Genomic DNA, 442,883 nt, shown 5'->3' with positions numbered 1-442,883 from the left:
ATAAGATCATAAAATCTTAAAGGGTAAAAAATTCAGAGTATATTACGTTTTCCAGAAAATACTAAAACATCAGAACAGATATTAGCATTAGGAGAAACATATAGAAGGATGAGGGATGAAAATATTGGTAATATGCGCTCCTAAAATGATATAGAAAAAAGATGTTGATTAGACACAAAGTGTTTCTCTTCACGCGGAAAATGTAAAGGCACATGTATCCCAATGTTCACTGCAGCACTATTTACAATAGCCAGGACATGGAAGCAATCTAGATATCCATTGACAGATGAGTGGATAAAGAGGTAGTGGTAAATATACACAATGGAATATTACTCAGCCAGGAAAAAGAACTGGGCTTCCTAGGTGGTGTTAGTGGTAAAGAACCCACCTGCCAAAACAGAAGACACAGGAGATGCACGTTTGATCCCTGGGTCGGGAAGATCCCCTGGGGAAGGAAATGGCAACCCACTACCGTACTCTTGCCTGGAGAATCTCACAGAGAAGCCTGACGGGGTACAGTCCATGGGGTCGCAAAGAGTCGGACACGACTGAAGTGACTTAGCATACAAAAGAAGGAACACGTATGAGTCAGTTCTAACGAGGGGGGTGAACCTAGACCCTATTATACGGAGTGAGGTAAGTCAGAAAGAGAAAGACAAATATCATACATTGATGCATATTTACAGATGCAATTTAGAGAGATGGTACTGATGAACCTCTCTGCCAGGCCGCAGTGGAGATGCAGACGTAGAGGCCGGATTTACGGACACAGAAGGGGAACAAGAGGGCAGGAGGAACCAAGAGGGTACCACTTAAACATACGCACCATCAGGTGTAAAATTACTAGGTTGTTGCAAAAATGTCAGCTCTGCATTGTTGAACTTTGCCACCTGATATCGGAACACATTCTTAAATAAATGAAGCTATGTTATTTTAAAAGAAAGAAAATAGAGAAACATTAAAAGAATATTTGAATTGTCTAAGACCATAACATCTTGACATATAAAAATTCAGACTATATGACATCTTTCAGAGAATACCAAACATGAAAACAGATGCTAATATTAAGAAGAAGCATAAAGAAGAACAAGAGATGAAACACCCCGTAATATGCTCTCTTAAGAAGATATGAAAAAGAAGATGCTGATTAAACACAAAGCATTTTCCTTTGCGTCTAAGACGACAATAAAAACGCCTCACTTTTCTTTCGGTTCTCAACAATCAAGACGTCACGTAGGAGAGGATAACCTTCAAAGTTAATGGAGCTTACTCCCCTAAAATTAAAGGCATGAGGAATCTAATCCTCTTCTACTGTGAAGTCAATTTCACAAACATTGTCAGCCCTGTCCTCAGAACATAAACGTCTCTTTCTCCTGGAACTTTCTTATAGATAAGCCTATTTTCTACCTAAAAGGTCGCTGCGTGTTACAAAAAGGACGCCTTTCTCTTTACATCTGACATCGTCAGTGAAAACAAAGCTAGGATCTTGTGATAATGGGATTTCTTCTTTTATCCAATTGTGTCTCCTTACAGGGTGATCCCAGGATGTGCCTAGGTTTATACAGTCAGCTTCTCACAAGTCTCCTGAGTTAACAGATATTCATATCCTGCAGTGGTGGAGATGGGCCTTCCTGGTGGCCCAGTAGTCAAGAACCTGTTTGACAATACAGCAGACGTGGGTTCCGTTCCTGAGTTGGGAAGATCCCCTGGAGAAAGGGAAGGGCAATGCACCCCAGTATTCTTGCCCGTGAAATCCCATGGACAGAGGAGCCTTGGAGGGAGAGGGGGTTCCACTTCATGGTGTGGCAAAGAGTGGACGTGACTGGGTCACTAAACACAAAGACAGCAGATGCTGGGTATGTGATGCTATGCCTCCTCCAAAACCCACAGAACTGTACAATCCCAAACAAAAAAGGACAGAAATGTAAACTGTGAGGTTTAGCTAATCAAAATGTATCCATACTAGTTCACCAACTGGGGTAAATGTGCCCCATGAACTGAGGATGTTAATAACAACACAAACTACCACAACCAGGGAAGGAAAACCTCTGTGTGGTCGGCTCAATTTTTCTGCAAAATTAAAACAGTTCTAAAAGATAAAATCTATTAGCTAAAGACACGTGTTTTAACAACATTCTAACTTATTGAAACCCTCTTGAAAACCAAGCTCTTAGAATGATAACGGACACTAGGACCTCCTTGGAGGTCCACTGGTTAAGGCTCCGAGTGCCAATGCAGGGAACACGGGTCCGATCCCCGAGCTCCACGAAGATTCCACACGCCGTGGAGGAACACAGCCCGTGTGCCACAACTATTGGGCGCTGCTCCACAGTGAGGGAAGCCACGACAAGCAGATGTCAGAGACGCGGGTTCCATTCCTGGGTCGGGAAGATCCCCTGGGGGAGGAAAGGGCAGTCCACTCCAGTGTTCTTGCCTGGAGAATCCCATGGACAGAGGATCCTGGTGGGGTTGCAAAGAGTCACCAGTTCAGACACCACTGAAGGGACTTACCACGCACGCACGCATAGATGGAAGGGATGTCATGAATCCTCAGGCGCTGACGACTGCTGTCGGAGATGCTGAGCATCTTCTGATACATCTCTGGGAGTTAGCTGAGCCTCAGAGCGTCATCAGGTGAGTGAGATGAGTTGTACAGGGCAGGGTGACTGGGATTCAGACTGATTTCCCTGGTCTTTCCCAACTCTCAGCTCGTGGTCACCAGGGCAGGCAAACCTCCTGTGGGTACCCTGCCCCCAAAGCGTTGCCATCAGGAATGGGATGTCTCGTCTTTCAAAGACTTGGGTCCTTTATTTTCCTTATTCTGACATGAGTCAGAGGTTGTTGGAATCAAAATATTTCTCTTGTATAAGCAGACTACAGAGCCCGATATGAGCGAATCCTTCTGCAGAGAATAGCAGCCATTTCTTATACAGTCAAATATGCAACCAGCCGTCTTAACCAGAATATTTATCCAAGAGAAATCAAAGTGTACGTCCACACCAGACTTCTACCTGAATGTTCAGAGCAGCTATTTTAGCAAGAGCTGAACATAGACAACAGCCCAAAAGTCCATCAGCGGGTGAATGACTATACACAGGACAGGATTTTTTGTGCCTAAAATAAAGATACACAAAGGGAGTGAAGGAAATCTGTGGAGGAAAAGAAACTTTGTTGCAAATTCCAAATGAACAAAACCTAGCGCAGTTTGTATTTTCGGGGCAAAACACATTTTAAGAATGACTCATTGCTAGATAAACAGATGGTGAGAAAAACACAGCCAAGGCTTAAAATACAGAAAGAACTGAAAGAACTAAATGGAGTTATAGACAAATCTGTGACTATCGCGAAGTAATATACCTTCTCCAGTAAAGGATAAGACGCAGCAGATAAAAACTTGAGTAAGAATAGAGGATAACAGAATGATTCAATGAGTGCATTTGATTTAGCAGACATATATTATTTCGTGCATGCTAACTTGCTCCAATTGTGTCTGACTCTTTGTGACCTCATGGACTGTAGCTCACGAGGCTCCTGTGTCCATGGGATTCTCCAGGCAAGAAAAATGCAGTGGCTTGGCATGCCCTCCTCCAGGGGGATCTTCCCCACTCCGGGATTGAACCTGTGTCTCTTACGTCTCCTGCCCGGGCAGGCGGGTTCTTTACCACGAGCGCCCCACTGCACTGGGACTTAAAAGTACACCCGCTCTTCGGGACTTCCCTGGTGGCTGAGTAGTTAAGGATCTGCCTTGCAATGCAGGGTTCGATCCCTGCCCAGGGAACTGAGATCCCATGTGCCGAGGATCAACTGTGCTCACCCGTCACAACTACTGAACCCACGGAATACAGAAGGGAATCCGTGCACCCCAACAAAAGATCCTGAGTGATGCATCGAAGAACCCACATATCACGCCTGAGACCTGACCCAGCCAGATAAATAAATAAATAAATATTTTAGAGAAAATATATGGACGTACACACTCTCTGCAGGTACATCAGAGAACCCACATATCACACCTAGGACCTGACCCAGCCAGATAAATAAACAAATAAATATTAAAATATATATATATATAAGTGCATACTGTCTGCAGGTACATCAAGGAACCCACATATCACACCTAAGACCTGACGCAGTCAAAGAAATAAATATTTAAAAAATATTTATCTATTAAATATTTATATAAATATATATCTATTAAATATTATCTATATTAAATATTTATATATTTATATAAGAAATAATATATATTAAATATATAATATATTATATATTAAATTTATATATATAAATTTATAAATACATAAATATATTAAATATTTATATAAATATATTATATATTAAATATTTATATATTTATATATAAATAATTATATATTAAATAAATATATATTAAATAAAATATATTTAAATAAAATTTAAATATATGTAAATAGATATTAATATATCTATTAAATATTAAATATTTATTAAATATTTAATAAATAAATATTTAAAAATATATAGAAGCACATACTCTCTGCAGGTATACAGAAAACTGTCAAACGGTGGCACTAAAAACCAGATCTTAATATATTTCAAAAGACTGAAAATAATATACTACAGATCTCTGACCACTATGCAATGAACTTTGAAAGCTCCATATGCTTGGAAATGTTTTGAAAGCCTGCATTATCCACTGGTAAATGGAGAAGATACCACTGAAATTTGAAAATGTTTTTGAATGAATGGTCTGAAGAATACACACCAAATATCTTAGATACGATGAGAATAGTCTTGAGCGGACAAGTGTGTGTCAGCAAAGAAGGACTGAAAACTCATAAACTCATCAACATCTTAAAAAGTTAACAATTAGTCAGTAGTTGAGAAGGAGGCAGAAGGATGGAAATAGAGAGATATGAGCATGGTTTACTTAAGTAGAAAATAAATATATGTGTGTGTGTGTGTGTGTGTGTGTGTGTGTGTGTGTGTTAGTCATTTGGTTGTGTGCAGCTCTTTGCGACCCCATAGACTGTAACCCTCCAGGCTCCTCTGTCTACGGAATTCTCCAGGCAAGAATACTAGAGTGGGTTGCCATTTCCTTCCACAAATAAATATACAGTGGATCCAATTGATGAAAACAGAAGCTGGTTCTTTCTAAGGTCCAACGAATAAACAGATCAGCGAGTCTGATCAATAGGGAGAGATGGAAGGTAGAAATAACCAAAATTAGAAATGAAAAAGAGAATTTCATAAGATCTTACAGCATTAGAGAGATATCAGGAAAACCATTAGGATAATAATCCGCTGGAAAGATGCAACTTGAAAACTCAGTGAATAAACAGAAGACTCAGAGTCACAGATGCAGAAGAAAGCTGAAGTAAAAAGTGAAAAAGTCAAAGTGTTAGTCACTCAGTCTTGTTTGATTCTTTGCAACCCCATGGACTCTAGCCCACCCGGCTCCACTGTCCATGGGATTCTCCAGGCAACAATTCAGGAGTGGGTTGCCATGCCTTCCTCCAGGGGATCTTCCCCACCCAGGGATCGAACCCATGTCTCCTGCATTGACAGGCAGGTTCTTTACTGTCTGAGTCAGTCGAATTCCCAGTCAAATGTTTCCAGAAAGAAATCAATGGTCCGCACGGGTTCAGCAATGAGTGTTATAAGGCATTCAAGGAACAAGTAATTAATTTTATTCAAACTTTTACGGAGAACAGAGAAGGGAACACTCAATAAATCATTTTATAATGCTGAGATAACCGTCGTTCTAATATCTGACAAGGCAGTGTGAGAAAGAATATTTCCAGGCCAGTCTCCCTCAGCAGATCCAAAACAGAACAGAACAAAGCCTAAACAACATTTTAGCAAAGACCTCCAGCGGTGTATTAAAATGATGATAATTTTTAAAAAAATGATGATAATTATCATAACCAAGTGGGCTGCATCCCAGAATGCAAAACGCTGCTTTAACTTACTAGCGTCATTCTGAAAACCCTTCCTTACGGACGCACCTTTCATTATATCTGTTTGCATTTTAACATGAAATGAATAACTTCATCGGACTCCCTGAATCAAAAAAGAAGGGAAGTAAAAACTACAGTTTGTCAGGAAGGACCTGATTACTTGGAAAATAAGGTTGAAAGAGGGTCACGGGAGAATGAATTCTTGTGACTGCAGCATTGTGTATTCTTAGAGGATTTGTAGGTGGCTCCGTGGTAAAGAACACGCCTGCCAACGCAGGAGACCCTGGTTTGATCCCTAGGTAGAGAAGATCCCCTGGAGGAGGGCTTGGCAACCCACTCCAGTATTCTTCTCTGGAGACTCCCATGGACAGAGGAGCCTGGCAGGCTACATATAGTCCGTGGGGTCGCAACTTGTCAGACATAACTGAGCACTCACATACACACGCTGCTAACTGATTTAAGACATGCCTTACAGCCATCATTTTGTACAGTTTCCCTTCCAGGGAAATACAGCAGCAATGAAAACTAGGGATCATTCCTGAAACAGGTGCGCTTCAATATTGCCTTTTCCACCACTGCGTTCAGAGAGAAAAAGCACCAATAACCAGTGGACACAAAGCTTAACCGGCCAGCTTTCCACCAAACGTAGCTAAATCCTCCTGGGTATGAAATTCTTTCCTAAGAAAACAGAAACCTTCAATTGACGCTCAGGCAGGATTGTGGATATGGCCACCTCAAAGCTTAGTCTCCGTGGCTCCTGGGGACTTGTCATTTTCCCCAAACCAATCGTGTTTAAGGCAGCGGGATTATCTTACTCTAAATCAAAGCAAGCAGGGCACGTTCTCACAACACAGGCCAGTGTAAACTATTTGACTTGAGAGCAATCATAAAAGGGTTTTCCAGCTTTAGGAGAAGGAAAAAAGAGAAACGCTAAAAAGCTAAAAGCGCTGTCATTTGAGACCACGGGGAAACCACGCAGCTGAACAGGTTTGCAAGACCTGAGGTTCAGATTGCAAGGTGATTGCTCCAGGCCGTGACGGGGCGTTTGTGAAATGGACACAGAAGCCCATTTTTAAAGGAAAGTCTCATCTGCTTGGGCCGCCGCGGTGCTTCTCAAGGTCCCGAAGGCGGGTGGGGTCCACCACCCACAGCAAACGAGATGGAATCTTGAAAGGGAAGGTGGGCGGCCTGGATTTCTTCTACGTGGTGTGACCTTGGTGCTGGAAACCAAACAGACTCACATCCAGGGCCGAATCTCTGCTCAGCAGTTAGCATGATTGCCTTGGCCGGACCCATAGAGAGCAAAAGGCAGGCACATCTCAGACAGGTCGCTAGGGAGAAAGGCCCCAGGCCACGCAGTCTTGCTTACCTGCCGTGAGACCTGGCCAGTTCTCCCATCTTGCTGGTCTTTGTTATTTTCACCTGGGGATTTTGTGAGTGAGAGTAGCTATCGGTGGAGGGCAGGCTTCTTAGGTGCCCCCCACCACCCACAGAATGATCCTCTGCCTTGCTACACAAGTCTCTGTGGGACCCCCTTTCTTGGGATCTGGGCTAGGACCTAAACACGTCCATCACACAGAAAACTGCAGAGGTAATGAGTCTTGCTTCCCTGACTAGGTTTTTTAGAAAGACCCTGATTTCCATCTTACTGGGCTTCCCTGGTGACTTGGATGGTGAAGAATGCGCCTTGGCAATGCAGGAGACCTGGGTTCTATCCCGGGGTTGGGAAGATCTCCTGCAAAAGGGAATGGCTACCCACTCCAGTGTTCTTGCCTGGAGAATCCCATGGACAGAGGAGTCTGGAGGGCTACAGTCTACGGGGTCGGAAAGAGTCAGACACAACTGAGCGACTAATACTTTCACTTTCTGTCTTACTAGCAGACTCCCTTTCTGGCTTTGATGGTGCAAGGCACAGTGTTGGAAACACTCCACTCCATGCCAACTGCTTCTTGGTGGTGGTGGTTGCTGGTTTAGTGGCCAAGTCGTGTCTGACTCTTGCGACCTCATGGACTGTAGCCTGCCAGGCTCCTCTGTCCATGAAATTCTCCAGGCAAGAATACTGGAGCGGGTTGCCATTTCTTCCTCCAGGGGATCTTCCCGACCCAGGGATGGAACCCAGGTTTCCTGCATTGCAGGCAGATTCTTTAAAGACTGAGCTACGAGGGAAGCCCATGGTGGCCTCCGGCTAACGCTGAGTGATGAAGAACTCTGGCCCACAGCTCTCGGGAAGCATGGCAGAGGTTGAAAGCAGATCCTTCCCCAGTCAAACCTTGAGTTTAGGGCTCAACTCCAACCAGCACCTTGCCTGCAGCCTTGCGAGAGATGGGGAGTTTCCGGGCCCAGGGAACCTATGGCAGGACTCCTGACCCACAGAAACTCTGAGATGATACGTGGGTGCTGTTTTGGGCCACCCCTTGGTGGTTCTAGTGGCTGAGGCTCTGAGCTCCCAATGCAAAGGACCCAGGTTTGATCCCTGGTCAGGAAACTCGGTCTCACACATGACCACCAAGAATTCGCATACCACAACTGCAAATACAGACCCTGCATGGCACAACTAACATCTGGCATGGACAAAAAAGAATTTTTTTTTTCTATAAAAAAAGATGTGTTCTGCTTCAAGTCCCTAAGTTTTTTCACCGCTGAAAATGTACACGGCCAAACCCAGTGTATTTATAGCAACCTACTAGGTCGTCTTCCCCCACAGTCCCCAAGAGATGTTTAAAAGTCCTGGAAATGAGAGTGGAAATTACATCATGATCTCCGAAAAGGACCTATCCATCAAAGTCAAGATCACATCACACAGTGCAGCAGCATCCCGGATAACGTACCACATTTCTCAGGATTTATTATGGGTAACACACAGATTGGAACTGCAACGTAATTTTGATGAAGTCTTTCTACTTCACAACGTACAGATGTGCCTTAAGGATGGGGCAAAGAATGAGCTTTCCTTTTCCTTTGTAGCAAATAATGATGTCCCCTCCAGGTTGCAAGGGCTGTGAGTGAATGAGCCCTTCACATATCATCCAGTGGTGATCATTCAGAAGGCTAATTGCATGACACGCCAGTTCAGTTCAGTCCAGTCACTCAGTCGTGTCTGACTCTTTGAGACCCCATGAACCGCAACACGCCAGGCCTCCCTGTCCATCACCGACTCCCGGAGCATACTCAAACTCACGTCCGTGGAGTCAGCGATGCCATCCAGCCATCTCATCCTCTGTCGTCCCCTTCTTCTCTCGCCTTCAATCTTTCCCAGCATCAGGGTCTTTTCATATGGGTCGGCTCTTCGCATCAGGTGGCCAAAGGATTGGAGTTTCAGCTTCAGCATCTCCAAGTCATCCCGTGAGAATCTAACAAAGTAATTTTCAATCATGTTTCCTTTTAGATGATACAAGAGCAGTGTAAAAAATGAAGTTTGCTGGATGGTTACCTTGTAAGTGTTTACTGCCGGTGTTTGCTCCCTAGCATCGCTTTTACTACTCAAAGACATGTGTTTTTCTTTTTCTTTTTTTTTTTTTTTCATTTGCTACTCTACCAACAACTTTCTGGTAGCTGGTGGATGTTATCAGTAAGGTATAAACACTGGGACTTCCCTGGGGGCTCAGTGTTAAGGAATCCTCCTGCCGATGAAGGAGACGGGGGTTCCATCACTGATCTGGGAAGATCCCACCTGCCTCGGACCAACGAAATCCGTGCATCACAACTATTGAGTCTGTGCTCTAAAACATGGGGGTGGGGGGAGCCACAACTACTGAGTTCACACGTCACAACTACTGAAGTCACTGATTCCTAGAGCCTGAACTCCAGACAAGAGAAGCCGCCCCAACGAGAAGCCCCTGCAGCCCAACTAGAGAGCGGCCCCTGCTCGCCGCAGCCAGAGAAAAAGCCCTCACCAAGTCCCAGCACAGTCAACAATAAATAAATAAACAGAACTTAATGTAGGAACAATGATGACCATTATGATGAGAACTTCCCCAAGTCACATCAGTGGGGGGAGAGGGAGTGGTCAGAAATGGAGGATTCTATCCAAATATTCGTATCTCAAATCCAGAAATACGGCTTACCACGCTTCTACACGTCACGTGTTCGTGACAGATTCCAATGGTTTATATTATTCTTTTTTTCCCCAAATAAGATCTGTCTTCCCCAATGCGAGTGCCAACAGCTAAGTTGTATTTTCTGATCATCCAAGAAGACCTCGCCATGAACTCCAGCTGAATTCTTTTCTGCATTATTATAGACTACGGGAAAGTATTATTGTTTTCCTTTGTGCTTCCTTGAAAGCTCAGTTGGTAAAGAATCCGCCTGCAATGCAGGAGACCCTGGTTTGATTCCTGGGTCGGGAAGATTTGTTGGAGAAGGGATAGGCTACCCACCCCAGTATCCTTGGGCTTCCCTGGTGTCTCAGCTGGTAAAGAATCCACCTGCAATGCGGGAGACCTGGGTTCGATCTCTGGGTTGGGAACATCCCCTGGAGAAGGGAAAGGCTACCCACTCCAGTATTCTGGCCTGAAGAATTCCGTGGACTGTATAGTCCATGGGGTCTCAAAGAGTCGGACACAACTGAGAGACTTTCTTTCTTTTGCTAAACCAACTGTTTATCAGTTATGAGACAGGAGAGATATGGCAATTCCCCTTTTCTTATTCTTGCCTTGATGTATAAATTCTGAAATCATCAGAAAAGAAAAGTAACATTCAATTAAGGTAGTGCTATTAGCTGCTAAGTGGGAACTTCCAAACGTTTCTTTTTTTTCAAAATGTCAGCATGTTAAACACTGTTACCAACATCTTTGTGTGGTTCCTTCTGTAAAACTTGTTCCTCTATTATACTAATGAGCAGAAAAGTATCGGAAGTCACATTCCTACCTTTCAAAATGTTGTACCATTTAAATTTTAAATGTGTGGTGCTTAAAAACGCAATTACACAGTAGGTACAAGGGGACTGTGGGATGAGACATATCACATGGTTGGAGAGTCCATGAATGAAGACACCCTGAAAGGTATAAGTCAGACCTGTCTAAATATATAACACGAGGGACCCTCCTTGGTGGTCCAGCGGCCAAGACTCCAAGGTCCCAATCAGGGGGCCTGGGTCACATCCCTGGCTGGGGAACTGGATCCTGAATGTAACAACAAAGACCGTGTGTTCCAACTAAGAAAAATCCCACGTGCTGCAGCTAAACATCCGACATGCTACAGCGAAGATCAAAGATCCCACATACCTCAACCAAGACCCAGTGCAGCCAAATAAATAAATAAAATAAAATTTTTAAAAAGTGTTGTTAAAAAAATTATATATATATATATATATATATATAAAACAAAACAATCACAGACGAGACGTTTGCAGAAATTACCTACTATAGAGTATGTGTTAGTTGCTCAGTTATGTCTGACTCTTTGCGACCCCACGGACTTGTAGCCTGCCAGGTTCCTCCTCTGTCCACGGGATTTTTCAGGCAAGGATACTGGAGTGGGTTGCCACTCCCTTCTCCAGGGGAATCTTCCCGACCTAGGAACTGAACCCGGGCCTCCTGTATGGCAGGCATATTCTTTAGCATCTGAGAAACTTAGAAGCAGAGGCATCACCATGGACTGAACTGTCCGCGTCCTACATTCATATGGGAGAGCCATAGCTCACCCATGTGCTGGTTTTGAAGATGGACGACTTTGGGAGGTGGTCAGGGTTACAGCAGGTCATGAGGATGGGCCCCCCACCCCATGGGATTAGTGTCCTTATAATAAGAGATAACAGAGACCTTACTCTCTCTCTCCATCTCTCTCTTCACCACGTGAGGACACAGCAAGAAGGCAGCCAATGCAAGCCAGCCAGAGGGTTCCCACCCTCTTTTTTAGTTATGGCAAAGCTGCCACACATCAGTTAAGAACGGTTCGCTTCCTCTGTGTTTCACCTCCTCTGACGCACTTGCCAACAGTATACAAGCTCAGCTAAATGGGGAAGGTGGTCATTATTTCATCAAGAGTGCTTTTCGTCAAACTTCTGAAGACACGATTCATTTCTTTTTCTCTATCGCTGATTTAATGTGCTACACCCCAACTCTGTAATTTTGCCAATACAGTTTTCTTCTCCCAGAAGCTGTGTGGTTTTATACTATGAAGAGGAAGGCACTCAGAGTCAGTAGAAAAGGGTTTAGCTTCAGTTTTCAACCTAACGATCTGAAATCAGTGTTTTAACTGGTATGAAAAACAAGTGGATGACCCATCAGTGAAATATCTGCCCATGTGTGAATCCATGCTGAAACTCCAATCCTTTGGCCACCTGATGCGAAGAACCGACTCATTGGAAAAGACCCTGATGCTGGGAAAGATTGAAGGCGGGAGGAGAAGGGGACGACAGAGGATGAGATGGTTGGATGGCATCACCAATGTGACGGACATGACTTTGAGCAAGCTCCGGGAGTTGGTGATGGACAGGGAAGCCTGGTGTGCCTCAGTCCACGGGGTCGCAGAGTTGGACATGACTGAGCGACTGAACTGAACTGATGTGACTTCATGGAAGAAATCTCTCGGCAATGGTAAAACTCAACACAAGTATAAAGTTCTCTTGTTACAGGTATTAATGCGATTGGCATTATTATTAGAAGCCATATCTAGAATCCATTCTAATGACTTGCAACTTTCTCAATCAATAAAAGCATGCTCCTCCAAAGAGACTCTGTTTATTATGCACATGGAATATAATTGCATTTTTGATGTTCAGATGATTTTGAAAATCATTAAAAGACCATTGCCGACTAAAGGACTCTGTCTGCAGTGCACTTCATCAAATGCTTGATACGATGTATATGAACCAATCATTTATGTCCCTTTTGAGGTGGGGGGTTAGCCCCTCATCAAGCTGATGGTGCAGTCCACCAAATGCATTTGCAATGACTAGTTATTAATCTTATAACCTTTTCTAATTAACAGAATAAACTGCAAAATGAAGACAAATTGAACGTATCCAAGGGTGAAATACATTCAAGCACTAAATGCATACTTATGCAGAAAAAATAAGGGAAGCTGGCTTGTGTCATTTTATAGACAGAAACTTAAACACGCAAACAAATGCCTTTATCACTGGCTTCTCTGTGTCTTCTTTCACGATGCTCCTGACATTGCCGGGGAGAAGTCCTGTAAACATCATCACAGTTGTCCTTTATTTTATACAGCACCCCGTGGAAGGATCCCAGAGTTGCTGGGTAAATAGCAAATAGCAAAACATTGAGAAGTCGCAAACAGCAACACACACATTTGTAGCAGGAAAACATGCACAGAAAAAAAAAAAAGCATAAAGAGTTGAAAAGAAGTAAGACAGTAGAATAATAAAAATGAAGACGATTAAGTGCTGGCAGGGGTGAATATTGATGTCTTTGGAACAATTGCAAAATGTTAAAGGGGTGTGGGGTTTTGTTTTTTTTTTCCCTAAAATCAGTATCTCAGAAACAGAGTTAATTAAGTCAAAATGTAGTGTTTTGACTTAAAAATCAGGTTAGTTTTTTTGTATTTAAATCAGGGGTTTTTTGACTTAAAAAAGTCAAAATCAGGGTTTCTCTGATACTTGGGGTGAGATAAATCTGTGCTGTGACAATGGTTCTGTTCTTCTGGGTGGGGGACATGGCTCAGAAGTTTAGCCTGAGTTCAGGAAGGTGAATCAGAGACATTTAACATTTTGAGGGGAAAACAAATGGCATTAAGGTCTAAGGGCTTCCCAGGTGGCACCTGTGGTAAAGAACCCACCTGCCGGTGGAGGAGGTCTAAGAGACACGGGTTCGATTCCTGAGTTTGGAAGATCCCCTGGAGAAGGAGATGACAACCCACTCCAGTGTTTTTGCCTGGAGAATCCCAGGGATAGAGGAGCGTGGCGGGCTACAGTCCCTGCGGTTGCAAGAGCTGGACATGACTGAAGTAATGGGAGAGGCATTTTGTCTGACCTGGCACCAACACGCACTGAAATGCTAACATTAAACATTGCTGGTGCCAAGAGTCAATGACACGCCAACATTAAACATTGCAGACTGTCATACAGAGTAAGTCTGAAAGAGAAAAAACAAGCATCGTGTATTAAACACCCACATGTGCAACCTAGAACAATGGTATGGATGAGCCTATTTGCAAAGCAGAAACAGAGACAAAGGCCCAGAGAACAGACATATGGACACCAAGGAGGGAAGACGGGGTGGCATGAATGGGGAGGTTGGGATTGAGACATACACACTCTTGATGTGCGTGCATGCTCAATTGTTTCAGACCCCATGGACTGCAGCCCGCCAGGCTCCTCTGTCCATGGGATTCTGCAGGCAAGAATAGTGGCATGGATGCTATGTATAAAACAGATAACGAATGAGAACCTACTGCATAGCACAGGAAAATCTACTCAATGCTCTGTGGTTCCCTAAATGGGAAGGAAATCCAAAACAGAGGGGATATATGCGTACACATAGCTAATTCACTTTCTAGCACAGCAGAAACTGACAGAATATTGTAAGGCAACTATGCATTGTTGTTCAGTGGCTCAGTCGTGTCTGACTCTTTGCGACCCCATGAATCACAGCACACCAGGCTTCCCTGTCCTTCACTATCTCCCGGAGGTTGCTCAGATTCATGTCCATTGACTTGGTGATGCTATCTAACCAAATATACTCCAATTAAAAAAAAAAGCAAAACTCAGCAGAGGTTCTGATCAGCCGTATGACTTAGAGGCGTCAGTAAAGTGAGAATACGGAAGGGATTAATTCTGATGCTCACTGTGACCTTGGGATAACACCCCTGCCCATGAAGCCTGGTCCAGGAGCAGAAGAATCCCAGTGCACGCTTGCTGTCTTTGGGACACTTGAGCAAACCTGCTGATTCGGGATCCCATCTCAGAAGATGCAGACGGGAAAAGCAAGCATCCATCTGATCACTCTAGACTACGGGCTGAAGCCAGTGGAGGCAGCAATGACTTTTGAGTGGCCTCCGATAGAAACTCACTAAATCACTAGAAGGGAAACCACACCTTCTTCCTGTCTGTCTGTCTACTAGTATTTCACATCTGCGGTCTGCTAGTCACTATGTCGGGAAGTCGTAAGAAATGCAAAAGGGCTCTCGTCTGGGCTTAGCATGGGCAGTGAATGTGGCCAAGGCTAAAACACTGTTGAAAGACACCAGAATTGTGTAGAATGTAATGTTTTATGTTGTTGACCTTGGGCGGGAAGCACGGTGGTGAGACGGTCATTGCAAGAACCAGCATTGAGGACTTCCCTGGTGGTCCAGAGGTTAAGACTCTAGCAACCAAAGCAGGGAGTGTGGGTTTGGTCCCTGGTGAGTTGACTAGATCCCACATGCTGCATAGCGTGGCCAAAAGATTAAAAAAAAAAAACAACAACAGAAACAGTATCTAGACAGCATGCTTTCTTAATCAGGACAGACTTCACACAACATCACTTCCCAGGTGGTTTGAGCGATAAAGAACCCGTCTGCCAATGCAGGAGACATCAGAGATGCGGGTTTGATCCCTGAGTCAGAAAGATCCCCTGGAGGAGGGCATGGCTACCCACTCCCCAGTATTCTCACCTGGAGAATCCCACGGACAGAGGAGCCTGGTGGGCTACAGTCCATGGGGTCGCAAAGAGTCAGACATGAATGACAAACAGCCCATTAGCCACTAACGCAATATTAATGGAAGATGCTACCAACCTGTCCCCCACCTTCTTCCCAGACAGAAGAGGTGTTTGGAGAATTCCTCCTCCTCCCCAGGGTGCATCTGGAGAGAGGTCTTAGGACAGTGTTCATGGGAAAAGCAAATATAAACCATGGGCTTAACCCTCACCAGGAAAACCCATAAGTAGTCATCTGTGTGGACTGCTGCACACTCTCCGGAGGCGCCTGGATTTCGTGAAGCCAATAAAATATACACCTCATTTAAAAGACCACGAAGCTCTGTACTCTATGATCTAGCAATCCCACTCCTGGGCACGTATCTGGAGAAAACCATACTTTGAGAACATGCACGCGCCCCAGTACTATTTACAGTAGCTAGGACATGGACAACAACCTACACATGGATGAAGATGGGGTGCATGTGTACAATGGAATATTACTCGGCCATTAAAAAGGAACAAAAATAATGACATCTGTAGCCACATGGATGCAACTAGAGACTGTCCCACTGTGTGAAGTCAGACAGGGAAAGACAAACACCATATGATACGGCTCATGATACCCGAATCTTAAAAAAAAAGAAAGAAAGGAACTCTGCAAATGAACCTATCTACAAATCAGAAATGGAGTCAAAGAAGTAGAAAAGAAACTGAGGAATCAAGACTCCCCAGAGTCCACCCCAGCTGAATTAGTCTTAGTAAAAGGCACCCACGTATAGCCACGCCCAAGAGGCCAAGATTTGCACTGGGATGAAAAGTGGCTTCATGAAGTGTGCACATTTCTACACTGTGTGAATGATGTGTGCCTCCCACTGCTTCTAAATATTTCAGAAAACATTTTCTGTGTGGCCCTCAATCAGGAAACAACAAGAGGCTGCCGTTCCGAGGACCTCGATAATCAAGACATTGCTCGTTTTTTTTTTTTTTTTTTTCTGTTGGGAAAACAGGAAAAGAACCCCCAGGAACATGAACTGAGGTGACCTTATTCACACACCATATGAAGAGGTACCCAAGAGGCTCGTGATGCATACAGACTCCATCCCTCCAATGCCTTCTGCATTTCACGTCTTCTGATGAAATCTCTAATAGACGTTTGAGGTTCAAAAAAGTTAAAGGTGAATTTGTCGCATGGATTCTCTCCTTTATCCTAATATATGTGTTATGTTTAAATACGATGGAAGAATATCAGAACTGCTTTCTCAAAAGCATTTCTCTCCCCCTCGCGTGTAACCTTGAGAAATCATGAACAACTCAAAAAATGACAAGTCCTGCTCTCAGATGCATCAAGCTAGAGGAGCAGGGGAACCACTGATTCCTGTTTGCATCTGTCAATTCATTCCCTACAGTCAATTACCTCTCCCCCAGTGTCCTCATTGGATTCTGAACGTGCGTGACGTCAAGGAAACATTCACTGCCAGAAATCGGTAAAGTGTTTGTTTTGTTGCTGTTACTGGCTCAGTCGTGTCTGACTCTTTGCGACCCCATGGACTGCAGCCCACCAGGCTCCCCCGTCCGTGGGATTCTCCAGGCAAGAGTACTGGAGCGGTTGCTGTTTCCTCCTCCAGGGGATCTTCCCGACGCCGGGATCGAACCCTCGCCTCCTTGGTCTCCTGCCTTGGCAGGTGGATTCCTTACTCTCTGAGCCACCAGGCCAGCCCGAGGTAGGGGTAAATTCAGAAGAAAACTCTTGTCCTCTACAAACACCTCGAGAAACACACCGCCTCCCTCACATGTAGCCCCCTATCAGAGAGTGAGAGCTAATTATCTGAGTTCCCTTAAAAGTCAGGTTGCATCAGGTTCTTTCTGGGCCAGGCGAGCAATCCTGAGGCATTTCAGAGGAGGTCCCTGGATTGAGTTTCAATTCAAACACAAAAACCAGTCCTTCTATGGTCCTCTCCCCTACACGACCATAGCTGGCCAATCGTTCCAGCACCCAACCCGAAATGTAGCATCGTGGGCTCTTAGGAAATAAGAAGAAACATGCTTACGATATTTATTTATGAATCATTTGGCTTCAGCAGGTCTCAGCTGCGCCCCATGGTATGTTTGGTTGCAGTGTGTGCGCTGTGGACGACGCGGGCAGAGTTGCCCCCATGGCGTTCAGCATCTTAGTTCCCTGAACCAGGGATCGAACCCGTGTCTCCTGAGTTAGAACGTGGACTCTTCACCACTGGACCACCAGAGAATTCCTGAGAACGTTCATATTAATCAGAAGGGCCAGAAGCAGTGATAAATCTACATGATGAACACAAGTGTATAAAACTCTCTCTCTCCAATCATTTCAACATTCAGCCTCAAATCGAGCATCGTGGGCTAAGAGAAAGTAAGAAGACAATCTTAGAACTTTTTTTTCGTAAGCAGAGGGCTTCCTGGGTGGCTCAGTGGTAAAGAATCCGCCTCCCAATGCAGGAGATGCGGTTCCATCCCTGGGTCGGGAAGATCCCCTGGAGGAAGGCATGGCAACCCACACCCAGTATTCTTGCCTGGGGAATCCCGAGGAGGCTGGTGGGCTACGGTCCATGGGGTTGCAAAGAGTCAGACATGACCGATTCATGACAGAGTACACATGCACACACTTAGCCTCTGTAATCAACAGAAATTGATTAGAGGACAGATGAAAAAATCCAGACAAGGGTTTACTGGGGCCCCAGCAGCAGCAACGTGGAGGGGAGGGAGAACAAACAACAACGTCCCTTGGTTGCTAACGGAGGTCCCTAATGGAGATGACCGAGTTCCTCTTATGGAAGGCAGGGAGGGATATGTCCAGGGGTCAGGCTGGAGGCGTGGCTTAGGTCTTTTGCCCATCCTCTAGGTGGTATTGTGTACAGGGGGCACACACAGAATCCTGCTTTCGCTCCAGACTCCTTAGAAGTGGCAGTTGAGTTTCTTGGTCTTTTTTTTATCGTTTGTCCAGAATTCACTCTAAGTGCACATGAATGCAGGCTTCCCAGGTGGCGCTCGAGGTAAAGAACCTGCTCGTCCATGCAGGAGACGTAAAAGACATGAGTTCAATCCCTGGGTCGGGAAGAGCCCTTGGAGGAGGAGAGGACAACCCGCTCCAGTATTCTGGCCGGGAGAACCCCATGGACCGCAGAGCCTGGCGGGCTACAATCCATGGGGTCGCAGAGTCAGACACGACGAAAGTGACTCAACATGCATGGATGCACGTGAATGCAGTTATTTTCAGTCCCATAGAGTTTCTTTGCATTGCAGCAAAGGATGCCAAGTCTCAGACTGTCTCAGTGCCCGTCCATCAGGAGAACCACACACAGGCTGCCGTGTGAAGAAGAGAAAGTGAAAGTCGCTCAGTCATGACCGACTCTTTGTGAACCCGTGGACTACGCAGGCCAGAATGCTGGAGTCGGGTAGCTGTTCCCTTCTCCAGGAGATCTTCCCAACCCAGGGATGGAACCCAGGTCTCCCACATTGCAGGCAGTTTCTTTACCCGCTGAACCACCAGGGAAGCCCAAGAATACTGGGGTGGGTAGCCTATCCCTTCTCCAGGGGATCTTCCCGACTCAGGAATCGAACCGGGGTCTCCTGCATTGCAGGCAGATACAGTTTCATTGTTTTCTAGTTCACGATCACAGCCGCCGCTGGACCGCTGAGGGTAAGAGGCCAGAGGACACGGCTGTGAGCTGGGCCTCCCTGCTCTTCGACGAGAGAGGTGGAGAAAGCGCGGGGTGTGATGGGGGAGGCTCAGGTTTTCTCTCTGGCAGTAGACACATAACTGCAGGCAGGATGCAGCCTGGGGTAATGGGCAGGGCGCCCTCTACAATGGCGCAGAGATGTTGCCTGAGGGGACACACGACGTTCCCCCCAGGTCTGCATTCACTTCATCTCCATCTTCAGGTAGCCCGGTTCTCCGTGGCCAACCCAGAGCCCTCCGGGACATTAGCACACAGACCCTGAAGCTTCTTGTGCCCCGTGGACACAGTCGCTGCTTAAATTCCCAAACTACATCTTTTACAAAAAGGCTGGATGTTGAGGACGAAAATCAGGATGAATCAAATCATAGGTGGAATGGTGGAAGACAACACGAAAAACTGTATTTCACTGTTTTCCCTCTCTCATCCCCCTCCAACCAAAAAAAATGTCTTCACGGGGACTTACTTGGTGGTCCAGGGGTTAAGAATCTGCCTGCCAATGCAGGGATGAAGGGGCTGGTCCAGCCCCTGGTCACGGGAGATGCCACCTGCCTCGGGGGAAGGAAGTTGTCTCACAACCCACTGAGCCTGCACGATGCAATGACTGAATGCACTCGTCCAGGGGACAACACAACCGGAGAAATTCCGAGAGCAGTTAATGAAGACCCCGCGCAGCCAAAAATGAATCAGTAACTAAATAAAACTTAAAAGAATACGGGCTGCAATGCCGGGGATTGGGGTTTGATTCCCTGGTGAGGGAGGATCCCACTAAGTCTGCCTGCCACAGATGCTGAGTCCATGTGTCACAGCCAGAGATTCCAGGAGCCAAAACAAAGGGTCTCGCGAGATGCAACTAAGATCCAATGCAACACATCATTTAAAATGTGTTTTTAAAATGTCATGATCAGTAGAAGTATACCAAATGCTGCCCTCTTTGCGGCTTCGCCCTAAATAGCTTTAGTCCCTCTTCGCTTGTTTCATAGTGATAGAGGAGTTCAATTTTCACACTGTTACTGTACAATATGTCACACGCTCCCCCGCCCCAGACTTAATTTTCCCTTGGGTTTTCCCAGAAATGAAGATTTCATCATGTGGACCTTATGGGAATGCTTTTATCACGTACGGATGTGAGAGCTGGACCATAAAGAAGGCTGAGCGCTGAGGAATGGATGCTTTTGAACGGTGGTGTTGGAGAAGACTCCCAAGAGTCACTTGGACTGCAAGGAGATGCAACCAGTCCATCCTAAAGGAAATCAGTCCTGAGTGTTCATTGGAAGGACTGATGCTGAAGCTGAAACTCCAGTCCTTTGGCCACCTGATGCGAAGAGCTGACTCATTGGGAAAGACCCTGATGCTGGGAAAGATTGAAGGCGGGAGGAGAAGGGGACGACAGAGGATGAGATGGTTGGATGGCATCATCAACTCGATGGACAAACATTTGAGTAACCTTCGGGAGATGGTGATGGACAGGGAGGCCTGGCGTGCTGCAGTCCATGGGGTTGCAAAGAGTCGGACACGACGGAGCGACTGAACAACAACTCGTCCAAAAGTTCTTGGCACCCACACTAAGATGCTATCGGAGACAAACACTCTCACCACCACCCTGACCTCATCACTGGAACGTGTATGACACCTGTCAACCACACAGGAAGGCAATGAACACACATTCCGGGAACAGACTTTCCTAAGGTTTGCTTCTGACGTGCACATCGTATTCTCCTCTCCTGTCCTACTTTGTCTTCCTCTCATCATTATTTGCCGTGTGCTAAGAGTCTGTGTCCCTCAGAGCGAGACCCACAGGTTGAAGTCCTCGCCTGCAACAGTATCTGGAGGTGGTACGCTGGGGAGGTCACGAGGTCATGAGGGTGGAGCCCCATGAACAGAATTAGTGTCCTTATAAGAGAGACCCCAGAGAGCTCCCTGGCAATTTCCACCATGTGAGGACACCCTGCGAAAGCGACCGTCTATGAACCAGGAGGGGAAGCATCACCAGGACCCGTATCAGTGGGTCTTGGTCTTGGACTTTGTGCTTCCAAACGTATGAGAAAGAGATGCCTGTTTATAGGTCCCCAGTCTACGGTATGTTCTCTTATAGCACCCTGAAACAAGCTAAAACGTCATATAATCAAACAATACAGAGGGCTTCCCCGGTGGCCCAGTGGCTAAGACTTTGTATTCCCAGTACCGGGGACCTGGGTTCCATCCCTGATCAGGGAAGTAGATCCCACGTCCTGTAGCTCAACACCTTCACGCCAGAACTAAGATGCAGTACAGTTACATACCTAAATCAATTAAAAAAAAAATTACCGGACAGTTTCGGGACCAGTGTTTTGGAAAGTTTTTATAGCAGTTCAGCTTCGGGGGCTTTAAATCTTTTAATTGACATCTCAGAACGTTCAAGGCAAGGTAACCCAGGAGGACGCGCTTCACCATGTGGAGACCCCATGATGTCTGCTGCCCAGGTACTCGTTTGGGACCTCGGCTGTCTCTGTGGACACTGACAAAAAGTGGAATCACAGACATGATCCCCTCAAATCATAAGTCACACAAGCACCCGCACAAAATTTCTCTGTGGTCCTGGAAAAAAAAAAACAGGGATTCTGTTAGATCAAAGCACACCCATCTCTGTTGCGCTTTCAGGCGAGTTTAAGATAAGACTGCTGGGGTGGGGTGGGGTGGGGTGGTTTATGCCCCAGGATCAAGAAGATGGCATCACAGTGATTATGTGTCTACAATTTCTTTTCTATGACAAGTCCCAGTTTCAAAACAAGAACCAAAATCACCCCCCCAAAAAAATACAAGAACCACCTACAAAAGGTCTTTGTGTCTGTCCGGCTTCACACAGGATGGACATTAAGGGGAAACAAAAATCTCGAGTGCTTTGCATTAAACTGGGGGCTCGGTGGGATTTCTCTACTTTCACAGAAATCTAAAGAATCTGTGATGCTTTCCACAGTCAACCAAAGAACCTAACCGTGTCTATGTCATTAAAAAAAAAAAAAAAAACCACCACCAACAAAAGTGCAGCACAAAATCTCTGCCTTCCGGTGAATCCTTGAAGGTTATGTGTTTGATGGTGTCTTTTTGTCCCACTCAGAAAATGTCATTGTTATTGATGATGATCTAAAGGAAATCATTTTTCATCCGGGACACGGGAGAAAGATAAGAAAAATAGAGGCTCTTCAGGTTGCTAATGTCTTTTATATTTTTGGCGAAACAATTGATGAGTTTCTCTGGGAGAATAGGAAAGTAAAGGTTAGCAAGCCAAAGGTTAACAGGATCAGTGTAAAGAGTCGCGCGATTTTCGACTGCATTTCTTTCCAAATATTTTGAAGGCTTCCTGAAATGATTTTCTGACACACACGCTTCAGGGGGGAGAAAAAAAAAGTGCACATCTGTATTCTCTGAATAAAGATGACAAGTGGCACATCCTTCTTGGAATATGTGAGCTGATGGTTTTGCCCTCGGGAATAAAGACACACGTGCGGACCATCTTATCTGGGCGCCATAGCAACGGTAGGCCAATGATCAAGACAGGATGAGGTTCAGAGGGTCGGGCAGCCGTGTCATTTCCCAAAAACAGCTCAGGCTTCAACACGGCTCTGCGTGGACGTCCACAGGAACACAGGACACCGAGTTCAACACCCTGGAGCTGCCAAGGCCGCTTTGTCGTGCTGAGCGGGGACCCTGGGCAGGAACAAACGGACCCAAGAAGCAAAAAGGCACGCCTGCGTAGGAGCTTAGCTCATTGCATTCGATTCCCGTGGCTACAAACTGGCCACAGGTTCAGGGGCTGAAATCAACACACAATGTAACATCAGGCTGAAATCAACACACAATGTAACATCTTACCTTCCTGGAGGTTGTTTGTCGGAAAGGAGTGTTAAAGGGATGAAATCAAGGTGATGGCAGACCCGCTTTTCCTTCCGGAGGCTCGGGATTGGGGCTGGAGGGACCCATTTCCCAGCCTCTTGCTGCTTCTGGATGCTACCCACGTTCTTTGACTCCAGCTCACGTTATTAGTCTTTTTTATTTAATATTTATTTATGTGGCCGTGCCAGGTCTTAACGGCAGCAGGCAGGATCTCCGATCTCGCAACAAAACAAGCGGGACCTTTAGTTGTGTCTTGAGGGATCTTTCGTTTTGGCATTCAAACTGTTGGTGGTGGCATGTGAGACAGATCTAGTTCCCTGACCAGGGATAGAACTCACTTTGGGAGCGTGGAGTCTTAGCCACTGGACCACCAGGAAGTCCCCGGGTCACGCTTTTTCCTGATCTCTGCTTCCAGCCTCACAACTCCTCCCCTGACCCTGAACCTCCTGCCTCCCTCTTACAAGGACCCTTGTGGACTTAAGCGGGGGTAACCTCTACACAACGCAAGTGCCTTAACTTTCTCACCTCCTCCAGGTTCCTGTTCACAAGTGACTTCTTCCAGAGGCTCGGGATTGGGGGTGGAGGGGTCCACGCAAGGTAACTTCTTGACAAGTTTTGAGGATTCAAACATGGACATCCTTGAGGTGAGGGGAGGGGTCGTTTTCCTGCTTATCATCTCATTCTAATGGGAACGCTCCAAGAGTCCCTCAGTTTCCCCCAGAGGATACTGGTGGGATGCTTCCTAAGTTGGATCATCGAGTGAATTCTCACCACGCCTTGATCATATGCCTCTAGGTCTTCCCTTGGTGAATTTCCAGCCTTTTTTTTTTTTTTTTTTAAACCTCATGAAAATGCATTCTCTTTCCCTTTTCTGAATCTTGGCTTCCAGACCGCCAGGCTGCTCAGATGAAAATATGCTCTCATCCAGGAGTCCTTTCTGGCCACCCACTCGCAAGCTGAATTTTTCTCAAAGAACTCCCTTTAGGATGCCATTTCTATGTTCCATTGCTGCCATTTAGCTGCAAGTACATTTCCAATATCAGACTTGAGGACATCTTCCCATCATTCCTACTTGGGTCAACTTCCCCTGACCCCCATCCCCCGAGCCCTGTGACTAACCCACTCATTCACCAGTTCATTCATTCATTCAACAAATACTTATTGAGAACATACTACATACAACGCACACTTTTAGGTGCTCCAACAAGTTGATGAATCTACAAGGGAACGAATGCATTAACTGCCCCAATACTTTGGCCATCTGATGCGAACAGCTGACTCACTGGAAGAAAACCCTGATGCTGGGTAAGATTGGAGGCAGAAGGAGAAGAGGGCGACAGAGGGTGAGATGGTTGGTTGGCATCACTGACTCAATGGACATGTTCTTAGGCAAACTCCGGGAGATGGTAAGGGACAGGGAGGCCTGAAGTCTATGAGGTCGAGAAGATTCAGACACGACTTGGCAGCTGAACAACAACAAAATGTTAATCAAAGACTGTCAGCATAAATGTTCTTGGCTTAACTTGGAACCTTCTCTCTAGAAGCACTTACTATTTGAAAGAAATAAGTTCTATGGATATCATAACCTGAAACATATGGATAACACTATTTTCTACCCTTCAGGAAAGTTTATATAGTCTATTAAATTGCTTATTACATCATTCACAATGAATATTCAAGGGACATTGTGCACGTGTTATGTGGTCAGTTCTGTCCGACTCTTTGCGACCCCACGGACCATAGCCCGCCAGGTTCGTCTGCTCATGGGATTCTCCAGGCAAGAATACTGGAGTGGGTGCCATTTCCTTGTCCAGAGATACTCCCCAATAAAAGAGCTTTAAAAAATGCTTTCAGAGTACCAGTCATTGGCCTCTGAGTTGGTTCAGACTCCTCCGTATTTTCACTGTGAGGGGACTCTGCCTAAAGAATGAAGTACCAGCTGGTGAATGTCATACAGCCCAATTCAGGGCATCCACGGGATTCCATGTGGATTCCAAAGACTGCAGTCGAACTTTCTGCTAGCGCTCCAGCCTGGCTCCGCTCTTGAGGACCTCAAAGATTAGGGGTACATGAAGCAACCAAAAATGTCCTAGGCACGTGTAGACCGGTAAGTGTCCAAGAGGAAGAAGCATGTAACATTCTCAGCTAGAGTATCTGTGCTTCGGTATAAACCTTGGAATATAAATGGAGGATGTTAGCAGATGCCCTCACAGTCCATATCTGACCTACACCACATGGGCTGCTGTAGCAGATGGGTTTAGGAAGTCTCTCAAGTGGCGGCTCAGATGGTAAAGAATCCGCCTACAATGCAAGAAACCTGGTTTTGATCCCTGGGTCAGGACGATCCCCTGGAGGAGGGCATGGCAACTCACTCCAGTGTTCTTGCCTGGAGAATCCCGCAGACAGAGGATCCCGGTGGGTTACAGTCCATGGGGTTGAAAAGAGTTGGACATGACTTAGTGGCTATCAATTTTGGGGGCTTCCCTGACGGCTCAGATGGTAAAGAACGTGCCCGCAATGCAGGAGACTTGGGTTGGGTCCCTGGGTGGCGAAGATCCCCTGGAGAAGGGAATGGCTACCCACTCCAGTGTTCTGGCCTGGACAATCCCATGGACAGAGGAGCCCGGTGGTCTACCATCCAAGGGGTTGCAAAGAGTCAGACAAGACTGAGTGACTAATGCTTTCACCCTCACCATGTGCAAGACTGGAACACAGCAGTGACAATCAGAAGGATACAAATACAGTGAATGTAGCAGAGGAAGGACTCTGCAACAGTCTAGCCCTGACTACAGCCTTTCTATGGCTTTTGGCAGAAATTTGGGAACTCCTAGGTGTGCCAAACAAAGAAGAATCAAAATGAGAGAATGATTTTCAAGGTAAACCAGTGGTTTTACATCAGAGTGCTGGGCTTAGAGGAAAGCTTGCGGGGTGGGCATACATTAGTTGAATCTGTTTGCTTTCTTTTGACAAAAATACCTCTTGCTACTGTATTTCTCTCTCCCTCCCACTCCCCCTCGTCTCTCAGCATGCTCTCTGACTTCTTCTCTTTAGCCACCCACTGGATGATGCCTTCTCAACTCTTGATTCCTGGGTTCTACTGTAAGACACACAGACATTTTTCTATCTGAGTCCTAAAGTAGTTCTGCCAGCAGATACTGCATTCTGTTCACGGTTATCAGCAGACAGGCCACGACACTTAAAGATGGATGGTGGACAGATTTTTCCACCCATAGACAACCTCCCAGTAATGCAACTCTCATCACAATTCCTTTGGCATGTTTGTACCAATTCCCCTACATGAATTCTCCCGCCACTAAGCAGATGTCAGCCATGAAGTGAAAAAGCCTTCCTTCTATTCCACCAGCCTCAAATGAATCCACACGATTTCCCACTGATCGAAAGCCACAGTTATGAAGCAGTGTCCAATTCTTTGTGACCCCATGGACTGTAGCCTTCCAGGCTCCTCTGTCCACAGGATTCTCCAGGCAAGAATACTGGAGTGGGCTGCCATTTCCTTCTCCAGGGGAATCTTCATGACCCAGGGATCGAACCCATGTCTCCTGCACTGGGAGGCAGATTCCTTACCTCTGAGCCATCAGGGAAGCCCACAATGAAGGATACTCACATTGAAAGGCCAAATGTTCCAAAATGAAAAGATTTTGTATGTTGCCCTCCAGATCGAAGGATCCATTTTACACAAAGATGTACACCCATGGCTGATTCATGCGAATGTATGGCAAAAACCACCACCATATTGTAAAGTAATTAGCCTTCAATTAAAATTTTTTTTAAAAAAGTTAAAAAAAAAAAAAGATACTGAGAACGTACATGTGGAGCTGAAATTGGGGATAAGCATGACTCAGAGGGAGTAGACTGCTGAGAAGAGATTATTGTATGTCTCCAGAAGAAAAGGATAATCACGACGGACTGAGGATGTTGCCTGCCCCAGACCCTGTGTCCTGCAGGTGGAAGTTCTGACGTCGGGCAGGTGGCAATTACTCTGACCTTGCCGGGGAGGTCAAGGTCATTTGAAGATGCTTCAGATCTTGCAAGAAAGATTTGAAGAGATGAAGCCACGTGTCCAGGGTCACACAGGTAGCGTAGGAACAACCAGGACTTTGAACCAAAAGACTGTGAGCAGAACTCGGGTCTCAGTTATGCCACGTTTGGGGGCCATGTGTAACTGAGTTGATGCCCACGTGTCTTAGAACACATGATGCTGCTGGGGGGTGGGGGCGGAAATGAGAGACGGAAGACGATGTGGTGTGACGCTGTCTACCTCCCCCCCCCGGAAAAATCCACGTAGCCTGCTTCCTGGTTCCTATCTTCTCAGGAAGGCAGAGAGGCAACATGGGGCTGTTCTAGCCAAGCAGAAAGTGAGGGATGAGGAGGAAAAGTGAGGATCTCGGCAATGCCAGGGTCAGGGCAGAAGGGATGGCTAGTACCCCGTGAGGGACAGCGTGAGGTCCCTAGGAATCGGGGTGCCTTTTACCTCTCCAAGGCTGACAAACCTGGATGGACTGAATGAGCTAACCTAAAGAGCAAAGCTTCCCTCATAGCTCAGGCGGTAAAGAATCCGCCTGCAATGCAGGAGACCCTGGGTTCAATCCCTGGGTCAGGAAGATCCCCTGGAGAAGGAAATGGTAACCCACTCCAGAAATCTTGCCTGGAGAATCCCATGGACAGAGGAGCCTGGCGGGCCACAGTCCATGGGGTTGCAGAAAGTCGGACATGACTGAGCAGCTAAGCCACCACCACCAAAAAGCAAAGAGGTGGAAGGGCGTGGAGGAAGCTCTGAAGCTGGGGTGAGGACTTGAGCCCATCACAAGCTACAAAGACACTCTACCAGGATACTTAATATTATAATTTTTTTAGAGGACAAAATTCTCCTTATTGACCACTGTTGCTGTTGATGTTCGGTTGCTCAGATGAGTCTGACGTTGCAGTGATTTCAGATCCCAAGGTGAATCTGACCCCCTGGATGGTAGCACACTAGGCTTCGCTGTCCTTCACCATCTCCTGGAGCTTGCTTAAACTCATGCCCACCACGTTGGTGACGCCATCCAACCATCTCATCCTCTGTCGTCCCCTTCTCCTCCTGCCTTCAATCTTTCCCAGCATCAGGGTCTTTTCTAATGAGTCAGCTCTTTGCATCAAGTGGCCGAAGTATTGCAGCTTCAGCTTCAGCATCAGTCCTTCCAATATCACGGGTGATTTCCTTTAGGATTGACTGGTTGGATCTCCTTGCTGTCCAAGGGAATCTTAAGAATCTTCTTCAGCAGCACAATTCAAAAACATCAATTCTTCAGTGTTCAGCCATGTTTATGGTCCAATTCTGACATCCATACATGACCACCGGAAAAACCATAGGTTTGACTAGACAGATATTTGTCGGCCAAGTGATGTCTCCGCTTTTTAATACACTGTCTAGGTTTGTCATAACTTTCCTTCCAAGGAGTAACTGTCTTTTAATTTCATGGCTGCAGTCACTGTCTGCAGTGATTCTGGAGTCCAAGAAAATAAATTCTGTCACTGTTTCCACTTTTTCCCCATGTACTTGCAATGAAGTGATGGGACTGGATGCCATGATCTTAGTTTTTTGAATGTTGAATTTTAAGCCAGATTTTTCACGGTCTTAAAATTCCCTCCCCATGTTATCTCATGAATTCATTGCCCTGGATATTTACTTCCATAACTTCCTTGGATAGGACTTTGACATATCATGAATTACATAAGTCAATTACATTCAATTACAAAAGTGAATTACATTACATATGCTGGAAAAAATAGACACTCTACCCACTGTCTCCGAAGAAAAGATCGACAACTTCGGACCTTCATGTCTTACGCACCTTTTTCAAATCATTTTCTCCTCTGGAAGATTAGAGTTGAAAACTGCCACTTATGCTAACTATAAATATGTAAAATGGACTTATTTTAATAACTAGCTATAGAGTAGGATTCAGGGATTGGATTGGAAATACACATATCTTCAAATACAAACCAAACAGTCTACTGGAAGTATTAAAGCAAACTATTTTTCTATCCCCCTTAGCTCACGAGGGTGGACTATTCAATAAAAACAGTGGATTCGATGACTTTGGAAGAAGGCATACACCCCCGGGACAAAGATCTCAGCACTTGATTTGGGTTGCAAAGTGGACGTGTTTCAATCTTCAGAGACACTCTCTTTTTGCACGCTAGGCATTGAGAGCAAAGAAAAAGGCTTTCTAAGTTCAAAACATTTTTCAAAGAGGATGGAATAGAGTTACAGGTGTCAGGAGGAGGAACTACAGAACAAAGGTCGGTGTGGCGGGGGCGTGGGTGTAGAAGTCAGAGAGTTGAGATGTGGGCGTGTTGACTCCTCTAAGACCTTTTTTTTAAAAGATTTTTTTTTGATGTGGACCATTTTTTAAAATCATTGTTGAATTTCTTACAAGGCTGCTTCTATCATACAGTTTGGGTTTTTATGGCCTCGCAGCTTGTGGGATCTTAGTTCCCCGACCAGGGATGGAACCTTCGTCCCCCGCATGGGAAGGCGGAGTCTTAACCACTGGAACACCAGGGAAGAATCTCCAAGGCCTTGAGGAGCACGGGAGAGACTGCTGAAGCTGGGATAGACCTCCTAGGCAGAGGCAGTCACAGTGGAGGGCGAGGGTGGGCTGGCTAGGGCTCACAAACAAAACACCTCCTGAGAAATTGGTCCAGAGAAATCTCCCAGACCTCCCGGGGACCTGATGCCTCCATATATATCACACTTTGCTCTGGTGAGAGCCAGCGATTCCTTCCTGGAAGGAAGCTCAGTGGTGGCTTCTTGCCCTGATCAGATTCCTCTCCCCTTGGCGGGGAGCAGGGGGAGTTACACCACAGTGGAGGGCGGCAGAACAGAACACCCCAGACAAGGAAGAAAACTGAAACAGGCAGAGACAAGGGAACCAGAGAGTTGGCCAAGGTGGGGGCTCCGTGAGCAGCTCCACGGGCTGGGCGGGTCCCAGGAGCCTTTTCTTTTTTCTCCCAGCACCCCTGGACGTGGGAGTCTTGACCATAAGACAAGGCCACTCAGAAAAGAATGAAAGGGACTCCCCCTCACTCACTCAGACACCCCAAATGTAGTGTGTATTTTTTTTGGCCACATGTCATGGCATGCAGGACTTAGTTCCCTGATTAGGGTTGAAACCTGCACCTCTTGCATCGCAAGCAGGCAGTCTTAACTGCTAGACCCCCAGGGAAGTCCCTAGAGTGAAGTATGTTGACACAGTTCTGCTGTTAGCCCAAAAGTCTGCGCTTCTTGCAAGATGCTCTCCTTCAACTTTCAGGGGCTGTTTTGTGATTCACCCAACAGGTTGAATCCCGAACCAAAGAGACTCCGAGAACCACAGCACCGACCCAGATGACTGACAAGGTGGCCTGGACTCTCTCCTCTGTTTGGACTGTTTCTGTGAAAACTTCCCACAAGGCAATCTTGATGCCAATTCATCTGCCAACCTTACACAAATGCTTAGCCCTGCTTTCCTTAAGTCGAATCCCTATGTGGACTACAAGGAGATCCAACCAGTCCATCCTAAAGGAAATCAACCCTGAATATTCATTGGAAGGACTAACGTTGAAGCTGAAGCCCCAATACTTTGGCCACCTGATGCAAAGAGCCCACTCTTTGGAAAAGACCCTGATGCTGGGAAAGACTGAGGGCAGCAGAAAAAGTGGACGACAGAGGACGAGATGGTTGGATGGCATCACCGACTCCACCAACTCTCCGGGAGTTGGTGATGGACAGGGAGGCCTGGCGTGCTGCAGTCCATGGGGTCGCAAAGAGTCAGACATGACTTACTGACTGAACACACAGTCATATATATGTTTGATGATTTTATAAGCGAGAAAAAGGTGGACATGTCGCTGGCAACTGAGCACAAAGAAATTTGAAGTATCCAGTCAGATTCCAGCTTTCTGAGGATATCAGGCTATGTTTTCAGAGCTGGCAGTTGGTGACATTGAATGTGTACGTGTTCACAGTCACCAGGAGTTCCTGCAAAAGTTATAGTCGCTCTATGTATCAACCACGCATCCATCCACAGGATACAAGAAACATGTTAATAAGCGCATGGATATACATATGATACACTCAATAGTGAAGTGAAAGTCGCTCAGTCGTGTCTGACTCTTTGCGACCCATGCACTAGACAGTCCATGGAATTCTCCACGCCAGAACACTAGAGCGGGTAGCCCTTCCCTTCTCTAGGGGATCTTCCCGACACAGGGATGGAACCCAGGTCTCCTGCATTGCAGGTAGATTCTTTACCAGCTGAGCCACAAGGGAAGCCCAAGAATACTGGAGTGGGTAACCTGTCCCTTCTCCAGGGGATCTTCCCGACCCAGGAATCGAACTGGGGTCTCCTGCCTTGCAGGCAGATTCTTTACCAACTGAGCCATCAGGGACAGACTTAATAAGAGAACAATAATAACAATGAATGGTATTCACATATGATTATCCACATGCTGATGAACCTTCTGGAATCAGTCGACATGAGTGCTTTTTCTGGGCTCCCCTAAGGCTTGTGGGATCTTAGTTCACTGACCAGGGATTGAACCCGTGTCCCCTGCAGTGGAAGCATGGAGTCTTAACCCCTGGACCACTGGGGAAGTGCCTTAGCATGGGTCCTTAATGCACCAAGAATGTTAGCTTCACGATGAATTTCCCAGTGCATATCTTTGCCCTCAATCTCCTTGCCCATCAATGATTTGAACCTCAGGCAAAACAGACTGATTTGGTTTATAGGAGAGTTCAAGATCACCGAGGAGGACTCTGATGGTGTGACACATACTATATCGCAGATTCTGCAAGGACAATATCTGGATGACCATGGAGGGTATCCTACCGGACAGTGATGACGTGTAGTATTTAGAAAACGCATACAGGAATATGGGCTTCCCAGATGGCTCCGTGGTAAAGAACCTGACTGCCACTGCAGGAGGCCTGGGTTCAATCCCTGGGTCGGGAAGATCCCCTGGAGGAGGAAATGGCAACCCACTCCAGTATTCGTGCCTGGGGAATCATACGGACAGAGGAGCCTGGCGGGCTATAGTTCATGGGGTCGTGAAGAGTTGGATATGACTGAGCGACTGAACAATACATAGGAATATAGGAATCATATGCACTCTTTCCAAGGTCACTGCCAAACCTGGATTTTGTACTAACACAGTAATACATGCCTATGCATAAGTCTTTCATGAGCAATAAGTTCTCAGAATATACCGAGCCTGCCTGACAGTTGTCTGCGGCTATGTTCATACGAATGCAGAATGCCAAGGTCAAAAGAGTCTCATTACCACTTTTATTCACTTCAGACATATTTATTCAGCATCTATGGAATAATGCCTTCACATAACAGCTGCCTGTTAGTATGAAGGATCGATTCCTCTTTGCCTTCACTATTTTTTTGACGTGATCTAACGGACACAGTTCTTCCCAGGTGGCTCAGATGGTGAAGAATCTGTTTGCAATGCAGGAGACCTATGTTTGGTTCTTGGGTCGGGGAGATCCCTGGGAGGAGGAAATGGCAAGCCACTCCAGTATTCCTGCCTGGAAAATTCCATGCACAGAGGAGCCTGGAAGGCTCCAGTCTGTGGGGTCCGAAAGAGTCAGACATGACTGAGCACCACTACCCTCACTACCACCAATTGACACAGTCTTCTCCCATTCGCAAAGAAATCCCGGACCTCACCTTTCTTCTGAGAAATCCGAGCACCCCAGCGTAGGAAACACACGCTGTCATGAAAAGACACGGTCAAAAGACCCACTTATAAAGAAGGAAAAAACCGCCAGGCCGCTTGTACATAAGCTGCAGCTCCATCATTCCATTAAAATTAGGTTACCGAGTCTAACTGTTTGACACATATTTATTCCAATTAATTTCAATTAGGCAAAACAAGTGTCAATGGGTGTGCAGACATTCGCTTCCCAGGAGGCTCATCTGAGATCATTAGACACGATATTCATGTGTGACTGTTAGTACAACGGGTAGACTGTGAATCAGTCCTTCCAGCGGTCAGGGCCACTGGGTAGAAGTTATGTGGCAACAACCCTTAAATTAAATCTCCATTAAGGATTCCAATCAATCTTGACGAGCACATGAGTTCTCCCCCCACCCCCCGCCGCCTTTTTTTTTTTGTTAAGTAAATTAATAATGCATAAGAATTACGGAAACCAACTAAAGTGGCCTCTTTTTCATCTCTTTCATTTCTTTTTTTTTGGGGGGGGGGATGCTGTACAGAGGCCGGGCAAGGAGGAGCCGGGACGTTTGCAGGAGACTTTAAGTCACGAATATTCAAGGCAGAGTCCCCGAAGAATCACCCAAATGTGGCACATCTATCTTGCAACCTGAGATCTACACGGCTGCCCATGAAGGAATGACGACTCCCCTTCTGAGGTCTTCAGACCCCGCAAGCCATGGAGATTTATCAAAGAGGAGATCAGACCTCGTAGGGTCTTTCTCCAGGAAGCGTCTCTTAAGAAGAAAAGGTCGTCAAGACCTTCCATAAGCCTAGGCCAGGATGGAAGCCCATGACAGGGTGAGCAGATGGGGTCAGATCAGACTTGTGCCAGGTACCGAGGAGAAGTCACTGATGGCATCCTTGATCAATGCAGTTCCTCTGGGAATGTTTTCCTGCAGGAAGGGGGTAAATTATGGGGACAACTGCATTTCTAAGAAATGTCATTTCTCAGCAGTGACAGAGGAAACCGCCTGTGTGAGAATATAGCGTGTATCTTATGCCACACAACAGGCAAACTAACAGAGAACTTTGTATGCACAAAACATCATATATAGATTTTTTTTTCTCTAACTTTGCAACACTCCTGAGCAGTATATTCTTTTTCACACTCATAGGGATCCTCTGGGGGTTCTGACAGTCAAGAATGCCTACAGTGTGGGAAACCCTGGTTCGATCCCTGGGTGGGGAAGATCCCCTGGAGAAAGGAATGGTAACCCACTCCAGCCTTCTTGCCTGGAGAATCCCACGGACAGAGGAGCCTGGTGGGCTACAGTCCACGGGGTCACAAAGAGTCAGACACGACTGAGCAACTTACACACACACACACACACACAAACCCATTGTTTTTCAGATTCTTTTTCCGTATAGGTTATCGCAGAATACATGAGTACAATTCCTTGTGCTCTATGGTAGGTCCTCACTAGTTACCTATTTTATACACAGCGGTGTGTGCATGTTCATCAAACAACCTAATAAAAAAAAATGAGCATTCTGAATAGACATTTCTCCAGAGAAGACGTACAGATGGCCAATAGGCACACGAAAGGATGCTCAACATCGCTAAGTACCAGAGAAAGGCAAATCAAAACTACAACGTGGTATCACCTCACGTTGGTCAGAATGGCCATCATCAAAAAGTCTACAAATGACATGTGCCACAGAAGGTGTGGAGGAAACAGAACCTTCCCACACTGTTAAAGAAAAAAAGAGAGAAAAAAAAAAAAAGAAAAAAAGAGAGAGAAAGTAAAGTTGCTCAGTCGTGTCCTACTCCTTGAGACCCCATGGACTGTAGCCCACCAGACTCCTCTGTCCATGGGATTCTCCAGGCAAGCATTCTGGAGTGGGTTGCCATGTCCTATCCCAGGGGATCTTCCCGACCCAGGGATGGAACCTGCATCTCTTGGGTCTCCTGCATTGGCAAGCGGATTCTTTACCCCTGGTGCCACCTGGGAATCCCTCCAGATAACCCAGCAGTACATGTTTTATTCCCATCTCCCAGAGGAAGGAACTGAGGCTTGGAGAGGTTGTCAGGGGGGTGTCTCCCGTCCTCACCATCACAGCTTGGTTACTAGAACCCCGAAACTCTTCCATCTCTGCTAGCATGTCAAGTCAAGTCTTCATCATAGAAAAGCAGCTCAGGGAGCAATGGACAAATTAGGTCTTAGGCAGACGGGGAGTTAATAGCACCCGGGAGAGAAAACGGTCCCTAATAAGGAATTCATACAAACCTCCAACCCACTTTATGCAAAACAAGCTTTCAGACACGAATGCGGCAGGGCCATGAACATTTAGGAAGACAACTACATTTTAAGAGCGTGTCCCGATGCAAACTGGATTGATGAAAGGGCAATTATAAAACACTTGCTTTTAGAGGTACGCTGTTATTCAATCAATCCTCATTTTAACATCTACTTATCTCTCTCTAGTACTGCTTTTATTTACAATTGCTAGTGTTGCCTGTGACATTTATCTCTATGAGCTTTTCAAGGTGCATTTCAGGAGGAGGGAACTGAGAGATTGTTTCCATTTGTTTCTCTTTCCAATTGACTCTTTTCTTATTACAAACACAAGGACAGCTGCATCCTCCAAGGGGTTTATACGCTTAACTGCATCTTTATTTTCTTTACAGCTTCTTTAGATGGTACATATTTCTTGATCTTTATTTAACAAAGATCTTTGCAGTATTCACTCTTGCAAAGTCTCCCATGGACGGAGGAGCCTGGCGGGCTACAGTCCGTGGGGTCGCAAAAAAGAGTTGGACACGACTGAGCGACTAACACTTTCACTTTCAAATGAGTAAAAGCTACAAGCAAAGGAATAAACTACAACAAAATTAAAAACGATAACACCACCACCACCTAAAACTCAGAAGGCTCTGGAGACCTAAGTTTGACTGATGCAGAAATAGCCAGGGACAAGCTTCGAAGCAGAGAAGTTTTGCTTTGTTTTGATGTTCAGAGAAGCGACTGGAGAACAAGGCAGTGATGCATTTAGTTTTAGCTGCAGAGCTGATGGGAGAGAATGCAGGTTCTGAGCCAAATGCATGCTGACTTTTGTGATCTTGTCAAGCGTCACTCAGGGATGCTGTCTGCTGTATTCCCATGCAGGGGTTTGCCGTGTGGACCTCACGCCCCTTTGGAGCCTGAGAAATATCTCACAAGGCCCCTGGGAACACATCCACCTTTGTCATAATATAGAACTGTCATGTACCATTTCCACCTTGTTCACAATTGTACTGACGGTGGAAAAATTGGGAAAACTGTTGGCACCTTACCAGGGGTCAAGACACTGAATGCAAACTGTGTATTCATCACCACCATGCTCTGGAATACAAGAATGCCAGCTTCATTTCAGAATATTGTGTATTTTTGTGATGCTTCTTTATTTGACTGCACTGGGTCTTAGAGGCAGCAAGCAGAATCTTCTATCTTCATTGCGGCGTTCCGGACCTTTAGTTGCAGCATGTGGGAGCTAGTTCCCTGACCAGGGATCGAACCGGAGGCCCCCTGCACTGGAAGCTCAGAATCTTACCCACTGGACTGGCAGGGAATCAATTCCCTAGAATGCTTCAGATGAAGCGGTAAGCATAGCTGATTTTCTTAAATATTTAGAGTAGGTGTCTTTGGGCTATCCCGCATGAAGAAATGGGATGTATACATAAAGGTCTTCTCTTTCCCAATGAAGTTCAACGTTAGTCTCCATGAAAAAAAAAAAAAAAAGGTGGGCCACTGCTTGAGAAGCAAGGAAAAAGACTAGCTTCCATTTTTACTTGATATGATGACTGACAGACCGTCTATGGCCATTCAGACCCAGGTACGTGGCAGACATTTTTTCAACACTGAACAAAGTGAACCTGTCACTTCATGGAAAACAATCGAGAGTATTTGTTGCCGGTGACAAATTCAAGATTGCGGGGAAAAAAATTAGAATTTCAGAAGTCTGACATCTGCCACTACGAACCTGATGGGCTCCCAACACTTAAATAATTCATTCCTGAGTTAGTGATGGACATGGAGGCCTGGTGTGCTGCGGTCCATGGGGTCACAAAGAGTCAGACACGACTGAGCGACTGAACTGAACTGAGCAACGTCAGTGGAGGTGTTAATAAGTGTGAGGTTTCTGTCAGTGTTGCTGTTGTCTTTGTTTATATTTTTCCTTCCCCGTTCATACATTGGGAAGAAGAAAACCTCCAGGCTGCAGCTGTGTCCTTGGGAAGGAACAAACAAAAAGTTGGGGAGGAACTCAATTTTCCAAGACGTGTAGCAGGTGACAGCTTTGCCAGTGAAACGTCCAGATGACCTCTCAGCCCTGGTTGACACGTGCAGTGAAGCCTCGTGAGAAATCCTGCTTGGATCGTGCAAAGGACCCGATGCTTGGGTTCCTGACCCACGGTGACTGCGAGATGATGAACGTGCCTCATTCCAAGCCCTTCAGGTTGAGGACCGCTGCCATTCAACGCTACACAACGGATACAAGGAGTGCGCGGGCATTTCCGCTTCTATGTGAGTCAGAGTCGGTATCGATGTGAGTAGCTCTTAGGAAGAGTTTCCTGTCAAGCTGTAGCTTATTTACTTCACTCGTGTCCAACCCCATGGACTGCAGCCCGCCAGGCTCCTCTGTCCATGGGATTCTCCAGGCAAGAACACTGGAGTGGGTTGCCATTTCCTCCTCCAGGGGATCCTCCCCACCCAGGGATCAAACCTAGGTCTCTCGCACTGGCAAACGGATTATTTACCACTGAACCAGCTGGGAAGCCTGACCTGTCATGGTTTGCATTAATTGATAGCTTTATTATTTTAATTTTTTAAAAGCTGCTCTTTATTTTTTAAACATTTATTTTATCTCTCTGGGCCAGGTCTTAGTTTTTCCACATAGGAACTTTGTTTGCAGTATGTGAATTCTTAGTTGTGTCATACGGGGTCTACTTCCCCAACCAGGGATTGAACCCAGGGCCCCTGCGCTGGCAGTTCTGAATCTGAGCCGCCAAACCACCTGGAGGTTCCCTAACTGATATAATTGCTCAAGATCTAGACATCAAAGTGTCTCAGATATAGCAAGTACTTAATGAAACTTGCAGCAAATTATTGGGAGAACATACTCATTTTATTTTGCAAACACATGTAAGGCTTTGCGTTAGATTCTGCATATGAATATCAAGGTGATTGGGGTTTTGTTTCTGAGCTCCTGTAATTCATCATTGGTGGTGGGAGGCAGACTCGCAAATGAGCTTCTATAATTAAATATTCCACAAAGTACATTGGTGCACGAAAAGGACATTTGTAAACACTACATCACAATTAAACCTTGAAGGAAGCCACAAAGCTAATGCCACTTTGCAGAGACAGACTCTGCTTTCTGAAAAATCACTAGCGCTTTTTGACATAAGTTGAATGCCCCCCACCCAGAGATGTCCACACCCTGATCCTTTGTACTGATGAATATGTCAAGTTTGGGCTTCCCTTGTGGCTCAGCTGGTAAAGAATCTGCCTGCAATGCAAGAGACCTCGGTTCAATCCCTGGGTTGGGAAGATGCCCTGGAGAAGGGAAAGGCTACCCACTCCAGTATTCTGGCCTGAAAATTCCATGGGCTGTATAGTCCATGGGGTTGCAAGAGTCAGACACAAATGAGTGAATCTCACTCACACGACGGTTACATAACTAACACTACAGACCTTAAGATGTGGAGATACTCCTGCATTACACAGGCTGACCCAATCCCACCTTTTTCTAGCTCAAAAGTGGGAGAGACATGGCAGAAGCCAGAGAGATCAGAAGCATGAGAAGGACTCAGGGTCCTTCTGGCTGTTGGTTTGAAAACAGAGGGGGCAACACGGCAAGCCACACGCAGAGGGCCATGAGAAGCTCAGAAGGGTGTGGCTGCTGGCTGACAGTCAGCAAGGAAAGGGGAACTCCAGTCCTACAGCCAGAAGGAGCCGAATTCTGCCAATCACCAGGAAGGAGTTTTTTCCTCTGAGTCTCCAGATAAGATCTCTGGCCATCCAGAACCATGAGTTTAGCCTTAGGGAACAGAGAGCAAAAAAATCAAAGACACATTGTAAACTTCTGACCTACATTCCTGGGAGAAAATAAACAGTTCAAAGCAGCTACATTTGTATTCACTTTTATGACAGGATTAGAAAACTGATCAAACTGGTTAACCCTAAAGGAAATCAACCCTGAATATCCATTGGAAGGACTGATGCTGAAGCTGAAACGCCAATAATTTAGCCACCTGACGCGAAGAACGAACTCATTTGAAAAGACCCTGATGCTGGGAAAGATTGAGGGCAGGAGGAGAAGGAGATGACAGAGGATGAGATGGCTGGATGGCATCATCGACTCGATGGACATGAGTTTGAGTAAGCTCCGGGAATTGGTGATGGACAGGGAGGCCTGGCGTGCTGCAGTCCTTGGGGGGTCACAAAGAGTCAGAGACATGACTTACTGATTGACCAGCAACAATGAAAAACTGATAGATTTCAGTGGTGGGTGTGGGGGGCGGGGAGGAGAAAATACACTCCAAACAGTGGTATCTGTTAGCATGAGCCAAGATGTGTGCCCGTGACCGAGGAGAGGAAATGGCAAGTTATCTGATGTGGCTAGATCATAAATACTGAGCAAAGAGCAAACACAGACAGGAAGATAAGGGTCAGGATTGAGTATCAACAAAGCAAGTCCCAGTGTTTGTCTGCAGGATAGATGAGAGAGGAAGAAAATCTGTAGGAAGGATGATCCATCAGAAATAATCTAGGTAAGACACAACAAGACCCGAAATGAAGACAGTGGCATCTGGAATCAATAAAAGTGTACCCACGCAAGGTCACTTCAGTTCAGTTCAGTCACTCAGTCCTGTCTGACCCCCTGCGACCCCAAGGACCGCAGCACGCCAGGCTTCCCTGTCCATCACCAACTCCCGGAGCTTGCTCAAACTCATGTCCATCACGTTGGTGATGCCATCCAAGCATCTCATCTCAACAGTATGAAATAGTATGAAACAGTATGAAAAGGTAACAGTGTGAAAAGACAAAAGTGGATGACCCACGCAACAACACTTCTACAGTGGAGTCAACACAAGTTGATACAAACCAAATGTAGAGTTTGTGAGACAAAGAGAAGACAACTTGCATATTTTGAGACGAAAGGAATCAGAAGATGGGCATGCAATTACCCATGAGTAAGAGGTGGTTTGGGAGAAGGCAGTGGCACCCCACTCCAGTACTCTTGCCTGGAAAACCCCATGGGATCGCGAAGAGTCAGACACGACTGAGCCACTGGACTGAACTGAAGTGTCTTCTAATTTCATAGCTGCAGTCACTGTCTGCAGTGATTTTGGAGCCCAAGAAAGTAAAGTCTGCCGCTGTTTCCATTTTTTCCCCATCTCTTCACCATGAAGTAATGGAACCAGATGCCATGATCCTAGTTTTCTGAATGCTGAGTTTTACGCCAGCTGGTTCCTATGAAACCCATCGTGCACAATGCTGTCAGGCATGGGATTGAAAATCATTTCCACTCCCCACCATCTCATCCTTTATTTGATCATGGAGCGTTTGATACAGTGCCTCGGAGGCAATAAGAAGCAGCAGAGAACAGTTGTCTTTCTTCCAAGATACATGGGTTGGCACAGATGTCGTATCTCAAGAAAGAAACCTGTTTGCTGCATCTGCTATGGCCTGAATTCATTTACAGTCCTAACGTGATTGAAGTCTGCCTGGTTACATGAGACTCAAGCCTCTCATAAAACTACTCAGCGCAGAGGGGAGTCGGGGAAGGGCAGGGAACACACCAGAGCCTCCAGCTTGGCAGAAGAGTAATTTCCTCACCCTGCATCCTGGGAGAAAAAAATGAGCCCTTTGTTAAAAAAAAAAAAAAAATGATGCTTGCAATCCTGGAAGGGAGATTCTAAGTCCGTTCTTTACTTTTCTTCTCTGAAGTGCAGAAGTATAACTCCCCAGAATATGAGAAGCACTTGAGCATTTTACAGCACGCTGTGCAGAAGGGGGGTGTTTTATCCCTTCCAAGACAACAGGTTTGAGCATCACTTGTCTATAAAGTGACAAACCGACCGACTTGCTTTAAGGACAAAACCTTGTATGTTTCTGCTTATCGTCCTTTCACTCGACTGGACCACTGAACTCACCAAGGGGGTGAAACACACAGGCAGCTGCTATGTGAGAGAGAGAGAGAGAGAGAGTGTGTGTGTGTGTGTGTGTGTGTGTTCTTAGTCATGTCCAACTCTTTGCAGTTCCATGGACTGTAGCCCGCCAGGCTCCTCCGTCCATGGGATTCTCCAGGCAAGGATACTGGAGTGGGTTGCCATTTCCTCCTCCAGGGGATCTTCCTGACTCACGGATCGAACCTGCGTCTCTTACATCTCCTGCATTGGCAGGCAGATTCTTTACCACCGCACCCCCTGGGAAGCCCACTGAGGCAGCTGCTTATAGCCGTGACGCTATAATTCTCAGAAGCATGGTAGCTTTCTTCAAACCTTCCAAGGCTCCTGTCACCTTGAAAAAAAATGTACAACGTGAGAGGTGCGAGTTAAGTTTTCTTTGGGGCAAAATGAGGACTGCAGCCCGCGAGACAGCACCTCAGATATCTCTGAGAGACTGCTCCATAGAGGCAGGGGGAAGGTCAGTATAGATGTGATTTTGGTGGAGGGGGTATACATGCAATCAAACACAATGTTTTGTAGAAAAAATTTTGCTAGTCATGAGGATCATTCATCACCATGAAGGACTTGAGTGCTTTTTGAGATATAAGGAGATGCATGAATCCGGACGCACACACACAGGTATACACACGCATGAGCTCACAGTCATGAAAACATTAAAGGCCTTCCAATGGCTAGAAATAAAATAATACTTCACCCTCCCTTCCCTGACGCCCTTTCAACTTTTTGCCTACATTTTTTCTCTGCGTCGTTCTCCCGCTGAAAACGACCGCTGTTAAATGAAGTACTCTTTCCCCTCATCTGTAAATAGACACGATAATTACTCCTTCATGGGTATCATAGGAGCCTGAAATGACAATGGAAACGAGATTGATGACAAGCTGGAAGGCAGGTTACTAGGGAGGGCAGCAGAGGCTACTGATGGCATCAATATCTATTCCGCACTCCATTCATAGTTACAGACTTATTACCTGAGCACAGAGCTACTGTGCTAAAGACTACATGTCCCAGAATCCTTCCTAAAGACTACATTTCCCAGAATCCTTGCTAAAGACTACATTTCCCAGAATCCTTGCTAAAGACTACATTTCCCAGAATCTTTCCTAAAGACTACATTTCCCAGAATCCTCAGTGGCCCCGTTTGCTCATGTGACTGTGTCCTAGCCAATAAGAAATGAAAGGGAAACAAGCTGCAAGACAGGCTCTTGAGTCCTCTTGGAAAACTGCATTGAAGGATGATTTAAAAAAAAAAAAAAAAAGGGGGAAGTTCCCTGGTGATCAAATGGCTAAGACTCCTTGCTCTGAATTCAGGAGGCCTGGGTTTGATCCCTGCTCAGGGGACTAGATCCCACATGCTGAAATTAAATATAAATTATAAAACCAACCAACCAAACCAAAAAACGGGATGGAAGGAGTTTGAACCCCTGAAAAACTCTTAACAGAAAGCCACCCCCCAAACCTGCCACATTCAATAATGAGTAAGTCACAATTAATTAGAGTCTCTGTTACTAAAGGAAATCAGTCCTGAAGAGTCACTGGAAGGACGGATGCTGAAGCTGAAACTCCAATCCTTTGGCCACCTGATGCAAAGAGCCGACTCACTGGAAAAGACCCTGATGCTGGGACAGATTGAAGGCGGGAGGAGAAGGGGGTGACAGAGGATGAGATGGCTGGATGGCATCACCGACTCGATGGACATGAGTTTGGGTAAATTCCGCGAGTTGGTGATGGACGGGGAGGCCTGGCGTGCTGCCATCCATGGGGTCGCAGAGAGGCGGACACGGCTGAGCGACTGAACTGAACTACTAGTGCAAAAACCTTTATTCCAACGGATAACTGCAGCAGTCAGAGCTCAGACAAATGGTGAAGCAGCTGGTTCACTGTGAGTCCTTGCCTCCCTTCTCAGGACTCATCTCCTTTCTCCTGGTTCTTCTCTCCTCCCAGCCCCTAACCCCACGCCCCAGCGTCTCAGGCTGCCCTCCGTCTGTCCTGGAGTCCATGGCTTCCAGTCTCCCATCCCTGGCTCGTCTAGGGCAGGTGAGGAAAGACATGGCGGCCCTTGAGCCAAAAGATCAGCCGGTTTAAGAGAGAGGTTTGTTCCTTGCCCTGGGGTGTTTCTGGATGTCTCATCTTCATGTTCGTCTCCTCCCGTGAAGCCTCCAAGTGTCGCCTTCACTGGAGTTCCATCTGCTATCGCTCGCCTAAGTATGGAACACCTGCTCTGGGCTAATCTCTGAGAAAAGAGACCCCGTCAAGGGATGGTTCCGACTCCTGGGTGAGATGAGGGAGCAGGGTTGGCATCGGTCAGTTTGACTTCAGAGCCACTCAGATGCAATCCTTCCAGGCCGCTCTGTCTCAGAAAAATCCATCCTTTAGACCCTGGAGAGGGCTGTGCTGGTCCCAGTCACCCACTCCACACATTCCTAATCCACGTCTCCCTCTGCAGTTTCATTACTTCTTGGGATGATTTTATTTTAGCACATTATTTACCAGACGCATATTCATACAAGTTGTGTTAGCAGAATGTTATCGACACGGGATACATCAATACATTTTCAGAGAGTGATACAATTAACATCACCGCGTGAAGTTGTTGAAGGCTAAAATTGAGCAAGGTTTCATTATACAACGTACAATTGTCATTATCATTCACGTTTTGCTCCATTAGGTTTTTGTTCCAACCTTCTGTATATTATAAATGCAAAATTTTCAAAAGCAACGCATTGTGAAATGTCGAACGAAGAAGAATTTTTCTGGTGAGTTTTAATGCAGATGAACTTTCTGATTGAGTGACATATATACTAGTGTCTCAGAAGATGACAGGTCTTCAGAATACAGCTCTGAATCAGACGATGCAAATATTAGGCCAACAAAAAGAAGAAAGACCTTAGTGATTGATTGTGATAAAGAAAGTGAACACGAAGCTCACACCGCTGGAGAATGCTTCTTAGTTTCTAGAGAAGCGTGGATCGAAGACAACGTTTCACAAGAATTAGAACACTTTACAGATGCATCAGGTGTAACTACTGAAGGTAATAACCCACAAAACGTTAGTGAAAACAGAATTCACTTTGGGCTGGTCAAAACAAAGATCGCCGGCCATGGGCAATAGTTTCTGCAAAAGTCGTCTGCTCAATAATGAGTGGAGTCAGGGCAGGTGACACTGGAATAGAAATCTGAAGATACTGCACCAGTGACCTGGTTCCACCAACCACAGACACTCGTCGGGTTCAGAGAACACTCAGGCAGACCTAATTTACAAGTAGCATGTGGATACGCTGGGCATAGCAAATGGGCCTGGTTTCAGGACCCAGCCCCTTCTCTCGTATTGACAGATATCAAGCAGTAGGTAACGACACTTTCTTTGCAGGACTTGAGTATATCCACTGGCCTAGACGGTAAAGAATCTGCCTGCAACGTGGGAGACCTGGGCTTTGATCCCTGGGTTGGGAAGATCCCCTAGAGAAGGGAATGGCAACCCACTCCAGTATTCTTGCCTGGAAAATCCCAAGGACAGAGGAGCCTGGAGAGCCACAGTCATGGGGTCACAAAGAGTTGGAAAACAACTGAGCAACTAACGCCACATGGATCCTTCTTGGCTACCCTGCCCCATGCTGTGTAGCCTCCAAGCCATATTCTGTGGCCATCTGAGATGTTTCCGGAAATTATATCTTTTAATATAGACACTGTATGTATTATTGTGAGCTAAGAATCCTCCTTGCTACTGACAACGATTTCTGAAGTACAGATGTTCTGAATTTGCGATCACCGTGGAGCAGGTGGCAACTCCTTTCTCTCCAAACTTTTCCGGCTAAAATACGTACTACCAAACTTTTGTTCAGACAGCTTATTGGAATGTGACATGGCCCCCAGAGGCCACTAAGGCAATTGTTGATGCAAATTGAAATGGAGTCTCTGAAATAAGATGACAGAAATTCAGTCATGTGGTAATTGGCCAGATCACCCAGAATGTTCAGGCTGTTTCTTAAAAAATTAAAAATTTCCCTTGTACTCTCAATAAAATAAGAATTTGGGAATTCCCTGGTGGCCCTGGGCTTTCCAGGTGGTGCTAGTGGTAAAGAATTCACCTGCCAATGCAGGAGACCTAAGAGACATGAGTTCAATCCCTGGGTGGGGAAGATCCCCTGGAGGAGGGCATGGCAACCCACTCCAGTATTCTTGCCTGGAGAATCCCATGGACAGAGGAGCCTGGCAGGCTACAGTCCGTGGGGTCACACAGAGTCGGACATGAGTGGGCATCTGAGCACACAGGAGTAGTTAGAACTCTGTGATTTCACTGCTGAGGGTATAGGTTCAATCCCTGGTTGGGGAACTCAGATCCCACAAGCCACACAGCACCACCAAAAAATAAATAAAAACACACAGCTGATAGTAACATTATTTTGAAAATGAGAACACAATGGAAAAAGTTCTGTAGTGAACTCACAGACACCCTGACAACTTGTTGATTACAATCCAGAAGTAGTTCTGCAGTCTATATGCAAAATGTTTACAACTGTCCTGAATGCCACAGTAGGAAGCATCTCTTCTTCTCCCTAGTCTTCTACATCTTGTCAACCACTAAGTCCTATCCACTTCATCTCCTAAAGAACTCTTGAATCTGTCTAGTTCTCACATTCTCCAGGACTACACTGAAGAGTCTGATCTCTGCATTGCACTAAGAACGATCTTTTAAGTGGGATCAGCCCTGTCTTCTGATTTAATGAAATTAAGACGCTTCCTCCTTAGAAGAAAAGCTATGACCAACCTAGACAGCATATTAAAAAGCAGAGACATTACTTTGCCAACAAAGGTCCGTCTAGTCAAGGCTATGGTTTTTCTAGTAGTCATGTATGGATGTGAGAGTTGGACGATAAAGAAAGCTGAGCGCCAAAGAATTGATGCTTTTGAACTGTGGTGTTGGAGAAGACTCTTGAGAGTCCCTTGGACTGCAAGGAGATCCAACCAGTCCGTCCTAAAGGAAATCAGTCCTGGGTATTCTTTGGAAGGACTGATGCTGAAGCTGAAACTCCAACATTTTGGCCACCTGATGCAAAGAACTGACTCATTGGAAAAGACCATGATGCTGGGAAAGATTGAAGACAAGAGGAGAAGGGGACGACAGGGGATGAGATGGTTGGATGGCATCACCGACTCGATGGACATGAGTTTGCCTAAGCTCTGGGAGCTGGTGATGGACAGGGAGGCCTGGCGTGCTGCAGTCCATGGGGTCGCAAAGGGTCAGACATGACCGAGTGACTGAGCTGAACTGAATAGATGGCTTCCGAGTGACTTCAGACTGCAGGACACCCTTTCAGTGAGACTGCCCACACAGTGGTCCCTGCCTGTCATCTGTCTCCAGCCCCATTTCCCCCTTCTTTTTTCAACTATTCTCATGAACTTGGCATGCTCTGTGATGGTGAGTTTTATGTATCAGTTTGCCTGGGCGTTGAGGTGCCCAGATACTTAGCTAAACACTGTTTTCAGGGTGTGTCAGGGAGGTGTTTTCTGGATGAGGTCCATATTTGATTCCCCTCTGAGTAAAGCAGATTGCTGTCCCACTCTGGGTGGGCCTCATCCGATCAGCTGAAGGACGGAACGGTACCAAAAGCAGAGTAGAACTTGACCTGCAATGGTTGGTTTAAAGACAGAGGAGCCCAGGCGGACAGTAAGAGCGTTAACTCTGCCCAGGTGAGAATGGTCAGTCCCAGATGGTACGGTGGTTCCATGCTGTGAGATGTACACCATAGCAACCAGCTGGGCTGTGCTGGACCTTGGCTTGCAGAACTGTGACTCAACACACAGGTTTTGGCGTCAGCTGCTAAGCTGGTGGTGATTCATTGCCCAGCCACGGAAAACTATCTAGGGAACAAGCAGACTTTCTCGCCACCTGCTGCAGCCAACGAAATGTGAACAGAAATGGCCATTAGGGGCAAATATGTGAAGAATAGCCTGTGTTTCCTCTTGTCCCTCTGGGTTCTCCTGTCCTCTGCCCTGCTAGCCTGGGTCCCATTGCATGGCATGAGGCAGAACCATGTGGGATGATCCACAGACCAATGAACAGAACACATGTGTATTTTTATGCCATTGCATACGACTGGCTTGTTACACAGCATCATTGTAGACATAGCTGACTAACACATGGTCACTGCCGAGACAAAGTCCGTGGGACTTGGGGCAGAGTTGACATATTTCTCTGAAGTTCTCCTCCTGTGGATCTCTGACACAGGGGATTAAGGAGAACTCGCATCAAAGAGCTGACGACCAAAACTTCCAACAAGCAGCTTCAAAACTGTCTGAAGAAACGGCTCAAACAAGAAACTGATGAGAGCGTGAAAATAAACCCATTCAAGTAAAGGTCTGTCCTGAATCAGAGCCACTGAATGACTCAGACTCAAGGTATGTAGGTTATTGACGCAAATAAACCACATCATACATGCCTAAGAAATGTTACTTTTCTAAGTCGCCAGAGTTATGAAGTTTTGTTCATTAACCATCTATATTAAGTCGAGTCCTGTGATATTTCAGGCAGTTCAATAAGTGAGGAAAACCAGGCATTCAATTCTAGATGCTAGAATCAGCACGTTGGCTCAGGCGGATTCTACTTAGAGAAAATCTACATCTTCTTCAAAACAACAAGCCTTAGGAAAACTGGTGCATGTCTCTTCTCCCTCAAATGCAGAAACTGCTCAGACAAAAAAGGAATAAATAATCGGTTTGATTCAAGGGTTTAACAAACACATACAAATTGTTCTGCTGGTTTTTAAGGCTTTAATTCTATGAGTAAAGTTTAATTATCATTCACAAATCCCCAAGTCTCTGATATTTTAGATAACTGAAAGTTGAATGCATGTTATATATCTTTTGGAATGACTTTAATTAGGCCAAGGCCTTATTCCTGTTATTATCTTCGGATATGACTTTAGCTGTTTTAAGCCTATTTTAAACAAAAACAAACAAAAAAAAACACCGCTTTTTGCTCTGTGACTCCAGCATTTTTATTTCCAGAGCTAGCTAGGTTTGCATTTTGACTTTTTACTGCTAAAAATATAAATTCCCAAATACACCAATGTATCATTTGGAGTCTAGAACCCAGGGTCAGTTTAGAAACTGCTATTATAGGATATTCCATGAGATATTTATTTCAAAGTAGCACAAAGAAAAATTTATTTTAAAAAATTGTCCACTAAAGAAAGAAGTGGATACAAGTGTATATGACACAATCATTTCATTGAGATTTCTAGGTTAATGAAAATTGCATATGCTGATACATAAATTCAGGTCACTATGATTCTTATGGGAAAATTCATTATTTTCAACAAACCATTTATTTTTTAAAGATTATTTTTTTATGTGGGCCATTCTTAAAGTCATTATCAATTTGTTACAGTATTTCTTCTGCTTTATGTTTTGGCTAAGAGGCGTGTGGGATCTGAGTTCCCTGACCAGGGATCAAACCTGTACCCCCTGGATTGGAAGTCAAAGTTCCAAACACTGGAACATCAGGGGGATCTTAAGACAGTCATTTTTACAGAGGTAGTTTGAAACCACTCTAAATGGTAACTGAGCTGAAGGGGACTCTCTCAATAGATCATCACTCTCTGGATGCCTCTGATGCGGAGAGGGTATGAAAAGGTGTCCTTCTTGGAAGAATAATGTCCTCACCTTGACTCTTTGAAGAATTTTTCTGGATTGCTCTGCAAAACCCATTGCATCGCATGAAGGAGGCATAAAGAGTTTCTGACAAAGACTCATATAGGGGTGGGAAGGGACAAAGAGTCACAGAAGCTAGTGAACATGACTGAAGGGGGCACATTTTCATTCGGAGGGAACAGACGTAACCATGAGCAGTGGGCTGGGCTTTCCCAGCGGCTCAGCCGTAAAGAATTCATCTGCGATGCAGGAGATGAAGGTTTCGCCCCCTGGGTCGGGAAGATGCCCTGGAGGAGAGCATGGCATACTCCAGTATTCTTGCCCGGGAAACCCCATGGACAGAGAAGCCTGGCGGGCTACAGTCCGTGGAGTCGCAAAGAGTCCTGAACGATTCAGTGACTGAACAACACACATTTAAGGTTCCTGCCTGTCTTTCCTTGACTTGACAGCTCATTTCTTTTTAACAGTGAATGACATCCCAGTGTCCGGATGGACCACAGTTTATTTATCCACTGACCTACCAAAGGACACCTTGGTTGCTTCCAAGTTTGTGCAGTTATGAATACTGCAGCTGGAAACATCAGTGTGCAGGCTTTGGTGTGCACCTAAGTTTCCAACTCCTCTGGGACCACTGCATTTTTAATCGCCTGGACAACGTCAGCAGAGGAGGAAGAACGGACAGGGCAGATTGGCCTGGGATTAAATGGTCCAGAGACCTTGGAAGGCATAACCTTCCCAGGCTCCAGAGACGATGAAACATTCCTGGGAAGGTTTTAGGCATCATTCTGTTCACGTGACATGTGAATTCTAGATGTCCATCCTTAAGGACATCAACCCTGACTATTCATTGGAAGGACTGATGCTGAAACTGAAGCTCTAAAATGTCGACCACGTGATGGAAGGAGCCGACTCATCAGAAAAGACCCTGATGCTGGGAAAGATTGAGGGCCAGAGGAGAAGGGGACGACAGAGGATGAGACGGTTGGATGGCATCACTGACTCAATGGACATGAATTTGAGCAAGCTCCACGAGATGCTGAAGGACAGGGAAGCCTGGTGTACTGCAGTCCATGGGGTCAAGGACTGGACTGAGCAACTGAACAACAGAGAGAAGTAAAGGTGAATAAAAAGTGGTCCCTCCCCCAAGGAGCTGATGGTCTAAAACCTATCTCGGGTCCACATACCACAGAAGACACGAGAGAAGTGGTTATGAGTTAACGTGGGGAAACACCACGTTTCCCAAAAAGGAGATGATTCTAAGATCAATAGTGGCTCATGGATTTGCGGATAAGAGTCAGTGGATGGAGAAGGGGGAATTCAAGGCATGAAGAGTAGCTGGAACATAGCTGGTTTGTTCGTTAAGGTGAAATAAAAAACAAAGTGACATCAAAAGCCCGTGATGGCGGTGGTGGTTTAGTTGCTCAATTGTGTCTGATTCTTGCGACCCCATGGACTGTAGCCCACCAGGGTGCTCTGTCCACGGGATTCTCCAGGCAAGAACCCTGGAGTGTCTCTGACATAAATCACTAAGATCCTCTATGACCCACCTCCCAGAGTAATGGAAACAAAAGCAAAAATAAACAAATGGGACCTAATGAAACTTAAAAGCTTTGCACAACAAAGGAAACTATAAGCAAGGTGAAAAGACAGCCCTCAGGATGGAGGAAAATAATAGCAAACGAAGCAACTGACAGAGAATTCATCTCCAAAATATACAAGCAACTCCTGCAGCTCAATTCCAGAAAAATAAATGACCCAATCAAAAAATGGGCCAAAGAACTGAACAGACAGTTCTCCAAAGAAGACATACAGATGGTTAACAAACACACAAAAAGATGCTAAACATCTCTCATTATCAGAGAAATGCAAATCAAAACCACAGTGAGGTACCATCTCAGGCCAGTCAGGATGGCTGCTATCCAAAAGTCTACAAGCAATAAATGCTGGAGAGGGGTGTGGAGAAAAGGGAACCCTCTTACACTGTTGGTGGGAATGCAAACTAGTACAGCCACTATGGAAAACAGTGTGGAGATTCCTTAAAAAACTGGAAATAGAACTGCCATATGACCCAGCAATCCCACTTCTGGGCATACACACCGAGGAAACCAGATCTGAAAGAGACACGTGCACCCCAATGTTCATCGCAGCACTGTTTATAATAGCCAGGACATGGAAGCAACCTAGATGCCCATCAGCAGATGAATGGGTAAGGAAGCTGTGGTACATATACACAATGGAATATTACTCAGCCATTAAAAAGAATTCATTTGAACCAGTCCTAATGAGTTGGATGAAACTGGAGCCTATTACACAGAGAGAAGTAAGCCAGAAAGAAAAACACCAATACAGTATACTATTGCATGTATATGGAATTTAGAAAGACAGTAACAATGATCCTATATGTGAGACAGCAAAAGAAACACAGATATAAAGAACAGACTTTTGGACTCAGTGGGAGAAGGCGAACGTGGGATGGTTTGAGAGAATCACATGGAAACATGTATATTACCATCTGTGAAATGGATCACCAGTCCAGGTTCAATGAATGAGACAGGATGCTCAGGGCTGGTGCACTGGGATGACCGTGAGGGATGGGATGGGGAGGGAGGTGGGAGGGGGGATCGGGATGGGGAACACATGTACACCCATTGCTGATTCATGTCAATGTATGGAAAAAACCACTACAATATTGTAAAGTCATTAGCCTCCAATTATAATAAATAAATTAATTTTAAAAAATAAAATAAAATTGGATCTCACACACACACAAATACTGGAGTGGGTTGCCACTTCCTCCTCCAGGAGATCTTCCCAACCCACGGATCAAACCTGCGGTGCCTCTTCTATATCCTGCATTGGGAAATGGATTCTTCCCCACCAGCGCCACCTGGGAAGCCCCATCTTTGTAACAATGGTTGGTTCTATGTCATATCCTTTAATAGATATGGAAACACTTTGACCTTTGCTTTTTCTTTTATGACTGTAACTTTTTTCTCACACCACAAGGTTTCCAACGCTCACCCACGATGTCGCATGTTTCAGCACTTTATTCCCTCCTGGAGAAGGCTTTCTGCACTGGGCAGGCTCCAAGTCAGGTCAAAAACAGACAAATTAACCGCCCCTTAGGAATGAGGATTTGCTCAAGGCCGGGCTGACCTTTCCTTCTGCTCCCTGCTAGGGAAGCTGGGGGCTGTTGTTTTTCCAGACTGCAGAATGTTGGATTGGCTTCAGCAAGTTACAATGCTCCCGAGACCACCGTTTTTACCGAGATCCAACCACTTTGCAGGAATAAAAGCTGCCTGGATTGCGGCAAGCCTTTGGTTAATTTCCAGATTCACGCCGAAGTTATTTCTGACGACTTTTTCCAGCTGTCTCACTGATTTTACGGCGAAGGGAAATTATGCTGGTCCTTACTTAGCCATTTTCACCTCTGTCAACTTGATTGCTTTCACTGATAAAACTTTATGAAATAGATGGTGACACTGGCCACAGGTTTTCCCTCCCTCGTATGCATGTCCTGATGTCAATCTGTAATTAGTCCCTGTGACCGCTGAAATCTCCGGATGAACCTTCTGCCTCTGGATATGGCCATGGAACTTGTTTGCAATGGAAAGTAGTATCCACACAGCCCCAGAGACTTGCAACGTATCTGCACCCAGGGTTGCCCTCGCCCACGGATGTTGAAACCACTGGGTCGGACCAGGCTTGAGGACAAGCCTGGAGCAGCCTCCTTTCTGGAGAATGAGGGGGCCACATGGAGAGGGGACCCCCCCCCCGAAGGTTCCCACCATCACAGGTGAAGTTATAATAAGTCAGTCACCTCAGCTATTCATCCACCAATTACAGATGCCGGAGCCAAGATCCGGGTAGACCGTTCTAGACAGGAAATAGCCACCCAGCGCAGCCTGAATATATGTCAACATCGGGGGCTAAATAAATGAGTATTGCATGAAGCTGGTAAGTTCTGCGATGGCATGACAGACACAGAGGACCTTGATACACTTTGTCTATTCATCATCTTCACTCTTTACCCCTATGAAAATAAACACCTACACCCCCGAGGGAAAAAAATGTTACCATTCAGGCAGCCTATCTTGCAACTTCTGATCCAGGCATGACTATGGGAACTTCTAAAGCATCCTGACTACAACTGTATCTGAAGGTGGTAAGGATGCCTGAAGCTTGGGGTTGAGGTCACGGAGGGGTCAGTATTACAGTCTTTCTACTTCCGTGTTTTGTTTGCAATCTTCCACCCTACAATGCTTTTTTTTTTTTCTTTTAAATAAGGTTAGCAATTGCCTTGCACTCTCTGTATCCTGTGTTTCCATTTGGAATAACGTCAATGAGACTGAATTTTAAAATGTCAGTGTTCACCCAGTGCCTCTCTCAAGAAACATATTACACTATTTCATTCTAAGCTTTCCTTTCACATTTCTGAGGTTTCAAAGGGCAGATTGAAAGCATTTTCCTGTCAACATGAGCCCCCTGCAATCCCATGCAAGTTATAAATAAATGATCCTTAGTAATATCACATGTAATGTAAAAAAAAATTCAGTAGGGACAGTCTGCTCTGAGTTCATGTCATATTTTGTGTTTGATGGAAATGTCTTGCTTTGCTAACACCTAAGATAATGGCTGGAAAGACTGAAGGCAGGAGGAGAAGGGGATGACAGAGAATAAGATGGTTTGATGGCATCACCGACTCAACAGACATGAGTTTGAGCAAGCTCCAGGAGTTGGTGATGGACAGGGAAGCCTGGTGTGCTGCAGTCCATGGGGTCGCAAAGAGTCAGACACACCTGAGTGACTGAACAACAAGATATTGGCATCTAAAGTGGACCACATGATAATCAGAGGGTTGAGTTCTGTGTTGGAAAGAACCCTCTATTTCTCTGCCAAGATAAGAGAAAATGTAGGGCAATGTGATTAACTCCCCACATTGGCAAATCCATATTTTATGGTTCAGGAAAATATTCTTCCACCAACTAGGGAATGGCTTAAAGTACTATTTCAGTTTGCATTTGTCCTTATAAACTACAATTAAAACAGCAGGAAAGATACATCAGAATGGGTTTTAATGTGGTCCTGCTGAAAACACTTCCTAATTAGGTAATCTTCTCTTATTACAAGAATTAAAATGTATTCTTCGAAATTGTGTTTGATCATAACGGTGCCTTAAAATTCAGTACCCACTGACACCATTTTCCATTCTCAGGCACTGGAGTGACTTACATCATGGAAATTGAATTATTTTATGTTGGAATTCAGTCTTCAAAATTTGTGATTTAGAGTCCCATTCATTCACTTGGTCAAAACCCTTTTCTTCCATGAAAGTGAAAAGTTAGAGTGAAAGTCACTCAGTCCTGTCTGACTCTTTGTGACCCCATGGACTGTATAGTCCATGGAATTCTCCAGGCCAGAATACTGGAGTGGGTAGCCTTTCCCTTCTCCAGGGGATCTTCCCAGCCCCGGGATCAAACCCAGGTCTCCTGAATTGCAGGCAGATTCTTTACCAGCTGAGCTACAAATGTCTGTGGTTACGCTCCAAAACGGAGAAATGAGAAACCCAGCCAGGGAGATCAGTCTAGATGGACACAGGAGGACAGGGCTTGCTCCATGCTACTGTGGAATGTTTCAAATTGGACGGGCAATGCCAAGTATATATGGCGCTCCCAGAGTGGGCGTTAAAAGAGCTGCCAAAGTGAAAAAGTGTTAGTTGCTCAGTCATGTCCAAGTCTTTGGGACCCCACAGATAGCCCAATAGGCTCTGCTGTCCACGGAATTCTCCAGGCAAGAATACTGGAGTGGGTTGCCATTTCTTCCTCCAGGGGATCTTCCTGACCCAGGGCCTGAGCCCAGGCCTCCCGCATTGCAGGTGGAGTCTTTACCAGCCGAGCCAGAAGGGAAGCCCAAGAATACTGGAGTGGGTTGCCATTCCCTTCTCCAGGGGATCTTCCCAACTCAGGGATCGAACCCGCGTCTCCCACATTGCAGGCAGATTCTTTACCATCTGAGCCATCAGGGAAGGCCACCACAGCCTCCAGGGCTGCTAGCAAGCCCGGTTTTGTCACGGCCATCAATTTCTAGAAAGGGCAGCTTGCCTTCCAGCTGTTAGGACTCCTGCTTGTGGTGGCTGGATCTCATAAAAAAGATAATCCAAAGGCCCTGTCACTTCCTAGGAAAAATCACCACATCTTCAGAAGGGATGTCTTGCATTTCTAGGAAATAACCGGGCCGCGGAGACACACAGAGGCCATCTTCTGCAGAGACGTATGTATTTTTAGAGCAAGGTAAGTGATGATGTGACGCTGGACCCCCTGCACGTTCCAGATGTAGGAGACACTGAGGGGTGATGGGCAGAGATTCTGGCTGCTCTGTCTGCCCCGGCGTGAAACACTTGTGTGGGTAGGCGCATTCATCAAGCGCTTTCTCCTGCATTCTCTAGGGTCACCGAAGACGGACAATTACGGGGTAATTGCCACGCTGCGACCCATGGCGACTTTGGTCCTCCAACCTCGAGTTTATCATCTTTTAAGGGGAACGCGCCATAAACAGAAGTGGGGATGATGAAGCTTTGCTTCAACATCCAGCAATAATCTTCCTGTCGCTTTCCACTCCCTCTCCCGCTGGAAGACGTTAAGTCACTGTCTCATTTCCGCTTGGCCGTTCTCTTCGAACTGTCATCCTTGTTGAATTTAAGCTACTATACACAGGCAGAACCATTTATAGTCCCGGAAAACCTCTACCATTGCTGTGATGGAAATTGAACACTATGGCTTTAAATAATTTTTTTTTTTCCTAACACGAGTTGCCCTTTAAAACATCGCCATGGGAAAACAATACCATTATATAATTTTTATTTATTTTTTGCACCAGAATTCACTGAACAGTCTTGGGCTGAAAATAAAAAGGGCAGACAATACAAAGGAGAAAAGGTCAGAAGGGGGTTTACTGGCATTTAAACTAATAATAGTAGGATGCAAATAAATATCACTGTTTTGACTACGTGTTCTTTTTACTTTAAACACAGTGTCAAAAAATTTTAACATACAATTAAAGAAGGTTAAACATTTTGAACACATTGAAAAGGGCACCCAGTGTAGGGTTTGTTATTATCATTAAAGCAGAGACACTGAACTTGTACAATCCTTGCCAAGTTTCCATGTGATGTAACACGTTACCCAGTGATTTTTTTTTTTTTACCTCCATGATGCCCATGCAGGAAAGATTAGGAAATGTGTACATTTCTGAAGATACAGCCAACCTAAATGTTAATTTTTGTGCTTTTTAAAAATTTGTTTGTTTTGTCCTCCTGGCCCAAAGCCATTCTCGTTTTTCCTCTCCTCTAATGACCTAAAATATCTTTCTAAGCCTGCGTAAGCCTCAACTATTCCAGTGTCCAAAATGTCCCAAGATTCCCTAGGACATAATCTCTAAGGGGGGAAAAAAGAAATGAGAGATGAAGTATTTAGGAAAATGTAATCATTATTCCTTTGCAGAAACAGAGGGGTGACATGAGTTAGTCAAAAAGAACATATTTAAAGAGGCAGTGGTGACTTTTAAACCCTCGGGCACTCAAGGAACAAAAGGATTATTCCTGGCTCACCCTAGACGGGCTTCCCTGGGGGCTCAGATGGTAGCAAACACACCTGCCAATGCAGGAGACCTAGGTTCGAGCCCTGGGTTGGGAAGATCCCCTGGAGAAGGAAATGGCAACCCACGGCAGTCTTCTTGCCTGCAGAATCCCGTGTGGACAGAGGAGCCTGGCGGGCTACAGTCCACGGGGTCGCAAAGAGTCGGACACGAGTGAGTGACTAACACCTTCACCCTAGATGGTCACCATGGGTCCTCTGAGGCTCCATTTGGTGTCATCTTCACCCAGTGGCCCAACCTCTATCTGAGGTGCTGGAAATTTCTATGCTAGCAACAGACCCTGCAGGTCTCAACTAACAAGGGCCATTTCTTCCAACACACAAGGTCACTACGTCTGACGACCATGGATCAAGCCACAGGTCTTTAGAAATCATCACAGTTCTGGTTGTATCGCAATAAATGCACACACACAAAACCACATGCCTATTTCCTTGAATGCAATAAACCAGCTCCACCGGTCTGATCTCTGTGTTAATGAGCAGGACCCTCACACCATTTCCTTCACTCCGGAAGTGACTCGGGTCTCTATGCTAGCTCATGGATTCGACGCCTGGCTTGAATTCACGCAATGCTCTCCAGTCCTCATTGTCAGGCCAATCAAAATAACAAGTTCTAGCGATGACTTACGTATCCAGCTCCTTCTACACCACAGGCTAACCAAGGCTGCCATGTATGGTGGCTCGGGTTGCGCACTGAACAAACAGGAAACAATGCTTCCTATGGCGGCGTGTGCATGTCACCCCTGGAGTTATGCAGTAGGCAGCACACACAGTCATACATGGAGACGGTGAAAATCTGTTCATTTACTTTTTACAACGAAAACATCATGGCATAAATCTGAGTATACAGCCTATCTACATCCTGCTTTTTGTACGTTTCCTCTTCTGTAACAAGACAATCATAACATCTGATAGAGATGTGCGTGTGTGCGTGCTGAGTCAGTCATGTCCGACTCTTTGCAACCCCATGAACTGTAGCCCACCAGGCTCCTCTGTCCATGGGATTCTCCAGGCAAGAATACTGGAGTGGGTTGCCATTCCCTTCTCCAGGGGATCTTCTGGAACCTGGGATCGAACTCGTGTCTCCTGAATTGCAGGTGGCTTCTTTACCACCAGCACCAGCTGGGAAGCCCCTGATGGAGACGTCGTGAAGATTCCAAGTCCATGAGCCCACAGAAGCACTCGGAATCAGGCCTGGGATGAAGGAGTCGAACCAAACATTGTTCCACAGGCCAGCTTAACAGAGCAACGCGTGGGCTCCTGGGACTTTTCCCACTTCACCTTCAGGGCGACGAAATATGCTGTGGAAACTCACTTATCTCTGCTTCTGATGGTACAGCTGGGAACACGTCTCCCTGATACAAGCTCTAATGGATGAGCTGTCTGATGACTCTCTCTCTCAGCAGCCGCCGACCCGAGGCTTTTGATGAAATGCCACGAGTGCCCTTTTCGGAATTATCTGAGACTCTTAACTTCTCCCAACCTTTCCATATGGCACTTGTCACCTTTGCTGAGAGGCACTACACGACGCCGCTTTCCAGTCTGGCTGCAGAAATGCTCCTCAGATTTTAACACGGAACTGATGCTTTGCGTAAACTGAATGTTTTCGAGGCTGACTTTTAAAGGAAAGCACAGGAAACAGGCATCTCGTGGCTTAATTGGATATATTAAACACAAGCTACATGGCACTATTTCAAAGGTTGCTGAAAGAAGTTGTCGCAAAAACATTACATCATCTTTTGATCTTTTTTCAAAGGACAAAAATCTGATCAACAAAAACTAAAATATGACATTCACTGGACTCTTTCACATAGGCATGGGAAATATTTTTGAAGGCGTTTCGAAAGTGATAAGGTTTGCAGGGAATTAAAAAAACAATATTCCCTGCAGGACACCTGGTCCTGTCTAAAACTTTCATCGGACCTTTGGTCCAGAAGACATTTGGTCCAGAAGACGTCTGGTCCACACCAAAAAGTTCTTGAAATTCGGTCCTATTGAAAATGTCCACAAGCAGGTGTGGTCCACGCTAAACGATTTTGGATGGGACGAAACATCAAGGACCTTTTGGTGTAGACTGAGAAGCCTCCACGGGCATTTTGAAAAGGACTAAATATATAACCAATCATCAAGGACCTTTTGAGGGCTGCCCTGGTGGTCCAGCGGTTAAGAATTCACCTGCCAGTTTGCAGGGGACACGGGTTCAATCCCTGGTCCAGGAAGATCCCATATCCTGCGCAGCAGCCAAGCCCGTGGGGCCACAATTCCTGAGGTCCGTGTGCGGCTCCAGCTGGCGCCCCACCATGAGAGAAGGCGGTGCAATAAGAAGCTTCCACGCCACAACGAGAGAGTCGCCCCCAACCTCGGCAACCAGGGCCAGGCTGCAGGCAGCCGCGAAGACCCTGCACGGCCAAAAATAAAAGCAGAAAATTTAAAGAGAAACTGTTGGCACGAATCAAATGTCCTATGAACACTGTGGACAGGACCAAATCTGAACATTCTGCTAACTAGAGTCTTTTATAAACAATGGCCGAGTCCCTTTGGTTCACCCCAAACTATCACAACATTGTCAACTGGCTACACCTCCATAGAAAGTTTTAAAAAAAAAAGCCTTTTAAAAACGTATTCATTATGGAGTAGGAAATGGCAAACCCACTCCAGTATTCTGCCTGGAAAATTCCACGGGCATAGGAGCTTGACAGGCTACAGTCCACGGGGTCACAAAGAATTGGACACATCTGAGCGACTGAGACACACATCCAGGGAGAAGCAAAGGATATTTGACAAGAGATGGGACACCATTCTGAAGTAAAGTGAATCTCTTTAAATAAAATATACCCATTAGAAGATTTTGCTATTAGAAACAGCATCTCTCCTAGGCATAGATAATATCTTTTGAAATCTGCTATCTTCCTGTAATCAATGAAGCTAAATGTCATATTCCACCACGAGAAAGAATCTCGATGTTTAATTCATCATCCAATTGTCAGCTGTGTAAAGAAGCCAACTGTGTTTCTCACTCACTGAGACAGTAGTTGCAGAATCAGTCCTCCGTTCTGGGCCGTAGGCAGGTGGTGGTAACGCGCAGTGAATTTTTAAGTTTCTCTTTCCCACCTTCTTTGGGGTCGCAAAGAGTTGGACACAACTGAGCGACTGAACTGAACTCCCACCTTCTAAGGGTTGAAAGCCTTTAAAGAATTAAGGCATATTCCATACATCCTTGTCCATTCATCTGTCAGTGACATTGAAGATTCTGTCTACATCAGCTTATACTATCAATAACGTTGCAATGAATACGGTTGTGCAGGTATCTCTTTGAGATCCTGATTTCAATTTTGGGGCAAAATCCCCCAGGAGGGAGACGGCTGGATCATATGGTACTTCTATTTTTAATGTCTTGAGGAGCCTCCATAATGTTTTGGGGGGCTTCCCTGGTGGCTCAGCCGTAAAGAATCCACCTGCAATTCAGGAGATGCAGGAGACTTGAGTTCCATCCCCGGGTCAGGATCAGGAGATCCAGGAGACTCAGATTCCATCCCTGGGTTGGAAAGATCCCCTGGAGGAGATCCCACTCCAGTATGCTCGCCTGGAGAATCCCACGGATAGAGGAGCCTGGCGGGCTACAGTCCATGGAACCACAAAGAGTCAGACACAACGAAAAGCGACTGATCACACACCCACACTGTTTTTCATAGCAGTTACATCACTTTGCATTCCCACCAACAGTGTAGAGGGTTGCAATATCTTGATAACATTGCCAAGACTAGTTGCCTTTAAAAAAAAATAATAGACACACTTGAACTTTAAAAATGAGGGAACTCTTGAGGTCAACAACAACATAGATGGATCTTAGTGGGGGCAGATGCTAAGTGAACTAAGTCACAGCAGGACAGACACTGCGTGGTCCCACGTGTATGAGGAAGCGCGCAGAGGCAGAGAGCAGAATTACGGTTTGCCAAGGGTTCACGAGTTTGAGCAAGCTCCAGGAGTTGGTGATGGACAGGGAGGTCTGGAGTGCTGCAGTCCATGGGGTCGCAAAGAGTCGGTCAGGACTGAGCAACTGGACTGAACTGAACTGAACTGTTGGAGGGGTGAGGAGAAGGGGGAGTTTCCAACAACAGATACAAAGTTTCAGTTGTGCAAAACGAATAAATTCTAGCCATCCCCTGTACAACTCTCTGCCTGTGGTTAACAAGATTGTATCCTCTCCTGCAAAATCTAGGAGAGCAGATCTCATGTAGAGCATCATTCCCATCATGAAGTCAAAATCAAAAAGAAAAATTCATGCACAGGCTTCTATTCAAAGCAATACGAGTAAATTGGAAAATAAAAGTCTTTCTGCAATCCACGTTTTCAAAAAAGTGTCAGGTTGATATAATGTGGCCATGCAGGCATGCTCAGTCGCTCAGTTGTGACCGAGTCTCTGAGATCCCATGAACTGTGCCTGCCGGGCTCCTCTGTCTATGGGATTCTCCAGGCCAGAACACTGGAGCGGGTTGCCATGCCCTCCTCCAGGGTGTCTTCCCGACCCAGGGATCGAACCCAGGTCTCCCGCATTGCAGGCAGATTCTATACCAGCTGTGCCACCAGGGAAGCCAAGCTAGTTTATTAGTTGAGACGAGGAACTACAGCTGCTGTTACACTGACGACCTCCAAATCTCAGTGTCTTCAAAATAAAAAAGGCAGATCTTTAAAAAAAAAAAAAAACGTTGGTTATTTGGCTGCACTGGGTCCTAGTGGCAGTGTGTGGGATCGTCCGTCTTCATTGTGGCGATGCTGGATTGTTTAGCTGAAGCATGTCGGATTCTAGTTTCCGGAGCAGGGATCAAACCCAGGCCCCCTGCATTGGGAACTCGGAGACTTGGCCACTGGCCCACCCAGGGAGGTCCCCAGAGAAGATTAGATCTTGTTCACGTCTGTCTTCTGTTGATGGGGGAAACCAAGGTTTCTCCAGAGCTGCCCCAGGTGGTGACTCAGGCGATCCAGGCTGTTTCATCACCATCATCGAATCACCTCCCCCTCAGGACCATCTCAGAATCCTTACCTGGATGTTCTGCATTCAGTAGCTACAAATAGAGCACGCTGTGGGAAACGTGCTGGCCGGGCCTGAGTGCCTCAGTGGCCCCGAAGATAAAAGAAAGTGGAGAAAATCTTCTTGCCCGATAACCAGTCTCGCGATGACGCCGTACCTGAGACAGTTTCTGCTTCAAGCACAGTTACAGAGGGGTCCCACCCACCCAAGCAAACGCCATGGCTTTGTGTGTGACTGAATCTTGCACCCTGTGTTACATTTAGACAACATCAATTTCAACAGGCAACTCAAAGTTCGTATTTATAAAAACATATTCATTGAAAATTTTTTTTATTATGAAATCAATCAAAACCATGGACTGAATATATTCTTGGTATCATGGAGATGGTTACAATGCAGTTACATGAAAAAAATTATAATACAACAGGCTATAATTCATTTTTGTAACATACATCTGTGTGCATGTGTAATGTGTGTATGAAAGTGAAAGAAAGTGAAAGTGAAGTTGCTCAGTCGTGTCCGACTCTCTGCGACCCCATGGACTGTAGCCTACCAGGCTTCTCTGTCTGTCCATGGGATTTTCCAGGCAAGAGTACTGGAGTGGGTTGCCATTTTCCCCCTCCAGGGGGATCTTCCGGACCCAGGGATTGAACCCAGGTCTCCCTCATTGTAGGCAGACGCTTTTACCGTCTAAGCCCCAGGGAAGTCCAGTGATTGTGGGTATAAAGTCTTAAAGATACACTCAAAAAATACCTGTGGTATTTTCTGCTTGACGGTCAGGTTAAAAGTGATTCTTTCTCTTTGCTTGTGTGTATGCTGTATTTTTCTACAACCAAATATTTTCTTGTAATAAAAAACACTTGCAGATAAATATAAGCAAGGGCCTAAAGATAGCTAACTCTTTCTTAGGACTTATAACATGCCAGGCATAGTGGCTGTGATCCCATTGAATTTACTACAAGCCTTTCATTGGAAATTGACCAGCAGCTGTAGCAATACGCAAGCGTGACGTGGCCTTGGAACCCAAGAGATGGCCAGGGCGTCCACACTACCCTCTCATCATGGAAGTCAGGGGCTACCTTATTTCTCATCCACCCCTCCCCGGAGCCTCTGACATTCCATAAAGATTTACCAAACTGAAACCCCATTCCCCATTACTTAACGTCAAACATAGTAAACACCCCGCCAGGCTCCTCTGTCCATGGGATTCTCCAGGCAAGAACACTGGAGTGGGTTGCTATTTCCTTCTCCAGGGGAATCTTCCCGACCCTGGAATGGAACCCGGGTCTCCCTCATTTAGGCAGACTCTTGACCAGCCGAACACTCCGCACGCTTGCTGAACTGAGCCCCATGGAAAACCAAGCAGGAGAGAATTTTTAATTGCCAAGGAAAAGTTTATTTTCATTCCAAGTTAACATGACAATGAGGTTCTGGGAAACCTTCATAGATGCGATCACATCACAGATCGCATTGTTCAGACACGTGACAAATACTTTGCCTGTTTCTTCCGTGGATGTCCTTTAGGGCCTCCTGACATGTGTTCCCCTTCCTGAAGCCTTCATCACCTCTGATACATCGGTCATGATTGTGCTTTTCATGCAGCGTTTATGATGCTGTCAAATCATGCCTGTCAACAGGTCACTGTTAGCTTAAGCTTTTAACGTCTGTGAAATGCTAGAAATATATATTTTTTTTTCGGAAAGAATTTGTTGAAAGCTTCCAAACCCACAAAGAACAGGACATACAAGAGATCACACCAGTGGGAATACAAATTTCCTGTTGTGCATTCCAAGCCAAACTTTCAGGTGCTAAGTGGTAATTATGATTATTACAAAGAAACCGGATTTTTCAAATACACTGAAACATAATGGAGATGTAAGTTATTTTGAGGCAAATACTTAAAAGCTCATTGTGAACCTGGAGGTAGATGTATCCTTTGTTGGCTGTTACCGGTGTACAGATTAAACAATCAATGCTATACAAAGCTGTGTGTTAACAACATCTGTAAAAGTCCTTCCACTGATTTCAGCCTCAAACACAATGTTCTGACATCATAAAATGTCTTGTATCCATGTGCATTGACCGTGTCCAAGTCTAAGCAAATATGATCGTCTTAACACGTAAGTTGGTGCCAGTGGCTTTAGATATGTTTTGCGTGATAACCGCAATAATTCTAACACACTAGTAACATGCTCATGCATTCTGTCATGAGAGTATTGCCTAAAACAACATGACATGCTTTTGGCAAATTACTGGAATGAGAAATCTGAATTAAGAACCCTGCTTGCTTTCCAACTCTGAACCATTCCCAGGGAGGCGGAAGGAATCATTTGTCTTTCTTTAAGATGAAGAAAGATTTGCAATCTGAAATAACAGGCTCCTGGTTCATCCACCTCATTAGAACTCACGGAAATGCATTCCTTTTTTATAGGTGAGTAATATTCCGCTGTGTATATGTACCAAGTGAAGTAAGTCAGAAAGAGAAAGACAAAGACTGTACATGAACGCATTTATATGGGACTTAGAAAGATGGTATCGATGAGCCTACATGCAGGGCAGCAAAGGAGACACAGATGTAAAGAACAGACTTTTGGACTCTGGGAGAAGGGGAGGGTGGGATGGTTTGCGAGGGCAGCGCTGAAACATGTATATTACCATATGTGAAACAGAGGACCAGGGCAAGTTCGATGCATGAAGCAGGGCACTCAAAGCCGGTACTCTGGGACAACCCAGAGGGATGGGGTGAGGAGGGAAGTGGGAGGGGGGTTCGGGATGGGGGATACATGGTCACCCGTGGCTGATTCATCGGGATGTATTGCAAAAACCACCACAATATGGTGAAGTCATTATCCTCCAACTGAAATAAATTAACTAATTTAAAAAAAAATTCTGAAATAGCAGACCGTAAGGAGGAGCTCGGGAGATGCTGTCGGAGCTTAGACGCTGTTCAGCGGGGACAAAGGCCCGAAGGCAGACAAAGACTGTCAGAGAGCCTGAGATGCGCTTACACACATTTTTCTCCAAAGTGCCCGGACAGCAGGGTCCATGCGTCCGGGGGTGGGGGGTGCAGAGTATTCCACTGACCCGCACTCCCGTGGGATCGAGAAAACCCCTGAGCCAAGAGCAGAGAGACGCTGAGACATGTTCGCTACAGAGATGAAAGAGGCCGTTGGACCACAGCTCCCGTGTACAGATGAGTGAACGAATCCACATCACGTCGCTGGAGCGCCTATACTGTCTGAAGGTCACCTAGGTATTCTCCACTCAGGGGAACTCTTTGCCCAGAAGGACCTGGTGCTCCAGACTTGGGAGCTCTCTCCAGCTGTGCCCCCTGTCTCCCAGTCTCCTCCGTGACCCCGTGAGGCCTCCTCCCTGCATTCTTGAGGTCGCAGGAAATGGAATTCAAACGGAAGCGTGCATGTCGCGACCGACTTGAGGCACAGATACTGCTTACCCGCAGGGTCAGGCCAACAAAACCCAAGGATGGGCATGGACCACCATTCTCTCGTCATGAAATTCGGCATCGAGATGTCACGGGTAGGTGTGCAAGAGCTCAAGATGTCATGGGTTGTGGGCCGTGGACTGCTCATGTCTGATTGCTTGTGTCTTGTGGGTATGGGTGGTGGACTGCTCATGTCTGATTGCTAGTCTCTTCATGGGTATGGGTCGTGGAGTGCTTATGTCTGATAGCACTTATGTCTTCGTGGGTATCTTCGTGGGTAGTGTCTTTGTGGGTATGAGTCATGGATTTATTATGTCTGATTGCTAGTCTCTTCATGGGTGTGGGCCATGGACTGCTTATGTCTGATTGCTTGTGTCTTCAATGGGTATGGGTCATGGACTGCTTATATCTGATGGCTTGTGTCTTCATGGGTATGGGTGGTGGACTGCTCATGTCTGATTGCTAGTCTCTTCATGGTATGGGTCATGGAGTGCTTATATCTGATGGCTTGTGTCTTGTGGGTATGGGTGGTGGACTGCTCATGTCTGATTATTCGTGTCTTCACGGGCATGGGTCATGGACTCCTTATGTCTGACTGCTCGTGGCTTCATGGGTATGGGTCGTGGACTGCTCATGTCTGATTGCTAGTGTCTCCATGGGTATGGGTCATGGATTGCTTATGTCTGTTTGCTAGTCTCTTCATGGGTATGGGTCGTGGACTGCTTATGTCTGATAGCACTTATGTCTTCGTGGGTATGTCTTCATGGGTAGTGTCTTCATGGGTATGGGTCGTGGACTGCTTATGTCTGATAGCACTTATGTCTTCGTGGGTATGTCTTCATGGGTAGTGTCTTCGTGGGTATGGGTCGTGGACTGCTCATGTCTGATAGCTTGTGTCTCCACGGGTGTGGGTCATGGATTGCTTATGTCTGTTTGCTAGTGTCTTTGTGGGTATGGGTCGTGGACTGCTTATGTCTGATTATTCGTGTCTTCACGGGCATGGGTCATGGACTCCTTATGTCTGACTGCTCGTGGCTTCATGGGTATGGGTCGTGGACTGCTCATGTCTGATTGCTAGTGTCTCCATGGGTATGGGTCATGGATTGCTTATGTCTGTTTGCTAGTGTCTTCATGGGTATGGGTCATGGATTGCTTATGTCTGTTTGCTAGTGTCTCCATGGGTATGGGTCATGGACTGCTTATGTCTGATTGCTAGTGCCTTCGTGGGTATGGGTCATGGACTGCTCATGTCTGATAGCTTGTGTCTCCATGGGTATGGGTCGTGGACTGCTTATGTCTGATTGCTAGTGCCTTCGTGGGTATGGGTCATGGACTGCTCATGTCTGATAGCTTGTGTCTCCATGGGTATGGGTCGTGGACTGCTTATGTCTGATTGCTAGTGCCTTCGTGGGTATGGGTCATGGACTGCTCATGTCTGATAGCTTGTGTCTCCATGGGTATGGGTCGTGGACTGCTTATGTCTGATTGCTAGTGCCTTCGTGGGTATGGGTCATGGACTGCTCATGTCTGATAGCTTGTGTCTCCATGGGTATGGGTCGTGGACTGCTTATGTCTGATTGCTAGTGCCTTCGTGGGTATGGGTCATGGACTGCTCATGTCTGATAGCTTGTGTCTCCATGGGTATGGGTCGTGGACTGCTTATGTCTGATTGCTTCTGTCTCCACGGGTGTGGGTCATGGATTGCTTATGTCTGATGGCTTGTGTCTTAATGGGCACGGGTCGTGGACCGCTTATATCTGATGGCTCGTGTCTTTGTGGGCATGGGTCATGGACTGCTTATGTCTCATAGCTTGTGTCTCCGCCACCCCAAACCCCCCACCCGTGTGAAATAGCATAATCTCACACAGCAATAATTCTGAATTCTGTTAGAGGGGATTTCTTGGACTGCAGAATCACTGAAGTAGGACTTTTAGTTCAGAAACGCCGTTCACCCAAGGGACAGCAGAAGCCAAACAGCGTGCTACAAATGACGGGCTGGAGACATACGGACCGGAGAGGTGTGTCTCAGCCTCGACCTTCCCTGACAGAGCTCACCAAAATGCACTCACACTAACCACATCTGTGAGCCTCTGTTGCCTCTCCTTCAACACTGATAAGCTTCTAAATATTGCAGACTTCTCGAAGAAAGACACATATCCATGCACAAACATGGATCGCATGAAGAGTACTTCATACGTATTTGCAAGTAACACTGACGGTAATCGCCTTTCAGTCACCAGAAGACGGCAACTTAACCATCATCCGTGATTGGGCAAGATGCCCTTTTACTCAGGGTAAAAAAGTGGCCCATGTTAGAGTTCAGTAAACACTTAACATTTGGTTGGCTCTCATGCGAGGCTCTCTAGGGGAAACCCTGGTGGCCAGGGCATCAAGTCATCTGTGGAGTAAGCGCCGCCTCCAGCCGTAGGTCACGCTGTCTGAGAGGCCAGCAGCTCATCTGTGCCCCTTCCTGCCCTCCAGCCGCACAGACGTTGGACACTCACTGCCCATTCGTCCGTCCACGTGAACAGTTGGCCTCGGAAGACGTAACTAACATGCATGTCTCTGTTTATTGCAAACGTTGATTTCCTCCCCCCCCACCCCGGGGGGACAGGTGTGTGTGTGTGTGTGTGTGTGGAGGGGGGTCTTGAGGGAGCATCCAGGTGTGTGGGAAGGAGGGAGGCAGCCAGGGCTTCATTCCCCCAGTGTCGATCCTGGGCGCTCATCCCTGATGCTGCTGGCGGGGCGCCCCCTCCCCACCCCACGCACCCCCAGACGCTGCGATAACGGCTATGGTCTCCGTCTCCCGTCCTGCTTCTCCCGGTCGCACTTGCAGGACAGCCCTGATGACGAGCAGCAGAGCTGCAGCCACGGCTTCCAGATCACGTTCCCCAGGGACAGCTGGTTGGGGACGTCCTGCAGGGTCTGGACGTGGCGGGCCACTGCCTCCTGCATGGCCGCCAGGATCTCCTGGAACCGCGGCTCCGACGCCGGGGTTAACGGGTGTCTCTCCCGGGGGTCTCTGGAAATCTCAAACAGCAGGGGTGGGTCGTGGTAGGTGACATACTCCCCGCTGCATAAACACACCTGGGTGTGAAAGCATCCGTTGGAGCCCTCGGGGAAGAACTTGGGGGTGAAGAAAAAGGCTTTCCAGATGGACGTGCCTGTGAAGGGACAAGCACAGAAGCGGCTATGGTGGGGACAGGGTCATCAGAGTCACCCCAAAGACAGCGTGCACCGGAAAACCACCCTTCCGCTTCAAGAAGGCAGAGACTCAGTTACGGATGGACTGGATTTATCACACTTAAGACTCAAAAAAGAGTAAGCATCATAGCTAAAAGGAACAAAGAAAAAGCAAGAAAACATGCATTGTTATCTAACTGCCAAGGAGGAGAAGACAAAGCTTGATTAGGCAATAGCTGTTAAAATGCAAAAACTGATTTTTTTTGGACCTCGCCTCTAGGGGGAGCCCCAAAGCTGCAACCACTGAAGCCGTGGGCCCAAGAGCCCACAATGAGAGAGGCCCCCGCAATGAGAAACCCACACAGCCCACTAGAGAAAGCCCCCGCACAGCAACAAAGACCCAGGGCAGCCAGAAATAAATAAAATTAAAAAGTTTAAAAAACGTAAGTTCTGTGTTCCATTTGTTGCTGTTCTTCAGTCGCTTGGGCGTGTCTGACTCTTTGCGACCCCACGGACTGCAGCACACCAGGCCTCTCTGTCCATCACCAACTCCCCGAGCTTGCTCAAACTCCTGTCCATTGAGTCGGTGATGCCATCCAAGCATCTCATCCTCTGTCACCCCCTTCTCCTGCCCTCAATCTTTCCCAGCATCAGGGTCTCTTCCAATGACTAAATAGCCAATATTAAAATTTCAGGAAAAAAAAATTGATTCACAAACAAATAATTGTGAAATGATTGATTTACTGTTTATCCTACGATGCTATGAGCTTCTGAGAGCTGGCTCTGATAGAGATCTAGAAACTCCTTTCTACCCCTTCTGGGTAGAAAAAGGTGGCAGAGTTAATGTGTATAAACCAAGTGGAATTAGGTTCAGACTGAAAATGTCCTTTTCCGCCTTATTCTTCCAGCTTTTTTAATAGAAAACCATAGAGACTGTCCCCCTAGAAAGCACCACACACCTACTTAATTCACTCTGATCATCTGTTTGTGTCATGGAAACGGTGGTTTTGTAATTGCATGTATTGAGTGCTCACCCACGGATTCAAATGCAAAATAATTTAATGGACAACGGAAGACAATTAACACGGGTGTCCACATTCTCCTCAAACACCCCCTGGCCCCAGACAGGCATATCCGAGGGTAAGTAAGGATAAATATTCCCTGAAGGAGGGCATGGCAGCCCACTCCAGTATTCTCAGCTGGAGAATCTCATGGACAGATGATCCTGGTGGGCTACAGTCCATGGGGTCACACAGGATCTGACATGACTGGGCACACACACACACACACACACAGGTTTAAGGACCAGTCAGTAAATAAATCTCAGGCATCCTCACAGGGAGCAGAGAGGTAGCTAGGACAAGCGTAGAACTAAGAACTAACTTTTCTAAAAATTTTTTTGGTATGCCATCGAGGCGTCTGCCTTTATATCACCCAATCTGGATTTTTAAAACCTTCTTATAAAAAGATACATTGTGCATTCTCTGTATAATTTCTTGAGACCACTGTGGATCTGCTCAAATGCATTTTATTACACGTGCCAGGCTCCACTGTCCTCAGAGTTTTCTAGGCAAGAATATACTGGAGTGGGTTGAAATGCCCTCCTCCAGGGGATCTTCCTGACCCAGGGACTGAACCTGCATCTCTTGCCATCTCCTTCACTGGCAGGCAGATTCTTTACCACTGTGCCACCTGGGAAACCCTAGGTTTATAAGATATGAAGCCTTAGTTCAGGGTCTGTTGTGTTGTTCACCAGGAAACCAAGAACTGATAGTCAAAGGTGTCATTTCAACAGAAAGCAGGCACCTACTGTCACCTTGCATTTCTAATATGTCTATTTAATCCTGTTTTTCAAATTTATTTTGATGGTGCATTTCATCTGGGATTTCTCCATATACTACTAAAAAATTGTTGAGTTAAAAAAAAATTCTTTTGTTTATGGTTAAAATTCCAGTGTACTCTGAAAAGGGTTGTTTTCTGTCTCTGTCACAGATAAATATTTTGACCACCACGGAATCTTAAACTCGGCTACAATTGAGATCCAATGACTAGAGAGAGGAATTAAACTTTACAGTGAGAACACAGGGAAACTACAGGCAGCATTTTTTCAAAAACAAAAGTATTCTACGTAGTGATGGGAACAATAATTTGAATTCGGTTTAAATGATGTGTTAAAATTTAAGAGAAACTGAAAGTCGCTCAGTCGTGTCTGACTCTTTGCGACCCAATGGACTACACACAGGCCATAAAATTCTCCAGGCCAGAATACTGGAGTGGGTAACCTTTCCTTTCTCCAGGGGGTCTTCCCAACCCAGGGATCGAAGCCAGGTCTCCCGCATTGCAGGCAGATTCTTTACCAGCTGAGCCACAAGGGAAGCCCAAAATTTAAGAGAGTTATAGTTAAGCCACAAAGATGTTAGTGACTTATTACAGTTGCAGACGGTAAAGAATCTGCCTGCCGTGAGGGAGACCTGGGTTCAACCTCTAGGTTGGGAAGATCCCCTGGAGGAGGAAATGGCAACCCACTCCCGTATTCTTGCTGGGAGAATCCCATGGACAAAGGAGCCTGGCAGGCTACAGTCCACGGGGTCACACAGAGTTGGACACGACTGAGCACCTAACACTTTCACAGGTTAAAAAAGAAAAAAGTGACTCACTTTCTTTCTTTTCATTCACAAGAAAAGAAAGCTTCTGGTCCTTTGACAAAGTGGCAAATAGAATTTAACTGAGAACAGCCTGACTCCTGAGCTGGATCCCGAATTCAGCACTTTCCAAGCTTCCAATAAGCTGTGGTGCTCTGAGATTCCCTGGGGCTCTGAGGGGCGTGTAAAGCCCAGAACAGGCACCGCTGTCGTGATCACAGTCACTTTCAGGGACTCGGCCACAAGAAAGAGTTCCGAGGTCCCCTGGCAGACAAGCCTCGAGAATGAGCACTCGGGGTCCCCAGGAACAAAGAGGGGGACGATGCAAAGCCCACTGGGCTGTCCACGGAGGCATCAGAAGAACATTCTGCAGATTAAAGATGCTTAATCCCTCCTAACAGATGCCAGTCTGCTTTGCAAATCACATCCCCTTTCATGCAAGGATTCTTGTGGGTCTAGACCATGTCCTGGGGACACATCCTTTGTTCTGAGCTTGGAACAGGGGTATTGTCTTGCTGGCTCATTGAATACAATCCGCACTGCCAGGAGACTCTTTACCTTCTGGGCCACCAAGGGAACCCCTCTTTGAATGTAAAGCTGCCAGCAATCTAAGGAGACCACTGCTTTCCCGCTGGTCTTCAACCTGTGACCACTGCAATACAAGTCTTAAGACACTTTTTTCCACCCCCACCACCTTCAGCATTCTTAAAGAACACGAACAACAACATTGAAAGGGCTTCCACACACTGGCTCTTAATTTATCACTCAGATGTAGATGGCCCTTGATGAATGCGGTTTAACTGCTTGTCTTGGCAAGATTAATTTTGTCTGCGTGGGGGACTCTGGGTCTGTATCATAGCAGCCAAATATAGTCATTTGGGGGTTGAGGTCTTAGCAGCGTTTCCCACTACAAGCTGCCACCTTGGAGTGCTTCAAGAGGCATTACAGGACTTCCCTGGCGGCTCAGTGGTAAAGACTCCACCTGCCAAGGCCGGGGACACGGGTTGGATCCCTGATCTGGGAAGATTCCCACGTGCCTCGGGGCAACCAAGCCCGGTAGCCGCAACTTCTGAGGCCACGTGCTGCAGCTACTGAGGCCCACACACCCAAAAGCCTGTGCTCCCCAAGAGAAAAGCGGGCACCTAAACAAGAGAGCAGCCCTTGCAGCAAAGAAGACCCAGCACAGACAAAAAATAAAGAAAATAAAATTATCTTTAAAAGAAGCATTTCAAAGACGTCTCTGTTTCCCCCAACTGTGAGCCACCCATACCGTCCCCTGGGACCCTGAGCTGACCCCCTCAGTAATCTTGATGTCATCTACTGAACGTGTTACAGGGAAGGGCGGACTTCGATTCCTCCTTGCATCTGTTTCTTTGCCTTTAACCTTTGCTCTCCATTGCTCTGATTATTCTACTCATTCATTGGAAGGACTGTTGCTGAAGCTGAAGCTCCAACACTTTGGCTACCTAAAGCAAAGAGCCAACTCATTGGAAAAGACCCTGATGCTGGGAAAGACTGAAGGCAGGAGGAGAAGGGGACGACAGAGGATGAGATGGTTGGATGGCATCACCGACTCGATGGACATGAGTTTGAACAAGCTTCGGGAGATGGTGAAGGACAGGGAAGCCTGGCGTGCCGCAGTCCATGGGGTCACAAAGAGTCGGACACGACTGAGCGACTGAACTGAACTGAACTGATGTTAGTTCAGCCTCAGTCTGCAATACGCTGTAGCTGACCTTTCAGATTTAACTTCTGATCTTCAGATAAAGAAGGGTATCCAACCAAGACCCACTGGAATGATTAGTGAAGACAAAAACCAGCTCAGCCTGGCTTATGCCGTTTAATTCCTAAGACAAAAGTGGCTCTAATTAGAACGTTCTCTCTTCTACCCACTCCCGTATCCTTGCCTGGAGAATCCCCTGGACAGAGGAGCCTGGCGGGTTACAATCCATGGGGTCACAAAGAGTTGGAGACGACTTAACTGCAGCAGCTACTTTACAGACTTATATTCATCTTCTCAGAACTCTGCACCAGAATACCAGAGCCAAAAACATTTACCAGTCTCTTAAGACACATTTGACCATAAAATCCAGTTGTCATTACATTGACTTTATACTAACATGGATGGCTAAGTCAAAACTTAAAGCCACACTTTTTGGATACACGCTGAACAGGATATTTAAGCTCAAAATTCCCATCATCACGTAATCAAAGTCATCCGCATTCTAATAATGCTTTTTGTGAGTGCTTCTAAAACGTAATGGGAATAATGATCTCAGATGATGATCAAGTTAAGCCATTCAATGCGCTGAGACAACTAAATTACAGAATCATTAGAATTATAGAATTATTCAATTATAGAGAAGACATTGTACATAAAAGCTGAAAGGGATTCACGTTTTAAAAGAGGAGACAGTGTTCTGGCTCTAATGTTTTGGAAAAATGAGCTTTTAACAAGTCTGGAATTGTAATAAGTAGTGAAAGTGTCACTAGCTCAGTCATGTCCGACTCTTTGCGACCCCGTGGGCTGTAGCCCGCCAGGTTCCTCTGTCCATGGGGATTCTCCAGGCAAGAATACTGAAGTGGGTTGCTATTTCCCTCTCCATGGGGATCTTCCTGACTCTGGGATCCAACCCAGGTCTCCTGCATTGCAGGCAGAGTCTTTACCGTCTGATCTGCCAGGGAAGCCCATATACATCATCCTTTTTAAAACCAGTGCTCACTCTTAGGGGAAAAAAAAAAATGAAGAATTCTCATCACATCAATGTGCTAAGACAACCAAGTTACAGAATCATTAGAATTATAGAATTGTTCAATTATTATAGAGAAGACATTGTATATAAAAGCCGATAGGGATTCATATTTTAAGAGTAGAAACAGCATTCTGGCCCTAATATTCAATTATAGAGAAGACATTGTATATAAAAGCTGAAAGGGATTCATGTTTTAGAAGAGTAGAAACAGCATTCTGGCTGTAATGCTTTGGAAAAAATAAGTATTTAACAAGGCAATGAAAGTGTCAGTCGCTCAGTTGTGTCCAATTCTTTGCAACCCCATGGACTGCAGCCCACCAGGCTCCTCTGTCCATGGGATTCTCCAGGCCGGAATACTGGACTGGGGTGCCATTCCCTTCTCCAGGGGGATCTTCCCGACCCAGGGATCGAACACAGGTCTCCTGCATTATAGGTGAACCCTTCACTGTCTGAGCCACCAGGGCAATGTAAGGCATCCAACCTCATCAAGACAAACACGAGTTGGATCTCCCCAGCGCTGCCGCTCCATTCTAGTAGACAGGTTCCAGTGTCCTGCTGGAAAGCTGCGGCTTCTCTGAGCGAGGAACACGGTCGACATCTGCTGTGTTGGCCAGTTGCCATGGTGTAGACACTCCCAAGGCTGACTTCCAGGTAGGAACGTGTCCCCCGCAAGCTGGTGAGATTCCTCAGCCATCCGGGGCTGGCTCCAGTTCACTGCGGCCCTGGCCCTATATTTAGAAACCCTGATCCTAAATGTCTCTCTCCTTTTCTAACCAAGTATCTGGAGCTCAAGATGCTTTGGAGCTCAAGGTAGCAATACTCTTGCCTCTAGGAATTACGGAAAGCGTCCTCCAGGTGGTGATGACCACAGTCTGCTACAAGCATAGATCTCCGAAGATGCAAGCCCATCTCTTCTAAACAGTACCAGTTCAACGTCTGTGAATTGCCCACACTCTCCTACCGACATGGATCTGAGATGATCCAAGTGACGTCCCCCAACTAGGACTGGTTTAAGTTCTATGCTAACCCACAGTCTCCTGCTGATACAGATCTGAAAGTGAAAATACAGCGGGACCTTAAGGTCCTCAGCCTGCCTTTTGTCTGTGGAAAGCCTTGTGCCAAAGAATAACTTTAGTCAGTAGAAGTGAGAACAGGCAGAGACCAAGGAAGACAGTCCCAGGAGACCAAATAATGACAGTGTAGTCATGCAGTAAATTCAAGCAAATTCAAGGAAAGCTTAAAGGGTTTATGGAGAAGGGAATGGTAACCCACTCCAGTATTCCTGCCGGGAGAATCTCATGGACAGAGGAGCGTGGTGGGTTAGAGTCCATGGGGTGGCAAAGAGTCGGACACGAATGAAGTGACTGAGTGCCAAAGGCTATATAGATAATATTCTGAGCCAGGTTTCATGAGCTGTTTTATAGATACTGAAGTCCCCACCAGGGGGAAGACGTTAACTCCATGACGACCAGACTATAGCCATGCCCTAACCTGCCCTAATTCCCAGAACTGGCCTCTAAGAAATGGAAACCAATCAACCCTGGGACTGAAGACTGTGCTCTGATCTGCTAAGTCATCTCAGCCCTGTCTGACCCTTGGCGACCCCCTGGACTGTAGCCCTCCAAACTTCTCTGTCCATGGCATTCTCCAGGCAAGAATCCTGGAGGGGGCTGCCATGCCCTCCTCCAGGGGATCTTCCCCACCTAGGGCTCGAACCCACGTCTCTTATGCGTCCTGCATTGGCAGGTGGGTTATTTACTGCTAGCACCACTGGCGCTAGTGGGACTGAAAGATGAGCTGTACTGAAAAGAATCAAGATGGTACTGATCAGACCACCCACGATCAGTTTCAAGATGACCGGCAGGGCTGACTGTGCTGTTTCTGCAAGGAACCGCCCCTCCCTCTGTCTATAAAAGCTTTTACATTCTGACTGTCGGGGGGAGGGGGGAGCAAGGAGTCAGCCTTTGGACATATGTCCACTCCCCCTCTGGCTAAGAGCATCCCAAATAAAGCAAACTCTTCCTTCCCACCACCCTGCCCTCTTCAGGGGCTTTTGGGCGTCCAGCAGCCAGACCCCACTTTCGGTTACGAGATGATCTAAGCCTTCTCTTCCAACGAGGACTCACGCAGTACTAGTAATCCTCACGGGCAAGGGACACTTCCTGAAACAAGTCTGCATTCCCGGCTGTTTGCCCAGCCGGCAGCACCCGCTGTCACCTAAGAGGCCAGCAGCTCCCGGGCAGAGAACTCAGTATATTTTGCCCACCTACAGGTGTCCAGTCCAGCCTAGCAGGGGGCCACGTGGTAGATGCTCAGTAAATACGTGTAGAACAAATAAGCAGACACGGATACTGAGCAAACAGCTCCAGGGAGACAAGAGGGACAGCCACAGCGGCCACGAACCCCAAAGGAGATGAGAGACGGATTAAAAAAAAAGAAACCCATGATTTCCTCAGACCGGTTGACTAGATGGATGATTCCCGCATCGAAAGACTTGTCATTTTCCCTCCTCCGTCGCTGCCTCGAGGCAGAAAGACAGTGATGAGCTGCATAACAGGAAATGTCCCTTGTGTCTGTCTTAGCAGCAAATCTGATCCCCGGGCCTGCTGCCTCTCAGCATCTGGGTCTGTTTTTCTCTCACTGACCCCTATTTTCTGCCCCTTCCTGTTTATTCCTCCACATAACTGTGTTTCCCCAGCCCCTGAGCCGATATGTTCTTTCCGGCCCCTGTAAGTGGAGGCGGCTGGCTTTACTTATATGCAATTCGGCAAGGTTCAGGACGCAACGCCATCCGTCTTTAAACAGCCAAGAGCCCCGGAAACTTGGTTCTCTACGGTTCTTTCGGGCTCGGCATAAAAGGAAGCGGGAACGTGGACACACTGCTACGTTTAAGACGCATAACTGACAAGGACCTACTGAATAGCATGGACAATTCCACTCAGTATTATGCAGCAAGCTACATGGGGAAAGCATGTGAAAAAGAACAGATACGTGTATATGCGTCACTGAATCATTTGGCTGAATACCGGAAGCTAAGGTAACACTGTTCATCAAGTATACCTCAACATGAAAAAAAAAAAAAAAAAAAACGGAGATGGGGAGGACCATATCTCTCATTTATGAGATGGCTCAGATTTAAAATAAATGGTTGGATGGCATCACCAATTCAATGGACATGAGTCTGAGTAGACTCCAGGAGTTGGTGATGGACAGGGAGGCCTGGCGTGCTGCAGTCCATGGGGTCGCAAAGAAATCGGACACGACTGAGTGACTGAACTGAACTGAACTGACTCAGATTTAAATGCTGCCAGCTGTCTAGTCTCACCAAGTCATGTCCGACTCTTTGCGACCCCATGGACTGCAGCCCGCCAGGCTCCTCTGTCCCTGGGATTTCCCAGGCAAGTGTACTGGAGTGGGTTGCCATTTTTCCTCCTCCAAAAACGCTGCCAATTAACCTAAAAAAGAGACAGCGTGCCTATGGACGTTAGGAGGGATGGACACATGGATGAGTTAGGTAAATAGGGTCCTTCCAAGCCTAGAATTGTGGGCATGTGGTTTTGCTACATTCGTCTTCCAGAAGTTGACACAAGGAAGTCATACAGATTTAAAGTAGGAAATCTTCCAGAAGTTATCTCAGGGAACTCTTCCAGATTTAAAGTATAAACTTTCCAGGGTAAACCTGGTCTGATTTCTATGGACAAAGGAAGGGTCACAATCTCCCACTTGAAAAACAATGGAACAGCTGCTCTGTAAATGCTGTAAACATCAGCTGGGTGACGAGGATGGGGTCAGGACTGCACTGAAATCTGGTATGAGAATCCCCTGAATTTAAGAATGAGCCATCAGCTGGCAGTGTGGTGACAAGATGCTCTGGGAGAATCTCGCATCTGGGAGCAGAACCCAAAACATGCTAGAGAAAAAGGGAGCTTCATTCCCTCTCTCAAGAGGCACTTGAGAGTCTAAATCAGCATCGACCTCTAAGATATACAACAGGGGTATAATAGGTGCTGGGTTCCCACAGATGCCTAGGCATCTCAGTGATGGTTTTGCTTCAGTCACTGTCGCGTCCGACTCTCTGTGACCCCACGGACTGCAGCACGCCAGGCCTCCCTGTCCATCACCTACTCCCAGAGTCTGCTCAAACTCATGTCCATCAAGTCAGTGATGCCATCCAACCGTCTCATCCTCTGCCGTCCCCTTCTCCTCCCGCCTTCAATCTTTCCCAGCATCAGGGCCTTTTCTAAAGAGTCAGTTCTTTGCATCCAAGGTATTGGAGCTTCACCTTCAGCATCAGTCCTTCCAATGAATATTCAGGACCGACTTCCTTCAGGATGGACTGGTTGGATCTCCTTGGGCTGTAATTTTATGTTTGCGTGTATGAAAACCAGATGCGGGACTATCACTACACGTATGATCCTCGCTTGGCTCCGCTTGGTCCTTCAGGCTTGTTAGAAACGCACCCGTTGGGACTTCCCTGGTGGTTTAGTGGTTAAAAATCTGCCTGGCCATGCAGGAGACGCAGGTTTGATCACTGGTCTGGGAAGATCCCACTTGCCGTGGAACAACTGAACCTGTGTGCCTCAGCTATTGAAACTGTGCTCGACAGCCAAGGAGCCACAATTATTGAGCCCACGGGCCGCAACCAGTGAAGCCTGAGCGCCCTACAGCCGGTGCTCTGCAAGAAGAGAACCCACTGCAATCAGAAGCCTGCAAACTGTGAGCGGAGCGTGGCCCCTGCTCGCCGAAACTAGGGAACGCCCCCGCAAAGCAACAGCGAACCAGCGCCACCAAAAACACATACCTGAACAAAGAAGAATTTTTTTTTTTTAAAGAAGTATTTTTAATAAAAGGAAATGTACTTTTCTATCTGCTGTCGGCAGACCCCAAAGTATCGAGTACATCTTGTCACTGACACAGACATAAAACACACCTGGTCTGGAAACCACGATGCCGTGAACGCATCTGAGCGTTGTCTTAAACATCTACGGCTAGCAGACACACACAGAGAATTTGTGACCGAGCAGATCGACAGATCGGCAGGTTGTGACCCACCTGCTGCCTATGAGGCTCAGCAGACAAGGTCAGCTTGTTAAAGCCACCCAGCACCGGTGCAAAGCTAGAAGACCGCAGGCAGGGGAGATGGCATTTCAGGGGCATCGCGGGAAGTGGGTAAGCATTAACCAGGAAGGAATAGAAAGTCGCTCTCAGCAGAGGGAACCGCCATCAGGGACAGGCCATGCCAGAGCAGAGGGGCTGTTGGGCAGAAACTCAGACGGAAGGTCGGACCAGGAGACGCAGCTGGCGGAGCGGGAAGAAAGGAGCTTCAGAACCCTGCCGATCACCTGGCGCGTCCTCTGTCCCCACAGGAGGAAGGAGCCAGCAAGCACTGGCATAGAGCTGGGCGACCGCCCTGGTCTGCCGAGACAAGCGGGGTAACCAGCAGGCTCGAGAGAAGAAAGTAGGGAGAGGAGGAAGGGAAAACCAAACCAAGCGTCTCTGGAGGGGATCTTGCGAGAGCAATGCCCTCTTGCGGTTTTCTTCTCTTCCCCTGCCCCTCTCTGATGCCACGCAGCCCTCGAGGCAAGGCGGGGAAGGATACCGGGGAGGAGAGCCGCGTCTACTCACCGTTGGGTGGGTTCCAGCGGACGGCATTCAGGTAGGAGTTGCAGTAGTGGAAGAGAAACTCATGCTCCGATCGCTGGGTCTGCCCCTGCAGCAAGGGCATCAGGTCCCGGCCGTCGATGATCCTGGGGGGTGGAGCAGGCGGGGCGTCAGGTGGCCACGTCCGCCGGGAGGGCTCAGACACCCTGGCGACCGGGCTGCCCCTCAGTGCACGAAGGCGAGGTGGGGCTACAACGTGGCCGTTCTGCAAGGAACGCTGAGAACACCGACTGGCCATCCCCGGGCGTCGTAGGCCATGTTAGGGAGGCAGGTCAGCTCTGCTCAGGCGTGAACTAATTACACCCTCAAAGCAACACTGTGAGTGGGGACCAGCGTCATCCTGGGATCATGATACAGAGACACACGGTGATTCGCCCAATGTCAAGAGTGTCACACGTCCATGGGGCGGACCCACTCACGGGCATATACTCCGAAAAAAATCCCTAATTCAAAAAGACACAGGCACCCTAGTCTTCACCACAATACTACTCACAATAGCCAGGATGTGCAAGCAACCCAGATGTCCATTGACAGAAGAACTGATAAAGAAGATGCGCTACATATATACAATGGAATATTGCTCAGCCATGAAAAAGAACAAAAGTGCATCATTTACAGAGATGTGGACAGACCCAGTGTCTGTCATACAGAGTGAAGTAAGTCAGAAAGAGAAAAACAAACACTGTATATGAAGGCACATATACGGAAGCGAGAAGGATTGTACTGGTGAGCCTATGTGCAAAGCGGAAACAGAGGTGCAGATGTAGAGACCAGACGTGTGGACGTGGTAGGGGAAGAAGGGGGTGGGAAGACCTTCTACTAGTTCTGCACCCACTTTTCTGCTTATTGCCTTGGCCGTTTATTCACAAACTCCAGATCTGCTGAAAATAAGAATTTCTGACAATCTGTGTGTAAGAAAAAGATAATATATATAGCATGGGGCAACTTCCACTCAATAGACTTCAATGAAAACAAAGTTCTAAGTCCCAATGAAGTGATCTGCAAATAATGATGATGATGATATTAAATATCCCAAGGATGGAAATATACCTACACGCATTTACATACTATATATACACAACAGGTATGTTTATGCTCTCAAAGGTAAATATATCTCTTCTATGATTATGCCAAAAGGTGGAACTTACCAGATGGCAAGTGATAACTGTATAGAGTGGGTGAGGAGCAAAATAAGACTATTTGGAGGTTTGCTGTTTATTCGCTAGGTCATGTCCGACTCTCTGCGACCCCATGGACTGTAGCCCGCCAGGCTCCTCTGTCCATGGGATTCTCCAGGCAACAATACCAGAGTGGGTTGCCACTTCCTACTCTAGGGGACCTTCCCGACCCGGGGATCAGACCTATGTCTCCTGCATTGGCAGGCAGATTCTTCACCACTGAGCCATGTGGGAAGTCCCTTTTGGAGGTTAGGTAAAGGAAAAAAAAGTCTAAACTTCTGTTTTGAGTGAAACATACATTAACACCCACTAGAGAAATGGAAGGCATTGATCCTATGCCTTGATACTAGGCACTGATTCACTGACACCAAAACCTGGGGCAGAAAGATACCCGCAAAGGGTGAGATAGTTGCACTTGAGGATTTTCTTTCTCTGATTAAAAACACTCCCAAGACAAACATCATAATGATAATGCTTATATGTGGAATCTTTAAAAAAAAAAAGAAAAAAGGCACAAATGAACTTATCTACAAAGCAGAAATAGAGTCACAGATGTAGAAAACGAACCTATAGCCAGCAAAGAGGGGAAGCGGGGGAGGGATACATTGGAAGACTAGTATTGACAGACAGACACTACCATAAACAAGAGGGAAAGAAAGTGAAAGTCGCTCAGTCGTCTCTCTGGCTCTTTGCGACTGTACAGTCCATGGAATTCCCCAGGCCAGAATACTGGAGTGGGCAGCCTTTCCCTTCTCCAGGGGCTCTTCCTGACCCAGGGGTCGAACCCAGGTCTCCCACATTGCAGGTGGCTTCTTTACCAGCTGAGCCACCAAGGAAGCCCAAGAATACAGGAGTGGGTAGCCTATCCCTTCTCCAGAAGATCTTCCCGAGCCAGGAATCAAACCACGGTCTCCTGCATTGCAGGCAGATTCTTAACCAACTGAGCTATCAGGGAAGCCATATATAAAACGGATACTAATAAGGACCTATGGTATAGGACAGGGCAGTCAACTCAATACCCTGTAATAATCTGTATGGGAAAGGAATCTGAAAAAGAATAGATAACACCGCTGGCTCCCTGGTAAAGAATCCACCTGAAATGCATGAGACGTGGGAGACTCGGGTTCCATCCCTGAGTCTGAAGATCCCCCAGAGGAGGAAATGGCAGCCCACTCCAGTATTCCTGCCTGGAGAACCCCATGGACAGAGGGGCCTGGCGGGCTGCAGTCCACGGGATTGCAGAGAGTCGGACATGACTCAAGCGACTGACCACACACCACACATGCATAAACGAATCACTTTGCTATGCAGCATAAACTAACGCAACACTGTAAATGAACGACACTCCAACAACGTTTTTAAAAAAAAAAACCCAACACTCTATGTCTCTCCTCTCCTACTATGAGAAATTGGAACTTTGAAAAAAAATACTTATTTTAATCGGAGGCTAATGACTTTACGATACTGTAGTGGTTTTTGCCATACGTTGACATGAGTCAGCCATGGGTGTAGATGTGTTCCCCATCCTGAACCCCCCTTCCACCTCCCTCCCCATCCCACCTCTCTGGGTCATCCCAGTGCACCAGCCCTGAGTACCCTGTATCATGCATCGAACCTGGACTGGGGATCTCTTTCACCTATGATAATATACATATTTCAAAGCTGTTCTCTCAAATCATCCCACCCTCACCTGCTCCCATAGAGTCCACAAGTGTGTTCTATACATCTGTGTCTCTTGCTGCCTTGCATATAGGGTCGTCCTTACTTGCTCATATAATTTGGGTGAGCACTCTTGATAGGCCCGATGTCCCTCAGGCTTTTTGTTTCTTTCTTTCTTTTTTGGTGGTGCCTTTTGGTGTCACTAAAAGCCTCATAAAGTAATTATAGCCTTGCTGCTGGGTGCCCGTCCGGCACCCACCCTGAATGATCCATCACGCGCTGTGCCAAAGTCCACAGGACTGAAAATACTCCATTATCGTTAAGTTAAAAATAAGAACAAAAGACAGAATTGGCTCGCTTTCAGAGCCTGCTTGCTACTTGCCATGAGAGGAACAGGGTAGACAGACAATTCTATCCGAAAGCTGCGTGTGTTCTGAATACCGTTTCTATGCTGAAATGGCAGGTATTGCGACATTTCCACAAAGACTCAGTCCTTAAGACTGCAAGTGAAAGCCGCTGAGTCGTGCCTGACTCTCTGCGACCCCATGGACTGTATCCATGAGATTCTCCAGGCCAGAACACTGGAGTGGGGAGCCGTTCCCTTCTCCAGGGGATCTTCACAACCCAGGGATCGAACCTGGGTCTCCCGCGTTGCAGGCGGATTCTTTACCAGCTGAGCCACAGGGGAAGCCCGTCCTTAAGACTATGAGATCCTAAAGACGTGGAACAGAAGCAAGGGATGAGGAGAAAGGAGGAGAGCAGAGGACTGGAGCATGAAAAACTCTGGGCTAAAAATTCTGAGGCTGAGATGGACCCCAGCTCTGTCCATCACCTTTATGTCCACATGGAGATAAGGCCTTTCCATGAAGGTTCAAGACTGGCAACGGATCTCCTTTTCTCCCAACCAATCTCTACCTTGCTTTTTTTATTTTATTCTTTTACAAAAAATCTTTTATTTTTATACTGCAGAACAGTCAGTGAACAATGCTGTGATAGTTTGCAGGTGAACACCGCAGGACCTCAGCCACACAGCCGTGTGTCCACGTCCATCCCAGACTCCCTAACCATCCCTTCCCTCATCCTTCCCCCTGGGAACCATAAGGTTATTACAGAGAACTGAGCAGAGTTCCCTGTGCTGTCCAGCAGGTCCTTGCTGGTTCTCCATGTTAAATACAGCAGTGTGTCCATGTCCATCCCAAACTCCCTGACTATCCCTTCCCCCATCCTTCCCCCTGGTGACCATAAGGTTATTACAGAGTATTGAGCAGACTTCCCTGTGCTGTCCAGCAGGTCCTTGCTGGTTCTCCATGGTAAACACAGCAGTGTGTCCACGTCCATCCCAGACTCCCTGACTATCCCTTCCCCCTGGGAACCATAAGCTAAGGCTGTGGATCTGTTTCTGTTTTGTAAGGAAATTCATTAGTTTCATTTCTTTCTATAACACATTCCACATACAAGGCATGCCATACGATATTTCTCCTTCTCTATCTGACTTACCTCACTCAGTATGAGAATCCCCAGGTCCACCCATGTTGCTGCAAATGGTGTTATTCTACCAATGTTTCTGGAAGCTGTGTGTCAACATATGCCCACAAAACTCAGTGCTTAAGAACCATTTTCTTAAGATCAGTAACTCATGACTAAACTGGGCCTTGATCCTACAAAGGGGGACTTAAGGATAAAAAGAAGTCTCCAAGTCTCAGAAACTTCCTTTCTTACTTCCAAGCAATAGATTTAAGTTTTTTATTTTTTTTTTAAAGGAGAGAACCAAGGTCTGTTTTGCAACCTTCTTTTTCCTTGCAATGCAGAGAGAGGTCTCATTTTTAATTTTTTTTTTATATCCTGCATCTAACGTGCTCTTTCCTGGAAGCAGGTAATAAATCACACGGTGATGGAAACCACCGTTGAACACTGCTGCAGAAATATGGCTTGTCAAAAGAAGGCTCATTTCTGCCATGAAAAATGGAAAGTGATTCGACTGAGCTAAACTTTTAAACAGTGTCTGAGCTATCAAAATAGTTGGGATGGCTGGAATGGAAATGTTCCTACAACATCACGTTTCGTGGCAGAGTGGCCCGTACACTCTCAAAGTCACACACAGCATCGCCATTCCATTCAGTTCAGTTCAGTTGCTCAGTCGTATCTGACTCTTTGTGACCCCATGGACTGCAGCACACCAGGCCTCCCTGTCCATCACCAACTCCCGGAGTTTACTAGGGAAGCCTAGCTGTAGGTACATCCCCTTTTTATGGATTTCCTTCCCACTCAGGAAACCAAACAGCGTCGAGTAGAGTTCCCTGCATTACAGTAGGCTCCCGTGAGTTATCTATTTTACACACAGCATCAGTAGTGGAGGGGCTTCCCAGGTGGCTCAGTGGTAAAATGTAGGAGACAACAGGTTGATCCCTGAGTCGGGAAGATCCCCTGGAGGAGGAAATGGCAACCAGCTCCAGTCTCCTTGCCTGGAGACTCCCAGGGACAGAGGAGCCTGGCGGGCTACAGTCCGTAGGGCTGAGAAAGTTGGACACGACATGAACAACAACAGTAAACAGTGTGTATGTCTCAATCCTAATCTCCCAATTCATTCCACCCTCCCGTCCCCCCTTGACAAACCACACATTAGTTCTCTACATCTTTCTCCCGATCCCTGCCTTGCCAACGGGTCCATCTGTACCATGCACCTAGCTCTCGGGGCCTATGTCTTATATCAACAAAGAGAGACGGTCCTCCCTTTATTTCGAGAATCAGCTTATCGGAAGACCAGGGGGAAAGGATTTTTCTGCACGTGCCGGGGTGACGGCCACAGGTAAGCTATGGCACCAAAAGCAAACACACCCCTCAAGTAGGCCTGGGGGGCGGGGAGATTCACTGTGGATGGGAGTCCCATACAAGGCACATCTCGGGCTGAATTAGAGAAACCTCACGGCAGAGACTCAGCCACACAACAGTCTCTCTGTGTAACCCCGGGATCACTGCTCTTTGTAGCTAAGTAGAAAGCCTGCCTGGAAGGGCTTTCCATTTCTCACCGAGCTAGGGTTGATCAGGAGAGGTATCTACCAGACATGAGATGCTTCTTCACAACGACAAGGCTGTCCTTGCCCTTCCAGAGGGTCTTGTGAACAAAATACCCTCTCGTGCGACAAAACGTATGGAAAAATGCCAGGGCGCTTCATTAAGTGATTGTCCCGTGGCCTGGGTCCAACCCTCTGAATGTGCTTTTTCTCCTAAGAAAGGTCCCTTTAACATTTCTCAAGTGGGCACTCAGGAACGCTGATTCCCATCCATCAGTAGCGGGAAAGAGTTCTAAAGAGGAAACAGGTTGTTTTCTAAAGAGGAAACATCCCGGTGTCTGCTTTATAGATGGAGATGGATAAATAGGGGGCTTCCCTGGGGGCCCAGACTGTAAAGAATCTGCCCGCAGTGCAGGGGACCTGGGTTCAGTCCCCGGGTCGGGAAAATCTCCTGGAGAAGGGCATGGCAGCCCACTCCAGTATTCCTGCCTGGAGACTCCCATGGACAGAGGAGCCGATCGGGCCACAGATCACAGGCATGCAAAGAGTCGGACACGACTGAAGAGACTGGATAAATAGAAGAATGGATAAATAGAAGAATATTATCCAGTTGTCATTATTGAAAAGTTGTAATGAGGTTTTCCTGATAACAGTGACATCTAAGAGGGACCTCCACCCAGACACAACGTCATTGGGTTGAGTAAGACCATCAGTGGATGAAAGCCGTAGGAAGAACCTTCAATATTCAGAAAGGGCCCTACTGACGAAACTGGCTCACGCAGAAAAGACTTGGGTCTGATTAACAGGGGTGTGGGCTGGCTTCCTCCATCAACGGGCACGTGTGAGGAAGCCAGGATGACTTCCATCACCCTCAGGTTGGGGTGGGGAGGAGGTGCCAGCAGGGAGATTTCCCTTTAAGAATCTCCCTCTTTGCCTCTGGACTTCTGCCTTCCCTGGCCTCTTCCCAGTGAGATGGAAAACCATTTAAAGATGCTGTGAGAGCCCGTGGTATGTCCCTGGTGGTCCAATGATTAAAAATCCACCTTGCAATGACCTTGCAAAATGGGTTTGAACCCCAGGGACACGGGTTCGATCCCTGGTTGGAAAACTAATATCACATACGCCTTCAAGCAACTAACCCACATGCCACAAGTAGAATCCACAAGTCACAATTAGAGAGTCTGCACACTGCACCGGAAGATCCCACAACACGCAGTGGAGATCCTGAGGGCCCCAACTATGACCCGATGAGGCTAAAAAAACACTATGAGAGAAAAGAGCAGGGATGATATGATATCATGAGCCAAAGAATTGATGCTTCTGAACTGTGGTGCTGGAGAAGACTCTTGAGAGTCCCTGGGACTGCAAGGAGATCCACCCAGTCCATCCTAAAGGAAATCAGTCCTGAATGTTCGTTGGAGGGACTGATGCTGAAGCTGAAACTCCAGTCCTTTGGCCACCTGATGGGAAGAACTGACTCATTTGGAAAGACCCTGATTCTGGGAAAGATTGGAGGCGGGAGGAGAAGGGGGCGACAGAGGATGAGACGGTTGGATGGCATCACCGACTCAATGGACATGAGTTTGAGCAAGCTCTGGGAGATGGTGATGGACAGGGAGGCCTGGCGTGCTGCAGTCCATGGGGTCGCAAAGAGTCAGACAGGACTCAGCGGCTGAACGAGAACAGCAATCGGAACAGTCTGTGTGCACTGTTTCCAATACTATTCACATTTATACGGAGGGCAAGAACCAGGGCTAAAGAGCAGATAAAAGAAGCGGGGAGACTTCTGACTGTCTATGAGAAAAAACATTTGGGACTTCCCTGGCGGTCCAGTGGTTAAGACTCCATGCTTCCACTGCAGGGGGCCATGGGTTCGATCCCTGGTCAGGGAACTAAAAATTCCTTACGCTGCAGAGAGTGGAGAAATAGATAAAATCTCTTTAAAAAAAAAAAAAAGAGAGAGAGTTTTGATGAGTTCCCACTGCTGAGTTTTCCATCATTAGAGGAAAGGCAGAATAGTGTGACGGGAGGGTAAGATCATCGAAGCCCTCCTTCAGCCTTCAAAGTGATGACCGTCTAACCCCCAGTGGAGATTAAATGTGGAAGCTGCAATAACTCTTTTTCCCTATGGTGGGCGAAGCATAAAGGACAAGTATTCATGCCTCTCCACTCTGCACTTGCCGACTCTCTGACGCTTTCCATTTTCACATCAACCCATTTGGCAGCATTCAAGGCTGAACCCGTTTGCAGGAGAAGAAACCAAGGCCCAGGAAGTTCGGGGCTTTGAAGCTGTTAAAACAGCCAAGATGCGAAGCCCTGCATGCAGTACGGCTCCAGGATCTCTGTTCTTCTCCGGAGCACCAGCTGCTCTCCAGGTGTGGTCCAGACACCCACGGGCATTCCCTGAGATCTATCAGGAGGTCTACCAGCTGAAACGATCTCCATGGCGATTCAAAACATTCTTTGATCTCTTGCATCACTGGTCTTTCACGAGTTCATGGAGGGTCTCTCCCCGGAGGCTCCGTCATCACTCTGCCAGCTGACTCAATGTCTGCTTGGGCGCTCTTGCGTTTAAAGACTCTGATTTGAAGATTTGAGTACTAATATGGCAAACATAGATGGATGCCACCCACACAGGCAGAAGCACCTTTGGGTTCCTCGATCAGTGAAGTGTTTGTGAGGGTCTTGAGACCAGAACTCCATGAAAACAGTTAATCAGCGTGCCTCACTTGGAACTCTGCAGATGGGTCATAACACATAAGAAGGGCTACACTCTATAATTTAGCCTTTCTCATTTGTGTGTGTATATTTGTGTCTGTGTGTGATGCGTGGGCACACTTCTGGCAGAAGGTATACCCAATGTAGAAATTTGGAAAAAGGAAAAAAAGGGTAAGAGTGAACCAAGCTTGTACACAAAGGAGCTGAGCAAACCTCCGCCTGGACTCAGCTCTGGCCGAGCTGTTCTTTTTGTCCCTAGTTTTCCAGTCTCCGCTGGGTTTCCCCTGGCAGCTGAATTTAAACCTGATTTGTGGCCTGTGCACCCCCATCGCCTGCCACCTGACTAATGAAAACAATTAATCAGCACGCCTCACTCAGAGCTCTTTGGATGGGTCATAACACTTAAGGAGAAACCGTCGGCGATGTCACCGGAAGCTGTATCTAAATGGAAGAGAAAGACGTTTCATTTAGAACCTGCGAGATGAAGACGTGCTGGGGAAACAGGCCTGATGGAGGAGCCAGATCCCTTTCTCGGTGCTCCTGCAGCAAAGAGCCGCTGGGTGGGGCTGGGAGGAGGCGTGTGTGATGAGAGGAGGGGGCTTACTCTGTCCAGCTGCCCTGCTGCAAGCCGATGAGACAGAGAGAGACAGAGGGAGAGAAAATCCATCGTATGCCAAAAAGAGGGAAGCTCAGCTGAAGAATGCAATTCCATTCCTCGGCATGTACCATACACTCCATGGAATTCTCCAGGCCAGAATACCAGAGTGGGTAGCCGTTCCCTTCTCCAGGGGAATCTTCCCAACTCAGGGATGGAACCCCGGTCTCCCACATAGCAGGCGGATTCCTTACCAGCTGAGTCGCCAGGGAAGCCCATCGCAATGGTAAAAGACACATGTGCCCCGATGTTCACTGCAGCATTATTAACAGCTGGGACATGGAAGGAACCCAGCTGTCCATCAACAGGTGAATGGATAAAGAAGAAGTGGGACGTGCATATGATGGAATATTACTCAGTCATGGGAAAGAAACAAAACTGATCTTTCCTAGAGACGTGGATGGACCCAGGGACTAGAAGAAATTAAGTCAGCTGATACGAATACCAGATATGAATGCATATATGGAATCCAGAAAAATGGTAGAGAGGAACCCATTTGTAGGGAAGAGATAGAGACACACACAAGCGGGAGGAGATGATAGGATGAATTGAGAGGGCAGGGGGCTCAGCTCAGGGCTCTGTGATAACTTCAAGGGGAGGGATGGGAGGCGAGAGGGAAGCTCAAGAGGGAGGGGATATGTGTATCCTTATAGCCGATTCACGCTGTGGGAAAGCAGAAACCAACACACTGTCATAGAGCAATTATTCGCCAATTTAAATAATGCAGATCCAACATGACAGGGGAAATAAATTTTAAATGAAAGAACGCAAAACAAAACAAAGACGCGGAGCATCCAGCCCCATCAGGCCTCGGACTTTGTTTCCCCTGGGATAACAGGATGGACAGAGCCATGCTTAAGTTGCTGGACCCACCACAGTCACCAGGGAAGCCCAAGAAGACAGGAGTGGGTAGCCTATCCCTTCTGCAGGGGATCGTCCCAGCCCAGGAACCAAACCAGGGCCTCCTGCATTGCAGGCGGATTCGAGAAGACTGGAGTGGGTAGCCTATCCCCTTCTCCAGAGGATCTTCCCAGCCCAGGAATCGAACCAGGGTCTCCCGCATTGCAGGTAGATTCTTTACCAGCTGAGGCAGCAGGGAAGCCCCTTAACCCACCAGTTATCTTCCATAAGTGGCCATAAGTGGCAGGCAGCCTGCCACGGAGCAGGTGATAAAGAGCTCCCTGGCCTGCAAAACCTAAGTGAGAGCATCGCAGGGAGCCGGGAGTCAGGGTACCTGTCTTGAGGCAGAGGAGACCCCGCAAGTTTGGCCACCGTGGGAAAGATGTCCATGTTGCTGGTGGGCTGGTCAATCTCCAGGCCAGCCGGGATCACGCCCGGCCACCGCACGATGCCAGGGACCCGGATGCCTCCTTCCCAGTTGTTGGCTTTTCCCCCTGGAACGCAGAAGGAGACGCGTCAAGGAGATCTGTCTTTCCAACACTCGCCCTGGGGCGGCCAGTCTGGAAGAACCGAGTGCTCTGATGACAGGGATGGGACGAGAATCTCCTAGTTATCTGCGGCTTCCCTGGGGGCTTGAGTGGGAAAGAACCCGCCTCCCAAAGCAGGAGACACAGGTTCCGTCCCTGGTCAGCGAAGATCCCACTTGCCTTAGAGCAACTAAGCCCGTGAGCCACAAGTATCAAGCCCGTGCTTAATGCCTGCGGGGCCGGAATGACAGAGCCCCTGAGCTGCAGCTACTGACGTCCGAGTGTCCTGGAGCCCGCGCTCCGAAACAGGAGAAGCCACTGCAGTGAAGTCTGAGTGGCAAGGAGAGAACAGCCCGCAGTCTCCAAGCTAGAGAAAAGCCCGGGTACCCATGAAGACCCAGACGGCCAAAAATAAGGAAAATTACTAAAAACTACATTGTGCCTGTTGTGATGAAAAATATATATGTTAAGTTATATATGATTATAAAATATGCAATATATATAACGTATAATTGTATACTGGACATATATAAAGTTATCTGTAATTATATATAAAGTATTTTTTAATATATTCATATATATAAATTATAAAATATATAGCTATATATAATTATAATAGTTATACATAAAGTCATATTAATGATAATATATAACATGATATATATTTATATATAAATTATAAAGTATACAAAGTTATCTATAATTATAAAATAAATTATGTTTAATATATATTCATATATAAATTATAAAATAGTTATCTATAATTATAATATAGTTATATATAATATATAAAGTCATACATAATGATAATATATAAAATTATATATAATTTACATACAAATTATAAAGTATATAAAGTTATCTATAATTATAATATATATGAATTATATATTTAATATATTCATATATAAAATTATAACATAGTTATACATTAATTTTATATAAGTTCAGTTCAGTCGCTCAGTCGTGTCCGACTCTTTGCGATCCCATGAATCGCAACACGCCAGGCCTCCCTGTCCATCACCAGCTCCCATAAAGTCATATATAATTCTAACATTCGGTTCAGTTCAGTGGCTCAGTCGTGTCAGACTCTTTGCGACCCCAAGAATCGCAGCCCGCCAGGCCTCCCCGTCCATCACCAACTCCCGGAGTTTACTCAAACTCATGTCCATTGCGTTGGTGATGCCATCCAACCATCTCATCCTCTGTTGTCCCCTTCTCCTCCCGCCTTCAATCTTTCCCAGCATCAGGGTCTTTTCCAATGAATCAGTTATTCACATCAGGTGGCCAAATGACTGGAGTTTCAGCTTCAACATCAGTCCTTCCAATGAATATTTAGGACTGACCTCCTTTAGGATGGACTGGTTGGATCTCCTTGCAGTCCAAGGGACTCTCAAGAGTCTTCTCAACACCACAGTTCAAAAGCATCCATTCTTTGGCTAGTATACATAATATATATATAAAATATAATATACTATATATACTATGTATAATAATATATAATACATTATAACATATGTTTTGTGTATACACACACACACACACATATATATACACCCACATATATATATACACATACATACATATATATATATAGGGTTGGCCGAAAAGTTTGTTCAAGTTCTCCATATGATGTCACGGAAAACTCAAACTTATCCAGTGAAGTTGCTCAGTCGTGTCTGATTCTTTGTGATCCCATGGACTGTAGCCTACCAGGCTCCTCCATCTATGGAATTTCCCAGGCAAGAGTACTGGAGTGGGTTGCCATTTCCTTCTCCAGGGGATCTTCCCGACCCAGGGATCGAACCCAGGTTCCCCGCAAATGTTTCAGCCAACCCAATATATATGGCATGGTCACTACATGCATGACACATGGCCAGCACTGCATGGTGGATATGAGTGATGACTCTGTAACCAGGGACGGTGAAATCTTGCAGCAACCAAGACTGACAAAAGAAGACTGAGAACAATGACTCTGAGGTCACGGGGCTCCAATTCCATTTCTAGTTTTTACCACCGGCAGAAGGCAGGATAATGTTGCCCCTGTATGCTGCATGTTTAGTCACTCAGCCGTGTCCAACTCTTTGCAACCCTACGGACTGTAGCCTGCCAGGCTCCTCTGCCCATGGAATTTTGCAGGCAAGAATACTGGAGGGGGCTGCCATTTCCTCCTCCCGAGGATCTTCCCCACCCAGGGATCAAACACGTGTCTCCTGCGTCTCCTGCATTGGCAGACGGGTTCTTTAACACAGCGCCACTTGGGAAGCTCAACAGAACTCCCGTATGTCTCCAAATGGAACCTGGGGATATGGCACCTTATATGATAAAATAAGAGTCTATTCCAGGCTCTGTGAGTGGGTCGAATACAATCTCATTTTGAGAGTCTTTCTAAGGGAAAGAGAGAGGCGGGGGTGTTGGTGTCAGAGCTGTCGTGAGAGAGGTTTCAGGATGCTACGTGATAAGCTGTGAGGATGCAGAGAGCTGCCCCAAGCCAAGGGATGCAGCTGGTCTCTGGCCACTGGAAGAGGCAAGGAAGTAGGCGTTCCTGAGAGCGTTCACAAAAGAACGCGGCTCTGCCAACGCCCTGATTTCAGCCCTTGTGGACCCATTCTGGACATCGGACCTGCAGAACCACAAGGTCATCCACTTGGGTTGCTCGGAACCACCAAAGCAGTGGTGACTTGTTAAGGCAGACCCAGGAAATGAAAATACGGGTTCTGTGCCCGTGGGCACTCGGATCAACCGTGCCGGGCTGCATGTTGCAAACACAGAAGATGTGAGTATTCCACGGGACGAGGACCCCCCAGCCTGGAAGGCAGGCGAGCACCAACAGCGGCGTTTTCATCAGAGTTAGAGTCAGTCGCTCAGTCCACTCTCTGTGACCCCGTGGGCTGCAGCCCACCAGGCTCCTCTGTCCATGGGATTCTCCAGGCCAGAATACTGGAGTGGGCTGCCATTTCCTTCTCCAGTGGGGGATCTTCCCAATCCAGGGATCGAACCTGGGTCGTCCTGCACTGCAGGCAGATTCTTTACCACTAGTGCTACCTGGGAAGCGACTCAAAAGTAACTAAGCAGAGCATGAAAGAGCTAACAGGGGGGGCTGCAGGGAGGAGCCGGGAGTGGGTCAGAATGTCCCCAGAAGACGCTCACCAAGGCCTCCCGCTCACAGATCCCGGGGAAGGCAGACAGAAATACAGCAGCCTTGGGCTCAGAGAGGCCAGGGCTACTGGGTCCCTCTGGCAGAGAACACGGGGATGGATGGAAAAACAGACACACTACTTCACCCCACCCCACCCCCCAGAGTAGTGCCTGTTTAAAACATGCTGTGCATAACTGGGGGTCAAGAACAAGCCCAGAAAATGCCTCTTGCCTGGGGGAACACGGGCTCTAAATCAACAACCTTTGCGTTGGCTAGAGAAGGAGAAAGAGGGTTAGCAGAGCAAGGCGGGGCGGGGTGGGGTGTTGTAAGGAAGATACAAGAAAAAAAAAAAGAGGTGATGGAGGCTGGATTCATTCTTCCTGAAAACGCCCAAACAGAGGAAAGAGCACAGTCTAAATTTAAAACCCTGGTCGAGTCACTGTCAAATGCGCACGTTTAACATCCTGCTGGTCCTCGGTCCTGATGGGGAATCACAAACGGATGGTGACTGAGACAGTCTTTCTGCAAAATTCCCCCACCATTCACTCTGAGACTCTTGTTAGGAAGAGCTGTCTCCAAACCCGCCTTCCATTCCCGTCTTCGTCGAATGCTGCCACCCCGCAGGTCCAGTGCCTCTGAGTGGCAGGAGCGTATGCCTGTTACTCTTTTGCCTCATCTGGGCACAGAGTTGTACGAAGTATTCCATTTGTCATTTTGTTCCCTCCTCTTAGGCATCCCCCTGCCTAGATAACACTGCTTCCCTGGGTTGAGGTGAACCAGAAGGAAGCAGAGGCTTCCCTTGTGGCCCAGCGCTAAAGAACGCACCCGTCAATGCCTCTCAAGAGTGCCCGCCCGAATTAAATGACCGAGCTAAAGCTCCAGTGTCTCAATTTCTCACAGCAGGAGGGGACAGGCATAGAGCATTGGGTATTTAAAAAAAAAAAAACTGTTATTGGAGGGTAGTTCATTTAGAATATCGTGTTAGTTTCTGATTCACACCAAAGTGATTTGTCTATACGCACATATATCTATTCTTTTTCAGATTCTTTTCCCACTTAGGGTATTACAGAGGATTGAGTCAAGTTCCTGTCCTATACAGGAGGTCCTTATTGGTATCTCTTTTATATTTAATAGTGTAATAGTGTGTATGTGGGTTTTCTAGGTGGTGCTAGTGGTAAGGAACACAGCTGCCAGTGAAGGAGACTTAAGAGATGTGGTTTTGATCCATGGGTCAGGAAGATCCCCTGGAGGAGGGCGTGGCAACCCAGTCTAGTATTCTTGCCTGGAGAATGCCGTGGACAGAGGAGGCTGGCGGGCTACAGTCCACGGGGGTCACAAAGAGTGGGACACAATTTAGCAACTAAACAACAACAAGGAAACATATGACAAGTGTAATTAACCCAAGCAGCATCTCACCCAAGATGCTCTAGCTTCCATTCTCCTCGATGCATTCATCCAAGAGACTGAAAGGCCACCAGATAGAGATGGGACAGGGCACAGAACTGCCCAGCTTCTATCAAAGTATTATCCACCGCCCAACAGGCCAAAAATAAAGAACAGTTGTCTGCTCACGTCACTGACGAAGAGGAAAGGTGAAGACCTGCGGAACACCCTTAAAATAACTGACCTGGTTTGAAAAGTTGAAGGTGACGATTGGAGCCAGACATCAAACAGCAAAATCATCTGAGCCAAGGGTTGGCACGTGTTCTCTCTCAAGAGCCGGGCCAGGGCCGGGGACAGTGGCGGGGGGCGGGGGGGGTGCTATTTCATGGAGTGTCATTGGTTTGCCCAAGTTCTCAGAAGCTAGCTTAGAAACAGCAAGGCCAGACTCCAGCAAATGAGGATGGCTTTATTTCAGGAAATCCTGGTCTACCAAATCAGCCATCAGACTGGATCTGGCTCAATTACCATAGTTCGTTGAGCATCGTTCCTTTCTTTTTTTTTTTTTAATAATTAGAATATAGTTAATTTACAATGTTGTATTAGTTTCAGGCATATGGCAAAGTGATTCAGTTATATATAATCCAGTATAAGCATTATACTTTGCAATCTCTACAAAGATCAGTCTTCCATCTACATGTTAGATCTCATTTCCCACGATCTTCTTGGAAACCTGACATCCTCATTGATTCCAACTATCCTCACTGTGCCTGTGTGCTAAAGTCGCTTCAGTTGTGTCTGACTCCATGTGACCCCATGCACTGTAGCCCACCAGGCTCTTCTGCCCATGGGATTCTCCAGGCAAGAACACTGGAGTGGGTTGCCATTTCCTTCTCCAATGCATGAAAGTGAAAAGTGAAAGTGAAGTCGTTCAGTCGTGTCTGACTCTTAGAGACCCAATGGACTGCAGCCTACCAGGCTCCTCCGTCCATGGGATTTTTCCAGGCAAGAATACTGGAGTGGGGTGCCATTGCCTTCTCCTTCAGTCGCTAAGTTGTGTCCAACTCTCTGCAACCCCATGGACTGCAGCACGCCAGGCCCCCCTGTCCTTTATTATCTCCTGGAGTTTGCTCAAACTCATGTCCATTGAGTCAGTGATGGCATCCAACCATCTTATCCTGTCATGCCCTTTCTCCTCTTGCCCTCAATCTTTCCCAGCATCAGGGTATTTCCCAATGAGTCAGCTCTTTGCATCAGGTGGCCAAAGTCTTGGAGCTTCAGCTTCAGCATCGGTCCTTCCAGTGAGCACTCAGGATTGATTTCCTTTAGGACTGACTGGTTTGATCTCCTTGCAGTCCAAGTGGGCCTCAGGAAAGTATTGCTATGAACAAAGCTAGTGGAGCTGATGGAATTCCGGCTGAAGTGGACTATTTGTCAGCATCCATTTCTGCAGACCACATTCTTCCCTGGACCACTTTCTCTCCTGGTTATCTCTCATTTTTTTCCCTGTCACTCTCTCTGTTGTCTCCTTTGTTGGATTATCTACCATCTCACCTTCTATATTCAACACATCTTCTTATTCCAAATGATCTCATATACCTCTCCATACAACCTAATATGGGTCTCTGCCCAGGAGTCCCAAGTCCTCAAGGGAACCTCTACCTATCCAATCCCACCAGCCAAAAACCATAATGATGGTTTGATGGTTGATGTCTTCTTCTCCCTCAAACCCCATATCCAATCCATTGCCACTATCAGTGGATTTTCCAACACAATCATTCTTCCGTTCCCTTCTTCAATGAGTTAAACCATTGATCCTTTGGTTTCCCTGGAATCTCCGTTGGTAAAGAATCCACCTGCAATGCAGGAGAACTGGGTTCGATCTCTGGGTCAGGAAGATTTCCCTGGAGAAGGAAAGGCTACCCACTCCGGTATTCTGGCCTGGAGAATTCCATGGACTGTATAGTCCACGGGGTCACAAAGAGTGGGACATGACTGAGCGACTTTCACTTTCACTGAAACCCAAGCTCAAGTGTTTTTTCATTTACGTATTCACTCAAAAATCATTCCTTTTTAAACATTTATTTGTATTTATTTACTTATTTATTTGACCACACCAGATCTTAGTTGCAGCATGCAACCTCTTTGGTTTCGACATGTGGGGTCTAGTTCCCTGACCAGGGATCAAACCCGAACCCCCTGCATTGGGAGCTCAGAGTCTTAGCCACTGGACCAGCAGGGAAGTCCCTCAAAAACCATTTCCTGCATGTCAGGCACTGCTCTGGGTTCTGGGGATCCAGGCGATGTGGGTAGCATGCATCTGCCAACAGCGGTTGTGCACTCTGGCAGTTACATAACCGCCAACCCTGCCCTCACCAAGGGCACTCAGGAGACAGTCTGCACACACAGCCTTTGAAATCACTGTGACGCCCTCCACAACGCTCCTACAAGGACGATCCTATCACTCCAGATCTAAAGGCAGGGAACCGAGGCTCTGCCCAGGAGTCCTAAGCCCTCAAGGAACTGAGTCTCTATCCACCCGGTCACACCAGCCAAAAGCATGAGATGTTTTGTATTACTCCTCAATTCATCCTTATCCTCACTCCTTCAGCGTTTCCTTATACCAGATTTGGGTGATATTCTTGGGCTCCCATTTTAACTACTACCCAAATGGAAATAACTGCATACATACATACATACATATATACATATATACATATGTGTGTGTATACACACACACAATTTGTTTCTTTCCATCCATTCATCCAACTATATCTATCCATCCATCTATATTTATCTATCCATTCATTGATCTATATCTGCCTATCCATCCACATCCATCTATTATCCATCTATATCTATCCATCCATCTATATCTATCTATCCATTCATTGATCTATATCTGCCTATCCATCCACCTCTATTATCTATCTATATCTATCCATCCACCTATATCTATCCATCCATCTATATCTATATATCCATTCATCGATATATATATACCTATCCATCCATATCTATTATCTATCTATATCAACCCATCTATCTATATCTATCCATCCATCTATATCTATCTCTCCATTCATTGATCTATATCTACCTATCCATCTGTATCTATCTATAATCTATCTACATCAACCCATCTGTCTATATCTATCTATCCATCCATCCACCTATATCTATTCATCCATCTATATCTATCTATCCATTCATTGATCTATATCTACCTATCTGTCCATATCTATTTATCTATCTATATCTACCCATCCATCTATATCTATCTATCCATTCATCTGTATCTACCTATCCAACCATATCTATTTACCTATTATCTATCTATATCTATCCATCCATCCATCTATATCTATCCATCCATCTATATGTATCTATTCATGCATTGATCTACATGTACTTGTCAGTCCATATCTATTTACCTATTATCTATCTATATCTACTCATTCATCTAATCCATCCATCCATCTATACGTATTCATGTATCTATAAATGTCTATCCATTCATTGATCTATATCTACCTATCCATCTATTATCCTTCCATCTATATCTACCCATTCATCTATATCTACCCATCCATCTATATCTATCCATTCATTGATCTATACCTACCTATCCATCCATATCTATCAATTATCTATCTGTATCAACCCATCTATCTATATCTATCTGTCCATACATCCACCTATATCTATCCACCCATCTATATCTATCTCTCCATTCATTGATCTATACTTACCTATCCACCCATATCTATTTATCTATTATCCATCTATCTATCTTTATCTACCCATCTATATCTATCTATCCATCCATCTATATCTATCCATCCATCTCTATCTATCCATTCATTGATCTATATCTACCTATCCATCCATATCCATTTATCTACTATCTATCTATATCGACCCATCCATCTATATCTATCCATCCAGCTATATCTATCCATTCATCAATCTATACCTACCTATCCATCCACATCTATCTATCTATTATCTATCTACCTCTATCCATCCATCCATCAATCTATCTGTATCTATCCATCCGACTATATGTGTCTATCCATGCATTGATCTATATCTACCTATCAGTCCATATCTATGTATCTATTATCTATCTATCTATATCTACCCATTCATCTAATCCATCCATCCATCTATATATACCCATCTATCTATAAATGTCTATCCACTCATCAATCTGTATCTACCTATCCATATCTATCTATTACCTTTCTATCTATATCTACCCATTGATCTATATCTATCCATCCATCCATCTATATGTATGCATCCATCCATCTATATCCATCTATGCACCCATATGTATCTATTTATCTATCTACCCACCCATCCATCCCCATCTATCCATTCTATTGGACGCATTAACGGGGATGCAGGACACCTCTCCTCGGCTATATCACACAATAGCCCTTGTTCACAATTTCATCTGCAGCAACACTGAGCTGCCTTTTCGCTCCCCAGAAGCATCTCGTTTCTGCCTGGAATGAACTTTCCACCTCTCCTCCCTGCCAGCCAACACTCCCACACATCAGCCTGCAAAAGGCCAACGTCTCCCGGGAGGTTCTCTCAATTCCCAGGTTAGGTGAACAGCCTCCGCTGGTCCCTTCTCAGCGCTTCCTGTCTAGTTTCTTATCTGACACCATGTCGTTAGAGCTCCATCTCAACAGAAGAATGTGATGCCATGATGTCTTAGAAGCTGCCCCGTGCCTAGCGTGCTGTGTGGACTCAATAAATGCACTCTTGTCAGCGGAATTTAACTGAAGGAGTGACCTGCTAAGCGGGGATAACATATGAGCTTCTTTCAAGGAGGAAAATCCCAGGGAACTCTTAGCACTCAAGTCCTGCCAGTAGCGAGACCGGCCAGCACTGCCCACTCTCAGGAAGCTGATGAAACTATTTGCCAAAATCTGAATGGGGCTTCCCTGGTGGCTCAGACAGTAAAGACTCTGCCTACAATGCAGGAAACCCAGGTTCAATCCCTGGGTGGGGAAGATCCCCTGGAGGAGGAAATAGCAACCCACTCCAGTATTCTTGCCTGGAGAATCCCCACGGACAGAGGAGCCTGGAGGGCTACAGTCCACGGACTGAATGATGAACCTGAATGTAACCACCTCCCAATAAACTACCAGAGCTTCTTGCTCTTATTTTTTTTTTCCCCAATGAAAGTATCCATTGCTCTGAAAGCTATGTGACTGTATGAGGCAAAGAGATGCCAAACTCGGTGACTTCTACCTAAGAAGCTACTCAGAAGCAGTCTGGACCAAGAAATCAGAGGCAAGGAGTCCATCAGCTCCTTGCGGAATGTGCCCTTCAACGTTCAGCAACGGCAGGAGCTTCCATCCAGGACTCAGGAAGTTTGGAAAGCCTCCTCTCTGGCACACACAGGAAAACGTGATTCTCAGCCCCCACCCCTGCCAACCCATGTTTCTGCAGATGCTATCGACAGAGTTAATCCATCCACCCCACTGGCATTTATTACCTGCCTTTAGGCAGGGTAGAAGGGAGGTGGGGGTTGACGGGGGAGCCTCCTGCTGGGTGACCTTGACTTTGGAGAGGAACAAAACCAAAGTGAGAGCCAGGAATATGATGCTCTCAATCCAAGACTTCGGGGAATTTTCAACTAGGAGGAAGGGACTGGAAACTCTAAACTCTAAGACGATCTTAGGTTATTCTGGTCCCAGCTAAGGGAGAAGACTTTAGGGGAAAGGTGAAAATGAGTTTACAAATATTATCTGTTGGGCAGGGTGGGAAGTAAAGCGAACGCTTCTGCACTGTTGGTGGGAATATAAAAGCTGGTGTAGCCACTGTGGAAAACAGCATTCAGTTCAGTTGCTCAGTTGTGTCTGACTCTTTGCGACCCCATGGACTGTAGCACGCCAGGCTCCCCTGTCCATCACCAGCTCCCGGAGCTTGCTCAAACTCATGTCCATCAAGTGGGTGATGCCATCCAACCATCTCACCCTCTGTCGACCCCTTCTCCTCCCACCTTGGAGGTTCCTTAAAAAACTAAAAATAGAGCCATCCTAGGATCCAGCAAGTCAACTCCTGGGCATACATCCAGAGAAAACTAAAGATATATGTACCCCTATGTTCATAGCAGCACTCTTCACAATAGCTAAGACATGTAAACAACCTAAATATGCACCAACAGGTCAGTGGATAAACAAAATGTGGTACATGTATACGATGGAATATTACTCAGCCATAAAAAAGAATGAGATGACGCCATTTGCACCAACTTGGATCGACCTAGAGATGACCATATTAACTGAAGTAAGCCAGACAGAGACAAACAAAATACGATATTACTTACATATGGAATTAAAAATATGGCACAAATGAACTCATTTATGAAACAGAAATGGACTCACAGACATATTAAAACAAAAACAAAAAACGAAACTTATGTTTACCAAAGAGGGAAGGTGGGGAGGAATAAATTAGGACTTTGGGGTTAACAGGCACATACTCCTACATATAAAATAGATAATCAACAAGGACCTACTATATAGGCCAGGGAACTCTACTCTAAATATTCAGTAATAATCTATAGGGAAAACCATCTGAAACAAAATAGATATACACATGTGTATAACTGAATCACGTTGCTATACATTTGAAACTAACAGAAGATTGTAAACCGACTATGTGTGTGCTCAGTTGCTTTGGCGTGGCTGACGCTTTGTGACCCCGTGGACGCTAGCCTGCCAGGCTCCTGTGTCCATGGGATTTCCCAGGCAAGAGTACTGGAGTGGGTTGCCATGCCCTCCTCCACTAATCCAATGATATTTCAGTTTTAAAAAAGAATGACTAGTAGTGACACTATCCCCTCAAACCCATAATATTAATTTTTTAAAATGCAGACTACAGCAGGATCTAGTGTTCCTCTGATCTTAAAAGGGATTGGCTGTTGAAATCTGGTAAAGTGATTCGATCACAGCCATTCTATCAAGGTAGACCAGTGAGACAGATCTGACTGGGGAATACCAGGGGATCACTGAGCTTAAACAGTATAGATCTTTCTGAGCAGTTCTGATTAAGATGTGAAATCAGTATTGTTCAGAAAAAGATGCTCTTTTGATCAATGAGTTTAAATGGCGTGATTCCCCTGTGTTTGCACAGATCACAGGAATGCATGTGACTTCACAGCTTTAGGAAACAAGCTGTCTTGACCTTGAGAAGTCATCAAAGACAAGTTCTTGACCTTTTTTTTGCCATTTCCCATAGATAAAAGAAAGTAAAATCTTTTACTTCTTTATTTTCTTTTTTTGAGAGCATGATATAGTAACCATGTTTCAGGTGAACTTGATTTCAACTAAACTTGACAAAGGGATAATGCTTTGCAATAGAGGAGCGACTACCGTATTAATATCGTGTCACACATCGACGGTATTTCTAGGAGTCAAGAAAAGCATTTCTAACACATCCAATACGTTTAACGCTGGAGAGGATGTGGACGAAACAGAACCCTCTTGCACTGTCGGTGGAACTGTAAATTGATGACAGCCACTACGCAGAAGAGTACGGAGATTCCTTAAAAAACTAGGAATTGAACCACCATACAACCCAACAGGGCCCCTACTGGACATATGCCCTGAAAAAACCATAATTGAAAGAGACGCATGTACCCCTAATGTCCTGAGAGTCCCTTGGACGGCAAGGAGATCAAACCAGTCCATCCCAAAGGAAATCACGCCTGAATATTCATCGGAAGAACTGATGCCGAAGCGTCAAGACTTTGGCCACCTGAGGCAAAGAGCTGACTCATTGGAAAAGAAGACCCTGATGCTGGGAAGAACTGAGGGCAGGAGGAGAAGAGGGCGACAGGGGATGAGACGGTTGGACGGCATCACCAGCTCAGTGGACATGAGTTTGAGCAAACCCTGGGAGACAGTGAAGGACAGGGAAGCCCGGCGTGCTGTGGCCCACAGGGTCGCAAAGAGTCGGACACGACTCAGAGGCTGAACAACAGAGTTCGCGGCAGCCCGTTTGACAACAGCTAGGACGTGGGAGCAGCCCAGATGTCCACCGACAGATGAGTGGACACAGAAACCGTGGTACTGTGGAATGTGTACTCAACTATAAGAAAAGAACGTATCTGAGTCGGTCCTAACGAGGTGGGTGAAGCTAGAGCCTACGGGGTACAGTGAAGTAAGTCAGAAAGGAAAAGATAAATATATTAACGCACGTATATGGGATCTAGAAAGATGGTACTGATGAACCTATCTGGAGAGCAGTAACAGAGAACAGGCTTGTGGACACTGTGGGGGAAGGAGAGGGTGGGATGATTTGTGAGAACAGCATAGAAACACATACAGTACGGTGTTTAAAATAGATAGGAACCTGCTCTGTGACTCGGGGACTTCAAGCCAGTGCTCTGCGTCCACCTCGACGGGTGGGATGGGGTGGGAGGGAGGTTCCAGGGGGAGGGGACGTCTGTACGCCTGTGGCTGGCTCGTGTTGATGCGTGGCAGACACCGACACAGCGTCGTAAAGCAATAATCGTCCAGGTGAAAAAGAAGACAGGGAGCGGCAGTGAGCACGCCTTGCAGACTATATGAAAACCGCAAGCCCACAGGCATCTCTCAGACCTTGGACCCTCTCTTTCTGACCCAGCCTCCCCATCCACTTGTGTTTCTGAACACTCAGCTAGCATCACGAAATCCCAGTACACCCTCCCCCTTCTCTGCTCCATCCGGCTTTCTCAGAGTCATCAGCTGGGGGTCCTCTGTCCCCAAACGGGGGCTCCGTCCCACCATGTCTATGAGTTTCTTAAATAATGTATCACCTGCTCGCCAGTTCTATTACTGTGATTTATGTACACAGCTCAGCAACAGCCGCTAAGCTGCTTTGGAACCTAAAGGACCCTCTTCGGGATGCTGGAGGTTGGGGGGGGCTAGCACATGAAATTCGGTCTGTGACTGCATCTCAAGAGAGGCTACCATCTATTGAAATAACAAAAACAACTTTCTGCACACAGCCCATAACCTCGTGGAAACAAGGAAAAAGCAACTCATCATCTAACATAACTCATCATCTAACATAGGAATATAAGCTTCCAACTTCTCCTCACTTTAAATTAAGAGCGAATACAGGAGGGCTGGCTGGATCATTTTACTAAAGAGTTCCTGGAGGGCTTTGCTGGTGGTTCAGCGGGGGCTAAGAAAACGTGCTCCCAAAGCAGGGGGCCCAGGTTTGATTCCTGGTCAGAGATGTAGATCCCCCATGCCACAACTAAGAAAGAGATCATATGAAAAAGTTAAAGTGTTGGTCGCTCAGTCGTGTCCGACTCTTTGCGACCCCATGGACTGTAGCCCACTGGGCTCCTCTGTCCGTGGGATTTCTCCAGGCAAGAATACTGGAGTGGCTTGCCATTTCCACCTCCAGGGGATCTTCCCCACCCAAGAATTGAATCCGCATCTCCAAGTCTCTGGTTTGGCAGACAGATTCTTTACCACTGAGCTACCTGGGGAAGCCCAAATACATAAATAAATATGCATATTAAAAAAAAGAACAGGACTAAGGTCCTCCAAGGTCCAGAAGAAGGTGAGTGAGGGCTGAGCCGGGGTGCCCAGAGATGATAACATGGGCACTGCCCACCCAAACACATTTCTTACCTTTGTAGATTCCGTTACTGCCTCTGTGAACTTCATCTTTGATGGTCACCTCTTCTATATGAGCTCCTTGGTCCGAGGAGAAGTAGACCAGGGTGTTATCAGTCAATTTCAACTCATCAAGGACATCCAAGATCTGCCCTGGAGGGGAGGAAAACACTCCACGTTAAAACAGCGCGAGCTTTACAAAAGAAACAGAGACCATTTGCCCTTGTGCACTCGTCTGGGAATTGGTGATGCTGAGGAGGAGAGAGTCTGAAACGCCGAGTGCTCCCGCCCATGCGGATTCTAACACGGGATGCACCATAACCAGAAGGACCAACAGTGGCTGGGCACTCGCCAGAGACAAGGAGACAGGTGAGTCACGGAATTAAGTATCATCTGTAAGCATCGTTTGAACCTCTAGGCATGGTGGGGCGATCCTCCAGGGAGACTCGACAAAGGATTCTAGAAGAACCAGGCTCACGGATCATAAGCCCTTTGGAGGAAGATGCTAGCAGACAGAGGGAAGACTATTGCAATCATCGGCTGGCCTTGGTCTTGAGGTCATGAAAAAGTATACTAGATGCCATCAATATGTGCTAAAATACGATCTTTGTTTTTCTCCTTTGAAATTACTTTACTCTGTATAAGAGACTCGAGGTTCATCCCCATTACTACAAATGACCCAATCTTGTTCCTTTTTCATGGCTGAGTAATATTCCACTGTATATATATATGCAGCATGACTTCTTAATCCATTTGCCTGGAGGAGTCAGATGAGGGGGTGGGGAGGAGGTTCAAGAGGAAGGGGATGTATGTATACAGACAGCTGACACGTTGTACAGTATAAACTAACTCATCGTTGTAAAGCAATCATTCTCCAATTAAAGAAAAAGAAGTCTACTAGCTTTCCTCATCGACTGGAAAAAAACTAAACCATCAGTGGTCCTCTTATATGAGGAAACATCTCTATACATACTTTTAGATGAAGGACCTTTCTAAGAGTTACCATAGATACCCAGGTCTAAAACTGCCCATCATGAGAAATCCATTTTCCTCACGCTTTCCTTCTTCTTGTCCTCATCTTGTTTCCCCAAACTTTATGTTCTAGACTAACCCTAACATATTGTTGTTGCTATTTAGTCGCTAAGCGGTGTCCAATTCTTTGCGACCTCATGGACTGTAACCCGCCAGGCTCCTCCGTCCATGGGATTCTCCAGGCAAGAGTACTGGAGTGGGTTGCCCTTCCCTTCTCCAGGGGATCTGCCCCACCTGGGGATCAAACCCGAGTCTCCTGCATTACAGGCAGATCCTCTCCTGTCTGAGCCAGCAGGGATGCCTAGGAGGTCGCAGACACAGAAGAAAGAGTGAAGTCTGATTCCAAAACCCAGACTCGCAAAGCCAGCACAGCTTAGCAGATGAACAGACCCGTGGATGGCATGGTATGACAGCTTCTCTGGTCATCACATTCATCCAGGAAGATGGGAAGTAAGTACAGAGCAGGGATGAAACTACATCAGACATGACTTCACTAACCGGTAGAGGTGGACCCAGGACACGTGGCACTGGACTGCACTTTTCTCTCTTTATACCTCAAATTTTTCATAAGAAAAAAAACAAAACAGAAGCGAGCTGAAGATGGAAGAATGGGCTGAAATACACCCTCTCTGATTAGGAAGCTCTTGTCTGGGCTTCCCTCATAAGTCACTTGGTAAAGAATCTGCCTGCAATGCGGGAGACCTGGGTTCGATCCCTGGGTTGGGATGAGCCCCTGGAGAAGGGAAAGGCTACCCACTCTGGCATTCTGGCCTGGAGTATCCCATGGACTGTATAGCCCATGGGGTCGCAGAGAGTCGGACACAACTGAGTGACTTTCACTCAACTCACTCATCTGCTCTCAAATCAGAAGAAAAGATGGTCAGACTAGAGGTATCTAACTTATAATTTCCACCGAGATCCCGTATAGTCCCATGAGGCTAGCTTCATTTGGTCAATGCATCCAGGTATCTATACTGTGAGGTATTAAAGGGTCTGAGTTGGTTTTCTGAGGTCTGCTAAGAGCTTTAAATGCTTCTCAGGTGGCTAAGCCATAAAGAATCTGCCTGCCAATGTATGAGACGTGGGTTCGATCCTTGGGCCGGGAAGATCCCCTGGAGAAGGAAATGGCAACCCACTCCAGTGTTCTGGCCTGGGAGAATCCCACAGACAGAGGAGCCTGGCGGACTGCAGTCCATGGGGTCGCAAACAGGCGGACACGACTTAGGAACTAAACAGCAAGCACAAAGAGTATTTAGACCTCATCTCTGCCTCTTCCATTTGCACCCAACAAGCTTACAAGAAAGCCTACAGGTTCCTTCCCTCAGTGCCCACGGTGGGGTTCAAACTGTACCAGCTCCTACCCACATGCAGGAACCCACATCCAGGAGCCAGCTTCTATCCCCCATGACGACTTATTCATCTCCTTTTTCCCATCTTCCGCAAGCCATCTTCACACTGGCCTAGCAGCTACCCTGCTCTGCCCAGAAAGTCTCATCAAGTGGGAGTTACAACCCTGTCCATATCGTCTTGGTGTGGCTCAAGGATCACTCATGTCGAAAGGGGACCCACATTTTGGGGTGAGGTCCAGTTCGTCAGTGTAGGATAATCATAACGGGAACTCTACAAGGACACGGGGCATCCTTGGCAGCAGAAGTAACAATTCAGGAGGCTTCCCTGGTGGTCCAGGGGCTAAGTGACTCAGTGGTGAAGAATCCGCCTGCAAGGCAGGAGACTCGGGTTTGATCCCTGGGTCGGGAAGGTCTCCTGGAGGAAGGAAATGGCAACCCACTGCAGGATTCTTGCCTGGAGAATCCCCATGGACAGAGGAGCCTGGCGGGCTGCAGTCCGTGGGGTCGCAAAAGAGTCGGACAGGCCTGAGCGACTAAATCACCACCACCCAGTGGCCGACACTCCACGCTCCCGATGCAGGGGGCCCGGGTTCCACCCCGGATGAGGGAACGGGAGCCCATCGGCCGCAACTGAGAGTTCAGAGGTCACAACGGGAGACCCCCACAGGCCACAGTGAACACCAGCCAACCCTGTGACCTCGCGTGCGGCAACTAAGATCCTACTCAGCCAAGTAAATAAATATTAAAAAAAAAAGACAATATCCAAATATGGGTAATCGGCCAAATAAATAAATATTAAAAAAAGACAATAACTGATTATGGGTAATCGGCCAAATAAATATTAAAAAAAGACAACAACTAAATATGGGTAATTGGCCAAATAAATATTAAAAAAAGACAATAACTGAATATGGGTAATTGGCCAAATAAATAAATTTTTTAAAATATTTTTAAAAAAAGACAATAACCGAATATGGGTAATGGGTCAAATAAATAAATATTTTTAAAAAAAGACAATAACCAAATATAAGTAATCGGCCAAATAAATAAATACTAAAAAAAGACAACAACTGAATATGGGTAAGCCTATCCAGCAGACAGATCACGCCCGCCGTGGAGTCAGGCCCTCCACCCTGGGGCTGCACCCTCACTGATTTCATCCAAATAAAGGAGGTAAAAAGCTACAGAGTCCACCCTCTGCGGAGGTGGCAGACATGATTTCCAAAGCAAAAGCAACATCTAACTCATCTGTCACCAGACATATTTTTGCTATCTGATTGCAACGGGCTAGAGGCCGTTCAATCTCTCTCAGTGCTTCATCCCGTATGATAAACATTCCTGGAAGCCGCGCCGCGGAGAGGAATGTCATCCTCAGGATCAAAGGATAAGACGTGCAGGACTGTCTCATCCAGTTGTCTCCCGTAATCAGTCACTGCCAGGCAGACATTTATTGGGCTGTGCTTTGGTTCAGCTCCGCAAACCACCTGTGCCCCCGGGGATTGGGGTGATTGGACTCTGACACTAACTTAAGGCTCATCACTTTGCGAATGCTAATTAGTTTAATGAGCTCACACAGGAAGGAGCAACAAGGCAGAGATATAACCCCCACGTACACTCTGACGGAGACGGAAATGGCAACCCACGGCGGTGCTCTTGCCTGGAGAATCCCAGGGATGGGGGAGCCTGGTGGGCTGCCGTCTATGGGGTCGCAGAGTTGGACATGACTGATGTGTCTTAGCAGCAGCAGCAGAATACACTCTGGAGGAAGAGGGCCCCTTTGGGGGCCTTTCCTGGTGGCTCGTTGGGAAAGAATCTGCTGGTCAATGCCTTGGATCCCTGGCCTGGGTCTGATCCCTGATCCAAGAAGATCCCGCATGCCGAGGGGCAACAAAGACCGTGTACCACACTACTGAGCCTGCGCCCTAAAGCCCTGGAGCTGCAACTCTTGCATCCCATGCAACCTACAGACCGTGCTCCAAAACTAGAGAAGCCACCGCAATGAGAAGCCCACACCCCACAACTCGAGGGCAGCCCCCTCTCCCTGCAACTAGAGAAAAGCCCGTGCAGCGACGGAGGAAAGAACTGCAGAGAGAATGTTTTAAAAAAATTTACAAAAAAAAAAAAAAGCAAACAACAAAAGACGAATGCCCCTTTGGGTGCATATAAAAATTTGTAAGTATTAATAAAATGACACAGATCAGCGTTTCACTTCCTTGTACTGTAACTGGTATTTGCAAAAGGGCATACAACCATGCACCTCTGTTTCAAACGAAAGTATTCTTGAATATACATATATAGAAGTACCTTAGTATAAAGAAAAATGCTATGAAGAAATATCTTTTTGAAAAATGCAGCTTCCGTGACAACAAAATATTTAAATATTTAAAAATATTTACAGCTTGTTTATTTATAGTTGACAAAACCTTGGAAATAATCACCTTGGCCATATCCCCAGGTTCCATTTGCAGACATATGATCCCAGAGACCCCTGGTTGACCGCTGCCTTTCCTCAAGGCAGCTACATCCCCCCCTGCTATCGCCGCCGCCCCTGTGTTTATGGAACACGCAGGAGGAGTGGGTGCCTGGGTGCTCAGTCATGTCTGACTCTCTGCGACCCCGTGGACTGTAGCCTGCCAGGCTCCTCGGTCCATGGGATTCTCCAGGCAAGAATACTGGAGTGGGTTGCCACGCCCTCCTCCAGGGGATCTTCCCGACCTGGGGTCTTTCTAAGGGAAAGAGAGAGGCTGTTTTCAAACCCAGACTACCCAGCTGCCGCACTCACCACACACAATCCTTCTACTAAAATATATCTCACGTCTTCCCTCATCTTCACACTCCTCCCTAGATATCTCCTCCAAACTCCAATATTTCAAACGACCATGATTTCCTTTGCCCCTATCCATTCTTTCGATCCATCGCCTAGAGTGACAACTTGATCATTTTCATGGAAAGGACCGTATGCCACTTGGCTGGGGTTAAGGATCCCAGAAAAGCTAGCTGATGCTCCCATGCATGGATACCTGAAGAAGCATCACGTTTCTGATTCTCTTTCAGTTCTTTTTCCCCCTGAAAGAGGCACCCTCGAATCTCATACTATTTAGGTCTTAAATGCCAGAATCTCATTCGAAAAGCCCATTAGCCGTTAGATGTTTCTTGACACTGATCCTATAAAGGTCTAACATATTTCTCGTCTAAAAAAATTCTGCAGTGAAATCTCCTGTGGGAACAAACGCCGCTGTATTATTCTTGCTTTCAGACCCACATGCTGCAAGTCAGAGGTCTGCAAATATTATCTTTCAGAGGTTCTCAAGGTATAATGATACCAATTTATATGGGATGATAGTTCTGAATTACCGGTGGAGGGCTGCAGGAGAGCGTATAAATGAAATGTTTTATTTCCAAAGCTTCCCCACATTCTTCCTGAAAATGAAACAAATACAGAAAACAAGCCATTTTCAAGAGCACTTTGTTATCTAACTGGAGACAGCAAGATTGAGTGTATCAGGGGAAAAAAAAAAATGAGGGCTTGCTGACGAGGGTTCGGTCATTTTAAAGCAGAAATCTGGAAGGTGTGAAAATGACGGTCCCTCCTCCCACAAGTGTGAACACAGGCTGAAAGAAGCCTCGGTTCTGGAGAGTTTGTTCCTTCCACTGATTCACGCCACAAGCAAGAGTCATGTCACATTCCGCTGTGATGAGTAAAGTGAGATAGACGGTGTTCCAGTCCTGGGGAAGAATCCTAGGTCTTGCCTGAGATGGAGGTGCCATCATGGGAGAATTAACTGTTCAGGGTCTGGCTTCCAGGTCCCAAGTCCTGGGTCCCTGGTTTACTCACTGCAGTTCTTGACCTCTGAGTGGGTGCTGAGAGCGTGCTAAGTCACGTCCAAATCTCTGTGACCTTATGGGCTGCAGCCCTCCAGACTCCTCGGTCCATGGGATTCTCCAGGCAAGAATACTGGAGTGGGTTGCCACGCCCTCCTCCAGGGGATCTTCCCGACCCGGGGATCGAACCCAGGTTTTCCTGCCTTGGCAGGTGCGTTCTTTACCGCTAGCGCCACCCGGGAAGCCCCTCTAAGTTGGAGGTCATAATATATAACGGTAGACGGTTGCCATGAGCGATGACAGAGAACTGCATCGCAAACTCTTAACCCAGGACTCTGAGTACTCAATGCAGCTGACCTCTTCTTACAGTGGAGTTAGAAGTCAGAGTCAAGCCATCAGCTTGCCTGACATCAAAACTACAACGAGGTACTACCTCCTACAGGCCACAAGGGCCATCATTAAAAAGTCTACAAATGTTAGAGGGGTTGTGGAGAAACGGGAACCCTTCAACGCCGCTGGTGGGAATGTAAGTTGGTGCAGAACAGTACGGAGGTTCCTTTAAAAACTAAAAACAGAGTTCCCGTGTGATTCTGCAATCACACGCCTGGGCATATATCCAGAGAAAACCATAATTCAAAAAACATACATGCACCCCAATGCTCACAGCAGCAATACGTGCAATAACCAAGAATGGGAAGCAACCTACAGGTCCAGGGAGACAGGAATGGATAAAGAAGAGGAGGAACACATAGAGAATGGAATATTACTCAGCCATAAAAAAAGAACAAAATAATGCCACCTGCAGCAACATGAATGGACCTCAAGCTTGCCATACTGAGTGAAGTTAAAGAAAGATCGACATCATATGATATCGCTTTACGTGGAATGCAAAAAATGATACAAATGAGTTCATCCGTAAAACAGAAATAGACTCACAGACACAGAAAACCCACTTGTAGCTACCAAAGGGTTGGGAGAAGGGATAAATTGTGAACTTGAAATTAAAAGATACACACTACTTTACATGAAGCAGATAAACCACAAGGACCTACTGTGTAGCACAGGGAACTATATTCAATATCTTGTAACCATCTGTAACAGAAAAGAAATCTGAAGAAGTTGTGTGTGTCTCTATAAAACTGAATCACTTTGCTGGATACCCGAGATGTTGTAAACCAACAATTACTTCAAAAAAAAAATTTTTTTTTTAATCAACAAGGCTTGCTAATTCAGCAAATCTGGCTTTTCTCTCGTTTCCTATAAGGTGGGTCGATTCAGGCAAAATATGGAAACAAAAATGCCGTGACGTCACTATGCACCCTTCTGGAGACACCGAGCTCTTTAAGGAAAGGGATTATCTCCTGAAGCAGACGCCCACCATGAATAATTGAGAATTTCCACCTACTCACTGTAATTCAGGGAACACAGGAAACGCTAAAAAGTTCCCCTAAAACTATTTCAGTAAGTCACTCCTGTGATCAACAGGTCAATGATGGAATGCAAATGTCCCCAAAGAGGGTAGGATCTGAAGATAAATAAGAGAGCAACTACTAATAATTCCAGCAGCTGGTGATGGCTACAACTCTCTGCAGGGCTTGCGGAAACACTAGATGTTGTTTCAGGGAGCAAGCTTCACCCTGTGGTCTGATGCACCCCTGAATCAGTTGCCTAGAGAGACAAATCATGCTGTCATTGACCCTACAAAGCCAATCCTTCATTTTCTCGGGTTCCTTCCTGTCTGAGTCCACACTGTCTCCAGGAAATTCATCCTTATCCTGGGTTGCCCCTGGTTGCTATGATTACATGGCGATTTCCTCTCTTAAGCCCATCTCTGCCCTCATCCCAGCTCTACTGTGAGACGGATCCCCTCCTCCAGCATATGTTCTCCACCACTTGGGATGCTTCCAAGGCTCTGCTTAGCCATCTTCTCCGATTAACAATAAATTCTGTGTTTCTCCCCCCCCTCCACCTCCCCAGGGTGCTGCACTCGCTGGAAATGATTTGAATGACTCCTATCAGTCCTCATTCTCAGCGAGCACACCCGTGTTTTTGCTCATGTACACAACAGCAGCATCACCATGTCTCTTCAGCGGCGTCGCATGTGTGAGTCTGGGGGGAAACCGAAGTCAACATGCCCGTGGGTCGGAGGAAGGCTCTGCAGTCAGTGTCTGTGGCCGTCGCCTCCCCGGGAGGATAAGCGTCACAGAGAACTGGTTGACCTGGGCATCGGGCGCTCAGACAAGCAGGCAGTCGTTTGTTTCAAAGGGCAGCTCTCGGAGGCACACAGGTCTCCCCACGTTTGATGTAGCTATACCTCTGTATCTGCTGGTCTTCACTGGGTTGCAGAGAAGAAAGCCTGCATCTCGTTTGCTCTGTGCAAACGGCCACCGGTTGAACTTGCCAGGGGAGGTTATCCCGGCTTTGTGATGGAGACTGACATTGCCCACTGGTCCAGGGGCTGCTTTCTATGGTCCAAGCTGGCGCAGAGCTCTAGAAAGGGATTGGCCAGAACTTCTCCAGCAATGGGAGAGAGGACCCTTACACTTCCCACCTGAGCTGGGCTGTGAGCAGTGCACGTCCAGAGGCAATGGACAGTGAACGACCAAGGAAACGAAGCTCTTCAGAAGGCTCTTTTTCTATGATGCCCTTCACACTATCCCTATTCATTTTCTTTTCAAACTTTAAACTTTTTTATTTTGCATTGTTGTTCAGTCGCTAAGTCATGTCCAACTCTTTGAAACCCCATGGACCGCAGCACGCCAGGCCTCCCTGTCCATCACCAACTCCCGGAGCTTGCTCAAACTCATGCCCATCGAGTTAGTGATGCCATCCAACCATCTCATCCTCTGTCATCCCCTTCTCCTCCCGCCCTCAATCTTTCCCAGCATTGGGGTCTTTTCCAGTGAGTCAGCTCTTCACATCAGGTGGCCAAAGTATGGGAGCATTTGGGGCACAGTCAGTTAACAATGTTGTGATAGTTTCTGGTGAACAGAGAAGGGACTCAATCACATATATATATACATACACATACATGTATCTATTCTCCCCTAAACCCTCCTTTCATCCAGGTTGTCAGATAACATTGACCTACCCATTTTTTTAATCTCAGGACTAGATTTTTTTTTCCCTTTGGCATTGGATTGGACCATCTGTAAAGCTGAGGATACAAAATGGAAAATAATGCCTCTGTTTGCAGACAGCTTTACATTAATCACAGGTTCAACTCCTCCTCACCACTCAGTAAAACCTGGACATGCTGGGACTTCCTTGGTGGTCCAGTGGCTAAGACACCACACTCCCAGTGCAGGGGGCCTGGGTTCGATTCCTGGTCAGGGAACTAGATCGCACATGCCACAGTTAAGAGTGTGCATGCCACAACCAAAGACCCTGCATGCTACAAAAGAGTTTGCATGCCTTAACAAAAGACCCTGTGTGCTACAAAATAGTTTGCATGCCACAACAAAAGATCCTGCTTGCTAAAACTAAGATCTGGTGCAGTCAAATAAATAAATATGTATTAAAAAAAAAGTGGGTACATTGACTACCATCCCACCAAGGTCCTCTCTTATGTCCAAGTGACCACCTCCAGCTCGCTGCCCGCAGTTCCTGAAATGTTCATCTAACTCTGGGGTGACACGCTGCATTCATGGGGATAGCTCAAGCTCTCAGAAGCAATTCAATTCTGTCCCTAAGATCCTGAACACCAAAGCCACGGGTAGAAGGGCTCTGCAGGAAATGTGAGGTCCAGAGTGAACATTTCAAATAGAAGAGGAAATAGTGACAGTGATGTAAAAACCCACAAGATGGTCCAAATACCTGCCTCCTTTTCCATCACGGACATTTTTTTTTTCCTCATCCATGACTTTTCTACTCAATATAATGTGGGTATATGTACATTTTCAGCAAACATGCTCCACCCAATCTGTGAAAGGGAGAACAATCATAATAGCAATAGTAATAATAAAAATAATAATAGCAGCTAGCATTGATCGAGCACTTGTTGCATTCTAGGCACTGTGCTAACTCTTTTAAATATGTGATTTCATTTCATCTGATTAATTCAACTCATTCAAGCAGGTGTTAACACATGGACACAGGAGGATGTTCTTTATGTCTGTAATGAATTTGTTACACTGTTGCTTCTGTGTTATGGTTTGGTTTCTTGGCCTGGAGGCATGTGAGATCCTAGCTCCCTGACCAGGGATTGAACTCCCACCCCGAGCAATGGAACACAAAAATCTTACCCACTGAAACCCCCCCCCCGCCAGGGGAAGTCCACATGCATGGGAATTATTGCTTTTGACTTTTTGGCAAGCGCGCATTGGGTGTCACGACTCCAAAGCAACACGTATTCAAATCTGCTCCTCACCCCTAATTTTGATCTCACCTTTCAAATACAGACCCTGGTCCTCAGCGGAATACCATGTAAACATTGCTTTCACTCCATCTCTCAGATCCTAGCTTATCTTTTCTTGCTACGCCTAGACATATTTGATGAGCAAATCACATGTGCTCATCGGAAGAGGCTGAGGGAGAAGGCAGTGTTATACAGGGCACCCCTGTGATACCCAACATGCACACCCTGTTATTTTCTGCATCTGTTTAATTTTTTCTGTTTTTTTTTTCAGTTGGAGGATAATTTGCTTTACAGGTTGTTGTACAAGTTTCTGCTGTAGAACAAAGTGAATGAGCCATATGTAAACATATACCCCCTCCCTTGTTATTCTTCCTCCCACACCCCCCATCCCAACTCTCTAGGTCATCCCAGAACCCCGAGCTGAGCTCCCGGCGTTATAAAGCAGCTTCCAGCCAGCGCTCTATTTTACGCATGGCCGTATATATACATGTCAGTGCCACTCTCTCAAATCGTCCCACCCTCTCCTTCCCCCTGCTACGTCCACAAGTCTGTTCTCTACATCTCTGTCTCTGTTCCTGCCCTGGAAATAGGCTCAGCAGTATCATTTCTCTACATTCCATATACATGTGTGTGCGTGTGAGTTAACATACAACATTTGCTCTTCTCTGGCTGACTTATTGCACTCTCTACGACAGAGTCTAGGTCCATCCACATTCCACACCTGACTCAAATTCTTTCCTTTTCATGGCTGAGTAATATGCCACTGTATATATATGTACCACAACTTCGTTATCCATTCATTTGTCTGTGGACATCTAGGTTGCCGCCATATCCGGGATACTGCAAAGAATACAGACATCTCTAGAGCGTGTGAGACAAAGTCAAGAATGCAGGGATGGATGAACTCTGTCCAGGATAAAGGAGCTGGAGGAAAACCGTTGGAGGCCATTGGTCCAAAGAGTCTTAGAGATAAGCCACAGCTGGAGAGGAGGCAAGTCTCCTTTCTCAATTAATTCAACAAACTAGAAACCTTTTCTGCTTACAGAGAAGCAGTGTAGGCTAGTGGTGCCCGGGCAGTCTTCCACAAGTCACTGAACCTCTCTAAACGTCACTTCCTCACCGGTAAGGATGATAAAAGTCTCTTAGAACACCATTGTGAGGCCTCCACTACACTATCCGTGTGAGACGTTGGATAAGTGACTGCTGCTGCTAAGTCACTTCAGTCGTGTCCGACTCTGTGTGACCCGGTAGACGGCAGCCCAGCAGGCTCCACCGTCCCTGGGATTCTCCAGGCAAGAACAGTGGAGTGGGTAGATAAGTGACTAGCATATACCAATTTTAGATTTTAGCTATTGTGAGTCAATCAACATTTACTATTCTTGTGATAGCTGTTGTGGTTCTGGAGCCAGAAATTTCATTAATCCTGTTTGACTCAATTGGGCAACTTGATTCCTCAATAATGTATGGTGTTATCTTCTTTAGGGAAATGATTTTGTGGAACAGTGTTAAAACATACTCCTTTTAATTTGAGATGTAAATTCAACTTAAGATAATATCCAACCAGGGCTCAAGAACATAAAAATTAAGCTTCGGGCTTTGCAAAAAAAAAAAAAAAAAAAAAAATGGTAACGTGATTACAGAGTTTATGAAACCCAGAGGTTAACGATTTATAGGATAAATTAATTTGGAGAATGAAAATCAATATTCTACATAGTGAATTTCTAACTAAACCTTATGGCCAAAAGTCTATAACTTTTCATGGCTGAAAGTATTAACAGACTTCAACTGTTCCTGTCCCAGGGCTCTCTCCCCGTCTTAACTGCCTGACTCTGTACTGTCTGCATGTCTAACCTGAGGCTGCAAAAAACTGAATCTTTCTGAAGAAGATTACTGTTTTGTCACAAATACTGGAAACTCACGCAGGAAGGGAAGATAACTTGAAAACATACATAAATTTTGTATATAAAATTTATGTTTTACATATATATATATATTATGTGCTTCCTTGCATGCATGCTAAGTCGTGTCTGACTCTTTGTGATTCTATCGACTGTAGCTCACCAAGCTCCTCCGTCTATGGGATTCTCCAGGCAGGACTGTTGGAGTGAGTTGCCATTCCCTTCTCCAAGGGATCTTCCTGACCCAGAGATCGAACCCATGTCTCTTACACCCTCTGCATCTGCAGGCAGGTTTTTTTTTTTTTATCACTAGTGCCACCTGGGAAGCATATATATATATATATATATCTCCAGTGGTCAAGTACGGATGTGAGAACTGGACTATAAAGAAAGCTGAGCGCCAAAGAATGGATGCTTTGGAACTGTGGTGTTGGAGAAGACTCTTGAGAGTCCCTTGGACTGCAAGGAGATCCAACCAGTCCATCCTAAAGGAAATGAGTCCTGAGTGTTCACTGGAAGGACTGATGCTGAAACTGAAACTCCAATACTCTGGCTACCTGATGGGAAGAACTGGACTCACTGGAAAAGACCCTGAGGCTGGGAAAGATTGAGGGGAGGAGAAGAAGGAGACTACAGAGGATGAGATGGTTGGGTGGCATCACTGACTCGATGGACATGGGTTTGGGTAAACTCTGGGAGTTGGTAATGGACAGGGAGGCCTGGTATGCTGCAGTCCATGGGGTCACAGAGAGTTGGACATGACTGAGCATCTGAACTGAACTGATATGTACTATATATATATACACACACACACATATATATGTATATATATATATGTAAGCAGATACATTTTGCTACCCTATCATTTGATTTTCTGATATCTTAATTTATATGAAGCTTTCCAGATGTGCATACCTCATAGGCATATAAAGTCAAGAATAGATTAATAGAGAAAAATTGCAGTTTGGCAGATAAAAAGATTCATTTGCAGGAGCAAACACTGAAAATGAATGCCATTGGTACAGATGGCCAAGAGGCACACGAGAAGATGCTCAACATCACAAATTATCAGAGAGGCACAGATCAACACTCTTAACGATGCATCCCCTCACACTGCTCAGAATGGCCACCATCAAGAAGTCCACAAATAACAAATGCTGGAGAGTGTGGAGTAGAGAACCCTCCTACACTGCTGGTGGGAATGTAAATTGGTTCAGTCACTATGGAGAACACTATGGATGTTCCTTAAAGAACTTAACATACAGCTACTGTGTGACCCAGCAGTCCCACTCCTGGGGGGATACATCCAGAGAAAACCACAATTTGAAAAGATACGTACTCCCCAGCGGTCATTTTTGTTTCTTTAGCGGCTCAGTCATGTCTGACTCTTTGCAACCCCAGGGACTGTAGCCTGCCAGGCTCCTCTGTCCCTGGAATTCTCTAGGCAAGAAGCAGTACTTATAATAGCTAGGACATGTGTGCTAAGTCACTTCAATCATGTCCAACTCTGTGCGACGCTATGGACCATAGCCCCCCAGGCTCCTCTGTCCATGGGATTCTCCAGGCAAGAACACTGGAGTGGGTTACCATAGCCCTCCTCCAGGAGATCTTCCGAACCCGAGGATCAAACCCACGTCTTCTGTGCCTCTTGCCCTGGCAGGCAGGTTCTTTACCACTATCTAGGACGTGGAGGCTACCCAAATGTCCATCGACAGATGAGAGGACAAAGGAAAGAAGAAGAGGTGGTCCATATATACACAGCAGGAATGGCACTCTGCCACACACACATACAAAAAGACTGAAATAATGCCATTTGCAAGCAACACGGATGGCCCTAGAGATTCTCACACTAAGTGAAGTAAATCAGACAGAGGAAGACCAGTATCATACGATATCACTTGTACGTGAGGTCCAACAGAGAAAGACCAATATCATGTGATATCACTCATATGTGAGGCCCGACAGAGAAAGACCAATATCATGTGATATCACTCATATGTGAGGTCTGACAGAGAAAGACCAATCTCATGTGATATCACTTGTACGTGAAATCTACGAAAACAACACAAATGAACTTGTCTAGGAAAACAGAGACAGACTCACTGAAATAGAGGACAGACTTTTGCGTGCCGAGGGGGAGGAGGGGCAGGGGGAGGAACGGGCTGGGAGTTTGGGATCAGCAGAGGCAAACTATTTTATATAAGACGGATAAACAAGAAGGCCCTAGTGTACAACAGAGGGATTGTACTCAGTATCCTGTGACAAACCATAATGGGAAAAGACATGAAAAAAAATATATACACACACACACATATATATATGTATATATATGCAAGTAGAACTGCATCAATTTGTTGTATGGCAGAAATTAACCCAATACCATAAATTAACCATACTTCAATAAAAAAACAAATCAGGAAAAGGACAAATAAAAATGTATGGAGAAGGACTTTATGGAAATAAGTTCCTTGATGACCCGGCTTGGCCCATTTTTCTACTGCTTGGGAAATTAAAAAAAAAAAAAAAAAAAGTCAATCCCCTGTAAAAAAAAAAAAAAAAAAGACTTTCCAAAAATGTCTCAGAGAAGTCAGTCCCCTGTAAAGAGACTTTCCCTCCCAAACGCATGATGTGTAGTTCTGTGCGTGCACGCTCAGGCGAGTACACACACACACACACACACACACACACACTCACGCAGGTGAGTGTGCATTCTGCCCTGGAGTCATCACCAGCCACAACACCTCTGGCTGGTCACAACTGCATGCATACGGTCCTGCTCACAGGTTCCCTTTCCTTCAACCCAATCGAAGGGACCACAGTGATGCCTGACCCAGCCTGGCTCCGGAGTGCAAGAACTTTTTTGTTTTTGCACACAAGCATCCCCGTGTGGGGTGAGCCATCAAAGAGCAGAAGCATGTCCTCTATTAGGACCCAGAGGCACTCCCTCTATTCCAAAGTCGACAGCAATGCCCTTTCTGGAACCCTCCTCTCTACCCACCACCCCCACCCCACCCCGCCCCCGGCTTAATTAGAAAGCAACACCAAGCAAAAACGCAAAGGCCACGTTGTTGAGACAAGGCAAAATGACTTTTCTCAAAGTCAGCGCTCGAAGCTTCCGAGGTCGGCAAAGATGCTCATTTCTTGTAGCTTTCTGTCTTCCGAGCGCACGGCTTATTTACTTGCCGGAAATCAGATGCACACACGCATAAATAAGGTGGTTGTTACCGATGAGATCTGGCAGGCAGGTGGTGGGGTGTTGACAGAGGTAGGTGACGGGCAATTCTGCCTTCAAATGATCACCGTTAAAAGGCTCAAAATGCCGTAATGCTGCCATTTTCGCTCTCTTCTGGCTACTGTCTTACTTCCGAGTGAAAAAAATATATATTATGACAACAATGTTCCTTCCCTAACAGTTTTGTGTGAACTGGAAACATGAACGTGTTGCCCACATCACAGTCTGTCACGGCCGACTCCCAAGAAGAGTGTGCAGGTGAATGCCACTGAGCGTTCATTTTAAAATCAAAGGAACTGATAAAACAGGCAAACGCCTCCTTAGAGTCGACGGGTGGGTCTGATGTCAGTGACCTTAATGAATGGAATTTTCTGTTAACTGCAGCAAGCACTCGAAAAAACTCCAGAAACAACGGAGTTTTGTTTTGAGTTTTCTGCATCACTCATATCTGGGGTACCCGATGGACAAGATCCATTTTGGAGGGAGAAAGGAGTTTGTTTATGGAAACAGGCTACTTGAAGACCTCACCTCTCTTTTCTTCCACTGCTTGGGAGCAAATAAAGTGACTGACACAGTCTTCTGTAAAGAGGCTTTGCTCCCAAATGCTTCCATGCTAACTGAAGAGTGTAAAGTCAGGGGCTTCTCTGACTGGTGGCCCAGAGGTCGAGACTCTGCACTTCCAATGCCAGGGGTGGCCCAGAGGTCGAGACTCTGCACTTCCAATGCCAGGGGTATGGGTTCAAAGTCTGGTTGGAGAACTAAGATCCACATGCTAAACAGTGTGGTCAAAAATTATTGTTGTTCAGTCGCTCAGTCGTGTCCGACTCTTTTTGACCCCACGGACTGCATCATGCCAGGCTTCCCTGTCCTTGTCTATCTGAGCAGGCACATATATGTCTGTGTGTGTGTGTCTGGGTGTGCATATACAACTAAGTCACTTTGCTTTATAGCAGAAATTAACACAACATTGTAAATCACCTATGTGGTGGTTTAGTGGCAAAGTTGTGTCCAAATCTTGCGACCTCACTGACTATAGAGCACACCAGGCTCCTCTGTCCATGGGATTCTCCAGGCAAGAAAACTGGAGTGGGTTGCCATTTCCTTCCACTTCAATAAAATTAAAATAAATAAAGGTATCCTCCAGTAACACGATCCCATTTATTATTTTCCAGAAGCCTTGCATTTCGAAATCTCGCAGTAAGCTCTCCCAAATGTCCCAACAACACATTTCCTTAAGTTTCTTTGGCACACGTCCTAAAGCTTAGTCTCTATGTTTGGAAACTGAACAGGGGATCTTTTTTTTAATCCTGCCTTTTTATTAGATCTATTTGACAGCCGTGGAAGGAAAATTGGACATCGGTGGGTCTGTATTAGTCATTTTGTTACAGGGCACAGGTTGTCCTCGCTTCCTAAATGTTTTCTTGAAGTTCTGAAACCTCATTATGTATCTTGCAATTCAGGTAAACAGTGGCCTGTAATGGAAAACAGGTTCATCTCTCTCCTGTCTAGATCTGCTTGAATAAAAAGCCTGCTCATTAGGCAGAGGTTTCTGTAATGCCAGACCCTGTCAAAAGTGCCGGCGAGGATGTTTTCTGCAGCCTCTGTTTCCTGATTATCTGGGTAACCAGAGATGATGGCGATTGCAACAGAGGTCATAGTCTATCTATCATAGAGCTAAGCTGCCATCCCGAGCACATATCCAAGATTTGATACTCTGGAATCAACTGGTGCATTTACTTTAAAAAAAAAAAATTCAGTTTCCACTTTGGGTATTTAGAATCCCACGGAACTTACTGAATTAAAAGCAAATTTTTACAAACTCAGGCTTTTTTTTTTTTTTAGGGTGTGTTACTAAGGATACACAGGAGGAGAAACTTTTTTTTTTACCTTTTTTGTCTGTATTTTGTTTTTCAAAGTCCTTTTTTAAAATGAGCATGAGCACTGTTATATCAACAATTATTTTAAAACATCTTACACATCAGATTAAGACTTTAAAAATAGACTTTCAACAGCTACAGTTTTATAAGCATTTTTACTTGGTATCTTTCAAATTTAGGAAGAGAAAGTTAATGCAAAAGGACAAGTGTAAACACGTACCTCTCTCTCTTCCCCTCAGAGAACTTAGAAGTCTTTCGAAAATTCCAAAAGGGAAGTTTTCAATAAAGGAGAGTATCAGTGAGAAGATAAGGTCCAATTTGTTGCTTGAGTTGAGTTTTAACGACCGTGTCATTGATCGTTCGAGAGTCAGAAAGAAAAAGTGCTTGCTGAATATTTAAAATACGTTTTGTAACGTAATCTTAGAGGTATGATAAGCAGAGGAGAACTCGTGAAAAATTCAGCCGTTGTAGTTCCTTACTACAGGAGGACGGGGCTTGTGAAATGTTCTGACTCCACTTGATAAATAATAGATTTTTTGTTGTTGTTTAATTTTTTTAAAAAATGAAAGAAAACTGCCTGACCTCTTTAGGAATCAACGTGTGCGTGCATGCTAAGTCACTTCAGTCGTGTCCGACTCCTGCAAACCCATGGACTATAGCCCGCCGGGCTCCTCTGTCCATGGGATTCTATAGGCAAGAATACTGGAGTGGGTTGCCATTCCTTTCTCCAGGGGATCTTTCCAACCCAGGGATCGAATCTGTGTCTCTTATGTCTCCTGCATTGGTAGGCAGGTTCTTTATCACTAGCACCACCTGGGAAGCCCTAGGAATCAACACAGTAACTTTAAAAAAAAAAGACGCCTTCTTTCAGTACAAACTATCGTGCACAAAGTAAGGTATAAAGATGTATCTCACATCATGGGGAATGTATGAAATATTTTATAATAACTATAAATGGAGTATAACCTTTCAAAACTGTCACTGATGACTACATGGTACACTTGCAACTGATATTATATATCAACTACATTTCAGTAAAAAATTAAATTAAATAAAAAAAATAATAGAGTTATCCTGTTTCACCCATCCTAGCAACATGTTATCCACGTGTTCCTCCCCCAAAGCTTTGCTGCTGGGGAATTACTTAGGGTTGAAAATCAGACTTGGCAACAGAGCCGCAACTGCCCAAAGGCTTCCCCAGAAAGTGTGTCCTGCTGAAACGGTGAGGCAGGCCACTGGCCACATATGGGGACTGGTCCCTAAACCTCTCCAGAGTCAACTGCACCTCCATCCAGACATTCATTCATTCCTCCTTCCTCTGGGTCATTTCAAAACCACTTGGAAGAATCTTAACTCCCTTGGTGCTATTCCTCAGTTGCTAAGTCACGTCCAACTCTTTGCGACCCCATGGACTGCAGCACGCCAGGCCTCCCTGTCCATCACCAACTCCCGGAGCTTGCTCAGATTCATGTCCATCGAGTCAGTGATGCCACCCAGCCATCTCATCCTCTGTTGTCCCCTTCTCCTCCTGCCTTCAATCTTTCCCAGCACTGGGGTCTTCTCACATAAGTCAGCTCTTCGCATCAGGTGGCCAAAGGATTGGACTTTCAGCTTCAGCATCAGTCCTTCCAATGAACACCCAGGACTGATTTCCTTTAGGATAGACTGGTTGGATCTCCTTGCAGTCTAAGGGACTCTCAAGAGTCTTCTCCAACACCACAGTTCGAAAGCATCGATTCTTCCAAGCTCAGCCGTCTTTATGGTCCAAACCTCGCATCTGTACATGACCACTGGAAAAACCACAGCTTAAGACTGTACAGACCTTAACTCCCTTGGGAACCCCTACATTCCGTTAAGCCAAGGTCTTATCATATATTAGGCACACAATGGCATGTATTAAAGGTGATGACCCTTTCCCTGTGTCTTGCTGAGGACTGCACACCATTCTGATGGAAAAGGAACACTGCCCTGACCGCTGACATCACAAAGGGAGGGGACACGTGTGAAGGCAAGAGCAGGTGCAGGGCACGCCCTTCGCAGACAGAGACCGTGATCAGTAGAACACTGCCCACCTCTCAAATTGCACAGTGGTGGTAGAGTTTCAGGATTTCGGCCACCCTTGTGGACGTTTACTGCCAGCCGCCTCGCATCGGAGCTTCCCTGGGGGCTTAGTGGTACAGGATCCACCTGCTATAAGAGATGTTGGGTTCCCATCTCTGGGTCGGGAAGACTCCCCTCGAGGAGGAAATGGCAACCCACTCCAGTCTTCTGGCCTGGAGAATCCCATGGACAGAGGAGCCTGGCGGGCTACAGTCCAGGGGGTCACAAAGAGTCCGACAAAGACTTAACGACTAAACATCGACACCAACCCGTTGTGTAGAGTTTACACCGTATGTCTGCGGTCCGTCCTTTCTGGGTCGTAATGACAATACAAGCAACAGCGATCACACAGCTGAGGATAAAGCCGTCCAAGCTACACAGTGTGGGGTGAGATTGGCCGTGGCGGACCATTAAATAAGAAAGGATCCTTTATGAATATGCTTTTACGGGTATGGAGAAACTCGCAGAGGGGAAAGGTATGCTCTGTATAGTTACGCTGTGTCCAAACATTTAGAAAGAAAACACCCTAAACTTTAGAGCATTTTAGAGTCTAAAGGACGGAGCTCCAGCCTGTCTGCTTGATGGCTTCTAGCTCAGCCTCCCATGGTGCTTGAGGCGTTTCTTTTAAGCCGATACCTCCCTGTCATTTTATTACACAATCACCCAGACTCCCCTTCTCGGTGAGAGAGAGAGGGTCTTCCTGGAAAGAAGCCATATTCTTCAAAATGCTCAGAGGTATTGAGTTTGTAAAACAACAGAAACATCCTGAGCCATGAATGTAATGGCTTAAGGGGAGGATTTTATTTTGGGGGCAAAAAAAAAAAAAAATCGAAGAACACAACCACCTATTAATATGATACCAGGGTCTACTGTAGATCTCAAAGATTCAAAAAACATGCTTCATTTTACTCACGACGGGTGAATAGCAGAAAAACACTGGAAGTTAGACTTGTTTTTAATGAGTGAGGGTAGGAATATGTGTTGATGTAATTAAATAAAAAGTAGTCAATACGTGTGATGATACTAGCAAAAGCCTGCTTGCCAGCAAAGACACGTCAGAGAGCTGGATACAAAACTGCATACATTAACATACAACACTCATTAAAGAGATAAAATATTCTACTGGCTCGCACTACGAAGGACTATTCTACTGATTTACACTACTAAGGTGTGGAAAATGTAAACTAATTTACATGCAACATTTTAAGAAGCAAAAATGAAAGAAGGTGGGCTTGTATGAGCTGTATGTCAAAGCCCTGAGTATAATGAATTCTTCTTACCGATCCCATTAGGCAGAATGTTCTGGCTGCCTTTCTTTTTCCCAGTTCGTGTTCATCATTTGACTCACTTGTGCTATCCGGGAGCATTACAGAGAAGGCTAGAAAGAAACTCAGAAGTTGCTTCGTCTGAACTCATCAGTCACAGAGATTTAAGACATCTGTCAAGTTCACACAGATAGGGGAAGAGCTAGAAGCTAGAATAGGGCTGCAGTCACCTTGTCCAAAAGACGATGCTCCTCCCAAGGTTTAAATGAAACAACGAGACAAAAGCTGTTCTTGTCATCGTCACGGTCGGTGACCCTCACCAGGTTCCGTGTGCTCGTGACGCAAAGCAAGAAAGAAAACTCTACAGCCACGTTCTAGAGGATCTCCTAAACACCTCGATGAGAAAAACGCTGAATTCAGGGTACAGCAAGGAAACGAAGGACGACAGAAGGGGCAAAAGAGGGGAAAAAAAAAAGGAAATGTGGCGAAAATCTTGAGCAGCCTGTTGACGGTGCCGCTGACTCACTTTTGTCCAATTTTGTGCAGAAGGAGCCAACGCCCTGAGCACCCGAGACATGGCTGGACCACGCAGGGACTGAATGAGAAGTTCAGAACTCGCGGATTTTCAGTCCCTCTGATTTACCCACACACTGTGGCCTCCCCTGCACTGTGAAGAAAAGGCCGGAGGCTGCTTAGCTGTGCAAGAGAAAAGCGCAGGCGTGCACACTCAGCCGTGTCCAGCTCTGCAACCCTCTGGACTGCAGCCCGCCAGGCTCCTCTGACCACGGGATTTCCCAGGCAAGAATACTGGAGCGGGTCGCCATTGCCTCCTCCAGGGGGTTCCTCCCGCTCCAAGGATCAAACCCAGGTCTCCCGTGTCTCCCTGCATTGCAGGCGGATTCTTCAGCCGCTGAGCCATCAGGAAAGTCCCAAGAGAAAGCGCAGTCAACATGATTTCATGTCGAGGTGCAAGGCACAGTTTACACAGAAACCCCTCAGGGACTTCCCTGGAGGTCCGGTGGTAAAGAATCTGCCTTCCGATGCAGGGGACACGCAGGTTTCGATCCCCCGGTTGGGGGACTAAGATCCCACATGCCGTGGAGCAACTGAGGCCACTCGCTGCAACTACTGCGTCTCCACACCCACAACTAGAAAATCCACGCACTATAACAACAACAACAAAAAAATCCCAGATGACACAGCTGAGATCGCAAGGGTCACAAGGGAGACCCGATGCAGCCAAGTGAAACACACATTGAAAAAATATCTTCTGGAAAGGAAAAATTCACTAGCAAGTCTCTCGGGCTGCTCCGGAAAACAAGCCACGTCTCTCAGGAAATAGGGTAACCCGTTTAGGGAGGAGGGACAGAGAGAGAGACAGGGAACCCCCGCCATCCTTGTAGAAGCAGCAAGAAAGACACAAGCCGGAGGAGAAGGAGACACAGGGAGGGCTAATAGGATCCCCAGAAGAAGACGACCTCAAGGCCACCGCAGCGAGACTGTCCACAGCGGTAACTGCGGGGCCAGCCTTCTGTCTCCCAAACCTGCCCTGTACCCCACTGTGCCGGAGACAAGGGGCTGCTCAGATTCAACTGCTGAAAGAGTCAGCGGTGGGAATCCCCCGGCAGTCCAGGGATTAAGAATCCGCCTTCCCGTGCAGGGAGGGGACTCGGGTTCAATCCCTGGCCGGGGAATGAAGATGCCACGTGCCACGGGGCAACGAAGCCAGCATGCAGCAACTGCTGACCCCAAGCTCCACACTCCTCGCTCCGAAAGGTTCCTGCTGCTGCTGCTAAGTCGCTTCAGTCGTGTCCGATTCTATGCGACCCCACAGATGGCAGCCCACCAGGCTCCCCCGTCCCTGGGATTCTCCAGGCAAGAACACTGGAGTGGGCTGCCATTTCCTTCTCCAGTGCATGAAAGTGAAAAGTGAAAGTGAAGTCGCTCAGCCGTGTCCGACTACTCGAGACCCCATGGACTTCAGCCCACCAGGCTCCTCCATCCATGGGATTTCCCAGGCAAGAGTACTGGAGCGGGGTGCCATTGCCCTCTCCGAAAGGTTACTGAAGGCATCGCAATGAGATGCCCGTGACCCTCAATTAGGGAGCAGCCCTCACTCACCCAGCAATGAAGACCCAGAGCAGCCAAAAATTAAAATAAATACATAAAAAGAGCGTAACGGGAGGAACGAATAAATGTTGACTCTTTGTCCTTCATTCATCTCTTTGATCACCAGCCCACAGACCCAGACTCCCTGGCGCTGTATCCGTCGGCAACCTCAACCACACCCGGGGTTAAGATGCTTTTAATATGCTGGTTGTGGGATGATCTGAGAAAACAGCATTGAAACATGTATATTATCAAGTGTGAAACAGATCGCCAGTCCAGGTTGGACGCATGAGACAAGTGGTCGGGGCTGGTGCACTGGGATGACCCGGAGGGATGGGATGGGGAGGGAGGTGGGAGGGGGGATCGGGATGGGGAACACATGTACACCCATGGCTGATTCATGTCCATGTATGGCAAAAACCACTACATTATTGTAAAGTCATCAGCCTCCAACTAATAAAAGTAATTGGGGGAAAAATATATATATATATACTGTTTACCTGTTGTTTGATCCCTGAGTTGCGAAGATCCCCTGGAGGAGGAAATTGGCTACCCACTCCAGTATTCTTGCCTGGAGAATCCCCCGGATGGAGGAGCCTGGTGGGCTACAGTCCATGGGGTCGCAAAGAGTCGGACACAACTGAGCGACTGACACTTTCACTTTACCCGCCACACTTAGTGTTTGGTGACTTTTTTTTTGGAACACAGAAAACAAAACAAAAAAAAAGAAGCGCGTGCTGTCTCTGATGGTATCAGACACACAGGCAGACTCTCAGCAGAAATAAGCTAGGAGGCAGGAAAAGTCTCAGCCATGTCTGACGTGCAGACTGAAGACCCGGGAAGCCCACAGACGGAAGATGCAGGGATACATACCAACGCTCCAATCCATCTCCTCAGCGGCATCCCCATAGGCGCCGTGTTTACTTTTGCCGGCAAAGTTCTTCGAAGAGAAGAGAGCCGTGTGCACGTGGAGGAAAGACATGACAAGCAGGAAAGGGGTCTTGGTATTGCTGAAAAAAAAAAAAAAAGTCAAGGGCAAAATAAACACGTTCGATGCCGTTTGTTATTGCTGTTTAATCCTGAAAGTGAAAACGCTTATTCCCTTGATTAAAAAAAAAAAAAAGAAGGGAAATATCCAGCTTGCAAAAATAAAATCAGACTGTGAGGATTTCCCACCCTTAGTTAAAAAAAAAGAAGAAGAGAAATATCCAGCTTGCAAAAGTAAAATCAGACTGTGAGGATTTCCCCCACCTTGGTTAAAAAAAAGAAGAAGGGAAATATCCAGCTTGCAAAAGTGAAAAATCAAACTGTGAGGATTTCCCCCCTGGGTTAAAAGTGGAAAAGAAATATCCATCTTGCAAAAATGAAATCCAACCGTGAGGATTTCCCCCCTGGCAACAGAGGTGTCATCAGTGGAGCCTGGGGAATGTAGGCTGGACAGATCAGTCATTCTGCCCTGCTCACATCCTCGGGTGTGATGGACAGCTTGCTCGCTGGGAAGAACAAAGATCCCCTGGACACAGGAGAGGCAACCCACTCCAGTATTCTTGCCTGGAGAATCCCATGGACAGAGGAGCCTGGCGGGCTACAGTCCATTGGGTTGCAAGAGTTGGATATGTCTGAGCGACTAAATTACCCACTCTGGTATTCTGGCCTGGAGAATTCCACGGACTGCACAATCCATGGGGCTGCAAAGAGTTGGACAAGACTGAGTGACTTGCACTTTCTTTTAGAAACCTATGCTCAGCTGTCCTTTCAGAGAGATGGCAGGAAAAGACCCTCACAGTCCCATCTCTCTTCCTCTCTATGACCTTGAAAACTAAATGAACAATTGAGCAAGCTGGCAGGAGGGAGTTCTCCCCATAACAGCTTCACTCCATTTTTTTTTTTTTATTAGCTGAAGCACTTCAGTAAACAACTCTTTTGAAAATTTATTGCGTCCAGCCACGAAGGCTGTGTGAAGAGACAGAACTTTTCGGCTGCTACACGCCCTCTCTCTATTTGTTACAAATACAGAAGGCGGCTCTCTGCACCTTGCCAGCAACCCAGGATCATGCCAATCTCAGAATCACAAATATTTACACCCTGTCCTCAGGCGGGAGTGAAATCCAGGCAGGAAGGCAGCTACAGTGTAATTCTTTTCCTGCCCGGCACAAAGGTCTTGCATAGTTTATTCGTCTTTTGAGAAAGTGTCAATCGTGTCCGACTCTCCCACTCTGCAACCTCATGGACCATAGCCCGCCAGGCTCCTCTGTCCATGGGATTCTCCAGGCAAGAATGCTGGAGTGGGTTGCCATTTCCTCCTCCAGGGGATCTTCCCGGCCCAGGGATCAAACTCGTGTCTTCCTGTGTCTCCTGCATTACAGGCAGATTCCCTACCTGCTGATTCATCCCATTGAAATTTGTTGACATAGTCACTACGTCATGTTCGACTCTTTCAACCCCATGGACTGTACGCAGCCCACCAGGCTCCTCTGTCCATGGGCTTCTCCAGGCAAGAATACTGGAGTGGGCTGCCATGCCCTCCTCCAGGGGATCTTCCCGACCCAGGGATTGAACCTGGGTCTCCCGCATTTCGGGCAGTTTCTTTACCATCTGAGCCACCAGGCAAAGCAACCTCTTCTGAGAGTCTGAGCTTTATTAATCACTGAGCGTTCCCATTTGTATCAGCATCGGGAATAATCGGAATGCAAATACAGATGTCTACTCATTGGAAAAGACCCTGATGCTGGGAGGGATTGGGGGCAGAAGGAGAAGGGGACGACAGAGGATGAGATGGCTGGATGGCATCACCGACTCGATGGGCATGAGTTTGAGTAAACTCCGGGAGCTGGTGATGGACAGGGAGGCCTGGCATGCTGCAATTCATTGGGTCACAAAGAGTCGGACACAAGTGAGCGACTGAACTGACTGACTGACTGATGGATGGCTTCCGAAGGCCATCGAAAGCTGGCAATCGGACTAAGGTGTAAACCAAGAGACAGTGAAGGACAGGGAAGCCTGGCGTGCTGCAGCCCACGGGGTCGCAAAGAGTCGGACACGGCTGAGCGACTGAACCACAGCCATAAACCAGACAGCGATAACAACAGCCAGCCAGCCGGAGTTTAGGTGACCAACACTCTCTGCACTCGCAGATGGACATGTCCCATTGTTCATTTCATCCACCGAAGCCTCTGGCAACTAACTCCGCCCACGCGGCACCAGGCACTCAGAATATCAAGCCAGGATGGACCATGCCCTGCCATCGGCCACCCAAAGTCCAGAGGAGGCCATTCAGAGTTGGTTGGTCTGAGCTGCTTAAAGTGCCGTGACCGATCGTATCAGACGATGGATACAGACGAGGAGCGTGACCTTCAAGCTGGCGGTGGGCAGAACCCACTCCTGGAGAGATCGTGCAAAGTTCCTGCCGTGCGTCAGTGTGTGCGAGCGCTTTCCATAAATCTGCCAGTGTCTGAGCCACGACCCCCCAAGCCTTGCTGTTCAGATACGGAAGTGGTCGATGGCGGAGACATAACCCGAGCTCTTCAAAGCATGGTTTCCCAGGCTCTTCATTCCAACACACCTCAGAATACACTTTTAACAGATTTTTTTTTTTTTGATGTGGACAATTTTTAATGTCTTTATTGACTTTGCTACAATATTGCTTCTGATTTATGTTGTGATTTTTTTTTCTCCTGGTCACGGAGCATGTGGGATCAGCGGTCCCTGACCAGGGATCTCACCCCACACCCCTTGGCTTGGAAGGCAAAGTCTTAACCACTAGAAAACTGTTGAGTTTTTAAAACCAAAAATTATCTATATAGATTTTTACACTGCCTGAAGGATACCACTAATGGGGCTTCCCAGTGGCAACAGGGGTAAAGAATCTGCCTGCAATGCAGGAGACCCGGGTTGGATCCCTGGGTGGGGAAGATCCCCTGGAGGAGGGCATGGCAGCCCACCCCAGTATTCCTGCCTGGAGAATCCCAAGGACAGAGGAGCCTGGTGGGCTGCAGTCCACGGGGCCACAGAGTTGGACATGACTGAGTGGCCACACGCGCAAACACACACACACACTCTTATAGGAAGCCCAATACTTGAGGAGCAAACCCTGCCAACAATTTAAACTCCCCAGCTTTTTTACATCTTTATACTGCTTTCATGTTTTTCAGAGTAGCTCACGCCATTTTCAGAACCACAGAACAATGAAGATACATGTTAAACATGAAAAGGAAGACAGGATGGACTACCCTGGTGATCCAGGTGATTAAGAACTCCATGCTTCCAATGCAAACAGTTTGGGTTCAATCCCTGGTCAGGCAACTAAGATACCTTCTGCTAGATGGTGCACCCAAAAACTAAAAGTTAAAAATAATAATAATAATTAAAAAAAAAAAATGAGGACAGGAAAACCAGGCCAGCCACCTCTTCCCCACAAAAACAGAGGGAGAAGATACAGATCCCCGGGTCTCAAGGTCAGCCTGTGTAACGAGATTTCAGATAATGCTCTGATTTTCAGTTCTGCGGGCGTCCCTCCACCTACAACAAGAACCTTAGCTTCCCCAGAACAGTCTCATCTGTCAACTGTCCCGACGGGCTCTGTCTGTGAGAGGACCCTTTCACAGACAGCCCTGCCTGCGACTCTGTATTATTCCTACAGATCAGGGGTCCCCAGCATCCAGGGTCTAGTGCCTGATGATCTGAGGTAGAGCCGACGCAATCACAATAGAAATAAACTACACAATGAAGGAAACACGCGTGAGGCATCCGCAAACCACTCTACGGCCCCCAGTCCCTGGAAAAACTGTCTTCCATGAAACCGGCCCCCGGGGGGCGGAAAAGGTTTGGGGACTGCTGCAATAGAGCCTATATGGCTTTGCACCCACAAGTAGACTCTGAGGACTCGACTATGGACATCATCCATGATGGGGCTGACCCTAGCACGCCCATCTGAACCTCAAAGTGCCGGAGTTCAGCCATAGGTGCCCACTTCCGCCCCCAGAACACAGCGGTGGAAAATCCTTTGATGTTTCCGGTTTTAAATCACCCGGCATTCATTTGTTAAGTATTCTAACCCAGAGACTGGAAGGTATCGAACGTCTGTTGAAAACCAAAAAAAAAAAAAAAGTCAAATGTCTTTATGCTTCAGGCAATAGGAAAGAAAGTGTTAGTCGCTAAGTCGTGGCTGACTCTCTGCGATCCCCATGGACTGTAGCCCGCCAGGCTCCTCTGTCCCTGGGATGCACCAGGCAAGAAGACTGGAGTGGGCTGCAACGCCCTTCTCCAGGGGAGCTTCCCCACCCAAGGACTGAACCCAGGTCTCCCGCGTTGCAGGCGGATTCTTCACCACTTGGGAAAGAAGTAGCCATTGAAGCTGTTGCAAGAGGCCAGTTGATAGTAAGAAGCGTGAGTTCCAAATGCTTCCTCTGGTTTTACTTTTTCTTCTCCTCCTGTTTCTGCTTCATCTTCTTGATTTTTTTTCCTTCTCCTCCTTCTTCTCTTCCTTCTTCTTGTCTCCCACTTCCTCCTCTTCCTCTTGTTTTTTGTCATCTTCTTCTGCCTCCTCCAAGTCTTACCCGAGGCCCCTTGGGTCCCTGGGCAGAGAAGACGGACTCACGACAAACTGATTAGAGTCACTGTCCACTCTCAGCTCCCCTCCTTCCTCTCTGGAGGAGGCCCTGGTTAAGTGGATGCAAGGGTCCTCACAGGCTGTCTCTGGGGACATTGCAGGTGAGGACCACATAGCCCGCGGGTTCATCATGACTTGCTCTGGAAGCAGCGAGAGGCACTATGGTTGAGTGAAGGATGCCAACCACTCAAGAGGGCCCTAAAAGGTTTGGGGTGCATGGGTACAGCAGAGTGTAGGGGCGTAGGCCCTTGGATGGATCGTCCCAGGAAAACACACAAGACAAGTAGCATCTACCTTACTGAAACAAGACACCTCAGTTCAGTTCAGTCGCTCAGTCCTGTCCGACTCTTTGTGACCCGATGGGCCTCCCTGTCCTTCACCAACTCCCGCAGTTTACTCAAACTCATGTCCATCGAGTCGGTGAGGCCATCCAACCATCTCATCCTCTGTTGTCCCCTTCTCCTCCCGCCTTCAATCTTTTCCAGCATCAGGGTCTTTTCAAATGAGTCAGCTCTTTGCATCAGGTGGCCAAAAGTATTGGAGTTTCAGCTTCAACATCAGTCCTTCCAGTGAATATTCATGACTGATTTCCTTTAGGATGGACTGGTTGGATCTCCTTGAAGTCCAAGGGACTCTCAAGAGTCTTCTCAACACCACAGTTCAAAAGCATCAATTCTTCGGCGTTCAGCTTTCTTCACAGTTCAACTCTCATATCCATACATGACCACTGGAAAAACCATAGCCTTGACTAGATGGACCTTTGTTGGCAAACTAACAAGAGAAGTCTTTATTTATTTACCCACTTCTGTTGCTTCGCTGATAGCTCAGCTGGTTAAGAATCCACCTGCAATGTGGGAGACCTGGGTTTGATCCCTGGGTTAGGAAGATCCCCTGGAGAAGGAAAAGGCTACCCACTCCAGGATTCTGGCCTGGAGAATTCCATGAGCTGTATACTCCATGGGGTCGCAACGAGTTGGACATGCCTGGGCAACTTTCACTTTCCACTTCCAAACACGTGTGTGTATGTCCCCGTGTGTTGCCCTTAACCTTGCGTCTGATTGACTCTTCTCTCCGTGAATTAAAATCAATATGGCCCCTCTTCCTTTTTGGCTAACATTCTTATTTAAACTAATAAAATCATCCCAAGATCCCTCTGCTCCAAAGAAGCGGCCACACAAGACATATCCGGAAATGAGCTTCAGTGAAAATGGTTAGTATACATTTTACCTCTCATTAATACACTTTAAAGATATATATATATAAAATCAATGAAAATGGTTAGTATATATTTTACTTCTCATTATATACTTTATAATCAATGAAAATGGTTAGGATGTATTTTACTACTCATTATACACTTTAAATATTTATATAATCAATGAAAATGGTTAGGATGTATTTTACTTCTGATATATCTTTAGCGTATATAACGAGAAGTAAAATTTATCCTAACCATTTTCACTGAAGCTCATTTTCAGATATGTCTTGTGTTTCATAAAACATATATACAAAGAGACAGGTATATAGATATTTATGTAGATATAGCTGAGATATTTTATATGTCTGAGATTTCTGTCTCTCGGACAGATGATTTATGTCTCTCCACATATAGATATCTGTGCTGTGCTGTGCTAAATTGTTTAATCTTTGTCCGACTCTCTGTGACCCCCATGGACTGTAGCCCACCAGGCTCCTCTGTCTATGGGCTTCTCCAGGCAAGAATACGGGAGTGGGTTGCCATGCCGTCCTCCAGGGGATCTTCCCAAACCAGGGACTGAACCTGCAAACACTTACGTCTCCTGTACCGGCAGGCAGGTTCTTTTCCACTAGCACCACCTAGGAAGCCCTAAGGACTGGACTATAAACATGAGCTTATCAAAGAATTCCCAGGTGTGGTCCCCTTTTGGGGACTGGGACCTGGCCTCATCCATTTGGAGCAGGGGTGTTGAATTTTGTCGGGTGTTGAATTCTTCCAAATAATCCACACTCAGACCTTGTTGGAAAGTCTGCAGTCACTGCAGAAGCAGAGAAGGCATCAAGCGTGTTACAGGCCACTCGGGAGAGCCCTCAGCGAGTTAGATGTGCGCTTTAATCCTCTATGGACCGTGTGCTTGTGTGGCTTTGGCTATCACTCTCAACTTCTGAGCCTCAGATTCCTCCACAAGAAGACCTCTGGTCCCTCATCTCCCAGCATCGTTTTGTACCAGGTAAGAGGTGAGGGAGGGGACTTCCCCTGGCGGTCCAGTGACTAACACTCCGCATTTCCAATGCAGGGGGGCTGGGTTTGTTTGCTGCTTGGTCAGGGAACTATATCCCACACACTGCAACTAAGAGTGTGCATGACTCAACTAAAGATCACATGCCCCAACTAAAGATCGAAGATGCTACGTGCCTCAACTAAGACCTGGTCCAGCCAAAAAAATTATAATCAAAAAAAAGAGGTGATGGGTATGAAATGTGCCCTAGAATATGTGTATATGCACAGCGCCTGATGTGTAACTAACCAGTATCTACTAAAAACTGAACATGCCCCTAGGTGGGCACCCAACCTCGATCTATTTTATACACCACGGAACAGAGTCATAACCGGGTAGAAACCTACAATGAATGAAGGACCCTTCTTCAGGACAGGTAAGGAGAGTTAAGGATCTCTAAGAAATCTACAAGTCACTCCTGCCTGTCAGAGCAACGAGGATTTCTTGTTAATTAAGTTAAGTGTGTTTTGGGTTTCCCTGGTGGCTCGGTGGTAAAGAATCCACTGCAGGAGGTGCAAGAGACCAACTGAGTTTGATCCCTGGATTTGGAAGAGCCCCTGGAGAAGGGAATGGCAACCCACTCCAGGACTCTTGCCTGGAGAATCCCATGGACAGAGGACGCCAGTGGGCTATATAGCCCGTGGGGTTGCAAAGAGTCGGACACAGCTAAGCAACAGAATGAAAACAAAATGTGTTTATGATGACCTGTGACTTATCAAGCTGAAAACATATGGTGTGGGACTTCCCTCGCGGTCCTGTAGTTAAGAATCCATCTTTGAAAGCCGGAGACATGGGTTGGATCCCCGGTCAGGGAACTAAGATCCCACAGGCTGCGGAGCAACTAAGGTCCACAAGTACCCAGCTCACCCAACACAAGGAAAGATCCCACATGCCACAACTAAGGCGCAAGGCGGCCAAAAAAAAAAACCACACAAAACAACACACAAAGAGCTGATAAACTACGTCCCTAACAGGAGAAGCATCTTCCCAAGACAAATTCTATCCCTAAAAGAGTAAGTTAGGGTGAGGGGTCGTGAAGTGCATGGTTATATATTCCACAGCATCACTCTCCTCGACTTGGAAACACATGTTTGTAATGCAGGGGCACGACTCACCTGGGACCATCACAAACCCATGAAAGCATCAGCCCCTGGCGCCCCTGTCATCAGAGGCTTCACATCTCAAGTCAGCATCTCGAAAACAAATGCTTGACTATAAATCATTGGAAGGACTGATGCTGAAGCTGAAACTCCAATCCTTTGTCCACCTGATGGGAAGAGCTGACTCACTGGAAAAGACCCTGATGCTGGGAAAGATTGAAGGCAGGAGGAGAAGGGGACGACAGAGGATGAGATGGTTGGATGGCATCACCAACTCGATAGGCATGAGTTTGAGCAAGCTCCAGGAGTTGGTGATGGACAGGGAGGCCTGGCGTGCTGCGGTCTGTGGGGTCGCAAAGAGTCGGACACAACGGAGTGACTGAACTGAACTGACTGACTGATAAATCATTCCAGCCATGAGGCTCAGAGAGAGAATATAAATTTTAGCAATGAAAGTGTGAATCATTTTCCTCATAGCCTTTGACGAATGGAACCCAGGGCAAGTTGTATACCCACAAACTGTCCTCTACATCAATGCATGGAAAGAAGGCACTGGGGTCGATCGGAAAATCTGGACTCAAAAGAATCTGAATAAATTTCACAAACACTGTCTGTGCTAGTATGTTATCCTTCTGTTACTGACTAGCCCTGAATATACATGTCATAAAGGTAGTTGTTCAGTTGTGAAGTCGTGTCCTATCCTTTGCGACCCCATGGACTGCAGCCCACCACACTCCTCCGTCCACGGGATTTTCCAGGCAAGAATACTGGAGTGAGTTCCCATTTTCTTCTCCAGGGGATCTTCCCGACCCAGGGATTGAACCCATGTCTCCTACATAGGCAGGCAGATTGTTTACCACTGAGCCAACACAGAAGCCCCATAAAGGTGGTAAGAGCTGCCTAAATTTGTCAGGATATTCTGGTGAAAGAAATAACACATTTATGTGCCTTCAGATCCTTGAAAAAAGTTTTTATAAATGTGGTAGTGTCACCACTCATTATGGTTCTCTGGTGCCATATTAAGACGATTCTCTCAAGATTCTTAAATCCAACAATTCAGCAAAGCAATTAGATATCTTCTCTAATAGAGAGAACCATGTTACCCAAAAGTGGTTTTACCTAGATGCTTCTTTTTTACTGCAATAATAACTTTTATTGGGACATAACTTTATTAGACTTATTATGGTCATTGTTTCATAACGTATTTAAATGGAAAATCACCATGTTGTACGCCCGACACTTAGCATTATATTGCATAACTATATTTCAAAATTAATTTTAAAAGTTTTTAATGAATACAGCTCAGAGAGAAAAAAGAAATTAAAAAAAAATGAGAAAGCAGTTAACCTAGATGCTTTTTAAATCTTTCAGTCTTCAGATAATGCACATGAGAAGTTTCTTATGAAGGGCACCATGGCACAGACATGGCAGGTTTTTCACTAATATTACTCCAACATGGGCAACAGGTATTTGGGTTCATTTGGGTTTTTCATTAAGATGTCACTATACAGTCCATAGAATTCTCCAGGCCAGAATACTGGAGCGGGTAGCCATTCCCTTCTCCAGGGGAATCTTCCCAACCCAGGGATGGAACCCAGGTCTCCCACATTGCAGGCGGATTCTTTACCGTCTGAGCCACAAGGGAAGCCCCAGAATACTGGAGTGGGTAGCCTATCCCTTCTGCAGCAGATCTTCCCGACCCAGGAATCGAAGTGGGGTCTCCTGCACTGCAGGCGGATTCTTTACCAACTGAGCTATCAGGGAAGCCTAAGATGTCACAGAAAAATCCAAAATGAACTTTCTGGCCAAACTGATGCATTGGAATCACCCCCTTTGAAGAAAAAACCCTTTAAAAATAACTCAGTACCCACAACCACCAACTATGGTTTTGCTAGAATATCCTACATGTTGAGTTCTGGAAGAAAATTGCAGAAACCTCAGTAAAACCAAGATAAACTGGTTGGACAACTAACTATTAGAGAAATGTAAACTCAAATTGCAATGAGGTACTTACCTGATGCCAGTCAGAACAGCCAGCATCAAAAAGTCTACAAACAGAGACTTCCCTGGTGGTCTAGTGGTTAAGACTCTGTGCCTCCAATGCAGGAGGTGTGGGTTTGATCCCCGGTCGGGAAACTTATATCCCACATGCCATGCAGCATGGCAAAAAGTTAAACAGACAAACAAAAAGTCTACAAATAATAAATGCAGGAGAAAGGCAACCCCCCTACACTGTTGGTGGGAATGTGAATTTGTGCAGCCACTATGGAGAACAACATGGACATTCCTTTAAAAAAATTAAAAATAAAACTATCACATGATCCAGAAATGTCACTCCTGGGCATGGTTTTCTGGACAAACCCATCATTATAAAAGATATATACACCTTAATGTTTATAGCAGCACTATTTAGAAAAGCCAAGATATGGAAATAACCTAAATGTCCATCCACAGAGGAACTGGTAAAGAATATGGAAATATTACTCAGCCATAAAAAAGAATGATATAATGCCATTAGCAGCAACATGGATGGACCTAGAGAAGATCATACTTAGTGAAGTTAAGTCAGACAGAGAAAGACAATTATGATATCACTTGTGAAATCTAAAAAAAAACAGTGCAAGTGACCTTATTTACAAAACAGAAATAGTCTGAAGGACATAGAAAACAAATGTATGGTTGGTTACAAAGCAGAAAGTGGGGGTTGGGGGAAATTAGGAGTTTGGGATTAACAGATACACACACTATTACATATGAAATAGATAAGCAACAAGGACCTACTGCCCACAGCACAGGTAACTATATTCAATTATAATAAACCTACAATGGAAAAGAATCTATAAAGTATTATCTATCTATACGTTACATACAAAATTGAATCACTTTTGTCATACCCCTGAAACTAAGACAACATTGCAAATCAACTCTTCTTCAATTTAAAAGTAAATAAAATGTAAAAAGTTTAAAAAGATAAACTGGTTGAGGTTCAATACCCTCGGGCTAATCAAATGTTTTTTGATCCCCTCTCAAGATCATACGCTGAGGAATCCATTAAAATTCTTTCTAGTCGTATGAATATTCACATATCATATAGTTTCAATCATCTGTGTCAAAATACCAGGTGCTGCAAAAGAGTGACTCACCCTTGAAGTTGAGTGTCATTCCTGAAACCTGTCATTTTATAAGGAGCAGTGTAACATTCATCTCCTCCCAGCAGGTTTCTGGGAGATTTCCGGTGAGTAGAGACGGACACGGAGAAGGCAATGGCACCCCACTCCAGTACCCTTGCCTGGAAAATTCCATGGACGGAGGAGCCTGGTGGGCTGCAGTCCATGGGATCGCTAAGAGTTGGACACAACTGAGTGACTTCACTTTCACTTTTCACTTTCGTGCATTGGAGAAGGAAATGGCAACCCACTCCAGTGTTCTTGCCTGGAGAATCCCAGGGACGGCGGAGCCTGGTGGGATGCCGTCTATGGGGTCACACAGAGTCGGACACAACTGAAGCGACTTAGCAGCAGCAGCAGCAGAGACAGACATGAGAAGGTTTCACTGTTTCAGCAAGTTTTTCAAGCAAGAGCCTGTTGTATTTTGGCTGAAATGTGTAGGTCTGACATCCCCAGAGTACCACTCTACTTCAGAACGGCCTTTCTCTTATTTATAAAATAGTGTAAGGTTAACCCAGGAGGTAATAAGAGCTTCGTCAGCCATGCAGACTGGGACTCCTTGCTGAGTCACGATACTAATTCAGTGTCACGACCAGATCATTGTTTGAGAAAATGAAAACGGAATCAGGTAGAAAGCATCAGAAGCAATCCCTCTGAGAAGAAGCAACTCCTTTCGGGAAAGGTTTGTTTCAGCTAAACATCTACATGTGAGACCTCTTACGGGATGATAGTGTAAAACGCACGTCTTCCAAAGTTCAAAAGCTTTTGCTGCCTTCTAGAAAAATGTAGCCTGGGAGTCGCAAAGAGTTGGACCTGTGTGTTAGTCACTCAGTTGTGGCCAACTCTTTGCGACCCCGTGGACTGTAGCCCACCAGGCTCCTCTGTCCGTGGGATTCTCCAGGCAGGAATGCTGGAGTGGGTGGCCATGCCCTCCTCCACGGGAATGTTCCCCCAAATAGTTGGACACAGCTGAGCAACTAACACTTCCACTTTCTATTTCAGGCAGCTTAACAAGAGGAGAAACTTTCCCTAAGAGGAGAAACCCACAGAGGAACTTCCCTGGAGGTCCAGTGGTTAACAACTCTCCTGCAAATGCAGGGGGGTGCAAGAGATGCCGGTTCTATCGCTGGTAAGGAGACCACAAGCCTCGTGGCAACCGAGCCCCTGAGCAACAACTACTGAGCCTGGGACCTATAGCCCGCGATCTGTAACAAAGAGAAACCACAGCACCACAACCAAGGAAAAGCTCGCTCTCCACAACAGAGCGCTAGCACAGGCATCAAAAAAAAAAAAAAAAAAAAAAAAGTATGGCAAAAACCACTACAATGTTGTAAAGTAATTAGCCTCTAATTAAAATTAATTAATTAGTTAAAAATAAAAAAGGTGAAATGTTTGACTTTCACAGTGAGTTTCCATCTTTCTCTCTCAGAATGTCCCCTAAAGTTTCAAAGCCAACAGAACAATTCTGTTTTTCACAGCAAGAGTTCCTGAGAGAGGGGGCTTCCCAGGTGAGGCAATGGTAAAGAATCCACCCATCAAAGCAGGAGACCCGGGTTCGATCCCTGGGTGGGGAAGATCCCCTGGAGGAGGAAATGGCAACCCGCTCCAGTACTCTTGTCTGGAGAATCCCACGGACAGAGGAGCCTGGTGGGCTACAGTCCATGGCGTCGCAAAGAGTCGGACACGACTGAGCACACGTACACACTCATTTGCACAGGATGGGGTGGGGGGGGGGGTGGTGGCGGAATCTGCCAAAGCGACCCTGGCAGGATGGAGCCCACAGCATTGCAACTCCCAAGCCCCGCCTCGGTCAGTTGAGTCGCTCAGTCGTGTCTGACTCTTTGCAACCCCATGAACTGCAGCACGCCAGGCCTCCCTGTCCATCACCAACGCCCGGCGCTTGCTCAAACTCACGCCCATCGCGTTAGGGACGCCATCCAACCACCTCATCCTCTGTCGTCCCCTTCTCCTCCCGCCTTCCATCTTGCCCAGCATCAGGATCCCTTCCCCGACATACACACACACCCCTTTGCAAAGCATGCCCTCTCATGCCCTTTGGAGACATCCCCCCGGCAAGCACAGGCGCTTGGAATCGTGGCTCGCCGGGCACCTTGGTCCCCCGCCGTCCCCCCTCTACCTCCGCCCAGACCGCCGAGACGGCACCGCCCGCGCGCCCTGGGCACCGTCGGGCCGGCAGAGGCGACGCACCGACGTAAGAAGCGTGCGGCGTCCGCCGTGAGCCTCTGCGTGAGGTTGTCGTAGGACAGGGGCTGTTGCGTGACGTCACGGTTCCGCATCAGGAAGCAGTTGAGCGGCCGGAAGTAGTACATGAAGCCCAGCAGGAGGCCGATGAGCAGGGCGGCCAGGAGGAGGAGGCCGAGGAAGACGCAGCGGGGCGTCCGGATGAGCCCCACCCACTTGAGCGAGGCCAGGGTCAGCAGGGCCACGGTGATGAGCCTCAGGGGCACGAAGACCAGCAGCCGGATGGCCGGGGCGAACACGGTGCCTCCCCTCGGCTTGCAGTCACGCAGGTTGGTCAAGGGCAGCCCGTGGAAGTAGTCGAAGCCGTGGCTGGTCGGGTGGTGACAGAAGTCGCCGCGGTCGTGGCAGCTGATGCCCAGGTGCCACTTGCCTGAGGGGACAGACCACAGGGGCGGCGAGCTTAGAGCCAGCGGAAACCCCCGCCCTCGGGGCCCAGCTCAGCTTCGGACGCCTGTGGGCTGACACCCGCTAGGGCCTCTCTGCGCGACCGTCAAGATACATCTGTTCGATCCCGTTCACCTCCATTTCCCTAAACGGTCTAGGGTAGTGCCACCAGAAAACAAGAGGCGATTTGGGGACTGGAGGGAAAAAAAAAAAAAAGCCCCAAGACCAACAGCTTGCATCCTTCATGTTGCTGAGTCCTTAAGTCGTGTCCGACTCTTGGGGACCCCGTGGACCAGTAGCCCACCAGGCTCCTCTGTCCATGGGATTCTCCAGGCAAGGATACTGGAGCAGATTGTCATTTCCTTCTCCAGGGCATCTTCCCAACCCACGGATCAAACCTGGGTCTCTTAAATCTCCTGCACTGGCAGGCGGATTATTTTACCACTCAGCCACTAGGGAAGCCCCATATACTTCTTAGGCAGGAGGGAAAAACTACATAAGAAAACACCAATGTTTTTTTGGGACAGGTTTTTTGTGTTTTCTTTTGTTATTTTTAAGTATTCTCTTTTCTTCTGACATGTTGTTTAGTCCCTAAGTCATGTCCAGCTCTTTGCAACCCCATGGACTGTAGCCCACCAGGCTCCTCTATCCATGGGATTCTCCAGGCAAGAATACTGGAGTGGGTTGCCATGCCCTCTTCCAGGGGATCTTCCCGACCCAGAGATCGAACCCCCATCTCTTACATCTCCTGCAGTAGCAGGTGGGTTCTTTACCATCAGGGCCACCATGGAAGCCCTTTTTGGACATGGACCACTTTCAGAGACTTTATTGATTACAATACTGCTTCTGGTTTAGCTTTTTGGCCATGAGGTATATGGGATCTCAGCCCTTCGACCAGGGATCTGACCTCTCCGATCTCAGCTCTCACACCCTCTGCGTTGGAAACAGAAGTTCTAACCACTGGACCACCTGGGGCATCCCACAGGTGTTTTTTTTTTTTTTTAAGGACATTTCCTTAAAAGGAAAGTCTTAGAACAAGTTGACTTTCTCCCTTAATAACCCCCGAGGAAGGAGTAAATCGTACTCACAAGTCAGTAATTATTTTAAACACCTCTAAACATTTCTTGTAACATGTGAAGTGCATCAGTAAATTAGTGAGAGCCTCACACAAGAGACAAAGTGATGGTGGCTTTATGATAAGATGTGGGAAGGAAGGGAAGGGTCATTTTGCTCCCATGAGGTTTTCCATGATTTGTCTGATGACCTATGTAGACCCAAGCTTATCAAGGGAAAGGGGAAAAGGATTCATTTCCTATCAAGGGAATAAAATCAGTGAGAATGTCAAATGAGAAACATTCAGATGCAATTTTATTACTGCCGTGTAAGATGAAAATCTTTATCAATAGTATGTTGTGGGGGTGTGTGTGTGTGCGGTGGTGTTTGCTGTGTGTGCACAACTGCATTTTTTTGTTATCTAGCATATATTTCAACTTTCTGCCTCTGCGTCTTATCCATCCAACATCCAACATGCATTCATTAACCATCCACCATTCATTCATGCATCCAGTCACTCACCCACTGACCCACTCACCCTTTCATCTACCTTTCATCCAGCCAGTCAGCATCCTCTGTTCATCCACCCACCCATCCATCCACCCATCTATGGATTCATTGTTCATCCTTCCATCTGATATCCATCGTCCACCTACCATCCATCCAATCCAGCATCCACCATCCATCTACCATCCATCCATCATCCATCCACCATCCACCTACCATCCATCATTCATCCACCCAGCGTCCATCCATCCATCCATCCATCCATACAGTATCCAGCATCCGTCTACCATCTACCATCCATCCATCATCCATCTACCGTCTTCCATCTACCCTCCATCCATCCATCCATCCATCCAGTATCCACCATCTGTCTACCATCTACCACCCACCCATCCATCCATCCAGTATCCACCATCTGTCTACCATCTACCATCCATGCATTATCCATCCATCCATTATCCATCTGCTTTCTACCATCCAGCATCCATTCATCCACCACCCATCCATCAGCATCTACCATTCATCCATTCATCCAGTAGCCATCATCCATGTACCATTTATCCATCATCCACCCGCCATCTACCATCCATCATCCATCCATCCACTGTCCATCCGTCAGCATCCACCATTCATCCATTTATCTAGTATCCATCATCCACCTATCATCCATCCATTATGTATCCATGCATCCACCCACCGTCCACCCAGCATCCATCCATCTATCCAGTATCCACCATCTACCTACCATCCACCCATCCAGTATCCGCCACTCACCCACCATCCATCCATCAGCCATCCACCTCTCCACCAATCCACCATCCATCTATTCATCCATCCATACAGCATCCACAATTCATCCATCAGCCATTCACCCATCATCCACCTCATCTACTGAGCTACCTCTCCCTGTCTCTATCCCCTAACTCAACTATCTTTCCATCTATCCATTTGTCCATCTGTCACTCCATCTGTGTGTCTATCATTATCTACCTATTATCCATCCATCCATCCATCGACGCACATAGACACAGACACATAAATAAGGAGACGCATGCACACATTCAAACAGTGCACACAGATGCCTGCTGTTTTGATTTAGAGTTGAAATGGGTTCTTCCCTGTCTACAGTTGTGCAAATTCTATCAGCCATGTCATCCTGAAGATGGCTGCAGGCACGCCCTCCCCACTCTCCCAGCGACCCTGCCCAGACCCTCAGTTCCCACACCCGGCTGCCCATACCTATCAGAGCTGTGGAATAGCCTTGATCCTTCAGAAGCTTGGCGAACGTAATCTCACTGGGGGGCAGTCCTCCAGAAGAGGCCGAGAAGACGAAAACTCCCACTCGGGACCGAGATGCCATTCCTGAGCCAGGAGAACACTACCGTTAAGACGGGGAGGACCGTTAGGACTGGGAGGAGGAGGAGGAGGACCGCGGTGCGGGAGCTGGGGGGCGTTACCTGAGCGGACGGGGTACCGGCCGGTCATGAAGGCCGCCCTGCTGGGCGTGCACAGGGGCGATGCGGCCAGGTGTTGTGTGAGCTTCACGCCCCCTCTGGCCAGGCGGTCGATATTGGGAGTCCTGGAACAGAGACCCCGTGGGTCATTCATCACGACCTTAAGAGAGCTTCTTCGGGGGCTCTGTACAGTGAATCACTTCTCAGTAACCCAGGGAAATAGAGCCGTGTGTGTTGGTGGGCAGGGGATGACAGAGGATGAGACGGTTGGATGGCATCACCGACTCAACGGGCATCAGTTTGAGCAGACTCTGGGATTCAGTGATGGACAGGGAAGCCTGGCATGCTGCGGTCCGTGGGGTCGCAGAGAGTCGGACACGACTGAGCGGCCGAACCACAGCACGTGGTGGCAAGGAGGGAAGGAAAGGGAGGGGACAGAGCACCGTGGCTCTGAGTCATGGGAAAACCACAGTGAGGACTCCACGATTGGGGTCAGCCCTCTGGGGGGACCTCACTCGCCCAGGGCTCTGAGCTTCCGGTTTAGGAGGGAGAAGCCGAGTCCTGAGGATGGGCTGCTGGGACAAGGGGGGTAGAGATGTTTCAAGGTCTCTCTCTCTCCGTCTCAGCTATCCCCCCCAGTTGCCTCCGCATCCCCCCCCCACCAGTCACCTCTGTACCCCACAACGAGAAAGCTCTGGGGGCAGCCTGACTCTCCTCTTCCCAACCACAGCCAAAGAGAGGCTCTTAAGGAGTTTTCATCAGTCTCTGCCTGGAGGCTCAGACGGTAAAGAATCTGCGTGCAATGCGGGAAACCTGGATTCCATCCCTGGGTCTGCAAGATCCCCTGGAGAAAGGGAAGGGCAACCCACTCCAGTCTTCTTGGCTGGAGAATCCCGAGGACAGAGGAGCCTGGCTGGGCTACAGTCCACGGGGTCGCAAAGAGTCGGACACGACTGAGCGACTCACACTTTCACTTTTCCAGGGAGAAGGGGTTGACGGGACCCCCAGGAGCAAGGAAGCAAGGGCTCCAGGTGCATCTACCAGGGAACTAGGGTGAACTGCCCGGGGTTCACAGAGTCCAGGGCAAAGCTGGAAACAGGTCAGGCCGTGAGTCCCTCACACCCTCTGTGGACTCCTGGGTTTTCATGCCAAGGTGATGCTCACGTAGGGGTTCACCTCGAGGATGAGGCACTGCGCGGGACAAGCCATTCTGTGGCCTTTTCTCCAGGCAGGTCGTGGCCCCGTCACCTCGGGAAATCACGCCAGACTTCCCCGGCATGGGGAGGCGGAGTTCTCACAGGACTGGGCCCACGCTGAGTGGTTATCCCATATCTTTGTAGAGAAGCCCTGGCCCCTGCCACTCTGCCCATCTTCTAGACTTCGGTCCTGACCGTACATGGGCCCCCCTGTGGTCTTCCTGTCCTGTGGGAGGAGCCTGCTCCATCAGTAGGATGTCTCTCTATCGCCCCATCTCAGCAGCTGCCATCACAGCATAAAAGGACGATGTGATTAACTGCACTCCCCTCCTGGCCTGTGGGATGAGGCATGTTATTTCCTTCACAGCGGCCCCACCCTCCGTGCTTAAGTGCCCAGAGGCCAGTCATGTAACAGTGAAAGTGAAAGTGAAAGTTGCTCAGTCTGTCCGATTCTTTGTGACCCCATAGACTATACAGGCCATGGGATTCTCCAGGCCAGAATACTGGAGTGGGTAGCCTTTCCCTTCTCCAGGGAATCTTCCTGACCCGGGGATGGAACCCAGGTCTCCTGCATCGCAGGCAGGTTCTTTACCAGCTGAGCTACCAGGGAAACCCAACAATACTGGAGTGGGTAGCCTATCCCTTCTCCAGCGAATCTTCCTGACCCAGGGATCAAACTGGGGTCTGCTGCATTGCAGGCGGATTCTTGACCAGCTGAGTTATCAGGGAAGCCCGTGTGAAAATGCATACCTCAGTGGGGAAGATCGTTGTGCTGCTCTGTCATCTCAAACTCCTCTCCCATTTATTAGCTTACTTTATGCATTTAATTGTCAAGATTTCCACTTGGCCTCTGCCTTATATTACAAGATGCTGAGAATACTGAAATCGTATGTTTCACTCGTGCCTAGATTGGCTACTGAGAAATCTATTTGGGGGTGTGATATTATAAAATGAAGCATGTCATTCAGAAAGAGCTGGGTGAGGGGAGGGATGAATTAGGAATTTGGGATTAGCAGACATCCACTGTAAAACAGATAAATAACAAGGAGGTCCTGTGTAGTCTAGGGAACTATATTCAATTTCTTGTAACAAATGATAATGGAAAAGAAATGGAAAACAGAATATACACATATGTAAAGAAGATATGTATGTGTGTGTATATGGGCTTCCCAGGTGGCGCTACTGGTAAAGAATCTGCCTGCAATACAGGACACATAAGAGACAAAGGTTCAGTCCCTGGGTCGAGAAGATCCCCTGGAGAAGGAGACGGCAACCCACTCCAGTATTCTTGCCTGGGAAATCCCGTGGACAGAGGAGCCTGGCGGGTTACAGTCCATGGGGTTGTAAAGACTCAGACATGGTTGAACAACTTAGCACACAGCACACACACGTGTGTGTGTATATACGCTCATACAATATTCTGGATCAACTGTACTTCAATTAAAAAGAATTGGATGCTAATATGGAGAAGAAGACAGATTTAGGGTATTATGAATTTGTTATTATGAATTCTTATCTATGACTGGATAGCCCTTTTCTTCCTTGTGATAACTGGCAGACAGTGAACTTTAAAGACTTGATTGCAACTTTTTAAATTAAGACTCCTTAGTAGGGTCAGTTGCATATTACATTAGTAAATTTTAGGAATGTCACGTCTAATAGTATATCTAATATGAACTGTTGTTGTTCAGTCGTTAAGTTGTGTCCGACTCTTCCAGTCCGCCAGGGAATTCCCTACAAGGGTTAAGAAGACGAAGCTCCTGCTTTTCGTGACCTCAGAGCACCGTGGTTTACATGACTCAAGGACAGTCTTCGTTTTCACTGTCTACACATAGCCACAGAGGAAAGCATGCAGCAGGCAGGGAGGGTGGGCTTTGCATGACTCCCCGTGGCCTGTGCTCCACGAACGCCCACTGCCTGTCCCGGGGCGGCCAGCCCGTGCAGGGGCCCCTGTGTTTTACCCAGAGCCGCACCTGAGAGTCTTGTTGCCATAGCAACCAGGGTCCCCGATGCCCAGGTCGTCAGCCATCAGCAGGACGAAGTTGGGCTTTGACGCCACCTGGCTGTGGGCCTCGCAGAGGAACAGCAGCAGAAGCAGAAGGGTCATCATGTCCCTGCAAAGGGCGAGGGCGAGAGAGTCGTGAAGGACGCCGGCGGGAGGGACCACTCCCCTTCTCTGGGATTCTCCCTTCTCCCCCTCCCCCTCGAGGAAAGGGTACTGTCCACCCACCCGCCCCGGACGGTACAGGATCCAAAGCAACACAGACGTCACGTGCGTGCTAAGTCGCTTCAGTCGTGTCCGATTCTCTGCAACCCCGTGGACGGCAGCCCGCCAGGCTCCTCTGTCCACGGGATTCTCCAGGGAAGAATCCTGGAGAGGGTTGCCGTGCCCTCCTCCAGGGGGTTTTCTCCAGCACAGGGGCTGAACCCGAGTGTCTGACGTCTCCTGCGTCGGAGCCGCCTGGGAAGCCTGAGACATCACCGTAGAAAGAACGGCATCCCCTCTGCCCTGTGTGTTTCCACAACAAACACACATTGCCTTCTCCCTGCATAGCACTGACCTCTCCTTCCCACCTCAAACCAAAACACAGGCTCTGTCTGGAAAAATGAAAACACAGTCATCTCGTGCTGAAAAGTGAAAACAATCATCTCTTTAAGGCAGGCTCTGTCATCAGCTAAACATTCCCTGCTCTGCACTGGAAAAAAAAAAAAAAAAAAACAACCAGGCATTTCAGGATAATCCACTTGTCGATGTCAACTCCTCTCTAAAATCAGCCGCGATGGTCGACTGTCAGTGGGGCAGCTTTTAAAAGGGAAATGTGTAGACATGGGTGTGTCGCAAACCGTTCCAAGTTCAAGGAAGGCCGTGTTCATTGCCTGGGGCAGCATTGGGTGGTAAGAGGTGGCAGCGAACACAGTGGAAGGAGGGAATTCATCACACCCCGCAACGGAAGATCCCACACGCCACGGCAAAGACCCCGGCACCAGCAAATAAATAAATGTAAAAACACAGCTTTAAAGGAACCGTGTCTCCTAACTTCTGTATACCTATGGGATAACATATACAAACGAGAGCTCGGAAACAATTCTGTAATTGTCCGCCTCCCTTTAGAGCATCTCTCACTCTGTCTTTACGACTCGGTCACCTTTAGGTAGAACAAAGAGGTTCTACCTTTATGTAGAACAAAGAGTGTTCTACCTAAATGCCCATCGACAGAGGAACGGATAAAGAAGTCGTGGTACATATACGGGATGGAATACTACTCAGCCATGCAGAGGGACGCATTTGAGTCAGTTCTCACGAGGTGGATGAACCCAGAGCCGGTTAGACAGAGTGAAGGGAGTCAGAAAGAGAAAGACAAACACCATATATTAAGGCATTATATACATGGAACGTAGAAGACGGCGCTGATGAACATATGTGCAGGACCGCAATGGAGATGCGGACACGGAGAACAGACTCGTGGCCACGGTGAAGGGCAAGGAGAAGGTGGGAATCAAAGAGAGAATAGCACTGACGTATCCACATTGTCATATGTAAAACAGACAGCCAGGGGGAATTTGCTGTCTGATTCAGGGAGCTCAAACCCATGCTCTCTGACAACCTAGAGGGGCAGGATCAGGTGGGAGGTGGGAGGCAGGTTCAAGAGGGAGGGGACGTATGTATACCTACGGCTCACTCATGTGGATATGTGGTAGAAACCAACACAATATTGTAAAGCAATTATCCCCCAATTAAAACTAAATTAAGACCAAAAAAAAGAATGTCTGAAAGTTTATCTTTCTTAATAGTCACTTACGATCCCACTGCATGAAAACTATTACCATAATAACCAGAACTGATTTTTCACCCACACACATGGAGTAGAACAGGTGTTCCTAAAGATGTTTCAAACTATGAAAAGAGTTAGTTGATAAAAGTACTTAAAATGAAATAAAAGTGCTCTAAAATATTAAGAGTGTATAGCACATTAATTTTTGAAAAACAGCAAACTATCCTCCCTAAAAAAAAATATTTTTCTGAACAACCTTCATTTAGCAAAGAAGAAAAGCAAAGTTTTTTTTGAGAACGTAGCTATTTCTAAAACTGAATTATTCTGCAGCAGAGAGACAAAAGAACATTTTCATAACTAAAGATGTAATTACATCGAACCTGTTCATTACAAGAAAATTAACACTGCTCTGACATAATGGAAAACTTTGCCACAGCAACCAACACGTTCCTGATCTCTTTGCCCGATGCAGAAAAGTTTTACTGGAAACAGAGAAAAACCTACACCGCAAACTGTCCTTTGTTTAGAAGCGATGATGTTTTGTTCAGTTTGAGCCACGTATCATCAATGATATTTCATCAAGTGTCATCTACATAGATGACCTCTTTTAAAGTCATGAAGAAAAACTGTCTGACATTAGGGCAGCAAAAATCCCATCTGAATATGTGGTCTTTTTAAAATATTTTTTTTAATATGGACACCTTTAAAAGTTTTTATTGAATTTGTTACAACGTTGCTTCTGTTTTATGTTTTGGATTTTTGGCAGCAAGGCATGTGTGATCTTCCCTCCCTGATAGGGATCCAACACACACCCCCTGCAGTGGAAGGTGAAGTCTCAACCACTGGATCACCAGGGAAGTCTCTGAAAATGTGTTTTAATAGCTGTTTTTAGAGACTTAGATATATATATATATATTTAGATTGCTTTTGGTTTTTTAACGAAGCATAGTCAAAGCTGTGGTTTTTTCCACTGGTCATGTATGGATGTGAGAGTTGGACCATAAAGGAGGCTGAATGCCAAAGAATTGATGCTTCTGAACTGTGGTGTTGGAGAAGACTCTTGAGAGTCCCTTGGACTGCAAGGAGATCAAACCAGTCCATCCTAAGGGAAATCGGTCCTGAATATTCACTGGAAGGACTGATGCAGAAGCTGAAACTCCAATCCTTTGGCCACCTGATGCGAACAGCTGACTCATTGGAAAAGACCCTGATGCTGGGAAAGATTGAGGGCAGGAGGAGAAGGGGATGACAGAGGATGAGATGGTTGGATGGCATCACTGACTCAATAGACTTGAGTTTGAGCAGACTCCGGGAGTTGGTGATGGACAGGGAGGCCTAGCGGGCTGCAGTCCTTGGGGTCCCAAAGAGTCAAACATGACTTAGCGACTGAACAACAACAAATAGGTGGAATGTTAATTAAAAAAAAAAAAAGATACAAATGGGCTTATTTGCTTAGATTTCTAACATGCAGTATGAAGGAATAGGCCAACATTTGTAGGCTAGTTGGAGAGAATGAAAATGCATAATGAGAAAACAACAGAATATGAAGCATAAGCTTTGTAGCAGAAGAGAAAGGGAGGGATTTGGAAAAGGCTTGACATTCTTTTTTTTTTTTAAGTTTTTTTTTTTTTTTTATTTGTACCACTTTTACAGTCATGAGGGATAAATGCTCCCTGACCAGGAATTAAATCTGTACACCCGTGCACCAGAAGGTAAAGTCTTAACCACTGGATCACCAGGGCAAGTCCGGTGACATTCTTATTTCCCGTGATACTGTCATCTGTGCTGTGAATATCAGACAGCCTCTGGGAACAACCTAAAACTGTTAGTGAGAACAACCTAAAGGTTTCACCTGGAGGTTGAGAGGCATGCAACGCAGGCCACGTTTTGAGAAGAGAAAGAGGAACATCATTTGACCTAACTAGCATCAGGGTTTCCCAGGTTGGATCAGCGGTAAAGAACCCACCTGCCAATGCAGGAGACGTGGGAGACCCGGGTTCGATCCCTGGGTCAGGAAGACCCCCTGGAGGAAGGCATGGCAACCCACTCCGGGATTCTTGCCTGGAGAATCCCACGGACGGAGGAACCCCGGCGGGCTACAGTCCACGGGGTCGCAAAGAGTCGGACATGACTGAGCACGCCCAGGATCGGGGCCAAGCTTGATGGCTGTAACAACCCGATTAGGTCATGAGCCAAAGACGGCTCCAAACAAGCAGGATGCGTGCTGAGTGCCAGGCCAGCTGCCACTCCCAACCCCACACTCCGGCAAAGCCAGCGAACCCCTCCCCATTGCAGCCATTTCATACAAACGATCCTTAGTCCGGCCATCCGTCCAGGCAGGATGGGGGTGCCCCCCCCCTCCCCAGCTCTCACAGATTCACTGCTGTTCTTTTCGAGATTATGAGCAAGTACAGAGAACTCCTCCTATAAGCAGAATGCAAAGGCCTTTAAAAACAAAAATGCTTTGGTAGTTAAGATAGTGTGTGCAGCTGAGAGGCATGGTCTAACCACAGTCAGGATATTCTCCCAGGTATAACTTCCAGCCAGAGGACATGTTTGTTGTTGACTCACTCAGTTGTGTCCAACTCTTCGAGACCCCATGGACTGTAGCCCCTCCAGGATGCTCAGTCCATGGGATTCTCCAGGCAAGAACACTGGAGTGGGTCGCCATGCCCTCCTCCAGGGGATCTTCCCGACCCACAGATTGAACCCATGTCTCCTCCACTGCAGGCGGGTTCTTTACCACGGAGGCATCGGGAAAGCCCAGCCAAATTTAACCAGGTTAAACTTGTCCAAAGTGATGGAACGACCACATCATTGATTGTGAGTCTGCCCAGAGCCCTCCTCGAGGCGTGTGGGAACGGTGAGCTGGCCTGACACCGACAACTAGACAATGGTCTCCTCCAGCAAACAATCCTGTGTGTTCAGATGTGTGCACAGCCTTCCCTGGCTCAGAAGGTAAAGAGTCTACCTGCCATGTGGGCGATCTGGGTTCACTCACAGGGTCGGGAAGATCCACTGGAGGAGGAAATGGCAACCACTCCAGTGTTCTTGCCTGGAGAATCCCATGGACATGGGAGCCTGGCAGGTTACAGTCCATGGGGTTGCACAGCCGGACACTGTGGGCTACAGTCCACAGGGTTGCACAGTTGGACATGACTGCATTGACTTAGCAGGCACTCAGATAGTCTTCTCCAGTCCTCCGCCTGCCCATGCTGCCTGCGTTTGCTCATGTCATGGAAATGTTTGAGGACCCCACCAAGAGAAACCACATATGTCTGCAGAGGTAATTTGAGTGCAGTGTGGTAGCTGTTATTTTTCTGAATTAAAAACACAACTCCTGAATAATGCAGAAAAATCAATCAGGAGGTCTTAAAAATGTGCTTCCTTTTCGTGTGGGAACAGGTGTCATTTTTAATAAAAATGTTAAGCTATGAAAATGGATTACAGGAAAAGAATATGAATTCGCTTGCCAAACCCACCCTGATGAATTATCCTCTCTGATAACTCAATATGTCTGCATCGTAGATCAGATAATAAGTACATTCACAACATTTTTCAGCCTAACTCTGGTTAGTTCTTCAACCTAGAATTTATATTCTACTCAATAGAGGGACACCCTTGCCTTTTCTCTAGTGCTCTTGGATTCTATAGTTCTGTGTTTACTTGCAGTGGAAAAGAAAAGCTTGAATGACTGATAAATGGGACAAGATGCTTTAATCACCGCATTAGGATGAAATATTTGCAATAGCCATTTTTATTAAAATAATGGACCAGGACTTCCTTGGTGCTCCAGCAGTGAAGAATCTGCCTTCCAGGGGCTTCTTGGGTGGCTCGCGGTAACGAATCTGCCTGCCAAGGCAGGAGACAGGGGCTCAATCCCTGGTCTGGGAGGATCCCACATGCCTCAGAGCAACAAGGCCCGTGTGCCAAAACTACTGAAGCCCACACGCCCTAGAGCCGATGCTCGGCCACAGGAGACGCCACGACAATGGGAAGCCCAGGCAACACAAAGAAGAGTAGACCCTGCTCGCCAAAACTAGAGAAAGCCCAGCCACAGCAGTGAAGACTCAACGCAACCACAATCAAAGTCAGTTCAGTTCAGTCGCTCAGTCGTGTCCGACTCTCTGCGACCCCATGGACCACAGCACGCCAGGCCTCCCTGTCCTTCACCATCTCCCAGAGTTTACCCAACTTAGGTCCATTGAGTCGGTGTTACCACCCAACCATCTCATCCTCTGTCATCCCCTTCTCCTCCTGCCTTCAATCATTCCCAGCATCAGAGTCTTTTCCAATGAGTCAGTTCTTCATATCAGGTGGCCAAAGGATTGGAGTTTCAGCTTCGGCATCAGTCCTTCCAATTAGTATTCAGGACTGCAGTCCTTGGGACTACAGGACTTTTCTCCTTGCAGTCCAAAGGACTCTCAAGAGCCTTCTCCAACACCACAGTTCAAAAGCATAAATTCTTCAGTGCTCAGCTTTTGTTATGGTCCAACTCTAACATCCATACATGACTACTTTGAAAGCTATGAAAAACCACAGCTTTGACTAGACGGAACTTTGTCGGCAAAGCAATGTTTCTGCTTTTTAATATGCTGTCTAGGTTGGTCATAGCTTTTCTTCCAAGGAGCAAGCATCTTTTAATTTCATGGCTGCAGTCACCATCTGCAGTGATTTTGGAGCCCAAGAAAATAAAGTCTCTCACTGTTCCCAAGGATAAATGAGTTTCATCTAAATAAAAGTAAGACCCAGATTGGCTCTGGTCTTTTTCTTTAATATTTTTAAAGTCTTCATTGAATTTGCTACAGTGTTGCTTCTGTTTTATGTTTTGGTTTTTTGGCCAGGAGGCATGTGGGATCTTACGCCCCAACCACAGATCAAACCCACGTCCTCTGCTCTGGAAGACTAAATCTCAACCTCTGGACCACCAGGGGAAGTCCCTGGCTTTGATCTTTGAGTAATCACATCAAACAGCAGAAGACAAGCAACAGCTGCAAAATCCAGAAGCAAAGTGATTTCTGAACCAGACTTTTAAACAAGCCAAGTTACGGGGGCCAGAGCTGCATGGGTCCATGAACAGGGCCCATATACTCATTGCGGGCCAATGGTTTGCAATTCAGGAGGATGCTCTCTGCTTTCAAGAAAGCTGCTACCCAGGGTGGGGAGAGAGCGGTCTTGCACCAGCTGACCACACTTGCAGTTGTTGCTTTCTCATGAATGAGATCCTCCCCGGAGGAGAACAACTGGATGCAGATGTCATACTGAGGTTGGGGGAACGTTGAAACACTATTAACAATACGTGAAATAGGGACTTCCCTGGTGGTCCAGTGGTTAAGCATCTGCCTGCCAATGCAGGGGACCACGGCTCTGATTCCTAGACAGGACAAGATCCCACACTTGTCATTCTCCTCCATTCGCTCAGTCGTGTCTGACTCTCTGTGACCCCATGAACTGCAGCACGCCAGGCCTCCCTGTCCATCACCATCTCCTGGAGTTTACCCAAACTCATGTCCATCGAGTCAGCAATACCATCCAACCATCTCATCCTCGTGATAGATAAGTACCTGCTATTCTAGACCAACATGAAGTCACAGGTATAAAACCCAAAGAGGGATCTTTAAAGAGAAGCTATTCCATAAATGGTAAACTGGGGAGCAAGTTTGAAGGCCACGAGAAAGTCCAGCCTCGCCACATTTTATTTACAATGCTGTTAGTTTCTGTCTATAATGAAGAGTATGTATACATACGTCCCTTCCCTCTTGAACCCCTCCCTTCCCCCCATCCACCCCTCGAGGTCATCACAGACCGCCGAGTTGAGCTCCCTGTGCCTCACAGAGGCTTCCCACTGGCTGTCTATTTTACACACAGTCATCTGTATGTCAATGTCTCTCAAGTTCATCCCACCCTCTCCTTCCTGGGGTCCACAAGTCCATTCGACATCCGCATCTCTATTCTTGCCCTGCAAACGGGTTCATCTGCAGCACTGTTTTAGACTCTACACGCGTGTGTTAATACAAAAACATTTGCTTTTCTCTTTCTCAGTTCTGATGTCTATTTTAAAAAGCAAAACCCACAACTAACTCAGGAAACAGCCTCTACTCGTGATTGTAAACATACATTAGCTTATGCATTTGATCAGCCCCCCATCCTGACTATCAGACTGCAGCGATGAATAAACTTGAAAGATGACTAAAAGCAACAGGCTCCCCATCCATCTGATATGAAATATTATACAGTTAAATGCACTCAGCAAAACCCGTCAGGCTCTGGAAACAAACTGCCAAAAAAAAAAAATCAAAGAGCTGGAGAATAATGTACAGTTAATAAAAATTTCAAATTCTAAGGAACAACACATGTTTTAAGTTATGAAAGCAGGGGATTAGGAAAACATAAAATGAACTGGTAAATTTCCATTATGCTTTCAAATCCAGAGGGGATTTTAATAAAAATAGAGAAACAAAGCACTGTAGCGAAAAGCAATATAGAGATGCCATTAAAGCTGATACATAGTAATATCATGGTGGAGCTTAAAATAGTATTATACCAACTGCTCATTGGCAATAGATTACATAATTCTAAAACCCGAACACTGCACTCCTAAAATTATAAAATCTAACTACAGACATTTTATTGCTATCAAGGCCTTCCAACCTTTTATAGAGAAAAGGAAAGAATTACAGGCTGTTGTATACATTATTTTCTGGTTTCAAATAGGACATTTTATACCTGAAACAGTATCATAGACTATCTTACCATATGATTCACCTCTAAAATGCAGACTTTAACATGTGCTTCATATGGGGAAAAAAAAATCAAAATAAGCAGAACATCTGACATGCAGTATAAATATTGGAGCTGCAACATCTGTCCAGTGTCTGTCACTGAAACACCTAATAAAATAGATGCAGTGGAAAATTGCACAAAATTCCAGGAACTTAGTTTAAAATTGTGCTTCATTCTTTACAGGGATAAAAAAAAAAAAAAAGAATAAAAGGCACTTGCTTGTGCCAGGTAGCTCTGTTTCTCTTCCGGAATCTCAGGTAGCCAAGTTGGGGGTAATATTTAACAGGTATGGCGTTTCATCACATCTGGCCAACAGGAAGACTGAGAAATCCCAGATCACAGGTAAAGATCATTGCTTACAGTGTGTGAGTTAGAGGCCAAATCAATCAGGATGGAAACTTTTTTTTTTTTTTTTTAACAATGAAACCTTCTTAGTGGATTAAAATCCAATGGGAGGATTGATATAGTGGAGAAGGAAATGGCAACCCACTCCAGCACTCTTGCCTGGAAAATCCCATGGATGGGCTGGTAGGCTACAGTCCATGGGGTCGCAACGAGTTGGACACACCTGAGCGACTTCACTGTCTTTCACTTGATAGAGCAGAGGAACCATTTTTTTTTTCATCCATGTATTAAAAAAAAATTTCTTTGACTGCACCGAATCTTCATTGCAGCATGCGTTATCTTTACATTGTGGCATGTAGGGTCTTAGTTCCTTGACTGGGGATCGAACCCGAGACCCCTGCATTGGAAGCATGGAGTCTTAGTCACCAGATCACCAGGGAAGTCCCAGGGTAAGGTCTTGAAGCTGGGACTCAGAGCAATGGGTTCAACAAGAATTCAATAATTATTTACTAATTGTCTACAAGGCACCCTGCATTGCCGGAGCACCGTAAGTGAGCCCTGTATGTTTCCTCTGCTTACGGTGGTGGTTTAGTCGCTCAGTCGTGTCTGACTCTTTGCGACCTCAGAGGCTATACAGTCCATGGAATTCTCCAGGCCAGAATACTGGAGTCAGTAGCCGTTTCCTTCTCCAGGGGATCTTCCCACCCCAGGGATCGAACCCAGGTCTCTTGCATTGCAAGCGGATTCTTGACCAGCTGAGCCACCAGGGAACCCCAAGAATGCTGGAGTGGGTAGCCTATCCCTTCTACAGGGGGTCTTCCCGACCCAGGAATCGAATAGGGGTCTCCTGCCTTGCAGGCAGATTCTTTACCAACTGAGCTATCAGGGAAGCCATGACATATGTACACTTGTGGCTAATTCATGTTGATGTATGGCAGAAGTCAAAGCAATACTGCAAAGCAATTATTCATTAATTAAAATAAACATTAAAAATATATATGGGGGGGAAAACGGGGCCTGAGGAGCACGGAGGGTGTGGGGAGCCGGATCAGAGAGACCGTTCCAGCCATGGTTCTGGAATTCCACCTGCCTTCCATGGGAAAGGCATTTGGAGCGCTCTAGCAGGGCCAGTTAAGGACAGGGAGGCCTGGCGTGCTGCAGTCCACGGGGTCACAAAGAGTCGGACACGACTGAGCGACCGAACAACGAACAGGGCCAGGGGTAGGATCAGAGCTGGGCCCTGAGAACGTCCCCCGCCAGGGTGCTGGGAAAGGTGGTGATGGACGTAGACAGGTCACTGGAGGCATGGGTGCTACATCCGGGAGATGAAGCCGGCTCAGCCGCAGGCGTGACCGGTCCAGAGGGAGAGACGGGGCAGCTAGGAAGATGACCCAGGGGCTGTGGGGGTTTTCTTTTTTTAACATTATAGAGGGTTGCTGTTCTTGCTGTTCAACCACCAAGTCGTGTCCGACTCTTTGCGACCCCAGGGACTGCAGCACGCCAGGCCTCCCTGTCCATCACCAACTCCCGGAGCTTGCTCAAACTCATATCCCTCGAGTCGGTGATGCCCTCCAACCATCCCATCCTCTGTCATCCTCTTCTCCTCCCGCCTTCAATCTTTCCCAGCATCAGGGTCTCTTTTGATGAATCGACTGTTGGAAGGAGCAATGCTGGAGAGGAGGCTCCAATTCTTAGGCCCCCTGATGCGAACAGCCGACATGAGAAAGCTTTGTGTCTAAACGCAATTTTTTCCGAGATGATCCCTGTGGCTAGACAGTCATGCCACTAAAGAAATCTCGGCTAGGACACAGGGGAGGCTACAGAGTTCGCCTGTCTCTATGTAAATAACTGAGCAGGCACCAGTCGTAAACGACAAACAGGTGGAAAAATCAGGAGCCGCTCTTTTTGTTTTATTGTCTTCATCATCTTTAGAGCCACAGGGATCTGGTTTCGCCAAGGACCACCCAGCACCACACTGCAGATGTGATGGCCTGAAAGAGGACCAGAACACCATGGCCAGCACAGGCTCCCCAGAGCCAGGGAAAGGAGGACACACAACATACACCTCTTATGATTGGTCCTCGGTAAAATTTTATAAACCAAAAAATCAGTGTAACAAAACCACGTGTTCAAACAGGAGCAACAAAATAAAGCTTCATATGCATTCCCCCCCAAAAAAATCTTTAACACATTTTTTTCCAACTCTACAAAATAGTTGAAACAGTTTGCTATCCCATGGACTATACAGTTTAGTCCTTCAAACACAGGTTGAGTCCTTCACTTAGGATGGTTAAGTTTAAGTGTTGCCACATTTGGTTGCTTGCTTTCCGTGTCCATGTGTACACATGCATGTATACATACAGATGCAACTATGCATTCATCATACAGAGGAGGAAATGGCAACCCACTCCAGCATTCTTGCCTGGAAAACCCCATGGACAGAGGAGTCTGGCAGGCTACAGTCCGTGGGGTTGCAGAGTCGGATATGACTGAGTGACTGACCACATGCATACACCATATATTTTTTCTGCATCACAAGACATTAAAAGGATAGGATTTCCCTTGTGGCTCAGCTGGTGAAGAATCTGCCTGCAATGCAGGAGACCCCGGTTCAATCCCTGGGTTGGGAAGATCCCCTGGAGAAGGGAAAGGCTACCCCCTCCAGTATTCTTCGGCTTCCCTTGTGGCTCAGCTGGTAAAGAATCCACCCACAATGCGGGAGACCTGGGTTCCATCCCTGGTTTGGGAAAATCCCCTGGAGAAGGGAAAAGCTACCCACTCCAGTATTCTGGCCTGGAGAATTCCATAGTCCATGGGGTAGCAAAGAGTCAGACACAACTGAACGATTTTCACTTTCAAGGCGTGCACTCGTATTTGTGTGCCGTGATGTTTCAGAGTGAGCTGCATACACAGTGGAACTTTGCCCCCTAAGTATTTTGGTCTGGGTCTCCTAGGGCAGGGGTCCCCAACCCCAGGCCATGCAGCTACTGTGCTCCGTGATGAGTGAGGAAGCAGGCCTCAGAGCAGAGGGTGAGTGGCAGGTGAGTGCCCCAAGCTTCATCTGTATTCACAGCCACTCCCCCACTGTTCACGTTAACGCCAGAGTTCCGCCTCAGGACAGATCACTGGTGAACTTAGATTCTTAATGGAGCACAACACGCTTTGGGTGTGACCGTCTTCCATCACCCCCAGATGGGACCTCTTAGCTGCAGGAAAACAGGCTCAGAGTTCCCACAGATTCTCCATTATGCTGAGTTGGATCTTTATTGCATTATGTATCATGATGTAATAATAATGGAAATAAAGTGTACAATAAATGTAATGCCCTTGAATCATCCCCAAAACATCCCTCACCCTGTGTCCATGGAAAAAACTATCTTCCCACGAAACCAGTTCCTGATGCCAAAAAGGCTGGAGACCATTGTCTTATTAAACTAAGGATAGCTTCTCCCCCACCACAATACAATAAAAACCGTTAAGAGGAGCACTGATTCCATTAGCCAACCTACACTGTCCCCAAATACTTGTACCACTTGGCTCTTTTCTTTCCCAATCCTGGAATCGTTCAAGATTCAGGTATCATTATGCTTCTGGGTCTTTTGAGATCTGGAACAGTCCCCCCACCCCCAACTTTTCTTGGTTGTTTTTTTTTCGTGACATTTGACTTTTGGGGGAAGAATTCATGTCGCTTGTCTTAGACGACGCAGTACGTTCTGGGTTAGTCTGCTTAGTACTCTGAGCAGATTCAGGTTGAACCTTTTTGGCAGAGACATTACACCATTTTTTTTTAAACTAATACATATTTTTAAAACTTATCTATTTATTTTTGGTCGTGCCGGGTCTTCGTCCCACAAGGGTTTTCTCTACTGGTGGCGAGCGGGGGCTACTCTCTAGTTGCGGGGTGTGGGCTTATTATTGGGTTTCCCTGGTGGCTCAGTTGGTGAAGAATCCGTCTGCAATGAGGGAGATCTGGGTTCGATCCCTGGGTCGGGAAGATCTCCTGGAGGAGGGCATGGCAACCCACTCCAGTATTCTTGCCTGCAGAATCCCCAAGGACAGAGGAGCCTGGCGGGCTACAGTCCACGGGGTCGCAGAGAGTCGGACACGACTGACCACAGCCCGGCACAGCCTTTCCATTGCAGCGGCTCCTCTTGTTGTGGACCTCGGGCTCTAGGACATCCTGGCTTCAGTAGTCTCGGCACGTGGGCTCCGGAGCAGAGAGACCCAGTCGTTGTGGAGCACAGGGCTTTGTTGCTCCGAGGCATGTGGGATCTTCTCGGACCAGGGATCCAACCCATGTCTCCTGAACGGGCATGTAGATTCTTTACCACTGAGCCGCCAGGGAAGACCTACACCAGTTGCTCAGGGCCATTCTTCTCAATTCACATCAAGAGGGCTGCGATAACAAGGTGTCCCACTCTTGGGGGTCTCTTGGTTAGGAGTGCAGCCTCCAGATTGCTCTATTTTATGTTCCACTGTCCCTCTTCATGGACCTGCTCCATCACTTTTTTTCTGAGACACAGAATACAGTCACTGTAATTTTTTGTTGTTTTGGGATTATCTTGACACCCAAATGTGCTTAAGATCATGGATATTTGCTGCCATCAAATATCCTTATTAAGGATTTACAGTCCACTTGAAGAACCTTTTCATCATCATCAAAGGATTAAAGAGAAAAAAGAAAAAAACGATTTGACTATCCCACCAGATAGTTAGGCAGAATAAGCAACAGACTGCTGGCAGGTCTGGTCAAATAAAATGACATCGCATTAAAAGAAGATTCGTTTTTCTCCTTTTTTTTTAGTTCATAAGAAAACTTCAATGTCTCTAATAAATCTTTTTTTTTTTTTTGGATGGAAAATAAATTAGAAAGAGGAGAGACAAGATCAAAGCATTTCCTGGATTATCAAAGTCTTCATCCACTTAAAGGAGAGGGACGTTTTTATATAGAAGAACCCCAAACACTGGATTTTGAAGTACACTGAAATACCCGGTGAGGGGACTTCCCTTCGGGGTGGGGGTGGGGGTCCAATTTTTAAGACTCTGTGCTTCCCTTGCAGGGCACGCGGGTTCCATCTCTGGCCGAGGAACTAAGATCCCACATACCTTGCGGCGTGGCCAAATACCCCTCAAGGATGCCTTTATGTTGGTAAGATAGAATGGATATTGTTATTAGGTATTTAGGAAGAGGTATTTTAATCCCCAGTGAAAGATTCTCACTTTGCATCAGAACATTCAAAACAGGATAATGCATTGTCATATTAGTTTATCATGAATTAATTATGAGTCTTTTTCAGCTGCACATTTTTAATTAGCTACCAACTCTGTGAAATTTTTTTTTTCCCAAGCTCGGCTAGCTGCGTCCAAAGAATGTCAATCTCCTTCTAGACTAAAACAATAATAATTAAAAAAAAAAAAACTCAAAGCATTTCCTTGCAAAACGTACCGCTGTTTTCCAGAGGAATGAAAATAAAACTCTTACCTAGCAGGTACCTAAGGCTTTGGAAGCTGGGTTGGAAATCAAAGCCGGCTCCCACATTAACAACACGCTGAGAAAATAAAGTATCCTTTAAAAAAAATCCTCCAAAAGTTGGTTTCTCAAAGGGGAAAGGAACCCAAGATCCTTTTAAAGAACAAATCACAGAAATAACAATAGAAAATGAATCTGTTAAGCCGCTCAGCATTAAGAAGGAACACAAGCCCAGACTCGAAGCCTCTGCGGATGTTTCCTCTATGACCAGAAAACCTCTGCTTCGGGGGTTTAAATTTAATACAAAAAAAAAAAAAGTTCCTAAAAGGTCATTGTCTTTTTCTACTCTTTAATTTGGATTCTAACTCTAATCCCTCAAAGTAAAATACCAGTGACTATTTTAGGAAGAAAGAAGATTTAGTTTCCTGTTGCACGGATCGAGGTTTCTCCACTTGGCGGTCCTGACATGGGAGGCTGGGGGAACAAGTGACTGTGGGCTGTCTGTGCATTTCCAGAAGGGTGACCAGCATTTCCGCTTCCACCACACTGACGCCAGGAGCCGAGCCCCTCCACACTTATGAAACCCAAAACACCCCCAGTTCAGTTCAGTTTGGTCACTCAGTCGTCTCTGACTCTTTGCAACCCCATGGACTGCAGCACGCCAGGCCTCCCTGTCCATCACCAACTCCTGGAGTTTACCCAAAGTCATGTCCATCGAGGTGGTGATGCCATCCAACCATCTCATCCTCTGTCATCCCCTTCTCCTCCTGCCCTCAATCTCTCCCAGCATCAGGGTCTTTTCCAATGAGTCAGCTCTTTGCATCGGGTGGCTAAAGGATTGGAGTTTCAGGTTCAGCATCAGTCCTTTCAATGAACATTCAGGACTGATTTCCTTTAGGATGGACTGGTTTGATCTCCTTGCAGTCCAAGGGACTCTCAAGAGTCTTCTCCAACACCACAGTTCAAAAGCATCAATTCTTCGAATACATCCCCCAGACATTGCAAAATTCCCTTGGGGTAGCCTCCTCCTGCCTCTTGCCTTTTTTTTTTCATGCTCTGCCCAACTCCTACTCATCCACAGGAGTCGGCTGAGGGGCCACCTCCTCAGGGAAGCCCCCCTGTGATTTACACACTCTAAAGCAGTTGCCCCACGGTTGAGGAATCCTGGCACTGCTCCCTATCCTCCCCAGAGGAATTGTCACTATTTGCCATAGTCTGTCTGTTTGGTTTTCTTTTCTGAGGTTATCTTGTCCTTTGCATAGCCTCGAAGGCTCAAGAGGGTAGGAAGATCTTTTTCTCATAGCGGGTCCTCTGCAAATATTTTCCCAGTAGAGCTGGGCTCACAGACCAAGGAAAATGGGACTATGTCCCTGTCTGGTTTTGGAGCCAACTAAGAAGGTTTCCATATTTTTAAAAGGTTGAAAAAAGAACGTTTTTTGCGACACATTAAAAGAACGTGAAATTCATATTTCCAGGTCCACAAGCAAAGTCAAAAAATACTGCAAGACTCGTTCACTTACTTATTATCCGTCTGCCCCATGCTACGAGGTCCAAGTCGAGCGGTTGTGCCAAGATTGCTTGGCATGAAAACCTGAAAATGTTTTACTATCTGGCTGTCTGTAGGGAAGGTTTTCCAATAGCTGGTCTGGAACCCCCACGTGAAATGAAAATGAACTCAAAGAGAGTCAAATCAATGGTTTTGAACACACTATAGAACATGCATGTGTGTGTGTGTGTGTGTGTGCCCGCCCGCGTGCATGATAAATTCCTTCAGTTGTGTCCGACTCTTTGAGACCCTAGGGACCGTAGCCTCCTGCAAGGCTTCTCTGTCCATGGGATTCTCCAGGCAAGAACACTGGAGTGGGTTGCCATGTCCTTCTCCAGGGGATCTTCCGGACCCAGGGATGGAACCCATGTCTCCTTGTCTCCTGCATTGCAAGACAATTCTTTACCCATTGAGCTACCTGGGAAGAGCACATACATACACACACACACACACCACACACTTGTATATGTATATGTATGTATGTATATATGTGTACACACACACACCCCACACACATACACTTGTATATATATATGTACATATGTATATACACACACACAGACACACACACACCACACACTTGTATATGTATATGTATGTATGTATATATGTGTACACACACACACATACACACACACACCACACACTTGTATATGTATATGTATGTATGTATATATGTGTACACACACACACCCCACACACATACACTTGTATATGTATATGTATGTATGTATATACACACACAGACACACACACCACACACTTGTATATGTATATGTATGTATGTATATATGTGTACACACACACACATACACACACACACCACACACTTGTATATGTATATGTATGTATGATTACACACACACACAGACACACACACCACACACTTGTATGTGTATGTATGTATGTATGTATACACACACACACACGCACCACACACTTGTATATGTATATGTATGTATGTATATATGTGTACACACACACACATACACACACACACCACACACTTGTATATGTATATGTATGTATGTATATATGTGTACACATACACACATTTGTATATGTATATGTATGTATATATACACACATACACACACGCGCCACACACTTGTATATATATATGTATGTATGTATATATGTGTACACAACCCCCACAAACACACTTGTATATGTATATGTATGTATGTATGTATATATATACACACACATGTATATGTATGTGTATATATATATACACACATATGTATACACACACACCACACACTTGTATATGTATGTATGTATATATGTGTACACACACACACTTGTATATGTATATGTGTGTATGTGTACATATGTGTACATACACACACACCACACTTGTATATGTATGTGTGTGTATATGTGTACACACACACACCACACACTTATAAACACACATACACACATATGCATATATATACATATTCCGATCTAAATACATATACATTGGGCTTCCCTGGTGGTTCAGTGGGTAATGACTCTACCTGAAGTGCAGAAGACGGGGGTTCGATCCCAGGGTTGGGAAGCTCCCCTGGAGAAGGAAATGGCTACCCACTCCAGAATTCTTGCCTGGAGAGTCCCATGGACAGAGGAGCCTGGCGGGCGATAGTCCATGGCATCACAAGCGTTGGATACAACTTAGCAACTAAAGTACCACCATACACATGCACATACATCTGATATATATGCACATACATACATATATATACACACATATATGATATATATACATATAATATATATATATGATACATTTTATTGTACACTTGAAACGAAAGTGAAAATCGCTCAGTCATGTCCAACTCTTTGTGACCCCATGGACTACACAGTCCATGGAATTTTCCAGGCCAGAATCCTAGAGTGGGTAGCCTTTCCCTTCTCCGGGGGATCTCCCCAACCCAGGGATGGAACCCTGGTCTCCCGCACTGCAGGCAGATTCTTTACCAGCTGAGCCACTAAAACAACATTGTAGACCAATCATATTCCATTAAAAAAATTAAAAGTTTAAAAAATTTTAAAATAAAATGAATTTTTTCTTTCATTTAAAAAGCAAAGCATGGGAATGATGTGATGTCAGCGCTGACCCTTCACCTCCGCCAGGCACGGTCAGCTCTCCTGACCCTTCACCCTCACACTATGTCCCCAGATTAAGATCACAAGGACGTGAATTTCAATAACTGGGTGAGTCCCCCTGGGAGCCAGCAAAGATCCAATTCATCACAATCCTCTCTCACGCCCACACCTGATATTTACAGAAAACAGATTGAGGAGATCAGCATGGAAGGACTCTGACCACTTTATTTGCCACTTTATGAAGATGAACAAGAAAAAGAACAAACAGGTCTCAAGGGAATAAGTCGCCACGCCTTTATGAAGAGGAATAAACAGATCTAACGGGATTAAGTCACAATGCCTTTCAGGGCGGTGATGCCCGCAGGAACCAGACCCGTAGAGGGAAAACAAGCGGAGGGAAGTCTCACAGCCCATGCTCAGAGGGCGCTTTGCAGAATAACAGCGGGATTTTCTGAGCCACGGCAATTTTGCCCCACGTGGGTCACTAGACAATACCTAGAGGCATTCCTGAAACTTAGACGTGGAGCAGGAAGTACTATTGGTACCCAGCGGGCAGAGGGCACAGATGTTGCTAAATATCGTATGAAGCACAGGACAGACGCCCCTGCCACAAAGAACGAGGAGTTCTCACTCATCGCTAGTGCCAAGGTGGAAAAACTGCATCAGACGATTGGTCCGGTAATCATTTAACCGGCTCTGACGCTAGAGACTCACAGGAAAAAAAAAAAAAAGGGGATTGGAAGAGGGTCATACCTACTTTGTTCAAATGACCCACAGCCAGTGATGACTGAGACTCTGCCTGTGTGTACACACTCAGTCGTGTCCGACTCTTTTTTGACCCCATGAACTATAGCCCGCCAGGCTCCTCTGTCCATGGGATTCTCTAGGCAAGAATACTGGAGTGGGTTGCCATTTCCTCCTCCAGGGGAATCTTCCCCACCCGGGGATCAAACCCGGGTCTCCTGCATTGGCAGGTGGCTTCTTTACCAGTAAGCTACCCGGGAAGCCCCCCAGGTATGCGTACAGGTGTTTTACTTATTTTGAATTGCTACATCTCATGTTTTCCTTAGAGACAGGAAGTACCCAGGGTGTTGACATCCTCACACAATTTAATTTACCACTATATGAATACACTGTAACTATTATAGCACTTGTCTTCATGTAACCCACGGGGAGAGATACGCATACATTTTTCTGCAGGAATATTAACACCTTTGATGACTGACTGCTGCCCCCGCCCCTCTGCTGGTGGGTGTCCTATGAGATCTCGAAAAGGCACATGTTGGCTTTCTAAAATATGCATAACTCAATTCCAAAGTACTGCTGGCTCCAGGGACTTCAGGTAAGAAACTGTGTGTATCAATAGTCAGGATGTGTGAGAGCCTGTGATGCCCAGGACTGTGAAAATCCTGGGAGTTTAATCAGACCCAGTGCCACACTGTCATTATGTGTCAACATCTGGAATGAACAGATCAGATAGCCGCATTCCTAAGTCACAGAAGTCCCTTCCAAAGCAAAAGCCACATGGTGTCTCCCCGTTTCGCACAGCAGAGACTCAGTCATGTGGCTGAGAAGTTGGGTCAATTTCAAATCCACAGTAGATTTCACTACGATTAGAATAGAATATTAGAATAGAATAGAATAGAATAGAATAGAAATCCACTATGATTTCAGGGCATGCATGTCTGCTCAGTCAATTCTATCGTGCCCGACTCTGTGATCCCATGCACTGGAGCCCGCCAGGCTCCTCTGTGCATGGGATTCTCCAGGCAAGAATACTGGAGTGGGTTGCCATTCCCTTCTCCAGGGGATCTTCCCAACCCAGGAATGGAACCCACGTCTCCTGCATTGGCAAGTGGATTCTTTACCAATACGCCACCTGGGAGGCCCTAACAATGTCCAATATAATCATCTGTAAATCCTGCAACTGTTGAATCTATGATCATCATCTGTAAAGTCTTCAATTATTGAATGTGTCATCATCTGTACACCCTTCAATTACTAAGTTTATGAATATCTGTAAGCCTTCAATGATTGAGTCTATGACCATTTGTAACCCTTCAATTATTGACATCATCATCGTCTATAAATCCTGCAATTATTAAGTGTATCATCACCTAAACCCTTCAACTATTGAATCTATTGTCATTTGTAAACCCATCTCATCAGAGGATGAAATGATTGGATGGCATCACCGACTCAGTGGACGTGAGTTTGAGTAAATTCCCAGAGTTGGTGACTGACAGGGAGGCCTGGTGTGCTGCAGTCCATGCGGTTGCAAAAAGTCGGACACGACTGAGTGATGAACTGAACTGAACTGTAACCACTTCAATTATTTAATCTTTGCTCATTTGTTCAGTTCAGTTTGGTTGAAATTAAAAGTTGCTTGCTCCTTGGAAGGAAAGCTATGACAAACCTAGGCAGCATATTAAAAAGCAGAGACATTACTTTGCCAACAAAGGTCCTTCTAGTCAAAGCTATGGTTTTTCCAGTGGTCATGTATGGATGTGAGAGTTGGACTGTGAAGAAAGCTGAGCGCAGAAGATTTGATGCTTTTGAACTGTGGTGTTGGAGAAGACTCTTGAGAGTCTCTTGAACTGCAAGGAGATCCAACCAGTTCATCCCAAAGGAAATCATTCCTGAATATTCATTGGAAGGACTGATGGTGAAGCTGAAACTCCAATCCTTTGGCCACCTGATGTGAAGAACTGACTCTTTGGCAAAGACCCTGATGCTGGGAAAGATTGAAGGCGGGAGGAGAAGGGGACGACAGAGGATGAGATGGTTGGATGGCATCACCGACTCCATGGACATGGGTTTGAGTGAGCTCCGGGAGTTGGTGATGGACAGGGAGGCCTGGCGTGCTGTGGTCCATGGGGTCGCAAAGAGTCGGACACAACTGAGTGACGGAACTGACTGACAGTCCCAGATGTCCCTAGTGGTAAAGAACCCGCCTGTCGATGAAGGAGATGTAGAGATACGCGGTTGGATCCCTGAGTCGGGAAGATCCCCTGGAGAAGGGAATGGCCATCAATCCAGTCTTCTGGCCTGGAGAATCCCATGGACAGAGGGGCCTGGTGGGCTACATCTACAGATCGCAAAGAGTCGGACACGACTGAAGTGACTGAGCACGCACATCACATCAGGCTCCATCTGTTACCAGGGAAACCAGGCCACTCAGCTTAACAACCATCGCCCTTTAACAAACTAGCAGGTGGAGACATTCTGGCCAACGGGGCGGGCATGGCGCATGTCCGATCACGTGAGTAGCGTGTCCACAAAGCAGTGACTGGTCCAGCAGGGGACACGCAGCCAGCCAGAGAACAGCCATGCTGAGTGGCCTGGCGGGGCACGCAGGTAAGCGGCATCCAACTCGTGAGAACAATCTGTCAACCTTGGAATGTCGATTTTAAAATGTGGTTTAGAGGCAGACTCATAATTACTTGGTTTCAGCGTAGAAGTATTAATCTAGGATACTGGGAGAATTTATGGAGTGTGCCAGCTACCCTAGATTAATAATTTTACATTGAAAGCAACTGACAAATGACCTAACGCTCGATCAGGAAAGACTGAGGGCGGGAGGAGAAGGGGACGACAGAGGATGAGATGGTTGGATGGCATCACCGCCTCAATGGAGATGAGTTTGAGCAAACTCCAGGGAGACGGCGAAGGACGTGTATGCCTGGCGTGCTGCTGGGGTCGCAAAGAGTCAGACACGGCTTGGTGCCTAAACAAGAACAACAACGCTCATTACTGCCTGCTTCCTGAAAGTGTAGCCACATTCATTACATCACCCGCTGGCTTTAGGCTTTACAGCTCAGGATAGTTGATCTCATATTGTAGGGATTTCCGTGGCGATCCCGCAGTTAAGATTGTTTGCTTCCATTGCCGGGGACACAGGTTCGATCCCAGGTTGGGGAACTAAAGTCCCATATGATACACAGCGGTGCCAAAAAAAAAAATATTCAAACTGTAGCCTGGGAACTTTGCAGAATATGAGTACTGTGGCTCAAACTGAAGGAACAGACTCTATAGCATCTGTGACTTAAAATCATAAGATTTTATGTCAAGAACTGACTCCTTGGAAAAGACCCTGATGCTGGGAGAGACTGAAGGCAGGAAGAGAAGGGGACGACAGAGGATGAAATGGTTGGATGGCATCACCAACTGAATGGACATGAGTTTGAGCAAGCTCCAGGAGTTGGTGATGGACAGGGAAGCCTAGCGTGCTGCAGTCCATGGGGCCATAAAGGGTCTGACACGACTGAGCGACTGAACTGAACTGTGACTTAAAATCCAAAGAGCTCAGTTTATAGGTGAGAGCACGGATGCCCATGAAGGATGAGTGCCTGACCCAGCGTCACACAGGAAGCCAGCTGACACCGTGTAAAATCCGAGGTCTCCAGACCCTAGTTCTGGGTCATCCACATGGCATTATTTGCCTCTCTACAGGATGAACATTTCTACCTGTTGATAAGCAGTCAACCTTGGCAGCCAAGGGCAACTTATGTCACGGGCCTGTGTTTGCCAGGAGGTGACTTTAACAAGACTGCAAGATAACCTTTCTGGGTGTTTCACCTAAGGCATGTCTAAGCATTAAAGGGAGAGAGCTGAGTCAAATCTGTCAACATCCATTGGTTGGCCAATTGATTTGCTTGTTTGCGTAGAGTTGTCAGAGGCCAAGTTTCCTGCTAGGATCCTATGAACAGAGAAGCCTGGCGGGCTACAGTCCATGGGGTCCCACAGAGTTGGACACAACTGAAGTGACTTAGCTAGCACACAGGCACGCATGCATGCCTGAAACGAGTAACTGTGAATCTATGGATTCGATGGGGGTGGTGGTGGGTGGATCTGTAATGGTGGGAACCACAAAGGACTCTTAGTTCATGTTAGTAAATCTCCTGCAACCCCATGGACCCACAAGGCGAAACTGTCCATGGGATTTCCCCAAGCCAGAAGACTGGAGTGGGTTGCCATTTCCTCCTCCAGGGGATCTTCCTGACCCCGGGATCAAACCCAGGTCTCTTGAGTCTCCTGCATAAGCAGGTGGATTCTATACCAGTATCACCACCTGGGGTTCCCTTGCTAGTGATTCAAACAACACGCACTGCCAAAGACAGCTCAGGATGTGAGGCAATCCTTTGCCATGGAACAAGTGAGCATTTCCACGTGATGGTCTCAAAGAAAGTCATTACCACCGTCTGAAATTAGATGCATAAAGTGCATAGATACATGAATCCAGGTGGGGCAGCCAAAGCATCTGATGTTAAAAGCTTTGGAACTTTGAAAAGACAGATGCTGTTTTAGTGGATTTTTACCTTCCTAAGGATTAGGTCTGAGGCATTGGGTCTGCTATCCTGTCAAAGTGCACAGAAAATGCCTGGGTAGACTTGGAAACTAGAGCACCATCCTTTTTTTTTTTTTTTTCTTTCAGCTGTACCAAATGGCATCTACTTGCAATGGGGGAGACCTGGGTTTGATCCCTGGGTCGGGACGATCCCCTGGAGGAGGGAATGGCAACCCGCTCCAGTATTCTTGCCTAGAAAATTCCATGGATGGAGGAGCCTAGTGGGCTTACAGTCCATGGGGTCCCAAAGAGTCGGACACGACTGAGCGACTTCACTTTCACCTTAAGTGTTTGGATGAGTTTGTTTGGGCTTTTTGGTCTTCCTGACATGACATTTCTCTGCCACTTGCCCAGCCTCCCAAACATTCCCTTTCAAAGTTTGGCGTCTTCTTTTTCTACACCGGCTTCCTACTCTCTCCCTTCCCCACTGGGATCTTTAAGGATTTGTGATTGCCATGGCAGACATTCATGTCTGAGTCCATTCTAATGCTTGAATCATTTCTTTCTCCCAGCCCCTGGCCAGGAGATAAAATCTATTTTTATCTGAACGACTCTAAACCTCAGGGCACATGTTGACCGTTCACTATTTCACATGTTTAAGAGAGTCAGGTCACTTCCTCCCGAGAATTTCTATCACTACGCTTCACCAACCAATTCTTCCTAGTTTATCACAGTCAATTTCCAGAGCAATATTTTTATCTGCTGGAAGAAGTTTCCAGAAAGAAGAGATGTTTATCAGATACTAAGCTTTCAGCTGGGCAAGACTTCCAGCAGATGTCCGTGAGCTAAATTTTCAGATTACCAAAGTTCCAGATACATCGGGCTCCTGTGCCAATTTTTATTACCTAGAGGTAAGAACTCATTAATCACAGTCTGGACCCGGCCTGGGTATCTATTGTATATTTCCAAATTACATCACTTCACCTTTTCTCTCTTTTGAAAATCCTTACCAAATAATGACTTCCCTGGTGGCTCAGATGGTAAAGAATCTGCCTGCAAGTGCAGGAGACTTGGTTTCGATCCCTGGGCCGGGAAGACACCCTGGAGAAGGAAACAGCAACCCACTCCAGTCTTCTTGCCTGGAGAATCCCACAGACAGAGGAGCCTGGCGGGCTATAGTTCCTTTGGGGTCGCAAAGAGTCAGATACGCCTGAGTGACTAACACTTCCACTGTGATCAAATAACACCCAATCCTGCTTCTATGTGCAGATTTAGAGTTTCAGTCTCTAATAAGAACTATGCAAGCTGCCCATATTCAGTGTATTTTCCCTTAATCCTACTATTAGCTGTGCCTATTGAAATAATCATCAAAGTGAAAGTGAAGATTGCTCACTCATGTCTGAGTCTTTGCAACCCCATGGACTATACAGTCCCTGGAATTCTGGAGTGGGGAGCCTTTCCCTCCTCCAGGGGATCTTCCCAACCCAGGGATCGAACCCAGGTCTCCCGCACTGCAGGCAGATTCTTTAGCAGCTGAGCCACAAGGGAAGCCCTGGAATAATCATACACGTATTCAAAGGACCACAGTCTGAGTACACAAACAGTGATCATCTTGTTGACAAATCATGGCTTCCCTGGTGGCTCAGACGGCTTGGATATCTCTCACTTGTTTATAAGGGAAATGGGTCTTGAGGACCTAAGTCCAGGAAAGCGTTGTATACGCCTTTCCTTTGGAAGTGAGCACAACTAGAGGGAGCAATTTGGAGAAGACAGTGAAAGTGGAACAAGAGGGGTCAGACGATTTAGTGTGAAGGCAGACAAGACAAGCATTGCAAACAGTGAGGGGCGAGCGGGTTGACGGGACTCAAAGGTTTCATTTCCTCACGCCCGAGCGGTTAGTTCTGGGACCTTGTAAGACAAGGATTATAAGGTCATGTCGTAGTGATATAATCTGATGACTGTCGACGTGTGATGACGGAGGTCCAAGAAATACGGTGAAACGGAGAAAAATACGACTTTTTAAAAACAAACTCAGGCAAGGGGTGGCGGCGGGGGTTTAAAGAAATGGGCGTTAAAGGATCTCGCTGGGGTGATGAAAAGGTTCTAAAAGTGATTTATGTGATATATGAAATGTGGTGAATGCACGACTTGGTAATTTAATAAAAACCAATGAATGGTACAAGTGGTTGAATTTCAGAATATGTAAAGTGAAAAGTGTGAGTCGCTCAGTCGTGTCCAACTCTTTGTGACCCCATGGACTGTAGCCCGCCAGACTCTTCTGTCCATGGGATTCTCCAGGCAAGAATACTGGAGTGGGTTGCCATTCTCTTCTCCAGGGGTTCTTCTCTGACCCAGGGATCGAACCCACGTCTCTCGAATTGCAGGCAGATTCTTTACCGTCCAAGCCATCAGAGAAACCCTCATAATATGTAAAATATCCCTTGAAAAAGTTGTAAACACCTATCATATCATTTAAAGAAAAATGATGCAGGTGGAAATAAAATACATATAAATATATATACATCTATGTAAACTCAGAACAGCGTGTCCTCGTGTGCCCAGCGTAAATTGAACAAGGTGGTTGCACTTTCACACGTTTTATCATTTTTCTCTTTTTCGTGTGTGCGTGCTAAGTCGCTTTAGTCGTGTCCGACTCTGGGTGACCCCGTGGACCATAGCCCGCCAGATTCCTCTGTCCATGGGAGTCTCCAGGCAAGAACACTGGAGTGGGTTGCCAAGCCCTCCTCCAAGGGATCTTCCCCACCCAGGGATCAAGCCTGCGTCTCTTATGGCTCCTGCATTGGCAGGCGGGTTCTTTCCCGCCAGTGCCACCTGGGAAGCCCTTCTGTCTTTCTGCTAAACGTGAACTTCTGGGTGTGAGGCAGGTGTATCTCCTGATGTTCCCCGTGGGGACACGTCTGCTCGGGCGGACCTTCTGCAGCATCTCTCGGAGGCAGCGCCGTCAGGATGGGGAATGAACACGCCTGAGGGAAGCCAAGGTCTCTGGAGAGGTCAACAGTGCAAGGGCAGAAACGTAAGAGGGTAAAGCAAACGGGCTTTGACTCGCGGAGTAAACTAACAGGACAGAGTGTGGGGAATGGCCCAGATCAGGTGCTCGGGGCCGAGTTCACCAGTGACTGGGCTCATGGAGGCCTTTGAGACTTTGCACATGGTGTGGGCACGGTGGCTCAACGGCTCGTGGGTTTCCGGAGGGCAAGCACAGTGCTTTTCGTCGCCCCTGTTTTAAACCAGTACCCGATACTCTCTTTATGGATAGTCCAAAGTCATGATTTATAGTAAGCTCTCCAAAGACAGCAGTATCTTCAAGACTGAAAGGGAAAGTCGCTCAGTTGTGTCCGACTCTATTTGACCCCATGGACAATACTGTCCATGGGATTCTCCAGGCCAGAATACTGGAGTGGATAGCCCTTCCCTTCTCCAGGGGATCTTCCCAACCCAGGGATAGAACCCAGGTCTCCCACATTGTAGACGGATTCTTCACCAGCTGAGCCACCAGAGAAGCCCATGCTCAAGATTATTTCCATGGAATCAGGCAAGTCTTTGAATCAAAGTAGGTTTTAGTTACTGAAACCCTGCCAAGGGTGGATGCTAATTCTTTCCAGTTGAATTTAAATTCAATGATTAGGAAAGCCCCAATGACTGAACAGGTAAAGAATCCACTTGCAATCCAGGAGATGTGGGTTCGATCCCTGGGTCGGGAAGGTCCCCTGGAGAAGGGAAAGGCTACCCACTCCAGTATTCTTGCCTGGAGAATCCCATGGACAGAGGAGCCTGGCAGGCAACACTTCATGGGGTCAGAAAGAGTCGGACACAACTGAGCGCGCGCGCACACACACACACACACACACACACACACACAACACACACACACACCATATGGTTTGTGGACGGTCGTGTTGGTAGACATGTTTTTATGAATGAAGCCATGGCACATCTGCTTTGCTTTTCAACTGCATGGAAAGAAATTCATTTCCAGAATGTTTGTTCTTCCAGCAGCCTAGGAAGAAGCCACAGCATGCATCTTTTGCAAGAAAAGCAGAAGTGTTTTCTGCTAGAGATGATGATGAAGCTGAGAATGCAGTGAATTTTGTGCTTCAGGCAAAATTCTCCTGGGACGGCACTGATGCCTTAGGGGACTACAGGTTTGGTGAAGAGGGAAATCATAAGTCTTACTGAAAAATGTAGGAAAGTCTGTGAATACACGTAACTGTGGGCAGCATCGTGAGCAAACTGATAAATAATCAACTGTCACATTTGTGCATGCGTGCGTGCTCAGTCACTTAAGTCGTGTCCAAGTCTTTGTGACCCCATGGACTGTAACCCACCAGGCTCCTCTGTCCATGGGATTCTCCAAGCAAGGATACTGGAGTGGGTTACCATGCCCTCCTCCAGGGGATCTGTCCAACCCAGGGATTGAACCCGCATCTCCTGTGTCTCCTGCGTTGCAGGCGGATTCTTTACCACTGAGCCACCTGGGAAGCCCTGTCGCATTCAAAGGAAAACGCAAAAGGACCACAGACATGGTTCAGAATACCTCTGACACGTAGTTATCACAGGTCTAAATGGACTTGCCTCTCCAATGTAGCTCACCAGCTGAACCAAAGAAAAACAAAGTAAAACTTCATGCAGAAGGTTCATTCAGCTTAAAAGATGCAAAAGCAAAGAAATCATAGGAACGGCCATCCCATCTGAAAACTCTGGTGGCAGCTACGTTCAGAGGTGGCTGGGAATGTTTGCAATTGCCGTAACTCTTATTTTTACTTATTTTTAAAATTGGAGTAAAGTTGCTTTACGTGGTGTGTTAGTTTCTGCTGTATAAGAATATGTATCACCTACATGAAGACATACATGCCCCCCTCTTGAGCCTCTGGCCCCAGCCCCCATTGAAATTCCTGAATTTTTAAAAGAAGGCCACCCAAAGTCCCCACATTGATTCTTCCAATGACTCTGATGCTATATGGAATTAGGTACCATGTATATTCTACATATCCCATTGTACCTGGGAGGCTTCATTTCCTTAGCTAGAAGCCCTCTTTTGGCTGAAAATAATATGTAGGTGGTCACCCAGCCTCTTTCACGCTATTACGTTTGATAAAATCTGTAGTCTTGTCATTTGCCCACTGGACCCAAGGTGGAGGGTGGAAACGAGAGTTGGAAGAGAGATGGAGATCACTGTAGTCAACCCAAAGATAAACGGTCCTGATATAACTGGAATTTGAATGTTCATACAGTGAAGAGCCTTTGCTGACAAAGGTCCATGTAGTCAAAGCTATGGTGTTTCCAGTAATCATGTATGGAGGTGAGAGGTGGACCATAAAGAAGGCTGAGCGCCGAAGAGCTGATGCTTTTGAACTGTGGTGTTGGAGAAGACTCTTGAGAGTCCCTTGGACTGCAAGGAGATCCAACCAGTCCATCCTAAAGGAAATCAAGACTGAATACTCATTGGAAGGACTGATACTGAAGCTCCAATACTTTGGCCACCTAATGCAAAGAGCCGACACATTGGAAAAGTCCCTGATGCTGGGCAAGATTGAAGGCGGGAGAAGGGGGTGACAGGGGATGAGATGGTTGGATGGCATCACCGACTCGATGGACGTGAGTTTGAGTAAATTCTGGGAGTTGGTGAAGGACAGGGAGGCCTGGCGTGCTGCGGTCCATGGGGTCTCTAAGAGTCAGACACGACTGAGCAACTGAACTGGAGAAGGGGGGTGACAGAGGATGAGATGGTTGGATAGCATCTCCAACTCAATGGACATGAGTTTAAGTAAATTCCGGGAGATGGTGATGGACAGGGCCGCCTGGCGTGCTGCGGTCCACGGGGTCGCAAAGAGTCACACACGACTGAGCGACTGAACCACAACAGCAAAGGTGATGGGCCACTGGTTCCATCTGCTGGACTTCAGAACCTTCAACTGTGTCCCTAGACCGAGGCCGGCTGGGCTGGGAGTGACAGACTGTGGGTGGAGGGCAGAGAGAGGCCCGTGACCTGTGCTGGAGATCAGGCAGGCGGTGGGAGGGTCTCAGGAGACCTTGTTCGCTCATGGCTCCATGGCCCACTTCAAGGTCAGGAGCAGACTCTGCTCAGCGACTCACAGGGTCCTGGGATCACCGCCCCCACCTGGAACACCGGCCGCCCCACCCAAGGACGACTCCCACCCGGGAATCATCCTGAGGGATTTTTCAGGCCTGTCTGCAGCCAGCAGGACAGGTCTGATGACCTGCCTGGACCCGCGGGTCTGCCCGAGGCGTGGCCATCATTCCATGACCTTGCCCTGGGTCTCAGGGGGACCCGTTTCTGAGCTCCTTCCTCCTTGTATTACACCCAAGCCTTGGCAGTTCTGCCTTTCCCAACAGGCTGCAGGGAAGACAGAAGCCAGTCTTCCAGAGGCTCCCGATCCAGAGGCTTGGCCAAGCCCCCTCTCCTGGGGAAAAGGCATCTCCTTCGAGGCAAGTTCTGACCGGAGATGCTGTCATTTTATGTCTCAGGGTTGCTCAGTCAAATCAGTGAGAACCCTTCAACAGGAGGACCTCAACAATGAACAGAGTGTGAAAAATTGAAACTTCGAGTCGAGGGGCCTCCCTGGTGGTTCAGGGGTGAAAATTTTGCCTTCCAGTGTGACTCAGGGGCTCCGGGACAACCTAGGGGGTGGGATGGGGAGGGAGGTGGGAGGGGGGGTTCAAGAGGGAGGGGACATTGTGTATAGGTCTCACTGATTCATGCTGATGTTTGGCAGAAACCAACAAAAGTCTGTAAAGCAATTATCCTTCAATTAAAAATACATAAATTTAAAATTAAAAATAAATAAATAAATAAAAAGATGTTGCCTTTCTATGCCGGGGATGTGGGTTCAGTCCCAGGATGGAGAGCTAAGATCCCACCTGTTTCACAGACCAAAAAATAAATAAATAAATGAGGCAGAAAGAGCGTTGTAACAAGCCCCATAAAGACTTAAAAACAACAACAGCAGCTTGAGATGGGAAACAGAACAGCAGTTGCTCGGAAAGTGAAATACAGAATGGCCACGTGAGCCGGCCAGCCCACTGCCGCACGCACCTCTGCTCTCTCAAAGACATCTGTGTGCCCCGGGTTCACGGCGGCAGGCTTCCCAAGAGGCGAAATGCGAAAGCCACCTGCACGCTCATCGACAGAGAAAGAGGTGAACAGAAGGAAGTTCAGCCGTGAGACGCAGTAGGGTCCAGCCACGAAAAGGAACGGCGTCGCACAATGCGCTGCTGCTGCTAAGTCGCTTCAGTCGTGTCCGACTCTGTGCGACCCCACAGACGGCAGCCCGCCAGGCTCCCCCATCCCTGGGATTCTCCGGGCAAGAACACTGGAGTGGGTTGCCATTGCCATCTCCAATGCACGCATGCACACTCAGTCGCTTCAGTCGGGTCCGACTCTGTGCGACCCCATAGACGGCAGCCCACCAGGCTCCTCCGTCCCTGGGATTCTCCGGGCAAGAACACTGGAGTGGGTTGCCACTTCCTTTGGGAAGACATTAAAAAGCCAGGAACGCGGGGAGAGAAGGCAGACGCAAAAGGCCACCTATGGCATGTGATTCCTCGTATAGAAAATGTCCAAAATGAGGATGGGGCACACATGCACACCCATGGCTGATTCATCTCAATGTATGGCCAAAAACCACTACAATATTGTAAAGTAATTAGCCTCAATTAAAGTAATTTAAAAAAAAAGAAAAAATGTCCAAAATGAGTGAATCCCTGGACCCAGAAAGGAAACAAGGGGTACAGGCTAAAAAGGGGTAACTCAAACCAGGGTTCTGCAACAACTTAGAGGCGTGGGGAAGGGTTGGAGGTGGGAGAGAGGGAACATATGCATACCGATGATGGATTCAGGTGGATGCATGGCAGAGACCAACACGTTGTCACTTCGATTAAAACATAAATACATTTAGAACAATGGGAAAGCAGACTGCGTTGGGGGGATGACTCCCAGAGGGCACGGGGTTTCGGGAGGGAATGATGAAAACAGTCTAGAACTAGACAGAGGTAGCAATGCAAGAAAGTGGTTCTGAATTAAGATGCTCCAGAATGGTTCACTGCTTCAGTCCCAGGTCAGGGAACTGACATCCCTCAAACTGTGTCTTGTGGCCAAAAAAAAAAATTTTTGTTTTAATCAGTTTATTTATTTTAATTGGAGGCTAATTACTTTACAATATTGTGGTGGTTTTTGCCATACACTGACATGAATCAGCCACGGGTGTACATGTGTTCCCCATCCGGAACCCCCCCCCGCCCCCGCCACCTCCCTCCCCATGACATTTAAAAAAAAAAAAAAAAGGTTAACTGTATGTTAGGTGAATTTCACCGCCCCCCCTCACCCCCCCCGCCCCCGCCCTCCCACCCCGGGCTTTTGATACAAAGAATTTAACAAAGAAACACACGGGGCTTCCCTGGGTGGCTCCGTGGTAAAGAATCCGCCTGCCAATGCAGGGGACACAGGTTCGATCCCTGATCCAGGAGGATCCCCCGTGCCGTGGAGCAACCAAGCCCCTGTACCACAGCTACTGATCCCACACGCCACAGCTACTGAAGTCCACACACCCTCCAGCCTGCACTCCAGAACAAGAGAAGCCACCACATTGAGAAGCCTGAGCTCCAAAACTAGAGAGGAGCCCTGGGTCTCTGCAACAAAAGAAAGCCCGTGAAACAACACAGACGCAGCACAGCCGGAAACTATAATATCATTAAATAAGTGAAGAAATAAAAGAAACATCAAACTGAAGTTTAAAGAAAAAAGAAAAATACCACCAAGCTTTCTAATACCACAAGCATGATATTACATCCTGGAATGGAGATTTGGGCCAATGCCAAAGCCCCACTGGGAGTGCTTACAGGATGGGAGGTCACAGCTGGTGGCGATCTGAACCCACCAGCCTGGACCAGGGACCAGACAGGCTCGGGTCCAGGGAACATTCTGAGAAGCACAGAAGGATCGGACTACTCAGAAGATAGTGCAATGAGACTTTCTGATCAATAAGAGAACAGTTTCAGATATAAGACCTGGCTGGACTGAACTTGATGGCGGGGTGGGGGCGGCAAGGCTGACCAGGTAGCCAGGCTCATAGTGGAAGGAGACTGCTGGGGTCCCCTGGGTTGTGGGAGGCAGGGTCCTTTTGTTCACAGAGACCGCATCAAGCCTGTCTGTTGTTCAGTCGCTCAGTCGTGTCCGGCTCTTTGCTACCCCATGGACTGCAGCACGCCAGGCCTCCCTGTCCATCACCATCTCCCGGAGTTTACTCAAACTCACGTCCATTGAGTCAGTGATGCCATCCAACCATCTCATCCTCTGTCGTCCCCTTCTCCTCCTGCCCTCAATCTTTCCCAGCATCGGGGTGTTTTCAAATGAATCAGTTCTTCACATCAGATGGCCAAAGGATTGGAGTTCAGCATCAGTCCTTCCAATGAATATTTAGGACTGATTTCCTTTAGGATGGACTGGTTTGATCTCCTTGCAGTCCAAGGGACTCTCAAGAGTCTCCTCCAACATCACACTTTGAAAGCATCTGGTCTTTCCTGCTCATCTCCTCTCTCTTCAGAGTGGCCACCCCAGCACCACACATGTTTATGAATAAGATGAAGACCGAGCTTCAGTGAGTAAGAGGAGATTCTGGTATAACACTATGGCATCTTCAATTATTTACTGGATTTCTCATTCCTTTATCAATATCAAATGTAAGTAAACAATGCTAAAATGAGCTAGTCGATTCTGAAGTTGAAGCTCCAATACTTCAGGCACCTGATGCGAAGAACTGAGTCATTGGAAAAAGGCCCTGATGTTGGGAAAGATTGAAGGTGGGAGGAGAAGGGGACGACAGAAGATGAGATGGTTGGATGGCATCACTGACGCGATGGACATGAGTTTGAGTAAACTCTGGGAGATGGTGATGGACAGGGAGGCCTGGTGTGCTGCAGTCCATGGGGTCGCAAAGAGTCGGACATGACCGAGCAACTGAACAATGACAACATCATTCATTTTTGCCTATACATCCCTTTCTCCAAAAGACTGTGTGTAACTAGGCTCTTGGGGTCTCAGCATGCATCTTGTAAATCCTATTGAGGTTTCCCAGGTCCTCCCAGAAAAAGGAAATCCATCATAGGCAGGATTCTAAGATGACCTCTATGACTTCCACCTCCTGGTACGCACACCTTTGTATGATTCTCTCCTCTTGAGTATGTGCATGTGAGCGGGGGCACCTAAGATGTTCTTCTAATCAATAGGGCATGGAAAAAGGGAAGGGACGTGACTGAGGTCCTCTAGTCAATTGTCTTTGTATGACTCAAAGAGGAGATTGGTGGGGGTGGGCCTGGCCTCCTCAGTGGAGCCCTTGGAAACAGACCCCAAGCCTCAGAAGAGGTGCTGGCCTGTTGGCACTCATGGGACAGTCATGGTGTGAAATGCCTGCAGGGATGGTGGATCCCTAGGAGTGAGGAGCCCACAACCACAGGGGACTGGATTCTGCCAAAATGCTGAGCGAGCTCAGAACGGAATCCCAAGCTTCTGATGGACACACATCCTGGCCACCGTTTTGCAACCCTGTAAAGAACCGTGAGCAGAGAAGCCAGCCATGTCGTGTACCGACACTTGACCTACAGACCTGGAGATGATCCGTGGATCTTGTTCTAAGCTGTTACATTTAATGTGGTCACTGGATGGGTCAAAACATCCACTCCCAAATGTACATAAATGGTAATAAGACGCTTGCATTTAACCAGGATGCAAAACCAACAATTCACAGACATAGTGGCCGCCTCCGTCAGCAACCACACACAGCTGTTTTAGTCACTCAGTCGTGTCCGACTCTTTGTGACCCCAGGGCTGTAACCTGCCAGGCTCCTCTATCCACGGGATTCTCCAGGCAAGAGTACTGGAGTGGGTTGCCATGCCCTCCTCCGGGGGATCCTCCCAACCCAGGGATCGAACCTCCGTCTCCTGCAATGCATGCAGTAGTGATGAGTCAAGTCAATTGGACTTACAAAGAATTCTCAACTTGTATTTCAAGCAAGCATGCCTTCCCCCCTGGACTCCCCCTTTGACTCTGTGACCCTCCCTCCCACCCCCTGGAAATGAAAAAAGTCCTTTTCTGGGTTTGCGTGAGGGAGATCACGGAGTTTCGGTCACTTGCAACCAAAAACCATCTGCATGTGCAGCCGTAGCAGCTCTTGACATGCGTGACTTCCACCTCCTTGATTGCTGAACTCATCACCTGCACTCACTGGCAGTCAGAAAAGTTCCTGGAATCCCGTGCGTGTTGCCGAGTATACTGAGTCTGCCTCGGGATATGTACATTACATGATGTGACCCAGAACGCCCAGGAAGGCGAGTGGTTTTTGACACCCTTTGGATGAGTCAGCCGTGGGACATGTGACAAAACAGTGGGGTGGAAAAACTCTTGGCCCCAACACTCTCTATAGAATATAGTTTTTTTTTTGGTTTTTGTCCGCAGCCCTAAAACAGGATCCTGGGCTTCCTTGGTGGCTCAGTGGTAAAGAATCCACCCACCAGTGCAGGAGTATTCAGCCCTTGAGTCGGGACGATCCCCTGTAGGAGGAAATGGCAACCCACTCCAGTATTCTTGCCTGGAGAATCCCATGGACAGAAGAGCCTGGTGGGCTACCGTCCACGGGGTCCCAGAGAATCAGACCCAACTGAGTGACTGCCAACAATACCAAGTATAAGGTTGAACATGCAGGACAACGTCCCACCTAGAACAAGGACAGTCAAGTCAGGGTGACTTTGTTTTCCAGGGGCCATGGGCCATGGTGTGGACACGTTTCCGGTTGTCACAGCTGTGGGCGTTGCTCCTGGCATCCAGTGGGTAGACGCCAGGGATGCAAATGAATATCCCACAATATACTGTGTAAAGAATGCTGTGGCCCAGTCATCAAGACAGTATGGTACTGGCACAAAGACAGAAATATAGATCAGTGGAACAGAATAGAAAGCCCAGAGATAAATCCACGAACCTATGGACACCTTATCTTCGACAAAGGAGTCAAGAATATACAATGGAAAAAAGACAACCTCTTTAACAAGTGGTGCTGGGAAAACTGGTCAACCACTTGTAAAAGAATGAAACTAGACCACTTTCTAACACCATACACAAAAATAAACTCAAAATGGATTAAAGATCTAAATGTAAGACCAGAAATTATAAAACTCCTAGAGGAGAACATAGGAAAAACACTCTCCGACATAAAACACAGCAGGATCCTCTATGACCCACCTCCCAGAATATTGGAAATAAAAGCAAAAATAAACAAATGGGACCTAATGAAACTTAAAAGCTTTTGCACAACAAAGGAAACTATAAACAAGGTGAAAAGACAGCCCTCAGATTGGGAGAAAATAATAGCAAATGAAGAAACAGACAAAGGATTAATCTTAAAAATATACAAGCAACTCCTGCAGCTCAATTCCAGAAGAATAAATGACCCAATCAAAAAATGGGCCAAATAACTAAACAGACATTTCTCCAAAGAAGACATACAGATGGCTAACAAACACATGAAAAGATGCTCAACATCACTCAGTATCAGAGAAATGCAAATCAAAACCACAATGAGGTACCATTACACGCCAGTCAGGATGGCTGCTATCCAAAAGTCTACAAGCAATAAATGCTGGAGAGGGTGTGGAGAAAAGGGAACCCTCTTACACTGTTGGTGGGAATGCAAACTAGTACAACCACTATGGAAAACAGTGTGGAGATTTCTTAAAAACCTGGAAATAGAACTGCCATATGACCCAGCAATCCCACTTCTGGGCATACACACTGAGGAAACCAGATCTGAAAGAGACACATGCACCCCAATGTTCATCGCAGCACTGTTTATAATAGCTAGGACATGGAAGCAACCTAGATGCCCATCAGCAGACGAATGGATAAGGAAGCTGTGGTACATATACACCATGGAATATTACTCAGCCATTAAAAAAAATTCATTTGAACCAGTTCTAATGAGATGGATGAAACTGGAGCCCATTATACAGAGTGAAGTAAGCCAGAAAGATAAAGAACATTACAGCATACTAACACATATATACGGAATTTAGAAAGATGGTAACGATAACCCTATATGCAAAACAGAAAAAGAGACACAGAAATACAGAACAGACTTTTGACCTCTGTGGGAGAAGGTGAGGGTGGGATGTTTCAAAAGAACAGCATGTATACTATCTATGGTGAAACAGATCACCAGCCCAGGTGGGATGCATGAGACAAGTGCTCGGGCCTGGTGCACTGGGAAGACCCAGAGGAATCGGGTGGAGAGGGAGGTGGGAAGGGGGATCGGGATGGGGAATACATGTAAATCCATGGCTGATTCATGTCAATGTATGACAAAAACCACTACAATATTGTAAAGTAATTAGCCTCCAACTAATAAAAATAAATGGAAAAAAAAAAAGAATGCTGTGGCTGCAGGCGTCATCCGTGCCAAGGCTGGAGAACCCTACTCTCGGGCCAACCCTTTGTCTTACTAATTCTTAAAGGCTTTTTCTTGACCAGCGGTTGTCAACAAGGGGTGACTCTGCAGTCCTTTCCCAACGCCCAGCCCGCGGAGACAGTGGTGATACCTGGAGTCATTGTGGTTGTTACAGGCAGGCTTATGCCCTCAGCATCTGCTGGGTGGTGTCCAAGGATGAGACAACGAAACATCCAACAACGCGCAAGACCCGTTCCACGACAAAGAATTCCGCAGCCCCACACGTCAGCTGCACTCAGGCTGGGAAATCCTGACCCAGAGGCAGACAAGCTCGCCAAAGGACAACCGTCCTTTCTTCTTAATGAACCAAAAATGGACTTGCTCCTTTTTCTTATGGAATCACATAGCTGGCCTTTCTAAGGTCAGGACAGGCCTTTCGCTTTCAATATCAGCTTGGGCCCTTATAACCCTGTCAGTCTATTTGAGTAAAGAATGCTTTGCCTTTCAGGCGCACAGGTTGGGGGCAGGGGCCAGAAGCTGTTCGCTGCTGGACCCAGGGTCCAAGGGGCACAGCTGTTCTGCCCAGTTTTTCTGGCCACATTTAGGTTTCTGAGCGTTTTCATATCATTGCAAAGCTTTAGACTATAGAAAACTACTGAGGTTTTAAGTAGTAAAAGCCGCTTCTAAGGGTATATGGGAGCATAGGATGGCACAATAAATGGGTAAAAGCCCACCTAATACAAACACCATCGGATGTTCATCGTCACCACGGGCTAAAAGGCACCTGCTGGCAATTGCCATTCCTGGTCCACGGTCCTGGCATGCCAACATGTGAGGCCAGGTGGGTTTCAGAATTCAGAACCATTTGGATTTAAGAAGGTGGTGGCTTTTATTTAAAAAAAAAACAAAACTGATTTATTAAAATGATTCAAAGCCACTCCCCGCCCCCTTCCGAGCTGAACTGTCTTCAGGACAGTTCACAGCACGCATAACGCAGAGAGTAGTTTTCTACAGTGACGCATTCATCTTCACACCATCAACACCATTTAACAACAAGCAAAGGCTGTAACTGGCTGAGACCATGTTCACCGAACATTATGGTGTTCATTTCAGAATAGGTACAGTGTATCAAATCATTACGCTGTTCATCAGAACCGTATACAATGTGAGAGGTCAACAATACGTGAGTAAAACTAAAATTATCTATTCATTTGCCATTTAATAAAGAGGGAATGTATATACATATGTTTATTCACCATTACTTTCATATATACTGGAGAAAGAAATGGCAACCCACTCCAGTAATCTTGCCTGGAGAATTCCATGGACAGAGGAGCCTGGCAGACTACAGTCTGTGGGGTTGCAAAGAGTCAGGCATGATTGAGCAACTCTCACTCACTCACCTTCATATATAGAGATATATTAAATCAATATGTGTATATATTCACCATTACCTTCACATATAGAAATGCAATGTATCTATATATGTATATTTCCCTGGTGGCTCAGATGGTAAAGAATGTGCCTGCAATGCAAGAGACCCAGGTTCGATCCCTGGGTCAGGAAGATCCCCTGGAGAAGGGAAAGGCTACCCACTCCAGTATTCTTGCCTGGAGAATTCCATGGACAGAGCAGCCTGGCAGACTACAGTCTGTGGGGGTCACAAAGAGTCTGACATAACTGAGCGACTAATGTTATTCATTATTTAGAATTGCATATTCACCATTACCTTCCTATACATAGATATCTATATATATATTCATCATTACCATTACCTTCATATAAATATAATGTATCTATATGTATATATTCACCATTACCTTCATATATATAGATATGTCTATATGTATATATTCACCAGTACCTTTACATATTTAGATATAATGTATCGATATATATATATATTCACCACTACCTTCATATATATTCAGCATTACCTTCACATATATAGAGATGTAATGCATCTATATATGTATATATTCACCAGTACTTTTATATACATAAATATATCTATATATGTATATATTCACCATTACCATCACATATATAGACATAACATATCTATATATGTATATATTCACCATTACCATGATATATATAGATAAAATTTATCTATATATGCATATATTCACTATTAACTTCACATATACAGATACAATATATCTTCAAATACATCATGTAATCCACACACTTTTTTATTTTTTGGCCACATCACACAGCTTGTGGGACCTTCAATCCCCAACCAGGGAACCTGGGGAACACTTGCCCCCTACACTGGAAGTGCGGAGTCTTAACCACCGGCCTGCCAGGGAAGTCTCAGCATACACCTTTAGTGAAGGTTTGGACCACACCCCGCCATCACACATATTAATAGTTCCGCAGTCGTAAACACAAGAGATCTGGGCATTCTCTCGGATAAAGAAAGAGTATTCGGCGCCACATCAGCTTCACATTCCTGGATTCAGAACGAGCATTGCTGCCAAACAAGCTGTGGAAACACTGGGCTTCCAGTCTTGGCCTGTCCTTCCTGGTTACGGACAAACGGCTGGAAGTGGGAGCGCAGAGCTTGGGGAGAAGAAGGTGAAGTAGGCAGGTGCTGGCCAGGCCCGCCTAGGCTGCAGAGCATCCTGGCCCATCCCGAGAACTGATGCAACCCCAGGGTTCCGTCCTCCTCTGTGACGGAGGTGGCAGGCAGGGACCCAAGAAACCTTGGCCCAGTGACTCAGCTCGGGCAAGCCAGGACATGCTCCAGCAGAAACGACGCGCTGCCAGGAAACCTGGGGAAGACTTGCCAACAGCGCACCAGGGCCGTCTTCCGGCTTCTATCATAGACCCCGGGTGCTACTTCTCATCTCCGATTTAGAAGGTCTAACGAGGGGGTGCTGTGCCTCCCCGGGAAGCCTTCGGCAGCGTCTGGAGATATACCGGACCGGGCGGAGGTACGCAATGCTGTCTCTAAGTGGGAGGTTCTAAACCTCCTACAGGGCATGGGACAACCCCATATCAAAGGGACATGCGGCCCCAAACATCACCAGCGCTCAGACGGACGACTCCTGCTCTACCCCGAAGCTCTTCATTATCTCATGAAGAAGAGTTGATGGACAATGTTGTGTTCATTTCAGGAGTATTGCAGAGTGATCCAGGGTTATTGCAGGTTACATTCTGCCAGAGGTTATTGCAATGACCCATATAATGACTTATGGTAGGTTATTATAATGGCCATAATTCCCTATGCTATACAGTAAATCCTTGTTGCTTATCTATTTTGTATATAGTACTGTATCTCCACGAATCCTATACCCCTGATTTGTCCCTCCCTATGTCTCTCTCCCCTTTATTTGCTAAATCGCTTCAGTCGTGTCCAACTCTTTTCCGCCCTTACGGACACTAGGCCGTCAGTCGCCCGTGTCCACAGGGATCCTCCAGTGAAGAATCCTGGGGTAGGTTGCCGTGCCCTGCTACAGGGGATTTTCCCAACCCAGGGATCGAACCTGGGTCTCTGGAGAAGGAAATGGCCACCCACTCCAGTCTTATTCCTCGGAGAATTCCGTGGACGGGGAGCCTGGTGGGCTACAGTCCATGGAGTCACAAAGAGTCAAGCACGACTGAGTAACTCACACAACACATCTCTCTCCCCTTGAGTAACAGTTTATGTGTCTATTTCTGTTTTGTATACATATTCATTTGTATTAGTTTTAAGATTCCATATACAAGTGGCACACAGTATTTGTCTTTCCCTGTCTGACTTATTGCTAAAGAGTAAGACCCTCTATGTGCATCCATGTTTTTGCAATTTTATCCTCTATTTATGGCTGAGTAATATTCTGTTGTGTATATGTACCACATATTCTTAATCCAGTTGTCTGTGGGTGGGCACTTCCAACAGACATGCTTCCACGTTTTAGGTATTGTAAACAGTGTCTGGTGAAGCTGAAACTCCAATCCTTTGGCCACCTGATGCAAAGAACGGGCTCATTGGAAAAGACCCTGATGCTGGGAAAGATTGAAGGCGGGCGGAGAAGGGGACAACAGAGGATGAGATGGCTGGATGGCATCACCGACTCAATGGACATGAATCTGAGTAAACTCCGGGAGTTGGTAATGGACAGGGAGGCCTGGCGTGCTGCAGTCCATGGGGTCGCAAAGAGCTGGACACGACTGAGTGACCGAACTGACTGAAATTGTGCCTTGTGCATTGTTAAATGCTGATTCTCCGTCAGTGGTTATCACCTGGAGCTAAAGCAACAAGGCAAAACACCTGGAGACATTTCTGCTTGTTGCAACTTGAGAGGCGGTCTGAAATCAGCACGGAGCATGTAAGATGCTAAACATCCTCAATGCACACGGCAGTCCCTACAGCAAAGCGTCTTCCAGGGTTGCAGCTGAGAAACCCTGGGGCAGACAAATGAACTGTAAAGGAGAGCCCCCGGCCCCCGGCCAAACTCTCCAGCCAAGACTGTAGCCAAGACAACCCCTCTCCTGGAAACACGAAGAGGAACACTGACTCTGGGACCCATCTGCTGTGACCTGGGGGCTTTCCACCAGAATTGAAAGTCCATGGGACTTCCCTGGTGGTCCAGCGGCTAAGACTCCGCACTCCCAACGCAGGGGAACCCGGGTTCCATCCCTGGTTGGGAAACTAGATTCCACGTGCCACAGCTAAAGATCCTGCGTGCTGCAGCTGAGACCCAACGGAGCCAAATACGTAAATAAAAATGTTTATTTAAAAAAAGGAGAACAGCAAATCCAGCTGCTGCTCTAGCTGAGCCCAGCGGTGTGTCCGGCCCTATACTTCCTGTTCACGATGAGTGTCTAATGACTGCTGACGTCAGCTCTTGCAGTCTTTACAAGGTTTTTATTTTCCATCTCGGACAACCCTGGAGCTCACACGGCACGTGTGTTTCATCATCGCTCCCTCTTTTTTATTACCTGGATCCCGGGGTGCTGGGAGAGAGCGTGCTGAGTCAGTGACCGAGTTTTTCAGGGCTAACATCCAAACAAGGCAGGGAGTTTAACCAGCAGACAAGCGCCTCACAAAACAGCGGAGGTGGTGATGGGTCTGGCGAACACGGCTTGGAGTTTTTACCCACAACTTCTTTTAAAAATTATCATCTCATTTTTAAGATCTTTTTTTTTTTGATGTGGACCATTTTAAAGTCTTTATTGAATTTGTTTTTTTTGCCGAGATTCCTGTGGGAACTTAAGTTTCCTGATCAGGGATCTAACCTGCAACCCCCTGCATTGGAAGGTAAAGTCTTCATCATTGGGTCACCAGGGAAGTCCCTACTCACCATCTTTTTAAAAAAATTTTTATTCATTTCTAAAAAAATTCTACCAGTTTATGGCTACCAACCCATCTCCCTCCACCCTCATGGACGCATGCTCAGTCATGTAACCCCACAGACTGCAGCCTGCCAGGCTCCTCTGTCTATGGACCTTTCCAGGCAAGAATACTGGAGTGGGCTGCCATTTCTTTCTCCGATTTATTGTTCATTGGAAGATAACTGGTTTATGATGTTGTGTTGGTTTCTGCCACATATCGACACGAATCAGTCACAGGTATACACATGTCCCCTGCCTCTTGAAACTCCCTCCCACCTCCCACCCCATCCCACCCCTCGAGGTCATCACGAAGCACCAGGTTTGAGCTCCCAGCACCATATAGCAAATTCCCACTGGGTATCTATTTTGCACATGGTAGCGTATGGGTTTCAGTGAGACTCCATCCATCCATCCCTCCGACTCCTTTCCAGAGACCACAGTCTGTTCTCCACGTCTGCGTCTCCATTACTGTTCTGCAAATAGGCTCATCAGTACCATCTTTCTAGGTTCCGTATATGTAAGCTGATATTTGCTTTTTCTCTTTCTGACTTACTTCACTCTGTACAATAGGCTCTAGGTTCATCGACCTCATCACAATGGACTCAAATGTCTTCCTTTTCATGGCTGAGTAATATTCCACTGTGTATGTGCACCACAATTTTTTATCCATCCATCTGTCGATGGGCATCTAGGTTGCTTCCATGTCCTAGCTACTGTGACTTCCCCGGTGGCTCAGACGATAAAGCGTCTGCCTACAGTGCGGGAGACCCAGGTTTGATCCCTGGGTGGGGAAGATCCCCTGGAGAAGGAAATAGCAACCCACCCCAGTACTCTTGCCTGGAAAATCTTATGGACAGAGGAGGCTGGTAGGCTACAGTCCATGGGGTTGCAAAGAGTCAGACATGACTGAGCGACTTCACTTCTTCTTCCTAGCTACTGTAAATAGTGTTTTGAGGAACACTGCCCAGCCACAATCTTTTAGAGACAGTTTCTGGAGAAGGAAATGGCAACCCACTCCAGTACTCTTGCCTGGAAAATTCCATGGGCAGAGGAGCCTGGTAGGCTACAGTCCATGGGGTGGCTTTAAAGAGTAGGACACGACTGAGCAACTTAAAAAAAAATGAAAATAAAAGGGGGAAAAAAGAGAAGAAGAAAAAAAAAGACAGTTTCATTCAACCTTTTAAGGGATCCCTGCCAGATACTGTTTACCCTTTAAATACAAGTAGAGGGACACATTTTTTTCTCTCTTCTTTTATCTCTGAAAGCTTTTACACTTCTGAGTCCTGATAGCATCAGTTGTCACGTTACAATCTCATTATAAAGGAATATGGGGCAATATCTCAGTTGGCAAATAGGAATGTCCCTGCAAACACCAATTCACAGGAATAATCTCTCGGGTATCCTCACGTGGTTAGTGAACACACAGAGTGTGTTGGCAAATAATGATGACACAGAGGAATCTTTCAATAAAACAGCCTCACCATTTTCAGTGACATCATCTTAGATGACAAGCATTTCTATCAGTCCCTCTAATTCAATGTGCAAGGGACAGCAGAATGGAGAAAAACTGAGGGAGACAGGAAATATGTTGACCCCCAGATAAGAAGAAAAGCAAGAAGTGGACATCTTAATTCATTCTGATTATTTGTTCACAAGAGAGACATGAAGGGTCAGGCTGAATGGGGTTCACATGCATTTCTCAGCCTCTATCTCTGGGAGAAAAAGCACATATTTGGTTGGCTCATAATAAGGAGGTTACGTGTGGCATACATTGCCAAGGACACATCGTCCCAAATGCTGATTTTCTGTAACTGATAGACATGCACAGAAAAAAAATGGTTGATTTCTGAACTGCAAATGCATTCCCTGTTTAACCCAGCTCCTTTATAAAGATAGACGACACAGCCAAACCCTGGAGTAATAAACAGCACGTCCAAAAACACAACCATTGCAGCCAAAAAGAACCCAAGACGCAGCTGTCCTGAGGACATGTTGATCGACGCGCAAGCCTCTCAATTAGGAAACATGGTTCTTTACCGTTTCTCAGGACGCGGATTCAAGTGGTTCATGACAGACTTATTCATATATTTAAGAAAGAAAACAGATGTAAAGTGGAAAAAAGAAAAAAAGAAAAAGCAAGAAAATAGTGGACCTGCTATTCATTCTGCCTCCAAATTGTTTTGGAAAAAGCAAGCAGTTGCTTTTCCAAAGCAAGCTGAGAATGAAATCAGTCTTTCACAGAATCTGTTTCAGGGCACATGCGTCTTGTTTATATTCCTTGTATCGAACTCAGAGGCAGTGGTTCTGATATTATGGTTGGCAAGGCTAATTGTTTACATGTCTCTCTTGAGATAAACTATAGCACAAAACGTACCTCTCTGCTCACTTCCTTTTCGAGTTCTTCCTCCTGAGCTCTCCACTACTCTTTTCTTTTTAACTTTTAAAAATTATTTATTTGTCCATGCGAAGCGACATGGGGACTATCAGTTCCCTGACCAGGGATTGAACTCACTCCCCTTGCCTTGGAAGCACGGAATCTCAACCACTGAACCGCCAGGATGTCTAGTCACTGTTCTTTTTACCAAACTCGTGTTTAGGGCTTTCATCCAGAAAGACAGACAAAAGGATGAATTGGCAATTGATTCCCTCTCCCACCAGACCTCCTTGTTTCAGAGCAAAAACAAATGACTACATATCAGATAAACCACTGCAGGTGGCTCTGCGGGTTTCTTCAAAAGGTAACACTCTTTTTTTTTTTGCAAGGTAACGCTTTCATTACTCCCACTCCAGATGGTTCAGAAATCTCTGTCTCATCCTTTGGCCACCTGATGCGAAGAGCCGACCTATTGAAAAAGACCCTGATGCTGGGAAAGATTGAGGGTAAAAAGGAGAAGGGGGCACAGAGGATGAGATGGCTGGATGGTATCACCGACTCGACGGACATGTTCAGTTCAGTTCAGTCGCTCGGTCGTGTCTGACTCTTTGCGACCCCATGAACCACAGCATGCCAGGCCTCCCTATCCATCACCAACTCCTGGAGTCCACCCAAACCCATGTCCAACTGCGGGAGGCACTGGAAGACAGAGAAGCCTGGTGTGCTGCCGTCCACGGGGTCACAAAGAGTCAGAGACAACTTAGCTACTGAACAACAACAACGAGACTTAATATAATCAAGTCGTGACCTGTAGGCTATTTCACTATCCCATAAAAGGAACAAAACAGGAAACTGTAGACGCCCTTTGAAGCTCTGCCCTAAAGTCCCTATTGCCAGGAGCCGTTTTCAGTCATCATTTATCTGAATCGCTTGGCAGTCGAGAAGCGGGTTGGGGGGGGGCTGCGGAAACAAATGAATGCAACTCACCAAGCTATTCACGGTGAAACAGACAAGGTACCCGGACTTGATTGCAGGACCTCACGCAGCTTCTCCAACTGACCGCACGGGCCGACACCCCTGGGGCCCCCTGCCTGCCCGGCTTCTGAAGAGGCACCGCACGGCCCCGGGGAAGTTATAGGGAATCGTCACCCGGCTGTAAAGTCATCCCCGGACAACCGGTGAATCTCTCATAAAAAAGTTATCTCGGCGCACCTGAGTCTCCCTAACGCCCGAGTGCCTCATGCATAAATCAGAAGAGGAGTTGGGCTTGCTGGCCTCAGTCGTCACGCCCCGGGGTGGGGGGGAAAGGAATCAAAAGGACGCGACGGTCATCTCGGAGGACGTTTATGCAGAGCACTTCGGAGGTGCGCTAGGGCTGGCCCACGGCTGACAGGCATACCCCGGGTGTGGGTGGAGAAGGGGCGTGCGGAAAGGCAGTGGGGTGGGGGCGCTTGCAGGGACCACTGACCACCCGGTGGTCCCCAGTGCAGGGTTGGGGGGTGACAGGTGAGGGCGGGCACACAGCCTGCTCCATGCACAGCGTGTAGGAAACCATTCCCCCCTCCCTGCCCATTGCCCCATATGCCGCACACGGAACCCCGAGGAATGCATTCCCCACCGACACCCTGGGTCACTCACCCGCCCACCACGAACGTGGGCAGGGTGGCAAGCACCAGAGAGGAAGTGAGCCCCAGATGCCCCTGCCCACACGTCTGGGGGAACATTTCTGCCCATCACAAGACAGCTCGCCCCTGTGTCTCTCTGGGGGCTTCCCTGGTGGCTCAGAGGTAGAGAACCTGCCTGGCCAGTGCAGGAAATGCAGGAGACTCAGGTTCGATCCCTGGGTGGGGAAGATCCCCTGGAGAAGGAAATGACAACCCACTCTAGTACTCTTGCCTGGAGAATCCCACGGACAGAGGAGGCCTGGCGGGCTGCAGACCATGGGGTCGCAAAGAGTCAGACACCACTGAAGCGGCTTAGCACGCACGTCTCTTTTCTCTATTTGGCTCTGCCAGGTCTTCCTTGCGACACACAGAAGCATCTGCCTTAGTCGCCGTCATGCGGGATGTAGTTCCCTGACCTGGGATTGAACCCAGGCCTCCCGCATCGGGAGCGTGGAGTCTCAGCCACTGGACCACCAGGGAAGTCCATACCCACCGTGTCTCTCTTCCTATCATCATTTTCTTTTGTTTAGGTTTAAGGGAAAAAAAGACTAACTCTGTCTTTGTTTTCATGATTCCACATCTATAAATAAAACATCAGTTTTAATTAATTTGCATGCCCCGGGCATTTGGCGGGTACTCCTATAATTAATACCCAAGGCAGCGGCTGCTGACAGGTTTCCCGTTCTTTATGGAAACCCAGGAATGACAGTAAGGTGAAGCCTGAAAAAAAAAAAAAGATTTGAGCCTGAATAAGCATGACCCGGCTTCTGCAGTGGCTCAGTGGGCAAGAATCCGCCTGCAATGCAGGAGACGTGGGTTCGATCCCGGGATCGGGAAGATCCCCTGGAGGAGGGCATGGCAACCCACTCCAGTCTTTCTTGCCTGGAGAATCCCATGGACAGAGGAGCCTGCTGGGCTACGGTCCATGGAGTCGCAGAGTCAGACAACTTAGCACGCACGCATGCACACATGACCCAGACATCATCCAAAGCTGACATTTGGTCTTTGGGGTGGGGGGGATGTCTCTATAAAACTTACTGGTCGGAGAGATGGTTCAAAGCGTGGCGTGGAGGTCACGATTCCAGCAAACCCTGTTGATGTTTGTGGTCGCAGACTGCTGTAAAGGTCAGACCACAATGCCTTTAGATTCTAAAACCCCTGGCTTAATTCTGGGGTAAGTCAGTTAGCCATCCATTCAGGTGCCGTCTTAGTGGTCCGAGGCCCCGGAGAGAACGAGGAAGGAGCCTCTGGTATCCTCATGGATCATTCCCTACCCTTATAGGTGCTCTTGGGTCTCTCCCAGCAAGGAATATGAAGGGAGAGACGACGTAAAAGGGCAGACCACACCCCTACGACCCCGTAGTGCCCAGAGATGGCTCCAGGCCTCTGGACGCTGACCCGCCCTTGGAAGAGCCTTGGGACAAATTCTTGGGACCTGTCCCAGCAAGTTTCCTCCCCAGCGGCAATTCCAGAGCCTGACGGTGGGTCCCTCTCATCTGGAGTCTCTCCCACCCCCAGGAGCAGAAATCCCAATGGCTGCAAGATCTTGGCTCTGCCCGTCGTCAGGGGTCACCGAGGTCAGCATCTCTGAGCATCTGGGCCAGCCCAGCTTTTACCAGCGCATCCCCCTGCTTGGTCCCTCAGGCAGGAATCAGCTTCTCAGGGCCCCAGAGCTCCAGCCTGAGGTCCCACCCTCTCTAAGGGGCCTCTCTGAGTCCTCGCAGGGCAGAGGTAAAGCAAAGACTCGCCCCCACTCTCATACACACCGGGAGAGTCGGTTCAGTTCAGTCGCTCAGTCGTGTCCAACTCTGTGATCCCGTGGACTGCAGCACGCCAGGCCTCCCTGTCCATCACCAACTCCTAGAGTTTATACAAACTCATGTCCATCGAGTCGGTGATGCCATCCAACCATCTCATCCTCTGTCGTCCCCTTCTCCTCCTGCCTTCAGTCTTTCCCAGCATCAGGGACTTTTCCAATAAGTCGATTCTTCACAGCAGGTGGCCAAAATATTGGAGTTTCAGCTTCAACATCTGTCCTTCCAATGAATATTCAGGACTGACTTCCTTTCGGATGGACTGGTTGGATCTCCTTGCTGTCCAAGGGACTCTCAAGACTCTTCTCCAGCACCACAGTTCAGAGCATCAATTCTTTGCTGCTCAGGTTTCTTTATAGTCCAACTCTCACATCCATACGTGACTACAGAAAAAACACACCGGAAAGGCAGGATTCTAATACCAAAGAAAGCTGTTATCTTCTCTCTCTCTTTTAAAATTCATTTATTTATTTTCAGTGGAGGCTGATTACTTTATAACATTGTGGTGGTTTTTGCCGTACATTGACATGAATCAGCCATGGGTGTACGCCCCAGCAATCCCACGGCTGGGCGTACACAGTGAGGAGAGCAGCCTTGAAAGAGACACGCGTCCCCCAGTGTTCATCGCAGCCCTCTTTACAACAGCTAGGCTGTTCTTTTCCACTCCTGCTGCCAGAACACAGAGCCCACCGAGGTTTTGGCTGCCTGCATTAACTATTCCTCCAGGACTTTATTATTTTTTTTTGCCCCTCAGCCAGCCCTTACTACCCTGCTACCATAAACTAGAGGGTTTACTACCCTGCTACCATAAACTAGAGGGTGCTACCCTCCCCACCCCAAGGATTTATTTTATTGAATGGAAGGCAGACTTGAAGTCAGGCCCCAGGCTACCCGTATGACTTCAGAAAAGTATACGAGCAGCCCTGAGCAGTGGTTGGCTCTTCTCCTGCATTCAAGGCGAGGTTCCTCACCAGATAGAGAACCAGGGTGCAGTGCATGGAAGGTAAATAGAGGCTCCTTCAGGGCCAGTTTTGGGGGGCCCCCCTGGTGGCTCAGACAATAAGGAATCTGCCTGCTAATGGAGGAGACCCGGGTACAATCCCGGGGTCCAGAAGATCCCCTGGAGGAGAAAATGGCAACCCACTCCAGAATTCTTGCCTGGAGAATCCCCATGGACAGAGAAGCCTGGTGGGCTACGGTCCTGTGGGATCCCAGAGAGTCAGACAAGGCTGAGCAACTGACTCTTGGACCAGTTTTAGAGACTGGAAGTGAAAAGATTGCACCTGAACTGTGGAAGCCACTGTGCTCTGAGGTCAGGAAGAACAGAGGCTTTGTGTTATTCACCGTTGCAGGGAATTCCCTGGCGGTCCAGGAGTCGACTCCCTGTCCTGAAGGCAAGGGATGCGAGTTTGATCCCCAGTCGGGGAAGTAAGATCCCACATTCCAGGTACCTTCCAAACCCCACCCCCCACCCCCGGCAGAACAGAAACCCTTGTAGAGGCCTAGAAATGGAATTGTTCAAGGCGGAACCTCGGGGTGTTCCACGCCTGTCTCACCACACTGATCACCGGGGGAACCCTCAAGCTGAAACCGGACACGCCTTCCCGCTTGGGACTCAGCAGAGGAGAGTCCAGCGGACAAACAGCTGAGGGCAGTCTGCCCACCCGAGGGCAGTCAGCCAAAGACTGGCAAGCCAAGACTCCTTCTCCAAGACCGAACCGAGGCTTGGCCCTGAGGGCGTTGAGTGGAGGAACTGGAATCTCAGGGCAAATCAGGCGGCTGGGGCCAGGGCGACTGGACATTCATGGGAGGTTCCTCTCGTGAGTCGGACGGGGGCCTGGAACCTCAGGATCCACTGGGCGGCTGCCTTATGATTATCTACAAGCAGTTTCTGTTCTCTCTGTATGCCTGGGACCAAGTGGCCACATTCCCGGGGTACGTGTTCTGCTGAGAATTTCAGGATGGGCTCAGCGAAGCTTCGGCAGGCCAGCGCCACCTCCAAAAGCCCAGGAATGTTCACGAGTATATACAGAAGGGATAGAAAACCAGGTCCTGTGATACAAGAGAAGGGGGAAAAGAATACAGGTGTCTAACTGAGTCACCTTGCCGTACCGCAGAGATTAACACGACCCTGTAAATCAAGGATACTTCACGGAAACGTATAAAAGGAAAGCCCAGAAACGTGAACAAGTACATATAAAAGGGATAAACAACAAGCTCCTGTGATACAAGAGAAGGGGAAAAGAAGACATGTGTGTAACTGAATCAGTTTGCTGTACAATGAAGTAAGCTTCATTGAAATGTATAAAAGTAAAGCCCGGAACTGTGAATGAGCATATAGAGGATGGATAAACAACAAGGTTCTACTATAGTAGGACCTCTACAGAGCATAGGGAACGCTATTCAATACCCCGTGATAAAAGAGAAAGGAAAATTACAGCAATAGAGAGACCAAGATCCTGACGCTGGGAAAGATTGAGGGCGGGAGGAGAAGGGGACGACAGAGGATGAGATGGTTGGATGGCATCACCGACTTAACGGACATGAGTTTGGGTAAACTCCGGGAGTTGGTGATGGACAGGGAGGCCTGGTGTGCTGCGGTCCATGGGGTCGCAAAGAGTCGGACGCGACCAAGTGACTGAACTGACTGAATGGAGAAACAGACATAGAGAATAGTCTTATGGACATGGGGAGAGGGGAGGAGAGGGTGAGACACATGGAGAGAGTAACATGGAGACTTACATGACCGTATGTAAAACACATAGCCAGCGGGAATTTGCTGAATGTCTCAGGAAACTCAAACAGGGGCTCTCTACCAACCGGGGTGTGGGATGGGCAGGGAGATGGGAGGGAAGTTCGACAGGGAGGGGATATATGTATACCGATGGCTGACTCATGCTGAGGTTTGACAGAAAACAGCAAAATTCTGTAAAACAATTATCCTTCAATTAAAAAGGTAAATTAATTTAAATTAAAAAAAGAGAATGGAAAAATGTATATATATATATGTCTAAGTGAGTCACTTTGCTGTACATCAGAGATTAACACAACACTGTAAATCAAGTAAGCTTCAGTAAAAAGTATAAAACGAAAGCCCAGAAATGCTAACTATTATACACAGGAGGACTAAACAGCAAGATGCCACTGTATAGACCAGGGAACTCTATTCGATACCCTGTGATAAAGGATAATGGAAAAAGAAGACTCAAAAGAATTTATATGCATAACTGCATCACTTCGTTGTATAGCAGAAGTTAACACAACACTGTAAATCAGCTCTAGCTCACTAAAAAAAAAAAATATATATATATAAAAGGAAGCCCAGAAATGCTAACTATTATACACAGGATGAGTAAACAACAAGGTCCCATTGCATAGCACAGGGAACTCTATTTGTATCTGTGATAAATCATAACGAAAAAGAATATTAAAAAAAAAAAAGAATGGAGGGCCTCCTTGCTGGCTCAGACAGTACAGAACCCACCTGCAATGAAGGAGACCCGGTTCTATGCCCGGTTCGGGAAGATCTCCTGGAGAAGAAAATGACAACCCACTCCAGTATTCTTGCCTGGAGAATGCCACGAACAGAGGAGCCTGGTGGGCTATGGTCCCTGGGGTCGCAGAGAGTTGGGCATAACTAACACTTGCACTTTTTTCCCATACATATGTGTAACTGAATTACCATGCCGTATGGCAGAAATTAATACCACCCTGTAAATAGACTCTAGTACAGTAAAAAATATGAAAATAAAAATAAAGCCCAGAATGCTAGAATATGACAACCACTGTTACATCTCTAAGTCATGTCCGACTTCTTGCAACCCCCATGGACCGTAGCCCGCCAGGCTCCTCCGTCCATGGGATTCTCCAAGCAAGAATACTGGAGTGGGTTGCCATTTCCTCCTCCAGGGGATCTTCCTGACCCAGAGATCGGACCCGGGTCTCCTGCATTGCAGGCAGATTCTTTACCAACTGAGCTATGTCTTGAGACCCTCCATGGAGGCTAAAGGGAGGTTCTCGTGGAGCAAAGAGCAGAACACACGTGGACCCCACTCACTGACTCATTCCTCTGGGGCCACACGTAACACGGACCAGAGCTGAACAACAGAGGGAGACATAAAAAATCTGAGTCAATTCAAGGTTGCTGCTCTCGGTTATTTACGGTTTTTAATTATCAAGCACGACCGGTTTCTTCACGAGCCGGGCTAATCGCAGTCTTGTCCTTGATATACTGCTTTCGGGGACTTGAAGGTATTATGGCTTTATCATCAAACCCCAAATCGAGTCCCAGTAAATCACCTTCCTTTGCGTGGCATTCCCGTGACTCCAAGAGGGGAGGGGGTCACCGGGATTGATCGCCACAGAGGTTCTTTCAGGGGAGACGGGGCTGGAATAGATGCTTTTTTTTAAACGTTCTTCTTTATCCATTCATATACGGGCTGGCTGCCCACAAACATATTTGATTGAAATGTGTCCACAAAGGAACAAAATACATTTAGTGTAACTGTTTGATCCATCCCATCCACTGAAGCTGGAACAACTCTCTTTACACAAACACCCTTTGTATTACACGTACACCAAATTATACAGAAAGAATGTTCACCTACATTTCTTTTCCTTTTTTTTTTTTGGCTGTGCTGGGTCTTCACTGCTACTCTGGCTTTTCCCTAGCTGTGTTGAGTGGGGTCTGCTCTCTAGTTGCAAGGTGTGGGCTTCTCATTACGGTGGCTTTTCTTGTTGCAAAGCACAGACTCTAACGTTCACAGACTACAGAAGTTGTGGCTCCCGGGGTCTAGAACACAGGCTCAGCGGCGCATGGGCTGAGTTACCCAGGGGCATGTGGGATCTTCCTGAACCAGCGGCTGAACCCGTGTCTTCTGCATTGACCCATGGATTCTTTATCACTGAGCCACCGGGGAAGCCCACAACCTGTTTCTTAAGGCAACACACACGTCTATTTATCAATAATATGATGTTCATACATAGGCAAATTAAGTATGTGTACATGATATGCCTGACCTTTCCTCTTGCTTTTCTTATACCCACATCCATGCATAATTATTCATTGGAAGGACTGATGCTGAAGCTGAAGCTCCAATACTTTGGCCACCTGATACAAAGAACTGACTCATTGGAAAAGACCCTGATGCTGGGAAAGATTGAAGGCAGGAGGAGAAGGGGACGACAGAGGATGAGATGGTTGGATGGCATCACTGACTCAATGGACATGAGTTTGAGTAAACTCCGGGAGTTGGTGATGAACAGGGAAGCCTGGCGTGCATAGGGTTGCAAAGAGTCGGACACGACTGAGCGACTGAACTGAACTGATACCACAAAAGAATGTGTGTCTTTGTAAGTTTAAATTTTATGTAAAGATAATGCCTCAAGTTGCTTAAAATCACACACACAACTCGATTCCTTACATATGTCACATAAATGTGTGTGTCTGTCTATATATACACACATCCCATTTTCAAGATCCTTAAACTCTTTACCCTTTGAGCTACTTCAGGTTCTGTCTGTACAATTTACTATGCAAATTTATGCTTACTTTAATGCTCTGGGTACCACAGTGACTTGCCAGGATGTTAAGTTCATTCTCAATGATTGCTTTAGGACAATCTGGTCAAGAGAGCTGGAGGGTCCCAGTGGACCCCAAGCATACCAGTAGTCTGGCATTTCTGAAAGCACGTTCTTGGTGCAGGGTGGGGGAGGGAACAGAGGTCCAACTCAATGGGAAGTTAACAGAGGTTACTTTCTTGTTAAAGGGAGTGTGTGATATGTTTGGGAAATGCTAGGTTTAAAGAAAAAAAAAAAAACGAGAGAAGAGTATCCTGGACCTCAAGTATGAAGCATTTTGAGTGGACAAGGGGCTTGTGGATTTCCGAGGGACTGTACAAGCTGCCCTACTTTTTCCAGGCTTGTGTTATCTTAGGGAAGGAGAGGAGGCGACCAGCAGCCTGCTTTCCACTACTGTCTTTCTGCTGTCTGCTTCACTGTGGTCTGCTTGGTCAGGCTAAACAGGACAAAAACTGCCTTTCTGGGCGAGCCTGGGCTAAGAGTTACTTAGTCGGACACTGTGCTGCTGCTATTATAGGTTAACATTCAAATGGCAGATGGAAAAAAACCAAATGTTTTTTCATTTGGTTTATTTTGGGGGCCTTTCTTTTTCCTTTTTTTCTTACAGTTTTTTTTTTTTTTGCTGGTGGTCTCCAGGATAGACAGATAGATAGAGGGAGGGAGGGGTGGATGGATAGATAGACTGACATAGATGAATGGACGGATAGATAGATATGACAATATGACAGAGCGATAGACAGATGGATAGATAGACTGGATGGATAGATACAGGGATAGAGGGATGGATGGATACAAAGGTAGATAAACAGACACAGGTGGACAGATGCATGGATGATACACAAGTAGATAGATAGATATGATAGAATAGACAGATGGATAGATAAACAGACAGACATAGATGGATGGATAGATAGATAGATTAATGGATGTAGAGAAAGAGATGGACAGGATTGATGGATGGATAGATGGATGGACAAATGGATGGATGGATGGATAGATGGATGGATGGATGGATGATGGATGGACGTATGGATGAATGGGTGGATGGATGATGGATGGATGGATAGATGGATGGATGGATGGACGTAATGGATAGATGGATAGATGGATGGATGGATGGACAGATGGATGGATGGATAGATAGATGCATGGATGGATAGATGGATGGATGGATGGAAGTATGGATGGATGGATAAATAGATGGATGGATGATTGATGTGATAGAGGGATAGACAGATGGATAGATAGATAGGTAGATAGATATGATAGAGGGATAGATGCATGGATAGAGAGATGGAGAGATGGATACACACACAGACAGAATCATGAATGCATTTGATTTTCTCATCAGTCATCTATGAGGGATGTGGTTTTGACTATCCACAGCAGAAGAAACCTCAAAAACACAGACAATATAAAAAGAGATAGTTCTGCCTGTTGGTTCCTTGAGAAGAAGCAAGACGGCCACTCTCCCTGGACTCAACTGATTTCCTGTTTTTTTCATAAAATCATCACAAGCCAAGATTCTCATATGTCTGCCCACCACACGCACCACGGGGCTTGGGGGTAGGTCAGTGGCCAAGATCCCTTTGGAAATCTGGGTGAAATGCAGATACTGGTTCAGGTGGGCTGGGTAGGGCCTGGGGGCTCTTCATTTTTGGCAAGGTCCCAGACGGTGCTGATGCCGCTGGTCTGTGGACCACTTTTGCCATTTACCACTGCGAGGAGGAAACGGAGCCCTCTCTCTGGTAGGCAGGTCTCCTGGGTGGTAGTCTGACAGCAAAGACGGTCAAGACGAATGACCTTCCTGCAAAAATACCCACCGCACCCAGGAGGAAAAAACCACAAGCGGTACACGCAGCCATCCACACCAGGCATCCCTCCCAGAGCTCCCTGGGCTGGAGACAAATAGAGGGGAGCGGAACCATGGTCCCTACTGCCCTGCCAGCTACGTACAGAAGCCAGAGCTTGCTTCTTTTTTCTTTGTAGTAAAGGACTACATAGCATATTTAGTTGAGTGGGGGCTTCCAAGAAGGCTCAGTGGTCAAGAATCTGCCTGCCAATGCCGGAGATGCAAGAGATGTGGGTTCGATCCCTGGGGCAGGAATATCCCCTGGAGGAGGAAATGGCAAACCAGTCCAGTGTTGTTGCCTGGAGAATCCCATGGACAGAGGAGCCTTGTGGGGCTACAGTCTATGGAGTCACCTAGAGTTGGACTCTACTGAGCACACATGCAGGTCTAGTTGAGCACCTACTATGCACCAGGATGTGGCGGCAGAGGGAATCTTTCTCCTGAGCTTGCTGATGGTAGGTATGGGGCTCAGACATAGCTATATAAACTGCCCATTTAAGCAATGGAGAATCACAGCTCTGAAGTGCTAAGGTAGAGCTCAGAGATCACATGGAGTATGTAAATAAGGAGATCTTGCCTTCAGGCAGGTGAGAGAGGCATTCCTTTAAAAAAAAAAATTATTGATGTATTTGGCTGCTGTGAGTCTTAGTTGCAGCAGGCAGGATCCTCACTACGGCATGCGAACTCTTAGCTGCAGCCCGTGGGATCTAGTTCCCTAACCAGGGATGGAACTGGGGCCCGCCTACATTGCGAGCATGGAGTCTTAGCCACTGGACCACCAGGGAAGTCCTAAAGCCAGAGCTTTTAGTTTCCCCCCTTGTCACAGTAGGATCCCCGCGTGGGCCCATCCTGACGCTGAACGTGATGTGGAAACCCGTCTCCTCGGGCTGGAGGAAGCGGGGGGCAAGGCTCGTGAGCCCCCCAGGGCTGGAGCAGAGCAGACTCTACAGGCGCCCACCCGCCCAGAGCTGCTGGGACCACCGGACTCCAGTCTGCCGGGCCACCAATCTCCGCTGAGCGGTACCCACGCCTTGCAGACGCGTGAAGACAAACGATGCGGCAGAGGCAGGTGACGCATGGCGAGACGGACGGCTCAAGCAAACCGGCAACCAGACAGACAGACCCTAGTTCTCCAGGAGTTGAGTGACCACGGCCAGTTCCCGTCAGCTTCCTTATCTGGCGTCTGGCTAAGGAAAGGGGTTAATTAGCAGGACACTTAACTGGGTTTTACAAGCGTGGAAGGACACATTGTCTAAGCCACAAAATGAGCGTGTTGTTGTCAGGAAGGTGTTGTAAAAATGAATCAGTGAAATGGTTCAGCTCTACAGGGAGCATATCTTTTTTTTTTTTTTCTCTAATGCCTCTTGAGTCCCAGACTGAGAACTCTTTGAATCGGGTCAAGGATTCTTGGAGTCAAGGGACATGAGGAAGCTGATTGCATATGCAGGGTGGAACTTCTGAGCTGCTGCTCTGAGTTCTTGTTTCAGTAGGTTCCTGGGATTCCATGTACATATGACTCCATACATGTGTGTGCATGTGTGTATGCATAGACAGACAGAAATACAGATAGATGGAGAGATAAATGGATAGATGGATAGTTAGAATATAGATGGATGGATAGATAGATGGATGCATGGATATAGGTGGATGGATAGATAGAAATATGGATGGACAGATAAGACAGGAGGAGGAGACTCGAGTTCAATCCCTGGGTCGGAAAGATCCCTGGAGGAGGAAATGGCAACCCACTCCAGTATTCTTGCCAGGAGAATCCCATGCACAGAGGAGCCTGGCAGGCTACCGTCCATGGGGTCGCAAAGAGTTGGACACGACTGACAGTCGGAGCGACTGACACATGCCCAGACGGTTGGGTGGACAGATAAACGGATCAACAGAAGACGGATGGATGAGGAGATGGATAAAGGATGGATGGATGAACAGATAAATGCATAGATGGATACATAGATAGAAGATGGATGGATTGATACACGGATAGAGAAGGATGGATACACAGACGTATGGGTGGATACATAGGAGGATGGATGGATGGATGGATGGCTAGATAAATGGATAGACAGAAGATGTACGGATGGATGCACAGATAGAAGTGGACAGATAGAAGGATGGATGGATGGATGGATGGACGGATAGATAGTGGCTAGATCTATAGGACTGATAGATGGATGGATTGATGACCAGACATATAAGAGGTATGTCTGTATGGCATATGTCATTTAGACAGTGGAGACAAGGAAGGCTGCTACATATCCTACAAGGCCCAGAAACAATCCTCCTGCCACTGAAAATTATCCTATTATTTTGCCAGGGCCGCCATAACGAAGTACCAGAGGCTGGATGGCTTTTCAGTAACAGACTTGAGTGTGTCCTCTCCCCGTCCTGGAGGCTGGACGTTCACGATCCAGGTGCGGGCAGGCCTGGTTCCTCCCGAGGCCTCCCTCCTGGGCGTGTCAACAGCCATCTGCTCCCTGAGTCCCCACGTGGCCGTCCGCGCCGTGTGTGTCTGTGAGCCGACCTCCTCTTCTTATAAGGACCCCGGTCCTGCGGGACCAGGGCCCACCCTAGTGACCTCCTGTTATCTTCATCCCGACCTCTTTAAAGGTCTCCAAACACGGCCACATTTGGAGGTCCTGGATGTCCAACCAGGGCTCCCAAGCTGAATTTGAGGGCACAGAATTCAGTGCGTAATGACCTTTCTGCCCCAAATATGTACAGTGTTGAGGTGTGTGTGTAGGGGGATCCCTGAACTCTGGGTACACAGGTGAGTGGTCTCTGCACAGTTCCCAAACCTCGACTCACCATGTCTTTCTCTGTGTCTCTTACCTGCATGCTCCAGGCCGTGGGGCCACCTGCTCCAAAGGCCACCCCTGGTGTCATATCAGCCCACACAGCCCCTGAGGCCAGAGGTCTGCAGCACAACCTGCATTTCCTGTCGTCGGGGGCAGAGACGTCAGCCTCAGGCACCTGCCCCTAACGACATATTCCCTGCCTGAAAGGCCTGCAGGGGCGGGCTCACGCCCGTCACGCTTTCTCTGCCTCCCCTAGGCTGGATGGTCTCCTAGCTCTGCAGGATTGGGTGGGAGCTCAAGGAAGGCTGGCGGCGGGTCCCCATAAAAACCTGCGGGGAAACGCTCCCTGCCTGAAACCGGGTAACCTGCAGTCACGCCAGGACAGCCTGGTCACTCTACGTAGGACAGAAGTAAGCAGAGAACCTGGGTTACCGACTTTTTTTTTAAAGAACAGAAGATGATATTCTATGATGGACAGAATGTTTGAGTCCCCTTAAAACTCCTAGCTGGAAGCCGTAACCCCCAGTGAGCTAGGATTTGGAGGTGGGATCTTTGAGCGTTTGCTTGTAATTTTCTTTATTTTTTTAAGCTCATTTAGAGCATTTTTTTAAACTTTTTATTTTGTATTGTGGTATAGCTGATTAAGAAATGCTGTGACAGTTTGATTGAAGTATGTGTGTCTGCTCAGTCGCTCAGACCCCCATGGACTGTAGCCCGCCAGGCTCCTCTATCCATGGAATTTTCCAGGCAAGCATACCGGAGTGGGTGAGGGTTAGGATAGTTGAATTAAAATGCTGTGTTAATTTCTGCTGTACATCAAACTGACGCACTTATACACATATATGAATACATTCTTTTTTTCATATTCTCTTCCATGACGGTTTATCACAGGATATTGAATATAGGTCGTTGGGCTATACATTAGGGCCTTGCTGTTTATCCACAGGAGTTTAGTTCTGCTATCTGCTCCGATTGCAGGGTTTTCAAGGGGAAAACCAGCCCCTCCCAGTTAGCTGCTTTGCCAAAGTCACCTTATTAACATAACGAAAGACACCTTGGAGAAACAATTCTCCAACACCACTGGGGTGTCTATATCCACAACTCAATTCTGATCTATCTACTGGGAGACAGCATTGGATCCCACAGTGTAAGGGCTCCATCCCACCAAACTGCCCCCCACCCAACCCCACCTCCTTCAGGAATCAATCAAAAGTCCAGGTAGTCACCTGTCCTTCTGACTGACCAGCTTTAGGATGCAAGTTTCTGCAACCACCTCCTTGAGTTTCATTTCCTACAGTGGCTCACAGAACTCAGGAAAACAGGTGACTTTCGTGTTCACCGGTTTATCATAAATGGATACGACTGTGGAACAGCCAGGGACGCACCGGGGAAGGATATGGAGATATGGGGAAAGGACACGGAGATCCCACACCCTCTCCAGGGAACCACCGTCCTGTCACCTCCACGGGGCTCACTGACCCACAAGCTCGTCTGCGGTTTTTATGGAGGCTTCATTATGTGGGTGTTCTGATTATACCATTGGCCATGGGTGGTTGGCTCAACCTCCAGCCCCTCACACTTCCGTGGACGCTGGGGGTGAAACTGAACATTTTGAGGCTCTCATGAGAAAATCGATTTGGGGCTTTCCCCGGTGGCTCGGTGGTAAAGAATCTGCCTGACCATGCAGGGCACATGTGTTCGATCTCTGGTTCGGAAAGATCCCACACGCTGAAAGTAACTGAGCCTGCAGTGACCCAGAGCTGCAATTACTGAAACCCAGGTACCCTAAGGCCTGTGCTCTGCAACAAAAGAATTCACTGCATTGAGAAGCCTGGACCCCACAACTAGAGAGTGGCCCCTGCTTGTCTCAACTAGAGAAAAGCCCACCCGGCAACAAAGACCCAGCACAGCCAAAAATAATTAAATAAAATTAAAAAAAAAAGAGAGAACAAATTGGTTCCCCTGGCAACCAGTCCCCACAATTAGCTGCTTTGCAAGAGTCACCTTATTAACATAACAAAAGACACCTTTATCTCTTTCCTCACTTAAGAAATTGCAAGGGCTTCAGGAGCTGCCCGAAATGGAACTAAGACCAAACACGTATTTCTTAAAACTCCCAGGGAAGTAATTAGGCTTGGATGAGGTCCTGAGAGTGGTTCAGTTCAGTTCAGTCGCTCAGTTGTGTCCGACTCTTTGCGACCCCATGGACTGCAGCACGCCAGGCCTCCCTGTCCTTCAGCAACTCCTGGAGTTTACTCAAACTCATGCCCAATGAGTCAGTGACGCCGTCCAACCATCTGATCTTCTGTTACCCCCTTCTCTTCCTGCCCTCAATCTTTCCCAGCATCAGGGTCTTTCCCAAATAATATATGTTTATGTATATCCACACTTTACATGTATGTATATACATACCTTATGTATACATGGATATACTTTATGTATATTTCTATCTATCCATACATAAGGGCTTCCCTCGATGGCTCAGAGACTACAATGCAGGAAACGCAAGACATGCCGGTTGGATTCCTGGGTAGGGAAGATTCCCGGGAGGAGGCAAATGGCCACTCTAGTATTCTTGCCTGAAAAATCCCATGGATAGCGGAGCCTGGCAGGCTACAGTCCAAAGGGTCACAAAGGGTTAGACACGACTGAGCGACTGAGCACGCAGCACATACAAAATACATATTTTATATATACAACAGATATGCTATTCTATACATATATACAAAGACATCAAAGTTCCACTCAAGACATCGGTACTTTGGGACTTCCCTGGCAGTCCACTGATTGAGACCTTTGCCTTCCAATGCAGGGTGGGTGTGGGTCTGATCCCTGGTCAGCAAGCTAAGATCCCACCTGCCTTGGGGCCAAAAAACCAGAATGTAAACAACAGAAACGATATTGTAACAAAATCAGTAAAGACTTAAAAAATGGTCCACATTAAAAAAAAGGGGTTTAGGGTGGGGGAATGCATGTACACCTGTGGCTGATTCATATCAATGTATGGCAAAAACCACCACAATGTTGTAAAGTAATTAGCCTCCAATTAAAATAAATAAATTTAAAAGTATTCTCCAAAAAAAAAAAAAAAGATATTAGTACTCTGATGCCTGTCTTCCATCTCCTATACCTTAAACTTTCAAGCTGCTCCCCTGTGAGTTCTCCAGCTAAAGGACTGTCAAGCATGGAACCCTTGCACCTGGAGAGGGCACGCTGGCATCTCCCAAACTCACCACAAAGTCCACCTGCTCCTGCCAGTAGCAGCCCCAGATGTTTTTTGCGTCTCGAATCAACAAAGCCCTTTCGGACTCGGCTCAGCCGCTGTGATGCGCTGTGATGCTCTGTCTGTGGAACCTGCAGGTCGGGCCTCACCCGTCAACCTCACGCTTGCTAGGATCAGGGCAGACAAGAGCTACGGAAGGAAACTGCAGGCCCGCTGAGGGTCATCTGCAGGGCTGGCACGGCTTCCAGAGAAAACCTGGCTTCTACACAGCTCTCCAAATACCACACACAAAAGGAAGCGTACAGCCGGAAGAAGCAAGACAGCAAGATAAGGAAGTTAATGTAAACTGGGACTGTGAGCTTCCCTGCTGGTCCACTGGGGAAGAACCCGCCAACCCGCCTTGCAACGCAGGGGACACCCGTTCAATCTCTGGTCTGGGAAGATCCCACATGCGGCGAGGCAACTAAGCTCATGGGCCACAACTCCTGAGCCCCTGTGCTGCAACTACCGAAGCCGGCACGCCTACAGCCCTACAAGAGAAGCCACCTCAAGGACAAGCCTGTGCACTGCCATGAGAGAGTAGCTCTCGTGAAGCAATGAAGACCCGGCATAGTCAGTAAATAATTTTTAAAAAAAGACACAAGGTGATAGCCTATGTAGAGAGGACTTCCCTGGTGGCTCAGACGGTAAAGCGTCTGGCTACAATGCGGGAAATCCCTGGGGTGGGAAGATCCCCCTGGAGAAGGAAATGGCAACCAGCTCCAGTATTGCCTGGATAATCCCATGGACTGAGCAGCCTGGTGGGCTGTAGTCCATGGGGTTGCAAAGAGTCGGACACGACTAAGCGACTTCACTTCACTCACATATGTGTATGTATGTATACATTTTGGGGGGAATCCCAGGTGGCGCCGTGGTAAAGAACCCACCTGCCAATGCAGGAGACGCGGGTTCGATCCCTAGGTGGGAAACATTCCCCTGGAGGAGGAAAATGGCGACCTACTCTAGAATTCTTGCCTGGAGAATTCCAAGGACAGAGGAGCCTGGCGGTCCTTGGGGTTGCAAAGAGTCGGACACAACTCAGGGACTCAACAGCAACAAACAGCATCTAATGACATGTATAGTAACCACTTGAATAGAACACATTTTCCTGTTTTTTTTCCCCCGTCGAGCTTGTGGCAAAGACGCGTGACTCAGTTTTCTTGTGGTTGTTGATGTTTTGAGGCGTCTTCCATTGTGGGCAAGAGACCTTTCTGAAGGGTGTGGAAAAGAAGACTTTAAAAAAAGAAAAAAATGACTTGAGCCATGTTTTCAAGCCTTGTGGGAGACGTTTCCCAATGTATCTAATCTGCAACTGCACTGCCCTGAGATTTTGCCCGCTTAGCTTCGGTGAAAGGGGAACTCCCCTCTGCCAGCACATTGGTTTCCTGTAAGTGAACAAACTGGATTGTCTGCCCAGACGTGCCCAGGGTTGCAGTGGCTGAAACAGGGCAAGGGGGACCCTCCAAGTATCTCTGTGCCAGGGTATCTGACACCTTCATCACCTGCATCTATGTGTTTGCTTATTTTTGCAGCATATCATCACGAAACTTCAAAACCCAGGCAACTCCATAAGCACATTCTAAGGAGCCCCCTTTCCCTAACACTGAGCTTTCCTATAGCTTCCGCCTTACCCTTGCTGTTTCCAATTCTTAACCCTGGCATTGGAGCTTTTTTTTTTTTTTCCTTTCCCTTTTGAAAACACTCCTTTTGTCTAAGGAATCAACAAAGTTGTTAGAACCAGAGAAGAAGAGTAACTCTCTCATTTGTGTGTCCATTTATGTTTCCAAAAATGGAAAGAAGCCGAGCAAGAATTCTAAAGGGTCCAACAGGTGAGCCCAGGCAGACAGGAGACCCCCAGTATTTGCGGAATAACTGTGTTCCAGGTTGAACTGTGTCCCTGTCAAAAAACAAAAACAAAAACAAAAACCCTGCATAGGAGGGACTTGCGCGGTGGTCCAGTGGCTAAGACTCCCTGCCTCAATGCTTGGGACCTGGGTTTGATCCCTAGGTGGGGAGGATCCCCTGGAAGACGGAAATGGCAACCTGCTCCAGTGTTCTTGCCTGGAGAACACCATGGACAGAGAAGCCTGGCGGGCCACAGTCCACGGGATCACAGAGTCAGACAGGACCGAAGCTGCTGAGCATGCATGCACACAGGAAACTGGATTCCGCCTGTTGGAAACGCAAGATCTCACATGCTGCAACTAAAAAAAGCAAGATGCCACAACGAAGACTGAAGATCCCACAGGCTGCAACTAAGACCCAGAAGAGCCAAATACATAACTATAATGAACATTAAAAAAATAATAGTGTAGGAGTCCTAACCACCGGTACCTCGGTGTGACTTTACCTGACGAGAAGGTCTTGACATGGGTAATTAAATTAGAATGTGGTCATGAGTCTGGGTGGCAATCCTGGATGACTGGTGTCCTTATAAAAAGGGGAATGTGGACATGGAAACAGATGCATGGAGAGAAGATATGATGATGAGATAAAGAGATAAGATGGCTATGGAGGAGCCAAGGAGAGAGGCCTGGAACCAACTCTTTCCTCAGAAGGCGTTAACCCTGTCTACCCTCTGATCCTGGGCTTCTGGCCTTCAGAACTGGGAGGCACTAACTTCGTGTCGTTGCGTCTACCCACTTGGTGGTCCTTCCATACAGCAGCCTCACACATTTGGAGGAGAAGGAAAATGGCAACCCACTCCAGTACTCTTGCCTAGAGAATCCTGTGGACAGAGCAGCCTGGTGGGCTGCCGTCTATGGGGTCTCACAGAGTCTGACATGACAGTGACTGAACTGAACAGCTTGCCCTGGCTTGCACCATGTAACACTTTCGTTTCATGCATAAGGAAAGGAAGGCACAGAGGTTTAATGCGGATGTGTGCTAAACCAAGGTGTCTGAGTGCCCAGTTTACACACTTCACCAGAAATACAATGCTCACATTTCAAAGTCTCTGCAGCTTTCTTATATCTGCCTCTTGAAAGATCCTATCTTTGTGTTTAAACATGCATTTGAAAACGAAAATTGCTCAGTCCTCTCCTGACTCCTTGCAACCCCATGCACTGTAGCCTGCCAGGCTCCTCTGTCTGTGGACTTCTCCAGACCTGGACACTGGAAGTAGTAGCCATTCCCCTCTCCAAGGGATCTTCCCAACCCAGGGATCGAACCCAGGTCTTCCACATTGCAGGGGGATTCTTCACCAGCTGAGCCACCAGGGAAGCCCAAGTATACTGGAGTGGGTAGCCTTTCCCTTCTCCAGGGGATCTTCCCAACCCAGGGACTGAATCCAGGTCTCCCACATTGCAGGCGGATTCTTTACCATCTGAGCCATCCTGGAAGCCCATTTGCCAACATGCATTTACAACACCAGCTAACAATAAATGGAAATGGGTTGGTGGAAGGTTATTTCTGAGAGTGGGAAGAAAAAAAAAGAAATGCTGCTTTTCACCTTGCGTTCAGAAAGTTTGGGGGCGAGGGTGAAGAAAACTCAGTAATCAAAGGCAGATGGGACACACAAAGCAAAAACGGCAAGGCATTTAAGACGTCTGCCAATGGACTTTCCTGGTGGCTCAGACCACCTAGTGTCTGCCTACAATGCGGGAGACCCAGGTTCAATCCCTGGCTTGGGAAGATCTCCTGGAGAAGGAAATGGCAACCCACTCCAGTATTCTTGCCTGGAAAATCCCATGGGTGGAGGAGTCTGGTAGGCCACAGTCCATGGGGCCACAAAGAGTTGGGCAGGACTGAACTACCTCACTTTCTATTCTGGCTGCTTACCAACTGAGCTATCAGGGAAGACAATGAGTCCCTTGGACTGCAAGAAGATCCAACCAGTCCACCCTAGAGGAAACTAGTCCTGAATATTCATTGAAAGGACTGATGCTGAAGCTGAAGCTCCAGTCCTTTGGCCACCTAATGCGAAGAGCTGACTCACTGGAAAAGACCCTGATGCTGGAAAAGATTGAAGGTAGGAGGAGAAGGGGACGACAGAGGATGAGATGGCTGGATGGCATCACCGACTCAACGGACATGAGTTTGAGTAAGGTCTTCCCTCCTAGCTCAGTCGGTAAAGAATCTGCCTGCAGTGCAGGAGACCTGGGTTCAACCCCTGGGTCGGGAATATCCCCTGGAGAAGGAAATGGTAACCTACTCCAGTGTTCTTGCCTGGAGAATTCCATGGACAGAGGGAGCCTGGTGGGCTGCAGTCCATGGGGTCGCAAACACTACGGCACGACTGAGCGACTAACTACTTTGACAACACACTTTCTGAGTAAGCTCCAGGAGCTGGTGATGGACGGGGAAGCCTGGCTGTGCTGCAGTCCATGGGGGTCGCAGAGTCGGGACACGACTGAGCGACTAAATTGAACCGAACCGATTCTGGCTCTCTGCTATCAGACTTCGGCTGCGGATTTGCTCTGGGAGATATACCAACCAGGGTTGCTCGGGGATACAGGCGCCAAGGAGGGGGACCCGCGCGCCATTGCTCAATCTCCCTGCGAAGCCCGAGGTGGGGGGTGGGGGCGGATATAAACTGAAGGGGAAACTTGCCAAGAGTTTGGAGACAGGCGCTCCGGGGCCCGGGCCGAAGCCCCCGGGGAGGGGGACCCCATGATTAAGGCCACCGTGTTGCCCATGTACTTGGTGGCTCTGAAGAGAGAAGCACCTCAGGCGCGGTTGTCCCTCCGCGCCCTCCCTCCCTCCTCAGGCGCGTTCCAAATTCGAGCCGTACGCGCTGGCCCCCGGACTAGGGACGCGGCTCTGCTCGGGCCCGTCACTGAACCTTCCGGCCAGTTTTCACGAGCGCGAAGTGAGTCGGTCTGGCGGACGCGGACAGGAGGCCCAGGGCGCGCGCGCCCGCGTCTCGGGAGCTGCGCGAGGAGGCCGGCAGCGCGCATCCGCCGAGCGGCTGTGGGGCTCAGAGCGCGCGCGGGCCGCGCGAGGAGGTGAGAGGCGCGCGTGCGCAGAGCGCCCAGTGCACGGGCCGGCCGCAGCGCGCGTGCGCCGGAGCAGCTTCGGGGGCGCGGGCGCGAGGAGGAGGGGGAGGGGAGGGAAGGGAAGGCCCGGGGACGCGCATGCGCAGAACAGCTCAGGGGGGCGTGCGCTGGGTCGAAAGGAGGCCAGAGCGCGCGTGCGTGTGCAGGAGCAGCCCGTGGCTGGGGGATGGGGGCACGGGAGCGAGGAGGCGGCCTGGGGGCCGCGCGTGCGCAGAACGGCTCGGGGCGCGCGGGGCAGGCCGGGAGCGCGCCTGCTGGCGCCTCCTCCCCGCCCTCCCCCTATCCCCCGCCCACCCCGCGAGTCAGCAGAGAAACGGCGGCACAATGGCGGCGCCCGTACCCCCTCCTCGTCCCGTCACCCACCTGCTTTTTGACATGGACGGCCTCCTTCTGGGTGGGTAGTTTGCGGCCGCCTCCCGCCAGGGCTGCCTGGGGATTGGCCGGAGGGGAAAAGCAGGCCCTCAGCGCCGGGGTCGGGGGGCCACGACCGACCGATTGGTGTGAGGAGACCCCTCGGTCACCTCAGGCGGGTCGCTCGCCCGGGGCTGCAGTGTAGACGGCTCCCAGGGCACTTCCGGCGGCCGCGCCGCGCTTGGGGGGCTGGCGCGCTCAGGGACCACCGTGCTGGCTGTGGAGTTTCTTGGTGAGGTCCCCCACCCCAGAGGCCACGAGCGCTGCGCGCAGCAATCCTGCCTCAGTTTCCCCATCTGCGCCCCGACCTCCAGGGGGCCCTGCCGGCGCCCTGCCCTCTGAGGTGCACTCACCTAGTTGGTAGCATCCTACAGGCAGGGCATGGTCCTCCATCCGCCTATTTGGGGGTGGGGTGGGGGCGCAGTAGCCTCTGCCGACGTCTGCAGGCGTTTGGGGGTGACCTAGCCGGAAGGCGGGAGTGTGATCCAAGCCGGGTTACTGCTGAAGCTCGCTCTCTCGCAGTGCACGGGACCGCTCCACGGCCACTGCAAACGCTCCTGATCCCCAGTGTCTTGTGTGGAGGAGGAGGTGATGGTAGTGGTGGAGCCCTGCTCAGAGGTCCGACTGGACCGAGGGATTCCCAGCACGGACATCCGAGCGGGCAGCCGCTTTGCAGTGCGGTGCCCGGGTCCCCACCCCGCCGGTGCCCAATCAGAATCTGCATTTTTTTTAACCCAAGTGCCGGAAAGTTGCAGATGCACACAGCGCCCAGGGTTTGGAGTGGTTTAGCAATCCCGCGCACCCGCTCCGAATTTGTCCTGCAGTGGCTTGGTGGTAGGTGTGAACTACACCAACCGAATTCATAGCAGGATTCATAGAAAGCACTCCCTTTTTACAACTCAAGAGCCAACTAACTGCCCTGAGCGCAGCTTACAGCTTGGGCCATTTTTTCCATACCGGTGCCAAGTGTTACACAACGTTAGGAATCATGTTTCTGACTTCAGTCTCCATAATGTTTCCCAGAACTGTACAAATGTGTACATACTTTATGTAGACTATTGACTTGGTGGAGGTGTGTGTACTTTTAATGTGTGTGTGTGATAGTCATTCAGCCATCTCCGACTCTGCAACTCCATGGACTGTAGCCCGCCAGGCTCCCTCTGTCCATGGGGATTCTCCAGGCAAGAACACTGGAGTGGGTTGCCATTTCCTTTTCCAGGGGGGATCTTCCCTGCCCAGGGGTCGAACCCCAGTCTCCTGCATTACAAGCAGATTCTTTAGCGTCTGAGCCACCAGGTAAGACTTTCATGTACTTCACTGCTTCCTCTCATGAAATCCTGCAGCGTGGGAGAACATATTTGTGTTGACTAACTGAAAGCAAAAGATTGCACGGCTCAGAGAGGTTAAGTGACTTGCCCAAGGTCACACAGCTAATAAGGAACAGAGCTGAGAAATGGTTACAGATCGATCTAGTTCTAAATATAAGTACTGTACTCATCCTAAGGAGGGTGAGTGTGACCTTGCCCCTGTGATCATGTAACTCGGTTCAGTAATGGGGCTGTTTTTTTTTAAAGGCACACAAAAAGCAGTCTCTCATTTCTTTTCACGGACCCAGGGCTTCCCAGGTGGCTCAGCAATAAAGGATCCGCCTGCAGTGCAGGAGACTCATGAGATGTGGGTTGGATCCCTGGGTGGGGAAGATCCCCTGGAGGAAGGTATGGCATACCCACTCTGAGAAATCCCATAGACAGAGGAGCCTGGCGGACTACAGTCCATCAGGTTGCAAACAGTCGGACGTGACTGAGCAACTTAGCACATAGAGTAGCACAGAATTGTAAACCAGTGAATTCCTAAGGGAGAAAAATAAGTTCCTGTCGAGATCACTGACTGGATAGAACAGTGTATGCAGCTACTAAACCTGATATGACTCAATTTCAAAAAGACCTCTGGGATTCATAAGTATAGTTTGTGGACATGAGTTTTCCTGCCCAGGTGGTCAAGTTAAATTGTCAAATAAATGCTTTACCCTCTAATGACAGGTCTAGAGAACATGTTTTGGGAGTCTTATGAATTTTAATGCAGACTGAGGTGTCTCATTAAAGTTAAATTTCTTAAACTTGTAAATGAGCTTGGTGCTTCATCCCCACTCGAGACAGACATACGTGTTCCCTGGAGCCATGAATGTGACTTCTGTGGTGGTAATTGCAGGGGTAGTTATCAACCAGGGGCTTCCCTGGTGGCTCAGCTGGTAAAGAATCTGCCTGCAATGTGGGAGACCTGGGTGAGGAAGATCCCCTGGCGAAGGGAAAGGCTACCCACTCCAGTATTCTGACCTGGAGAATTCCAGGGACTGTGTAGTCCTTGGGGTTGCACAGAGTCAGACAGGACTGAGCAACTTTCAGTTATCAACAAGAGTCTCCAGTTCGCTAGTTAAGGCAAGTGGAGTGATTTGTCAAGCGTTGGCCTGGCAGTTGTGTTACCCAGTCTTCTGAACAAGTCAGAGAAGCAAGGATTAGGGGCCTTTGGGAACACAAGACCCTTTCCTCCTTTTTACCTCATACTGCCCCGACTTCCTGGAGGTGGTAAGGCCTTGCAGAACTTTCTCGGAAATGCGCCTTTGGTTATTCTGTCACTTTTTAGAAACATCTGGTATAAAACACCAGTTTCCAGAATGCAGTACTTTACTCCCTTTAATCTGCTTGATTATACCTGTTCTAGGGCTTCCCTGGTGGCTCAGTCAGTAAAGAATCTGCTTGCACGGCGGGAGACCTGCATTCGATCCCTGACTTGGGAAGGTCCCTTAGAGGAGGGCATAGCAACCCACTCCAGTATTCTTGTCTGGAGAATCCCATGGACAGAGGAGCCTGGTGGGCTACAATCCATGGGGTGGCAAAGAGTCGGACAGGACTGAGCGAGTAAGCACATACCTGTTCTAATTTTCAAGGGCCTGACTTCAGTTAGTCTGTTGTTTGCGTAACAATGCGTCATCAGTTAATAATAAGTTCTTTTTCCGTCTGCCCGCTTTTCAGAATTCCAAATGCATTTCCCCAGGGTGTATCTGTTTGTCCCTGTATCCCCAGTACTTGAATTTTCCAAGAAGTGCAACAGAAAACAGTGAGTTGGGTGAGGAGTTCTTAGAGAAGGGCGAAGCTTGTGGACAATGAGGAAGTCTGGAGATTCTTGCAGGAATGCTGACAAGAACACCAGGCTTACTTTATAGTGCTTTTGAAGTGTTTGCTGCTGTTGTCTTTTCAGTCTTTGGAATTCGATTTTTGTTGACACAGGTAACAATTATCTGTGAGCTAGGTAGTAATTTTGGCCCTCAAATGCTATTTAGACACAGAGACAGAGGGGACTGAGATTGTTTATGATCAAGGATATGATTTTGAAGGAAGAAGATACAAGTATTAAATACTCAGCTCCTGAACAGGAAAGATTTTCTTGTTGATTAAATAAGTGAAGTTGCTTAATGACTTTAGGAGCACAGGAGGTTCTCTTTAAGAGAGAGGAAAATTGGTGGTCCAGAGTTCTGCAGTCTGCTAGGAGTAGGACCATGTAAGATGTTCTTAGAGCCACATTAACAAAGGAAAAAGACTCAGAGGAAGTGAGCATGAATAGAAGCTTTTTCTGTCTTAACACATCCACAATATTGTTACTCAACACATGATCAATAAAAAAAATCAGTGAGGTAGTTTACCTTCATTATTGTTACCTAGCCTTTGAAATCTGTGTGTATTGGACACTCAGAACGCATCTCCACACAAACTAGCCAGGTTTCCAGGCTTTACTGGCCACATTTGGCCAGGGCCTACCTTGTTGGATGACCCAGGTGCAGGGTTTTAGGAAGCAATTTATTGATGATTGCTGTTGATAACAGGACCAGGTGGAGGGTGGATGTTAAGCATATTGAGAATTAGGAATTCTGCGATGTGTAAAATGTGGTATACATAAAAAATGCTTTTTAGGAGTCTGATGCAGTAATTATAATCCTTAAAAAGTCAACCTTAGGAATATAACTTATTTTCAAATTCTTAAAAATAAATCAGAGAAATAAATAAATAAATCAGAGAAATAATAATGTGATAGATGGATGAGGGAATATATGATTATTTGCAGTGTTGATTATAACTGACCGTGTCTCCATAAACACACAGATATTGCAGGATTTTTTATTTATTTATTTTTAATCCCACAACATGTGAGATCCTTGGCCCAGTGGTAAAGAACCCTCCTGCCAACGGAGGAGATGTCGGAGATGCAGGTTCAGTCCCTGAGTTAGAAAGATTCACCTGGAGGAGGAAACGGCAACCCGCTCCAGTATTCTGGAGAATCCCTTGGACAGAGGAGCCTGGTGGGCTGCAGTCCACAGGGGGCTTAAAGAGTGGGTCGAAACTGAGCGCCACGTGTGGGGTCCTCGATTCCTAACCAGGGACTGAACCTGCACGCCCCGAGTCAGAAATACCGCTTTTAACCACTGGACCACCAGGAAGGTCCCAAGATTGCAGGATTTTGAGCGGTGATACCTGGCTTCTGATTCACCGTCACATCGAGGAGCAGATGCCCTGTTGTGTACCTGTTTGCACTCCCAGGCTTCGTCCCTGCGCAGTAGTGGCCCTTGAGATGGTGTCGGAGCGCCCGGTTCCCTGGCTGCCTCTGGGTGACGGCAGGGCCTCTGTGGAGCCCAGCAGCTCACAGCCGTGCCCACACTCAGCAGCTCGGAGTCCCCTGCCGCCTGTCATCCTGTGATTCACGTCCCCTACGCCAGCTTCTTGAGACGCCAGAGCTTCCACACAGCGGATGACAGAGTCTTCTTAGATGGCTTTAGCACATCCCAGGGCGCTCCGAAGGTCAAGAATCTGCCTGCAGTGCAGGAGACATGGGTTCAGTCCCTGGGTCGGGAAGATCCCTCGGGGAAGGAAATGGCAACACTCTCCAGTGTTCTTGCCTGGAGAATCCCAGGGACAGAGGAGCCTGGCGGGCTATAGTCCACAGGATCAGCAAGAGTCAGACACGACTGAGCAACCAAAGGGCGGGCGAGGGTACCAACAGACCGTGTTGCTTGGCGGAGAAAATCCGTCAGGGATAAGAAAGGACTGTAGAGGGGACCAAGGTGCGTAAACTCAGGCCTGTTAAGCTGTGCTTCCTGACAGTCCCAGACCTCGTCCACCTTCAGTGTGTGCCTGCCGTTAGCAGTTCCCATCCACCACAGCGGCTCCCGTCTCTAGGATAACTGGGAAGAGGGTGAGATCAACATTGCAGAACTCTGCAGGTCGACGGCAGTTTGGTCCAGCTGGCAGCACAGCTAAAACACTCAGCGGGTTTCTGCCAGAGCAGCTGCAGAGTGTCTTTGCCTTGCTTTCTCCTGGCTTCCTTCTCCTCCTCGTGGTGTGCTTTCCTCTGGAATCTCAGCAGCCAAAACCAGTACAGTCACGGCAGAGGAGTCATCGTTTTTCCTCCCAGTCTGTTTTTCCCTCCTTCTCCTTGGAAAAAGCTGTGTGTTGGGGATTCTTTGGTCCCTTTAGTCTTTATGATGATTCTCTCCTTTCTCTGTTTAAGTTCCTTTTTTTTTTTTCTTACATTTTGTAAGCTGCTATAATTTATCAGTTACATCGTGTCATTCTTCATGGGTAGGCCAAGATTTAATGCAATGGAAAAGAGCAAGGCAAATAATGCCCCCAAGAAACGTCTGCCGAGAGCACTTGTTACACAGAGGTGCCCGTGTTTGCCGTGTTTGAAAAGCGATGGATATGAAGCCTGAGGTCAGAAGGTGCCATGGGGTTTGGGTTACATTAGAACATAAAGATCTCACCGTCAGCTGTATGCGAATACTGGCATCCCAGGTGGCGATAATGGTAGAGAACACGCCTGCCAGTGCAGGAGACATAAGAGACACGGGTTCGATCCCTGGGCCGGGAAGATCCCCTGGAGGAGAGCATGGCAACCCATTCCAGTATTCTCGCCTGGAGAAACCCGTGGACAGAGGAGCCTGGAGGTCTGTCATAGACTTGTAAAGACTTAGACAGAACTGAAGCGATGTAGCGCGCACAGTGTATTAAAAGCTTCCTAGAATTGTGTTAAAATGGGCGGCGAGAGCCGTGCTGGTGTTACAGAACACATTTCTGTGGCTTAAAATTGCCTCCCGGCTGTCTAAGGAGAATTTTCTTGAACACATAATGATTATGAACGCACTCACATTTCTGTTTCTTGAGCAGAAATGCTTAAGACGTGTTCTCCCGCTTTTGGTCTTTGCAGAGGTGGATGACCATCTCATCCCAGCAGCTCTCAAGTTGCCCTCTGAGCATTTGTCAGGTTTATCCCCGATTTCCTTTAGGGTCTGGCTCCCTCACTCCCTTTGCTGTGATGCCTGCAGTCAGCAGCTTAGCGTCTGCGCACAGGGTACCTATGCAGAGGGGGGCCCACGCCTGTGCTGAGGGCGGTCTGCTCCGCGCCCTGGCCTGGCAGGCGGCTCCATCGGCCTGCTTCCTGCCCCTGGGCTGGGCAGTCGATGGCCCTTAACTCGCCTCCCTAGGCCTAGAGGCCAGGAACGGATCTAGAGGCACAGTGGGGTCTGCTTGACGCCTGCTAGCCTGTCCAGTCAATGTGAGATGGGGACACATGATCATAGCTTGCATGTATGTGTGTGTGTGTGTGTGTGTGTGTGTGTGCGCACGCTAAGTTGGTTCAGTCGTGCCCGACTCTTTGCCACCCCGTGGACTGTAGCCCGCCAGGCTCTGTCCTTGGGAGTCTTCAGGGTGGGTTGCCATGCCCTCCTCCAGGATGTCTTCCCGACCCAGGGATTGAACCTGTGCCTCTCTTGTCTTCTGCATTGGCAGGTGGGTTAAAAATTCATAAAGGATAGTTGGGAGGATGGGCTCTGGGTAGGTTGGTTTGCATGTCAAAGGCACCCTCGTTCACATGCGAAAGACAGCTTCCTACTATCTCCAGGAATTAACTAGCCTTGGGAGGGGCAGTCTCTTCCCCTTGGTCAGCAAGTCAGAGTATCAAAAATACTCTCCTGTACTAGTTCTCCATCCCCTTCCTTGTCTTTTTCCCACTGTGTGCTTAGAGCTGGGCCCCGGGATCTCTGAAGACATTTGTGCACCACATTTTCTTTGGGTGGAATCTTTTTTTTTTTTTTAATTTATGTTTATTTGGAGGATAACCGCTTTACAGTGTTGTGTTGGTTTCTGCCATACATCAGTATGAATCAGCCGTCTGTTCAGTTCAGTTGCTCAGTCGTGTCCGACTCTCTGTGACCCGTGGACCACAGCACACCAGGCCTCCCTGTCCATCACCAACTCCCGGAGTTCACCCAAACCCATGTCCATCGAGTCGATGATGCCATCCAACCACCTCATCCTCTGTCGTCCCCTTCTCCTGCCCCCAATCCCTCCCAGCATCAGGGTCTTTTCCAAGGAGTCAGCTCCTCACATCAGGTGGACAAAGGATTGGACCGTCAGCTTGAGCCGTGTGTGTACATGTGTCCCCTCCCTCTTGAGCCTCCCTCGCACCCCCACCCCACCCCCTAGGGGACCCCAGAGCCCCGAGCTGAGCTCCCAGTGCTCTGGAGCAGCTGCCCACTGTTTCACTCGTGAGAGTGTGTGTGTGTCCATGCTGCGCTCTCCACTCGTCCCGCCTTCTGCCTCCCACGCCGGTCCACGGGTCTGTTCTCTACTGAGCAGCTCTATTCCTGCCCTGCAAATGGGTTCCTCAGTACAGGTTTTCTAGATTCCCTATTTATTCGGTAATACAGGACACTTGCTATTCTCTTCCTGACTTGCTTCACCCTGTATGACAGGCTCTCAGTTCACCCGAATCACTACAAATGACTCAGTTTTGTTTCTTTTTATCACTGAGTAGTATTTGGTTGTATATACATATGCGCGCGTGTGTGTGTGTATCACGTCTTCTTTATCCGTTCACGTGTCACTGAACATCTAGGTGGCTTCCATGTCCTAGCTGCTATAAATAGTGCTGCAGTGAACACTGGTGTACTTTGCACTATGGTTTTCTCAGAAGCATATGCTCAGTACTGGGCTTGCCGGGTCACACAGTAGTTTTTAGTCCTAGCTGTTTAAGGAGTCTCTGTACTGTTTTCCATATTGGCTGTATCAATCTTCATTCCCATCTTTTGGTGGAATCTTGAACAGCAGCTGGTATTTAGTTAAGAGGTCACATTCAAAAAAAAAGAGAAGCTTCCTACATGTCCTCCTGAAGGAGCCCCCCAGCGATACCTGCGGCTCACGAGGTGTGCCGGCCAGACCTGGTGACGGCCGTGTCCCTCGGGAACCCAGCAGCCCCGGGCGGACGTCTCTCCGCGGACGTCTGCCGCTGCAGGCCCGGGCTGGTCTCATCTCTCACTCCCCGCGGGGGAGGGAAACCTCAGGTTGGAGCTCGAGCTGGAGACAAGAATGACGTGGATTTAAAAGCAGTTCTGGCAGTGCTGGGCCAGTGCTGTCCCGGGCGTGAGGGCCCTGCGGCTGCCTTTTCACAGGTCCACAGGGTTCTCTGTCCGTGTTCACCACGGTTTCATTGTCTTGGAAACCTTTCTGCTCCTGCTTTAAGGAAAGGGGATCACTTGGTTATCGAAGAAACGCTTTGTGCCAGCAAGGTGTTACTTGGCGTTTTCTTCCGGCTGCAAACAATCCATTTCAGTTGGTCCCTGGTACATTCCAGTTTCTTCTCTGCCTCGGTTATTTCCCTTATTTATCTTAAAAGCATTTCCTTTGGTTACATTGACAGCGTGTGTTTTTTTGCCTGACAACTGTGTATAATCAAGGCCAACTTCAAGTCCAGCTGAGATACTGACCTTTGCCACCATGTGTTTTGAGTTTGGCAGTGACAGCTTGATGACCATGCATCAGCTTTGAAAGTGGTATGTGGAGGTGACTGGCTCTGCAGAGGGGGAGTTCTAGTCGAATTTGAGGTGTCTTTGGAGAAACCATCGAGCTGCCTGGAGAACCCAGAGAAAACCAAGCCCGCTGTCTCCTCCTGGGTCGTTTCAGCAAGCATCTCAGTGGGTGGCCTTGGGCCGACTTAGAACGCCTGCCAGGCAACTCTCACTGGTACAGGACATGCTTCCTGGGCTTCCCAGGGGGCACTAGTGGTAAAGAACCCACCTGCCAATGCAGGAGATACAATGGATGCAGGTTTGATCCCTGGGTCGGGAAGATCCTCTAGAGGAGGGCATGGCAAGTCAAGTATTCTTGCCTGGAGAATCTCAAGGACGGAGGAGGATGGCAGACTACAGTCCATGGGGTTGCAAAGAGTCGGACACAGCTGAAGTGACTGAGCACTCGCGCATCCAGCTCAGAGACCACGTAGCTGACTCCTAGTCTTTGTCTCACTCGATGAGGGTCCCTCTCAGGACCACCTGTGCTCGCTGAACGTGTTAGCAGTCACCTGGAGGAAGCCTGCTTCCTCCCTTCACCCCGGGTACCTGCTCTCCCTGCCGACTTGGTGCTGTTCCAAGTCCTCAGGCGTTCTCCCAGCAGCAGAGCCTGCTCCCACCTTTGTCATCTCAGGCATGTCTCAGATGGGGCGGGACCCTCCTGGGCCTTCAGAGGCTCATCACCACACAAGAACAGTCAGATCCAAGACGGCCTGCTAGCCGACAACACGGCCCTCAGTGCACTGGTTTTTTTTTTTTTTTTAAATTGCCGTTGTTGTCTTTCAAATTAATTAATTTTATTTTTGGCTGTGCTGGGTCTTCATTGCTGTGAGGGCTGTTCTCTAGCTGTGCCAGGCGGGGGCTGTTCTCTAGCTGTGAACAAGCACGGTATATTCTCTAGCTGTGACAGGCGGGGGCTGTTCTCTAGTTGTGCACGTGCTTCTCTTTACATTGCTTCTCTGTCGCACACCGTGGGATCTGGGGCATGTGGGCTCTGTAGTTGTGGCTCGCAGGCTCAGCTGTTACACAGCATGTGGGAGTCCTCCGGGTCCAGGGATCAAACCCATGTGCCCTGCATTGCACGCTGGCCTCTCTTCCCCTGGACCACCTGGGAAACCCTTGTGCAGTATTTAATGCGACTTTGCAAAAGAGCTTTAGTTGTCTGAATATGATACAGCCCTTCTTCATAGCATTTCTGTCTGTTATTAGATCAGGTAAAGGCATGTCCTCCCTTGGTGAGCAGATGGCATGCGTGTGAACTTAACAGCTTCGTGTAGCTGCACCTGTGATACTGAGTAACCGGTGCAGGGTGTCTGTCTTGACGTTTATAACATCGTATCTGGCGTTGGGCTGGAGAGAGAGTCAGGCCCTGAACTGGAGGGGGTCTTTTCACACCGGCCTCTTCCTCAGTGCCCTGGCTCGGGGTGACTGTGCAGTACTCTGCAGGCATCGGCTGTCCTTCCCATCCAGGAGCGAAGTGGTCTTCCTGTTCAAGCTGATGCCCCCACATGGGCTCAGCCCTGGCCCTTCCTTCCTCAAAGGAGGGAAGGTTTGCCTTTTCTTCTGACTGTCACCGGCTCCTTCTCCTGCTGCGTCTAATTCTTCTGTTGTTGTTTAGTCGCTCAGTCGTGTCCAACTCTTTGCCACCTCATGGACTGTGGCCCACCAGGGTCCTTGGTCCATGGGATTCTCCAGGCTAGAATCCTGCAGTGGGTTGCCATTGCCTTCTCCAGGGGATCTTCCCGGCCCAGGGATTGAACCCACATCTCCCGCACTGGCAGGCGGCTTCTTTCCCATGGAACCACCAGGGAAGCCCAGTGCTCTAGATTCTCACTGAAACACAATCTCCCTGCTCTCTTGTTCCGTCCTGCCTGCCAGCTTTCCGCCCCCAACGCAGGAACGTAGTTGGGATGCAGGGAACAGTGACTTCAGAGTGGCCGGCTTGGTGCTGTTCACTCACTCAGTCGTGACTGACTCTTTGCGAGCCCACGGGCTGCAGCTCACAAGGCCTCCCTGTCCATCACTGCCTCCCAGAGCGTGCGCAGACTCACATCCATTGAGTCAATGTGTGGCCGGCGTCTTTCCCTGTCTTTCCAGGACTTGGGGCTTCCTGGCCGCTGCTGCCCAGCCCTGTCCTGCACTTCTCATCTGCCTGTCCTCCTCTGTCCGTGTTCAGGGGCCTGGCCTTGGCCGTGGACCCCTTCCTGGCGATATCTCACAGACGTGTGGCCTCGAGGAGCCTTCTGCTCTACATGTCTGCGACCCTGTGGGTGCCCTCGCCTCCCTTTCAGCTCTGCCCACACTTCCCAGTGCCCACGGGCACCCCACCCAGAGGCCACCCCCAAGACCCAGGTTTCACGCCGAAGCCAGACCAGTCTGCCATGCTACGCTCCCCATGAGCCATTTGTGGCCTTCCTGTCTTCTGATCCTCTGCTCTCTCTTCCTGACATCATGTCCTTCCTGTTGGCCAAAGATGCACGGCCAAGCTGGTGTCTTCAGGCCCTGCATCTCCCTCCTTGGGTGACAGTGTCTCCCGGGAGCCTTCCCCGTGAACCCTGCCCACCTCAGCCGGTCCCCTGGCAGGGAGCCAGGCACGCTGTTCCTGCCCATCTTCCAGCATTTCGCGGCTCCAGGGACCTCACCTTGGGGACAGAGCCTGACCGGCGTCGCCCCCCGCCTCTTCCACAGCCTGAGAGAAGAGAGGCAGCTATTTAGACTCTCGTGTGCTCGGGGCAGGTGTGTCCCCCCAGACACATTGGTGGCGGCAGGTGAGTGTCGGTGCTCACGTGGCTGAGACGGTGTGAGGATGAAGGAGGCTTTGCCCAGAGGACCCACCCCAGCAAGAGTTTTCCCCCCAAGGGCCCCTGCTTTGCCTTCTCAGAGGGATCTGCACAGAAGCGGGTCCCTGAACACTTGACGTGAGGAAGGGCGTCCGGGCCCATAAAAATAGCCTTTGACTCTACCTGTCGTGGTGCATCTGACTTGCCTTCCCGTGTCCTGGCTTTGTGAGAGTGTCTGTGTGTGTGTGTGTGTGTTTATAACACAAACACGTAAGTCATCTCTGAGTCTGCCAGGTGCAGCCGGACAAGCGTGTTCCTCCCAGAAGCCCGAGCCGTAGCTCAGCCCTCATCTGGTTCAGCCAGTCTGAGAGCGACCTGATAAAAGCATGCAAAGTCTGACCCCGAGTGATTTCGGGCCACTTCCACCCCCACCCCCACCCCCCCACCCAGGAGGAACTGTGGCCTGAAGCTGGCAGCCTGGAGCCAACCCGCCCAGTCGGGGAGGCTGCTTGGAGACAGGGCTTTTTGTTGAGACGGCATTTAAGGTCACCATGACAGCCAGGGCGGTCTGGGGGAGAGACGGTCAGGGCCTCGCCTCGCTTGCTGAGCCTCACGGTCTTCCAGAGCAGGCCCACCGGATGCCAGGTGCCCAGGCCAGTTCAGGGAAGGACATACCACTCAGCTGACTCAGTTTCCCTGGGAGCCGGGGGCGGGAAGCCAGTTGCAGTTCAGCTTGCCTCTCGGGACACCGGACTCGTCCTGAGCAGGCCTGTGGGAGGCCTTCCCTGGTGGCTCAGCCGATAAGGAATCCGCGAGTAAAGTGGGAGACCTGGGTTCCATCCCTGGGTCCGGCGGATCCCCTGGAGGAGGGCGTGGCGACCCACTCCAGTATTCCGGCCTGGAGAATCCCATGGATGGGGCAGCCTGACGGGCGACAGTCCACGGGCTCGCAGAGAGTCACACGCGACTCGAGTGTCTGAGCACACCGCCGGGGGCTGTGGGAGCCAGCTGGGTGGCAGTCAGGAAGGGGGCCCCACGTGCAAATGTGCACACGCCGAGGGTGGGGAAGAGCCGTGGCCGCCGTGCAATGAGCCCAGAGGCCTCAGGAAGGGCATCCGGGGCGCAGTCCGCCTCGTGCCAGACCCAGGAACGTAGGCCTCACCTCCTGCCTGCCACCCGGCCCTGCAGGTGCAGGGTGTCAACGCAGGGCAGAGCCCTGGTCGGAGGTGAGCGAGCCCGCGAGGCTGGGACCTGCCTAGGGGCTGTTGCAACCGTTCCGGAGAGTGAGGCAACGCACACGCACTCTTGGTAGGCCCTCGGGGATCCCCGTGGGCCCTGCCGTCTCACCGGACGCGTTCCTGACCTCTGCTCACGTCATCCTGCCTTGGTGTGCACACTGGCGTGTTCAGGAAGGGCCTCAAATAATCCAGGCGGCCAGTTGTCAAGTAACCTGAGCATGTTTTCCCCAGGTGTGAGTGTCACAGGCGGAAGCTAGATGCCCAGCCTCTTGTTCAGCAAACCCGCCCCGCACCTGCCTGGCTGCCGTGTGTCCACCGCCGCCCGCCTGCCTCCTCCTGATCACGGGGAGCTCCGTCCTGGGAGGGCAGGGGGCATTCCTCTGCCCTGGGCAGCAGCTCTGCCTCTCAAGTGCCCACAGGTTCCCCTTCTTACCCCCTGCTCTTACACACACACACACACACACACACAGGTTCCCCTTCTTACCCCCTGCTCTTACACACACACACACACACACACACACACACACACACACACACCGTGTCACGGAGGCGTCATGTTACTGAGGAGGCTTCCCGTGTGCCGAGTTGGCTCCTGGGCTCCTGGACACTGGGTTTTAATGTTCCCCGGTGGCTCAGCCTGCAATGCAGGAGACCTGGGTTTGATTCCTGGGCTGGGAAGATCCCCTGGAGAAGGGAACAGCTACCCAGTCCAGGATTCTGGCCTGAAGAATTCATGGACTATAGTCCATGGGGTTGGCTGGGAGGCTCTAGAGAGACGGGATATATGTTTGCATACGGCTGATTTACATTGTTGTAGGCAGAAACTAACACAGTACTGTAAAGCAGTTATGTATATTTCAATTAAAAAAAAACTATCAACTCTTAAAGTTTCAAAATCATACTTGCCCCTTAAACAGTTTTGCTTATTCTGTTGAGAAATCTGGTAGATATTAACCATCACTATTAAGAGGCTATTGATGATATTTGACTCCGCTTACACGTTTTTTTCATCAGCATAAACACCCTGATGCTTGTGACCCTCCATTTATCTAAGGTCTTCCTGAAAAATTTTTCTTGCTCTGTCATATTTGCTTTGGTGGTTCTTCACTGCCGTGTGGGCTTTTCTCTAGTTGCGGTCAGAGGGCTTCTTCTCACAGAGGCTTCTCTCGTTGTGGAGCAGAGACTCTAGGTGAGCGGGCTTCAGTAGTTGCAGTGGACTGGGTCATTTGCCTTCAGCATGTGGGGTCTACCCAGACCAGGGATCGAACCCTGTCCCCTGTATTGGCTGGCAGATTCTTTACCTCCATACTCCTCAGGAAGTCCCAAATACTTAATTTGTGCTTGTTCTGTTGATAGCTCTGATATTAACCATCACTGGTTAGATGGTTAGATATTAACCATCACTGTTAAGAGGCCGCGATAGTGTTTGACTCTGATTACAGATTTTTTAATCCACTTAACACACCTTTCTGCTTGTGAAGCTCTGTTTTTAAAGCTAGTGTGTTTTATTTCCCGGTTCAGTACTTCCCTTTTCTGAATTAACACACACATCCTTTCTGAATAGCCAGCGATCACTTTAAGACCTAATACATGAAATTTATAAAACGGATGAGCATCAAGTCCACTTAACTTTTCCAGTAGAGTTCCAACAATGTCATCTTTGTGGAAATTATTTGACTGTGCACCGTCTTAGTTGTGACGTGGTGGAGTCTTTAATTGAAGCCCGTGGGATCTTAGTTCCCCAACCAGGGATCAAACCTGGGCCCCCTGCTTTGCGAGCACAGAGTCTTAGCCACTGGACAACAAGGGAAGTCCCCTGATAATATTGTCTTAAATGGCAGGTGAAAATTAGTAATCTCAGTGTGTATTTCAAAGTTTATTTATAGCATTGTTGCCCCAATAGGCCACATTCCATTAGAGTACACAGAAGAAAATGATAAATAATGTGCAAAAAACTTACTCCACATTTACATGTCTGTCAGTGTTTCAGGAGTTCAGAGGTGCCTGCCTGGAAACCCTTTTCCCACCCAGCTGATTAGATTTTTGCATTTCTTGGCATTTATGAGTGTTTTCCACATAAATCCCATAATCTTTGAACCTGACGAGAATTCTGCATTTGTTCAGTAGATTTCCCAGGTCCGTGCAGGTCCCGGGGGCAGGGCCATGAAAACGATATGTGAATGGCTGAAGGATTTCTTTCATGTCCTGTGTCTGACTTGGAGTAACACCGCGTAAGGCTGTATACCCATGGGAGTCAGAAAATGAGCCTTAATTGTGCATCTGAGGAGCCTCTGCCTGTCCCTAGAGGACACCTCTGGGTCCTCGGAGCTCCAGACCAAAAGGCACTTACGTTTGAGAACAGGGTGGGCACTTGTGTCTCCTTGTCTCTCAGAGCCCCTGAGGTGGGGGGACTGGGACTGGTGAGCTCCGCCTCCTGTGGTCTGGACTGGTGAGTTTCTACCTGTGTTGACCGATCTCTGCCTCCTGTGGTCACAAAGGCTGCGCTCTGCTTGGAAAGGGAAGGGACGCTTGACTGCTTTTTTGTCTTTGCAGAAATGCTGGGGTAGAGGTAAATGAAGTCTGAGATGTGGGAACCAATTTTCATTATGTGAGCAGATGTTCTTGAAAAGAATATTGACCCTTATTTCCTGGGGTCCGTCTCTAGTCCCTTCATATAAAGAACAAGACACAGAAAGATATTTTTCATCGGTTGCCCTTGCCTTTGATGAGGAGGGCATGGCAACCCTCTGCAGTATTCTTGCCTAGAGAATGCCATGGACAGAGGAGCCTGGCGGGCCACAGTCCACGGGGTCGCAAAGAGTCAGACATGAGTGAGGTGGCTTAGCACGCACGCCTCATACACACACACACCTTGCCTTTGACAGAAATGCTGCGTAGATGAAGATCAGTAACTCAGAGTTGTGGGCTGCAGTGCGTGCCACCAAAATTCGTATTTTGAATCCCTGACCCCCAGGGCCTCAGAATGGGGCTATACTTGGAGTCCAGGTCTTTCCAAGGTAGGTAGGTAAAATAAGGACATTAGGCTGGATCCTGACCCCTTAGGTGGAGAAGGGACTGGCAGCCCTCTCCAGTGTTCTTGCCTGGAGAATCCCATGGCCGGAGGAGCCTGGCGGGCTACAGTCCCTGGGGTTGCAGGAGTCAGACACGACTGAGTGACTCACACACACAACTTTGACCCCTTAGGACTGGTCCTTGTAAGAAAAGACCAGCACAGAGACACACAGAGGGACAAATGTGGGCGGACACAGGGAGGAGATGGCTGTCTCTACACCCAGGAGAGAGGCCTCAGGAGCAACCAGTGCTCTCCACACCTGGATCTCCGGTTTCCAGCCTCCAGGGCTGCGGGAAAGTAACTTCCTGTTGAAGCCCCCCAGCCTGCGACGCGTTGTCATGGCAGCCGCAGCAAGCGAGTCCCCCTGGAAATGTAAGGTGTTTGGTGCGGGAAGGGGTCGAGGGAGCTGCCCCGGCGTCTGACAGATCTCCCAGGCAGACTGCGGCCAGGGAGGTACCCCGTGGACGCCCAGCGCCGTGCAGTCAGTAGCTGAGACACCAGGATTACTGCCGTATGATTTCCTCCAGCCTTACTCCTGTCATCGCTTCCCAGTTGAGCTGTCTGACAGTTCTCCACCCCAGCCACACCAAAGTGTAAGTCAACGGAAGCGCACATAACAGCTAAAGAAATAACGCCGGTGACACAATGGCTTGTGTGCTTTCAAAGGAGAAGAATTGCCTCCTTTTTTTAACCTCTTTCCATTTCAGTGCTCTTCCTGGATTCCACAGTGCTTTGCATTGTTCTAAATTAAAAGTGCTTTTGGCGCTGCCTCCATACCAATGCATACACCACGGGTGATACAGTCCGTGGGGAATTCAATCCACTGTACCCACAGGAAGGATAAAAATGTAGGGGTAACAGGAGCAGCCGCTGAAGGAAGGTCTTGCAAAGAAGTGGAAGCTGTTCATCTGGGTGGGAAAGGAGGGCTCTAAAAAACTGTGTGTCTCTGGGTTTCAGGGTGAAGTGTTTCAAATGACTCCTGAGCTAGCAGGGGTTGATGGATAGACCCATCTCAACACATGAATTTCAGGGCAACACCTGAAAGAACTCCTGTTCTTCTGCAACTTTTGCTTTTTCAGACCCACTTCCGTGGCAGCCTCCACGTTCTTCTTTTGTTTTTGGCTCCGCCGGATCTTTGTGTCGTGTACAGACTTTCTCCACTTGCAGCGAGCGGGGGCTACTCCCTAGTTGCGGTGTGCGGGCTTCTCATTGCGGTGGCTCCTCTTAAGCAGAGCATATGGGCTCTAGGACAGGCAGCCTTCAGTAGTTCACGACTACAGACCCAGTAGTGGTGGGTCCCCAGTTCTAGAGTGCCGGCTCAGTTGTGGCTCTTGCTGTGTTTCTGCTCATCTGTCTCTTATAAGGACCCTGGCATTGGATTTAGGGCTACCCTCAGCCAGGAGGACCTCATCTCAGACCCTTCACTTCATCACGTCTGCAAAGACTGTGATGTTTCCAGAGAAAAACCAACCCCCTTGTGAGTTTCCAGAATGGTGTTCAGTGCTCTTCGCATGTCACTTCTTCTGGTGCTCATCAGACTCCTCCAGGTGAGGGCAGTGAGGAAGGTGAGGTTGCCTAGGAAGAAACGGAGGGTGGAGGCGAGTGACTCAGGGCTGTGGTCCCCCAGGAGACATCAGTGACCTGGCGAGTGATAGAGGTTTCCCCTGAAAACAGGGGTGTCTTTCCCAGTATTACAGTTCATAACAGGAAGTTGAAACCACCCAGGTGTCCATGGATGGGTGGCTGAATGGATCAGTGGGTGGATGGGTGGACAAGTGGGTGGATGGATGGATTAGTGGGTAGATGGGTGGATAAGTGGGTGGGTGGGTGGATGGATGGATGTATTGATGCATTGATGTGTGTGTGGTTGAATGGCTGAATGGATTAGTGGGTGCATGGGTGGATGGATGGATGGGTGGAAGAGTAGGTGGGTGGATGGATTAGTGGATTTTAGGGTGTGTGTTAGTTGCCTGGATCTGCTGTAACAAAATGCCACAAACTCCCTGGTTTGAAAAACAACCCAGATGCCCTTTCTCATGGTTGTGGGGGTCAGAAGTCCAAGAGCAGTGTTCCTGGGCTGAAGTTGAGGGCTGGTTCCCTCTGTGGGCTCCAGGGCAGAGTCTTGTCATATCCCACATTCCTTCCTTATCTTCAGATCCTTCAGTGCTTCACCTCTAACCATCCTTTTTTTTCTATTACAGACATTTACAGCCATCCACTTCCCTCCAAGCACTGCTTTTGTTATACCCCATACCTTTTGGTGTGTTGCCTTTGTATTCTCCTTCCTCCCAACCCATCTTATAATTCCCTTGTAATTTTACCTTTTCACCACTCACCATTTAGGTGTGTATTTGTTTAACTTCCCCAAAGTTGTGAATTTCCCAGGCTCTGCTTCTGTGAGTGAGATTTCTCATTCTGTTGATCAGGGAGATACTCGGCATGATTTTGATCCTCTGTGAATTTATTGAGCCTTGTTTAGTGGCCTAGCTTATCGTCTTTTCTGGTGAATGCTCCTTTCTGAATGTGAGAAGAATGAATTTTTTTTGTCATGTTTGGGTGGAGCATTTCCATAGTGTCATAAAATTCAGTTGGTTCATGGTATTTAAGTAGTTCAGTTGTATGCAGCAGTAGTTACCTATAGTATTTAACTAGAGTTTTACCTATGGAGTTTTAAGTCCAGTCTTGTGTTCCTTGTGAATTTTCAGTCCAGCTGTTCTGTCCATCGTTGACAATGTGTCATTAAAAGTTCCCAGCTACTGGGGTTGACATGGATTTCTTCCCTCAGTTTGGTCAGTTTTTGTTTTAGGTGTTTGTGACTTTGTTGTAACTTTCTTACATGATTATAGTTGTTGCATCTTCTTCGTTAAATTAGCCCTGGGTCCTTATAAAATGCTTCTGTCGAGCTTTTGTTTGTTTATAGTAGAAACATTTGTCTTAAGTCTGCTTTGTTGGACGTGGCCAGCGTGGCTTTCTTTGGTCACCGTGTGCATTTAATATCTTCATCCTGTTGCTTTCAACCTTTTCGCACTTTTCAACCTTTGGCACATGGTGAAGTGTGTCTTGTAGACAGTATATAATTAGATCATGTGGTTTTTCATTTTTAATCCATTCTGCCAGTCTTTACTTTTTCAGTTCAGTTCAGTCACTCAGTCGCTCAGTTGTGTCCGACTCTTTGCGACCCCATGAACTGCAGCACACCAGGCCTCCCTGTCCATCACCAACTCCTGGAGTCCACCCAAACCCGTGTCCATCGAGTCGATGATGCCATCCAACCATCTCATCCTCTGTTGTCCCCTTCTCCTCCTGCCCTCAATCTTTCCCAGCATCAGGGTCTTTTCCAATGAGTCAGCTCTTCGCATCAGGTATCCAATGTATTGGAGTTTCACCTTCAACATCAGTCCTTCCAGTGAACACCCAGGACTGATGTCCTTTAGGATGGACTGGTTGGATCTCCTTGCAGTCCAAGGGACTCTGAACAGTCTACTCCAACACCACATTTCAAAAGCATCAATTCTTTGGCGCTCAGCTTTCTTTATAGTCTAACTCTCACATCCATACATGACCACTGGAAAAACCATAGCCTTGACTAGACGGACCTTTGTTGGCAAAGTAATGTCTCTGCTTTTTAATATGCTGTCTAGGTTGGTCATAACTTTCCTTCCAAGGAGTAAGCATCTTTTAATTTCATTGCAGCAATCACCATCTGCAGTGATTTTGGAGCCCAGAAACATAAAGTCAGCCACTGTTTCCACTGTTTGCCCATCTATCTGCCATGAAGTGATGGGACTGGATGCCATGATGTTAGTTTTCTGAATGTTGAGCTTTAAGCCAACTTTTTCACTCTCCTCTTTCACTTTCATCAAGAGGCTCTTTAGTTCTTCTTCACTTTCTGCCATAAAGGTGGTGTCATCTGCATGTCTGAGGTTATTGATATTTCTCCTGGCAAACTTGATTCTAGCTTGTGCTTCCTCTAGCCCAGCATTTGTCATGATGTACTCTGCATCTAAGTTAAATAAGCAGGGTGACAATATACAGCCTTGATGTACTCCTTTTCCTATTTGGAACTAGTCTGTTGTTCCATGTCCGGTTCTAACTGTTGCTTCCTGACCTGCGTACAGGTTTCTCAAGAGGTTGGTCAGGTGGTCTGGTATGCCCATCTCTTTCAGAATTTTCCACAGTTTCTTGTAATCCACACAATCAAAGGCTTTGGCATAGTCAATACAGCAGAAATAGATGTTTACATTTAACCTTTTACATATAATGCCACTATTGATAAAAGATTTACATATATGGTTATCTTATTTGTTTTCTCTTTTTTTTTGTCACAAGGCATCAATCTGTGTTTATTAACTCGCATTCTGCTGTAGAGAAGACTTTCCTTCGTCCACATTTATTTTTTTATTGCAGTGTTAGTTCACTGGCAGTATTGTTTCAGATGTACAGCATAGTGATCTGATAATTGTATAGATTGCACTCTGTGTAAAGTTATAAAATATTGTATTTCCTGTGCTGCACTTTACCTTCTTGTAGCTTATTTATTTTACCACTAGTAGTGAACACCTCTCAGTCCCCTTCATCCACCTTGTGTCTCCCCCACCCCTCTCCCCTGTGGTAGAAGTAGTGTGTAGTTCTCTGAACTGTGTGTCTGTTTCTGCTTCATATTAGTTTGAAATCTGGCCGTTTGCAACAACACTGGTGGATGTAGAAGGTAAATCAAAGAAGGACACATCCTGTATGTTTCCATGTATCTGTGGAATCCAAAAAAGAAACAGATCTATGTCTTTTCCTTTCCTTCCCCTTTCCTCCATCACCGTCTTCTATTATGGTAAATAGGTATTTTCTTGTGTACATTTTAGCTGTTTATTTCTCTGACCTTTTTTATTTTTTAGTTATTTCCTTAGTGGTTGCTCTGTGTATTACAGTTACCAACTTATACCATCTAGTGTGCATTAATACCAGTGTAATTTAAATAGTATATGAAAACTTGGCTCCTATGTATCTCCTTTCCTACCCTTCTTTGTGGTGTTATTGTCCTAAAGATGACGTCTTTACACATGATGTATATTGTATCTTTATATATGTTATGTGCCCATCGACACAGATTTGTAATTATAATTTTATGCAGTTGTCGTTTAAATCAGATTGAAAAAATGATCCACAAACAAACAACAAATTTATCTTGTCTTTTAAGTCCCCCAAGGGCAAAAATCACCCTGATTATAAGTCATCACTTTAAGGATTGGAAAAAAAAAAAAAGTGTTATCACATCACCATCTATCAGCTCATTTTAAAGTAACTTTGCATAATTTAGAAACATTGCCAAGGAAATTGTTGAATTGGTGATTGGCTAATGAATCAAGAGTGTAAAACACACTGCATACTTAACTGTTTGCAAATCTTGCCTGCTGATCTTTTCCAAAACAAAAGATACAGTAAAAATTTGCTATGATTCTTGGGTTGAATGCCACCATCAAGTTAAAACTTTGGTCTGATAAGTTCTATTCAAGTATAGAAAATACTGTTGACTGAGCTTCACCGACCTAATGGACGTGAGTTTGAGTAAACTCCGGGAGTTGGTGATGGACAGGGAGGCCTGGCGTGCTGCAGTCCATGGGGTCGTGAAGAGTCGGACACGACTGAGCGACTGAACTGAACTGAACTGAGCAGAGGAATAGATACAAAAACCATGAGTTGACTCTAGTAGTAGTTTCAGTTTGACCTTCTGAGAAGCCTTTCTGGAGAAATCATTGACTGTCGGTTGATTCGCTATCGCTGTTTTTTGTGGGCTGCATGGTTGGGGGGGGGGCGGTCACGTACTCTGAATGTATTCTTACACTGTACCTTCTGAATATACTTTGGTGTGTAAGTTGGTGGTCGGAACCCACACCTGAGCCCGCCATGGGGGCCCAGTCTTTTTCATATGCCGCAAGTCTAAGGATGGCAACATTCCTGAGTCCTCCCCTCTCTTGCCTAGCCGCTGTCCTCAGACCCGCTGTGGCCCCTCACGAAATGATGTGCTGATGGACTTTCTTAAACTTTATTATGTATTATGAGAAAAAGAGAAAATAATTCTTGACTCATACCCACACCTGTTAAAGGAAGTAGTTGAGAGTGCCACTGACCATACTAATGCTAATCAAAAGATTAGCATCAAAAAATGCTAATCAACAGTTTCTCCTGAGAAAAGATCACTCGGTTAAATCATTACCAATCGTCATTTAAAAGAGTTGCGTTTATTGTTACTCCTTCGCAGTTGGAAACTGGCTAGCTTTCAGCCACAAGAAACAGTCCATCAAACCCTTAAATGCTTGTCCTCAAAGCCTCCGAGAGCAAGCAAGCTCCTAATTTGAAGCAAATATTACCGGGCCTCGTCATTTCACGCTTGTTAACTACTCATTTCAGTCTCTTCCATTCCTAAACACAAGGAAGTTGCTGGCTCTTGCAGGCAAGTGCGTCGGTAGAGGTTAAACCGCACAGACTAGACAGGCTTCTCCCGTCTCTTCCGTGTGTGCAGACAACACGCAGTGCCGGCGGCCCCGAGAGGGAACACCAGAGTGTCCCCAGGCGTGGCCACGAGCGCTGTCTGGTGGAGGCAGCCTCTGTGACCTCCCCATCCTGTTTTCTCTCTCTGCGCCCCAGAACGCCCAGCCCCTCTCTCTGTGGCGTCTACTGCGCCATCTGCCACCATTCCAAGGTCTGAGAGGACTTCCTCAACTCCCAGGGCCTTGGGGTCAGCACAGGGCTACGTATCCCTGGGTCTCAGTGGAGAAAAATACCCTGATGCACATACTGCCTTTTCAGTCGCGCGTTCTGCAAAGCCTGCTCTACCTTCCCAGCTGACTCTTCCCTTTGTGGTTTTGGTCAACAAAGTCAGTGAGCTTTTCAGTCGCAGTCACCATTGTTTAGTAAGTCGCTCAGTCGTGTCCGACTCTCTGCGGCCCGTGGACTGCAGCACGCCAGGCTTCCGTGTCCTAAATCATCTCCCGGACTTTGCTCAGACTCATGTCCGTTGAGTCCGCGATGCCATCCGGATGTAGAAGCGGGATTTAGAAAAGGCAGAGTAACCAGAGATCAAATCGCCAACATCTGTTGGGTCATAGAGAAAGCAAGAGAATTCCAGAAACACATCTACTTCTTACTTCATTGAGTATGTTAAAGCATTTGACTGCAATCTCTGAGTTACATATTTAACCTCGCAAGAATGTTTGTGTCTCATTTATGCTGTTTCAGTGCGTCTCACGGAACAGGTACCTGATACACCTCTGTGTATTTATTACTTGGCGGGGAGAGGTGAATGGAGCTAGCTAGGGAGTGGGGGTCCTGCCACCGGCTGGGAACACGCGAGGGTTGGCTTGTGGAGGTCAGGTCGCTGCAAGGAGACAGGGATCACGGGGTTGGGCACACAGGATTCTGTGCCTGTTTCTTAACAAATATTTGTGGAGCTACTCTGATGTGCTGGGAACATGTGATAGATACTTTTGTGAATGGATTCCCAATGGGTACCCCCCCCCTTTTTTTTTTTGTGGAACATTTGGAACAAGGAACTCTCTAACTTCTCAGATCATATGGCCCTTGCCATTGCAGGACCTGTGTGTGAGCTGTGGTGGACGGGAGAAAGCAGAACTCGTAACTGCCTCTTAACACACAGAGGATCCCTAACCTCCTTCCTCTTAACTCACAGAGGATCCCTACCCACCCTCCTGTTAACTCACAGATGATCCCTAACTGCTCTCCTGTTAACTCACAGAGAATCCCTAACTGCCTTCCTCTTAACTCACAGATGATCCCTAACTGCCTTCTTCTTAACTCACAGATGATCCCTAACTGCCTTCTTCTTAATTCATAGATGATCCCTAACTGCCCTCCTCTTAATTCATAGATGATCCCTAACTGCCCTCCTCTTAATTCATAGATGATCCCTAACTGCCCTCCTCTTAATTCATAGATGATCCCTAACTGCCTTCCTCTTAATTCATAGATGATCCCTAACTGCCTTCCCCTTTACTCACAGATGATCCCTAACTGCCTTCTTCTTGATTCATAGATGATCCCTAACTGCCTTCCTCTTAATTCATAGATGATCCCTAACTGCCTTCCTCTTAATTCATAGATGTTCCCTAACTGCCTTCCTCTTAATTCATAGATGATCCCTAGCCTCCCTTCTGTTAACTCCCAGATGATCCCTAACTGCCTTCTTAATTCATAGATGTTCCCTAACTGCCTTCCTGTTAATTCATAGATGATCCCTAACCTCCCTCCTGTTAACTCCCAGGTGATCCCTAACAACCTTCCTCTTGACTCACAGATGATCCCTAACTGCCTTCCTCTTAACTCACAGGTGACCCCTAACCACCTTCTTTTAACTCACAGAGGACCCCTAGCTGCCTTCCTCTTAACTCACAGTTCAGTTCAGTCGCTCAGTCGGGTCTGACTCTTTGTGACCCCATGGACTGCAGCACACCAGGCTTCCCTGTCCATCTCCAACTCCTGGAATTTGCTCAAACTCATGTCCATTAAGTCAGTGATGCCATCCAACCATCTCATCCTCTGTCGTCCCCTTCTCCCACCTTCAGTCTTTCCCAGCATCAGGGTCTTTTCCAAAGAGTCATTTCTTCGAATCAGGTGGTCAAAGTATTGGAGCTTCAGCATCAGTCCTTCAATGAATATTCAGGACTGATTTCCTTTAGGATGGACTGGTTGGATCTCCTTGCTGTTGCCTTCCTGTTAACTCACAGCAGATCCCTAACTGCCTTCCTCTTGACTCCCAGAGGATCCCTAACGTCCCTCTGCAGAGGTGATGCTTCACCCCCTAGGGGCTCCAGCCGGTGAGGCTGGGCCCGGCACTTTGCTCAGGGCTCTGCACAGATTCCCCGCTCAGGTGACACAGACACCCAGTAGGCGTATCCTTGTTCTTGCACCCCCAGCGTACACATAGGTTAGCCGAGGCCCAGCTGGGCCCTGAACACAGGTCCCCAGCTCCCCGCCGCTGGTCAGCCGCAGAGCAGGGCCTCCAACCCAGACTGCCGGCCCCCACCTGAGTCCTCGGGAGCACCCTGGCCTGCGGGCAGAGGCTGCTCCCTGTGGCCCCCATCCCCCTGGCAGAAAACACAGGTCGGGGACGGAGGCCGAGGACATACCTGCTTCCTCCAGGTGTGGTTCGGAGAGGAAGATGGGGTGTGCAGAGAAAGCAGGTCTTACCCTGCACGCTGGTAACTGAGCGTCTGCTTGAGGTGTTTTGCTATAAAACAACGCAAGTCCCGGTCGTCCAACTGAATTATAAGTGGAGAACTACCCTCCCTCCTTCCCGTCTTCATAGGATAAAACACAAACTGATACCGTTCTCAGAGGCCGGGATAAATACGTGTAAATACGTCCTCTGTGATCAGAGCTGGACTCAGTACCGTGCAGTGATGGAACCTCAGCCCCAGACAAAGTGGAGAGCAGCTCCAGGCGTGCTGAGGCCTTTTGTGGTAACAGCTCCATGCCCCTAAAGGTCAGTGCGTGCACATCCCACCAGCTGGGGGCCCAGCCTGCAGCTCGCGAGAGTACACGTGGGATTTTCTAGCACACTGGAGGAGGGGAGCGTCCTGTGTGGCTGTGGCTCGTTGCAAACCACGTGTGAGCTTCCCATGAAAGATAACCCAGGAGCCAGGTGCAGAGCTCGGAGCCTTGGAGGCCGTGTGTGCATGGGACAGCTGGGCACAGCTACTGCACGCTGCTTCCCTTGAGTTATTTTTTCACTTTTATTTTTTAATGATCTTATTTAGTGCTGGCCGTGCTGGGTCTTCCTTGCTCCGTGGGCTCTTCTGTAGTCATGGTGAACACGGGCTGCTCTCTAGTTGTGGTGCTCAGGTTTCTCCTGTCTCTGTTGCAGAGCGCGGGCTCTGGGACCTTGGGCTTCCGTAGTGGGGGCGCACGTGGGTTCAGTACTCAAGGCTCACGGGCCCCAGAGCAGAGGCTCAGGAGTTGTAGCGCACAGGCTGAGTCGTTCCACGGCATACGGGATCCTCTCAGACCAGGGGTCCAACCCGTTCCTCCGGCGTTGGCAGGGGGACTCTACCGCTGAGCCACCAGGAAAAAGACTGACGTCATTGGAGAAATCCCTGATGCTGGGGAAGAGAAGGGGACGACGGTTGATGGTTGGATGGCATCACGGACTCGACGGACATGAGTTTGGGTAAACTCCGGGAGTTGGTGATGGACAGGGAGGCCTGGTGTGCTGCGGTTCATGGGGTCGCAAAGAGTCAGACACGACTGAGCAACTGAACACCACCACCACCAGGGAAGCCCAGTGCTTCCTTTTATTTTAGCTTCTGGGAGAACTTTCCCCTTTGAAGAACTTTCCCCTTTCATTGATTGTACGCTGTCATCCACTGGTGTACTCTTTGCCAGATCTGAGGCGTTTTAGCAATGTGTTGAGATCCTTGCTTATCTCACCGAAGGTTTTCATCTAAATTGTGAAGAAGCGTTAAGTGACTGCACAGTCTTCTACAGATTCATAATCCCACTGTTCTGGTCCTTTTAAGTGAAAAGCACCAGCTTTAAAGAAACACCGTGTCACGCGTTTTAAAAGAATATAGCTCTTTTCCGTCTTTGGAATTTGTCTTTTCTCATGCTCATTTCTTCTTCCTCCTGTGCTTGGCTCATGGCAAGTCCCGAGCGGTGCTCCGCGCCCAACCTCTGCTGTTTTTCTTGGCACTCTGCGTGCTTTCCAGACCCAGCGATCGTTCCTCACTCGTTCGGTGCCTGCGATGTCTCGTCTGTCTCTCTCTACCAGCTGCTGGAAGAAAAGTGTTCACAGGAAGAAAGTAGAGTATACACAGGCTGCCTGCCAGGCCCTGCCTCTCCACGCCTGCAGAGCCCTCCCGGTCCTGGGGGAAGCAGGATGTGAGCAAGCATTCGATACGGACTCCTCATTGTCCCCCTGAGGCGTGGGCCAGCCCTGCCCTCTCTGCTGGGACTTCTTCAGGGAGAGGACAGGCAGGGGGGGCTCTGGAAGAAATCTGAGCCTCTCAGGTTATGATGCAAACACTGGCTTCCTCCGCCAAGGAGCCCAGGAAGAATTAAGTCTCACCTTCTTTTGTCCCAGAAAGGAAACCACAGCAGGGATCTGTCACCCAACCCCTGGGTCATGCCTGAGCAAGGGCAGGCAGGTGTGTACCAGGATGGAGGGCTGAGAGCTGCTTGGTAAGTGTCAGTGATAGTTGCTCAGTTGTGCCCGACTCATTGCAGCCCCATGGACTGCGACCCACCAGGCTCCTCTGTCCTGAGATTTTCCAGGCAGAGATACTTGAGTGGGTCGCCATTTCCTTCTCCAGGGGAATCTTCCCAACCGAGGGATCGAACCCAGGTCTCCTGCATTGCAGGTGGATTCTTTACCGACTGAGCTACAAGGGATCTGCTTGTGTGTCTCTTACGGTGCCCCCCATCCCTCACCGTCTCCCCAAATCCAGCCCATGGTAGAAAAGTGAGGACCTAGATAGTTAAAGCATTGAAGATGAGTTTGTACTTGATATGCAGCAATATGTGGTTTCGCCTTCAAAAGCAGAGGAGAAAGCAAAGCCCTTCTCTGCTGCTGCTCCTTGTCCAAGGCTAGGTCCTGCCGCCATGTGGCCAAGTGTCCAGGGCCCCTTCCTAGGAAGCGGGCTGCAGGCAGGGAGGACCAACCAGAGCATAGCAGGTGAGGAAGGGCGGGTCAGCTGCCTGGAGATGCTGATGAGGGCTGGGGGAGAGGGGGTGGTCTCCTGGGACCGAGCCCTTTGACACAAAGTGTAGAAATCAAGTTACCTTGCAAGGAAACCCTGCTGCTGCACGATCGCTGGTGGTGGGTGGTGGAAATGGAGAACACGGGACTTGTGCCTTCTTCCTGGGAGCTGCGGGCGGGAGTCTGTGCTCACATGGGAGGGTCCTTCAGAGCCGCACGTGCGTCCACACGCTCCCGCCGGGAGGGATTCCAGGGGGCGCAGAGCACTCCGACGGTCCCTCGCGGTGGAGGCCCTGCACGCAGACTGCAGCATGCACACTCGGGGTGCTCCATCAGGACGCCAAGTCTCGGTAGTGGTCAGGCTCAGTGGAACGTGCCTGTCAACGGAAAAGACACTTGAACCATGACGCAGACATTTCTGGGCTTCCCTGGTGGGTCAGCGGTTAAGAATCCGCCTGCAGTGTGGGAGACGAAGGTTCGATCCCTGGGTCTGGAGGGTCCCCTGGAGGAGGAAATGGCAACCCACTCCAGTATTCTTTTTTTGGTTGTTGTTTTCCTAAATAATTTATTTTTGTCTGTACCGGCTCTTCCTCACTGTGTAGGCTTTTCTCTAGTTGCGGAGAGCGGGGCCTACTGTGTAGATGCGGTGTGTGGGCTCTATCTTCCGGGGCACAGGCTCCAGAGCACGCAGGCTTCAGTAGTTACGGCACAGGGCTCCGTAGTTACAGCTCCCGGGCTCTGCAGCCCAGTCTCCGTCAGGGCTTTAGTGGCTCCGAGGCAGGTGGGAATCTTCCCCAGTCGGGGCTCGAACCCATGTCCCCCACATTGGCAGGCGTATTCTTTCACCACTGAGCCGCCAGGGAGGCCCCCACTCCAGGATTCTTGCCTGGAGAATCCCACAGACAGAGGGGCCTGGCGGGCTGCGGTCCGTGGGAGCGCGGTATTGGATGCAACTGCGCCCAGACAGCCTTCCTTTCCCTCCCACCCTGTAAGGTTCCAGAGCAGCAGAGGGCAGGCCGCCAGGGCACCGTGTGGTCCTCCGATCCCACCAGCGTCCCCTGCACATCCACAGGCCGCCCCGCCCCCCACCCCGCCAGAGCTGTCTGCCCGGAACGCGGGCTCTGCGCGCTGTGAACACATCCCTCAACGCCGCTGTGTCTCTGCCCCCTCGTCTCCGCAGATACCGAGCGGCTCTACTCGGTCGTCTTTGAGGACATCTGTGGGCGCTATGGGAAGAAGTACAGCTGGGACGTGAAGTCGCTGGTGATGGGCAAGAAGGCGCTGGAGGCGGCCCAGCTGATCAGAGACACGCTGCAGCTCCCGATGTCCGCGGAGGAGCTGGTGGAGGTGAGCCAGGCCAAGCTGAAGGAGGTCTTCCCTACAGCCGCGCTCATGCCAGGTGAGGTCTCCGGAGCGCGCTCGGGGCTCTGAGCGGCCGCTCTCAGCCTGCAGCCGGGCGCGCTATCGTTCTCCTCTGCCCTGATAACCTCTCGGAAGATCCCCTTCCCAGTAAGGCTCCGAGGGACTCGTTAGCGACTTTGGAGGATGCTGGCACGTGCTGTGGGCTTTCGCGGGTGGCCCAGTGGAAGGGAACCTGCCCGTCGGTGCAGCGAACTTAGGTTCAGTTCCGGGCAGGGAAGATCCCCTGGAGGAGGCTTGGCCACCCACACCAGTGTTCTTGCCTGGAAAATTCCACAGACAGAGGAGCCTGGCGGGCCACAGTTCAGGGGCTCACAAAAGAGCTGGATGTGACTCAGTGACTAAGCAGTAACAGCATCATGTGCTTGTCATTTTTAAGCTTTCTTAACATACATTCTTCTCTCGCATTCCTGAGGTCTGAAAACATTTGCATTTTGTTTGTCTCAGTGTGACCTAGAGATCACATTCCTGAGAGAATTGCTTCCCAGTTTCAAATAGGTGGACTTTGCTTTTCACAATCAGATAGCGAATTCATGTTTCACCAGCTATGCAAACTTGAGCATGTCGATGATAGGCAAGCAGCTAAATCTCCCTAAATAAGTTTAAAAAAAAAAACTTAAGAGTTAAAGGTGTAATTCAGTTCTAACATGTCTGTTTGTGTGGCCTTTACTTGTTTTCCTTTGAGAGGAAAGATGACTTTTCTCCCCTGGGGCTTGTTAGCTGAAGATGGAACAACAGAACTGCCTGCTATTTCTTACTATAAGTGAGAAGGTCAAGAATGTTCTAGGTTACAGGGACAAAAATGGCATAAAAATGGAGTGTTATTTTAAGATTCTTCTAAGAAGAAAGGTGAATTCCTCAGTCTTTAGAATCCCTGGTGCTCAGGGAGAAAAAAGTTTATAGTCACAGCAGTAATTTTGGATTCAAAATGGTGTTAACATGAGTCATAGTCATTTTTGAAACATGTGTAATTATCTACGTTTATACATATATCCAGAGGGGCAGATTGAATATCCCCTGGAACGAGTGAATTTCCTGGAAAGGGCCCTGCTATTACTGCTGCGTGGTGTTATAAAGAAACCGTGTGGGCTGTTCTTGGATCACACACACACACACACACACACACACACACACACCCCTGTACATTACACATGCATACACATGAATGCCACACACATGTTACACACACGCAAATATTCGTCACACACAAACACGTCACATGTATGTCACACATATACACATGTATGTCACAGAGATACACACACGCACACACACGTACCTCAGCATATGAGCACAAACACCATGATACACACTCCCTTCACCAGCTGCCTTTCTGGGCCGTTTGCACACGTTGGAATGCTAACAAGCGTTAATGATGGAAGCACGGCTATTAATCAGTGTCACAGGAAGCACTTAGCTAAAAGTTTACCAGCAACGGCATCCATCTCTCTCCACCTTGTACCTCGCGGAGCTGGAACTGTGTCCCCAGTAAACCCTAACTTCCATCCCTTCCTCTGTCTCTCTCTCCGGCTCCGGGGACCTACCCTTCTGCTTTCTGTCTCTGTGAATTTGAACTACTCTCGGTATCTCACATGGCACTAGTGTTAAACAGCCCACCTACCAGTGCAGGAGACGCGGGTTCAGTCGGTGGGTCAGGAAGATCCCCTGGAGAAGGGAACAGCAAACCCACTCCAGGATTCTTGCCTGGGGAACCCCATGCACAGAGGAGCCTGGCGGGCTACAGCCCATGGGGTCACACAGGGTCAGACCTCACTGAGCGAGCACGCACACACAGGTGTCTCACACAGTATTTGTCCTTTTGTGACTGACCTCGAGGTTCATCAGTGCTTTGATTTCACATGTTGTAGCATGTGACAGGATTCTCTGCCTTTGAAGACAGAATCATACTCTGTTGTATGGATGGGCCTCACTTAGCTTATCTCTTCATCTGTCAGTGAATACTTGGGTTGCTTCTGCCTCTTGGCTACTGTGAAAACCACTGCTGTGAACATGTGTATACAAATACCTCTTTAAGACCTTGCTTTTATTTATTTTTTGGGGGGGTACAGTCCCAGAAGTGCAATTATCAAATGATAAGGTGATTCTCTTTAGTGTTTTGAGGGTCCCCCCGACTGTCTTGTATATTGGCTGTGTCGTTTTATTCTGCCTCCAGCAGTCCACCAGGGTTCAAGTTTCTCCACATTCTCACCAACTCTGGTTAGTTTCTCTCTCTTTTTGATAGTAAACGTCCTAATGTGTGTGAAGCCATTATCTCTTGGTTTTGAATTTCTTGAATAATTGATGACATAGAGCGTTGTTTCCTGCTGTTAGCCATTTGTGTGTCTTCTTTGGAGAAATGTTTATTCAAGTCCTTTGCCCATTTTTTGATAGTTTTTTTTTTTTTTCTTGTTGAGTCCTAGGAATTCTTCATATAATAAATTCTAGATACCACTTATCAGCTAGGTGGTTTGTAGGTATTTCCTCCCGTTTCAAAGGTTGCTTCTTCACTGTGTTGAGTGTGTCCCTTGGTATCCAGAACTTTTTAAGTTTGATGTACTCCCATTGACTATTCCTGCTCTTGCTTGTGTTTTTAGTATCATATCCAAGAGTTAAAAAAAAATTCCTGTGTCGTAATGCTTTCTTTCTGTTTTCTTTTAGGAATTTTGTAGTTTTAGCTCTTACCTTTAGGCCTTTAATCCATATTATATTAACTTTTGTATATGGTAGAAGGGTCCAGCTTTATTCTTTCCATTTGGATATCCATGTTCCCAAACACACTTTCTTGAAGAGACTTTCCTTTTCTCTGTTGAGTAGTCTTGGGCGCCTTGTTGAAAGGTCACCTGGGCATTATACCTGTGAAGAGTTATTTCCAGGCTCTCTATTCGATTCCATTGGTCTATATGTCTGTCTTTATGTCAGCACCAGACTGTTTTAATTACCATACCTTTGTAATGTGTTTTGAAACCTGGAAGTGTGAGATTCTCCAAGTTTGTTCTTCTTTTCCAAGATAGTTTATGTCTATTCAGGTTCCACTGAGAGTCCATATAAATGTTGGCATTGATTTCTGTATTTCAACAAAAAGTGCCGTTGGGATTTTGGTATGGATTCCTCTGAATCTGTAGACCACTTTGTGTACTATGGGCACAATAAAAGTTAGATCTTCTGGCCCATGGATATGGGATGTCTTTCCAATTTATGTCTTCTGTCGTTTATTCTACCAGTATTTTGTAGTTTCAGCATTAGAGGTCTTTCACCTTCTTTTATTTCTCTTTGACATAGTTGTAAGTGGATTTGTTCAAATGTTCTTTTCAGATTTTTCATTGTTCGTGTGTAGAAATGCGACTGGCTTTTGTATGCTGATTTTTATCACCTGCAGTTTTGCTGAAGTTTATTAATAGCACTAGTAGTCTTATGTATATGTGTGGAATCTTTAGAGTTTTCTACCTTTAAGACCATTTCACGTGCAAACAGATGACTTCACTTCTTCCTTTCCGGTGTGGATGTCTTTTGTTTCTTTTCCTTGCCTCGTTGCTCTGGCTAGGACTTACAGAGCTGTGTGAAATAAACGCGACAAGAGAAAGCATTGTTTTCTTGTTTACGATCGCAGAGAAAGCTTTCAGCCTTTTAACACTGAGTATGATGTTAGCTATGGAATTTTCATATATGGCTTTTATTATGTCGAGGTCCTTTTCTTTTATTCCTAGTTTGAGTGTTTATATCATGAAAGGGTGTTGAGTTTTTTCCAAATGCTTTTTCTGCATCAGCTGAGACGATCCTTTGGGTTTTGTTCTTCATTTTGTTAATGTGGCGTCTCGCGTTGATTTTTTTTTTGTATGTTGAACCATCCTTAAGACTCCAGGAATAAATCCCTCTTCTTCACGGTGTAGAAGGATCCTCTTAACATGCTATTCAAATAAGTTTGCTAGTATCTTGTTGAGTGTGTTTGCCTCAGTTTCTGTCGTTTCTTTGTTTGGCTTTGGTGCCCTGGTAATGCTGGCCTGAGAGGATGAGTTTGAGAGTGTATCGTCCTCTTTTAATTGTGGGGAAGAGTTTGAGTACTATTTGTGCTAATTCTTTACAGTCTGGTGGAGTTCTCTGGTGAATCCATTTGGTCCCGTTTTCCTTGTTGGACGGCTTCTGATGACTGAATTAATCTCCGTAATACTTAGAGGTTTGAACAGACTTTGTTTTTGCTTTGATCTCGATAGCTTGTATATTTCTAGCAATTCATCTGTTTCTTTCAGGCTATTCACTGTGTTTGCTTACAGGTTTTCACATTATTCTCTTTGAATCCCTTTTATTTTTGTGCCATTGGTTTTAATGTACTCGCTTTCATTTCTACTTGTATTTATGAGTCTGGTTTTGTGTTTTTTTTTTCCCTCACTAATCCAGCTAAGTCTATATCATTCATATTTGACATGGAGTCTCTTTCATTAACATACAAAGCACCCTTGATGGTTTAGGCACACAAATATCCTCTTCTTTTTCTACCCAAGCCTTTCCAAGTGGTTTTCCTTCCAGAATTTTGGTGTTTTTTTCTAAGATATGCCTGAGACATGGTGGTAGTGGTTTAGGCGCTGAGTTGTATCTGACTCTTGGAGAGCCCCATGGCTTATAACCCACAGCTTATAACCAGGCTCCTCTGTCAATGGGCCTTCCCAGGCAAGAACCCTGAAGTGGGTTGCCATTTCCTTCTCCAGGGGATCTTCCCAACCCCGGGGTCCAATCCATGTCTCCTGCTCAGCAGGCAGATTCTTCCCTGCGAAGCCACCAGGGAAACCCATACTTGAGATATATTCTACTACAGTTCCAAGAAAATGATGTCTTATGCAGCTAGCCTGGTAGTCTGGCCGGAATGCCAACAAGTCTATATCATGAAGGCTGCTTGGTGATCCAGTCCATGTAGTATCCTCTTCTTCTCTTTCCCAGTGACCAGGTATCATTTAAATGATACCCAATCCTGTAATCACTGAAGAGAACTGAGCCCCAAAACCAGCTCCAGCACAGAAATGAGGCAAGAACTTGTTCTTCCTAGACAGTTCAGTCCTGCTGAAGTTGCCCGGAAGACTCTTCTTTGTCTCTGCATGTATCACATGCCAGTCACAGACACAGGAAGGACAGAGCTCTAGTTTCTACTCAGAAAGACATGCTGCACCCCCGAGTTCCCATCTATGCCACCTTCCCCCCATCACCTCTTTCACGTGATCCAAAGCTGAGTTCCACCACAGAGCTGACCTCCCTACCATGGAGTCCGGGGAGTGGTGACCATAGCCAGAAAAAGTGCCCACTGCCCTCTCTGCAGATCCAGGTGTCCCTCTTGTCCTCTTTGTCCGCTTTGATTTCGTCATGCAGCTGAGGAAGGTGGAGTTGGGGCCCTTGACTTCCGTTTCTTTTCCTTCTGCAGGTGTTTACTGGTGGGGCATTTTCGGCTGGGTCAAGGCACCTTGAGCCCATGAGAGAAAGGAGCCTGTCTGTAGAGAGGGTGTTATTATGAATTCTGTATCCTTCATTTTGGAGGATGAAATGGCAGCCCACTCCAGCATCCTTGCCTGGAGAATCCCCACAGACAGGCGGGCTGCAGTCCATGGGGTCGCAGAGTCGGACGCGACTGAGCGACTAACACAGACGTCCTTCATTCTGATGCCGCAGCTCTGCCTTCAGGTGAGCGCTGTGGCCCAGCTGGTCCTTAGTGCGGAAGCGAGGGCAGGTTGCCAGGGAAACAGGCCCCACCATAGTGATGCGGGAGGGCTGCCTGGCCCGTCACCAGGGTGACCGGCTCCCCTAATTGTGAGGTGGGCATGGCTCTGCCTGGGTCCCGCCTCACCGAGGGTCGGGCTGGCCCGTGCGGCTTGGAGGCCAGGCACGGGTGACTTGATTACCTTCTCATGAGCTGTGGACACCTTTCTTTCTTTATTTTTTTTTTTTTTAATTTATTTTTTTGTCATACATTGATATGAATCAGCCATAGATTTTCTTTAAAATGGGCCGTGTGTACTGCCCCGTGACATGGACCCCTCGGGAGCGCAGGTCCACCTCCACCTTGGAGTGTTGCCTGTGTGTCGCCCGTGGGGACAGGTCCAAGGTGGAGATGAGTCTGACCCGAACTGGTCCTTGCTGGGGCTTGGAAGTACTTTTTTTTTTAAACTTTTTATTTTATATTGAGGTATAGAAGATTAACAATATTATGACAGTTTCACGTGGACAGTGAAGGCACTCAGCCATACATGTGCATGTATCCATTCTCCCCCAAACTCCCCTCCCATCCAGGCTGCTACATGACATTGACCAGTGTTCCCTGTGCTGGACAGCAGGTCCTTGCTGGTTCTCCATGATAAACACAACAGTGTGCCCATGTCCATCCCAGACTCCCTGACTATCCCTTCCCCCATCTTTCCCCCCTGGTGACTGAAAGGTTATTACAGAGTATTGAGCAGAATTCCCTGTGCTGGACAGCAGGTCCTTGCTGGTTCTCCATGTTAAATACAGCAGTGTGTCCGTGTCCATCCTAAACTTCCTAACTATCCCTTCCTGCCATCAGGACAGAAGTACTTCGTTCAGTATGTCCTGTAAGCATTTACCACATCCCTTAGTGATGAAATATAGAATGTAAGTCAGCCAAGGGTCTAATTATTTTCTGAGAATAGACATCTTAACTGTGGCAAAAGTTTTTGACAAAAAGAAATACTGAAATGTATCTGGTTTTACATAGGAAAAATTTTGACACGAATGTAAGGAAACTGTCAGAACAGTGTTCCCCATGAAGGGTGCTGGTAACCTCCGGTGTATTTTCTTTTTAATTATTGTTTTTTAGTTTTAAAAATTACCTCTTTAGTTTTGGCTACGCTAGGTCTTCGTTGCTGTGAATGGGCTTTGTCTAGCGGAGGCGAGCCTAGGCTACTGATTTTGATGCGTGAGATTCTTACTGCGGTGGCTTCTCTTGTTGATAAGCACGAGCTCTAGGCCATAGCTGTCTCACAGCCTGTGGGGTCTTTTCTTCCTAGCCAGGGCTAGAACCTATGACCCCTGCACTGGGAGGTGGGTTTGTAACCCCTGGAGCACCAGGAAAGTTCACCTCCACTGTCTTGTGGAGCAGATAGCTTCCGTCACAGGTTCTTGGAGATACATGACGGGAATGTGTTTGGGCATCATTTAAGCAGGAGAAAGTTGGTTTGGAAAGCCAGTAAATAAAGTCGGTGGTTTTTAATGGTGTGAAGTCCCCGAGAAGGTCTCCTGTTGCCATGGCTCTCTGCTCTTCCTGCTCTTTTTCCCTGGGGGTGGGGGTGTGGGGGGATTTCCCACGGAAAAGCCCAGGACGTGACTCTAGGGCCTCTGGAGGAGACTGGGACAAGGCCCCGCCCAGGACTGCTGGCCCGTGTACACTGCCCTGTGATACGGGCCCCTCAGGAGCATGGGTCCACCTCCACCGTGGAGTGTTGCCTGGGTGTTGCCCGTGGGGACAGGTCCCAGGTGGAGACAGGTCTGACCTGGGCAGGTCCTTGCCGGGTCTTGGAAGTTACTCACGCCAGGACAGGCTCGGAAGTCACTCACGCTCCTCTCCGGGAGCGCCCTAAAGACTACAACGCAGCCACCCAGCAGGCAGCATTTTCCCTGGGGGCCGCCCTGGGCCCAGTCCACCCAAGCCCCTTTCTCCTTGGCCAGGCACCCGAGCCTCATGTCTGTTTCCACCCGTCTGCCTTTCGCTTTTCTGTTTTGTTCTTCATTTGTCTTGCGCCTTCAGTCCCCCATGGCCGTCAGCTGGCATGACCATCTCCCGCCAGCGCACTTTGTGAATATGCCTTCCACCATCCTGGCAAGAAGGCACTCACTTTCTCAGGGTCGCTCTGTAACTTCCCCCTTCCTTTACTTAATCGTTATGTGCACCTGCTGCTGAGCGGGTGCTCAGGGAGACGCAAAAGAAAGGTCTCCTTCTCCAAGCAGTCCATAATCAAGGTAGGACACACGCATCTCAGTTCAGTTCAGTCACTCAGTCGTGTCTGACTCTTTGCGACCCTGTGGACTGCAGCACTCCAGGCCTCCCTGTGCATCACCATCTCCCGGAGCTTGCTCAAACTCATGTCCATTGAGTCGTAGAGTTGACTAAAATGTCTTCATCTTTTTTTTCTTATACATAAATAAATTTCAGTTCTTATCAGGTCAGTTCAGTCGCTCAGTCGTGTCTGACTTCTTGTTAAAACCACGCACCTTATAGTCTGTGGGATTCTCCAGGCCGGAATATTGGAGTGGGTAGCCGTGGGAATCTTCCCAACCCAGGGATGGAACCCAGGTCTCCCGCATTGCAGGAGGATTCTTTACCAGCTGAGCCCCCAGGGAGGCCCCATTACTTACTGTTGAACAGGGATTCCCAGGTGGTGCTAGTGGTAAAGAACCTTCCTGCCAGGTTCAATCCCTGGGTGGGGAAGATCGCCTGGAGAAGGAAATGGCAGCCCACTCCAGTATTCTTGCCTGCAGCATCCCACGGACAGAGGAGCCTGGTGGGCTACAGTCCCTGGGGCTGCAAAGAGTCACATACAACTGAATTGGCTTAGCACGCACACACTGTTTAGCCATTCAGGGTGCCTCCCTCCAGACCATTTCTTAGGATACCTCTGTGATGCATACGTACACACTCACACACACACATCCCTTAAAGGAATAAAAAAAAATAAATTTCACCACCATCCAAAGCAAGTAAACACGTGATGCACAGAATGAAAATCCTGAAATATTTAAATTACATTGCTTGGCCGTTTTCATAGGAAGTGACAGGTGTTAAGGCAGTGAGAGCTTTTTTTTTTGGCTTGTATATGAGGTGAGTCTCCTTTAAGAGCCTGAGGAGTGTCAGGGTCTAGCTGAGAGCCAAGTCCTCCGTGTGTTCTCACATGTGCCTGCGTGTCAGCCTCGGGTCATCTTAGCACAAGAACTGTACAGGCGATGCTCTGCATTCCTGCGAGGTGTGAGTGACCCGCCCAGAGACGCTCGGAGCTGCCCTCTGACTGGTAGGGGCTCCAGTCTGCAGAGCCGCCCTGTGTCCAGGGCAGGATTTGGAGAACAGGCCCGTCAAAGGCAATGACCCCTCACAGTAAGAGTCCCCTTCCAGGCTGTGCCACGCCCCAGAGCCTGAAATTTCCACCCGCCCCACTCTTTTTAAAATTTTTTTCTTTTTGTTCCCATTTATTTTTATTAGTTGGAGGCTAATTGCTTTACAATACTGTAGTGGTTTTTGCCATACATTGACATGAATCAGCCATGGATTTACATGTATTCCCCATCCCAATCCCCCCCTCCCACCTTCCTCTCCACCCGATCCCTCTGGGTCTTCCCAGTGCACCAGGCCCGAGCACTTGTCTCATGCATCCAACCTGGGCTGGTGATCTGTTTCACTATAGATAATATACATGTTTCAATGCTGTTCTCTCGAAACATCCTACCCTCACCTTCTCCCACAGAGTCCAAAAGTCTGTTCTGTACATCTGTGTCTCTTTTTCTGTTTTGCATATAGGATCATTGTTACCATCTTTCTAAATTCCATATATATGCGTTAGTATACTGTATTGGTCTTTATCTTAACTGGCTTACTTCACTCTGTATAATGGGCTCCAGTTTCATCCATCTCATTAGAACTGATTCAAATGAATTCTTTTTAATGGCTGAGTAATATTCCATTGTGTATATGTACCACAGCTTCCTTATCCATGCGTCTGCTGATGGGCATCTAGGTTGCTTCCATGTCCTGGCTATTATAAACAGTGCTGCGATGAACATTGGGGTGCACGTGTCTCTTTCAGATCTGGTTTCCTCAGTGTGTATGCCCAGAAGTGGGATTGCTGGGTCATATGGCAGTCCTATTTCCAGTTTTTTAAGGAATCTCCACACTGTTCTCCATAGTGGCTGTACTAGTTTGCATTCCCACCAACAGTGTAAGAAGGTTCCCTTTTCTCCACACCCTCTCAAGCATTTATTGCTTGTAGAATTTTGGATAGCAGCCATCATGACTGGCGTGTAATGGTACCTCATTGTGGTTTTGATTTGCATTTCTCTGATAATGAGTGATGTTGAGCATCTTTTCATGTGTTTGTTAGCCATCTGTATGTCTTCTTTGGAGAAATGTCTGTTTAGTTCTTTGGCCCATTTTTTGATTGGGTCATTTATTTTTCTGGAATTGAGCTGCAGGAGTTGCTTGTATATTATTGAGATTAATGCTTTGTCTGTTTCTTCATTTGCTATTATTTTCTCCCAATCTGAGGGCTGTCTTTTCACCTTACTTATAGTTTCCTTTGTAGTGCAAAAGCTTTTAAGTTTCATTAGGTCCCATTTGTTTATTTTTGCTTTTATTTCCAATATTCTGGGAGGTGGGTCATAGAGGATCCTGCTGTGATTCATGTCGGAGAGTGTTTTGCCTATGTTCTCCTCTAGGAGTTTTATAGTTTCTGGTCTTACATTTAGATCTTTAATCCATTTTGAGTTTATTTTTGTGTATGGTGTTAGAAAGTGTTCTAGTTTCATTCTTTTACAAGTGGTTGACCAGTTTTCCCAGCACCACTTGTTAAAGAGGTTGTCTTTTTTCCATTGTATATCCTTGCCTCCTTTGTCAAAGATAAGGTGTCCATAGGTTCGTGGATTTATCTCTGGGCTTTCTATTCTGTTCCATTGATCTATATTTCTTCTTTGTGCCATACCATACTGTCTTGATGACTGTGGCTTTGTAGTAGAGTCTGAAGTCAGGCAGGTTGATTCCTCCAGTTCCATTCTTCTTTCTCAAGATTACTTTGGCTATTCGAGGTTTTTTGTATTCCATACAAATTGTGAAATTATTTGTTCTATTCTGTGAAAAATACCGTTGTAGCTTGATAGGGATGCATTGAATCTATAGATGCTTTGGGTAGAATAGCCATTTTGACAATATTGATTCTTCCAATCCATGAACATGGTATGTTTCTCCATCTGTTTGTGTCCTCTTTGATTTCTTTCATCAGTGTTTTATAGTTTTCTATGTATAGGTCTTTTGTTTCTTTAGGTAGATATACTCCTAAGTATTTTATTCTTTTTGTTGCAATGGTGCATGGTATTGTTTCCTTAATTTCTCTTTGTTTTCTCATTGATAGTGTATAGGAATGCAAGGCATTTCTGTGTATTAATTTTATATCCTGCAACTTTACTATATTCATTGATTAGCTCTAGTAATTTTCTGGAAGAGTCTTTAGGGTTTTCTATGTAGAGGATCATGTCATCTGCAAACAGCGAGAGTTTCACTTCTTCTTTTCCTATCTGGATTCCTTTTACTTCTTTTTCTGCTCTGATTGCTGTGGCCAAAACTTCCAACACTATGTTGAATAGTAGTGGTGAGAGTGGGCACCCTTGTCTTGTTCCTGATTTCAGGGGAAATGCTTTCAATTTTTCACCATTGAGGGTGATGCTTGCTGTGGGTTTGTCATATATAGCTTTTATTATGTTGAGTTATGTTCCTTCTATTCCTGCTTTCTGGAGAGTTTTAATCATAAATGGGTGTTGAATTTTGTCAAAGGCTCTTTCTGCATCTATTGAGATAATCATATTTTTTTATCTTTCAATTTTTTAATGTGGTGTATTACACTGATTGATTTGTGGATATTAAAGAATCCTTGCATTCCTGGGATAAAGCCCACTTGGTCATGATGTATGATTTTTTAAATATGTTGTTGGATTCTGCTTGCTAGAATTTTGTTACGGATTTTTGCATCTATGTTCATCAGTGATATTGGCCTGTAGTTTTCTTTTTTTGTGGCATCTTTGTCTGGTTTTGGAGTTAGGGTGATGGTGGCCTCATAGAATGAGTTTGGAAGCTTACCTTCTTCTGCAATTTTCTGGAAGAGTTTGAGTAAGATAGGTGTTAGCTCTTCTCTAAATTTTTGGTAGAATTCAGCTGTGAAGCCATCTGGTCCTGGGCTTTTGTTTGCTGGAAGATTTCTGATTACAGTTTTGATTTCCTTGCTTGTGATGGGTCTGTTAAGATCTTCTATTTCTCTCTGGTTCAGTTTTGGAAAGTTATACTTTTCTAAGAATTTGTCCATTTCTTCCAAGTTGTCCATTTTATTGGCATAGAGCTGCTGGTAGTAGTCTCTGATGATTCTTTGTATTTCAGTGTTGTCTGTTGTGATCTCTCCATTTTCATTTCTAGTTTTGTTAATTTGGTTCTTCTCTCTTCGTTTCTTAATGAGTCTTGCTAATGGTTTGTCAATTCTGTTTACTTTTTCAAAAAACCAGCTTTTAGCTTTGTTGATTTTTGCTATGGTCTCTTTAGTTTCTTTTGCGTTTATTTCTGCGCTAATTTTTAAGATTTCTTTCCTTCTGCTAACCCTGGGGTACTTCATTTCTTCCTTCTCTAATTGCTTTAGGTGTAGAGTTAGGTTATTTATTTGGCTTTTTTCTTGTTTCTTGAAGTAAGCCTGTAATGCTATGAACCTTCCCCTTAGCACTGCTTTTACAGTGTCCCATAGGTTTTGGGTTGTTGTGTTTTCATTTTCATTCATTTCTATGCATATTTTGATTTCTTTTTTGATTTTTCTATGATTTATTGGTTATTCAGAAGCATGTTATTTAGCCTCCATATGTTTGAATTTTTAATAAATTTTTTCCTGTAATTCAGATCTAATCTTACTGCTCTGTGGTCAGAAAAGATGACTGGAATGATTTCAATTTTTTTGAATTTCCCAAGGCTAGATTTATGGCCCAGGATGTGATCTATTCTGGAGAAAGTTCCGTGTGCACTTGAGAAAAAGGTGAAGTTGATTGTTTTGGGGTGAAATGTCCTATAGATATCAATTAGGTCTAGCTGGTCAATTATGTCATTTAAAGTCTGTGTTTCCTTGTTAATTTTCTGTTTAGTTGATCTATCCATAGTTGTGAGTGGGGTATTAAAGTCTCCCACTATTATTGTGTTACTATTAATTTCCCCTTTCATACTCGTTAGCGTTTGCCTTACATATTGCGGTGCTCCTATGTTGGGTGCATATATATTTATAATTGTTATATCTTCTTCTTGGATTGATCCTTTGATCATTATGTAGTGCCCTTCTTTGTCTCTTTTCACAGCCTTCATTTTAAAGTCTATTTTATCTGATATGAGTATTGCGACTCCTGCTTTCTTTTGTTCTCCGTTTGCGTGAAATATTTTTTTCCAGCCCTTCACTTTTAGTCTGTATGTGTCTCTTGTTTTGAGGTGGGTCTCTTGTAGACAGCATATATAGAGGTCTTGTTTTTCTTTCCATTCAGCCAGTCTTTGTCTTTTGGTTGGGGCATTCAACCCATTTACATTTAAGGTAATTATTGATAGGTATGGTCCTGTTGGCATTTACTTTGTTGTTTGGCGTTCACGTTTATAGAACCTTTCTGTCTTTCCTATATAGAGAAGATCCTTTAGCATTTGTTGAAGAGCTGGTTTGGTGGTGCTGAGTTCTCTTAGCTTTTGCTTGTCTGTAAAGCTTTTGAATTCTCCTTCATATCTGAATGAGATCCTTGCTGGGTACAGTAATCTAGGTTGTAGGTTATTCTCTTTCATTACTTTCAGTATGTCCTGCCATGCCCTTCTGGCCTCAAGAGTTTCTATTGATAGATCAGCTGTTATCCTTATGGGAATCCCTTTGTGTGTTATGTGTTGTTTCTCCCTTGCTGCTTTTAATATTTGTTCTTTGTGTTTGATCTTTGTTAATTTGATTAATATGTGTCTTGGGGTGTTTCGCCTTGGGTTTATCCTGTTTGGGACTCTCTGGGTTTCTTGGGCCTGTGTAACTATTTCCTTCCCCATTTTAGGGAAGTTTTCAGCTATTATCTCCTCGAGTATTTTCTCATGGCCTTTCTTTTTGTCTTCTTCTGCTGGGACTCCTATGATTCGAATGTTGGGGCGTTTCACATTGTCCCAGAGGTCCCTGAGGTTGTCCTCATTTCTTTTGATTCTTTTTTCTTTTTCCCTCTCTGCTTCATTTATTTCCACCATTTTATCTTCTTCCTCACTTACCCTATCTTCTGCCTCCGTTATTCTACTCTTGGTTCCCTCCAGAGTGTTTTTGATCTCATTTATTGCATTATTCATTTTTAATTGACTCTTTTTTTATTTCTTCTAGGTCCTTATTAAACATTTCTTGCATCTTCTCAGTCTTTGTGTCCAGGCTATCTGTAAGTCCATTTTGTTTTCAAGATTTTGGATCATTTTTATTATCATTATTCTAAATTCTTTTTCAGGTAGATTCCCTATCTCCTCCTCTTTTGTTTGACTTGGTGGGCATTTTTCATGTTCCTTTACCTGTTGGGTATTTCTCTGCCTTTTCATCTTGTTTAGATTGCTGTGTCTGGAGTGGCCTTTCTGTATTCTGGTGGTCTGTGGTTCCTTTTTATTGTGGAGGTTTCTCCCAGTGGGTGGCGCTGGGTGTGTAGCTTGTCGAGGTTTGCTGGTTAGAGAAGCTTGTGTCGGTGTTCTGGTGGGTGGAGCTGGATTTCTTCTCTCTTGAGTGCAATGGAGTGCCCAGTAGTGAGTTTTGAGATGGGTATATGGGTTTGGTGTGACTTTGGGCAGCCTGTATGTTGACGCTCAGGGCTATTTTCCTGTGTTGCTGGATAATTTGCGTGGTATGTCTTACTCTGGAACTTATTGGCTCTTGGGTGGTGGTTGGTTTCAGTGTAGGTGTGGAGGCTTTTGGATGATCTCTTACTACTTAACCTTCCCTGTAGTCAGGAGTTTTCTGGTGTTCTCAGGTTTTGGGCTTAAGTCTCCTGCCTCTGGATTTCAGTCGTATTCTTCCAGTAGCCTCAAGACTTCTCCAACTATGCAGCACTGATAATAAAACTTCTAGGTTAATGGTGAAAAGATTCTCCCCCTGAGGGACACCCAGAGAGGTTCACAGAGTTACATGAAGAAGAGGAGAGGGAGGAGGGAGATAGAGATGAGCAGGAGGAGAAAAAGGGGGACTCAAGAGGAGAGAGACAAATCTACGCAGTTGTCTGTTCCCAGAGTGCTCTCCGTAGCCCAGACACCCACAAAGATTCACAGAATTGGATTGGGAAGAGAAGGGGGATGGAGGAAATAGAGGTGTTCTCAGGTAGAAAAAGGAGAGTCAAAAGGGGGAGAGAGTAATCATCACACTCCTGAGTAAAAATGGGTACTGAATATTGGATTCTTAAATGTCCAAAATTGATATCATATACTGAAAAACAAAGATTAAAAATCTAGAGTAGAGGTTAGACTCTTAAAAATACAATATTAAAACAAAAACACAAAAAATTTAAGAAATATATATGAAGTTTGGTTTAAAAATAGGGCTGCCTTTTTTTTTGCAAGGTTATAGTGAAATAAAAATGAAAATTAAGGATTAATAGAGGATTTTAAAAAAAATAAGAGAAAAAAAATTAAAAAAATTTTTTAAATTAAAAACATAGTAAAAATATATGAAAATGGAAGTTAAGGAGTAATAGAGGAGTAATAGGGAATTTTAAAAGAAAATAAAAGAAAAAATAAAAATTAAAAAAAAAAGAAAAAAATGTTTTTAATTAAACAAACAAACAAACAAAAAATGTAAATATATATCTGGGAATTTCTTTGGAGCTGTTGCGGTCAGTGTGGGTTCGGTTCAGTTTCAGATAGCTCCTCGTTCCAGCTACACTTCTCGATATCTACAGGCCCCTTCCGGTGTAGTCGGTGTTACCTACAGGGCTTTTAATCTGTTGCCCCTGTCACTTCTGAAGCGGTTCCCTTTGTGTATTTGGCCTCTGTTTGCAGGTCTCTTCAGTGCCTAATTTCCGCCCTGACACAGGCGGGCGGAGGTGGTCTCTTGTTCAGGTTTGCTGGTTCAGTCCTGCTGCTGGGAGGGAGGGGCGCTGCAGACAAATGTCACTGGCGGGTGTGGGGAGCACTTGCCGTGTTCCGGCCACACTGGCTTTGCCCCCGCTCATGGGTGTGTGCTGTGGGGGGGAGAGGGGGAAGGGGCACTGCAGACAGATATCGCTGTGTGTGTGGGTAGCTCTCACAGTGTTCTGGCCACACTGGGTTTGCCCCCGCTCACGGGTGTGTGCTCTCCCCGTCTACACTGCTCAGGCTCCCGGCTGCTCTATATGGAGCGGGCCCTGAGTTGCGAGCGGTTCCAGTTTTTGGGTATTCCACAAAATAGCGGACTCAGTTGTGCCTGCGTTTTTTGCCTTCCCCGCCTGGAGCAACTCAGGCAGCCAGGAGCTTGACGGGCGCACTCTCCCCGGGTGTGGTGCGCCTTGTCCCCTCTGCGGGCCCAGCCTCAGTTTCCGCGCGGGACAGTCGGGTGCGTGCGCCTTGTGTCTGGTCTCTAGCGACCCTCCCGGCAGATGTCAACCATCCAGAATCTCAGGAAGTCTTTGGTTAGAAACTGGGAGCCTGTTTGCAGTTTGGTAGGGGATGCCGTCTCTGGGGCCGACTTTGCCCCTTTCCCCTCCCCCCTGCCTCCGGCAGGGGATGGGCCAGTCCGCTGCCGGCTAGCTCTTCTCTGGGATCGCTCAGTTCTTCCTTTGTTCTGCGAACAGGCCCGCCTTTGTTCTGCGAACCGGCCCGCAGCCTGTTCGGGCTGGTTAATTTTCTCTCTCTCTCTTGCTATCCCACAGTTTAAGTTGCTATCTCAAGTTAGCTCCCTCCGATTGCCCTCAGGGCATTCAGGCCCAGTCCTTGCACTAAGCAATGCTGCCCGCTCCTCTCCGTTCGGCCCCCACTTGCTGGTGGTGGATGCGGGCGTCTGGGGTACTTTTCTGCTTTTAGGCATGTCATCTGTGGGTTTTATTTATTTTTCCTCCCAGTTAGGTTGCCCTCCAAGATTCAAAAACTTCCCCTAGACCCGCCAATGAGAGGGTTTGCTGGTGTTTGGAAACTTTCTCTATTACGACTCCCTTCCCGGGATGGGTCTCCGTCCCTAGCTCTTTTGTCTCTCTTTTTATCTTTTATATTTTGTCCTACCTCCTTTCAAAGACGATGGGCTGCTTTTCTGGGCACCTGATGTCTTCTGCTAGCGGCCAGAAGTTGTTTTGTGAAGTTTGCTCAGCTTTCAAATGTTCTTTTGATGAATTTGTGGGGGAGAAAGTGGTCTCCCTGTCCTTTTCCTCCACCGTCTTAGCTCCTCCTCCACCCGCCCCACTCTTGAGGGTGACTTCCCTGGTGGCTCAGACGATAAATGATCCTGCCTGCAATGCGGGAACCCTGGGTCACAAAGATCCACCGTTGAGGTCGTGCCAGTGGTGAGGAACCCCCCCCACTGCCATTGCAGGAGATGAAAGAGACCTGGGTTCAATCCCTGGTTCGGGAAGATCCCTTGAAGCAGGGAATGACTACCCGCTGCAGTATTCTTGCCTGGAGAATCCCAGGGACAGAGGAGCCTGGTGGGCTGCAGTCCATGGGGTCGCAAAGAGTCAGACGCCACAGTTGAAAGCAGAATGGCCCTCAGAGTGAGCCAGCAGGAGGTTATCCCCTTTACCTGCCCTGGAATGAGCTCGAGCTTGTGGCCTGTGGTCATGCCGTTCCAAAGTGGCTGATTAGAAATCCGTAGTGAGGTTAAAATGCAGGCATTGCTCAGCGTGCCCTTCGAAGGGGCAGAAGTGTCAGCTCGGATGTTGTTTCGGGGGGCTCCGAAGAGCTCCGGTACCAGAGTCCTTCTGTCACAGTACAGAGAGGAGTTCAGAGAGAGCAAAGTGGTATATAAGATGTGGTTAATTAGAATAAGAGGCCTGTGAGGCTTACAAGCAGGTGGATGTGACTTGCCACGCCCCGAGAACTTGGCGGGCCACAGTTGTATAATCAAAAGAAAAGTAGGGAGGAGGAGGAGACCACCTTTTTCCTCATTCTTGAGTAGATGTCAGGCTTCCATCATCAGCTCCTCCTCCAGGTTGGGCAGGGGAGTTTTCTTGTCTTGCATGGTCAAGCTAGTTCACGAGGTATTGTCTGTTCATGTGTGGAGAGCATGACTAAATCTCTGAGCTCACTGGGCGGGACGCAGGCCTCACGCCACCAGCCTTTTATTGTGAGGGGGCAAGTCTCCTGCTTCCGTCCCATGCTTTTGCCGCTCAGTTCCAATCCTCTGCCCACCTGATGGGAAGAACTGACCCATTGGAAAAGACCCTGATGCTGGGAAAGACTGAAGGTGGGAGGAGAAGGGGACAGCAGAGGATGAGATGGCTGGATGGCATCACCGACTCAATGGACATGAGTTTGAGTAAACTCCAGGAGATGGTGATGGACAGGGAGGCCTGGCGTGCTGCAGTCCACGGGGTCGCAAAGAGTCCGACACGACTGAGTGACTGAACTGAGTAAAGCCTGCCTGGTTTTGTGGTTAAGCAGCTCTCCTTTTGTGAGTGATCATTTAACCTGCAGGGTCTCCCATATTTTTTGTACTTGCTCTTCCAGCTTCTGGGGGCTCCAGGTGTCCGTCCCTGGGCTAGTGGCCGCCTCTCTCCACCTTCACATGGCTTCACCTCTGTGCCCGTTGCCCCTTCTTCTCTTGTGAGGACACCAGTTACTAAGGGCCTCAGTTGCTGTGTTAGGAACGTCTGTGGGTCTCTCCGAGTTCATATAGTTGAGGTCCTGACCCGCGGTGTTACTGCATTTGGAGGTGACCCAGTTGAGGGGTGGTGAGCTCATGAGGGTGGCGCCCCAGGAATGGGATTAGCACCCTTCTGCGAGAGGCCCCGCAGGGCTCGCTCACCCCCCCAACCTGCCCACGTCAGGACCCAAGGCAGGTGGCCGTGAGCCAGAAAGAGGGCCTGCTCAGGAGACCCTGGGCATCTGGGCGCCTTGGTCTCAATGGCAGCCTGCAGACCTGTGAGAAACAGATTCCCATGTTTACACAGCAGCCAGGCCGGTGGGGCCGCGTGACAACAGCTGGAGCAGAGGAAGGCAGACGTCACTGGGTTCACGCGTGCGTTGCTCAGGCTCTCTCTTTCCAACCCCCATGGACCGTAGCCCGCCAGGCTCCTCTGTCCATGGGGTTCTCCAGGCAAGAATACTGCAGTGGGTTGGCATTTTCTTCTTCAGGGGAATCTTCCCGACCCAGGGATCCAACCTGAATCTCCCGTGTCTCCCGCATTGGCAGGCAGATTCTTAACCGCCGCGCCAACTGGGAAGTCCCACTGGGTTTAGGGCTGACCCTAAATCCATGCTGATCTCATTCTGAAGGTCCTTCATCACCTCTGCACAGACCCTCATTGTCCCAGCTCAGCTCAATTCAGAAGCCCCAGGGGTGAGGACCTCACCTCTGCACAGACCCTCACTGTCCCAGGTCAGTTCACGTTCAGAAACCTCAGAGGTGAGGACCCCATGTCTGCACAGACCCATGTCCCAGGTCAGTTCACGGTCAGAAACCTCAGAGGAGAGGACCCCACGTCTGCACAGACCCATGTCCCAGGTCAGTTCACGGTCAGAAACCCCAGGGGTGAGGACCTCACCTCTGCTCAGACCCATGTCCCAGGTCAGTTCACATTCAGAAGCATCAAGAGTGAGGACCTCACCTCTGCACAGACCCATGTCCCAGGTCAGTTCATGGTCAGAAGCCCCAGGGGTGAGGACCTCACCTCTGCTCGACCCACTTCCTAGGTCAGTTCACAGTCAGAAGCATCAGGAGTGAGGACCTCACCTCTGCTCAGAGCCATGTCCCAGGTCAGTTCACAGTCAGAAGCATTAGGGGTGAGGACCTCACCTCTACACAGACCCTCATTGTCCCGGGTCAGTTCACGGTCAGAAGCCCCAGGGGTGAGGGCCTCACCTCCCTTTCGGGGCCCGCCACTGGACCCACTGGCGTCCCCTGTGACCTGTACCTCCACATGACAGCCAGTCACCTCCCAGGCAGTGGTAAGGCCACCATCCAGGAGAAGTGGTCTCCCTTCCACACGCGGGCTGCGAGGAGGAGGGATCGAGCCTCGTGTCCAGCAATGCTCGGGTTGGAGGTCCGGGCCGGTGAAGCCCGTGCCAGGACGGCGTGGTGTCTGCTTTCCCCCCCCCCGTGGCTCCGTCCGCTGAACGCTCGCCCCGCCGCCTCCCCGCAGGACTCTGGACTCCGTGGCTGCTCTGCGGGTCCCGGGATGCGTGCCGAGCCCATCCCTGGGCGGCGTCTCCTCCCGCCACGTCCTCTCTGCTCCCAGCCACAACGCGTCTCCCAGTTCAGGTGAAGTGTCACAAAGGACTCCTGAGCTAGCCAGGGGGCTGCTGGGTACAGCCCCCCAGCACCTGAGTTCTAGGCAGCAGCTGAGAGAACCCGTGTCCCGTCGACCTCTTCTGCATGCTTCCGTGTTCAGACCCACTTGCCTGGCTCTTGCGTGTGCAGACCCACTTGCCTGGCTCTTGCGTGTTCAGACCCACTTGCCTGGCTCTTGCGTGTGCAGACCCACTTGCCTGGCTCTTCCGTGTTCAGACCCACTTGCCTGGCTCTTCCGTGTTCAGACCCACTTGCCTGGCTCTTCCGTGTTCAGACCCACTTGCCTGGCTCTTCCGTGTTCAGACCCAGACCCACTTGCCTGGCTCTTGCGTGTGCAGACCCACTTGCCTGGCTCTTGCGTGTTCAGACCCACTTGCCTGGCTCTTGCGTGTGCAGACCCACTTGCCTGGCTCTTGCGTGTGCAGACCCACTTGCCTGGCTCTTCCGTGTTCAGACCCACTTGCCTGGCTCTTGCGTGTGCAGACCCACTTGCCTGGCTCTTGCGTGTGCAGACCCACTTGCCTGGCTCTTCCGTGTTCAGACCCACTTGCCTGGCTCTTCCGTGTTCAGACCCACTTGCCTGGCTCTTGCAGTGTTCAGACCCACTTGCCTGGCTCTTGCGCCTGTGCAGACCCACTTGCCTGGCTCTTCCGTGTTCAGACCCACTTGCCTGGCTCTTGCGTGTGCAGACCCACTTTCTGGGCAGCCTCCGTGTCTCTCCTCACCAGCCCGAGGCCTCTCTGCTGAAGTCGGACAGAAACACCTCTCAGCATCCCTGATCCTCAGCGTTTCTTCTCCCCTTCCCTGTAGATCACTCCTGGGAGTGCTCATTCTTTGTAGCAAGAGCGATCTGTCTGTGCCCAGCCGTGAAACCCAGTTGAGCACCTCGAGGTTACCAGCTGTCTGCTGGCTGGGTGTCATTTATGTACCTAATTAATGAGCTTCTGTGCAGGACAGAAGTCCCGTCATGTTTCTAGTCTTCTACGTCGCAGAGAGACTGAGAAAAAGTCAGTGTACAATATTTAAAGGACAAAAGTTTTTGAAGGAATCGGGCAGTAGTGTGTTAATGTCAGGAGATTTGCGTGACTGATGAGTGACTGTAACCTAAATTTGATGCATCGGTGGCAACCAGGGCTGCTACCATCTCGTGGGGCCTTACCTTGCCGTGTGAGCTTTTATGGGCGGGACCTTTTACAGGCTTTCCTTCACAGCATCACCACCAGGAACCCTAATCGTTGCTATATGACAGGACAGAACCGAGCCCCAGAGATGGGGTCGACTTGCCACAGGCTGTGGTCAGCCTCCCTGTCTCCGGGCTCATGTGTGTGTCCATCTCAGACATCTTCATGGAGCTCGTCTGATTTTAAAAGAGTCGTTCCCGGACTCCCCTGGGGTTCCAGTGGTTAGGAATCCTCCTTCCAGTACAGGAGCCACGGGTTTGCTCCCTGGTCTGGGAAGTAAGTTCCCATGTGCCGTGGGCCAGCTAAACCAGGGCAATGCAGCTATGGAGGAAGTCTGCACACTGCAACAGAGATCCTGCGTGCCGTGACTAATATAAATATTAGTCAAAAATAAATGCAGCCAAAAATAAATGCATCAATAAAAGCTATAAATCTTAAAAAAAAAAAAAATTGTCATCCAAAAACGTTTTCATTCATTCCCCTGTGGATAAAAATGTTGACTATATTCCAATATAGGCTTCCTTGTATGTATTTATTTTGGTATAGTATTGCACCGTTATGTTAGTGCATTACAAAGTATTCACAGAACGAGAAGTATTTGAAGGATGAGCTAAAATGACATCAACTATGTTTAAATTTTTATAATCAATAGCATCAGAGAACTCTTCCAGCAAAATTTCTTTTTCGAGTAGGTTTTCAAGGAAAGCGTATATTTAAATTTGCTCCAATGTTTAGTATGTTGGTTTCCTATTGGGTCATACAACTTGAACCTTTTATTTTAGATGCAAATCATGTTGATATTCAGTTTTAATCACCACATCCAGGGCAAGATGATTATTGGATGTGTATTTGTCATAGGCATTCTTTCATCCTTTTGATTCACCAGTTCCATGAAGGTTTTTTATGGAAATTTAGCTAATGTAATTCTACATATTGGTCGTTAGTTGTTGCAAGCTAATTGAATAGTGTGGCTTTTTAATATTTTGAAATAACAGGTTCCAACCCCATAGCAACTCTTCAAGTAGAATTCTTTCATTGTGGTTGTAAGTTGGCTTCAGTGTGAGGTTAAGTGTGTGTGTTCACAAGACATGTGGGTCTGTAATTTTTTGTATGCCTTTCTCCAGCTTCGGTATCAGAAAAGTGCTGGTCTCAAAAAAAGCAAGTTGGGAAATAAGTGTTCCCTGTGATTTTCTGAGGTTTCCTTAGAATTGGCATTGTTTCATCCTGGGATGTTTGGTTAAGTTTGCCAGTGAGGGCGTGCAGTGCTAAGTCTGGGACGGTTCTTAGCTACAGATTCAGTCTCTTTCCCATGGATCTAGGGCTAATTACATTATCGCTATGTTCCTGAGTGAGCTGGCAAAGATCTCTTCCAAAGAACTTCTTTCTTTTCGAAATAACTTGTCCATTTCCTCTACGTTGTCAAATTTATTGGCAGCTCCCCAGGTTTGCTCTGATAGTAGTAGAGCTTTAGTCACTCAGTTGTGTAGAACTTTTTGAGACCTCGTGGACTGTGGCCCACCAGGCGATTTCTCCGTCCATGGAATTTCCCAGGCAAGAATACCGCAGTGGGTTGCCATTCTCCTCCTCCAGGGGATCTTCCCAACCCAGGGATCAATCCAGCATCTCCTGTGTCTCCTGCATTGCAGGTGGATTCTTTTAGTTTTAGTTCTTTAAATTTATTATTTTGAATTGAAGGATAATTCCTTTACAATAATATTTTTATTCCCGCCTTACATCCACATGAATCAGTCACGGTGTACATGTGTCCCCTCCCTCTTGAACTCCCCTCCCACCTCCCACCCCACGCCTCCCCTGAAGGTTGTCACAGAGCCCCAGGTTGAGTTCTGTGACTCATCCAGCAAATTCCCCCAGGCTGTCTGTTTTACATACGGTCATGTATGTGTTTCCATGCTCCTCTGTCTATTCCTCCCACCCTCTCCCTCTCCCACTGTGTCCACAAGCCTGCTCTCTGTGTCTGCGTCTGCACTGCTGCCCTGCAAATAGTTCATCAGTACCATCTTTCTAGAGGCCCACGCATGTGTGTTAATATACGATAATTTCTTCTCTTTCTGACTGACTTCCCTCTGTATAAGAGACTCCAGGTTCATCCACCTCATCAGAACTGACTAAAACGTGTTCCTTTGTATGGCTGAGTAATATTCCACCGTGTGCATGTACCACGGCTTCTTTATCCATTCATCTGTGGATGGACATCCAGGTTCCTTCCCGTCCTAGCTATTGTCTGTAGATAGTGCTCAGGTGGATCCTTTACCCGCTGAGCCGCAGGGAGGCCCTCGCTCCGTCAGGGCTGGCGAGCAGAGCACCGGCCGTCCCAGCACAGTCGCCTCTGGTCCTCTGGGAAGGGCCATCCCCGCGCCCTGAACTGCTTTCCCACGTTGGTGTTGAGTGCAGATGGCCCTGTGCTGACATCCCCGCCCCGTGAGGACAGCGATGAGATCAGAGGAGGCTGCAGGCTGGGGGAGGCAGGGGCTGCCCGAGGCCTGCCCACGCCACCCCAGACGGTCTCCCCCTCCCCCTGCCCCAGGCGTGGAGAAGCTGATCTGCCACCTGCGCAAGCACGATGTGCCGTGCGCCGTGGCCACCAGCTCGGGGACGGCGTCCTTCCAGCTGAAGACCAGCCGCCACCAGGACTTCTTCGGCCTCTTCCACCACGTGGTGCTGGGCGACGACCCGGAGGTGCGGAGCGGGAAGCCGGAGCCGGACATCTTCCTGGCCTGTGCGCGCCGCTTTTCTCCGGCTCCTCCCGCCGACAAGGTACGCGGCGCGGCTGGGAACGGGGGAGACACCCGGTGCGGGTCGGGGGGCTCTCGATGTCCACGCAGACGGCTGCTGCATGGCTCCTGAGACTGGGGTGAGGGCACTGCGGCAGAGGGGGCGCCGTGCCCGGGGACGGCCCTTCACTTCGTTGGGGGGGAGCGCGGCTGCCCCGAGGCACCCACCAGACAGAACCGCCCGGGGCGCCCGGGTGGGTCCCGGGGCGCCTGGACCTGACCAAGCGCTGCCGACGGGCCCCGTGCGGGGAGGGGCCTTCAGTGACGCGGGTCTCCCGCGTCCTCGTTTGTGACGCGCACGTGCAGCGCCGTTCGGCGATTGTGACGTCAGTCAGCCACCCTCACCGCCCCTCTGCCTGCGCGCTTCTCGGAGATACTTGGTCACCGCCGAGCTGGTGCCCGCGAGGGCCCTGGGTTTTCCCTGAGCGGTCGCCAGGCTTCTGTGTGTTTCTCCCGCTGGAAGGGGCTGCAGGGGGAGCTCCACCTTGCATCATGCAGGGTCCCCTGTGGGGAGGGGAGGAGGTGTCTGAGCCTGGGGGAGGCTGTCGGCGAGCGGTGGTGCCTCGTGGCGCACCGGGGCTGTCGAGGTGCGGGGCGGAGCCTTGGCTGTCCGCAGGTGCAGATTCCGGAGCATCCGGGGGCTTCTCCAGAGGCGTTGCTCCTGGTGACCCCCGGTGTCCTCGCCAGGCAGGGCGTGTATCCAGTGGGGGTGATGGCGTTCCCAGCTGGTTCCTGGATCCTGGGTCGGGTGCCTTGTGAGGGACTGGAGCAGGGAAGAGCGTTTCCCTGGAAGGTCTTCTCACTGTTGTGGCCTCTCTCTAACCAGTGAGCCGGTGATGGGACCCAGCCTGGTGCCACAGAAATCACAGCCCCAGGACTGGTACTCCAAAACCGGCCTCCGGAGGCAGCTGAGATGGGGGAGTGTTCTTGAATGACCTGCTTTTGAGGTTCAGAACCTGACTTGCTGCCTTCAACCTGTAACGGCAGTCGAAACACAGAACCTCTTCCCCCCACTGGGTCTCCCGTGATTCAATATACCTACGACGCGAGCTCCCTAGAGTCAGTGCAGACCTCGGGTTCTGGGCTCAGGCCACCCCCACCCCCCACCCCCGGACGTACCCCACTTCACACGCCAGTCACGAACGGAGGCATCCGGGCCACTCACAGTTCTCCCTGGCCGATCCCAAGCTTGGGGATCCCACAGAGCCCCCTACCTCCACAGTTGTAATTCACTAGAATGACGCAGAAGTCAGGAAGATGCTGTGCTTGCCTTCACTGGCTTACCTTAAGAATGCAACTCATCGAAAGTCCCCTGGCAGCCCAGTGGCTAAGACTTGGGGCTCCCAGAGCAGGGGGCCTGGGTTCGCTCCCTGGTCAGGGAACTGGGTCCCACATCACCGTCATTAGGAGTCTGCATGCCACAGCCAGAGAGCGAAGCTTCTGCCTGCCACAGCTAAGAGGCAGTGCAGCCAAATACACATTTATAAACAGCCCAGGAGCCCTGCAGAGGAAGAGCTGTGTGGGGCAAGGGGTCGGTGGCTGGCCTGCTGGAGCACTCAGCCTACTGGGGTGCACCAGCCTCCAGCACCCACCTTTCTCCAGCTCCAAGGGCCTCCTTGTTTGCCAGAGGTCTTTGTGGAGGCTCCATTGCCTCGGTGAATTCACTGGTCCTTGGTAAATCAATGCATCCTGCTGGCCCTGGAGATGAGGGGGTGATTTACAAGTAGCACCCTCCAATCAGGGCTTGGGGTGGGACACAACCAGGAGCCCATCAGCAACCCCCCCGCCCCACCCCACCCCGCGTCCTGAATCCATCTCCTGCCCCAGGATACTCAGGCATGCTTGAAAGGGGATTTACTATGAATGACACGGAAAATGAGCTCACTGCCCAGGACGTGTCAAGGGTTTTAGGAGCTCTGTGCGGGAAAGTTAAAGTAGGGCTTCCCTGGCGGCTCAGACGGTAAAGAATCTGCCTGCAATGCAGGAGACCCGGGTTCCATCCCTGGGTCGGGAAGATTCCCCTGGAAAAGGGAATGGCTACCCACTCCCCACTCGAGTATTCTGGCCTGGAGAATCCCATGGATAGAGAAGACTGGCGGATACCAGGGGCAAAGGCCAATATTTTTATTTTTTATTACATTGCAACCGAAAGCATCATTGAGTGTCAGTGACGGACAGTGATTCACATACACGGCGAGTTCAGCTCAGTAGTGGACGCGGCCCCGCCGCTAAGCGTCAGAGTCGGAGCTAAATCAGCCGCAGGGCTGGCGGGGCAGGGGCTGGGGGCCGTGCGGCTCTGCTGCTTCCGTCAGGACGTGTGTGTGTGTGTCCGCGGGCTCGGCGTCCCGCTACAGCTTCCACACAGATGGGTTCTTTTCCCTAAGAACTATACCACCGCCCACACTTAATGTCGAGGCCTTCGGGTGATAAAGCGGCTTCTAGAAGGGCCGCCTCCTGTACGCGCTGCAGGTTGCTGTTGATCAGCCTGGCGCAGCGAGGCCCCCCCCGCCGCCCCCCGGCAGACTGGTCCCTCCCGGGGCGGCTCCCAGCAGGAGCACTGTCTTCAGTCCTTCCTGGCAGCTGAGAGGACAAGATGCTGGCCCGTCACCTCCTGAATCGTGTGGCCGCGGGAGTTCAGAGAGGAGGCCGCTGCCTGCCTGCCTCCGCCTCTAGGCAGCCCTTCCTTCGCCAGGCACCCTGTTCACGGAAACACGGTGTCTACAGGTTTGCGACTGTGTGCGCAAGCAGCGTTTACGAGACCACGTTGCTGGCTTTGCGTGACGACAGTTGCAGCGAAAGCGTGGATGGGGAGGGGGGCGCGGGCTGGGGTTGGGGCTCCAGCCTGCAGGACAGGAGCTCCACCGTCCCTGTTGCCCGCCCTGACGGCGTTCGCTTCAGATGCGTCAGAGGAAGATGAGCGCGCGCCTGGCCTGGGCATAATCCAGCTCTTCCGGTGTTCCTCCGCCAGTTCCGCCAGTTCCCTCTGTTCCGCACCCACGTCTGTTCATGCAGGTGTTCGTCCTGCAGAGGGAAACCTCTCTTGTCCCGTTTCCTACGCAAATAACAGCTGATGCGTTTCTGTTTTCCCCTGGGGACGTGCGGCTTGTGGTAAGAAGGCCCGTGTTGACAGGCTCCTGGGTGTGCCCCGCCCCGCGGCCCAGTCACTCCGTACTGGACTTTGGCTCCCGAGTGCAGGGGCTTCCCAGGTGGCTGAGTGGTAAGGAATCCGCCAGCAATGCAGGAGACCTAAGAGATGCAGGTTTGATCCCTGGGTCGGGAAGATTCCCTGGAGTAGGGCATGGCCACCGACTCAGTATTCTTGCCTGGGAAATCCCATGGACAGAGGAGCCTGGCGGGCTACAGCCCTTGGGGTCGGAGAGTTGGACACGACCGAGTGGCTTAGCACCTGAATCCGGGAAGCGGGTGCAGAGAGGCCCCTGGAGACACGACAGAGCTCTTAGGTCGCGTCTGGCTGCTCTGTCTCTGACGCAGTGCAGGCGCCAGCACGCGGGGGTGGCGAGCCTCGGAGTTCAAGGGCGTTTCACGCGATGATTAAGTCCCCGCAGAGAGTCAGGGCGCCAGCGCGAATTTACGGTGTTGCGCGCGTCACCGAGTGAACTCGGTGCAGGGTACTAATAAGGAAGCAGTAAAGCGCAGGTAGTGTAAAAGGGGGATTTACCGCCAAACACTGGTTACAGCCTCACTCGGAGGGAATGCCTCACGGCGCTGGCATTCCTTGTTCTCACTGAAACTGTTTTCTCCCCGCCTGCCCCCTCTATCATTCTTCTGTGCTTAAAATATGCAGTCATACCAAGTCCCGGTGGCATCTTCTGTGACCTTTTCCTGTATGCTCTTAGGTTCCGCGTCTGGGGCGTGTCAACTATACGGACAGAAAGCATCAGCCACAGAAAACACAGGTTTCTCTCTGCATAAGAACAAGGCACTGCACAGGAAATACGATTCAAGGAGACATTTAGAACCTGGGGTTTATATACCATCTTAATAGGGCTTGGGGAGAAAAAAAGGGGCACTTCTGGGAGAACAAGATATCTTTCAGGAACATAAATGGGCTCTTAGGAGAACAGATGGGACATACAGTAGTTATATGGCGGCGTCTGTTTGGGTGATTTCTTACCCAGGTGCTCACCTGTGCAGGCTTCCGTTTAGTCATAAAAGTCGACGTTCCTGGGTTGTGAAAATCCTAGGGAGAGGCTTCATGGTGGTAGAATTTCTTTCTCTTTGTATACCTATTTTTTTGAGGTATAGTTGACTTACAGTGTTTCAGCTGCATGGCGAGGTGATTCACTTATACATGTGCACACATATATTTTGAGATTATTTTCCACTGCAGGTTATTATAAGATATTGACTATAGTTCCCTGTGCTATACAGTAAACCTTTGTTGCCTGTTGCATGTGTATTTTTTTTTTTAATTAGAAATATAGCACTCTATTAATACTAAGTCAAACGAGTGGAATCGAAATGTCAAATTTTTTAGTTAGGCCCAAATTCCTGAGTTTTCTACAATATATGTTGTATTTACACACTATTTTATTGTATCTATTGTATTATAATACACTATTTATATATGTGTATACCAAAGCTTGTCTACTATGCTTGATAAAGACTTGAGAAAGAACATCAGAAAAAAAAAGAGAGAGAGATGGATAGGTTGGAAAACATAAATGAAATGGCAGTGAATGTGAAACAGAAAAAAATGAAACAAACTGGGTAAAAGTATAAGATCATCTTGTAGTCCAGTCGTTTTCAAACGTGGCAGCTCACCAGAAACATATCTGGAGCTTTGGAGAAAAGCAAGCAGTACCTTGGCATTTGTATTTTTTCTGACAACCATATGGATTTTTAAAAGTGATTACAGGTGTTTCTATTAAATGATTTTTTTGTGATACAGTTTTGACAATACAGAATCATATTATTTTCCTGTTGACCGATGATGAGACAGTGGTATTCAGTGAGTAATAAGTATGTTATCGAAATAGTGAAAGATGTTTGTCAGTTTCCACAGTCCATAGCCAAACGAAAAAAAGTAAAAGATCATTACGGTTGCAAGCCGTAATGGTAACACGATTAACCTAACTATATAAAATAATTACATACAATGGGCGGGGGGGGGGGTCAGGCAGAGTGATGTAGAAAGTGGAAGTGCATACATGAGCTCGAAAAGCCCCTCAAGAGTAGTCAGTCAGCACCTTCGATATTTTCCAAGCACCCCTTCACCTCCGCAGAATGGAACAAGCAGAACTGAGGTACCGGTTTGATCTGCCCAGCCAGTCCGTGTCTTTTGGTTGGAGTGTAGCTCAGTTGGTGAAGAATCCGACGGCAATGCAGGAGGTCCTGGATCCATTCCTGGGCCGGGACAATCTGCTGGAGAAGGGATAGGCTACCCACTCCAGCTTGCCTGGTGGCTCAGCTGGTAAAGAATCCACCTGTAATGCGGGAGACCTGAATTCAATCCCTTGGTTGGGAAGATCCCCTGGAGAAGAGAAAGGCTACCCACTCCAGTATTCTGGCCTGGAGAATTCCACGTATAGTCCATGGGGTCGCAAAGAGTCAGACACGACAGCGACTTTCACTTTTCACTTGGTGCACTTAATTCACTTACTTTTAAGGTAATTTCACTTTTCACTTGGTGCATGTAATTCATCTACACTTAACATAATTATCGAAATACATGATCCTGTTAGCATTTTCATAATTGTGTAGGGTTTATTTTCTGTAGGTCTTCTCTATGGAGGAAACACAAGAGGAGGAAGGGACCTACTGATTTTTTAAATCTTTGGCGCTCGTGGCATGGGGTGTGGGATCTTAGTTCCCCCACCAGCGATGGAACCTATGCTCCCTGCATCAGTACCGCTGCCCCACTAGGGAAGTGGAATTCTTCAGGGAGCCTTTCAGGGCTTTAAGCCCATTCAGATGGTAGAGTCTGCCTGCAATGCAAGAGCCCCGGGTATGACCCCCTGGAGGAGGGCACGGCAGCCCACCCCAGGATCCCTGCCTGGAGACTCCCATGGACAGAGGAGCCTGGCGGGCTGCAGCCCGTGGGGTCACAGAGTCGGACACAGACACACGAGTGACACTCACACAGGGAGCCTCTCTTTGAGGAGTGTGAGGAGGCTTTAGAAAAGAGCCTCTTCCCACTGCTGTGGATTCTCAGGTGTCTTCAGCTCAGAAGAATCCCTGGGCCCCTGTGGCGAGTTCTGTGCCTCCTTTACCCCCGAGGGAGTCCCTGTTTTTCTTTTTTTCCTCTCCAACCCCACCCCTTGTCACCTTCCTGCTTCCTCTCCCCTGACATTCAGCATCTGGCTGCCCAGCAGGAAGGCCTCTGCTCCATGAGCTCTGCATTTCTGAAGGCCCTCAAGTCCTACTCCATCCCGAGAGGTCTTAACTCCCCCATGGCTTCAGGGAGTCCTGCCTTCCAGGAACCCTTGGTCTGGCTCCCACGCTAACCAGCTGGTCCCGTGCTGGCCCCAGGGGGCCTCCCGGGCTCTGTGATACCTGCGTTGGATCCCACCTGCATCCTCCCCAGCTGAGTGGTCCCAGTGACCTCCTGAACAGGAGGCCCTTACCCCTCGCATCTCCCCCAGACCCACTGCACTGCCTCCCCCTGCCAGCAGCCCTGCGGAGATCAAAGGCCACGCTCCGTGGCCCTCCGGATGGCAGGGTGACTTAGGCAGCGCTTAGTCCTGGGCGCTCCCAGTTGCCACGAAGACACGGGCTCCCCTGGGACTTCCCTGGCGGTCCAGTGGTCCAGAACATTGCCTTCCGGTGTGTGGGTTTGATGCCTGGTTGGGGAACGAAGATTCACACCTGCCTGAAGGCCCAAAACCGAACACATAGACAGAAGCAATGTTTACCAGGCCTTCAAAATGGTCCATGTGGAAAAAAAAACATCTTAAAGAAATGGGCCACCTACAGTCCATAGGCCTGGAATGCATAGCAAACAATGCTGTGTAATTACATTATTTAAAGATACAATGACCCACTCTCAGCTGTCCGAGATGGAACAATGGGAGAGATCTAACTCTCCTGGATAGGAGATATGACATATACCTCCTACACACACTTCTGCTCACGTCATCTGGGTAGGTGTTCATGTTCACATCCAGTATGGCTGTGTGTGTGTATGTGTGTGTGTTTGTTAGTCTGACTCTTGGGACCCTGTGATGGACTAAAACCCGCCAGGCTCCTCTGTCCATGGGATTCTCCAAGGCAGCAATACTGGAGTGGGTTGCCATTTCCTTCTCCAGCGGATCTTCCCGACCCAGGGATCAAACCCTGCATTGGCAGGCGGGTTCTTTAACCACTGAGCCACCCAGGAAGCCCCTCAAGTGTTGCCAGTCGTCACATTTGATATATTTCAAGCCCCTCGACCTCCACGGAATGGAACAAGGAAATCCAATGGCAGCCCCATCTCCCTTTGTGGGGATCTTTAAGCAGTCTCACTTGAGTTCCAGCACAAAGAACCTCTTCCTACACCCCTGGTTTTGCCTGTGGAATGTGTGTAAACCACAGCTGTGATCATGGTGCTATGGTCTTATTTCCAGTTCAGTCCGCCTGGCTTCCCACAGGACCCCATCAAGTGTATACCCTTTCACCCCCGTCACTTTCTCCCTTACTGGTTCCTGCAGAGTTCCAACTTAGCTTCTTCCTGCGTGAGTGAAAGTGAAAGTCACTCAGTCATGTCCGACTCTTGACGACCCCAAGGGCTATACAGTCCACGGAATTCTCCAGGGCAGAATGCTGGAGTGGGTAGCCTTTCCCTTCTCCAGGGGATCTTTTCAATACAGGGATCGAACCCAGGTGTCCCACATTGCAGGTGGATTCTTTACCAGCTGAGCCACCAGGGACAAGTGTATAATGGGCGGGGAAGGGGTGGGAGTCACCCTACAGGGTAAAAAAAAAAATCTGAATGCAAAGACTTATTAGGGTGTGACAATGAACAAAATGCCTGAGAAACATTGGCTCAGTTGTACACTGGGTTAAACCACTTCGGTGGACGCAAGCTTGGACGAACTCCCGGAGATGGTGATGGACAGAGAGGCCCGGCGGGCTGCCGTCCATGGGGTCGGCAACAATCAGACACGACTTGGCGACTCAGCGATAGCAACAACAAAGAGTCAGCTCATACTGAATTGTTGTTCAGTCGCTAAATGTGGTATGGGGGCTCTCCAGGTGGCTCGGGTAGAGAACCTGCCCGCCAGTGAAGGAGCCTCGGATTTGATTCATGGGTTGGGAAGATCCCCTGGAGGAGGGGATGGCAACCCACTGCAGTATTCTGGCCTGGAGAAGCCCACGGACAGAGGAGCCTGCAGTCCAGGGGGTCGCAGAGAGTTGGACACGCCTGAGTGTGCATGAGCACACGTTTCCTTCCCCACCAGGCTCTCTGTGCACAGCGTGTGCAGGCAGAGTGGGAAAATCCCCTCCGCGGGTCCGTCCCGCGATAACCCCGTTTGCGGCCGAAGCCTGCTGGGGAAGCGCGGCCAAAGGCAGGCGGAAGGAGGCGTGGGCCGGCTCCGCTGGCGTCTGCGAGAGCTGCCTCACCCGGCCAGCACGTGTTTCCTCCGCGCAGACCGCAGCCGGCTGCCATCTGAGCCGTCCCCGGGCGCCTCTTCCTCTGAGAAGGTGCTCGGTGGGGCTTGACGCACAGCTCGCCCCGGGCGTGTGGTCACAGTGTGCTCGGGCGGCCGGAGAGCAGGAGCGCAGGCTGGGGTGGGGGTGTGGGGGCTGCAACAGCAAGCAGCCCTGAGCCGGGGTCCGGCGCAGGGGGCGCTGCTCAGGGCGTCCTGCTCCCTCCTGTGTCCTCACGGGGGCGGGCCTCTGGGGGCGAGGAGGGCGGGCGGACAGAACGACTTCCCCGTCGTCTTCTTGGAGGGCCCCCCACCCTCTCTGATGAGGGCCTCTTGGGACTCAGTCATCTGAAAGGTCTTCCAGGGACTCCGTCTCCAGGTCCACTGGGTGACAGGCTTTAGCCCTGGACCTTGCAAAACACGGTTCAGCCGGTCGTGTGTATTCGGACGCCTTAGCCACCTACGGGGTGATCGTCAAGGCCAGCTCTCAACACGGGAGGTCAGTGGGGGCCTTGGGTCAGCGCTGTGGGTCACCAGTACCCCACAAAAGGCCGAGGGAGCCACCTCCGCTCACACCAAGCCCACCTTCTCTGATGCTCACACACCTCTGCTCACACCCAGGCATCTCGGATCACACCCAGCCCACCTCCTCTGACCCTCACACACCTCTGCTCACACGCAGCCATCTCTAATCACACCCAGCTCTCTCCTCTCACACTCAGTCCACCTCCTCTGACACTCACCCACCTCTGCTCACACGCAGCCATCTCTGATCACACCCAACCCATCTCCGCTCACAGCCAGCCCCCTCCTCTCATACTTAGCTGCCTCAGCTCACACGCAGCCCCCTCTGCTCACAGCCAGCCCAGGGCACAGGCAGGCCTGTCTTGTCTCTGCCTGGCCCTCCCTAGTGCCCTCAAACCCAGGCTGTCAGGAAGCAGACTCTCCTCCCCTCTGCCATAACGGTGACCCCGGTGCCCTCCTCGTCAGAAAGCCTGGACTCCCCTTCGCCTCAACAGGGGCTGTGTCGTCCATCAGACCCCACGTTGCCGCTGAAGGACTTCCCTGATCCCATCCACTGTCCCTTCTGTCCACCACCATCACACAGAGATTCTGTTGCATGCATCTTCATCGTCCGCACGTGGACCGTCTTAGTCCTGAGATGCTCGTCTCTAAGGGACCTCCTGAGTCCCCGGAGGCTCAGACGAGCAGCCGGGCGAAGCTTGTGGACCAGCCCAGAGGCGCTCCCGCCGAGTCTGAGCGTCTCTGAAGGAGCAGGCTCGCCACGTGCAGGTGCTCAGCCCCTGAGACGCTTCGCTGCCCCTCCCCAGTCGTTCCTTGCAAATGTCATCCCTTCTAAATTAAACCCCTCTGGCTGCAGTTTAATTAAGCTCATCTGTTCTCCTGGAGATGAAATCCAGATATATTGGAGCCCTCAGCCTGGTGAAGGGAAAAGAACACCGGATTCTGGAGACCCGGGCGCCGTCCCTAAACGCTGTGACCCGCCTGCCACTGTGACCTTCAGCTCACCTCTGAGCCTCGGTTGGCGCGGGTCCCTCACCGAGGATGGTGACAGGAGAGTGCTGGCCGGCTTCCGTCCTCCCGTGTAACGCTCTGCGGCCCCTGTGTGGCTCTGAGTCCCGAGCGGGGCCCTCGGCCCCCACCCCAGATGTAGCAGGCGCTGCTCATGTGCCCGCTGTCTGCCTGGCACCATAGCGGGTGGGCTGCCTCTCCTGCAGACCCACCTGGTTACAGCCACACACGCGCTGTGAGAGGAGTGTTCCTGACCAGCCACTGCCCAAGACTCTTGGAAGTGTGTTCCACGGTGCCTGCTATGGGTGCCGAGCTCCAAACATCACCCCCGTAGGTTAAAGGTTTGTATCTGTCGTGGTTTGTGTGCAGGCTGGAAAAGACGTTCCAGACCTAGACTATTTCAGAGTTGAGTTTGTTAGAGCGGAAGACACTGTCAGAACAGTGGCTCACGGGAGAGCCGAGGATGTCAAAGGTCGGTAGTCGCTGTTTGCAGCCTCAGGACAAAGCTGATTCCTGCTGGGGGGTGGTATTAGGTGACTGGTTATTAGGGCGTTACAGGGTGAATGTTTTATCTAATACAGAGTCGGGGAATGACTGGTGTAGCTCAGGGGGCCTCACGTCAACAGTTGCTATGGAGCTTGGTCTGTTCTGGATGACCCGGGTCCACACAGGGCTCCACACCTGTGACCTGGGTACAGGGCTGCCCAGTATCCACGGGGTGTCAGGGCCAGGGCGTGAGGTGCAGGGGGAGCGGGGGAAGGGCGTTCTGCGCCCCCAGCCTCTCCACCTGCTGCAGCAACCTCACGACCCTCGCCTTAGTTACCGGGAGGGTCTCTCCGCAGAGACCTATGTGCATGTCATCCAGAGTCACATTTTCCAAGTAGGTGTGACTGAGATTTAGGTCACTTGCGACCCGTCAAGGCAGAGTTGGCAGGGCTGGGCAGGTCACTGAGGGAGCAGCGAAGTGACGGAAAGGAAGGAGGGAAGTGAAGGTCAACACCTGCTAGCTGGCGTGGTGGCTGGAAACCGCCGGCAGGCACTGAGGGACTTGCCAGGAAAGCACGTGTGTGTGTGCTCAGCTGCTCAGCTGTGCACGCGTCCTCCTTTTGTTGGTGTAAGGCGTGAGTTGTATTGCTTTGACTTGTGTCTTTCAGTGGTTTTGTGACCCTTAAGTCCTGTGATTCCTGGGCAGACTCTTTCCGGGTAACTTTCAGAGATCTGTTCTTTGATTTCAATACCTAGGCAGGCCGTGCAGGAATCATGCATGGAGTGTGCACACTTCTCGTCCCTGGCTACCTTTCCACTATGAGTAGTCCTGACAAGACCGTTCGGTCTTAGGCAGCGCTCCCTAGCCTTGTGGTCACCAGGGCCCAGTTTCATGGAAGACGGTTTTTCCTTACACTGGAGCAGGGGGGCTGGTTTGGAGACGACTCAAGCGCATTTTCCATTTACTGTGTGTGTGATTTCTATGATCATGACAGCTCCACCTCAGAGCATCAGGTCTGGGCACCCCTGGTCTCAGGAAACAAAGAAAGCAGAGAATAGTGAGCATGTGAAAGCCGCCTGAGGCATTTTGACTGCCGCTTCACAATCCAGTCGTCATTCTGGGTTGCAGTCTCGCCGCTTCTAAGAAGGCAGGGAAAGCTCACGATTCCAGCTACCGTGGAACGCCCGAGAAGCCGGTTCCGTCCCCGTGCAGCCGGCGCTGGGGTTTGTGGGCACCCAGAGCAGCGCTGCTGCTGGTTCTCAGCAGGATTGGGGCTGTGTGTTTTCTGTCCTGCGGCGAACTGCTCTGTTGGGCTTGTGTGAGGGCTAGGCCTGGGCTGAGATGCCGGGGGGCCCCGTTTCCCATAAACCACACACCCCACTGCACACCCGCTGCCGTGTTTCCTTCCACAGTCCCCTCATACACCATCCAGTGGACCGGCCGGTTCCGTGACCCAACACAAGCGCGTGTGCCTGGTACACAGTGAGGCCAGGCAGGGCTGAAACGTCAGGGTTTGGAGCTAAGAAAGGTTTACTGCAGGGCCAGCGAGGAGATGGGTGGCTCACCCTCCCCCGCCACAAGACCCCAGACTCCCTGAAGGGTTTCAGCAAAGCATTTTAAAGGCAAGAGAAGGGAGGCATGCTTGGTTATGACCAAGTTCTGGGTGCAGAAATCCTTGGTTCTAGTAATAACATTATAAGACGGGTTTTTACCTCTGTAAGAATGGAAAGACATCAGCCCTTTGAACGTCAGAGCCTTGAGAATGGCTTTCCTGTGTATTTCAGGCTAGGGGCTTCCCTGGTGGGGCTAGTGGTAAAGAATCCGCCCGCCAATGCAGCAGACTCGGGGTTTGATCCCTGGGTCAGGAAGATCCTCTGGGGAAGGGAATGGCGACCCACTCCAGTATTCTTGCCTAGAGAATCCCATGGACAGAGGAGCCTGGTGGGCTACAGTCCGTGGGGTCGGCAAGAGTCGGACACAACTGAGTGCGCGCGGGCGCACACGCACACACACACACACACACACAGACCACGAAGTCGGACACAACTGAGTATGCGCGCGCACACACACACACACACACACACACACACACACACACACCCCATGACTGCTTTTGCACACACACACACACACACACACACACACACACAACACCACACACACACACAACCCCACGACTGCTTTTGCCCTTTGAGGACAGTCAGCATCCCAAGTGGATGGGCGCGCGGGCGCACACACACACACACACACACACACACACCCACACACACACACACACACCCCCCACGACTGCTTTTGCCCTTTGAGGACAGTCAGCATCCCAAGTGGATGGGCGCACGCGCATGCAGACACACACACACACACACACACACACACACACACACACACACACACACACACACACACACACCCACCCACACCCCACGACTGCTTTTGCCCTTTGAGGACAGTCAGCATCCCAAGTGGATGGGCGCGCATGCCCCAGCCTGTCGGCTCGACTTTTCCCTGAGTCATTTCGAGGACGCAGCCGGACTCACTCTCCGGATGCACTCCCGCTGGCCCTCTTGCTAACAAGCCCCATGGGTCCCCTGCCCCCGTGGACACTGGGACTGGCCTCCCTGACCCCCGCCCCCCTTTCCTCTGCAGCCCGCGTGCTGAGCATCGTGGTTCATGTCTCCTTGGGAATCGGGGCGGTTCCTTCCAGAATTAGGCGGGGACAAATGGTGCACGGAAAAGAGAAACCAATAAACACGCCTACAGAAAGAGCGAAACTTCCGGAAGCAGGGTGTCTGCCATGCTTCCCGGCTCGGTGCTCTAAACATCCGCACAAGCTTTAAGTCCGCGTCAGTCCGCCGTTTGCTGCTGCAGCATCAAGGGCGCGTGCACATTTCTCTGCGTTTAATGTATCGCCTTCGCGGGCTTGTGGACGGGCCGTCAGGTGTGAAGCACTGTCCACTCTTCTCGGAAAAGGACAATGTCCTGGGCCCCTGCTTTGCTCCGTGACCCCGTTTCTGACCCTCCGCTCTCTCCTCACTCCCGCCCACATGCTCGTAGGAAGGAGCCTCTCACAAATGCACCATCTAAGCTGTTTTCATAACTCGAGCCAAACACCGTGAGGCCAAGGAATCAGCTAACATCTCTTCCTCGGCCCCTCCGAAAGGTCCCAGGGGGCCCACACCACGCTGCAGAACCCTCGTGGTCTCAAAAACAAAACGCCAGTTGATGTTTCAGTGCCTGTGCAGGTCCCGAATAAAACCCCAAGGAGGCTGAGGATCTAGGCGGGTCGTATCCTGAAAAGGCAGGGAGGGAAACAGCAGCGTCAGGAAGCGCCCAGCTCAGATGGGCAGACCGCCCTGGGAGGCCTGAGCGGAGTCCCCGCTGTCCGAGCGGGAAGGCGTCTCCGCACGGCCGGGGCGGAGAGCCGGAGTCCCGACTGTCTGAGGGGGGAAGGCGTCCCGTCAGGCCGAGGTGGAGAGCTGGCGGCGTCCGGGGCCTCCAGAGGCCTGCCGGGGCGGGCGGCGGGCGGCGGGCGGGCTGTCCTGGGCCCAGGACCCTGCCATTGGCCGCCGCGTGCCGGGCATCCCCCACCCTGTACGCTGCCTGGGGCTGACGGCTGGTCCTCGCCTCTTTGGCGGATGCACCACTCAGCCCCGGAGGGAAGGGAAGGAAAGATGGAAGGGAAAGAAATCAAGTCGGCGAGCCTGCTGCAGAGCAGTGTCTGGTGTGTATGTGTATACTGTGTGTTGTGTTCTGTGTGTATTGTTTGTGTTGTGTGTGAGTGTATTTTGTGTTGGGTGTTGTGTGAGTGGGTGTATTCTGTGTTGTGTGTGTGTGTTGTATGAGTGGATGTATTGTGTGTGTTGAGTGTGTTGTGGGTGTGTTGTGTGCACTGTGTTGTGTGTATCGTGTGTGGTGTGTATTTTGGGTGTGTTGTGTGTTGTGTGTATTGTGGGTGTGTTGTGTGCACTGTGTGTTGTGTGTATTGTGGGTGTGTTGTGTGTGTTGGGTGTGTTTGTATTTTGGGTGTGTTGTGTGTATTGGGTGTGTTGTGTTGGGTGTTGTGTGTGTGTTGTGTATTGGGTGTGTTGTGTGTGTTGTGTATTGGGTGTGTTGGGTGTATTGTGGGTGTGTTGTGTGTACTGTGTATCATGTGTGTTGTGTGTATTGCGGGTGTGTTGTGTGTACTGTGTGTTGGGTGTGTTGTGTATATTGTGTGTGTATCGTGTGTGTTGTGGCAAGTGTGTGGGTGTGGGGTGTGCTGTATGTGTTGGGTGTGCTGTATGTGTTGTGTGTATTGCAAGTGTGTTGTATCGTGGGTGTGTTGTGTGTATTGGGGGTGTGTTGTGTGTATTGGGGGTGTGTTGTGTGTACTGTGTATCATGTGTGTTGTGTGTATTTTGGGTGTGTTGGGTGTGTTGTATGTATTGGGTGTGTTCTATGTATTGGGTGTGTTATGTGTATCGTGGGTGTGTTGTGTGTATTGCGGGTGTGTTGTGTGTACTGTGTATCATGTTGTGTGTATTTTGGGTGTGTTGTGTGTATTGGCTGTGTGGTGTGTGTTGGGTGTGTTGTGTGTATTTTGGGTGTGTTGTGTGTGTTGTGTGTATTGGGTGTGTTGTGTGTATCGTGTGTGTGTTGGGTGTGTTGCGGGTGTGGTGTGTGTACTGTGTATCGTGTGTTGTGTGTATTTTGGGTGTGTTGTGTGTGTTGGGTGTATGATGGGTGTGTGGTGTGTGTTGGGTGTGTTGCGGGTGTGTTGTGTGTACTGTGTATTATGTGTGTTGTGTGTATTTTGGGTGTGTTGTATGTATTGGGTGTGTTGTGTGTATCGTGGGTGTGTTGTGTGTATTGCGGGTGTGTTGTGTGTACTGTGTATCATGTGTTGTATTTTGGGTGTGTTGTGTGTGTTTGGTGTGTATCATGGGTGTGTTTTGTGTGTGTTGGGTGTGTTGCGGGTGTGTTGTGTTTACTGTGTATCATGTGTGTTGTGTGTATTTTGGGTGTGTTGTGTGTGTTGGGTGTGTGGTGTGTGTTGGGTGTGTTGTGTGTTGCGGGTGTGTTGTGTGTACTGTGTATCGTGTGTTGTGTGTATCGTGGGTGTGTTGTGTGTGTTGGGTGTGTTGCGGGTATGGTGTGTGTACTGTGTATCGTGTGTTGTGTGTATTTTGTGTGTGTTGTGTGTATCATGGGTGTGTGGTGTGTGTTGGGTGTGTTGTGTATTGCGGGTGTGTTGTGTGTATTGTGGGTGTGTTTGTGTTGTGTGTATTGCGGGTGTGTTGTGTGTACTGTGTGTACCGTGTGTGTTGTGTGTACTGTGAGTGTGCGCCATGTGTGTGCTGTGAGCACTGCGGTGTCCACCCCCGGCGTGCTGGGGCCGCGGTGCGGAAGGCACCCAGGAGAGCGTCTCAGTGGAGCAGGGCGCAGCCCTCCTGACGGCCGCGCGGCTGTGGCCCCCGCAGACAGCCGCTCGCTCGCTGTAGAGGGCGCGGCAGCCCCACAGTAGGGCTGCCGGGGCTCCGGGGGAAGGAGCCGCCTGCAGCGCAGCGGACGCGGTCCGTCCCTGGGCCGGGAGAGCCCTGGAGGAGGGCAGCCCGCTCCCGTGTTCTTGCCTGAGAGTCCCACGGCAGAGGAGCCTGGCGGCCTGCAGTCCGCGGGGTCAGGAGTCAGGCATGACCGAGCCGTCGTCACTCACTTCCGAGGGGGCCGCGGGGTCAGGAGTCAGGCATTTCAAGGGGAGGCCTTCCCTGGTGGCTCAGGTGGTAGAGTCCGCCTGCCAATTCATGAGAAGTCGGTTCGATCCCTGGGTCAGGAAGATCCGTTGAAGAAGTGAATGGCAACCCACTCCAGGATTCTGAGAGTCCTACGGACAGAGGAGCCTGGCGGGCTGCAGTCCACGGGGTCACAGAGAGTCGGACACGACTGAGGGAGCACGCACGCGCGCTCTCACCTCCAGTGTGGAGCTCCAGGGGCGCAGGGAGACTTTGCCAGGAGCATGTGCTCCCGGGAGGGAAGCGGGTGTGAGGCTGACGGCCTGCTGACCCCCGGGCAGGCTCCGTCTCTCACTCGGAGCGTGGACTGATGGGAACCTGGCGTGGGCGCCGGTCTCAGGATGGCGCGCAGGGGAGCTCGCTGACCTCCGGGGTACAGACGCCCCAGCCTCCAGGCGGTGTCTGAGCAAGCCGGGACAGGTACCGGGCCCCGACGCTCGGGCTTGGTGTTCAGGCAGTTCCCGAGGCATGCCCTGCACGCCCCGGGGCTGGGCTCCTCACCTACCCGGCGTGACGTTTAATGAGCACACCGGTGCTCCTGACACGTGGCCAGCGGTGAGGTCTGTACGCCTCACCCGCATGCTTTTTTCTTCCAGTTCACAGCCTCCTCCCGTGGCTGGCACGGTCCAACAGAACCGCTTCTGAACGATTCCAGGAAAATAAATTGGTGAGCCTAGAACCCGGGCTCCCCGCTGAGCTCTGCCAGCGTTCGGTGCCACTGCGGGGCTGAGAGCGATGGGCCAGCCCGCCGCACGGTGCCAGGGCAGGCTGCGCTCGGATGAGGGGCGTGCCGGCCCCCTCCACCCCTCTCACGGGTGATGGAGCGGGCAGCCCCCCGTCCACACCCTTCATGGGTCCCGCAGAACTCCAGCCGTGCCCACAGGCGGACTCAGCCGCCGGCCACGGGGACCGTGCCCACCCAGGCGAGACGCGTGAGTACCGACAGGGACCACTCAACCCTCTTTTTTTTTCCCCCTCCGTCGCCCCGCAGTGCCTGGTCTTCGAGGACGCGCCCAACGGGGTGGAGGCGGCCCTCGCCGCCGGGATGCAGGTGGTCATGGTCCCCGACGGAAACCTGAACCCAGACCTGACCTCCAAGGCCACCCTCGTGCTGGGTTCCCTGCAGGACTTCCAGCCCGAGCTGTTCGGCCTGCCGCCCTACGACTGAGCCGGCGCCCGCGCCCCACCCCGGGGGCCCCCGCCAGGAGAGGGCCTGGGGGACTCCCGGAGGAGCTGGAGGGAAGCCCCGCGCCCAGACCTCCCCTGGGTGCGGCCTTCAGCCTTCTCAGTCCGTGGAGGGCCGGGCCCACGCTCTCCATGGCGGCGCAAACTCCCACTTGACACGCAGACGGCAGACCTAGCCCAGAACACAAGATGGAAAATTCTCACTGGAATAATCGTGTTTAGTATCTGAATGATTTAGCTTCACGTCCTTTATCTTCTTTGGTGTTCTCAACCCTGGCTGGCAACTGTAAAATATGTATGCATATATGTATGTGCTTATATGTATATATATGTAGGTACATATTTATATATATTTATAGACATCGAGTACTGTATCAGTCTTCAGTGTTTTTTGGTCTTCAGGGGCAATAGCAACTGATACAAGTGAGGTGGTCATTCTGTTTGTAATCTGACTGGGAAATTCACATCACAGATGAGCTTTTAATAAGCGACTCTCTTTATCAGCAGACGTTGGCATTCTTCCTGTGTCCTTCAAAGCGCTCTGGACCTGTGGTCAGAGCCTATGACCGCTATCCATTGTTTGCTGTCGGTGTGAACATCATTGTAGCCTGAGTCTTACATCGAGGTGCATGTGCACGTTCGAGAACATTTTCTACCTCAGAAAAATCATTTCCTTTAAGATCATTTATTTTTCTAATACGCTCTTTGGTACAGATAGAATTGAACTAGACAATGCAGTCTTGGTACCACCAAGAACCCATTTGGGGAACAATTTACCAAACATTACCGTCTGGCGATTAACCCCTTCTAATAGATTTCCTCCAGAAACCTGGCACGCTGCAGTCCATGGGGTCGCAAGGAGTCGGACACAAGTTAGCAACTCAACAACAACAGACTTCCTCAGCTTTTCACGATGGGAACATCATTGAAAATGAGAATAATATAATCATGGGGTGTTCCTACTGGGTGCCCCCACACCCCCAAGTATTCTGTTACTGATTGTCATTAAGCTGATTTTCAACTCTGTAAGGTCTTAGAAAAATGATAGAGATGTGTGTGCCTGCAATGATTGTTCGTGATTATTTCTGGCCTTTGACCAGTTGTGCACCATTTCAGCTAATTGATCTCAATATTTCTTCATGGCCCATATACGTGTCTGTTCTTTGAATGCTCCCTAAAATCGCTTGTAACATCTTACTGTTCCCCTCACCAGTTAGTTTCATTGAATAAAAGTTTTGACACTTGTTTCTGTATTATTTGTATGTGAGTATGATTTTATCATTCTCTTTTAAAAAAAAAATTCATATTCCAGGGACTTCCCTAATGGTCCACTTCACCATCCCGTGCTGGGGGTGTCACTTCAATCCCTGGTTGGGGCGCTAAAAAATCCAAAACAGCACAGAAGCTATATTGTAACAAGCTCAATAAAGACTTAAAAAAATTATCCTCTAACAAATGTAAAACATAACTGTGACTGACTTTTTTTTTTAAGCCACAAACAGTATTAACACTGTAAGATGACATTTGCATATGTAGATTTTTTAAGTTCTTATTGAAATGTACTTGTTTTACAATGTTGTATTAGCCTCAGGTGTTCAGCAAACTGATCTGGTGATATACATGTATTTATTCGTTTTCCGATTGTTTCCTATTGTAGGTTATTCCAGAATATTGAGTAGAGTTCCTTGTGCCGTACAGGTACGTCCTTGTTATCTATTTTATATACAGTAGGCATTTACATATGATAAGTGAACCAAGCTTTCTTTGCACAGAGCAGATAAAGGTTCTCAGGGAAATGGTCACTTAACTTCATTTGTAAGTGATCACATTCTTCCCACATATTTGCATTTTGTGAATAATAAGGTCGTTTCTATCATTTGTCTTAGGTTGCACATATAAATGATATCAGACGGTATTTGTCTGTCTCTGACTTCCTTCACTTAGTACGATCATCTCTGGGTCCACCCAAGTTGCTGTAAATGGCAAGTCTTTGCATCTCTTATTAGACATGAGACCATGGGAAACATGCCATTAAATACATTTACTCACTGAGAACCTCGTCAAAGAGGTGGTGAGTTCATATATTACACAGAGGCATTTAAAATGACTTGTTTTCAAAATCTGCTTTGCGGAAGAACTGGCTTGCATTCCACATTCAGAGTCGTGGTCAGATAAGGATAGATATTTATTGTAAAGAATGCCTATTTCTCTGTTACCCGAGTCCATTGGTGGTATGCTCACTGTTCTGTTTCCAAGTCAGAAAAAGAAGGATTCCTCCTTTAGTACCTTTTCATCACCATTCCAGAAATTCTAGTCAATGAACTGAATGCTGAAGTGTTCATTGCTCAGCTGTGTCCGAGTCTTTGTGACCCCAGGGACTGTAGCCCGCCAGGCTCCTCTGTCCATGGGATTCTCCAGGCCAGAACACTGGAGTGGGTTGCTATTCCCTTCTCCAGGGGATCTTCCCGACCCAGGGATCGAACTTGGGTCTTCTGCATCGGCAGGCAGATTCCTTACTGCTGAGCCGTCCGGGAAGCCCGAAACTGCTGCTTTTTACCCCCTGTAAGTCTTAACGTCTTGAGGAGACGAGTTGAGGCACAATTAAGTTTTGTAACTTGTGAGGCCAGTGCTGGGTTTGACTCTTAAAGGTTAACACTCAGGGCAAAACTCCAGAAAACGTCATCATTCCCCACACTGTTAACCGTGAGCCGCAGGGAAACACATAGGAATTTTTTGGTAATTAAACTATCAAGGATGTTTGGCATTGCATCACCATTGTCCGGGTGCAGAACTGACTCATATTTATTTATTTCATCGTGGGCCCACGCTGTTTAAGGCAGCCCACAGAACACACTCTTGCCTTATTAGCTGCACCATCCTTTAAATATATATATATTATTTTTTTTTTTTTAATCTGGACCATTTTTTAAAGTCTGTTGAAATTTGTCACAACATTGTTTCTGTTTTACGCTCTGCGTTTTTGACCACGAAGCCTGTGGGATCCTAGTTCCCCAGCCAGGAATTGAACCCACGCCTCCTGCCCTTGCAAGGCGGAGTCTTCACCCCGGGACCCCCGGGGAAGTCCCTGAATCATCCATTTTTATTTAAGGAGAATATTTTCCCTACACACGTTTTGAGATGCCCACTGATGGAGAAAATGTGAAGCCTCTTGAATGCCAGCTCTTCCCTCTGCCTCCCACGGCTCCCTCATGACTGCGGTCTTCAGGATTCTCGAGTTCACCTCCGGGAGGCTGTGAAATGTCAGTCTCGAGTGCTCGCTCTTGGGAAACGCCAGGCCCCCGGGTGATGAGCTGTTTGTTCTCTGCTGATCCCCTCACTAACACGCAGTCATATTGATGAGGCGAGCTGTTGGCCGGTCCAAGGCTGGATCTGACGTGGCGACGACGCGTGTGTGTTTTTAGCATCCCTGCGGGGTTCCTACTGGTCATCTACTGCTAGGCTCACGGTCCCTTGAGAAGAGCTCCCAGTTGTTTAGTGGCTCAGACACGTCCGACTCTTTCGCGAGCCCCCTGTGGACTGTAGCCCGCCAGGCTCCTGTGTCTGTGAGATTTCCCAGGCAGGAATACTGGGGTAGGTTGCCATTTCCTTCACCAGGAGGATCTTCCTGAGCCAAGGATCGAACCTGTGTCTCCTGGTTACTCTTAGGGCAGGTTTTTAACCTCTTCTCGAGGACTGGGATCTGAGGTTTTTTCACCCAGCTCTCCTTTCTCTAACGGTACTTTTTTTTTTTTTTAATTTATTTTTAATTGGAGGATAGTAGCTTTCCAATGCTGTGTTGGTTTCTGCCGAGCAACAAAGCGAATCAGCTACATGTTTACCTATACCTATTTCCCCTCCCTCTTAAGCTTCCCTCCCACTCTCCCACCCCACCCCTCTAGCTCATCACAGAGCTGTGGGCTGAGGTCCCTGTGCTATCCTGCCCTTTCCCACTAGCTAGCTCTCTTACGCATATGCGTAGTGTATATGGGTCAGTGCTATTCGACTTCTCATTTTTGTGCCTCTATTCCTCTGCAAACCGCAGTTTGTCCCTATGACTGTCCTGACGAACCCTCCCCACCACCGCCCCCTCCCCCTCACACCGTCCAACGAGAACTTGGCTCCCGGGTTTGGGGATGAAGGGAACTCGGCCTTGAGCCTGTTGGCTGCAGGGTCCCCAGAATGCTGCTGAAGGTGTCGGAGAGAAGCCGCTCCGGTCTGGTGAGAGTCCCTGTGGATTCACGGGCCGCCCACTCTCCTCCTGTTAGCTGTGGACGCACACCTTCCTTTCTCTGCCCAGAACTCCTTGGAAGCAGTAGCTCAAAGTATATCCCAGAAGTTTGTGGGCTAGATAACTCACAGCACCTGCTGGCTTTTGTTTCCCAGCAGTGGTAGACCAGATGGATGTGATCTGACTTCCATGCAATGTGGAACTTAATAGGAGGCATATAATAAGGACCCACAGAAATTGCAAATTGCTACACACTGCCAGGCAGAAGAACAGTGTCTTAGGGGTAACAGTGGTGGGCACCTCATTTAAGTCGGGGCCTGTAGGGTCCATGAGAGGGCCTCAATATAGAAGCGGTATTTAAGACTGAGTCAGGAGGCAGTGCAAGTTAACTTGGCCAGTTTCTTAAGAACTTACTAAACAGAGACATGAATGCGTCTTTTGTTGCCTGTCTGGAGTGTCTCAGTGTTCACTTAACAAATTGCCAGCCACAGGTGTTAGTTTCTGCCAGAATCACCTGGTCAATAAATGTGTTAAAAAGCAAAACAGAGATCGACCATACGTTCCTCAGCATTTCCAGTCTTGGGTGAGTACTCAAGAGAGATGAGAAAGTTTGTCCAGACAGAAACTTGCACGCAGATATTCACTGCAGCGCCATTCGTAATAGTCAAAAGGAAGAAACCCCAGGAGCCATCCAAAGAGGAGGGCTTGGTGGGAGCTGGCTCTGTGATAAGGTCCAAGATTCCAGTGTTATTCGTACCTTTTAACCAACACCCAAACACATTTCTCTAATAACCTCACATAAAAGGAGCTTCACGTATGTGGAACAAGTTCCGTCATTTGGACAAGAGACGGCTAGAGATCTCAAACAGGGATTTAAGTCTGCAAGATGAATTGATTAACTCAGTCCATTTTCTAATGTTAAACACATGCGTTTTTAAATGTAAGTCACTGGGCCTTCCCTGGTGGTCCAGTGGCTGAGACTCCATGTTCCCAGTGCTGGGGGGCCCAGGTTCGATCCCTGACCTGGGAGCTAGATCCCAGATGCCACAGCTAAAGAACATTCGTTGCTGGATGCCACAGCAAAGACCCTGCCTGCTGCAGCTAACACCCAATGCAGCCAAATAAATACACATTGAGTAAAAGAGGAAATATCACTCAGCTACATGGCAACAAGTGTTGTCAGGAACCAACGGAAGGGACAAAGTAAAAAGAGGAGGAACTCAAATCACTTCATGGTTTATATTCCATTTCCAGTGACCCAGTGGTCCTGTGATGGTGTGTCGAGGTACGCCAGAGCCTGGCTTAGGAAGTGCAGAGCTTTGGGAGAATCTGGGTCCTAACTGATGAAAAGGTGTCTGGTGAAGACTGGTCAGAAGGAAGTGATTGCAGCATCATAATGGCAAAAGTCCCGGGACTTCCCTGGTGGTTCAGTGGTTAAGAATCTATATCTTGCAGTTCAGAGGACATGGGTTCCATCCCTGTCTGGGGAACTAAGATCCCACATGCCATGGGGCAACCAAGCCTGTGCCCCACAATCAGAGAGTCTGTGTGCTCCATAAACAAAAAGTCCCACATGATCCAGTGAAGACGCTGTGTGCTGCAACTAGGACCCGACTCGACCAGAGAAAGAAATAAGGAGCAAAAGTCCGCCTCGAAATACTGCCAGGAGACCAAGGACCATCTGGACAAAGAGGTGGACACGCAGTCTGTGTACCTGTGCTTGGACAGGCAGAGCTCCGGGGGCCAGACTGGAGAAGGGGAAGGGGAAGGGCTTGATGCCACGAGGGGAGACGACGCTTGAGAAACTTGACTGATCGGGGGAGCCAAGACACGGGGCTGTCCCTCCAGGAGAAAAGCAAGCCTGGGGAGAACCTTCTGTCTCTTGTAGTTTTCTGTGGACTGAATGGTTCAAAGGGAGTAGAAAGAGAAGGAGGTGCTTTGTAACCCCAGACGGTACAGAGTTGTGCAAGGGAATCTTACTTTGATCCTAAATGGAAGGAGGACCCCTGGCCGGTGGGCAGGGTGGAAATGTCTCTTTCCAAAGTTGAGGCTGCAGATGGAAGGGGGAGGACTTGAGAACAGGCTGACATAAGGGAGGGCAAGCAGAGAGGAAAGGACTCCTGAGTGGTTGGCATTTCCCCCCGAAAGTGCATCTAATCCCGCAAATCCAGCACGGCCCAGTCACTAAAGGTCTCAGACTGTGTCCTCCCAGCTCACCGCACCAGATGTCTGTTTACAACTTGCCGAGGAGGCAACCACCGGCTTGTGTGAGTCAGGCCCCCGACAAACACTCCTGAGCCCGCATCTTGCTCCCTGCAGTGAACCAGGCTGGTCCTGCCCTTGTTCAAGTCCTTAACAAATACTCCTGAGCCCTCATGTCTCTCCCTGCCCTGAACCAGGCTGGGTCCTGCCCTTGTTCAAGCCCCGACAAACACTCCTGAGCTCGCATCTTGCTCCCTGCAATGAAGCAGGCTGATTTCCGCCCTTGTTCAAGTCCTTAACAAATACTCCTGAGCCCTCATGTCTCTCCCTGTCCTGAACCAGGCTGGGTCCTACCCTTGTTCAAACCACCGACAAACACTTCTGAGCCCGCATCTCTCTCCCTGGACTGAACCAGGCTGGGTCCCGCCCTTGTTCAAGCCCCGACAAACACTCCTGAGCCCGCATCTCTCTCCCTGCCCTGAACCAGGCTGGGTCCTGCCCTGTTCAAGCCCCAACAAACACTTTTGAGCCCGCATCTCTCTCCCCAGACTGAACCAGGCTGGGTCCTGCCCTTGTCTCTCCACGCAGAGCTCCACAGTGACTCCCCACATAGCCTGTGATTCCCCTTGTGAAAATACAGAAGCCCTGGAGAACATAAGTTCCCCATCCCACCCCTTCTATCAGAGTGCTCCCTCCTGGCTTTTGGCCGAGAACCACTAATAAGAGGGAATGACATTTTGAGGAACTGCTAATAAGAGGGAATCCCATTTTGATTTTTGATGAAAAATCACATTAAAAAAATTTTTTTTTACTTTTTTTATTGAAGGATAATTGCTTTACAGAATTTTGCTCTTTTCTGTCAAACCTCCACATGAATCAGCCGTAGGTATACATATCTCCCTTCCCTTTTGAACCTCCCTCCCACCTCCCTCCCCATCCCACACCTCTCGTTTGACACAGAGCCCCTGTTTGACTTTCCTAAGCCATACAGCAAATCCCCGTTAGCTATCTATGTTACACATGGTAATGTATGTCTCCATGTTACTATTTCCATACATCTCACCCTCTCCTCCCTTCTCCCCATGTCCATAAGTGTATTCTCTATGTCTGTTTCTCCACTCCTGCCCTGTAAATAGATTCTTCAGTACCATCTTTTAGATTCCATACATATGTGTTAGAATGCGATATTTATCTCTTTCTGACTTACTTCACTCTATATAATAGTTTCTAGGTGCATCCACCTCATTAGAACGGACTCAAAGGCTTTCCTTTTAATGGCTGAGTGATATTCCATGGTGTATATGTACCACAACTTCTTTGTCTGTTCATCACATTTTGATGACATAGACAGGCTTTTGAGTCGGAAGCGGTAGAGGAGGAAGGTCTGGGTGGCGACTTCCTGGAACCATGGAGGAAATTTCCAAACTAACACTGTTAGTTTAGTTTAGTTTAGTTTGCACTTCCCTATTTTAGTGAAGTGCAAGATTGCTCAGTCACGTCTGACTCTTGGCGACCCCATGGACTGTACAGTCCATGGCATTCTCCAGGCCAGAACACTGGAGTGGGTAGCCTTTCCCTTCTCCAGGGGGTCTTCCCAACCCAGGGATCGAACCCAGGTCTCCTGCATTGCAGGTGGATTCTTTACCAGCTGAGCCACAAGGGAAGGCCACACACTATTTTAAGAGAGTTCCAAAATAAAGTTACAACTGTGAGATTAATTCTCAAATAAGCCGTGGTGATGACTGGCTGAGTTTATGCCCTCCTTAAAAAAAAAAAAAATTGTCTACTGACAGCTGACCGTGGGCATCCACGGCCTCCCCAAGTGCCAGCTCCTTTTATTGAATTACCGGGTGCAGGAGGCAAGGCTGCCTCCACCCTGGGCAGCGAGAAGGCCGCGGCATCAGGTTGGGAAAGGAAGTGTCCCTGGGCACTGGAGCGGCAGTGCAGGGCAGCACATGGCATTCATCTTCTCTAACCCTCTTGTGAGGCTCCTTGCCCAGGGCACTGCGTCCTTCCGTATCCACCCCCGCGGCAGCAGCATTCAGCTGACTTCTCAGGGCGGGGCCAAGATGGGACTAAGCCAACTCCCAGGACATGCTCCAAGCTCTGGGGTGACATGGATGCCCGCATCGGGGCGGGGGAGGGGGGGGGTCTGAAGATGGAAGCGGTGCCCGCTGGACCGCTTTTCCTGGGCAGCTAGAGACGGGGCTGGTTTTACAGACCTGCTTCATGAAAGACTCTGTCTCCAGACTGACGTTCACGGTGGGGTTGCAAACCCAGAGGGCAGACAGTCAGTCTTCAGAACTTCTCTCCTTCCTGAGTGCGCACCCTCTTTTGGACAAAAGATTGACACGGTAGATGTCTGTGTTGGCTGGTGTTGGCTGGACCCCAACCCCTAACCTTCCCTGTGAGCTTCAGAGGGTCTGAGCTCACAGGGAGAAATTGACATACACCTTCTAGGACTGGAATGGCCAGTTTTCCGAATCGTAACCCAAATCCCATGGTGGCCTGAAGGACATTGAGAAGAGAAATGTCATTCTGGGCTGTTTTCTCCAGTTACCAGACTCACAGTTTAATGAGAAAAATGCCAGTGTCATGCCCCCAAAGTTAGTCACTCAGTCGGTCGTGTCCAATTCTCTGTGACCCCATGCACCAGGCTCCTCTGTCCATGGGATTCTCTAGGCAAGAATACTGGAGCGGGTTGCCGTTTCCTCCTCCAGGCGATCTTCCCGGCCCAAAGAAAGAACCAGGGTCTCCCACACTGCAGGCAGATTCTTTCTTGTCTCAGCCACCAGCCTACACTTATGCACAACAACACTCATGAATGGAACTCACCCCTGGAGCGTCATTTCCAAATCAACATCGTTACACACTATTTCAAGAAAGTTCCAAAATAAACATATATATATATATCAGATTAATTCTCAGATAAGCTGTGGTAATGGCTGACTCAGATATGCACTTCTTTAAAAAAATAAATGTCTACTCTAAACATTCAAAAGAAAACTTCCTGCATGAAGAAGGAAAGGGCAGTCAGAGGAAAACAGAGCTCCTCATGGGATATGGAGCTCAGACTTGAATATAGGGTTCATTTCTCCTTTAAGGCTATGATGTTTTTCTTCTAAAGTGGCCCTGTTTCCGTTGACCGCAAGTTTATTATAATATGAAGTTACTGAATCAGGTGTATTAATTCCCGCACCACCAGAGTGGTATACATTCGGGGAATTCTGTTTGTTTTTCAGCGTTGAATGGTTTCCCTACCCACTGAGCAGGAGGAACCCCCTCTCCTTCTAAAACCTTTTATTTTGTTGAAATAAGTCAGCTGCTACAGGAAGAGGTATCAAAACCAATATCTGTCTTTAATCTCTTTTTAAAAAATCCACACATTTCACCTCCCTCTTCACTGTGTCTAAAAGGTGATCTTAAACCCTGAAGATGTGGAGACACCCCTGCATGTGGCACTCCTGGGGACTCCCGAGGACGATTTCCACGTCAACTCTGAATCCTTCCCCTGTCGCCTCCGTAACTCCCCTGCGGTTTCCTGTTAATATCTGCTGTGTTCATCGGGGCTGCAGACTTTTTGCTCAGCAGCATGTTGAGCTCAGACAGAAAGTGCTTTCCACAGAGAAAACTGGAAGGGAAGACAGGAAATAGAAATTATCGTAGGAAGGGGAATAAATAATGTATACACACCTGCATGTCTATATAGCTCTTCTATATATCTGTCTATCTGCCTGCCTATTTCTATTGTCTGTCTGTCCATCTCTCTATCTATCTGTCATCTACCTGTTTTTTTTTTATCTATCTACCTGTTTCTATCATATATATCTCCCTGTTTCTATCATCTATTATCTCCCTTCTATCATCTATATCTCCTTGTTTCTATTGTCTATTATCTCCCTACTTCTATCATCTATATCTCCCTGTTTTTATAACCCGTTATCTCCCTGTTTCTATCATCTATATCTCCCTGCTTCTATCATCTATTATCTCCCTTCTTCTATCATCTATATCTCCCTTCTTCTATCATCTATATCTTCCTGCTTCTATCATCTATATCTCCCTTCTTCTATCATCTATTATCTCCCTGTTTATATCCTCTATTATCTCCCTGCTTCTATCATCTATTATCTCCCTGTTTATATCCTCTATTATCTCCCTTCTTCTGTCATCTATATCTCCCTGCTTCTATCATCTATTATCTCCCTGTTTATATCCTCTATTATCTCCCTTCTTCTGTCATCTATATCTCCCTGCTTCTATCATCTATTATCTCCCTGTTTCTATCATTTATTATCTCCCTGTTTCTATCATCTATATCTCCCTGCTTCTATCATCTATTATCTCCCTGTTTCTATCATCTATATCTCCCTGCTTCTATCATCTATTATCTCCCTGTTTATATCCTCTATTATCTCCCTGTTTCTATCATCTATATCTCCCTGCTTCTATCATCTATTATCTCCCTGTTTCTATCATCTATTATCTCCCTGTTTCTATCATCTATATCTCCCTGTTTCTATCATCTATATCTCCCTGTTTCTATCATCTATCTATCTATCTATCCCATCTTATTAACATCTGACTTCAGTGTGGTGTGTCTGTTACAGTTGATGAGCCACTATTCTTACCTGATTATACAGTAAAGCCCACAGTTTATAACCACCTGTGCCCTGCCTAACCCCTCCCCTCTTCCTTAACCCCTGGCAATCAAAGACTTTTGTTTTTTTACCATCCTTGTTGTTTTTTGTTGTTCAATCACTAAGTCATGTCCGAATCTTTGTGACCCCACAAACTGCAGCACGCCAGGCCTCCCTGTCCATCACCAACTCCCAGAACTTTCTCAAACACATGTCCATCGAGTCAGTGATGCCATCCAACCACCTCATCCTCTGTCATCCCCTTCTCCTCCTGCCCTCAATCTTTCCCAGCATCAGGGTCTTTTCCAATGAGTCGGCTCTTCTCATCAGATGGCCAAAGGATTGGAGCTTCAGCTTCAGCATCCGTCAGTTCAGCCGCTTAGTTGCCTCCAACTCTTTGCGGCCCCATGGACCACAGCACGCCAGGCTTCCCTATCCATCACCAACTCCCAGAGCTTGCTCAAACTCATGTCCATTGAGTCGGTGATGCCATCCAACCATCTCATCCTCTGTTGTCCCCTTCTCCTGCCTTCAATCTTTCTTTTCCATTGGGGTCTTTTCCAATGAGTCAGCTATTGGCATCAAGTGGCCAAAGTATTGGAGTTCATCAGTCCTTCCAATGAATCTTCAGGCTTGATTTTCCTTAGGATTGACTGGCTTGATTTCCTTGCAGTCCAAGGGACTCTCAAGAGGCCTCTCCAACACCACAGTTCAAAAGCATCCATTCTTCGTTGCTCAGCTTTCTTCACAGTCCAACTCTCACATCCATACATGACCACTGGAAAAACCATAGCCTTGACTAGACGGACCTTTGTTGGCAAAGTAATGTCTCTGCTTTTCAATATGCTGTCTAGGTTGGTCCTAGCTTTTCTTCCAAGCAGTAAGCGTCTTTTAATTTCATGGCTGCAATCACTACCTGCAGTGATTTTGGAGCCCAGAAAAGTAAAGTCAGCCTCTGTTTCCACTGTTTCCCCATCTATTTGCCATGGAGTGATGGGACCGGATGCCATGATCTTAGTTTTCTGAATGTTGAGTTCTAAGCCAACTTTTTCACTCTCCTCTTTCACTTTCATCAAGAGGCTCTTTAGTTCCTCTTCACTTTCTGCCATAAGGGTGGTATCATCTGCATATCTGAGGTTATTGATATTTCTCCCAGCAATCTTGATTCCAGCTTGTGCTTCTTCCAGGCCAGCGTTTCTCATGATGTACTCTGCATATAAGTTAAATAAGCAGAGTGACAATATACAGCCTTGATGTACTCCTTTTCTTATTTGGAACCAGTCTGTTGTTCCATGTCTGATTCTAACTGTTGTTTCTTGACCTGTATACAGATTTCTCAGGAGGCAGGTCAGGTGGTCTGGTATTCCCATCTCTTTAAGAATTTTCCACAGTTTGTTGTCATTGACACAGTCAAAGGCTTTGGCATAATCAATAAAGCAGAAGTAGATTATTTTCTAGTCTCTCTTGCTTTTTCGATGATCCAACAGATGTTGGCAATCTGATCTCTGGTTCCTCTGCCTTTTCTAAATCCAGCTTGAACATCTGGAAGTTCACAGTTCACATACTATTGAAGCCTGGCTTGGAGAATTTTGAGCATTACTTTGCTAGCATGTGAGATGAGTGCAATTGTGCAGTAGTTTGAATATTCTTTGGCGTTGCCTTTCTTTGGGATTTGAATGAAAACTGACCTTTTCCAGGCCTGTGGTCACTGCTGAGTTTTCCAAATTTCCTGGCATACTGAGTGTAGCATTTTAATAGCATCATCTTTTAGGATTTGAAATAGCTCAACTGAGATTCCATCACATCCACTAGCTTTTTTCATAGTGATGCTTCCTAAGGCCCACTTGACTTCACATTCCAGGGTGTCTGGCTCTAGGTGAGTGATCACACCATCGTGATTATCTGGGTCGTGAAGGTCTTTTTGTATAGTTCTTCTGTGTATTCTTGCCACCTCTTCTTAATATCTTCTGCTCTGTAAGGTCCCTACCATTTCTGTCCTTTATTGAGCCCATCTTTGCATGAAATGTTCCCTTGGTATCTCTGATTTTCTTGAAGAGATCTCTAGTTGTTCCCCATTCTGTTGTTTTCCTCTATTTCTTTGCATTGATTGCTGAGGAAGGCTTTCTTTTTTTTTTTTTTTAATTTTTATTTTATTATTTTTTTAAACTTATTTTTTTCCATTTATTTTTATTAGTTGGAGGCTAATTACTTTACAGTATTGTAGTGGGTTTTGTCATACGTTGATATGAATCAGCCATGGATTTACATGAATTCCCCATCCCGATCCCCCCTCCCACCCCCTCTCTCCCCAATCCCTCTGAGTCTTCCCAGTGCACCAGGCCCGAGCACTTGTCTCATGCATCCAACCTGGGCTGGTGATCTGTTTCACCCTTGATAATATACATGTTTCAATCCTGTTCTCTCGAAACATCCCACCCTCGCCTTCTCCCACAGAGTCCAAAAGTCTGTTCTGTACATCTGTGTCTTTTTGCATATAGGGTTATCATTACCATCTTTCTAAATTCCATATGTATGTGTTAGTATGCTGTAATGTTCTTTATCTTTCTGGCTTACTTCACTCTGTATAATGGGCTCCAGTTTCATCCATCTCATTAGGACTGATTCAAATGAATTCTTTTTAACAGCTGAGTAATATTCCATGGTGTATATACCACAGCTTCCTTATCCATTCATCTGCTGATGGCAGCTAGGTGCTTCTCCATGTCCTGGCTGTTATAAAAGTGCTGCGAGAACATTGGGGTGCACGTGTCTCTTTCAGATCTGGTTCCTCGTCGGTGTGTATGCCCAGAAGTGGATTGCTGGGTCATATGCAGTTCTATTTCCAGTTTTTTAAGAATCTCCACACTGTTTCTCATAGTGGCTGTACTAGTTTGCATTCCCACCAACAGTGTAAGAGGGTTCCCTTTTCTCCACACCTCTCCAGCATTTATTGCTTGTAGACTTTTGGATAGCAGCCATCATGACTGGCGTGTAATGGTACCTCATTGTGGTTTTGATTTGCATTTCTCTAATAATGAGTGATGTTGAGCATCTTTTCATGTGTTTGTTAGCCATCTGTATGTCTTCTTTGGAGAAATGTCTGTTTAGTTCTTTGGCCCATTTTTTGATTGGGTCATTTATTTTTCTGGAATTGAGCTGCAAGAGTTGCTTGTATATTTTTGAGATTAATCCTTTGTCTGTTTCTTCATTTGCTATTATTTTCTCCCAATCTGAGGGCTGTCTTTTCACCTTGCTTATAGTTTCCTTTGTTGTGCAAAAGCTTTTAAGTTTCATTAGGTCCCATTTGTTTATTTTTGCTTTTATTTCCAATATTCTGGGAGGTGGGTCATAGAGGATCCTGCTGTGATTCATGTCGGAGAGTGTTTTGCCTATGTTCTCCTCTAGGAGTTTTATAGTTTCTGGTCTTACATTTAGATCTTTAATCCATTTTGAGTTTATTTTTGTGTATGGTGTTAGAAAGTGTTCTAGTTTCATTCTTTTACAAGTGGTTGACCAGTTTTCCCAGCACCACTTGTTGAAGAGGTTGTCTTTTTTCCATTGTATATCCTTGCCTCCTTTGTCAAAGATAAGGTGTCCATAGGTTCGTGGATTTATCTCTGGGCTTTCTATTCTGTTCCATTGATCTATATTTCTGTCTTTGTGCCAGTACCATACTGTCTTGATGACTGTGGCTTTGTAGTAGAGTCTGAAGTCAGGCAGGTTGATTCCTCCAGTTCCATTCTTCTTTCTCAAGATTACTTTGGCTATTCGAGGTTTTTTGTATTTCCATACAAATTGTGAAATTATTTGTTCTAGTTCTGTGAAAAATACCGTTGGTAGCTTGATAGGGATTGCATTGAATCTATAGATTGCTTTGGGTAGAATAGCCATTTTGACAATATTGATTCTTCCAATCCATGAACACGGTATGTTTCTCCATCTGTTTGTGTCCTCTTTGATTTCTTTCATCAGTGTTTTATAGTTTTCTATGTATAGGTCTTTTGTTTCTTTAGGTAGATATACTCCTAAGTATTTTATTCTTTTTGTTGCAATGGTGAATGGTATTGTTTCCTTAATTTCTCTTTCTGTTTTCTCATTGTTAGTGTATAGGAATGCAAGGGATTCTGTGTGTTATTTTATATCCTGCAACTTTACTATATTCATTGATTAGCTCTAGTAATTTTCTGGTAGAAGTCTTTAGGGTTTTCTATGTAGAGGATCATGTCATCTGCAATAGCGAGAGTTTCACTTCTTCCTATCTGGATTCCTTTTACTTCTTTTTCTGCTCTGATTGCTGTGGCCAAAAACTCCAAAACTGTTTAATAGTAGTGGTGAGAGTGGGCACCCTTGTCTTGTTCCTGATTTCAGGGGAAATGCTTTCAATTTTTCACCATTGAGGGTAATGCTTGCTGTGGGTTTGTCATATGTAGCTTTTATTATGTTGAGGTATGTTCCTTCTATTCCTGCTTTTTGGAGAGTTTTAATCATAAATGAGTGTTGAATTTTGTCAAAGGCTTTTTCTGCATCTATTGAGATAATCATATGGTTTTATCTTTCAATTTGTTAATGTGGTGTATTACATTGATTGATTTGCGGATATTAAAGAATCCTTGCATTCCTGGGATAAAGCCCACTTGGTCGTGGTGTATGATTTTTTTAATATGTTGTTGGATTCTGTTTGCTAGAATTTTGTTAAGGATTTTTGCATCTATGTTCATCAGTGATATTGGCCTGTAGTTTTCTTTTTTTGTGGCATCTTTGTCTGGTTTTGGAGTTAGGGTGATGGTGGCCTCATAGAATGAGTTTGGAAGCTTACCTTCTTCTGCAATTTTCTGGAAGAGTTTGAGTAAGATAGGTGTTAGCTCTTCTCTAAATTTTTGGTAGAATTCAGCTGTGAAGCCATCTGGTCCTGGGCTTTTGTTTGCTGGAAGATTTCTGATTACAGTTTTGATTTCCTTGCTTGTGATGGGTCTGTTAAGATCTTCTATTTCTCTCTGGTTCAGTTTTGGAAAGTTATACTTCTCTAAGAATTTGCCCAATTCTTCCAAGTTGTCCATTTTATTGGCATAGAGCTGCTAGTAGTAGTCTCTGATGATCCTTTGTATTTCAGTGTTGTCTGTTGTGATCTCTCCATTTTCATTTCTAATTTTGTTAATTTGGTTCTTCTCTCTTTGTTTCCTAATGAGTCTTGCTAATGGTTTGTCAATTCTGTTTATTTTTTCAAAAAACCAGCTTTTAGCTTTGTTGATTTTTGCTATGGTCTCTTTAGTTTCTTTTGCATTTACTTCTGCCCTAATTTTTAAGATTTCTTTCCTTCAACTAATCCTGGGGTTCTTCATTTCTTCCTTCTCTAATTGCTTTAGGTGTAGAGTTAGGTTATTTATTTGAATTTTTTCTTGTTTCTTGAGGTAAGCCTGTAATGCTATGAACCTTCCCCTTAGCACTGCTTTTACAGTGTCCCATAGGTTTTGGGTTGTTGTGTTTTCATTTTCATTCATTTCTATGCATATTTTGATTTCTTTTTTGATTTCTTCTGTGATTTGTTGGTTATTCAGAAGCATGTTATTTAGCCTCCATATGTTTGAATTTTTAATAAATTTTTTCCTGTAATTCAGATCTAATCTTACTGCTCTGTGGTCAGAAAAGATGACTGGAATGATTTCAATATTTTTTTGAATTTTCCAAGACCAGATTTATGGCCCAGGATGTGATCTATTCTGGAGAAAGTTCCGTGTGCACTTGAGAAAAAGGTGAAGTTGATTGTTTTGGGGTGAAATGTCCTATAGATATCAATTAGGTCTAGCTGGTCCATTGTGTCATTTAAAGTTTGTGTTTCCTTGTTAATTTTCTGTTTAGTTGATCTATCCATAGTTGTGAGTGGGGTATTAAAGTCTCCCACTATTATTGTGTTACTATTAATTTCCTATTTCATACTCATTAGCGTTTGCCTTACATATTGCGGTGCTCCTATGTTGGGTGCATATATATTTATAATTGTTATATCTTCTTCTTGGATTGATCCTTTGATCATTATGTAGTGTCCTTCTTTGTCTCTTTTCACATCCTTTATTTGAAAGTCTATTTTATCTGATATGAGTATTGCGACTCCTGCTTTCTTTTGTTCTCCGTTTGCGTGAAATATTTTTTTCCAGCCCTTCACTTTTAGTCTGTATGTGTCCCTTGTTTTGAGGTAGGTCTCTTGTAGACAGCATATATAGGGGTCTTGTTTTTGTATCCATTTAGCCAGTCTTTGTCTTTTGGTTGGGGCATTCAACCCATTTATATTTAAGGTGATTATTGATAGGTGTGGTCCCGTTGTCATTTACTTTGTTGTTTTGGGTTCACGTTTATACAGCCTTTCTGTGTTTCCTGTCTAGAGAAGATCCTTTAGCATTTGTTGAAGAGCTGGTTTGGTGGTGCTGAATTCTCTCAGCTTTTGCTTGTCTGTGAAGCTTTTGAATTCTCCTTCATATCTGAATGAGATCCTGGCTGTGTACAGTAATCTAGGTTGTAGGTTATTCTCTTTCATTACTTTAAGTATGTCCTGCCATGCCCTTCTGGCCTGGAGGGTTTCTATTGATAGATCAGCTGTTATCATTATGGGAATCCTTTTGTGTATTATTTGTTGTTTCTCCCTTGCTGCTTTTAATGTTTGTTCTTTGTGTTTGATCTTTGTTAATTTGATTAATATGTGTCTTGGGGTGTTTCGCCTTGGGTTTATCCTGTTTGGGACTCTCTGGGTTTCTTGGGCCTGTGTAACTATTTCCTTCCCCATTTTAGGGAAGTTTTCAGCTATTATCTCCTCGAGTATTTTCTCATGGCCTTTCTTTTTGTCTTCTTCTTCTGGGACTCCTATGATTCGAATGTTGGGGCATTTCACATTGTCCCAGAGGTCCCTGAGGTTGTCCTCATTTCTTTTGATTCTTTTTTCTTTTTCCCTCTCTGCTTCGTTGATTTCCACCATTTTATCTTCTACCTCACTTATCCTATCTTCTGCCTCCGTTATTCTACTCTTGGTTCCCTCCAGAGTGTTTTTGATCTCATTTATTGCATTATTCATTTTTAATTGACTCTTTTTTATTTCTTCTAGGTCCTTATTAAACATTTCTTGCATCTTCTCAATCTTTGTCTCCAGGCTATTTATCTGTAACTCCATTTTGTTTTCAAGATTTTGGATCATTTTTATTATCATTATTCTAAATTCTTTTTCAGGTAGATTCCCTATCTCCTCCTCTTTTGTTTGACTTGGTGGGCATTTTTCATGTTCCTTTACCTGTTGGGTATTTCTCTGCCTTTTCATCTTGTTTCGATTGCTGTGTCTGGAGTGGGCTTTCTGTATTCTGGAGGTCTGTGTTTCCTTTTTATTGTGGAGGTTCCACCCAGTGGATGGGGTTGGACAATTGGATTATCAAGGTTTCCTGGTTAGGGAAGCTTGTGTCGGTGTTCTGGTGTGTCGAACTGGATTTCTTCTCTCTGGAGTGCAATGGAGTTTCCAGTAATGAGTTTTGAGATGGGTCTATGTGTTAGGTGTGACTTTGGGCAGCCTGTATGTTGACGCTCAGGGCTATGTTCCTGCGTTGCTGGAGAATTTGCGTGGTATGTCTTGTTCTGGAACTTATTGGCTCTTGGGTGGTGGTTGGTTTCAGTGTAGGTATGGAGGCTTTTGGATAGTCACTTATTACTTAAAGTTCCATGTAGTCAGGAGTTTTCTGGTGTTCTCAGGTTTTGGGCTTAAGTCTCCTGCCTCTGGATTTCAGTTTTATTCTTCCAGTAGTCTCAAGACTTCTCCAACTAAACAGCACTGATAATAAAACTTCTAGGTTAATGGTGGAAAGATTCTACCCTGTGAGGGACACCCAGAGAGGTTCACAGAGTTACATGAAAAAGAGGGGAGGGAGGAGGGAGATAGAGATGAGCAGGAGGAGAAAAGGGGGACTCAAGAGGAGAGAGACAGATCTACGCAGTTGTCTGCTCCCAGAGTGTTCTCTGTAGCCCAGACACCCACAAAGATTCACAGAATTGGATTGGGAAGAGAAGGGGGATGGAGGAAATAGAGGTGTTCTGAGTTAGAAAACGGAGAGTCAAGATTGGGAGAGAGTAATCAACACACTCCTGAATAAAAATGGGAACTGAATATTGGATTCTTAAATGTCCAAAATTTATATCACATCCTGAAAAACAAAGATTAAAAATCTAGAGTAGAGGTTAGACTCTTAAAAATACAATATTAAAAACAAAAACAAAAAATTTTAGAAATATATATGAAGTTTGGTTTAAAAATAGGGCTTCTCTTTTTTTTTTGCAAGGTTATAGTGACATGAAGATGAAAATTAAGAAGTAGTAGAGGAGTAATAGAGGACTTTAAAAGGAAATAAGAGAAAAAGAAAAAAACAAGAAAAAAGATAAAAGAAAAAGAAAAAAACAAGAAAAAAAATTTTTTTTCCTAATTATAAAAATCGTAAAAATCTATGAAAATGAAAGTTAAGGAGTAATGGGGGAGTGATAGGGAATTTTAAAAGAAAATAACAGAGAAAAAGTAAAAAAGAAAAAAAAGTAAAAATATATCTAGGAATTTCTCTGGAGCTGTTGCGGTCAGTGTGGGTTTGGCTCAGTTTCAGATAGCTCCTCGTTCCAGCTTACACTTCTCGATAACTACAGGGCCCTTCCGGTGTAGTCGGTGTTATCTACAGGGATTTTAATCTGTTGCACCGGTCCCTTCTGAAGCGGTTCCCTTTGTGTATTTGGCTTCTGTTTGCCGGTCTCTTCAGTGCCTAATTTCCGCCCTGACACAGGCGGGCGGAGGTGGACTCTTATTCAGGTTGCTAGTTCCGTCGCGCTGCGGGGAGCGGGGGGCGCTGTTCTCCCCGTCTACGCTGCTCAGGCTCCTGGCTGCTCTATATGGAGTCTGCCCTGAGTTGCGTGTGGTTCCAGTTTTCGGGTACTCCACAAAAGCGCGGACTCGGTTGCGCCTGCGTTTTGTGCCTTCCCCGCCCGAGCAGCTCAGGCAGCCAGGAGCTTGACGGGCGCACTCTCCCCGGGCGCGGCGCGCCTTCTCCCTTCCTTGTCCCCAGCCCCAGTCCCCGTCCGTGATGGTCAGGTGTGTTCGCCCTTTGTCTAGTTGCGACCCTCCCGGCGGATGTCGACCATCCAGAATCTCAGGAGGTCTTTGGTTAGAAACTGGAGGTCTGTTTGCAGTGGGGTAGGGGATGCGGTCCTTGGGGCCGAGCCTGCCCCTTTCCCCTCCCCCCTGCCTCCAGCCTCTGGCGGGGCTGGGCTGGTCCGCAGCCCGCTAGCTCCTCTGGACTTGCTCGATCCCTTTGTTCTGTGAACGGCCGGCAGTGTGTTCGGGCCGGTTAATTTTCTCTCTTTTGCTATCCCACAGTTTAAGTTGGTAACTCACAAAAACTCCCTCCGATTGTCCTCAGGGCACTCAGGCCTGGTCCTTACCCTCAGCAATGCCGCCCGCTCCTCTCCGTTCCGCCCCTACTTGCTGGTGGTGGGTGCAGGCGTCTGAGGTACTTTTCTGCTGGGAGTTGCTTTTAGGCACGTAATCTGTGGGTTTTATTTATTTTTCCCCTCCCAGTCAGGTTGCCCTCTGAGATTCAAAAACTTCCCCCAGACCCGCCAGTGCGAGGGTTTCCTGGTGTTTGGAAACTTCCTTTATTAAGACTCCCTTCCTGGGGCGGATCTCCATCCTTAGCTCTTTTGTCTCTCTTTTTATCTTTTATATTTTGTCCTACTTCCTTTTGAAGACAATGGGCTGCTTTTCTGGGCGCCTGATGACCTCAGCTAGCGATCAGAAGTTGTTTTGTGAAGTTTGCTCTGCGTTCAATTGTTCTTTCGATGAATTTGTAGGGGAGAAAGTGGTCTCCCCTTCCTGTTCCTCCACCATGTTGGCTCCGCCCGAGGAAGGCTTTCTTATCTCTCCTTGCTATTCTCTGGAACTTGCATTCAGAGGGGTATATCTTTCCTTTTCTCCTTTGCCTTTAGCTGTTCTTTTTTCAGCTATTTGTAAGGTGTCCTCAGACAACCATTTGGCCTTTTTGCATTCCTTTTCCATGGGGATGGTCTTGATCCCTGTCTCCTGTACAATGTCACAAACGTCCGTCCATAGTTCATCAGGCCCTCTGTCTATCAGATCTAGATTTTATTTCTCACTTCCACTGTATAATCATAAGGGATCTGATGTAGGTCATACCTGAATGGTCTAGTGGTTTTCTCTGCTTTCTTCAATTTAAGTCTGAATTTGGCAGTGTAAGGAATTCATGATCTGAGCCACAGTCGGCTCCCGATCTTGTTTTTGCTGACTGTATAGAGCTTCTCCATCTTTGGCTGCAAAGAATGTAATCAAATTGATTTCGGGGGTTGACCATCTGGTAATGTCCATGTGTAGAGTGTTCTCTTGTGTTATTGGAAGAGGATGTTTGCTGTGACCAGTGCGTTCTCTTGGCAAAACTCTTTTAGCCTTTGCCTGGCTTCATTGTGTACCCCAAGGCCAAATTTGCCTATTACTCCAGGTGTCTCTTGACTTCCTACTTTTGCATTCCAGTCCCCTAAGATGAAAGGGACATCTTCTTTGGCTGTTAGTTCTAGAAGAAGCGTCAGTCTTCCTGATGAATATTCAGCGTTGGTTTCCTTTGGGGTTGACTGGTTGGATCTCCCTGCTGTCCAAGGGACTGTCAAGAGTCTTCTCCAGGACCACTGCAGTTTGAAAGAATCAGTGCTTTGGCATTCAGACTTCTATAGTTTTCACTTTTCTAGAAAGTCATCTAGTTGAACGATACTGTGCTGTACCTCTTCACACTGTCTTCATTCACTTGGCCGTGTGCATTGTAAGGTTCTAAAGATTTTTAAAACAAAGTACTCTGTTTAAATCAAGAGCAATTCAGGAATCATACATGTTTTCCATAACTGTAAACTGGACTGACTCGATTTGTCTAAATTCAACGTGAGGGCCACTAGTTCTGTAACCATTATGCACCAGTGTGGTTATATCTGATATTTAATGCCTGTCTCATTTCACCTATGCATTATTTGCATTTTTATGCATTCATTCCACACTCATGTATTCATAAAGCCCTTTCTTGAAAGGAGCTTACAATTACTTTTATTACAAATGCCATTACAAGCAGGAGCTTACAACTGTTTTTTATTACAAATGTCATTACAAGCAGTAGCTCATATACGTGTACGTTTTTATCTAAAGAAGTCAGAAAATCTACATGCCAATGTTCAGTTCAGTTCAGTTGCTCAGTCGTGTCCGACTCTTTGTGACCCCATGAACCACAGCATGCCAGGCCTCCCTGTCCATCACTAACTCCCAGAGTTTACTCAAACTCATGTCCATTGAGTCGGTGATGCCATCCAACCATCTCCTCCTCTGTCGTCCCCTTATCCTCCTGCCTTCAATCTTTCCCAGCATCAGGGTCTTTTCCAATGGGTCAGCTCTTCACATCAGGTGGCCAGAGTACAAGACTTTCAGCTTCAACATCAGTCCTTCCAAAGAACACATACATGCCAATGAACTCTGATTAAAATTCAAAAATTAGGTGTCCTGGGAGGTTTTGTGTGCTGCATTTCATGTGCGTTCATGTTTAAAGAGTCTTTTATTCTGAACATATTTAATCGTGCCATCTATCAGAGTAGTTTTCAACTCTGAGTTTGCCTTGTCCTAAGGACGTTCATCTCCCCTATTTCAGACTTCCAAAGTAGTGTGCCAGGAACAAAATTGCTAAGTACCCCGGGGGACTTCCCTGGCAGTCCAGTGGTTAAGACTTTGCCTCCCAATGCAGGAGGTGCAGGTTAACTGCCGGTCAGGGAGCTAAGATTCCCCCATGCCTCCTGGCCAAACCTCCCCTCCCCACCCCCACAGAACATAAAAGAACAGAAACAGTATTGTAACAAGGGGCTCCCCTGGTAGCTCAGACTGTAAAGAATCCACCTGCAATGAGGGAGACCTGGGTTCGATCCCTGGGTTGGGAAGATTTCCCCAGAGGAGGGCATGGCAATCTACTCCAGTAATCTTGCCTGGAGAATCCCATGGACACAGGAGCCTGGTGGGCTATAGTCCATGGGGGTCGCAAAGAGTCAGAGACTCAAAAGTGTCAGACACGACTGAGCGACTAAGCACACAGCACATTGTAACAAACGAAATAAAGGTTTAAGTAAAAGAAATACTTGTAGCCCCGCCCTCCAAATAGCCTACGTTGAATCCATCAAGAGAGCATCATATTTTGACATCTAATAACTTCCTAATCAGAAAAAGGATTTACCCCCTCACAAAGTTAAAACACATTCTCCAGCGGTAGAGAATTAGTCCTGCTGATGTAAGAAATGAGAATCCCAGTTGGACGTTTCGCGTTTTCGTGAGCAGCAGAGTGTCAGCCCGTTGGACGGGAGCTGTTTCATTTTATGTCTCCCAGCCCTAGGTCCAGAAATGTGATTTTGAAGATTAAAAAAAAAAAAAAAGGGAGGGAGGGTGAGGACATGGCCAATAGTGTAATCATTACAGTTCTGCACATATGTGTGTGTGTGTGTGTGTGTGTGTGTGTGTGTGTGTGTATTTTATGGTTTAGTTGCTAAGTTGTGTCCAAGTCCTTTGCGACCCCATGGACTGTAGTCCACCAGGCTCCTCTGTTGATGGGATTTCCCAGGCAAGAATACTGGAGGGGGTTGCCATTTCCTTCTTTGGTGGAAGAAATACACATGTATAGTTCTGAGAGCTTCCATAATACAGACCTGCCACTTCAGTGTGAGAACAGGTGGTCTGTGTGGTCTGAACCCCTGAGGATTTATGGTGGGAGTCTGACACATGCTAATTTAGAACCTCAACAGGAATCCCCATTCAGAGAAGGTGCCTGGACTCTGTTCCTGTTCACGTTGAACTCAATGACATGGGGACTTCCTTGGTGCCCCAGTGGTTAACACTTTGGCTTCTAACACAGGGGCTTGTAGGTTTGATCCCTGGAAAGCTAAGATGCCACGTGCCTCACCACCAAAAAACCAGAACATAGGCAACAGAAGCAATATTGTAACACCAATCAATAAAGACTTTAGGAACGGTTCACATCAAAAAAAAAATCTTGATAAAAAGAAAAATGAACCACACGGCCCCCCATCTTGAAGATTGATGATGTAAAACAATTAAGCAAAAGCATCTATTTGCTTACCTAAGAATTCTGAAGTTTTTATAGTGAAAAGTGCTAAATCTGTTTTCAAGGTTGACACAGGATATTTATCACTTTATACCTCATGGTCTTTCTATGATGAATTGACCTAATTTCTGTGCATTGAAGATTTAGTATGATTTACCTTTTTAAATAAAGGGAAGGCAAAGCTTGTCTCCCCCTGGGATTCAGAGATGCTGGTGTCTCTTGAAAATAGGGTATTTGAAAGTCGGGGAGACCTGTGAACGTTCTGGGTCCATCCCAACCACAAGATACCCCGTTCACCAAGAAGTTAGGGATCGGTAAAGTCAGCGCCAGGTGGGATGAAGCAATGTGTTCAAGGCTGTCCAGCGGGGAGTTTTTGGTATACTTCCGAGATGATAACCATCTGCCACCACTCACAGTGACTTTTCTTTCTTCTGTATTTTATGCCGTCGGGCTCAGAGACATGGAAACACCTTGGACCATCCTTCTAACTCACTGAAGAGTGCATGACAAATGTAGACAGAAGCTTGGCTTAGAAAAGACTTCATGGTGGTCCAGGGCCACTGCCCATTCTCAGCAATGCTGCCTTGAAGCCAGCAAAATCTCTCCTTCTCAACACTCTAGTACATCTCCCCATCTCATCACAATATATCCGCGAACACGAATCAGCATTCCCATAAGTGATTTAATTTATATCGTTTCAAAAGGCAGTAAAACCAAAGTACTAAACTAGGTTTTGTTTAGGAAGGCATTCATTATTTTCAAAGAGCAGAAACAGTTGAATCCACAAAAAAGCAGGCTATGAATTATCTTTCCAGGAGGAGAGGAAGCGCTTTTGGTGGAGACAGAACACATGGGGGTAGGAAAATTTCTGGGGGTGCTGCTGTGTTTAAATTTTCACCCTGGGTGGCGGTTACACAGTTATTGGCCTTAATGTTATTCCTCAGACTGTGTGTATACTGGTTTTAGGGGCTTCCCACGTGGCGCTCGTGGCAGGAGACGCAAGCGATGCCAGTTCGATCCCAGGGGCGGGAAGATCCCCTGGAGAAGGAAATGGCAACCCACTACATTATTCGTGCCTGGAGAATCCCATGGACAGAGGAGCCTGGTGGGCTACAGTCCACAGAGTCACAAAGAGTCGGACACGACTGAGCGACTTCACTTTCTTTCTATGCATTGTTTATAGGTTGAAAGACTAAATATTTAAGGTTTTTTATTTTTCATGAGTTGATCTGTAGTTTTAACATGATCCCTACCATAATCCTAAAAGGCTTCTTTCTTTGAAGCTGGATAATATCCAGCTGATCTCAAACCCATGAGTGAGTGAGTGAGTGAGGTCGCTCAGTCGTGTCCGACTCTTTGCGACCCCGTGGACCAACCAGGCTCCTCCCTCCGTGGGATTCTCCAGGCAAGAATACTGGAGTGGGTTGCCATTTCCTTCTCCAGGGGATCTTCCCGACCCAGGGGTCGAACCCAGGTCTCCCTCACTGCAGGCAGACGCTTTAACCTCTGAGCCACCAGGGAAGCCCAAACCCACAGTGAAATTCAAAACACCCAGAATAGCCGAATCACTTTGGGAAAAAAAAGAGAATAAGCTTGAATGACTTAACACTGCCTGATTTCAAGAGGTATCATAAAGCTGCAGTAATCAAGAGAGTGTTGTATTGGCGTTAAGTTAGTAGATCAGTGGAATCGATAGGGCTTTCTTGGTGGCTCAGACAGCCCTCTCAATAATATTCAGTAAGGCTCTAAGATAATCATGTCTTTTGACACCTCTGCACTAAGGACTCCTCTCAGTATGGATCAAACATCTATAGACTTGGACCCTGCGCTTGCAAATACGATTAGCCATAGATCGATAAAATAATAGAGGAGTCTTCTCCTTTATCACGACAGAAGCAGGGTAGAAGAATGGCCTGAAGCTGAGGAGGTGGTGTCCACAGTCCATTTGGTTGATTTTATGTGTGTTTTGAATGCTGAAAATAAACCCAAGGAACCCTGAGAGAGACAGCAGAGAAAAGGATTCTGCAGATGGAATGGTAAAACCACTTGGGCAAAGGAGGCTTTGGTCTTTAATTCTGTTGTTTAATTGTGCATAAAATCAGCCCTATTATATTGTCCTCAAAGTTAGGCAGAACCCCACCCTTCACCTGCTTCTGGGACTTTTGCAGCAAGTATCCCCCCCCCAAAAAAAAATGAGGTGTTCATGAGCATTCGGTGCATGTGATGATCCAGCAAGGATCTCCAAAACTACACCCAGCCATCACGGCTTCCGTTTTGACACCATGAGTACAAAATTGCTGGCCGCCATAATAAATCACAGAGACGTGATTGAACAGGTGTCTGTCTGGTTGTGTATGATTTTCAGCAAATCTGCAACTTGAAACTGTTTACCTTAGACATTCCAAACATAGGAGGTTAAACAGTGGTTCATGACAATTAACACAAAACACATCTCCCCGGCACTGTTAAGTAATTGGCGTGGCGTTTTGACACAGTGTAAGACGGTCCAGGGGCTTCCCTGGTAGCTGAGATGGTGAAGAATCTGCCTGCAATGTGGGAGACCCCGGTTCGATTCCTGGGTCGGGAAGATTCCCCTGGAGAAGGGATGGGCTACCCACTCCAGTATTCTTGGGCTTCTCTGGTGGCTCAGCTGGTCAAGAATCCATCCGCCTGCCATGTGGGAGATCTGGCCCTGAAGGAGGGCATGGGAACCCACTCCAGTATTCTTGCCCAGAGAACCCCATGGACAGAGGAGCCTGGCGGACTATAGTCCACGGGGTTGCAAAGAGTCGGACACGCCTGAGCGACTAAGCACAGTACCCACAAGGGGGTAGAGGGTGAATTAAAGGCATTCGCATGGGGACAGAATCCCTTTTTGCCTCCGAGGGTCTCTGGTCTGTCTGTAGCACAAGCCCTTCCAGCCAGTGATTTCTAGGTTGCCAAGGAATTAGATCCCACTTAAGCTGGCCCTTTGAGTTCACTCTTCTTCCTTTTTGAGGTTGCACCAGTAATAGCAAAACTGACATTTCCACACAGCTGCCGTTGAAATAAAAGGCAGTGCATAACTTCCGTAAGGAAAGGATCCTTATTGGAACCGAATACCCTTTGAAGCTAGCAGAGATGAAGGCAGCGGCCTTGGGACTTCCCCGGTGGCCCAGGCTCCCAAATGCAGGGGTCCCGGGTTCGATGGGAAAACTGGATCCCACGTGCTGCAGCTTAGAGTTCACGTGTGGCTGCTAAAGATCCCCCATGGCGCAGCCAAAGAAATACATTTTTTAAAACAAGAAAATGCTGGTCCTTTTGATGGACTTGGGAGGAAAAAAAAATTATTGGATTATTTCTCGGGCTTCTCTGCACGTCAGAGTTGGTTTGCCTCAAATGTGACCCGAGCTAAGACAGGCAGTAAGGCTGCCCAGGTTTACTTAGATCAGCGGAACAGTTCAGCAGCATTCTCCATAACCGTGCCGTTCAGCCGGACTCACACCGAGGCTGCATCAATGAAAGCCTCCGGTTCTTTCTCCAGAGAACCACGGTGATGGCTCATCGTGAGCCATGAGCGGTTCTCACTGCCTTACCTTCATCCCTTGCCTCCCGCCTGAGAAGGTCTACTGAACCACTGAGACCAGAGGTCTTCAACCTTTGGTCTCCACCAAAGGTCTTCACCCCATCCCCCATGAATTCAGCACTGCCATGGACATCTGCAAGGCACCTTTCTGTGTGACAGCGTGCCCATAACACACACACATGCTTCCACCTTCGTGAAGGCTTAAGATAGCACCTACTTCTCCCCACCAATTCCCACATCAGACAGCTCTCCGCCAGCAGGAGCCAGGTCCTTGCCCAAAGTGATAAAAAGGGAGATGCTCCAATGGCGGGAAGGACTTTCCCTGGGGGTGATAGTGGTAAAGAATCCGCCTGCCTGTGCAGGAGACGTGGAAGACTTAGATTCGATCCCTGGGTCTGAAAGATCCCCTGGAGGAGGGCATGGCAACCCCCTCCAGTAGTCTTGCCTAGAGAATCCCATGGACAGAGGAGCCTGGCGGGCTGTAGTCCCTGGGGTCGCAAAGAGTTCAGTTCAGTTCAGTCGCTCAGTCGTGTCTGACTCTTTGCGACTCCATGAATCACAGCACGCCAGGCCTCCCTGTCCATCACCAACTCCCGGACTTTACTCAAACTCATGTCCATGAGTTGGTGATGCCATCCAACCATCTCATCCTCTGTCATCCCCTTCTCCTCCTGCCTTCAATCTTTCCCAGCATCAGGGTCTTTTCCAGTGAGTCAGTTCTTTGCATCAGGTGGCCAGAGTATTGAAGTTTCAGCTTTAGCATCAGTCCTTCCAATGCAAATTCAGGACTGATTTCCTTTAGGATGGACTGGTAGGATCTCCTTGCAGTCCAAGGGAGTCTCAAGAGTCTTCTCTAACACCACAGATCAAAAGCATCAGTTTTTCGGCCCTCAGCTTTCTTTATAGTCCAACTCTCACGTCCACACATGACCACTAGAAAAACCGTAGCTTTGACTAAACGGACCTTTGTTGGCAAAGTAATGTCTCTGCTTTTTAATACGCTGTCTACGTTGGGCACGTAGAAGCTTTTCTTCCAAGGATCAACTGTCTTTTAATTTCAGTATTTTTGTCTTATGAGTCCATGGGATTCTCTTCTTGTGACCACCAGCATCTCTAGAGAGGTCGCAGGAACCTAGGGCTGAGCTCGATACGGCTCTGAGGTTCTGTTGCTTTGACCTTGGCCAATATTTTTTTTGTCTTTTCTAGCCGCCAAGTGGTATTCTGCTCAAATAAGCATCTTACCTTTATAAAAGCGTTAAGCATCACGTTTTTATCTTTTGAAAATAATGATACTCTCAAGGTAGAAGAAGACCACATGCCTGTTTGGTTCCACGGTTAACTGACGACATAACCAGGGCGGAAATGAGTGCATGTGGCCTGGTCTGTAAAAGAGGAGTTTTTGTTTTCTTTAGTTCCTCTCCAGCACTTGGCTTTTCTCCAAAGTGCTGAGATCTCAGAAAAGCACCTGTTCCGTTTCTCAGATTATCTTTGAGGTGTAATACCTGAAAGATGTTTAGCCTAATACACCAAAAGTGTGCTCATGGTGCATTTATCAGTAAAAGTTCAATTATATTATTTTCCTTATTTGCAGTTATATAGATTTAAATGGTGTGTGTGTGTGTGTGTGTGTGTTAGTCACTCAGTCTTGTCCGACTCTTCACGACCCCACGGACTGTAGCCCACCAGGCTCCTCTGTCCATAGGATTCTCCAGGCAAGAATACTGGAATGGGTTGCCATGCCCTCCTCCAGGGGATCTTCCCAACTGAGGGATCGAACCAGTGTCTCCCACATTGCAGGAAGATTCTTTACCAGCTGAGCCACAAGGGAAGCCCAAGAACACTGGAGTGGGTAGCCTATCCCTTCTCCAGGGGATCTTCCCGACCCAGGGATCGAACCGGAGTCTCCTGCATTGCAGGCAGATTCTTTCCCATCTGAGCCACCAGGGCAGAACCATATACATTTAAACTGATGCAGAAAAGGTAAAGTGAATATTCCACATTTACTCCTGTCTACTTCTCTCTTGGGGGAAAACAAAATGATCGGGTTTGTACCCTAAAGGCTTACCTGGCTTTGGTGTGTGTGCAGGTGGGCGTATATAAAATAGATTGTGGGTCGTATCCAATTTTAGGAGGAAAGCTTAAGGAACCTCGGCCGCCAAGGCCAAAAAAAGACTTGGTTTTCCCGCAGTTGCTCAGCAGGTAAAATGAAATCTGTTCTCACTGCCTGCAGCCCTGCCGGCAAAGGCTTTTTAACAGAAAGCAAACTCCACGTACGACAGCAGCTAGGATGTAGAACCAAGCGGGCTTTTGCAGTGTTCCCGAGCCCCGGGGTCCCCTCTTCGGGGGCCGGGGGCGGGATACTTGGGCCAGAGAAGGGAAGTTTGATGATAAATCCCAGGGGGCCTCTGCCGCGCTTTGTGATCCACACTAATTTTCTGCTCTTAGCCGCCTTCAAAGCAAGAGCCTTCGGTGTCTAATTATGCCTGGCCCTTCCCAAAACAGTGTGAGTGCCGCTTTTCAAACAGAACCGCAGTACATGGTTTGCTCTATTAGCTTGCCCTGCAGGGGAAGTGGTGTCCTGGAGCCTCAGAAATAACGCTGCATCCTCAGCAATATGAAAGGAAAACGCGTGCTCACGCAGTCGCTGCCTGGGTGAAGCGGGGGGCTGATACAGAGGGCTTGGGGCGGGCGAGCTGCTCAGTCGCTCAGTCGTGTCCGACTCTCGGCGACCCTTTGGACGGTAGCCCTCCAGGCGCCTCTGTCCATGGGGATTCTCCAGGCAGGAACGCTGGAGTGGGTTGCCACGCCCTCCTCCAGGGGATCTTGCCGACCCAGGGGTCGAACCCGGGCGTCCTGCATCCGCAGGCAGACTCTTTACCAGTCTGGGCCACCAGGGGAGCCTGCTCGGGGCAGGAGACGCGGGCCGTGTGTACGACTTAACATCCAGAGGCTGTACGGGGGCGGCGTGGCAGCCAGCCTATCAGCTGCGGGCCCGGCAGAAGTCACAACCCGAGGTGGTGCTGGGTGGTGGGTGGTGGGTGCGACCTGAGAAGGGCACCGCGGGGGTGCCCTTGGCGGGGAAGTGCCAATCGTTGTCAGACGCCTTTAGAACGTGGACACTACACCCTGGACTGCCGTGAGGTCCAAGTGCCAAGGGCCAGGGTTTGTGCAGGCCGACGCTTGCTCCTCGGATGCACGGTATTTGTCTCCAGCGTGTTCTCCAGGGTGTCCCTCCGCCCATACACTGAAAATAAAGCACACTCAGTCCCTGGCCCCAGGGGCCATCCTGGGGATGGTTGACTATCGGTCCCTATCAGTACCATCCACCTCAGAGGTGCCCCCGGGGCAGAGGAGACACGCTTTTCACCCCCTCCTCCCCAGGCCCGGAAAGCGTCCACCAGCACTCTCTGGGGTTGGCAGGCACCTAAGGACGAGGCTGCGGAACCGCTCTCTATTACATTGTCTTGATGGGGAAGTGAGGAAAGGTTTCAGAGTGGAATCCAGTCCGTGTTGATCTGACTACTGAAACGGGAGGATGAGACAACAGGAGGATTTGTAACTTGAGCTTCTCAGCCTGTTTTTTCCTTCTTTCAGTTCAGTTCACTTGCTCAGTCGTGTCCGACTCTTTGTGACCCCATGGACTACAGCACGCCAGGCCTCCCTGTCCATCACCGACTCTAGTGTTTACTCAAACTCATGCCCATCGAGTCGGTGATGCCATCCAACCATCTCATCCTCTGTCGCCCCCTTCTCCTCCCGCCTTCAATCTTTCCCAGCATCAGGGTCTTTTCAAATGAGTCAGCTCTTCGCATCAGGTGGCCAAAGGATTGGAGTTTCAGCTTTAGCATCAGTCCTTCTAATGCAAATTCGGGACTGATTTCCTTTAGGATGGACTGGTTGGATCTCCTTGGATGCAGTCCAAGGTAATCTCAAGAGTCTTCTCCAACAGCACAGTTCGAAAGCATCAATTCTTTGGCGCTCAGCTTTCTTTATAGTCCGCAACGCTCACATCCATACATGACCACTGGAAAAACCATAGCCTTGACTAGACGGACCTTTGTTGACAAAGTAATGACTCTGCTTTTTAATACGCTGTCTAGGTTGGTCATAGCTTTCTTCCAAGGAGCAGGCATCTTTTAATTTCATGGCTGCAGTCACCATCTGCAGTGATTTTGGAGCCCAGAAAAATAAAGTCAGCCGCTGTTTCCACTGTTTTTCCATCTATTTGCCATGAAGTGATGGGACCGGATGCCATGATCTTTTCCTTCTTTATTGAGGTATGATTGACACGTAATATTGTGTAAGTTTAAAAATGGAACCGTGTTATGACCTGATTCACTTATACATTGTAAAATGGCTACCACCGTAGAGTTAGCTAACACCTGCATCGCTTCACATACTTTTAATTTCTTTTTGGAGGCTTCCTAGGTGGCTCAGGGGATAAAGAATCCACCTGCAATGCAAAAGATGCAGGAGGCGTGATTTTGATCCCTGGGTGAGGAAGATGCCCTGGAGAAGGGCATGGCAACCCACTCCAGTGTTCTTGCCTGGAGAATCCCATGGACAGAGGAGCCTGGCGGGCTACAGTCCATGGGGTCACAAAGAGTCGGACACGGCTGAAGTGAGGGAGCATCATTTCCGTCCATGTCCTTGGTGGTGAGACCGTTTAAGATTTATGGCCTTTGCAGTGTTCATGTAGACAAGACGGTGTTGTTGACTGTGGTCCGCCGTGCATCACGTCCCTGGAATTTGTTCCCCTTACAGCTTTTTCTCTGGTTCTCTGTCACTAACATCTCTGCGTTTCCAATCCCAGCCCCCAGCCCCTGGGGACCACCACTCTGCTGTCTGTTTCTAAGAGTCCGGATTTTTTTTTTTTTTAATTGAAGGATAATGGCTTTACAGAATTGTGTTGGTTTCTGCCAGACATTACCATGGATCAGCCATGGATATACATGTGTCCCCTCCCTCTTGAACCCCCCTCCCACCTCCCTCCCCATCCCACCCGTCTAGGTTGTCACAGAGCCCTGGTTTCAGTTCCGTGAGCCACACAGCAAATTCCCACTGGCTGTCTGATTTTACATATGACAATGCATGTTTCCATGGTCCTCTTTCCATACATCCCATCCCACATATGAGGTCACACAGTATTTCTCTTTCTATCAGTTCGTTTGGCATCGTGCCCTCAAGGTGCATCTAATTTGTTGCCAACGGCAGCATTTCGTTCTTACGGCTGAATAACATTTCTGTGTGTGTGTAGTTTATGTCTGTGTGTGTCTGTGTGTGTAGGGGGAGGTACCTTTGTCCCTTTTCCCGTAGACGGACATCTAGGTTGTCTCCACATCTTGGCTATTGCGGATAAATCTGTATTGAACACAACTGCAGACTTTTCTTCGAGATCTTGTTTTCATTTCCTGTGAAAATATGCCCGGGAGTGGAGTTGCTGAGCCATATGGTAGTTCTAATTTTAAATATTTTGAGGAACCCTCCTCCTGTTTTACACGGTGGCTGCACGAATTTGCGTTCCTGCCCATAGTATGTAAGGATTCCCTTTTCTCTGCATCCTCACCAGCACTTGTTTTTTTTGCTTTGTTTTGGGTTTTTTGTCTTTTTGATGATGGCCATCTCGGCTCAGACAGTCAAGAATCAGCCTGCAGTGTGGGAAGCCCAGGTTCAGTCCCTGGGCTGGGAAGATCCCCTGGAGAAGGAAATGGCAACCCACTCCAGTATTCTTGCCTGGAGAATCCCATGGACAGAGGAGCCTGGCAGGCTACAGTCCATGAGGTTGCAAAGAGTCGGACACGACTGAGCGACTTTCGCTTTCATCCTGAGAGGTGTGAGGTCGTATCTCCCTGAGGCTTTGACTTGCATCTCCCTGTTGATTTTCCTGTCCTCCTTGGCCATGTGTATTTCTTCTCTGGAACTCACTGTTCCCGTCCCCACCCACCAAAGGTACATGATTTACGGCTTGTGGACAGGCGCGCCCCCTAGTGGCAGCTTGGGGATTACATGACCGTCTTCACCATGACCCAAGTCTTAAGGTTTCCTTTGTGTATTTCCCTTGGGGCGTCCCCGGTGGCTGCGTGGTCAAGAATCCACCTGCCACTGCAGGACACCCAGGAGACACGGGTTCGAAGATCCCCCGGAAAAAGGAATGACCAGCTTGTTGTCATTCTTGCCTGGAAAATGCCATACACAGAGGAGAGGGTTGCCATCGAGGGGGTCGCAGAGTCGGACATGACTGAGCACCCCAAAGGAGGGAAGTGGTAATTTAGCCATATCCTATGTCACCTCTGAGGACAGACGTGGGACCCGTGGGTAAAAGTTACAGGAAGCCACACTTTGGTTTTTTATTGTGAGAAAGCCTAGTTTTCAAATAGCTACTCGTTACCAGTGGGAGTCACAATTTGTGAAGTCTTGACTTCCCATTCCTGGACATATCCTAGACCTCTGGGTACCCCAAGACGGGTTAAATGCCTCAGAGTTGCTTTAGATACTTTTACTTTACTCCGTTCTGCCTCTAAAATGTTCTGTGTATCTGTATTTCCAGTCTTCCACTCTAGGTTGTTAGTCTTTTTAAGGACAGAGATTATTCATGTCTTACTCACCTTTGTATTCCTCGCATTCAGGGTATAGCAGCATTACTGGAAAAAAATTTCCTTGATTGGAAACAGGAGCTGTTAAGTTGCGTGTGGTGGGGGGTGCGTACTAGTCGAGAGGTAATGTTTCATTGGTTGTGGGCATGGTTTCCAGCTAAAACACCCTGGATGAGACCACAGCCAGCCCTCTTGTCTTAGATCAGCTTAGCTTGATGGCGACCCCCTGCAAAGCTGAGGACCCAGAAATGTACTCCCCAGAAACACATTCGCTAACCCAGTATTACCAGAACACCACCTTTGATCTGAAGGTAACAGAGTAAACCAACACCTACTCGCTTACCCTAATTTTCCACCCTCTCATTTCATTTCTTCTGGCTGTTGGCTTAGGCCCTTGAAATGTATCTCAGATTGACTGGCTTCCATATGCTGGGAATGGAAACTTGGTTTGAAAGATCACTCCATTCTGTCACTTGGAAAAAAAAATCAGCCCCAAGCTTAGTCATCAGTGGGCAGGATGGCTGCCTGACCTGTGGAATTCTGCAGCCCAATTCTGTCAATGCAGAGGGAGCCCCTGTTATGAGTGGGTCAGGAATTTCCCAGCGTCTTTTTACTTCTCTGTCTCAGACGTATCCTGAAGACCAACCAAGAACAGGTCTTATGAGTTGTACTTTAGTTTCAATCTCTGAGGACTCAAGCATTTCATTCTGCACCCCCTTGATAATCCAGTCCTCGTTTACAAACGTATGGAGGAAAAGTCAGTCCCTCTGTACATCTCTGCTTCTCTGTCTCACACACACGGCTCTCTCTCTGTCTCTGTCTGTCTCTCCCGCTCTCTCTCTCTCTCTCTCTCTCACACACACACACACACACACACACACACGTCTGTCTTTACCAATGACGTTTCCCTATTTTGCTGAATGCCTAATATTAATACATCTAGCAGAAGACGCCTTTGAGATTAACAAAGGTCTTTGAAGGTGAAAGTCACTCAGTCGTGTCCGACTCTGCAACCCGATGGACTATACAGTCCATGAAATTCTCCAGGCCAGAGTACCAGAGTGGGTAGCCTTTCCCTTCTCCAGGGGATCTTCCACAATTCAGGGATTGAACCCAGGTCTCCCGCATTGCAGGCAGATTCTTTACCAGCTGAGCCACAAGGGAAGCCCAGGAATACTGGAGTGGGTAGCCTTTCCCTTCTCCAGTGGGTCTTCCTGACCCAGGCATCGAACCGGGGTCTCCTGCACTGCAGGCAGATTCTTTATCAGCTGAGCTAACAGAGAAGCCCAACAAAGGCCATTGCATTTTTAAAAATTAAATGTAGTTGGTTTACAAATTATGTTAGTTTCAGATGTATAGCATAGTGATTCTCGTGTTTTTTTTTTTCAGATTATATTCAGTTAGAGGTTATTACAAGATACTAGGGATAATTCCCTCTGTTCTGCAGTAGATGCTGGTTGCTTATATAGCTTATATATATTAGTTTATGTCTATTAATCCCATGCTGCTAATTCCCAGCACTCAGTGGTAACCAGTAATGTTTTGTATGTCTGAGACTGTTTTGCATATACATTCATTTGTGTTATTTGTTACTCCACACATTAAGTGGTATCATACGACATCTGTCTTTCTCTGACATTTCACTAAACATAATATTCTCTAGGTCTCTCCACATTGCTGCAAATGGTAATATTTCATTCTTTTTATGGCTGAATAATATTTTGTTTTGTATATATATGCATGGCTTCCCTGGTGACTCAGACAGTAGAGAATCTGCCTACAGTGCAGGAGACCCGAGGTCAATGCCTGGGTCAGGAAGATCCCCCGGAGAAGGACATGGCAACTCACTCCAGTCTTCTTGCCTGGAGAATCCCATGGACAGAGGAGCCTGGTGGGCTACAGTCCATGGGGTTGCAAAGAGTCAGACATAACTGAGTGACTAAGACATATATATTTATGTATATGTATACACACACACACATATATACATCCACACACACACACGTCTTCCTAATTCAGTTCTCTGTCGCTGGGCTCTGGAGTTGCTTCCTTGTCTTGGCCACCGGGAAGAGAGTTGCTATGAACATCGGGGGGCAGGTGTCTTTGCCAATTAGAGTCTTCTCCAGACGTGTGCCCAGGAGTGGGCTTGCCGGATCACATGATAAACTCTATTTTTTTTTAGTGTTTTTATAACACCTCCGTACTGTTCTACAGAGCGGCTGCCCCAATTTCCATTCCTGCACCAACAGTGTGGGAGGGTCCCCTTTCCTCCCCAGCACCCCCCTCAACTCGTCCAATGTTTGTTATTTGTAGGAAAGGTCATCACAGGTAAAGAAAGTTGGAGGCTGGGCTCCTTCTGTGGAACCTTCTCCACGCCCAAGGCCGTGGCGTCAGCAGGAGCTCCCGTGGGTGTGCAGGTCTGAATTACACTCTTCCTTGGCCTTCCGTACACCGCCTGGCTCCACCGGCTTTGTGCACCTTCTCTACTCTCCCCGCCACCGCGTGTCCCTCCAGCTGGACAGCCACCTCTGCGGGGCCATCTGCTGACCTCCGAGTCCCTCCCGGCGCCCAGAGCTTCCTGCCCAAACTGGCAGTCACTTGCCTGCCCCCCCAAACTCCATGAAGCAGAACATCTTTTCCTCCAAACCCTGGGTAGCGGCTCTCGGAGCGGAGAACCTCTGCCTGTCTCGCAGAGCGAAGTAGATCTCTCTGAACCAGAGTTATCAGGGAACACATGTCCAGGGGCTACAGATAGGAGCTTTTAGAAGACAAATCCTTGTCGGTTTCAAAAAGATAAACATCTCCGGAGCCCGCTAATCATCTTTATGGAGCACCTAACTGCCAGAAGCTCAGAGCTTTCTTCTCCCGTAATCGCATAACGGCTGGCATCAAAACGTTACTCCCGAGATGGCTCAGGGGTGTCTATTACCCTCATTTTTCCACAAAGGAAACCGAGATAAAAGGTTTAAGTGGTTTTGCCCAGAGGGACAGAGAAGAATTAGAAGTAGCGTCAGAGATAACAGGAGAAATGCTCGGTTTAGACTTGGGTTATATTAGAGGACTTTGTGAAATAAATAAATGCTTTGATACGTATATATATTTGTATGTATAAATCTCTCTCACCATCTCTCTCTCTCTCTCTCTCACACACACACACACACACACACACACAGATACATTTATTCCCCAGGTGGTCGAATATGCTTGATGTTGCAATACTCACTCTGAAGACATAAACTGTTGTTGTTAATCACTAAATCTCATCCTTCTCTTTTGTGACCCCGTGGACTGCAGCCCACCAGGCTCCTCTGTCCATGGGCTTTCCCAGGCAAGAATACTGGAGTGAGTTGCCATGCCCTCCTCCAGGGGATCTTTCCTGAGCCGGGGATCGAACCCCCGTCTCCTGCATTGCAGGCAGATTCTTTACCACGGCACCCTCTGGGAAGCTCAAGATGCATATTACCTGGATGAAAATCCCTGTGTCCCTCTATTTTGTTTTAGACTGAGAGTCCACTTTCCTCTAAGTTGCAGATTCTTGGGAAACAGACCATAGCAATCTAGTCCTAACAACGGTACATCCAAGTTAGGTTTCTGTTTCATTACTTTCAAGGACACCTCTTTCTGCTTCTCCCTCTCAGAAACTTCACAGAACCACAGATTAAAAACAATAAAATGTTAATGGTTCTATAACGATAGTCTTCTTGACCTGCTTGGTATGAAGCTACATTCTAAACCCTTCAACCAAAGTTCAGATTGCTCCGTTCCTTCTAAATTATTTATATTCACTGCCCCAAGTGATATTTTCAATGTTTCAGGACCACAGTGTCAGGTTATTTGGGCAATAACCTTGGAATGCAAGACTTGTCCTTAGGCATGATTTTTTTTTTTTTTTCCATTGTCATTTTAAGGCATGGGTTTATTTTATTTCATTTTCAAGCCTGGGTCATGGTGAAGAAAGAACACTATTTTAATGTTTATCTCCCTTGTTATTACTCTGGGTCCAGAATTTCCAAGAAACAGTAGTACAAATAACGGGGTTATGTAAGCATTTTCTCTTTCCTCCAGTGGATAAAAAAACAGAAATCAAAAACTGTTTTTAATGGAGTGTACAGACAAAATATGCTGTTGGCATAGCTGTCTGGTGTTGACACAGATGACAACATATTTCTGAGTCTTGCCAGGATCATGTAAATATTCCTTGAACTAAATTTAAGCTGTGCCAACATGAAGGCAACACCAGATAAGACTGGAGACACTTGGTGAAGAGGTGACTCACTCCCTTGGGATTCTTTTTGAAAGATACTTCTTTTTTTTTTTAAATTGAGTTATCATAATTTCATTGCACTTCTGAAGTCCTTGCCTAGTTATCAGCCTTTGGCATTTAGACATCTGTCCGAGGTTTCAAGGAATAAGATAATTATTCATTAATGATAAAATCGCCACAGTCCTTTAAAACCCAGCAGCTCCGTGGCGACCTTCACTTAATCCACCATGGAGATTAAAGAACTAATCCTGAAGTCTGTCTGCAGAGTCAGCCCCAGAGCGGGCGTCAGGTCTAAGACCTATTCACCTGTTTCTTTGCCAGGCGATTTGCCTGAAGGGGGAAATGGGGGAATAATCGAAGGTAAGCCCACCTCCCCCCCACCCCTCCGCTCACTCTGCTTCTGTGGCTGAATCTCTTGACATGGACAAAGGAGGTGGGTAACACAGGATTCTTCTCAGATGCTCCGTCACTGTTGGGATGAACAGGGGGTGGCCTCCTGGTAGCATCTCCAAGGCCTCATTGCCGTGAGGACTGTTGAGTAATGAAAGGGTGTTTGCCAAGTGAACGGTGCTGATGACATTCTGTCTCTGGTGTCATAAAAGCAGAGGTGCTGTGTGTGTCTGCACGGCTGTGTGTACTCGTGTAGGACGCTGCAGACCTTCCCAGTGATGCTGTGCAGATGCTTTCCCAAGACCAAGCTGGGACTGGAGGATTTGACCCTTAGCCTCTGGAGATCTCCCCTCTTGGCCGTGATACCCTGCTCTGCCTTCTGCTGACCAGCTCTTAGAGGGCGACCACGGCGTGTTCGAATCACCTCTCTCCAATTTAAGGCAGTGTCATCCCGTCTCAGCCTGCTCCTGTGTCTGACTCCCTCCTGCGTGGGCTCCTCACTGTCGTTGGATTAAATATCCCCGTGTCTGAGAACGGACTGGGCAGTGCGCTTGCCCTTGGGGTCTCTGCGACTTCCTGAGAAATCTACACTCCATCTTGTACAGGGCATTCGAGATGTCCCCTTCGTGGTCAGAGTTAGGGTCACATTTCCACATCTTCCGTTTGACTCAGGTACACAGACCCTTGCTGAACCATCACTCATGTTTAAAGATACACCTCAACTCAGCAACCAAAAAGTAAACAACCTGATTTAAAAAAAAAAAAGGGGGGGCCAAAGGGCTTCCCTGGTGGCTCAGTGATGAAGAATCTGCCTGCCAATGCATGGGACACGGTTTTGATCCCTGGTCCAGGACGATCCCACAATCCTCGGGGCAGTTAAGACTGTCTCCTCTAGAGCCTGGGAGAGGCCATGACTTGTGAGCGCATGAGACCTAGACCCTATGCTTCGCAACAAGAAAAGTCACTGGAGTGAGAATCCCACGGACCATAGCTAGAGAGTAGCCCCCACTCGCTGCTACTAGAGGAAAGGCCTGGCAGCAAGGAGGAGCCATCACAGCCCCAAATAAATAAGTACATCAAACAACTTTTTTCTTAAAAATGGTCAAAGGACCTGAATAAACATTTCCTTAAAGTGCAACACAGAGATGGGCAGAAAGCTCATGAAAAGATGCTCTGTATCTCTAATCATCAGGGAGACGGACATCAAAGCCACAGGGAGATACCATCTCCCACTCAGGAGGATAGCTATGATCAAGAAAAAAATAATAGTGGTCACTTCGGTCAGGGATGTGGAAAAACTGAAACCCTTCTGCATTCAGTGGGAATGTACAATGGTACAGATGCTGTGGAAAACACTTTGGCTGTTCTTCAGAAAATTGCATTAGAATCACCACAAGATCCAGCACTTCTGAGTATTTTCCAAAAGGTGTGAAACGAGAGTTTCCAATATCAACATATCAACACTCATGTGAGACTTGGACCATAAAGAAAACTGACCACCAAAGAACTGATGCTTTTGAACTGTGGTGTTGGAGAAGACTCTTGAGAGTCCCTTGGACTGCAAGGAGATCCAACCAGTCCATCCTAAAGGAAATTAGTCCTGGGTGTTCATTGGAAGGACTGATGCTGAAGCTGAAACTCCAATACTTTGGCCATCTGATGCAAAGAGCTGACTCATTTGAAAAGACCCTGATGCTGGGAAAGATTGAGGGCAGGAGGAGAAGGGGATGACAGAGGATGAGATGGTTGGATGGCATCACTGACTCAACGGACATGAGTTTGAGCAGGCTCTGGGAGTTGGTGATGGACAAGGAGGCCTGGCATGCCGCGGTTCATGGGGTTGCAAAGAGTCAGACATGACTGAGCAACTGAGCTGAACTGTCCATAGCAGCTTTATTCAGGGGACTTCCCTGGTGGTCCAGTGGCTAAGACTCCATGCTCGCAGTGCAGGGGGCCTGAGTTCAGTCCCAGGTCAGGGAACTAGATCCCACACATTGCAACTAAGAATTCCCATGCCACAGCGAAAGATCCTGAGTGCTGCACCTAAGACCTGGTGTAACCCAAATGTCTATCAGTGGATAAACAAAAAAGCCAAGTGGGATATAGAAGCACTGTGGAATATGCTTCAGCCTTTAAAAAGGAAGGAGATTCTGACATATGCTAAAAATCTTTGAGGGTATGATGCTAAGTGAAATAAGCCGGTCCAAAAATAATGCTGTATGATTCCACTTATGTGAGATTCCCGGAGTAGTCATAGGGATAAAAGGATACTAGAACGGTGAGCATCCAGGGTTGGGCAGCGGGACTGGGGGGTTATTGTTTAATGAGGACAGAGTTTTAATTTTGTGAGATGAAAAGTATCCGAGAGATGGGTAATGTGGGTGACCACAAAACAGTGTGAGTATCCTTAATGCTTTTGAAGTGTAACCTGAAAAATGGTATGCGTGTGTGTGTTAGTCACTCAGGCGTATCTGACTCTGTGTGACGCCGTGGACTGTCGTCCACTAGGCTCCTATGTCCATGGGATTCTCCAGGCAAGAATACTGAAGTGGATTGCCATTCCCTTCTCCAGGGGACCTTCCCCACAAAGGGATAGAACCTGGGTCTCCTGCACTGCAGGCAGATTCTTTACCATCTGAGCCACAGAGAACAAAGTCTATGATTTGTGTACATTAGCACATTTTAAAGAATTTAAAAAGATTCCTGCTCCACCCCGCTCCCCGCCAACCTTTTTCTTCCCTCCTCTCTCTGTGTAGAGTCCTCCCAACTCCTAAAGGTCTAGTTCAAACGTGACCCTCTCCACGAAACAGTCCTTTTTGCAAACAGCTGAATTGGAACAGTTCTTTCTCGGAGCGGCCATCAGGTCACAGAGGTTTCCATCACAGCCCTTGCCACGGAGGTCTGTATCTTATTGGTGAGTGCTGAGCTGGGTGGGTCAAGCTGACCACCCCAGGGGGAATGTTGTGGTTTCCTCCTCTTTGTATCTAGCAAAGGGACCCACACCCTAAACGCTCAGATTGAGTCATCTGACAGCTCTCTCCCTTTCTCTCTTTTTTGCCAGAACCTTGGGGAAGATACTGGAACTGTCCCTAGCGCTTATGAGACGTTGAGTCCTTCTGGAGTCGGGCCACACAGGGTGTCTCATTTAGCAATTTAAATTTTTTGGAAGGACCTCAAACTGGCGTGTGAAGCTATTTGAACGAGTCGAGATAAGCTTCTTTCCGGAGAAAGAGCTTTCCGACCTCTTAATCCTTCTTTCATACTCTAATCTTTAAATAACGTTTCCAGCAGTAATTCCATTTTCCCACACACGTCGCGGAAGATCTGGGTGTCATCCAAATATAAAATCACCGTTTGTCAAATATTATTAGGTTTCTGTTTAATATGGAGAAATAGATGTGTCAGGAGGCCAGATATAAGACATGTGGTTTATTAAAGGAAACCAAAGAGGAACCTGTATTTATGATCTTCACATGGTGGTAATTTGTATATGTTGTCCATGCAGTTGTGAAAAATGCGCTAAATGTTAGGGATGGATGCACAATTTTATCTCAGTCTTTGTTTATAAGTCTCTGTTTATTAATTGTTGCGAAGTCACAAGTAGCTTTCCCAGTATTTCCGCTTGGCTCCAACTTGATAGATCTAGCTCATGGTAAATATTTACTGTGGCTTTTTTTGTGTGTGTTTGAATAAGTGATTTTTAGAATCAGTGAAGAATGTCTTCTGGTGTTACCCCCCCCGCCCCCACTGTCATTATTTTTTGAAGAGAACTGGCCCAGTTCTTCAAATCGATTATCCCAAATCTCTTCCATCCCCTCCCATCGCTGTTTCCTGACATGCATTTGTTTATTGTTGTGTGAATCCAAGGAACATCTTTCTGCATGGACCTGCTACCCCTGACCTCATATTTTAACATGCTCTTTTTTTAAAAAATTATTTTGAAATTTTAAAAATTTATTTAATTGTAATTGGAGGAGAGTTGCTTTACAAAGTCGTGTACTTTACAAAGTACGTCCCCATGAATCAGCCATCGGTGTACACGTGTCCCCTCCCTCGTGAACCTTCCTCCCGCCTCCCTCCCCATCCCGCCCCTCTAGGCTGTGACAGAGCCCTGGGTTGAGCTGCCTACGTCACGCAGCAAATCCCACTGGCTGTTTTGCACATGATACTGTAGATGTTTCGATGCTTCTCTGTCCATTTGTCCCACGTCTCCTTCCCCCATCCTGTGTCCAGGAATCTGTTCCCATTTCCTTTCCTTTGCTCTCAGGGGTTATACTGTGTGGTCTTGCTTCCAGCGCAAGATTTGGGTCTTACTAATTTGGGTCACCCACAGCCACACTCTCATTCTGAGTTTTAAGGCTGACTTCCCTCCTGTTCTGTCTCTCCCATTCCTGGACACAATTGGCTTTCCCCTCACCGTGGGCTGACTGCACCTCTGTAGCCCATCCACTTGGACCCTGTCCGAGGCTACCATTTTCTGCCCTCCCAGGGAAACGAGAGAGTTCTGCAGCTGGGTGTAATGACCCTAAATTCCCTTCGTTAGCCTGTCTTTAGCTAGTAAGAGTGCAAGAAAGAATCTCAGGGCTTCGCACAAAATGTGCAGTTGGAAATAGCAACAGACTTGACGCTGGTGTGAACACCCATCGTTTCTTAAAACTGGTACTGATCTTCTTATTTTTTTTAACAGATATATATTTTTTCAATTCTGTTTGGCTACGCCAGGTCCTAGTGGCAGAATGCATGATCTTTCGATTGTGGCCTGTGACCTCCTAGTTGCGACATGTGGGATCTAGTTCCTCCAACAGGGATCAAACCCACACCATGCCCCCTGCATTGGGACCATGGAGTCTTAGCCACTGGGACCACCGGTGAAGTCCCATAATTTTCTTCTCGTTCTTCACTTGTTCAGGAAACCGTGATGATTGTTCAAACCTTTCAGGATGTAACACATGTTACAGATGTTCTCTGCCTTTACACCCCCTTCCTATTTCATCCCCAAGCAAACAGAGGTGTGTGATGTTAGAAGCGTTAATATTGATTGATAGACTGACTCTCTCATCAGAATCGGGAAGTGAAAGGGAGCCATGGGTGAACAGTTAAACCAGACAAGGACCAACCAGCGTGTTCCCCAGCAAAGCCATCCAGTTAATTTCCTTAGCTGTGACCTCACTCAGCTCCCCAGAGACCAATTTCTAGATAGTCTAACCCAAAGTAGCTAAAGAAGTCGTAAAGCTTTATGGACAAAAGAAGCTATAAATCTTGGTTGCAGTGACTTTATCTCTGTGGGGACATACGCCAAAAAGTGCCTGGGAAGAAAACTGCGGCTAGCTCTTCACGTCCTCCAGGCTTAGTTGAACCTGACTGCCACCAGTGGGAAAAATGCAAGCGCGAACATCATAAGCGCAAACATAGTAATTCATTCATTCATTTGTCTAGGAACCTGCCACCCTACCCTCTGTGTTAGAATTTCCCAGTCTTGAGAGGGAAGACGGATAAACCAGCCATTACAGTATCCTGCAACGAGGGCTGTGTGTTTTTGTAAGCCAGCACTCATGGGGATTTGTTAAAGCAGCAGGAGGAAGCTAACACAGGTTGATGAAAGCTAATACAGATCTGCACTCTGGTGAAGAACATAAACACAGTCCAGACGGGAACAGTCAGGAATTCCAGGGCCACCCAGACTGGACCTCTGCCTGAGGGCTGAGATTAAGGCTGCAAAGGAAGCCCGGGCACCCACTGGGGTCAGAGATGTAGAGGCTTTCATGAAGCTTGGTGATGAGGATGGAGAGAAAAAGGCGAAGACACAGTTCACCTTGGGGCTGTAAGACTCCACCTTCCCTTGCAAGAGGCGCAGTTTCAATCCCCCGGTCAGGGGAGCTAAAAATCCCACATTCCCTGTGGCCAAAATAAACCAAAATATCAAAGAGAAGCAACATTGTAACACATTCAATAAAGACTTCAAAAACGCTCCACATCAAATAAACAAAAATCCTTTTAAAAAAAGAAATGATTTACATCAACACAATGGCCCTTTTCTACACCATCATTCCTCCAGGGTGGATACATAACAGTTAACCTTATTCTTGAAAAGAGGCTTTAGAAATAGACGCGTATTTCTGAGAGAAAAAGACAGAGTTTAAACCGCTGAAAATCTGGTAGTGTACCCCAATACATATACCTGTGAGTGCATGCTCAGCTGCTTCAGTCGGGTCTGACTCTGGGACCTCATGGACTGTAGCCCACCAGGCTCCTCTGTCCATGGGATTCTCCAGGCAAGAATACTGGAGTGGGTTGCCATGCCCTCCTCCAGGGCACCTTCCCGGCCCAGGGGTCAAACCCACGTCTCCTGTGTCTTCCCCATTGCAAGCAATTCCTTACTGCTGAGCCTCCGGGGAAGCCCATGACAGGTGTCATCACAGGCAAACAGTTTCATGTCTTTATGTTCCCCTCGTCTGTAAAGGGGGTCAGTCCCACTTCCAAGGCCTGTATCTCAGGCTTCCTTGTGAATTGTACGCGGTGATACAGAAGCACACACTTTAGAAAAGCATGGCTGTTTGTTCCTTTTGCTTAGTAAGTAGCGTATCTAAGGCTAAAGGAGAAGTGAGAGAGGATTTTTCTAGTCATCTTATATATGTGTGAAGTGAAGTGAAAGTCGCTCAGTCGTGTCTAACTCTGAACCATATAGTGAACCATATAGTCCATGAAATTCCCCAGGCCAGAATACTGGATTGGGTAGCCTTTCCCTTCTCTAGGGGGTCTTCCCAACCCAGGGATTGAACCCAGGTCTCCCACATTTCAGGCAGATTCTTTACCAGCTGAGCCACCAGGGAAGGCCACTTATATATATAAAGATATGTAAAAGCCTTCGGGGGAAGTTCTCCCTAGGCTGGCCCCTCTAGAGATGGCCCCGTCCCAGGTGGAGATGCTGAGAGCGTTCTCTTCCCCCCGCCCTGCCGCAGCACCAGCCCAGGGGCCCTGCCACCTCACCTGGGCTTGTCTGTCCCTTGACACTCAGCTCCCGAGCCTGACGCCTCCACCCTCAGACCGCCCAGGAGCCCGGCGCTCAAACACACTCTCTCCCAGTCAGACTCTGATCGCGGCGAAACCTCCAGCGGAACACAGCTACCCCTGGGGCCCAAGAAAGCCAGAGAGACGTCGCCTTGCTCTTTAATAAAGGAGTCATAAACTGTCCCCTGCTGAAGGGACGCCCTTGAAAGCATGTTTAAAGGTGGAACTTCCCCAGCAGCTAGAAAAACAAGGGAGTTGCCGGGCGCTCTGCTCTGAACCTCACTTTCCCTTTCTGCTACTTCTGCAGTGACGTCTGGCTCTGAATTTAAGCGTCCTCTCTCGAGCCTTCCAACAGGACGTGCACTCTGGACGGCTGCCCAGCCCTCGAGGGTGATAAAGACAAGCAGATACGAAATACAAATGTCGAGGAGTCAGAAAAACAGTAAACTGGCCTCACGTTGTTTTTTCCCCTGCCTGCAATGGTCCCGAAAGCAGAGCTTCGTTTGCAACCTCAGACCTGACGCAGGTCTGGCCTGTTGAACACCCTTCCCGAATCAGGGCTGGATTTGCACACCAGCTCTTCCTCAAGCTGGCAAAGCCCCACGTTCATCTGTTCCCCGAGCAAAATGAAATTAAGGGCTGCAGCATCTGCTCTGGGGGCCATCACTGTTTACGCAGAAACGTGAAAGACTGGAAATCACTGACAGAGGGGGATAGGACGAGCAAATGCCGTGCAGGTCGGACTTGACGGAGTCAAACACGACAGAGGGCAGAAAGCCTGCGAGGTGCACGTTAACAGAGCCCGCACAGAAAAATGCAGAATCCACCCAGCCTAGAAGCAGCCTGAGGAACATCAGATGCACAGCAAGAAAGGACATCGGTCGTCCTCAGAGGCATCAGCTTAGGAAGGAGGCAGCCGTGGAAGGCAACCAGCTCCCGGGGTCGGAAATGAAAGACGTGGGGTTTCATTTTCCAGCTCGCCGTCGGTCATGTGAATATATATTTTTAAATTCATTTATTTTTGTCTGCCGTGGCTCTTCCTTGCTGCTCGAGGACTCTATCTGGTTGTTGCGAGTGGTGGCTACCCTCCATTCTGTTGCTCGGGCTTCTCTTTCTGGCGGCTTCTCTTGTTGCGAACTCTAGGGCACGTGGGCTTCAGTAATTGTGGGGCACGGGCTTAGTTTTATGGGGGATCCTCCCTGACCAGGGTTCGAACACGTGTTCCCTGCCTTGGCAGGCGGATTCTTAAGCACTGGACCACCCAGGGAAGCCCTTCATGAATTTCTTAACATCCCTGGGTCTTCACTGCCAGAGGAATGCCTACCTTTGTTAATAGCTAGTTAATAGGTAGTTAATAGCTACCCCACAGGGCTGCCGGGCTGAGGTTATGTATGTGACAGCAAGTGGAATTTTCGGGTGGCTGGGTGGTAAAGAATCTGTCTGCCGAGGCAGGAGACGCGGGTTTGATCCCCGGGTCGGGAAGATCCCCTGGAGGAGGAAGTGGCAACCCACTCCAGTATTCTTGCCTGGAGAATTCCATGGACACAGGGGTTGCAAAGGGTTCGATGCGATTGGGCACACACACGTGTGATAGCAAGTAAGACAAATGGCTTAATAGCATTTATCAGATTTCACGACCCGTGGGAAACGTTTTAGCACGGAAGTCAGCAAACTGTGCCCAGTAGGGGGCCAAGTGCAGCCCACTGTCTGTTCTTTTACGCACCTGGTAGACATTTCGTCCTGTTTCGAATGTGCATAAAACATTGGGTGGGTATAAGACATTTGCTTCACCCCAAAGGGTCCTTGACACCTGTTCCTATTTGCTCCAGTCCCAAACATCCCTAAGATGATCATGGTGGTTCAGTCGTGTCTGACTCTTTGGGGGAATCTTCCCTGACCTGGGAACCCGAGTCTCCTGCATTGGCAGGCGGATTCTTTACCAGCAATGCCTCAAGGGGAATCGCCACCGTACTCGATATCAGAAAGACCCTTCGTCACTGAACACACACTGTACTTTCCCTCTGTGATGTGTGACACAGGCATGAATAAATATGTCAGTATTTATCTCTGTCCCCTTCTAGGTGCTGAGGCAAGTCCGTGAGGATAAGCAGTCTTAGTCTCTTTCATCAGTGCATTCTTTTTTTTTAATCAATTAATTTTTGTGGCAGTATAGTCGATTTACAGTGTTCCATTCGTTTCGGGTGTATGGCAAAGGGATTCATCGATGGTGCAGTGGTTAAGAATCTGCCTGCCGATGCAGGAGATGCAGGTTCTATCCCTGGGTGGGGAAGATTCCCCTAGAGGAGGAAATGGCCACCCCCTCCAGTGTTCCTGCCTGGAGAATCCCATGGACAGAGCAGCCTGGCGGGCTGCAGTCCACGGGGGTCACAAAGAGTCGGACACGAGTGAGGGATTGAACAGCAATAGCTGATTGACAGTGTTGTGTTCATTTCAGGGGTACAGCGAAGTGATGCACTCTGACATAGATAATTATCTATTTTTCTTGCAGCTTCTTTTTCATTAGCGACTGTTTTCATTAACTTATTTGTTATTAATCCATTAATTTTTAACTGGAGAAGAACAGTTTACAGTGTTAGGTTGGTTTCTGCTGTACCGTGGTCTTCTTTTAAAAATGTTTACTGATTGATCTGTGTGTTTATTTGTTTTGGCTGCACTGAGTCTCTGCTGCTGTGAGGGCTTTTCTCTAGTTGTGGTGTGTGGGTGTCTCATTGCAGAGGCTTCTCTCTGATGCAGGGCACAGGCTCTTGGGAGTGTGGGCTTCAGTAGTTGAATCACTTGGGGTCAGTAGTTGTGGCACCTGGGCTTAGCTTCCCCAAGGAACATGCTGCTGCTGCTGCTAAGTCGCTTCAGTCGTGTCCGACTCTGTGCGACCCCACAGACGGCAGCCCGCCAGGCTCCCCTGTCCCTGGGATTCTCCAGGCAAGAACACTGGAGTGGGTTGCCATTTCCTTCTCCAGTGCATGAAAGTGAAAAGTGAAACTGAAGTCGCTCAGTCGTGTCCGACTCTTAGAGACCCCATGGACTGCAGCCCCGCAGGCTCCTCCGTCCATGGGATTCTCCAGGCAAGAGTACTGGAGTGGGGCGCCATTGCCTTCTCCTCCAAGGCACATGGGATCTTCCCAGACCCCGTGATCGAACCCGTATCTCCTGCATTGCCCACCATTGGCACCATTGAGCCACCAGGGAGATCCCTGGATCGTGGTATTCTTAATGGACGTTAATTCTTCATGTACAGCGATCGTAAGCATGTACTGAGCACCCCCTCAACCTCCTTGAATGAACTTTTTCGTTTTTGCTCAGGAAATCAGTGACTTCCCTACCTAGCGCAAAGTTTAAAAACACAAAACGCGATGAAAATAAATGAAGCTTTTCGTGTTAGGGAAAGGACATTGCAGGCTGCAGAGGGTAAAATGCGTATATCAGTGCAATATATGAAATGATTACGACCACTGAACACTGAGTTCCTAAAGCAGACGATTAGTAAATCGCATCAGGCTGCTAGGATACAAGTCACATTCTGTCCCCATGATGCATTCGGCGAGAAACCAGGAACAAAGAGATACATAGAAAACCCCCATAGAGAAATGTTAGGGCGCACGACCTAAAAAATGTGTGGGTCAAATGAGAACTCATAAAGGAAAGTGGAAATATAGATAAACAATAACAACGCCATGTACTTTTAAACGGGAGATACGACGAACCATTAATTGAGAGGGAAATTTAGAACTCTAAATGTTCATAGTAGGAGAGAAGTAGTGTGGAAATCCACGAAATGAGCATCTTAACAGAGGGAGCTAGGAAAAGAGCAGCAGATTAAACTTCACCAAATTACAAGAAAAATCAATTATTAAGACTGGAAAGCTCTTGGCAAGACTGACTAGGAGAGAGATGGGGAAGAGGAACGTGCAGAGTGAAGGTCGGGAGAGGAGAGGGGAACAGGTGCTGGTGGGGGGCTGGAGAACAAATATGAACTGTTTTTCAAGAGTAGAGCTGTTTCAGAGAGCAAAAAGGTAATAAAGTCACAGCATTTCCGGCCTTACAGCAGTCAACTGGAAACCTTCCCAATTCAAAATCCCAGAAAAAATGGAAATGACTCAAGAAGAAATAAACTATCAAAACTGTCAGTAGTTTAAAAAAAAAAAAAGAAACAAGAAGCTTTCCACAAAGAAAGAACCAATGCCCTGATGGTTTGGTATGTTCATTCTAACAAGCCACAAGTCAATTTCAAACCAGAGCAGCTCTTCCCGAGAACAGAAAAAATAAGAAACTGAACTCATTTTATGAAACTACCTAACTTTAATAACTAAATCATCCAAGGAGAATCAACCCTACTAAATTCAAGGACAGAATCTTGAATAGAATATCATCAAAGCAGTCCAGCAATGCGTAAAGAGTAATGTGAAAGTGAAAGTCGCTCAGTCGCATCTGACTCTTTGTGACCCCACGGACTATACCGTCCATGGGATTCTCCAGGCCAGAATACTGGGAAGAGCCATTCCCTTCTCCAGGGGATCTTCCCAACCCAGGGATTGAACCCAGGTCTCCCACATTGCAGGTGGATTCTTTGCCAGCTGAATCATGAATAAATTAAGTTTTTCCTAGAAATACACACTTGGATTAACATTAGAAAGATCAACACATTTATTTCCGGGGGAGGGGGGGAATCTATATGATCACATTAAGAAATGAGGAAAAAATCATTTGATAAGGTTAGTATCTATTCCTGACTTACTTATAAAATAGATCCTTAGCAATTAAGGATAGAAAGTAACTTTCCTACACTGATAAATAATGCCTAGCAAAAGCCAAGTTGAAGCATCATATTTAATGCTGAAAAGTATTCCTGTTTAAGATGAGCAGTGAAAATGCTTTCTATGACAACCTACGTTCAGTTTTGTGTTGGTGGTACTAAAGGCCAGTAAGAAAAATATAAAAATGGAACGTACAAAGATTACAAAGGAAGGGGCAGTTATCCTTCACGGCATGTTCATTTTCTACCTTGAAAACCCCAAGTCTCAAAGACGATTTAGATAAATTATTAGAATCAGTGAGGTTTTATCAGTGTTGTTGGATACAACGTAAATATCTGCTATATGCTAGCAAGAACTAGACCACACACTTTCGGAAAATATCTTTCACAAAAGCCTGCAAAGTATAAAAAAATTAGCAATAAGTAGGAAGAAGAGTGATAGAAATACTTTATGAGGAAAATTGTAAAGTATACTGAAAGATACTAAAGCGAAAGGAAATGAAGAGTTACGATAACCGTGATACCAGTGTTACAGATGTGATTTGTGCCCTGAAATCATTGGTGAGGACCAGCCTGCAAAGCGGGAATCCCACCTTTACCTCGTCCTGGACCGTCAGTCACTCCTGGTTGTCAGCAGAGACCAAGCATCAGGGTCCACCTCTGACCCGAGGACTCATGGACGTGACTCATCGGGAAATGCTCAAAACTGTCCCTGACAAGGGGTGATGGAGCAGGAGACACCAGATGCCGTGTTTCATCCTTCATTAAGATGATTCTAAGAGCATGTGCCTTTGCATGCGGTTCACGGGATTCTGCTTCCCTCCTCCAGTGGACCACATTGTGTCAGAACTCTCCACTATGACCCGTCCGTCTTGGGTGGCCCTGCATGACCACCTGGTAACTCATCGCTTCAATGAGTTACACGTGCCCCTTTGCCACGACAAGGCTGTGATCCAGGAAGGGGAAAAAAAAAGCAACCACATTTTAAACATTTACCCACAGACACTGCTGCAAGATCACAGCTACGCAACCAATATTTCACACCAAGGAACATCTCACCCGTGATGAGTTCAGTGACCTTATTTTCCGTCGATGCACATTTACCCCCTCAGGTTTCGTTCCTTGAAATAACGCCTTTTGTGCCTGTAAAGCGAAGCCCAAGACGAGTGAGATGCCACTGTCTTTTATTTCCAACGCGGTGACAAGCCCATTTATCACTTTTATTTTTATCTGCAAGGATTTTGCAGAACAGACTTACTCACGATCTAGAACTCTATAATTAGCGATTTCACTCTGTTCCCTTCATCAATATGTCTAGGAAGGGGTGAGTCATTGAGAACAAAATATATTTTTTTTTGTTAGTGTTATCTAGATCAGGGCGACGGAGGACACTGACTGAAGAACTGAACAAAATAAAAGGAGGCATGTTCCCAAAAACCCCACATGGTATTTATTTTGAAGTATTTTAATCACAGCATATTAATTTGTGAGGTCAAATGCTCCCTGATTCAGCTGCAGGAAGACATATTTTGAAAGATACCAGTTTTATGTAATGTGGAAAATTATTCCGTTATGTTTTATATGTTATAATGTTTTAAAACTGTAGCTATTAAGTAACAATATTAACCTGGAAGCAGCTCTCAACCATGAGGCTTCAGTCCTTGTTTGTTGTCTTAAAGGTTCTTATCCTCTGCTTGTTCCTTGATGTGTGATCATGGCAGTGTCTGCGTTGAGCTGGCCCAAGTCTTTAACAAGCAATCCTCGTTAGCATTAAAGGGCTTCCCTGGTGCCTCAGTGGTAAGGAATCTCAATGCCAGTGCAGGGGACCGAGGTTTGATTCCTGGGCGGGGAAGATCCCCTGGAGGAGGAAATGGCAACCCACTCCTGTATTCTTGCCTGGAGAATCCCATGGACAGAGGAGCCTGGCGGGCTACAGTCCCTGGGGTCACAAAAAGTCAGACACCACTGAGCAACTAAGCAAAAAGCACTGTACCTATTTAGCATTATTTTGAGGTGTGAGACTGCACATCTAAGGTTCAGAGGTCACGAGGTTGGCCGATGGACTTGGGAATAGATTGAATGCAGACTGCTCTTTTAAGGGACAGGAAACCAAGGCTGTGGACCGCAGTTCACACTTGCAGCTGTATCCGAAGTCTTCCCTCTTTGCTCTGGGTGGTCTCATAGTAGTGACATAGCGTACCGTCCCTATGTAAAAATATTCCTTGGCTCTGATGGTCCAGAATAGACTGCGGAAACTTTTTTCCCCCATCTTTGGCTTTGGTATGTCTTCTCTGTTGTGTTTTTGTTGCCGTTGTTTTTAATTTTTATCATTTTGGCCACGCCAAACAGCATGTGGGATCTTAGTTCCCCGACCAGGGATTGAACCTGCACCCCCTTGCAGTGGAAGCTTGGAGTCTTAAATCACTGGACCTCCAAAGAAGTCCTGTAGAGCCGTCTTTGTTTTTAATCTGGGAGGATCACTGTCATTTGTTCCTTTCTTAAATAATCTGCCTTTGATCAAACACCATTAACCAACATCTGACTTAAATGGAGTCAACCATTGCTGTTTTGTCATTCTTTGGTGGGGAGTTCAATCTGCACAAATTTATTTTTTTTTAAAGTGAAAACTAAAATTAAACTTACAATAACCTTCTTTATTTCACTAATTTTAATATCATACAGAAGAAAACAGATACCTGTTTCCATTGTCGATTCTGGTTCTTTTCCCTTTTCTTTGCAAAAGAACTTTCCACGGAATTGCGCGCCAAAGACGGAATTCAGCGTGAAGACTGTCTGGGGCTCCATGAAAGAGAGGACTGAAATGCCAAAAGGCCTTCAACATGACGAATTTCATGATGTATGGAGGGCCCCAGCATGCTGTAGATCTGGGCTCGCAGGGTAAGGAAGGCGGGCAGATTTTGTCTCTTGCTGGAATGTTCTAGAAACCAGAGGCGTGGGGTTTTCCCAGATGCTACCCGTGCTTTGAACAGTGTTTAATTGCATGAGGACTCTGGCGGGGAAGAACCATTTTCGCGATAACTCGGGACCCTGGCCCCAAACTCCGCTGTCCAGGTTGGCGGGGCTGGACCCTGTTGAAAAAGTTCGTTTTGCTTAGGCAGCAGGAGATCCCAAGTGTCTGGAACCCAAGAAATTCCAGCAGACCCTTGGCCAACCTGCTGCCAAGGCCAATGGTCCCCAGGTTGCAAAACGGGAGAGCAAGTTTGATATCCTCAGTAGGGGCTCCATTTCTGTTTCGCTGTGGTGACGCTCTTTGCAGCACTGGAGCTTCTTACAGGCTGGCACCCAGCGCTCCAGCCCCACGTGATGGAACCCCTCTGTGCCTTTGGGTCCTCAGGGAGCTCCTCAGTGGAGGCGGCCCCAGGTAGCGTCCTCTGGGACGTCCTGGCATGATTGCTGCTGAGACTTTGTAAATACATGTTGTCCCTCGACTTTGCGGGCCAGGCGTCCAGAGTCACAGACTCAAACCACAACAGGAGGAAAGAGTGACTCATCCCATGAGTGCCAGAAATGTGCTCTGATGCCACAAATGTGCTTCCACCGATCATTCTTTAAGGTACAAAGAATGCATGCCAACATGGAAACGGTCTCTATTCTGGGGACAGATTCCATCAATCTGTGTGCTGTTGATTCTCACTCAAAGGTGGCATTCTTTTCTATCTGTGGGTCCGTGCTGGTTTGCACCAAGCCTTCTCCTCTGAGGTAGGTGTACCTGACTCTCTTGTGTCTGCATCCCGATGGCTTGACGCTCAAGTTTCTTCCCAAGTGACTGAGATGGTAAGGACTCTGCTTGCACTGCAGGAGGCCTGCGTTCGATCCCTGGGTGGGGAAGATCCCCTGGAGGAGGGCATGGCAACCCACTCCAGTGTTCTTGCCTGGAGAATCCTACGGACAGAGGAGCCTGGTGGGGCTATCCTCGGTGAGGTCGCAAAGAGTCAGACACGATTGACGGAGTCAGTAACTCTTTCAACACTTCACGTGAGGAGGACAGCTCTGGTCCCCGCGGTGAGATCTCATTCTTTCTGCCCATTCGTGGAGTGACTTGGGGAACAGAGAGCTGATCAGCAGAAGGACTGCTGGTAGAGGTAAGATGCTCTTTGTCTATTTAAGTGAAGCCTGACCGTGGGCAGCCACAGAAAAGCCTCTGGGAAGGTCTCTTTTACCGAGCACATTTTCTGTTGCCTAGGATATGCCTCCTTAGGGTCTGTCTTGAGTCGTGATCAGAATTTATAAGCAGGAATCGTCCCTGTTCCGCATGGTTCCACGTCGGGGGCATGTTTGAAATGCCCTCTGTGTCGATAATTATGTTGTTTGCATTCCGTGCTCAGATAGTCACACGGGAAGGGATGTTTCGCTTTTTTTGGTGTTTTGGCTCCCGGGATGGTAGGCACATGAAGAGCTTTGGTCCTCCTCATCCAGGAGATATCAGCTGAGGTTGAAATCTCCAAGGAACAGTAGGAGGATGCTCCAATGTTTGGGCCGTGTTTCCTTTTTTTAAAAAAAAATCGTGTTGATTCTTGGCTGTGCTGGGTCTTCATTGATGGGCGGGCTTTTCCCTAGTTGCGGTGAGGAGGGGCAACTCTCTAGTTGCGATGGGCAGTCTTCTCATTGCAGAGGCTTCTTTTGTGGAGCTCAGGTTCTAGGGCACCTGGACTTCAGTAGTTGTGAAAGGTGGGCTTCAGTAGCTGCAGCTCTGGAGCCTTAGAGTACAGACTCAGTCGTTGTGGCACACAGGCTTAGCAGCTCCACGGCATGTAGGATGTTTTTGGATCAGGGATCCAACCTGTGTCTCCTACACTGGCAGGCGGATTCTTTACCCCTGAGTCTCCAGGGAGGCTCCTGTTTGGTTCTGTTAATGGAACACACGTTCAGAATCGTGTAAGGCAGTCGCTGAGAACCTTGATGCTGACGCTTACTTCACGAGGACTGTTCTCAAGTGTCTCTGAGCCAGCTCTTGTCCAGAATCTTGTAGGAGCCGCTGTATAAAGCTCCAGGAGCACCGTCTGTGGCAGTTTGTGTAAATGGATCCGCTCCCGGTGGCCGTGTGAGGTTGGATTATCAGTGGTGTAACTGTATGGTCGGTGGTGTAACCTTCACCCTAGGGGTGCAAGATGGGGGCGGCACCTAGAAGTTTCTGTGACATCCACTGACCCCCACCCCGCATTAAAAAAGTACCCTCTTTTCCTGTATTCTCACTTTATGGAGGGAAAGCTCGGCTTGTTGCCCTAGCATGTCTGAATCAGACCCTCAGATTCTGAGTTTGGAGCCACCAGGAGAGCAGTGGCTTTTCCGTTCTCTGAAAAGATGGACAAGTATCCTCAGGGGAAGTTTCATTTCAGGAGATGGAGGCACGGAAGCCCACCACGTGTGGGCAGGTTGAAGACGCCTTGTCTATTCCGCAGGCCTCCGCGTCCTTCCCTGGATGCAGTCTTTCCACTTTCAGCTTTGCCCAAACCTTATGTCACTTTGTGCCAAGTAGCAGGGGAAAAAGTGGAAACAGTGACAGATTTTATTTTCTTGGGCTCCCAGATCGCTGTAGACAGTGACTGCAGCCATGAAATCCAAAGATACTTGCTCCTTGGAAGGAAAGCTCTGACAAACCTACACAGTGTCTTAAAAAGCAGAGATCACTTTACCAACAAAGGTCCCTGTAGGTAACAGCTGTGGTTTTTCCAATAGTCATGTCCAGAGAGTTGGACTGTAAAGAAAGCTGAGCACCAAAGAAGTGATGCTTTTGAACTGTGGTGTTGGAGAAGACTCTTGAGAGTCCCTTGGACAGCAAGGAGATCAAACCAGTCCATCCTAAAGGAAATCAGCGCTGAATATTCATTGGAAGGACTGATGCTGAAGCTGAAACTCCAATACGTTGGCCACCTGATGCAAAGAACTGACTCACTGAAAAAGACCTGATGCTGGGAAAGACTGAGGGCGGGAGGAGAAGCAGATGACAGAGGATGAGATGGTTGGATGGCATCTCCGACTCAATGGACGTGAGTTTGAGTAACCTCTGGGAGATGGTGAAGGACAGGGAAGCCTGGTGTGCTGTGGTCCATGGGGTCACAAAGAGTCGGACACAACTGAGCAACTAAATGACAATAAGAGATACGTATATTTGTATCTGTATTATCTCTCTGTGGAGAGATGTATTTTCAGGAATTGGCTCCTGTGATTCCAAGAGCTGGCAAGTCCAAAATCTGCAGGGAAAGATTCTGCAGGCAGAGATTCTGCGTTGCAGCCTTGACAGAGAATTGCTTCTTCTTTGGGAAACGTTCATCTTTGCTTTTAAGACCCTCATCTGATTAGATAAGACCCACCCACCGTCCACTAGGCCCGGCCCACTGCCATTATGGAGGGCAATCTGCTTTACTCAAAGTATGCCAATTTAAATGTAATCACATCTAAAAAAAAAAAAACAAAAAACAAAAACCAAATATATACTAGTGTGAAACAAGCAGATGGGTCCTGTAGCCTAGACAACTGACGCATAAAACTAATTATCACAGCTCAGCACCTTCCTCAAATACCGAGCACTTGGCTCTGTCTATGAAAGTAATTTGTGTATAATTTCCCACGGCAATAGCAGTATCAATGACCTGTAGAGGTCTGTGAGCTTACAACATGTACCAGGCTTTGTTCCTAGGTCTTTGCTCACAGTATCATCTTTAATCCTCACAGCTGTGTTTGAGGCTGGTATTTTGGCTTTATGTGAGGTGACAGAGTTCAGGTGTGATTTATAAACCCAGTGGACGAGTATATTGTACCACATCTTCTTTATCCATTCACCTGTCGATGGACATCTAGGTTGCTTCCGTGTCGTGGCCACTGTAAATAGGGCTACAGTGAACACTGGGGTACCTGTGTGTTTGACAGTTGTGCTTTTCTCAGGGTACGTGCCCCGTAGTGGGGTCGCTGGGGCGTGAAAAGTGAAAGTCGCTCTGTTGTGTCCGGCTCTCTGCGACCCCGTGGACTAGACAGTCAGTGGAATTCTCCAGTCCAGAATACTGGAGTGGGTAACCCATCCCTTCTCTAGGGGATCTTCCCGACCCAGGAATCGAACCAGTGTCTCCTGAATGGCAGACAGATTCTTAACCAACTGAGCCACTAGGGAAGCCCTGGAGCATATGGTAGATATATTTCTAGTTGTTTTTTTTTTTTAAGGAATCTCCATACTCTTCTCCATGATGACTGTATTTGTTTACATTCCCACCAACAGGGCAGTAGGCTTCCCTTTTCTCCACATCCTCTCCAGCATTTATTGTTTATAGTTTTTTTTCTTTTTTATGATACTCAGCAAGGGGCAAGGCTGGGCTTTGAATCCCAGTCTCTTAGATTCTAGCTTTAACCCTGATCTTCTGGCACCTTCCACTGTTTCTCCTACCGACCTTGTTACAGAGTTTATAATCATGTGCTCAGAAGGAAGAGAAGTGTGGCTTTCCTGAACTGTTTCTCTAAGTGAGTACTTAGGGACAACTCTACTCAAGTGTGTTCAAGCAAAACAAAACAAAAAAACAAAACTCCTGGGTTGCATTAAGCCTCTTAGAACGCAGTGTCTCTCTCTTGACCTGCCAGCTGCCGCTGGTTTTAAAACAATACTTGGAAGGAGATAAACTGATAGCTCTTATGGCAAAGCGTTGATGCTGGCTTCAGGGGACGATTACCATAACATTACGCGTCAGGAAGTGATTTTCCAAATGACACTTCAGTGACACCGGAGAGCGTTAAATCAAAGAACAGAGTCTTGGGTTCTGATGATTGAGTGCAAATAAATAAATACATAAACCACGTGTCGACTTTTGGTTTTTTAAATAATCAAGCAAATATCACACAGAGGACCGAGCTATTTAGTTTATGGTTCTTTGGAATGTTGTCTTGGTCCAGTTAGATGCCATTGTTTTCTTATCATAGTTTCTGTCACTGTTTTCAGATCTAGGCAGTAAAACTGGACGGTGTTAGGAGAAAAACACCCCAAACTTGCATGACAGTTGGGAATTCTCTTTTGTTTTTTTAGAAGTACATAATAGGTTTAACTTTTTTTTTTTTTTTTAAAGCGTCAGGTCTTCTCTAGGCTGACATTCTTCCAATTTTTTTTAAATTTTGTGTTGGAATATATCCAATTAGCAATGTTGTGATAGTTTTTGGTGGACAGCGAAAGAACTCAGCCATACATATACACATATCCATTCTCCCCCAAACTCCCCTCCCATCCAGGCTGCCATGTGACATTGAGCAGAGTTCCCTGTGCTGTCCAGCAGGTCCTTGCAGGTTCTCCATGGTAAATACAGCAGTGTGTCCATGTCCATCCCAGACTCCCTGACTATCCCTTCCCCTGTCCTTCCCCCTGGTGACCATAAGGTTATTACAGAGTATTGAGCAGAGGTCCCTGTGCTGTCCAGCAGGTCCTTGCAGGTTCTCCATGGTAAATACAGCAGTGTGTCCATGTCCATCCCAGACTCCCTGACTATCCCTTCCCCCATCCTTCCCCCTGGTGACCATCAGGTTATTACAGAGTATTGAGCAGAGTTCCCTGTGCTGTCCAGCAGGTCCTTGCTGGTTCTCCATGGTAAATACAGCAGTGTGTCCATGTCCATCCCAGACTCCCTGACTATCCTTTCCCCCATCCTTCCCCCTGGTGACCATCAGGTTATTACAGGGTATTGAGCAGAGTTCCCTGTGCTGTCCAGCAGGTCCTTGCTGGTTCTCCATGGTAAATACAGCAGTGTGTCCATGTCCATCCCAGACTCCCTGACTATCCCTTCCCCCGTCCTTCCCCCTGGTGACCATAAGGTTATTACAGGGTATTGAGCAGAGTTCCCTGTGCTGTCCAGCAGGTCCTTGCTGGTTCTCCATGGTAAATACAGCAGTGTGTCCATGTCCATCCCAGACTCCCTGACTATCCCTTCCCCCACCTTCCCCCCTGCAACCAGAAGTTCCTTCTCTAAGTCTGTGAGGCTGTTCCTGTTTTGCATATAAGTTCATTTGTATCATTTCTTTTTGGATTCTACATATAAGGGATGTCATATGATATTTCTGCTTCTCTGTCTGACTTATTTCACTCAGTATGACACTCTCTAGGTCCGTCCATGTTATTGCAAATGCCATTATTTCATTCTTTTTAAATGGCTGAATAATATTCCACTGCATATATGTACCACATCTTCTTTATCTATTCCTCTGTCAATGGACGTTTAGGTTGCTGCAGCTGGGAATTCTTGACTGGAGTATGTGTAAAAGCAGGTTAGAAATGTCTCAGGAGGTGGGACCATGTGTTACTCAACATTGTGTCTCTGGCCTCTTGAACCATGCCTCATTCCAACCACAGAGACGATCCAAGATCCATTTCTTGAGCTGAGTCCTTGAACCCCCCCAAACTGAAGAATCAGGTCTTTGAGTAACAAGTGGGTTTTCCTCTTTATCCAACACCATAGTTCTCCTGAACACACACAGAATACAAATATGCCTTTTTCACTCCTGCAGTTTCTAATGTATTTTGCCAAAAATAAAATGTACGCTAATGCCATTTCGATTGAAAGAGCTTTTGACTAAGAGTACGATGGTCATTCGGAAATAATAACCTGCCGTTTGTGTGATGCAAAAGACTTTGAGGAACCTTGCCAGTCCATGAAGCTCTCCATTGCCTGTAATATAGATGTAGGTCCACCATCCTCTTGGGGAAGGACCAGAATTGGTATGCAGGTTAGAGCCACGTATCCCTGTTTGGTTGGAAGAATTGTGCGTTTTTTTTGGGGGGGAGGGGGAGGAACATGGGAGTGATGAAGAACCTGGCCAAGCATCACTGAATATTCGGTTCCTCACTCATACATGGGGCTTCCCTGAGAGCTCAGTTGGTAAAGAATCCGCCTGCAATGCAGAAGACCCCGGTTCCATTCCTAGGTCAGGAAGATCCCCTGGAGAAGGGATAGGCTACCCACTCCAGTATTCTTGGGCTTCCCTGGTGGCTCAGCTGGTAAAGAATCCGCCTGCAAGGCAGGAGACCTGGGTTCCATCCCTGGGTTGGGAAGATTCCCTGGAGGAGAAAGGAAAGGCTACCCACTCCAGTATTCTGTCCTGGAGAATCCCATGGACCGTATTGTCCATGGGGTCGCAAAGAGTCGGATAGGACTGAGCGACTTTCACTTTCACTTTCCCCTCATCCATGGAGTCGGTTTCACGGAGACGAAAATGACGGCTGTGGAACCTGCCTCTGTCTTCAGAACAGCGCACAAATTGTTGAGCTCGAAGGGATTAAAACCAGCAGCACCAAGGACTGCCCTGGGGGAACTCTAGGTCTGTGCTGCATGGAGCGTTCACGGTCCCTCCTCGCCCTTTGCGGTGAAAAATCGCCCCTCTCCGCCAGCTGTGAGCCGGGAGGGACTGTGCCCTGCGGATGGACTTCACCCTCACCTCCCAGACCCCCTCACCCTCCCCCACCTTCAAGGGTCCGTCTGATGACACGGAGTCCTACTGTGAATCTTAGCACCAGGCGGGGTACCGCTCTCTACAAATGCACTCATGACACTCGGTATTTGAAGAGAACGCCAAATGAAACTAACTCAGCAAAAAGGAGGTGTTCTGGGCACAGATCAGCTGGGGAAGGAGAAGACAGAGACGAGTCCGGCTCAGAGGGGACACGGTTTCCTGCACACACACACCCTGGCACCGTGGGGATGTGTGAGAGCCCAGGGTGTGTTCTCGGTGATCCATCGTGTCTACAGGTGGCCTCAGGGGCCCATTGCAGACCCTCCGCCCTCACCACCGGAAAGCACTCTTGCCTTCTTCCACAAGCTCTGCACTGAATAACTTCGGCAAGCATTGCTATGTATTGAGAATCTGTTTTCTGGGGTCGTGCAAAACATTTAAAGAAAACAGAGAGGATGAGGGGAATCCCAACAGATGCAAGTTCGGTCTGTAAGTTTTATCTGACTTTTTGTGATCCCATAGACTGTAGCCTGCCAGGCCCTTCTATGCTCTGCTATACCTTGGACTTTGCTTAAATTTATGTCCATGGTGTCCGTGAGGTAAGGAGATCAAACCAGTCTGTGCTCAAGGAAATCAACCCTGAACACTCATTGGAAGAAGTGAAGCTGAAGCTCCAAAACTTTGGCCACCTGATGCGAAGCGCTGACTCACTAGAAAAGACCCTGACGCTGGGAGAGACTGAGGGCGGGAGGAGAAGGGGACGACAGAGGATGAGAAGCAAGGAGATGCACTGACCAATCGATTCTATCTGGGGTGCAGAATAGCAGGCCAGGCTGGGGACTTGCTTTGACCTTGCAAGGAGTCCCTTGTGAGCTGCACCCTCAAAGTCCCACATGGGTTATTAGGTGTCAGAATGAAAAAAAAAATAAAAGAAGAGAACACATCTGGAGTTAGTGAGGAGAGACTTTTATTCAAAAAAGGATTCTTGGAAGCAGGGAAGGAGATTGTCGCACTCGGGGCAGGGAGCTCTTGCACTGGGGACACCGCTCTTGGTCAGCGGGCGGCAGTGGGCGAAAGGGGCTTCGCTTTTATTTCACAGGGACGACCGGAGTCGACTCTCCTCCCTTGCATTCTAGAAAGAACCGGGTGTGGGGAAGTGGCGTGAAAGGGTGGCAGGATCCGAAAGAGACCGGACGCTACTTGCCCCAAGACCATCCTGTGTCAGGGTGAGAGTCCGCTGGCCCAAGCTGAGCCTGGATCCAAGTTTTTTCAGGGTCCCACGCAGCCGGGGGAATGAGAGGGTGGGATGGATTGAGAGGGTAGCACTGATATTTATACACGACCGTGTGCATAGCACCAGGAGCTCAGCTCGGGGCTCTGTGATGACCTGGAAGGGGTGCGTGGGGGACGGAGGTTCAAGAGGGAGGGGACATATGTATACATATGCCTGGTACATGTCATTGTACAGCAGAAAACAACGCAACACTGTAAAGTGATTATTGTTGTTCAGTCGCTCAGTCGTGTCGGACTCTTTGCGACCCCCACGGACTGCAGCACGCCAGGCTTCCCTGTCCATCACCAACTCCCGGAGCTTGCTCAGACTCATGTCCGTTGAGTGCGTGATGCCATCCAACCATAGTCCAGTCAAAAAAAAAAAAAGTAAAATCAGCAAAAAATAAAAAAGTAAGAAGTTGAGAGTCCTGGGGGCCAGGGAGAGACACAGAACCCAAGTTAGCCTGACGAGCATTTTGTTGCAGTTTTGATCAGGGGCAGACAAACCATCCATCCAGTAATCTTACCTGGAAAATCCTATGGATGGAGGAGCCTGGTTAGGCTGCAGTCCATGCGGTCGCTAAGAGTCGGACACTACTGAGCGACTTCACTTTCCCTTTTCACTTTCATGCATTGGAGAAGGAAATGGCAACTGACTCCAGTGTTCTTGCCTGGAGAATCCCAGGGATGGAGGAGCCTGGTGGGCTGCCGTCTATGGGGTCGCACAGAGTCAGGCACGACTGAAGCGACTTAGCAGCAGCAGCAGCAAATCACTTTTGAGACAGAGAGGGTGGAAATCTGGAAGGTCTGTGTCCGACCTTGCTCCTAGGTGCAGAAGGGGTCATCTGTGAGTTTCATCTAACTTGCATAAGGGGAAGGGAGGTTCTTTGCCATCAGTGGTTTTCCAGGATGCAGCAGGTGTGGTGATTGTCTAACCTCCCCTGGTTTCCAAGACCACAGGATTCAGGTGAAGTTCAGCATTGTCATGAGTGCATGGATACAACTAAACGTCCACCGGCAGATGAATGAACGAAGAGTTGGTGTTGTTTAGTTGCTCAGTCGTGTCTGACTCTTTCCAACCCCATGGACTGCAGCCTGCCAGGCTCCTCTGTCCATGGGATTTCCCAGGCAAGAATACTGGAGTGGGTTGCCATTCCCTTCTCCAAGGCGGTTTTCCCTGATAGCTCAGTTGGTAAAGAATCCACGTGCAATGCAGGAGACCCCGGTTCTATTCCTGGGTCGGGAAGATCCCCTAGAGAACGGATAGGCTACCCACTCCAGAATTCTTGGGCTTCCCTGGCGGCTCAGCTGGTAAAGAATCCACCTGCAATGCGGGAGACCTGGGTTTGATCCCTGGGTTGGGAAGATCCCCTGGAGAAGGGACAGGCTACCCACTCCAGTATTCTTGGGCTTCCCTGGCGGCTCAGCTGGTAAAGAATCCACCTGCAATGCGGGAGACCTGGGTTTGATCCCTGGGTTGGGAAGGTCCCCTGGAGAAGGGACAGGCTACCCACTCCAGTATTCTTGGCCTGGAGAATTCCATGGACTGTAAAATCCGTGGGGTCCCAAAGAGTTGGACACGACTGAGTGACTTTCACTTTCATTTCCACTTTCTCCAGGGGATCTTCCCAACCCAGGCATCAAACCCGAGTCTCCTGCATTGGCAAGTGGGTTCTTTACTGCGGATCCACCAGGGAAGCCCATGTATTTAAAAAGAGAAATAAAACCAAAATGACCCTTTGCAAGAGCCGCAGGAGACTGAAGGAAACTTTCCACCAGCAGAAATTCATGGCGGAAAACTTTGCCTTTTTGAGGGACTGTCACTACTTAGACGTTCGCTCTGGGACTTACTGAACAAAAGAAGAACTTTCCAAAGTGACTGTGTTATGTAGCAGACTAGCTTGTGTTGCGGAAACAATAGAGTCTAATTCAAACGCTGGACTTTATCTGAATTGCCTTCAATCCAAAGGGAAGGACTGATGGAAAATGAGATGGAAGGAAGGGATATGAATACCTACTTTCCTGAGCACCTGTTACGTATCGTGTGTGAAGACTTCTAGGTTCAAACAGGAGAATATAGGATTCCAATCAAACATGTTTTATAGATTTAGGCACCTTAATGAGGATGTGTGTGCTCTTTTATTTGACTTTTTTTTTTTTTTTTTTGCAATCTCTCAGTGGCAGACCCTGCGGAATTAAAACAGCGTCCAACAGTGGCTCTCCATATGTGCAAAGTTATAATAATTGTCTCCACTTGCTCTCTCTTTCTGAATCATTAATCGATTTTCCTTTCTGTACTCGAATTACACAGTGTATTTTAGAATGTTTTATTAATTCCTAGACTATTGCAGACTCCTTGAAATTAGCATTCCACCGTGAGAAGGGCCGACTCACTGGAAAAGACCCTGATGCTGGGAAAGACTGAAGGCGGGAGGAGAAGGGGACGACAGAGAATGAGATGGTTGGATGGCATCACTGACTCAGTGGACATGAGTTTGGGTAAACTCCGGGAGTTGGTGATGGACAGGGAGGCCTGGCGTGCTGCGGTCCATGGGGTCGCAAAGAGTCAGACACAACTGAGCAACTGAACAACAATTCTGCAGAAGCAGGTGCCTGTTTCTATTTTATTTATGAGGGGAGCCTTTAGTGTTTCTTAGCATTAAGAATGCTTCTTCCAGGCACCGTGAGCTCTTGGGCATCCATGAGGGTGTGTGGATGCCAGGGCAGTGCAGTGGTTAGTGTCTGACTCCAAGCTCATCCCTCTGATGCTCGGTCTTCCACGTACTAACTGGGTCAACTCGGAACCTTGACCTAGAATCTCCCTGCATCATCTCCCTCACTTACAAACCATCTTGTAGTTGGTGTGAGGATGAAGACAAGCAAACCGTTCCTGGGTCCTCGTACATCTTCCAGGCTTGTGACTTATTTTAATACTTATTTACTTGTCTGTGCCAGGTTTAGCTGCAGCATATGGGCTTCTTAGTCGTGACGTGTGGAATCTGCTTCCCTGACCAGGGAGGGAACCCAGGTCCCTCTGCTTTGGAAGCTCGGAGTCTTAGCCACGGGACCACCAGGAGGTCCCATGACGTATTTCAATCCTTAACCTTTGGCTTCTTGGCTGGCGTGTCCATTTAGACATGAAACGATTATGTCGCCCCGTCCCCGTAAGACAGCAGAGCTGGCCTCTTGCAAAGGCAGAGGTGAATCAAAGGAAGCCTCAGTGGACCTCACGCTCCAGGGGGAGAGGCCACCCCGTGGACAGCCTCCATTCTGTGCTGTGGTGTTTACAGCGGAAGCGAGTCCAAGGGCCAGGTCAGGAGTCCAAGCTGAGGACTGAGGCATCCGGGAAGACGTCACGGAGGAGCTGGCTTCTGTTTCCCAGAACTTTTGCTTGGCTGTGCTCTGTGGCATGTCGGGTCTGAGTTCCCTGACCAGGGGTGGGAATCAGGCCCTCTGCATTGGCAGAGTCTTAACCACTGGGCCGCCGAGGACGTCTTGACATTTTCTTTTCTGCGTGAGTGTGTGCTCACTCGTGTCCGACTCTCTGCCACCCCGTGGACTGTAGCCCACCAGGCTCCTCTGTCCATGGGGCCTCACCAGGCAAGAATACTGGAGTGGGTTGCCACTTCCTCCTCCAGGGGATCTTCCCGACCCAGGGACTGAACCCAGGTCTCGCACATTGGCAGGCAGGCTCTTTACCACTAGCATCACCTGGGAAGCATTTTCTTCTCTAATGGTGGTACCCTTTCCCGCCCATGACATTTTAACACCACTGTATGTCTATTTAAGTGCTGCAGACCTGTCTGTGCTTTCTACATAAAAAACCAGTGAGAGCTGTCACCCTAAGAGCCACTTTCTGCTCCTAAGTGGTGCCCCTTCAGGACCCCTCTCAGAGTCCCCACTGAGGATGCGCCATGTAGCCAGAAGGGGCAGTAGGGAGCGCTCAGAGGGGACTTCAGACGAGACCAGTCCTGTCACCACGCTGCCTGAGGAGTCTTCAGTGTTCCCACCTGACAGCGTTCACAGAATGTCCCTCTGTCTGCAGCTATGCCTCATTATTATTTTTACATATATACGTACGCACCTTCTAAATGCTTATGTGGTTTGCTGCTGCTGCTGCTGCTAAGTCACTTCAGTTGTGCCCGACTCTGTGCGACCCCATAGACGGCAGCCCACCAGGCTCCCCCATCCCTGGGATTCTCCAGGCAAGAACACTGCAGTGGGTTGCCATTTCCTTCACCAATGCATTAAAGTGAAAATGTAAGTGAAGTCACTCAGTCGAGTCCGACTCTGTGCGACCCCATAGACAGCAGCCCACCAGGCTCCGCCATCCCTGGGATTCTCCAGGCAAGAACACTGGAGTGGGTTGCCATTTCCTTCTCCAATGCATGAAAGTGAAAAGGGAAAGTGAAGTCACTCAGTCGAGTCCGACTCTTAGCGACCCCGTGGACTGCAGCCTACCAGCCTTCTCCGTCCACGGGATTTCCCAAGCAAGAGTACTGGAGTGGGGTGCCATTGCCTTCTATGTATGTGGTTTGCATGTGTATATATATTTAGGTTCTTATGCCGCCAGGGAAGTCCATATTTAGGTTATTATACTACATTATATTTTATATAGTATAGGTATATATACTATAGTATATACTATATATAGTCTATAATACATAGTATATACTATAGTATATACAGTTTATATAGTATAGGTATAGTTGATTTCCAGTATTATATAAGGTAACAAGGGTACAATGTAGTGATTTGCAAGTTGTAAAGGTTACACTCCATCTATGTTCTTCTTGTTGTTTAGTCTCTGAGTCATGACTGTTTTGTGACCCCCATGGACTGCAGCCCGCCAGGCTCCTCTGTCCATGGGATTCTCCAGGCAAGAATACTGGAGTGGGTTTCCGTTTCCTCCTCTAGGGGATCTTCCCAGGGCAGGGATTGAACCTTCATCTGTTAAGTCCCCTGCTTTGGCAGGCGGATTCTTTATCACTGAGCCACCTAGGAAGCCCCATATAGAGATAGATACAGATACAACGTCATCTCATGCAGTTTTGCTGTGTCAGCCAGGAGACAGTCTTTATCAAACTGTGATGTCTTTATCAAAAATTGTTGTTGTTGTTTAGTCCCTAAGTTGTGTCTGACTCTTTTGCGACACTATGAACCACAGCCCGCCAGGCTCCTCTGTCCATGAGATTCTCCAGGCAAGAATACTGGAGTGGGTTGCCATTCCCTTCTCCAGGGGATCGTCCCGATCCAGGGATCGAACCCAGATCTCCTGCATTAGAGGTGAATTCTTCACTGCCGAGTCACTGGGGAAAAGACCCTGATGCTGGGAAAGATTGAGGGCAGGAGGAGAAGGGGATGACAGAGGCTGAGATGGTTGGATGGCATCACCGACTCGATGGACATGAGTTTGAGCAAGCTCTGGAAATTGGTGATGGACAGGGAGGCCTGGCCTGCTGCGATTCATGGAGTCTCAAAGAGTCAGACACGATTGAGCGGCTGAACAGAACTGAGCCATGGGGGATGCCCATACTCCATCTCTAGTTACTATAAAATATGGGCTTTGTTCCCCATGTTGCACGGTGCGTCCTTGTAGCTTGTGATTTTATCCACGGCAGTTGTCATCACATGTGACAGCCGTCCTGGTGAAGACTTTGTGATGGGTGAACTTTGTCATGCGCGCATAGTCAAATATCAGGGGTGACCCCAGGAAGGGGTTGAAGCCAGGACCTCGGGTGTAGTCCAAAGGATGCAATGCCAGGTTCCAGCCCGGAAACAGGAGGGCTATCCTGACCAGGGCCAGGTGTGTGTGTGTGTACGTGTGAAGGTCCTAGCAGAAACACATCTCCTCAGGGCTGACACCCGTGTATCTTCCCAAGGCGTGGTGCAGGGCTGGCTGACCTGTCTGACAAGCTGGAGGCAGGGGAGGGCAGACAGCATTCAGGACCAGCGAGTGCTAGAGAAGACGCTTTGAGCACAAGGGGGAAATGGCCCCGTGGGTGTTGCAGTCAGGGAGAGCTCCCTGGAGGAGGCGGGCTTCAGCTAGTTGGGCGGGATGAGTCATACCTGGGGAGGCCACTTGGAGCATGGGGGCTGCAGGGCCAAGTGTTCAAGGCCCGGATGTGAGAAAATATGCTGTAAATACGTAATATTTCTTTTATTTGCAGGGAGGGAGGTCTGTGTACTAGAGTGGCAGGGGTCAAATCTGAACAGCTGGTCGGTGACCTTAAACCTTCTGGCTTAAAACATTTGGGTTCTCCCCTATCTGTTTTATGACTTTCTGTCTTTAACTGTGGCCTTGGGAAAATTGGTTCTTTCGTTTGAAAAAAAAGAAAAGAAAACCGGTCTGTTAATATTTAATTTAGAGGGCTCTTGTGAAATGTAAGTAGGAAACGTATATAAAATATTCATTACATTTCTTCGTACCTCAGAGATGCCTAAACTATGGGTTTCCTTTCATCCCAACCAAGAATAGCCTCCAGGTTTCAGCAGGAGAGTTCTGGGAGGAAGGTGGTGTTTAAGAACTTTTTTTTTTCCCCTCCTAGAAGAAAACAACAAAGGTGAAATTGAATTAGAAGTAAAATGAGAATAGAAAAGAAGTCCATAGAAATAAGAAATCGCTCTGACTTTAGGCAATTTGAAAACGAATGCATTTTTTAAAAGTCCCATGACTACACTAGACATGGAGTGATTCGCAGTGCAGAAACTAGACAGACACTTAATTATCTTCAGCACGTGATCACGGTTCCTGTTGTCCACTGGTGAGCCTTGTGGAAGTCATGGACCCCTGATATGACATGATGGGAAGGGTACCTCAGCTCTGAAGATTTATCTGTTTAAAACCCATCAGTTCAGTTCAGTCGTGTCCGATTCTTTGCGACCCCATGAGCCACAGCACGCCAGGCCTCCCTGTCCATCACCAACTCCCGGAGTTTACTCAAACTCATGTCCATTGAGTCGGTGATGCCATCCAACCATCTCAGCCTCTGTCGTCCCCTTCTCCTCCTGCCCTCAATCTTTCCCAGCATCAGGGTTAACTCCAGTTTAACATCCAGAAAGGCACCAGACAGACTCAGATGGACAGACATTCTAAGAAATACCTTAACTGTCAAGATGATGAAAAGTGAGGAAACGCTGAGAAAGCATCAGAGCTCAAAGCAGACTAAAGCATAATAACGAAATACAGTATGGGGTCCTCCAACAGAAAAATATCATTGTACCACCTGGGGAAAATCCTCATAAAGCCTGAAACACAGTGAGCAGTGATGTCTCGACATCAGTCTCCCGGTTTTGACCAGAGTGCCATGCTTAAGTGAGATGTTAATGTTAGCCAAAACGGGTGAAGACTCTATGGGAAGTCTCCGTGCTCTCTGCGTTTCTTTTTTAAAATATGCATTTATTTATTTGACTGGGTCTTAGTTGCTGCATGTGGGATATAGTTCTCTAACCAGGGTTTGAACACGGGCCCCCGCTGCATTGGGAATACAAGAGTCTTAGCCCCTGGACCACAGGCGGAGGTCTCTTCGTGTTCTGTTTAGAACTTTTCCGTAAATCTAAAATCATTGTGAACCAAAACACGGATCTAAAAAAATAGGAGCCAAGGAGAAAAGTGCTCAGGAAAGAAAAATTCTTTCTAATTCCAGTGTGGACTCTACAAATGAGTGTACTGCCGGGTCAACCACTCTGCTTGGGATTCTAAGCTCTCAACAGTGGATGCTCCCAAGGCCCACACCCAACAGAGCAAGAGTCAAGGCCACCGGTTGCCTGAATAAAACCCCGGTCTAGCAGTATTGTTCTCAGATGACTCCAGCCACACCTCTGTATGGGACAGTCACTCGGAGTGAAAGTAACCGCCCACATGTCTGTTTTGAGATGTAGCCACTCCCACAGGAAATCCAGTAAGTCCTGTTCCTGGGAGGCTCAGTGGTAAAGAATCCGCCTGCATACAGGAGATGCAGGAGACACAGGTTCGATCCCTGGGTGGGGAAGATCCCCTGGAGGAGGGCATGGCAACCCACTCCGGTATTCTTGCCTGGAGAATCCCCTGGACAGAGGAGTCTGGTGGGCTACAGTCCGTGGCGTCTTAAACGGTCAGACACGACTTAGCACTTTTTTTTTTTAATCTACCACCTTGCTCTCTGAATTCTTCTCTCTGCTCAGACAGAAAGCACTGTGGTTCTGGAGCTCTTCAGGGCCCCCAAACGACCCCCAGGGGGCCTCACTTTCGGCGCAGTATTCAGGAAATGACGTCAGGCATTCAGCACTTCCGGCTCCGGGTTGGGTGACTGCCCCACCGTTGGCCAACACGTGTGTTCTGAGCATGCGCGGGGTAGGCAGGGCTAATCCGCGATGTTTGCGAGGTGAGGGGTATTCAGAGCCTTTTCTACCTACAGTACTTTCAATATGTGATGGCTGGTGAGGACGTAACTCCCCTGCAAGGCCACAAAGGTCTAAAAGCTTTCAGGATGTTAGCAGGAGCCCGGAATGGATAAGCTTGCACCTCCAAAACCACCAGATCGAAGGAAGTGAACCTGAACTGCTTGCTTCTTCATTGTTCCCCGCCCCCCGTCTCCGCTCATTTTAAATGATGTAGGCATGGCCTTAGGGCATCAAGCCTTGAACGGCAGGGAATGGATGTGTTTACGTGTTTTACTGAGGGACAAGGAAACAGTCCCATCTCCCTGCAGTGTTGGCGTGTGGGCGGCTCTGTGAAGGGTTGATGATGTGGTACCCTTAAAGGGGGGGCTGTTGAAAGGCGATTTCTCTTTACGGCCTAAACGCCAGCTTCACGCTCTTGAGTCTGAGGTTTCGTGAATAGAGATAACACCTACCCACTAAATATCTCTGCTCGTAATAAAAACACGGTCTTCCAGAATGTCAAGGTTTTTATTCCTTTCCTCTCTGGTCGAATGTCTAACATTTGGGGTGAAGGTTTGCTACTTGCTCAACACTTTAAAACTGTTTTTGTTTTTGTTTTTTTTACAATTTTTTCTTATTTTCCTTTCTTAAAATTAAAAAAAAAAAAATGTATTTATTTGGCTGCACCGAGTCTCAGTTGAGGCATGCGAGATCTTTAGTTGCAGCATATAGAATTAAGTTCCCTGATCAGAGATTGAACCCATGCCCGCCTGCTCTGGGAGCTTGGAGTCTTTGCAACCGAACCCCCATGGAAGTTCTTTCCTCAACACCTTACATTCAGATGTTGGGTTAGAATTCTCATTCAATCCCTGGTCTGTGAACGACAATCGCAAAAACCCAAATCACCAAACTCTGGGATAATAAGGGAAAAGGTTTTGCCTCTGAACTGAAAGTAGGTGTTTGACTCACAGCTCCCTGCATGAGAGGACTTTCTGCCGAGATGACAGAAACCTTTAAAATATTTCCGGTATAAAAGTAAGTGCTAAGATGTTAATTGGCAAAGGAAAAAATGTTCTATTATTCTGTTAAATGTTTTAGAAGTCCTGGTGATTAAGACTGGAGATGCATGGGTGGCAGCAGAATGTGGAAATTTATATGAAAGTCTTAAAATGTATGTTTTATAAAAAGGCGCCCGTGGTTCCCAACATATGTGAAAAGTGTCAGAATTTGGTTAATAGTATGTGTTGTTGTTGCTGAGTCCCTTGATCATCCCCGAATCTTTGCAACCCCATGGACTGCAGCACACCAAGTTTCCCTGTCATCCACTCTCTTCTGGAGCTTACTCAAATTCATGTCCATTGAGTTGGTGATGCCATCCAACCATCTCATCCTCTGTCGTCCCCTTCTCCTCCTGCCCTCAATTTTCCCCAGCATCAGGGTCTTTTCCAATGAGTCAGCTCTTCGCATTACGTGGCCAAAAGATTGGAGCTTCAGCTTCAGCATCAGTTCTTCCAAGGAATATTCAGGACCGATTTCCTTTAGGATGGACTGATTGGATCTCCTTGCAGCCCAAGAGACTCTCAAGAGTCTTCTCCAGCGCCACAGTTCAAAAGCATTATTTTAGAGATTAAAGAAGAGGCTGAGTGTTACAGATTCATGATTATTTCATCTCCATGTTTTCAGACCTCTTCACCAGAATGCCCTTTATGAATTCATGAACACAACCATATAACAGGAAGAGCTAATTCAATGTCAATGATGCAATTGATAGCAATGATGTTATAAAAATATTCTTTGTCTGTTGGAAATATCTTTGTGGAATTCCTTCTATAACAGCTATCTAGAACTCTTGAGGGTTTTTTTTTCCCCCCATAGAATAGCATCTCCAAGTTGTAACAACACATGTGTCTTTTAGGCACTGGGAAATTCATAAGAGAATGAAAGATACATTTTTTCTAATGCTGTGGCTTTTGCGACATCTCTAAGGAAACCTCTCAGAGATAGTAGCACTTTCGCCTCCCAGCCCCCGCCACATCGGCAAGACTGTCTATAAGGATAAAAATCTCTCTCCTCTCCGTGGAAGAGAAATTGCGTTTCCTCCACTTCGTTCAATATAAAGATATCAGCAGGTCACCTAAAATGAGGGACCGGACTCAGAGATAAAAAGTCATGGTTTGAATAAATCAAAAGAACGGAAGAGTTGAGAACAAGTTTGCAAAAAGATAATTTTAGGCCTGTATTGTAATTGGTCTGCCGGAGACCATCATCCCTTATCTGCTTTTTTTTTTAAGTTCTTACTGATTTTCTGGGACATCATGGATAACTGGGCTTAGGAATTTGAAAGTAAAATGTGACATTTGCATAAAGGTTCTGTGTTCACCCTTTGCACCTTTGAGCTTTGGTGGGGTCGGTATGCAAGGGAAAAAAAAAATTGCTTCATGAAGGTCATTCTTAAGTTGACATAATTCATGGGACCCTTGACCTGAAAAGGTCCCTCCCCTTGGCAAGGTTGGATCCCACCTCTGGTCCTTTCAGCAGAACAAACGCTCGACTCTGCAGAGATGAAAGGATGAACCTTACTTAGCAAGTACAACTGGTGCAATGTGAATTTCCAAGAAGGTGGCAGAGAAAAGCCTGTGCATGCCAACTCGCACGATCGGGACCTGCAGAAACTCCTGCCTCTGTTGTGTCATCCCCAGGGAAAGGTCCTCCGGGCTAGAACCATCCATCACGGCTCAGACACTTGCTTGTCACAGAGCTGACTTTGTACAAAGTCGCCATGCCGGGCTTTGGAACTCGGCTTTAAGAAGTTTTTCCACACGGCGCACACATGAGCCCAGTGCACACACAATTTATTAACGAACGCATATTTTAAGAAGTTGCTTGCGGGACAGTGTTCACAGAATTAATTTTCACTAATCGAAGAGCTTTTCTGCAAGAAGCTGCATGAGTTAAACTATCTTTAAGCTCACATGTTAAACAGGAAATAAATTTTTTATTTTTAAATAGCCAGGGAGATTTTAAACCTTCTTGCTGCAGCTGATAAGGAAAGAAGCATGGAACAAAATGATGTATCTTGTTTATCTCAGGCCCAGTGTTCCGGGCACTGCAGGGGTGTCTGGCCACTGCTGCAAAGGTCTGGCCCAACTTCTGACCCCCCACCCCTGCCCCCCAGCTGAGCGTCTCTGCACGGCAAGATTTCCCACACATGAGAGCCGGCCTCCCTTCAATCTTAAGATGAACGCCGGCTTTCTTGGTAGCAATTAGGAAGAGAAATAGAAATAGCAAGCACCCTGGGTTTTATTAGCTCCCTGCACTTCCATCCCAGGGTGTATAACAAAGCTACCTAATTATTCCCTTACTGGCAGACGTTTCTGCTTTTAAATATAACCCAGGCTCAAGCCTTCACGTCCTTAGGGTTTCTCTCTCTGCTTTTCCGGGAGCAGCCTTTTCAGGATAGTGGTCCCTGCTGCCTTTTTAGGTTTCCTTTTCTTGGATGGCGTCACCAACATGATGGACGTGAGCTTTGCGTAAACTCCGGGAATTGGTGATGGATAGGCAAGCCTGGCGTGCAGCAGTCCGTGGGGTCGCAGGGAGTCAGACACAGAACAACAACAATATTAATTACTGTATTTCTGGCCGGCTCCTCTGTCATTTCTGTGCTCGGGTTTCTCATTGCGGTGGCTTCTTTTCTTCTGGAGCACAGGCTGTTGACCATGTGGGCTTCAATAGTTTTGATGCCCAGGCTTAATTGCTCTGGCGCACGTGGGATCTCCCAGGACCCGGGATCGAACCCATGTCCGCCGCATTGCAAGGCCGATTTCTTAACCACTGGACCAGCAGGGAAGCCCCTCTCTCTGTTTTCTGACCCCCGTTCCCTCCCAGGCCTGTGGCGGTCTGCCTTCTGGCCTCTCCACCCACACCCTCTCAGTTGGCAACGAGGACAACGGTAATTCTGAACCAGCCTGGGCCCCGGGTCTATAGCTCAGGGCTTTGTTCTTCTGAGGGTTTCTCAGCAACCTGGCCGCTTCCCCCAGGGCCCGCCAGTCTCCTGGCTCATCCTTCCTTACTGGCAGGGCCTTCTACGGCCCTTCTGGAGGTCCCTCCTCCTTTGCAGACCTTCCTGTGTTCAGAGATGAGCGGGTCTTTGTCCCGTGCCCTCCCCTCCTCTCCTCTGTGGCCTCTGCTTGAGCTATCTGAGCTCCAGGGGGAAGGCAGCCGTGGAGGACTGGCCAGGAAGGGGTCACGGGGTGTCTGCTGCAGACGCTCGACTCACCTAATCCTCTGTAGGATCCCGAGGAGGAGGGCCTCATACCGGGATTCCCCTTGGACACAGGTGGGTTGTTCAGTCTCTCAGTCGTGTCCAACTCTCTGTGATCCCTTGGACTGCAGCACACCAGGCCTCCCTGTCCATCACCAACTCCTGGAGTTTACCCAAACCCATGTCCATTGAGTCGGTGATGCCATCCAATCATCTCGTCCTCTGTCATCCCCTTCTCCTCCTGCCCTCAATCTTTCCCAGCATCAGCGTCTTTTCCAATGAGTCAGCTCTTCACATCAGGTGGCCAAAAGATTGGAGTTTCAGCTTCAACATCAGTCCTTCCACTGAATATTCAGTGTTGATTTCTATTAGGATGGACTGGTTGAATCTCTTGCTGTCAGTTCAAAAGCATCAATTCTTCAGCGCTCAGTCTTCTTTGTGGTCCAAAAATACATATTTTTTTTTTGTTTACAAAAATTATAAAAAGAAACAAAAATAAGGTAGCTTTTCCTATTGTGTCCTCCTACCACCCAGAGCATGTAATTGTAGTTCATTTTAGAGGCAGTGCAAAGGATCATTTTCTTAGTATCCATAGGTGTCCATGGCTAACACCGCTTGTTGGAAAAAAAAAATGGTGTCAGTTACTTTTTTTTTTAAAAAGGATGATTTTAGAGATGTTGGTGGACACTTTTATCAGACTTGTCCTAGTTCTAGCCGAGCCAAAGGGGAGACTGCCCCACGACGTCCAGACTAGTAGCAGAAATGAAGTCATTCTATAGGAAGCACGGAAGTGCCGTTGGCCTAATTTAGGCTTGCATTCTTGGTAGCAACGGACGCGTGATAAAATGGTTTTGCAAAAGAGCAGAGGATGTGGGAGGAAGGACTCGTATAGGCATCTTGCATTTTCAATAACTGTTTGTAGAGGAAAGAACAGGATGGCATTAATTAGACTGAATTAGTGCCGGCTGCCTCCCGTTTTCCCTTTCAGAGGCTCTGTGTTGCATTCTGTTTTCGTGGAATTGGAATCTGTTTTTTTTTTTAAAGGAGAACAGAGCCTTCAAAGAAAAGATCACGCTTTTCAGACCTGTAATTTAAGCTCTGCCGTTGCCATTTAAGCGTGCCCATAATTCTGGCTCCCTGTGTGTTTTCAGATTGCGTGTGTTTATTCAGTGGTATTTTTAGACACGCTAATTCCATCGCAGGCTCCTGTTCTGAGTGTGAGCAGAAGACTGGGGGGTAGACGCAGGCAGAGGATGGGTTTGAAGGATGTGTCTGGCACGGCTGTCTACCTTCTGCATCTCGGAAGGGGGCACCGTGTCGGAAAGGAGCTTGGCGGTCAACAGTGCAATCTACCTAAGCAAGCAGGATGCAGTTGTCTGTCTCCTTCACCCTCCTCATTCTGCCGTACACACCTGTGACTCAGAGATCAAACCCTGTTCAAGAGTCATGCGACTGCTTGGGGCACTGGAGTTTACCCAGCGCTCAGAATCCCATGGACAGAGGAGCCCGGCAGGCTCCCATGGGGTGGCAAGAGTCGCAGGCGACTTAGCGGCTAAACCACCACCACCAGACTTTGACGAAGAGAAGCACAAAATCAGAAACGTGATCCTTGGCTTCTACCAGGTCGACACACGAGAGAAAGAGAAACAGCAAAACAGAGAGGTGAGAAAGATGAGAAAAATTCATCACCTGGCTACCCGCCGATTTACAGTCAAGTCTTTGGCTCACGTTACTTAGCTAATGAATCCAGAGGGCTCAGGGGCTTCCCAGGCGGCCCTAGTGGTAAAGAAATCGCCTGCCAATGATGCAGGAGACACGGGTTCCATCCTTGGGTCGGGAAGATCCCCCAGAGAAGGAAATGGCTACCTGCTCCAGTATTCCTGCCTAGAGAATCCCATGGACAGAGGAGCCTGGTCGCCTACAGTCCATGGGGGTCACAAAGAGTCAGACACGACCGAAGTGACTTAGCACGCACACACACTAGAGGACTGATTCAGTGTCTCCTTATGAAAAAGGATAACTTTTAATCATCCGATTGTAGGCAGAAATGTCTCACTTTTTAAAATAAAATTTTTTTTTAAAAAATATTTATTTGGCTGTGCCTGGTCTTAGTTGTAGCATGTGGGATCTAGTTTCCTGGCCACGGATCGAACCCAGACTCCCTCCACTGGGAGCTCGGCGTCTTATCCAATGGACCCCCCAGGCAAGTCCCAGAAACGTCTCACTTAAAAGCAGTGTAAAGGGGACATGAAAATAGAAAGTCAAAGAGATTTGTTTTTTTTTTTTTACTCTGTATTTGTTCATTTTGTTTTTCTAAGACATGTGGTGCATCGTATTTCTACCTGGAGATCATAATATTTACCAACAGATTTCAGTCTCAAACACAGCAGAGCAGCTCTTTGCTGGAACACTCGGCGTTTGAGAAGTGCGTCATCCGAATCGTAGTCACGGGGGCAGATGGTTCTCATACCCGAGCGCTGACAGAGAAGAACAGATCTATTGGAGCTCGTTCCACAGCTGTAGTTTATATCTAAATTACACATTTTAAAGAAAAAGGCAAGTAGCTCTGAAAAGCCAGAATCGCAGACTGTAGTCTTTCGTCTCTCCAGGTTTTTGTTTTTTTCCTTTTTTTTTGGTGTGCACCATTTTGAGTCGTTTTTGCATTTGTTACAACAATGCTTGTCTTATGCTATTTTTTTTTTTTTTTTTTTGGCCACAGGGCAGGTGGGAGCCCAGTAGGCATGATCCATACATAAAACATCCAATGTGTGAGCAGGAGGTGAGTTACAAGAAGGACAGATCCACGGTGCAGGGGGTCGGGGGGCATATAGTGCCAAGGTTTTTCGTGAAATTTTTCACAAGGCCTCTGGGACGAACCCTTAGCTGGAGAATTACTTGGCAGTCGGCTGACAAGGGTGAGGTTTTCCTGGTGGCTCAGGCAGTAAGGAATCTGCCTGCAATGCGGGACACCCGGGTTCCATCCCTGACTCGGGAAGATCCCCCGGAGGAGGGCATGGCAGCCCACTCCAGTATTCTCGCCTGGAGAGTCCCGCGGACGGAGGAGCCTGGGGGGCTACAGTCCAGGGGGGTCTCACAGAGTCAGTAGAAGATGAATGAGAGACTAAATACCTTGACTTGACGGAAGGGTGGAAGCAGGTCCTGTGGTTGATGGCGTGTGAGAGCAGGTCTGGCGGGCGCAGGTCCAAGGGGTGTAGAGAGATGGCGTGAGTAGCAGAGTAGAACAAGGTGGCTGAAGCCCACGACGAGCATGTGGTTTCCGAGACGAGCATCCCGCAAGTCACGAGGTAGCCGGGGCTTGTCCAGTCCCCCGAGAGTCAGCGTGAGGCTGCGCGGATGCGCAGGTGTGAGCTGAGGCGGTTCACCGCGGTCCTCACCTCTCAACGCGCTGGGGCCACCAGGAGGGGTGGCCCATGGCAGAGACAGACGCCGAGGACCACCCGGGAGAGGCTGGCAGTAGTAAGCTCCCCCGGCACTCCGCCCCGCCCCGAGGGAGAGTGGTTGGTGCCCGTGCGTTGATATGAAGACCTTCCACTCTGGGGGGTGGGCAGACGTAGGGCGTGGGGTGGGGGGGCACCGGGAACGTGTGTGCGTCCTCCTCTGCGTCCTTCCGTGTTTCTCAGGGCAGGAGAAAGTGGGCCCGTAAACCCGGTCAGCGATGCGCACGCGAGCGGAACTGCAAGGAGCCACGCGCAGGCGCCCCGGGGAGACTGGGGTGGGGAGCGGGGAAAGCAAAGATGCAGAGAGCAAGGGGAGACAGGCTCGCCAGCCTGAGGGAAGCCTCGGCTGCAATCTCTGAGGTGCCTTTCCGAGAAACCTTCCCCGCGGCACCGTCTGGGTTTGCGTGTTCTGATCACATTGGCGTTCGAGGAACCAGCAAAGGAAGTGCGGGTCAGAGGCTGGAAGGTTCTGCTTGGGTTGGGTGATCGTCAACTGTGAGATTCCAGACAAAGACGCCAGGAAGACAGGAGGACGTGGACGGGGGTGGGATGTCTGAAATGTATTTTATGAAGACGAGGCACCGTGGAGGACTGATTCATGATGGGCCGTAGGAGGAGGTGGCTGATGCGTGCAGGGTAAGACCATCAGGGTCGGGGGGTGGGCGGAGGTGAGCGGGGAAATGGTGGGGAGCCACTCAGAATCCCAGAGTTGGCGTGAAGACATTTGAGACTCAAACGATGCAGACAGAAGCCTCCGTGTTTCAGGAGTGTTCTTTTTTTTTTTTTTTAATTTAATTTTTTTAAAGATTTTTTTTGATGTGGGCCGTTTTTAATGTCTTCATTTGAATTTGTTACAAGATCGCCTCTGTTGTTTATGCTTCGGGGTTTTGGCCACCAGGCACGTGGGATTTTAGACACCTCCTCCAACCCCCCCCCCCCACCCCGGCCAGGGATCAAACCCCCACCCCCTGCCTTGGAAGGCGAAGTCTTCACCATTGGACCACCAAGGGGAGTGTCAGGTCTTCCCTTTTAAATTTTTCATTGGGGTTTCAAAGTTTGTTTCTTTGTTTTTTTTCCTAATCCTGTCTCCAAATTCACAAAGGCACCACGATGAACCAAACAGGCGGTAAGGCCACACGACTTAGGACAAGTCTCCTTTCCCTTCTGAATTCGAATGAGAAGTGTACTTTTGCGTTAAGGTTTTCTGCTCATGTCGGGCAGGGAGAAGAGGAAGCAGACTTTTTTCTGAAGGTCATGATAGCTTGTTGTGTAAGTCTCAGATAAACAGTGACTTGCAGTGGGATGCCACACTGCCTGCAGCTGTCGCATGGTGGGACCCAAGTATCCACTGAATTGGAGGGAATGGCATTTGGTTTCCAGGACAATGGCATTTGGCATTCCAGGGAATGACATTTGGTTTCCAGGGAGGTGCACGGCTTTTGCTGAAAATCAAGGGCTCACAATATGTCTAGTGGTCTTTGGTTATTATTTTTTTTTAATTTGAAAAAATTAACTTTTCTTTCTTTTTTACTGTGGTGGGTCTTCATTGCTGCCTGCAGGCTTTCTCGAGTTGCAGTGAGCAGGGGCTACTTCCTAGTTGGGGTACACGGACTTCCCATTGTGGAGGCTTCTCTGTTGTGGCTCCTGGTTTCTAGAGCTCAGGCTCAGTAATTGGGATACACGGGCTTAGTTTCCCCAAGGCCTGTGGGATCTTCCCAGACCAGCAATGGAACCTGTGTCTCCTGCATTGCGACGGAGATTCTTAACCGCTGGACCACCAGGCAAGCCCTATGAATGCACTTTTAGTTTCTCACTGAAATCATAATAAAGCCATGGCATGTTGACCTTTGAAGCCACACCGTGTCAGTTGTGAGTGATCACAGATTATAAGTCACAATCCACAGCTTGGTGCATCTTATACCATCTCTATTTTTAGAGAATTTTTTCTGTGATTTCCCTTGTTTTTTGTTTTGTTTTTGGATTTTTTGTTTTGCTATTTGTTTACTAACAGCATTTTCAAACTTGCTAATTTGTTAGCACAATGTTGGAAATTTTTAAAGTCGAAGTGCTGTAAATAAAATGTAAGGAGAAAAAACTGGCATTTTTATTTGCCTCTTGTATGCTTTTAAGATATTTTAATGCATATTTTACATAAACGTAGAAAGAACAAAATGCTAAGGATTTTGTGTGTGTGTGTGTGTGTGTGTGTGTGTGTGTGAATCCTGAAGATTTTTCCTTTCATTTGTCCTGGAGAAACTCTGCACAGACACAGAAATAATACTTTATTTAATTGCAATCTTGTTTTATAAATGTTTTTCAGTTACCAGTGAATGAAAGCAATGGATAATATTGACATGAACTCATACATTAAAGTTTCTTCACAGTAGACTAGCTTTTGAGTAAAAGACGTCAGAATCAAATCAGGATACTAGCTGCATCATGGAACAAAGTTACGGATTTGCAGGGTTGGTTCAACAGCCTCCACATGGCCTCACCAGGGCAAGTTCTGTCTGTTATCCTGCTCTGCCATCTTTACCATGTCGCCCTTGGCCTCATGGCCACATGATGGCTGCTGCACTTCCAGACATCACATACACATTCCAAGAAGGAAGAAAGAGGTAAAGTGTAAAGAGCTGGGAGAAATGCGCTGTCTGATCCTCTTGGTAAACATAGTTAAGATGGAGAATCTACCCATTATTATTATTTTTTTAATCTCCTCATATAGATTGGCTCTGATGACTATTAGCTGCAGTCTGGAGATGTGTGAGAAGAAGGGAATAAAAAAGGTGGAGTGAATGGTCTGGGGAAGCAGGACATGGAGTATACCAGGGTCAGGCTCAGCACTACTCACACGGACTTGTTTCCTCCTCTTTTTAAAAAAAAATATTTACTTATTTGCTGCACCTGGCCTTAGTTGTGGCTTGCAGGATCTAGTTCCCTGACCATGGATTGAACCTGGGCCACCTGCACTTGGCCACTGGACCACCGGGGAAGTCCCCATATTTGTTGATCTGGTTTGTCCATGATTATTGTGTGTGTGCCTACGCGTGTAAGCCAAGAAACTGCATGACACGCATTGATGACTGCGTAGAAATGTGTAGACATGGGGGGGTAATGGTTAATTTTCCTTGTCAACTGAACTGGATCATGGAGTACCCAGAGATTTGGCTGAACACTGTTTCTGGATGAATGCATAAAGAAGCTGTGGTACATATATACAATGGAATAGTACTCAGCCATAAAAAGGAACACATTTGAGTCAGTCCTAATGAGATGGATGACCCTAGAGCCTGTTATCCAGGGTGAATTAAGTAAAAAAGACAGGTATCGTGCAATAGCACATATATATGGAATCTAGAAAGATGGTACTGATGAACCAATTTGTAGGGCTTTAATGCAGATGAAGACATGGAGAACAGATCTGTGGACACAGTGAGAGAAGGAGAGGATGGGAGGAACTGACAGTGGCATTGAAACATAAACGCTACCATATGTAAAACAGATAGCCAGTGTGAATTTGCCACATGTCTCGGGGAACTCCAACCTGGGGCTCTGTGACAACCTAGATGGGTAGGATGGAGAGGGAGGTGGGAGGTGGGTTCAAGAGGGAGGGGACACGTGTACCTACGGCTGATTCATGTTGGTGTATGGCAGAAATCAACACAATATTATAAAGCAATTATCCTCCAATGAAAAACAAAAATAAAGAAACCCATACAATCAGTTATACAATGACAATTGGCTTTACTTCTCCAGAGAAGTCATATATAAATGCCATTATCCAATGTGCACGGCTGCACAATATTTGGTGGTGGTAGAGGGAGAATTCAATGGTCTGCATTTTTGTTTTGCCTTCCGTCTGGTGAATATGAAATATTTCTAGTCACTTTCACAGCTAAGTTCATTTCATTTGCTCAGTTGTGTCTGACTCTTTGTGACCCCATGAACCGCAGCTCACCAGGCCTCCCTGTCCATCACCAGTTCCCTGAGCCTGCTCAAACTCATGTCCATTGAGTCGGTGATGCCATCCAACCATCTCATCCTCTGTCGCCCCTTTCTCCTCCTGCCCTCAATCTTTCCCAGCATCAGGGTCTTTTCACATGAGTCAGTTGTTCACATGAGGTGGACAAAGTATTGGAGTTTCAGCCTCAGCATCAGTCCTTCCAATGAATATTCAGGACTGATCTCCTTTAGGATGGACTGGTTGGATCTCCTTGCAGCCCAGGGGACTCTCAAGAGTCTTCTCCAACACCACAGTTCAAGAGCATCAATTGTTTGGCGCTCAGCTTTCTTTATAGTCCAACTCTCACATCCATACATGACTACTGGAAAAACCATAGCCTTGACTAGACGGACCTTTGTTGGCAAAGTAATGTCTCTGCTTTTTAATATGCTGTCTGGGTTGGTCACAGCTTTCCTTCCAAGGAGCAAGCGTCTTTTAATTTCATGGCTGCAATCACCATCTGCAGTGATTTTGGAGCCTCCCCAAAATAAAGTCTCTCACTGTTTCCATTGTTTCCCCATCTATTTGCCATGAAGTGATGGGACCAGATGCCATGACCTTAGTTTTCTGAATGTCGAGCTTTAAGCCAACTTTTTCACTCTCCTCTTTCACTTTCATCAAGAGAGCCTTTAGTTCTTCTTTGCTTTCTGCCATAAGGGTGGTGTCATCTTCGTATCCGAGCTAAGGAAGTCCTTGGGGAGCAGAAACGTCCTCCCATGGAGTCCTCACGCTGTCTCTACCCCCTCTTCTGGTGCCCGGCGTCTCTTAAACAAGAAGTCCCATCCGGAAAGTGGGCTTCAAGGTCCGTGTCCTCCTGAGCACTAAGCCAAACCTCCCTTCCAACACAGCCTTCTGAAAGGCAACCTCTGAGAACGTGTCGTTTCATTCCTCATGCGACTTCCATTTCCTTAATGTAAGTCGGCTCAGAAACGAACAGGGATGCAGTGACTGAGGGTTCGTTTTGGAGAAGAATGAGTCTCTCCAGGCATCTTCAAGAGAGGGGAGCCTTTCCAGAGAAGAGCGCAGTCCTGGTGCCCTCTGTCCGTGAGTCCTGGAACACGCTGGGAGGCCTGCTGTCCGCAAATGATCACACACGGTTCTGGTCCCCAGTCGTTTCCGTCTGTTCGCAGGAAATGAAGCGTTGTTTCACAAATCTTACTCTAACGAGGGCTGGGGCAGATTAACTTTGTAGGTCTTGAGGACAGAAATGTCGCTAATTGAGAGCTGAGGCCTTGCGAGCTCTGGTCATAAAATGTACAAATGAAACCGAGTTACAACAATTTCTGCAGGGACATCCCTGGCGGTCCAGTGACTAGGACTCAGCTTTCTCACTGCTGGGAGCCCAGGTTTAATCCCTGATGTAGGAACTAAGATCCTATAAGCTTCGGGTGCGGACACTCAGTCGTGTCCGACTCTTGTGACCCCCATGGACTGTAGCCCTCCAGGTTCCTCTGACCATGGGATTTCCCAAACAATAACACTAGAGTGGGTTGCCATTTCCTCCTCCAAGGGATCTTCCCAACCCAGGGATCAAACCAGGGTCTCCTGCATTGCAGGCAGATTCTTTATCAGCTAAGCCACCATGGAAGCCCTTTCTCTGAGAGGTGGTTGTTTTTCAGTTGTCCAGTTATGTCCGACTCTTTGTGACCCCATGGACCACAGCATGCCAGGCCTCCCTGTCCATCACCAACTCCCAGAGTTTGCTCAAACTCATGTCCCCTGAGTTGGTGATGCCATCCAACCATCTCATCCTCTGTCATCCCCTTCTCCTCCTTCCTTCAATCTTTCCCAGCATCAGGGTCTTTTCCAATGAGTCAGTTCTTTGCATCAGGTGGTCAAAGGATTGGAGTTTCAGCTTCAGCATCAGTCCTTCCAACGAATATTCAGGACTGATTTCCTTTAGGATGGACTGGTTGGATCTCCATGCAGTCCATGGGACTCTCAAGAGTCTTCTCCAGCACCTCCTCTAAAAGGTAGTTGTTTTTTTTTTTTAGTTCCCCCCATCCTTGCAACAGGGCACTTCAATAGTCGTTTCTGACTATAGTTATGCTCTGTCACTGATAATCTGGGAACAAGATCCTCAGTGTTCTGGAAAAATTGGTAAAAATTAACGACTGGATGAACTGAAGTGGAAAAGTAAGAGACGAATGAACTTGCATGATTGTTTTTAAAACACTGGGGACATCACCTGGTTTTTATGGACTAAGTGACGCCCATACCCCCATTCATCATGTTGGAGTCCTAACTCCCAGGACCTCTTAATGTGATTGCATTTGGAGATGAGGTCTAGGAGGTCATTAAAGTGGACCCTGATCCCACAGTACCGGGGTTCTTATAAGAAGAGGAGGTCAGGACTCAGACACACACACAGAGGAACGAGCAGTGAGGACTCAAAGGGGAGATGGCCGTCGACACGACCAGGAGAGGGGTCTCGGGAGGAACTAGGCCGGCCCACACCTGGGTCTCAGACTCCAGCCTCCAGGAGCGGAAAGATGAATGTCTGTGGTTTAAGCTCCCCCACCATCCATGGTCCTCGTGATAGTGTTAGGAGAGGCACCCTGATGGAAACTGCCCGCCCTGGCCAGGCAGCATAGTAAGCATCCGCTGTGAGTTGTTTTAGGACCGGAAGTCCTGGTAAGAAAGACGGGACTAAGAAGCCGCCACCCACCGGAAGAGTTCGGGAAAGGTCAAAGGGAGACGCCACGGGTCCTTCCACCTCCCAGAATCCTTTTCGCTGGCGTCCATCTTGGCCGAGCGCTGCGTGCGCCACCAGGATGGACCCTGAGTCAGAAGGATAAGGCGGACACTTAGCCCATCACTCTAAAACCCGAGTCTGCCATCCCCGAGGCAGAGCCGTTCTCCTGCGTCCCCTCACCCTCCTGCTCTCCGCCTGGCGCCCCTTCCCAATAAAGTCTCCTGCTTTGTCAGCTCGTGAGTCCCCTCGGACAGTTCATTTCCCGGGTGTCAGACGAGAGCCCACTCTTGGACCTTGGAAGTGCCCCCACTTCCTGCCACAACAGCAGATGTCCGCGACTAATTCACCCGGCTTCCCCAGTTCTCTGAAAACCCACCTCTTCTCTCCAGTCAGCATTAAGGACATGTCCTTGAAACCCACGTGAGCAATCCAGCCAGAATTGAATTACAGCTTGAGCTTTCTCAGAAGGGTTTGTATGCTTCTGCCTTGGAGTGCGACTTCCTCCCTAGGGCTTCCCTGGTGGCTCAGCTGGTAAAGAATCTGCCTGGGATGCTAGAGCCCTGGGTTCGATCCCTGGATGGGGAAGATCCCCTGGAGAAGGGAAAGGCTACCCACTCCAGTATCCTTGCCTGGAGAATCCCATGGACAGAGGAGCCTAGCGGGCTACAGTCCACAGGGTCGCAGAGAGTTGGACGTGACTGAGTGACTAACAAACTCTTCTCTCTATGAGTTAAATCTTCTCATTCCCTATGACCCACCTCTTCACAGCTAGAAGGCAAGACATCTGCTGCTTTTGTGATTCCTTAAAAAGTAGTTCATTCCAAAAATGTAGCGAGGTGGGTTAGTGGGTGTGTTACCAGATTCAGTAAAGAAGAATGCAGAATGCCCACTTCTGAGTTTTACATAAACAAGCAGTCACTTTTTTTTATTTTTTTAGTACAATATGTCTCATGAAATGAGGTTTCCAAGGTGACGCTAGTGGTAAAGAACCCACCTGCTAATTCAGGAGTCATAAGAGATGTGGTTTGATCTCTGGGTTGGGAAGATCCCCTGGAGAAGGGAGTGGCAAGCCACTCCAGTATTCTTGCCTGAAGAATTCCATGGACTGAGGAGCCTGGTGGGCTACAGTCCAGGGGGTCGCAAAGAGTGAGACATGACTGAGGAGACTTAGCCCACACACACATATCTCATGAAATATCCAGGACAGATTTATACTGAAAAAACCGGTCGTCATTTATCTGAAATTCATGTTTAACCAAGCACCCTGTATTTTATCCAGAAGGCAACCCTGATTGTTGGAAGTGTTGATGTGCCTAAAACGGGTGAAAAGTTCAATCAGCAGCTGCGCAGAGTGCTATGGATGACCTCAAGAAGTGCCACGAGCTTACTATTTTGCCCTCAAGGAGCATTTGGCCATGTGATCAGTGGAAATGAACAAAGAAGTTGGCTCCACGAGTTCATTGAACCAGAGCCTCAGGCTGCCGGGGCTCCTGGATCACAAGGATCAGCACTCAGCCTGCAAGGTAAGCATCCCAGAGGGCTTCCTGAAGGAGGTGACATTTCAGCTGAACTTTGCAGATGGGGTAACAGCTCAAGGGGAGAAACGAAACGTGAGGAGGTTGGAGGCAGGGCCTGTAGCTTGTCCAGGCTACAGAAAGGACAGAAGGAGCTGGGATTGGGGAGAACAGCTAATGTATGACAGTGATAATTCAGCTGTGAAATCAATGTCCAGAAGAAGGCGGGGAGCTTTGAGCATGGAGAGAAAGGCCAGAGGAGAGACCTCCTGAAGTGAGGCTTGTAGGAAGCAGGCGGCCGTTTGGGTGCATGAGAGGGCGTCACAGTGAGGTGTGGGTTTTACGTGATGGAGGGAGGTTGGAGGAAGAGGGAAGTTTCCCGAGAACGCTTGGGACCCTGAAGTGTGGGTGCTTCCCATTATTCCTAGTGCTGGTGTTCCATAGGAAGGAGTTCCCTTGACAGGGTGCTCATAAATCCGATTTGTTCACAAGTCCAACAAAGTTAGCCTGGGTACCCAACTAACGCAGTCAGCTACATAGTACATGGTCACACAAATAATAGCATATAAAAATCAAAACCACGATAAATAAGGAAAACATGTTTAATCTTACAGCACAGTACCCTGAGAAGTATAGTAGCATCAGCTACATCGGGTTTCCCTGATGACTCAGACGGTAAAGTGTCCGCCTGCAATGCAGGACACCTAGGTTCAATCCCTGGGTGGGGAAGATCCTCTGGAGAAGGGAACGGCAACCCGCTACAGTATTCTTGCCTGGAGAATTCCATGGACAGAGGAGCCTGACGGGCTACAGTCCATGGGGTCAGAAGGAGTCGGACACGACTGAGCGACTTTCACTTTCACCAGATACATCACTGCATGCTTTTACACTCACAACCAGACACCCTGTGCTTTGAAATACAGATACTGAACTACTGTCCCCTATACAGGACTGTACAGAAAAACACACAGAAGCCCAACCCTTGTAGAGAATGCATGCGACAATATATGCTAGATATGTGAACTAAGTTTTGGCATTGGACATGCAAACACATGTTCGCATCTTTTGAAAGTTCAAAACTTGAAGGTCTGTGTGTAGGAGACTTGCTGTAGTGACCGTACCCCCAGGTCAAACGCAGGGCTGGGCTCTTGGAGCCCGTGGTGCCTACACTGTCATCACCCAGTCGATCCATAACCTCACTTTGGTCTAAAGACACCTCATTTAATATGGGCTTGATTCCTTGACATTGAAATCACGGCCAACGTTCGTGCCTGAATGACACCTTTTTTTTAAATTAATTAATTTTTCATTGGAGCATTCTTGCTTTACAGCATGGTGCTGCTCTCTGCCGTACATCAGCATGAATCAGCCGTAGGGGAGGCACACGTCCCCTCCCTCTTGATCCTCCCCCCCACCTCCTATCCCCACGCCACCCCTCCAGGTTGTCACAGACCTCTGGGTTTGAGCTCCCTGCACGAATGCTGCTTTCCAAATGCACGTATTTTCGCCAGAAGGCACATCACAGTGCCTCATGCTTGGAAACATCAGACAACAGCTTAGCAACTATAGTTGGGGACCATCTTGAACGGTGAAATCACTGCAAAAAAGCACAGAATTGCAAAAAGAAAAATACTAAAAGCAAAAAAACATGTTTCTGAGTATACTTTGGAAAAGACACTTGTTTATAGCGTGAGAGCTGAAATGAAAAGGCCCAGCTTTGTCTTGTTGGACTTCAGCTAGAAGTGTGTGTGTGTGTGTGTGTGTGTGTGTGTGTGTGACACTGAGCAAACTTTTCATCACCGTACTCACGCCCGTACGTGACTATGAAAGTGACACCGTCTTGACGTTGGGGTCACAGATCACCGTTGCCAAGGATGATGGTGTTTGGTAATGCAGAGTCCAGAAAGTCATGAGGACCAGCTGGGTTTTGCTTTTAGACCCAGTTCGCGTGAGGTGATGGAAGGAGATGAAATTCCAGAAGCCCTGACTATTTGGCGGGCAGGCATTGCTGCCTGTGTAAACAGAATCACAGGCTGGAAAATCACAGCGTACGATTTTGCCCTGTGCATTTCTTTAAACGCGAGCTTCCCTGGTGGTTCAGACGGTAAAGAATCTGCCTGCCAATGCAAGAGACTCAGATTCGATCCCTGGGTGTGGAAGATCCCCTGGAGGAGGAAATGGCAAACCACTCCAGTCTTCTTGCCTGGAGAATCCCAAGCACAGAAGAGCCTGGTGGGCTACAGTCCACGGGGTCGAAAAGTGTCGGACACGACTAAGCGCCTTTGGGTTTCTTGAGGTTCAGCACATCCGTGGTCTGCCCCAGTGAGGGGCAGAGTCACCACTGGGCAGACCCACACCACTGAGCTCTGGCGAATGGTGAGTCCCCCCACCCGCCCCGCCCCGATCCAGATGGCACGTCTTTCTTCTGCGTCTCCAGCCTTGCCTCGCCTTGCCGGTGGTTCTTCTTCCTGCCAGCCCCGCTCCCCAGCAGCTCACACCCAGCCGCCTTGGACTCCCCTGGAAGCTCAGGGAGTCCTGTCTCCGCTCCCCTCAGCTCTCACTCCCCCAGGGCCCCTGTGTTCATTGCCCCGGTGTGACTCAAACAGAAGCTTGTGTGTCCAACACACAGTGAGGCTGAGCACGCTGAAATGCCAGAGTCTGGAGCAGAGAAAGGTCTGTTGCAGGGCCGCGCAAGGAGACCGGTGCCTCGTGCCCCCGGACTCCCGACCGGCAAGCTTCTCATTGCGCTGGCTTCTCCTGTTGCAGAGAACTGGCTCAGTAGCTGTGGAGCACGGGTTTAGTTGCCCCATGGCCTGTGTGATCTTCCCTGAAGTGAAAGTTGCTCTGTCGTGTCCGACTCTTTGGGACCCCATGGACTTTGCAAGTCCATGGAATTCTCCAGGCCAGAATTCTGGAGTGGGTAGCCTTTCACTTCTCCAGAAGGATCTTCCTGACCCAGGAATCAACCCCAGGTCTCCTTCATTTCAGGCAGATTCTTTACCAGCTGAGCCACCAGGGAAGCCCAAGAATCCTGGAGTGGGTAGCCTATCCCTTCTCCAGAGGGATCTTCCCAACCCAGGGATCGAACCCAGGTCTCCCGCACTGCTGCAGTGAACGCTGGGGTGCATGTATCCTTTCAAACCGTTGTATAGTCATCGTGAAAGTGAAACTCACTCAGTCACGTCTGACTCTTTACCCCATGGACTGTACACTCCATGGACTTCTCCAGGCCAGAATACTCGAGTGGGTAGCCTATCCCTTCTCCAGCGGATCTTCCCGACCCAGGAATCAACCTGGGGTCTCCTGCATTTCAGGCAGATTCTTTACCCGCTGAGCCGCCAGGGAATCTCAGCTTCCTGGGGTCTTCCCAGACCAGGCCTCAAAGCCGTGTCCCCTGCATGGGCAGGTAGCACTCTTAACCACGGGGCCACCAGGCAGGCCCACCATGCGTCTTGAAGAAGGTCCAGAAATCCCACGAAGGACAAGGTGATTAGGTCAGTAAAGGTAAACCAGATTGGAAAGGTAGCCGGAGAAGACAAAAAATATATATAAATTTAACGGCTTTATTCATGCGTCCGTGCTACAGATAATCTCTTGAGCACACAGGGTACAGAGTTAATTCAAGTGCAGGGAGAAGACATGACTCACGCCAAGCAAGAGAGATGGACACAGACCCCACGCTCAGTCATGTCAAACTCCGCAGGAAGGTAACGGTGAATCCCGGAAGTGGGAAAGACAGAGAGACAGCCAGCCAGAGAACCAGACGGAACCCCAGACGTACAGGAAGTCAGGACGCACGTCTGTGTCCGGCCACATCCGGGCAGAGAGGAGACACCTCGGCTCTGCGTGCAGAGGCTCTGAGTCAGAAGGCGGGAGTGTCTAGTGAGCGGCAGTCATTGTTCCACCTGGCATGTCTGGGTCTTTTTGCCGCGCCGTGAGTGCGTCTCGTCTAACGAACGACCAGCAGTGTGCGTCCTGGGGTCATCAGCCCGGTGAGTCACGTGGGAGTCCTTCCCCGTGTTTCCAAAGCTCTGTTTCCTGAGACAAAAGCTACCTCGGGCTCTCCCCTCCTCGCCAGCATCAGCGGAAGCGTTAGTCACTTCAGTCGTGTCTGACTCTTTGCGACCCCCGTGGACTGTAACCCCACCAGGTTCCTCCGTCCGTGGGAGCCTCCAGGCAGAGATACTGGAGTGGGTTGCCATTTCCTCCTCCAGGAGATCTTCCCGACCCAGGGATCGAACCCGGGCCTCCTGCACTGGCAGGCAGATTCCTTACCAGCCGGCTGAATTCCCAGAATCAGTACCAAGTTCCAGACCCATCCTCTGTCCACAGTGCATTCCAGAGCGTTCTCCTGAGGATGGGGCTGGCTCTCGTGGGCTGAACTCTGACCCAAAAAAGGGCAGGGCATCTTGGAACGGTGTTGGGAAGCTCCATCTCTGGGAAGACCACGCCAGTTCTTATCCTGTTCAGCCAAAGCCCGAGCCATCACTCTGAGCCGTGTTCACGCTCAGACCTGGCCGCCGTCCGCGTGTCTTTAATGACGACGCCAGACTCTGCCAACCAGGATGCCTCTTGTTGTGGCTTCTGGGCCCATGAGACGGATTTGCTCTCAGTAACAAAATGCTCACCCACACGTGCTAAATTGCCTTTTCTGGGGCCATTGCAATCACATTCAGTGGGATCTTCCTGCCCCATATGGAACCAAAGAGAGGCAGCCAGCTAATGTGTGTTCCACATTAGTGGCCTGCTCGCTCCAAAGAGTAATTCCTCCTTCAGAAGTGAGTTTTAACATGTCATGCTAGCTGACTACATGGTCCCGATTTTCAAACTTTTGTCGAAAAACAGCGGTTAGTATTTTGGAATGATTGTGCTCCCTCTCAAAAACAACAGCCCTGTTTAACTGTTTGTGTCTTTGTTGGTGTTGTTCAGTTGCTCAGTCGTGTCTGACTCTTTGCGACCCCATGGACCATGGCACGCCAGGCCTCCCTGTCCATCACCAGCTCCCAGAGTTTACTCAAACTCGTGTCCATCGAGTCGGTGATGCCATTCAACCATCTCATCCTCTGTCGTCCCCTTCTCCTTCAGCCTTCAGTCTTTCCCAGCATCAGGGTCTTTTCCAATGAGTCAGCTCTTCGCATCAGGTGCCCAAAGTATTGGAGTTTCAGCTTCAGCATCAGTCCTTGCAGTGAATAGTCAGGTCTGATCTCTTTAGGATGGACTGGTTGGATCTCCTTGCAGTCCAAGGGACTCTCAAGAGCCTTCTCCAACACCACAGTTCAAAAACATCAATTCTTCAATGCTCATCTTTCTTTATGGTCCAACTCTCACATCCATACATGACCACTGGAAAAACCATAGCTTTGACTAGACTGACCTTTGTCGGCAAAGTGATGTCTTTGCTTTTTAATATGCTGTCTAGGTTGGGTCATAGCTTTCCTTCCAAGGAGCAAGCGTCTTTTAATTTCATGGCTGCAGTCACCATCTGAAGTGATTTTGGAGCTGGATCCCCTTGAGTTAGTAATTGCTGACACGTGAGAAAGCTTTTGTAATGAGTTAAAAAAGTCTAAACCCATCTCTTCAAAAATACGGATAAAGAATAAAGCTTATGCATGGAAGAAGCCTGCCAGTTACAAGAATTTCTATGGGCAGGAGTACCTATGGGAGTTCAGAGGAAAATGGTTTATATCTGTACTTCCATCATGCTTTTGAGAATTTCTCTGGAAAAAAAAAAGTTGATGTTTTCCTACTGTTCCTTTCAAAGTAAACAGTTCCTCCGTGATCAAGGCAGGCAAAACAAGACTTGAAACCATTGCCTTCAGAACTTCAATTACCAGCCTGTTGAAAAATTTTTATATAAATGAATAAAAGACCTGCCTCTGTATGTAAAGACCTATTTCTAGAACAACTGCAATAAGAAACACCCTTTGAATTTATTCAGGGAAATGATTCCGCTTAATGCAGATTACATCAGGAGAATGAGTTCATATTTGCATAGGTATTTTGGAAGAGCTGTTTATTTTACAGTTCGATGCTGATAGCCAGAGAAGCCTGACAGAAATAATTAACATGGACCACATGCCTGTTTTTTCTCTGCATTACGGGAAGGCCAAGACACTCTCTATTTTTAAAAAATTAATTAATTTTTCTTTTAAACAACAGAAAGATGTTAGGAACCTCACATCTTGGAAAATGTTACATGATCATTTATGCGTTATGAAAAGTCATTTCGTACATTCCTAGAAAGGTGAGAGAAAACCTCAAGGAAAGTGTCAATGTATGTTTTATCGAGCTCAGTTTATTCTGTTTTGGATCAGCACCTTACTTGTAATCCATCTGCCTTTTTTTTTTTTTTCCCCTGCAATGTACTCTGACATATAAATAGGAGCTGGCAAGCCTTTTGTTCAGGGCAGGGCCAGAGAGTCGACGTTTTGGGTTTTGGAGACTATCTGAAGGGCTTCCCTGGTGGCTCAGAAGGTTAAAAAACCCACCCACTACTGCAGAAGACCCAGGTTCGATCCCTGGGTTGGGAAGATCCCCTTGAGAAGGGAATGGCAACCCACTGCAGTATTCTTGCCTGGAGAATCCCATGGATAGAGGAGCCTGGTGGGCTGCAGTCCTTGGTGTCATAAAGAGCCAGACGTGACTGAACAACTAGCGATTTAGCAAAGGCTATCAGAGTTCTGTCTTAGCTACGTGTGATGAAGCATGAAAGCAATACCGAGGATATATAAACTGACGGGGTCTAAATTTCTTGCGAGAGATGTGCCTTTCTTGGTCCACGAAGAGGAGAGTGACTCTCATCACTGAAGATAAGATAGTGAGATAAGTCTGCAGTAACAGACCTTGTTAAAAATAACCTGCACATTCTGTGAGTTTCCTCAGTGTATTTCCTACTCACTTTCCATAATTTATCACCCTTTTGTCAAAATGGAACATTAAGTCCCAGAGTTTGACTCCTTTTTGTGTTCGTTCCTTTTCTGTGAATGCCTTCATCTGCATACATGAATCTTTCTACTGTTAATCTAGCTTTTATCAGTTTAATTCACAGGCCTTGGGTACCGCACCTAAAAGGGTAGAAGGAACATTATCCTTCACCTATCAATCAATCAGGCATGACCATGTTATCTTGTAGTAAAACTTCATTGACAAAAATAGGTCGCTTTTATCAGTTTAATTCACAGGCCTTGGGTACCGCACCTATAAGGGTAGAGGGAACATTATTCTTCACCTATCAATCAAGCAGGCCTGACCATGTTATCTTCTACTAAAACTTCATTGACAAAAATAGATGACTTTTATCAGTTTAATTCACAGGCCTTGGGTACTGCACCTATAAGGGTAGAGGGAACATTATTCTTCACCTACCAATCAAGCAGGCATGACCATGTTATCTTGTAGTAAAACTTCATTGACAAAAACAGATGACGCACTGGAACTGGCCTCCAGGCTGATCTAAATATTGAGCATCTGTGTCATCCCTCTTCAGTTTTACACTGCGTGGGAGGAGAGGAGGCCTGGTGAGTGACTTTATTTTGATGACACTCTTTTACGGTTAAAATTGAAAGCAGCCTTGCTCTAGTAGGCACTGAAGATGCTGAAGTCTGCACCTGCCTCAAATTGTTCCTCCTTAGATGCAAAAATCCCCACCAGAGTGGATCATTTGATCCTCTTCCTCCTGATGCGTTGTGACAGGTGGTGATGTTAAAAAGTCATAATCTTTATTGCGTGTCTTCCTGAAGAGAGTCAAGCCTCCATGAGGATGAGAACAGGGTGTTCTGTTAACCTCTGTATACCCAGCCCCAAGCTCAGGGACTCTGTAAACAAGACCTTCAAATATTTATCGACCTTGACTCTGGCATTGTATTTCTTAATCTGAACTGCTGTTTTTGCAGACTGAAAATGCTTCCACACTATTACTTTCCTAGGGTTCAACCCAAAATCAAAAACAGTTTGGAAATTAAGAAAATGACAACTAATCATGACACTCATCCTCAAGGTCTCAGGAAATGGTTAGAACAGTGTTCTCCACACTTGATCTTAGCCAAAAGGCCGAGAAGCGATAGAACAGTGTTCTCCAAACTTAAAATTTTTAAGTCTCTTCTTTTATATGTTTATTTATTTGCCTGCACTGGGTCTTTGTTGTGGCATGAGTGATCTTTCATTGCAGCGTGTGGAATCTAAATCCCTGACAGGGGATCAAACCCAGGCCCCCGACATTGAAAGCTTGGGGTCTTAGCCACTGGACCTGTTCTCCAAACTTTTGTGCTCACACGCCTCCATGGAGAAGCACAAAAAGCCCCAGGAGTTTATCTGTTTTTTTTTTTTTTTTAATAATGTATATACAGGTCAGATATAATGTATATCACTTCATGGCAAATAGATGGGGAAACAATGGAAACAGGAACAGACTTTATTTTCTTGGGCTCCAGAATCACTGCAGATGGTGACTATAGCCACGAAATTAAAAGACACTTGCTCTTAGGAAGAAAAGCTATGACCAACATAGACAGCGTATTAAAAAGCAGAGACATTACTGTGCTGACAAAGGTCCATCTAGCCAGAGCTATGATTTTTCCAGTAGTCATGTGTGGATGTGAGAGCTGGACAGTATAAAAAAAGGTTGAGCACTGAAGAATTGATGCTTTTGAACTGTGGTGTTGGAGAAGACTCTTGAGAGTCCTGTGGACTGCAAGGAGATCCAACCAGTCCATCCTAAAGGAAGTCAGTCCAGAATGTTCATTGGAAGGACTGATGTTGAAGTTGAAACTCCAGTTCTTTGGCCACCTGATACAAAGAACTGAGTCACTTGAAAAGACCCTGATGCTGGGAAAGATTGAAGGTGGAAGGAGAAGGGGATGACAGAGGATGAGATGGTTGGATGGCATCACTGACTCGATGGACATGAATTTGAGTAAACTCCAGGAGTTGGTGAAGGACAGGGAGGCCTGGCGTGTTGCAGTCCGTGGGGTCGCAAAGAGTCAGACTGAGCGGCTGACGACAATACGCGTCAGCCCACGCCCTCCTCTCCAGGCGCCGTGTACCTTCATGGGGAGAACCATTCACCACCATGCATGCAGATGAGGCTTTTAAGTAGCCTTCTCGAAAATTCAGAATCTCATCTGCAGGGGAAGCTCAGATTTTGTCAAACTTCATTAGAGCCTTTGCTTTTAATCTGAGAGTGTGCTGACCTGAGCAGGACGACCTGTCTGTAACTGCACTTTCCGTGGTTGGCTTGAGCTTGATGTTCTTTGTTAATCAAGGCCAGTCCTGCCGTCTCCGCAGCAGTCTTTAGGCTCTCATGCATTTCGTGAGGGCTGACTTTGCTAACAGCAGGTAGCGTCATCATTGAATTCTCTCACCTGGGCACCTGTAGCTGGCAAAGGGTGGCGAGTCACTGGAAATAAAGATAAATGAGCCACATTGCTGTCCCTGACACAGGGATTGTCCCCGGACCATCTGTAGAACTTCAGGACATTGGATGCATAATCTGCATTTAAACCAACCGTAAGCTCCACATGCCTGACTTCCCTGGTGCTTCAGATGGTTAAAAAAATATGCCTGCAATGCAGGAGTTCAGTTCAGTCGCTCAGTCGTGTCCAACTCTTTGCGACCCCATGGACCACAGCACGCCAGGCCTCCCTGTCCTTCACCAACTCCTGGAGCTTGCTCAAACTCATGTCCATTGAGTCGGTGATGCCATCCAACCATCTCATCCTCTGTCGCCCCCTTCTCCTCTCACCTTCAGTCTTTCCCAGCATCAGGGTCTTTTCCAATGAGTCAGCTCTTTGCATCAGGTGGCCAAAGTATTGGAGCTTCAGCTTCAGCATTAGTCTTTCCAGTGAATAATCAGGACTGATTTCCTTTAGGATGGACTGGTTGGATCTCCTTGCAGTCCAAGGGACTCTCAAGAGTCTTCTCCAACACTACAATTCGAAAGCATCAATGCTTTGGTGCTCTGCTTTCTTTATAGTCCCAACTCTCACATCCATACATGCAGGAGACCTGGGTTCAATCCCCGGGTGGGAAAGATCCCCCGGAGAACAGAACAGCTACCCACCGCAGTATTCATGCCTGGGAGATACCAATCCCAATCACAGTGGAGCCTGGTGGGCTATAGTCCATGGGGTTGCAAAGAGTCGGGCATGACTGAGCGGCGAGCACTTTGCACTTTCTAAGCTCCGCTTAGAACCTACTCGTTAGATACGGAATGGAAATGCTACCATTTCTTCTCATTCACCAGGGAATAGCTTTGTAGACATCCTTGAGCTGAGAGCCCCTGCATCGGAGCATATTTATTTATAACTCAAGTGACGACGGAAGTATGATAAACAGAGTGTCTCGTGGGAGCAGAGTGTCAGGACTGAACCAACACACCCCCGTCTGCTTGCGAGATGCTACATTCCCAGCTTCCTGATGAGCAGACGTGCGCGTAGGCATCCTTTTAACCACTTCAGCTTGGAAGCTGTCCCTTACAGAGACTTGTATGTGCTGCCTTAAGTCATGTAGCGTCAGTAATAGAATGGAGTTTATTTCCGTGAGCTCTGAAGGACTCCGCCGACCCTGGCGTCGTGGCCCACACGACTCCAGACAATGTGCAGAGTCTCTGACTCCTGAGAAGGGCCCGGTGTCTAGAGAAAGTTGAGGCCCAGCGTCTGGACAGGCTGGCCAGCTGCAAGCAAGCTGTGTCTCAGGCAGATCGAAACCCAGCAAGCGAAGTCTTGTTGTCCAGCAATGGCTTCGGCTTGGTTTACTGGTTAACCGTGTCACCAGCTGGGGTGTGAGATTCATGGGGAAGAGACCACAAACGCGAGGAGTTGTGTGCAAGACAGTCTCGCAGTATCCTGCTCTGGTGCTGGCCCAGGCCCCTCATGCAAAGAGCCGACTCACTGGGAAAGACCCTGATGCTGGGAGAGATTGAAGGCGGGAGGAGAAGGGGACGACAGGACGAGATGGTTGGATGGCATCACCGACTCAATGGATGTGAGTTTGAGCAAGCTCCAGGAGATGGTCATGGACAGGGAGGTCTGGCATGCTGCAGTCCATGGGGTTGCAAAGACTTGGACGCGACTTAGCTACTGAACAAGTACCTGCTAGGTGGGTAATTTCCTCTCCAGTATCTCCCTTTTAAGATTTTTTTTTTTTTTTGCCATAAACATCTTTGCTGCAAGCATTTTAACCTGCAGACATTTTCCCCGCACAGGTCTAATTGCCCATGAGGCAGTTTTGTCGTAAAAGATAAAATAACGAAAAAGAAAAAAACAGACGTAAAAGACATGAGAAAACACAAAAAACAAATAACAAAATTACAAAGACTTTGTGGCAAAGTACAAAATATTTGAACAGAGCCAAAATGTGTCTAGATTCATGGCTACTGCACAAATAATGGATTTTATTTTCTGGGTTGGAGGGAAGCACTAGTCTTTAGAGTCCTTCATTCACCATATAATTTTTCTGCCTATTGACTTATCTCTACGATGGGCATCAATTTTCTTTCTTTTTTTTTGCTAAAAATTCCTTTGTTTATTGCAAGAGGTGTCAGTGCTACCCAGGTCGCTCAGAGGTAAAGAATGCACCTCCAGTCCAGGAGACACAAGTTCGATCCCTGGGTCGGGAAGTTCCTGGAGGAGGGTGTGGCAACCCACTGCAGTATCCTTGTCTGGAGAATCCCATGGACAGAGGAGCCTGACGGGCTGCAGTCCATGGGGTCGCATGATTGAGCACAGTTGCCAAGCACCAGGCATGCAGGGTTGTACCTGAGCTCTGCGCTGCCCCCTGCAAGGCTCTGCACTCCTGTGTGTTCCGGGTTTATCGTCCTGTCTCTCAGCAGATGTTCCGGGGCTCTGTGGGAACCCTGGCTTCGGCTCTGGGCCTTCTTTCAGATGATGGGATGTAAACACGGGTGTGCTTGCCAGTGTGAAAACGAAAGCAGGCTGTCAGCTTACAGCAGAATCGCCTCACCGCCAATCAGTTACGTGGTAGAGATGTTTGCGGCAAAGACGTTTGCAGCCAAGAGGCTTGCGACGAAGATGTTTATGACACAGAAGCTTAAATACCTTGTTCTTGTGGTGTTTAGTCGCTCAGTCGTGTCCGACTCTTTGCAGCCCCGTGGACTGTAGCCCACCACGCTCCTCTGTCCACGGGATTTCCCAGGCAAGAATACTGGAGTGGGTGGCCATTCCCTTCTCCAGGGGATCTTCCCGACCCAGGGATCGGACTAGCTCCTCGCGCATTGGCGGGCGGATTCTTTACCACTAGCGCCACCCGGGAAGCTTATAAATACCTAGGACCAGTTAATTTGTATCTTGCTCAATGAATGAATGAATTCCATACAGTAAGTGGGAGAGCTGAGACTGTCTATTTCTAGTCAGGTGGCATTAGCTGGGGTCCTGTGTTACTTGCAAATTCTCTCTTTATGTCCATTGTTTCAAACGAGCTTCTGTTTTTAATTGACTTCTTCAGGGTTCCGGTTCATCTGGAAATCTCTCATCAACAGAGTTTGTAGACTGGCAGAATACTCTGTAGCAGACTTCAATGATGAGATAGCCTAACCATCCCAAGCTACTTGGGAAATGGAAAATGAACAAGAAATAATTGTGCGAAAGTGTATTTTACTGTTTTCTTAAAAGTAAAGTAAAAATAAAACCAAGCCAAAAAGATATGAAGGGAAGCCATTTGAACAAGCTTAAATTCTGAGCTGGGGCAGTACTTTAAATGATGGAGACATTAAAAAAAAAAAAAAAAAAAAAACACCTAAATCATTCAGAATGAATTCTGATCCATCCATCTCCTGGGAGAAGACTTGAGACCTAGAGGCCTGAAATGACACAGCAAGAAGTTGAGTTAAACAGAAACCCAGCTTCTCAGTCCTGGAAGATGCCCTTGCATTGGGCTGAACATGTGATACACGTGTGTGTGTGTGTGTGTGTGTGGTTATTATTTTTCTGTCACACACTCCGCTCCAGAAGCCAAGCATCATGGAAGAGAAGGCAAGGGCCACACGAAAAGTCACCTTCTCAGGCCAACACGCGTGATCACCCTGGGATACGCCCCTGCCTAGTCTTGGCCCAGTGAGGTGGCTCATGGCTCTCTCTCTCCCAAAACGCTACCATGTGGAGTTCTCCGCCAGCTGTTGTCCTGTCTGCTCACTGCTTTCTCATTTTATCACGTGCAGGGCGGGGGCCCTGGGGGTGACGTGATCCCTGGCCGTGCAGAATGGATTTAGACCGTTCTCCGTGATTGAGGGTAAGTGTGACATGCCCTTAGGCTTTCATTTAGAAAAGGCCTTTTCCACCTAGTCAGATATTCAATAGGCACTTTGCACCGTGAAACTGACCGTGGAAAATTATTTTCAAGATCCTCACGCCTCGCCATTCATTACCGTCGCTCCAAGTTCTTGAGATGCCCTGACGAGAGAGAGGGCTGTGATTGAACCAAGAATCAGACTTTTGAGTGACAGCAGTGAGCATTTGGACGTTGCCTTGGGCTTCCCTGATGGCTCAGTTGGTAAAGAATCCGCCTGCAATGCAGGAGACCCTGGTTCGATTCCTGGGTCAGGAAGATCCGCTGGAGAAGGGACAGGCTACCCACTCCAGTATTCTTCGACTTCCCTGGTGGCTCAGCTGGTAAAGAATCCGCCTGCAATGTGGGAGACTTGGGTTCAATCCCTGGGTTGGGAAGATGCCCTGGAGAAGGGAAAAGCTACCCACTCCAGTATTCTGGCCTGGAGAATTCCTTGGACTGTATAGCCCACGGGGTTGCAAAGAGTCGGACACGACTGAGCGACTTTCACTTATTGAGTGATTTAATGCAAAAGGGCCCCTTGATCTTTAATGAAAAGCGTAAGCTCCAACACCCTGGAGGTAAAATAGAGTCTCTTGTCTCTACCCGCCAGCTCTTTGCACTCTTGGAAGCAGGCCTGGGCCGCTACTTGTGATAGCTGATTTAAATTATATCTGATGGAACCTTAATTAAAACCCAGGCAGCTCATCCTGCTGAAAAGATTTCTAGCCTCCTCCATCAAGACAAGCCGTGAAAGGCAGGTAAACCTACAACAGATGGTTTAGATGGTACTTGAGGGGTGGAAGTTCCACACTCTTCATGATAATGGAAGATGGACAGACTCAGGGAGGCACTAATGTGTTCTATCATTTACACAACAACACTGCTCTTTTATTGAAACTGGAGCCATGCAAAATAATACATGCCTGGGGAAGGATATGGCAGAATCAAGGCAAAACAATAATGGGAAGTCCTATTGTGGTTAGGTTGTTTAAGACTGTAATGGAAGCAGTAGTTTATCAGTTATTCCATGCAATAACTTGAAGTTTGAAATCTAACACTCTGGTTCAGTTCACTCACTCAGTCAAGTCTGACTCTTTGTGATCCCCTGGACTCCAGTACGCCAGGCCTCCCTGTCCCTCACCAACTCCCAGAGTTTACCCAAACTCCTGTCCATTGAGTTGGTAATGCCATCCAGCCATCTCATCCTCTGTCATTTCCTTCTCCTCCCGCCTTCAGTCTTCCCCAGCATCAGGGTCTTTTCCAATGAGTCAGCTCTTCACATGAGGTGGCCAAAGTATTGGAGTTTCAACTTCAGCATCAGTCCTTCCAATGAATATTCTGGACTGATTTTCTTTAGGATGGACTGGTTGGATCTCCTTGTAGTCCAAGGGACCCTCAAGAGTCTTCTCCAACACCACAGTTCAAAAACATCAATTCTTTGGTGCTCAGCTTTCTTTATGGTCCAAGTCTCACATCCACACATGACTACTGGAAGAACCATAGCTTTAAACCAGGGACAGATAACACTCTAATTTATCTAAGTTAGTTAGAGTTAACACTCTAAGCCAGGGGCAGGTAATGCCTTTTTTTGCCACAGTCGACTCAACTGTGGTTTCTCTCCTACAGAAAAAGTTTGAAACCAGAGAGGGGTCTCTTGTCCCCTTTGCGTGGAGTTTAATTGCTTCCCCCCGCCCCCGACATCCTTCTCCCATGATGTTGTTTGATTTCCCTGCTGTAGATGCTGAGACCATTTTCCTCAGCATCACTTGGAAGCTGGGGGGGCGGGTCTTCGAGTGGATGCCCAGGCTTTTGGGGCAGCGGGGCTTGAAAACCCTTAACAAGCTGCTTTTATCAAGGAGCTTTGGCCGCACCCTGAAGGCTGGGCTAAGGAATTCCTTTGCCACTTTCAGCCCCTGGGAGGGGCCAGTCTATTAGGGGCTTCATGATGGATGCCCGTGGATCTGGCTTATTGCACCTGGCACATCAGTGGCCCTCATCAATTGCCCGCGGAGACCTCATTGTCCCCTTTGGCCTCAAAGCCTGCTTCCAGGGCCGTCTTCTCCTTCCCCAGTGACCCCACGGGAAAGCTCTTCGCATCATGGGCCCTCCTCCACTCCAGTACTGCAGACACCCCTTCCACGTTGGGAACCCTAAGATGTGCTTCAGAGACCATTTTTGGTGCTCTAGGCTTTTCAAAAAGAAATAGCTTCATGTTCTTTGTGTGTGTGTGTGTGTGTGTGTGTGTGTGTGTGAATGAATCATTTAGCGTCTTGACATCTGAGAGAATACCCAAAGGGACGGGAGTTCAAGTAAATATATGATTGTGTCGGGACTTCACTGCACAACTCTGCCCTCTTAAGTACAACTCAGCTTAGAGGGCCGCCCAATTAGAATTATCACAGATTTCAGAACAAGTGGAGAAGGGCACGGCAACCCACTCTGGTATTCTTGCCTGGAGAATCCCATGGACAGAGGAGCCTGGCGGGCTTCAGTCCATGGGGTTGCAAGGATGCACCTGCGCAACACACAAAGGCATACCCACAGCAGAGTCAACGACTCACTTAGCCACAGGCTGTTGAGAGGACAGTGCACATTTTTGTAGAGAATAGGCCAGAACACACAGGTACATGTGAGGGTAAGGTTAAGTGGCAGTGAAAGTGTTAGTCACTCGGTCCTGACCCTCTGAGACCCCATGTACGAGATAGCCCGCCAGGCTCTGTCAATGGGATTCTCAGCATCCATTCAGATCCTTCAGTGTGCCTTCCCAAGGACTTGCCTGGTGGCTCAGAAGGTCGAGTCTGCCTGCAATGCAGGAGACCTGGGTTCGATCACTGGGTTGGGAAGATTCCCCTGGAGAAGGAAATGGCAACCCACTCCAGTATTCTTGCCTGGAGAATCCCACAGATAGAGGAGCCTGGCGGGCTACAGTCCATGGGGTTGAAGGGAGTCTGACATCACTGAGGTACTTCACTATACGCCTTCCCATACTGCAAACTTATGGCCAACCTAGACAGCATATTAAAAAGCAGAGGCATTACTTTGCCAACAAAGGTCTGTCTAGTCAAAGCTATGGTTTTTTTCCAGTGGTCATGTATGGATGTGAGAGTTGGACTCTAAAGAAAGCTGAGTGCTGAAGAATTGATGCTTTTGAACTGTGGTTTTGGAGAAGACTTTTGTGAGTCCCTTGGACTGCAAGGAGATCCAACCAGTCCATCCTAAAGGAGATCAGCCCTGAATACTCATTGGAAGGCCTGATGCTGAAGCTGAAACTCCAATCCTTTGGCCACCTGATGCGAAGAATGGACTCATTGGAAAAGACCCTGTTGCTGGGAAAGATTAAGGGCAGGAGGAGATGGGGACAACAGAGGATGAGATGGTTAGATGGCATCATTGACTCGATGGACATGAGTTTGAGTAGACTCCAGGAGTGGGTGATGGACAGGGAAGCCTGGTGTGCTGCAGTCCATGGAATCTCAAAGAGTCGGACACAAGTGAACGACTGAGCTGATACTGCAAAGCCTGAACTGTCAAAAACTACGTTTCCCAGACTCCCCTGCAGCTTGGTTTGGGGCACGTGACTTCAGTCCACCAATCAGAGGCATTCTCTTAAAGACAGTTAGGAACTGAGACAGGTGGGGAGAAAAATGGTTGTGTCAGGGTGGTCCAGCAGGTGAAGTAGGTTCCAGGGTGCAGTCACACAGGCAGACAGACGCCTGGTCCCCCATTTGTGGCAGAGTCCACAGCTCCAGGTTCAAGGGCTGCTTTTGTATTTTGGCCTGGGAGGCCTTCGTGGTGGCCTGGCTGGTGATTTGTTAACACTTGTTCTGTATTAATTGTTTGCAGCACAAAAGACCAAGAATGCTACCTATTATCAGCAGCTGAATCCAGCGGACACACGTACTCAAAATCAAGGTTGCATTAATATGTGCTGATATGTAGGGGATGGAGTTTGGGGAGGGGGTTACAATTGGTGAACGTCATTTCTTGCCTCATTTTTATATTGAATTTGAAGTTGCAGTGCTCAGACTCTAGTTCAATGAAGAGTAGCTGCTGGGAAGTAAAGAAAGAAAAAAATCAAAGAACTCCAACAATGTATGTTTTCTTATTTTCCTCCAAGTCTTAGAGTCATAACAGGTATTGACAAGAGAAGGTGTTCTCAGATTTGGGAGATTTTAGTTTTGGTATTGACATTCTGTGTGGTTTCTCAGAGGAAAGGATGCTACAGAATCTTCCGGACAGAAGGAAAGTGAAAGTGAAGTTGCTCAGTCATGTCCGACTCTTTGCAACCCCATGGATGTCCATGGGATTTTTCCAGGCAAGAATACTAGAGTGGGCTGCCATTTCCTTCTCCGGGGGAGCTTCTCAACCCAGGGATTGAACCCGGGTCTCCTGCATTGCAGACAGACACTTTACCGTCTGAGCCAAACGTGGTGATTATTTCAGCCTCCTGGAAGGAGTTTAGTCACTGGTACCAGCGTACCAAGTGAGGAGACACAGTGGGGGAAAGCCGCCGCATAAAAGGCAACTTATGTGTGCTAGGAAGAGATGATGGGGCTTGTCTTCCCATTCAGAATATTTGATTGGCATCTAGATGCATCACCGGGTTACAACTTCACACTTCATTGGCCGCATGTAAACACAGCCTATAGTTTCCTACTTTGAGCATCCCTCCCGGCAGCTGGCTTTTTTTACCCCCACACAGTCATTTGATTGACATCTATACTGATAACACAAATCTCTGCCAGACAACCTCTCATCTTCTCACAATATTTACCTATCTATGGATGGTCTGTTTCCTCTATACTTAGCCTGAAACAATTTATGGGGAATTTAGCAGCCAATGATCAGTGTACGCTATTAATACCATCAGATAAGCCTCTTGGTTTCTATGTCTGCTAGGCACACATCAGGTAGTTAACACAACTGGCTTCCATGTCAAGCACATAAGATATTTTTAAAACCTTTAATACAATGGACCCTCCCCCCCCCCAAAAAAAAAAGAAAATTGAGGGAGAAAGCAATGGCGATTTTTTTGTGGTTAAAAATTGCTCAGCGTGAGGGGGGAAGAATCCTAACCGTCAAACATTTGAAACGTCGTTGAGCCCAAGGTGTTTAAATGTTGATTTTCTTCTGATTAGTGTTTCACTTAATGCAGAAACAGCCATATATTCTTAGGTGATGTCAGGATTTAATGGAATTTGATGTAATGGCAAGGTACAAGAACAAATTGGTTGCTCCATCTGTCTGAGTGACAAGCAGTTTTTGCGGTGCCACTACAAAGAACATAATTGCCTGTTGCCCATGGGTGTTGACAGATTTCTAGTACAGGGTAAGTGTAATAGATGCATGAATTTTTCAGCTCTCAGCACCCTTTTAACATACATAGGATATGACATTATATAATTGCCAATTCATTATTTGATTCCTTTAATGGACTTACTTTGTAAAAAAAAAAAAAAACAAAAACCTATGAGCCACTGGAACGTAGACTTAATGCAATCCTGCTCATGAACTGGGGGTGAACTGCTCATATTTTTGATGATAAATACATGGTTTTAGGCCATCAGAGTGTCAGCATTTATTGAAGCAAATGTTTACTTGATGGCAATCTGCTAAGCTGAAGGGATTAATTTTCCTTAAGAATAAACACTATTGCCATTTGCCTTTTTGCCACATTATCTTGGAACTAAAGAAGAACATTGATCCCCTTGCTATCTGTTTTTTAATGAGGAAAACTCAAGAGAAGATGGTATGATGAAACCTACTTAATATGATATATTAGGGATTCCCTGGTGGCTCAGACAGTGAAGCGTCTACTTGCAGTGCAGGAGACCTGGGTTCAATCCCTGGGTCGGGAAGATCCCATGGAGAAGGACACGGCAACCCACTCCAGTACCCTTTTCTAGAAAATTCCATGGATGGAGGAGCCTGGCAGGCTACAGTCCATGGGGGTCACAAAGACTCGGACATGACTGAGTGACTTCACTTTCACTTTTTCATGCTGCTAAGTCATTTCAGTCGTGTCCAACTCTGTGCGACCCCATAGACGGCAGCCCACCAGGCTCCCCCATCCCTGGGATTCTCCAGGCAAGAACGCTGGAGTGGGTTGCCATTTCCTTCTCCAATGCATGAAGGTGAAAAATGAAAGTGAAGTCGCTCAGTCGTGTCCAACTCTTAGCGACCCCGTGGACTGCAGCCTACCAGGCTCCTCTGTCCATGGGATTTTCCAGACAAGAGTACTGGAGTTTTCATGCTACTATATATAACATTGGAGAAGGAACGAGGTCATGGCTACAGAACTGTGTGATCGTGAGGGTTACAAAATCTTAGGCCTCCTGGAGGGCTGAGTGCAAGCCGACTGTCAGTCAGTCACCCAGCTCAGCCTGCTTTGTGTGTGACTTTCCTGGGACTGATGTTGCAAATCTCCTGTCCGGGAAAAGGTCTTACTCCTGAGATAACTAGGACAGTTGGTCACTCTGAGCTGGCATGCAAACTTCCCTCGATGGTTCACCAACTGCGAGGGAGCTGCTAAGTCCTCTGAAAGCGAAAGCGTTAATCACTCAGTCACGTCTGGCTCTCTGTGACCCCATGGACTGTAGCCCCGCCAGGCTCCTCTGTCCGTGGGAGTCTCCAGGCAAGAATACTGGAGTGGGTGGCCATGCCCTCCTCCAGAGGATCTTCCCAACTCGGGGACCGACCTACGTCTTCTGCATTGGCAGGTGGGTTCTCTACCATCTGAGCCACCAGGGAAGCCTCCTAAGGCATCAGATCAGCTCATCAAAGGGGAGAGCCACTGACCTGGCCTTTGGCGACATGCTGCTAAGTGATCGGGACAGGTCCTGTGAGTGGCTGGCATCCTTCAGGGCTTACTGCAGAGAGGTGCTAAAAAGACTTCCTGTTTTGAAAATGTGTTCCCCCTGGCCCAGCAGAAACCTTAAGGTTCCACTGCCCTTCTGAGCTTTCATAGATTTTCCGTCTCAGAGACCGTTTTAGCTCAGATTCCCTAGGAGCCAGAGCCTGGTCTGAGGAGTCAAGCACCAGTGATTTATTGATGGATGTCTCTGGGGAGGAACTTCCCGGGAAATGAGGGGAGCCAGAGGGGCAGGGGGACAAGGTGGAGGGGGGTGATGGCCGCCGAAGTCGCCCCTCCTTGACCCTTTGCGGAGCTCTGCAGCACACGTTTCTACAGACTCGCCCACCTTATTCCACAGGGTAGACCCTAGGACAAAATGCTATTGTTGATATTTTTTAATTAGAGTATAGTTGACTTCCCTGGAGGAGGGCATGGCAACCCACCCCAGTATTCCTGCCTGGGGCGTCCCGTGGACAGAGGCGCCTGGCGGGCTACCGTCCAGGGAGTCGCTGAGAGTCAGACACAGCTGATCGACTTAGCACACACGCATGGTTTCCCTAACAATGTTGCTTGAGTTTCAGGTTTTCAGCAAAGTGACTCAGTTACACGTACACACGAATGCACTTTTAAATTCCTTTCCCCTAGAGGGCATGAGAAGGGTATTGAGTAGGGCTTCCTGTGCTATAGCGTGCATCCTCATTAGTTACTTATTTTGTATGTAGCAGTGTGTATATGTCGATCTGAATCTCCTAATTTATCCCTCCCATCCTATCCCCGATCTCAATCTCCAATTTATCCCTCCCATCCTATCCCCCTTGATGTTCATGCTTGTTCTCTACATCTCCGACTCAACTTCTGTTTTGTAGAGCCGTTCCTTTATCCCCCTTGTTTTAGATGTCACATGTAAGTTCTGTCGTACGATACTTGTCTTTCTCTGTCTGACTTCACTTAGTATGATAATCTCTAGGCCTATCCATGTTCCTGCAAAATGGCATTACTTTAATCTTTTTTTATGGCCCAGGAATATTCCATTGTGTGTACATATCACATCTTCTTTCTCCATTGCTCTGTCAATGGACATTTAGGTTGCTTCCCAGTCTTGGCTATTGTAAACATTTCCGCAGTGAATGCCGGGGTGCATGTGTCCTTTCAAACAGTTGTATATGTCATGGTAGAAGTGAAAGTCACTCAGTCGTGTCCGACTCTTTGCGACCCCATGGGCTATACAGTCCTTGGAATTCTCGAGGCCAGAATACTGGAGTGGGTAGCCTTTCCCTCCTCCAGGGGATCTTCCCAGCCCAGGGATCGAACCCAGGTCTCCCGTGCTGTGGGCAGATTCTTTACCAGCTGAGCCAGAGTCATGGTAACACCCTCCTTATCAAGAGGTGGGTCTGCCTCCCATTCCCTTGAATATCGGCAGAACAGTGGTTGTTGCAGCAGATAGACTGTGGTGAAAGTGACAGCATGGGACTCAAAAAAACTTGTATTTGTGGTCAGATACACGGAACAGAACATTTACCATCTTAACAGTTCTTAAATGTGCAGTTCAGTGACTTCAGGTACATTCTTATTGTTGTGGATCCATCACCACCATCTTTCTACAGACCTAGTTTCATCTCATAAAACTGAAACTCTCTGTCAGCATTAACTCAGCAGTCCCCTCCCCAAGTCTCTGGCACCCACCACTCTGCTTTCTGACTTTATGAACCCGGTTGCTCCGAGTGTCTCATATAAGTGGAGCCGTACAGTATGTTTTTGCCTTTTGTGGCCGGCTCACGTCACTGAGCACAGTGTCTTGAAGGCTCGGCACGTTCAAGCCTGTGTCAGAATGTCTTTGCTGGACAAGACTCTGATGTGTGTGCAGACCACACTTTTGCTTCTGTGAGTCTGCTCTCTGCATCAGGGGGCCAAACTACTGGATCGTCCGCATCGGTCCTTCCAGTGAACAGTCACTGGGCCAGTGTTCCAGTGGATGCTCGCTATGCCGAGCCCAAACTCCCATCTGCACAGGTCACAAGCTTCACATGATGGTTTTCGTTTTAGGTTTGTGACTCTGGGGTGGTTTGCTATGTGATAACACAGAGCTGGAACTCACATCAGCCGTTGGTTTGAGCTGTCCCTGGGGAGGAGTGTAACCTCCCGGGTGTGTCCCACTTGGCAGAGAGCGGTTGGGGTAGCCAATAGCTGCTAGGATCCAGTGTTTTCAACTGGGGAGTTCAGACCCCAGAGTGGGAGAGAGGGTACCTGGGTGTCACCAAGAGTATCTAATCTGGAACACCTCAGTGACTCCTCGTCCCTGGGTTAGGGAATACCATTTGGCCAGAAAATTAGTGTCGACTTGAAAAAACCTGGGAAAAGTGACCGAGGACTAAGACAAAGAGAAAAAATAAGAGTGCCTGACATGCTGTGCTTCAGTCGTGTCTGACTCTGTGTGACCCCACGGACAAGAGCCCAGCAGGCTCTTCTGTCCATGGGACTCTCCAGGCGAGAATACTGGAGTGGGTTGCCGTGCCCTCTCTGCGAGTGAGATGCTAAGTCTGTATTTTTTCTTCCCCCATTTGTCAGTTTTCTCCGGGAGTAAGTTTCTGGTTCCTCGTTTAAACACGAGGAGAGCCAAATCGGTAGTTCAAAAATTGCTAGAAAAAGACTGACTTCTGCAGATGCCATAGATTTTTACAGAGATGTTCTTAAGACTACCGACATACGAGAAGACATGAAGTAGGCTTCCTATTTAAAGCAAGCTAACAGGAACAAAAACGCTTTCTGGAGGCCTAAGAAAAGACTGGAGTAGAGGGACAGAAAGCGAACTTTAACACAAGTCTAAACGCTAGTCTGAATCTCTTCCCTTCCTCAGAGTTTCGGTGATATAGATGATGGGAAAAAGACTGTCATGAGAAATCCTCTACTGTGTGTGTGTGTTAGTCTGTCAGTTGTGTCTGACTCTTTGCGACCCCATGGACTTGTTGCCCATCAGGCCCCAGGCGCCTCTGTCCGTGGGATTCTCTGGGCAACGATACTGGAGTAGGTTGCTGTTCCCTTCTCCAGGGGATCTTTCCGACCGAGGGATCGAACCTGGGTCTCTTGTATTACAGGTAGATTCTTTACTATCTGAGCTACCAGGAAAGCCTAATGTTTGTAGAGTATTAGAATAAGATAATGGGAGAGACAGCCCATTCATTAAAAAAAATGTATATATGTTTATCTGTTTATTTGTATGCCTTGAGTCTTAGTTGAATCACCCAGAATCTTTCTTGTGTCATGCAAGCCCGGTAGTTGTGGCTCTCAGGCTTAATTGCACGTGAGATCTTACTTCACCGGCCAGGGATGGAACCCTTGTCCCCTGCATTGCAAGGCACATTCTTAACCACTGGACCACCGGGGACGTCCCCGAGAGCCTATTCATATTCTGACCGTAAACGCTGTTTCTAAAAGTCTCTGCTCTGTTGCTGATATCCCTGGGCCTCTGCACATGTTCAGTGAAACCTCACGCATGAATATGGAGCATGGGGTGCCATTTGCCAGGCCCCTTGGCTTTGAGATCTGGGTACAGGTCACTGCTTCTAAGAAGTCTCTCCCTCCTGAGTGTCTGTCCAGAGTAGGTACGGGGTCCAGGGCATCAGAGCGGGCGTATGCCACTTGCTATGCAGTGCTTAACTGCCTCTGTTCCTTTCCTTGGCACATTTATTTCTTTATTTGTTGCCCGCCTCCACCAACAGTCCCACTGCAGTGACCCTCAGTACCTCCTTCATCTCCCCCAACTTCGCCTTCACCAGCGCTTACCTCCCCCTTCATCCCCATCACCTCCGACACCGCCTCTGGTTCCCCCACGTCCACCACCGGCACCTCGTCCTTCGTGCCTGCCGCCTCCAACACCGCCTCCAACACCTCCGCCACGCTCTCGTCCGCCACCTCCAACAGAAATCAGAAAAGCGCCACGCTCTCGTCCGCCACCTCCAACAGAAATCAGAAACGCGCCACGCTCTCGTCCGCCACCTCCAACAGAAATCAAGAACACGCCACGCTCTCGGCCGCCATCTCCAACAGAAATCAAAAACACGGCGCTCCTTCCTTGTCCCCTGCAGTCCAGCGTCGGCTCCCTTTCATCCTGCCCTCCACACCTTGCCAGCCAGCATTATTTTAGAGCTCTTTTGTGTAAGAATAGCTTCCCTGGCTCTCTTAACCTCGATGGAATTAAGTATCTACTAGCAATGAATTTTCCTTCTTCAGTGTTTAAAATACACTTTTGTGGGACTTCCCTGGCGGTCCAGTGGTTAAGACTCTGTACTTCACTGGTTAAGACTGTGTACTTCTGCTGTGGGGGCTTCCGGTTCGATGCCTGGTCCAGGAACTAAGATGCCACATTCCTGCAAGGCGTGGCCAAAAGGGTTTTTTAAAAATACACTTTTGCAAGGGTGCTGTCCTCATGGCACATTGAATTTTTTTTTGTTTGATTCAACACTTAGGAATGTTAGAATTTAGTTTTCTACTTAATTTTTTAAAAAGTTTATTAACGATGTACTACTTCATATTCTGTGCTACTGTGTAACTAGCATGAAAAAGCAAACGTGTAAATGTTCCTTTGAAAAAATGGACTTTTCTTCCCATCGCTGTGGATATTTGTTCTGAAAGAGGGACTCACTGGTGGCTCAGTTGGTAAAGAATCTGCCTGCAACACGGAAGACCTGGGTTCAATCCCTGGGTCAGTAAGATCCCCTGGAAAAGGGCATGGCAACCCACTTCAGGATTCCTGCCTGGAGAATCCCATGGACAGAGGAGCCTGGCGGGCTGCAGTCCGTAGGGTTGCAGACAGGCAGACACGACTGAACGACTGAAACACCAACACTGCATGTGACTTCTAGTTATTGATTTACCTCTAACCCCTCAAGGGAAAAAAATTGTGGAAATCTTTCTGAGCTAAATCGACTTCATTGCTATATATATATATATCTGTTTTTACTTTTGAGATATGTGTAAATTTGTTCCGTTCTTTGCATTTCTGGCATGATTGAGGTAGCTAAGGGAATTCCCAATCGAATGTCAATTAATTCTTTTCCCTAGAAGACAGGTTACACTCTTTAGTTAAAATTCAGTGACCCATTCACATAATCTTAAAAAAAAAAATTATGTGCCTTTCTGATAGTGGAAGCTTCAGAGAAAATGTCACTGATGCTAAGAACATTAAGTGTCGAGTGTACTGTTCTGTTCCCCAAATTGACACATTTAACAAGTGAACAAAATTGTGACAGTGTTTCTTGGCATCTCTTCTTCCATATGTCTGTGGGAAGAATCATCAGATGCAACATTTGCCTGCCTGTGAATGAGAGAGAATTTATAAAAACCTGCTGAAAATGATTTTCATGGGAGGGTTGAAGATGGTAGTATGTAGGTGATTGCCATCAGCAGAAAGCTAGCTGTTGACTTTAACAATATTTTAGACTTGTAAGAAATCATACTAGTTGATGACAATAGCTATAAAACTGGGATGAGAATGAAAAAGAAATACTAGGTATTAGTTCCCAGTATATTGAAAGTATACCTGTGGTCTGGAAGGGGCTTCCCAGGTGGCGCTAGTGGTAAAGAACCCGCCTGCCAATGCAGGAGACGTGAGACTCGGGTTCGATCCCTGGGTGGGGAAGGTCCCCTGGAGGAGGGCATGGCAACCCACTCCAGTATTCTTGCCTGGAGAATCCCGTGGACGGAGGAACTTGAGGGCTGCAGTTCATAGGGGTCGCAAGGAGTCAGACATGACTGAGCGACCAACACTTTGAACTTTTCAAATGTCAGAGTCACTGGGGAAGGGACAGCCTGGGGGATTCGGACCCCCCCCCAAAACTCTCGGGTGAAGATCACAGACTCGGCTCCTCCGTGCGTGTGTGTGTGTGTGTGTGTGTGTGTGCGTGCGTGCGCGTGTTCAGCTGTGTCCGACACTTTGCAAGTCTTTAGGACTCTTGGCTCCTGCAGAGAGGTGATCAGTTACGCACCAGCTGCGGGAGAAGTAGAGGCCATAACCTGAGGAATGTCTCTCATCATCTCGATACAAAAACCGACAGAGCTGGGACCCTCAGGGCTCCTGTCCCGTTGCAAAGTGTCTGAGATGCGAACAGCACTGCAGGGTTCAAGTCAGCTCCAGTTCTCTCTGTGTAAGATCCCGGGAGAAGCACTTGGCTTGTCAGCGAGGAGGATGGCCACGTGCGTGTGGCTGTTCTTTGTATGTGAGCATCGCCATAGTTTTGTCTGCTTGCCTTTCTCTCTGGAGGGTTGAACGATTTGTGACGATAGACCGTACGCCGTTGTAGTAACAGCACTGTTGCCTCTATGGGAAGGTGCGGGGATAGCCCGGGTAAATATACGCCCCTATATCAGCTGAAGCAGAAGCATGTGGTTACAAGGCACGTTGGATAACGGTGAGACCTGCCTGGGCTTGCCCTGATGGTCCAGTGGTTTAGACTGGATGCTACCCACGCAGGGGGTTGTGGGTTTGAGCCCTGCTCGGGGAACTAAGATCCCACACGCCGTGTGACACGGCCACAAGATTAAAAACAACAAGAAGAAGAGGAACTGCCTGGGTTCCGCTTCCGGGATCGACCTTGAGCTGCCGTCCACCCTCTGGCTCTAACCACAGGAATTAGGGCAGGCCCCCGCGAGACCGCAAGGAGACCATCCTTTCTGTGGAGCCCCTGCATCAAGGTCATAGGGGTGGAGCCCTGTAACCAAGGCCACAGGATAAAAATCCCTGGAATGGACCAAGCCCCACAGCACGTGTTGCTGCGAACTTCTGGATCTAAAGCGGCCCCTCCGCTGACCCCCGTGTTAGGTAAAATACCCACTGTGCCTTCCACTGCATAACATCCTAACCCGTCATGTCACGCTGCCATTTCAGCAGGAATTTTCTCTGTCTCGAGGCTATAAAAATTGGCTGCTACCCCATGAAAGGGGTCTGCTCTGCTTTCAGCAGGCCCGCTGTTCTAACAGCCTCTCCTACTCTGATAAACTTTATTCTCCTCTCGTTCCACCTCATGTCTGGAAATTCTGTTCCAGCCCGCACACAGACTTATCTCACACGGACACCACACCTATTTCAGACGCGAGCCGCACCACGTGAGTGCACACACCACACGTGAGTCCACACAATTGTACTTTGGACCAATTTGCTATAAATTCAGAGGTTCTCCCGAACCCCTGGTTCTCAGATTTGCTGGAAAGGCTGGCAGCACTCAGGGAAGAACCACACGTAGAGTTTTATTACAAAAGATGCACGCAGGCTGAGGTCGGGGCGTGAACCCAGCGCTTCTGAGCCTCTCCCCATGGAATCAAAACGCTCATCCTGCAAAGTGTCCGCAAGGAAGGAGGCTCCTCTGAGGCCCCGTGCCCAGAACCTTCCCGGAGGGGTGTGTGTGTGTGTGTGTGTAATTATTTATTTTTAATTGAAGTGCAATTGCTTCTCAATATTGGTTTCATGTCTGCCATCCATCAGCATGAATCAGCCATATATACATGCGTCCCCTCCCTCTTGAATCTCCCTCCCTCCCCATCCCACCCCTCTAGGTTGTCACAGAGACCCCAGTTTGAGTTTCCCCCCAAGTCATACAGAAAAATGGAACACTACTCACTGAGGTTTTTTATGTGGTGGGTACCCGTCAGTGACCAGACGCTTGACTGAATGCAGCCTCCACCCCCTTCTGGGTCCCTGGTGGTGGAGCGGCTGGAAGTCCCAACCTCTTTATCACGTCAATAGTTGATTTTTCTGGTGAGCTGCCTCCTTCCTGGATCCTCGTGGGAGACTCTGCAGAGTGACCTCCTCAGCATAAGGAAGACATCCGTATCACTCAGGAACTTCCGGGGGCTTTTCTGTCTCAGGAGCCTGGGACAAAGGCCAGGCCAGATGATTTATTAGCCTGTGTGTGTCAAGAATAAAGGCCAGCACAGGGCTGAGTATACGGCCGCCGGGGTTAGAGGAGGTGGGGGACAGGCGTCAGGCGACACTTTGCCTGTCAGCTGTCAGCCTCCTGAATTTGAAGCGTGCCCAGGTGCGTGTAAGCTTTGTCATTCCCACTGTTCTCTCCCCTCAGGAGAAATTCCAGGAGAGTGACTTCAGCGCTTCCTGTGCCCCTGCATACACTTGCCTCTGAAATGAAGTTAGGGTGTTAGTCGCTCAAGCTGTGTCCCACTCTTTGTGACCCCGTGGACTGTAGCCCGCCAGGCTCCTTTGTCGTTGGGATTCCCCAGGCAAGAACACTGGAGCGGGCTGCGATGCCCTCCTCCAGGGGGATCTTCCCCACCCAGGGATCGAACCCAAGTCTCCTGCATTGTAGGTAGATTCTTTACCATGCCTCTCTTGACTTTTCTCCAATTCACCACGTTGTTTATGTTTACTCTGTCCCCCCACCCCCTCAACACCCATTCCTTGGGGGACATTTTTATTCGTCTTTCTCCCAGCTCAAGAATACTTCCTGTGCCCCACAGTGAATGATGGGTGGCTTGTTTTTGTTTTTGAACAAGTGAATCAACGGGTTGTTGAATTTCTGCAGGTTTTAACCTTTTGCTTTCACTCTGAGCAGACCTGTACAGAATAGGCGTGCACGTTTTATCATTTCAGATGTCTTTATCTGTAAGGCAGCCAACTGAACGTCATCTGTTTCCTAGTGACTAGGCACCGTCTCCTTCCTCCCGTTGTTTACTACGAAAAGCAAGCAGATTTTCATTTCATTTCAATATGTGTCGGTGTCGGAACATCTGACTTCTTCATTGGCTTGTTTAAATCAAAATGTCATGAATCAGGTAGAAAGTCAAAGCTGAAGCAGATACATGGGGCCCATAGTGGATATGCGTGAGCGCTAGCCACTCAGTCATGTCAGACTCTTTGTGACCCCATGGACTGTAGCCCACCAGGCTCCTCTGTCCATGGGATTCTCCAGGCCAGAATACTGCAGCCGGCAGCCTTTCCCTTGTCCAGCGGATTTTCCCTACCCAGGGATCGAACCCAGGTCTCTCCCATTACAGGCAGATTCTTCAGCAGCTGAGCTACCGGGGAGCCCAAGAATGCTGGAGTGGGTAGCCTTTCCCTTCTCCAGGGAATCTTCCCGATCCAGGGGTCAAACCCTGGTCTCTCACCTTGAGGGCAGATTCCTTACTGCCTGAGCGACCAGGGAAGCCCCTCAGTGGGTATAAATAACCTCTGTTGTGTTTCACGAGACCCCTGACCCATCTTTGCCGAATTATTCCATTTTGCAGACAGGTCTTAAATCTACAAATCGCCGAGAGGTGCCACGTTCCATGTTTAGACACGGTAGTATGGTTGTTTTAGGAGGGCCCTCCCCATGATCAGACTTAAGGTGTGAAGTTTCAGATATCACGGGTTGGCGTTGCCAGCGTCTGCCAGTCACTCATGTATGAAGGCAGTTGAGGACGGCCGTGGGTTGCAGTATTAATTCAAGACCAGCACCATCTGGCGGGGTGATGAAACAGGCTGGTGTGAAGTCCTGTGCGCTGACCACCACTCTATTGCCTGTACATGTCCTTCGTGTCTGGATTTCAGAGCTGGGAGGGCTCAGGGCTGATCAGTGACGTTCAGCGAGCCTTCGGGGGGGAGCCTGGGGTGGGAGATACGTAAGGAGGTGTTGTAGGAGAAGGTGGGAGGGTGCATCACGAAGGCGGGAGGAGACCCTCGTTCAAGCTCAAAACAAGGAAGGTCTCCTCTTCCTGTTTGCTGTTGTTTTTCTGCTCCTGTCTTCAGCTGCTCATACGAGGCTCACGCACCCAGGACGGCCATGTGCCTTGTTCAGTCTCCTGATAATAGACGTTTGTCTCAGCCACACGCCGCCTTCAGAGACGCGTCCAGAATCACGTTTGACCAAACGTCTCGGTGCCCTGTGGCCCAGTCAGGTTGACCCCCAAGTCTCACAGGTGGAGAGGGGGTTCCGTCCCTTCTGTAGATCGAGCGGCGTTCTCTCCACCCACCTTGCACCTCTCAGAGCTGGTTCATCTCTGCAGCGTCTGTTGTGCAGACTTTGCGCCTAACGGTGATGGGACGGAATGTACAAGTTTAGTGATGTTGTTCTGCGAGACTCCAGCATGTCTTCAGCTCCAGATGGACTTTGGGAGGAGCGCAGTGATCATTGAGCTGGATAGCTGGTCCCATTCCTGGGGTGGCCGGGGGGTCTTCTGCCCAACTCCTGTGTCTGCCAAGGGAGCCAACCATGCCTCGTCCAGCCCAGAGGTCACATCAGCAGCCCAGGAGAGGACAGCCCGGCAGATGAGGAGGTGTCCCGGTCATTTCACTCACATAGGGGCACATTGGGTACTGATTTGTGGGCTGGCACCTGCCACGTTGCCCAGGGGGCTGGCCAGCGGGAGACCCGGGTCTCCGTGGCTGTCTCGTTGTCTTCCCCATCTTCCCCGCAGCGTCGTGGGGCAGGCCCTCCCGGAGTTACCCCAGCCTGTTGTTCAGGTTCAGAGGCTCAGATCGCTGTCTTCTGCATTGTGATCTCCCCAGCCCTCCCGAGGGAGCAGAGGACACCGGAAGCTTCCTTCGACAGAAGTGGATAAAGCGGCCTGGCTCTTAAAACGGATGTCCCACCTTCATCGTCCCGCACACAGTGGCCCACACTTATCCTCCCAGCGGTTGGAAACTTGTTCAGTCGCTAAGTAGTGTCTGACTCTCTGCAACCCCATGAACTTCAACACGCCAGGGCCCCCTGTCCATCACCAACTCCCCGAGCTTGCTCAAACTCATGTCCATCGAGTCGGTGATGCCATCCAACCATCTTCATCTTCTGCCGTCCCCTTCCCCTCCCACCTTCCATCTTTCCCAGCATCAGGGTCTTTTCCAACGAGTCAGCTTTTTGTATCAGGTGCCCAAAGTAGTGGAAAAGGTAGATGTTGCTTAAAATAAGGGCGCCGTGGACTTGGAGAGGGTCCCTGGGGGCGGTGTGCCGTTGCTCCATCATTTCACGGAGGGACTCGCTCACGGCTCGGCCAAGGTGTTTTGCGGCTTAGGAAAAAGCAGAACTGCCGTCTGCGGGCCCAGGTTTTTGGACTTGGTGATGCCGTGGATGACGCACGCCCGTGACATCTCTTGTTTCCCAGCGCCGACAGGCCAGCTACCATCTGATGTCCTCACTGTCCTGACCTGTAACCAAACCATAGGGGGTCGGTACAGCAGAACTTATCATTTTACCTGGAGCAGGCTTACAAGGGCTCCCTGGTTCTAGCGACCACGAAATAACATTTCAAGATCATGTAATTAACCAGGTTTATTTTATATGCTGTCTCTCTCTCCCCCCACTCCGCCAAGGAAACTTGGAGTAAAATTCTGCCCACACCTTATTTTCGTGTTGACAAGACGCCACCTGCTCTGTGCCCCGTCACCAGCACGTCTGCCGTCTTTGGTAATGAGATTCTGAAGCCGAGAGAGAAGCAAGGATGACGCCTAATTGCTTTTGCTTCTCTGGAGACGCTGAAAGCAGTGTCAACATCTGGCACTGTATCCTTGCCCCAACGGCGATTGGCTTTTCTGAGAGCAGCTCCTCTTTCCTGATGTTGCAATTCCTGCACCCTCTTCAGAGATGCTTCGGAATTCAAGACAGGAAGTGATCGTCTTTTCACTCGAACGTGATTTTTTTTTTTTTTCCGATGGGTGGGGGAGTGTGAGGGTGTAGGTTTTAGGAAGTATGTTTCCTTAAAGAATGCTAATTTTCTAGGGGAAAGGATTTCAGATGCATACCTCGCTGTATGATTATAGAAAGTGAAAGTCACTCAGTCGTGTCTGATTCTTTGCGACCCCATGGACCGTACAGTCCATGGAATTCTCCAGGCCAGCATACTGGTGTGGGTTGCCTTTCCCTTCTCCAGGGGATCTTCCCCACCCAGGGATCGAACCCAGGTCTCCTGCGTTGCAGGCGGATTCTTTAACCAGCTGAGCCACGAGGGAAGCCCAAGAATACTGGAGGGGGTGGCCTATCCCTTCTCCAGGGGATCGTCCCAACCCAGGAATTGGACCCAGGTCTCCCTCATTGCAGGCAGATTCTTTGCCAGCTAAGCCACACGCATAAGTTAGATGCCTGCAAGATTTTATTAAAAATGAGTGAAAAGAGATGATTGCACTTTTTTCCCCCTCTACCTTTTTCCCTAAAGAGGCTAGTGCCCTTTGGTCAGATGCAGAATCACAGGGCCGTTCATTTTATTTTTCTATATGACACGTTGTGTGGGCAGGCACGGGGTTGCTGGGCTCACCTCATCTTAGTGTTTTTATCTACACCTCCAGAGGGTGACGGTGGGGTGTCAGTGACTTCATTTTAATGGGCTTGTTTGGTCAGAGCTGACATGAGGGACAGGCATCTTTGGGGAGGCCCTGAAGAATTTTCTCTCCTCCAGGGACGCTGAGCAGATACTTGACGAGACTCCAAAGCGTTAGGCTGTAAATTTAGAATAACGTTGTTTATAAGGTAAATTGCTGAAACCAGCGTTCTCATTTATTTGTCCTGCTCACGTGGGCCCTCCTGCTGCTAGGTGCTGCCCGCCTGGTCTGAGATCGCAGGTGATTTATCATCTAGATTAATTAAATGCTTCGATTCCGTGGTTTCCTTTAGGATCTGTGACGAACTGGTGTTGGCCTCGATTTCAATTTTCAGGCTAAAGACAGTAATCCTTTACCCTGGGACATTGTAATAACTGCAACCGCAGGCTCCAACCTTGTATGTTAACCTTTTTTTTTTTTTCTTTTTAATTTTATTGAACTAATAGTTGATTATGTTGTGTTTAATTGCTGAAGTACAGCAAAGTAATTCAGTTATACATACACACATATATATATATGTACATCCATGCTCAGTTCCGTTCAATCGCTCGGTCATGTTTGATTCTTTGTGACCCCATGAATCACAGCACGCCAGGCCTCCCTGTCCATCACCAACTCTCGGAGTTTACTCAAACTCATGTCCATTGAGTCGGTGATGCCATCCAACCATCTCATCCTCTGTCGTCCCCTTCTCCTCCTGCCCTCAATCCCTCCCAGCATCAGGGTCTTTTCAAATGAGTCAGCTCTTTGCATCAGATGGCCAAAGTATTGGAGTTTCAGCTTCAGCATCAGTCCTTCCAATGAATATTCAGGACTGCTCTCCTTTAGGATGGACTGGTGGGATCTCCTTGCAGTCCAAGGGACGCTCAAGAGTCTTCTCCAACACCACAGTTCAAAAGCATCAATTCTTTGGCGCTCAGCTTTCTTTATGATCCAACTCTCACATCGACACATGGCTACTGGGTAAACCACAGCTTTGACGAGATGGACCTTTGTTGGCAAAGTAATGTCTCTGCTTTTTAATATGCTGTCTAGGTTGGTGATAGCTTTCCTTCCAAGGAGCAATCGTCTTTTAATCTCATGGCTGCAGTCACCATCTGCAGTGATTCTGGCGCCCCTTCCCCAAAATAAAGTCTGTATATATATATATGTGTAGTATGCTTTTATACTCTTTTTTTCCGTTGCCGTTTATCACACGATAGTGAATACAGTTCTCCCTGCTCTGGAGTAGGATGTTGAGACTCAGGAAGCCCACATATACTGTTTTTCGTCTCCTAACTGGAAAACTCCCAGTCCTTCCCCCCACCCCCACCCCAATTCCCTCCTCCTTGGCAACCACAAATCTGCAAACAGAACAGACATTTTTTAAACGTGTGATAAAAATTCTTATCTTCTCCTTGGCCACAGTGTATTTGAATTTTAGATATTGGGGTAGTTCCTTGAAAAGACTTTCCATTTAAGCAAAACATTGTTATTGTTCCCCCCCCCCCCTTTTTTTGGGGGGGTGTGGCCAGGCACAGCTTGAAAACGATTTCTGTTTCAGACCTTTCCATTACTGTTCCTTGGTCTTGAAAAATAGACTCGCATCATCCAATGTCAGCTCCCGACAACCTGCCTTTGAGAATGTTGACGGTATTTTGGTGACATTTTCATGATTTCTGCTGAATACATTGAGCTCTTATCAGAATTTATATGCTATCCAATGATGCCTGTGAAATCATTCATTTTCCTGTTTAGCAAAGAGCCTCTGCAACTAGGTACTTAGAATTCAGATGTCCACAGGTCTTCAGGAAAACTGGCCACCGAGTTTCCTGTAGAGCGTCTTTATAGTTTCAGATCCACACGAGTGGATTCAAGAGGGATGATGACCTCCAACTAGGGAAAGATTCAATTATCATTATTGGGTGAAACCAGACATGGTCTTTGGTGAAAATTACGAGTGGCAGAGAAGAAAGAGGGTGAGCTGGCCCCCAAGCCAGCTGGGGTCAGTTATAATCCCTTTGGATTTCATTTCCTCATCTGTAAGATGACTCACTTCCCTGGTGGTTATTAAAGGCTAAAATAATATAATGTATATAGAGAACTCTGTAGTGTTGGGAACCTCTCAGACATGCAGGAGGTAGGACCCTTCAGCACGCGCTTTTATCGTCTGGAATTCCGGAACGTGATGGAGAATTTCAAGGCGAAGGTCAGCGAGTGAAGACAGCAGCGATGGAAGATGGGATGGTCTTGGGGGAGAATTCCCTGAAAGAGGGGGCGTCAGAGGGAGCAGGCATTCGAGGGACCTCAGAACTGTGTACCTGAGTCTTCCTCACCAGAGACAGCACTAGGGCAACACTTTAAAAAAAAAAGAAAGATGAAGAATTTCCAGTATTTCATGGACCAACACTTGTGAACCAAGTGGATTGTGAGAAAGATGAAGCTACAACAGCTACAGAGCGTAAGCTTGCGTTTTCACCATGAGAGTCACCAGACAGACCCTTGCTGGATGCGTGGATTCTATGAATGATGGGGTGTCCTCTGGTGGGAGAGAGAGCTTGGGAAATGAAACATGTTACTCAGTATTTTTTTAAAAAATTACTTATTAATTGCTTTACAATATTGTGTCGATTTCTGCCACACACCAACATGAATCAGCTGCAGGGATACATTCGTCCCCTCCCTCTTGATCCCCCCTCCCATCTCCTGTCCCATCCCATCCCACCCATCTAGGTGGTCACAGAGCCCCGGGATGAGCTCCCTGCATCATACAGCTAATTCCCACTGGCTGTCTTTCGTACGGTAGTGTACATGTTCCCGTGTACCTTAGGGTTTAAGAGCTAGAACGTGCGCCTCAGAGAAAGAGGCAGTGAAGAAAGTGTACCGTAAACCCAAGGGTTGAAGGATGCAGTAGCTTAGGTTTTCATCATGATGAGGACGGTTCCACGTGTGCATGGGACAGCTTCGGGGAAACACGCAAGGATCCTCTGCCCTCCTCTGCCAGGAAGGCTTGATGTACACGATGTAGCATGGATGTGACTGATAGAAAGGGAACCAGACACTTAGGGGAGAAACTCTCCTAATGGGAACCCCCGAGGGGCACAGCGTGATGAGCCATGCACTCGGCTTGGACTTCAACTTCGTCACTCTCCCGATGAAGAAATGCTCAGACCCAGACAAGGTAGAAGGTTTGACAAGCACATTTTGCTGGCGAAATAACAGACAGCTCACAAACAATCCCCAAACAGCGAACTTCCCACTTTCATGCTTCGCCCACTAGAATATTTCACCCTTCCCCGACAGACTCGTATTATTTAACTTAGATGTTGATGTCATTCAGGTTTTGTCCGACTCTCTGTGACCCCGTGAACTGCAGCACACCGGGCTTCCCTGTCCCTCACCATCTCCTGGAGTTTGCCCAAGTTCATATCCCTTGAAGCAGTGATGCCCTCCAACCCTCTCATCCTCTGTCGTCCTCTTCTCCTCCCGCCCTCAGTCTTTCCCAGCACCAGGGTCTTTTCTAACAAGTCGGCAGTTCGCATCAGGGGGCCAAAGTATTGGAGCTTCAGCTTCAGCATCAGTCCTTCCAAAGAGTATTGAATCTCGAATGTACTGTACTGTACTGATTTTGTGGTGGTCAGAGTCAGTCACAAGATGGATTATCATGAGGGTTGAGTGAAACTAGGAAGTCTGGATGAAGAAGCTGAATGTGTCAGAACCATCTGGAAACTCTTGAAATATACGTATCTTAACCTACACCCGTCCAACCTGGGCAGCTAGAGATGTCATCTACGCAGAGTCCTTCTACCTCATTCTCCCCTAAGTTTCTCAGAGATTGTTGAGGTGTCCATGTGACTGTTTTAATTCTGGGAGACAGATGGCAGAGGCGGGAAGCTTTCATCCGCTTGCCTTATTTTGAGCACTTGTCCACCCTCGAAACTGCAGCATTAAATGGGTTAAGTTGCCTGGATCTTGAAATGTTACTCTAAAGAAGGACGGTAAACATTCTTGGAGGATTTTCTCCTTCCCTACAATTCCATTTTATTTTCTTTCTAAATAATTAAAAAGGCTCTGCAAATACCATTTTGGTGAACAACTCCTCCCGGACAAGGGGTGAAGAACTAACCTCACAGGTCATTTCCATCCCTGGGGTCATGGCTTCACGTGTAACTCTGGCAGCAAAGCGGTGGACGAAACGGTCCTGTCTTTATTTTTATACAAAAGCGTGGTTTAATAAGAACCTGAGTGTGTATGCATGTATTTAAATTTTGATTATGCATTTACATTTCTATTGTGTTGAGATAATTATAGAGCACATGTATATGTATGAGGTATATCGAGTCTTAACAAAGAAATATCCAGAAGGTCTTTAGCCACCCCTATTTACACCTCTCAGGTTGCTCTGCCTGCCTGGGTCAGAAGTGGATATATATACAAAGAGTTTTTTTGTGCTTGAACTAGAAAAAAAAAATCTAATTAGGAGTCAAAGATCACTTTTCTAGTGTATGTCTATATACGGATACGTAAGTAGGTAGTTGAGATAGATACATAGATTGCTGTTGTTGTTTAGTTACCAAGTAGTGTCTGACTCTTTGAGACCCCATGGACTGCAGCACGCCAGGCTTCCCTGTCCATCACCATCTCCTGGAGTTTGCTCAGACTCATGTCCATTGAGTCGGTGATGCCATCCAACCATCTCATCCTCTGTCGCCCCCTTGTCCTCCTGCCTTCAATCTTTCCCAGCATCAGTGGTCCACATACTGTGTGTTGACAGAATTCCACATTCTAGAGCTGCACGTGTCAACGGTCTGAGCCCCCGTGACTTCCCCTCTGAAAGTGCCGGATTCGAGGGCAGAGAAGAAGATAAATCCTGAGGCATCCAGAGGGTGAATGGTGCAGCCAGGGTTAGGAAAATGCCCTCCATGTGTGTGTGTGTGTGTGTGTGTGTGTGCTCAGGAACCCGATCTGCTGAAAGTAGACGTCTGAGTTTTTTCCAGTGGGACAGAGCTAGCCTCTCGCAAGGAGGAGGAGCCCCACTGTGGAGCTGTGACTCTTCTGCCGTAAAACCTAGATTCATGTTCGCGTGTCTCCACCGCGGTGGTGCCTTCTTCCCTCCATCAGAGCGTCCCTGTCACAACTCAGACAGCTGTGTTGGCAACCCACTTCTCATCGGATGCAAGCCTCTGGGGCTGGCGGAGGTTTCTTTTTGCCCCGCTCAATCCACAGGGCGTGTTGCTTGTCCTTGACTAGAGGTGAAAGATGTAGCCAAAGGTTGGGAGGATCTCCAGGCTGATCATCTATCCTCTTGGCCACATTTCTAACAGACTACTTGCTTAACTCAATTCACCTCCCGCCATCCACAGCCTTGTTGAGACAAGGACGTAGAAGCCACGGTTATATGATGGTGTGAGCTTAGTGGTGCCAGGATATATGCACACCAGCTGGGTTTGGGTATTGAGATGGCTGATGCAAAGGGTTTCTGCCACCTGCATCTGTTTTCCTTCTTTACCTTGGTCTGCTCACAGATGGCGAGGATGGAAAATAGGAATTGGGGGATACATTGTCTGGTATAACTTTTTGTTTGTTTATTTTACAGTAGATCCTTGTTGGCTTTCTGTTTTAAATCCAGCCGTGTGTCCATGTCCATCCCAGACTCCCTGACTATCCTTACCCCCATCCTCCCCGCCGAGAACCATAAATAAGGTTATCACAGAGTATTGAGCAGAGTTCCCTGTGCTGTCCAGCAGGTCCTTGCCGGTTCTCCATGGTAAATACAGCAGTGTGTCCATGTCCATGCCAAAGTCCCAATCCATCTCCCCTACGCCCGTGAAAATATTGTCTAAGTTTGTGACTCTTTCTATTTTGTTTCATTTGTATCGGGTTTTTTTGTTTTTTTAGATTCTGCATTTGAGTGGTATCATCCATACTTGTCTTTCTCTGTCTGACTCTCTTCACCAAAGTGCATGATGAGTGAAAGTTTTTGATCAGGACCAATCCGTCCTGGCTTTCTGCCCAGTGTAGACTGGCTTTCTGCCCAGTGTAGACGACAGGGCCAATGTCCATGACCTCATGCCCAGGACTTGTGAGTATGCTCCCCTTTCTAGAAAATGGCGCTTTCTTGATGGGCGTGAATCACAAATATTGAGGTGGGGGATATTATACCGGGTCATCCAGGGGGATCCAAACCAATCACACACGTCCTCAGACTGGAGAACCCTTCCTGTCCGTGGGCAGAAGGAGAGGAGATTATGGAAAATGATCTGAAAGATGCAGTGTTGGTGGCTTTGGCGATGATGCAAGTGGGGGCTGCAAGCCAGGGAAGGCGTCTGTCCTCTCAAAGCTGGGAAAGGCAGGAAACAGACCCTTTCCTGGGCATCCACAAGGACCGAAGCCCTGCCAACATCTGGATTTTAGTGCCCCGAGACCCACATCAGCGTTCTGACCTACAGATCTGTCAAGGAGCAAGTCTGCATTTCTCAGCCCCCGGGTTTGTGGTCATTGGATACAGCAGCAACAGAAAATCGATGCAGTCAGCTGGAAGGATGGCGGTGAGCTGAGGAAGAAGTTAAAAAGCCAATTATAGATCTGTAACATATCTGGAGGTTATTATTGGATACTCAATGACCATGTGCCTGTGCAGTATAAACACAAACAGATGCAAAAACGACATCCACAGAAAAGGCAACATTTAACACTGTATTCCTAGAATGTACAAGTTATGTTGTTATATGTTGTTATAGACCCTACGCAGTTGCATTACTGTTAGTTACAGTGTTAGCCACTCACTGTATTGCAACCCTTTGTGACCCCATGGACTCTAGCCCGCCAGGCTCCTCCGTCCATGGGATTTCCCAGGCAAGAATCCTGGAGTGGGTTGACATTCCCTTTTCCAGAGGATCTTCCCAACCCAGGGATCGAACCTGGGTCTCCCGCATTAGAGGCAGGTTCTTTACCATCTGAATCACCAGGGAAGCCCTAGTATTATTGTGACTCAGTTACTGTCACAATTTATGACTGGTGGAATTTGTCTGTACAATGGTGAAGGAGACGGAATCTTTCTTCCTACCTTAGGAGAGTCAACATGTTTGTTTCTCGTGGGCAAGAGTCATATTTCTCAGGAAATAGCTGCTTCATTGTTGTCAATTCCATTTTAACTAGATTTCTCATACTTTTTCTTTAGTAATTTTATTTATGTATGATTTGTCTGCACTGGGTCCTAGTTGTGGCACATGGGATCTAGTTCCCTGACCAGGGATTGAAGCCTGGCCCCCTTCATTGGGAGCTTGGAGTCTTAGCCGCTGGACCATCAGGGAAGTCCCTCTCATACATCTTTACTTAGAAATATTCCATGCTATAATGTGTAACATTACCCTATTCATTTTCCTTTGCTGCCTTAACAAGGAGCCACAAGCTTTGGAGTTTGCACCAGTTTGGAATTTACTATTTAGAGTTCTCCAGGTTATCAGTGACATGGCTGGGTTTTGTGCTCACGGGCGTCATGAGCCTAAATCAAGGTCTTTGCCAGCCAGCTGACCTCTCATACGAAGATTCTGCTGAGTTAAGAATCAGCTTCTTAACTCACTCAGCTTAAGTCCGGATTCAGTTCCACATACCACGGGAGAGCCATCTCTCTCGGTCCGTGCTGACTGTCAGCTGACGTTGTTCCCGGTTTCTGGAGAGCCCAGAATTCTTGGCCTTGGGGTTTTCTTTCTGGCCTTCCAAGGTGGCCACCACAGGTAGAATGCCTTTCAGGCTTCCAGGTTGTCAGACCCCCAGTTGTCTCATGCCTTCCTATAGCTAGATCCTCTGTGTGTAACCTTTTCCCAGTAGTCAAGCGTGGATGTGAGAGTTGGACTCTAAAGAAAGCTGAGCGCCGAAGAATGGATGCTTTTGAACTGTGGTGTTGGAGAAGACCCTTGAGAGTCCCTTGGACTGCAAGGAGATCCAACCAGTCCATCCTAAAGGAGATCAGTCCTGGGTGTTCATTGGAAGGACTGATGCTGAAGCTGAAATTCCAATACTCTGGCCACCTGATGTGAGGAGCTGACTCATTGGAAAAGACCTTGATGCTGGGAGGGATTGAGGGCAGGCAGAGAAGGGGATGACAGAGGATGAGATGGTTGGATGGCATCACCGACTCAATGGACATGAGTCTGGGTAGACTCTGGGAGTTGGTGATGGACAGGGAGGCCTGGCGTGCTGCAGTCCATGGGGTCGCAAAGAGTCGGACACGAGTAAGTGACTGAACTGAACTGCTTGTAACCACATGAAGCCACACAGCGAATCCACGATGAAATTCCTGTCTTCGGATTAATGCCATCTTAAAGTTGAAGCTGTTTGCAGGTCCGTCATGCCACGTGAGGTCCCAGGGTCTCACTCTGGGGGATCAAGGCATGGACTCTCCTTGGGGACTGCAGTTTTATCGATATCATACATGAAGCACAGTCTGGAGTCCCCGACGAGCCAAGCCATAGGTTGCAAAGGCAGCTTCCTCTTCAGCCTTTCCCTGCCGGATTATTTTAGAAAGCAGGAACTTAGGGCTGTTAGTAAAAGGGTCTGGTTGGCTGCAGAACAAGAAGGAAGCTCTAAATTCAGCTCTAAATGAGATGATCGTTGCAGCATTTCATGCAGCGGGTGGTTGCACCCCGCCCCCTTCAGAGGGAGTGCCTATTACTGACTGTATTGGGTCATTGTAACAAATGAAAAGTGAGCCCTGCATTTTCCCCTTGTTTTGCTTCATGCCCGGCCTTAGAAAGGTAATCTCGATCTGTTTATGGTCTAATTTTCTGCGGATTCCAGTTTTTTCTTTTCTGTGAAGATATACCCTTACATAATACTTCTGGCTATCTCAGACAACGTTCTTAAAATATAATGCATAATTATAGGATGAGTATATTTACAATTTGGGATTAGATTTTCCTGGGCTCCAAAATGGTCCGTGATTTAATGCTACTTTTTTTTTTCCCACCAGTGTCTTTCTGGGTACATGTAAGTCTAAATTGGATGAGGCAGAAACTATTATTTATTGAAAATCTTTGATAGGTCAAGATTGTGACAGGTGATAGCATCTGATCTTTATAAGAACTTTGCTGAGTATGCAATTAATATTTCTACCTTACAGGTGAGAAGACTTGAGAGATTCAGTTGGGTCCTTTTCTCTAGGGCACTGAGCGGTCCATTAGAATTACGTTCACGAGTGAATCCAGAGAGACATAGATACCTGAACGTCTGTCCAGCAGTCTGTATCCGTAGATTCCTCTCTCTCCCACCCTCTCTGTCCGTCCATCTCTCTCTCTGGGTTTACCTGTCTATCTCTGTGTATCATCCATACAGCTGTCCATCGACATTATAATTATATCTGTCCATTAGGGATGTGCTTCTTACAGAACTGGTGTTGTGAAGATGTAGTTCTGCATTGTCCTCCCATCTTTACGTGGTTGTCAAGGCCCCTTTTTAACAGTTTGTTATCTAAATACGCCTGTGGGTGTGTGTCTGTGCATCTTTGTGTGTGTATGTGTGTGTCTGTGTATATGTGTGTGTGTGTCTGTGTGTGTGTGTGTTAGAGAGAGGAGGAGCTCCCAGCTGAGCCCACCGGCATCTGTCCTCAGCGGGACCCCGGTTCCACTTGGGTCTGTACCGGGTCCAGTGACCCACGAGCATTGGGCCGTGGGCACCTGGAGAGTCGCCCCCCGGGCAGACTGAGGCGCTCAGCCCCTGAGCGCTGCAGGCCGGTCCAGCCCCGAGGCCCGCAGGACGGGGCCTGCGCCCCAGCACTCAGCCGCTGTGGGCTCCGCCTGGAGACGCCGGGGCAGCCCCTGCTCGGGGACAGACCCGCATTTATGGACGCACGTCCTGCGGCTGTCTCTCTGCGCTTCCGGAAGTGGCCCCAAGAGACACGGTTCGCATCTGGCACAGTGAGCTCTTGGTTCCAGATCCAGGATTCTCATCACCTCCCACCCCCAATCCCCTCTTTTACCCTAAACGGGGGAGCCACAGGTTGCTGTTAATAGCCACTTTAGAGAAACATTGCAAGCCATCACCAATTCCCCATTCCCTGTTTGACCCGTTGGCCTGCTATCCCAACCATGGGGACTTTATTCACCTCTTGAGAAGCCCTGCCCTCTGTAGGTCCAGCACATAGGATGCTGTGGGAGCTTCCCAGACCATCTTCTATGTGTTTCTCAGTGAATGGCACCTGCTTCTCGGGAGGGAGAGTGTTGAACCGCTCCTGGTGGCCTCGTGAATCGGGGCCACATTGCTCTCAACAGGGCACACCTTCCTTGAACCAGGTGGCATTTTTTTGCTACCCTTTGCTGCTTTGAGCATCACCACTGTTTCTCTTCTCTCAGTGTTTCCTTTGGTAATTTTCATCAGGTTCTAGAGGTTTTGTTAAATATGACCAGAGGGCTGAGTTCTCTTCTGAAGCGTTTATATTCCCCCAGATGTTTGGACTTGTTTTTTTTAGCCCAGTTTGAGAGAGGTGGGAGGTGAACCTTGTCTCCCTTCAGACACAATAACTTGGGTGATTGGCTCCGCTTCTGTCTCCTTGCTAAGGAGGCATTGCCAGCATCTCTTGCAGTTTCCTTTGTTTTTGGTCTTTTGTCTTATGATTATTGTCTTATTTGCGCGTATCTTACAGATTGGAAAGCAGATCCTCCTTTTAAAAATATGCTTGTGATTCTGTTTTCATTTCTTTTTTTTTTTTTACATATTTATTTTATATTGGAGTATACTTAATTAACAATGTAGTGATCGTTTTAGGTGTTCAGCAAAGTGATTCAGTTGATACGTATCCATGTACCCATTCTTTTCAGATTAATTTCCCATTTAGGTTATTACATAATATCCAACAGAGTTCCCTGTGCTGTCCAGCAGGTCCTTGCTGGTTCTCCATGGTAAATACAGCAGTGTGTCCATGTCCATCCCAGACTCCCTGACTATCCCTTCCCCCATCCTTCCCCCTGGTGACCATAAGGTTATCACAGAGTGTTGAGCAGAGTTCCCTGTGCTGTCCAGCAGGTCCTTGTGGGTTCTCCATGTTAAACACAGCAGTGTGTCCATGTCCATTCCAGACTCCCTGACTATCCCTTCCCCCATCCTTCCCCCTGGTGACCATAAGGTTATCACAGAGTGTTGAGCAGAGTTCCCTGTGCTGTCCAGCAGGTCCTTGTGGGTTCTCCATGTTAAACACAGCAGTGTGTCCATGTCCATCCCAGACTCCCTGACTATCCCTTCCCCATCCTTCCCCCTGGTGACCATAAGGTTATTACAGAGTATTGAGCAGAGTTCCGTGTGCTGTCCAGCAGGTCCTTGTGGGTTCTCCATGTTAAATACAGCAGTGTGTCCATGTCCATCCCAGACTCCCTGACTATCCCTTCCTCCAGCCTTCCTCCTTGGTAACCATAAGTTCATTCTGTAAGTCTGTGAGTCTCTTTCTGTTTTATAAACAAGTCATTTTAGTTTTTCAAGAATATAATTGCTGTAGATGGCTCTCCCCACCTCTCCCAAATTCACATGTTGAAATTTTCACCCACTGTGGGATGCTGTTAGGAAGTGGGGCCTTTGGGAGGTGATGAAGTCACGGGGTGGAGCTCACGTGAATGGCCTTCCTGCCTTTATAAATGACACCCAGAGGGCCCCCCTGATCCCTTCCAACACAGCAAGGAGACCTCCGTCTGTGAACCAGGAAGCTGGTCCTCACTAGACATGGAACCCGCCAGCACCTTCACCTTGGACTTCCCAGCTCTGTTAACTGTGAGAAGGAGATGTCTGTTCTTTATAATCCATCTGCTCCGTGGCCTTTTGTTATAGCCGCCCAGACCGACTGAGACAGTCATCGACCCTATGTTACAAACCTGCATGAAACGTGCTGGGAAGAATGCCTGGCTCCTAACAAGTGTCTCAGAAATATCAGTTGTTTTCATTATTGTCGATACTGACATTGTTCAAGATCTCAAACGACGCAGTTGTCTTTTACCTCATACTGTGTCCAGTGAGGGCAATTTATATTTTATAGACTCGTACCTTCATATTCTTTTCTATGAAAAGATGGGATTTTGGAAGATTTTAGAAGATGGGATTTTAAGTCCAAATTATTATCATTATTATTTTTTTGGTACTAATTGTGTTACAACAAATAGACCCATTTGCAGAAACTAAATCATAGCATTTAATTCTTTTGGGTAACCACATTTGGCACTTTTTTGGGGTCATAAAACGCTGTGCTTCTCTGGTGTTAATAGATTTGGACCTTGGATCCCATAATTTGGACTCCCCTGATGAGTCAGCCTGTGAAGAATCCACCTGCCAGTGATGGAGACCCAGCTTCGATCCCTGGGTCCGGAAGATCCCCTGGAGGAGGACGTGGCAACCCACCCAAGTATTCTTGCCTGGAGATTTCCCATGGACAGAGGGGCCTGGTGGGTTACAGCCCATGGGGTCAGAAAGAGCTGGACGCGACTGATCCAGTGAGCACAGCAGCGCATCTCATAATTTATACATTCCCGAGTTGTTCTTTGGGTTTCATTGCTGATGAACTAAAGTGGATTTTATTTTTGAGAGACGTGTTTGGGCTATTAGAAAACATCGTGAACTTGTAGAAGTCTTTTCTTCTTTGCCTTTCTTTAGGGCAAGACTTCTTGGTTAAATAGATATGTCTTTGGATATCCATTTTTTTCTACTGTAAGAGGAAAAAGACATTTTGAATCCAGGCTTCCACATGAAATATCTGAACACCCCATGATTTTCGCTGCTTAGAGATAGCCTTTTTTTATTTTATTTTTTTTCTGCCTGAATTCTTGAAGAATGTTTTCCCTTTATCCCCATACTTCAGAAACATTCCAGATTACATCTTGGTCCCAGTGAATCTTAATCTCCACATTGACACTATGCTTCCTTGTGCCTCTTCTTTTTTTTTTTTTTTTCTTCCATACATCTGTAGATTTTGACTTCTTTTCTTAAGTCTTTGAATGAAGAGAGATTTATCTAGGCCTGATTTGTGCCAACACACCGGATCCGTGGCTTTTTCTTGGCCCTGCTCTCTGTTCCCTCCTTCTGGGGGAAGAGGTTTAATACTATTTTGGGTTGACACGACAGAGGTGTGGTTCCTGGCACCAAGAGGCGCTATCTCACACAGGTGATAATCCTGTTTTCTGTGAACATTGTCTTTACCCCATGACTAGATTTTTTTTTTATTCTCCATTCTGAATTAATTTTTTTTCTGCTCCCTAAGGGCATTGGTGTCAGAGCTCTACCTACCCCCACCCATGCAGCATCCTGTATCTCAGACTCACTCTTCCTAGGACCCCATGCCGCTACTGTGCGTATCTATGTAAGATTAGATGCCCTGTATCTACACTTGAGTTTTTGCTACTCTGTATATCCATAAAGTCTATCAATATACTTGCATACATGCACATAATACCCCTGTAACTGTTCAGTGGCTATTCACCTAGAGTCTTCTTTATCCCTCCTTGCATTCCAGTTGGCCTCCCCCTGGTGATCTGGTTGCAGAGAAGGGAGTCTGGAGAGTGAGTGGTTTGAGAACCATCTTCTTGAATACAACGTTAAATCCCTCTGCAGGGATTCCCGTGGCTCCCCAGCAAAGGCAGAAATGAAGTGAGCGTCCTTCCTGTCTGATATAGCTCGCATGTTCGTGACAGTCCTGCGTCAACTTCTTATAGGTATTATTTTTTTCGTGTCAACTTTGCAATAAAGATCATCTTTTAAGGTATGTTATAAAGTCAAGTACAGACTGTCCATTTAAAAGTTCACAGTAGAAATTTCTTAAGGGCCCAGCGATGATCATCTTCCCTTTGGAAGTAAGTGGAGATGAAAGTGAAAGTCTTATCAGTTGTGTCCGACTCTTTGAGACCCCATGGACCAGAATACTGGAGTGGGTAGCCTTTCCCTTCTCCAGGGAATCTTCCCAACCCAGGGATCGAACCCAGGGCTCCCATATAGCAGGCAGACTCTTTACCAACTGTGTCACCAGGGAAGCCCAAGAAGAATACTGGAGTGGGTAGCCTATCCCTTCTCCAGCGGATCTTCCCAACCCAGGTATCGAACCCAGGTCTTGAACACAAGAGAAGGTGCTACTCTATATATGGGAGGGTTTTCAAAGTATTGAATACTGCTTCTCATGAGCTCAAGAGAATTTATATAAAAGCACTAGCAGATGTTTTGGATGAGAATATGTGTCAGATCAGAAACATTTTTGTAATGACAGTGAGACTTGACTCTATGAGTTTTTTTTTTCTTTTTAATTGTTAGTATTAATTGCACTTGATTTTCGTTAAGTCACATCAAGTCAGTGTGCTGATTTTGATCACATGCCCGTAGTCTCAGCTACTACTATCTCCGTTGAGTCTTTGAGAAGGAAATGGCAACCCACTCTAGTATTCTTGCCTGGGGAATCCCATGGACTGAAAAACCTGGTGGGCTACCGTCCATGGGGTTGCAGAGAGTCAGACGCAACTGAGCGTACACACACACTGCAAACACACGTCTCAGAAGTCTGTCCTGTGTGAAGGGGTGGGAGGAGAGAGGATTCTGTGGGAAACCCCAGAACCCTTGCAGTCTCAGCCCAGGTGTTCCTCCGCTAGATGCCGCCCGGCGTGGGTGATGCTGAGAACCTACCACTCTGCCCCCCTCAACTCCTCTCCCCCCTACATGAGTCTCAGTCCAGGAGGAGCCAGAAATGCACCCACCCCCACCCTCAGTGGCCCCCAGGAGAAGAAACTGTGGCCTCTGGTATCTCACCCCTGCAGCCCTGCCTTCCTGCTCAGCACCTAACCCACCGCCCTCCCGTGAGAGCCCGCGGACAGCTGCCTGGTCAATGCCATGGGATCACAGAGCTGTCTCTTTCTGCCCCGATTCTCCCCGGCCACCTGGAAGCTGCTGTCCCCCAGGGGTGATGTCTGCTTTTTATTCGTCTGGGATCAGAGAAGCCTGATGGGAGTTTCCCAGGGTGCTCTGCAGCAGCCCTGAAGCATCTTGTGGGGTCAACTGCCCGGGTCTTTCCCCTGTCGCCTTCTGGGGTCCATAGACATTCTGTGCTGTAGGGATTGTGAGTCCTGCATGCATCCTCTTACCAGGGCCTGCTCGAACCCCCTGAAGCCCCCACTCCAGGGTCCCCTTTGCAGAAACCATGTCCCATCCTCAGAACCTCCAGGGTCCCCTTTCCAATAACCATCTCCACCCTCAGCATCTCCAGGATCCCCTTTCCAGTAACCATCCACCACCCTCAGCATCTCCAGGGTCCCCTTTCCAGTAACCACCCCCCACCCTCAGCATCTCCAGGGTCCCCTTTCCAGTAACCATCTCCCATCCTCAGAATCTCCAGGGTTCCCTTTCAAGTAACCATCTCCCACCCTCAGAATATCCAGGGTTCCCTCTCTAGTAAACATCTCCCATCCTCAGAATCTCCAGGATTCCCTTTTCCAGTAACCGTCTCCCACCCTCAGAGTATCCAGGGTCCCCTTTCCAGTAACCATCTCCACCCTCAGCATCTCCAGGATCCCCTTTCCAGTAACCACCCCTCACCCTCAGCATCTCCAGGGTCCCCTTTCTAGTAACCATCTCCCATCCTCAGAATCTCCAGGATTCCCTTTCCAGTAACCGTCTCCCACCCTCAGAGTATCCAGGGTCCCCTTTCCAGTAACCATCTCCACCCTCAGCATCTCCAGGGTCCCCTTTCTAGTAACCATCTCCCATCCTCAGAATCTCCAGGATTCCCTTTCCAGTAACTGTCTCCCACCCTCAGAATATCCAGGGTCCCCTTTCCAGTAACCCGCTCCCCACCCATGGAATGTCTCTTGAACCTACATAACTGTGGGTTTTTCAGACATGTTAGGAATGCACGTTGACGTTTAGAATTTCACATTCAGATTTATTCTCGTAACGTGTATGCCCACAGCGTGCACTGCTTTATTGAAAAGAGCATGAACGTAATTGCAGACACGCTGTCCATGCCATCCCTTGATTCCTCGCTTTTACGCGGCGCTGACAGCCCCCTGGGTTCCCTGCAACCTCCGCCACCTCGGGGAGGTCGTGCGCTGGTACTTGAACCCCACCTCCATCCCCACCTCCAACCCACTCCCCCTCTGCTCAGACCACCGGATGCTGTGTGATGACGCCGGCCCAGACCTCATCACGGTGCACACCAGGGAGACTGACCTCAAGAACTCCTACTGGTCTAGGCAAGGGTCTTCACCCACGGCAGCCCACTCTTGTTCTCTAACGTGTCCTTCCCCGTGGGTCCTGTGTTCCCCTCTCAACGTATGATGCCGATCCCAGAGGCATCAAACGTGGTAACAAGTGCACCTCGTCTGGGACTAGACACGGACACGGGCTGAAGGCGGAAAACTCTCTTATAAAAGCGAGGAGACCACACAATGACTGTGGAATTGTGAGCCCAGTTGCAAGGCTTGGGAAGGCAGACTGTGGATGTGTGACTCAAGGTTCAGTGTCTGGGAGGGATCACCCAGGGGACTGTAGATATGTGATCCTAGATATAGGGTTTGGGAGAGTGTCACCCTGTAGACTGTGGACATGTGACACCAGGTGCATGGTCCAGTGGGTTGTGGTAATCCTGGAGATTCTAGAAGCGTGACGACAGGTACTGGGTCTGGGAAGTGCGGTCATCCTGGAGATGTGCACATGTGATTCCAGACACAGGATATTTCAGGTGGAGTCACCTTGGAAACTGGACGAGTGACCCCAGGTGCAGGGTCTGGGGTGAGGATCAGCGACGTCAGGACTCCTGTCTTGTTGGGAGAGACACATCGGGATTCTCCACGAGACGTTGCAGCGCAATACGGACACCTCTCGAGGTGAGGCGGGAGACCAAGTTTCCTGTTGCAGTTGCCAGAGCGATATTGTGACTCCTGTCAGTTTTCAAGAGGAGTCTCCTTTTGAGGCATTGAACTCTGCGTGCCTCTCTTGTTGTCAAAGGGATGTGAGGCTTCCTGTCAAGATGAGGCGGGGAACTAGGTTATTCTCTAGGGTCTCCACAGGGGACTCAGACATCCCTTCATCTTGTGAGATGAAAGACGAGCCTGCATTCAAGTCACTGCAGGGAATTCTGGCCTTATTTCGAGCCAGGGCATCTGGGGGTCCATTCCACTTGAGGCAGCAAACTCAGGGTCCCTCTCACTTACCTATAGCTGACAGAGGCCTCCTTTTAGGTGTTGTTTAAAGCTGGCATTCCTCTTGAGTCAAAGCCAGGGAATCAGCTCTCATCCCGAGATGATTTGAGGTACACGGAGCTGTTGTCTAGTTGCTGTGCTAAACGTGGTGTTCCTCTTAACTTAGGACAGTGTTCTCGGGGAAACTCTGGAGTTGCTTAAAGGAAGTCAAGCCACTTGTCATGTTTGATGGGGAACACGAGATGGCTCTGGAGACAATGCAGGGGAATCGGGCCTCATCTCAAGTTGATTTGGAGTACATGCAGTGCTTTCGTATTGCTGCGGGGACCTCAGGGTCCCTCTATACTTGTGAGAGTGTTCTTGGGGACACTCTGGAGTTCCATCAAGGAAGTCAAGGCTCCTTTCATGTTTGATGGGGAACACGGACTTGCTCTGCATTCAATGCAGGGGAATCTGGTCTCATCTCTCATCGAGCAGGAAGTCTCATTGTTTTTCTCAAACTGTGGAGGGAACCTGAGGTATATTCTCGAGTGACGATGGTGATGGCCCCTCAAAACTTGTGTTTGTTCAGCGACATCAGGAGGCCTGGATAGTTGCGAGGGTCACCTCGGGATTCTCCTCGAGGCTTGGCAGGGCAATAGGGACGCCTCTCGAGGTGAGTAGGGAGACCCACTGTCACTTTCAAGTTGCTACAGGGATACTGGGATTCCTGTCAATTTTCAAGAGGAGTCAGTCATCGTCTACTTTTGAAGCACTGAACTCCGCGTTCCACTCGTGTTGTCAAAGGGATATGAGGCCTCCTGTCGAGATGAGGCAGGGAACTAGGGCTTTCTTTAGGGTCTTCACAGGGGATTCAGACATTCCTTCATCTTGTGAGATGAAATACGAGCCTGCATTTAAGTCACTGCAGGGAATTCTGGCCTTATTTCGAGTCACAGCATCTTGGTGTCGATTCCACTTGAGGCAGCAAACTCAGGGTCCCTCTCACATACATATAGCTGAGAGAAGGCTCCTCGTGAAGTGCTTGTGGAAAGTGGGCATTCCTCTTGAGTCAAAGCCAGGGAATCAACTCTCATCTCGAGGTGATTTAGGGTACACAGAGCTTTTCTCTCGTTGCTGTGCTGAACTTGGTGTTCCTCTAGACTTGGGACGGTATTCTCGTGGAATCTCTGGAGTTGCCTAAAGAAGTCAAGCCACTTGTTGTGTTTGATGGGGAACGTGGGATGGCTCTGGAGGCAATGCAGGGGAATCTGGCCTCATCTCGAGTTGATTTGGAGTACATGGACCCCTTTCATGTTGCTGCGGGGACCTCAGTGTCCCTCTATATTTGGAACAGTGTTCTTGGGGTCTCTCTGGAGTTCCGTCAAGGAAGTCAAGTCTCCTTTCGTGTTTGATGGGGAACCCGGACTTGCTCTGCACACAGTGCAGGGGAATCGGGCCTCATCTGGAGTTGATTTGGAGTACACAGAGCCCTTTCATGTTGCTGCGGGGACGTCGGGGTCCCTCTAGACTTGTGACAGTGTTCTTGGGGTCTCTCGGGAGTTCCATCAAGGAAGTAAAGGCTGCTTTCGTGTTTGATGGGGAACACAGGCTTACTCTGCATGCATTGCAGGGGAATCGGGCCTCACTCGCGGCGAGGGGAAATTCTCCTGGTTTTCTCGAGTTGCAGCGGGAACATGGGGTATGTTCTCGAGTTACGACAGGGATGGCCCTTCAAAACTCATGTTTGTTCAGCGACGTCAGGACTCCTGTCTAGTTGCGAGGGACACCTTGGGATTATCCTCGAGGCTTGGCAGGACAATAGGGACACCTCTCGAGGAGAGGCGGGAGACCAAGTTTCCCTTTGGAGTTAACAGAGTGATACTGTGACTCCTGTCAGTTTTCAAGAGAAGTCAGGCTTTGTCTCCTTTTGAGGCATTGAACTCCGCGTGCCGCTCGTGTTGTCAAAGGGATGTGAGGCCTCCTGTCGAGATGGGGAGGGCAACTAGGTTATCTCTAGGGTCTCCACAGAGGATTTAGACATCGCTTCATCTTGTGAGATGAAAGACGAGCCTGCATTCAAGTCACTGCAGGGAAATCCGGCCTTATTTCGAGTCAGGGCATCTCGGGGTCCATTCCACTTGAGGCAGCAAACTCAGGGTCCCTCTCACTTACCTATAGCTGAGAGAAGCCTCCTCTTTAGGTGTTGTTTAAAGCTGGCATTCCTCTTGAGTCAAAGCCAGGGAATCAGCTCTCATCCCGAGATGATTTGAGGTACACGGAGCTGTTTTCTAGTTGCTGTGCTGAACGTGGTGTTCCTCTATACTTAGGACAGTGTTCTCGGGGAATCTCTGGTGTTGCCTAAAGGAAGTCAAGCCACTTGTCGTGTTTGATGGGGAACGCCGGATGGCTCTGGAGCCAATGTAGGGGAATCTGGCCTCATCTCGAGTTGATTTGGGGTACACCGAGCTCTTTCGTGTTGCTGTGGTGACCACAAGGTCCCTCTAGACTTATCAGTGTTCTTGGGGACTCTCTGGAGTTTCATCAAGGAAGTCAAGGCTCCTTTCATGTTTGATGGGGAACACAGAATTGCTCTGCATGCAATGCAGGGGAATCTGATCTCATCTCTCATCGAGAGGGAAGTCTCATGGTTTTACTCGAGTTGCGGAGGGAACCTGAGTTATATTCTCGAGTGACGACAGGGATGGCCCCTCAAACTCGTGTCTGTTCAGCGACGTCAGGACTCCTGTCTAGTTGCAAGGGACAACTTGGGATTCTCTTCGAGGCTTGGCAGGGCGATAGGGACAATTCTCTAGGTGAGGTGGGAGAACCAGTGTCCTTTCAAGTTGATACAGGGATACTGGGATTCCTGTAAATTTTCAAGAGGAGTCAGTCATTGTCTACTTTTGAAGTATTGAACTCCACGTTCCACTCGTGTTGTCAAAGGGTTGTGAGGCTTCCTGTCGAGATGAGGCAGGGAAATAGGGCTTTCTCTAGGGTCTTCACAGGGGATTCAGATATCCCTTCATCTTGTGAGATGAAAGATGAGCCTGCATTCAAGTCACTGCAGGGAATTCGGCCTTATTTTGAGTCAGGGCATCTCGATGTCCATTACACTTGAGGCAGCAAACTCAGGGTCCCTCTCACATACATAGAGCTGAGAAAAGCCTCCAGTTGAGCTGCTTGTGGAAAGTTGGCATTCTTCTTGATTCGAAGCCACGGAATCAGCTCTCATCTTGAAATGATTTGGGGTACACGGAGCTTTTCTCGAGTTGCTGTGCTGAACTTGGTGTTCCTCTAGACTTGGGATGGTGTTCTTGGGGAATCTCTGGAGTTGCCTAAAAGAAGTCAAGCCACTTGTCCTGTTTGATGAGGAATGTGGGATTGCTCTGGATCCAATGCAGAGGAATCAGGCCTCATCTCGAGTTGATTTGTGGTACACAGGGCTCTTTCATGTTGCTGCGTTGACCTCAGGGTCCCTCTAGACTTGTGACAGAATTCTTGGGGTCTATGTGGAGTTTCATCGAGGAAGGCAAGTCTCCTTTCGTGTTTGATGTGGAACACGGACTTGCTCTGCATGCAGTGCAGGGGAATCAGGCCTCATCTCGAGTTGATTTGGAGTACATGGAGCCCTTTCATGTTGCTGCGTTGACCTCACTGTCCCTCTAGACTTGTGACAGAATTCCTGGGGACTATGTGGAGTTTCATCTAGGAAGTCAAGTCTCCTTTCGAGTTTGATGGGGAATATTGACTTGCTCTGCTCACAATGCAGGGGAATAGGGCCTCATCTCGCGGTGAGGGTGAATTCTCATGGATTTCTCGAGTGGTGGCGGGAACCAGGGGTATGTTCTCGAGTTACGGTGGGGATGGCCCTTCAAAACTTGTGTTTGTTCAGTGACGTCAGGATTCCTGTCTAGTTGCGAGGGACACCTTGGGATTCTCCTCGATGCTTGGCAGGACAATAGGGACGCCTCTTGAGGTGAGGAGGGAGGCCCAGTGTCCTTTCCAGTTGCCACAGGAATTTTGGGATTCCTATCAATTTTCAAGAGGAGCCAGCCATCCTCTCCTTTTGAAGCATTAACTCCGCGTGCCTCTCGAGGTTTCAAAAGATGTGAGGCCTCATGTAGAGATGAGCCGGGGAGCTAGCGCTTTCTATAGGGTCTCCACAGGGGATTCAGACATCCCTTCATCTTGTGTGATGAAGGACGAGCCTGCATTCAAGTCACAGCAGGGAAATCTGGCCTTATTTCGAGTCACGGCATCTCGGCGACCATTCCACTTGACGCAGCAAACTCAGGGTCCTTCTCACATACCTATAGCTGAGAGAAGACTCCTCTTGAGGGGCTTGTGGAAAGTTGGCATTGCTCTTGAGTCAAAGCCAGGGAATCAGCTCTCATCTCGAGATGATTTGGAGTACACAGAGCTTTTCTCGAGTTGCTGTGCTGAACGTGGTGTTCCTCTAGACTTGTGACGGTATTTTCAGGTAATCGCTTGAGTGGCCTAAAGGAAGACAAGCCACTTGTCGTGTTTGATGGGGAACGCGTGATGGCTCTGGAGACAATGCAGGGTAATCAGGCCTCATCTCGAGTTGATATGAAGTACACGGTGCGCTTTCATGTTGCTGTGGGAAACTCAGGGTCCCTCTAGACTAGTGACAGTGTTCTGGGGGACTCTCTGGAGTTCCATCAAGGAAGCTAAGACCCCTTTCTTGTTTTCTGGGGAACATGGACTTACTCTGCATGCATTGCAGGGGAATCGGGCCTCATCTCGCGGCGAGGGGGATTTCTCGTGGTTTTCTCGAGTTGTGCCGGGAACCGGGGGTATGTTCTCGATTTACGACGGGGATGGCCCTTCAAAACTCGTGTTGGTCAGCGACGTCAGGACTCCTGTCTAGTGGCGAGGGACACCTTAGGATTGTCCTCGAGGCTTGGCAGGACAATATGGACGCCTCTCGAGGTGAGGCCGGAGACCAAGTTTCCCTTTGCAGTTGCCAGAGCGATACTGTGATTCCTGTCAGTTTTCAAGAGGAGTCAGGCTTCGTCTCCTTTTGAGGCATTGAACTCTGCGTGCCTCTCTTGTTGTCAAAGGGATGTGAGGCCTCCTATAGAGATGAGACGGGGAACTAGGGTATTCTCTAGGGTCTCCACAGGGGATTCAGACATCCCTTCATCTTGTGAGATGAAAGACGATCCTGCATTCAAGTCACTGCAGGGAAATCCGGCCTTATTTCGAGTCAGGGCATCTCGGGGTCCATTCCACTTGAGGCAGCAAACTCAGGGTCCCTCTCACTTACCTATAGCTGAGAGAAGCCTCCTCTTTAGGTGTTGTTTAAAGCTGCATTCCTCTTGAGTCAAAGCCAGGGAATCAGCTCTCATCCCGAGATGATTTGAGTTACACGGAGCTGTTTTCTAGTTGCTGTGCTGAACGTGGTGTTCCTCTATACTTAGGACAGTGTTCTCGGGGAATCTCTGGAGTTGCATAAAGGAAGTCAAGCCACTTGTCATGTTTGATGGGGAATGCCGGATGGCTCTGGAGCCAATGTAAGGGAATCTGGCCTCATCTCGTGTTGATCTGGTGTACACCGAGCTCTTACATTTTGCTGCAGGGACCTCAGGGTCCCTCTAGACTTGTATCAGTATTCTTGGGGACTCTCTGGAGTTTCATCAAGGAAGTCAAGGCTCCTTTCGTGTTTGATGGGGAACATTGGCTTACTCTGCATGTGATGTAGGGGAATGGGCCTCATCTCGGGGCGAGGGTGAATTCTCATTGTTTTCTCGAGTTGTGGCAGGAACCTGGGGTATGTTCTCGAGTTACTGCGGGGATGGCCCTTCAAAACTCGTGTTTGTTTGGCGACGTCTGGACTCCTGTCTAGTTGCGAGGGACACCTTGGGATTCTCCTTGAGGCTTGGCAGGACAATAGGGATGCCTCTCGAGGTGAGGAGGGAGACCCAGTTTCCTTTCCAGTTGCCACATGAATTTTAGGATTCCTATCAATTTTCAAGAGGAAGCAGCCATCCTCTCCTTTTGAAGCATTTAACTCTGTGTGCCTCTCGAGGTTTCAAAAGATGTGAGGCCTCATGTCAAGAGAGCCGGGGAGCTAGGGTTTTCTCTAGGGTCTCCACAGGGATTCAACTATCCGTTCATCTTGTGTGATGAAAGACAAGCCTGTATTCAAGTCACTGCAGGGAAATGCGGCCTTATTTCGAGTCACGGCATCTTGGTGACCATTCCACTTGACGCAGCAAACTCAGGGTCCGTCTGACATACCTATAGCTGAGAGAAGACTCCTCTTGAAGGGCTTGTGGAAAGTTGGCATTCCTCTTGAGTTGAAGCCAGGGAATCAGCTCTCATCTCGAGATTATTTGAGGTACCGGAGCTTTTCTCGTGTTGCTGTGCTGAACTTGGTGTTCCTCTAGACTTGTGACGGTATTTTCAGGTAATCTCTCGAGTTGCCTAAAGGAAGTCAAGCCACTTGTCGTGTTTGATGGGGAATGCGTGATGGCTCTGGAGACAATTCCGGGTAATCGGGCCTCATCTCGAGTTGATTTGAAGTACACGGTGCACTTTCATGTTGCTGCGGGAACCTCAGGGTCCCTCTAGACTAGTGACAGTGTTCTGGGGGACTCTCTGGAACTCCGTCAAGGAAGTCAAGGTTCCTTTCCTGTTTGATCGGGAACACAGACTTGCTCTGCACGCAGTACAGGGAAATTGGGCCTCATCTCGGGTTGATTTGGGGTACACCGAGCACTTTCCTGTTGCTGCGGGGACCTCAGGTTCCCTCTAGACTTGCATCAGTGTTCTTGAGGGCTCTCTTGAGTTCCATCAAGGAAGTCAAGTCTCCTTTCATGTTTGATGGGGAACACGGACTTGGTCTGCACTCACTGCGGGGAATCTTGTCTCATCTCTAATCGAGTGGGAAGTCTCATGCTTTTTCTCGAATTTCGGAGGGAACCTGGGGTATATTCTCGAGTTACGACGGGGATGGCCCCTCAAAACTCCTGTTTGTTCAGCAACGTCAGGATGCCTGTCTAGTTGCGAGGGTCACCTCAGGATTCTCCTTGAGGCTGGCTGGGCAATAGGGACGCCTCTCGAGGTGAGTAGGGAGACCCACTCTCACTTTCAAGTTGCTACAGGGATACTGGGATTCCTGTAAATTTTCAAGAGGAGTAGTCATCGTCTACTTTTGAAGCGTTGAACTCGGTGTTCCTCTAGAGTTGTCAAAGGGATGTGAGGCCTCCTTTCAAAATGAGGCGGGGAACTAGGGCTTTTTCTAGGGTCTCCACAGGGGATTCAGACATCCCTACATCTTTTGAGATTAAAAGCAAGACTGCATTCAAGTCACTGCAGGGAAATCCGACCTTATTGCGAGTCACGGCATCTCAGTGACCATTCCACTTGAGGCAGAAAACTCGCGATCCCTCTCAGCTACCTATAGCTGAGAGAAGCCTCCCCTTGATGGGCTTGTGGAAAGTTGGCATTCCTCTTTATTCGAAGCCAGGGAATCAGCTCTCATCTCGAGATGATTTGGGGCACAAGGATCTTTGCTCGAGTTGTTGTTTTGAACTTGCTCTTCCTTTAGACTTGAGACGGTATTCTCGAGGAAACTCTGGAGTTACCTAAAGGAAGTAAGCCCCTTGTCGTATATGATGGGTAACGCGGAATGGCTTTGAATACAATGCAGGTGAATCGGGCCTCATCTCGAGTTAATTTGTGGTACACAGAGCCCTTTCATGTGGCTTCGCGGACATCAGGTCCTTCTAGACTTGTGACAGTGTTCTTGGGGTCTCTCTGGAGTTCCATCAAGGAAGTCAAGGCTGCTTTCGTGTTTGATGGGGAACACGGACTTACTCTGCATGCATTGCAGGGGAATTGGGTTTCATCTCGTGGCGAGGGGAAAGTCTCATTGCTTTTCTGTAGTTACGGCGGGAATCTGGGTTATGTTCTCGAGTTATGGCGGGGATGGCCCCTCAAAACTCGTGTTTGTTCGGTGACAGCAGGTCTCCTGTCTAGTTGCGAGGGACACCTTGGGATTCTCCTCGAGGCTTGGAAGGAAAATAGGGATGCCTCTCGAGGTCAGGCGGGAGACCAAGTTTCCCTCTGCAGTTGCCAGAGCGATACTGTGATTCCTGTCAGTTTTCAAGAGGAGTCAGGCTTTGTCTCCTTTTGAAGCATTGAACTCTGCGTGCCTCTCGTGTTGTCAAAGGAATGTGAGGCCCCTTGTCGAGATGAGGCGGGGAACTAGGGTATTCTCTAGGGTCTCGACAGGGGATTCAGACATCCCTTCATCTTGTGAGAAAAAGACGAGCCTGCATTCAAGTCACTGCAGGGAATTCTGGCCTTATTTCGAGTCAGGGCATCTCAGTGTCCATTCCACTTGAGGCAGCTAAATCAGGGTCCCTCTCACATACCTAGAGCTGAGAGAAGCCTCCACTTGAGCTGCTTGTGGAAAGTTGGCATTCCTCTTGATTCGAAGCCAGTGAATCAGCTCTCATCTCGAAATGATTTGGGGTACATGGAGCTTCTCTCGAGTTGCTGTGCTGAGCTTGGTGTTCCTCTAGACTTGGGACGGTGTTCTCGGGGAATCTCTGAAGTTGCCTGAAAGAAGTCAAGCCACTTGTCCTTTTTCATGAGGAATGCAGGATTGCTCTGGAGCCAATGCAGGGGAATCGGGCCTCATCTCGAATTGATTTGGAGTACACGGAACACTTTCATGTTGCTGAGGTGACCTCAGAGTCCTTCTAGACTTGTAACAGTGTTCTTGGGGTCTCTCTGGAGTTCCATCAAGGAAGTCAAGGCTCCTTTCGTGTTTGATGGGGAAGACGGACTTACTCTGCATGAATTGCAGGGGAATCGGGCCTCATCTCGCGGCGAGGGGAAAGTCTCATTGTTTCTCTGGAGTTGCGGAGGGAAACTGGGTTATGTTCTCGAGTTACGGCGGGGATGGCCCTCCAAAACCTGTGTTTGTTCAGCGACGTCAGGACTCCTGTCTAGTTGCGAGGGTCACCTCAGGATTCTCCTTGAGAATTGGCTGAGCAATAGGGACGCCTCTCGAGGTGAGTAGGGAAACCCACTGTCACTTTCAAGTTGCTACAGGGATACTGGGATTCCTGTCAAATTTCAAGAGGAGTCAGTCATCATCTACTTTTGAAGCATTGAACTCCGTGTTCCTCTCGAGTTGTCAAAGGGATGTGAGGCCTTCTCTCAAGATGAGGCGGGGAATTAAGGCTTTCTCTAGGGTTTCCACAGGGGATTCAGACATCCCTACATCTTTTGAGATGAAAGACAAGCCTGCATTCATGTCACTGCAGGGAAATCCAGCCTTATTTGAAGTCACGGCATCTCAGTGACCATTCCACTTGAGGCAGAAAACTCAGGGTCCCTCTCAGCTACCTATAGCTACAAGAAGCCTCCCCTTGATGGGCTTGTGGAAAGTTGGTATTCCTCTTGATTCAAAGCCAGGGAATCAGCTCTCATCTCGAGATGATTTCGGGCACACGGAGCTCTGCTCGAGTTGCTGTGTTGAACTTGGTGTTCCTTTAGACTTGAGATGATATTCTCGGGGAAACTCTGGAGTTGCATAAAGGAAGTAAGCCCCCTGATGTATATGATGGGTAATGCAGAATGGCTCTGGAGACAATGCAGGGGGATCGGGCCTCATCTCGATTTGATTTGCGGTACACAGAGCCCTTTCATGTTGCTGCAGGGACATCAGGGTCCCTCTAGACTTGTGACACAGTTCTTGGGGTCTCTCTGTCGTTCCATCAAGGAAGTCAAGGCTCCTTTCGTGTTTGATGGGGAACACGGACTTACTCTGCATGCATTGCAGGGGAATCGGGCCTCATCTCGCAGCAAAGGGAAAGTCTCATGATTTTTCTGGAGTTGCGGCGGGAACCTGGGTTATGTTCTCGAGTTATGGCGGGGATGTCCCTTCAAAACTCGTGTTTGTTCAGCGGCGTCAGGACTCCTGTCTAGTTGCAAGGGACACCTTAGAATTCTCCTCGAGGCTTGGCAGGACAATATGGAAGCCTCTCGAGGTGAGGCGGGAGACCAAGTTTTCCTTTGCAGTTGCCAGAGCGATACTGTGACTCCTGTCAGTTTTCAAGAGGAGTCAGGCTTCGTCTCCTTTTGAGGCATTGAACTCCGCGTGCCTCTCGTGTTGTCAAAGGGATGAGAGGCCTCCTCTAGAGATGAGGCGGGGAACTAGGTTATTCTCTAGGGTCTCAACAGGGGACTCAGACATCCCTTCATCTTGTGAGATGAAAGACGAGCCTGCATTCAAGTCACTGCAGGGAAATCTGGCCTTATTTCAAGTCAGGGCATCTCGATGTCCATTCCACTTGAGGCAGCTAACTCAGGGTCCCTCTCACGTACCTATAGCTGAGAGAAGCCTCCTGTTTAGGTGTTGTTTAAAGCTGGCATTCCTCTTGAGTCAAAGCCAGGGAATCAGCTCTCATCTCGAGATGATTTGAGGTACACGGAGCTATTTTCTAGTTGCTGTGCTGAACGTGGTGTTACTCTATACATAGGACAGTGTTCTCGGGTAATCTCTGGAGTTGCCTAAAGGAAGTCAAGCCACTTGTTGTGTTTGATGGGGAATGCTGGATGGTTCTGGAGCCAATGTAGGGGAATCTGGCCTCACCTCGAGTTGATTTGGGGTACACCGAGATCTTTTGTGTCGCTGCCGTGACCTCAGGGTCCCTCTAGACTTGTGACAGAGTTCTTGGGGACTATGTGAAGTTTCATCAAGGAAGTCAAGGCTCCTTTCGTGTTTGATGGATAACATGGACTTGCTCTGCACGCAATGCAGGGCAATCGGGCTTCATCTTGCGGCGACGTGGATTTCTCATTGTTTTCTCGAGTTGTGGCGGGAACCTGGGTTATGTTCTTGAGTTAGGACGGGGATGGCCCTTCAAAGTTCGTGTTGGTTCAGCGAAGTCAGGATTCCTGTCTAGTTGCGAGGGACACCTTGGGATTCTCCTCGAGGCTTGGCAGGACAATAGGGACGCCTATCGAGGTGAGGCAAGAGACCAAGTTTCCCTTTGCCGTTGCCAAAGTGATACTGTGACTTTTGTCATTTTTCAAGAGGAGTCAGGCTTCGTCTCCTTTTGAGGCATTGATCTCAGCGTGACTCTCGTGTTGTCAAAGGGATGTGAGGTCTCATGTCGAGATGAGGCGGGAAACTAGGGTATTCTCTAGGGTCTCCACAGGGGATTCAGACATCCGTTCATCTTTTGAGAAAAAGACGAGCCTGCATTCAAGTCACTGCATGGAATTCCGGCCTTATTTTGAGTCAGGGCATCTCGGTGTCCATTCCACTTGAGGCAGCAAACTCAGGGTCCCTCTCACATACCTAGAGCTGAGAAAAGCCTCCTCTTGTGCTGCTTGTGGAAAGTTGGCATTCCTCTTGATTCGAAGCCAGGGAAACAGCTCTCATCTAGAAATGATTTGAGGTACATGGAGCTTTTCTCGAGTTGCTGTGCTGAACCTGGTGTTCCTCTAGACTTGAGACAGTGTTCTCAGGGAATTTCTGGAGTTGCCTAAAAGAAGTCAAGCCACTTGTCCTGTTTGATGATGAATGCAGGATTGCTCTGGAGCCAATGCAGGGGAATTGGGCTCATCTCGAGTTGATTTGCTTTATGCGGGTCTCTTTTGTGTTGCTGCATTGACCTCAGGGTCCCCCTCGACTTGTGACAGAGTTCTTGGGGACTATGTGGAGTTTCATCTAGGAGTCAAGGCTCCTTTTGTGTTTGATCGGGAACACAGACTTACTCTGCATACAATGAAGGGGAATTGGGCCTCATCTCGCGGCGAGGGGGAATTCTCATGGTTTTCTTGAGTTGTGGCGGGAACGTGGGGTTTTTTGTCAAGTTACGGTGGGGATGGCCCTTCAAAACTCGTGTTTGTTCAGCGACGTCAGGACTCCTGTCTAGTTGTGAGGGACACCTTGGGATTCTCCCCGAGGCTTGGAAGGACAATAGGGACGCCTCTCGAGTGAGGCAGGAGACCAAGTTTCCCTTTGCAGTTGCCAGAGCGATACTGTGACTCCTGTCAGTTTTCAGGAGGAGTCAGGCTTCGTCTCCTTTTGAGACATTGAACTCCACGTGCCTCTCGTGTTGTCAAAGGGATGTGAGGCCTGCTATCGATATTAGGCGGGGAATTAGGGTGTTCCCTTTGGTCTCCACAGGGGATTCAGACATCCCTTCAACTTGTGAGATGAAAGACGAGCCTGCATTCAAGTCACTGCAGGGAAATCCGGCCTTATTTCGAGTCAGGGCATCTCGGTGTCCATTCCACTTGAGGAAGCAAACTCAGGGTCTCTCTCACGTACCTCTAGCTGAGAGAAGCCTCCTGTTTAGGTGTTTTTAAAGCAGGCATTCCTCTTGAGTCAAAGCCAGGGAATCAGCTCTCATCTCGAGATGATTTGAGGTACACGGAGCTGTTTTCTAGTTGCTGTGCTGAACGTGTTGTTTCTCTCTACTTAGGACGGTGTACTCGGGTAATTTCTGGATTTGCCCAAAGGAAGTCAAGCCACTTGTCATGTTTGATGGGGAATGCTGGATGGCTCTGGAGCCAATGTAGGGGAATCTGGCCTCATCTCGAGTTGATTTGGGGTACACTGAGCTCTTTCTTGTCACTGCAGTGACCTCAGGGTCTGTCTAGACTTGTGTCAGTGTTTTTGGGGACTCTATGGAGTTCCATCAAGGAAGCCAAGGTCCTTTCATGTTTGATGGGGGACACGGAATTGCTCTGCACGCAATGCAGGGGATCTGATTTCATCTCTCATCGAGCGGGGAGTCTCATGGTTTTCCTCGAGTTGCAGAGGGAACGTGGGTTATATTCTCAAGTGACGACGGGGATGATCCTTCAAAACTCGTGTTTGTTCAGCGACATCAGCACTCCTGTCTAGTTGCGAGGGACAATTCGGGATTCTCTACGAGGCTTGGCAGGGCGATAGGGACGCCTCTCAAGGTGAGGCAGGAGACCCAGTGTCCTTTCAAGTTGCCACAGGGATACTGGGATTCCTGTCAAATTTCAAGAAGAGTCAGTCATCGTCTACTTTTGAATCATTGAACACCGTGTTCCACTCGTGTTGTCAAACAGATGTGAGGCCTCCTGTCGAGATGAAGTGGGGAACTAGTACTTTCTCTAGGGTCTGACCAGGGGATTCAGACATCCCTTCATCTTGTGAGGTGAAAGACAAGCTTGCATTCAAGTAACTGCAGGGAATTCCGGCCTTATTTCAAGTCAGGACATCTCGGTGTCCATTCCACTTCAGGCAGAAAACTCAGGGTCCCTCTCTCATACCTAGAGCTGAGAAAAGCCTCCGCTTGAGCTGCTTGTGGAAAGTTGGCATTCCTCTTGATTCGAAGCCAGGGAAACAGCTCTCATCTCGAAATGATTTGGGGTACACAGAGCTTTCTCGAGTTGCTGTGCTGAACTTGGTGTTCCTCTAGACTTGGGACGGTGTTCTCGGGGAATCTCTGGAGTTGCCTAAAAGAAGTCAATCCATTTGTCCTGTTTGATGAGGAATGTCGGATTGCTCTGGAGCCAATGCAGGGGAATCGGGCTCATCTCAAGTTGATTTGTGGTACACGGGGCTCTTTCATGTTGCTGCATTTACCTCAGGGTCCCTCAACACTTATGACAGAGTTCTTAGGGACTATTTAGAATTTCACCTAGGAAGTCAGGGGTCTTTTCCTGTTTGATGGATAACACGGACTTGGTCTGCACGCAGTGCAGGGGAATCGAGCCTCCTCGTGGCAAGGGGGATTTCTCATGGTTCTCTCGAGTTGTGGTGGGAACCTGGGGTATGTTCTCGAGTTACGGTGGGGATGGCCCTTCAAAATTTGTGTTGGTTCAGTGACGTCAGGACTCCTGTCTAGTTGAGAAGGATACCTTGGGATCTCCTCGAGGCTTGGCAGGACAATAGGGACCCTTCTCAAGGTGAGGCAGGAGACCAAGTTTCCCTTATCAGTTGCCAGAGCAATACTGTGACTCCTGTCAGTTTTCAAGAGGAGTCAGGCTTCATCTCCTTTTGAAGCATTGAACTCCACATGCCTCCCATATTGTCAAAGTGATGTGAGACCTCCTGTCGAGATGAGGCGGGGAACTAGGTTATTCTCTAGGGTCTCCACAGGGGATTCAGACATTCCTTCTTCTTGTGAGATGAAAGAGGAACCTGCATTCAAGTCACTGCAGGGAACTCCGGCCTTGTTTCGCGTCAGGGCATCTCAGTGTCCATTCCACCTGAGGCAGCAAACTCAGGGTCCCTCTAACTTACATATAGCTGAGAGAAGCCTCCTCATGAGGTGCTTGTAGAAAGTTGGCATTCCTCTTGATTTGAAGCCAGGGAATCAGCTCTCATCTCAAAATGATTTGAGGTACACGGAGCTTTTCTCAAGTTGCTGTGCTGAACTTGGTGTTCCTCTAGACTTGGGACAGTGTTCTCAGGGAATCTCTGGTGTTGCCTAAAAGAAGTCAAGCCACTTGTCCTGTTTGATGAGGAATGCAGGATTACTCTGAAGCCAATGCAGCGGAATCAGGCCTCATCTCGATTTGATTTGGAGTACACGGAGCACTTTCGTGTTGCTGGGTGGAGCTCAGTGTCCCTCTCTACTTGTGAGAGTGTTCTTGGGGACTCTCTGGAGTTCCATCAAGGAAGTCAAGGCTCCTTTCATGTTTGATGGGGAACATGGAATTGTTCTGTACGCAATGTAGGGCAATTTGGTCTCATCTCTCATCGAGAGGGAAGTCTCATGTTTGTTCTACAATTGCGGAAAGAACCTGGGTTATGCTCTTGAGTTACAGCTATGATGGCCCTTCAAAACTCCTGTTTGTTCAGCGAGGTCAGGACTCCTGTCAGTGGCGAGGGACACCTTGGCATTCTCCTCGAGGCTTGGCAGGACAATAGGGAAGCCTCTCCAGGTGAGGCGGGAGACCAAGTTTCCCTTTGCAGTTGCCAGAGCGATACTATGACTCCTGTCAGTTTTCAAGAGAAGTCACGCTTCGTCTCCTTTTGAAGCACTGAACTCTACGTGCCCCTCATGTTGTCAAAGGGATGAGAGGCCTCCTCTAGAGATGAGGCGAGGAACTAGGGCTTTCTCTAGGGTCTCCGCAGGGGATTCAGACATCCCTTCATCGTGTGAGATGAAAGATGAGCCTGCATTGAAGTCACTGCAGGGAAATCCGGCCTTATTTCGAGTCAGGGCATCTCAGGGTCCATTCCACTTGAGGAAGCAAACTCAGGGTCCCTCTCACTTACCTATAGCTGAGAGAAGCCTCCTGTTTAGGTGTTGTTTAAAGCTGGCATTCCTCTTGAGTCAAAGCCAGGGAATCAGCTCTCATCTCGAGATGATTTGAGGTACACGGAGCTGTTTTCTAGTTGCTGTGCTGAACGTGGTGTTCCTCTATACTTAGGACGGTGTTCTCGGGGAATCACTGGAGTTGCCTAAAGGAAGTCAAGCCACTTGTCGTGTTTGATGGGGAATGCCGGATGGCTCTGGAGCCAATGTAGGGGAATCTGGCCTCATCTCGAGTTGATTTGGGGTACACCGCGCTCTTTCGTGTTGCTGTGGTGATGTCAGGGTCCCTCTAGACTTGAATCAGTGTTCTTGAGGACTCTCTGAAATTCCATCAAGGAAGTCAAGGCTCCTTTCATGTTTGATGGGGAACACGGAATTGCTCTGCATGCAATGCAGGGGAATCTGTTCTCATCTCTCATCGAGTGGGAAGTATGGTTTTTCATGAATTGTGGAGGGAACCCGGGGTATATTATCGAAATAGGATGGTGATGGCCCCTCAGAACTCCTGTTTGTTCAGCGACGTCAGGACACCTGTCTAGTTTCGAGGGTCACCTCGGGGTTCTCCTCGCGGCTTGGCTGGGCAATAGGAACGTCTCTCGAGGTGAGTAGGGAGACCCACTCTCACTTTCAAGTTGCTATAGGGATACTGGGATTCCTGTCAGTTTTCAAGAGGAGTCACTTATCTTCCCCTTTTGAAGCACTGAACTCAGCGTGCCTCTCGAGGTTTCAAAGGGATGTGAGGCCTCCTGTTGAGATGAGGCATGGAACTAGGGCTTTCTCTAGGGACTCCACAGGGGATTCAGACATCCCTTCATCTTGTGAGATGAAAGACGAGCCTGCATTCAAGTCACTGCAGGGCAATCCGGCCTTATTTCAAGTCAGGGCATCTCAGTGTCCATTGCAGTGGAGATAGCAAACTCAGGGCCCCTGTCACATACCTATAGCTGAGAGAAGACTCCTCTTGAGGTGCTTGTGGAAAGTTGACATTCCTCTAGTCGAAGCCAGGGAATGAGCTCTCATCTCGAGATGATTTGGGGCACAGGGAGCTTTTCTCGAGTTGCTGTGTTGAACTTAGTGTTCCTTTAGACTCGAGACGGTATTCTAGGGGAAACTCTGGAGTTGCTTAAAGGAAGTAAGCCCCTTGTCGTGTATGATGGGTAACGCGGGATGGCTCTGAAGATAATGCAGGGGAATCGGGCCTCATCTCGAGTTGATTTGGATTACACGGAGCCCTTTCATGTTGCTGCGGGGACATCAGGATCCCTCTAAACTTGTGACAGTGTTCTTGGGGGTCTCTCTGGAGTTCCAATTAGGAAGTCAAGGCTCCTCTCGTGTTTGATCAGGAACACGGACTTACTCTGCATGCATTGCAGGGGAATCGGGCCTCTTCTCGCGGCGAGGGGAAAGTCTCATTCTTTTTCTGGAGTTACGGTGGGAACCTGGGTTATGTTCTCGAGTTAAGGTGGGGATGGCCCTTCAAAACCTGTGTTTGTTCAACGGCGTCAGGACTCCTGTCTAGTTGTGAGGGACACCTCGGGAATCTCCTCGAGGCTTGGAAGGACAATAGGGACACCTCTCGAGGTGAGGAGGGAGACCAAGTTTCCCTTTGCAGTTGCCAGAGCGATACTGTGGCTCCTTTCATTTTTCAAGAGGAGTCAGGCTTCGTCTCCTTTTGAAGCTTTGAACTCCGTGTGCCTCTCTTGTATTCAAAGGGATGTGAGGCCTCCTGTTGAGATGAGGGGGGGGGAACTAGGGTATTCTATTGGGCCTCCACAGGGGATTCAGACATCCCTTCATCTTGTGAGATGAAAGACGAGCCTACATTCAGGTCACTGCAGGGAAATCCGGGCTTATTTCGAGTCACAGCATGTCGGTATCCATTCCACTTGAGGCAGCAAACTCAGGGTCCCTCTCCCGTACCTAAAGATGAGAGAAGCCTCCTTTTTAGGTGTTGTTTAAAATGGCATTCCTCTTGAGTCAAAGCCAGGGAATCAGCTCTCATCTTGAGATGATTTGAGATACACGGAGCTGTTTCCTAGTTGCTATGCTGAACGTGTTGTTCTTCTATACTTAGGACGGGTTCTCGGGGAATCTCTGGAATTTCCTAAAAGAAGTTAAGTCACTTGTCGTGTACAGGGAATGCCCGATAGCTCTGGAGCAAATGTAGGGGAATCCGGCCTCATCTAGAGTTGATTTGGAGTGAACCGAGTTCTGTCGTGTTGCTGTGGGGACCTCAGGGTCCCTCTCGACTTGTACGGCTAGATTGCTTGTTAAACGGGCTTTAGAGGCAGCCAGGGAGATCTTCCAGCGGGAGAGGGTCGGTTCTGCTTAGAGGCGCCACAGTCTAGGGGCAGGACCCAACAGGGCCCCTGCCCCTGGCCTGCCTTGCCCAGACCTTCCTGGCCTCCGGTAGTACTGCCCCACCAAGCGGAAGGATGCGGGGCATGGGTCCAGACATGCCCAGGCGCCTCCCCAGGCTCATCCCCGCTTGCGCCTTTCCCCTGGGCCTAGGACTGATTTGAGGGCTCCTTTGAGGGGAGGTTTCTGTCAGGGGCTGTCTCCACACTGCAAGGTGCTGGAGCTCCGAAGGTTTCGTCAGAGGGAAGTGGGGAGCAAGTGGCTGGATGCCCAAGACATCTTTGGCCCAGCAGCCTCAGGGAAGCAGGTAGAGCAAGCGGCTCACTGTACCCATAGGTCGGCTCTGCCCCTTCGCACACAGGCGACCAGCCCAACAGCTGCCTGACAAACTCTGGCACTCCCGAGCTCTCTGACGGTGCAGGGGGCAGGAACAGACGTGTGCATGTGGATCTACCTTGGCCTGGGAGTGTGGACCCCTGGCTGGAACCCAAGCTCAGGGGCAAGGGCCCTGAGAGAGGACCACCACGTAGCGTTTTTCTCAAAGGCTTCAGAGCAGTGTGTACAGCTTCCAGGAACAGCACGACTCCGTCGGTGAGGGAGCGGCGGCAAGCTGGCGACAGTGCCTGCAATCCGGCTTTTGGAGGCAGCCAGGGAGGAATTCCAGCGGGAGAGGGCCGGTTCTGCTCAGAGGCCCCACAGTCAAGGGGCAGGACCCAGCAGGGCCCCTGGCCCTGGCCAGCCTTGCCCAGACCTTCCTGGCCTATGGGGGTACTGCCCCACCAAGGGGCAGGCTGCACGGAATGTGTGCAGGCTTGCCCAAGCGCCTCCCCAGGCTCATCCCCGCTAGCGCCTTTCCCCTGGGCCTGGCCTTGGTTGAGGCCTCCTTGGAGGGGAGCTTACTGGCAGGGGTTGTCTCCACACTGCAAGGTGCTGGAGCTCAGAGGGCCTCGTCAGAGGGAAGGGACCAGCAAGGGGCTGGATGCCCAAGACCTCTTTGGCCCAGCAGCCTCAGGGCAGCAGGGAGAGCAAGAGGCCCACTGTGCCCCTAGGTCGGCTCTGCCCCTTCCCCAACAGGCGGCCAGCCCAGCAGCTGCCTGACAGACTCTGGCTCCCCGAGCTCTCTGCCGGTGCCGGGGGCAGGAACAGACGTGTGCATGTGGTTCTGCCTTGGCCTGGGACTCTGGACCCCCTGGCTGGCCCCCAGGCTCAGGGACAAGGGCCCGGAGAGAGCACCACCCCGAAACACTTTGCTCCCGAGCTTGGGAGCATTGTGCGCAGCTGCCGGGAACAGCGGGCGAGAGTGCTTGCAAACCGGCTTTTGGAGGCAGCCGGGGAGGTCTTCCAGCAGGAGAGGGCCGGTTGTGCTCAGAGGACCCACAGGCCAGGGGCAGGACCCAGCAGGGCCCCTGCCCCTGGCCAGCCTTGCCCAGACCTTCCTGGCCTCCAGGGGTACTGCCCCACCAAGGGGCAGGCTGCGGGGACTGTGTCCAGACATGCACGGTCGCCTCCCCAGGCTAATCCCGGCTGGTGCCTTTCCCCTGGGCCTAGGCCTCAGCTGAGGCCTCCTTGGAGAGGAGGTTTCTGGCAGGGGCTCTCTCCACACTGCAAGGTTCTGGAGCTCAGAGGGCCTCGTCAGAGGGAAGGGACCAGCAAGGGGCTGGATGGCCAAGAAGTTTTTGGCCCAGCAGCCTCAGGGCAGCAGGGAGAGCAGGAGGCCCACTGTGCCCCTAGGTCGGCTCTGCCCTTCCCACACAGGCGGCCAGCCCAGCAGCTGCCTGACAGACTCTGGTTCCCCCGAGCTCTCTGCCGGAGCAGGCTGTAGGAGCAGACGTGTGCATGTGGTTCTGCTTTGGCCTGGGAGTGTGGACCCCCTGGCTGGCCCCCAGGCTCAGGGGCAATGGCCCGGAGAGAGCACCACCCCGAAGCGCTTTTCTCCCGGGCTTGGGAGCATTGTGCATGGCTGGCGGGAACAGCGGGTCAGAGTGCTAGCAAACCGGCCTTTGGAGGCAGCCGGGGAGTTCTTCCAGCAGGAGAGGGCCGGATGTGCTCAGAGGCCCCACAGGCCAGGGAGAGGACCCACCAGGGCCCCTGTCCCTTGCCAACCTTGCCCAGACCTTCCTGGCCTCCGGGGGTACTGCCCCACCAAGGGGCAGGCTGCGGGGACTGGGTCCAGACATGCCCGGGCGCCTCCCCAGGCTCACCCCGCTGTTGCCTTTCCCCTGGGCCTAGGCCTCGGTTGAGGCCTCCTTGGAGAGGAGGTTGCTGGCAGGGGCTCTCTCCACACTGCAAGGTGCTGGAGCTCAGAGGGCTTCGTCAGAGGGAAGGGACCAGCAAGGGGCTGGATGCCCAAGACCTCTTTGGCCCAGCAGCCTCAGCGCAGCAGGGAGAGCAAGAGGCCCACTGTGCCCCTAGGTCGGCTCTGCCCCTTCCCACACAGGCGGCCAGCCCAGCAGCTGCCTGACAGACTCTGGCTCCCCCGAGCTCTCTGCCGGTGCAGGGGGCAGGAACAGACGTGTGCATGTGGTTCTGCCTTGGCCTGGGAGTGTGGACCCCCTGCCTGGCCCTCAGGCTCAGGGGCAAGGGCCGGGAGAAAGCACCACCCCGAAGCGCTTTTCTCCCGGGCTTGGGAAGCATTGTGGCGCGGCTTGGCGGGAAATCAGCAGGTGAGAGTGCTTGCAAACGCGGCCTTGGAAGCAGACCGGGGAGGTCTTCCAGCGGGAGAGGGCCGGTTGTGCTCAGAGGCCCCACAGGCCAGGGGCAGGACCCAGCAGTGCCCCTGCCCCTGGCCAGCCTTGCCCAGACCTTCCTGGCCTCCGGGGGTACTGCCCCAGCAAGGGGCAGGCTGCGGGGACTGGTCCAGACATGCCCGGGCGCCTCCCCAGGCTCATCCCCGCTGGTGCCTTTCCCCTGGGCCTAGGCCTCGGTTGAGGCCTCCTTGGAGAGGAGGTTGCTGGCAGGGGCTGTCTCCACACTGCAAGGTGCTGGAGCTCAGAGGGACTCGTCAGAGGGAAGGGACCAGCAAGGGGCTGGATGCCCAAGACCTCTTTGGCCCAGCAGCCTCAGGGCAGCAGGGAGAGCAAGAGGCCCAGTGTGCCCCTAGGTCGGCTCTGCCCCTTCCCAAACAGGCGGCCAGCCCAGCAGCTGCCTGAGAGTCTCTGGCTCCCCCGAGCTCTCTGCTGGTGCAGGGGACAGGAACAGACGTGTGCATGTGGTTCTGCCTTGGCCAGGGACTGTGGACCCCCTGCCTGGCCCCCAGGCTCAGGGGCAAGGGCCGGGAGAGAGCACCACCCCGAAGCGCTTTTCTCCCGGGCTTGGGAGCATTGTGCGCAGCTGGCGGGAA

The 442,883-nt window shown here is 48.0% G+C and overlaps 2 protein-coding genes across 8 annotated transcripts; one reads left to right on the top strand and one right to left on the bottom strand.

Moving 5' to 3' along the window:
• Nucleotides 1–21,696: 21,696 nt before the first annotated feature.
• Nucleotides 21,697–215,372, bottom strand: STS (steroid sulfatase). Of its 5 annotated transcripts, none has more exons than XM_043458338.1 (10): nt 215,090–215,372; nt 147,859–147,999; nt 144,693–144,814; nt 144,475–144,597; nt 141,238–141,661; nt 127,773–127,909; nt 103,874–104,011; nt 89,509–89,668; nt 79,018–79,139; nt 21,697–21,804 (listed from the first exon to the last, which is right to left on the bottom strand). In XM_043458338.1, exons 1-10 carry the CDS (start codon nt 215,101–215,103, stop codon nt 21,770–21,772), a joined length of 1,416 nt encoding a protein of 471 aa, XP_043314273.1. In that variant the 5' UTR covers nt 215,104–215,372; the 3' UTR covers nt 21,697–21,769. The 5 variants fall into 5 exon arrangements, with proteins under 5 accessions (XP_043314273.1, XP_043314269.1, XP_043314271.1 ...); XM_043458334.1 differs by lacking the exon at nt 21,697–21,804 and adding an exon at nt 64,111–67,978; XM_043458336.1 differs by lacking the exons at nt 21,697–21,804; nt 215,090–215,372 and adding exons at nt 64,111–67,978; nt 209,300–209,436.
• Nucleotides 214,600–286,789, top strand: LOC122434704 (pseudouridine 5'-phosphatase). 3 transcript variants are annotated; one of them, XM_043458339.1, is made up of 4 exons: nt 214,600–214,719; nt 243,602–243,820; nt 267,729–267,958; nt 285,343–286,789. In XM_043458339.1, exons 1-4 carry the CDS (start codon nt 214,650–214,652, stop codon nt 285,517–285,519), a joined length of 696 nt encoding a protein of 231 aa, XP_043314274.1. In that variant the 5' UTR covers nt 214,600–214,649; the 3' UTR covers nt 285,520–286,789. The 3 variants fall into 3 exon arrangements, with proteins under 3 accessions (XP_043314274.1, XP_043314276.1, XP_043314277.1); XM_043458342.1 differs by lacking the exon at nt 214,600–214,719 and adding an exon at nt 240,870–240,894; XM_043458341.1 differs by lacking the exon at nt 267,729–267,958.
• The last annotated feature ends 156,094 nt before the right edge of the window (nt 286,790–442,883 follow it).

Source organism: Cervus canadensis, chromosome X (genome assembly GCF_019320065.1).
Source record: "Cervus canadensis isolate Bull #8, Minnesota chromosome X, ASM1932006v1, whole genome shotgun sequence".
In the NCBI taxonomy this organism is placed as follows: domain Eukaryota; kingdom Metazoa; phylum Chordata; class Mammalia; order Artiodactyla; family Cervidae; genus Cervus; species Cervus canadensis.
The sequence above is the reverse complement of the archived record's forward strand: the minus strand, read 5'-3'. Positions and strand labels throughout refer to the sequence as shown.

Excerpts from the sequence above, each read along its gene's own strand:
- LOC122434704 (XM_043458339.1), top strand. The coding sequence starts at position 214,650 with ATGGCGGCGCCCGTACCCCCTCCTCGTCCCGTCACCCACCTGCTTTTT. Across the intron at positions 243,821-267,728 it reads TACAGCCGCGCTCATGCCAG|GCGTGGAGAAGCTGATCTGC; the intron begins GTGAGGTCTCCG and ends CCCCTGCCCCAG. Across the intron at positions 267,959-285,342 it reads CGGCTCCTCCCGCCGACAAG|TGCCTGGTCTTCGAGGACGC; the intron begins GTACGCGGCGCG and ends GTCGCCCCGCAG.
- STS (XM_043458334.1), bottom strand. Across the intron at positions 141,662-144,474 it reads CTATTCCACAGCTCTGATAG|GCAAGTGGCACCTGGGCATC; the intron begins GTATGGGCAGCC and ends CTGTCCCCTCAG. Across the intron at positions 104,012-127,772 it reads GGAGATGGATTGGAGCGTTG|GGCAGATCTTGGATGTCCTT; the intron begins GTATGTATCCCT and ends CCTCCCCTCCAG.